This window comes from Peromyscus leucopus, chromosome 3 (assembly GCF_004664715.2).
Source record: "Peromyscus leucopus breed LL Stock chromosome 3, UCI_PerLeu_2.1, whole genome shotgun sequence".
Taxonomy (NCBI): domain Eukaryota; kingdom Metazoa; phylum Chordata; class Mammalia; order Rodentia; family Cricetidae; genus Peromyscus; species Peromyscus leucopus.
The window spans coordinates 133,520,575-134,097,290 of record NC_051065.1 but is presented as its reverse complement, the minus strand read 5'-3'; the positions used below and the strand labels follow the sequence as shown (position 1 = coordinate 134,097,290).

General features: G+C 38.6%; 3 protein-coding genes, 1 long non-coding RNA gene and 2 pseudogenes across 7 annotated transcripts in view; 2 read left to right on the top strand and 4 right to left on the bottom strand.

Moving 5' to 3' along the window:
• Positions 1-91,582: 91,582 nt before the first annotated feature.
• Rergl (RERG like) lies at positions 91,583-101,182 on the bottom strand. Its single transcript, XM_028872256.2, has 5 exons — positions 101,102-101,182; positions 100,024-100,080; positions 96,242-96,315; positions 94,051-94,199; positions 91,583-92,431 (listed from the first exon to the last, which is right to left on the bottom strand). Exons 1-5 carry the CDS (start codon positions 101,151-101,153, stop codon positions 92,149-92,151), a joined length of 615 nt encoding a protein of 204 aa, XP_028728089.1. The 5' UTR covers positions 101,154-101,182; the 3' UTR covers positions 91,583-92,148.
• A 90,765-nt stretch (positions 101,183-191,947) lies between these two features.
• Pik3c2g (phosphatidylinositol-4-phosphate 3-kinase catalytic subunit type 2 gamma) lies at positions 191,948-539,322 on the top strand. Of its 3 annotated transcripts, none has more exons than XM_037204039.1 (34): positions 191,948-192,016; positions 221,769-222,524; positions 227,808-227,890; positions 231,517-231,674; positions 235,481-235,595; positions 250,807-250,909; positions 258,457-258,527; positions 262,932-262,995; positions 276,728-276,787; positions 280,844-280,966; positions 286,230-286,263; positions 290,231-290,426; positions 297,390-297,512; positions 303,049-303,180; positions 309,676-309,790; positions 315,569-315,699; positions 321,894-322,082; positions 334,603-334,696; positions 338,587-338,681; positions 414,201-414,381; positions 418,505-418,612; positions 424,248-424,340; positions 426,069-426,198; positions 430,241-430,377; positions 431,005-431,174; positions 447,014-447,170; positions 451,544-451,653; positions 467,479-467,668; positions 468,111-468,232; positions 471,686-471,794; positions 490,017-490,092; positions 505,472-505,566; positions 526,660-526,785; positions 537,987-539,322. In XM_037204039.1, exons 2-34 carry the CDS (start codon positions 221,847-221,849, stop codon positions 538,137-538,139), a joined length of 4,521 nt encoding a protein of 1,506 aa, XP_037059934.1. In that variant the 5' UTR covers positions 191,948-192,016; positions 221,769-221,846; the 3' UTR covers positions 538,140-539,322. The 3 variants fall into 3 exon arrangements, with proteins under 3 accessions (XP_037059934.1, XP_028728038.1, XP_037059935.1); XM_028872205.2 differs by lacking the exon at positions 191,948-192,016 and adding an exon at positions 204,189-204,316; XM_037204040.1 differs by lacking the exons at positions 191,948-192,016; positions 280,844-280,966 and adding an exon at positions 204,189-204,316.
• Positions 314,054-314,924, bottom strand: LOC114695044 (annotated as a pseudogene).
• LOC114695042 lies at positions 387,134-388,467 on the bottom strand (annotated as a pseudogene).
• Positions 539,323-546,103: 6,781 nt separating the features above from the next.
• LOC119087553 lies at positions 546,104-549,069 on the top strand. The gene is made up of 2 exons (XR_005091017.1): positions 546,104-546,141; positions 548,667-549,069. It is a non-coding gene; the product is annotated as an uncharacterized LOC119087553 (long non-coding RNA).
• An 11,162-nt stretch (positions 549,070-560,231) lies between these two features.
• Plcz1 (phospholipase C zeta 1) overlaps positions 560,232-576,716 on the bottom strand; it is a 45,822-nt gene continuing 29,337 nt past the window's right edge. For both annotated transcript variants that reach the window (XM_037204038.1, XM_028872257.2), the window contains exons 10-14: positions 573,989-574,105; positions 572,054-572,226; positions 563,584-563,710; positions 561,173-561,322; positions 560,232-560,372 (exon numbers count right to left, since the gene is read on the bottom strand). In XM_037204038.1, the coding sequence (XP_037059933.1) occupies positions 560,284-560,372; positions 561,173-561,322; positions 563,584-563,710; positions 572,054-572,226; positions 573,989-574,105 (656 nt within the window). In that variant the 3' untranslated portion in view covers positions 560,232-560,283. The remainder of the gene's footprint in view (positions 560,373-561,172; positions 561,323-563,583; positions 563,711-572,053; positions 572,227-573,988; positions 574,106-576,716) is intronic.

Below are 576,716 nucleotides of genomic sequence, written 5' to 3'. Positions count from 1 at the left end.
CTGGCTTTAGAGGTGGAATTGGCTCACTCCCCCTCTAAACCCAGACATATTGCTTTAAAAAAAAAATGGTTAAGAGATTCTTGTGTCCCAAATCAGAAGAGCCCTCTGGTGTGGGACAGAGAAAAACCAATATTTTTATTTAAAACAGGTTGATTATAAATGTGATATCTTTCTAAAAAAGAAAAGGGGATATGATATAGATATATAGGAGGATATAGAGATGATAAGATAAAAGAGTAGATTAATGAACCTACCTTTAAAGAACAACTTGTTTAAAATGTTTTACATTGGTATAGATTTTAGTTTATGTTTAAAATGTTTTACATTGGTATAAATTTTAGTTTATTGATACAAACTTGAAGTTAATTTTGTTATACTGTATATATATATATATATATATATATATATATATATTCTTGTTTGAGGTATTATGTTTATGTAACTCATTTAAAATTGTAATGGATAATTAAAAAATAGATTAATAATTAGTCATCTATGATAATCATATCTGTAGCCATGTTAGTTAAGTCTTCTAGGTATACATAGATATATTTCAGATAGATAAGTAATCTTCAAACACTTCATAGACCTAGAGAATATGTCATTTAAATAACTTAAAATTCTGTTGACGTGAGACACAATTGCTCCTGGCTGCACCAATTTGATCCGGAGAGCATGTTGGGCTTCTAAGACATTTCCATTTGGAAGTTTGTCTTCTTGGCACAAAATGGCCTACTGGGCAAAGAACTGCCCTTGCCTTGATGGCTGACAGTACGAATACAATGCTGTCCTTTCTGGACAAGCGGGACACAAGGAAAGCGACCACTGTACTCTGCCAAGACAGGGTAAGATGGTCTTTCAGAATGCCTGCTTATGAAAATGGTCTGTCAGATACTCTAGGCCTGTAGCCAATTTGAATGCACCAACAATGTTGAGAAACATTAGGTGACTGTCCAGGCTGCCAGCTGTCTTGGTGTACTCTTACAAGATTCCCGAAAGTTGCTTGTATCCATCTACCATTTCTCAGGTACTATTATGTTCCTTCTCAGGTCTTTGATGTGGTTGAAGACTAGATAGCTGTAATTTTTTCAGTATGATAAAAGATAAGTTAGATATAAAACCTTAAACTCACAAATATAAGATAGATAGAACATCTTCTTTAATATTGTAACTGCAATTCTTGCTCAATAATTGTTTTGTTATATGTAATTTTTACCATGTTAAAGTTAAAACCTTCCTTTTTAAAAAAAGAAGAAAAGGGGAAGTGCTGTGGATATCATTCTATATAAATAAAACACTGATGACCAGTGACCAGGCAGGAAGTATAGGCGGGACAAAGAGAGAGGAGAATTGGGGAAACAGGAAGAGAAAGGAGAGACAAGCAGCATGTAAAGATGCCGGTAAGCCACTAGCCATGTGGCAAGGTATAGATTTATAAAAATGGGTTAATTTAAGATAAAAGAACAGTTAGCAAGAAGCCTGCCACGGCCATACGGTTTATAAGTAATATAAGCATCTGAGTGATTATTTTATATGTGGATTGTGGGACTGTGGGGCTTGGTGGAAGCTGAAGAGAAGCCCTCCAGAAACAAATATCCCTTGCTTAAATATAAGGATATAGAGAAAAGGGAGAACACTCCTCCACTGCTGGTGGGAGTGCAAACTTGTACAACCACTATGGAAATAAATATGGCAGTTCCTCAGAAAACTGGGAATAGATCTACCTCAAGATACAGCTGTAAAACTCTTCAGCATATACCCAAAGGATGCTCCATCCTACCACAAGGACTCTTGGCCAACCATGTTCATTGCAGCTTTATTCATGATAGACATAAACTGGAAACAACCTTGATGTCCCTCAACCAAAGGATGGGTAAAGAAAATGTGGTACATTTACACAATGGAGTATTACTTGGCTCTTAAAAACAATGACATTGCCCAGCGGTGGTGGTGGTGGCGCACACCTTTAATCCCAGCACTCGGGAGGCAGAGGCAGGCGGATCTCTGTGAGTTCGAGGCCAGCCTGGTCTACAAAGCGAGTTCCAGGAAAGGCGCAAAGCTACACAGAGAAACCCTGTCTCGAAAAACCAAAAAAAAAAAAAAAAAAAACAATGACATCATGAAATTTGCAGGCAAATGGATGAAACTAGAAAAGGTCATTCTGAGTTAGGTAACCCAGACTCAGAAAGAAAAACAAAGTATGTAGTCACTCATAAGTGGATACTAGATGTTAAGTAAAGGATAATCATGCTACAACCCATAGACCTGGAGAGGTGAAGTAACAAGGAGGACTCAAGGAGTGGGGGTAGGGCAATGGATTTTACTGGGAAGGGGAAATAAAATAGATTTTGTGGGTAGACTGGGGGTGGGTTGGGATGTGAACAAAAGAGACCAGGTGTGGGTAAGGGGACTGGGAGAAAAGAATGAAATTGGGGAGGCATGTGGGGGGGGGACGGTGGGCAATGTAGAATCCTAGTGCAGTGGAAACTCCTTGTAATTTACTAAAGTGACCCTAATGAGGTCTCCTAGTAACACAGGATATGGAGCCTGAACTGGCCAAGATCTACAACCAGGAAAGGCTCCTAGCAGTGGGGCATCAACCCAATCATTTACCTGTTGACCTACAATCTGCCTGCCTGCAAAATGTTCTGGGGTAACGGTGGTACAGAACTTGTGGGAGCAGTCAACCCCTGACTGGACTAACTTGAGGCCCACACACCATGAGAGAAATCCCAGGCCTGACACTACCTGGAGGGCCAGGAACCAGAAGCAGGACATCCCAGAGACCCAGGAGAGAAACAAACATGACTGGAAAAGAAAGAAGATTCCTAATGATATTTTGCTGTACTCATAGATTGATGCCCAGTTCAAGTGTCACTGGTGGGGGTGGGGGGGCAGGCATCATCCTGCGACTGATGGGAATAGAAGCAGATACCCACAGATAAATACTAGGTGGAGCTTGGGAATCCCAAAGAAGAGGGGGAGGAAGGATTGTAGTAGCTGGAGAAGTAAAGGAAACTGGGAAAACACGGCCCACAAAATCAACTAAGCAGGGCTCATAGGAGCTCACAGAGACTGAAGTGACAATCATGGACCTTGTATGGGTCTGAGCTAGGTCCTCTGCATGTATCTCATGGCTGTGTAGCTGGGTATTTTTGTGGGACTCATGAAAGTGGGAGTGAGTGGAGAGTTTTCTGACTCTTTCTTCCATGCTTGAACCCTTTTCCTCCTACTGGGTTGCCTAGTCCAGCCTTGATATGACGGTTTGTGCCTAGTCTTGTTGTAACTTAATTATGCCATGTTTGGTTGATATCCCTGAGAGGCCCACTATTTTTTTTTTCTTTGAAGGTAAATGGAAGAGAAGTAGATATAGGATACAGGGGAGGTGGGAGGAGGGACTGTGAGGAGTGGAGGGAGAAGAACCTGTGGTCTGGATGTAATGTATGAGAGAAGACTAAAAGAAAAAAAAAATCAATTCAAAAATTATAACATGAAGATCTCAAATTATAACATGCAGATCTCAAAAAAACACTTTAATTATCAGTGTTAAGTTTAATGCTGTAATAACGAAGCAGCTGTTCAAGTGAGGAATTTTGTCTTCATAGAATCAAAATATAGAAGGAAAAGCAGAGAATGGGTATGAACGCAGAGAGTCCTCTCTATGACAGCTGTTTTTCACAGCTATTTCCTCTACCCCCATCAGTCACATTCTTAGTGGTTGTTTTGTGTAAAGTTGAGTTCTTTCATTTGGCTGGTGTACAAATGCATATGGAGATATATGAAAATTGTTTCCTTATTATTTTTAAAGCATAGAAATTTTCAAAAGTTTATTAAATAAATTGTTTTATACAAAATCTGATAAATTTCTGTGAGTTATCATTTAAAGGTTACTTGGGATATCATTATCTTGTGAATCCTCCTCAGAGTTGACTCAGTTATAAATAGATTAACATGCCTAATTAGAGTTACAATTTCACATCTCTAAAAAAAAGTGAAATGATATAAAATCGACTCATCCAGATGTTTTCAAATATTTTGTTTCAGTTTTGAAAAACATCTGGATAGGTAATGTTTTTTGGTTTGTTTTTCTGTTTCTAACTATTATGGTTTATTTTCTTCCAAATGTTTTGCCATTTTATGAACATAATCTGTATACCACAGAATATGAAAATCATAATTTAACTGGACTTCTAAATCTCTAGACTTTTATTCATATAAATAAAAATCTTAAACAAAATTTTAGCATAGGTAACTTGACTGATAAAATTATTATAACCATTGATATTACTTTATATATTTCATGGCATGGAGTGTTTGTAGAAGACTAAACCATAAATTTATTAACAGAACATCAGCAGAGTTATGACTACTTCTGATGTGTATCTAATCCTTGTGAAAGTGTTGAGTATTCAAACAGCCAAGTGAATGATCTCAACCATGGTGCAGGAAGAAATAAACATGCACATGTATTCAAATGACATCAGAATAACCCCTTTGCATCACAGTGTGTCCACAGAAGCTTGGCTGCTTCTCCCTCTGAAGCAATTCCTCCTCCAGCCTTGCCTTCTTAAGCATGTTTGATCCATCACAGATTTGGTTTTGATTTGGACTTCTCCTTTATGCAACACTTTATAATACCTATTTAGTCATTTTGCTTTTCCAGTTGTTTAAAAATCATGGCCAGGCAGGTGGTGGCACACGCCTTTAATCCTAGCACTCGGGAGACAGAGGCAGGCGGATCTCTGTGAGTTTGAGGCCAGCCTGGTCTACAAAGTGAGTTCCAGGAAAGAGTAAAGCTACACAGAGAAACCCTGTCTTGAAAAACAAAACAAAAAAAAAAAAATCATGAAATAACTCTCAACTTTCCTCACATCGTTTAACTCACCCAGTGTTCATATGCTTATACAGTGTCTGATACTAAAATACTATTTTTATTCAAATAGATGTTATAATAATTAATCTTTTCATTGCCAGAACAGAGGTAGATAAATATGTGCTCCTAAAATTTTGGGGTTCATTATTTGCTCTTCAGAAATTGAAATTTATTTTTTATTATAATTCTTAATTTTAAATCTAAAATTTTTTAATTTAATTAAAAAACTTTAATTAACAAAGATAACTTTGGGTAAAATACACTAGTTAAAATTTTCATCTATAAAAATGTTCATCACTGAGTAAACCCTCTCCAGCAATCTAGCCATGGCTAGAGCAAAATTGCCAAATATTCAGAATAATAGACTAATCTTGAAACAATTAAATTTTGGCAGTGCTTAGTCACAGTACAAATCTTATTTGTATTTCCAATACTTATATATATATATATATATATATATATATATATATATATATATGTTTGTGTGTGTGTGTGTGTGTGTGTATTTAAAAATAACAAATACTACCTGGGTCTGTATCCAGTCAAGATACTGACAAATCAGCAAAGAACTCAACTTTCAAGGCACACTTATTGCAATAGACACCAGAATAAACTGAAGTAAACTTGCTGGGCTCAGTATTTATGCCTTCAGATTTAAAGGAAAATACAGATTCAGAAAGAGTTCAGTTTTGACCCTGACCTTGCTTAGGGTAGTCAGCTCTATCTATGATTTGGAGACTTTCTCACTTAATTAGCAAGGCTGTCCAAACAGTTTCTATATAAACCTCCAGAGAACAGAATGTAGACCCTTCCCTCTACTGTTAACGCCTGCTTTATAGATGATGAAGTATGTAATGATTGATCATGCGCTGTAATGATGGATAAGGACAATTTCTAGAAAGGTCAAACCTATTAAATAAATCCTAGAATATGTTTAAAAACATCTTGTCTGCCTCAATGGAGCATGGTACCTCTTTTCAATGACAGGTGGCCTTCACACCAGAGGAGTAGCCGCAACGGCAGACAATAGATATTCATACTTCACTAAAAGAATAGTAGGCAAAGGAGTGGGAACTGTGAAATTGCCAGCCCTGAAATAAGAGGTTATCCTGAATAGACTAAAGTAAATGAAGACCTTGACTGTGGCTCCCTAATCCATAAACATTCTAATCAAAAGGAAAACGAAGCAAACAAACTGAACCAAAGGAGAAGCCAAATAACAACAAATAACCCTTTTAGACATCAGGCGTTTGCTTGAATGACAACGTAAAAATGTTTGAAGCACTTATTTTCAATGCTATGCACTAATAACTCCCTTAAAGGTAATTTTAAAAACCAGCATCTCAGACAAACACATTTTCCACTGATGCATCTAAGGATGTTATTTCCGACATCTTAGGAACTCAGACTAAAGTTCAATTAAGCTTACCAGAATTTTATAAGCATATAACTTTGGGTCTCACACCCAAAACACTGTTTACTTTTTTAATGTGGTTTTCATTTTTCCACACAAAAATTATTTATATCATTTTTATTTATTGTCCAACAGATAAACTTTAATATTAAATTTGATAAGAGAGATAATAAGGTACATTGAAGGTCACTGTATGCATTTATATATTAATTTAATAACTACTTATTTTTTTTATTTTTATGCCTCCTTTAAATCTTAAAATTTTGTAGTTGAGCAAGAAACCTAATCTATGTCCTGCTGTTAAGTTTTGGATTTGTTACTTCTTGGTATAAATTTTCCCATTTATACTTACTATCCTTGGAAATTTCCCCCCAATATATTGGAATTATCCCAGTCATCAGCCCCTTCATGACACCACCACCCCCCGCAGAGTTTTTCTCAGGTTCTTTCTCCTGGTCTCACTCTGTTCTGTTAAAAAAAAATACCAATCTTTGTTGGATACAATCTGTTTCTACAATGACTTCCAGAAAAGGAATGTCTGTCCTTTATACCAGACTCCTATCCCAACTCCAGTATTATGTGATTAAAATTTGCATACTTATGAGCTGTAATTTGTAAAGTAGCAACTAATATATGCCCATTATTTGGCTTATAAATGAATGATTTAGAAAATCTTCATTGGCTTTTTCTTGAATAATGTCATCACAGGAAGCTACAAGATTGGTATGCATATTGTTACTGCAACCAGGGACAGTCCCTTGAGTTGCACACTGTAGGAGTTTTCTATAGCAAGCATTTCAAATTACCACTCACTTAATGATAATTCATCCCCTTAGAGTTCAGAAAATCATAAGTCTATAATCATTTTCCCCAGGACTGGCCTCTATCTTTTTGACAACAGAAGGGAAAATACTGGTACCTGTCCTTTCCAGCTTTTCATGTTTAGTAGTATTTATCAGTCAGTGGTGCCTACATTTGTGCTTCACATCCTTTTCTGAACTCTTCACTAACATTATCATATTATCTCCTCTGAACCAAGCCCTCCAGTATCTACCCACAAAGAAGCTACACCCATAACATCTCACCAACACAAGTGCTCCAATGTGAGCTGAACAAGAAGGACACCAATAACATGCCAAAGTGGAAGGGGAAGAACATACCAAGAGGTTGTCCAGTGCCAAGCGGTAATCCCTGAAAACAGTAACATTATACAGATTGAGCAGGTTGTATTTAGGACTAAATACGTTCATACAAAAGAGTATATGCCTATACATACATACATGCACATGTACATGTGAATATATATACATATATATGTACATATGCAATAACAGTGAAAAAAAAGAGGCCACAAACTTGAAGAAGAGCCAGGAGAGTTATATGGGAGGGTTTGAAGGGAGGAAATGGAAGGAAGAAATGTAATTATAGTATAACCTCAAAAATAAAAAAGAATCATTGTAATTGTTTGGGGCATGCCTGGATAATCCTAGTCACACCTCCATTTCAATGCCTTTAACTTAAATCACATTTTCTAGATCCAATCAAGTTCTCTGGCCATATAAGGTAATGCTCTTGGGTTCCAGGAATTAGGACATAGGCAGGTGTGTGGGTTTTTATTCACTTCACCATGAATACCCTGCTACACTCCGATAGTTACACAAACTCTGTATTTCATTGTCTTAGTAACATACCATCACCATTTCATGGTTTACTTTTCAGCATGATATCATCCAGTTCTGTCTCCATTGCAGGAGAAAGGAAGATCTTCCTCTACAACAAGGATTTTTAAACTGTGCCTTCATAGCTGTCATTTTGTAAAAACATTAGGAGAAACAGAAAAATCATGAAACCTCTGTTCAAATAAAAACCTTGGTAAATGCTTCTATGTGTTAAATAAAACAGAACCAACTATTTATATTGAAGCTGAGTACAAACAATAGAATTCTGGGTGGTTTCCTTCTCTTCCTGTGACAGCCCTGGGGTGCCTGCTCAGATGCCAGACCTGAGAAAGATACAGTGAGGAGGATAACACTGTGACATTGTTTAAAAAGCTTTCTAACAGATGGCTTGCTACCGAACTGCAGTGGTCAGTCTTTATTCAGTGTGGGCCAGAAGCCATATTAGTGTGACCAACATCTTAGAGAATTTTTTAAAAGGCTTTCACTTAATCTAGCTTTTCTATTGGTAGTTTCTTTTATGAGTTTAGTATTTTAATTTATGATATGATGTTTATATACAGTGTATTTGTATTTTAAGTTTATTTTCATTGTAAATTAAATGTATTTGGTCTCAGAAAGTTTCTGTTGAGAATGTAGGATACTTGTTGTTATCCTCATTTATAACTGTAAAGGCTTCATTCTTAAAAGTTAAGAATGTTCTCATCAAACAGTATATTTAACTCTTCATATCAGTAGTAATTACACTGAACAAACTATTACTTGAAACTAAGCAGATAAAATTACTGTAATTGTTTTAGGAATTTAAATACAGTTGCTATAGTAATTATAAATGGCTTTTACTTTAGATGGATTTTGTGTTGAGGTCAAAAGTTATTATTTAAAAAATATTGACTAATTTTGATTATAGATGTTGTGATGAATGGAAATACAGCCAATATAAGCTAACTCTGGCTTCTAAGGAAGTATTTTCATCAGTTTGGATCACTGGCTAACATACACAATATTTTTACTAGAAATACTAATTTGATTACATATATTGGAAAGAAAAACTAAACAGAAATACTCAAAATATATGGTAACTGTTAAATTTGGTAGGACTGATAATCTTAATTGTCATAGTGATAAAGGCAAATGTCAGAGAAAGTTAGAGATGAAAGCGTCTCAAAGTGTTGAATCTAACAAGAATCTCCTCATTGGCTGTGATGAATGATTAAGGATGAAAAACTCCAAGACAATTCCTGGGATTTGAGGATGAGAAATTTGGAGAATGAAGGCATAATTGAAATTATACAGGAAATCAGAGAAATGAATAGAGAGAAGCAGAATGAGACTAATGAGCTCATCATGACAGGCAGAGTCTCCCATCAGTGGGATTCTAGCTAGAAATACTTTGTATCTCTGATGTGAGTTTAGATTTTAAAGACTGTTTCCATGGAAGTGTAACCTGGGAGTTATCTGTAGTTATACAGTATAGATCACCATAGATTATAAATAAATTGATGATAATTATTATAGGAAAGAGATTGCCAAGGGTGTCTTATTTATTGTATACAAAAAATAAATACCTTCCCTTCTACAATTTTATTATTCTCTCTCTCTTTCTCTCTCTATTTCTCACCCATATATCTTCTGTATATGTGTACCAATGATTATCATTTCAACATATTGTTCCATATGTCATTTACATTCCAATAGTTACCTTCATGTCAGATTCTATCTCATAAACGTGTCTTCCCCAATTCACCCCTTGCATTTATTCTTACATCCATTCCTTATAAGTTAGTTGGAAATATCTCTCTTAAATAAATCAATGTTTAGTGTTCTGCTTAAAAACCATGAACTAAGCCCGGCGTTGGTGGCACACGCCTTTAATCCCAGCACTCGGGAGGCAGAGCCAGGCGGATCTCTGTGAGTTCGAGGCCAGCCTGGACTACCAAGTGAGCTCCAGGAAAGGCAAAAAGCTACACAGAGAAACGCTGTCTCGAAAAACCAAAAAAAAAAAAAAAAAAAAAAAGAACAACTATGAACTAGCTGGGTGGTGGTGGCACACACCTTTAATCTCAGCACTCGGGAGGCAGAGCCAGGCTGATCTCTGTGACTTTGAGGCCAGCCTGGTCTACAGAGCGAGATCCAGGACAGGCACCAAACCTAGACAGAGAAACCCTGTCTTGAAAAAAAAACAACTATTTTTATGTTGTTACTAAGGAAAAGAGTCCAAATTTCTCACCTTGATATTTATGACAACCACAAACAAAGCTGAATACAATAGAATAAGAAGTGAAATTCTCACTACTTTCTACAAAGGTATTTATTGAATTTCCAGAGGAAGGTGAAGATGGCACTGTCGATTGAATTTGACTCCCCTGTTTCTTTCTTTCTTTCTTTCTTTCTTTCTTTCTTTCTTTCTTTCTTTCTTTCTTTCTTTCTTTCTTTTTTTTTTTCAAGACAGGGTTTCTCTGTGTAGCTTTGCGCCTTTCCTGGATCTCGCTCTGTAGACCAGGCTGGCCTCGAACTCACAAAGATCTGCCTGCCTCTGCCTCCCGAGTGCTGGGATTAAAGGCATGCGCCACCACCGCCCAGCTGACTCCCCTGTTTCATAGCAAACAAAAGCACACTAAAGCTCTAGACACTAGATTGTGCTGATTCCCTGTAGATAGAAGATAGCCACATATTGGGGTGGCCTGAAACACCTGAGCAGCATTCAAACCATCATAACAGTGGAATACATGGCAGGACTTAATTGATTGTGAAATTACAGTGAATAAAGGGCGTCTAATAACTATTATTCAGCTAATAGTTACATTAATCTTTGTGAGTTTTTAACTGTAACAATTTCACCAAGTTCCAGATCTGAACTTGCATGCACATTTGATTCTTTATTTTTTTTGGGGGGTAAGGTTATTTTATTCTATTATTTTATTTAATTTAATTAGCTTGTTTTCATTATTTTACATACCAACCATAGTTTCCCCTCCCTTCTCTCCTCCTGCTTCTTCCAACTACCTCCCATCTGCCCCCTCCCCATCCATTCCAAGAGAGGTCTCCATTCAGAAAGGGGCAGGACTCCCAGGGCCTTGATACAATGAAAAGAGATCCTGATAGGTCTGATTCTTATGATGCAAATAATGTATGCTGCTTCACTTTGGTGCTTATGTTCTCGTTCTTTCTTTCTCTCTCTCTCTCTCTCTCTCTCTCTCTCTCTCTCTCTCTCTCTCTCTGTGTGTGTGTGTGTGTGTGTGTGTGTACTCACATGTGTGCATGTGTGTATGTAGTTGGATGCATATGTATGTTTGAGCACACGTAGATATAATGGATATGGAGGTCAAAGGTCAATGGATGTCTTCCTCCATCACTATCCACCTCAACTCTAGACAGGTCTCTCCTGGAGCTTACTAATTAAGATGGAGCAGCTGGCCTGGAACCCAACAAATCCTTCTACATCCACTTGACCAGTACTGGATTTATATGACATACCACTAAGATTTGACAGCATGCCAGGAACTCAACTCAGGTCCTTAGGTTTTCACAAGAAGCATTTCACTAACTGAGCTATTTCCTCAAACTCCTAATGATATAGTTTGTATCTTCTTTTAGGACATATCTAGGGAAAGTTGAGGCACAGACAAGAACATTGTTTACATAGTATGAAATGAAAATGACTAGAATCTTCTCAGTGCTACTAAATGGCACTCTGAAGTAGAATTTATTTTTGAGTAACAAGACACCATATGATCTAATATGAATATGATTGCTCATGAAGTTCAACTAACTAATTAAAAATGCTCCAAATCATTTTTATTTAGTGGATATAATGGTCATTTCCCCTGTGTGCTGAATAAAATTGTCCAACAACTCCCAAATGCTGCCTTGACTTACATATGGTGGTTATACTGGTAGGAGGAGTTAAGACACACAATAATTCCCTAAAAGAAGTTAACAGCCTTACACTATTACAATAAAAATCCCCACATACATCAAATTATCATAGCCACATTATATCATATCAAATGCATATAAATATACATTATCTATTATTCATTGCCTTAGCTATTCACTTTGCTTTTCAATTCTAAGTAGTTAAAAACAACAAAAACATGTTTGCTATGTACCTTTATTGTCTGAGGCCAGGTGTACAAGAGAAATTAACCGCATCTTCTTTTACATGGCTAATGGTAAAGTTTCTATCTCATTGAGGATTGTGTTTGAACTTTATATCAATGACATTTTATCTTATGCGCCAGTAGTAACAAGTAACCAAGTATAAATATAGTGTGACATACCTCTGCTGGCGGGTAACATGAACCAAGCAACACCATATTGGTAGGTCTTCCTTATTGGTGACATAGGAGGAATCCAGTGATCTTGGAATGTCAAACTCAGTGGTGACTACATTATGCTTCAGTTTACAAAACGAAAGAGAAACCAATTGACATATGGCATCTGATCCACCCATTCAAAAACAGCAAGTTGTTGACTGAACACAAAATGTGGCTCTGTGTGTTGTTATTTTTAAAACACCAGTGCTCTCATGATAAGGAGAAAATAATAATTTATAAAACAAGTTGTTCTTTTTTAAAAAATAGGTGACATTATACATATATACATATATGCATATATATATATATATTCACCTAAAAATAACATGCTATTCATCCATCAAAAATAATAGAAGCAAATCTAACATTTTCAGTGTTAATCAACATGAAAGACAATATTTTAAGTGCACTAAAACTGACCCATAGAGATAAACACTAAGAACCTAATAATGTGTCTATTCTAAAAGTAAGCTTATAAGAAGTAACATGCCGAACGTAAGAGACTGTAATCAGCTGGGTGAGATAGGTAGCAAGGAGACTAGGCATAGACAGGAGAGATAAATGGGTAACAGTTTTCAGCATGGAGTCTCTAGCTAATGATGCTCTGTATGTCAAACAGCAAAAGGACAGGGATACCCTCCAAAGACAAAGAAACAAGTGGTACACAGGGCATGGCTTGTGCTAATTAGCCCCATTTCATCATTTGTCAGTGTATACATATATCACATGGCTACATTTCCCCCGTCAATACACACATTAGTATTTGTCGGTTAAACGTTTAAAAACACAGATATTGACAATTTGGGAAAAGAACTAAACTAAGCAAGATCTCTGAAGTCTGTAAGATAATGAAACACAGCATTGTTCTGATGTAATTTTTATTGACCTAAATATTTTAGGCTCATAAAATTTCAGACCATTAGTTCGCAGGAAAGTGGAGTTGATTTGAGTTTTCTTCAGGGAATTTTTATGACTTTAACAAAAGGTAGTAGAGTCCACTAATAATTAAGTGATGTTTATTTATTTTTTTTATTTTTGCTCCAGATTTGTTTGGCATCTTTCACAGTTATTTGTTCTGTGTTATTCATTTGAGCGTAGACACTGGAAATTTGTCTCACACTCTTGACTCTTATCCACCTATAATAAATGGAGCATCAATAACTGTGGGAGATAAATCCACCGAAAATCAGTTATGATGAAAACTTAGTCTCATCATTTTAGAGGAGCTCAATAAACCTGGTAAGTCCTCTGTTTTATATTTGGAATTCTTGCCTAACATTCAATGGTGTTCAACACAATACTAAAATGAGTGGTCTATCAGAACTATTGGCTTCATAGTATTATAGAATGCAAGGCAAGAAGATTTCAACCAAGTCTGATGTTTTTCAACTACAGAGGACTGGGACTGAAAACTTAAGAAGTATGTAATCTAATTTTCAGCTATTTTAGTAAGTAGCTTAACTGAAAAGAAAATGAAAATTTGTTAAATTATATAACTTGTTTAAAGAAAAATTGGATCAGCATGTCAGAAGAATACAAGCTGTATGATGCCATTTATATAAAGTTGTATAAAATGCAATATAATCTTAGTTTCAAAGGTAGACTGATGGCCTTCCAAAGAACATGGAAGTGACCAGTGAGTAGAATTACTGAGAGTTAAGGATGGGTTTTTTTGGGTGACACATATGCTCCTTACTTTTATGATGGTGAAAGTTAACTTAAGTACTTACTTAGTCACACTATTGGTTAGTTATTGGATATCAATAATACTCCATAAGAACTAAACAAGTATTTCAACATAAGACGTATACACACAACAGTGTCACCCTCAGATACAGGCCCACATGCTATGTAGAGCACTGTCGTCTTACTACAAAGGAAAATCCAAGTGGTGAGCTAGAAAGAATCTGAGTTTAAAAAATCTGAACTCACAAATTCTAGGTACATCTAAAATTGAGAATAGAAAAGTGATTTTATACTCTGGAAAGATTCACAGAGACAAAAATTTATTAATACAGGAAAACAAATTTTAATTATTTTATTTCAAGTCCCACTAATAAAACAAAATAACAACTTAAAAAATCTCATGGAATAAACTGTTATCTAATAAATATTTAAAAATTAGAAAAGATTGAAGGGCTATAGAGACAGCTCAGTAGTTAAGAGCACTTGCTGCTCTTGTAGAAGATCCAAATTCTGCTTCCTGCACCCACATAGCTGCTCACAAACATCTGTAACTTGAATTCCAGAGAACCCAATATAAATGCCAGCTGATCATTTTACCAGAAACTGTAATACAACTCAACTGGAACGACAGAAGTGGACACAAGTATGGACACTGGTAACCTTAGAAGCCTTCTGAAGCAGGGAGTAAAGAGCTCTCTCACCATAAACACCCGTGAATGGAATAGCCGTGTTCTTCAGAGGCGCACCATGGAAACCATATGGAAGATTTTGTTTGCATTGGCTTATTACATGCCTCATAAAATTGTTTCACTGAGAGACCAAGAAGATGGCACCATGGACAAACCATTTGCTGTGCGAGCATAAGAACCTGAATCCAATTCCACCGAACAAATGTAAAAGCTGGCTATGGTGGTGGCTGTAACCTGAACCTTAGGAGGAAAATCTGTCCAGGTTGTCATTGAGCCATCCTGGAATTCATTAGCCTGAGGTTCTGTGAGAGACCATCTCAATAAAGAGGGAGCAATGAAGGATGAGCCCGACATCTGGCTTCTACGGGCTCACAAGTACATGCACCCGCATACACACTGCACAGTTGTACAAACACATGCACACTACACACCCAAAACAAAAAACCAAAACTATTTCACTTTCAATTGTGTGGTGTACATATCTCATATATAACAAAGTATATAAGTGAATTGAATTATAATTAATAAACTAAAGTGGAAAAGTGTGGTTTACATACTATTGTAACATTAACAAAAACCACTGCATTCTCGTGATAGTGACAAAGATAACTTGATACATTTGGGGTCATACTAGTTTTGGCTTTATTCTGAGATGAAATTACTAAATTATTTCTTCAAAGATTTCGTCAGTCTTTTCAAAAGGGGACTGATTTCTTCATAGATTTTTTTTTCTTGCCAAATCTTCCTTAACCTGTAACATGAATGTTTAACATGAACCCTCAGAAATGTCTACATACAACACCAAAAAGGGACTGCAGATCTCTTTGCTACTCTGCAATTGTGACTCTCTAGGTCTAATTACCACTGGGCACCGCTCTGAGTTAGTGTTACACTTCATCCTGCTCTGCATTCTATCTGGTGACAGGTGCACTTCCTTCCATGTTAGCCCTGGAGTTCAATGGAAGGCATTGATGACTGAGGAAGGTGCGCTGAGCTGCCCGGCAGCGCCATCTTTTGGTCTCCGTCGGAAATGAGCCAAGCTTGTGAGGAAGACTCAATCCTGTCATGTATGTTCACTTTGTGTACCTTTGCAATGCAATGAGAGTAGGGAAACGACTTTAAAATAAACGTTACTCATGAAACGGTTTACCGAAAAAGATACATCTGAAGGGAAAAATATCTGTACTTGGTTTACTCAACAAACGTTGAAATGTAACTTTAGAAACCAGTCACTTCTGTAATTGTTCATTTCTTCAGAAAGCATTATGAATCAGAATACATTTTTTCATTACTCCCTAATACCATGCTATGAAAGTGCTACACACCTCTGGATTGTGGAAAATGTTCAGTAATTTGCTTTTTTTCAACTTGTCTTTAAAGGATTAAAAGTACACTTATTTCGGAATACTCATTTAACTAAATTTGTCATTTTTCCTAATCCTAGCACATGCTACCTTCAACTGTGTCTAGAGAAACTTTTCAGGAAGTGCAAATTGTATGCAAACTAGATTTGAAGTTGGTGTAAAGAACAAGGTAAAATATAGAATGAAATAAAATAAAGAATAAGAATAAAATATAAGAATAGACAATTATTTATTTTTAGTTCCTTCATCAGTATAACAAAGATAGTAAATAAACAAGAATATTACATCAGGAAATATACATACATGGCTCCAATAATGGATAGCTAGTTATATTATAAATCTAATTTAATGTCTACTTCAAAGTTAATAGAAAATTTTATGCCAATCAAAAATAGTCTTAACAAAACCACAGAGATGTTTTCATGTAGGTTTTTATTTTAATATAGTTTATTTTTTCAGGGAAATCTGAAATCCACAGGAAGACTGAGCTGCACATGTAGAGATTTCCCAAGGGCTCCTGACCCCATGCTCACTTAGCCTTCTCCAATACCTATAGTCTATAGTCCCTGTCAGAGAATATTCATCACAGCTGATGAGCAGGCTCCTGTCTTTAATGTTCACCTTCCATGGGGTTTTTATTACAGTTCTTTCAGTGCTATGTATCCTGATTCCAAACAAACTTACTAAGACATCTATCTTCTCTGCACGTCATGATTCCACTCTCCTAGAATCCGCCTGAAACTCTGGTATAATATTTTATGATTCAAAATTTTCTTATATTTCACTTGACTGAATAAATGATGTGGTATTTTAGTTTTGTGTCATTACATTTTTTTCTTGTGGTTTTCTTTAATCGTATTGTTTTAACATATATAAAGCTTGAAGAAAATGCATTTTTCCACATTACAATGAAAGGGAGATTTCCTATTGAAATCAATTTATAGTATAAAATTGAAGTGTTTATTCTTATTGTGTCTCTAAGTATAATTTTCATATTATATATTGTATTTTGATCAAATTCTTCTCCATTTTAATTTACCCATATCCACGCTAACCCACTTTCTCCCCTCAATTTTATGTGCACTTCTTTTTATAGCCAAGGAGTCCACTTAGTGCTGCCTGTAAATACATGGGTAAAGGACTATCTACTGGAGCAATAGCCTTTTAGGGGTCACACACCTTAAAACTGACTCTTCTCCCAGCAGCCATCAACTGCTTAGGAATTCTCAAGTGTGTGATTTCATGCCTGCTTTTTCTTGTGCAGATCTTGAACATGCTTGAAAGCAGATGTGAGTTAGTTAACTTTCAGAAGCACAAATACAAGATGATTTCTTCATCATTAATGAGTTATCTAGACTTAGATCAAGATTGATGTTTAGTACAATAACAACTAATCACACTGGGCATTGGTGGAGCACGCCTTTAATCCCAGCACTCAGGAGACAGAGCCAGGCGGATCTCTGTGAGTTCGAGGCCAGCCTGGACTACCAAGTGAGTTCCAGGAAAGGCACAAAGCTACACAAAGAAACCCTGTCTCGAAAAACCATAAAAACAAAACAACAACAAAAAAAAAAAAACTAATCACACATGAATGTTCAAATTCCATAAAATATAGAATCACCTTGGAGTTGGAATCTCCAGGCTTGCCTGTCAGAGATTGCCTTGATTATTTTAACTGATGTGGAAGACATATCTTAATTAGGGGTAAAATTATTTCCTGGATCCTAGATTACAGAAAGTGAAAAAAAGAAGCTAAACATTAGATTTTATTCAATCTCTCTGTTTTCTGACATTGCATAAAATATGACAAGAACTTCAAGGCTCTGTGGCTTTGGCACACCCTTGAAGTGTGAGGGAAAATTAACCATTTCTTCCTGAAGTTGCTCCTTAAGAGTATGTCATCATAACAATGGGAAAAGAAAACAAGACACTAGACTGTCAGATCCTTGGCTTATAGGGTCTATAAGCAATGTAATTATCAGGGTTTATTAAAGTCTGCCTACTATCTGATAAAAATTTTTGAAGTAGTCCTATTGATGTCTGTGCATAGTGAGTGCAACTCTCTTCCACTGTTTTCCAGATCCTCTGTCAATAGATTTTAAAACTTTATAGCAAATATCTCAGTGTAGGTCTCTTTGAGTCCCTCTCACAGGGAGTTCTTGAGTGTCCTGGGTATTTGTACTCATAGGTTTCATTGTATTTGGGGCATTTGCAGTTCTTGTTTTCTCAACCCTTTTCTTTGTCATCTCTATCTACTCCATCTGGAGTACCCACAACATGTATACTATTCTATCTGATCATGCCCTACAGTTGTCTTCAATTAAGCTTACTTTTCTTCTGTTTTATATCTTTTAATTTCAATTTTAGGACTTGGTAATTTCCACTGAACTATCTGTAAATTCTTAAATTCTACTCAAATATATCTTTTAAAGTTTCTTTAATGAAATTTTGACTTTAGCTATTACATAATTTTCAGTGTCTAGTCTATGGTTTGACCTCCTTTAGAGATTTTTCTCTTTATTAATATTTCCATTTTGTTTCTACATTGTTTTTCTAACTATACTCAGCTTCCTGTAGTTTTTTTTCTTCAACATCTCTAAGGCATTTTTTGTTATTTATCTAAAGGATAACTTCATGGGCTCTGCTTAGGGATGGAGTTTGATGATTTACACTTCGCCTTTAAAGTGCCACAGATATTCTGTCAGTATTACTTGTGATTTTGCTGTTGTTGAAAACTGTACATTTGGATCTAATGTAGTGACAACTGTGACAGTCCAGTTAATCTCCTCTCCCTAGATTTACTGCTGTTGTTGCTATTATAGAATAGACAGGCACCAAAGAATACTCCAGCATGTAACCTTAAACTCTTAGGTGTTTTCTGTTTCCATCTTTCCCTGAGCATGTTCAGTCCCTTTCTACAATTAGCAGCATATGTACCCTTTGAATAAATGAGTGCTTAATCTCTAGCTTCCAAAGAGGAATATAAGGAGAGGCACAGTGATGCCACTCCTTAAAATGGTAAAACAAACATATCTAAGTGAGACAAACATGTAACAAAAGATGGAGCATTTAATCAGTGGCTAACTCATAAGCTGTATTAGTCAATGTAATGTAGAGCATGAAGATGAAGTTATCATTTTGCTGGGAATGATGACTTATGCCTATTATCCTAGTAATCAGATGGTAAATCAGGGACAGCCCGTAAGTTTGAAGCCAACCTGGGCCATAAAGTTCTGGAACAGCCTGGGCTATACTTTGATACTTAGTCTCAAAATATACTAACTAATTAATAATAGAAACTTACTGTTTTAAAACATGTTAAAGTTAACCTTGTAGAAGAGATTGAAGAAAACACATTTCAGACAAATAATTGTCATCATTTTAATGAGACACTTTGTATGTTTTAAAAAGTACTATAGAACATTCCAGAAGAGGAAACTGGAAATGGAAATTGAAAAAGAAGATAGTTTTGACATATATAAATAATTCTTGAGACAGTAATATATAAAGTTGTCAAGTAAACAAAAATAATATTTTCCTTTTGTCTTCAGCAGCCTGCCCTAATTAATGCTGTGCTATTCTGAAATCTATCTTATTAATATGTAGAAGCAACCGTAAAAATAGAATAATCTCACTGTTATAGATGGCAGCTGGGACTACAGTCACACCTCCTCCCACACACAAAATTGTGTCTGCAAATTTCTGAATATTAACCAAGTTCCTGGCTCAAATATTTTGGCCAGAAACATTTCCTTTCCTAAGAATCTACAGTTACAAAAATTTTCTGAGGTCAATGTACAACTTTTTGGTGACATCTGTACCACAGAGTACTGAAGGATTGGTTTTCTCACTTACATATAGGTGGTTCTCCAACATAATAGGTCTTTATTAACTTGGTTGGTGTACTTCACAGGGAGAAATTTAATTGATATTCTCCTCACAAAGTGATTTAGACACTTGATGATTTGACCAATGAAAAATCTGGCAAAATAATAATATGGATATGTAAAGATCTTATAACAATATAACACATAGTTAATAAAAAATGACAATTACCTTTTTTATTTAAATTTTCTTTTTGTAGTTAATTATTCATGTTAGAAATCCAGTTTACTTTTTTAATTCCTCACTGTTGGTCAGTTTTGTGCAGCTCTGATAAAAAAGAAATCAAGAATATAACTTAAACCAGGACACATTTGCTATGGCCCATGGGTTCATCTCATGTTTGTTTGGCCTCATATCATGGTGGTGGGAACCTGAGGTGGAGGAGATACTCCTCCTCATGGAGACAGGCAGGAAAGAAAGGAAAGAATGTGGAAGCAGACATAACCCTCAAGAAAAAAAAAAGAGAAAGAAAAGAAAAGAAAAATCACAATGGCCTATTTCTTTCAAGTGGGCACCACTTTCTAAAGTTTTCAGAAATTTCCTTTATAGCATGACAAGACGGGTATCAAGCATTGAACAAAAAATCATATTCAAACATTGTCAATTTACACATGATCTCCTTATCTCTATAATCAATTCTTCAATTGAGACACAATGTGACTATATCTCTAAACTGAGCCATTTTTTTCCCACTTTAATACTGAAACTTAATCTAAGGTTCAAACAACAAAATATTAAATTTGTTCTCAGTTGCATTTTCTCTGTTTATTCCTAACTTCTGCTATCACAAATATCTACTTCATACTTCTTCCTTCTCCCAATAATATCTCCAACTACATATACACATCTAGCTTATGACTGGTTTCCTTTTTTTCTGAAAAAGTAAATAGAAATTCCTGCAGGATACCTTACATATATATCATCTCTTAAAAAGTCCAGTCCAGATATTATATTTCTGCTCTCATGACTATGTGTATACCAGTTGCTGAAGGATACTGTAAAGCACCTGAGACTGAATATTTTCACAAACATATTGATTGTTTCAAATTTGTACAGCCTAGAATTCTAAGATACTTGAGGGTAGAGCTAGGGATGGTTGCTTCTGAGAGGTGTGGGAAAACCTTTTCCATTCTTATTATCCAGGAGAAAAAGAAAACAGAACAGCATTGAGAAATCCCCCATCCCTTGTAAGTTATCAAAGCATAGACAGAGCCCATGCAGTAAGACGTAAAATAATAATAATATAAACAAAAATAGAATGTGATTGTATTTAAATATAACACATAAATAAAACCCCAAAACCAACACAAAACGCAATAAAACTCCAGGAGAAAAAGAAATAACTTACGAAGTATACAGTCACAATGGAAGTCTTTTCAGAAATCTTTAGAGAATGGAATAAAATATCCAGTGATGAAAGCAAACAAAACCAGGCTAGGATTTATAGATGCCAATTGTGTGTAAAAGAGAAATATTTTCCTAGAAAAATATTTCACTGCATGAAAACATACAATGAGTTCTTTGGCAGAATGAAGTATTGGTAGAAATTTGGGGAAGCAGATAGGTCAGAAGATTTACAGGTATTTAAATGCTCATTCCTTGCTCATGATTCACCTAATAATATGATTAGTCAACTTAGTAATAATTTAATACATAATCTCAATAGCTTATGCATAAATTACATGAATGACAGTGGTGTTACAGGTTTCAGACGTGAAACTGTACATTTTTATTGATTGAACTATCATTTAAAAGTTGTGGGAGGGGTGTGCACGTGCGCGGAGAGGTAGGATTTCATTTTAGACAGTCTCATGCATATAACCCTGCCTTCAACTACCTATGTCCCTGAGGATGAACTCCTCCTGTCCCCAAGTGCTTTAAGTGCTAGGACTGTAGACGTTTCCCAATATATGGGGCTCTGAATAGCCTACTTTCCTTGCCCACTACAAAATTTGTACAAAAATTGCACAAGAAATATGATTGGCATGTTATATAAAAATAAGCTGGACCAACCCAATTAAAACTAGAGATTGGAAGAAAGAAGCAGAGAAAATGAGAATGAAAATATTAGCAACGACAAAAGTTACAAACATGTAGATATTAGCAACAATATCAGTAATTTCTTTGAATTTGAACAATATGAAGTTACTCATTAAAAACAGGTTATCTAAGTGAATTGATAAACAAAATCACAACTCTACGTTGTCTGTGAAAACATTAACATGCATACAAAAGTAAAGGGGTTGATACAAACAATCAATGTTAACATTAGATAAAAGAAATCTGATAAAGAAATAATAATTTCACACGAGACAAAGTCTATAATAGGAAACACAACAAGGTTGGCAGAAAATACTGCGTTTTATGAAGAACTTTCTCCAGTAGATTTCTCTGTTGCTTCCTTAATCCCTCATTCTCTTTGCAACACAGTAATAGAAGCAACCTCAAATTTATCTGCCCCCATTCTCAAGTGGTGCTCTTTGTATGACACAACTCCAGCGAAGACAAGAGCAAACATCTCCTCATCCCAGATAGGAAACCAACTACAGACCAAAGTTCAGAAACCACCAGATTCTAACTTGGTGAACCCATGAGCTTTATTTGTGTTACTCAAAGGACTGTGGATAAGGGGTAACTTGTACAAGCAGCAAAGACTCAAAGTTGCATCGCCATAAAATCCCAGCACAATAGCTGGAAACCTGGAATTCGATGTACAACTTGTAGGGGGAGTCAGCAAGTCGGAAAGTGTCTACTCAGAACAGTTAAGTTCATCTGGGCTTCTTCCGGCTGCTTGCCTGGTCTGAACATTCCTTTCAGTCTTAACTGCTCATACGCACTTGGTGATGGAGGGATGTAGTGACTATGGTAAGTTTCAGGGACTTTCTTATGCCTTTGAGTTGTTTAGTTCCTAAGCTCAATGAACTTCCCTGAAGAATAAAATGTCTGACTTCCCTCTACACCACCCTATGTCTTAAGGAGCTCCCCCCTAAGATAGAAGGTTTTAACTTACAGGAAATTCCTACCAAAGCTCTCCACACTCCCACAGAGTAAAATCAATGGACCCATTGGGCATTAGAACTTTCTGACTATCATCCATTCCCCTATATAGGAAAAACCTGAGAAATATTTGCTGAATTACAGAGAAAATTAGCAAAGGAATTGATTGCCTAATGGTCTTTAAGACTGAGTCAAATGGACCCTTCAGTTATGACCTCATTGAGGTATTATAGAAGACACTTCTTTTCAGATGAGGTCTGAGCTATGTTGTGATTTCCCCTCCATATAGCTTATCATTTTCTACTATCTCATTAATACTCTAAATCCCAGCTGTATTGAATCTTTTGGGTTCACTGAGCTCAGTACCTTAGAAATATCAATAGAGATTTTGACCGTAACTGGAATAACCCCAACTAACATTCTGCCCATTTCCCTCACCTGAGTAAATTAAATTCACATAACATTTAAATAAATTGTGCTTTACATAGACAAATGTTCAGAAGAATTGTGCTTTTGTAAGTGCTGACATTTCTAGTCACATTGTAGATCATAACTCATATGCATAGCACCACATTGATGGTTGGAATTAGTGTTTAACATAAAAAGATTTCTATAATAACTTTTTAAAAATATGAACCTTGTGAAGTTGGCTTTTAAAGGTCTCTGACTTCTCTGTTGTGGTGCATTCATAGTGCATATTCATTTATGTTATAAATATTTTAAAAATTACACAAGGCTAATTATATTTTTACCATTGTATATATCATCAGTGCTCACAAATTATGTTCAAAAATTATTTGTTGAACAAATAAAATATTGTTCCCAGATCAAGGCTGTGACTGACCCCTATTCAGTACAGATTCTTAAGCACTGAATTCCTCCCTTCTTCAATTCAACTGGCATTCAGTTTCACCTCGGTGCTGTTGTTTAGCCAATGAATGCAGGCCTGTACATTCACAGTACACTGGAGGAACGTGCCCATTCTCCCTGTTCCTTCGCTGATGACTAACTTCCTCATCTGGGGGAAAAGTATCCATTTGGTAGCTGTGTTTCCTTGACAAAGTTTGGTCTCAATGTGGCTGCACTCCATGCTGCTTTACGTGAAAGTGTTACTATCCTCCCCCTACTTCATAGTTATTCAGAACCTTTCAGGTTTGGGATGAAGAGGTCTGATTGAAAATCAGATACAGACACATATGGAGAATTCTAAGTTCCCAGTTGCCTTGAAGTTAAGTGGAGTGGGCACTTGATTATTACGAAGACTAGAATTGGATTGAAGAATCATACTTACAGGTGTAATGGAGCTCAGAAAGTGTCAGACCTTAGAAGTACCGGGCCCTTGATTGTAGCAGCTGGAAGTGATTTAACAAGCACTTGAGGTGACAGAATCAGACGCTTTATGTGATGAATGAGCTGTTTCAATATAGTAAATTATTTTGCTCTTTAAAAATCAGAATTAAATAGCTTATGTCTTGTGGGGGGAGGAGGGAGACCTAACAGAAGGACACACATTCACCGGCGAACAAAGGGGAGTTCAAGTCTAACCAGCCTTTCTTTGGTCCACTCATTACAGTTTTGTGTAGGAAGATCTTAGATATTCTTTTATTAATGAAAATAAATTATATTTCAGGAGTGATATCATTGTGCCATTTATTGAAGTCTCTGTCTTTTCAAGAAATAATATTTAATGGCATAGCTGAATTCTAATGCAAGTGAGTACTTCTTAGAACTTGCAGATAAAGTACTCAACTGTTTCACCCAATGTATAATTAACAAGTCATTTCTTCTTTTCTTCAACCTACAGATAAAGATTCATTAATTTATTATTTTCATTCATTCATATTGAGTAACAGACACTAAGTACTTACAACTTGACGTTGGGAGCATAACAGCAACTAAAGGAATCTTACTAATAATTTGGGGGGGTGAAGAGATAGTTCAATCCATAAGTGCTTGTTGCACAATTGTGAAGGTCCATTTTCAGATCCTCAGTACCCACATTAAAAGCTGGAAATGGTGGCATGAAATTCCAATACTGGGGAGGCCGAGGCAAAGGAATCCCTGGGAACTGGCAGTGAAAAACTCTGAGATGAAAAGCAATGGAAGATACTGTACAACGTCTGCCTCCTCAGGCACATGTACATGCATACAATGCGCACATAAACATGAGCACACATAGGAGAACACAATGCATACCTGAACACACACACACACACACACACACACACACACACACACAAGAACATAGACACATACAATTTAAAAATAGACAAACATAAAATAAGAAATTTCCATATATTTGCATCAATAATTTCAGATGAGATTCTTCCTGTTGCTAGGAATTCTTTCTGGACTATATTATGTAAAGTTCCTTTGTATTACCTGAAAAGTGTATTAAACCTTGAGCAACATTGCTCCTTGATCTGTTCCTAAGCCACCAGAGTACGTGTTCTGCTAACGTCATTTATATGTCCTAAACTCATGGAATAAAAGAATTAAACTTTCCAAGCAGCTACCTACCTCAGTGCACAAATTCAAGTATATGCTTAAAGATATAGCCACATAAATGATAAAGTTAAAACACTTGATTGAAATAGCTGAAGTTAGCACTTACCCTTACTAACTTGTAAGGTACCCTGACTTAAAAGTATGTGATATTACTTAGTATCAAAAATTCCAAACATAAGGGACAGAAAAATGCCTCAGGGACCCAATGCACTTGCTGCCAAGACCAACAGCATGAGTTTGATTGAACTCCAGACCTACGTTGTACAAGGAGATAAATGGATCCCAAAAGATGTCATTGACCATTTACATGCATGGTGGGATGACCCCCAACCACACACAAAAAATGTAATTTTTAATTAAAAATGGGAAAATAATCAAAATTTTAAAAAAGTAAGCTTTATTAATTATATTAATTCTGTGATGGGTTCATTTCAAATAAAAATAAGTTACTAAATACTTTTTAAATTTTTTAATTATTTTATGCACCTGGATGTTTTGCTTGCATGTATGTGTCTGGACACACAGAGACCAGAAGAGGGCATCAGTTCTCCTGGAACTAGAATTCATATGGTTGTAAGCCACCCTATGGGTTCTGGGACTGGAGCTACAGATGGCAGTGAACCACCATGTGGGTTCTGGGGATGAATTCAGGTCCTCTGCAAGAGCTGCAGAAGGCTGTGAGCCACCATGCTGGCGCCAGAGATAGAATTAGGTCCTCTAGAAGGCCAGACAGCACTCCTGAGCTCTCTCTAGCCTCCTAAATAATTGGTTTTAATTATTGAAAATTAATACATTATTAGGGAAAATGAGGTGACCCTAAACAAACACAACAATATTTTGTGAAAATCATATTTTTAAAGAAAAATAAATAGAAGGAAGCTAATGATATATATTTATGTTTATATATAATGATATGTATGAATATATATATATTTGGGGGCAGAATTATAACGTTGTACTCTATGCTTTGATAAGAGAAGTCTTCACATTTACTTGATGTTTTTGAGAAATAATAGGTGTGCTTAATAAGATTTTCTCATTGATTATCTAAAATTTGATTATAAAAATCCAAAGATTTTCTTCACAATTTAGCTTGTGTATCATAATTTATGAAAGTAAATTCAAACTTAAGAAAATTTAAAAATAAAATTTTCATTTTCAAGCTGAATATTCCTCATATTGCCTTACTTTTAACATAATTATTCACAAATAATAAAAAAAGTTTATCTAATGTTTTCCGATGCTTTAATTTTAACAGATTAAACTTTTAATGAATTAGGTCAGATTTAATGGTGACTCATGGTGGACATAAATCCAACCAACAGTGTTTTTATACTCTGTCAACAAGATATATTCTAGGCAGATACACTCATTTATCTGATTATTTGTTTCACAATTATCCTTCATGTGTGTGATGGGCACTGCTTCCTGGTTGTACACATAGGTAGTATGGGCGGCACCACAAGGTCCCACCATCATAATGGGCTCTACTCTAACAATGAGCCAATATACTCCATGTTCTTTAAGTTGTTTTTGTCAGGAATTTTGCACTATCATCAAGAAAAGTAAATTATACAATGTCCTCAACTTCCCATCTGATAAGCCAGTGAATTCTGTGATTCTTCAAATAGTGTTAATCCCCCCTTCCCTTCCCCTTTGGATCCTCCCCTATCCTTCCCAAAATATTTCCCTACTAACTTGATGTGCTTTTTGTTCTTTTAAGACCCATTGAGTCTGCTCAGTGCAGGATATACTGGACCATGGGTACTCCCTCATGTACCACATCCCTAAAGAGCACTGAATTTGACCTCCAACAGTCAACAGCTGCCAATAGCTCCTCAGCTGTGGGTGGCACTTCCAAATTTGGAATTCTATCTGGCTCAGCCTTTGCAAACATTTACAGCAGCTGGGAGTTCATGTGTGTAGCATGCTTTCATGCCTACCAAATAACTTGTATTTTTCTGCCAAGGCATTACCTCTGACTTAAATAAATTTTCTGCTCCCTATTCCATGGTGATCGCTAAACTTTGGGGTAAAAGATCAATGTGTTGAAGCTATATCCCTCAGAATAGAGCACTTCAAAGTCTCTTTCTTTGCCTACAGACCAACTGTATGTCTCTGTACTGATTATCATCTACTGCAAGAGGAAGCATCCCTGATGAAGGCTGAGAGATGTGATAATCTATGGGGAATGAAGATAAGAACTTAGGAGTTAGGTTATTACTATATCCTTTTAGCAAGATAATAGTAGTAACTTTTCCTCTATGGCCTATGTCCTAGCCAGTGAATTGTTTCTGTCCCAGTTACTAAACAAGAGTTCTATTTCGTGGAGTGGGCTTCAAATCCAACCAGAAGTGTTGGTTACTCTCATAACATTTGTCCCCCTGTTACAACAGTGGGCATATCTTTCCAAGACAGTTGTTACTGACGGAGCTGAGTAAGATGGTTAATTATTTTTCTCCCATAGCAACGTGCTAAGCTCTTTCTAACATTATGAAAGCCAGTCAGTAGAGATGAAACTTCCAATTCCATACTAACCAGATTTCTCCAAGACTTAGACTCAACTATGTGATATCTTCATCAACATAGTGTACTGTCAAGTTCTGGAGGGTAACGCCAGGAGCTTGTAATGTTTGGGAGGTGCTTTGGGACTTCTCTGACTAACCACTTGAAGAGAAGTAATCTATACATTGCATTGGGCTTTTTATTTGATACCCTATGGTGTGTAGGAAATGCATTGTCTCCCTATTACAGGATAACTCCATTTAGAATTCTTTTATATATGTATGAGTTAATATATATGTACATGTTTATATTTTAGGAAAGTTCCACATTTTTAGGTTTCCATATAACTTTTTCAAAGGAATTTAGTACTAATTACAGCTACTCATTTCTCTAACCTACTGTCCTATGCAGCACCTCAGTGCAACACTTTCTGTTATCATCCTTTCCCCCTTCATATCACCTATATTCTATCCCTCTTCCCTTGAAATATACCCTGCACATATCCCCTAATTAGTTTTTTTGCCTTCTATATGTACTCTTGTTGAACATTAGATGATGAAAGCTTTGTTTTGTTCTGTTTAAACTAAGTTTTTTATTACTTTATTATCATATCAACATATTATTGCTTATTTGATACTGACTTACATTTATTGCAAGAAATCTCTATCTATACTTCCCATTCTCTCTCTCTCTCTCTCTCTCTCTCTCTCTCTCTCTCTCTGTCTCTCTCTCTCTCTCTCTCTCCCTCCCTCCTTGTCCCCTGCTTCTCACCCTCCTCCCTCTCTCCCAAGTCACTTTTTTTTCATATAAAACATGTAAGTATCAGAAGAGCCTGGTACATTCAGTTGAAGCAGATCCAAGTCCCTCCTCCTGCTCTCCATGGGAGATCTTACCTTTTTGGAAGAGGGAATGGGAGGTGGGTTGGAGGGGAAGGCTGTGGGTAGTGGGAGGAGGGAAGGGGGTGTGTAGATGAATTTCTAAACAGTCTTATTAAATAAGAACAGAGCCAAACACAGGGGTAATAGCCAAAGAGATCAGAAAAATAGCGAATAGCCACAACTAACCTTAGCTTACCACCTCTCAGTAGCTTCCCAAGAAAGCTTCTTTCTATATAACCTGTGCTTTTATTACCTTCCTGTTCTGCCTTCTCATTGGCTCTCAGCCCAGCCACATGACTTCCTCATCACTGCCTGTCTATACAGACCTTTGGGTCTCTATGGTTGCTACTGGGATTAAAGGAGTGTGTCACCACGCTTGGCTGTGTCCTTAACCACATAGAGACTCTGCCTGCCATGTGAGCAGATTAAGGGCATGTGCCACCACCACCTGACTTCTGTTCCTGGCTTGCTATGACCTCTGATCTCCAAGCAAACTTTATTTATTAACATACAAATAAAATATCACATTTCAGCACAAATAAAATATCACCACAGGGGGAATCTGTGATTGGTATGTAAAACAAATAAAAAATTTATTAATAAAAAAAAACACATAGGTAGCACCCAGATCTTAAATAGACATTTTTCAATGAAACAAGGAAGACATTCCTGCATCAGTTAGCAGACAAAGGTATAGCTTATGCTATATCAGTTATCCTCAGCAGAGGAAGCAGGAGCAGCTGCAAACTGTCTAAAGGAAATTACTATTGTCATGAACTTGTTAAAATAAAATACGAAATCAGTACAATTTAACAAATTTTCTTGATTAAGGACAGATTGTCTTGAATGGGCAACCTTCCACACAAAGTTGTTCTCCATCACTCACATAAATATAACCAATAAGCAGGAAGCTGCACACAGAAACAATCAGACAGGCTGTATTGGCCTCACGTGGCCACATTTTGTGAGCTTTGAGCTGCTTATTGGCTAGATGTTCAGCTACCATGATTGGCTGTCAAAAATGCTTAACTACCAGGGTGTCAGATTAATTTAGCTACACTTATTTATTTTTTGATAATGTTACAGTTTTTCCTAATTTACAGTTCACTACAGAGCAAGGCCATCTTGTGACAGACCTCCATTTCATGTATTTCAATTCAATATTTGCTTAAATCATTCTGTTGGGTTCCTGACACATGAATTTAAAGTAATTTTCAACACCATTTAAATAATGTTTCTAAGAATTCACTCAACAGAGACTGTAGAGATACCTCGGCAATTAAGAGCACTTGCTGCTCTTATTGAGGATCAAGGTTCAAAATTGCCAGCATCCAAATAGCAGCTCACAACTCTCAGTGACTCCAGTTCCAGGAGAACTGATGCCATTTTCTGGACTTCACAGGAACTGTTCGCAAATTCTGTACTTTTATGCACCCAAACACTCATATACATACAAATAAAATAAATAAAATTTAAGAAAGAATTAAATAGCCAAAATGAATTGGACATCCTTTAAAACACTCTTCAAAATTTTATTTATAGTAGTATGAATTAGAGCATCAAACTATTTATCAGTGTACATATTCCAATCAAATTTTCAGTCTGAGTCATCTGGATTGCTTATGACTTAAAGAGGAAGAAGAGATGCCTAAAGAGGTTCATCAATAAAGTGTTTTCTCTGAGTGAGGATATACATGTGATGCTCAGAACCCTTTTTGAAGAATAAATTTGGACATGAAAATGAACACCTGTAATTCCAGTTCTAGAGAAACAAGTGGGTTGCTGGGGCTCACTGGTCAAAAAAAAAAAAAAAAAACTAAAAATGAGTGTGGGTGGTTACTTAAGGAACAGCAACTGTAGTAGAACTCTGGCCCACAAACACACACACACACACACACACACACACACACACACACACACACACACACACACACACCATGCCACAGAGAGAGAGAGAGAGGCAGAGAGATAGACAGACAGACAGAGATCTACTTTCTAGCCACCTGGCATCCAGAACTCTTCCACAAAGAAAGAAGAGTGCTGTGTTTTTGCTAAGAGTACAAACATCCTCATATCTGCCTTTAGTTTGTACATTTCTTTTTAAAATGCATTGGGAATAAAATAAGCATCTGTCCCTTTATCAGAGGACTAAATGAGCTTTTCTCCTGTTTTTTTTTTCTCATAAAATTTATTATTTTATAAAAGCAGTGTACTACTGCATTAACTGAGAGCAAGTTCAAGAAAGGAACCCTATATGATAAGATTCAAACACGTTTACATGGGATCTGGTGTATGAGCTAGGTTGGAGGATTCGTGCATTGGATCTGGTGTATGAGCTAGATGGTAAGATTCAAACATCCTCACACAGATCTGGTGTATGAGCTAGGTCAGAGGATTAGTGCACCCTTACACAGCATCTGGTGTATGAACTAGGTCAGAGGATTAGTGTACCCTTACACAGCATCTGGTGTATGACCTAGGTCAGAGGATTCATGTACTCTTACATGGGATCTGGTGTATGAGCACACACTATTGCTGATTTTACCAAATCACATCCCTTGGTCATTTCACTCTCAGACTGAAAAGAAAATTTCAGAAAAAAATTGACTTTTGAAAGATTTTTTCTTTTTGAAATAAGTGTTTGCAGATGTTAATAAAATCAGTAATGTTTTATGAACTATAATAAATGTATTCTTTTACACTAAAATAATGCTTGATTTTTTTCCTTTAACTAAATAAAAAATCTTAGAAAAAACTCTTTAAAATACACTTTCCAAAAGAATAAATATCGCTCAGTTTACAATAAACTAAAATTTAAGAATATTAAAAAATTTAATTGTCTATTAAAAGGTTTTAAATACTCTAATCAGAGTAATAAAAAGTAGAGTTAATTAATTTATATGGCTGAACATCTGCTCCTAGTTACAATAAAGCTGGAATGGCTGAAGACTGTGTTTTCACATTTCAATCACCTAAAATCAGATGCTTTGGAATATAACAGCATGTTGAACTTGATGTAGATGCTACATTCTTAGGAGAAATTGGCATAAAGTCTCCCTTTATCATCTAATGTATTCTTTTAAATGATGAAGCTGGAGTTCAGGAAGAAATAAAGCTTTCAGATACTAAGGCAAAAACATTTCACAGTCCCATATCTACTTGAATATATTTCCAGATTTATCAAGCCTTATTTCATACATGGCATATCAGCAGTTTGTTTTTGTGGACTATCCAGAAACCTCCAAAAAATGGGTCTCTTGGAATGTGTGTGTGTGTGTGTGTGTGTGTGTGTGTGTGTGTGTGTAATGTTAAATGTCTTAAAAATTACATGTTTAAATAACCTTAAATGACAATAAAAAGGAAGGTTTTAAAGCACACATGTATTTTATTAAAATCCAACTGTGTGCACAACCCATTCCAGGTGTTAAAATAAAATACTGAACAAAGTATTCTCCTGTTGCCAGGAATTATACTACAAAAGCAACATCATGTTGTAAATGAAATAGCCAAAGGCTGTTTGACGTGCACTTTATTGTATTCTGTTGTCCATCTCATAACTGATCATCGTATTATTCCATTTAGACTTCAAGTTAAGGGATTGAATGTGATGTGTCTCCACAGACTTACGTGTTTGAGCAAGAAGTCTCCAGGCAGTGAGTTGTCTGCAGAGTGTGTGAAACTTGAGCGTAGCTGGCAGGTGTGCATAGGACACCAGAGCTGAGCCTGAGGGTTGCAGCCCGCTGATCCTGGTGCATTCCTGCTTCTATGCAATTGAGAAGTGACTGTCCATTAATAGATTCTGATGTCAATGCCCAACCTAGCTCCAGCTGCATGCCTTCCGCATAATGACTGCCTCTACCCTCTAAACTGTAAGACAAAATAAACACATCCTTGTTTAAGATTTTGCTGTTACTGTTGTTTGTTTGTTTGTTTGTTTGTTTGTTTGAGGCTTGCAGCACTCACGCTCAGCTTCCCAAACAGTCTTTCTCTTCCTAAACACTGCTGGGAGAATATTCTGCTTTAAAGCTTGTGTGCTTAGGTTTTGTATGAAGGCAAAATGTGAAACAAGCTCCCCAAACAGTCTCTCTGCTTGGACATAGCTGTACAGTCTTTTTTTTTTTTTTGCCATTTAAGGTAGTATATTCAGAGGCTCCTTGTATGTAGACATGGTCATGTTTGGTGGTGATCAAGTAGTAATTCTTCTACTTAGCACAAACATGATTAGACCTCTATGGTTGGTACACATATTTTATGACTAAAATGTAGTAGTAAATTAAAAACAACAAGTAACATAATTTTAAAGTCAAGACATTCTCCCTAGTTAATGAAGACATGATTAAATAAAGCATCAAAGAAGTTATATAAATAAGTAAACAAGCAGGAATTTTGTCAGACTGATGTAGGGATAAAGTTATTCAACACAACAGCAAGTTTTAGTGCCTCAGAAATTGATTTTAGTATTAAAACTGCATCTATTGGGAAGTCATGAATGTGAAGGAGGTCCATGAATGTATTTCCATTGTCTGTACTTTAGTTCCCAAATTTCTTTCAAGTTTTAACTGTGGTGTGAAAAAAAAAATCGTCTCTTACAATATCCCTAAAGAGACCAAATAGCTGTAAGGGCATCTGTGCTGAGAGTCAGGTGTGGTCTCACTGGTTCTGCTTCTTCCCGTCATTTCTACTTATCTCAAAAGCCCTCCCTGCCTTGTTTCCGTAGCTTGATGAACACATCCATCAGACAGCACTACTGGACAATGACATCAATGTAGTTTGATTGGATAAAGGGTCAGAAGCTTACATCCTATAGAGTGGTACTCTTGAAATCAAATCAAAAATTATGACCATTTATCAGAAAGATGAAGAGGAAAATAATTTTAAAAAATCAACAATTGTAAATGTCAGCATGGGACAAAAAAAAATGAAGAAATGCAGCAAATGTCAGATGAAATGTTTAAATTTGATGAAATTGAGACACTTTAAAAGGAGCAAACTGGAGTTATTTAAGGTATGACACAGAAAAAAGGAAATATTTCTCATAAAAATATTTGACAGAAATATTTGTTTTAATAATAAAAACTTAAAATTAAAAACTGTACTATAAATGTGGGTAAAAATGCTTCCACAGAAAATTCACAAATTAGGGTAACCAAATGACTTGAGATTACATATGAAAATGTTTTAAATTTAACCTTAACTAGTCATAAGAAAAATACAAATTAGTATGAAAAGAACCACAAACTTGATCATCCTATTCCAAATTAGCCTTCTTTGTGAATCAGGAGAAACATTTGGGTCTTTAGCATCTTTCCCCACCCACTTTCACTGCCGTGGACTTCCTTTTTCTTCACACCCCTCACATATTTTTTAATTCTATTTAGCCATAGCATTCACACCTGTAGTTTGCTTCTATATAACATGTGTGTTCTCGTTCTTCTGACGTCAGTGTTACTGATACATCGTAGGAGACTCTGACCTGACACATGATCATGTAGCAAAAGTTTGTATGTTTATCTGTTCATACAAACATGGCTTCTATTACATAGGTGTAACTATGGGCAGAACTTTTTAAAAGATTTATATTGCTTTATTTTAGGTGTGTCACTATTACGTAATTATGTTTGTCATTCATGTGCTTAGCTAGTACCTTCAGAGGACAGAAGAAGGAGCTGGTTCCCCTGGAACTGGAGTTACAGATGGTTTTGAGGCATCACATGGGTGCTGGGAACGATATCTGGGTTCTCTGGAAGAGCAGCACATGTGTTCATTTCTGAGACACCTGAGTGTATATATGCTAGCTCCCTCTGTCATTACTTGTGGGTTCTTGTGAGTTGAATATGAACTCCCAGCACTTTTTCTCTTAAGCAAACTATCAGAATAAGGCTTAATCATAAGAGTAGTTAGCCAGTTGGAAACCAATCTAATATACACTATTCTAGTGAAGCCTTAAATGCAGTAGGCAAACAATGTTCAGCCCTTCTTGTGGCTTGTAGGAACAAGTTCTCACAAATCATTTGACAGTAACTCAAAATACACCTCAACATTGGATATAATTTCGAAGTTCCTACCTTGACTGCCTAACAGAGTAGCAAGATCTTAATTTCTCGTGACGCTGAGCATCCATTATTAGGGCCATTTCAAACACTGCTGCTGTGATCACCCATTAAAACTGGACATTGAACCAGGCATTGAATTGGGTAGTTGTGGCAAACACCTTTAATCTTAGAACTAGGGAGGTAGAAGCAGGAGGATCTCTGAGTTTCAGGCCAGCCTGGTCTGCAGAGTCAGTTCCAGGACAGCCAGGGCTACATGGAAAAACCCTGTCTTGAAAACAACAACAAAAACAAGCAAACAAAAACTACAAAAGAAAAGAAACAAACAATAAAACAAAAAAACAACCTGGGCATTGAAGGGGAGGATGATTGAAATCTGTTTCCTAGATCTACTCTTATAGCAGCAAACTTCACTCTCAATATAATGAAAAAGTATGATGGACCAAGATAGTATAACTTTCTCTGCCCTCTCTTTTCCTGTGAAACAATGTGTCACTTGACAGTTGCGTGTACAATTATGAATATATGGTCTGTCTTAGTCAGTGTTCTATTGCTGTGAAGAGACACCATGACCAGAGCAACTCATAAAAAGACAGTATCTGATTGGGGTCTGCTTACAGCTTCAGAGGTTTAGTGCATTATCTTCACGGCAAGGAGCTTGGTGGCATACAGACAAACATGGTAGCTGAGAGTCCTACATCTGGATCCAAAGGCAGCAGGAACAGGAAGCCACCATGCCTGGCTTGGACTTTGAAACCTCAAGGCCCACCCCAAGTGATATACTTTCTCCCACAAGGCCACACCACCTAATCCTTTCAAACAGTGCCACTCCTTGGTGACAAAGATCAAATATGTGAGCTGTGGAGCCATTCTTATTCAAACCACAAAAGGGTCTAAATGAGGAGCCCAGTTGAGCACCTGAGGTATAGCTAGAGGATGAATTTGTATTTAGAGCTTTAAAGGAAAGCTCATGAAAAGAATCACACTTCACTGAAACTTGTGTTAGCCTCTTTATCTATTGGAACTCCAGTGACTGTAGAGAGGCTGCAAAGTTCTAGGTATACAACCTGATTACAATTTGTCTTAGGCTGTCTTCAGTCCCTATAATATCTGTTCCTTGTATAGCTGGACTCTGTGGCTGGCCTAATAACCCTGTGACCAACTGGTAAAGCCTTGTGTAATACATTAACCCAAACAACCACTAGCTTGTAGCAATAAAAAAAAACTAAGAGTGCTTGAAGATAGCATCTGAGGGGCTGTGCCGGAGACTTCCCCTTTGCCTTATGCGACCAATCTAATACTCTTAGCAACATATTTAAAAAGTACCTTAATCTATGACCTTTCCTCTACTTGTTGCAGTAAAACTTTATCAAACTGTTCCCATAATGGAACATAGTAATTGATATTAGCTGGCTCTGTTCTTGGTCTCTCACATTTGCCTCCAAATAAAATACCTCTTATCCCTTTCTGAGATGAGAGTTATGTTATTATATGGATACCTCAAACCAGCAGTCTAGGAGTGCTATATTCTTAACTTTTCTTTGGTATTTGCCATAAATAACAATACTTTTCTCATGCTCCCATGGATGCTGTTCCCTCTGAGGCATAAATTGATGCATGACTCTCTCTGGCTCTGAACCCTGCTTTATACTAGATGTCTCCAGTACTTTTGAATGTGTTAGTGATACCTTCAATATTCTAAAGAGTCCACTAAGACCTGTGCATCTGCCATAAACATGGAGTCGGAGAGAACAATAGACTCTCTGACTGTGATGAGGTGTGCTCGATAATTGTGTTGTAATGACAGCATTCACCTCTAAGGCACTCTTCTATGGCTAGTAAGGGTGTGCTTTATACCTGAGGGTGCTCAAGTCTCTTACTTGATATATTTAAATCTATTATTGTATTTCTATATTTGATTAAATTAATTCTATGGGTCCAAAGGAAGAGATTGAGGTTGGAGAAATAAGCATAGAGGATTCCATGGATTATATTATCATAAGGAGGAAGGACATAATTATTGTGATGACACAAAATAATAAGGGTAAATGGTTGTCATTGTTCTGCTTCCAGGAATGATGGAAACACCACCAGACTAGCAGCTGTGATAAGCACTAGATGAGATGCTTCATTGACTGCTCTAGTCAGCAGGTCAGCTATCTGCTGGTGTTGTCAGCATAGGTCTGTGCCATGTGTTAACCCACAGGAAATACTTATCAATAAAGCCAAACATGCAAGGCCTGCCAAAACCACTTTCTTTAACTGCTTGGGTGTAAGGTGAAAGTGTGCACTTGGACTTGAGAAATTGTTTCTCCTGGTTTTCTGTAAGGGTCAATATGTACACCTTCACAAGCACACACTCTCCCTACACTGAAGACATAACTCTTACTCCACAGGAAGCCACTGTGCTGTTCCTGTGAAGTGTAATTCTTCTTGTGAGGATGACTTCATGATTAGAAAAAAAAATGACCACGGATTGTTGCTCATATGAATTAGATTAGAGGAGAGGCAGAGGCAGGTAGAGTCACTTCATCAGGTGACCTCGCTAATAAAGATCAATCCAGCTGTGTTATTTTTATGGCATTTCTGATGCTCCTGAATTTATCCAATAGCACTTGGAAGGTCTACTGCATATTGTTGAACCATGATTGTCCACTGAGATAACTGACATCGGCCTTCTGCCAACCCCTGTCTGCTTTATGTTATTCAATACTACATCCACCGCACACCTGACAACAGTTACATGTTCCTGCCCAGTGTCTGTAGCTCTGGAACCCTGCCTGCATTACTGGCTCTATAGTTCATCCTCCTATATCTACCTAAAAGGACCTCAGATAAACCTCTGTGTTTTGCTTCATCACAATCACCCAATGAAGTCGGTTATCCCTGAAATTCTTTCACTTCCATTCCTTTCAATTTTCCTCAGGCAGAATTACTCTTCATTTCATTTCCTCACTGTGGTGGTATTGTGTATTCTAATAAATTTATCTGGGGTCAGAGAACAGACAGCCACTAGATACAAAGGCTAGAAAATGGTGGCACTCACACCTTTAATCCTAGCATTCCAGAGATAGAAATCCCTCTGGATCTCTGTGAGTTCAAGGCCACATTGGAAATAGCCAAGCATGGTGACACACGCCTTTAATCCCAGAAAACCAGCCTTTAATCCCAGGGAGTGGTGGTAGAAAGCAGAAAGATATATAAGGCGTGAGAATCAGAAACTAGAAGCTTTTGGCTGGTTAGGCTTTTGGCTGGTTAAGCATGTGGCTGGTTAAGCTTCAGGCTTTGGAGAAGCAGTTCAGCTGAGAGCCATTGGGATGAGGGCACAGAAGCTTCCAGTCTGAGGAAACAAGACCAGCTGAGGAATTGGCAAGATGAGATAGCTGTGGCTTGTTCTGTCTCTCTGATCTACCAGCATGGGCCCCAATAACTCGCCTCAGGTTTGATTTTATTAATAAGAACTTTTAAGATTCATGCTACACCTCACTGTCAGTATCTGCATTTTGGGGGTTGTATTTTCAGCATAATACAGGATATCCAATGCAGAAGCTTTGATCAATTTATTACTATCTTCAAAGCACTTTTCTCTCACATATCCCTCCTTCTTGGGGATGACATCATACAAAAATATCAATACATGCTTCTAGAAATTATAAAATACATAATATCAGGACTATATATGTATATATAGTCTTGATATTTAGTAAGTAGTAAGATATTAGTAAGTAATGGCAGTGGAGCCATTTGTGATTGAGCACTCTACAGTAACATAAGTCTTTGTCCACAGCAATTTTACTTTCAATATAATCTCTATATTTACGGCAAGATAAATTTCCTAAGTACACTTATTCTGCATGAGAATTTTTCAAGAATTATAGGTAAAAGTAAGATCAATATTTTAATGTAATAATTAATATGTTATGACAAAATACTTCTAAGTCTATTTTATTAACTTTTCAAGTGACTAAAGTATCATTATGAAGGCTTTGTAATGAGCCACACACATATACCTTGAAATGAGTAGAACAGAGTATAACAATGATTTCTTTATATTAACAATTCTGTGGTAGTTTACTTTATCTGAAGATCTCTGAGGCTTAACAAACACTAACACCTCCCTCTTATCCAGCGAGATAAGTATCATTATCCTAGTTTTATAGCAAAGTGATGGAGGCACAAAGAGATTAAGTGATTTCCTCAAGGTTACTGTCAGTGCTGACAAGGAAAAGGATAGAAGTTAGATTTATGATTCTCAGATGTGTGCTTTAACTATCCCTGGGCCCAGTGTAGCTGCCACCTTAAACACCCAGATGAAAAACAGAGAAAACAATAAACAATGACCATACAGATTAAAACCAAATATTTGGATATTTGACATCACATTGATCAAACAGATAAAAGCATTAAACACAAAACTAGAAACCTAGTCACACTGAAAAGAACGTGGCCCATAATTTGTAATTAGACAAGAGTGGGGAGGATATTACCTTACCTGTCAATCAACTTGTATATGCCTAGGCTTTGAGAAAATTCTAAAGCTATATGTTCAAGAAAATATCATTATTTAAAATCTATTAATGTGACTGACAGCAACTTAGATACCTAAAACCACTTTTTATTAAGTAAAAACAATCAGAAAAACTTTATTGGTGACACAAATTCTTTACTCTTTGTTTTAACAATCAATCTTGTCATCTAATAGAGGCTAAATTACTTTTCTGTGTGAACTGTATGTGAAACAAAAATCAAGATTTCTATGTTGAAAAAAGGACACAAAATGATGTTTTAAATATGATAAGTCAGGCAAATGAATCATCTTTGTTCAGAATTCCTAAAAATAATCATAATCTGTACCTATAATATGCATTTATTTCAGACACGGTCTCATATAGCCCAGGCTGGATCCAGTGTTGTATAGCCAAGGTGACACTAAACTCTTGATCCCTTCCACTTCCAACTCTTGTGTACTAGGATTAAAGATGTGACACAAAATGCCCAGTTTAAACGGGCCAGAAGATAGGATCCAGGAGTTCATATGTTCTGTCTATCAACTGAGTTCCATTACCAACTTCTGTAATACCTATTCATTGAGCAAATTAGTGTCTCTCAGGAATGGTTTGGTTTGAACAGTGTGCCTCTGTCTTTTGGAGACAAACCTGTATCAGAGGAAATGAGAATCAAATCCCAGAAGCATCATCACTGTGAAAAATCTTTTATTTTTCTGAATTGAAGATGTTCATAAGTCCTATGATAACTACAGAAGATTCCTTCTATGTCCACAAATTTATTTGCTAATTAATATACAAATATTCTCATCTATTTATACTCAGTGTGAATATGAATGGACCTTAAGAATGAGAAATGACATTTGTACTGTATCTCATGAAAGCACTATCTCTGGCTGCATGTTTTAATTTAGTCTCTCAAAGCCATATCCATCCACAGATAAAATAAAATAAACTATATATATAATATAATATATATATATAATAATGGCATGTTTTTAAATAAATATTTTATTTATTAATTATTTTAGAACTTCATATAATGTATTTTAAATTCACTCCCACCTCTCCCACTAAATCCTCCCAGATCCATTCCCACCTCCTCCTTACCTCCTAATTTCACATCATCATTTTATTTTTTTAATTTAATAATTCATAGACTCCAACTTCTAATGTCCATATATTTCTGAGGGAGAGCCCAACCATTAAAGTGCAGTCAAGTTACTCGGAGCCACACCCTGAAAGGGAATTGGCTCTCCCTCCTGGATGCCAACAACTCTCCACAGCTCCACAGTTGTGGGTGGGAGTCCATAAACCCCTCCCCACTCCATACTAAATCAGTGACCTGCTGGAGCTTGTGTGGGTTTTGTACAGAGAAACAAACATAAGCTACTGAGTGTTCATGAGTACAGAGGCCCTGCCATGCCCAGAAGACAGCTTGGCTCTTATCCACCATGACCTCTGGTGCTTATGATTTTTCTGCCCACTCTTGCATGCTGGTCCCTGAACCATGCAGTGGAGCCATTTGTGATTGAGCACTCTACAGTAATGTATTATCTGTCCTTTGACTAAGAGTGTTTTTATGCACTAACCACCCACCATCCACTACACAAAGAAACTTCTCTGGTGAGGTCTGAGAACTACCTCATCTTCAAGTATACAGGAACCAATTTAGAAGTCAGTTTGACGCTGTGTACATTTAACAAAATAACGGGTAGGTTAATCCTGGGGTCAGTGAGCTCCCTGGTCATGGGTTTTTGACAGATTTGCAGTATAAAGAATTTGTTACTTTTTCTTGGATAGACATCAAATCCAATCAAAAAGAGGTTGGTTACCCCAAGAAATTTTGTCCACTATTGAACCCATAGAAATATCCATGTTCAGGCAATAGATTCCTAACTTACAGTCACTTTAGTCTAGTTTTCATTATGACAGTTTTGTAGATTTGAATTCATAAAATATGTACTTTTTTACTAGATATTCTACTCAACATAGCACATTTTAAAAATGTCATTGACCTTGTGATAAACTTTTGGTTATTTTCAGTTTCTAAATACCAAAAATAAAGCTTCTATGAATATCTCCATATTACTAATTGTGTTTCAGTAAACCTTTATTTCAAATAAATATCCTGTAGTGGGGACAAAACATCTTGTGGTCACCATGTTTGATGATCTAAGAAATTATAAATTTGTTTTCCTTTTTTGGAGGGTTGTTTTTTTGTTTTTTGGTTTTTTTTTTTTTTTTTTTTTTTTTTTTTTTTTTTTTTTTTGCGCCTTTCCTGGAACTCGCTCTGTGGACCAGGCTGGCCTCAAACTCACAAAGATATGCCTGGCTCTGCCTCCCAAGTGCTGGGATTAAAGGCATGTGCCACCACGCCGGGCTTAAATTTGTTTTCCAAAGTGGTTGTACAACTGTGGATTCTATTAACCATACAGAGGACTTCCCTTTTTTCTACTTTGTAAATTTAGAGTACGAAATCCCTTTTATTTTTAACACTGAAACAGTTCTACAGTGGTATCTTCCAGTAGCTTAAGTTTGTACTATGCTAATCACTAAAAGGGATCCAATATGTTTTGGTATTTTGGTGGCCAACCAAATATCCTTGGTTATCTCATCCAACACTTTGTACATTTTGCTTTGTTTAAGTAAACATTCATACTAAACAGATCTGAAATAAGGCACAACTGGAAAATGATTGAGAGTAGAAATCAGATTTCTAAAATATGGAATGTTTCTGTGGTACTTAAAGCATCTTTCTCAGTTAGGATTTAGATTACTGTAATGAAACATCATAAACCAAAAGAAACTTAGGGAGAAAATTCTGTATCACAGCCCTGTAATGAGAGCCTCAATGCTCTCTCTCTCCCCACCCATATATATATATAATCACTTTATTAAGGGGTTCTCTGGAGAAAACAGACTCACTGATACAGGATAAGGTAAATCCAGTTGCAGTGTCCTTGGAAAGCTGGGGATAGAACACACACTGCTTCATGCCACCTGATCAGGTCTTCACCATCCAAGAGAACATGACCCCCTCTCTCTTCCCTTTCAGGTGGTCATGTAGGCAGATAAGAAGCATGGCCTCTATCAGGCTAGATAGCCCCAGGTCATGTGGAGTGAATTCCCATTATACAGCTCATCATGGAAGAAAGTCAGAGCAAGATCTCAGGGCATAAACTGGAGGCAGCAGCTGAAGCTGAAGAAAGGACTGCTGCTCACTGGCTTCCAATTCATGGCTTACTCAGCTTGCTTTCTGACAGCACCCAGGACAAACAGCCTAGAAGGGCCCCACCCACAGTGAGCTGGCTTTTCCCACCCAGTCAACAATCAAGAAAATGCCCCACAGGTTTGTCCACCAACTCGCTGACAAGCCCATCGGCTGGCTGAGTTTTTCAGCTGAGGTTTCCTCTTCCTATGACTCTCGCTTGTGTCCAGTTGACACAAAACTAGTCAGAATGCCATCTAATCTGCCTAAAACAAGCAAAGTACCAAGTTTTTTTGGAAAAGGATGAATAAATAATGACTCTACATGCTTTTAAAAGTCTAGACATCAGTTAAGTTATTCTTATAGAGAGTATTGAAATATCTACTGTTTGCTCCTTAATACATAAATATTGAACACCTCTCTCTATATTTCCTTGTGGTAGCTAGTGGGAAAGCTATAATATAATAAACTCATTGCTTATTTTGTGTAAATAATAAGACATTTGACTAAAAACTTAAAATGCATACATGTAAATATATGCATTTCACAAAGTAATGCTTTTCATGTGATAAATTATAGAAATTAGCACATATCTTGGAGCCTACCATTCTCAGAAAAGCCACATTTCCAAAACATATTTTATCAAAAGTATTTCTACTTACTTTTTCTTAATGTTTATAAATGTCATGTTTGTGCCAATTCCTGTCAGAAATTCAGCATATTATTTTTGGTTAGACACTTTTGGTGTGTATTTTTGTGTTTCAGGAACTCTGAATGTCACAAATGTCAAGTGTTTTATAAACGTTAAGTTTTTTTTTAATCTGAACATATTTTAAATCCAGTCTAGCTTCTCTGTGGCTTGATTTTTTTTCTTCAACTTCCCATTAGGTTCATAAAAATATTGGCCTGTATTTATTTAATGTAAATCCTATAATTTGAATAGAAACATAAACACAAATACTGCAATTAAAGACTGTGTTTGAGACTGCTAGTGTTGTATGATGAATACTGACCAAAGTATTGCAAAACAGAAATTCAGAAACATATTGTATATCATAAAGCTAACCCATATATGCTATGTGTTAGTTGCAATGTAAACTTAAAATGTTTTAGATCTGAGTAATTATATGCAAGCCAACGTTTCTTCATCAAGCCCAATTCAGTTTTGCTTGTTGTTGTTAAACTTTATATATGTTTATTATTGTATGAGTATGTATTTGTAAGCAGAGGACATGTGTATCACAGCGTGCGTGCTGAAGTAAGTGGAAATCTTATAGGGCCAGCTCCTTTCACTTTTATGTATGTTCTGGAATCGAACTTGGGTCTTGGTGTTTGCATTGTTGGATGAATAGCACCTTTTCTCCACTGACTGATCTTGACAACTGTTGAATTTGGTTTTAACATTCAAAAATTTGAGTCCCTAGTGCGTCTCTGTATGCACACACTATGACTATACAAATGGATATGGGGGGATCATTCTTACCCACTCTCTGTAGCTGTGTTCTTGGCTTCTACTATGAGGAAACAATATATCTGGAACTCAGGGTGGGGCCCATGGTTGCAGAAACATGTGGAAACAAGTCACATTGCTTTGAAGACAGAAAATAGAGAGGAGAGAGATGAGTGCTGCTGTTCTGTTCTCTTTCTCCTTTTTGTTTCATCTGTGACACCAGCTCATGGTATTGGGCTGCCAATATTTAATATGGATCTTCCTATATCAATTGTAACCTAATATATATAGTATCTCACAAGCTTACTGAAGGTTGTTTCCATGGTGATTCTAAAGGTTGTGTATACACCTATACATGGAGTATAGCTTATTTTGCTTTATAAAGAGCTGAAGATTTACAGAAAGTTAGGGAGAAGAAAATAACTCTATAGCAATACAGAAAGCTCTCTGTAAGACTGTGTACAATCTGTTAGTTGAAGTAATAACAGGAGGAAGTCAAGAGATCCTCCTAGAAAAGAAAATCCAAAGCTGAGTGTTAAGGAGGAACCATACATTAATTAGAAGGACAGTTGATGGGCCCAGAGAGCACAGTTGACTTAGTATCAAAGAGTTGGAGGTGTGGATTTCTAGCAGCACTGATCATAGCTACATTCTGAGATTAGTTTCAGCAAAGTTGAGTGTGGAATAGAAAACAGATACCAGGCCACGGAAAGTGTCTTATGCAGTGGAGCTCTATATTTCCCCTTGGCAAGGCCATTGCTGTTCTCTCTTGGTATCACTTGTAAATAGCATTGTTTTACATTCATATGTATCCTAATTACACAACAAATTATAAACCCCCTGAGATTATCTCCAGAAAATTTTGGCAAATGTTACAGAGCCTTTGAAACATATTAAGGGAGATGTTGATAAGTTTGAATACTTATTTGAAAAGACTAAAATGACAACTAGATAGAAGGTGATTTTTCAAAGAACCAAGACTGCAACTAAGAAAATTAGTAATGGGAGTCCATGAAAAATCCAAATGATAAGGCCCCGAAGGGGAGAAAGAATGAAAGTGATGTAGAGAAGGATAATGACAAAATTCATGTAGGAAGTTTAAGAAACATCTGTTGATAGTGGTGGAAGAAAAAAAGGTGGAAATAGACATTCAACACAAATTTGAAGCAGAGGAATAAACATGAGTAAGTGAAGGCAGAGAAAGGGAAAATAAATCTATATCAAATGTTCCTCCCTAGATAAAGTAAATTCTAGAGTGTATGCAGCTATTGCACCTCTTAGACACAAGTAGCAAATGGCCTTAATGATGTTGCTGTAATGTGTGAATTGGGGACCTGAAAATAGATATAGAGTCATCAGAAATCTGTCTGGAAAGGATACAGGGAGGCGTGGCTGAAGCAGGCTGTCCAGCTCTTCAGATTGAGCTTGAACTGGCCAGTGAATAGGGTTCAGAGCTGGAATTTAGTGAACAAGTTGTTATAGAGGTTGAAGCCTGATAACAACATTAATAGCTAGTTCACAATAAATAAGTATGTAGTGTAAAATGTTCCTTTATGGAAAGAATGCGGAATGTCATAAAACTCATCTAAAATAAAAATAAAAACCTTACAAGAACTCACAAGAGAGTTGACACAAATGGCTCTTTACCAAGGTGTATAAGTTGCTAGGAGAGAGGAGATTCTTCAGTAGAACTGACCACAAGTTGTTCAGGAAAGTCCAGTGTTGCAGCTTCTCTGTGGAGGTGAGATTGTTTCTGGTGCATATTTGTAGCTAGAGTTTTCCTTCCTTGCCCACAGTCAGGACAAATCTGTCACCCGCCAGTCCCATAGCTGCTCAGACACAGCCAAGTAAACACAGAGATTTATATTGTTTGCAAACTGTATGGCCATGGCAGGCTTCTTGCTAACTGTTCTTATAGCTTAAATTAATCCATTTTCATAAATCTATACCTTGCCACATGGCTTGTGGCTTACTGGCATCTTCACATGCTACTTGTCATGGCAGCAGCTAGCAGTGACTCCTTCCGCCTTCCCATTCTTTCTTTTCTCCTCTCTGTTAGTCCAGCCTATACTTCCTGCCTAGCCACTGGCCAATCAGTGTTTTATTTATTGACCAATCAGAGCAATTTGACATACAGACCATCCCACAGCACATATTCCTGAGAAATTCGTGTTCCTGTAAGTAACGCCAATAAATTCATTAGTTTACAGAAACAGATATGTAGAGAATCACTTTCTTGGGTCATAATGCTCTACCTGGGATGAATTGACATTTGTTCAAATCTCCCAATGAAAATTCATGTACCAAAGACAAAGTTCAGTTTGAGAGAGAGAGAGAGAGAGAGAGAGAGAGAGAGAGAGAGAGAGAGAGCCCTTGGAACACACAGCTCTAAATTGGATGTCTCTATCAAATCCCTTCCCTCAGAACTCAGGGAACCCCACAGAAGGAAAAACAGAAAGGGTATAAGATCCAGAAGGCATGGAAGACACCAGGAGAGCAAAGCCAACTAAGTAAGGCTCATATGAGCTCACAGAGATGGAAGCAGCAAGTAGAGGAAATACATGGGTCTGCACCAGGTCCTCTGTGTATATATTATAACTTCCAGCTTAGTATTTTTATGGTACTCCTGAGTATTTGAACTAGTGGGTCTCTGACTCACATGCCTTCTCTTGAGGCTCTTTTCCTTCTGTTGGGTTGCCTTGTCCAGCTTTGATGTGATACTTTCTATTTTATCATATATATTTTTGTCATATTTGTTATCTCTTATAAGCCTGTTCTTATCTAATGAGAGACAGAAAAAGAGTGGACTCAGAGAGGAGGAGAGGGAGAGGAAACTGTAATCAGGATATATTGTACCAAAAAAATCTATTGTAGCAGGAATCTTAGAAAGTTTTATTAAAAAAACAAACCTGAGCCAGGTATTGGGGTGAACACTGGAAGGTCAGAGAGACAAAACAAGCCACAGCTAACCTCACCTGGCCAACTTCTCAGCTGATCTTGCTTCCTCAGACTGGAAGCCTCTGTGTCCTCATATCCAAATGGGTCTCAGCTGAACTGTGCTGCTAGAAGCCTAAAAGCTTAACCAGCCAAATGCTTATCCAAGCCAAATGCTTCTAGTTTCTGGTCCTCATGCCTTATATACCTTTCTGCTTTCAACCACCACTCCCTGGGATTAAAGGTGTGATGAGTCACTATCATTGGCTGTATCTTTGAACACATGGATTTCTGCCTATGGAATGCTAGGATTAAAGGCGTGTGCTACCACTGCCTATCCTTTATGTTTAATATTGTGGCTGCTCTGTCTCTAACCCCAGATAAGTTTATTAGCATGCACAATATTTGGGGGAATAAAATAACACAATCTATTTTATTTTTTGTTTATTTTTCCAACATATTTTAATTGATTAATTGGGAATTTAATACAATACAATTGAATCTATTTTCAATAAAGGAAAAAAATGAAAGATAACATTTACAGAATGGAGAAAGATATGCATCATGTAGCAAAAGTATTGGCATCCTGGATATATTATAAAATTCTCAAAACTAACTAGAAAGAGGCAGATGACCAAAGACCAAAATGGATACAGACTTGAACAGGAACTTTAAACATTAATTGATTATGAAAACATACTCAACCTCATTGTCTATCATGGAATTGTAAATGAAAAAACCTAAAACTCTTATAGCATGTGCCCAGAGACACATTCAGTGCCACAAAATAGCCAGTTTTTATTTATATGATTTTATACCTCTATAAAGGGAAATTATTACTTAATTTTTTATCAAATTAGTAATTAAAATTATTAAAATTTAAAGAAAGAAAAAACTCAAGGATTTATTCTGAGGACAAGGAGCCACATGAGAAAAATATAAATGATAAATCTGTGTAATCTCTCATTTGTGATTCCTATTTTAATGTAGGTATGTGACGTTGTAAATATATGTGTATAAAGCAAGAAAGTAGAATGCCCAAGGGTACAAGGGGGTTGACCGGTGGTGTAAAGGAATTTTCTCAAAGTGATTAAATACTTGTAGAAAATATCCTTATATAACATAAGGACATGTACACTGGATATACAGAATAAAAACCTTTAAAAACTGAGTCTACTTTCTGGAATTAAATAGCATCACTCAAAATTAGATTGCTTAGTCTTATTCATAAGAAAATTCTTAAATAACTGCATCAAAGATGAGCAAAGCTGAGGAGAGAGCAGTTCTTTTCAGACCATAGTCATTTATTTTACACATAATGAAGACAATTGAAGGTATGACAACCAAAATGAGGTGTTGATAGACTTAGTGTTGGTTGATGAATAATTGTGTCAAGTACTGTGATGCAGCACTTAGAACAGTTTAACTCATCACTTTGCTATTTTGTTTTAGAGAGTCGTGCATAGAACCTAGAAAGGTGTAGATCTTATAGTATGTGATTTATCTTCTTTTAGCAAAACAAATTTTGCCAGCAAAAATTCTCTTCTGAATGACTATTAAATTGGGCTTCAGTACCAGGATTGGCTGGCACAGGGGACTTATACACATAATGATGTATCAACATGCTTACCAATCTCTCTCATCAATGATTCTCATACTTTCCAAAGTAACTGTGGTTTAGTCCTCTCATTTTTTTTAACTTAGACATGATTATTCTGTTTAATTAGAGTGACAGCATACAACCAACAGGAGGGTGAGTTAGATGTTTAAAGATATAGAACACTAATGTCTAAGACATAATCAATATTCATTGGGAATATAAAGCCAATATATTGACTCTTATTTCCTCAAATTAGGAAGGTTTCTTATTTGTATATGTACTAACATGTGTTCCATATGTTATGTCATGTCCAAATGAGTCTTAACAAAACAATATTTACTCCCTTAGTAAAATAAGCTCCATTGAAACAAAATTAAACACAATTTCCCTCCATACCCCTTTTGTTGTGACAATATGGAATCCATCTTTTTCAAATGTAGCAATCTGCAAACAGAACTTCAGCCAGGAAAGGTTGTCTATAATAAAGTTGATATGTGATGGAAACATAAGGAAAATAAATATGAATATAATCTGTAAAGATGTTACCCAATTAGCATTCACAAAACAGCATGTAAAGTTACTATGTAATTCTGAGTTTTTATAGGTAACCTAATTAATATGTGATTAAGGTCTATTGTTCCTTTCCGTGGAAATTATCTCCACACAGCATCTGTTCAGGCTAAATCCAATTCATTTCTCTGTCCTTCATAACTTATGTATGTTTCTGAGAAAGCGTTGGGAGTTGTTTTACCTCTGGATCTTCCTTGTGTTATATATATACCACAAACTCATTTAAACAGTGATATTAATGATTTTAGAAATCACTGCCAATGGTTTGCAGCATCCCGGTTGTTAATGTCCCAGAGGAGCCATACAAGCCCGTTTTATCAGCTGGAGGCTTAGAAGGTGTTTGATGAAGTAATAACAAAGCAGCTCTGGATAGTGTTTCATTACCCTTTATCTCGCCTGCAGAGAATATAATCTTATTCAAATTATAATGCCCTCTCTTATCAATGTGCTTGCTATTTATTTACCTGCATGTGGACACACAACTATGTATGCAATCTGTGGCTTCCACCTACCTGTAATGGCATTTTTCTCTATCAGAATCATGAGTAATCACAAATTACAAACTAGTTACTAATATTATTTGCTTAGCATAAGAAAAACATCATTCATTCATTTAATATACTATCTTGATTAAAGGGGTAAAAAAAACAATCATTAGGATGAAACACAGTCTATTCTAAGTAACTTTGAAGATAACAACAGAATTTCAATTAGGAAGTAGTTATGAGTTGTATTTTGTTGTCATTTTGTCTTTCTCTTAAGCAAAGTACTAAGTGCTGAACTTAACTTACTTTAAACACATGTGTTAAACATAAGTTGTGTTTCAGAAAGACTGATACATATACATATAACTGTACTTTAATTCTTCCTAATTTATCATTATCTATAACAATAATCTTTGTAGTTATGTAGGGTGGACAGTTGGGGCTTGAAGCTCCTTTCCAATGTTATCCCTTTAACCAACCTCTGAACTACAATAAGCAAGCATAATTATGCACAGTTTCAGACAGATCTGTAATTTGGAGAAGTGTTTTGAAGTACAAAGACAATCAAGTGTAAATTTCTTGTCTCTCCTTTTTGTAAAATTTGCTTCTGACCTTGAATATCATGCTGTCTTCCTTTTCTGTTTTAAGACATGATAATTACCAAATCAAAGCAGAAAAACTGGTCTTACAGTAATGGAAGTTCATGGTGATCTCTAAGATAAACTATTTTCCATATTGGTTCATTCATGTAACAACTACTTATTGACTGCTTCTTTGATATCCATATTGTTCAAGGTACAGGGGACAAAAATGTGAAAGTATGCACCAGGAGCCAAACTTCAGTCAGTTGCACAGGAAGTCATGAATGGCTAATTTTATGTAAAGAGAAAGGTAAATTAATGTATGGTTGATACAAACTACTAAAGACAGTATTTAGTATTCTGAATCTGGTCATGGGAATATGCTAAAAGGAGGTGTTGAAGTGGCCTTCTAATAGAAAAAAAGGAAACACAATCTTAGTAATGTCTTCTGATGGTCTTCCCCTTTCTATTGGGCAAAATGTTCTCAATATGTCAACAGATGTGATCCAATCTGTAATCTGAGGAAATAGAGCATCTGTGGTCATCCATCTCTTATATAAAAGATAATGCATTTCAGGAAGATGTCATAAACAACTGGATTAATTTTCCCATCTCATGCTGGAGTTTAATTTCTTTAATTAACATACTGTGGCTCCCTACACTAATTTCATTCAAGATTCTTTCAAATAATGAACATCCCTAAAATCAAGAAATTAAAATTAGACTTCTTGCACTCATCAAGGGATAATTATGTGTAATTTAGTCACGAACCATTCAATTTTAGTTCATGAAACTCACTAATGTCCAGCCACACTGACTTTCTTCTGAATGTTCAAATACAACCTATTGTTCTGCTCTTTTTCTGTGTCTAATTGGTAAATGATTAATCTCTCTGTGTGTATCTCTGTCTCTCTCTGTCAATGTCTCTCTCTATATTACATACACACACACACACACACACACACACACACACACACACCATGCACACACTTTCTTGTAGTGATATTGTGTTCCCCAATATATTGTACCTTAGTAAACATATCTGGGGTCAGAGAACAGAACAGCCACAGATAGACACAGAAGCCAGAAAATGGTGAGACACACACCTTTAATCCCATCATTCTGAAGGCAGAGATCCATCCGATCTCTGTGAGTTCAAAGCTACATTGGAAGCAGCCATGCAAGGTGACATCTGCCTTTAATCCCAGAAAGTGATGACAGGAAACAGAAAGGTATATAAGGTGTGAAAACCAGGAACTAGAGTCTGTTAAGCTTTCAGGCTTTTGAGAAGCAGTTCAGCTGCGATCTATTTGGATAAGGACACAGAGGCTTCCCATCTGAGGAAACAAGATCAGCTGGGGAACTGGCAAGATGAGGTGGCTGTGACTTGTTCTGCTTCTCTGATCTTCCAGCATTCACCCCAATAACTGCCACCAGGTTTGATTTTATTAATAAGACCTTTTAAGATTAGTGCTACACTTTCTCTTTATATTCCCATTCTCACATCAACCATTCTTTATCATTGTTATTGTGTCAGGTTCTCATGTGGTGGACATTGTACCTTTTGAGTCTTCATTGTGTGAGCAGACTCAGATACAATTGTGTTTTATCTCTTTCTTGAAATTGAGCATTCTGAGAGTAGAGAACCCAATATCATAACAGGGATGGCATTTTCAACTTCAGGCATTTCAAACTATTTCATGTGAGAAATAGTTTGGAATGAGGGTATCAAGTCATCTCATAGTTTGGCCTTAAGAATAATAACAATGGAAGAGATTTTGCTAACAAAAATATTTGTTATATCCAATTATTTTTACCAGCAAGAAATTAGATCATTGCCACTGGCATGTTTTTATTAGAATATTGAAACACATGTGAAAGGTTCTCCAAAATGAGTAATGTCCAGTGCTATAAAGTTGTTCTCTCTCTCTCTCTCTCTCTCTCTCTCTCTCTCTCTCTCTCTCTCTCTCTCTCTCTCTCTCTTTTCTGCCCAAGACTTTGCCTATTTTCACTGAGATCTAATACATTGTAGAAACCTAAAGAGATCTGTCTGTATTACTGTTACAGGATTATCAAAAATTATGTGAATATTGTTTGAGTTGGGCAACATGAAGAACATTTAGTGAGAACATTTATAACAAATTAACTGTTTTTCTCTTTTACTTTCTTCTGTATTTTCTGATAAGTAAGTATTAAAACCTATTCTCCTTTGCAGTATTTTCTGATCACAAAAAAATAAAGTTTAGTAAAAGTGTTCCAAAACATACATTTCAATTTTCAATTTTACAATGTCCATTCATGTTGGAAAACTTGAACAAACTTTATTATGACAATGTCAGATATAAATATTTGAGAGGGGCTACAAGCCTTGGTGTGTTTCAAGCTAACTTTAGTTAAAAATCACATTTGAGGACTATAGAAATGGCTCAGCTATTAAGAACCCTTAATGCTCTTGCAGAGGATCCATGTTCAGCACTCGTTTCCTGCATAGTAGCTAACACACTTCTGTGATTGCAATTCCTGAAGGTCAAATATCCTCTTCTTGCCTCTGCAGGCAATGGGTACATACCCATGGGCAAAAAACACTTATACATACATAAAAAGAGCCTTTTCAAAGTCCATTTTCATATCTCATTTAAAATTATGTGCCTTGAAGTTTACTCAAGATTACTAATCAATTTGATTAGTAATGATTGGGAATTCAAACTATTTGTGTCATTTAACAGTTCATATAAAATGAGTAACTAATGTGGTTTTGATTTTTAAAAAAAAAAATCAGTGGAGACACTTTCCAGGCAGAATTTTGAAATGAACTGTGCTAGAAATAAGATCATTCATATTGAAGCGTAGTTCATATGAACTGGTATCAGCCAAGAGAAAAGTGAAGTTGAGCTGTAGCTGAGGTTTTCACTGCTGTTTATGGAATTGTTCTTTCTAATGGTCTTCACTGTGTTTAGTTAATGCATAGTTTTAACTTTAAGAGATATCTGAAAACAAACTTCAAATTCAAAACAACTATGTATTACTGTCAGTTTATTTTTCAGTAATTGACAAATCTTACTTTTTAGAACTGAAGCATTTTAAAGGAAATATAACCTACCAAGCTGCAGTTTTTCCTCAGATTTAGGCATTAGCACAGGAAAAGACAGCCTCTGAAATTCTAATCATTCATGGTCAGTCTACAAAGTGGTAGAAAATCGACAATATAAAATTCTAGATTTCCTTATTCATGTATCTGGGGTATGTGGCAAATATCACAAGGACAGGTATTAAAGTACTTTCTAGAATTTTTTTTCAGTCTTAGAAAGGATGAGGGTGATACCAAATAAATGAAAGATCAAATGACAAATAAATAAAAGATCAGTAACTGGAAGGTAGCTGAGAACATTGTTAGTCCCACTTCCTACCTGGCCCACAAGGAAGCCCGTGGGCTTCTATAAACTAGTGCTGAGAACAAACGTCTTAGGGGACTTCTTCCCTTAGACTAGCAGGTAGGACCTGAAAAATAAATACTTAAAGATAAATAGGACTGCCTTATGGAACAGAAGGGCAAAATAAAGAAAATAGAAAAACAAAAGGTAAGTTCCTATTCCTCTAACAAGTTAATACAACTATAGTGATTGATGAACCTTAGAGGCACATAAGAATAACTTTCTTATATAGAAATTCATGGGATGGAAATGAATCATGATAAATTGTAGCATTAAAACCTAAAAAAAGAAAAACAGGTAAAAATATAGACTATTGCCAATGTCAGAGATGCCCTCGAAGTCCATGTGAAAAACTATCAACCTTCTCCATTGCAAAGGAAATGTGATGGGTTTGTTTGTCCCACATTAGAATTTGACATAAATGAAATCAGCTGTGGTATACATGGCTTTTACCCAACATTCTGAAATTCATATGTACGATGCCATGATGACAGAGGGTACTGGTTTGAATCTATTTTAAGTGATTAAAGATCATTATCACAAATTATATAAAATAATGCATAAGTTCCAAGAATTCTAGGTATATTTTGATGTGAGTAATTCACTGGTTCTTTATTGCAAATATTCAAATAACATATAGGAACTTAACATGCATCTTTCACCATTTGTATTAAAATGGGTACAGAATAAGAAAAAATAATTGAACCTAGATAATTAACAAAAGCAAATGAAGTATTGGTAATGATTCATAACGATTTAAACTACAAGTTAAATATCTGATTTAAGAGAGGGAGTGCACCTGTTAAGAATGTTTGTTGCTAGGTTATTTGCTAGACCGCTTACCAGAGTAGACCAGTCCAGGCACCCTCTGGACCACTGCCAGCAGACCAAGGTGGGGGTCATCCTTGTGGATTCCTAAGAGACTGCCCAGCACCCTCCCTCTTCCTATTCCCATGATGTCCTCATCTATCATGGTATCTTCCTCTCTGCCCTCCCACTCTGTCCCTGTTCCAGGTTGACCATCCCATTTCTCTATGTTCCCATCCCCCACTCCTCGCCCTCTGCCACCACCCTCCACACCCAGTCTGCTCATGTAGATCTCATCCACTTCTCCTTTGCAGGGTCATCCATGTGTCCCTCCTAGGACCTTTCCCTGTTAGCTAGCCTCTCTCATAGAACCTTTGTCCAGTGACTGTTGGAGACAGATGCAGAGATCCACGGCCAGGCACCAGGCTGACCTCTGGGAATCCAACTGAAAGAGAGGAGGGATTCTGCAGGCGAGAGACGTGGAGATCATGATGGAAGGACGTGCAGAGATGACCCGCCACACTGGTGGAAGCCCATGAACTGTGGACTGGTGGCTCTGGAGCCCCCCTGGGACTGGACTAGGCCCTCTGGATATGGAAGACAGTTCTTTAGCTTGAACTGTTGGAGAGGCACCCAGGCAGGGGGATCGGGATCTATCCCTGGTCTATGAGCAGGCTTCTGGGAATCCGGTGCCTGCGCTGTGATTCCTTGCACAGCCTTTGTGCAGTGGGAAGGAGCTTGGACCTGCCTAGGCTCAGTGTGCTGGGCTCTGCTGACTCCCCATGGGAGACCTCGATTTAGGGGATGTGGGGATGCGGGGTAACTCAGGAAAGAGGGATGGGGGTGGGGTGGGGAAGGGAGGAGGGGGAATCTGTGGATGGTATGTGGAGTGAATAGAAAATGTCTTAATAAAGAAAAATTCATAAAAAAAAGAATGCTTGTTGCTTAATCATGAGAATTTGAGTTAACCACCCACACTGAGCATCCCACGTATCTGTAACTACACCACACAAGTGGTCTCTATGAGTACATATATGCATATGCTCACAGGAAAGGCACACATTAGTTTAGTTACTGCCCGTCATTGGACATGGGGATATTTGAAAGTCTAGATAGAGATCATCCACAACAGGGTATCACTAATCACAAAACTTTCCATAGGTATGTAGCATCTTTTATTTAATTTCAAATGTCAGAAAGCATCTGTTGAAACTCTCCAATCCATGATCTGGAGATGATGACTGCTTGCTTACGTACAGAATCAGTTTTGTAACAACTGTCTCTTAACAAAAAAAAAAAAAAAAAAAAAAAAAAAAAAAAAAAAAAAGACAGGAGGAGAAAGGTAAGGGGAAGGAAGGAAGGGGAAGAAAGGAAGGAAGGGAGGGAGGGAGGGAGGGAGGAAGGAAGAAAGAAAGAAAGAAAGAAAGAAAGAAAGAAAGAAAGAAAGAAAGAAAGAAAGAAAGAAAGAAAGAGGGAGAGAGAGAGAGAGAAAGAAAGAAAGGGAAAACAACTTACTGGCTTATTGGATTAATTTGAAAGCTTGTTTTCTTCCCCGTCTGTGTGCATGAGCCTGCATTAGAACACACTATGTCCAAGATACACTCCGATGGAGCAGCACCAAGTACACACCAAACAGAGCCTCCGTGTATTTGTCATGTCCAGCTCAGAGGGTGGGGGTGAGGCTAGCTAGTCTCCTGAGGAGGTCTCTTTAGGCAAGCAGTTTCTGGATCCAGTCATCCTGGACAAAGAAGCAGCCAGTACTGTTTTTTACACAGTGCCAACATCTGCACATGAACCAGAGGAAGAACTTCCTTGCCAATTCCAAACCTGGCCAAGGGAAGACTTTGTCATCCATTCCCTTGGTCCTGTCAATAAATAATACACATTCATTCAGGACTTTCATCACTCATCACTTGAGTGCAGGAGCCCATGGAGGTCAGAAAATGGCACTGGACATCTTTATAGGTGTTTGTGAGCCACTGTGTAGATAATAGGAAAAGAGTTTTAACAGCTAATTATCTCTACATCCCCTGGGCTCTTTTTATTCCCTTTGTTATTTTAGCCTTCCGATAATGATAATAAGTACATACTAATTGTTTTTCTGGGTAATGGAGCTAGACTAGACTATGGAGGCCAAAGTACTTTTGCCTTTGAGTGGATTCAGATTTACTTTTCAATCCTTCCAGTCCTTCCTAATATTTCATTCTTTGTTTCTCAGAGACAATATACAAAATTATTTATCTGCTGTCCTGCCAACTCAATATCATCTATTATTTATTAGATACTCTATTCTGACATGTAATTTTTGTAGCAGATTTAAGAAACTGTTCAAGGTTTTCATCTTAACTATTATATAAATTCCAATATCTGCTTGGGTCCATGTACAACCAGCTGACATTGCTCTGAGTATTCCAAGGCAAAAAGGTGTTTGAAAATGAATGAAATGACAGCAACACTATTAAAACATCAGGAATATTAATCTGGTGTTGTGACTATCCCTGGGTACTCCCAATGTCCCATTCCGGGATTAACCATTAACCCACTTCAAGCAAAAATCAAGAAACTGGGGGACTTGCTGCTCTCTCCCTAACTGTGATCTTCTACACAATTCTCTAGAATCTGGAGATGAGAGAGTCCCCATTGTTGCTATGGGATTAAGATCTTTTTCCAGCAACTTCGTTAGCTTCAGTCTTGCTCCTCACCAAACTAAAGACACTCTGCACTTTGGGTGTCTCTGAAATTAAATCTTTTGTGTTTTTTAACTGAAGAGAGAATCCAAATTACACCCAGAAATCTTGCTACAAGGTAAGCCTGAGAGTGAGCTCTGTAATCTTTCCTCTCTACGATACACAAAGCAGACCATAAAAAAGGGAGACACACGCTGAGCAAGATACAACGAACTTGATGGACCAGGGCTAACTAGCAGCATTCAGTTATAGCTTTGTGGTTAACATGATGTAATTTTGTCAAGAACACATGCCAATAAAACCCAAAATATTAAAAAAGAAGAAGAAGAAGAAGAAGAAGAAGAAGAAGAAGAAGAAGAAGAAGAAGAAGAAGAAGAAGAAGAAGAAAAAGGTGACCATAATACATTTAAGCATCCCATCTCTTACACAGGGATAAATGAAGAAATAGAATGACGCCTCTCCTTCAGATCCCATAAGGTGACTGTAACTAGGTGGGCTTAAAGTGTTATAGGAAGTATTGTTTGGAAAAGTGAGACTCATCCTTTCTCTGTATTTACTGTTTGTTCATATGAGTTTGGTAGGTACATAACTGTGCCTGCTTCTGGGGGAATCTCTAATTTCCAAAGCATTCTCACAATAGAGTTTGACCAGCAGACCTGCAGATGTTGAAAAAGACATTGTGAGAGTAAGAATATTCCTTTTAATTTCTTTATGTCTAATTAAGCTTTTCTCTTAAACTACTTATTTTCTAAAAAAAGAACCTGTTAAGTGCCTGGCAGTGGTTGTGCACGCCTTTAATCCCAGCACTCCCAAGGCAGAGCCAGACGGATCTCTGTGAGTTCAAGGCCAGCCTGGTCTACAGAGTGAGATCCAGGATAGGCACCAAAACTACACAGAAAAACCCTATCTTGACAAACCAAAAAAAAAAAAAAAAAAAAAAAAAGGCTTGCCACTATAATACTGTAATAGGGATGCCATTGCTTTTGAACTCTAAAAGAAGTATATTGAACTCAGTGTCTTCCTTACAGTTTTGAACAATAAAAATTAATATCACTTATATTCTTATTAAAAGGTATACCATCAAATGCAATATTATAATGACTAGCTTTATGTTAGCTCTCAGAGGGAGCACTTATATGCCAATATAACATGTCAAATACATCCTATCTCTTTACCAACAACTCTTACTGAAGAACAAAAATAAAAACCTGAATTAGAATTTAAGCTTCAATATTTTCTTGAGGTGTCTGAGCAAGTCAAATTATTTCTGAGCAACTACAAGGTTACTGATCCTTGTGTAAAACAGAGGACACTTTTTTTTATTCTTCTGTCATACAATACATCCCAACTGCAGTCTCCCATCCCTCCACTCCTCCCAATTCCTCTCACCACCTCCCTTTTCCCCAAGATCCACTCCTCCTCTGTTTCCATTTCAGAAAAGAGCAGGTCTCCCAAGGATACCATCCCAACAAGGCATAGCAAAACGAAATAAGACTAGGAACAAACCCTCATAACAAGATGCAGTAGGCAACCCAGTAGAAGAAAAAGGATACCAGGAGCAGGCAAATGAATCAGAGCTACCCCCACTCCCACTGTTAGAAGTCCCACAATAACACCAAGCTACATAACCATAATGTATATGCAGAGGATCTAGCACAGACCCATGCAGGCTCCGTGGTTGTTGCTTCGGCCTCTGTGAACCCTTATGAGCCCTGCTTAGTTGATTCTGTGGGCAGTGTTCTCATGGTGTCCTCCATCGCTCTGGCTCCTACAACACCCACCCTGCTCTTCTGAGGTGTTCTCTGAGCTCCCCCTAATGTTTGGCTGTGGGTCTTTGCATCTGTTCCCATCATTTGCTGGATGAAGCCTCTCTGATGATGATTATGTTAGGCACCAATCTGTGAGTATAGCAGAATATCATTAAGAATCACTTTATTGGCCGGGCGGTGGTGGCGCACGCCTTTAATCCCAGCACTCGGGAGGCAGAGGCAGGCGAATCTCTGTGAGTTCGAGGCCAGCCTGGGCTACCAAGTGAGTTCCAGGAAAGGTGCAAAGCTACACAGAGAAACCCTGTCTCGAAAAACCAAAAAAAAAAAAAAAAAAAGAATCACTTTATTGACTTTTTTCTTTTTTCTTTTTGTATTTGGTTCTACCCTAGGTGTCTGGGCTACCCAGCTTTTGGTACAGAGATGGCTCAGCCGTTGAAGGCTAGGCTCACAATCAAGAAGACAAAGGGACTTTTAAGTTGAAAGCTGTAGTTAAAAATTCATGGCTGCTGATAACACATTTACAAACAACACCCCTCAAGAGCTATAGAAAGCAGGCTGTCATCAGGTGTCAGCTTCTTCCCACTTCAGCTGTTACAGAACTGGATTTGTTTTTTGACCCCAAGCCCAGTGGCCTGCCTCCCACATCCATCATTATTTGCAAAGTCCCCCTATATCAAACACTGGTTCTACTTGCAACGATCCGCCCCAAAGGTCAAAAGATAAGACAATATTGTGACAAATTAACTGCTGTGGGAAACAAAAATACAAGTAATAAAAAGAACACAAGTTTTGTACAGAAATTTCCCTTTAGCCAAAATAGAACACAAAAATGAGAAAATCAACATCATAATTACAGAGAAGAAAGAGCACGCACCACTGGCCCAGCCTAGATCTAATTTGGGGCTCTGATTGTCACAACTACAAGTTAAGCAGCATTATGCTGTTCATGCTTAATTTACGTCTGAGCTGATTATGACGATAGGCTCTCAATGAGTTTGTTTTGTGCGGACACATCTGTTGATTCTGTTTCTGTCTCACAAACTGCAGACGTTGGTGATTACAGATGCGGTCCTCTGCTTGCAGCTAAGATTTTGGTATCCATGAAACATTTGTTTCTGTGTCTCCAGAATCTCTTCTGTAATTTTATTTGATTTATAGACAGATTTGTTTCTTTGGGTGTATCATTTTCACATTAGATTTCTGAGGACTGGCCACAAGGTGGACCCCTTGTTTTTATTGCAGGTGTGGCTTGCCTTCCAGTTTCATTCTGTTGTTGTGATAAAACACTTTGACTACAGGCACCTGGGGGAGAAAGTTTATTTCAACTTGCAGACCACAGTCCATCATTTCGGGAAGTCAGGGCAGAATCTCAAGTAGGAAATTAAAGCAAACACCACAGAGGGAAGCTGCTCGCTGACTCATTTGCGGGCTCAAATTAAGCGAGGGCTCGTGTTGTTTCTTAAGATTTATTTTTTTCAATGTGTATTTGCCTGCATGTGTGTATAACATGTGAATGCAGTGCCTGAAAAAAAAAGAGGGCACCAGATACCCTGGAGCTGGATTTAACAATGATTCCAGACTACCATACAGGTGCTGGAAACAGAACTTGGGTCTCTGCAAAAGCAGCAAGTGCTCTTATCCCCTGAGCCACCCCTCCAGGCTCATAAGATAGCTTTTATGTACAGTCTAGGACCACATACGAAGACAATGGTACTGTTCACAGTGGACTGGACTTTCCTACATCAATTACAATCAAAACAATTCCTTACAAGCCTACTCACAGGTCAGCCTGATCTAGACAATCCTCAATTGAGATTCCCTTCTCTGGTGAGTCTGAGCTGTGTTACATACAGTTTTTTCTTTTGTTTTTATTATTATTAAGAGATTTTCTTCCGGGCAGTGGTGACGCACGCCTTTAATCCCAGCACTCGGGAGGCAGAGCCAGGCGGATCTTTGTGAGTTCGAGGCCAGCCTGGGCTACCAAGTTAGTTCTAGGAAAGGCACAAAGCTACACAGAGAAACCCTGTCTCGAAAAACCAAGAGAGAGAGAGAGAGAGAGAGAGAGAGAGAGAGAGAGAGAGAGAGAGAGAGAGAGGTTTCTATTCATTTTATATACCAACCACAGATTCTCCTCTCCTCCCTCCTTCAGCCCCCCCCCCCCCCAGCATTCCTCCCCAACCCGCATTCCCACCTCCTCCAAGGCAAGGTCTCCCATGGGGAGTCAGCAGAGCTTGGTACATTCAGTTGAGGCAGGTCTAGGTCCCTCCTCCCTGCACCAAGGCTGCGCAAAGTGTCTCACCACAGGCAGTAGGCTCCAAAAGGCCTGCGCATGCACCAGGGATAGGTCCTGATCCCATTGCCAGGGGGACCCCTAAACAGTTCAAGCTAAACAACCATCTCGCCTATCCAGAGGGCCTAGTCTAGTACCATAGGGACTCCACAGCTATTGGTCCACAGTTCATGCATTTCCACTAGTTTGGCTGGTTGTCTCTACATTTTCCCATCATGATCTCGATGTCCATTGCTCACAGAATCCCTCCTCTCCTGGAGCTTGGCCTGGTACCCGGCGGTGGATCTCTGTATCTGCTACATACAGTTTTAAAGCTAACTAGGATACCTGAGAACCACCAATTCTCCTAATTTTTAAAGTACTTTTGCTTTACTTGGATAACAAAATCAAAAGAATAAAATTAAAATGTCTTCATGATGGAAATTGGTTATAATTTTCCTTTATGATGACAAAAATTTGGGTTAAATTAATGACACTAAATTTTTACCAAGAAACATTTTTGAGAGACAGAAGACATCTTCTTTGCAAATTTATATCTGCATTAAATTATTTTGAAGACTCTGTAAGAATAGTGTTGATGAAACTAATATTTATCAAATAAAGATTTCTTAGAAAATATTTCTAGCAGACAATTAACATTGGCGATCCAGACCAAGCACTTTGGTGGTGACATTTCCCCCATTTTCCTCCTTTTTAACTTGGCTTATCTTAGTTTGTTGTCTGTTGCAGATAAGGGACACTCAGGTCAGCAACATCAATAGGTTTTATTACAAAAAACCCAGATGTTATCATAACCTGCTCTGTCGATTTAATTAGAAATATTGAAATGTGCTATAGCCCTGTTAAGCCTAAGACTGTGGAAAATACCTTGTTATCCACATTCTTAAATTCCACAGCCACCATTTTAAAAAATTGAATCATTTTTCACATTTTAATGGAATCAGAGAATATATGAAATTGTAGCATTTTTATTACTCAGCAAATAACATAAAATATTTTCAATCAGATCCAATCACATTTGACATTGATTTTAACCCTGAGTTGTGGTGCTGCATTAAGTACACAAGTCTCCTGTTTTTGATACCACAATAAGAGAGTTACTCCTCGTGTACTACATTAAATTTGATGGCCAATTTACAAGTGATTTAAAAACTAAACTTTTCTGTTATTTCTTAAGCAACAGTTTAGTTTTTAACATTGTTATACATGCCATTTTCTTTCTATGTTCAAGACTTCCAGGGATTCCAGGATACCACGCAAAAAACAGAGAATGCAGAATCAGAAACTGTACAGCACTTCATAGAATGGACAAATATTCAATTGTCCACTATAACTGAGACCAAACTCAAAACTCATGGTCATAGCTACATATGTAAGAGAGACTGAAAATATATCCTGGGAACCATTCCCATGAAGAAAAAAAAAAAAATGATGGCAGCTACCATGGTCAACCATGGCTTGCCCACCACTAATCAAATATCTATTTGCACATCACTTAACCTTGCCAAGGAAGAAACCCAAAAGCTGATCCTACTGGCTGCAAAGTCACATAGTGATATGCAAATATCTCCAATAACTAGCAGGTGTAAAAGTCAAATCGGCTTTCCTTCCACACACATTACTGAGTCCCTTGTATTACAGAAGGTTGTTTAACTAGACCTGAATCTGATCCCAGATAAGGTTCTAAATTCTAGTATTGTTAGCACAGCACTATCTCCATTAAGGGGGAATGTATGGTCAAGCGAATAGGATCTCTGAACTGAGTGGAGATGCAACAGTCTTCTTGGTCTGAGCCAGTGAAGGATGGGCGCCTCTAGGTGGGAAAAGTGCCATGGATTGCAACCTGTGGCTTATAGGGACTATACTTTTACCTATTTGTTAAAGTTAATTTCATATATAAACAGAAAAAAAATCATTCACAAATGTCTGTCTTTCCAGTATCTTACCTGCTCTGTTCAGCCGACTGCCCTTAAAATTAAAGACAGTTTCCCAGAAAAGAAAGGTGATCTAAAAACTATTTGTGTGTGGAAGATATAAACAACACAGTGTTTGTTTATTAATTTTATGACTTTTTATGTGATATCTTTATCAAATCTTTTTTAATCAGTTGCTTTTAAAACTAGCAAAGCTGAGGGCTGGTGAGATGGTTCAGTGATTCAGAATGCTTGCTGCCAAAATTGACTATCTGAGTTTGAAGTCCAAAATAAATAAATACATATAATACAAAGATAAAGAATAAAAATAGAAAAGATGCCTAAAATGCATGGATGATTTAATGACATACAAACATAAACAGTAAACTATGGAATTTCATTTTGTTTAGATTAAAATAGAACATCTTATAAACATTTTCCATCATTAAACTTAAATCTTTAAAAAAGTGCATGTTTTTTTTCTTAATTAGATATACTGGGGTTTGGATCTAGGGCATTCTATATATATATATGCTAGACAGTAACTTTGAGCGGTATCCTTAGCCCTTAAATTCTGCTCTCTTGAGTAATGAAGGTAAGTTTGATTTTGAGAACGAGAAATGAAATTGTTGAGACAGAGGCTAAACACCTGAAACAGAATGTGAAAGGGAGTATCTATCCTTCTAGCTAGAGGTCTGAACACATCAAGGGAAAATCACATGTTTAGATTGGGGGCTCTATATCCACTATCACTGGCTCCTTCAATAGATTCTCAGAGATAGAATACTTTAATTTTATTCATTTTAATGAAAATAAACTCTACAAGTGAACTTTGTTTTAAAAATAAATTATGTTCAGTAGTGTTTTGCTTAACTGAATATCTAAGTGTACTACATACATTCCTGAAGGAGGCATACCCATGGAGGCCAAAAGAGGGTGTCAGTTCCCTTGAAACAGGAATTAGTAGTGGATGGACATAAACTTTCATGTGAGTGCTGGGAACAAAACGCAGGTCCTCTGCAAGAGCAGCAAGTGCTCTTAACTGCTGAGCCATCTCTGAAGACCTTAGAGCAGATTCCTTTCAATATATAAGAAAGTAAGTCAGGAAGCAGAATGCTTAGTTATGTCTTTACTCTCATGCCCTTCCATTAGGATTTTTCATCTTTGATGCTCAGCCTCCATCTCCAAAAATGTTATGAATATCACTGGGTCATTGTATTCTTCAGCTCCAGAATTTCCATTTTCTTCTTCTGTGTCTTTTCTTTCTGTTTTTTTTTATTTTTTTAATGTAGCCTTTCCTACTTTCACTTAGTTGTCTACTTGTATTTCATTGTCCTTATTGTACAGTATATGAATATCTATTAGTCTAGGATCACCTGGTGATATTTTACCTCTCCTTCCATGGTATCATGTTGCCCTACCCATTCAACATCTTGGGCTGATATGCTTGTCTGTTTATTTAACATATACAGATGTGTATAAGAAGGAAAAATACTCTTTAGTACATCCAGAACATCAGCATGGGTCATCAAGTAGAAAGTATGGACAGGATTTCTCTTGAAGTCTATGGACAGGCTAGTTCTCATGTATGTGTAAGCCTGGAGTCTGGGTCTGCAGAAAAAGCCTCAAAAAAAGGATCCATAGGGGCTTAACTTAATCCTGGAGTTTTGCCTAGGTTCTTCTCAGCAATCTGACCGCATGAATGAGGAAACCTAGGAACCTGAGTCAATGTAATATGGTGATATTTTATTTGTACTAAAATGTTATTTGTATGTTAATAAATAAAGTTGCCCAGGGGTCAGAGCTATTAGCAAGCCATAGGAAAGCTGGGCGGTGGTGGTGCATGCCTTTAATCCCAGAACTTGGTAGGCAGAGCTAGGTAAGTCTCTGTGTGTTGAGGGATACAGCCAGCATTGCATACACATGCCTTTAATCTCAATACCAACCATAGAAGACCTGGAGGTCTGTACAGACAGGCAGTGACCAGGCAGTCATGTGGTTGGGTTTACAACCAATGAGAAGGCAGAACAGAAAGTCTATATAAAGACTTTAACACAGGAAGTAGCTCTCTTTAGGAGAGGTCTCTTGGCTGAAGAGGCTAGCTGCAGCAGGCGGGTAAGGCTTTTAGCTTCCACCGCAGGAGGAAGGGTAAGGTTTTAGCTCTTAGCTCTGACCTCTTGGCTTTCTTCTTTGCATTGGTTCTGTGTTTTTTATTTAATAAGATGGTTGGTTACATCTACAATGTAATGGACATGAAACCTGCTAATTTTAGATATCAAGCTACCCTGAGCTTCAGAAGCTAGCTTTCCTAAGTCTTTTGACATGACCATAGAGTCTATGTCTGCCGAAATGTCTCTAAGACTGAATCCAGTCAAGACCACAATAGTGCACAGTGATGTTGTCTAGAAATGAAGGAGTAAGAACTAAATGAAAAGTAAATTCTGTAGAGCCTATCACTGTGAAGAAAGCTCACTGATTACCAATCCAAAGAGATAAATCCTTCTGCTTGAAGTGTGGCAGAGATCATCACTATGCCAACCATGAATTGGGAAGCAGGGTTTAAAAGAACATTTATACCCTCAAATAGCATTTATATGTTAAATTGAGTACATATCTAATGAGTATAATTGAAAATGAGAAAGATATAAAATAAAAATCTATGGTTTCAGCTCAGGAATTTAGAAAAGAGAGAAAAAGTAAGTCTAAAATAAGAAGGAAAAACAATAAATAATGATTGAAACAAAAATCAGTGAAGTTGAAATAGAAAAATTATCAGTTGAAAACAACAAAATCTAAAGATAGTACTTAGAAAATGTCAAATATATTGATGGACTTCCAGTCAGTATATATACATTCAGGTGGAAGAATACATAAAATACTAAGATCTGACAAAAGAATGGCATTACTCTGACCAAAGTTCTGAGAATGTGTTACTGAGTTCTCAAACCCTAAATCAAGCATTATTATCTCTGTTGTCCCGACACCAAGCTCAGGGAATGTGAAGAGGAGGCAGACATCATGTAGGCTGGAGGATAGTGAGGAGTGCTATGAAATTCTGTATTCTGGACATGATGTAGCTATCACACCCATGAACTCACACAGCTGTGGCTACTATACATTGCCTACACAAGGTCAAAACAGCCAAAATTCTGACATAAATTAAAGATGTGCTTTCCAGGCTTCACACTATCCTGGGGAGCTCTTGACAGGATAGTTGAGAAATACACTTTTGAAAAGAAGGTATGAAGTTGGAAAGGGGATGATCTGTAGGAGGAAAATGATAGGTCAGTGTGGTAATATTCATTGTGTGTATCTATGAAGTTCTCAAGGTGAATTTTTTTTTTAAGATGACATAGCTAGGGAATGTATGGACATTGAAAGGACAGAAAGGACAGAAAGGAAGCCAGGAATGGCAGCTCATGCCTTTATACTTAGCTATTGGGTGCTGAGGCAAGAGGATCATGAGTTCAATGCCAGTTTGAACTACATAGTATTTGAATATTAGGAACATCAATATTAGAAATTGCTTACAAAGTTTCTAAACTAGATGAAAAAGGATAATTTACTATCTACATACTCATATACATATATACATACATATTCATGTACAGAAATGTAGACACATGCATATTTGTATGTGTATAAACATATAACTATACTTATTCATGCACATACAATATTCATATGCATTCAAACTCACACACACACACACACACATATATATATATATATACATATATATACGAGTGTGTATAAAAAATAAAAAGAAGCATTAGATATCACCTTTTAGTGCAACAGGCAATTTACTGGTGAAATTCCTCACATGAAAATTAGGGTCACAAGAAATCTGAATCAAATACTTCTCATACTGAGACAGCAATGGAGAATGTATATAAATTTATCACACTAACTTTATATAGTCATGATTTAGTACTGTATCTTAGTGTGTTTTTATATTGCTCTTGATAGAAATGTGTACCATACACTAGTAAATCTTTATGGTAAGAAAAGATAAAATAAACTATTGCATATACACTTATTATTTATTTATACATATACTAGATGTTTTCCTAAGTTCTTAAATATTTCTTAACTATCTACTTTACTTATAAGTTTTTCAAATTGTCACAAATCTTGAAAAACAAACTCTTGTAGAAATGTCCCAAGCCAGTTCTGTGTGAACATTGACCACCATCCCCATGCTTTCCATGTGCTTAGCTTATTTTTAATGATAAACAATGTTAATTCCATGTTTAAAATCTTCTCTAATAGTTTTTACTTTTTGAGTTTTCACAGACATTTGCCTATGTTTGGGTTGACACAATTTACTTTGATTCTGTTCAGTTCAGGAATTGTTACACTATAGTAAACATTCTCATTCTGCAATTTCCGTTTGAATCTTTGGAAAATCCAATTACCCTGTGAAACTTCTTTTCCTGAGGATCCTCCATTGTTACTTAAATTCCATAATCACCTAATACCAATACACCTAATACATTGTAGAAAAATATAGTTTTATATTTTCCACGTTCCTTTTGGATTTTGTCCTCTCAATGGTTCATTTGCCTTGCTTTTAAATTTCATACTAAATTGCAGACTTTCACCTCTGAAATACTCTAGGAATTCATATGATATGCTCATGTTATTTTCTGTATCTGAGGAAACTAAATCCTTCATTTCACTTCTCAGAGAGTATGGCTGATGATTTAATTCAGAAATTATGCTAAATTGAGGGAAACTGTGTGCTTAAGTCTCTAAAGCTGAAACTCTTGAGTTATCTCCAGTCTTCTCATTAACCCTCTCCCAGGCTTCCCAGTGGATTTCTATCCAGCTTCATACGCTCAGGTTGAGGAACGCCCTCAGCTCCTGAGAGGGGCAGGAGTCATCTTTGATCTAAGAGTTTTTCTCCCTCCAGAATTTTCCCTGGTGATTTTTACCTCAGCAGATCTTCACTTCCGTCAACAGATTTTTCGTCTATATTTCATCTATATTTTATGTATTTTATTTATATTTTATGGTAGAGAGGAATGCTGACTGGCTGCTAACTGCTGTTTCCCCAATCAAAAGTGAAAGTCACTAACTTAAAAGCTACAAACAGATATATAAATGAACCGCACACAAGGAAATCATACTCTCTCCTAGTTAAAACAATATTTTATGTAGTCAATATTTGTCTAAGTTCTACCATAGTCAAGATATTTCTGAAACTTGATTATAATCTTGTATTTCCTTCTGGGATTATCTTCATTTCATATACATATATACATGCATATGTGTATGTGAAAATAATATACATAGTATGTATATGAAAACATGCATAACAAATATGAAGATATACATAACACACATGTATGATGATAATGTGAAATATTCATAATTTATTTGCTAAACTATATAACACATATAAATACATGCATGACAATCAAATGAAAACATACATTGTACATATAAGGGTATGCATGACAATCATATGAAAATATACATGGAACATATGAAATGTGCCTAGTCCACATATGAAAATGTGTATAACACATGGGAAGATATACATAATACATATGAAGATATATGTGATATGAAGATATGCACAATGACCATGTGAAATATACATAACACATGAAAATATGTATAAAACACCTATTAAAATGTGCATAATGCATGTGAAAATATACGTAACACACATGAAGATATGCAGGACATTTGAGTGAAAACACAAATAATATATAGGAAAATTAAAAACATGTGTGACATACATGTGAAAATACATATAACACACATGAAAATAAATAAAACACTTATATAAAAACATATATAACTCATGAAAATGTACCTAACAGTTATGAAGACATGTATGACTATAACATGAAAATATAAATAACATATGGAAATAAGGGCAGCACCTGTGAAGGTATACAGAACACACATGCAAACAAACAGAACACATATGAAGATGTTCATGGTGGCACATTCGAGGGTAGGCAGAGCACACTTGTTAAACTGCACATACACATGGTCATCTTAAAAGCAGTGACTTTTAAACACAGCTAAGCAAGTTATGTCTCCTGTGGGGAAGTCGAATGTGCCCCCAGGTGCTAATCATTTTCCATGTGGAAATCTACATGAAAAACAAACAGCTGTAAGAAAAGATGAGTGGATTTCAAATACCAATTGTTTCTCCTAAGCTGGGAAATCTCCAGCTCAGACCCGCGCACAGCACTGTTGGCCTGCGCCCTTCATCCCAGGCTTTGCCGTTCCTCAGCAGCACGGACGTGCAGCCTTGCAGTCATTCACTCTGTGAAGCCAGACCTAATGAGGCTGCTCCTTAAGGTGCAGCCTAATCTGCGGTAATAGAGTGCAGATTTTTATGGAAGCTGTAATAACCACACAGAAATTGATACTGATTGGAATCAGTAGCCGGCTTGTTAATTGTAAAGCTTTTTCCATAAAAAAGAAATTATTTAACAACTGAATTTTGCCCATTATGGAGTTTTATTAAAAAGCGAGTTGAGTGCTCCCACTGGTACCTACAGCAGGACGTAAGCATCGTTGTGCACAGAACTTACAGCCCAGAGAGCTGGGAGCTCCTGATGCAGCTCACTTTTTCCTCCGTGTTTTATGTGTTTAAGCGGTGTTCTGAACCATTTCGGATATGGTGAGAGCAGCTTCTTGAGGAAGCGAACCGGAAGAACTAAATATCTTCAAGATTAATGAAGAAACTAGGACTTGGTACTACTAGCTCAGATGTCTTCGTTCTCCATTCGTGTGAAGTAAATGGTACAATTTGTTACCATTATTCATTCCTTTTGAATGACCCTAGACAGAGTTCACTTACAGACTGACAAAACATCGCCCCCTAGTGTAAGGTTTTATTAGCACCATCAGAAAAATACAGTCGATTAAAGCAAAACAGTGAGTGGGGTTAAGAATGGTTTGCCAGGAACGGGTGCTGAATTTTGTCAAAGGCTTTTTCACCATCTAATGAGATGATCGATCATGTGGGTTTTTTCTTTCAGTTTGTTTATATGGTGGATTACACTGATAGAGTTTTATATGTTGAACCATCCCTGGGTATCTGGAATGAAGCCTACTTGATCATGGTAGATGACCTTTTTGATGTGTACTTGGATTCAGTTTGCCAGTATTTTATTGAGTATTTTTGCATCAATGTTCATGAGGGAAACTGGTCTGTAATTCTCATTCTTTGTTGATTCTTTGTGTGGTTTGGGTATCAGGGTGACTGATGCCTCATAAAAAAAGAATCTGGCAACGTTCCATTTCTATTGTGTGAAATAATTTGAGGAGTATTGGTATTAGCTCTTCTTTGAAAGTCTGGTAGGATTCGGTGCTGAAATCATCTGGCCCTGGGCTTTTTTTTTGGGGGGGGGGGTGTTAATGACTGTTTCCATTTCCTTAGGAGTTATAGGTCTATTTGAATTGTTTATCTGGTCTTGATTTAATTTTGATATGTAGTACATTTCTTTTAAATTTTCTAATTTTGTGGAGTACAGGTTTTTAAAGTATGACCTGATGATTCTCTGTATTTCTTTGGTGTCTGCTGTTCTGTCCCTTTTTCATTTCTGATTTTGTTAATTTGGATTCTCTCTCTCCGCCTTTTGGCTAGTCTAGATAAGGGTTTGTCTATCTTGTTGATTTTTTCAAAGACTAACTCTTTGTTTCATTGATTCTTTGTATTTTTCTCTTTGTTTCTATTTTATTAGTTTCAGCCCTCAGTTTGATTATTTCCTATTTTCTAGTTCTCTTGGGTATGTTTGCTTCTTTTTGTTCTGGAGCTTTCAGGTGCTTACTGGAGGTGCTGGAGAGATCAACCAGGTAGTGATGATGAGGTAAAGCTTGTGAGCTGACCAACCCAGCTACTACCCAGGCCCAGGGCTGAGTTAGCACATTCCAACATCCACTGAATCTATGAACTGTTGGAGCTTGTGAAGGGGACAAACTTACAGATCCACAACAGCAGGATCTCCAAGACACAGCACAACAACAGGATATCCAAGAGGAGCCCCAGTGAGACCTCATTATTGGTGGTATGGCAGAAACCAGAGACCTGGAGCCAGACCAATGGCTTCTGGTGCTGAACACTTTGCAAGCAAAGATGAATGGACTAAGGAGTAAACTGTGTGTCTCAGTGGGTCACACTACAGCATCCATAACAAGAGTCTTCTTTTTTTGCTTTTGTTTGTTTTGTTTGGCTTTTTTTTTCTTTTAAATGTGGTTTTGTCTGGAGAGGGAGGTTGCAAGGGCAGAGGGTGGATGTGAGGGGATGGGGAGATAAATGGGATCATATTGAATGATGTGAATCCACAGAACCAATAAAAGTAAAAAAAAAAGAAAAGAAAAGAAAAAACAATAACAAAAAACTCCTGTCTACTTTTTATTGCTGGTCAATACAATATTGCTTTATATTTTCTATCTTATTTATTATCTCTAATTTAAAAAAATACAGTTTTCATCACCAAATTTTAACTGTTACAACAAATAGAAGTTGCTACCAGACTCTCTAAAACTTTAATGAGAAGCAGATATACCTCCATTATTCTACTAAGTAGACATCCAAAATAAAAGTCAGGAGGGCAGCAGACAGTTGGCAAGTTTGGAGATACTTCGTTTCTAAAGAGACCTTCATTGTTTTCACAAAGTCCCGGGTGACTGTTTTATAGGTCCTAGAAATCCACTCAAAATCTGCTCATTTTTTCCATGTCAGTCTTCTCCTGTTATATGTAGGCCTGTTTTGTGCCTTGGAACATTTGTGTATTTTTTTTTTTTTTTTTTTTTTTTTTTTTTTTTTTTTTTTTTTTTTTTTTTGGTTTTTTCGAGACAGGGTTTCTCTGTGTAGCTTTGCGCCTTTCCTGGAACTCACTAGGTAGCCCAGGCTGGCCTCTGCCTCCCGAGTGCTAGGATTAAAGGCCTGTTTTATGCCTTGGAACATTTGTGTATTTTTTTAGACTTATTTATTTTATTATTTTATGTGCATGACTGCTGTGCCTGTGTGTTCGCTGTTTGTGGAAGTGAGACAATTGTGAGCTACCATGGAGGTACAGGAATTGAACCTGGGTCCTCTGGAAGAGCAACAAGTGCCAACTCTCTAGTCCCTTGGATCTGCTTTATAGGAATGAATAGTGAGACAGGAAGGAAGAAGGAAAGGGAGAAAAGAAACAGAAAGAAAAAGTATGTTTGTGTGGTGCACATGTGTGTGCACGTGCGTATGGGCTCGTGCATGCAAGCATGTGCTTCTGCTAGTGGAACTTATTCCCATCATGTGTATATTTACTATAATTAAGAGGAAAAGTTATGTTCAGCTCAAAAGGTTTGTTTGCTTTCTGTGATGAGCTGAAGTCCAGTTACTTGGCACACACCAGATAACACAGAGTGCATTATAGCAGTGTAAAAATAAAGAGACTATTAGGGGATGGCCAATAATGTTAACTTTTTGAAAGCTGTTATAATTGACATAACAGAAAAATAGAGGGAAGGGGCAGGGCTTTTCTCTTTTTTATTTTTTTTTTATTTTTATTTTTTTGTGATATATATTTTTTATTTTACAATACCATTCAGTTCTACATATCAGCCATGGGTTCCCCTATTCTCCCCCCTCCCACGCCCTCCCCTTACCCCCAGCCCACCCTCCATTCCCACCTCCTCCAGGACAAGTCCTCCCCCGAGGACTGTGATCAACTTGGTAGACTCAGTCCAGAGAGGTCCAGTCCCTTCCTCCCAGACTAAGCCAAGTGTCCCTGCATAAGTTCCAGGTTTCAAACAACCAACTCATGCAATGAGCACAGGACTTGGTCCCACTGCCTAGATGCCTCCCAAACTGATCAAGCCAATCAACTGTCTCACCTATTCAGAGGGCCTGATCCAGCTGGGAGCCCCTCAGCCTTTGGTTCATAGTTCATGTGTTTCCATTCATTTGGCTATTTTTTTTCAATAATTGAGTAAAACTGAAATTTATTATATGCCACAGTCGTCCTAGGGACCTCCATGCTATATATATAGCCTCTATGGTTCTATGGGTTGTGGTCTGATTGTTCTTTATTTTATATCTAGAATCCACCAATGAGTGAGTACATACCATAACTGTCTTTCTGGGTTTGGGTTACCTCACTCAGGATGATTTTTTCTAGTTCCATCCATTTGCCTGCAAATTTCATGCTTTCATTGTTTTTCTCTGCTGAGTAGTACTCCATTGTGTATATGTACCACATTTTTTTTATCCATTCTTCCATTGATGGGCATCTAGGTTGTTTCCAGGTTCTGGCTATTACAAATAGTGCTGCTATGAACATAGCTGAGCATGTATCTTTATGGTATGAATCAGCATTCTTTGGGTATATGCCCAAGAGTGGGATGGCTGGGTCTTGAGGTAGTTCGATTCCTAATTTTCTGAGAAACCGCCATACTGATTTCCACAGTGGTTGTACAAGTTTACATTCCCACCAACAGTGGAGGAGTGTTCCCTTTGCTCCACATCCTCTCCAACATTGGTTGTCATTGGTGTTTTTGATTGTAGCCATTCTAACAGGTGTAAGGTGGTATCTCAGAGTCATTTTGATTTGCATTTCTCTGATGATTAAGGATGTTGAGCATTTCTTTAAATGTCTTTCAGCCATTTGTAGTTCTTGTTTTGTGAATTCTCTGTTTAGCTCTTTAGCCCATTTTTTTAATTGGACTTTTCAGTGCTTTGATGTCTAGTTTCTTGAGTTCTTTATATATTGTGGAGATCAATCCTCTGTCAGATGTGGGGTTGGTGAAGATCTTTTCCCAATCTGTTGGCTGTCTTTTTGTCTTATTGACTGTGTCTTTTGCCCTGCAAAAGCTTCTCAGTTTCGAGAGGTCCCATTTATTAATGGTTGTGCTCAGGGTCTGTGCTGTCAGTGTTTTATTTAGGAAATGGTCTCCGGTGCCAATGCGTTCAAGAGTGCTTCCTATTTTCTTTTCTATTAAGTTTAGTGTAACTGGATTTATGTTTAGGTCTTTGATCCACTTGGACTTGAGTTTTGTGCATGGTGACAGATATGGATCTATTTGTAATCTTTTGCATATTGACATCCAGTTATGCCAGCACCATTTGTTGAAGATACTTTCTTTGTTCCATTGTATAGTTTTGGCTCCTTTGTCAAAAACCAGGTGTTCATATGTGCATGGATTAATGTCAGGGTCTTCAATTCGATTCCATTGGTCCGTATGTCGGTTTTTATACCAGTACCAAGCTGTTTTTATTACTATAGCTCTATAGTAGAGTTTGAGGTCCGCGATGGTGATGCCTCCAAGGGTTGCTTTATCGTATTCTCTTTTTTATTTTAAGAAAAGGGCAAAAAAGAAACAAAACTAGAGAAAAATGGGCAGGGGGAGAAACAAAACTACAGGATTTCTTTATATTCCCAAAGTCTGATAGTTTTATTGTGCTAGGCTGTGAAGAACTTTGTAAATGTGTTCCCACACACAGCTTACTGAGGCTTGCCCTGAACACTGACTCCCTTATGATAATCGGTAGAGAGACTACCTAGTCAGAGAGAAAATAAGTTGATCTGTCAGTTACAGAAAGGAGAGGAATGATGTAAATATATTAGAATTTTTTGAGAAGAGAGAAAAAATAATGTTTAATCAAATTCTGAGAAAAGATTTGCAGACTGGATAGTTATGAAATATTTGGTACTTTGAAAGTCCAGCAAAGAAAGCAGATTTCAGGCTGCTTATGTCTGTGACTTATGATGTAATCTGCTTTGCGGTTCATTTAAGAAATTTCACTCAAGCTACAATTTGTTTTTCAGTGCCCTGTTGCTGTGGGATGTTCGGTATGTCCTGTGGGAGCCCGTTTTCGGGTTTCTCGCGGCTTTACCCAGCAGGTCCGAATAGAGGATGATTAGGACCACGGGCCTGAGTGCAGGTGTCTGAGATGGTCTGCACTTGGCTGTGCTGTGGGATGGTCTGTATGTCAAGTTGCTCTGATTGGTCAATAAATAAAACACTGATTGGCCAGTGGCCAGGCAGGAAGTATAGGTGGGACTAACAGAGAGCAGAAATAAAAGAACAGGAAGGCAGAAGGAGTCACTGCCAGCCACCACCAGGACAAGCAGCAGGACAAGCTCCCAATTTCCTGAGTTATTGCCCATGCTGAGGTGAGTGTTGCAGCTGTATTTGTATTGTACATGCTTCTGTAAGTAACTGCTTACCCATGATCCTGTAAGTAACCAAAAAACAAGCTCATGGCCGGTAAGCCATGAGCTACATGGCAAGGTATAGATTTATGGAAATGGATTAATTTAAGCTATAAGAACAGTTAGTAAGAAGCCTGCCACGGCCATACAGTTTGTAAGCAATATAAGTCTCTGAGTTTACTTGGTTGGGTCTGAACTGCTGTGGGACTGGCGGGTGACAAAGATTTGTCCTGACTGTGGGCAAGGCAGGAAAACTCTAGATACACCCTGTAGACTTCAAACTGACCAGTGATGCAACTTTTGTTGTGAACAATGTTGAAACATTCGGTTCTGGAGGGAAGCTCATTGGAAAGGCTCAGGAAGCCCATGTGCTTATTATGTGCACAGGCAGCTCCCTCCTAAAGTTGATATAAGGAATACTGAGATAATCCTGTCCCACATGTCAAACTGGCAACCAGTCACCCAGAAAACTCCAAGGCTCCCAATTTCCTGAGTTATTGCCCATGCTGAGGTGGGTGTTGAGGAATGCAGCTGTATTTGTGTTGTACATGCTTCTGTAAGTAACTGCTTACCCATGATCCTGTAAGTAACCAAAAAACAAAAACACCTCATTGGTTCACCAAGTTAGACATTGCTGGGATCAGTACTTTGGTTTGTTGGTGGTTCCCTGCCTGGAGTGAGGTGACATTTGCTCATGTCCACCCAGAAATAGTATCATGGTGTGACACAGACTCTCATATTGTAGAGACCGTACAGTTCCCAATAGCATACCTACAATTCAACTGTCAACTTGCAGCTGGAGAGTTTTCTCTCCAGGTCCCGTCAAGCCCCAGCAGTCTGACAGCCCATTTATAAAATAAACACACAGACACTTATATTATTTAAACTGTTTGGCCTAATGGCTCAGGCTTCTAGCTATCTAGTTCTTACATCTTAAATTAATCCATTTCTATAAATCTATACCTTGCCACTTGGCTCGTGGTTTACTGGCATCTTCACATGCTGTTTGTCATGGCGGCGGCTGGCAGTGTCTCCTCCCACCTTCCTGTTCTCTTCATTCTCCTCTCTGTTAGTCCCACCTATACTTCCTGCCTGGCCACTGGCCAATCAGTGTTTTATTTATTGACCAATCAGAGCACACATTTGACATGCAGACCATCCCACAGCAGTCAACTCATTTCAGAGAAATTAAATAAACCAATACAATTTGCTTCCTAGGTGAGAGAGCTGTATGCAAGCACGCAATCTTATTTATATAAAATTTTCTCTTACTCGTTGCTTCTTCCTCTTTGTACAGCAAACCACCTTTCTATCAATGCACTATTCTAAGGATTTAGAAAATTGTTATAACTTAGTATGTATGAAACCATAAACTAAAACACATGCACACAATAACCACCAGAGACATGCTTTTTGCAAGTGATGTATAAGGTTTTGTAGCATGAATCTTAAAAGTTCTTATTAATAAAATCAAACCTGAGGCCAGTTATTGGGGTGAATACTGGAAGGTCAGAGAGACAAAACAAGCCACAGCTATCTCACCTCGCCGGATCCTCAGCTGGTCTTGTCTCCTCAGATTGGATTCTTCTGTGTCCTCATCCCAATGGCTCTCAGCTGAACTGCTGCTAGAAGCCTGAATGCTTAACCAGCCAAATGCTTAACCAGCCAAATGCTTAACCAGCCAAATGCTTCTAGTTTCTGGTCCTCACGCCTTATATACCTTTCTGCTTTCTACCATCACTCCCTAGGATTAAAGGCTTGCTACCTGGGATTAAAGGCGTGAGTCACCATGCCTGGCTGTTTCCAATGTGGCCTTGAACTCACAGAGATCCCAGATGGATTTCTGCCTCTGGAATGCTAGGATTAAAGGTATGTGCTATCACTGCCTAACTAGTGGCTTTTCTGTTCTCTGACCCCAGATAAGTTTATTAAGGTACACAATATTTTGGGGAACACAATACCACCACAAGATTTTAACAAAACTTCAGTGAAAGTGTACATTAAAGGAGTTTGGGGGCATCCATTCTACTCTTTAATTTCAAGTTCTCAATTGATAATACAGAATGTATATCCCATTCATAATGGATATCTATCCATTTCAAGATAGCAGTTAAGTTATTGGCTCATGGAGTTTGTTCTCTGACAACTGTGCTACTTATCTATGTTTTGTTATTATTGTTTTTCATTCTTATGGTTTATTCTATGAGTAGTTTTGTAAAAAGCACTCCATTTGACCTAAAAGTATTATAACTTTAATTTTAGTTTATGTGTCAGATCTTTCTTTCAATTTGAACTCTTAAAAAATGAAGGATTCCTAGGAAGAGAAAATAGAGTCACCAATCTGACAAAGCCACCAGTGTGCACAAAGTGGCAGCCCTCATTTGTCCCAATGGGAAGCAGCATTTTCGCCCATTTGTTTGTCTACACCTACTTTTGATTGAATTGATGCTGTCTTTAGTTTTCATTCATTCATGAGGCAACATTAAGTACTGAAAGCATTGCATATTGCCATCTAATACTTCACAGATTTTGTTTAATTCATATAACAAATAAAATACAGACATTTTAGTACTCCCCAAATCATGAACAGTATTTATTTCTGAAGATATTTTATTGTGAACAGTGTACATGTGTGTGGGTATGCATACAAGAGGGCAAATGCATGTGTAGGCCGGAAGATGGCGTCAGATGCCCTGAACTGGAGTTACAGGCAGTTATGAGCTTCCCAACTTGGTTCTCTGCAACAGCAGCATCAGCTCTTAACTGTGGTACCATCACTCCAGCCCCTTGAACAGTATTTCTTTTGCAACTCTTGAATAATGCACACAATTTTAGAAATATCACAGTGACAGTTGCTATTAATTTCATTGTCAACTTGGGTTAATAGAAACTTCTCAGGTAACATACTTCAGGTCATTTGAGTACATTTCCAGGTAGGTTTATCTGGAGAGAGAGAGAGAGAGAGAGAGAGAGAGAGAGAGAGAGAGAGAGAGAGAGAGAGAACCCAGTCTGAACATAGGTGACAGCATCTCTTTGACTAGAGATCCTGACTGAATAAAAGAGGAAAGAAGAGAGAACCAACTGAGTTAAAGCATTCTTAGCTCCCAGCTTCTGAGCTCACTGAGACCAGCAAAAAGCTCACATCTGCCTCCTTGCCACAAGCTGTTTTTGCCACTGTGACTATCCTGCCTAGATGGACTGAGCCCTAAACTATGACCCAAAATAAACCCTTCTCAGTTAATCTACTTTGTGTCAGGTCATTGTAACAAGGAAAATAACCATACTATTCAGGGTTTTCTATGTGTTACAGAGGAGGTTTTATCAGTCTGGCTTCCATGATAGGATCTGGGTAGTTCAACAATGCCTGTGTGCACTGCAGAGAGACAGAAGCAGAAGCTGGCACTGGAGGCCTAGAGGATTCCTGGAGAACCATGATCTAGAGCCATGGCAGCTGGCCCTCATGCTGTGGCAGAAACAGAATGATGTGCTCACCACAACCAAGGTGGAGGAGCAGATATTAGGTTGTTGGTTTTTTTTTTTTTTTTTTAATTTCCTTATATCTGGACCACCACCAGAAGTTGTCATGCACTCTAGGGGAGGTACTTTGCCTCAATTAATCTTTTCTAGAAGTACCATCAAAGACCCAGAGGAATATCTGTCAGCTGATTTCATATCCAATGAAATTGGCAACCAACTGTCATAGTGTTCATATAAGCATGTTACAAACATTCGTGTAGAATCCCATGTGGTGGATTCTCCCACTGTGGGCACTGACTTTGGAATACACTCAGAAGCTCAGCCTGAAAACTGGTAAAGAAAGAACCACACACCACACTGATCTTTCCTCCACATTTATGTAAGCTTTACAAGTGCAGCCTTGCAATGTTCTTGACTGGGAATTGCTGTTCTCATGTCTATGAAAAAATGCTTGACAGAAGAAGATTAGGAGAAGAATTTGCCTTCACCCAGTATTTCAGGATATTTAATGGCCAGCCTGGCATATAAGGCATAGTGATGGAAATAAAACATTCCAGCCCATCTGGAACTTGAAGTGTCTGGTCACATCATGTCATCAGGACACAGAATTTGAGCAGTGCAATTTACTGTGGCCTCTATTGGCTAACATCTGGCATCAAGGTCCCATTAAAGTTCCCTTCATCTTACAAAATGCCCACACACACACACACACACACACCAACATGTTTTGGGGACATGCCCTGTTTAAATCATAACAGACAGGGTCCTCTATTAGGCACTGCTGACAGGAACAGAGCTACTTCTAGCATAAGTTTTCAGCTGATCTTACGTGGTCTATTCTTGCTCTGGCCCTTGGAGCACCTCAGGATGTGAGACCAAAAAGAGCTTGCTGTGAGGAACCTTGAAAGTCTAGGAAACACTGATACTTGTCTCCATTTCCCTTGTCTACTACAGTGGTCATGGGCCCAAAGGAACATTTTCTGTGAGGTTCTGTCTTAAGTAGGGCACACAACAGATAACATGACCTTACCCTCTAAGAGGCTATTTGGTTATGTGATCCACAAGGATGGTGCAGTCTCTTTCTCACATTTTGTATCAACTCTTCTGCAGGAAAATAGTTTTAAAAATGGTCTGGTGGAAGGAGGAAGTATAGGCTAAGACTTCTTGTTCTGGGAACTTGCTGAAATCCCCAAGTCTTTCTTCTGTGCTGTCTGTCTCTAAATTATAATTTTAGTCAGACTTGTGCCATGGATACTGTAATTTTATCTACCATCTACCAACATGACTTCCTGTGTGGAGGTTCCCTACAGACCACTTGTATATAATATCTAATTCTGAGACTGTTCTTTTCTCTTCCTAATCAATGTTTCCTATTGTATTCATCTATAATAGTGAAAAGCCTCATTTTCCAAGTTGCAGCCAGAATTTCAGCCCTTCCCATGTCTTTGTCATATGACCACACATCATTCTTCTTAATCTAACCATTGCTTCTTTTCTACAGAGAAAAGATCCTTCGCGTTATGGATTTTATTTTCATTTGTTTTGTCTGAGCAGGTATTTTCTGTCAGGTAACAAGTAAGTTGGTGTGTGTGCGTGTGTGTGTGTGTGTGTACAGAAAGAGAAGGAGGATCAGAAGAGAGAATTTGTATGTGTGTAATTTTTTTAAACTCTTAAAAGTAAAAATCAGTAAGATTTGTTGTTGGTTCCACATTTGATAGATATAAGGATGAAGATAAAAATCATGATAGGCTGTTGAATGGTTATCTGTTTGTAGTTTGGCTTCAAATATATGACTCTAAAATCTAAAATAGATACATCACCCAGTGTAGTTCAGATAATTGATTCATAAGTCTGCTACATCAGGCAGGTTTTGATGATATCTTTATAAATAGGCCCCAGCTTTCAAATGCCTGATGCTATCTCCAATACTGACATGAAAGGAATTTAGAGGTTGGAATGTGCTACCAATATATCGTGTATTCTAGACACAGATCAGGAGGCCCATTAACTACTTACAGCATAAAGAGCAATTGTCACTGAAATGTAACAAATTGAACAATAATACAAGGAATGCATTTATAATTATGTTTTAAGTGGGAAATGTGGAATAGTGTTTCAGTTGTTCAGAAATAAAAGTATGAGCCAATTTAAGATACTTAAAACAAAATCAAAATGAAAACACATGAAAGGATTAGAAAGTCTTAGAGCCATGAGGGTAAACTGCTAATTTTGGGTTTTTGTCCAAGGTCTAATGTAGAATTCATACTTTTAAAGATGATCCAATTCAATACCCTTTAATGAAGACAAAGCTATCCCACAATATATAATATATCATAAACTAAAATAAGAATATACCTGTTGTAGGATAATCTTTTTGTACACAGTAAAGATGTGTCTTTACCAAGGCACCTTCTGATTGGTTTAACAAAAAGCTAAATGACCAATGGCTAGTTAGGAGAGGTTAGGTGGAACCTCCAGGAGATAGAAGAACTCAGGAGATGAATCTAGGCATGTGAGAGATGCCAGCGAGACACGAGCAAGTCAGACGTACAAAATGGAAGAGAGGTAAAAAGCCACATGGAAGAACATAGATTAATATAAACAGGTTAATTTAAGTTATAAGAGTTAGTTGGGAACAAGCCTCAGCTAAAGGTCAAGATTCCATCATTAATAATAAGTCCCTATGTCATTATTGGGGAGCTGACAGTCCAAATAAAGTCAATCTTTGACAACTCAATAGCAAAACAACAAAACAAACCACTTTATTAAAAACTAGCAAAGAACTTGAATAAAAACAATTCCAAAGGAAGTTATCTAAAAGGTTGGCAGGTTCATGGAAAGGCGTAGAGCATCACCAATTGTCAAGGAGATGAAAATCAAGAGGTGTCAGTTCACATCTGCTCAGACAATTCCTAAAAACACATTTTGAAAGATAATATCTGACAAAAATATTAAAAAATCAGAATGCTTTACACTAAAGATGGGAATGTGAAATGGCTAAACTCATACAGGATGTTGTATAAAAATTCCTAAATGAAGGACTACCAGAAAAGCTCCAGGAGAAGTCTGTACTCCTTACTCCTAGCAGCTCTGTTCCAGTTATCATGCCACATGGGAAACACATCCATCAACTGAGCAATGAATGAGGAAGATATGGAGCACACAAACAATGAGATATCACTCAACTTCAACAAAGAATGTGATTCTAGTATTTTAGCACCATGGATCAGTTTAGAAGACATCACACAAGGTGAAATGAATCAAACACTTAGGACAAATGTCACATGATTCTGTTTATTGTGAGGAATCTAAAGTAGCCAAGTTTATAGAAGACAGAATATTGGTTGCATTGGGCCACAGAACTGGGGAAATGGAGAGTAGCTGCGTGAACAGAAGGTGCCAGTTACATGTTGTGAATGAATCCTACAAATTTTTTTGCCCCAATTGGGGCTTTGTGCAAAATTTAAAAAAAAATAAAAAATAAAAGGGTATATTTCCTATTAACTGGCTTTTCAGTTTCACGCAAGCTTTTATTTTCTGAACCAATAACTCATTAACAGTCTCTACCACTTACCTCCATTCCTAGTCATTATCAGTTTTCCCTACTGGATATGTTTCTATTTTTTTCTTCAAAGATTTTTTTAATGAATTTTGAATCACCACAAAGAAACATATTTATTTCTATTATTTTTGCAAACATATTTATTTCTGTTATTTTTGCATGTGTTCCAAATTTAGTACCCATCATTTAAATATCATTAGATAATACAGTGTGTGTAGTAATTCTATACATACAAAGATAGTAAATTAGTTAATATTAAATATAATTTTGGGGAGATAAAATATAATCTGCTTTCAACTCTCTCAATTAACCTACACTGCAAAGACAAGACTACATCATGAAATAAATTTGTGCTTATTTACTTCTCTTAGTAAATATGTTTTAGTATGTTTGTGTGCCTATGCTAGGCAGAATAATACAAAATTCAATTAAAATTAAAGTGTTCAATGGCTAGAGGTGGCTCTGAGTTTATGAGTGTGAAGTACTCTTTAAGAGGATAAAATTTTGGTTCCCAGCACTCATGCTGGGTGAGTCACAACCACCTATTCCTCCCACTCAAGGGGATCTGGTGCTCTCTTCTAGCCTTTCTGGCCACCTGTACTCATATGTACATACCCACACACAAAGGTACATAATTAAAAATAATTAAAGTAAATTAAATATATTAAATATATTAAAATATCTCATTTATTTTATAAATTATTGGAAAGAAACAGACAAAAGATCCACAGATAATTAAATTAGATTGGGTGGTGATAAGCAAGATATATAGCAGATAATGATAGATGTTGCTCTTTGAGGAAATGGATTATCTAAGTTTTGTGATGAGATCACTCTACACACAACTTCCTAACTGCTATGCAGAAAAAAAAAAAAAAAAAAACAGGCACACTAGACAATCTCTGTGTGGCAGGTGTAACTTCTACCATTAAAGATGGTTACATACAATCTTTTCTCTTGATATAAAAATTTCCACTTATAATGCTTTCAGGCCTAATATTCTAATTCTCCAATATCTGATATGTGTTGAAAAATATAGTATCTTTGAATACAGTATCTTATATTCACTCACTATTACCTTTACATCATGTCCACCCCCTTCACTAACACTGATAATGAACACTATTCATTGTTCGCAACTCAAATAAAGGGCGTGATGTTTGTATTTATTTATTTATTTATTTATTTTGGTTTTTCGAGACAGGGTTTCTCTGTGTAGCTTTGCGCCTTTCCTGGAACTCACTTGGTAGCCCAGGCTGGCCTTGAACTCACAGAGATCCGCCTGGCTCTGCCTCCCGAGTGCTGGGATTAAAGGCGTGTGCCACCAACGCCCGGCGGTATTTATTATCATTATTTCACAACTTAATTTCTTTTTCTTTTTTCTTCTTAAATCAATCTATTCAAGAATCACCCTTTTTTTCAGTTTTATCATTTTGAAAGATATTTTTCTCAAATCTGCTTGCCCCCTTTCTTCTCTTTCTTTGTTATCCCATTAGTTGTTTGCCTTTTAAACTTTATACCTTTTATGAAAGATAGATTCATTGATGTATTGCCAGTATTTAATTTTAAATATATAAAATCATGTGTTTATGATTTTGTGATTTTATCTACACATATTTTATGCATATGTTTGCACATTTACATTAGTTTTATTCTACAAACATGTTTTTAATTTTTTTAATTTAAACATAATTTTTACTGATTCTTTGGGAATGTCACATTATGTACCCTCAAACACTCATTTCCCAGATCTCATATCCACCCTTCACTCTGATAGTGCCTCTCCCAAGGAAAACTTCTAAAAAGTTTTTAAAATAAAATAAAAAATAATATTAATTTTTAAAAAAAAAAACTGCTTCCCTCCACTCTTCCCTACCTTTCCATCACCTCTTCATTTTTCTTCATGGCCCTGGAAGCTGCTGTGCATTATGTGTTATAGCCTTTTGTCCAAATAGCTTTATTTGCAAAACAATCATTATATACTGAATTGTTGGTCTGATTCAAGGCCCCTAGCTTCTGGTATATCATTCATGCTGGACCCTCACTGAATCTCCTCTTGGATATTCTGCTGTTGCCCTGAATCATGGAGATCCTTTAGCTATGGTTCCCTAGGACCAGTCCCTTCACATGCTCCAGTAGATCATACATGGGTTTCAACATATGGTTCACATGGGACTCTGTAACACAGGCAACAGACATCAACATGGACCCCAACTGAATCATGGGTCCATGGACCCACACATGGCCATCAGCAAGAGCTTAGTCTAGTTGTCACCATGGCCCCAGGGAAGCAGCACAGGCCTCTCAGATTGGAATGAGCTGGCTACTGTAAGGCTATGTATGGTGTTTTAAATTTTAAGAAGTAATTTCTTAACAGAAACTTGTGGTTTATAACAATGAGAAGCCATAGCAACTGTTTTTAATAAGATTCATGGGTCATCTCTGGAAATGTTATCATGAGTCCCCAGGTTGAGAATGGCCAACTTTTTGTTGTTTAGAATGACTGTTTAACTGAGTTAAGGATTCTGACACCAACTCAGACCTACAAAGTTAGCCTTTGATACATTTGAGTAAATAAATATCCCTCATATTTTCTTTGTTTTGTTTTGTTTGTATTTTAATTTTTGGACATTTCTTTATTTACTTGGACTTTTGTGGGCCATGGCACATGTGGAAGACAGAAGACACTTGTGAAAGTTGGTTCTATCCTTCTTCTATGTGTGGTTCCAGGGTTAGAATTTAGGTCACCAGGCTTGGTAGCCAGCGCCTTTTCCCACTGAGCTGTCTGGCCTGTTATAATGAAGATTTGTGTTCTATGTTTCAACATATCAATAACTAAGAAAGATGGATAATTTTGATATATTGATTTGAGCATAATATTTACTTCTAATTTATTTCAATGTTTTCAAATTTCAAACTGGAGGATATATCAGGACATATTGTAGGAGAAAAGAATCTATTTCCTATTCTTTTTATTTATTCTTCTCATAATTATATCCAAACCACAGTTTCTTCTTCTCCACTCCTCCCAACCCTCCGTCTCCTCCTCCCCAGATCCACTTCTCTTTTCCATTCAGAAAAAAAACGTCGGCCTCTCAAGGTTATCAATCAAACACAGCATAACAAGTGACACTAAGGCTAGACACAACCCCTCATTTTGAGTCTGGATGCGGCAACCCAGTAGGAGGAATACAGTCCCAAAAGCAGTCAGCCGCTCCCACTGTGGCAGTCCCACAAGAACCCCAAGCTACTCGACCATACCATGTACGCAGAGGACCTAGCTCAGACCCATGCAGCTCAGTGATTGTCGCTTGAGTCTCTGTGAGTCCCTATGAGCCCTGCTTAGATGATTCTGTGGGCCGTGTTCTTGTGGTGCTCTCGACCCCTCTGGTACCTACAATCCTTCCTCCCCCTCTTCTGTGGGTTTCCTGAGCTCCAAGGGGAGGACCTGATGGAGATTTCTAATTTTGATTCTCTCAGCCCAAGGTTTGACTGTGGGTCTCTGCATCTGCTCCCACCAGCTGCAAAAGGAAGCCTTTATGATGAAGATTGGGGTAGGCACCAATCTATGAGTATAGCAGAATACCATGAGAAAGAATCTATTTTCAATGGAAGAAAAAAATGGGGGGGGGAGAAATAATAGCATTTCTAACACAAGCCAGCACCAAATATAGATTATATAGCTTAATAGAATAAGCTCGTGGAATATAAAAACAATCACTATGTGAGTTGATTCCATATTCTTGCCATTGTGAACAATGCCACAAGGAAAACAGAAGAGCAGGTATCGCTTCAAGTTACCGATTTATTTTCCTTTGGGTCTACACCCGTATTTGTACACACATAGGATCTATGATTCACATTGTGGTATTTTGATTTTTAAGGATCCTCATAGTAATTTTCATATGTCTAAACTAATTAGCATTTTCTTAAATGTGCAGATGGCCCATATTTCTAAATGTAAATAATTTATAACCTTGAGAATAAGCCTATACTCAAAGAGATTTAAAGATGATTTTATATGTTTTAAAGATATTATTTGTCTAGTTATGGAATGCTCCTGGTGAGCCTAAGAACTACACAAAAGTCATGACTGTATTGGCAGGCAATGATAGGACGCTTCACAGCTCTCTGAGTCTTCAGTTCCTTCCTTGGTAGCCTTGACATTTGCACTTCTCTGTCCTAGACTCACTGACAATTCCATGTCACCATGATGACATCTAGCTCATTCATTCTTCCATGAAGGAACGTACGTTTAATATGAACCTTGTGTTTATTAGTAAAATAAATTTTATATCCAAAATGAGGAAAACAAATCTATTTGGTGGCTTATACATTTGAAAATTATGAGGGACTTTTCCTTTTCCTATGAAATAATATCTTGTCCTGATACTGTATATTTCAAATTTATGGCATGACTTTTTCTTTGAGAATTTAAAATACTTTAAATAATTTGGGACCTGCCTGATTCCTCCAGAATTGTAGAGTATGACTGATAACTGCCTTTAGAATCTCTAATAGCTAAATTACAATTATTATGCAAAGCCCTACAATAGACAGTTATATGGATTGTTAAATGACTTTGCCTTTTTTGCAAACTATAATCATTTTCCTTTATTAGCTGAAGGATTTTATAATTTAAGGAAGATGAGAAACCTATAAGTCACGCTTTCAAATAAGGAACAAGGATATTGCAAACATTAAATTCCCCCATAAAAATGTTAAGGCATCATTAAACTAGGTTCAGATTAATACAATTCAGTCAACTCTAGATAGATATCTCCCATAATCAGCTGAAACAAAACCTAGTGATCTAAGATGTAAAATATTTTACTACAGCCAATTTATAAACCTATAAAACATACAGGTATCATTCAACCTCTTTATTAATAGTGCATGCCTTGTATTAAATCAAAACCATTTTAAGGACCCCTCCCCTTTGGTGATGCCTTCCTCAGCTGTTGGCCCTCATTATGTCTTATGTCACTGAGGCTCATCCACAGTGAATGACAGCATCCTTTTTTCACTAGAAGCAGCACAGGCTGTTCCAGGCCTAGTGACAGAGCTGAACATCCTTTGAGATTTATAGGTATATTTTCTACCTACAACTTATAACACTTCATGGGCTAATGCTGATGTATTTGTTTTTCTGTGGATAGAAGCTTTTCTTTCACATTGAAAATTTGAAACTTCTTATTTTTAAAGTTCTTCAAATTGTTTTACTGGTGAACTCTAGTCCAAAAAAAAATGGTACTGGGGCATTTTCAAGTTATGCAATTGACTCTGCTTGGAGGCTTTCTTATTTAACCCATTTTTCTCTTGTAAGAAAGCTAAGCATGCAATGTTGACTGGGTTGCTGAAGATTTTAATGAATTGTCTCTTCTTGTTAGTTTACTACCAGGGGACAAATTCCATGTAATGTCAACTTGTATCCCAAAATCAAGTCTGGAATTAGGAGCAAATCCAATGGGAGTAACTCATCTCTACTCCACCTGGAATCACAGAGATCCCAAATGTTGGCACTTGCTATCAACCAGTTTACTCATAAATCTACTGGGTGTATGGTCACAGATTCCACAGGACATCCCAGCCTGGTGCCACTGGGCAGCCCAGTGCGTGTTGACCAGAAGTTCCCAAAACAGAATCGCAAAAAGACAGAAAATGATGGAGGTCTGTCTCCTCTAACACGGATTTGAATGTTATATTTTTTAATTGCTCCCATGTACTGAGAGTCAAAACACAGACCCATAAACAAAGTCCAATGGGTGGAACAAATAGGAACATTTTAATTGGATAACAAGGAAACACAAAAAGGTAGTTGACAATGTTTTTGAGCTGTCTCATTACCCAAAATGAATCAACATAAGACTTTAAATATCATTCTAAGAAATAACGAACCATTATTTCTTTTATAAAATTATTTTTCAAAAAGTTTCTTTTTTCCTTTTACAGACCAATCCCGTTTCCCCCTGCCTCCCCTTCTCTTTCACCCCCCACCTCTCCCCATCCCACCCCCCATCTACTCCTCAGAGAGGGTAAGGCCTCCCTTGAGAAGTCAACAAAGTCTGGCATACTAAGTTGAGGCAGGACCAGGCCCCTCCCCCTGTGTCAAGGCTGAGCAAGGAATCATACCCTAGGGAATGTGCTCTTAAATTAACCCATTTCTATAAATCTATATCTTGCCACGTGGCTGGTGGCTTACTGGCATCTTTACATGCTGCTTGTCCTGGCGGTGGCTGCAGTGTCTCTCCCTCCTTCTTCCTGTTTCCCCAATTCTCCTCTCTCCTTGCCCACCTACACTTCCTGTCTAGTCACTGGCGATCAGTGTTTTATTTATATAGAACGATATCCACAGCAATTGAGACTGGAGAGATTGATCAGCAGTAAAGAATGGTTTTTGCTATTGCAGAGGAACAGAGTTCAATTCCCAGCACCCATGTTCATTAACCCCGAGCTGCCTGGAATTCACTCTCCCGGGATCCTACTCTCTCTTCCAGCCTCCATAAGTACCTGCATTCACATATACTCATAAACACACACACACACACACACACACACTCGCATGCATACACAATTATATAGTGTTAACATGTAGCTCATGTGTTACAGTCAATATCAAATATATAATATCAATAGTGATATAAAAGATCAACAAAATTCCTAAAAGTAAGTGAACACGAAGTCCATCATTAAATTTTCTAGGATAAATCACACAAAAGAAATTTATTTCCCACTCATGTAGCAGTGGCTTCTTCTAGACAGAAAGCTTTCACTTTTAGTTAGCATACCTACCTACCACAGGACCTGTATGTCATGTCCTACTATACAGATAGAACATGGCATTCACCAGAAGAAAGAAATTGTGCAATTGTCAAGTTTAATACAGCAAGCATTACTGTCTACCTTACAGAATAGGTTAGTATGGAACACATTAATTTCTAGACAGTAGATGTTTGACCAGTAGGTCAGAGATCTGTTAAGAGTTAAGACTGGAAGATAAAAAACAAACAAAAAAAATAAAACATTGTAAAAATGTCTGAGGGAAATGTATTTGGCTAGATCTCTCAGAGATTTTAGCCTCTCACGTGTATACCCATCAGAGTACAATTAACAAAGATAAGTCACTGTCCAGCAACATGAATCCATGTAGAAGAATGAAATTAGATCCATAGCTATCACCTTGCACAAAATCTAAGGCCAAATGGCTCAAAGAACTCAATATGAAACCTGAAACACTGAACTGCTAGAAGACACAGGTAGTACCCCTTCAAGATATCTGTGTAGGAAAGGACTTTATGAACAGGACTCCATTTGCCCAGAAATTAAAGACATCAACCCGGAAATGGAACTTAATAAAACTAAAAATTTTCTGCACAGCTAAAGAATTAAGCCAGCAAAGAAGAGACTCATAGAGTTGGAGAGAATCTTTTCCATAAATACATCTGATAGGGGATTAATATCCAGAATATTAAAACAAATAGTGGAGCAAATAAAAGACACAATTACAAAACAGGCTATGCATTTGAATAGAGAATTCCCAAAATAAATTAAATGCACAAAACATCTTATAAAACATTTATCACTGTAAGAAATTAGAGCAATGAAAATTAAAACTACTTTGAGATTTCATCTCACCCCAGTCAGAATGTCAAGGATCAACACACAAAGAGGAATTTCCATTCACTGTTGGCAGAATTGTAAACTGGTACAGCCAGTCTGGAAATCAATGTTGAGATTTCTCCAAAAGCTAAATTAAATATACCACATAAGCCAGCTGTACCACTCCTTAGCATATGGTTCAAGGAACTTGACTTCCAACTTAACAGATATTTGCTCAGACATGTTCATTGACTCTCTATTCATAACACTTAGGAAATTAAAAAACCTGAATTTCCTTTAACTGATGAATACATAAAGAAAATGTAGCATATATACATGATGGAATAGTATGCAACTATAAAGAAAATGAGACTGTGAAATTTATAGGTAAATATATTGAAATAGAAAAGTTCTAGTAAATGATGTAAGGTCAGATTTTTAAGAAACAGTAATATCTCAAGGTATCCTTCCTAATATGTTAAATTGTGGCTTATGCTGAGTGAGCTAATGTCTATAGATTCTCTTCTTTTGGTCACCTTGTTCCATTCTAGCTTACCATCCTCTACTCAAAAACTTCTTCTGTCATGGTCCCCAAGCTCCTGTTCTCACACAGTAACCAAGTATGAGTACATCATTGCCTATAGTTTGAGTTTTATTTCTCTGAGAACCAATCATAATGATCAACATTTTGTCAGATGCTAGACAAATAGCTTCAGAGTGGTAGAAAAGTATAATAATGAGAGTCTACTATAGTTTAGAAGGTCTACCATTGTCTTAGAAGAAAATGTTAACCCATGAGATTTGATAAAGTTTGCATCTTATACAAAAAAAATCAGCCTTCACAGTAGCAAGGCCTTCAAAGTTGTAAATTTATCAATTGTACTGGTTAGTTATTGTCAAGATGGCACAATCTGGGAAGAGAACATCTCTATCACAGAATCGCCTACCACATTGGCCTGATTGCTAATTGGTGTAGGAGGGCCCAAACCACTGTCAAAAGCACAATGAGATGAGCACAAGTGCAATCAGATGAGCCTGGATATATCATGAAGGTGGTTAAGTAAGCCACAGGGAGCGAGCCAGTGAGCAGCATTCATCTGTGGATTCTGCTTCAAGCTCCTGCTCTGGCTTCTTTCCATGAGAGAATAAAAACTATAAATAAATAAATAAATAAATAAATAAACGCATTCTTCCTGAAGTTGCTTATGGTCACAGTTTTTATTAAAACAATAAAAAACAAACTGGATAACCTTTATTCCCCCAAATAAATTAAACTAGAAAACACTTTGTTTCTAAAGTATCTTAATGCTATCCATGAATTCTTTGTGAGCAATGTCTTCTGTGACTGCAGAGGCAGATCTTCACTGTATACCTGTCAGGTTTGGGGTCACCTAGGAGACACACAATTGTTCAAGTCTGTGAGGCTGGTTCCCAGGAGGCCTCACTGAGAAGGGAAGACCTGCCCTGGATGCTTGGTTTCCCAGGACCATTAAAAAGAAAATTAAGGAGAAAGTCAGGTGAGCATGAGCATTTATCTCTCTCAGCTGCTTGATTGGTCGTGCAGTGTGACTAGGTGCTTCACACTCCTGCCATCAGGACTCCGCTGGATGATGAACTGTATCCCTTCAAACTGAAAGCCAGCAAAAAAAAAAAAAAAAAAAAAAAAAAAAAAAAAAAAAAAAAACACCTTTCCTGCATTACCTTCAATTTGCTATATTTTTTTATATTTTACATCTATAAGATAGTAATTCATACAACTTTTTCATTATTGCATCAACTGTAAAATATTTATTCGTGGACAGGTAATTTAACATATCCAACAATAAAACATGTTTTTAAGCAAAAATCTGTTAAACATCATGAAGTCACTTTATAATTGATAACTTATGCCCTACAATGCATTAGCTGTATGAATATCTGTATGTTTTACTCAAAACAATGACAGAATATAAAAGTGAACCACACATTAAAACAGTACTTTAATAGAACAACATGTGCAGAGATTACTCAGCAAGGCATGAAGGACAGCTCTCCAATGATACACCCAAGTGTGTATTCGCTTGTACAAGAAGTGAAAGTTTATGTGAAAAACAATGTGAACCAGATATAACCAAAAAGATAAGTTACATATTTTAAAATTCAACCATAACTCATTTTCATTTATTCATATATCCCCAAAAAATCTTTGAGTTGTATAAATCATAAGTTTTTCATCTAAGTGTTTGAAACTCTGATAGACCAAGTCCCCTAGATTACATGTCTACTAAACAGATTTCCTTCTCTTTCCAAATACATTATTGATCAATTTGGCCATTGATTTAGACCCACTGGGTCTCCTCTTCTCCTTGTGTTTGAAGATCATCAGAATGTCCTTGATGAGTCTGAGAAACATCACCTCCACCTCCAGGTACTGCTCTGCTGCCGACAGCTCACAGAATTGGCAGCGGAAATCTATCGCTAGCTTTTGCCCTTCATCCCAGCCTACCTCTCGCATGTGGCAGAGGTCTTGCTTGTTGCCAACTAAAACCACAGCTGGTTCCACCATCCTGAAACACAATGAGTAACTTTTTCAAGATGGTTTCAGTGACTCTAAGAAGTAATGTAAATATATACATTTACATACATATATAAATATATATATATATGTAAGAGTTGAAAGTAAATCCTAGTAGATATTATTTCCTTGGCCATGGCCATGTATGTGTTTAGAGACACATATCCCTACTTCTATAGAATCATTTTCTACAGAATGGAATAAATCACACAAACAAGGCTCTCAAAGTTTAGAGTTTGGCATAGCTTGCAAGTTTTCTTTCTTTCAGGATAGGTATAGTAACCAGGGATGGCTGTAATCTTTCCCATTTTGTCTTTTTATGTGCTAAGCAAAATAGGTAAATAGTCCCCACCACAGAACCATAAGATTCTACCTGATCCAAAGTCCAGAAACATAAAGACATATGACATAGACTGGAAAATTGAAGCCACAAGCCAGCATAAGTCCATCATACCTTAAACTTTTTCTACTGGGTACATTGTCACATCTATGTGAAAGTAACTAATTCAGTTGTCATTTGCAGATGCTATGTTAAATCCAGGTAGTGATTTACAGTGATGATTGGCAGCTTGAAGCCCTACTCAATTATACCATCATCATAGACTTAATGGGCAACACTGATACGAACTCCTGTAACTCCTCACATTGGCATTTGAATAAAAATGAACACTTTAAATGAGAAATGCTGAAATTACAAAAATAAAGGAAATTAAACTGAGAACTTCAAACACCAAAGTGTTTCACTAATAGAGCAAAAGCTCTCTAAATACAGTCACCTTCCTTCACTGTTCTGTGTGCCAAGACAGAAGTGGGTAGACTTTCCCGCTTTGACCAGAAATATCACCCCCTTTGAGGCTTCAGTAACTGTCATGCCCACAAAGCGGAGCTGAGAGAGGACCCCGGAAGACCAGAGATCTGGATGGGGGAGCTCTCTTGGTTCCTGGACACTGGACGCTGGAGGTAGACCAAGCAGAGTTCTCCAGAGAACACCACCGAACTGAACTACACCTTTTCCAGATCCTGTAACCTATCCCTTCACTTTTAAGTTGCCCCACAAAATAAACCTCCCTTTTAACTAAGTGGAGTTGCATTAATATTATAACCATGTTTTTATCTCAGGAGGTAGAGTGGAGAAAAATGTATCTCTACCCTTGCCATGTGTAGATGGTTGACTATTCAATCTGTTTTTGCTATGACATTCTGAGCAACCAGTAATGAGGAATTGGATTTCACAAGATACCAAACAAAATAAATCTGGATTTATTTAGAATCCTTAACATTTTCGTGAGAATGAAAAGGAAAGGTAGATGCGTGAAGTACCCACTGTACAGAGAACCATTATTTTGCTAGTGAGTGTCATGTTAACAATAGAAGCTGTCTTGTAAAACGGCCATTTACTCGGGGCAAGTAACTGTTTATGTCAGCCAGGATATAAAGCATTCTCATCTGATTCCTTTTACTACGTGTGTAACTCCTGTGGAATGGGAAGGTGAATTGTTCAGGGCTGTTAAATTTTGTAATTGGAAGTCTGTATTAAATTCTTCCTAATGATGCTCAGGGCACGATGATGATTTACTAAAATGGAAAGGAGATGGGAATGAAATGCCTTACCTTTTACAATGAGTCGTCGGTGGCTCCCGAATTCTGTAGATAAGGGCTTTTGCAAATGCAAAGGAAGGCCTGTCACTGATGTCATACACAATCACAAACCCATCTGCCCAGTGCAGCTCACTTGTGAGGGAGCATTTTGCTTTCTGTGGCTGAAAATGAACCAAGCACATTCAAGTGTAGTTATCTCCCAGCAGCGTACGATGCTTCAGTTAATTATTTGTTATCCATTTCACCTGGGCAGACTTTAATAAGGCCAAAGAACAATAATTTCTAAGGTCTGCTTTCACTGTTCTTCTGTTTCTTTCTTATCATTGTCTTAAACTAAAAAATAACGTATAATAGTTATTTTAATCTCACTTTACAACTTTCTTTAAAAAACATTTACTTTTTTCTAAAAACTTGATATGCCTTTTAAATTAATACTCACACATTTGTCTGGAAAAAATATGACATCTCTGTTAAGTAATGGACTATCTACTTTTACTGTGGTGTGCCCGTGTATAATTGGATGTGTGCACGCATGTTCATGTGTGAGTATTATCACATCCTTAGCATGGAAAACATGTAGAGGTCGGACAACAACCCCAGTGTTTGCTCTTCCTTCCTCCTTGTTGGAGACAGAGCTTTTGTTATGGACAACAGGCTGCTCTGCACACAAACTTCCTGTCTCCTTCCATCATAACATAGGACTGCTGGACTTATACAAGTCTGTTACAGTGCCTAGCTCTACTTAGATTCTAGAAAGCCAAATTCATGTCCTAAGGATGGCAGGGGAGTACGTTATCCACTGAAACATTCCCCCCAACCTAAAATATCTGTTCATTGGCAATAGTAGATTCAAACCCATGAAAGAGAAAAATTTATAAAGTTTATCTAAAAGTGTTCATAGGATAATTTAGGAGAAAATACCTAAAACAAAGCAATAACTTGTTTGAAATCTTAGAAAACTGACCATTTCTTCTCATTTTTATGATGAGAAGGTATTTTGAGAGATTATAATGGGAAGATTATTTTGATATTTTAGTGTATTGACTAGCTAAAGAAATTTATATTCAAAATTTGTCTTACCCATGCTCTACTGAAAACTGGTTACAAATGTAGAAAATTTAATGAAAATATAAACTGAACTGACAAGCTATTCTGCCTTAATTTCTGACAGCAACACTGTGAGCTCACAGAAATACATATGACCGCAGCTATTTTAAAGACTGAATGGGCTGGAGAGAAGGCTCAACAGATAGGAGCACTTACTGCTCATTCAGAGGGTTCAAGTTCAGTTTCTAACACCACATGGACTCTCACATCCATCTGTAATTCCAGTTCCAGGTTATGTACGTGTTGTTGTTTGGTTTTGCTCTTTTTGGGGGGCCGACACCCGGCTCTCAAATAAATCACACACAGAAGCTTATTCTTAATTATGAATGCTCAACCTTAGCTTGGTTTATTTCTAGCCAGCTTTCCTTAACTTAAAATATCTCATTTATCTTTTGCCTCTGGGCTTTTCCTATTCTCTGACTTCTGTAAATCTTACACTTACTCCATGGCTTGATGTGTAGCTGGGTGGCTGGCCCCTGATGTCCTCTTCTTTCTCTGGCTCCTTCTTTTCTCTCTTTTCTCTCTCTTATTCCTCCTTTTTCTATATATTCTCTCTGCCTGCCAGCCCCACCTATCCTTTCTCCAGCCTTGCTATTGACCAGTTCTTTATTAGAACATCAGGTGTTTTACACAGACACAGTAACACAGCTTCACAGAGTTAAACAAATGCAACATGAACAAAAGTAACACACCTTAAAATAATATTCTACAACGTATATGTCTTCTTGTTTTTCTGGGCACTTCATGCCCATGGTACACATACAGATAAATCACCCACAAGCAAAACACTCATACATAAAACAAAATCTAAGAGATTTTTGTTAAGACTATTTCAGGGTTCACTTTTACTCTTCATTAAAGATATTTTTCCATGCTAACTTTTAATCCAAATTTATAAAATATCCTGATAATACAGTTTACACTAAAAGAAACGCCAACATTTTAACAATTAAAATTGAGAAGGAATTTTATTTTAGTGTTGGCATTATTTTATATATTTGTACCCACTCATGTTTATTTATTTAAATTAATTATTAATTAAATTAAATTATGCTTGAAAATAAAATAAAACCAAGGAGTGTTCTGTTTGACTTACTTGAGAACATGGGTCATATATTTCCAGATTCAGTGGTTTCCCTTCCAAACACAACTGCTTATTATAGACAGATTCTGAAAAAAATACATGTACTCATTGTCAGTATGGGAAAACTTCAGAATAAACACTCATTTGTAACTAATCTTGGTCTGCCAAATCCAACATTCAGATTTTCAGGCTATTTTTACTGAAGACTTATTAGTGTGTGTGTGTGTGTGTGTGTGTGTGTGTGTGAGAGAGAGAGAGAGAGAGAGAGAGAGAGAGAGAGAGAAAGAAAGAGAGAGAGAGAGAGAGAGAGAGCTGTGTGGAAGTCAGAAGGGAAATTCTTTCTATAGTGTGTATTTAGGGTAGAAACTCAGGTCTTCAGGCTTGGCATAAAGCACCTTACACAGGAGCCATCTCACTTTCTAGTAGTACTATTACCAACATCTTATAAACATGTGAAAATGGTTCTAAGTTCAATATATTTATACTCACTTTTGATCTTATATGCCTCATTTGTTGCACTGCTGTATTCAATCACTGACAAAATCTCAAATATTTCCTTCATATGGTATTCATGCAACATACTCTATTTCTGTTTTAATTTTCTTTATGTATAATCATATTCTATTAGTTTTTTAACTCACACTTTATCATTTCCCCATACTCTACATTTGGATCCAGTTTATATTCACTCTCTTGCACCACTTCACAGGTATCAGAGTCATATGTTTTATGTACTGATGGTTTTTTATCAGCTGAACATGTGTTTGTAACATAGACCTCTTCCACAAACTCAGGGTAACTATTTATTTTGGGGCATATTCCCTTAAGTATCTGACAGACATGTTAACCTGATTATGTGAAAATCTGAACTTTTGTACTCCCTGCAAAAATCTACCTTGTAGATTTCAATCTGCTCAATGGTATATATTATATTCAGATGTAAAACATGAAGATCCCATATGACTTGATTTCTCTTCTGACCATATAATTCACAAAAATTATTTTATTCTACATTCAAAATACAATTTAATTAGTCTACATGCCAGTAACTCTATTACTAACACACTTTCCCAGACACTATTCTTTCTGCCTGGATGTTAATAAAACCTCATAATTCATTGACTTATACCAACCCACTTTCCATGTGTAGAATAATCAGAAGGCACAGGCAAATGTGAGCCATGTATTTATATCAGATACTTATTGAAGCAAATTAGTCAACCAATCCTTGTTCCTCTTGGATTAAGAAACCTTTAACATACCTGAGAATGCCCCTCTCTTTTAGCCCTTGTCACTTCTACAATCTCAGTAGAATTCCCGAGCTATTATTATCCCTCTCATTCTGTCCGCTGTCTACTAACTTGAGTATTATTCCACTTTCTCAGTAACTTCCCATATCCAAACTTTGAAATATATTCTTTCTTCTATCTGGAATAGAATTCCTCAGAGATCTTCTTCAGTCAATCTCTGTTGAATTGACACCTTCTGAGGAAGATTTACCCTCTCTTGCCATTTGTTTTTACTTTTGTTTCAAGACAATGTCCCTCTACATATTCTAGGCTCACCTGGGGATTGAATAAGCCCCAGTGGCTCTGAACCGCAAGTGTTGGGGGCTGCAAACTTCCACTTCCACATTTGACTCTTAAAATCAGTACATATCATATTAATGCTTTTCTCTGGTTTGTTATATTTATTTTTTATAGCATTTATCATCAAATGGCATACTTTTTGGCTTGGATTGACAAACCTATCTTTCACATTACACATTCTATGAGAAATTAGATATTTATCCTTTAATGCTCTGACATACCCTATTGATGTAGAAAAACGTATGGACTGTAGCAGCTATTCAATGAACATTCTTTGAAAGGATGAATTATTTCTGTAACTGTTCCTCCAGCTCTATTTCTCCACAAATTAACACACTAACACAAAAACATGACAAGTTCTGAAAATTAGTCTGTAACCCATAATAAGAAGTAAAAGAAGGGGCTTGAGAGATGGCCCAATGGCTTGTGCTTGCTGCTCTTGCAGAAGACCTAGGTTCAGTTCTTGGCATCCACAGATGGAAAGTTTCTGTAACTCTGTTCTTAGGAATCTGATGCCCTCTTCTGACCTCCAGGAGTACCTGCATGCTCATGCCCCACGTGTACTCGGGAACATATATATTCACATAAAATAAAATCAATAAATTTCTATTTTACAAAAGAAGCAGACATTTGAAGAACAAATGTTTCCTCAGAGGATGAAGACTGACTTTTAAAATCCTTCCTGGTATAACATTTGTCATAGTTTCATCAAACGTCAGATTTTGTTTACAGATGTGTTTTTATTTTTGTTTTGTTTTGTTTTCTAAACTTCCCACATTTACTATTCGCCCTGAATATAAACTCTCCCAGATAGTTTAAAGCGCTTTCTTTCAAATCTCACAGCATTGGCAAGGGCTGTCATCTCTAACTGTTTTAGAGTGTTTTAATTTCCCCTTCTATCCTTCCTTGACAAGATGGAGTTGCTTTGCTAGCCTGTTTCCATAGAATATGTGACCTTTGGGTCACATGCTTATATTTTCAGAATGTCTTCAGGTCTTATATTCTGCATGGAGATGTCACCGCTAGGAATGTGTAAACATCTCATTTGTTTCTATAACTGCATTGTGGAAAGGATTAAGGTGAAGGTTTCCTTGTTGTCTGCCTCCTTTAGAGACTGCATTATCTTGTTTATGTTTAGTCTCTTTTCTGTTCGGGGAAAACTTTGACAACCAGGCATCTTGGCTTGTATCTTATGTTGACCCCTGTGCCTGAGATTTTTACTCCTCGAAATGAAACACTAGAAATTTCTGGTTTTCTCTAGTTTTCTTTCTGTAGGCAGTTTTCAAACACTTGTCTTAAAATGTTCACAATGTCAAATGAGTGAAAATACTATGCTGTATACACAGAGAAACCCACATGACACAAATCTTTAAAATCATTTTCAGCAATATGCTGATAATGCCCTCTCATGAACAAATGTTTTCTTTGATTTTCATAGAAAAATTCTCTGACCCTAAATAAGCAATATTGAACAAAAATGACTCCCTTATGTTTCGTAGAGTTTTGCTATTGTTGATTTAAGAAATGAAAAAAAATCCTCCAGTCTTTGATCAGATAAGATATAAATTCCATTATTTTGATCAATCTCTTAACGAAAGTTATACTTAAAGGTATAACAAAATCCTCACTTTGATGCTGTGGTGTCTCCTATATTCTAAGATAAAAAAAATAAAGCAAAACTGCATTAGACTTAGTAAAATGACCTTAGGATTATACTAAAGTGGCTTGGCATCTTTTGCAGAATTTCTCTAACATTTATGAAAACAGCCTGGATAATAATATGGCATTTAATTAATGCACGGTTCTTCTATTTTTACAAGCTTCATTTTATAGTTGTTTGTGCTGTGCATACTAATGTGTCTTTATCTTTAACAGATGTTAATTATCAAAACCTTTTTGCACTTTGCAAGAAATGCATGCCCGTACTTTGCAGCATTTGAGAAAGATAACCAAAACTCACCATTTTCTAGTTTAGACTTTAGAAACCCTTGACTTTCTAATTCATCATCATATTGGGTAATTTTGATGACAAAAACATTCCATTCAAATACCTACTTTGGAATTTAAAACTATAATCTTCAAATTAGAACATTTTAATGAATGTAAAAACAGCAGGTTCTGCCAAAATGCCTCTCTGTCCTTAATTAGGTTTAAAGTGTGATGCTGAAATGTTAAGATGAGTAGAAGGGAGTAGCAGCAACTTACCAAAATTAGAAGCATATTCTCCAATGAACCTCTTGGTAAGAAACCTTACAGTAAGTGCTGTTAAAGGAATAGACAGGATTTAGGTTTGTTTTATTTTAGAACACTGATAATTCAGTTAGGTACATCATCTTGATTTTTTACACAATAATTAGCAAGCCTTAGAAAAGAGCTTAAGACTTTACCGAATTCTGGCCTGAAAGCTGTGAAAAACCATAATTCTGTAGATAGAAGTATGTGATCTCACATGCTACACATGTAAATTGTTATAAAATTCATTAACAAATGCAAACATGTACAATGCCTTACTTTCTAGAGTACAAATATAAACCTCATTATATCTGAAACCCAAAGATCTTACATTTATTTTCCCTGTTAATTAAATCTTGTTCTAAAGTTCTGGGTGTAGAAAGGGTAGAGGCAGTGTCCAGCATGTGAGATTGGTGAGGAATGCGGAGAGTTAGTGCCCAGGAAGCAGCAGAAGACTCCAGTAGCTCATTGTCTTACTAAACCTCCCACATCTGCTAGTTATTCAGCTCTTGCTGTTAGGCTCTTGTTCATTGGTGACCATCTTATTACCAGAACAGAACAGAATAGTAACTTCCACAATTAGGGCCTTTTTGTGCTAGGTTCTAGGATGCCCACAAGCAGTGTCTCTAGGAAGTCATGACCCTTTAGTAATAAGGCCAATCAAAAGCACACTCCATTCTCCATTGTTCAGCTCTGTGCACTGTACCCTGACAACAGAAGAATACTTTCAAAACAATTAACCACTGATGGGTTTGCAGGCAAGAGAACTGGGGTAAGAAACAAATGGGAAAGTGATGAAATGGTTCCTTGTTGGTCTTCACAATTTTAAACACCAGTAGAAAAAGATTACAAACTCATATTTCAAGCAATCACATTGCCTCACCTCCCTAAACAGCTAATAATTAAACAATGACTCGCCTGAAAGGTTGAAAACTCACACAAAAAATTAATGCCAATTATTTCAGAGTGAGTTTATTATTACATGTTGTGGCTATTATTTAACAGCCCAGTACATCTCTATAATCATGCTGGACAAGACAGCAAAACTCACCTGATTTCCCTGTACCTTTGCCACCCAAGACAGCAAGCTTCACATCATTCATCTTGAGTAACTGGTTCAGTTTTGGAACCCTGCTGACTAGAGCTAAGCATATGTTGTTGAATTTTTTTGAATTTCCCTTTTATGGATGTCCTTCTTTTCCAAGGACAACTTCACCATATATTTCTACCATCTAATAATAACTTGAAAAATGTTTGCCTTTGGTACATTTCAACTGATAGTCTCAAATATTGGACTAATATTTAGACACTGAGATTTATGAAACCAACAGTAATGTATTTTTAACAGAAGCCTCGTTCATAATCCTCTAGAGAATCAAAAAATGTCCTATTTTTATTTAGAAAAATTCTAGAAGATATGTAAATAGTCATATAAATTTATTCTGATGGGGTCATTTTTACTTTTTATTTATTTATTTAAGAGGATTTCATATATGTATCCATGATGTTTTGGTCAAAGTCTCCCCAAGTCCTTCCCCTCCAAATCTTCCCAGATTACCCCCTCCAGATCTCCTTTCTTGCTCCACATACTTTAAAAAAAAAAAATGGGTTCGACAGGCAGTGGTGGTGCATGTCTTTAATCCCAGCACTCGGGAGGCAGAGCCAGGAGGATTTCTGTGAGTTCGAGGCCAGCCTGGGCTACCAAGTGAGTTCCAGGAAAGGTGCAAAGCTACACAGAGAAACCCTGTCTCAAAAAAACAAAACAAAACAAAACAAAAAAAAAATGGGTCCAATTGGTATTGTTAGCATGTGCATGGATATAGGGCCATCAACTGGAACATGGATAACTTATCTAGAATCCTTCCCCAGCAGTCAATAGCTGCCAGTAGCTCCCTAACTAGAGGTGGGGTTTCATAACCCCCTCCCACATCCATGATATGATTTTGAATGACTTGATTTTGTGTATGTCTTGTGTATTCAGCCAAAACTGCTGTGAAGTTATGTGTGCTATGCGTCTGTCAGATCCAGAAAACACTACTTCCCACATTCTTCTCCAGCTTCCAGTTCTTATAATATTTATACCCTTTCTTCTATGATAGTACCTGAGTCATGAGAGGAGGCATGGGATGTAGATGTTCCCCATTAAGGATTGAGCCCTACATAGTCTCTTATTCTCTGAAGTATGACCAACTGTGATACTTTTAATTAAAGCATAATATATTGGAAATGAAGCCTCTACGCTGAGAATGGAGAGTTGAACTCATCCATTAGTGTAGAGAAGACTGTTTTATTAACATTTGTACAATATCTTATTTTCCTTTTGCGAATGGCAGTAATAATCTCAGCCACTAAAAACAGAGCAAGGAGAAAGTAAACCTAAGATATATGAATCTAGGTTAATGGCAATGGCAGTGCATGTCTAGATCACATATACTAATCATATGTGATCCTCGAGCTGAAAACCACTTATACCACCTCACAACTTTCTGAAGCCCCTTTCAATGAATTTTTCATTTTAAAAATATGAATTTCCAGTGGATAGCAAATCTACTTATCATTGGAAAAGTGGTAAACAGAATCGTCCTATTTCTTTCCAACCTGCTTTAGGAATAGAAAAACACTTCAAAAGAAACACAATTGGAGGTGACATTGTGTGTAATTCACTGTGGGTAAGTTGATAACTGATGACCATTCCTCCTCCTTTAACAGTTCTCCCAGTGTGAAGTTTCATCCAGACTGCATTCAGAATCACCATGGAAGTACACGGGTGTAAGAATGTCTCCATAAAGATTTAGCTGAGTAGAGAAGCCTCGCCATGAATGTGGGGGACACCATCCCATAGACTGACATCTGGGACTGAATAAAAGGAAGAAAGTGAGATAAGCATCGACATTCATCTCTCTGCTTCCTCCCTGTGGATGTGATGTGGCCAGCTACATCACACTTCTCTGACAACATAGGCTGTATCCTGAATGTGGGAGGCAGAACAAACCCTCCCTTTCTTACTTAGTCAGGTAATTTGTCACATCTGTAAGGTGCTTGCCTATGACTTTCTTCTTATCTGTCACTGTTAGAGATTTAAAAACAAGTTTCATCCCCAGGACCCATATCACAGGCACTTGTAACTCCAGTTTCAGGGAATTGATGCCCTCTTCTGGCTTCTACAGGTACCTGCACACACACACAGAGACATACAAAAAAGAAAATAAATATGTTTTGAAAAAAAAGAAAATATATTTTTGAAATAAAATTAGCTTTGGATAGTTTTATATATGATATGATATTTATTGTTGAAGACTAATCTTTTTAAGAATAAATGATCATTTAATTTTATAAAACGTAAGTTCTCCAGCAGTTCACAGATTTAGACAACTTATGGATGTTCAGGAATTTGCATGTTGTGTGGGCATTTGATAGAGTTTGAGTAGAAAATGTAGAGGTGGGCAGTTAAGAACATTTGATCTCTAAGCTTTGTCTTTCTTCTTTTCCAGGACTCTTATTGCAATGTTTTAGAACATAAATAGCATTGCAATATACAGACAAGAGGCAACTGGTACACAATCATAAATCCTACAAAATATTTGCCAAACAAATTAAAGCCAGATACTTACCTACCCAGATCATCACAACCATGGCCACTAGAATATAAGATGTAGCACGAATCTTAAAAGGTCTTATTAATAAAGACAAACCTGGAGCTAGGTATTAGAGTGAATGCTGGAAGATCAGAGAAGCAGAACAAGCCACAGCTTCCACACCTCGCCAGTTCTTCAGCTGATCCTGTTTCGTCAGACTGGAAGCCTCTGAGTTCTCATCCAAAAAAATCTCAGCTGAACTGTTGCTAAAAGCCTAGAAGCTTAACCAGCCAAAAGCTTCTAGTTTCTGGACCTCATGCCTTATATACCTTTCTGCTTTCTACCATCACTTCCTGGGATTAAAGGTGTGAGTCACCATGCCTGGCTGTTTTCAGTGTGGCCTTGAACTCACAGAGATCCAGATGGATTTCTGCCTTTGGAATGCTAAGATTAAAGGTGTGTGTGCCACAATTTTCTGGCCTCTGTATCTAGTGGCTGTTCTGTTCTCTGACCCCAGATAAGTTTATTAGGATGCACAATATATTGGGGAACACAAGATCACCACAATAAGACTTCTATTAACACACAATGCGATAATTATTTGGCAAAATATTATTGTCTTGATAATTACCACTTCACTTGCATCTTACCTAACAGTCCCCTCATTAAATGCCACATCAGTTGGATAAAGCACAGGGACAAATAGCCAAATGAATGGAAACACATCAACTATGAACCAAAGGCTGAGGGGCCCCCAACTGGATCAGGCCCTCTGAATAGGTGAGACAGTTGATTGGCTTGATCTGTTTGGGAGGCAGCTGTGCGGTGGTGCCAGGTCCTGGGTTCATTGCATGAGTTGGCTGTTTGAAACCTGGGACTTATGCAGGGACGCTTGGCTCAATCTGGGAGGAGGGGACTGGACCTGCCTGGACTGAGTCTATCAGGTCGATCTCAGTCCTCAGGGGAGGCCTTGCTCTGGAGGAGGTGGGAATGGGGGATGGGCTGGGGGGAAGGGGAGGGGTCAGGAAGGGGGAGAACATGGGAATCTGTGGCTGTTATGTAGAACTGAATAGTATTGTAAAATAAAATTAAATTAAATTAAAAAATAAATAAATAAAAATGCCACATCAGTGTCCCCATAAACACCTTTTTTGTACATGTGCCTATTTTTGTCTGAACAAGTATGTGAAAAAGCCTGTTACATAACAAAATGATTTTCCACAGTATTTGGTCTGGGAAGACTACTGTGGGAATCTGGATCTATTCATGGTATTACAGCTCTATGAAGATCTGCTTTAAATTACATAAATCACTTCTGAATACTGGAAAAGAACCCACTTTTCACAGGGTGTTTGAATTCTGGGCTCTCTCTCTCTCTTCTTTTCCTTTCTTTTGCCTCTTGACCACTTAACTCCCTCTTCTTCCTCCCTATCTCTTTCTCTCCCCCTTTCTTCCCTTTGACTTGGAGTGGCTCCTCAGCAATAATGTACAGTTCCAGATCTTCCTGGCATTTCTTCTGTCACTGTGGTAGTCTTCATTTAATCTGCTAGATAGGTTTTCTTACTATTGTAATTTTAGTTCTAGTACATTTTATTATATCATCCCTTTAAAACAAGTCAAGTGTGCTTTGTTTATGTCTAAATTTCTTATTATGGATCTCTAAGGCAGACCCCCAAGGCCTCCTTTTCATTTTTCTCTCCTACTAAATTCGCTTTTGCGAATGAGACAGATTTGCAACATATTGTTACAGGCTTGGAATAACAGGTATTTGAGATGCTGAAACATGAGGATCATAAATTCCAGGCCAACCTGCAACGAAGGGTGAGTTCAAAGCTAACCAGGACAAGTTGGTGAGATATTATTTTAGAAAACAAAAGAGTAACAAAATAGGTCTTGGGAAGTAACTGAGTGGAATAGCGCTCACTCAGCATGAATGAGACTCTAGTTCCAATCTCAAGTCCACATTGCAATAATAATAATAATTACTAATTTATATGTATTTGAGTATTCCATATGACTTTAAGACTGTTTTCTCTTTTATTGCTCTTGTAATAGAATAGAGTATATACTAGTTGCAGTTTAGAGAAACTCTTTTGTGATACCCTCTGCAGATTTACAACTGGCTGTACAGAATCCCCATCATAACTGACTTCCCCTTTACAGACTCCTATAAAAACTATATTACATTCCAATAAACCATGCTGCATGTGGTTTCACCATATACCATATATCTTCCAGTTACACAGAATCACACATCCTACAGCAAGAGTCAACAAAATGGAGGTATTAATATCATTTCAGAGTAATCTAGAAATCCAGTTGACATGGTTACTAAACTTGATCTGTAAAAGTTCTGACTTCGAAATCCTAACTACTTTGTGAATGTGTTTTGCAGCAGAGTCTTTCATTTGCATATGCTATCCCAAAGGACTGTTTTATTCAATAAATAATACTAGTAATTAACTCAATTATATGGGCCTATTTTTCAGTTTTGTGCAAAAGAAAAATGATGAATACCTCACCAATTTTCAAAAGATTTCAAAGCATGCCTGAGACTAAATAATTGAATGGCTTTGCTAATTTTTCTCAGCATGTGTTCTTATAATTGCAATTATCTTTTCAAGGTAATGATCCTGTATTTATTTTACTTTTAAATTATTCCTGAGATGTTTATTGTCATAGGTCTTAGTTTTCCACTACTCTTATAAAAACTGAAACATGATAGCTAATGGTAATTAGAACCCAGCTGGTCACCCTTTTTGCCTTCTCAAGAAAATTTATGCCAGGTTTTCTGTGAACACTTAGTGGTTTTCTTTGAAGTTAATTTAGTTTTCCTCAAAAGAAAGATAAATTTTTCATTAGCTTATTTATTCATTCATTCATTCATTCATCAATCCATTCATTCATTCATTTTATCCATGTCACCAGGGACTGAACTCAGGGTCTCATGCACGCTAGCAAGCATCTACCACTGAGCCACATCCCTACCTTAATAAGCTTCTTTTTTAATTTTTTGTCTTTATTTTGCGAATTTCATACATGTAGATAATGAAATGTAATCATATCAAGCACTACACTCCATCCAGCTTCCCTCAGACCCCTCCAATATGCCTCACTCAATATTTGATATCATTTTTTTAAGATCCACTTAATTCAGTTAGTGCTGCCCCTTTGCATGTGTGGGCAGTCCATTCGCTGGAGTATGGAAATATACCAGGGACCACATCTCAAGAAGAAAATAGTTCTCCCTCCCCCAGCAGCTGCCAATAGCTTCCCAGTAAAGAACGGGGCCTGAGGATCATCTACCTATGGATGTCATGACTTTGGCTGACTTGATTTTGTGCAGGACTTGTGCAGGTGACTACTGATATAATGAGTTCATGATTACCATAGTCAAGTTATGTTCAGAATATAGCATTTTATATTACACTTGTGTGTGTGTGTGTGTGTGTGTGTGTGTGTGTGTGTGTTTGTGTGTACATACACTGGCATGAGTGTGAATATCAGAGGAAAACTTTCTATGTGTGGATTTAACTTCCATGTAGTTTGAGGAAGGTTCTCTTGCTCTCTTCTGTACACACCAGGCAAGATGACCCACATTTCTGAGGATCCTTATGTCTCTGTTTCCCATCTAACCAGAGGATTGTAGGGATAGCAGATGCATGAGTATTTTTTGGAATCCAAGCTCAGGTCTTCATGCTTCACAGCAAGTCTTTCATCCACCGAGACACTGCCCAGCCCTGGTTTCTTAATCAATTCTAGTTAGTCTCTAGTACAATGGGAAGAAGGAGCAATGATCTTTAAAGATGGCCTATTTCTCTACCATAGCTTCACTAACAGGAGGCTAAGGAAGCAACACATGAGTGATGCCACTGAGAACAAGATCTGCAGAAATTCTACTGAAATGAAATTTTCAAAGGCTGGACAATTGCTCATGGCTTAGCAGTTAAGAGCACTGGCTGCTCTTCCAGTATACCTGGGTTTTATTCTCAGCACCCACATGGCCTCTCACAATAATCTGTAATTCCAGTTCCTTGGAATCTAATACACTATTCTGGCCTCCAAGTCCATTGTATGCATGTGGTACACAGACATACATTCAGACAAAGCAACCATACACATAAAATAAAAATAACTAAATCCTTAGGAAAAAAGGATGGCCAATGCAAATGTGAGAAGACATTCTTTTCTTTCCAGTTCATTTCAATGCCTTTCAGAAATGTATTAAAATTAAATTTTCATATATTTCCTTTTTATTTGTTTTTATTTGAGCATTTTAAAGACATGGTTTCATGTATTCCACACACTGCTCTGGAACACACAATGTATCCAAAGAGTGTTTTGAATCCCTGATCCTCCTGCCTCCACTTCCTAAGTGCTGGGAATAGACACCTAAGCCCCTACACCCAACTGAAAATTAGAAGCTTTAGAAGCTTTGATGTCAGATGTCCTCCATAAGGCCCATGTGTTAAAGGTTTGATCCACAGCCTCCCAAGAGTGCTGCAGGCTGCAGGCTGAAGACTGAGATTTTAACACAGATGCCTTTGTGAAACTCTCCCTGAAGCCTGACAGGCCAGGAACACAGGCACAGAAACACAGGTAGTATTCTTGAGCTCTGGCATGCTGCACACCCTAGGATTTTATGAACCTCTGTGTGTATGTCTGTCTCTGCTTGTGTTTCTCTTTCTTTCTCTGCTCCTCTCTGTATACATAAATAATTTTATATATGCAAAGATTTTATACAAAATGCTATGTATGTAGATGTAAGGATAGAGACCCAGATGATAGATGTATACATGGAGACTCAGACTTTCTAGAGAGCCCTGAAATGTACATTTTCAAAGGGGTACTTCTTTTACTCTGGTAGACTACTTCAAAATGCAATTTTCTCAAGGTTATACTGAGTAAATGTTGAAACCAGATTGACTAAAACCTGGAAACTGGGCCATTCCATTCTAGCAAGATGTTACTTAACACAGACCTCTCATATTATTTTTCATTGTTTCGTTTTGGAGCTTGGGGGTTAGTAGTTGTTCTTGCTATTGTTTTAATTTTTTGACTGGAGACAGGTTTCACTCTATAACCCAGGATAACCCAGGCTACACACAGTTGATCCTGTAAAGCTGACTATCCACAAATTCACAGTACTCCTCTGCCTCAATGTCTTGGTGTCTTGTGTACTGGGAATATAGACCTGAGCTACCACATATGTATCCTTGCTTTCACACACAACATGTTTTCCCATCTTCACTATTTTTTTATTATATGCAAAATTCTAATCATGTATGCTTTTGAATGGAATACATTATTCCTATAAGTTTGTGATATACATCTGTGTTTTGATTTTATCCTTATTGCATCTTTATGGTTAATTTTTCAAAACAATAATCCATTAGAAACCTCTTTATATTCTTTCACAGGAGGCCATAATTATTTTTCAGATCTACTAATTACCATACAAGGAGCAAATTGAATTGTCCGCTTAGCTTCATCTCAAGTATTTTCTTCAATAGCTTTGCTACTCATTGTACAAGGAGATTTTGTAACACTTCTGCCAGTTCAATATTATCTTGCTACGTGATACACATGATGTTTCAAGCACAGTGACTAAAGCGGCGCACAAAATACCCTTACTCTCACAGGTTTTGGTCTTGCTTTTTTTTTTAAAGGAATTCAAGCAACAAAGGCAACAGCCTGCAGCCTATGGGTTGGATACAACTGTAGTCTCATCATAGATCAAATGGTTAAAAAAAAAGCCACTGACAATCCTACTGTGGAGATAGGAATACAGAACACCTCCCCGTTCCCAATGATTGGCTGCTTACTTTTTCAGCCTGTTCTAGATATCAGTGTCTCCAGAGAGAGACAGACAGACAGACAGAGACAGAGAAAGAGAGAGAGGGAGAGAGAGATGGAGGGAAGGAAGGAAGGAAGGAAGGAAGGAAGGAAGGGAGGGAGGGAGGAGGGAGGGAGGGAGGGAGGGAGGAAGGAAGGAAGGAAGGAAGGAAGGAAGGAAGGAACAGAGGCATGGAGGAGTGAATATTTGTGGTGGGCAGAGCCTTTTATGTAAGTAAGCCAGGACACTCTCAATAAGAGAAGTCAGAATTCCATCCCCAGATCCACAGGGCTGGAAATCTGGGTTCATTTCTGAGCACTAACACTGGGTGACTCATACTCACCGGTAACTCCATATAGCTCCAATGGATCCTACTCCATTGACCTTCATGGGCATCAGCACTCTTGTGCACCCACCTAGACACTCACACACATAATTAAAAATAAATCATCATCTTTTCAATAAAAAGAATTACAACTATAGTTTCCTCCTTGTGTGTGGTGGTTTGAATGAACCCTCATGGAGCTCATATATTTGAATGCATGGTTCCCAGTTATGGGAACTGTTTGGGAAGAACTAAGGGGTGTCATTGCTGGAGGAGGTGTGTCACTGGGGTGGACTTTCAAGTTTCAGAAGCCCACACCTTTCCCATTTAGCTCTATCTGCTCCATGGCTGTTGTCACACACAAAAAACGGATTCCTTAGCTACTGTGCCAGTGCCATGCATGACTGCCTGCTGACATGCTTCCTACCATGATGGTCATAGACTAGCCCTGTGAAAGTGTAAACCCAATAAAGTCATTCTTCCATAAGTTTCCTTGGTCGTAGTATCTTAGCAATAAAAAGGGTACCTAAGACAGAGTGGTATTCCATGCTGTTTTCTACTCTGCCACATTTTTAGGTACTATGATGTCACTGCTGTCCTAACTGATTCCTGCACTAAGCATTTGCTAAAGCTGATTATTAAAAATAAGATATCTGCAATCTATGTAAACAAATTAAAAATGTTACAGAAGTCAAATTTAAAACAAATCATCACATTGATACAATGTGTAGTAGAGTGTTAAATCTATAGTTAGTAGCTCTATTGTTATTTATCAATTGTTGGCCAACTATCTTCATGCATAAAATCAACCCATTATTAATTCCTGGGCACTCATGTTCTTTATATTATCAAATCATTGTTATTATGGTTTACATTACATAGAAGTCCCATATTAATAACAAAATTCAGTTATTTATGTGTTTATTTAATTGGTTTATTTATGTTGAGTTAGCATGTCCTCTTACTGTTTTTGAACTTGCATCCCAATGTATTTGTCAGGGTTCCCTAAAGTTTATAAACCAAAAGGGATTGTGAATATAACTTCCTGAAGAACGAATGCCTACTCCCTTGATGGGTTCAAATACAATGTTAGAATGAAAATACAAACTGTAAGAGTTCAAATGCCTCAATCAAAAAGTGGTCTATGGATCCTTGATCCACTTGGAGGTAAGTTGTGTGCAGGTAAGATACAATAATTGCATTTTGCTCTTTTACATGTGGCTATCCAGTTTGCCCAAAACTATTTGTTGAAGATGTTGTCTTTTTTCCAGTGCATATTGTTGACCTCTTTGTCACATTGAGGTAGCTGTAGGAGTGTGGGCTTGTATCTGGGGCCTCAATTTTATTTGATTGACCAATGTGTCTGATTTTGTGCCAGTACCATGCTATTGTTATTGCTACATTCCTGTAGTGTCACTTGAGGTCTGGCATGATGATACCTTCAGGACTATATTCATATCAAGAAGATATAAGAAAGTTTTCTTATTGTTGAGGAAAAAAAGAAAATTCAAACTAAAGTTCTCTGGATAAGCCTGACAAGATGGCTCAGTGACTAAAGGCACCTCTCACTGTGCCTGATGAGCTGAGTTCAAACCCTGGGCCCCAGATGGTAGAAGAAAGAAACAGCTCTTACAACTTGTCCTCTGGTCACCAAACATATGCTGTGGCATGTTAACACACATACAAAAATAAAGTAAATAAATGAATATAATAATAAATTAATACACTCTGGATCTGTTCCCCAAATCAGCAATTATTGAAATCTTCTGATATGTGATTATAGTGATATTTAGTTTTGTGAATTTCAGAATTTTTACATGATTTAAGACATAAATTAGTTATAATTTTAAGTGGTGTTGAATGCACCCAGACATTTTTTAAAATCCAACATTCATGTCATGAAAATACTTGTTGGTTCAAATCCAAAACTGAAATAGCTCACAAGAAAAAAAAAAGGAACAAATTGCTAAAAATAATATTGAAAATAAATTATAAAAAGAACTAAACATCAACTGGGAAGAAAACAAATATACTTGTCTTGAAGAAAACCTGACTACAGAGCAATGGTCCTTTATTTTTCAGACCTCTGTTTCCAGATAAATACAACCAGGGGAGCAAATTTTTAAAATATGAGTGTCATTTCAAGCCAGAAACTTATCTGTGCTAGAGAAGGTGAAGGTATCAGCTCCATCAGAGGAACGTATACTGTGTAAGGAGACAGCAGAGGAGATGCTGGTAGCATGAAGGACAACCCCTCAGGACATTCCTTCTCAACATGCTGCATTGAAGGAAATCAAGACCCAGCAGTAACACGCTGGACCCTGAATTCTCAGTATGCACCAACCAGAGTTAGAAAACTTTCTTATCTCCTGTGTATGTTTCCATTTTAGTCATGTATTAAATGATTTAGTAGTGGTGACTCTTCTATTTGAAATTGGTTCATAAATGAAATAAGCCCCTACAAAATCTCTACATTGTTTCACAGTTCCTTTTAAGTTAGAGATCTCTGTCTTCCACCTAGATTCATGTTTCCTAGGACAGGATGGAATATTATTCTTGTTTTCCTTCTAGTAAAAAAAAAATAATATGCTGTTGTGTTAAAACTCATTATTAGGAAGACTGGGGAGACTAGTTGGTCAGTAAAGTGCTTGCCAAGCAAGCCTGAAGATATTATTTGAGCCCCAGGACTCACAAATAATAATAATAGTAATAGTAATAATAATAATAATAATTTAATAAACTCCTGCACCTAAGACTCAAAGAACACTGTGAAAAGGGGCATAGAATGCTTGTAAGAGCCAGAGAATTAGGGGATTGACTGTGACATTGTTCATCTTACTAAAGTCAGAAGCTATACCCATAAAATCTCACCAACATGACTTCTCAAACATGAGTGTGTATGTGTGTGTGTGTGTAACAATTACAGGAGAGACCATTAATTTGAATAAGAGCAAGAAGGGTACATGGGAGGGGTTGGAGGGAGAAAGGGGAAAGGGGAATAATGTAATTATAATATAATCCCCAAAAAATCATTTAAAAAAGAGAGAGAATATATTTGCAAATAAAGAAAAAGCCAGGTTCGGTGTTTGTGAATGTCTGTGACCTCAATGCTGAGAGATAACACCGAAGCCCACTGGCCAGCTAGCCTACCCTACTCCTTGGTAAGTTCCAGGCTTTTGAGAGACCCTGCTTGAAAATCAACCAAACAAAAAGAAGTTGAGAGCATATGAGGAAAAAAAATGGACATTGACCTTTGGTCTCTGCATACAGGTGTACATAGATTCACATGTTCCTGAACATATATGTTCATATCCCCACATATAAACAAGCATGTAGACATATAGACACACACACACTGAATTTATGTATGCATTTATAAATATAATTACAAGCAATCATATTCACTCTGTGTTGCTTAATCTAGTAGAAATTTCTACAGTGTCTACTGTTACCTATAAGGGAGTGGAAGGAGAGGAGGGAGGGGAACCTGTGGTTGGTATGTGAAATAAATGAAAAAAATGTTATTTAAACAAAATAAAATAAAAAATAGAAAAAGAAAGTGCCAGATGATGCAAAGCACAATGAAAATGTATCTTGACAACACTGTTAGAATAATAACTCACTCAACTCTCCTAAGAAGACATTGCAATCTGGAGCCAACATTATACCTGGAAGGATACAGTCTTCTTGTATGTTCTTGCAGGATCTAAAATCCTGAAGAACTTATCAAAATGCAGCTTTTAGGACCTATCCTAAAACAAATTCAGAAAAATTTATGAGGATATCTGCTTCAGGAAAATGAACTGAACAAGTCTTCAAGGTAACCTTGAAGCAGATGGTGGTTGGATACAGTGAAACTGAGAGTCCCTAGCACTGAAGTGGAGGCCCCAGTGAGACGTGTAGTAGAATCCAGTGAGACTGTCCTGATGAGTGCAACGTAGCAGAAGTTGGTCCATGTGCCACTCAGGTTTCTAACACTGTGACAAAATACCAGGGAAAATAGTGAAGAGAAGAGAAGTATGGTTCTTGTTCAAGGTTCCAGAACATTCGATCCATCATATTCTGACCCTAAAGATTCAGGCCTGAATGGAGGCAAGCCATATGGCAATGAAACACATGGTCAAATGGCTATGCATCTGATTGGGATTGGGAAACCCACAGACAGCAGGGCCCAGCCAGACCTTTCAACATCACACCAAGTGACCCGCTTCCTGCAATTAGTCTTAATATTAGCCCATTCCCTTTTAAACTTATCAGTGGGTTGATCCATGATCCAATCACTTCTCCATAGTATTACTTTCTGGAGCCAAAGCCTTCAACATGTAAGTCTTTATAGGGAATTTTATATCCAAAAAGACCATCATTCATATATGTGTGGAAGTTTCTTGATTAATCCGGCTTAAGTATATTTTATGATCATTGACCCAGAACGTAATTCAGATGATTAATGGAGTATGGTGTACCTTCGATGGGCATCATTCCAGAGATGGAATTATAAGCCATGTACTTCAGGCAGTGAGGCATTTTGCATGTTTGGCATGTTTGAGGAGCTGAAAATTTACACTATTTAATTTAAAAAAGCAAATAGGAAACATTAAATTAGGTTATGTTGCAAAATATAATGAGAAAACATATTAAATAAACTGTAGGCTCAGGTAATGATCTTGAACTGTATTCTGGAGGCTGTGGGATTCCCTTACTGAAATGGTCCCTTTGGCCATTACAGGAGTGACAGGAGAAGTGCATGTGAGACAGAAAGCTGACTTAACATGGGTCTAGGCAGAAGAAATTGTCTTGAATTAATATGAAGCAGAGAAGATGGCTGAATGATTTTGGATACCAATTGTGTGGGCACAGAATAAGCAATAATTGACAATAGACTGAAAGTAATTTTAAATATATATATATATATTAGGAAAGCAACATCGACAGCGCCACTTACTGACATTTACAAGCCAAAAATAGGGCTAGGATTAATATGGAGGAAGTAGGGAAATAACAGCTTTATAGTGAAAATGTTTCTGTTCAAAATGTTAGGTATATGATTCAACTTCAAGAGGAGATGCCTGGATAGGCACATACCTTTGAACTATTATTGGAGAAATTTAATTATTGGAGAAATAATAGGAGAAAATCAAACCAAAAGAAACTATCTACAAATTCATACTGCTTCAAAGTGTCTGATGAGGAATTACCACTTTTTACATAGTTTCTACCTTTATATTTCTGACAAAATTTTTATTCAAGTGTTTTCCTTCAAAAGAATTCTGCCATTAAAACAATAGGCTTGACAACTCTTCCTAGTCTGGTGGAAATACAGTCTGTGGCACTCACTATTAACAGAGAATCCACTCAGCACATTAAAATAATTCCCAGAGAACCTGGAGTGATACATGAGTTGGTAAAGTGCTTGTGTTGAAATTGTGAGGAACTGAGTTTGAATCCCCAGAACACATGTGAAAATGTTGGGTACGGTGGCACACACTAACAATCCCAGCTCTGAGAAGGAGGGACAAGCAGATCCCTGGAGCTCACCAGCCAGTCAGCCCAGCCTAATAGATGAACTGTGGTCTAGGAAGAGACTGTCTTGAAAGAGTAGGTAATGTTTCTGAGGATGACAATTAAAATTGTCCTCCAACCTCCACACACGTGTGCACAAATGCTCTCATGCTAGCTCACACACTGCATCTTCATGCAGATTCATGGGTACACACACACACACACACACACACACACACACACACACATTTTTGAATCCCTGGTAACCAATATATACAATAATTTACAAGATATCACCATGTTAGTTTGCAAATGGGTGAGGAGAGAAAATAGTTGATGAAAGATGAGGTTAACCTTTAGCTTAGAATTTAGCTGTGACAAGCCCTCTATTGACTGAGAGCATCATATCCCATATTTAAAAGAGTATTTCTAACCAAGTTTGGTGCACTCAAATTGTGTTCCCAATTCTAGTTTTGTGAAAACAGAATCTCATGTACAATTGCTAAAATGTAAACAGGAATTCCTGCCTTTCTTCATGTTTTGTGTTCTACCGTCTCAGCTACCCACTGTCCAAAAATACTAAATGTGAGATTAGAGAAATTAGTGACTTTGACCAAGCTGACTTTTCTCAACAATAGCAGGAAAAGTTCATGGCTTTCAGATACTTGAGAAAATGAATCACTGAAAGGATGAAAAGGTTGTTATGGGTTTTAAAATATTTAATTCATTGTTTTAATTTTCATCTTCTTTCAGTTAACTTCTTACTTATCCCTCTGACACTTAGACCGAAGTAAAATCATCACATAGCAGGAATATGTCTTAAAATTGATGAAGTTTCATAGTCATTTAAAAAATACTTTCTGAGACACGGCTTTCTCACATTGATACTTTCCTCTGTCCTATCCGACTCTTCTAGCAGAAGTTGATGTTAAAACATCAGCTCTTCCACCGTGGGGGAGAACAGAGGGTGAGTCTTATGACCTGCTTGCTGCTTGCCAGCTTCTACATTTAGAGTCACACTGACCTTTCTCACAAGCAGGTTCTAAGGGGAACATTCACACGGCTTTGGGAGACTTAAAAATAGCTCACTCTTTCACCTTTGAGTTTACATGATTAATGGCCACACATTTATTATGAGGAAAACTAATGTTGCTTTGATACACTGGTGATTAAACCACCTAAAATTGTCTTTTCTTAAAATAGTGGTAAACTCTGGGTTAGAAAGATGGTTCAGACAGTAAAGAGTGTTGTTGTCAAGCCTGAGCAGCTGAGCTCCATCTCATTGACCTGTTCGTTCGAAGAGAAGCAGTTTTTGCATACTGTCTTCTGTCTCTTACTGGATTCTCATCCCATCCTCCTCCAATACCAGGGTGGTCCATCATTAAATAGTACAAAATGGTGATACTTTCATAATTCAGAATTGATAATCTTAAATGTGAGACAAAAACAAGATAGGCATGTGGATTTAAGTAAAGCAGGTGCAAACTATTGGTAGCACTGGGACACTAGACATTACAGGTGTAGAAAGTGATAAAACTCCAGAGTTCCCAGAGAGCCTTGGGATGCCAGCTGGGGTCAGTCCTGTGGGCCAGGAATAATAGGAGGAGCCACTTCTCATCTTATCTTGTGAGCTGTGGCTCCAAGCCTCTGCAACAGCAAGTCTCCTCAGATTCAGGTCTTGAAGTCTGCAGGCACTGTGAGAGTCCTGTAGGTTGGGTCAAGAAATCTCCTTTCCCGGGGCAGAAGCCTCAGGTTCTGGGAGCTCAGGATGAGTCTGACACTGGTGAAACCTCATGGTAAGTCTTCCTTCCTTCCTCCTGGAAGGTTTTCTGGGCTCTAATGTCTTCCTTCCTTTCTTCATCAGTGGTCTTGACCAGCAGCTCTGGCTTTGAGGTCCCAGAGCACCCAAATTTATAGAATTGTCAGGTCATCAGAGCCAGCACTGATTGGCTAAATGCAGGAAGGTGAAAAATTAGGACCGAACAGCTTTCCAATTTGTAGTAGTGGTGGGTACGGTGGGTGGGGGGAATCTGGGTATTCCAAAAGCTACCAGCATTTAACTGTCCAGCCCACTGGTCTTTGTTGCAACAGAGGTAAGGAAACTAGTGAAAATATTATGCCTGTTGCAGTTGCTCTGGGTCTTTTGCAGGATGCCTGCTGCTAAGTCATGCTGATGGCTGTTGGTGACCAGATCTCCTCAGCACATCTACTCTTGGGACATGAGACTGCTGGCTGTCAGAAAATTATAGATGGGAGTGCAGACCCACTGACTTCTAAGAAAAAGAGAAAACCTGTTCCAGCAAGTTACCCTTTGCCCCCTTGAATATGTGTAGGTATATATGTGTTGGGGTGTGCATGTATGTTCCTGTAGCAGCTGGAGGTTCAGAAGCCCAATAAAAGCTGGGTGAGTATGGCATCCCTCCTGTATACCAGGAAATACAGGAGGCAAAAACAGGGAATCTCTGCTAGTCAGACTAAGACTTAGGAACCTCTGGCTTCAGCAAGAGACCTTACCTCAATATATAAGATGGAGAAGAATCCAGAAAGATACCAGGTATCAACCATAGGTCATCATTTGCATGGGCACACACTTGTAACAGCACACATCATATATGAACATATATACACATGCATGCAAAACACATACATATGTAATAGAAAAATAAACATTTTAATTTTTACAAATTGTAAAGTAAAGATAGTCAAGAAGTGATGCTTGGAAAAGGTGTGTGCCTATGTCTAGAAATTAGGGATATATTGATGAAAAAAAATTGTTCCCGAAAACCCTGACTAGACAGTTCTCTGAACAGAAGTACCGAGGGGGAAATGAGCAACCCTGTGACACCCAGTCAGGCGCCAAACATCTCTTGTACTGACAGAGATAATGACCACAGAGAGAAAGGACAGATGTAATCTCAAAACATAGAATTTGATTATTCATTTACATAAAAGGATTAATGAACAACTGCAACAACAATGGCCTAGCATCACGTCCTGACTGGAGTAGTCATGTCCTGACTGGAGCAGCCGAGACTGAATCAGGATCGATCCTCAAAGGGACCGATTCACTGACCAGTTAAAGAGGTGCTGTTCCTGCTGAAACATACCTCTTCTGCTTTGAATGTATTTGCTTCTGCCTTTGGTGGCCAGAGTCCTTTGTGAATTACACAATGGCATGTCAACTTACTTCAAAGAAACCAGGAAGCAACCCAACTACACATTTTGCTGTCTGGGTCTGAAGTGGGTAACACCCATAGTGACCCTCCTGTGGTGATATTTTATTTGTGCACCCCAATAAAGCTTATCTGAAGATCAGAGGAAAAAGCCAGCCACTAGATTAAACATAGAAGTCAGACAATGGTAGCGCACACCTTTAATCCTAGCATTCAGGAGGCAGAGATCCATCTGGATCTCTGTGAGTTTAAGGCCACATGCCTTTAATCCCAGTACTAACCATGGAGGTCTGGAGGTCTGCACAGACAGGAAGTGATGTAGCAGGGCAGAGAGAGGAAATAAGATGGCAGGGACAGAAAAGTATATAGGCATGGGTATAAAGGAAGTAGGTCTCTCTTTTTGGCTGAGGATTTCTAGTAGTAAGAACGTGGCTAGCTTCTTTCTGTTTCCCTGATCTCTCAGTTTTTACACCAATATCTGGCTCCGGGTTTTTTATTAAGAAGACCATTTAGCAATTTATCCTACATTGAATATTTCCCTCCTCTAAGGAAATTAAAGTAGTATGATGGGTAAATGATTACAGTATGTCTGATTCTTTAATCTAAAAGTGTGTGTACAAAAAGTTTAACAGGGTATCTATTGTTTTCAGTTATTCATAACTAGTAAATAGTAACTGAAATTGAACTGTACCATTAGAGATTAATATTATTGATATAAGCTATATTTAATGCAATGAGTTCATACAGAAACAATATGAAGACAAAACTGACTGCCTCATATGTGTACTGTGTGAGTTTGTGTGTGTGTGTGTGTGTGTGTGTGTGTGTGTGTGTGTGTGTGTACATGCCTGTCTTTGAAAAGACTCAACAAAGTTAAATTTTAGTCATGCTTTACAGGAAATGTATAAGTCTCTTCACCCATTTAGTCTTTGAAAAGCTTCTCGTACTGACATTAACTGCATATTACACATTTAAAGTGAGTTTCTACAAGGCTAACAGCTACATTCTGAAGCACGTGTTTTTATTTCATCTATTTCCTTTTCTTGAGGCAGAGTCTCATGAATCCCACATTTGCCTTGAGCTTATTATGTAGCCAAGAGTGACCTTGAACTTCTGGTATTTCTGTTTCGATTACCAAGTACTGGCTCTACAGACATGCACCACTATGCTTGGTTTGTGCAGTGCTGGGGACCAGACTCAGGGCTTCCTGCATAACAAGCCAGCACTCAATGAGCAGTGTCTCCAGCAAACCTTCAAGTATTCTGACTGCCTTATATATTTATGACAATGTCCTGAAAACTTTTAAGGGACTTTTTTTTCTCATTTTTCTCTTAGGCCTCTCAAAACACAATCAACTTATTTTATAAACATGTAAAACACATTTTGAAAGTTGTTTCTTTAGCTTCCTCTCCACCTCATGAAATTATAACATTGTTCAACTTTCACAAATGTGTACATTTCCTGTATTGATTGCCACGTTTCTCTATGGTAACTTCATATTTTTAATGTTCTAAAGAAAAATTTAAATCTAGCATTGCATTGGTTAATAGGACAAGGGAATTTAATTGCATAACTAACCATGACAAATGTGAATATTTTTAGCCTTTTGAAAGATTTATTTTTATTTTAGATGTATGAGTGGTGCCAGCATGTATCTAAGTGCAGCATGTGCATGCAATGTCCATGGAGGCCAGAAGTGGGAGTCGAATTTCCTGGAACTGGAGTTATGGTAGTTGTGAGCAGCTATGTGCATTCTAGGAACCAATGCCGGATTCTCTGCAAGAGCAACAAGTGCCCTTAAGAGCTGAGCTATGTCCCCAGCCCCACTTTTAACCTTTGATTCACTAACCTTTTTAAGGTTTTATAGCTTCCTGTTGTTTGCCATTCTCTGAGGATATTGTTTCCTTATTCAGGTAAAGTTCCAGGTTGACCTGAGTTTCTTCTTTTGGCATTATACCACCTGCTCCATATCTCTTACAAATGTCACCATGTTCATTCGATGGCATCCCTGACCTCCATCCCTAACAGCATGGGCTGATACTGTGTATTACATCACATTGGTCGACAGAATGGACAAATAGAATCCAGCAAGTTTTACATAGTTAGCCAAGCTAATTTCTCAACAATTCTGTGCTCTAATCCATTTTCCATAAGACTTCCTCATCATCGGAGAAGAAAAGAGAAAAATAAAACGGGAGAATTTTAAAGGAGAAAAAGAACATTATCAGTTAGCTTAGTATATTTTAAATAAAAACTCAAAATGTCTGGAAATAAGAAAAACTAAACACTAGAAAAAATGTAATTAATCCTGCCTTTCATACCTTAAGGACACTATCAGAAGGAACATATTTACATGACTCTTGCAGCCGAGCCACGTTCATGATCACCACAGAAAGTGTGAAATATTTTTTTAGATGTTTATCTCATTTTAGAATGAAACTACTCAGTTATAAAAACATATGCATGTGTGGTGATTTGAATAAGAATGGCCCCCATAGACTCATATATTTGAAAGCTTAGAGAGTGGCATTGGGAGGTGTGGCCATGTTGGAGGAAGTATATCACTGGGGGTGGGCTTTGGGTTTCAAATGCCCAAGCTGGGCCCAGTGCTACTCTGTCTTCCTGCTGCCTGCCTATCTGAACATAGACTCTCAGCTGCCTCTCCAGAAACATGCATCCTGCCATGACAACAGACTAGACCTCTGCACTATAAGCCAGTCCCATTTAAATGTTTTCCTTTACAAAAGTTGCTGTGGTCATGGTGTCTCTTCATAGCAAGAGGAACCCTAACTAATACAGAATGGTCACTAGTTAGGATTTCTATTAACTAAGACAGTATGCTCACACCGGTAGTGGTAGCCAATGACTTTAATCTCAGCACTTGGGAGGCCAAGGCAGGCAGATCTCTGGAAGTTCAAGGCCAGCTTGGTCTACAAAGTGAGTTCCAGGATAGTGAGGGCTACATATACACAAAGAAAAAAGAAAAAGAAAAAAAGGACAGCATGCTCACATTTATTTCAAACACAATTACTTTCAGATGGATAAGCGTTACTCCACTTGATTTCATATATTTCCTCACCTCTTTTCATTTTTAGATTGTTTCCTAGGCAGTTAGATGCCTCTTTGGCTCCCACCATGAAGTTCCACATGTGTACATATTATATTCTCAGGAAAATTATATTACAGCTACTGACAAAATCAGTTACTATGATGCTGATTACCAAGAAAATATTCTATCTTCCATCTGGTCTTTTATAATCATCCCTAGCTTCCTGAACATTGAGATTATTCTTCTCAATATATACATTGAATATATTGAGATATTCAATATATATATTGAATATATTGAGATATTCAATATATATATAAATATATATAACTTTTGAAATAATTATTGTGATGTACAAACAATGGGATCATATGACAACAATAATATATTAGTCTTAAATATTTCCATCAATATTCAGCTTAAATACAAAAAGGGTTGAAGTAATTAAAACTGTAATAAGGACAGTCTGGTTAGCAGAGGCTTTGGAGCATGGGAAATGCTTAACTATTAGTAGCAATTACAAATAATCTAGCTAGGAACTACTATTCTATTTTCCGTGCACGCATAAGCAGTAGTTTGTAATCAGAGTTCTCAGTTGCATGTGTGAGCCTGAGGAGTCTCCTGAGTGGCCAGGCCCCGAACTGCCGGGTTCCACCCACAGAATATTCTAACTACCCTAACTGCTAGACTCGGCCTCCACCCTACAGAGTAAAAAAATCCAATCTCTGGATATGAAAACCCACCAATCTTCACCCTGGAATGTTCCACCCTCTTCCCAAGAAACTTTAAATAAGCCCTCTATTCTGTTCAGTTTGCTGCTGTTTCTTGTCTGAGCAGAGGCAGCCATCCTCCTGTTTTGTTTTGTTTTTTTTTTCTCTCCTAATAAATCTCTTGTGTGAGGTTTGTTGTGTGGTGTGCCTTTGTGGTATTCCTTGGCTCCCAGCTGCCAAGATATCTTTCCAACCTTTTCATCCAAGCTGTAGTGTGCCGAGGGTCATGGCAGTATATAGCTCTGTGACAACTAGTGTTTGACAAGTCAACACACCAGATGTATAAACTCTAATGGGGAACCCCACCTGGCAAAGCTGTGGGGTCACTGGCTGTGGAAATCGGTTGTTTTCTGTCTGCAACTTTCCCATGTGCCACCGTGATGCCTCCCTATAAGAACAGCTGTGGAGTGCTTTCCACAGCCCTGTGGTAGTGTGTTTTACATCTCTGGGCACACATTTAGCTGTGGATTTCTGTTTGAGCTGTATAATTCTGATGAACAGAAATATTACCAGAATATTCTTCTTTACTGACACAGGAAAGTAGCAGTATTCTCAGTCTCAAAGACAGCCTTTCACACATTTTTCAAAGATCTTAGAACTAGTCCAATACAGGCTAACCTGCCCCCACAGAATATACACAAAGTCTAACTCCCAGGTGTTGTTTATTGCTAAATCAAGGCCAGGCTGTTTACATCAAGACATGGTCCTTGCAGTAGCTCCCTTTCTGCTCATACCCTGACCACTCAAATGTCAGCCAATTTTTAATGCCCGGGACCCCTCACCAACTTAGAGCTGGGTGCATGGGTCAATGTGACTTATCTGTGTTGTGAGAATGGGAAGGGCCCTGAAAATGTAACTTCTAATTGTCCAGAGTTTGGTCATGGAGCAGCAGCAGTAGTGCAGAAAGAGATGGCTGTGTAGAGCTATGTGACAGCTGCTGCAGAATGTGAGTGAAGTGTGTGTGTGTGTGTGTGTGTGTGTGTGTGTGTGTGTGTGTATGTGTGTGTGTGTGTGTGTGTGTGTGTGTGTGTGTGTGTGTGTGCTGAGTGAGAGATGAAGAAGGAGAAGGAGGAAAAGGAGAAGCATGAGAGAAATATGAGGGAGTGAGGGGTGAGAGAGGGAGTGAGTAAAGAGTGAGTGAATAATCTAGAAGTATGTGTGTGAAAGAGCTGTTGCTACACAGCAGAGCTACACCTAGGAACTGTGTAAAGTGCTGTATGGTAAGAGGTCTATGTCAATGAAATGTTTAGCTGTGGCTGTGTGCAGATGTGTAACTGTGTGGAAACAAGAAAGATAAAGCTATATAGAAAAGATATGTAGCTGGGTGGTGGTGGCGCATGCCTTTAATCCTAGCACTCGGGAGGCAGAGGCAGACGGATCTCTGTGAGTTCGAGGCCAGCCTGGTCTCCAAAGCAAGTTCCAGGAAAGGCACAAAGCTACACAGAGAAACCCTGGTTCGAAACCCCCCCCCCAAAAAAAAGATATGTAGAAGATAAATGTATGTAAAAGAAAGATGTGTAGCCGTGTGAAATATGTATGTATGTAAAGACATGATGTATGTATGTAAAGACATGTGGCTGTGTGCAATGGTGTGGAGATATGTAGCAGTGTGGAGACAGAAAGAATCAGAGACCATTTTTAAGATGGAGTAAAAGAGAAAGTTAACATCAGAAAGCATGTATATTTCTTCATTTTACCAGTCATAGATAGATTGAAACTTGTTCCTAACTATCCTCAGATAAAGTTTCTTACCCCTGGCTGCTCTGAGGCATTCCTTTTATTACCCTGAGCTTATCATGGGAGCTGGTCTCTCACTATTTGTGATAGTAGTGCTCACAGTGTGCTGTCTATTTTAACAGTTTGGGATTAAGTGTTAAATCATAGTATAATCGGTAGATGTTAAAAGTAACAAAACTTGGTAAGTAAAATATATAATATTTTAATGATATTGACAAAAATTGCAATGTTATTATTTGGTTTTAGTTTGTCTTATTCAGGTAAAATCATCCAGCCACAAAAGGGGGATTCTTACTTGTTTTTCAAGTCCCATGTACCTACCAAAATTTATTGCCAAAGAAGTTATTAAAGCTGAATTTGGCTTGGTTTCCATGGGTATGGAAATTTCACCAGTAATTCCCATGACTCTTATGTGAGCAGACTCAGTTTGAATGACACAAGCTTATCATGTGACCTTGGCTTGGTCGGCAGAGTGTGTCAAAGGAAGACTCTTAGGATTAAGAGTCAGTGCCCCCTGCACATACCTTTCTTAGCTTTCTCACCAGATCCCTTTAGTCCCAACTCAATGAGTACTAATGTCTACAACATCAGGTCTGCCTTTGTTCTCAATAAGATCTGTAACCTCTGAATTTTCCCAGAGTGGCTAAATGATAAATGGAGATTACATACTTACTAAATTAATTAAATGATGTAGAAACCATTCTCTGATTAAGAGTCACTACAGGTGAATAGTTTGTTACAAGCAACTGCAAACATTTCTCACTCTTTTTTTCCCTCTTCCCTGTGCCCTTTCTTGGTGCTCATTCTAGTCATCTTTTATGTTGTTCATTAAAATGTTACATTTTATACCCAGCATTGTTCACACTCTACAAGGATTTTATCACTTAGATAAAAGCAATCTCCCTGCTGCACAGCTGGCTTCCAGTGTGATCTAATTGCTTTTGTGATATGGCGAGGACACCTAATGCCATGCAGAGCACTGCTGAGCTTTCCCCACACATGTAAATTAAATTACTTGTACATGAACTTGTTTTATAACATGTAACTGGAAAGAGTTTCAGCTCATTTAGTGAGATGTCTAACATCAAATACAACTGAAAATGTGCATGCAGTGACTAGATATTTTCCTCTGTGTATCTCAAATCCCTGACTTACATTGGCTTTTTATCACATATCTCTAAACCATAATTTGGTTTATGAATATGGACATTTTAATGTTCATACCACACTGTATGCTTTTGTTTTAGGAGTTCTTTTTGTTTGTCAAGTATGATGTACTAATCAAAATGTATGGCCACAGAAAATAACTGAGTTGAACCATTGGTTTGGCTTCCACAGATATTTTATTGTTATTAACATATGACGCATCACTTAAAGGAATGGAGTACATACTGGGCAAATGAGCTACTTAGTATTAATCTCTCAGCCCTACATACTTCCAAGAGAAAAATGCTATCTTCTGTCGTTAGGTCATGTTTATTTTCACTTCTAAATTTAAATGTTCACGTTTAATGTAGTTTTTATTAAATGTCTGCATAGTTATACATAAGACAAATTTTCAGCTTCATATTATAACTTATTTTTTGAGTTGAAGCACTCACAAAGAATAGCAATAAAATTAAGTAATGACTCCACTAAAAGTGTAACATAATTTCCTTCATATTTCATTTTGGAAATTGAGTTTTGGGTGGAAAATGATCATGTTTATTACATTGTGTTATCACTGTCTACTGAAATATCAAGCAGAAACACGAATTGGATAAGAATTAGGAGTAGAGAGACAGTTTGTGAATAAAATGAAATGAGAGTATGAAAATGTAGTTCTGAATTATTTAAAAATTGATATCCTAACATTAACAGGGAATAAAAGCACACTTATACAAAATTTTTTTTAATCTTTCTGAATAAAACCAATGCCATGTAGGCCTGTCATTGCATTCCAGAGTCCACTCTCACAAATCAAAGGACTTCGGGGGGTCAAAAGTTCAGTAAGTTTAAGGCCAGGAGTCATGCCCAGCTAGAAGGAAAGGGGAGGCGAGGAGGAGGGACATGGAGGGGAGGGGAAGAATGGTGGAGAGGCAAGTGGAGAGGAAGAGGGGAGAGGATCGGAAAGACGGGAAAGGGAGGGGAGAAGAGAGAAAAAGAAAAGCAACGTAATTACCTTAAACTTCAAATGAGGGAATTTTACTTTTTGTTTAACCTTTATATTGAAATATATGATGTGCTTATCTATAATTTATAAAGGGGAGCTTTAATAAGTTATTCATTACTTTATTGTCACTCTGAAAGTGTAATATTAGAAGACATCGGGGAGCAGTGGGCACTGGGAACTAAAATTGATGAGTCAAGATGTCGACATTAGAAATTAGATAAGAAAAGGCAACAGTAAGAGCACAAACGTGGAACCCAGTCTAGTCATCCTGAAAGAGAATGAAGGATATATGTTACATATTCACACTCTGGATTGAATTTATCCAAGCAAAGCTGATAAACACTGCATAAATGCACAAACTACTCATGATAGAAATAGGTCCATCAACTTTTGTGCTAAAGCATGTTCTCAAGCAAAGCAAAAGCAATATAGAAAATGTGCAAGAATAACAAGTAGGAAATAATTATGTAAATATCAATTGAGGAGGAGAAGTGTCCCAAAAATAACCCTTTCCATGTAAATAACAATGTTAGATTAGCAAAATGGATTAAGTATTCCTGCATGCCATGTTTTCTATAGAATGAAAATGTGTAGAATCAGAAATGCAAGCTATCCAAGATACGCTTTCTGTCATAATAAAGCAATAACTTACATAAGTGAATCACCCTCTGTCAAAGCCCCTTTAGGACAACAAAGAATCAGTTAGCTTAACCTTCTGTATGACATTAAATGGGTAACATTATTTTAAATTTATATTCATGCTTAGTGAATATTCTGCAAAAAAAATGTATCATTCATTATATAGTTTAATTGCCCTCTGCAACACTCCAGCACTAACTTTATGAAGAATTCATGCCAACTATGTTATGCTATGTTTCTTAACTCTCTACTCAATGCAAAAATTAATTCAGTGTTTAAAATAAAACAATAAGGGGACTGGACAGATGTCTCTGTTTAAAAACACTTACTGATCTTCCAGGGGACCCAGGTTCAATTCCAGCATCCACAGGGCAGCTCAGAGTCACCTGTCACTGTAGTTCCAAGAGACCTTCTTCTGGCATCTGCAGGTGCTTGTGTGCATGTGGTACATGATAACTCATTCAGAAGCATAGTCATGCACATAAATAACAAATAAATTATTCATTAGAAAATACAATGGTAAAAATAGATCCTTTTGTTAATGAAAGAAAGAAAGGTTTGAAAATGTAAGACAAAAAATAACTGAAAAATTGGTGGTCAGTATTCCCCCAGGTCTGGTTACTAAATCCTAAAAGTAATATTTGGCCCATGTGTGTAATGCAAGTGTAAGTAGAGCAAACACATCCTGAAGATTGTCTTCCTATAATCACTGGGTCCTAACAGAATCCTCTAATCTCTAGCAGACTTTAAGTTCAAGTAACAGCCCCTCCTCAATTTAAAATACATGAAAATGCAGTGAGATACAGACTACACACATGCAAAAGGATGAAAACTCTCCATGCTCAGGATCTGTAACTGTAACTGTGAGAAATACAAGATTCTCTCTGTCTCTGTCTCTCTCTGTCTTTCGTGTATGTGTGTGTTTGTGTGAGAATGTGTGTGTGAGTGTGTGTATGGATGTTTCACAGAATTTTCAAGCAGGGCTTCCTAGAATTGGTACTTAATATAAGTAGCTTTATTCATCTGAAGAAGGCAGTGAAAATTGCAAAGTCTCCGGGTAAGTGAAGTAGCAAAAGTAAGAAGACACTTGGCGATGGAGCAGCCCGATTCACCTCAGCTGCAAGCAATTTTGTGCTATTGAGAAGGAAGAAAAGAGAAGGAGGCATTCAGAATGAGGTTGGAATACTGGCAGGAGCAGACTCTAAAGCATGGAAGTGCATGCCATTTAGAAGCTTATGATTTAGAATGTGATGGGGAGGTGCTTGTAAATTTTAAGTATGAATGTTATAGGCTTATATTGAATTTGTAAAGCCACAATTCCAGTGTGAGTGTGGAAAATGGATTTAGCACTTCTGTTTCCAGAAATCTGGTAGACTGGGAATTAATCCAAACAACTGTCTCTGCTGACACAACCATAATTAAAAATAAAATATACTAAAAATTACACTCAAAATCCACCTATTATTCAAACACATTGATAAATGAATAAAAATGTTTGTTGAAATGAGGAAAAGATGGGCTGGGAGAAGGTGCAAGTGCAAGGACTTGAGTTTGATCTCAAATGCTACATGAAAGCCAGGAGTGGTGGCTTGTTTGTAAACCCACCAATGTGGATCCTGGAGGCTTACTGGTTAGCTGGTCCAGCCATGTAGTGAGGTCCCAGACAATGCTAGATGCTGACACAAAAGAACAGGAAGCAAGACAGCAATTGATAAATGATATCTGAAGTTGAGCTCCAGGTTCAAAATGAACTTGCCCACACATGCACAAGTACACACATGAGCACACATACTTGAACATACATGTGAACACACACACACACACACACACACACACACACACACACACACACCTTGATAAAGAAGTATTTTTTTACAAAGGAAGAAATCCTGGGGATAAAATAAATAAATAAATAAATAAATAAATAAATAAATGAAAATTGAGTGTCAATTTAGGTCGTAAGTGTAGTTGTGCGACCACTAAGACCTTGGGTATGCCTAGGGAATGCCAGCACACGGGGGCCAGTGTCTGAGTACTTGGTTTCACTGTATATGAAGAGTTTGACTCTAATTGACTTTCAAAGACAAAGAGTCAAGACAAAGAATGGATGGAAATGGTTGAGGAATTTGGTAAGCAATCAGAAAACTGAGCCAGAAAGCAAGAGCCTGACACCTGTGATGCCGAGACACATTATTATTATTATTAACTCATTGTGTCCCGGGAGCCACTGTGCAGCTTGCTCCTCCATTATCGAACAATAATGAAGAAAGGAGCATTCTCTCAGTCTAAGGACACGACAGACTTGGAATTCACAAGTAGAAGCAGACTTAGACAAAATCATGAAACAGAAGAAAACAAAACAAACAAACAAACAAAGCCTTACATAAGAGATGTGGTGGTTTGAATGAGAAATGTGCCCCATTGACTCAAGTATTTGAACACTTGGTTCCAGTTTGCTCACTGCTTGGAGATGCTATGGGACCTTTAGGAGGAGGGGCCTCATCAGAGGAAGTACTCACTGGAAGTAGGTCTTGAGGGTCTCACTCTGCTTGCAGTTTGTTCTCTCTGCTTCGTGTTTGCTGTTGAAGATGTGAGCTGAGCTTCTCACTCTGGCTGTTTGCTGCTTTGGTTCTGCTGCCACCATGAGCCGTGTCCATCTGGACTCATAAACCAAAAGAAACCCTTCACAGTTAAGTAACAACGCTGGGGAAAATACTAAGTATTTCTATATAATGTGTACTTGGCAATCAGTGAGGACAGGTTGCATATATTTCAACCAGAGCATCAGGGTAGAGACTGGAGTCATCCCATCAGAGGTGTTGCTGACTCGGGCCCTGTTTGGACCTCATGTAGAGAATTTAATAAGTCAGATGGAAGTGTTTTCTTCCAGGGAAAGTGTCTCAGTCTCAAGAACTCTACTGATGCTTACGGGGTACTGAAAGGCTTTGCAAAGACTTTGCATCGACTGCAAACATGATGCTAGTCAGAGACGGCTTGAAAAGCTGGCTTCATCTACAAAAGTATCAGCCTTAAACAACCTTGAGACTAGACAGAGCTGAGGACAGCTGCACAGAACCTGTAGTCCCAGCCTTTGAGAGGCCTCAGGGGTTCAAGGCCAACCAAAGCCCCAAAAACGAAACCCTGTCTCAAACAAAACAAAAAGGAAATGATTATTTAAATCACCAATCCAAAGCATCCAAGTAGGTTTTTCCTGGCCTTCACTGTGTGGTGTGTGCATGTTAGTGTTCATGTACATATTCCTGTAGAGACCAGAAGTGGATGTCTGATGTTAGCCTCACTGGTTCTCTACCTTAGATTTTGGGCAAGGTCTCTCACAGAACTTGGAACTCACAGGTTAGGTAGGCAACCCCAGAATGCTCCTGCTTGCATTGCCAGCATTGGCATTAAAAGCACCCACCACCATACGGTTTTTTACAGGATGCTGGGAACCAACTCCTGTCTTCATGCCTGTAGACAAGCATTTTAATGACTGAGCCATATCCCCAGGCCTGTCTTTCACTTTTAAAAGTCTCCACAAAGGGACTCCTGAAGTGAGAAGTCTAGCAGTTCTATGCCCCTGGTGCTTACAGACTTCCCAGTTAACAGAACCACTAAAATTTTGGCCAATGCCTACACCAGCATCCAACTTGGCCATCTAACTGAATATTTAAGGGAACTGCAGTCTCACCTACTATTTGACTTCACCCCTGAGATACTCCCAGGCAAATATAGTGCAAGCAAGCCTTTTCCAAAGGCCTGGTCTATCAAATCATAAGCTAAATTAAATTGACTGTAAACACTGGTTTTTCAGTAATGTCTTATACACTAATAATAATTTTAAGAAGAAATCTGTAGCAATTTAAGTTACTCAGGAAATATTTGCTATCCACTAATAACGGACTTAGTCATATGAGTTGGCCATAGAAAGTCTTCAAGATGGGCTTAAAGAGTGGGCCACAAGCTCTTGAATCTTTGATGCTGTGATGAAAAGAAGTCATAAGCATCAAAATTTAACTAGGGATGAACAGCCAGGTGACCAGGCAGGTTGAGGCACTGTTATGGATCTGAGCCAGGTCACACATATTAGACACGAATCCCCATTATCATATGCCAATGAGATGCCGTGACAGTTATGCGGCATTTTGTCACTGATAACAGGGGCTCACTCTGGAAATGTATGTTTAGTATTTAGAACTGAAGGCCAGATATGGAAAAACTGTGAAGTGATGGTGTTGAAGAGCAGGAAGGAGAGAAGAGCAAAGAAAGAAGGAAGGAAGGGATAGACAGAGCGAGGGAGGAAGGAACTAAGGAAGTGAGGAACGGAAGGAGGGAGAGATGGAGAGAAGAAGACAGGCAAGCAGGCAGTCATGCAAGCAAGTCAGGGCCAACCAGAGATCCTGGAAGGTTCCTAGAACACATTCATCTACTACTAAAAAATAATTTCTATGAAACAAGGAAGATAATATAATGATTCTACAACACAAGTCAGCTATGGTATAAGGCTGTCTCTCTAAGATGTGTAGAGTCACAGAAAGGCACCCTCATCCATTTTGAGCTCATCAGGGGACAATTTTAAAGGTGTGGAAAACAAACTAGGCAGACCTGCTTCTATCTGTTGTTGGAGGGTTCTAGGCTTTTCATGCCAGCTTTTCCAAGCTATACTGTAGTTGCCATAGTGGTGGACTTTGATCACCTCAGGACGCTGCACCTCCCCTGTATCTGAAATAGGTCAACCTGACCAGACACCCCACTCCCAGCTACTCTGGTAAAGCCAGGCTTAAGACTACCTACTTTTGTGCTGCAAATAATTGGATGCATGTGATAATTATCCAGAAACTGTTTTAGAATTTACCATTTGAATAACCATCAGTCTATTAGGTAAGGCATTTACTGCTATGAACATATGATTGCTTTATCCTTTGAAAGGTTTGCATGGCCTTAAGAACAGTTGTTTTGAAAAAAATATTCTTTTTCCTTCAAAACTATCTTGAGATTTTTGTATACAGAATAAACACCAGATCTTTTCTTAAATATAAAAGATGATTGGCATCACCCATTTATAAATGTAAGCATTTAACTATAATAAAACACAAAGTAAGTGTTCTAAGAGAGAGAAGGACAACGAACTAGTAAACTTCAGTTTTACTCTCACCAAATATGTGCTTTGTTTTAATTTGATTTTATATTTAAATTCTCACAGTAACACAGACTGCGTCTAAGGGACTGGAAGGATGGTTCAGCAGTTAAGAGTGCTTGCTACTCTTGCAGAGGACAGCAGTTAATTTCCCAGTACCCACATGGGGCCATTCACAGTTGTCTGTAACTTCAGCTGCAGGGGATCAAATGCCCTGTTCTGGTCTCTCTGGGCACTTGAACACTCATGATGCACCTGCCTATACTCAGTCACACACACACACACACACACACACACACACACACACACACACACACTAAAATAAATACATCGTTTTTTAAAAGAATGTTTAAATCCTAGGGCCTTTTACATCAACAGGTATGGAATGGGATCCCTCTGGTTTTGTAAGATAATTAGAACTTATGTGTGCATGTGTGCACAGAAGACACAGACCAGCATAACCGCAGGTGAGACTTATCACATCACTGCGGGAAACTAGCTCGGATCAATATGGAAAGGAAACAGGAGAACAGAGAGAGACGGGTTTATGGTGACAGTAAAGACGTTTTCAGGTCACGTTCATATTTATTATTTTGAAAACTTCAGATCATTTAATTAAGTCACCTTATCTTTTGCCTTTAATTCTTAAAGAGACAGCCATATTAATCCAGACGAATAATCTCTTCAGAAGTTTAAAAGTCTATTGATTTTTTTTTCCTTCTTAAAAATCTCCTCAATAAGATGTATCCCTGGAGAATTCTATAAAAGGGCACCGACATCTTTGCAGCAGAGCTCGTTCACACACTTGGCACTTTAAGGACTCTTTCTTCTTATCAATGTCCCTGATTAAGCCCTTCTGTTCGTATCCTGTAATTTAATTTATGTCATTATATTTCACACAGAATTTTCTCATTTCTGCTTCCTGATTCACACACCATTAAGTGTCCACTTATGTAGATGATAGTCTTATAAACATCAAGTATTTTTTCCTTCATTGCTTCTGTTAATCTTAGTAATAGACCTCTTTTTCTCAAATGGACAGAAAGGATATCGGTTTTTGTTAATATCTATCTAATATGTCGTATAAAATCATTTCATTTTAAGCCTCAGTTGCAGGTGTACTGGTATTGATAAATACTGCAATAGAGGATGCTAAAAATTGATTCTATCCCTTGGATTTAGTTGTATCTGGACCTTGTAGGAAGCTATGACTTTGTTTACTGAGACATTAGCTGAAGTTTTTCCGAGCATGGTCCAGAGAGTTCAGATGGGAAATATGAAAATGTCACATGGGAGGCCAAGTTGCAATAGGTATAAAATTCCACCATTAGGTTTCCAGACCAAGATAAAGAGCTATGGGATAAGTGAACTTTCACAGAGTCTAAGAAAATAATAATGAAACCCCTTAGCAATGAATTATTCATGAATGAGGGGTTTCATCTAACCTTTGAAAGGTTTATGACTCCTTTTAAAAAATCTAGAAGATAAGCGTAGGTGGATCGGAGCTACTGCTGTGTGATATGTTTGGCTGAGGATTTGAACACATGAGTTGTATAAATATTTGCCATAGATGAGAGTATTACATGCTTTGGGATCCAGAGAAAACTGAAGGTAGGACTCCCAGTGCCCATCAGTCAGAAACTGTTTGAGTACTTCAAAGGAAAAGGACAATTAGCCACCCTCAACTCTCCGAGGTCTGAGAGATTTGGCTTTAACTATTAGACAACTTAGGAAGCCAGAAAGATCCATAAAGATTATCCAGTTACCTTAGCTCTTGAGCTCTCTCTTGCCTAAATATGTTGGGGATTGGAGCAAGCTGTAGAGCCCCCCTCTCTAAATTATTGAACTCAGTTCTGTATTTATTTGTTTAATTAATGAATTTCTTTATTATTGTATATATGTGCACACATGTGGCAGGTCAGAGGACAGCCAGTAAAAGTTGGCTCTCTCCTTCACTGTAAGTTTCCTGAAGATTGAAACTCAAGATGTCAGACTTAGTGGCAGGTGCTCTTGCCTACTGAAACATCTTGGGAGCCCAGACTCCTTCTGATAGGCAGGAGGGCTTGGACCTAACTTGAATCTTCAAATGAAATAATATTAATTTATTCATTATAAATATTTTGACAAACTGGGCCATGATTATTATATTTTGAGATAGAACACTTGGTTTGAGGTATTTCTGCTTCCCCTAACTGTGCCATTATCACACCCAATTAAAGTTATCACCCTGAAATGTTTCATCATTGGATCATTTGTGGAAGTGCCATATTGACTTTAAGTAAGCAAACATTCAAGCTAATAAGAAGTGTGTATTTCTGGTTTATCTCTGTGTTATGGGGGCAGAATTAATATCTAGTATCAAAGGAGACTCAAAACCTGTAACTTCCCCAACATGTTTCTGTAGTGGGTAGCTATTCCAGCTTGGATCTGGAAGCTCCAACCCCCATTGAGACTCTGGCAACTGTCACGCCTACGAGGCGGGGCGAGGGGAGGTGCTGGAGACCTGAGAGCTGGATGGGCAAGCGCTCGCTCTGGGCGCGCTCTCTGCGCCTGGACCCTGGATAGTGGAGATTGATTGTGCAGAGCTCCAGAGAACACCGCTGGATTGCGATACACTTTCCCCAGACCCCCGCGACTTTCCCCAATATGTTTCCAACTGAGTTTCCAAAAGTCCCCATCAAGTTTCCAAAAGATGGACTCCCAAGGAGTCAGTCTTTCTAATTCTTCATTCTACTCATAGAGAGCCAGGTTAATTCAGAAGCAAATCAAGCTTCTAACACGCTACCCAGTAAGATTTCCTCACAAAAGCCACGTTCAAACCTAAAACAAAACTCTAATATGTCTCAGGTCTTACAAATTGTGCTCTTCTAAACAAAGCCTTTAAGTTTTGGGTTGTTTCACTGGCAGAAAAAAAATATGGAGTTCTTAAAATTATAAAATTCTTAAGATGTTAGTAACATCGGAAAGTACTCTTCGATTCATATCCACATCTGTAAGTTCACACCCTGCCCCATGCTGTTCTTTCCTCTGGATCCACTGAGAATATGATAAGGTCTCTGTCCACATGCATCTGACATCTTTATGAAAAATCAAATGATTATCAGAAAAGACAAGCAAGCAGGGCAAGAGACATGGTCCAGAGGTCAAGAGCCCTTGCTGCTCTTTCAGAGGGCCCTGGTCAGATTCCCAACTCCTACATAATGGCTACCAAACACCTGTAACTACAGTTCCAGGGGATGGCCCCTTCTGGCCTCCACAAGCATCAGGCACATATGTGGTACACAGACATATATATTCAGACACTCAAATAGACAATTAAAAAATAAATCTTTAAAAGATTTTTAAAAAAGCAGAAAATTAGTTCAAAATAATTACTCAATAAAAGCCTTCTGTTGTAATGAGTCTTTCTTTGTCCAACCAGCCAGCTCCCAAATAATGACATGAAGACTTCTTATTAATTATGAAAGCTCAGCCTGTAACTTAGGCTTGTCCCATTAACTCTTATAACTTAAATTAATCCATATTTTTATTAATCTATGTTCTACCACGGAGCTTTTACCTCTCTCCCATTCTGTGTTACAAACTTGTTCTGCAACTGGATGGCATTTCCTACCTGCCTTAATTATCTCTTCTTCTCTCTGCCCAGAAGTCCCCCCTATCTCTTCTGCCTAGCTATTGGCCATTCAGCTTTTTATTACACCAATCACAGCAATGAATATTCACACAGTGTGCAAATATTCAGCACACAAAACAGATAATCTCTCTAAATAATTTTAAGGTAGCTGTTTGTAGAAGTGATTGAAATGAAAGTATTGATTTGGTGGTTAAATACATTTCACCTGAAAGAAAAGAACCTAAAACAGTGTCTTATTAGTCCAGAGACACATTACTCAAGATATTCTCAGTAGCAATGTTGCAACAGGCCACAAGATGGAGCAAGGACTCTATCTGAACAAAGCTTTGCTCTAAATAGTTTCAATTTTCCAAAGCAAAACTGAAGCTTTCAGTGCTGAAGGATACTATTGGAAAGGGGGTTGGCATTCTGGGGTCAAGTAAAAACCCAGCAAAAGGGAATCTCCCAGGAATCTACAAGGATGACCCCAGCTAAGACTTATAGCAGTAGCAGATGCATAGCCTAAACTGGCCATCTCCTGTGACCAGATTGGTGCCTAGCCTAATTGTCATTAGAGAGCTTTCATCCAGCAACTGATGGAAACATATGCAGACCCAAACCGAAACATTAGGTGAGCTTGGGGAATCCAGAAGGAGGAGAAGGGGGAGGAGGAGGAGGAGGAGGAGGAGGAGGAGGAGGAGGAGGAGGAGGAGGAGGAGGAGGAGGAGGAGGAAGGATTGTAGGAGCCAAAGGGGTCAAGGACACCACAAGAAAACCTACAGAATCAACTAGCCTGGTCTCATAGGGGTTCAAAGAGACTGAACCAACAACCAGGGAGCCTGAATGGGACCAACCTAGACCCTCTGCACGTATGTGACGATTACGTATCATGGTCCTCTTGTGGGACTGCTAACAGTGGGAACAGGAGCTCTCTCCAACTCTTTTACTGGCTTTGGGGACCCTGCTCCTCATACTGGGTCATCTTGCCCGGCTTTAATATATGGGTAGGTGCTTAGTCTTACTGCAACTTGATGTGCCATGTTTTATTGATGCTCAAGGGATGCCTGCTCTTTCTTGAACAAAGAAGGAAGAGGAGGGATTGGGGTGTGAGAACAGAGGAGGGGATGGAGTGGAGGAACTGGAAGGAGAGGAGGGAGGGAAAACTGTAGTAGGGATATAAAAGAAATTTATTTTTTTTAAAAAACTGAAGCTTTATTTTTTTACTAGTCTAAAAGCAAAGATGGTGTTTTAAAAATATTTAATGATTAAGATCACATTAAACTAGTGATTTTTCCCTCAAATTAACTTATTGAATCATTTTAGTTTGATTTTGTTTATTTATTTTTAGGTTTTTTTTTTTTAAAGCGGTTTTGGAGATCAGCATCTGAAAGAAAGATAGATTTTACTTTTGTTTTAGTGCCTGTGGCTTAATTCTCAGTTCTGCACCAGGTGGCTCTATACGTCAAGCCTGTTCTCTCCTGTTTGGGTCACTTCTTCACTCCCCAGACCATGTTGCCTCTCCTCTATCAGCCTGTTTTTATTTCTTTTTTACATTTGGAGATTTGAGACAGTTACTTTCTTGTGGTTAGCACCTGTGGTGGTTTGAATAAGAATGATCCCCCAAGGAGGCTCATATATTTGAATGCTTAGACATCAGGGAGTGGCACTATTAGAAGGATTAAGAGATGTGACTTTATTGGAATAGTTGTTACTTTGTTGGAAGGTAGTGTGTCCCTAAGAATGGACTTTGAAGGTTCAGAAGCCCAAGCTAGGCCCAGTGGCTTTTTCTCTCCTCCTGCTGCTTGTGGATCCCAATGTAGAACTCTCAACTCCTCTAGCATCATGTCTGCCTGCACGCTACCATGGCTGCCACCATGATGATAATGGACTAAATCTCTGAAACTGTAAGCCTTAACTAAATGCTTTCTTTTATAAGAGCTGCCTTGGGTGTGGTGTTGTGAAAGCCAAAGTTACATTTTAAGTTATAGTTACTATAACTTAGAGATCAATGAAACAAAAAATGACTCTGATCTGTATGTAAGCCCTTGCCCAAGGACAGATAGTTCCTGAAATGCTGGAGGCTATTGTTTATAAGAGATAACAAACCACATGTTTTCACTCCCCTAAATAAGTTTGTTTGACCCATAGGCACCAGATATGCTTGATCATATTTGGGTGGGACATACACAGGCAGGTACTGTGGGATGTTCTGTATGCTGTAAATGTGTTGCTCTGATTGGTTGATAAATAAAATGCTGATTGGCCAGTAGCCAGCTTGGAAGTATAGGTGAGATAAGCAGATAAGGAGAATTCTGGGAAGAAGAAGGCTGAGTCAGGAGACACCATCTGGCCATCCAAGGAACAACATGTAACAGCACACAAGTAAAGCCATACAACACGTGGCAACATATAGATTAACAGGAATGGACTGAGTATAAGTGTAAGAGCTAGTCAGTAGTAAGCCTGGGCTAATGGCTGAGCAGTTTTAATTAATATAAGTCTCTGTGTGTTTACTTAGGTCTGAGAAGCTGCAGACCAGGCAAGACACAGGAAAACATTCAACTACAGGCAGGAAATACCTCAGGATGTATGCTTGCCCCTAACTGGACCTGATGGAAAATATTTAAGCCACTGCAAACTGTGACTCCAGGCCATTTCCTGGGAACCTGGATATGGACCTGACCTGAACCCATCCACCTGGCCATTATTTAATTAAAGCTTGCTTCAAACTTGGTTTTAAATTGTGTTAGTGGTCTTCTTCTAGATCAGTGGGATTAACAGTGTCTCTTCACAGCAATAGAACACTGACTAAGAAACATCACAGCAGTTTTATAAAACAAGGGGAAAGTTAAGTGGAAGAAGGCCTGTGGCATAAGTGAAAGACTCTTTTCAGAACACCAGTTTTGGATCAGGCTCTTACGTGTTCTCCTTCATTTACTTTATTTAAGCAAATAGTGGTGTTATCACTGTCCCTATTTTACATATAATTATTTCGGATTGAAATTAAATACCTGACTCCCTCTAGAAAATTAAAAATTCAATATTGATCGTATTTTGCTGAATACCGAGGTCTGTTTGCTCTAGCAGACATTCAATTTTCAGAAAGGTTTTGTGTTCACTCCTTAACCTCTGTCAGCTATCAGAATATCATCTTGAACAGGAAGATGTTTCTGAACATATAGAGTCATTTTTAAAATAGTACCTCAAAGTAATTTAAAACTTCATAAAGGATTTGATAATGAGTTTTCTCCTTATTAGCACATCCCAAATAAAATACGACAATCACCTTCCCTCTACAACACCTCATGAAGTCCTTTAATAAAATGAGATGATTAGTATGGTCACAGTGAAAGTGTCCAACGATGAAACACTCATTCCATGAGTTACATCAATAAAGATCACTATGATTTAATATTTTGAAAATGTAATTTGATTAGGGTTTCCTAGTTTATGAAATAGTCATGTGACCCACACATATCAGTGACTGCAAATTCCTGCTTGCAGACTCTTCAGGACAGCTTTTTCTGAAGATGGGGAGCCTCCTTTATTATACACTATTCTGTGTGCTACTTGAGAAACGGTCTCCTATCCCCAACCTTTCCTATTTTGAATTCACCATTGGGTCTTTTCTTCTCCTGCTGCATATTTCTTCTTCTTCTTCTTCTTCTTCTTCTTCTTCTTCTTCTTCTTCTTCTTCTTCTTCTTCTTCTTCTTCTTCTTCTTCTTCTTCTTCTTCTTCTTCTTCTTCTCTCTTCTTCTTCTTCTTCTTCTTCTTCTTCTTCTTCTTCTTCTTCTTCTTCTTCTTCTTCTTCTTCTCTTCCTCCTCCTTTTTTTTGTTTTCCTTTAATCTCTTTGACTGTACAGTGAGCAATATTCCTGCCAGAAGATATTTAGGGAACTGGAGGACATCTCAAATCTTGACAATCCTCATTCTTTTAACTGAGGCAAATTCAACTTTGGCTGTGGGATGCTTTCAAGTGTGTTACTGATATTATGTCCACTTCATGCTAGTAAACTATGTGCTGTGAACACACCAATAGCAGCACCCACAATTATTCCAAAGACAAGACTCTGCCTGAAGTGACCCAGCTTTCTTAGGAAGGACCAAGTAGGCTTTATTATACTTTGAGGAGACCCCTTTAAAAAATGGATTTCCTGGGGTCACTTTGACCCATTAATAAGTCACATTATGAATGCAAGTTGGATTGACTTTCACTTGTAGTTTGGCTTTTAATTAGATTTTCTTACTAAAGGAAGGATTTTTTTTTATTTTTGAGATTATAAATAATTACAACATTCTCCTCTCCCTTTCCTCCCTCCAACCCCACCCCCATATACCCTTCACTGCCCTTCTTCAAATTCATACTCTCTTTTTTCACTAATTATTATTGCATGAATATATTTAAATGCATATCTATTTATAAATATAACCTGTTCTGTTCATAAATGCTACCTGTATTATGCTTTCAGGGTTGACCATTTGGCAATGGATAACCAATTGGTGTTCTCCCCTGAGGAAGAACATCTATTCCATATTCCCATCTTTTCTCAGTTGCCTATAGTTCTTTGTGTATGGTTGAGACCTCATGGACTTTTCACCATCCAGTTTAGTATGTTTATTGGTATTGTCTTTGTACAGCTCACACTTCGATAGTCATGGTGACACTTTATGGGTGTAGCTTCTGACACTACTAGGAGAAACAATGTCACAGCCAAGTCCCTTATCCTCTGGCACTTATAATATTTCCCTTACCTCTCCACAGTGTTTCCTGAGTCTTAAGTAGAGAGGAATTTTTAATGTTAATTACTTAGATTTAGAAGGAGTCACAAGTCTCAGTACTGTAAGATTTTCTCTCAAAGCTGCATTTTCTGACACTTTCCAATCTCTGTAAATCCAGATTCTCTTTTTGCTTTGAGTCCTGTATGCTGGATAATGATGAATGTGGTACATCCCTCATCAGTTGCCTGTGAAAAGATAACTCTGTATCACATTTACCAATGAAGCAGCAACAGTGATTCACATATACACTCCATGTGAGGGTCCATCTTGATTGGCAGCTTAAATAGATCAATAGATTTGATGCTGATTACCAAAGCACATGCATGTGTCTGACGGGGAGGGCATTTCCAGAGAGGACAGATATGAGAGAACAATGCAAGGAGGAACATTTCTCTACACATAGGAAACTCTATCCAATGGACTGAGAGGATACACGGATGAATGTGGCAGCTACTGTGTGCAAACCTCATTTTCCTTAAATGAAGGTATCTTGGCCTATGTCAGTAACATTAGTGTCCTCAGCCTTTCAAATAAGACCCGTGCTAGGAACTCTCCAAGGACTCTTGGAATTTTGCCTGAGATTTAGCCCATTGTGCTAAAGGTTCTTGTGGTGGTATTGTGTTTCCCAAAATATTGTGTACCCTAATAAACTTATCTGGGCTCATAGAACAGAACAGCCACTAGATACAGAGTCTAGAAAATGGTGGCACTCACACCTTTAATCCTAGCATTCCAGAGGCAGAAATCCCTCTGGATCTCTGTGAGTTCAAGGCCACATTGGAAACAGCCAGGCATGGTGACACACGCCTTTAATCCCGAGAAGTGAGCTTTAAATCCCAGGGAGTGGTGGCAAAAAGCAGAAAGGTATACAAGGCATGAAGACCAGAAACTAGAAGCATTTGGCTGGTTAAGCTTTCAGGCTGTGATTAGGAGTTCAGCTGAGAGCCATTCCGGAAAAGGACTCAGAGGCTTCCAGTCTGAGGAAACAGGATCAGCTGAGGAACTGGCAAGGTGGGGTAGCTGTGGCTTGTTCTGCTTCTCTGATCTTCCAGCTTTCACCCTAATAACTGGCCTCAGGTTTGATTTTATTAATAAGACCTTCTAAGATTCCTGCTACAGGTTCTGGCTTCTTGGACAAAGTGGCTGATGAGTACATAGCTCTGTGGCAGGTAGAGGGTCACTAACTATACTGTCCAACCTCCTGTCATATTTTACAATGTAATGATTCCCCATATATATGATTATGGTTCTGTGTCTCTAAATCATTCACAACTGTGAGTGCTCAGCTACTGTATTTTATAAAAAACACTCCCTGTTATTTAAAAAAAGCAAAACAAACAAACAAGGTTGGTGTCTGCATTAAAAGATTATTATTGATTAACTAACTGTGCCTTCCAAAGCATGGCTCACACTATGAGGAGGAAACTCCACTTGAGAAGTGAGCAGTGACCTTTTCATTCACTTGCTTTTAAAGTTTGAAAGGCACTGTTTTGTTTACTTCAAGAAAAGACTCTTGTTTTATTTGTGCAGAGGTTTCCACACCTGTAATAAATTTCAGTCTCAGCTTCATAAGGGCAGCAGCACACCAGGTAGCTAGAGCTAGCATCTGGTGGTGATAAAACTCCGTATCCCCTCCAGACACACCTTTCATAAACACTGAACTCAGAAACACTGCTTATTAAATCAGGATGCCTGAAAAATACAGAAATCATGAATTTAAATTACTACTGGTATTCAGAGAAAATGGGAGTCTTCTGGCCTTTAAATGAGAACTTCCACTTTATTTCTAGAAAAATGAAGTTATTAAGTTGTAAATCAGAGCCATGCCTAGAGTCCAAGTTATTCATGATCTTTAGACTATGCAAAGGTATTTCAGCAACATTGCTCTGTATTCTGTGTCCCCTCAAAAGAGTGTTCACATTGATTTAGAAGGATACTTGAAGCTTATAAAGTGGTTTGTTTGGAATTTCTTATTTTTGTAAAGAAATGCAATGAAGTTTGTAGCAGATGGAGAACAGGTATATGATCCAGAGTGTACTAGTAGAGATTTTTATCAACTATCATCAGCTCTAGGATTGAACATGGCTTAATTCAGGACAATATACACTGTTTTGATGGAGCTGTCTAATTTACACAAGTTTTTCTCAGCTTGAAAATTATTCTCACCGTGTATTTTTCTGTTTTGGAAGTAGAGTACTGGGCTGATGGGATGGCTCACAGGGTAAGGAGCTTTTTGCCAAAAGAGGATGCTTGAATTCTATCCCAAGAACCCAGACAATGGAGAAAAGAAGTGACTCCTTCAAGCTGTACTCTGACCTCCACATAAGCATCGAGGCACATAGACCCCTTCTGCACACACACAAAATAAATAAATCAATATAAAATGTTTAGATAGAGAGAATACTCCAGAATTCTGTGCACTGCATCTCCAGAACATCGGTGGTGCTGGAAAACACAAATGTTAGACCCATGGCTTCAATAGCCAGCTCTGCTACGTGGTGCTGCACTCATCTTGTATAGCTTAAGAGTTCAGTTCAATGTCAATATGGAAGTCTTACGGGAGATGAGGAGTTCAGGGGCTGAAGGGACAGGAGTTTAGATTGTTCCTATGTGTTTGCAATAATACCAATATGGCCTTTGGTACACTATTGTCTTTCAGAGCCTCAGTTCTCTGAATTGGAGAACTCAACCAGAACATACTCTCCAAAAATATATCTAAGGTTCATGAAACTGCAAATCAAATTTACTTAGACTCATAAACCCCCAAATGCCTGAGTTTGCCATTCTTTCCCATCCCACAATATCCTTTTTGGTGGCTACTGGAAGGGAGATAAGCCCAAAGGACATATTTATAACCTCTGCTGGTTCTGTCTGAGCACTCTTTTTGTGCGATGACCCGAGTATTCCATGGAACTGATGAAAGAATATTGATTCCTCAATTCTAGAGTAAATACCTATACACATAAAATAAATTTAACAATGATCATCACATTAAACCAACCCAGAAAGATTTACTTGCTTAATCTATTAATGTTTGCAGTCATGAATGTTTAGAGGCCATGTGCTATAGCAATAGAAACTAGAATTACACAAATGTCCTCATGTATGGCATGCATACATGAGAGCTACAGCAAGTCATGGCAAAGGCTGGGGTGAAGATCGCCAAATCACAGTTGGTTCCTGCACATCTTCCCATGTCTCTACCTGACAGCTATCTTTACCTTGTACGCTTCTCCTTCTTCCTTTTTTTGAAAAAAAAAAAGAATTTATTTTTATTTTATGTGTAAGAGTATTAGTTTGCATGTATGTCAGTGTACCTGGGGGTACAGTACCTGTGGAGACCAGAGGAGGGTGTCAGATACCTTGGAACTGGAGTTACTAGTGGTTTTGAGACTCCATGCTGGAATTGAACCAAGGTACTCTGGAAGAGCAGCCAGTGTTCCTAACCATTAATTCAATGCTGTGCAACAAAACTTTTCCTGGGGCTATGCATCACACAAATCTACCTACCTCAGATAAGGATCCCAAGGATGCCAGCAAGGTCCAACTTGGTGATTCAATGAGTTTTATTGAGGTTATAGACAGGAGTCATTGCTTACAGATGTGAAGAGTTACTTAGAAGAAATGACTCAAAGATAGCTGCATCACCAAAGCCCACCCTAGCTTGGGTGACAGCTCACAGAACTGGGAAACTGAGGCACACTGCAGACACTGCACAGCGTGCAGACAACTCACCAGGTTAGAGAACGCCCTTCCCAGAGGCCTCAGTTTGTCTAACCTCTTCCAGTCAGCTCACCGGCTTCTGCTTCCTCCGGGAAGCTGGTCTGGTCCCAGAGTCTTCTTGGTAGCTTGGCTTTGTCTGAAAGGGACTCTCAATTTTTATTACTTACTCTGACAGGGAGGAGCCTAGTGAATACAGTTAGTTTTAGGGACTTTCTGAAGTTATTTGCAGTTGTTTCGCCTTCCTGCATCCCTGCAGGATGGTTCAGTCTTGGAGGAAACTGTAACAGAACACCCATCTCTCCAGATCCCATTGAATACTTTTACTCTGACTTACTTCACATGCAGAAAACAGCCATCAACTCTCACCTACTGCTTCTGTCACACACACACACACACACACACCAGGAGTTCCACAGGCTGGGACATATGGATGTTTGGAGGACGTTTAAGATCCTAATCCTATCAATGTTTAATTGATATTTTCCTACATCCATTTTCTTTGGACTTACAAAATTTATAATGCTGTCTGAATGATTTTAAGTTTTATTTTTGTAACTCCTGGAGAAATGTACCCTACATTATAGTAAATATTGACAAAATGGGTCTGCTGTACTAAAAGTCACAATAATCTGTTGATACTGATGTCCAAGATGCCTGAAGGTGAAGGAAGAAGAGGTTACTATTGCTGCATACTTGTAAGGATCAATAATGTATATTTATGTTCCATCTGTTGAAAAGGGATTAATCCAGGGTCTTTTCTCTCTCTCCTGTGCTCCTACTAAAGTTTCTTAAGAATAATAATTCCTTCAGTTTCTCTAATGTCTAGCACTTCAAATCATTCATTAGCCTCTCATATGCTGGCATCATCGTGCCTAATTTCTTTGTACCTTACCTTAAGATTCTGACAGTCCCACCAGGATCCTGTTCAAGATCAGAAATAAAAGGCTCGGCAGCACTATTATGTTGTCAGAGCTGGCACAAAGGAACACAGGAAGACACGAGCTTTGTGAGTGATGGAAATGCCCAGGAGAGGCTTTGGCTCTGACCTAGAATTTTCAAAGTCTCAAACATTTGCCCTTCCAAATTGCTCTCTCTTTGGGGAAGAAAACCCACCAAATTAATAAAATGCTAGAGACATTGGGTTCTCATTAGTAAATGCAAAAGGGCAATTTACACTGCCAACTGTCTTGAACGACTATCATCATTTAGTAGGTAGATATCTACCAAGACAGTATTCACCTTCTGAAAGTTTCCAAAGGTGTGGTAAGTATTTTAGAATTAGTGACCTAATCTTAACAAGATACATTCAACCAAATCTTATTTATAATATGACTTACTCCATGTTGCAAAGTTTCATGGGTTTTGACAAATGCATATCTTGTATCCACTGTTGCATTATTGCACAAAATCATTTTTTCTGTCTTACAAAGCCTCTGTGTTTGATCTGTTCCTTGTCCCACAGCTATGAATTTCTGGTAACCACCAAGTATGTAACTCTGTGTGCACAGACTTAAATGTCCAACCAGGCTGCGCCTCAGGCTCAGAGTCTGATTTCTTTCTCTTGCAGAATCCACACATAGCTGGAGATTAGAGTTGTGTATAAATAAGTTCTGCCATTTAGCAATATGCACATACTGGATGTGTCTGTGTGGCTGTGTACAGCCTGCTAACATTTCTTTTCATTTCAAAGGTACCATAGTTTTTCACCTATTGGCTATTTTTGTTGCTTTAATGTGGGGGCAACTATGATTAAAGATTCAAGAAAGCAAACCACCTGAGTTTTAGGTGGATATGTTTTAATTCAAAATAAATCTCTATGATGGTAATTGATAGTTCATCTCATAAGACTTCAGTTTTCAAAGAAGTGGTAAGATTTACCTTGGCCCTTTTTTGGACTCTATTGTGGTGATATTTTAATTGTGCTGAAATATGATTTTATTTGTATGTTAATAAATAAAGTTTGCCTGGAGATCAGAGGTCATAGCAAGCCAGGAACAGAAGTCAGGCAGTGGTAGCCCATGCCCTTAATACGATCACATGGCAGGAAGAGTCTCTATGTGGTCAAGGACACAGCCAAGTGTGGTGACAAGAGCCTTTAACCCCAGTACCAACAATAGAGACCTGGAGTCTGTATAGTCAGGCAGTAATGAGGAAGTCATGTGGCTGGGCTTAGAGCCAATGAGAAGGCAGAATAGGAAAGCAATAAAAATACAAGTCACACAGGAAGAAGCTCTCTCTGGGGAAGCGACAGTAACAAGGTGGTAAGATAAAGTAGTCGTGGCTCTCTGATCTCTTTGGCTATTACCTCTGTATTTGGCTCTGCGTTTCTTATTTACTAAGACTGTTTAGAAATTCCTCTACACTATCATTTTCCTCATGAATTGTCTTATCAGGTCTTTCTATGTGAGTTTGTGTTGAATTTCTTTTAGTGTTTTATACCTCATATTTAAAACTCACTCCTTTTTATGTCTATTCATGGGTGATATTTTATATATGATAAAATACCAGTGTCTAAGTTTCCCAAAACTCAAAGTACCTTCCTAGGGTACTTTTGTACTGTCATCATTACTGAGAAGAATGCCTCTGTTATACTCACCACACTTTGGTTGACAACATATTTCTGTTTGATATAGTTAAAACCTTTCATTTCATCTTTAGGATTCTACAATTTCACTCCTATCTTGAAAATAGGATTTTTACATTTGTTTATTTGTCTCAGCAAAGAAAGTGAGTATTTCCTTTGAAACATTTTTCTTCATGTTTTGTCTCCTACTTTTCTTCAACTTATCTCACTTATAGCTTCTAAGAGCAGATGTATTATTGCCTAAAATACTTCTTGCTCCTTTCCATGGAAGAACTGCTGACCCTCTTCAAAATACATAAGACTTGGACACTTGAGTTTCTTTGGTCAATGACATTTAAATGGGTGTGGTAAGTGACACATTCTATATAGAAGTACTATATTAGTTGAATTTTTTTGTCACTGTGACAAAATACTTCATAGAACCAATATCATGAAGTTAAATTTATTTTTGTCATGGTGTTGAAGGCAAAGTAATGGTGTAAATTGTGGAGTGGGCCTGTATGAAAGAGGTGATTCTTCTTTCACTGAAGACACAAAGCAGAGCCCAGAGAACGGACTAGGAACTAGGTAAAACTTTCAAAATTATGACCCTGATAACTTATTTTCTCCAGGTATAACATGTTTCTCCAATTTCCCAAAGCTCCATGGACTCCTCAAGTAACACCACCACCTGTGGACCAAGCACACAGTACTGCAGCCTGTGTGGGACAGCTCATGCTGAAACTATAGCAAGTACTGAGGGATGCCATCATTCCAAGTTTTCCGTGGTTATATCTCAGATAAAGGTTTTGCTTTCAGCTAGGAATGCTCAAAAAGCAAGTGAATAAAATGACTCCCGGTGGTCACGGTCTGTGAGTGAAAACTAAACATCTTATTTTTATTACCAACATTTTAATCAGTATTTTTTGACTGAAAAGTGTTTCATTCAAAAATTATATGTAAAGAACTATAACCGCTAATGTTATTAGTTTTATTCTCTTTTCATACATATATATATGAAATATATATATATATATAATTTCTCTCTTCACTACTCCACATCTTTCTCTCTCCCCTAGTCTGCCCTTTGAGACCATATATATGTTCCAATATATTCTAGAACTCTCTATGTTCCCAAAACTGACCTCAAATTTTGATCTTTCTACCTCTGCCTCCTGAATGCTTAGATTACAGGCATGCACTACTGAATCCAGACAGTTTAATTCTCTTCAAAATACACATCTACTATATTTTCCTTTGGATATATTTTCCAATATCTAGTAGCTTAACATTCTAATAGACTTTATTTTTAAAAGTGTTAGCTTATTCTAAAGTACTTAGAAGAATAATATTTAATGGATAACTTATTGATCGACAGTAGAGCATATCTAACAAAACTACTGAGGGACAGTAAGACCACAGCAAGAAGAAATGGTTGGAAGAGTTCATTCCTGGCCTAGAGTACTGGGGAAGGGACCAGATTATCAGTAACAGTTACTGAAGCATTGGAATATAGCAGATTGCTGTGAGATGGTCTTTCTGTACGCTGTGAAGATGTGTTGCTACCATTGGTTAATAAAGAAGCTGCTATGGCCTATGGCAAGGCACAATAGAGCCAGGCAGAGAATCTAAGCAGAGAGACAAGAAGAAGAAAGGCAAAGTTGGGGGAGACACTAAGCACTGTTGATGGAGCAAGCTGTAATGGAACACAGATAACACTATGAAGCTGTTGTTGCAAGTTTTTCCTGTGTCCCACCTGGTCCCCGCAGTCCCGTGGCCCACTTATAAAATAATTATTCAGAAGCTTATATTAATTATAACTGCTTGGCCATGAGCTCAGGCTTATTACTGACTAGCTTTTACACTTAAATTAACCCATAATTCTTATCTATGCTTAGCCATGTGGCTTGGTACCTTTTCTCAGTTCTGTCTTGTCATCTTGCTTCCTCTGTGTCTGGCTGGTGACTCCTGACTCAGCCCTTCCCATTCCCAGAATTCTCTTTGTCTGTTTGCCCCACCTATACTTCCTGCCTGGCTACTGGCCAATCAAAATTTTATTAAACCAGTGTACAAAAGCATTATCCCACAACACAAAGCCAAGTGGCAAACATTGTCTAATAGAAATGGGTTGAATTAAGTTGTAAGAGCTAGTTAATGATAAGTCTGAGTCATAGACCAAATAGTTTGCAGTTAATATAAGCCTCTCTGTGTTTATTTTGGACCAAGCAGCTGTGGAACACAGGAAAACTTCTGGCTGAAGCAGATCTGTCTTTAGACTCTCCTCTCCTGAATGATGAACCAGAGACTTTTTATTAATTATAAAAGCTTGGCCTTATCTTAGGCTTATCCCCAACTATTTATTAAAATGTAAATTAACCCATTTATATTAATCTATGTTCTGCCATGTGACACATCACCTCTCCTCAGTACCATACATCTGACTTCCTCCATGTTTGGCTAGTGAATTCTCCCACCTCAGATCCTTTCCCAGAGTTCCTATCTCTGCCTGGAAGTCTTGCCTACCCTCTTCCTGCCTAGCTATTGACCACTGAGCTCTTTATTAAACCAATCAGAAGGTGCCTTAGGTAAGTGAGGAAGGACAGAGACACATCTTAGAAATAGATTATCTCAACATTGGAAGGAGTGGTTTCTATACAGCTTACAGGCCCAGCCACAGAGGAACACTAGGCACTGCCAGGTCTGTGGTAAGGCTCATTCAAAGGATAGAAAAAAGCATCCTGCTTTCTGCTTAATGGTTTCAAATCTGCTTTTGAACCCTCACAGTATTTGGGTCCAAATCTAAACCAAACTATGTGAGCTCATATTATGAAATCCACAGTATTTAGAATTAGAGAATATACACAGAGTGTCTCTGATCCCCCCACACACCGCTCCACACCAGGATCACAGATTATAAACTGCCATACCTAGCTTTTTGGTTGAAGGTATGCAAGGCAGGTGTTTACCTGACTGAACTATGTTGGGAGTCTTGCTACAGATGGATTTGATGTGAAGTCAGCGCCATGAAGAAATTGTGACAACCAGTTGTTCAAATAAGTGGCCATGGATAGCCTGGCCATTTTTACTCATACAGTTTCAGTGGTTTGCTTAAATAGTTTTACAATAAGTTTAGAAACTTTGTTTCTAAAAATGGTTACAATAATTATCAGTTTGTTCTTTGTTCTTTCCCCTTGCATCCCCCAGCTTTCACATCTGTAGCCATTACCTTTTGATCTATATCACTACTGTTAGAAGCATAAGCAGTCTTGCAAGTTACAGAGCATCTTTTCTAACTGGGCATACCTACAGGTAGAACAGTGTGCCCAGTTGGCAGTGTATGTGGTTACGGTGTCATGCAGGGTGAGAAACAGTTTGTCTCTTATACTTAATATTTACATCTGGTAGGGTGTGTGTTCTCACGATCAACTCACCAGACAAAACTGGATCAATCCATTCTACATTCTGTATTATTCTATCTGCTCTGGGTATATACTAAGCTTTTCTTTTTATCCTATAAGCAGCCTAGCTTAGAAACTTAATTCTTAAGAGTTGGCACTGTTTATCCCTTGTACTTGTGTCCTTCTCCCTTAACTACATGGGGTTTTTGCACAGTTATCAGAAATGAGGAAACTAGCCGGGTGGTGGTGGCCCACGCCTTTAATCCCAGCACTCAAGAGGCAGGGGCAGGTGGATCTCTGTGAGTTCGAGGCCAGCCTGGTCTACAGAGATCCAGGAAAGGCTCAAAGCTACACAGAGAAACCCTGTCTCGAAAAAACAAAAAAACAAAACAAAACAAAAAACAAACAAACAAAAAAAAAAAAAAACGGGGAAACTGTGGGTTTCTATGATTCTGCTTCATTACCTGTTTCTAGACTGTTCCCATTAACTCCTGATATCATCTATTTAAAAACATTTTTCAAGACTCCAGTGGTTAAAATCATTCTTTCCAGAACAGTTATGCAAATATGTACTATTAAATTTCATGACTTACTGTGACTCATGCAGGCTCGCAGTATGGCTAGCATAGTAAAAGTAAGTAGCACACATATCACATACGCCCCCAGGGTGGTGCCCAGAATTATGCAGTGAGCTGTCCACAGGGGTCAGAGTCTCCACGGTCTTGCCACGAGGAGAGCTGTTTGTGCTATTCACAGGCCTTGTTCCCCACAGAAGTCACATGGCTCCCACCAGCACTATCTCCCTAATCCTAGTGTGCTCACAAGATGACTCAGCAAGGGAAGGTGCAAGCTGCTAAGTCTGATGACTTGAGTTTGACCCAGGGACCTACATGGTGGAAGGACAGAACCAACTCCCACAACTGTCTTCTGACTCCCACACTCGGGATATGCCATGCATACCACACTACACATGGTAAAATATTTTTTGAAAACAAATGTTGAAACAGCATCATGGCCAACTGTATCTTCTTAAGCTATCCTGGAACCTGTCGTATAGGAGTGAGGTGACATTACAGAGTGAGGTAACACACTTGGTAGGAATGGTGGGTTAATATTAAAATAAAAGTTAAATGTTATGAAGTAGAGAACTCACAATAGGCAGAATAGCACCTCTATTCATGGTAGCTGTAAACTGTGATATTTAGGACCAAAAGTCCATCGTCTACCTAAATTCTCCAAATTGGTTCCAAACTATTATGGAGAGAATGCACATTCATCTTAAGGGGAGTTAAATAGAATACCAACAACATTTTTTTCTGAATAATGTGCATTTCAAACAATGCCTCTTTGAGCCATTGTGACTGGAAAGAACTTCGAGAACTTTCTAGAATCTCAAATATTCTGATCTACCACAGCATCAAGATGAGAGAAACTGTAAGCTTCATTCTCTATGGAAAAGGTTTTAGATTAAAATTTTGCAGCTAATTCAGAATAAAAACCATCAGTTCCAGGGGGAAGTTCTCTATTGATCTGATTTGAATCTATAAAGTCCTGATATTCCACTCAGTAAGCCAAGATGGAAATATGTTTCTTTCCTATGGCTTCCAAACAGGGCAGGTATGTGTACTATGACCCCTCTATTCATCTTCTTCATGGACATTGTCATTTAATAGAGTGAGAGGAACAACTATGAAGACCCAGTGTTCTAACCTTGCTTTAAACATGGTGGAAAACTAATGTGATAAAATCAGAGATAAATCAAATTCTGAATCCTAAATGAGGCAACAAAAATCTTTAAATGAAACATGTTGTTGCTACAATGAGGAAACATTTTGTGTTGTGTCATGACTTCTAATCAATGCTGATTACATTATGTGTGAGCATTGTGATTCGGTAGGAAAACTCCCTGGTCTTAGAAAATGCATGAATAAATGCCTGTGATATCTTGATGCATCCAGCGTCCTAGAGGAAGGGAAAAGGCAGGTGTGAAGGATGTTCCCAGATGATAATCTGGTGATAAGGAGACAGATGTTCATCCAGCCTCTCTCAGCATCTGAAAATTTTCAAAATGAAAGACTTTTTTTCAGAAGTTGAAAGTGTAACTCTAAATTGATGCATGTTTTCTTTTTATCTTTGAGAGCTGATTCCTCACATAAATGAATTTGACACAGGTCCAAACTAATTATCAAAGCATGAGCCATTTGAAGGGCATCATTAATTGAAATTCAGAGCTGTGTTAGGATCAAGAATGAAGTGGCTGCATTATAAGCTATTCGCTTTCCTTTCACGGTTTCATCCATATTGTCTTGAGTGTTTTGGTTTTCTTGATTGAAAAACATCAAGATTTTATTTAATTGTACAAATTATACTCTGGCTTTTAGAAACTAGCAAAATATATGGCAAGAAATGATTACAATATTGTCAAAAAACATTCACTGAATAGCAAGATGCCAGCATCCCAGGATCAGCATTTCTCTCTAATCATCCCTGTATCACCTGCTACTTTCAAATAGATCCTATACACAAATTTTATATTCAAAGCATCCTTATTTTCAACCCTAATTCCATATTGAGGCTTGTGATAACATATGGAATCAGTAAAAGTTCTGAGAATGATGAGCCTTACTTGTCAGAGGGAAATGAGGAGAATCATGGAACATTTATTTACAAAGGTCGATGCTTCGCAAAACAGATGTTATGTTCTTTGCTTCTTCTGACTGGGATTTTCCAAATTGCCCCAAAAGCACTCATTTTGTGAAATCTTGTTAGAAAGCAGTTCTTTCTTCTCTCCTATTCTCAAAGCATCAAATGGAATAATTTTATTATGCTATAAAATGTGTTCAGGTTTTAAGAGTATTGTTAGGGTAGTGACAGAATTTTCCTGACTGGTTTTCAGCCATTCCTTTCCTTATGACACACCACACAGAAAGAGTCCAATGTCTTTTGTATTCTTATGATCATATATTAATTATTCATAATAATAGACTTAATTATGATATTTTTATAAATATATATAATGTATTTTTATAATGTTTACTCCCCAACAGCACTCTTTTGTCACCAATAACTCACTCTGACCCCCTTCCTTTTCCCAACAAGGCCCCACCAGATTTGTGTGTGTGTGTGTGTGTGTGTGTGTGTGTGTGTGTGTGTGTGTATGTAAGAGACAGAGAAACAAAGGAAGCCAGTGTCACTTTTTGTCTTCACAACAGTTGGCATATTTTGAAGTATTAATTGATTTTGTTGGGTGACTTTTTTTCTAGGAAGATGTTGAAAAGCATCAATTCAGAGTTGACTCAGACCAAATGCATAATTCTACTCAAGTCTAGATGAGATAAACAGGAGTATTGGCAAAGGGTTACTTACAGGAGCACAGATGACTCAAAGTCAGCTACATCGATAAGCCCCAAAGTAGAGCTGATCGCTCATGAGAGATGCTTCCTGGAGCTCCCTAAGTGACTTGTAAGCAGTTAGCCTGATCAGAGCCTGTCAGGTAACTCATGGATAGGACAGCATCCTCTCCACACAGTTGTTACTGTTTACATAGCAATAAGATAGCCACTTATGAGTCTTCTGAATTTCAGGAACCATCTGGAACTTGTTAATTGTCTATTTCCTGAGTCTTAATAAGTCTTTCTACAGGACGGATGGAGTGTTTCAGTTCACAGGTAATTGCTACATAACACACATACAATAACAATGAGCCCTAGGAATTTGGAGGCAGCTCAATGATTTAAGTGCTCACATAGTAACAATGTAGATCTGAATTTGGAACCCAAGCACCCATGTAAAAGCTGAACACAGTGTCATGTGTCTGTAATCCCAGCCCTTGGTGGGTTTGGAGACAGGTTGACAAAATGACATGTGACAGACCATGTCAAGGTGGGAAACAAGAGAGGAAAACATGAAACACTGCCTTATGGCCTCCACATGAGCCAGATAAGAACAACCATATACACATGTGAACACATACACACATGGAAAACGTACATACAAGCACGTGCGTGCACACACAAAAAAATTGCAAATTTCTTCTAATAATCTTAGAAGCACAATTTCTCTGTGATTGGTTTCTGACTCCTTGAATTTCTCTTTAAACAAATATATGCATTGTGAATCTACTAAGATTCAGATCCTATGTTGGCTTCATGATTTATAAAGATTATTAAAGCATGTTCCTTGACATTTCATTTAAGGGGCAGCAGATATAAACGTAGAGACACATGACAGTAAATAATGAAAGCACAACTGTTAAAAGCACAAAAAGAAGTACCTGAAAGGAACCATGTACAACATGAAAGGATATGCTTGTCCTTACTAAGAAGGTAGGCTTGCTTTTCTTTTGTGTGAGAAATTGCTACTGAGACAAGGGTAGTTATCTTGAGATGCATAGCTCTTTTCCACACAAATCAGTATCTGTTATCAAAGACAAGGAGTAAGATTGAAGACAGTATGTGAGAAAATAAAAATCTGGAAAGTAACTATTGCCATCCATCACTTAAAATCTTTTTGTCTCCTCATCATAAAATTTTCCAGATTTTGTCAAACACAATCTATTCATGAGAATTTCTGGTAAAAATTCTGTTTGATATTTCTAATTTAATTTTTGTACTTGTTGGAAATTAGATGTTTTTGCTATTGTCTCTTCTTCTGGCCATGTTCTGACACAAATGATGTCAAGGGTAGAGAAGAGAGGAAAACACTATGACACCTGCTGCTTAGACTCATGAAATCACCCAGTGTTCTTCTCACGAGAAAGCCCTACCTATAGTGACAAAGAAACCATGAACTTAACTTTAGAATTAACTTCCAGGAAAGTTTCAATTGTTGGTTGGGAAGGAACTTCTTTGTGCTGAAATCCTGGAGTGCATAAGAGAAATCTGTTGATATCACAAATCTTTAAGAATTTATGGAAAGAATCTGTGGTTGGTATGTAAAATGAATAGAAAAAAATCCCTTAATAATTAAAGAACAAAGAAAAAAACCCTCCCTATCCATGTCTGCACAAACTGCCTTGTGTCAGCTTGCAATAAACTTCTTAGGGGTTTGTGCTTTGCCATTCTTACCACTGTGTCCTAAAGTCATTCCTTAGTGCTTTTCTTCCACTTCATGACGCAGGTGACATGCCCAAGGACAGGTGAGGTGAAAGTTCAGCTACAGCATACCTTACAATGACGAACTTAAGAGGAATATGCTGTAACCATCAAAAGTCACATAACATTAATGGGTGTCTGTGTCAAACACACTTAGACACATTATAAAATAGATGACAAATTTATACTGGGCAAACTAGCTAAGAATTTATTTCTACCCCCAAGGTCTCTGTGCAGCTTCTTGAGATAAACTTCTGTTGATGGGAAATCTTAGGGGAAAACTTTGAGGGGGCAACATCTTAGCTTGAGTATTGTCTTTCTTTTTTATTTTGTTTTCATTGTTTCTAGGATACAACCATGGGTTCTACCTTCTCTTAAAGCCCTTTTCATAACACCTCTGCTGTCCACTCTTCTGTCACAGATTTTCCCTTCTTATTTTCAGTTTAAAGTATTGGTTTTCTCACATTTCATATTCTCAGACGAATCACAAAGTGACACAGTCTTCAGGAACCAGTAAATATAAACATCCATTAAAAACAACCTTAAAATAAAATGGATTAGTCAGATATAATTACCCCAGTTTAATTAATGCATGAATATACTTTTGAAATGTAACAATTAAATGGTTCTGTAGTCCCCTATAATATAATAGGGAATAGATCACTACAAATAAAAATGTGATTAACTAATGAGCCATCTTGATATGAGTGTTTGTGCCTAGTCTTACTGCATCTTGTTATGCTGTGTTCAGTTGATAACCCTGGGAGGCCTGCTCTTTTCTGAAGGGAAACTGAGGAGCAGTGGATCTGGGGAGAAGGAATGGAGAGGGACCCGGAAGGAGTGGAGGGAGGGGAAATAGTGGTCAGGATGTGTTATATGAGAAAAGAATAAATAAGAATAAAAAAAGAAAAATTATATTAAACAGGCATTAATTTTGAGACTTAAAATTTTATTTCTTGAGCGGGGCAGAGGTGGTGCACACCTTTAATCCCAGCATTCAGGCGGCAGAGGCAGATGGATCACTGTGAGGTTGAGGCCAGTCTAGTTTACATAGAGAGTTCCAAGACAGTCAAGGCTACACAGAGAAACCTGGTCTTGAACTCCCTGCCCCCAGCAAAAAGTTCTTTTCCTTGTACCCAGACACTCCCCAGTCTCCAGGGAAGCAATATGCTACCCAGTAACGTTATAACCTCAGCTAGGTTTCAGACATGGTTGACACTGAAGTTCCTGTACTATAAATTAATAGGTCTCTGATTTCACTAGTGATTTTTATCTAATAAGATCTTTAAAATGTAAATGAATTCTCAAACCTCTTTTGTTATAATTAATTCAAAACATTGTAGAAGTTGTGTTTTATTTTTACACCTTCAGTGAAGTAACTATGTACTAAAAGAAATCTGAAAAAAAGATTCTCTCACTTCCTTAAGCCTTCTTCACACCCAATCACTACTAGTGCATTCTAGCCTTAATTTGACTTACCAGACACTTAAAAAACAAAGCATTTATTTTTAAATTATTTCTCAATTGTCAAAGAATTGTTTTATAATAAATACATTAAGCATAAATTGGAATAATTCATCAAATGTGTGTAAGCTACAGTGTGGGAAAATAATTCTGAATCAAAGCTCAGGAACTGTCCTTTGCACATTCCTTGGAACTAGTCAGTGGTTTCCCTTGCAGAACAGTCAACAGTGCCTGTGGCTGCCCTTCTTGCGTGTCTTCATTAGATGCTGTTAATAGCTACCCTGCTTTTCACTGCCTTAATTTTCCTTAAGCCTTTCCTTGAGTCACCCAGCTGTCCTATTGGATCCAGCATTCACAGATACTGTTCCTTCCCCTAAACATCCAGGCATTCATAGATACTGTTCCCTGAACATCCAGGCGTGTTAGGTAATCATTGGTTTTCCTGTCCTCCTGTTAGAGACTGGATGAATTATTCCCAGCATCTGCTGTTTGTTCACAACCCCAAAGCATCCCTTCACGACTCCCGTGGGTTGGATTGCTTGATGCTTACTTTCTTAGTTTCTCCTTCTCTCCCCCACTCCTGCCCAGTGACTTCTTTACTTAGGCAGAACTTCCACAGACAGTTACCTGTGGAGACAAAGAATAGGTATCTAAGTCCCTGACTGTCTACATCTTTATTCTAACCTCACACCATCTTTCCTCTTTCTGGATACACCATTCTTGTGTCTATTAAGAGGCTTAGTAACTGTTCTATTATCTTTCAGCATTTAAATACTATTGATAGGATTTTCCTTGCTCTTTTGTACAGAAATTTTTATTCTTCTTTAAATGTTTATCATATCCACTGTAATTCATGGTGTTCTACATATTTATAATTAGGAAAATTATTTTAATTCAATTTTTGTAGAGTAAGGTGTAGCTAGAGTTTTCCTGCCTTGTGCACAGTCAGGACAAATCTTTGTCACCCACCAGTCCCACAGCCGCTCAGACCCAACCAAGTAAACACAGAGACTTATATTGCTTACAAACTGTATGGCCATGGCAGGCTTCTTGCTAACTGTTCTTATAGCTTAAATTAATCCATTTCTATAAATCTATACCTTGCCACACGGCTGGTGGCTTACGGACATTTTCACTTGCTGCTTGTCCTGGCAGGCGGCTGGCAGTGACTCCTTCTGCCTTCCTGTTCTTTTATTTCTCCTCTCTGTTAGTCCTGCCTATACTTCCTGCCTAGCCACTGGCCAGTGTTTTATTTATTGACCAATCAGGGCAATTTGACATACAGACCATCCCACAGCACAGCCAAGTGCAGACCATCTCAGACACTTGCACTCAGGCCCATGGTCCTAATCATCCTCTATGTGGACCTGCTGGGTAAAGCCATGAGGAACCCAAGAATGGGCTCCCACAGGACATACAGAACATCCCACAGCAGTAAGGCACCCTTTAAAGTCAGAAGCTTGGAGATCAATGTTGGAGAGATGATGGAATTTTCCTACCGTGCACTGGTTTGACAAATTCAATGATTAGAATAGCTTTGTGACTAGTCAGAAGTCCGATGTGGGAAACCCCAGCACAAAGAATCTGCAAGTGACACACTGAATGGGCATGGAAAAGAATTCCGCCTTATCTATAGTATCGCCATCTCACTGTCAATGAAGAACTCATGGTCCACAGCTCTTCCCACAGGACAGAGAGACAGCATCGTGAGAAGGTGCCTGGCACCCTCACTGTTGTCCAGAAACTGCATTGTCCTCGCGCAACCAGAACAGTGAGAGAATCTGTTAAAGGATATATATATATATATATATATATATATATATATATATATATATATATGGAAATACAATAAAATACTTGGGCATAAATAAATCAGTGTGCCACTTTATACATAAATCGGCACACTAGACAGTATGACACTGACAGAAGGGGAAAGACACACATAAATAAAGATATCTCATGTTCATGGACGGAAGAATCAATATTTTTAAAATGTCCTTACTAGAAATTTCCACAGTTAGTTGATTCCTAATGCCATTCCAACTGCATTTTAAAGGAAAATTTAAAATCCTAAAATGGAATAGAAACATGAAATAGTTAGAAAGATTAATCATGAGAAGCAAAAACAGAGCTAACTTCCACAGTTCTTAATATAAAATTGTGCTACACAGCAACATAATCAAAATAGCATGCAACTGGTATAAAATAGAAACATAAACTAATCGGACCAGGTAGAGAACAGAGAGATGGACCCATACATGGTAAATTAATATTAACTAAATATCAAGAACACAATAGGACAGAGCTTCACCAGTAAACAGTGTCTGAAACAGAACGACCACATAGGAAGGTCTAAAATGGGATTCTTCTATTTTATTATGAACAAAAGTCAACTCAGAATTTTTTAAAGACTAGGAACAAAAAAGAAATACTAAAAGAAAATTTATGGGAAAATTCTTTGATGTTGGTCATTATAACTATTTTCATAAACTATCCAAAGCACAATCAGAGCAAAAATAAGAAAGTGGAACTATGTCAAGTACAAAAGATTATGTACAATGAAGAGAAATATTGATGAACTATCTAATACAGTTGAAACTGAGATCTTACCATGTCTTAGTTTCAGTGCAAAGTTATTCACAATAGTCAAGATATGGAATGGGAGAAAACTGTTATACAATGAATGCTCAGTAGGGATAGCATTCAAAACTATAGCTTTTATATACAAATGCAGAGATATAGGTCACTAAATTCATAATTAATTCAACTGCATAGCAACAATATAAATAGGCAAGGGGGACTGAATATGTTTAAATATTGCATAAGAATACCCTGTAGATATGTGAAGATATTACTAACTATTCATAAAATTGGAATTTTAAGTACCTCCATCACCGGACACCTTTTAGAACAGCAGTCATCAAAAACTAAATCGGCCGGGCGGTGGTAGCACATGCCTTTAATCCCAGCACTCGCAAGGCAGAGCCAGGTGAATTTCTGTGAGTTCGAGGCCAGCCTAGGCTACCAAGTGAGTTCCAGGAAAGGCGCAAAGCTACGCAGAGAAACCTTGTCTCGCAAAACAAAAAACAAAAAAAAACCAAAAAACTAAATTGACAGGAGCAGTGTACAAGGAGCAACATGCTGTTAGGGAAAACATACTTTGATGTGGTTGTTTTGTGGAGTTTGAAAACATGTTGACTGTTCAAAAAATAAAACCAGCTTATGACCTAGAAAACACTCTGCTTTTATATATGTAATAGAATTGAAATTGAGACCAAGCTGTCAAACCCAGAATCAGTGCAGTGGTACTCATAGATTGCCTTGTGGACATCACCTGTGTACTTAAAGATGCTGAACCAGGGGATGTAGAGTTGTATAAGAGAAGATCATAGGAAGTTTCCAGATTAATTTAGAATCAATGAATGGAATGAGGGAGAGAAGGGAGGAGATCCTTCTTTTAAAGATTGTGGATTTTTTTTTTTAAATAAAATGGAGTACTATGTGGCCATAAAGAATGAATCTATATCATTTTGGGGAAGGCAGACTGAACTGAAGGTCATTACACTAAGTGAAATAAGACACATTTAGCAAGAAAACAATTTACATGCTTTTTTTGTAATGAAAATCTAGGAAACGTTAAAAAGGAAATGAAAGTTAAAGTAATGCTGTCAGGGATATGGAGGGAGACACTATGAAGAAGAAATAAAAGAAGTTCATAGAAAGTTGAATTGCTCCAAATACATTATTTACATAAATGGAAATATCATAGTGAAGTCCATTTCCTTGTCCACATACTGACTAAATGAACTGATGAGTCCTGGTAAGTGACATGTTTTCTACATCTATTCGTGCATTCATTGGCACTGAGGCCAGAGAAACTTTTGCATGCCAGTTTGGTTTGCACTCAGGAGTGCTGTAACTATATTATTCAGTAGTTCTATTTTTAATTTCATAGGAACCTCTATATAGATTTCTATGGTGGCTGGAATAGTTCACATTCCTATTGCAGGGCTCCTTTTATGATACATCATCATTGATATTTGTTTGGTTTTGGTTTTGATGATAGTGATTCTAACTGGAGTGATTTGCAATCTCCATACCATTTCTGTTTGCATTTCCCTGCTGGCTAAGTATGTGGAATATTCTTGGATTTGTCTGCAATTTGTTCTACTCATCTGTAACGGGTCTGCTCTGGTTTTTTGCCCATTTATTAACTAGAATATTTATTCTTTCATGTTCTTCAATACTTTATGTACTCTAGATTAATTCTGCTCCCTGGGTCAGCTTGATTAAAATGGACCAAACACTTCGATGTAAGAATCAAAACTCTGAAAGGACTAGAAGAAAATGCAGAGAAATACTTTAAGATCTATACACAGTGACTTTCTGAAGAAGACTTAAGTAGCTTAATAGCAGCAATAAATGGAAAATGAGATTGCAAATCTTTAAAAAGCTTCTGCATGGCATAAGAAACAATAAAGATAGATTTTCATAAGCCATTTGACCAACTGAGGTTAATATCCAAATATATGAATAACTAATAATTTTTTTTCGTCATTAGATACCTTCTCTTGCTGACTGGAATAGTGAGAATAGGGAAAAAAAATTACATGAATTGGCTGCCTCTCCTGTGGTAGCATATATGCAGTTTAGAGTTATTTGAGTATTTGGTCTGAAGTCCATCAATTTCTCTAAACAAAGACTTTCCATATGTTGTATGACTTTTCCCAAGGAGATGTCAACAAATGCCTATTTGACCAAGATAAAATATCAGCTACAGACAAAAATATCGATTCCACCCCAGTCTAACTTGGTAAAACAACAACTTTTGAGTTTTCTTAACAGGAGCATGAGTGACTGTACTCTTAGAAGAGCATGGGTAACTCAAGGCTGCTACATCACTGCAAAGACCAACCCAGCAGGGCCAGTAACCCTGGAAAGGAGCACTTCTCTAGCACCCTCCATGCTAGGCTCCTTTCTCCAGCCACTACTGATTTTATATCCTTAGAGAGGGCATGTGAATCTAGTAACTTTCTTAGCTTTCTGAATCTTAGGAGCCTCCTCCTTCCTCCAAGAGGGAATGTCTCAACATGGAAGAAATGGCTACACCAGGTCATCTCGCTGGAAATGGAGTAAAGGAGAGATTGAAAGAAAAGGGGTGACTGACGCACAGGACTAAGGACTTACCATATGGGTAGGGTGTCCATTAGCTGTAGTCTTCTGTTTAGTTTTCATTCCCTCTATGGCTGCTGCTGTCATCCCAAAAGTAACATTTCATGGCCAGCATTATCTTTTCATTGATTTTATTCCAAGCTTCTCAAAACTTTCCACAAAATTATTAATATTCACAATTCTTTCAAACGTTTTGCAGTTACTTCCTTTATCAGTATCTGGTTTCATTCATCTTTTCCTCATTTCTAATCTGGGACAAATAGGTTATATGATAAAGGCCTCTGGCAATGGATTGCAATGAGGTGCTCCAAGGGCTTGCAAGATCAATCTGAATTCACTGGAAACACTCAGGTCTTATCTATTGATGTCAAAACCAGTGGGTTGGGTGAGAAACTGATGTTCATAGGGATTTGAATTATTCACTCTAGATCACCAAGTCTTCTCAATTTAAAAGTTTCAGTTTCATTTCTAATGTTGATCCAGAAAGCATACCAGTGTCTAAATATACAGTGATACCACATCTAAAGGACACATGTGCATTATCTATGAATAATAGGATTTACTTTTACTTATTCTGTAGGTTATATGTAAAAAATCAAATAAGATTATACATAAAGAACTGCCTTATAAAGACTACCACCAAAAGTATTTATAATAAAAACAAATGAGAAAGCCTTGTATTTGCCTTTGTTAGGACAGAGTATGAGGACAAACATTTGCATGCAGTAGGTTTATTGTAATCAGATTTTTTTTAACTGAATTGGTTTTACATCCTTACTTGATGGTAACTTTTGACCTCCTTGATGAGTCTACATGAATGTCCGTGTGTGTACTTGTGCACATATATGTATGTATTCACCTGTGTATGTAAATAAGTGTATATGTATGTGTGGATGTGTGCAGGGGTGTATGTATATATGTGTAGATATGTTTATGAGTTTGTGTTTGTTTATGTATGAATCATCTATGTACGAGTTTGTCTAGGTGTATATGTATGTGCTTGCAAGCACAGGTGCATGTACATATCCTGTGGAAGTACCTATAAATTTTCTAAGCACTAATCAAGTATCATTTTGAAACATCATAAAAACTGACAATGTTGTTTTAATTGCCTTACAAAGCGGTATTGCTAGTGGAAAGGAGTTATATTGTTTATGTCTAGAAAATTCTATAATAAATTACACTACATTGTGAACATTTGATAGCAATAATTAATGCTTATGGATTGATCTGGTGGAACATTCCCCAAGTAGAACCCTTAAGGCTATGAAATGTGACCTGTCTGGAGTCAAAGTGAAGGCTGCTGGTTCATTCATCCTGCCTCCATTTTTTATGGTGTTGAGGTAACGGGGCTTTCAGGACTATGAACCTAGCTGGCAGAGTTCTACTTTGCCTTTGGGCTGCTTTGAGATTTGAATGTGTTCTAAATCCAGGCTCGTTTTACCAAATTCCTAACATTTCTGCTGATAACGCTCATCTTAGGCACTTAAGGTACAATATTGAGAGAAATAAAAAGAGAGTTACTGGTTAGTTTTTTTCATCACAGAGACTCATGCTCATGTTTAAACCACCTGTGACTATGTTTCTTGATTCTCTCTGGGTCAGTTTTGCTACACTGCCCGACTTTCCAAATCACTGTTGATGAATTACGCCTTATGCATTCATCCATGCAAGCACACTTCTAATCACTCTTAGACCCTCTCTCCTGGTTGCAGTCAATCATGTACCACACATGCAGTTTCACCTCTCAGCGTCTCTGCTCCTCAGCCCCTCCCTGCCTGGCTTCTTTCAAGTCATCAGGAGTTTTCAGGAGACAAGGTTTCAACTTCTCAGGGCTCTTTCTTCTCTTACAGTTACGGTGAGTGATTGTGGGTATGGTAGTGTCATATCCACACCAAATTTTCTGACGAATAATCACTTATCAGGATTTTTTTTTAGAAAGCAAATACTGCACAATCTGGCCCAATCTACTTAACAACATCATTCAGGAGTCTTCTTTTTCACAAGAACCCATATTCCTGCTGAAGACAAGTTGTTAGCACCCAGGGGCTTTACATTTCACCCCTTTGTGTTCCTTCTGGACTAGACACAGCCCCTAAATGCTACTGCCTTTTCGAGATCACCAGCAGTACTTCACATGAACCTCTTCATATATGATTTTGATACACCCAGCTTAATTGTTGCACAATCCCCAGATGTTTTATTTTGCCCTGATTCGCCCAACTCTGTTCCAGGAAACCCTCTATGCTTCTTTGTTTGACAGTATAAATAAGAGAATGATAGCCCTGATTTCACTGGGTGGTGACAGAAGTTGCCTTAGAACAATGACTGACAGGAAACAAGTACTTAGACACTCTTTCTTTTAGCATTGCTAAACGCTGGTTCCATTGGTATCTTCTTTCCCCTTTTAGGTTGACCAAACTTCCTACATTGCCAAATGCTGTCTTGATTTCCACACTCAATCTCAAAATCCAGAAATGTCTACAGCCCGAGGCAGACCAGGAAAGATGTTTATGCTACAATCAACCGTCTTCGGACAGAACTCATCATGTGCTGCCGAGCTCCAGCTGCACAGTACATTGGCCTCTTGGGAGCACTCCATTTGCCCATTAGGTTCTTTGTCATTTTATGTGCCATCCTGGGCTGCACTTATCCCCAATTCTTACTAGAAAACATACAGCTAAGTGAACTCCATGGAAAAATGTAAGTGCCAAGTTACAAGCATCTGTTGATGGGTTTTTACACTTAATGGGGACTATGTCAGTGATTCACTGATAGGCTCTAGGGAGTAGAAATGATTTGAATGTGTGATGGTCTTGGTGTGTGTGAAGAAATCTAGAGGAAAATGAGCCTAGTTTGTTTCCTGAAATACGGACTCTAAGTCTAGTGTCGTAAAGCAAACAAGCAGTGTATGAAATCATCGCTCTTTCCTCTGTGTAACACCTGTATTTGTTTTCATTTCACTGTGAAAAAATCTGCCAATATGAACTCTTCCAATGACCTTTCTAAATTCTCAGGTGCTTTTTCATAACCAGTAACAGATGTTCATTACTTGTATGGTACTAAAGATAAATTAGGGAAAGATCTGCATTTATAACTTGTATGTGTTGACAGTGTATTTTGTATTATAATAGAATAATCTATAAAACTCAAATTGTAAAAATTTGAAATATCAATGAAATGCAATCATTTTGAAGCAAAGAAATAAAACAGTCATGTTTTATGGCCAAGCTTATTAGAGAAACGTTTTCATGAGAAATAGCCATATTATTTCTTGAAGTCAAGAAAGCATAGTGGCTGACACTTTGTGATCTGGAGATAGAAACTTGGTCCACGAATCTGAATTCAATCTTAATATCCATTGAGACAGGATCTCGCCATCTACTCCAAACTGAACTCTCCAGCCTCCGGCTTCCACATGCTGAGTTATTCAATGACAAGCATAGGGCACGTATGTCACCTTAGAAAATGTATCTGCCACCTCTGCTGTCTCTGTTTCCTCAGATTTGAAATATGAATAAGACCACATACCTTCCTGCATTTCCACAAATTAAATACAATATCACTAATTAATATCTAATTAAGCATCTAGCACCATAAATACCATATAGCACCCTCTTGAGAGGTTCTGACAATAATTTCTTCTATGATTTAATTTGAATTTCCTAGTTCCAAAAATGTTATAAGTAATTTTTTTAGAGAGAAACTGATTAGTATATATGCATATCAACAAGGTTACAAACTGTGTACTATAGTCATTGACCTATATATCATATCATCTAAATGCTACTTAAGTATTGCCAGATTTAAAATAAGTAGCAAATTGAAGTTATAGTTTAGTGGTTGCTCCTAATTTTAATTCATAGAATTAGGGAATGAGGGATAGTGGATTGTGGTGGTATTCTAATTGTACTGAAATGTGATTTTGATTGTATGTTAATAAATAAAGTTGCCCGGGGGTCAGAGCTATTAGAGCCATAGACAGAGTGTGGTGGTGGTGGTGGTGGTGGTGGTGGTGGTGGTGGTGGTGGTGGTGGTGGTGGCACACGCCTTTAATCCTATAGATCTTTGTATGTTCAGGGATACAGCCAGCATTGGAGACATATGCCTTTAAGACCTAGGGGGCTCTACATTCAGACAGTGACGAGGCAGTCATGTGTTTGGGTTTACAACCAATGAGAAGGCAGAACAACATACTATAAAAAGAAAACGAACAGACAGGATATAGCTCTCTTTTCAGGAAGCTGGGACACCGAAGGCGGAAGGGTGAGATTTTAGCTTTGAGCTCTGACCTCTCGGCTTTCTCTTTTACATTGTTTCTGCGTTTCTTATTTAATAAGACTGTTGATTACATCAACAGTGGATTTTAAAAGTACTGGAGTAAAGCATTCCTCTAGGCAGCTAAGCCACTCTGGTTTTGTTTCTGGATTCATTCCAGGCAAAACAAGTTAGATATTTCAAATTTTATTCATGAAAATGGATAAAAGTAATGGTGGTGACTGAGATCATTTGGATTACTTTTTAATTTCAAAAACATCTTAGTTCCTTTTCTGTTGCTGTAATAAACTGTCTCAATAAAATCTGTTTAAGAGAGGATGTATTTTGGGTCGTCACAGTTTTAGGTACAGTCTGCCATGATGGGGAAATCATGGTGGCATGAGCTTGAGGGAGCTGTCCACAACCAGGAGGAGAACCATGAATGCATGCTGCTGTTCAGCTTCCTGTCTTCATTTGTACAACCAGGAAGCTATCCCAGGATTAGAGCCACAATAGGTGAGTCTCCCCTGTACATGATTACAATGAATATAATTCTCCAGAAGCTTTCCCAGACAGTTTCCTGGAAGATTCCCGATTCTGTCAAGTTGACATTTAACACTAGCCATCACAAGAGAATGCTTGTAAATGGTTTGGGTTGGAGCTAGGAAGACAGCTCAGCCTGGAACTTGTTGTGGAATACTAACTTAAGATGTGGTGCTTTCATTTATGCCATGGAGCATTTGTTTAATGATGCAAAGATGAGTTGCATTCTTTTATGTTGCATTTGTTTAACTCTGTGAAGCTGTGTTACTTTGCCTGCCTAAAACTCTTGATTGGTCTAATAATAATTCTGCCCCAAGTGGGGCTGGCCTGCAGGGAGAATAAATAGGAGGAGAAATCTGGGAGAAGAGATTGAAGAGCGAGAAAAAGGAGAAGAAAGGACATCAGGGGCCAGCCACCCAGCTACACAGCAAGCCACAAAGTATGAAGTAAAGAAAAGTATATAGGATAGAGAAAGATAAAAGCCCAGAGCAAAAGGTAGATGGGAAAAATTTAAGTTAAGAAGAGCTGGCTAGAAACAAGCCGAGCTAAGACTGGACATTCATAAGAAAAAAATAAACCTCTGTGTACTTATTTTGGAGCTGGGTAGCAGGCCCCCAAAGGAGTAAAAGAAAAAAAAAAACAATAACAGCAATTCCTTGCTGCAAGAGGATGTGGACCTGGGTTTGATCCCTAGAACTTCCATACAAAGCCAGAAGTTATGATGTATACTGGTACTGGAAAGGCATAGACAGGCAGAGAGATCCCTTGGGCTCTTTAGCCAGCCAACCTACTCGAGGAGCTCAAGGTTAATGAGAGATCCTGTCTCAAAAACAAAGGCATGGCTCTGGAGGAATGACATCTTATGCTGACCCCTGACCTACATGTGTACTCACACATACACAAACAAAAATAAATGATGTGTGCCTTATAGGCTTCAATAAATGCTGCCTCTCCTTTCTCACCTACATCTAGGGCTGAATGAAAAACATGTGTCTGATACAGGGGAAAGTCAAGGTCTAGTGGTTTCATTGATAAAAATGGAAAGACTGTTGCATATCTTTTCTGTGTATGATTGTAATGTATTTCCAAATCTTTCATTTCAGAATTAAGTTGCTCCCTCATAAGAGTGAAGCTCATTCTAGCATGGCTTTCATGATAAGCGTAGCAGCTCACATTGTCAGCTTGGTTACTCAGGACTTCTAGAATAACTCACAGCAGTTTTCTTTGTAGGAGACAGTGAGAAAGGGTAGAGGAGATGACAGAATCCATCCAAGTATTTTCTCACTTGGAAACCCAATGGAAGCCCCTTGTCTTTATACATATGTAAGTAGTAGAAGAAAACTGTATCTGTGTCATATCGTTTGCATATCTTTTGATTCAAAATGTATGTTGGGTTTTGTCTTAGCAGCACCAATATTGTGTGATTAAAGGCAGTTATCAACCAAACATATGTTAAATATATTATACTATCTGCCACACAATCCTACTTTAACAATAAAATAGAACAAGAAAAAAGGTGCATCCCTGACTTGAGGTCCCTAGAAAACAAATACTCGGCTTCCTACAAGTTTAAAACTATAGTAATGTCTTTTAACTAATGAAGGAACAATGAAATGATGCAGTACAATCTTTGCCCTTAGAAGAAACTGCATGACCATATTCTTTGAAGGTTCTGAGCATTCTCAAATCTTTTATTATTCCATCGGAGATGGGATGGAGGGGTACCAGGGGAGGGAGGGTAGTACTTCATGATAGATAATGAACACCTGCTGTGCACCCTGGGTCTCTCCTAAGTGCTAACATCAGCAAGCACTCCAAGGAGATGAGAAACTGGTGATCTGGTAAAATACGGCCTCAGCTAAAGGTCATATGAAATTGTGCCGGAAACCTTGGGAATGCTTCAGAGTAGGAACTAAAGAGAGGGGGTGCTCATTAAAGCCTGTACTTAAGCACCAGCTTCACCTTATCAGGCAAATTGCTCACTTGTGTGAAAATTTGACCTCTGTCATTCTGCCAAGTGGGCTAAGCCCAGGAGCAACCCAGGCTCACATGAGCTGGCAGAAGTTAAGGCTACCTGGGGACCCCTTTCAAAGGACACCGCAAAGGTGAGCAGCCCAAGAGTTGACCTTCCTTCTTTCCCTTTCCATTTTTATCTGTTTGTAAAGTTCAAAGAGTTCTCCTTTTCCCTGAAAAAAAGAAATAACTTCAAATGCAATATAATGATGAAAGATCCCAAAAAACAAAACTATAAAAAAAGAAGATGGAAGGGAAATATTTCACCAAAGAAGACTGGTTATTTAGGGAAATTAATTCAGATACAGAGGCTGCACTTACTGTATTTCTCTACTTAGATGGCACTAGCCTTCATGTGTTAGTGTCACAACACTTTCATCTGAAACAAACTGTTGTGTTATCTAAGGAAAAGAGGAAAGAATCTGTGTTCAGATGTCTTCCATCTAGAGGCGCAAACCATTAGGAATCCATTTAATTATTCAAACACTTGAAATTTTCTTTCATGATTAAATAGAAAAAGAAAAGAAAGATGATCCATAACTAACTACCTGGTGTGGATATATAATGAAGAGGGGAGAATTAAATGTTTATGATTCATTGAAACTAACTATACTTTAAATGAATTGTAAAAATTATACAATTTATAGGATGGGATAACTCATTTTAATACACTTAAACATTGTGTAACAGAGTAAGTATAGCTAGTTTCTCAAGCATTTTTCAATCTCTCCTGGGATCTGACTGTGATATGTCCCCCACAGGCTCCTGTGGTTGAGCCCTTGCTCTCCAGCTGGTGGTGCTCTTCATTGGAGGCTGGGACCTCTTCAGAGGTAGAGCCTCTCTGGAGAAAGTGGGTCACTAGGAGCAATGCCTGAGGTGTGTAACCTGACCTCACTTCCGGCCCACTCTCTGCTCCCTGTCTATAGATGCAATGTGACCAGCCATCTCATATCCCTGTTGAAAGAAAAAGTAATTGACTCAGGACCCCCAAGGGCAAGTTCTCAGCACAAAGTAGATTCCCCCACCTCATGCCCAGAGGGACAGAGAGCAGGGAATAAGGGACAAGGACAGGAGGTAGAAAAAGAGGAAGGAGAAGGGAACCTGGAAAGAGGACAGGAATATCTCTCCCAGAGAGACAGAGGACTGCATCTGCATGGAGGGGAGACAGGTGTGACACGTAGGAAAATGGTTGTTTATGAAGGTAAAGGGGAAAACCCTATGTTAGATTGAGTTGCTTAATTTTATTTGGACTTTTGAGTGAAGTCTAGCACCTTGATCCAAAGGGGACTTTTGAGTGCTAGACTTCAATACCTGGTAGCTAGACCTTGGTTAGTCGGCCTCAGGAGGGGGAAGTGGCCAAATAAGGGATGAGACATTGATGGCTAGCTTTAGGAATATAGTCTAATGGTTTTTAGCAAGGCAGTGGGAATGGGGGGGTGGGGGGGGTGGGGAGAAAGGCAAGGCCTGCCAGAGTGATGCTAGACCTTGCTGGGGCTGCCCAGAGTCCCTTAATCCATCCCCAGTGCCCAGCCACAACAAAAAGGTGGCAGTGGAGGGACTCTGCCCAGCTTGAGCTGCAGCCTTGGCACTGATCCTGCAGGTCACGCCCCTCAGGCCTGAGCTGCTGAAGTGGCTGCTGCAGTCCCAGCTGCCTGCAGCTGCAGAAGCCCCTCTCCTTCTCCATGCCCATCAGCCTTAGCCTACCTACCCTGGCTCCCATGTTTGCCCTGCCCTCTCTGCACGGTTCTGTCCTGCCTGGCCTGCTGGGGAGGAGTCAATGCTCACACGGACACATGAGCTTCCCCAACATTCCTTAACAACTGAGGCTACCCTCCCTCTAGGACCCATAGTTTCCTTCGGCCCAGATGTGGGCCAGAGCCTCTAGGTCTCTTCAGAGTCCCTCCCTTCCTGGGATTTCTGCAGTGTCCTTGAGCCCCTGTAGGGCTACTGTGACACTCCCCCACCCCCCAACCCTCCTCCTCTGCCTCCCCCACCAATGATTCCAGCTGCTCCCATAGCCCCACCCTTCCTAAAGTCAACTTCTCCACCTTTAATTACTTTATGAGCCTTCTTATCTCACACCTCCCTCCACCAAGGCCCTTTCCATGGCCCCAACTTGTTAACCCTTTCCAGTCCTGATACTGCCTGCATCTTAAACCCAGTCATACAAAAAAAAATTAGTATATTCTATAATGACAAAACTTTACTACATTTATGGCTTACAGAAATAAAATTTATTTAGCCTCATATATATCAGATATACTTAATAGATACCTGCTCCTCAAACTCTTCAGAGATCTGAGAAATGTGGCATTTAAAATGTTTAATAAAAAAAGCTTTTTGTGACAGAGAGACATGACTACTCCTAGCAGCACCTCTAATCTCCTCCAAAGAGGACAATGGGGCACAAAAGAACCTCCACCTGGAGCTTGCTTTAAATGTGGCAAAGCTGGCCACTGGGTGAAAACTGCCTTTCATCTCAACTGATAACAGGACCCTGTCCAAACTGTGGACAAACAGCACACTGGGGAGTTGATTGTCCTGCTTTGCCTAGATAAGGCAGTCCCCCAACCCAGGTTCCTACTCCACAGGGAAGTCTATTGGATCTTCTGTGCCATGCAGCCAGACTGATTCTGCCCTGGGACCGATGCCCCCAACGACCATGGAAGAACCTATGGGGACCATCCAAGTAGCCAGTCACTTTAATTGATACAAAAGAGGAAAAGAACATTTAAACTGTACTTCCTACTCAAATGTATCCCTCTCGGGTATCTGATGACAGTGATGGCTAACTGTAGCTTTAACAACAGCAAACCCCCAGCTGCTGGTCAGTCCATTTCATGTGTGCAGTTTGCCTTGATGATAGTGAAGGGTTCACAACACGCCCCCACGGTCACATATACCGGGCGGACACTTCCGCCTAGCCAATTCCAGGTCAGGATAGGCATTTCCGGGTCAGGGTGTCTCTCGTAACCAGGATACCTGGCGGACCCGGACACCTCCGCCTAGCAAGTTCCGGGTCAAGGTGTCTCGCGTGACCAGGATCCGTGATGTTACATGGCCACGTAAGCACGCAATGTGACCATGTGATCTACGCACACGTGTGGAGTAGTGACGTGACCTGGCCACGCCCCCAGCCGGTTTTAAAGTGGAGAGCCATGATTCCCAGCCCCCCTTCTTCTCCACGCACGTGTCTCTCCCACAGGCCTGCGCACTCTATCCTTTTATCTCTAATAAACTCTATAAGCGGATTCTGTCGTGTTTCGTGACACTTCCTTGCAGGGTAAGAACACAACGCAGCTAAATAACTAACAAATAGGCTTCACACTAACAAAGATTCAAAGTTTCTAAAGGTTATGACAAACAGAAAAGTAAGTTATATAGGTCAAGGAAAATAAATGATGCAAGTTATAACAATTCCAAAAAATGTGTCAAAGTCTAAAGAAATGAAAGTCTAAGTAAGTCATGAAGGCTTGAGAAAGCCTTTGTTGGCTCTAAGAAAGTGATTCAGGGAATATAAAAAGTTCTTTCCTTCTGTCTCTGCTAACCCCTCTCCCTTACCCATAGCCAGAATACACAGCCAGTCTTCCAGACCCCTCCAGACTCCTTCCTTAACGTGCTCCTTTCAAGGTTTTCCTCGTTCCCTCATGTCCTACTCCCTTACTAGAAAATGATGTCCCCTCTATCATACTCAAGCATAAACTTTGCCTTTTTCTCAACAGCTCCCCTGATACCCCTGTGTCCCTCTTCTTCCTTTATCTCACTCTCCAAATTCCCAAAGCCTCTCTTATTTCTACCAACTTCTTTAGTCAACCCCATTTTATGAGATGCTACCTTTACCACTCTCAAAGACCCTTCTGCCTACATCTCCAAACCCCAGTACTCCCTACCCTTAACCAACCTCTGCCTAGGCCTCAGCCCCATTATTTATATGCCCCATCCCCTCACCCTACAATACTCTAATATTGACAATCAAAAAATAAAAAGCAAACAAACAAAAAACCAAAACAACAGCAACAAATAATCCCTAACCAAACCTTCTACCTCATCCAGGACCTTGACTCAGTTAACTGCTATCCATTTAAACCAGTAAGTCTCTAACCCTTAGACAATCCTCTCTGTCATCTCTGATAGCACCATTCACTTTTCAGTCTGAAATCTTAAAGTTGCTTTCTTCTCAAATCTCCTGGTCATTCACTCCCACGATCTTTTTGCCTTCACACAGATGGATCCTAACACTCAACAGTCCCAACAACTAACCTGGACTGTCCTTCCCTAGGATTCAGAGATAGTCCCCACTTTTTGGTAGACACTCACTTCAGACCTGGCCTCCCTTCTCCCTTTTTCTCCAGCCTACGTTAGTATGTAAATAACCTCTCCTTTACAGTCCTTCCCTCTCTGATGGCCAGGAGACTGCTCGACTCCTCAATTTCCTCAGTTCCAAAAGTTACCAGCTCCCACCTTCCTGAGTCTCCTATTTAAGCCGTTCTCTCATGCCAACCCAGAGACGCCTCACTTTAAGCCACCATGCCCATCTCTGCTCCTTACAAATGCTCTCATTTGTCTCTTTCATAAATCCCTGAATACTCACTCCTGATACATTTCCTATACCAAGCCACTTTTGGACCCCTCCCTCCTCCCATCCACAAACAATTCCTTAAACTTAAATTGTTCTCCTTTCTGCCCCAAATCCTCTACACTCCTGCTGTGTGGGATATCTTTCTGTATGTTGTGAATATGCATTACTCTGATTGGTTAATAAATAAGCTTCTTTGGCCTATGGCAAGGCAGCTTAGAGGCAGGCAGGAAATCCAAGGAGAGAGACAGGAAAGAGAAAGGCAGAGTCAGGAGAGATGCCAGACGCCACCAACGAAGGAGAAGCAAGATGCCAGCAGACCAGTAAAACCATGGAACACATGGCAAAACATAGATTAATAGAAATGGATTGAGTTATAAGAGCTAGCTAGCAAGAAGCTTGAACCATAGACCATCTAGTTTGTAAATAATATAAACCTCTGTATGTTTACTTGGGTCTGAGCAGCTACAGGACCACAGGTGTGAGAGATTTGTCTGGACTGGGTGGGACCGGAGAAATTTATGACTACACACTCTTGTCCAAAACTCTGAAAGATCACCTACCCAATCTCTCTTATACACAGAGGGTCCTCTAGCTACTTCTGCCTACATTTTTTATATGGATAGCAGCAGCTCCTTCCTGTGAGATGTCCACATCAGATTGACCCCTCCATTACCAATATTCATCCTCACCCTCCAGTCATGATTACCTGTTCCCCACAAATCTTGTATCTCTTCTCACACTCCTACTTTTCCTCTGCTCAAATGATTGCCAAACATCCACCACCGTCTGACTCCCCTAAATTCATTAATAGTCCCGACGTCCTCAGATATCAAACACTCTGAGCAAAACCCACCTGATAACAGTTGTTCTCCAATTAACTTTATACAGCCAAACTAAATTTTCTGGCTTCTCTTGAGAACTCTCAAACAGACTCTCAAAAGGACTCCTACTGACCTACAGCCGAAGTTTTTCCACCTATTGCCTATTCCTAAAGGTGGAATCTCTCCCCATTTCCCTGGTGCTCTTCCCCTTTCCCTGGTTTGGGGACTCTTTTTTCTAACTACCAAAACCAAGAATCTAACAGTTTCAAATGTACATCCAAGAGAAATTTTTTTTTTCTAAACTCAGCTTCACCTCAGTCCCTAGCCTATGTAACTACAGACTGCTCCAACAAATCCCGGAGCCAGCCCCAGCTGCTTCCTTGGAATCACCATCCTGGACCATCCTCACAGATCACACTTCGCTGGCCTCAGATGGTCTGGCAGAACATGCACACCAACTGGCACAGCCTCCTCTTCTCTGTAATGACCAACAACCCAGCTTCTTTGGGTTCCCTATGAACGGTGTCCCAATGTCAGCAGAAAGCAGCCAGAGAGAACAACAGCTACATACCCAATACCCAGCCATCCAATAATAAAGCGAGAATGTGGGAATGAAGGGTCTCTGGACAGCTCTAGCATGGCAAATATGGCTCTGGCAGGCCTTGCCCTTCTCTCCCATTCCCACTGCCTTGCTAAAAACCATTAGATTATATTCCTGAAGCTAGTCACCAAGGTCTAGTCCCTTATTTGACCACATCCTGTAGATGTAACCAACCGTCTTATTAAATAAGAAACACAGAACCAACGCAAAGAAGACAGCCAAGAGATCAGAGCTAAGAGCCTTATCCACCTGCTGCAGTTAGCCAAGAGACCGCTCCAAAAAGGGCGTACTTCCTGTGTGGTTGTCTTTATATAGTTTTTCTGTTCTACCTTCTCATTGGTTGTAAACCCAAACACATGACTGCCTCGCCACTGCCTGTCTGTAGAGACTTCTAGGTCTTCTATAGTATTGAGATTAAAGGCGTGTGTCTCCAATGCTGACTGTATCCTTGAACACACAGAGATCTACCTAGCTCTGTCTACCAAGTGCTGGGATTAAAGGCATGCACCACCACTGCCACACTCTTGCTATGGCTCTAATAGCTCTGACCCCCGGGGCAACTTTATTTATTAACATACAAATTAAAATCACATTTTAGTACAAATAAAATACCACCATATTTCCCCTTTTCTATTTTAATAAAAAGAAAAAGATTATAACTAACAAAAGAAAAACTATATACAAAAGTACAATAACTATATACAATATATACAATTAATAAATACCTAAACAATGCCTAATCCATTTGTATTTGACAAATTCAGAGAAAATAATTTCATTATCTATCCTATTTTGATAAGTCCAAAATGTGTCTAATTCACTTTCTATCCTAATTAATCTTCAACTATAACTAACTAGCCTTCAACTATAACTAACTAGCCTTCAACTATAACTAACTAATCTTCAACTATAACTAACTAGTCTTCAACTCCCTCAGAGACCCAAGAAGGAAATAATATTAGCTAACAAAAATAAAAACAGGAAGTGCATGCAAGCAACTTCCAAAAAATTTGTGAGTTGACAGAAACAGCCAGCTGCCTGGACAGTCACCTGAGGTTTCTCCGCAGTGTTGGGGCATCATCTTCAGCCTATAGGCTTAGCGTATCTGGCAGACTCATTTGTGAAGTAGGATGTACACAAGGTCAACAGTTCAACCTCACATTGGGTGAGAGCAGTCCATGTACCAGAAACACCTGAATTCCACTAGTGTCATGTCATGATTCAGGATTTTAAATTCTGGAAATTGTTGATGGTTTTTGAATTCAGCTGTCCATTCTTCTTGGCTGTGTATATATGGCTTCATCTCAGCATCCCCTTCTTCTCCACATCCCTCTATTAAATGCCAGTCTACTATGAAGAGGCGTGAGCTTAGTTATTCTTCAAGAATAACTGTTTCAGCTACTGTTCCATTGCACATCAGAAGCCATCAGCCCACTGCCTGTTCAGCTACCTTAGAAGAAAAGGGCACTGTACCTTTTCCGGATTGCAAAGGCCACTTCAGGGATGGTGCCATATTGTTCTGGCCTCAGAAGATGCCTTTTGATAAAGCCATAACCACACTTGTTTTGGCAAGAATCTGTAGTCCTTTGTTTCATGTTCTGTCTGTTCATTTTGTCCTGTTGATTTGAGGATACTTTGTTGTCCAGTGGCTAACTTTTGCCACAATGAAAGTTAACTCCATATGCAGTTTCTTCAATGCCCATATTTTCTCTGAAGTAGATTGGTACTGCCAGGAGCCGACATGTCTCAAAAAAGAAAAATTTTCTAAGTTATTAAAACATTTTAAATGCCATATTCTGTAGATCTCTGAAGGGTTTAAAGATGATCTGTCTATCTAAAAATATATCTGCTCAGTTTTTAAAACATATCTAATATGACTACAAGTTCTATTTTTCTAACTTTCATTTCTTTATATCCTAATAGTTGGTAATAATAACATTCAAGGATCAGAAAATTGCATTACATTGTTAAATGAATGGTATAAATACAATTAGAAATATACATATAGCATTTTCTAACAATATAAATTTCAAATTTGTATACAATATAAAACAATCCTATCCAATGTAAAGTATTAGTACTAGTAATTGTCTTTCTCTTCTTTTCTTTTCTTTTCTACATCCTTCTCCTGAGACTGACTGCCAAGATACAAATATCAAAGTATTGAAATCCAGCAATCAAAAACCCCCTTTGGCTCACCTAATTAACATTCCCAAATAAACACCTCATTCTAACACAGACCTTTAAAATCACCATGTTCCTATGTGCCGCATCTGTCTCCTCTTTATCCAGAGGCAGTCCTTTGTCCCTCTGGGACAAATACCCCTGTGCCCTTTCCCCAGTTCCCATCTCCTTCTCCCTCTTCCTCTATCTCCTGTCTTTGTCCCTTATCCCTGCCCTCTGTCCCCCTGGGGCAAATAAATCTCCTTGTGCTGAGAACTTGGCCTTAGGGGTCCTGAGCCATATTTTTCCTTTCACCCCATGACTTTCCCACCATAGTAGACTACATCCCTCCAACTGTGACCAAAAGTAAGTCATTTATTTTTCAGGTAACTTCTCATCCAATATTTGGTCACCAAATAGGAAAAAATGACAAATATACTTCTTCATACCAAAATACTTCAGTCTCATTCTGTTAGAAATATATGGTTCCTAGAGGCCATATCTAGTCACTCCAATGTGAAATGCCTCCTACAACTTCTTCTTCCACATCCCTTCCCCCATCCTCTGGCAGATTCCATCTACTCTCAATTCTATTAGTTCACCATTTAGATTTCACATACAGTAAGAGGAGGGAATATCCTCAATGCCCAGCACACTTCCTTGAAGACAATGATTTCTAGTTCCATTGAGGTTGTGGCCAAGGACAGGACAGGATTTCAGTATTTGTGATGAAATCGTATTCCACTGTGTGCACATCATGTTTTCTTCATCCATTCCTTATTTGATGGACACTTTTGGGTATTCTGAAAGATGGTATAAAAACACAAGTGTGTACATATCTCCACACACTGATTTCCTTTCTGTGGTAATATATTGTGTACCCTAATATATTGTGTACCCTAACAAACTTATCTGGGGATCAGAGGACAGAGCCAGCCACTAGATTAGACATAGAGGCCAGACAGTGGTGGCACAGAGGCCTTTAATCACAGGAAGTGACGTGGCTGGGTGGAGAACAGTATATAAGGCGTGAATAAGCAGGAAGTCTAGCTCTTTAGACTGAGGATTTCCTGGAGGTAAGCGAGTGGCAGCAGGAGTTCATCTGAGCCCCTCAGGGGTGAGGACTCCAGGCTTTCAGTCTGAGGATTTGTGGAAACGGGATCAGCTGAGGAGTTGGCGAGGTGAGGTTAGCTGTGGCCTGTTCTGTTTCTCTGATCTTTCAGCATTCACCCCAATAACTGGCTCCGGGTTTTTCTTTTCTTTCTTTTTTTTTTTTTTTAATTAATAAGACCTTTTACACTTTTCCTTTGAATATAAATGAGCAGTGAAATTTTAGATAGATATGGTCATTCTGTTTTTCATTTGAGAAAGCTAAACACTGTTTTCTGTAATGGCTAAGATATACTATTTTTCCACCACAGTGTAAGAGTTATCTTTCTCCACACTCTCTGCCTGCATCTATATCCATAGTCCTAGGTAATACACTCTGAGAACAGGTTCTGATGTCTCTTTGGGGTTTGCCTGCATCTCCCTGCCAGTTAGCGATAGACGGTATGTCCTCACACACCTGCTGGCCATGTGCCTCTTCTTTTGATTCACAAGTATCATAGTTTTTAAACCATTTTTAATTGTTGAGAATATTATTTTCATTTTTGTGCCTTTTTCTGCTTTTTTTTTTTTTTTTTTTTTTTTTTTTTCAGTGTGATAAGCAACTTTTTACCAGAGTGGTTTATTCTTTGGCAAAGAAAAACAAAGGAGTGTATTAATAAACCTCCATGCTATGTCATGAAAACAAATACGACCGTTGGATTGGTACTAAAATATCACTTTTTCACATTTCTGAGCATGAAAATAACATTGGTTAAAGAAAAGGCATCTAATAAATAATCACTGATTCTCAAACTGAATGACTTAGCCAAATAAAGAAAATGACAAAAGCATTCACATGTACTATTTTATAACAAGTGTAAATCATTTAACAAACCCTTTCAATGAACAGCGTTTTAAGAGAACAGTTCATTTAACCATTAGCAAAATACCACATCAAAAATATATTAAGGCACTAAAATAAATACACACATACTGCGTTGTCAATGTATGGAAACATCATGACGCACACTGACTGACAAAGTAAGACTATTTTAGTTTTGAATGCATAGTAATCTAGCTAGCAGATTCGGATGTGTAAATCAGACATGTACTTCTGAACTTCCATCTTATCCACAAGATAAAGGACTAGTGACGGATTTTTAATTGTTGAGAATATTATTTTCATTTTTGTGCCTTTTTCTGCTTTTTAATGATTGATACATGTTTGTGAATGTGTATATGGTGTATTGTGTGTGTGCATGGTCATCATGGTCATATTTCTGAACATTGTCTCGTGTATGCTGCAGGATACACATGAAGGCCAGAGAACAGCCTTAAGGGTCAGTTCACACCATCCACCATGTTTGAGACAGTGTCTTTTTTGTTTTTGTTTTGTTTGTTTGTTTTATTTTTTGTTTTGTTTTGTTTTTGTGAGACAGGGTTTCTCTGTGTAATAGTCTTGGCCATCTGGAACTCATTTTGTAGACTAAGCTCAAACTCGAACTCATAGAGATCCACCTGCCTCTGCCTCCAGAGTGCTGGAATTAAAGGCGTGTGCTACCACACCCAGAGAGGCAGTGTTTTATTGTTCTTTCCTAAATACACCATATTAGCTTGCCTGAAAGTTTCCAGGGATTCTCCTGTCTCACCATAGAGATTACAAAAACAGGAGTAGTATGGCCTGCAGCTTTACCTGCCCTCAGGGATCTGAACTCAGGTCCTCTGTTGCATGGCAAGCCCCTTACTCTTTGGGCCATGTCCCCAGCCCTTTCCATAATGCTCTGGAAAGTAACCCATTTTCATATATATCATTTACACATACTTAGCCCTGCTTTGTGATTTATCCTGAACTCTGATGTTCATTTCCTTCGCTGGAAGAAGGCTTTTACTTGGATTTGGTTAGCAACAATGTGTGTTGTCTGTCCTTGCTATTGTTTTGTGTCCTTAAGAGTAGTCTTGCCTAAATTTTTCTTGCCAGTTACAATGTCAGGGTTGTTTTATGGTTCCATAGAAAATCTAGAGTAATTTTTTTCTTTCTTTGCCATTTTCCTGAAGAATATCATGGATAGTCTGACAGGGAATGCATTGAACCCTCAAAAATTTTATTAGAAAAAATAAAACTGCCATTTTAAGTGCCCACTCTACTGGGAGCTTCAGACACATAAATCTGAATATGTACGGGGAAGGATCTCCGTACTCTGTTACATTATTCAGCTAGAACAAAATACTTGAGAAAATGAACTACAAAAAAAGTTAGTTAGGGCCACAGATTTGTAGGATTTAGCTCCCGGCTGCACAGTCTTGTAGCTTTGGGGATGTGGATCACAGAATACCAGAGAAAAGAAGTATGTGGTATTGCAAAGCCATTCCCTGGGTAGGAAAAAAAAAAAAAAGAGAAAGATGGCAGGCAAGCTCCTACCTGGTGCCCTTCACAGGCAGCCAGCCTGATCTAACTTTCCTCTATGAGGTTCCCTCCTCCTAAGCGCTCCAGAATTTCCCAACTGTGCCACCAGAAGGTAAACAAATCTACCACACACAGGTCTTTGGGGAGCATTTAATATCCAAACTGTCAGATACATTTTTTAAACTTCCCTAAGCAGTAATTTCACAAGTTCAGTCCAATGCTCACTGCATTTTACAGGAGGTGACTTAAGCCTGGAGATGCCCAATTTTCAATTATGAATGACAGCTTCCTTCATTCCCATCTCTTACATGGCTTTTGGTGGGAAAAGGTAAACATGTTGCAATATCTTGGATATTCTCTTTCTCTTAAAGCAAACTTTGATTTTATTTAGTTAAATGCTGAAAACTTTAAGTCAGCAGAGGGTTTGTAGACAACTATAGTGTGAGGTCACCTTGCGGTAAGGTTTTCCCAGCTCAGAATCTGTAAGATGTGAAATACCGCCACTCTGGGTCCCTTCCCTATGACCACCTAGGATCGATGCCCACAGTGAGGTAGCTGTTAACAGAGCTGAGTGAACTACTGGAACCACAGAAAACCATCTTCTCTCTGAGGGAAACAATCTACTTCCTATAAAGTCATCAATATGCCATAGTTTGCTTCAGTAGAAGAGTCAGAGATAAAATAAACATGATCACATCTGCTACTAGTTGAGAACTGTGTGTGGGTGGATAAAGCATGTGCTAGGTGAAAATGTGCTTTTAAAGAAATTAAGATACTTACAGTGTATATTGTTTTCTTTGTATATTCCTTTCTTCTCTTCTCTTGTCAGGTGGTCTATAAAAATCAGAAATTAGAGTCTCTGCTGTTTATATGATATTAAGAATAACTGAAAGGAAAGACAGTACATTTGGAACACTCTATGCCATCTCACAGGTAGAGTTTAATTTCTCATCATTACTAAAACATTTTATGAAATCTCCAAATACCCTTTATTTCTCATTTTAACAGTAACTAAAAAGGATTTGAAGCACAAACTATTGAAACCCAAAGGATCACACTTCTACAAATAAATAAGTGATCTAATGTGGTAATATATTGTGTACCCTAATAAACTTACCTGAGGATCAGAGGACAGAGCCAGTCACTAGATTAGACATAGAGGTCAGGCAGTGGTGGCACACACCTTTAATCCCAGTACTGGGAAGCACACACACTTGTGTACTGGGAAGTACACAGTACATTTAATCTCAGTACTGGGAAGCACACATACCACACACACACAGTGGTTGCAAACACCTTTAATCCCAGGAAGCGATGTCTGGGCAGAAAAACCTATATAAGGCATGAGGCAAAAGGAACTCATTCTCTTCAGACTGAGGATTTCGTAGAGCTAAGAACTAATGGCTGGCTGTTCTGCTTCTCTGATCTTTCAGCTTTCACCCGAATATCTGTCTCAGGTTTTTTTTTTTTTTTTTTAAATTAAAAGACCATCTAAGATTCAAACAACAATCCAGTTTTCTTTATTTATGTAATTATTTCAGTTGATTCCCTTTCTGTTTGAATTTCAACATCACATAAATCCTTTAAGGAAATGATTGCTAAGCAAGATGAACTGTTTGAGGACGATTTCTAGCACTCTCATAAGGGATCATCTTGTTTTGTTTTATTTTATTTTTCTGTTAAAGAGAGGGAAAAGTTGAAGTCCAAATGAATACTAGGATTTGAAGATTTGAAGTGAGGTGAATAACTTTTGAAAGATCTGATGCCTTTTCCAGCCACAACCTTCTAGAGCTAATTGTATTCTTATGGTAATAGTGCCCTCCAGAGGAATTTTGCAGGAATTTGAAGCTAAAATGGACCAGGGAAAATGGAAGCTGTGCTAATGATTGGAAATATAAGGTTCCAGAACTAAAATAACTTTGATCTAACGTATCTCTTACTTAAAACTTGGTGCTGAAATCCAACATTGCAACCATGATGACAAATATATACTTTTTAAAATATTTCAGACAATTTGTGAATAAAGATGTATGATGTTATATATATGATTAAAATTAAATGTTCAAGAAAAGAAAAAGAGAATGTGATTATAAAATTAAAAATCATGATTGCATTGTGTTATATCTTCCAGTATTCTACATCATTCTCAAAAATTACTATAAATAAGTATTAGTAGTACTGAAGTCAACATATGATGTCCTGGTGAGTTATTGAAAAGAAACTGAAACAAAGACAACCAAAGGCATGATTAGCAATAACAAGACAAAACTGGTACCATAAAACAACAACTTAATCTGTTAAATAACAGATTAAGAATAGAAAAAAATATATAGAAAATGTGTGCTTCTTTATCATTGAAACTTCCTTAATTCTAGAGTACATGAAATGATTATTCACAGAATAATTTGTTGTCATATCAAGGTGACTTTTGTTTCACACCATGAATTAAATACAAGAGAAGGGCCATTCATGTCCAGTGACTTGATAGCTCCTGCATCACACAGCATAGTGATCTCCTGCATTCTAAAATAATACTCTTAAAAGAGGAATCGAATTATCAGAAAATAATTTCTTTTCAATGATATGCAAAGAATAATTGTAATGAGTTGTTAAAAAATTAAAATGCAACACCAGAATTTCTTCCAGAGAGCAGCTGTATGGACAAATATCACAGCTAGCTGTTTGGTGAAGGTATCATGGTGCCCATCAAAAACAACCATCTTAGCCAGGCGGTGGTGGCGCACGCCTTTAATCCCAGCACTCGGGAGGCAGAGGCAGGCTGATCTCTGTGAGTTCAAAGCCAGCCTGGGCTACCAAGTGAGTCCCAGGAAAGGCGCAAAGCTACACAGAGAAACCCTGTCTAAAAAAAAAAAAAATTTAAAACAGCAGCAATAAGAAGTCCACCATGATGGACTGTAACTTCAAACAGGGAATCCAAATAACCCTCCACAACTCAAATTCCTTTGTTCGGTATTGTGCCCCATAAAGGAGAAAAGTAACAGATATAACCGTATATGCCTATATCCATCCATGCATAAATGCTGTGAATCTACAACTCATTGATGACTGTATTAAATCATGAAAATTATATACATATATGACATGAATATTTTATAATTTTTTCTACTGCTAGTTATGTTTCCTCACTTTTGACTTTGATAAGTAAACTTCTAACCATGGGCAGGTGGCTCAGGTTGTAAAGTGATTGCTCTGTGGAACATAAGAATCTCAGTTCAGAGCTCTAGCATCCACATCAAGTTGAGCATGGTGGCATTAAACTTTATTCCCATTCATGGGGGATATACAGAGACAGTCTTTCCAGGGGCTTGCTGGTCAACCAACCTAGACTTGTAACATGCTTTGGATTCAGTGAAGGAATGTTATCTCAAGAAAATACAGTGGAAACTTATAGAAAATGATTAATAAAATAACCTGTGGCCTCCACATCTGCACAGAGATGCAAACACACACATCTATATATATGGATGCATGGATGCATGCATACATACATGCACATAACAAATCAGTAAATCTATAAATAATGGGTAAAAATCTAGTTCCCATATCTTTCACAGATATCTAGTACATGTCTTCCAAATAAACTACAGTATTTTAGCCATTACTCACCTGGATGCTGTTTGTAATTTGTAATTAGTACAGAATATTATTAAATATCATGTAACTTATCAATGTGATTAATTGTCGTGGATCCTTCAAGATGTTCATTCAAATGTCTTAGAGAAAAGTTGCTAAAGTCAACATTTCCACATCTTGAGCAATGCTTACTGAAGTCAAGTCTATTACAACACTGACAATTTATACTCCAGCCAGGAGAAGGATGTCCACTTAAACATACAGATCAACAATGAACATCAAGGCATTAGGTAGCTATGACTTCACTATTGTGGAATGGCATGCCATTTTGATAATACTCATCAATTATGAATTTAGGCAGGTACTATTACAATGTGTAAGTGTCAGAATCCTCATTCTTCCATTTCTTGTTCATATATTCTGGAAATCCTTTATAGTTTTAATTTCAATTATTTATATTTCCACGTGTTAAAAATTTTCCTCTTGGCTTTTACTGCTCATGATGTGCTTGCTGACATAGTCAAAATATATCCTTTAAACTTTGTGTTTATAATGTATTCCTTATAGTAAATTCTTAGGGTATTTTCCTGAAAGGCATTCTAAAAACCTTAAAGAATCTTGTTTCACAATTTATGCAGATAATTCTTCCTATAGGACATAAAGAAGCAATAAGAATTCACTCATTCATGAAAATACAGGTAATTATATGTGATTAAATGTAGGGTTTTATGGTGGTATTTTATTTGTACTGAAATGTGATTTTAATTGTATGTTAATAAATAAAATTGCCCAGGGGTCAGAGCTATTAGAGCCATAAAAAGAGTGTGGCGGTGGTGGCGCACGCCCATAGATCTCTGTGTGTTCAGGGATACAGCCAGCATTGGAGACATACGCCCTTAAGACCTGGAGGGCTGTACTTACAGGCAGTGACGAGGCAGTCATGTGTTTGGGTTTACAACCAATGAGAAGGCAGAACAGAAAGACTATATTAAAGACAAACACACAGGAAGTAGCTCTCTTTCAGCGAGGTAGGAGCACTGCAGGAGCAAGGGTATAAGGTTTTAGATCTGAGCTCTGACCTCTTGGCTTTCTCTTTTACATTGGTTCTGTGTTTCTTATTTAATAAGACAGTTGGTTACATCTACAGGGGTTCACTTTTTACCTCTGATTAGTTGAATCAGTAATTCCTAAGTATATACAAGCATTCACAGATAGATATGTGTATATAATCACTATTGTTCCTTTATTAGTAGTAGTTATGGTTATTTATTTACATCTATATCTGCCCCGGCCAGCAGGGCTTCAACGGGTTCTCGAGCACCCTAAGGATGGAATGATAGGGACAGGAGACACAAAGGAAATAAACCAAGACAAGATTCTGATCAAGGTGCAACTTTATTTTTCTCCAGGAGGGTTTATGTAGTTCCTGCAGGGTGGGGGAGCAAGAAGCTGTTATCTGAATAGGGTTGGGCAAGCTAACAGGATGTTTATGTAGGATATTTACAGGGTGAAAGGGTCAAGGGCTCTGACTCAATGTCCTGTTGCTAGGCAACCTGACTGTAAGATGATCTCGTTCCCTGTCTTATCTGGGGGGTCTGTATTTTTCCACTAACTAGAGATTCTGTCCTTGTCCCTGACATATATCTAAATTATTTATATCATATTAATATTATTAATTACAAATACTGGAACATTGTTATTTTTAAATTTAGTCTTTAGATTATAGCATCATAAATGTTCTAATACTTTGCTTGGAAAATCCTTTGACTCTTCCCTATACACTAAAATTACAATGTAACTATTTTTAACTATTTTTATTTTTATCATATGCTCTTCTGTGCTTCCAATGCAATGATATGAGTAATGTTAGAACTTTTTATAATTTCTCATGAAACTATAGCTCTTAAGATGGCTTAGTGGTTAAAAGAACTGGCTGCTCTCCCAGAGGATTCAGACTTGATTCCCAGCACCCACATGTCAGCCCACACCCATCTGTCAACTCCAGTTCCATAGTTTAGGACACCCTCTTTTATCCTCCTTGGGCACCAGTCAAACACATGTTGTGCACAGACATACCCAAGACAAAATACTAATGAACATAAAATAAAAGTAACAAATCTTTAAAAATTAAGAAAAATGTATTTTAACTAGGGTTTATATAATTTATTTCACTGAATAAATTTCTTGCCCCATATCTAATGCCACTATTATTTTTTATCATCTTGACTTAGTGTTCAATTTCAATTTTAAAAGTTTCTCATAGTCTAGGGAGATACTTCATTCAGCAATATGCAAGCATGAAAAACTGAGTTCAGTCCTCCAGAACTCACATAGAAATGCTGGGTATAGTGAGGCAAGGGTGTAATCCCAGCGCTGGGTAAGTAGAGACAGGCCCTGGGCTCTTTGCTTAGCCAGCATAGTCCACATGGTGAGGTCCAGGACAAGTGACAGAGTATGGATTGCCCAGAGTCCAGGGAAGATGCTATGTCGGCATGAGATATCTGAGGTGGGGGGGAAATCTACGTACATTATGCTCTTATGTCTGTTAACTTTATTCCTCTATGACAAAATTCCATCTATACGGCTCCAGCTCCATCAGTCGTTCATGGCAGGAATAAATCTAGATACACCAAGCTCTTTGTCCATCTACTTTATTTCTCTGGGATGAAATCCTGTCTACATAGCTTCAGTTCCGTCCTGACACTCAGTTCCTCTGTGTCCCCTCATTCACTGTCTTCTCATCATCCTGCTAATGACTAAGCTCTTATGCTTCCAGCCTCATCTTTGTCCTCTGTTTCTTAGCTCTCCATCTCTACTTGTTCTCTATTCCTGGCTCTGATGAACTCTACAAAAGTTCTGCCCTACCATCTACAAAACCTCTGTGTTCTTCCTTTTTCCCTTGGGCATGCCGTTCTGTCTCCTCTACAGAAAATGCCTGTCTCTTCCCCTCAACATGTGGTTCTCTGCTTCCTTGGGAATGTTGCTCCACCCTACCTTCCACCTTGATATGTAAAAATCTCTTTTGTTCTCAGTCAATTGCTCTGGAGAGCCACTAGGCCTCAAGGCAAGGGGATGGTCTGAGCTTCATTTGCACAAGAAATGAAGCTATGCATCTACCACCTGCTTGGATTTGCCTATGTGACCTTATCTAAGTAATGGCCTGAGCAGGAAGTTCACATACACATTCTATGGGAATTGTGAGCACAAGAGATTCATAACAAGGCACAGCTGAATATTAAGCTGTATAACACCAAATAATCCATGCTAGATGGCTTCCCACTTGACTGACCCTTGGCCTGGTCAAGGTATAGCTTTAATACACAGCTGGACTCCTTATAACATATTCTTGTGGTTCACCACAAGAGAACCCGATTACAGCAGGTAGGGAGACAGTGGAAGACACCCAGTGCCAAGCTTTGTCCTCTTTATTCATGCTCATGCCCATGAATGCACACCCTTACACACTTGTGCACCCATAAGAATACACACAGTCAGATACATATACAAAGTTTCCACATGAACGGAGATAATCACAAGGTTTTCCCTATTTGGTTGATGGTATGTAAGGAAATATTAATTAATTTTAATAATAAAAACATTGTCAGTGTAAAGCAACTTGGTTAAGACTGTTGTTTGAGGTCTTATAAAAATGCTGTACACAGAAATTTGCCTGTACATGTAAACATAATCTTAAACTATAGTTTTTATTTACTTGTATGTATGGTATTTTATTATTTGTTTATTTTTCTCTAACCATATTATTAGGTTAACTTCACAAGGGTGTTAGTAAGTATACATCTTTTCCAGTCTCTAAAAAACGTTTATCCTCAGGGGCTGGTAAGATGGTTCAGTATGTTAAGTATTTGCCCAACAAGTGTGAGGACACAAGTTGGTACCCCAGGACCCACACAAAAGCCAGGCATGGCATCCTGTACCTGTACTAACTCCAGTACTGGAGGAGCAAAGACAGGGGGTCTCAGGGGCTCACTGTACAATCTAGGTGAAATAGTGAGCTCCTGATACAATGGAAGGTTATGAATTAATACGATTCTCTATCATCCTAGACTGCCATATCTCAAGATTTAAGAAAGAGGGAGATAAGCCCGGCGGTGGTGGCGCACGCCTTTAATTCCAGCACTCGGGAGGCAGAGGCAGGCGGATCTATATGAGTTCGAGGCCAGCCTGGGCTACCAAGTGAGTTCCAGGAAAAGGTGCAAAGCTACACAGAGAAACCCTGTCTCGAAAAACAAACAAACAAAAAAAAAAAAAAAAAAAAAAAAAAAAAAAAAAAAAAAGGAGGGAGAGGGAGATAGAGAAATGGAGGAAGACACTCAGTGTTGAGCTCTGCCTCCCATGCATGTGCGTACAGATGAGCAAACCTACCAATAACATGCACATCCATCACACACAAATGCATCATTTTAGATGTGCTTCTCCGCCACAGCGGCTGGTCACAGCATGTCTGATAACTCCTTCACTTTACAGACAGCCCTTTGGAGATGTAGGCTCCCTTGAAAGTTTTAGTTTTAACTCATAATCATTGAAGTAACCACAAGTTCAGCGTTTGTGTCTAACACTTAGCTTTGTCCTCTCATTGCATCACTGGAAGTTTTCTTGTCTTTCATAAGAAATATGATGACTGATCTATATGACTCACTGCACTTAATTTTTTAGTAATAAAGAATACATTTTGCATTAGCTCAAATAGCAGTTATATAGATGAACAAGCTGCAGTATACAGACACTCAGTTTTAATGAGTGAAACCCTAGTATTCATCAATTGTCCGTCACTGTAAAGAAATGCTTGAGATAAGTCCACTGAGAATGAAGACGAGTTTAGTTTTAGTTCATGGTTTCCATTCATGGACATGTCATGAGACAGAACAGCATGGAATGATTGTATTACAAACAAAGCTGCCCACATCACAGTGGTTGGAAAGTAAAGTCAGAGGGGAAGTATTTGGCATCACAACAACCCTGTCCAAGTCATGCTCCCAATGTGCTAATTTCTTCCCATTAATCCCTACCTCAATACAAACTCTTAGCACATTAACCACCTCCCTACAGCATCAAACCAACACGTGAATGTTGGGAAACATTTCAGATCCAAGATACAGTAGCACTCATGTTAGGTTGACATGTACAGAGGACAAAGACTATGTACAGAAAGGTTTTCACATGGATGTGAACAGAATATCAGCAATATTTCCAGAAATGGTATAAAGTTGCATGTTTCCATGTGGTGTATGGCTCAGTGTGGAAGTCAATGCTCCTTACAAAAATCAAACATATTTCTAAAACTGATAAAGAGTCTGGTGAGATGGCTCAGATATTATGAGTGTGTATTGCTCTTGCAGAGGACCCAAGTTCAGTTCTCAGCACCCACATTAGATGTTTCATGTCCCCCTGTAATGCTAGCTCCTGGAAGATCTGTTGTCTCTGAACCCCATAGGCAGCTGCAAGTACATGCACAAAACCTCATACAGACACACAATGCACATTAGTATAGTGCTTCCCTAGCATGCATGAAGCTTTAGATTTGATTCCCAGAACCACATAAATTGCATGTATTATCCTTTACTAATACACTCCAGCCAGTGAATGCTAATTTTAATGGTCTATGTTATTACCTGACATACACATATAAAGCCCAGTTTTCTATGAAATGACAACTGTGTCTCCAAATGCAAACACAGGATAGTTTGGTCAGAAAGGGGAATCAACCATCTTTAAAGGGCACCGTTTTAATTTTTTTCCTTTAAAAATGTATGTGTTATTTACTTCATGTGTATGCATGTATGACTGAGTATAAGTAAGTAAACTGTACACATGCAGGCAGATGCTGTGTATGGTGATATATTGTGTCCCCCAATACAATGTGAATCCTAATAAACTTACCTAGGATCAGAGGACAGAACAGCCATTAGATAGGCATAGAAGCCAGAAAATGGTGGCACACACGCCTTTAATCCTATCACTTGGGAGGCAGAGATCCATCTGGATCTCTGTGAGTTCAGGGCCATACTGGAAACAGCTAGGCATGGTAACAAGAGCCTTTAATCCCAGGAAGTGATGGCAGACAGCAGAAAGGTATATAAGGCATGAGGACCAGGAACTAGAGCTGTTTAAGCTTTTAGTCTTTTAAGCAACACAGTTCAGCTGAGAGGCTTCCAGTCTGAGGGAACAGGATCAGCTGAGGAACTGGTGAGGTGAGGTGGCTGTGGCTTGTTCTGCTTCTCTGATCTTCCAGCATTCACCCCAATAACTGGCATCAGGTTTGATTTTATTAATAAGACCCTTTAAGATTCATGCGACAGCTGTGTCCAGGAAAGAACATCAGATGCCCTGGAGGTTCAGGCTGCTGTGAGCTGCATGATGTGGGTGCTGAGCATAAATCCTGGGTCCTCTCTCAAAGCTGCAAGTGCTTTCAACTGCTGAGCCATGTCTAGGCTCAAGGACATCATGTGTCAGTCATCATTGTTGCTTATGCACTGGCTAGACAGGCTTAGTGTTGGAAGCTTAGGATACTCAGAACTGAAAAAGTCAGCTTGTTATTTCAGGGAAAAGAACTGAGTAAGCTCCCTATCAACAACAAAAATCAACCTTTGGAGTAAAAGATCACATTTTATAAATCCTACCACTCTGAACTTCCTATGTTCTGAGTGCTTGAAGAGGTAGATCACTAGTGAAGTTAGCAAATGTGACTAACTGGTTCTGCTACTGTAAAGTGAAAATGTATCAATATTTAGAATATAATGTTGTTGCTGTAGTGCTTCTCTCCAGGTTCCACCAAGCCCCGCAGTTCCACAATCGACGTATAAAATAATCATTCAGATGCTTATAATACTTATAAACTGTATGGCCATGGCAGGCTTCTTGCTAACTGTTCTTTTATCTTAAATTAACCCATTTCTATAAATCTATACCTTGCCACGTGGCTGGTGGCTTACTGGCGTCTTTACATGTTGCTTGTCCTGGCGGTGGCTGCAGTGTCTCTCCCCCCTTCTTCCTGTTTCCCCAATTGTCCTCTCTCCTTGTCCTGCCTATACTTCCTGTCTGGTCACTGGCTATCAGTGTTTTATTTATATAGAGTGATATCCACAGCATAATGTATCTCAGCAAATCTGAATTTTTCAAATAAAGTTCCATGTTCCCAAGTCATACAAATAAATAATGTTGAAAAATGAATTAGTGAATTTAACATAATTCAATATGAACCATTTGTTAATTGGATTACAGTTTCCATGTGCAACTAATATTTAAGTAATTACTACCTGATGACTTTGATATAATATTAAGTAGCAATATGCATGGGACTAAAAAAGTAAATAAAATAGTAATCCCTTTCCAAACAGATAATGGATAAAGACTGATTATAAAAGTATATTACAGTTTGCATCAAAATAAGTTCAAAAATAGCCTTTGGAATTCATCTAATAATAAGTTTCACAAAGAGTAAAAATGAATGACAATATGCTCCTTTGTTTGTTTATGGTATCTACATAGCACTTTTTTCTTTAAAATGTCTAGTTATTTCACTATGTGATACTGGATACTGATTTTTAAATCAAATTGACGAATACATGTTTTACATGTTTTTCTCTTTTAATTTGTAATATGAATATCTCAATGAGCCATACAAAATCTCTTCAATGATGTTAAACTTTAAGAATTTTTTTTAAAAAAAATACATTGAAATCAGAAAGTTTTCAAGGGAGCAGAATAGAACTCTAAACCTGAAGAAAGGAATGACGTCCATAGTCTTACAGAGAAATCATAGACCATGTAGCATCTAGAGCCACAGTGACAGCAACATGTGTGTAAGAGTCTCAAAGACTAATAGCTTTAAAGGAGGCCAAGCAAGCCTCTTACTTTACTGTCAGATCACTTCTTGGGAGTTGGTGAAGAAGGAGAGCTTAAACACCTAGGTTCCTGCTACCACCAGTGAGTTGCTAAGCTCTGGCGAAAATAGGTGTTAATGGAAAAGATAAGAGGTAATTTTGAGAGTTGTCGTACCAGTCACTTAAGGTGCTCAAACAAGTCACAGGGACATTCAGTCTTATTTGTGCAGCAGCTGATAAGCTAAAACAACAGTGAACAAACTCCACTGAGGATTAGTAAATTATTACATGCCACCTGAGCTGCTGGCTGCTCTCTCTCAGCATTGCTGACGGCCAAGCAAGAAAAGACGGAGTGAAAAAATGAAGGTACAGTGAGATATTGTAATGAAACTTTCAATACGATGTTTGCGCTCTACAGTTGTAAAAATTCTTGATTTATTTAAAAGCATTCCCTCTTTGATGCAATTAGAAATCCATAAGCAAACTTTCCATTTCTCTCTTTCTCTCTCACTGTCTGTATACAGATTAACTTCAAATGTTGTCTTCTGTAATACCAGTTGAAAAGAGCGGGATATAGCAAGAATTATTACTGTCATAATTTAATTTTTGAGATTCATGGTAAAAATCCATTTTAAAGACTCAGAAAGGTCATGTTTTATGTCATGATAGAACCTTACTTTCACCTGGTCCAAAGTACAACTAAAATTTAAAGAAAGAATAGGGTACAAAAAAAAAAAAAAAAAGAATTCAAGTTACTGCTGACAGCTGCCAACATTGGAATTAGAGGAAGCAGGCAGGACTGAAGTGCAGTCATTATGAAGGATGAACATGGAGTTCTCAAGATGCCAAGGGCAAGAAAATAAAGTCATTATCCCTAAGCTGTCAATTATTACTTTGCATCTGTTAGTTTATGAAAATGGCTTCCATTTGAGCTGCATACCCCATTGGCTATTATATCTTTCAATGCCAAACAGAATTTCAAATTTGAGAAGTCTCTATGTGATGCTGATACAAACTTTCATTTTACTAATCTAAAATATGTTTATAGGATGAAAAACAATGTTCTGCACACTTCAGAAAATATTGAAAGATACTCACCTCAGTGATATTGTTGTTCTAGGTACTACAATAGATAATTATAACCAAGTGCTGAAGGAAGTGAAAGTGCTTGGTTTGCAAGGTTCCAGGTTTCACCGACACTAGATCTTTGCACACAGAACAAACAATTTATCCAAGTTAGTACAGAATTCTATCAGGCAATTAAATGAGGTTAAAATTCATGGACAGGTGGGTGTTTCTAGTTCAAGGCAGAGGTTAACTGCCCTTGAGATGAATTAAGGATGAGACATAACTGAAAGTTGGCACAGCCATATCTGATGGGAATGGCAAAAGTCATAAGGCCAGCACAGCTGTTTGACAAATATCTAGCAAAGCTGAGCCACATGATGGCCGCCATGCCACCTTTGGTTTTGATCTCGACCTGTTGCATACTAGGTGGACTTAAATTATTCATAAGAAATTTTCCATATTAGATTGATAGAAAATTTCTTATGAATAAAAATGGTTATAAGAGATAATTGTTTATCAATGATGATTAAACTTGGAAAAATGATTGTAAAAAATAACCCTGTTCTGTCACGGTTTATCAATGATGACTAAAAGATGAGCAAAAGGAAGTGAAACATGTGTCCAAAACCAAAAATGATATGATCTATGTTTTGGAACAACATGAATTTGTCCATGCTCACTGAATTCTGTGTAAATAAAGAAGCACTCTGGCTGCTAGTCAGTCAGGCTGCAAGATTCTCCAGACTACCATGGCATGACTCACTCCTTCCCTCGATGACTCCTTCCCTCCTCTCTGGGACCTATCAACCTCCAGGGCTGGCAGAAAGTACCAGAGTAAAGAGCAAACTTTATACTGCTGCTGACCTGGAAGTCAAGAGTTCGGATCAAATGAGTCCTTCTTGCAGAACCATCCAGAATGCCTGGAATAAGCAGCATGTCAGATGGTGATCATTTTAGTCATTTATTTTAGCAGCAAGACAGCCATGCAGGCTGAGCTCCCATCTCTTCTCATAGGTAGACATACATGGAAACTCAGTGGTCTTCAAATGCTTGCATGGCACACTGTCATGCAAACTTACAAGGATCAGCAATGTCTACATAGGACATAGTCTATCCCTAAATTTCCCATGTAATAATATGATGGTCTGATGAAGGAAAATGATAGCTATGTAAAACAGAATGCTACTCAACAAATTCAGAGGGGTATTGGTTCTGAGGTGACTTCTGAATCCTTCTGATGTCCTTAATTCAAATACTTGGTACACCAGGTTCTTATATTTTGAATATTTTCCCCAAACCCCAAAACAAATAGAATACTCATTTTAAAGACTTTGTTTACTCAACCCAAGTAACTTTCCAACACAGAAATTATCAACGGTTCCTTTCCAAAAGCTTTTTGTACTGTCAGGAAGTAGTTTGTTTTCCCCCCCTTTAAATGCATAAAATGGACATACTATTGAATCAAACCCTAACTCTTAAGAAATTGCATGCTTCATTTGATCCTGGTAAAAAGAATCAGAAAAGGCCGACTGTCTCCTGTCACAGGCAAACAAAAAGAATGTCCTGTAATTAGAGAGAACATAGTAACTGGAAGAGTGCTAGAGGTCAGCTTGTCCTGAATGGTACTTATCCTGACATCCAGAGGCCAGCTTGCTCTCAGAGCTGTTTCTGCTTCCACCCACAAACAATAAGCGGCACTGGATAGTTGGAGAAGCTTTCCATGTCCGCAAGGTGGCGCTCTACAATAGTTAAAAGCAGGTTTGCTACATGTAGAGAAAAAGAGCCTGTTCAGGCTCATTCACATCCATCTTAGATGAAGTTTGGAAAACAGAACATGGACTCACATCCTGCTTCCCTTTCTTCAAATAATGTAAAGCTATTCATGTCTTCCTTTAACTGTGATCTAACTCATTGTCTGGAAAACACCAACACACAGCAGTTTAGATAGTGCATCATAAAAGCAAACTAGGCATATGAACAAAGTCGGTATTATCAGAAAAATATATCAATTTGATCCAAGAGAATGCCAACTTCTGTTTTGTTTTCTTTAGTGCCAAGCGATTACACATTTATGAATATCATTCTGTGTCATATAATTGCAGTAGATAAGCAATCTGTGTTATGTTAAGAATTAAAATGCAAAATTAGACGGCTATGGAAGATGTAATATTTAGTGCCAGTTGTCAAAAGTGAGAGACTTTTGACTTCAGCTGTAGGAGCAAAGGAAAAGCTGGGCGTGGGGTGGGGAGTAGACTGAAGGAGATCATTTATTCTGACAAGAGAGCAAAGGTTCTATGGACTCATGTGTGGCACTGAGGAAGTGAAACACTGATTTTAACAAATTGTTCTTCTATATGGAAGATCTAGAGTGTCTATGAAGCCTGGAACTTTGCAAACTTACAACACTCTCATTTCAGTCTGTATGGGGATTTTATTCCTAGATGAAATGAAAGCCACTGTATTTAGAAGAGGAACGTCCATGTTAATCATCAACTCATCAGTTTCTGGATTAACTGGGAGTTTTAGGTATGGTCAACTGCATTAACCCAGGGCGAGTTTGCCTGTTGGCAGTTACATGACAGCATGTCGCCGCGCTGCGGCACTAAGTTAACTGCGAACGCAATGATGTTAATGGAGAGCTGCAAACTCAAGAGACTAGTCCTGTGAGCGGTGAGAGGTACAACCACTTCATCATAAATGTCTCCAAGAGCATTCCTCTTCCACATAAGATGTGTTATAGCTGAAGACATACATTGAAATAAAGACAAAAATCTATCACTCAAACATCTGAAGGAACATGATGTTAGAGTTCATGGTTTTTTTGGTTTTTTTTTACAATTTTAAATTAACATTTTGAGGTAGCATACAAAGGGGGGGTCTTCACTATGACAGTTCTATATCTTCATGAGTGTGTTCTTATTCACCTCTCCAAACCTCCACACCCCACTACCCCTTTAACTGGTTCCCTCTTTCTCCTAATAACCAACCCTTCTGCTTACACATTACTGGCATAGCAAACAGGCTTTTCTTAAAATATGTAAAAACAAGGTTTGCGGTTTTTCAAATGTAACCATTGCTCTTCAGGGAATTTGAGTCTCAATACACCATAGATTATGTAAATATTCACACCACACCTGCTTTTTAGGAATGGAGAGGAATTACCTATATGAAACCAGTAATTTTTCTTGGATGAAAAAAAAATGAGGGTACTCAAATTATACATTATATTCAGATAACAGTCATTTTTATACCAGTAATATATCTCTGAATGCCATGAACTGTATGAAAACATGCAACTGTAGTTGTCCTTCAAATTATATTAAAATTACAGTTATTTCCAAGAAAAACATATTTCAGAGAAGGAACATTCAGTTGAAAACTATAAGTGAAACTTTCCAAATACTAATGTTTGGAAGTAAGTAGGACTAATATTTTTAGGTCATGGACAAAAATATCACAAATCTCTAGAGAGTACAGTTCCATATGGAGCATGACTTAGTGTGGAATGACATGATACATCCCTGGCTTCCTGTTGTCACACGCAAAGGGGACCAAGAGTCCCACTCTTACTTTGTTGATGTTGTTGTTTTCTAATGCAGTGTGTATGTGGTGAGGGTCACAAAGTTTCAGAACACCATTTATGAGCTATGAAATGCCACAGGAGTGTAATCCTGTCCAGATAGAGAATATTTCTAACACCTCACGGAGACCTTCCTCAAACATCTTCCAAGTCCCATTTCTATCTTGGGTCGGGAGGGGGGAATTACTGTCTAATTTTCTATTAATGGGGTTCAGAGCATGCCCCCAGCCCCATTATGACATCTGATGTCATAATGTATTAAGAAAGTCACCCTCTGACCTTCTCCTGCCCTATACTTCTAAAGTAGATTAACAGTGACACTGGCCCTTTCCTTCAAAGTAGCACATGCAGGAGAGGAAATAAAAGTCCTTATCTCCAAAGATACAGGGACACAGTAGAATCTGAACAAACAAGACATGCTGTTTATTACTGCTAGCTCACACCCTGCTGTTATCAGACCACATTTTTACAGGGCTATCTATTTCAACAAACTGAACCAAGCATGCCAACAATACACAAGTGTGCTTGCTTCTTGGCGTCTTCATTTATGAAAGGTCCTATGCCACGTGAAACTTTTATCAACTAAATCTGCCACCTTCTCTCTTGTTAATTTGTCTCTTATTAGGGAACTTTGACAAGAACCATGACATAAAGAAATTACATTTTCTCCCTTACATGATCATCCAATTTTATTTCCACTTTTATAGATCTCTGGGATTATCCTATCCAGACAGTCTTTAATTTACTCTGACAGGCAATAAAAATCCTGGTGTCCCAGTGTGTTCCTAGGTTTGATCACAGTACATAACACATGGGAGTAGATTGTCCCCATTCTTTGACAAAAGGGAGTCATTAATATGCACCATATTAATTCCATAGCTGCAGTTATATTCTGTTCTCTTGTCCAAAGATTTGAAATAATCTTTGTCTATTCCAAACCCTAAAATAATTAGATCCACCAAATTTCAAACATTAATAATGGACAATATGGTGTATTTTGTATGTACTAAACTGTGATTTTATTTGTATGTTAATAAATAAAGTTGCCTGGGGGTCAGAGCTAATAGCAAGCCATAGCAGAAATCTGGCAGTGGTAGCAAACGCCCTTAATCCCGATCACACGACAGGCAGATCTCTGTGTGTTCAAGGATACAGCCAGCATGGAGACACACACGTTTAATCTCAATACTAACTATAGAAGACCTGGAGGTCTGTATAGATGGGCAGTGACAAGGAGGTCATGTGTTTGGGTTTACAACCAATGAGAAGGCAGAATAGAAAGTCAATAAAAAGGACAAACACACAGGAAGTAGCTCTCTTGCTGAGGAGGACAGCAGCAGCAGTGAAGGGTAAGGTTTTTAGCTCTTAGCTATTGCACTGACCTCTTGGGCTTTCATCTCTGCATTGGCTCTGTGTTTCTTATTTAACAAAACAGTTACATCTACAGGACAATAACATTGTATAGTTTTCATCTGGATGCTCCTTTTCTGAAGTATACTTAAAAAAAAACCCTGTAATTTCCAATAGAATTTAGAGAATAAGTATTATACATTTTCATGTGCCTTTTTATTAAGTGTTGGGAACCAAACTCAGAACTTCAAACTTGCATGCTAAGCCTCTATTTTACTTATGCAAGTAAATGTTAACAAAATAGTTATTTGAGCCTATGAATGTTAACTAAGGTAGTTAATATAGCTTTCATCTGTGGGTCTGGAATAAAAATGCATAAAGTGGAACACTAAATTAGACCTAATTCCTCTTTTTTTGTTCTTGCTCTCTGGTAACAATCAGCAGCTGAGATTTGCCTTCTCAACCCCAGGCCTCCATAATACCAGCATTGAAGCAGGTGTGTAAGTTGGGACCAGGATGCAGATAGAAGGGAGAGTATGCTATTATTTTATGGTTAGACAGCTCCTTTCTTGTATTTCATAGAACTGGTAACTTGGTTGAAAGGCAGGAAGAGAAATAAGGCCTTTGATAGGTTGTTGGTGACTATGGAAGGAGAGGATGAAGGATGCTTGGGCACAAGTTGCAACCTACTCACCAGAGATCCAGGAATGCATATCCCTGCATGCATCCCTCCTTCATACACAAGCTCAGTATTTAAAAGTCCCTTGCAGGAAAAGGAAAAATAGAGAAAGTAGAAGAGCAGACAGTTTGACCACTGCCATTTTTATAAGAATTCAAATCCTACTAGAGAGGTGTTTTAATATTCCCTTCTTGGGCAGAAACATAATTTCTTTGATTGAGTGGCACATACATTGTTGGGGTGGGGGAGAAAAACATTTATGGTCCCTCTTGTCTCCTCTCTTGGAGATCCTCTGCCCCTAGGACCAGAGGAATAAGTTACCTGTGGCTAACTTGACTCATCTTCACTCACTTCCCCTGGTAATGTCAATATTCAGTGAGTGAATTCTTTATTCTAATTTATCCATTACAATCTGAAAACTGCTTGATTACCCTATAATCATCCTCTTCTGAGAAAATGACAAACCATTCCTTCCTTGGAGCTGTACATGTGTATCTATATTCTGTTGACAGCTGGAAACTCTAATGTTGCTTTAAAGGTCAGGTGCACACTAGATTTTCCAGATCAGTGCAATCCCCACAAAAACCGAGCATTGGTCCAGTCGCTGACAATCACATCTCTTGGCAAAAAACCTCAGCCAAAGATCAAATTCTCAGGCAATGCTGCTATGCTTGCAGAGTGTCTTCCTCTATGTTTTGGTTTCTTTGTTTAGAAAATTTTCTTCTCCTTCAATTTAAGGGTATTTACTTACTTTGAAGCTATCTGAAAATAGCATTCTGCTAATAAAATATCACCTTTAATCTGACCTTTGGAACCAGATTGGACTCATTCACTGATGGCTTTAATGTGGCCACATGAAGAGGCCAGAGGAGTATTTACTACTAAAGCTACTTGTCTAAAGCCATAAATAGGCAGAATACACCTTGCCACAGCACACTAAGAAATTACCAACATCCATCAGCACACAGTGTTTTCTCAGTGTTCCAAATTTTCTTGAACAACTGGTAAGGGCTGAACCTTTTTTAGGCAATGAGTCAATCTGAGAAAGGAATTCAAGGGATAGTTGTATCTATTGTTTTCTTACAACATAGTCTAGATCTGTAGGTCTTTAGAATGTAGTTCCTGTGCTTTGGATGCCCATACTTAGCTGTGGGACCCATGTCTCTTTAATTGTCTTGTGCAGGAATATATGTAGGTTTTTCATAGACAAGGTATGCTTATTTATATTTTATGTGTATTTGCTTGCATTATGTCTGTGTACCATATGCATGCAGCTCCTGCAGAGGTCAAAAGAAGGAGGCAGATCTTGACAGATCTCATGGGTCATGAGCTGCCATGTAGCTGCTGGGGATTGAACCTGAGTTCTATGGAAGAGCAACCAATACTCTTAACTACAAAACCATCTCTTCAGGACCCAGGTTATATTTCATTTAAGATTTAAGTGCTATTAAAAAACAGAAGGAATCCAAGACCTGTGGTTTTATAGGAGGTTTTTAAAAAAGATGTCTCATTAAACCATTGCTAGCCAAGTGGTAGGTGGCTCAGTCTCTTCAGGGCCATGCTGTCATCCTACATATGGATTCAGAAAAGCTCCTCAGCTGTTATCATTGTACAATGGTCAGAAGGAGGAATAAGTGCCAGGATGCAGCGTACACTGTCCTCAAAAGGACAGTGTACCCACATACACAAAACAGCCAGAGAACTAATTATAGTTTCAGTTCCATTGTCTATAACTTAGACTATCATATCTCTCATTGGAGTTTCATATGACCAATTGAAACTCTATCATAAAATGAGATTAAGAATGTATATGGGTAACACTTTACAGTCTGGCATGCTACTGTGTTATTTAGAAAAACCTAAATTTTTTTTTTTTTTTTTTTTTTTTTTTTTGGTTTTTCGAGACAGGTTTTCTCTGTGCAGCTTTTCGCCTTTCCTGGAGCTCACTTGGTAGCCCAGGCTGGCCTCGAACTCACAGAGATCCGCCTGGCTCTGCCTCCCGAGTGCTGGGATTAAAGGCGTGCGCCACCAACGCCCGGCCTAGAAAAACCTAAATATTTTAAGAGTGAAAGATGGATCTAACAAAGAGAATCAAGTGCTTTCAGAAACAATGAAAGGTAGAAGTTGTTCATTCTAGGCTGGAGCAGAGCACAATGGAGACAAAGTCTCCAGGGCCTGAGACGATCCTGCTGGAACTATGGAGTAGCAATATCCCACTTTAAAACTAAGCACCAAATCAAAAGTCTGGATGGAAATGTCACTCCTGCCTTTGTTGGGCTGTATTCCATTGTGAATATACCCAGTCTTGTCTTCAATGAACCTTTCATACTTGTTTATTCTTCAGTAACTAGATAAGATTTCAAAATAAAGTGAATGGATTAATTTCACTAACAAGCATAGGCTTGGCTTGTACAAGCTTTGGAAACATCAATAGCAATTTCTTGCTCTTTTATCCTGGGTTTGAACACATACTACATTTGATAGCTTAAAAGTTCTGGCTTTTAAAGACTTCATATTCTATTGATCCCTTTACACTTATCCCTAGCTGAAATGAAAGACAGGACAAACAACTTTCTTTAATATAAGAGCAGTGTGCCTCATACTCGATTTTCAGATAACTGTCTTCTTCTGTTTCCTATAATTCAAATAGAGATGTACAAGTCAGAGCATAGTACTCACAACCCACTCTGTGTGCTTTTCACAAAGATACAGAACAGTTCAGATGGCTTTGCTCTAGCACTAGGCAGAAACTACACATAGCACACAGCAGAAGCTGTTTGCAACACACTCCACAAGAGCAGAGAATTGCCACTTTCGTTCAACACACCCTGCATGATAATAATCAGTGGCTGAAGGTCCAGCAGATTCTGTTGAAAGTTTGTTAGTTAGTGGGTAAGTTTCTGCTTCAAAAGGTTTTGTGCAAAGACATCAAGAAGAGAGGGAGGAGTATGCTGAGCATATGTAAAATACGCATGCAGTCAGTCTCAAGGTTTGGAACACAAATCCTTGCATTTAGTTTTGGAAATGATTGTCAACTTCTTCCCTACGTACAAAGCAATGGTGAAGTCTTTGCTGACTTAGAGCAAGAGTGTAGCCTGATAAGCTGGCATTTTGAACAAACAAATCTGATTTGCCATAGAGTGTGGGAGGTGACTTCTACTGAGAAAAACAATGTGGATTTGGGCACCAATTCTTTAAGGCAGATCAGGAAAACTCTTTAGGAAAATATTTGACTTTTATTTTTGATTTTTGGTTTTTGAGACAGAGTTTCTCTGTGTAGTCTGGGCTCTCCTGGAACTTGCTTTGTAGACCAAGCTATCCTTGATCGTGGAGATCTGACCTCCTCTGCCTCCTGAGTGCTGGGATTAAAAGCATGCACCACCATGAGCAGCAACACTTGACGTTCTTATGAGCCAAGCATAATACCAGCCAGCAGCAAAATCACAGGCCTCTTTAATCCCAGAATGCTCCTGTGTGGAGATAGGAGGCAGAGACAGGAGAATGCAGAAATGCAGGGATCAGATAGCCTGGCTTACACAGTAATGAAGAGGCTCTATCCCAAAACATGGTTGAAAGGTGAGAACTCATATCTGAAGGCTGTCCTATGAAGTCCACACACGGGACATAGCATATCCCCACAGAAATAAGCATGTACACACACACACACACACACACACACACACACACACACACACAGAGAGAGAGAGAGAGAAACACAGACATAGACAGAAACATACACATATATAAATATATACATGTGCATACACACAAGCACACACACATAGACACGTTCATGCACACACATGTATATACACACACATATAAATATACATATATGCACAGATATATGTGCACCCACATATAATATATATGCACACAAGCACACATACACACACACACATATATATACATACATATACACACGTGCACACACACATATACATATACATATATATTCATACACACACAGCATGGCTCCTTGTCTTTTGTATGCCATCTCAGTGATACAGTGTGATTGTTTTGTCATAAATGTTTTATCTGAAGACAAAGTATACTAATTATAGATGCAAGGAATGAGATTATTTAACAAATGCATAAAACAAGACATGAAATATAAATTACAGAAATAGCATAACTGCCACTTGATTTTTTTGTTAATAAAAACTTCTACTAAAATAGTTAAGAACACATGTTAAGCAAGGATATTTATGACATTGAAGGGCATACTTCCAAAAGAAACACAGTACAAGGTTAACTTCCCATCCTTTCCTGTTGATGATAATTACTGTCAGACTGTTCTAACCATAATCTTCCACTTTTACCAAGGTTAGATTGTTCGATTTACTCATCCCAGCTTCCTTAGGCCCAGCCCATAACTGGATGTAGACTTTCCTTAATGCATGATAAGAGGTTTACAGGTAGAAATATTTCCACTTGGGGGGGTATTTTCTTATAATAATGCCTTGTCTTAAAAACAACTCAGATATTTTATATGTTTATCTCACTTGAAGAACAAACGCTACACATAAAATCACCACAAATCTCCTTGGTTCTGTAGAGCTCCACAGATGTAGATCAGCGTGGAACACTTTCCTGGCACATGGAAGGCTCTGGGCTCAATCCCAGCACTTAAAAAAAGCACCAAAAAGAAAAAGACAAATATAAAGAACACAAATCTAAAACATCACCAAAATGTAAGGGTGTCAGTGTTTCTCATTGTGGCACCACACTCTCTTCAAGGTTGAGCTACCTACCACTCTGAGGGAACTTCACTTCAAGAGTATATTGGACCTCAGTTTTCTGTCTTCCCCCATCTCTCTATCTCTCTCTTTCTCTCTCTGTCTTCCTCTATTTCTCCCCCTCTCTCTTCCTCTCTCCTCCTCTTCCTCTATTTCTCCCCCTCTCTCTGCTGCTTCTCCTGCTCAGCTGCCTCGAGAGGAATGAAACATCAATCATGATATGCTGTGTACTACAGGTACAACACAATGGGTGCCAGAAACTATTGACTAAATAAAACCCCTGAGACATTGAGTCAATATAAGTGTTGCCTTTTTAAAACAAGATTTACTCCCATCTTTTGTTATAACAACAGAAAGTTAACATGCTTATTTATATATAAGAGAAAGTGTGCACAAGGGAATCACAGTTTTGAAATGTAAACATAGTAAATATCTTCTCACATGCAGTTTTTAAAGTGAACACAATTCTGAAAGTTCTATTCTCTGCACTTGTACCCAAGAAATCAATCTTAGGAGAAACTGTAAAAAAGTTAAAAGGCAGACAAAAACAGAAAGAGACAACAGATGGCATCATATTCCTGCCTTTGGCTGAGCCTCCCTTACCTGGAGCCAAGTATGTGTTGACTTGAGTTGGTTCAATGTTTCCACACATGGCTCAAAGTCAAGAGCAAATATACCTGGTCTATTTCAGTTCAGTCTTTGAAAGTATTTTCATTTTTGAGGTTGTTTCTTTGTAAATTTACTATGAGTTCTGAGGTGGAAAAGTAATGTTTATCATTTCTAAACTTAATATAAAAAGGCACATAGTGATTTATAATCTCTTGGTGTGCCAGACTTGCAGGCTTACCTCAGCTCCTGACACTGGAGCCACTGAGTCCTCTCTATGTGCTATCACAAGCAAATGTGATTTGAGGAAGAAAGTGCCTACCTTATGCACGTAGTTTCAAAAACATGTCTATGTTTGTATCCTGCTGTTTGGAATTTATTGGCATAGATTCTTCACAGCACACAGAAGCTAACTCATTGTTAGGGTTGTGGCTTCAATCTTATATCTATCTTGTCAGCACAAACACTTCTTTTACATATGACCCTCCAGGGTGATGAAAACTAGATTCTCAAACAAGCCAAACCGGTCAGACAGGGATAATAGTTACCAGGACCAGGAACATGTGAGACAGACCTGTGTTCGTTTCCATGAGTCCAGAAGTGAACTGAGATCATGTATAATTTCAGGGAGAAATCTGCTCCAGGTAAGAGATTCAAACAAAATGCTTCTTGTCTTAAACATGAAGGAAGATAAAGTGATACAAGTACCTTATTGTTTCAAAGTGTTGAATTATGCTATTCAATGTTTCTGCTATATTTTGAATTAGAGATCTGGCACGTAATTCTCCCTGTTCTGGAAAGCTGATTCTTCCTTTCTTTCTTGCCTTTCCTCTGTTTCTGCCGCTGTCCTCTTCTCTCTGTCTCTGTCTCTGTCTGTCTGTCTCTCTCTCTCCCTCTCCCTCTCTTTTCCTCTGCTCCCTTCTGGCTCCTCTTCTTGCTCTTATCTCAGGCTGTTATACCCCTCAATTCCACTGATATTATTTGTGCTGTCTCCTAAATGCTCTTAATTCTACATTTCTGACAGTGGTGAGCTACATTCAGTCCTCTGGTAGATTATCCTTCACATTCATGTTTTCCAGTCTGGTGTATCCCCAGTGACATGGCAAAGAGAACCTACTGTTCAATAGAAGCAGTGTCCTCCTAGCAATGGGTTCCAAACCGGCAACAGGTCATGGGGAAAAGAGCAGTTTCTGTCTATCATTCAAGCTGAGATCTTGCTGTATCTTGTCTGCCTACTTCCTTACAAAAAAAAAACCACTGAGGACCAATATGGGCTAATGTGTTACTTCCCTAACCATCTGACTTGACAGACAATTACTTTTCTGATATATGGGGTTGAAAAGAGAAGTAAGATATGCCCCAAACCTTAAAACTCACCCTAACATGTGCCATGTGTACACTGCTCATTTGGAATGAATTTTCAGATGCAAAATTGTGTCTCAGGTAAGCACAGGGAGAGAGGATGAACACCTGCAACACGCACTGGTAATAACACCAGTCAGCTCCGATTTGAATCAAGCCTTTCTTATCCCAACTCGATGTCTCATTCCATGGCATGCTTCTTGTCCTCTACAGCACTTGGACCAGCTAGGAAGCAAGGTTGTGAAATGAGAATAATGTAACTAAACTGTGAGAAGAGGAAAGAGAGAGAGACAGAGAGATAGAGACAGAGAAAGAGAGACACACAGAGATTTTATCCAGTGAAACAGACAAGTGTTCACTGATAAGCAGGCTCTTGTGTTGCTATTGTGAGGTCCCGATCATGATTTCACAATGTGTCATCATAACTGATATCAGTTTTCATGAGGAAAATTTCCCTAGTAAGCAAAAATTAATATAATTCTCATGACACTTAGAAAAGATGACAAAAAAGTTCCTGTCTATAAAATTATTGCATTTATTTCTAACTAAATCAGTGCTATTCTTTCAAATTCATGTCCTGATGAAAAAGCATAAAGATTGTCATGACAAAATGAATCTTAATTTTTTACTTACAAATATTTTCAAATTATCAGTTCTTAGCAATGATTCTCTTGTGAAAAATATGTGCATCTTCAGTCATTTTTTCCCATTTCTTTTTCTGCTGAATATTTGGTTCTGTATTGCATATTTTGAAGATTTATTTTCATCTCCAGATTAAGAGTAGATGTGCTGTGTATCCCTGACCTTACCCAAGCAAAACTGTTTTTTTTTTTTCTTGGAAATTTTATTTCTAATTTTTTTTATCTTACTGATTTCCCCCTTTGTGAATTATGTAGGAATCTTTTTGAAGTTTAAGAACATATGGTCCTTATTTAATTTTTACTACAGCAGATTTAGGGAGAATAACCTATATACTTCCTTTTAATTATATTAATAGTAGCCAAATGTGCAGTCAGATTCTATAAGTAATACTTGTCCTTGGAAACAAAGCATATTTTCTAATTATTTGGTACAATATCTATGGCCACTACATCAAATTAACAAACTAAATTTGTCAAATTTTCTGTAAAGCTAATGATACTTTGTCTGGTTTATTTATAAATGTGAGATTAAGATTTAATAGTTCCACTGAGAAGGTGGGTTTATTATTTTCTTGTGGTGCAGCAAAGGGTTGCCATGTATGTTTTGAGAATTTTTTTTAGGCACAAACCTCAAATGCCACATGGCAAATAGTATTCCCTTCTGGATTTTACATGGTCTTGCTATAGCCCTATTTTATCTATTTTAAATATAGCCATACTAGCTTACTGTGGTGCTTTTGTTACTAATTACCTAGGATATCTTTCTGGGTTTTGAATTTTAAGAAATATTTATCCTTTTCTTTCTGGTGTATCCATAATAAAATTTCCACATACCTTTGTTAATTGCTCCTTTTTACAAACACAACTTAACAATCTGTAGATTTTATGTTATGTGCAGCTGACTTACATGTACATTTATCTAGTTATGGCATGTGTATTTTTTATTTTTCTCTATGTATTACTAATATATATAATTAATTCTATATTATATTAAAGTTAAATGGTATATAATCAATAAAAATTTTAATTATATTACATATAATTACATCAATCATTGATTTTTTAATAATATATATATTCTACTTCAATTAACTTAAGATATGACAAGGCACTTGAGAACAGTATAACCCTTTTCTGTACACACACTCACAGTAGATAATTCTTCCAGTTCGACTGACTTATTTTTTGTTGTTTTTCCATATTCTCTGAGGACTAGTAGGAAAGGACATTCCCTATCACAGGTACATCAAAACTTTAACAAGTGTTCTGCAGAAGCCTAAAACTATGACTTTACTTATTCCTGAATGATAAAAATAATTTTGAAAATTGGATATCCTAGACCTACATCACATAGATCTCACCTATGATCTAATTTACAAATCTCAGTTAACCTTGATAGTCTACCTAATGACATTCTCATCTCATAGGAGTGAAATAATGTTGTAAGCATCAGTTTAGTTATCTTGTTGTTGTGTATACATAGGAGGGCTTCCGTACGTTTCTGTTGCTGGAGGGCTTCTCTCCAGGTTCCCCAAGCCCCGCAGTCCCACAATCCACTTATAAAATAATCACTCAGACGCTTATATCACTTATAAACTGTATGGCTGTGGCAGGCTTCTTGCTAACTGCTCTTTTATCTTAAATTAACCCATTTCTATAAATCTATACCTTGCCACGTGGCTGGTGGCTTACCAGAGTCTCTACATGTTGCTTGTCCTCGCAGTGGCTGCAGTCTCTCTCCTCCTTCTTCCTGTTTCCCCAATTCTCCTCTCTCTTTGTCCCGCCTATACTTCCTGCCTGGTCATTGGCCATCAGTGTTTTATTTATATAGAGTGATATCCACAGCACTTCCCCTTTCTTCTTTTTTTAAAAAGGAAGGTTTTAACTTTAACATGGTAAAATTACATATAACAAAACAATTACCGAGCAAGAATTATAGTTACAATATTAAAGAAGATGTCCTATCTATCTTATATTTGTGAGTTTAAGGTTTTATAGCTAACATCTTTTATCATAACTGAGGAAATTACGACTATCTAGTCTTCAACTATATTTGTTATAATGTACATATATTTCTACTCTTATTTGAAACATTTTTATATTGATACAAATGTAAATTTATATCTGTCATACTTTATATATGTTCTACTTCTGTTTAGGATATTCGGTATATTGATATATATTTAATATTATTGTCATATTGCATATCGCACTATATATTCCTACCTCTGTTATAAATATCTTGTGTATTGTCACAATTTTGAAGTCATCGTTCTTCACCATACATTTGCTTATAGACTGTTTACCTTATTTACGTGAAGCCTTAGTCCTTAGGTTATTTCGATAGATAAAATTTATAGATTTATAGTCGCCTATGCTTGTCATCTCTATAGTTACGTTAGTTAGGTTATCCAGACTTACAGATACATAGGTTAGATGGGCAGGTAATCTTCAAACACTTCATAGACCTGGAGAATATGGCATTTAAATAACTTAGAATTCTGTTGACGTGAGACACAATTGCTCCTGGCTGCACCAATTGATCCCGAGAGAATGTTGGGCTTCTAAGACATTTCCATTTGGAAGTTTGTCTTTTGGCACAAAATGGCCTACTGGGCAAAGAACTGCCCTTGCCTTGATGGCTGACAGTACAAATGCAATGCTCTCCTTTCTGGACAAGCGGGATACAAGGAAAGCGACCACTGTACTCTGCCAAGACAGGGTAAGATGGTCTTTCAGAAATCCTGCTTCTGAAAATGGTCTGTCAGATACTCTAGGCCTGTAGCCAATTTGAATGCACCAACAATGCTGAGAAACATTAGGTGACTGTCCAGGCTGCCAGCTGTCTTGGTCTACTCTTGCAAGATTCCCGAAAGTTGCTTGCATCCATCTACCATTTCTCAGGTACTATTATGTTCCTTCTCAGGTCTTTGATGGGATTGAAGACTAGCAGTTATAGTTACAACTTGGTATATATAATATCTTAGATAGAACATATTAAGTATTAGATTCAGGTTCTTTAGGATAGGACACCTTTGAATGATCTTTATAACATGCTGTTTACCTATGCTCTATACTTCTCTGGATTTTAGTATGTGTTTCTTGCTTGATATTGTTTGCATTGGTTGTAGTTCCATCTTATCTAGGTCATTATCTCTCATTATTTCTGGACAATATTTGATAACCATTCCTTTGTATATAGTCTTGTATTAGTTTAGGACCTTCTTATTTAGACAAAAAGGGGGAGATGTAGTGGGTAGCCATTCCAGCTTGGATCTGGAAGTTCCAACCCCCATTGAGACTCTGGCAACTGTCACGCCTACGAGGTGGGGTGAGGGGAGGCACCGGGGGACCCGAGAGCTGGATGGGCCAGCGCTCGCTCTGGGCGCTCTCGGTGCCGGGACGCTGACCAGTGCAGATTGACTGTGTAGAGCTCCAGAGAACACCGTTGGACTGCATTACACCTTCCCCAGACCCTGCGACCTACCCATTACTTAATTTGTGAGTTACGCCATTAAATAAATATCCTTTTAACTACGTGGAGTGGCCAAAATAATTTCTCCAATACGTTTCTGTGTGTCCACATATGTGTTACTCTACAAGATTCTCTAAAGAATTTAATGGGAAAACCTTGTCTATGTTCGAAACCCCTTCTCAGTTATTCACTGGCCATTTTCTTCTTTCCTACAGGCTTTCAACTTACTTTGCGGGTACACACAGACATAGTAAATGTTTCAGGATTATTTTAGATTTCGTCTCAAATTTACATTGATTTTATATAAGAGCATGAAAAAGTCTTATGCATAATTAGCCACTCTGAATACTACTTTACAGCTCATTGTATTTATTTAATGGAAGTGTCTCAATTGATCAAAAAATGCCCTCTTTTACTAGCTCGTATTTAGTATTTTAAATCATTCACCTCACACTTTTATCATTTGGGGGAATTTTGGGCACCATACAAGAAGGAAAATCCCTGGCTGGACACTCAGAGTTGTGTGACCTTTCCTGAGGAGATAAGATATATCTATTTTCTCCAGATAATATAGTAAGGACAAATCTGCCCCAAGTAAGGTTTTTCACTCAATCAACTACTTCTGATTAATTGCTGGCATGAAAGACAGCATTGAGAAGCCTTGATTCATTCAGATTTCTGTTCTTGAACCACAACTGTAATGAGCTGGTTCCTGCTGTTACTAGAAACTTAGCAAATATAATTCTTTTTTGTCATTTGTAAACAATAAATGTTATTTTTCTCAACTTGTCTCCATAATCCTTGCCAATTATATATATATATATATATATATATATATATATATATATATATATATATATATGAACCTTTTATTTTAATACATGATAAAATAGCAGCAGTAATATTCCCCTTTCTGATTATAAAATGGAAGTTTTGCATGAATTTCAATTTTGGTTTAAATAATCTCAGGTCTTTCTCCTTGCTTCTTAATAGTGAGTGAGTGAGTGTGAGTGAGTGAGTGTGAGTGTGTGTGTGTGTGTGTGTGTGTGTGTGTGTGTGTGTGTGTGTTCTCCAGATATTGATGTCACTTGTCTTTCTCTATCACTCCCTTGTTTATTTGTTGAGGCTGGGCCTCTCCCAGACCTGGAGCTCACTGTTTTAGCTGGACAGCCTGTGAGCCCAGCTATCTACCTGTCTATGCCTCCCCAGTGCTGAGGAGGGCACATACCCTGAGTATGGCCTTTACATGAATGCTAGGGATCCAAACTCAGGTCCTCATGCATTTATCCACCCATTACCCATCTTCCCATCCCATAAAATGGTTTTTTTTTAAGTATTGTCTAAACATATTTGCAACAATATATTTTTTTTATTATTTATTTTTTTTTTATTCTTTTTAGGGAGTTGTGAGCTGTCATGTAGGTGCTGGGAATTGAACCTGGGTCCTCTGCAAGAGCAGTCTGTGCTCCTAACCACTGAGCCACCTCTCCAGCCCCATTGCAACAATATTTTAAACTAAGATAATATCAACTGATTTTGAAATAACTTCTCGTGATACACATTTCTCATTAGAAAACTACAATGACTTCTGAGTACTCATTTACATAAAATTTGAAAAATTTCCTGTTATGTATGATAGGCAAACTGAATGCTTGGCAGAAAACATGTTTACCTCCTGAATGGTGAAAAATTTCCCTAACGATAAAGTTGAACACAGTCACTTTTCTATCCCCTTTCTTTTTTCACTAAAGTGGTTCAAGTATTTTTTTCTTTTATAAGTGTGTGTGTACCATATTTGTGTGTGGATCTAAATAAGTATTTAGAACTATCTTTTTTTATCTGCATTGGTATCCATCTCAATTTTTTTCCTCTTTACTTTTGGGAGTTTTCTTGATGAAATGATTGGTCTCTTCTAAGCATTAAAATTTTAGCATTACATCTTATCCATTCACATCACCACTTCCTTTTCTGCTGTCTTAATCTTTTAAATTTTTATTTTAAAACTCATATCCATGCTTTATAAATTATTAATTTAATTAATATTTTAAGTCAAAGATTATATTTTCAGTTTTTGATTATGTTATCTCATTATGCTCAATATTTGATATCTTCTTTTATTAATTTCCTTTATAACAATTTTTCATTTCAATGCTATTTTGTATTTTATTTTGTATGTTGTTTAAAAAAATTTTTTCTTAATTTTCAAAAGATATATAGCTAATTTACTTAAGCAAGTATTATTTTTAGATCTAGTATGTCCTTTCTCTATGTGTGTGTATGCATGCATGTGTACATGTATGCATTTGTGTACCTGTGTGTATACCTACCTGTACATGTGTGTGTGAGTGTGTGTGTTTATTTTGAAACATAGTCTCACTATGAAAGTCTAACTGTCTTAGAACACACTGTGTAGACAAGGCTGGCTTCAAAATTACAATGTCTACTTTATCTGCTTCCCAAGTATTGAGATCATATGCTGAACTGTGAAGCCTGGGAGACAATAAGTTTTTAACAAACACTTTATGTCTTGAAGAATATTTATGCATTTATGATGACGTTTTATCTAATTACTCATCCACTGTGAATGAGCATTTTTTCCACCATTTACCCAAATTATTTGTAGCTTATTCTGGCTTTTCTCATTGTGTGCCTAGCTTCTGTTAGGACAAGGCTCCAACATTCTGAGCATGAAAAACAGGAAGTGAACATATCCTTCTCTTTTCTTGTTGCTAGCTGTAGCTTGATTTCCCTCTGAGTTCTGGGCTTCACCGTTTTTTGCTTTTCTTGTCCTGTTAATTAGTTCAAGCAGACAAGCTTGCTCTAGGTAACTAAAAAGAATACGGTTTTCTTTTGCCAGGACTGGCCTTTCTCTTCATTTACATCGCCAAAACTTATCTCCCTTCCCAGAAGGTGCAAACTAAATGCTGGGCAATCATTGACAATGCGTATTTTGCATTAATGCAAATTTTAGTCATGGATAGTGCACAGGAAGGGGTTGGAGGCTGCAACTGAAGAAGGCTGCAGTCAGAAGGGCAAGAGGTGGAGAGAACTGACCAGCACTTACCCACTCACTGAGGAAGCCACAGAGAGTTAACCATCTACCTACCAGGGTCTTGGGCCTACAATTCCTTCAGATGATAAAGTAAGCGCCCGTCAGTGGTGTGTAAGTGTGTGTGTGTGTGTGTGTGTGTGTGTGTGTGTGTGTGTGTGTGATGTGTGTGTGTGTTGTGCTTATGTGGGTGTGTGCATGTGTGGTGTACTTGTGTGGGTATGTATGTGTGTGTGTGTGTGTGTGTGCCTGTGTGTGTGTATGTGTGGTGTGCTTGTGTGCTTGTGTGTGTGTGTGTGTGTGTGTGTTGGGGTGTATGTGTGGTGTGTGTGTGGGGGGTGTGTGGGTGTGTGTATATGCATGCGTGTGTGCCATGTGTATGTAGTGTGATGTATGTCTCTTCCATTTCTATTTGGTCTGCTTTACTTATCATATGGTGTAAAGAGGATTGACAAAATGCTTGCCAGTCTTTGCAGCTGGTGATGCTAAACTATAAAAGGATTCTGGCTTCTTCATTAGAAGATTTTTGATGAATTGAGTCACCTTAGTAGACATATGACATCCTAAAGAAATAATGTCACATCTAAAGATAATGATTAAAAAGAACTAGACCTTGCATGTTGTTTTATAATTTTGTTAAGCTGCCCCTTGTCTTCTTTCATCCAAATTACCACTCTGTGAGGTTTAATTTATGAGATAAAGCTGTTTATCACTTTGATTCCAGACCCATATTCAAATAATAACAGCGAATTACTTTCCTTCCACTTCCATCCATAGGCAAATATTCACAACAGTGAGCAGAACCTTTATAAGAAAATTTTCTAAGATATATTAATATTTAACAGAGATGCTACAGCCAGATGGAAACAAAGATGAATACAGCACACGCATGTACATGCATGGACACATATGCACACACAGAGACATGCAAGTGCATGCATACACACTTGTACACACATGCACATATATCCTTCGTATTTTACTGGAAGTATATAAATTTGGGAACTAAGTAGAAAAGGCAAACCAGAAGCATTTATATTTAGAGGATACAGTAGATCCCCAATTATAAAACGACAGGAACTTTTAGCCACATACTGACAAGTTATGTTGTGAATAACTGGCTGTCCCTAATGAAAGGCAATAATGAATCTGAGTCACAGGAAGTTAATTTAGAGCAAGATGTGTACCTGTGAGTGGATGGGAAAGTGAGTTTCCTGACCCATCACTTTCACTTCCGTTAACTCCTCTTGCCTTAGAGTTGACCCTGAGGAAATGTTGCTTACATGTGAGAACTGTACACAGACTTGATTAGGCTCAAGGGCTATTGTTATTTTCTAATAAAATATTTAAAGACTTTATTCACGATTCATTTCAAATTATCAAATGGATAAAAGTAAGAGCTAGACAAAGTTGTGCAGCTTGTATTCTTATGGGAGTCTGAGGTAAGAGAATCAACAAGGTCATGAGTAATATGGACTACACTGTGAGTTTAAGGCCATCCTGGACCACAGAGGGAGACCTTGTCTCAGATAGCCCAGCTTATCCCAGGAATTATTCACCCTGTTGTCAGTTAGTCTCCCAAGCAATGCTGATTTATCTTTGTAAAATAATACTTTAATTACATTTATTAAATTATTTACTGTGAGTATATGTGTATGGTGTGTATGTGTAATCTTGTAAACGTCTGCATGTATGCCACAGCAAGTGTGTGGAAGTCATGGGATGACTTGTGGGAGTCTGTACTCTCTTTCCACTGTGTAATTCCCAGGGACTGGACATAGGTCCTCCATCTTGTCAGCAAGTACTGGGCCTGTCACTAGGTCCCATCCCTGCTTTCTAGTTTGTGGCTTAAGATACTTCATTACTACAGTCTAGATCAGTGTTTTCCCATAGTCTTAGACGACTCCTGTGTAAGGGTTGTTTGACCCCTAAAGGGTTTGTGACCTACAGGTTTAAAACTGCTAACCACAATATGTAAGGATCAGCAGTGGTTCTGATATGTATCCTATTTGTAGTACTACTCATAGGCTATTTTAAGGAAAACACTACAACTAATAATAGGAAGGCAGAGGGAGAGATGGTAGGTACTTCTTTAACTCTATAAACTAATCCTGATCATTTCAGAAAGTCTTCATCTCCCTCACTAAATTCTTAAAGCAGGCAGCTATATTGAGCCATATTTAAAATATTTAAGTATCTGAGTTACCTAAAAACACATGGGCGTATTTAGTGCTTGTGGCTATGACTTGGGTAATCTATTAAAAATGACTCCCTATTGTAGGGCATTTTGTGGGTTAAAATTGTGGTGTTAAAAGTAGAACCTCCAGGAGGTAATTAAGATTAATTATGGTTATTATCTAGATCCCTGGTAGCTTTATATGAAGGGACACATATACATGTGCACACATCAAATGCACACACACACACACACACACACACACACACACACAAGCACACAATCTTTTCTTATGCTATTTTACTCTAGGACTTTTTCCCAAGGGAAGGCCATCACCAGACACAGGCCTGATAGCTCATATTTCCCAAAACTTGAGATAATATAAAGCCTCTATTTTTGTAGCCTCACAATCTGTTCTCTGTTATTACCAACAGCAGATGCACTTGCAAACTCCCAGCAGTACTCACATTGATATATCTCTGTCTCTTTGATTGTCTGAAAATCAAACCTCAGGAGTTTATGAGTAGCATGTCTTCCATAGCCATGGCAATATGAGGAGCTCTAATTATCCTTTTAGGTTCCAGGCCAATTTTCTTCTCTTAATTATATCATATACCAGATCTCAATTTCCATGTGCAGTACATTGTTGTCAGCATCCAACAACACAAACTCTTCTACGGTATTTTTAAACCATGCTGGTGTTTTTTACTCCATGATTCAGCACTTCGGTCTGCTTGCGGCAGTTTCTCCTGACATGTTGCTCTTTCCTTCATTTGCTCAGCTTTCTCCTTCTGAGCCTCACACCTCCTCCGTCTCCTCCTTTTCCTACTCTTGTGTATCCTCCATAGTTTTCCTTATGGCTTTGCGAAATTAGCATCCTCTGCTTAGAAAACAACCTTCTTTTCCACATCTCAATTGTGCCTAGAAAGTTCATTTTCTTCATTACATTAAACTGAGAATTCTATATACTTGCATAACTAATCCTACTGCTTCCACAAATGGTTTTAATGTAAAAGATGTCTTGGGACATCAGTAAATTGTAGGAAATAGTCCTCTAGTTCCCTCATCTATTAGAAGGCTATTTAATAACACAAGTGTGTGTAGAGGAGGAGGTTGTTATTTTGAGACAGGGTTTCTCTGTGTAGCTTTGCATCTTTTCTGTAACTCACTCTGTAGCCCAGGCTGGCCTTGAACTCACTGAGATCTGCCTCTCTCTGCCTCCCGAGTGCTGGGATTAAAGGTGTGCCCGCCACTCAGCACTTCGCACTTCGCACTCTTTTTGTCCTGAGACTCTCTCTGGGCGCCAGATATTGGAGAAATTATTTTGGCCACTCCACGTAGTTAAAAGGATATTTATTTAATGGCGTAACTCACAAATTAAGTAATGGATAGGTCGCAGGGTCTGGGGAAGGTGTAACGCAGTCCAGCGGTGTTCTCCGGAGCTCTGCCCAGTCAAACTGCACCAGTCAGCTTCCGGGCACCGAGAGAGCGCACCCAGAGAGAGCGCTGGCCCATCCAGCTCTCGGGTCCCCCGGCGCCTCCCCTCACCCCACCTCGTAGGCGTGACAGTTGCCAGAGTCTCAATGGGGTTGGAACTTCCAGATCCAAGCTGGAATGGCTACCCACTACATGTAGCTGTGCCCTGACTCCCCGCTGGCCTAAAACAAGTGCCCCTCAAGAGTATCTCCAAAACTTATACATAGGAGCTGAAGGCTGTCTTTGTATGCCTGTTTACTGGCAAGACATACCCAAGGAACAGAATTAATTACTGTCACAACAGTATGTGTAAGTCATTGAAACCAGTTTCCCATGTCATGGACTAGATCATCTCTGAGGTGTTAAACCTGATAAACAATAACACACCTAATATGTGAGCCTCAAATGCTCTTAAATTTTACTCTTATTTTACTCTTTCAAGAAAAATTGGCTTTCCAGTATGATCTCTATCCATAACCCCCCATGGATCTGTGGTCCCTACTGTCCATCAGTGTAACTCTAGCATACTTAGCTTAACTACACATTTAAGTCTATGTGCTCCTTGAAGGCAAGAGCTTCATTTCACATATTCTATTTTTGTATTTCTAGTGCTTGACCTAAAATGTTTGAAAACTGATCCTGAATAAATAAATGTAGAGGCGGGAAGTATATGTGTGTTCTGAAATATTAACTAGGCAAAGATGTGTTACACTTGTTCATGCTGCAGAATATCACTTTATCTGTGTTAAGGTGTGTTACTTTGTTTATGCTGCATTTGTTTAATGACATAAGGTTGTGTGTTTAATTATGTAAAGATGTGCTGCATTTGTTTCATGTTTCCTACCTAAGGTACCTAATTGGTATGATAAAGAGCTGAATGGCCAATAGTTAGGCAGGAGAAAGGATAGGCGGGGCTGGTGGGCAGAGAGAATAAACAAGAGGAGAAATCGAGGCTTGAGAGAGAAGGGAAGAACGAGGGAAGAAGGAGGGGAGAGTGAGGTACATGCCCCCGGCAAGAAGCCAGCCAGACATATAGAAGCAGTACACGAAAGATATACAGAAGTAAGAAAGGCAATAAGCCCTGAGGTAAAAGGTAGATAAAGAGAAACAGGTTAATTTCAGTTAAAAGAGCTAGCCAGAAACGTGCCTAAGCTAGGCCAAGCATTCAAAACTAATAATCAGTCTCTGTGTCATGATTTGGGAGCTGGTTGGTGGCCCCAAAGAAAAAGCCTGGTGCACAAGTGTGAAGATATGAATTGTTATGTATCATGGCATTCCAGTATCTTTCCAAAATAGTGACAGCTGTAAATCATTCAGACACAAGAAGTTTTAGGGAGTTGAAAAGGAAGTGAGGTTTCTGTAGGACCAACCATGATCAAGAAAATGTATGATTTGTGAAAATGGCAACTGTAACTGTTCTCCGATTACCTTTTGCCTTCACTTAGGTGAACACACTAAGAAAGTTGCAATTTTTACTATATTACCCAATTTCTAATAGAAGCTAAAAAGTAGAGTGATATAAAGAACACACAGGTTATATAAATATTATGGACATTGTAAATATATACTAGATAACAAATGTAAATGATACAGACCAGATTGCCGTGAAGAAGATGAGGAATCTGTAAGGCTAAAGTCTGAAGGTTTATTTGCAGCTGTGATACCTACACAAGCTTAGTGTGGCAGATAAAAGGCTCCAGTGCCGCAAATCAGTCTTCCATCTCAAAGTCTTTTCAGAAATCGTGTTAGCTGTAATGGTTACACATTTCCTTGCATTGTTCTGAAACTACAGAAGGATTAGCTTAGGTACCTTTGATGTGCTCCGTGCTAGTATAACTCTCATCCATTTTATCTTCTACTTATTTATAATCTAAAAGAAAAAAAAACTGATCTTATTTCTATGTCTAAAGTTTGTGTGAACTCCAGATCATCTTTCCTTAATCCATTACTTAGACTCTGCACGTCGTCTAAGTTTTGTCCTTTTAAGCAGCAAGCACACCCAGAACTTTTAGGGTCAAGAACTGACATGTTTAGAAAGGTCCTTTTTATTCTTTGCACTCTGGGGAAAATATCATCTGTGTTCCTATTCTAAACACTGGAGCTCTTTAGCTGATATTGCCACCTTTGTGGATGTGGAGGATGGAGACCACAGTCAGGGCTGTTCTTGCCTTAATAGAACCTGTTTTGCCTTTGATTTCTCTTTGAGGCCAGATAATTAGCCCTCCATAAATCTGACCTGTGGCAATATGATATGAACAGTGTTATATGGAGTTACCATTACCACAGTTCTCATCAAAGAATAAAGAGGAGTGGGTCATCAGTTAAGAAAGAGCTGTGCATCGGGCTGATGAAGTCAAAAGTTCATATGCTTGAAAATTCTTTTATTTCAGATAAATAAAAGAGTGCACTATATTGATAAGCAACATGGCTGTCACTAAAATGAAAAAAATATTTATTAAACACCAGTTCTTAAAAGGGGTATTTGTATCTACATAAGTCAAAAATTTAGAATTTTAAATAATATTTTAATACTTGTTGACATTTTATTAATTTTTATCTTATTTGTATGGTGGTTTGCCTTATTGTATGACTATGTACAATGTGCATTCAATGCCTGTGGAGGCCAGAAAAAGGCATCAGATATACCCTGGATCTGGAATTACTGATAGTTGTGAGCTACTATGTGGGTCCTGAGAACTGAACCCTGGTCTTCTACAAGAGTTGCCAGTACCCTCAAGTGCTGAGCTGTTTATCCAGCCTCTACACATATTTTTAAATTTTTCTGTTTACTATTTTACTCAGTATGCCTTTTTAAAATCTCTTGAAAACCTTCCCAAATCTGTCAATTTAATGGCTTGTGTGTAGAGTATTATCAGTATAATTCATTAATTAAATGATTTAAAAAAATATTTAAAGCAAATATAATGAAAGTAAAATGCCACTTTAGGAACAATTGATGGAGAATTGAATGGGTTTTAGCTCACAGTTCAAAGTCCTGTCATCATGATGGGAAATCAAGGCAGCAGAAGCGTGAAGCAATTTGTCACAGAACGTCCACAAGTGGAAACAGAGAAGGGTGAATGGATGCTGCTTCTTGGCTGTCTTCCTCCATTTGCATTGTCCAGTAATCCACTTAAGGAATGGCACCACCAGTAGTAGATGGAGTGTCCTGTCAATTAGCAGAACCAAGGTAATCTCCCAGAAGCATGCCATGAGGTCCAGAACATTCTAGAGCCTCTCTATTGAGAATATCGAGATACTGACTATCATAAGCATGCCGTATTTACTTAGTGAGAAGGAATGAACCCCAAGATCAGTTCATTTTCTTTCTCTCATATCTTGATTCTGTATTTTTTTTTAATTTGCTGACTCATTTGTGTAACCAACACAAATGAGCATGTACTGTAAGTGAAGTAACGTGCTCGGTACTGAGAGATAAGTGAGAAGAGGAAAAGAGCTGATGGCAGAAGTGAAGAGGGAAGTGTTACATATAGTTAAAATGGGATATGTGCCACGACAGAAGAAAAATGTAGAAGATGCACTGTAGCCTATTCTAGCCTGGAACTTTCTCTTTGGAAGAAATAATATGGATGTGGTGGCTCATGCCTATAATCCTGGATGAGTAAAGAATACCTCTGTGAGTTGGAGAGCTGTGTAGATTAGAGTCAGATGAGACACACTCACACACAAACACACACACACACACACACACACACACACACACACACACACACACAGAGAGAGAGAGAGAGAGAGAGAGAGAGAGAGAGAGTGAGAGAGTCCAACTAAGCCCTGATTACTGAATATAGTGAGAAAGACCAGTCCAGTCCAGTTAGGAAGGTAAATATCCAGCCTAAACCCAGGAAAATACCATGAAGAAAGAAGCAATCCACCTCAGGGTTCTGAAGGCTGCCATGTGTTACCACATACAGATGGCAATTGAATGACATAACGTGAGAGGAGAGAGAGTGCAGAGCTGGGTCATTTAGGGACTTAAAATCATGTGGAAAACCATGTAACCATGGAAATATGCAGTTAGTGTCTGAAATAAAATGTTATAATGTGAAAGAAAATGAGGATCATTTTTGGTTGCAGAAAATACAGAAGCAGTTTGAGAGTTATATATTTCAGGTGGAAGCTGGTAGTTCTGAATTAGGAGTGAGGAGTGTTATACAGGAGACAGTGGACCCAAGATGTGCTTATGTGAGAAGCTAACTGGTGGGTCTTTGGATATAAGAGAATAGAGGAGAGAGAAGATTCAATGATGAGACCTTGGGGTCTGGTTTAAGAATTGGGTGGGTGATGGGGACATTTTGTGCCATGGAGAACAGTGGAATGTAAGGTGAATTTTAGGTATTTGAGATTTATGAAGCAACTAAGTTAATTCATTTTTGTAATGAAAATGTAACAAAATATCAAACTAGCACAAGTGAAGTCATTACTGTCACTGTAACTAAATATAGTTATAGCTGAAAGATTTCAGCTGGACAATTCCCAATGGATTTTAAGTTCTACAAAGTTAAGACATTGAAAAGTGATTTTATGCAGCCTATGTAGGCATAACAGGTAGACATGAATAACAACTTGCCAAAAACAGAAAAATTAATTGCCCTGGCTTTTAGTACTACCAATAGTATGAGTATTTTTAGACTTTATATAAATGATACCACAGTAAAACTACATTGAAGGAAGCACTAAGCAGGTTCAGTAGTTCTAGGTGAAGTTATATAAAGTGGATGATAATTTAAAACATAGAGTGGGGCTGGTGAGATGTCTCAGTGACTTAGAGTGTTTGCTGTTCTTGCAAAAGCCAAGTTCAGGTTCTAGCACCCACAACAGGTGGCTCAAAACTGCCTGCAATTTCAGCTCCAGGGCATATGATGCTCTCTTCTGACCTCTGCAGACACCCTAACACGTACCCACATACAGACACACATATATAAAACTAAAAGTAAAATAAATCTCCAGAACATAGATAGGATGAAATAACATACAGTGAGACAATAACTCAGGAGAAAATAAATTCGCAAAAGGATCAGGAAGAAAATAATGAATAGACAAAGGAATGCTTGAGAAATAAGATAAAGAAGAAATTTATAGTGTGGTTATCAGTAGCAAGCCAAAGTAATAGCAAGACACTATGAAGAGAAGGTGAAGGGTGCCTATCAAATGCTGCAGAGGACCAAAGCTTTTTCAAAAGTGAGCAATCTCTTAAATGTAACAGCACAAAACTCACTAATGAATTTAATGGAAGTAGTTCTAGAGAAGTGAGCATAAGAATGTGCAATTATTTATGTTTAAGGAGTTCTGGAGTGGAAAGTCTCTAGATAACTATTGTAAGATGATTGGTGACACAGTGTTGGGGTTCGGAGTGGGAATTAAGACTATCCATGCTAATGTGTACATAGAAAGTTGGGTAGCTGAGGAAACTCTGATCTCAGAAAAGCAGTCAAGTCCAAGTGGAAGTGTGTTTTGTATGGACTAAAGACGCATGTGGGTTAGAGGAAGAGCTTAGGGCTTAGAATCACTGGCTGCCCTTGTAGAAGATTATGGTTTAGTTCTCAGCTTCCACATGGTGGCTCACAAGTATCTGTAGTTCTGTTCTAGGGAACTTGTTGACCTCTTCTTACCTCCTCAGCACCAGGCACTCAAGTGGTAGACATACACACAAAATAATAATGATAAAAAAGAAGCATGCCAGAATTGAGGGATACTTGTTTTTCTGTATAAAATATTATGAGTCAACCCAAAGTCAATACTCTCCCTCAGAGTCTCTGTGCATTAGTCCTCATGAACTCTTTTCGTACTCTAGAAAGTTATTCCCAGCCAAGTGAACAATCCACATATGTGTATATTTATTCAAAATGATTTTTTTCTTGCAAGTGCCTTTGTCGCTAAAAACAGTTTTTTTTTCTAGGAAAATTTGTAACTTCTTTTATAATATCAAGGAGATATTTGGGGCCAAGAAAATCCTCTCAGTTACACCAAGTCAAAAATGGCATATAGGTGGCAAACAGACCCAAATCGCATTGATCCACAGGAAGGTGGATATGATCACCAGCAATTTCACCATGCAAACCAGTGCCTTTCTTCCAACCAAGTCAGATTGGGTTTTGATGAGTTAGTAGAAGAGATCAATAATGAAACTCCACTGTATGAGAGTGAAAAAGAAGGAAACGCCTTTTTTGTTCCAGGTGCACCAAATTTGGGTTTGAAATGGCAATCCACATATGGAAGACACCCAAGACACTTCAACAAATTCACTTCTCAGAGCCCTGACATCTCTCAGCTTCAGTTTGGGAATACATCAGCCATTGGTTTTAATCCTGCTGTATTACCTACACATCAGATTATAGATGAGGGAGACTCCTGGAGAAATCCCACTGAAAAATACCTTGGTGCCAAGGATCCCAGCTTCAATGTTCTAACTCCATCATCCACTGGCCTGGATAGATGTAATCCACAAAGACAACCAGGAAATGAACATCATAGCTGTCATACAGAATTTGAAGGCAACATTCTCCCACCTTATTCATCGGACTCAATGGACTCCATACCCAAGAGAGACAATAAAGGAAGTGGAGATGTAAACCTTGTAGAACCTTCTCTGATATTCTCTAAGGACTCCCTTCTACCCAGGACATGGGAGAGCACATCACTGGAAAACACAGAGGTATGTACAAAACATATGAACATGAAAACAATTTCTCAGTTAAGGATTGGACTAATTGGTAATAAAGTTAAATAATCTCAAGTAGAAAAATCTGTTAGTATTATTTATAACATTTTATTAATTTCAAAAATTCCATGTTTTAAAATTAACAACTATTGTAAAAAAATACATTTAACTATAATTTTTCAAGTTCCCACTTCACCAAACTTAATGGGGACTATTGGGGTCCAGCCCCTCCATAGCCCTTTCCCAGGGTCCATGGGAGAATCTACAACCAGCTGATAATCTAATCTTAGATGAAAGGACATGAATCTATGTACATGAAAATCTTTAGTCCATACACTTTATTATTCTGAGTCAGTTCTCTCTCTACACAGCTTGTATTCTGCTCTCATGCCTAGCTCCTGTCTTGCCAGATTTCTCTCTATATTTATCTGCTGTCCCCTCTAAGTTCTATCTTAATTCTTTCATCTAGTTCTGCCCCATGTAAGTTCTGATCCATCTAGTTCTTTCCCATCTTAGCTCCTCTCCAATCTCCTTCTATCTCATCCTGTTCTTCCTCATCTTGTTCTTCCCCACCTGGCTCTTCCTCACTTTCCATCTCATTCTTCTAGTCCTCTCTTCTAGTCCTCCCATCTAGTTCTCCTCCCATCTCATTCTTCCCATCTCAGTTCATTCCTCTCCAGTTCTTATCCATCTAGTTCTTCCATTTTCTTTTTTCTTTTCCATCCCATCTCTGAAAATAAAACGACTTTTTATCCCTTTGGCCCTTATCTCTCCAAAGTTTTTTCTGCTCCCACAGTTTTCTGGCAGGGCAGGGAAAGTATGCTCGGTCACTAGGCAACTTGACTAGGCAATTTCTATCACAGCAACATGTACCTGTAAGTATGAACCCTTTAGTTCTGAGTTAATTGTTAAGGGTGGATCTAAAACTAGAGATAAGACTTTGGAAAGGAGAAAGTTAAGCTTAATTAGCATATCTTCCAAGCTTTCTCAAGCAGATAGTCTGGATGCTTAAGTCTGTTCTTAGAGAATCTGTGAGGTATCTCAGATAAGACTTTTGTCCATCCAGTGATGATCCTGGCTGGATGCTGTTAATGATGATAATTACAGAAAGGCCTGAAATTAGGGATTTTGACTGCATCTGTTTTAGCACAGTTGGAGGAAGTTATACAAATACTTTAATTGTATAGGGGAAATTGTGCCCAATGAATGATGGAAAAGCTACAATAGCACACGAGAAATTCACAACAGGAAACAGCTAATAATCAAAAACCAATATCACCAAGAGAGAGAAGAGCAATCATAATATACAGGAGGAGTTTTTTCCTCCAGGTATAGCTTTGTTATTATCAGCTGAATTCCTACTTCATATATTTTTTGTGGCCTACAGCACAAACCTACTAGTATGTTTTATTAGTATAATCTATGATAGTATATTATATTAGAGTAGACTGGTACATTTTAATGAAGGGGGTGGAGAGAGAGCTCAGTGGTTAAGAACACTGGCTGCTTTTCCAGGGGTCCTAACCATCTGTAATAAGATCTGATGCCCTTTTCAGGCATGCAGTTGTGTATGCAGACAGAGCACTTATGTACATTAAATAATCTTTAAATAATGCATTTTAATGAATTAAAAAAAACTAGAAGTTTAGCTGGTGGAGTTTACTTATTTTTGCTATGTTATAAAAGTACACAAACATTTTGTTATGCTTATAATTTGAGTCACACTATGACAATTTAAAATCTTTTTATCAGCAGGGGAAAATATCCTTGTACACAGACGCTCCTAAATTACTTGATTGGCAGGCAATCAGTTGCTTGGGAGCCTTACAAAAGTAGGAAATTAAGTAATTACTGTTCCATTGATTCTAATACTTTCTTTGATTACTTTATGTTCACTGCAATAACCATGGTTTCCTGCATCATGTTTAAAGATTATTCTGCTGATAGTGTCAAGACACGAATAAGGTCAGAAGTAGATCACAATAAAGAAGAAAGAGGGGTGTAGATGTGATTCTGAATACTTTTATTAAATAAGAAACACAGAGCCAAATGCAGAGTTAAAAGCCCAAGAGGTCAGAGCAGTAGCTAAGAGTTGAGACCAAGACCGCCTTCTTACCCCTCACTGCTGCTGCCGTCCTTCCCCTCAGAAAGAGACCTACTTCCTGTGTGTCTATCTTTTTATTGACTTTCTGTTCTGCCTTCTCATTGGTTGTAAACCCAAACACATGACCTCCTCGTCACTGCCTGTCTATACAGACCTCCAGGTCTCTATGGCTGGTATTGAGATTAAAGGCGTGTGTCTCCAAGCTGGCTGTATCCTTGAACACACAGACTCTGCCTGCCATGTGATTGGATTAAGGGTGTGTACCACCACCACCTGGCTTCTGCTATGGCTTGCTATTAGCTCTGACCCCCCAGGCAACTTTATTTATTAACATACAAATAAAATCATATTTCAGCAGAAATAAAGTATCACCATAGAGGGGGACAGAAAGATGACGAATACACATGAGGACTTGAGATCCCCAGCAACAACATAAAAAAGCTAGGTGTGGTGGTGTGAGTCCACAATCCCAGTGCTGGGGAGGCAGAAACAGTAGATCTCTAGATTTCCAGTCACCATCCAGTCTAGACAAATACATGAGTTACAGGGTCTGTGAGTGAGCATCGATAAAGGAGGTGAAGTACCGACGGAGGAAAACACCTGACAGAGTCTACACACACACACACACACACACACACACACACACACACACACATGCACACACACACACACACACATGCACACACACACACATGCACACACACGAGAAAGAAAAGAAAGAGGGAAGGAGGGAGGAAATTAAGTAATTACTGTTCCATTGATTCTAATACTTTCTTTGATTACTTTATGTTCACTGCAATAACCACAGTTACTGGAGGGAGGGAGCGAGAGTAGAGAGAGGGAGAAGGAGAGGGAGACGGAGAGGGAGAGGGAGAGGGAGAGAGAGAGAGAGAGAGAGAGAGAGAGAGAGAGAGAGAGAGAGAGAGAGAGAGAGAGAGAGAGAATAGCAATCATAATATACAGGAGGAACCGAAAATTCCATTGAATACTTTGCTCTGCTGGACAGAAAGAATCTGGGGCAGTAAAGACAGATTTCCTGAATTCAGGATTGTGACTCAAACTGACCTGAGGACAAATAAATGGCAGCCTAGTAAAAACTACAGATAGGAATAATAGAATACCTAACTCTGCAAGAAGATCCTTGCCTAAGGAATGCTACCTCACATTATCTGAATGAAAATTGAATATACCTTAAGGATATCTAATTTATATCATGACAGCACAATAATCAGTAAATTTCCCTACTGTCACAAATGTTGTCAAAATTAGACAAAATACTAAAAGCTGCTGAATTCAGGCTTTAGACAACAGGTAGCACAGTACACAGATTCCCTACGAGCTGCCAGGAGCCGGGTCTGTGCCTACAGGGCAGCTCCCTGCAGCTGTGCAGTCTGGTGGAGCTTGGATGACAGCACCACTCCGAGTTGGAGAGCAAAGCTGGGCAGTTAGCTGCAGGGCAGAAGCAGCTTGGATTTGCTGGGCGTTGTGCTGTCAAGAAGGAAGCTATGCAGTGGGTAGGTTCAGAAGTGTCTGGGGATTTACTACATCTTGGCCAAAATTTGGAAGGCTCAAGGAATATTGTTGAGAAAAATTTCTCAAATTTAGTTGAGAATAACTAATTATAGAGTCAAAAAGGTAACAAATTGCAAATAAATGCAAAGTCATCCAAATACAGGCAAATGGCATTCAAATATTTAAAGTCAAAATGACAAAAAAAAAGTTTTACAATGAGTTGGAAAGAGGTTTCAGGGAGTGTGGCAGCCATCTGAAGGAGTGAAACTTCTCATCAGAGAGGTAGGACTCGGAGACAACGGAACTAGAGACAGTAGTTAACCAGAGAATAGAACCAGAGGCAGTGGGAGCCATTGAAAAGGGACCTAGAGACAGTGAGAGCTAGAGATTAGAACCAAAGGAAGTTGGCACCAGAGGCAGTGGGATTCATAAGCAGTGGGAGCCAGAGGCAGTGGAAGCCAGAGGTAGTATTAGCCAGAGTCAGTAGACAGAGGCAGTGTGAGCCTGTGGCAATGTGATCCAGAGACAGTGGGAACTAGAGATGGGGGAGTCAGAGATATTGGGAGCCAAGACAGTGAAATAATACTTTACTAATGGAATTATATTGAACCAAGAGATAAATAGAAAATTAAATAAAAATGAATGAGAGAAAGAGAAAAAGTAAAATTAAAAACACACATAAAAACAAGTAAACATAATGACCTGAAATCAAACCATTTCCATAAATATATTAAATATAAATATATTAAGAAGACTGAACAATAATAACACATTAGATTTAAAGAACATAAAGGCACAGTTACTGCCAGAAAAGAATTAACCTGACAGATAGACTGAAAATAACCAAGAATTTAACTCTCAGCCTGAAAAGGAAGTTTGCTATGGTTCTAACATCAACAAAGCATGATTTAAGACAGTGTTGCTAGAGATAAAAGAAGTCATGTTATAGTGGTGAAAGAGTCAGTCTGGAAGAGACAATAAGTTTAATGTGTACACAGTTGACAATAGAGCTTCAAAATACATGAGGCAAAGTGATTTAAAAGCAGTCACATATGTATCCTCTAACAGAAAGCTTAATTCATATATTATGAACATATTAAACATATGGCCACAAAGGCACTAAGACATGAAAGGGTGATTTCTTGATAGTTGCCAAAAGCTATCAACAATTCAAATGTCCATTAGGAGGAAGAGGACCAAAGGAGTCATGGGATAGTTGCACAATAGAATGTCAATGCTCGGTGATTTCAACACTGGACTGCTGATAGGTGACAATGGGAAGACACTTAAAAAGATACATCACTTAGTAACAGAAGGCAAAGATAAAAGAGAATATGTAAGTAATATATGATGATAGAAATCTAAACACTGCTAAGTATAAATAGGTCGGTGGGATAATCTAGCAGAGATTTGGGGAAAGTTTTAAAGGGACAGCATTGTTCAATATTTTCTAGTTATTGATAGCACAGATGTATGCATTCTGAAAACTAAAATCATATATCTAAGTTTTATACATGTTTCTATATGTAAATATTTCTTCAACAGAATTCAAAAAGGTAAAATTAAGTCCAAACTTATCCTTAGAAGAAAATAAAATTACACAAACAAGTTGGTGTTTTTTCTGTATTGAGCTGTATTAAATTAGCAATTTTTTCTTCCAGCCAGTTGGTGGTCCCATTCAAATAGTTGAAGTACCACAAGGGAGTAACAGGAGCCTGGCCTCCTTTTGTAACAAAGTAAGAAAGTGAGTATCACTCTTTCATAAATATTGAAGTTTCTGTGTCTGAATAAATGTCTCTATTTTTAAATCCACTCAGTATCTAGTTCTGCATGCAAAATGCCAAATCCCTGTAGCTTGCTAATACAAGAAAAACAATTTTTGACCAACTGTCATTAATCACCTTGATGACTGGCTTTTCTTTTCTACACTCAAACAAGTTATTTTTCCATTGAAATGTTGATTAAAAGATACTTTCTCTGTCAGAACTGCCCTTGTTCATTGGTAGTTTGACTTGTAGTGTATTCATAGCTGATTTCATTACATAAATATTTGGGGCATTTGGGCCTTGTGACTCAGGCCTAAATTGCTACAGGTTCACCCTCCTACCAAGAACATTTCGGTCATGTGAGTCCCTTCCTATCAGCTGAGTCCTCTCTCAAGGAAGTCGCCACCACATTGAACAAGTACATATTTGTTTCTCCATTGAGAACGTCATTGATTTCTAGAGAACCTTCCAGCAATGCCATTAGTCTCCTTGCTAATCTAAACATTAACATTATGATATAAAGGTGTTTGCTTTTCTCATGTTGTTATCATATATCTAGTGGAAATTTTTTCTGTTACTTTGAAAATTCAATGTATTTTCTTTAGTCCTCTTGATTTTATTCTCTTGAATATTTTGTCTTAAATATAAGAAATGTATATTTAAAGGTTTAAATGATGAAAGTAGATGAAAGATTTGAGTCGCTAATTAATTTAAAGGATGTTTCTGTTCCTAAAACTTCTTCATTCATTTATAATATAGGCTTTTTATAATATAATAATAAAATAAAATGACTTGGAGAGAGCTAAAATAAAAACAAAACAAACAAATATCTCTGACAACTACATTGGAAAAATTATATATATAAAACACATTTACATACAGAAAAACAAAGCAAATCATCTCAAGACAGTACAAATGTTCAATTTTCATTAATTTCTCGCAAATTCATACAGCAAAAATCTAAAGGATCCTTTATATTCTTAGATTAGAATCATCGAAGACAACAATATTGATGATGCCTTCATTACTAAGAAGTGGTCCAACAGTGAAGAGCACTTGCTGCTCTTGCACAGGACCCATGCATGGTTTCCAGCACCCACATCTGGTGTTTCACAGCCACCTGTCCTTCCTGCACCAGGGTATCTGATGATCTCTTCTGCACCTATTTGCACCTTCACCCACATGCACATACACACATAGAGAGATGTGCATATACATGTAATTTAAAATTAATAATAAAAATAAATCTTCAAAGCTATAATTTGATAATTCCTGCCTGCATATGTGAAGAATACCTACCTTAATATACCACTGAAGGGGATGTTTGTAAACTCCAGCAATTCTTCTGTTTTCTAACATGTAGTTTTATATTCTTAGATGATAAAATGTAGGTGCAACTGTGACAGGAAATCATACTAAATGATTTTGTCAGTGACTTGTGCTGTGTGTTCCAAACTCTTAAAAGCACTTTTCCCAATGATTTCTTTTTAAATAATCATGAGAACTAAAGCAACCAACCAAATGTAAGGTTGGTGTAGTAAAGAGAAATAAGAGATTGTACTTGTAGCTTAAGTGTCTGTATGCACAATGATTTCCTCTCTAAACACACTGTTCCCTTAATAAAATCTGTTAGGATTCACTCAGTTCTTGGAATTCTCAGTGCCAAACTATAAAAGTAAATAAGGAAATCAACTGAAATATGAAGACCAAATTTCACAAGACAGTCTCCCAATCCATAATAAACTAGATCTAAATATCTCATTACATTTATTTTTCTAAAATTTAAAAAGTTTAGTTAAGTATGTTATTAGGATTCATTTATGTTCCTATTAAAGATATTAATAATTGCTTGATTTGATTGTTTTGACCTAATTTTTTAAATCTTATTTTTTAAAGAAACACCACATGATTATAAAACATAGTAAAATTCCATCATACACAAAAGAAGTCCCAGTTCATACTGGATGCCCCGCAAGGGTTAGGGAAGAATCAATCATGAGTTTGTGTAGCTGGAAGTTTTCCTGTGTCCCATCTGGTCCTGAGGCTACTTGGTCCCAAGTAAACACACCGAGGCTTATATTAATTACAAACTGTATGACCTATGGCTCAGGCTTCTTGCTAGCTAGCTCTTACAACTTAACTCAACCCATTTCTATTAATCAATGTTTTGCCACATGGCTTTGTGGTATTACCTGTTCTCTCACATCTTGCTTCTCCTGGCAGTGGCTCAAAGTGAGCCAGGACTCCACCCTTCTTTATCTCCCTCTTCATTTTGAATGTGCCGCTTAACCTTAATCTGCCTCATCATTGGCCAAACAGCTTTATTTATCAACAAATGAAAGCAAAACATATTCACCGTGTACAGAAAGATATTCCAAAGCAAGTTTGTACTTTAAATTTAATTGCCCCAAATGGTAGAAGCTGAAATTATTCATGCACTGAACAGTATCTTGGTATATATGTACCAATATTTGAAGCAGAGAGGAGACAGGAAGCATCCCTGGGCTATACACCTCAAGGCCCACCCCACACTGACATACTTTCTCCAACTGAGCTCCACATCCTGAAAGGTCTCCCACCTCCATAAAGTGTTATATAATCTGAGGACCAAGTGTTCAAACACATGGATGTGTGAGACCCTAGACAACAGTTTACATAAACCACAACAGGAAGGATCCAAAGATTAATATAGAACCATAATTTTCGATTTAAGAAGAGTTTGGATGACAATAAAAATAACACAAATAAATACCAACAAGATTTCACTTCACCATGAGAAGCATTTTTATATTTGTTAGCTTCTTTATATTCTACATATTAAACATGGGCCTACACGGACCAGTCATGGCAATACAGAGTGATGATTGTGATGCTTCACATGGCTTCCAAGTCTCTAAATCTTTTATGCCTTTTCTGTTTTAACCCTCACATAAAACCACTGAAGCAGGTGGTAACGGCCCCTTTTGTGTGCACAAAGAGGCAAGTCCAATAGCATGCCTCTGGCTCTAATATTCCAAAGCAGAAGCATGAAGATTCAAACATAAAGTGTCTGCTTCATGGATTAACATCTTAGCAATTCTTTGACTCCAGTGTGTGCTATTTTTTCAGCATGCACTCATAAGTCAATAGTTTTTGTAAAACAATTATAAAATCACAACTTTAAGATTGTGGAGAAATAGTGACATTGTTTGTGAATTAGGCACCAACAAAAGAATCAATTTATTTACTCGCATCTCTGATCCAAAGCATACTTACAGCTTTAGGGAACTAGGCATTCAAGGGATCTGAGAGGAGGAGCCATGACATCAGGACCAAAGTCAGAAGCAAGTGATGCTGCACCGGGTAGATCTTCCTATCTGACAGGAAAGCATATTCTTTATAATTTCAGCTGGAGCATCCCCCAGAAGCCTAGAACTGCCTTGTTCTTGGTGTGATTATAATTTCTACTAAACCATGCCACAGAGGGAAGGTGGCTGCTTCCTGATTTTCAGGGTTGTTCTAATCTTGCTGGAGTTCCTTATGATTGAGTGATGTTTTGTTTTGTTTTGTTTTGTTTTTTAATTTCATATCATATCCTAAGCCTTTTTTTGCATACACTTTTCAGAATAAGAGAAACGTATCATGCAAATGACATTAATTCCAATTCTGGAAAGATTTGGGCCATCACTACAGCTTATCCATCCCAGCTCTTCTCTGACAGCAAGTTCAGAGTAAATATTTTCACTAATAATGCAGCACAGACCCTTCATCTTCTGCCACAAGGTAAGAAAACTTGCAAGCAGACACACAATCTCAGTAACAATAGATAGGCTTGAAATCATTAAAAGAATCACCATTTGGTACTATTCTGCCCTGAAGGGAAATAAAGGAAATCAACCATGAGCTAGTTATTATAGACATCTGAGTTGCGAACAGGGACTCTTTACATAGTGCTCTCCAGAAGTCTTTGTTTCCTTGCTATTAATAATAGCAGGTGGAGCAAGATTTTGGCACAATTAAAATAAATGGAATTTCTAAAGTTTTCCAGATAAAAATGATGTATATGTGAAAATGTCATTTCCTACCCAGCAGGAACAACTGCTTTGTTCAGGTGTATGAATAAACTGTGAAAAAGAAAGATGGCATCTGCGCCCACAGTAAGAAATTTACAAGCTCTGTGCAGCTCATGCTAGCTTAATTATCAGAACTGTTGACTAAGAATGAGTCTCTGAATATGGTTCCTAGAAATTTATGTTATATTATATTTACTAGACATTTTCTTCCCTATCACTTGAAGATTTCTTTAAAGTTATATAGTGTCCTGTTCTTTTGTTCTATGGCTTTCTATTTTGAAGAGCAATGTTTGTTTATTAAACATCCAGGTGTGACTACATGGATTATTACTTAACAACAGACAATTTTCAAATGCACAATGGACTAGGAAATGTTTTCACTGTTTCATATTCGTCATTATACCTTCTTCTTTCTTTCTAGAGCTTAAAAGTAGGAATGCATCAAACACTTAGTAGTGAATTTAAAACGCCAATGCTGAAGCTCACAATTCCCTTCTAGCCCCAAGATGCTCTCCCTGTGTCCCTGTTTCCCACACCTTGTCCTCTGATGATTCATTCACTGTCTCATTTCTCCAAAACAAGAAAAATAATTAAGCTCTCAAGCACACATACTGTTTGTCTAACAACCTATAGTCAGTCCATCTCTCTATTAGATCCATCGCTCAATATTTAAAAGCTGGATTGTGACTCTCTAGCCAATGGTGCTTCATTTTGAACTAATCAGCAGAGATTCTGAGTCCAGTTGCTTAAGTTGCTGGAGAATTGAGGGTTAAAGAATGAGAAGAGCTACATGAAGTGAGAGATGATATGAAATCGACAGAATGATTCTATCATGGGCTAAAATAAAAATACAGGTATAAAATCTACTTAAAGGAAGCCCTGATATGCATGTGTGTTGACAATATGTGAATGAGGAGTTTCACTTGATGATTCAAAGACTCAAGGATAAAGATAGTGGCTTCAGGTTCAGGCATACTAAATATGAGACATCCAAAAGGCAACAAGAAATGGATGACAGAAGATACTGTTTCACAGGAGCTCAGTAGACAGTTCTCCAAAGCTCCACACTCTGGTGCAATTGGTTGCTTGGAACTGAAGGAATCCAGAAGATCTTCAGAACCAATCTTCTTTGTGACTTCCTCTTCTGTATTCTTCCCCGCAGACCTGACAACAGAAACTAGATTTCCTCATCCCACAGCTAGGAATAACACAAATATTGCACTAACTGTCCTTTATCTCTCCCTGTGTAAGCTCCCCATCATGACACTTTAAGGCCCACCTTGTCTGAGAGTAAATCTCAGACTCTTCTGCTCCAACAAAACTAAAGCAGAAGAGAAAGAACTTAGATAGTGGGCTGTGGAGTCTTGCATGAACGTTAAGAGGATATTCATAACTAAGTAACAATCTATGTATGTTCTATGTAGCACAGCACCTGCAGCCCTGGCACCAGGAAAGGTCAAATCCAGGTGCCCCTGAAGATACTTTCTGGCCAAGATCAACCAGCAGCTTTCTCTGATGTTTACCAGAGCCCCTTGCTAAGGATTTTTCCAGTGGTTTCATTTTGAGCTAACTTTAATCCATACCAACCTTTCAATATTCCCAAGTTATAATATGGTTAAGTACTCTAGGCCAGGGCAATGCATGGCCATTCGCCATTCCCACACAACTTCTACTATTTGTTTTTCTAAATCCTTTTTAAATGACATCTTGATCTACCATAAAAAATCTAAATTTTAAATGTAGCATATCTCCTTTTTGTGGCAGCAATGCCATTTACAACACTCTGTTGCCTAGTTTCATTCAAAGTCATTTTTTTCAAGAAGAAAAAAAAAGGAGGAGGAGGAGGAGGAGGAGAGGAAGAAGAAGAAGAAGAAGAAGAAGAAGAAGAAGAAGAAGAAGAAGAAGAAGAAGAAGAAGAAGAAGAAGAAGAAAGGTGTAAAATAAACCAAAGTAAACAGAATTGCAGACAAAACTCCACTGGACAATGCAGCTGGACATTTGAAGTTGTCTACTAAAAATTCTTACTGTCTGAATATCTTCAAGAGTCAACACTGCGTGCTTTCAGTGATTGGTTCACACTAAAAGTTCATCAGCTCACACTGAAAATGTGGGCATGAAACATTTATCCACATTGTGTAAATGGAGATGGAACTTTCTATCCTGTACACCTGATTATACCTGGGAGTCACTTCCCAGATTAACACACAGAGAATTAGCCATTAGCTTAGGCTTGTTACTAACTAATTCTTACACTTAAATTAACCCATAATTGTTATCTATATTTAGCCAGGTGGCTCATGGCATGTTACCTCATTTTCTATGTGTCATGCTTGCTTGGTGGCTGGCTAGCATCTGCTGACTCTGCTCTTCCTCTTCCCAGCATTCTTAGTTTGGTCACCCGGCCTATACTTCGGGCCTGACTACTGGCCAATCAACATTTAATTAAACCAATTCAAGTGACAAATCTTTACAGTGTACAAGAGGATTATTCCAAGGCAACATTGACCTATTTTGTTTATATTAATCACATGTCAGATTCCCAAAGGGCAGAGACTATGCCATTACAAACTCATTAATAAGAAAACTGAGCCCCAGAGGTGGAAGAACATGTTTATATAAATCTACGAAAAATAATGAAGTCTGTATTATATCCAGGATTTAGCATGAAACAGAGAACCACATTTTGATGGTAGTAAAATTATCTTAATATAAAGTCAATAGCATATCTTTTTAAAAATGTTTTTATTTTTTATGTTTGTATGTGTGGGCCCAATTGTATATACCTCCCACATGTATGTGCAGTGCCTGCTGAGGCCAGAAGAAGAAGGGGTTACCATGTCCCCTGGAACTGAGGTTACATGTGTCTATGATGCTCCGGATGTGGGTGATGAGAACCAAATTTGAGTTTTCTGCTAGAGCAGAAAGTGTTCTTTCCCACTAAGCTACCTCTCCAGTCCCAAACATATCTTTCTTTTTCTTTTAAAAGTTTATTTTATTTTATTTTTTATTATGTGTATGGAAGTTTTTCCTGCATGCATGTGCATGCACTGTGCATGTACCTGGTTCCTTGGAAGAGAAAACACAACCTTGAATTTCCTAGAACTGGAGTTAGAGATAGTTGTGAACTTCTATGTGGATGCTGAGAATTGAACTCATGTCCTCTGGAAAAACAGCCATTACTCTTAACTGCAGAGCCATCTCTCCAGCCTCCAAAGCATATCTTTTGTGCAGAGACATAACAGATCAAATGGTTTTAATGTGAGAAACACAATACCTAGCTTTGACATTTTTCATTCAGACAGAATTGAACTGAACTGAACTGAAAATGATTGCAAGCACCCTTTATCTAAAATAACTACTAAATAGACAAATAAATGTGTTGTACTTTAATTCCCCTTGGTGGAGCTAGCTAGCTCCAATACTTCATAATGTGATTACCAGGTTTTGTGCTCAAAAGCTTCACAGTCAATGTTTCATAAGCTCTTACTCAATTTTATTATTCACTTTTGTTTTCAGCTAATTATCTTGTCAAAGACCTAATTGCTGAGATTCTGCTTTTATGTGCAAATGAGCAGCTTTTCCCCAAAGAGTATCTTCTAAGTATATGTGGTTCTGAAGAATTTTTACAGATGTAAGTACCTTATTAAAGTCAATTTTGGTTGCTATAATTTGTCAGTTTTAAGCAGCAAGGTTTTGTTTTGCTGCGTTTTAAAAAGACATCTTACAAACACTATGTTCTGTTGAGGATGTGCTAATGGATTTCATGTGAGATGCTCCCCATGGGCTTGGATATTTGAATGCTTCATCTCCAACTGATGGTGCTGTTTTGTGACATTTTTGAAACCTTCAGGATGCAGTGTCCAGTTGAAGGGTATCAGTCACCAGGGGGTTGGTGTTTGAAGGTTACACCCTCTTCTAGTTCCCATCTACCTCTGCTCCCTGGTCCACCAGGACATGAGATCCACAGCCACAAGGGCCCATCTAAACAAATGGAGCACCCTTCCCATGTTAGCATCCCAAACTTGATGAATGGCACCCTCTAAAATGCTCAGCTAAAATAAACCCTTCCCCCTTAAGCCATTTTGGTCAGCTATTGCATTGGATCAAAGTCATGGAAAAAAAAAAAAAAAAAAACCTAATATAGGAACCATGCTGGGAAAAGAACTCAGAGCCTCACACTTACAGGGAAACTCTCAATTACTGACACTATCAGCCCCATGACATTAAGTTATAACTTACAAATAAATTTTACCCTCTTTGCGGATATTTGGAAATTTTGTGAATCATATTGGTACTCTTCATTTTAGTATTATTTTATTACATAATAATAATACATAGATTTATGTATTATTATTTTATGTGTATGGGTGTTTAGCCTGCATGTATACCTGTCTGTGCACCATGTGTGTGTAGGTGCCTGTGGAGGCCAGAAGGGAGCATCAGATCCCCTGGAATTGGAGATACAGACAGTGTGAGCTGAAATAAGGATGCTGGAATTGAACCCAGATCCTCTGGAAAAGCAGCAAGTGCTTTTAACTGCTAAACCATCTCTCCATCCCAGAAAAGATATTTTACATGAACTGTGACTTAGGTTGACAAACAATTTCATCTGTCCTAAGATGGTGATCCCCAATGAATCAGAATTTCAGCTTTAAAACTCAGGATGTGTTGGCTACTCTATCTGTAATAAAACTCCCTTGGAGAGATTACAATTTAAAGTACAAATTAATTCTTTGGTGATAAATAATGTTTTAGTCTAGAATATTAAAAGTGTGTTGATGAAATAATGATTTTTAAAATATATGAATTTAAAGATTAAGAATTACAATCATTTTCATAAAACAGTAAGTTTTTAGTTTATAGTTGATATATTTTTATGAATTTATTATTAAAATTTGCAAATAAAAACACTGACATAAACCAGATCCAAAGTCTATACATCTCACCGACCTTCTAGATAGTTGAACAGCCATTCAAAAGTTGTGGGTTGGGTTTGGATTTTGCACTTTCAGTTATCAAATTTATTTTTATGCATTTATCCAACAGACACACACACACACACACACACACACACACACACACACGAGAGAGAGAGAGAGAGAGCCAATGCAGACTTAAAACTAGATAAATTATTAGCTTTATCTCCTCTTTCATAATTCATGTCCATTACTACATTCAGTTCCTCCTGTTCCCTGTTACAAACTACTCTGAGCCTCATCCCAGTCAGAATGGCTGTCATCAAGAAATCCAACAACAAATGTTGGAGAGGATATGAAAAGAAAGAAAACCTTACACACTGCTGATAAGAGTGCAAATTAATACAACTAGTTTAGAAGATGGTGTGAAGACATTTCACAAATTTAAAAAGGAAATTACTGTATGACCCAGTTGTTTCACTCCTGGGAATATAACCAGAGAACTCCATAGTCTACTATAGAGATAGTGCACCTTGATGTTTATTGCTCCTTTATTCATGATAGAAATTAATTTAAATCAACCAAATTGTACATCAACAGATGAATAATGATAATTTGGTACACACACATGTGAACGAAATTCTAAACAGTCTTAGTAAATAAGAAACACGGAGTCAAATACAGGGGTAATAGCCGAAGATATCAGAGAATTAGCAGAGAGCCACTGACTGCCCTTTAGCTTACCACTAACCGTAGTTTCCCACATGAGAGAGCTTCTTCCTGCCTAACCTGTGTTTGTATTGCTTTTCTGTTCTGCCTTCTCATTGACTCTAAGCCCAGCCACATGACATCCTCGTCACTGCCTGTCTATACAGACCTCCAGGTCTCTATGGTTGGTACTGGGATTATAGGTTCATGTCATCATGCTTGGCTGTGTCCTTGACCACACAGAGACTCTGCCTGCCATGTGATCGGATTAAGAGCATGGGCTACCACCGCCTGATTTCTGTTCCTGGCTCGCTATGACCTCTGATCTCCAGGCAAACTTTATTTATTAACATACAAATAAAATCACATTTCAGCACAAATAAAATATCACCACACACACAAACACACACACACACACACACACACACACACACACACACACACACACACGAACATTATTCAACTCTAAATGAAAAGGTAATCACAAAATTTGCAGGAAAGTGGATGGACCTAGAAGGTATACTATACTATTAAGAGAGGTCAAAAAGTCCTAGAAAGAAAAACACTGCAAGTGCCTCCTCATCTGCATATTCTAGTCAATACATATGTATATACATAAACAAATGTATTTGTAGGTACAGTATAACATGCAGAAAAAAACCAATAAATTTTAAACACCTATTTAAATAATTTAGACAATTCACTAAAACAACCTGAAGTATGTCGTGAATTCAAACTTTGAATATTTATTTAATTTTTTAAAAATAATTTTCAGTTATCACAACAAATCATTTACTTGACATTCCTTAGGGACCATCCTGTAAAATAGAAGTCATCTCTAAGAAAAAATAAATAGTTTTGTAGTGGAGCATAAAGACTAACGTGTTTTGCAGTCATGTTCTTCCTTTGTGTTTGTACATGATTATAAATTTTACCAACATTTCATGAGACCAAAGAAGCATTTTGTTTGAGCGGTCCATTTGATCATTGTTCTACCATAAATGCACTTGAACCACATGTAGATGAACCATAGACAATCCAATAACCTAGTGTACCAGATTAACTGTGAGTGACTGTTGGGACTTGTTATTTGACTTTTTGTGTTGTGAATTATAACAATAATTACCATACTGTAGTCATGATTGCTTTCCTACACAACTGAAATAAACATCCTTTTTCTGCTCGAGACACACTCAACAGCTAGGCTGGTGCTTTCCCTCAGCCTGGGACTGTAACTTATATTCAATTCAACTTCAAGAAAATGTTTTAATTTATTTAATTCTATCATGACCCATATTGAAACGTCTTTTGAATACATAAATTTCTAAGTTATACCTGGTCTTCAATGCCAAAAAATAAGATCAAAGAGCATGAAAGAGCTTCAAATATGTGCACCATATTTTGGCGGCAAGAAATATAACACAGGAAACTATAGCACCAAAGAGGTGGGACCTCGAGAACATGTGATGTAGAACAATTTTAAGGGGACCTTCCTTTAAAAACTGTTTTCAATAAGCAAAGCATCCATAAATAGCTCAGTTGTTGACTCATGAAAATGTTGCATAGAATACCTTACATGTTTTCATGATAATATGATTTTTGTTATGTACAACAAAATGGTTTTCAATATTTTTATAGTCATTTAATTGTCTTAAAATTTCAGTTAATCAGGTTGGACTAATGAGGAAGTTATAAAGTATTTGCATGACTTAATTACATTCATTAGCTCCCTAAAAAGAATTGAGGGAGTATATATACTGAAAGTATATGTGTGTGATGTTTACATACTATTATTTAAGAGTTATAGTCAGCCAATATTGATGTAGTTATGTTTAATATTCAGAAAATATTTTCATTCTTTAAAATATCCAAAGAAACATGGATATGCTGTTTAAATTTTATTTTTCAGTTAATTACTATATCATTTTTTCTAAAGGGTATCTCTTAAGAAATGTAGAGAGCTGTTCATGAAACTCCCCGGGAGCTGAAGAAACAGCCCAATAGGGGAAGTGCTTGTGGAAGCATGGGGACCAGAGCTCACACCCCAGGACCCATGCTAAAGCTCATTATGGGGATGCAGTCCTGTAGCCTGGTGCTAAGGGCACAAAACAAGTAGGTCCTGGAGGCGTTCTGGCCAGCAAGTCTACTGAAATGATGAGCTCCAGGTTCAGTGAGAGGCTCTGTCTCATAATTACTGTAGAGAGTGAGTCAGGAAGACATGCTAGCATAAGCCTCTGGCTCACACATATCTGCATGGTCAGCCAAACTTCCATACACATTGGCACATACAATTCACATAAAGAGAAATAAATTTTTCATGTAACATGCAGTAAGTTAATTATGAAATAAGAAATATTTTAAACCTTCATACTGACACTCCAATCCATCTGGAATATTCTATTAGATAAAATTGCAATGATAACAATAGCATCTGTCAGTAAATAGTAATCAATTGCTCTGTGTTGGCTAGACATTTACATCTTGTAACATATCTAGGAGATAGTTATTACAGTACCCACTACTTTATACATGGGAACCTTCAGTTTTTCTTTGAGGTCATACAGAGCTAGAATAAATGTAAATTCAAGCTGGTATTTGCTTAAACTCCTGTGACTTTTCACTGTAAAACACTTCAGTGGAATACAGGGAAGAAATAATAATAGTCCTTTGTGCTGAGGTCATAGGGAAAATACACACAATTTTGCAGGGGTTAGGGAGGGTAGAGACAGAGGGCCAGAGCTGCCCATTCCCAAAGCACTAAAAGTGACATGTACAAATGTTTGGTCAGAAAATTAAAATACACAGACGGCTCCCACACAATTCCACTATCTTCCTGGCCCCAGTGTGAGTATTCCCGTAACACTGGAAACTGACTGGCTGCAGGTCAGAGGGGAAGGCAGGTGACCAGCAAGAGCAGAAAGTGGTACACAGAAATGTCAATGGCCAACTTCTACTTAAAGAATGAACACCCAGGCAGGAGTCATGATGGACAGTCTCAATAGTCACAAAACATATAAAAGGTACCAATAATTTGTTTTTATAAATAACCATCAACAGACAAAAACAGGCTAAAGAATGTGAGTAATAATTCAAACAGACAAGGATACTGACAGAGTTTAATGTAAGAAACATGCAATTAAACAATCAAATGTTATTTTTTTTAATAAAAGTAATGTTAAAATACTGAGGAAGTTCAGTAAAATAATTGGCATCATTCAACAGTTGTTAAGATGTAAACAGAGACAGCATGAGCTGAAGGGAATTTGGTCAAAAGAGTGCATCAGAAGACTTTATAATGTCTTTAATCCGTTTAACAATTCTGCTTCTACAATTTACCTCGCGAAAGACCGTGTCTCATGTCTGTCAGGCTTGCCTCAAACTTGCTATGCTGCCCCTTTATCTTCTGATCTTCCTGCCTCTCCTTCCAAATTCTGGAAGTGTAGACATAAGCTGAGCCACTGCATTTCATTTACAAGGTGTTGATAGGACCTAGGGCTTTGTGCACACCAGGTAAGCACCTACCAACTGAGCGTTATCCTCAATCCTTTGCTTCTACACATACTTCTAAGGAAAATTCATAAATACACAAAAATCTTTGGCTATAATGATATTTGGTATAGCTTAGTATCCCACAGGTTAAAAAAGGAAAAACACACAATGCTAGGTGGTGGTGGCACACACCTTTAATCCCAGTACTCAGGAGGCTGAGCCAGGCAGATCTCTGTGAGTTCGAGGCCAGCCTTGTCTACAGAGCAAGAGCCAGGACAGGCACCAAAACCACACAGAAAAACCCTGTCTTGAAACTGCCCCCCCCCAAAAAAAATACCACACAAAACTGGAAAATAGCTAAATTTCCACATTACTCTAAATAAATACCATTTAGATCTTGAGATATAATTTAATGAAAATATGGCATTCACAAATGATTTTTAAAATAGTAATATGAAAGATTTAAATGCATGTGTTGTATTTTATAAAAGCAAAAATGATGCCTTGATTTACATTTTTCTTTAAAAAAGCATGAAATCTGTATTAGAATAGTTATAGCTGAAAAGACCTACAAAACATATGATAATTATTAATTTTTCTTTATGAACTTTCCATAGGACATTTAACATTTTTTTCTGGAATTTAAGGAAATAAATCTGTAAAAGAACTGCCTTATGTGGCAATGTAGCTAAAAAGGTACACTTTAAATCCCTGGATCCCAGCACAGTGGTGCTTGTTTATCAGCCCAGCATTCAAGAAGCAGAAACTTCATCATGTGTGGTGGTATTGTGTCCCTCAACATATTGTGCACCCTAATAAACTTATCTGGGGTCAGAGAACAGAACAGCCACTAGATACAGAGACCAGAAAATGGTGGCACACACACCTTTAATCATAGCATTCTGAAGGCAGAGACCCATCCAGATCTCTGTGAGTTCAAAGCCACACTGGAAATAGTCAGGCATGGTGACACATGCCTTTAATCCCAGGAAGTGATGGCAGAAAGCAGAAAGGTATATAAGGCATGAGGACCAGGAACTAGAGCCTTTTGAAGCTTTGTCTTTTAGCTGCAGTTCAGCTGAGATCCATTTGGATGAGAATTCATAGGCTTTCAGTCTGAGGAAACAAGATCAGCTGAGGAATTGACAAGGTGAGGTTGGATATGGCTTGTTCTGTGTTCTCTGATCTTTCGGCGTTCACCCCAATACCTGGCTCTGGATTTGTTTTTATAAATAAGACCTTTTAAGATTCATGCTATAATCATGAGTCTAGGCAAGGCTGAGACACACAGCAAGACTGTCCTAAACAAACAAAAACACTAAAAATAATTAGGAGGTTAGGAGATGCAGCTCAGTGGTTAAGAGTATACACTGGCTCTTACAGAAGACATGAGTTTGGTTCCCAGCACCCACACTGTTTGCCTCAAAGCTACTACTAGTAACTCCAGCTCTGGGATCTGATGCCCTCTTCTGGCCTCCACTGGCCTCCTCTTCTACTCTCATGTTTACATGCTCACACAGATACACACAGATACACATAATTCAGAATAAAACACTTATCAAAAGAATTAAGAGATGGGTATTGCTGACAATGATGTAAGTAGGAGTAAGATGAATATCATTGCAGCTGGAGAAGCAACATTTCACTGAATTACGAATACAAGGTAAGGAGACTGGTGCTGGGGCCCAGTGGCTAAGCGCACTGGCTGCCTTTGCAGAGGACCCACGTTCGGTTCACAGCACCAGCATGGCGACTCACATCTGTCTATAACTCTAAAACCAAGCACACTCTTCTGGCCTCCTTAGGCACCAGATGCGCGCGCGCGCGCGCGCGCGCGCGCACACACACACACACACACACACACACGGTGCACATAAATGCAAGTAGGAAAAATGTTCATATAGATTTAAAAAAATGTAAGTTGGGGGAGTGGTAACATGCATGAAAAATACTGTCTGAGAAGTAATGGTTGGGGAAAAGGCCAGACAACATGGTGGCTTGGATGCAAAGGATAGTCTGGATATTTGGAAGTGCATATGAGAAGTATCTAAGAGATTTTCATGAGCTGACAAGAAAGGACTAAGGGAATGGAAAATTAAAGGTGCAATAGACCACTGTGAACTCAAGGGCAGGAGGAAAAAGATGGGATACAGGAGACAGAACAGAATGTTGCACAGTTCTGAAGGAGAAACGTCTTCTCGGTGTGAAAGACTATTCCAGCAAATATGAACAAAAATACATGTTCATTAATAGCCATAAAGATAATTATGCCTTGGGGAAGCCAAAGCTCCTGCCAACTTGAGAAAGCTTAAGGAAAAGAGAAAGAAATATGAACATCCATAAACACACTACATTTCCTTCACGTGGCTAGAACTTTCATATTGTATTACTGTATTTTACCTGTCATTGCAAATTTCTGCTCACATCCATTTTTTTTTTAAATTTCAGGATAATGTACATAAATAAATTGTACAGGATAATGTACAAAATGTCATCAAAACAAACCTTCCCCATGATGGGAAACATGATTATTCCTTTGTGTTGACAAGGCAAGCTCTCCTCTGCTGATGTCAAATTTCTTAATCCCTTTAAAATGAGATTTTATATAATATGCTATGTTATGAATAGAAAGTAAATTCAAGAATTATAACAGAAACTTCTTCAGGTTTACCATAATCCCATACAAACTTCCTATAAAATATTCAGTACTATGAACCACGGAATAATGGAACCAGCAAATTAACAACTGAATGAAGCAGCAGTACAACTGAGAGACAGAAACCAGTGGGTTCATTCATAAAACATTAAACTCTTTCACCACCTTCTTGCCCCTCAGCCCCCAGTATAATAACCATGGAGAGAGGTCTCCTTGGTAACCCACATGGCCTCCAGCAGTCTGGCGCCTTCTGACTCACCAGTTGCAGCCTGAAGTCAGAAACATGAGTTTTACTTATCCTTGGGTGCAGGAGGAATATAGACACCTGGAGGTGGATGAGTCATTCCCTACTGACTGTGTTTGTCTTCCTTCTGGAGTAGCGACAACTATGCCTCCATTTTAACTTGACACTTCTCACACAAGTGTTTCCTCACATGATAGTCATAATATACCAAGAATGACACTACTGTGTAGTATTAGCTCTTCGTCTGGAGGCCAACAAACTACAAGTAATACAAGGGTTTCTTACCGTGAATCTGTTTTAAATTTTTCTCTCAAAGATCTGTGGTCTTACTTTTTTTTTTTTTTTTTTTTAAGACAGGGTTTCTCTGTGTAGCTTTGGACCCTGTCCTGGAACTCACTCTGTTGACCAGGCTGGCCTTGAACTCACAGAGATCCGCCTGCCTCTGCCTCCCAAGTGCTGGGATTAAAGGCATGTGCCACCACCACCCAGCTGTGGTCTTACTTTCTAATTAACTTAAAAATAATTCTCCACAGTTGTTACTGTGTGAAACAATAAAATTAGCTCTATTTATTCATTTATTTGTTCAGCTCTTGCTGAATAAATCATGACTGTTCTGTCAATAGGAAACCACCAGCAACGTCTATGAAGAAATTGAATATCCTTTTAAAAAAATTCTATGGTCAAGTTTATCTTAATTTGAATAAAACAACACAAACTTTGCTTATTGTTTAATTTACTTTACTGTTGTCAAGGAATGCTAGAACCCAGAGGATTAATTTTTTAATCTAAGAAAAGAAAATGAAATCCTATAGTAACTAGAAGCTTCATTTTGAAGAAGTCGTCTATCTTTACATTTGAATTAAGATGGCAGCATCTGTCTCTTCATTCACCATGAGCATTGATTAGATTGATAGCATTTTCCACCAGAGAGCCACTTTTCCCTCTCTTTATAGAAGATCTTGTATTCCTTTTGTTTTCATTTTTTAATTATGTGAATGTCTGTGTATCATGTGTGAATATGTGTACATGCATGAAGGTACCCTTGAAGGCCAAAAGAGAGCATCGGATCCCCTGGTGCTGGAGTTATGGAGGACTGTGAAGCCCCATGTGGGTGCTGGGCAGCGAACCTGGGTTTTCTGCAAGAGCAGCCGGTGTTATTAACTGCTGAGCCTTCTCCCAGTGCTGCAATCCTTTTCTCACAATAGGAAAATCCTATTTAAAAATTAAACCTTGATCATGCCTGTTGAGATCTTGGGAAGTTGAGGCTGAAGGATCAGGAGATATAGTTTATCTTCAGCTACATACCAAATTTAAGATCAGCTTGGGCTACATGAGACCCTGTGTCTAAATAAATAAATAAATAAATAAATAAATAATCATCTTATTTAGAATTTTAATATAATCTCGAAGACTTTCTCCTTATAAATACTTTCAGTTCCTCTTAGATAATTTGTATGAGTTAGACCATTAAACACTTAATTACAAAGTATAATTGCCTTCTATTCACAGAAAAAATTAAACTTGTAATCATCAGTGGGGAATAGACTAAGTCACACATAGTTTAGGCTAATACAGCATATTAACAGGCAGTAAGCATTGGGTTTTAGGCATCCTGGATGTGTATTTTTTTTTCTCAACAAAATTAAGGATTTTGTATAGCAAACAAATGAATTTTTTTTACATTTGAAGACTCTGTTATACATTTTGAACTTTCATTGAATACCCTTCATTTCTCAGAACCCAGGATTGTCATAGAATGTAAAGGAGCAGGTCACCACTGAGCCCTCTCAGACAGCTGAGAACATGTTTTGTTTCACACAGTAGGAAGATCTTGTGTTACTTTAGTTTTAAGTTCATTCTCAGGGTATTTACTAAAATTTTAAATCAATTGTAGTATCTATTCATAACAATTAGCTGACAACAAGAATAACATACAACAGACTTGCAATTGATTCCCAGTCAATCACTCAAACTCAACAATACAGGCTGCTTGGAGTTATTAATATGTGCTACATGTAAGGACCACAGCATACTCCAGATCAGGGATTTCAAAATATCTGAAATGGGAGTAGCGTTATTGAGGAACAGATACGATAAGGGAGCCACAAACCCATCGAAGGGCATTTGCAAAAAGACACAGGAAATGAACACTAAGTAGAGCTACACTAATTATACTTAGGCACATAACAGCCAGCATTTAGGTACCAAGTCACTTTTGTTCAAATCACTGTTTACCAAAGCTAATAATTATTAAATCTCTTACAATTAGTTGATGTTGAAATAGCCTGGTTCTCTGATTTTCTTAAAACAAATGGTTTGATAGAGAAAGTTGACATTCCATAGTAACGCAACCTTGGTAAATGTTGAATGTACTATTTTAGTCTTTGTTCTTGAAGGTTTTGAATTAGTAAGGTCTACAGAATGTTTCTCTTCTCTGGAGATTTGTTGGAGAAATAATGAAACCTTGAGATGGAATCAAATCTCTCTGCCTGATCTCCTGGGGTGGTAGCTATAATATTTTCCTGAGAAGAGCTTAGGGGAGGCCAGTATATATTTTTGCAGTGGACACAAATTGTTAGCATCACATACATGTTTATTGACTCTGTGTCATAGGTAACTCTACTTGCTTAGACTGCTTTCCTTAATTGTTAAGCTTAATTGCTTAACTTAATTGTTCTGACTGCATTAATAAAAAGCAAAGGTGTTGTGAATGAATTGTGATACAATATTTCTCCTAGATAAAAAACATTTTAATTGTATTTAGTTAATTTCATTTTAAGCTAAATACAGTTTTGTACTTTGTATTAAAAAAATAAAGCCACATTCACATGAATAATATGAAGGATAGTTGCTTTTTTATAGATGGATGTAATCAGAAAAGCAGGGCATTTGAGCGGACGAGCTGAAATCTATTTGGTCCACTCTCCCTACTGAGTAACAGCTGTTGGTATCAACTCATGCCTCCAGGGAAGTACTTCTGTTCCGATCCATGACTGCCCTTGCTGACTCGTGCTTGCCAGCCGGGGGTTTGGAAATGACAGTACCTGAGTAGCACTGGTTTGCAGAAACACCCACCATGTCACCAATTTTATCTGGTCCCTTTCAGCTGTGACAAAATTCCTGACAGGGGACCATTTAAGGAAGTTTAGGGTTTATTTAAGCTTACAGTTCAATGGGGCGTAGTCCGTCATGGAGAGGAATTCAGAGTGGCATGAGCATGAGGTCACAACTGCAGTCAGGACGCAGAAGGTGATGAATGCTGGCACTCAGTCAGCTCTCATCTTTTTATGCAGTCCAAGATACCAGCCCATGCAATGGTGACACCCACCCACATTTAGGAAGAGTTTTCCCACCTCAGCTAACCTAGGTTAGAAAGCTCCTCTGTCATGCCAGAGACTTGTCTCTTCAGTGATGATCCTAGATCCAATCAAGGTAACAATCAATATTAACAATCACATTACTATTTTAACATTTTGCTATATTCACCTTATATAAATTGCCTAATTAGAGGATATGTTAAAAGTTCAGCTAAATTGCTGAATCTTCCTGAAGAAATATTTCCCAAAGTTGTCAGTGGCCCTGGCTGTCAGTGTTCATAAAATAAAAGGGTAATAGTTTTTCCTGTATTATATTAATATTTCACAATATATTCATGGATGCTTCTTTTACATAGATGCTGGAAATTGACCTCAGATTGCTAGATGACCATTTTTCACTGAGTTGTATCCCAGTCCAGAAGTACTTTTAAATGTGAGGATAAACGTTTAGCTAGTATGGCTTAAGTAATCAGAGCACATTGGGTTGTTACTGAAGGAGGACTCCCATGAGTTTGAGAGCAGCTTGGTCTACCAATAGAGACTATGTTAATTAATTTTCTGTTGCCAAGACAAAATATGCTGACAAAGCATCTTAAGGAAGAAATGATTCATTTTGATTGATGTTTCCAGAAAAAAAGAGTCCATCATGGAAATGAAGGCATGGCAATAATCAGAGAAAGCATGGTGGTAGGAACAGAAAGATCCCATATCTGCCCCCACACAGAGCAGAGTGGGGAGGATAAGCTATAAAGCCTCAAAACCCACCCCCAGTGATATACTTCCTTCAGCAAGGATCCACTTCCTAAGGCTACCAAAACCTTCCTAGACAGGGCACTAACCAAGGACCAAGTGATCCAATAATCAAGCTTATGAGACATTTCTCATTCAAACTACCACACGGACCTTGTCTCAAAATAACCCAAATAAAATAATGCTTTGAACTTTGCTCTCCTATTATTCTGTGGTATATGTTTATTTAAAAAAAAGCACCCATGTAAATTTAGATATTTAAAGTGTACTCAGCGTAATGAGAATCAGTATCCACACTTGTACATTCACTAGAATCCTTTGCTCCCATAAGACATATATGAGCATTTGCATATAGTTTTGGTATCATGCTTATTATTCATTATTTACATAAATAAAGTGCCATAATTTTACTTTCAAATAACATGAGCTATTTGTGAGTAGGAAATAGGGGTAATTATGTACATGTATTTAACCTTTCATCTTGAACAGCATCTCTGTGCATAGCTGTTCCTAGGATGCTAAGTGGCAGGTAACTAGAGACAAGGATTCATTGGGAGAATAAATAAAAAGTTGCAGAACTCTTGATACACTAGCAGACATGAAGAATAAAAGAAGCATAAACTTTTATCTGTATCATAGAGCTTCAATTAATTAAAAACATAAAGTTTTATATATAATTATTAAGACATATGCCAAACAGTCATACTTAAAATCTAGATATCCAAGCTGACGTTGTGGTTTCTATGTCGACATTCTATGAGTTATGGCATTGTCCACTTGGCCTGTTCCTTTGGTGCTCAGACTCTTCCCTACAATGCCCACTTCTGTTGCCAACTATTCCTTTCTCTTTCTCTTGACACACTAACCTTCCTTCTTCTTTGATTTGTGGAATCCTCAAACAGAAATTGATTCTCTCTTCTTTCATTTATGCACTATGCTCTACATAGCACCTATGTGTTTATCTGCTCTTTAATGCTTCCTTCAGGCTTCTCTTTCATTTTCTCTAACACAAAAATAACATGTGGCCTAGTTTTTTAAGTCACAAAAAAATTGAAAAAGAAGTAATTGTAAAAATGCATTCATACATTTAAAAATATTTATCTTATCATTTATTTATGTGTATGTGTCCTTGTGTATGTATGTCTGACTGCATGCTGGTTGATGGTGGTGGAGGTCAGAGGGAGGGCCGAATCCCTGGATCTACAGTTATAATTTTTAATAACTAAGTCAGAGATATTGAAATTTACAGCTGTAATGAAGAATGTTAGAGCCCAGAGGATTAAAAATATATTTTTGTAAAAGAAAAGAAAAAGAAATCCTATAGTCACTAGAAGCCTCCCTTTGACAATGTCATCAATATTTACATCTAGTTAAAATTTTGCCTCTATCTCTGTTCTTCCTCAGCATTGACTGGAGATGGCGCTTTCCCCAGAGAGTACTCCTCTCTTTCCTGGCCTCTCTCAGTGCACATCACCTTTTCTCTTGTTTTTAATGTTTTCTTCACCCCTTTCTTTCATTTTTCTCCAGAATAGCAAGAACCAATAAAAGGTCACATGATTTAAAATTTACCTTACAAATCACAATAACGATTTGGAAAACACTTTAGTATTGTGTTCAATTCACATGTATTTGATATGCATGAAGTGTCATTTCAACATGTTGTCAAATTGTTAGTGATACAGCAGAAGTCCTTCATGTCACAGAAGAATCAATTCTTGTTTGATACGGCATGTTTTAAAATGAAAATTAATTTTGCCCATCATGTAATTTGTATTTGGAAAATAATTTGCAGGCAAAAATGCTGAGAAATGGAAAGAAACAAAGACAATACAAACACCTGAAATACAAAATGACTTTTTATATTTACTTTTCTTTTTTGGTGTATAATTTGTATTATATTATGTAACTATATGACTAATTTTTATCATATATTATATATTATAATTACATAATTTATAATAATAATTTAAACATATTAGACAAAATTTTCTTGTTAATCCTTTTATCTATATATTAATTTCTTAGCTCTAAGGAAGACTTTAATTCCAGGTAGTTTAAGTTTAATTGCCATACCTAATGTAATAGAACTTAATGTAATGTGTCTTGAAAGCCCATGCTGTTTCTATAACATCACTTTGGTTACTGTAAAAAATGGTCCCCACACAGACATCATGGTATCAATTAGCCCATCCCAAAGCATGGTGAAGTGGCTGGCTGAAACCAACTCTGAACACATGTAGAGTATCCTTTACTATAATTTAATATGCCCATTTCGCAAGTAATCATTTTCTTCTTCAGTACATTAAAAATTACAATACGTGCCGGGCGGTGGTGGCGCACGCCTTTAATCCCAGCACTCGGGAGGCAGAGGCAGGCAGATCTCTGTGAGTTTGAGGCCAGCCTGGTCTCCAAAGCGAGTTCCAGGAAAGGCGCAAAGCTACACAGAGAAACCCTGTCTCAAAAAACCAAAAAAAAAAAAAAAAAAATTACAATATGTTGTCATGTATAGCTAGAGGTGCATATCTTTTTTCGGTATTAATTTAACATAGTACACAAATGTATATATAATATATAAATATTCATATGAACACACGTATGGAGGAATACAATGCATGCATGTACTCACAATTTACCATTACCAAACTTTATTAGGCTAAGTTTTAAGAAAAAAAATGTCAATGAAGTCATTGAAGAAGCATGCCTTTACATAGTTTGGAGAATTTTGTGAAGATATAATTGTGTTTATCCTTTTTCTTCTTCAGGGATCACTGCTTAGGGAGTCACAAAGTATTTCAGAAAAATAAATCTGCTTTTCAACTTCATCTTCAGAAAAACAGGGGCATTCCAGGAAAGTTGTCTCGCAAGGTAAGACTTTTTGAATGTGGGTTTCAATTTGGCGCACTTGACACATTTAAGGAATATGTTCTACCTTGATGGCTTATTGCCAATTGGAATTACTTAGCTTAATGAGCAGGTGTTTATTTCTGTATAGTTATTAAAACATGATGAAATATTTTCATAAGATTCCTTGACAATCATGTGACATGACAATCTGTGACATGAAGACTGCAACAATAATGTGAACTTGTAACTGCAGCCTTCATGTGATGGACTGGAGATTTGTCACATGTACCACAAAATACATAAGTTGAAGACTTAACCTCCAAGGGTTAGGATTTAGAAGACAATGTCAAATGGTGCACACTTAGATTTAGAAGAGATCAGAAAGTAGGGTTCTTATTAAATCATTGCCCACACTGGAATACAGTGGAAGCAGATGTCTACAATTTAGGCCGTTGCCCCTCCCCCTTGAACTTAAACCTCTTGGCCTCTATAACAGTAAATGACTGCTATTTTAACACATTCAATCTATGGTATTTATTGTACTATTTGGCTATAGCACCATGGGATGACTACTCACTCAGTCTGACAACAAGGCAATTGGTTTCTTAAGAAAATAGTTTGTGAGAGATCTATTGAGGTCATCGTATGCATGCTTCCACATATCCACTTAGAAACAAAAGGAAGCACAAATATAAACAAGAGCCCACTGACAGCAGAAAAATAGCACAGTTCTTGTCCTGTTTGAAGACAAGAATTTATTTATGTCCTTGCCAATGTAGCTTAAGTCCAACCACTTTAATATTCATAACTGCATATGATAATCTGCCAAGAAAGAGATGAGTGTACTTTAATGATACAATTTCATGCTGTTAGATGTGAATTTTATTCCCTGTGTGATGTCTTGAGATACTTCAACCCCAAATTGCGCAGTGTGCATGAACTTTGCTAGTTTGTCAGATTTCATCTACAGAATCTTCCAATTACCTGCTTTAAGTAAAAATCCCAATGTCCTGTCATTTCCATTAGATAACAGATTTCTAGCATGTATTTTTTATATATATATATATATATATATATATAGTATGAGGTGTTTCATCATAAAAATAAATGTCAGATAGCACATCAGTTTGCATTATATCTATGTGGAATATAACATAATGAGGCCAAAAGAGAGTTGTTTAGGAATTTCTCCTGGATCTGGCTTTTGGCTCAGATGTTGTTGACAGTTCCAGGACTGTTCATCTGAAATCTAGGCAGAGTAATATCACAAAGTCCAACTGATATCTCAACACTAATAAGCTTATGATTCTTCAAATTGTCCTCAATGTTGCAGAAAAAGCTGAAATCGTGATATTTTATTGCCACATGGGAAGAAGAAGAAATATGTGACTCTAATTTACATGTTGATAAAGCAAATTTTGACTGGTGTAGTAGTTCACAAATCACTACTGCTTCAGTCTTGTATAAATTAAAGTACATAGGAGTTGGAGAGGTGGCTCGGTGGTTAAAAAATCTTGCTGCTTTTGCAGAGGACCTGAGTTCAATCCCCAGACCTCACATCTAGTGGCTGACAACTGCCCATAACTCCAGCCACAGGGGATCCAGTGCCCCCTTCTGGCCTCCACAAGCATTTGCACTCACATGCACATACTTAGGTGTAATCACACATGCATAAACTTAAGAACCAAAAATCATTAATCAGGCTGGGCCGTGGTAGTGCACGCCTTTAATCCCAGCACTTGGGAGGCAGAGGCAGGCAGATCTCTGTGAGTTTGAGGCCAGCCTGGACTACAGAGTGAGTTCCAGGAAAGGTGCAAAGCTACACAGAAAAACCTTGTCTCAAAAAACCAAAAAAAAAAAAAAAAATCGTTAATCAAAGATCTATCTTAAACTCATACAATTCTAATACACTGATATAATACACATAAAGCATGTTTTATATGAGACATTTATTTAAAAAGATTTAATATTCATAATTCAATTAATCAAATATTAACAGACAACATCCCATTGTAATTACCTCACATTTCAGAAATGGAACTGGTGATCTTAGGTTTGAGCCAAGCCATGAGATTTCAGAGCTTTTACACTATCCCTACCAACTTACATAGGAGAAAGTCTTTGATTTACAAACCACTCTAAGTTTAGACTTGAGATATTGAGATAAAGGATAACTGGTCAAAATTTTCATTTTATGTGTGTGCTTGTCAAAGCAGAGTCACTTGAGAACAGGGATCCTTCAATGAAGAAATGTCTCTATCAGATTGCCCTGTGAGCACATCTGTGGCTAGTTTTCGGGATGATGGTTGACAGCCGAGATCCTAGTCCACTGGTAGTGTCAGCCCTGACAGCGGGTCTGGAGTTATGTAAGAATGCAGACAGTGCACGCTGTGGGAAGAGAGCCAATAGCAGAGTTCCTCCGTGGCTTGCTCCAGCCTTGGCTTCTGTCCACGATGGACTGTAAAATGTAAGATAAGACAAACCTTTTCCCCTACAAGCTGCTTTTGGTCAGTGTTTCATCACAGTGACAGAAAAGCTAAGTAGGACACTGTGTATTTTCATTGACTTTATTTAGTTTTCCCGCAGCTACATGCACCCTGCCCAAAGCCTGTGTCACCATAGGGATTTACTGACAAACCCCGTTCTGTATCCATTAGGTTGAAGGCACTGACTGCAGCTCTCAAAGAATTAAATAGGTGAAGTGAGAGAAAAAACAGGTGATAAATGCTGTTGTCTCCTGATCATCTGTAATTAAAAGTGCCCAATAGTTAAGAGATTAATTAAATGCTTCACAAGTCTCATAATCAGTAAAAAGGGCAGTGGGGTTCGAATGAAAGCAGGATGGTTATTGGACTCATCTTGGAAGAAATGAAACCTGGGGCGACATCTTTGCCACGATGGGCATCGTTGCGTCCAGGCAGAGACACAGTGGGGGTAAGGTGCACAGTCGGCAGCTGCTGCTGTAAATTCCCATCTTCAGTATGAGAAGCAAGTCGTGGGGATAGCTGAGTCCACCACTCTTTTAAAGGTCCCATAGTAGCTTTACTTTTGGAGATTTACTTCCTGCAATAAACATCTCCAACACCTGGCTGATTCCAGCAGGATGGGAGAATGGTAAAAATGACATTTGTTTCCCTCGAAGTGGCGCTGTTGTTTAAAAACAGATAACAGATGGGCTTCTGTGTGTTCGAGGCCAGCCTGCTCTAGATGGAGAGTTCCTACTCATCCAACATATATGGTGAGCACCTGTTTTGATGAAAAGACAAAAATTAAAGGTTAAAATAATAAAAACAGATAACATGACTAAAGGCAAAGCTATGGCAAATCCTCCATTCTTCCAATGAGTATTCACTATGCCATTTCTGTGTAGAAGTCCCCATGCTCCTAAACAGAACAGTGAACAAAGCTGATGAGATGCCTACTCCATGGAAGTTAGGATACAGGCGAGTCAGCTGCCCCTGACTCCCAGTGACAACCACAGTAACCTTCACAGAGTATGAGAAAAGCACTCGGTGTCTCTGTCCCTCCAAAGCTGGTCTTAAAGGACATGTCCAGTATCACTTTGCAAAAGAAAATACATGACATTTTTATTTTAAATTAAGAGTGAACAACTAAGGAAGGGCACAATCAAGATCTAAACTGCAGAAATCACAATGCTATGGAGTAAGCAAGTCTGTGGTCTGGCAGTCCCTTTCAAGACTATGACTCCAGTGACCTAATGTCTCCTACTAAGACACACTTTTTAAAGGCTCCACCCCATGCCAAATAGCCCCTAACCTGGGGATCAAGCCTTCAGCATATGGACCTTTGAGAAACACTCAAGATCTAAACTCCACCAATCACAATATTTATCAAAATATCAACAATTTTGACATATTACAATTGTTGTTGTAAAGTTACAATACCCATTAATTATATTCTCAATGGCAAATCCTAAAAATGGCCAAAAATGAAATAGTGATTAACTGCATTAGTTATTTTTCTATTGCCCTGACAAAGCACCAGGACCACAGTAACTTACAAAACAAAACATTTAATTAGGGACTCACAGTTCCTGAGGGTTACAGTCAATGACCAACGTGGAAGGGAATGTGGCAGCAAGTGAGGCAGACATGCACAGTTCTGCTGTAGTAGTTGGGAGCTTAGCTTGCATCTGATCCACAAGCAGGAGGCAGAGAGAGTGCTAACTTGGAATGATATGGGGTTTTGAAACCTCAAAGCCCAGCCCCATCAAGTGAAACAACTCCTGCAATAAGACCACACCTCCTAATCCTACCCAAACAGATCCACCAACTGATGACCATGCATTTAAATACATGAGACTGGGGGGTGGGGAACCTCACTCAAATCACCATAGTTGCTGTCATAGTTAGTTTCAGCTCTCAACTTGACATAATCTAGAGTCAGCTGGGAAAAGGGAACCTCAGCTGAGGAACTCCTCCCATTAGATTAGACTCTGGGTATGTTTGTGGGGCTTTTTCTTGACTAGTAATTGATGTGGAAGAGTACTGCCCATTGTGGGCAGTATCATCCATGGAAAAGTGGGACTGGACTGTGGATGAAAAGTAGCAAGCCAGTAAGCAGCATTCCTCTGTGGTCTCTGCTTTAATTCCTGCCTCTTTGTTTCTGCCTTAAATTCCTGCCTGGCCCTCCTTCAGTGATGTAACCCATTAGCCAAATACGTTCTTTCCTCCCCAAGTTACTTTTGGCCATGGTTTTTAATCATATCAACTGAGAGCAAACCAGGATACAAGTTTAATACAAGTTTAACAAAGTTTTTCTTCTTGGAGACATATGGAATACTGATGAATTTAGTACAACTGGTACAGTTTATCAGCTTGAACTTCTTTATTATTTAAATTAGTATACATAAAATAATCAGCCCTTGTTTTTATAGTCTTCATAAACAGTGAATGTTCTTTCTTAATTCTGCTTTTAAAGTGATACCAAATTCTCTTTGATTTTCAGAATTTCAATTGTAAAAATTTATGAACAATATATTATTTTTCTAGGAAGACTGTAAATTTAGTTAGCTTTCTGCATTACATCAGAAATATAATCATCATTATCTCTTGACTTAATTTATTGGACTTGTTGCCTTTCAGCAATTACCTTTGTGCTTTCTAATTGTGCAAACCCTTATGAAGATCAGTTCATCACCCATGTTGTGATTGTCCAGAAAGTGACCTAATAGTCTTTAGAAATCAATGTAGACTTCAAAATTTTTAATGCTCCCACCTCAATGAAATACAATGTAAATGACTGAATACCTTTCTTTTAACATTTCAATTCTCTTTAAATTTCTTTTAAATGTGATCCAAAGTGCTGTCACAACTGTATAAGCTAATCACAGAAACAAGATTTCCCTCTAGCTCAGAGAATATTCACAGAACAATAACAGTAATAGAAAAAGAGTTTTTTTTTTTTTAAAGACAAGATCTTACCATATAGCACAAGCTGACTTCCAACTCATAATCCTCCTGCCTCATTCTCTCAAATTCTGAGATCATGGGCCTGCACAACCAAACCTAGCTCAGTAATAGATTTTGAATGAGGAAAAAAAATAATTTGTTTTTCCTTAAGACAAATATACTATGTTAGTTTTAGAAAAATAAAGTGCACACCGTGTTCCATGGCAGCTAAAGTGTCTCTCTAGCCTTTCTAGGTACTTTACAAAGTATTTCTAGGAACCAGAGAGAAGGCTCAGTGGTTAAGAGCACTGGCTGCTCTTGCAGAAGATTCAGGTTCAGTTCCAAACACCCACAAAGTGACTCACAATCTTCTTCAACTCCAGTTCCAGGAATCCAGCACATTCTAATGGCTGCAGCCATTGCAAACATATGATACACATATGTTCAAGCAGGCAAACATCATACATGTAAAATAAATAAATACTTGAAATAAGTATTCCTGATAAATGACAATAGGAAAAAGACCAATTTCCTCCTCCTCCTCAAAAAACATCTGTGGAGACGAACAAAATGCTTTCACAGTAAATATGAGTATTTAATATGAAGACATGCAAATAAAAAGATTCCATCCATAAATAAGTTATTTACAAGCTTGCTTTGATTTAACATTTGTGGAAATTGAAGTTCTTTATGTTCTAACATCTTAACTACATTTGTTATCTAATGTATATCTTAAAACATTAGTCATATGGTGTGTGTGTGTGTGCGCGTGCACGCGCGCGCGCGCGCGCGCGCGCGCGCACACACACACACACACACACACACACACTCCTAAATTCTTCTGCCTCTTTTCCCAGTAAATACTTTTGCAAAACCTGTGCAAAACAGCTTAGAATTGCGAGTACTTCATCGTAATGGCATCAGTTGACCACATGAGGGCAACAAATTCAGCTTTCTCTCTTGCTCCCCCCCCCCCTTTTTAATTTCCCATGTTTACCAAATTGTATTTAGCTAAACTTCAGCTTTCTCTGTTTTAAAAGGAAAAATAAAATCACTGCTACAATTTCTGTCATAGTTGCCCTGGTGACACTAATGTAAACTCCTACTTCTTCGCATTTCTGCACTGTTTCCAACAGCTTGCTCTCAAACTATTGCTGTATAATGCTGACCTTATTTCTTTCCATGTCACCTTGCTTCTTTTTAACCTACTCACAAAACTAGACGGCATAATAATGAATTTGCCCTTGACACACAGCAATGCCTAGGACTTTCTTTTGATTATTTTCTGTCAGGAACACAAGGCAGTTTTAAAAATAGGGTGTTTGAGCTCAGAGCCCTTACAACCCAGTCTGTAAGAAACAGGTTTCAACAGTGAACCCTGTCGCCCTCGTGTGGTCAACAATGCCATTACGATCAAGCTGGAATAGAGGGGTGTGTGTGTGTGTGTGTGTGTGTGTGTGTGTGTGTGTGTGTGAGATATGTGCTTGTGCAAGTGTGTTCAGGTGCCTGAGCCTGTGCATAGGAACCAGAAGATTAATGTTTTAAGATAGGCACTCCTGTCAATTTGATAAAAAAAATTGCCAATTAATAACTCCTAGAATCTGTAATTACCAATAGCTGTAATTTATTTGCCTACATAAAGTGGATCTCTTACACTTCAGCATCAGGACACAATAAAGCAAAAAAAAAAAATGTAATCATTTAGATGTCTTCTGTCAGATCACCTGGCAAGGTGGGAGTCACACTGTCCTGTGCAAACACAAGAGGAAAAGGAGGGGGAAGGAAGAGGAGGGGCCCCAAGAAGGAAAAATAGAAAGGGAAGGAGAGGGAGAAAGAGAAGAGGAAAGCAGGAAAATTGGTGTCAAAAGTCTTCCTCCTTATTAGGAGAAATTACTGTTTGATCTGGGTGATAGCCAGAGGTTTTCCCAGCGTCCTCTGGGTTTATCCTCATCCAAGGCTCAGCTTCCTGTTTCACTTGGAAGTAAAGCTCACACAGTTAAGGAATGTAGTGGAAGTTATTTAAGACAAAGTATAAAACTGACAAATGGAGCTTATCAAAAGCGGTGACGGAAATGACAGCAGGAAGCTACGGCCTATTTTTATCTGCTCCTCATTCTTATTCACTTCATAAATATTAATACATTCTTCTGTCTACAGAGTGAAGATGACCACAGTCTGTTTCATCTGAACCAACTTCTAGAATTTACACATATTTGGAAAATATCCAGGTAAGATGTTTTATTTCTCACTGAGTTCTCAAATGCCAGATCAAATATCCTTTCTGTCAATTGTAAACGCTGTCTCTTCACTGGTGTGGTGTCGGCTACTGCACATTACTAGATATCTCCCTTTGGCAACCTCTGTTAATAATTATCCAGTCTTCATAGCTACTCAGATGTACTTGAGAAATAATATGACTTTCATTTTGAAATATCTCTGCTGTTGGTTATTACACTCCAAAGATTTGTTTTTCTTATTCATTTTGTGAATTTGCACATTCGTATAACTCAGCTCATCATAAAGCTCAATCCCCACACCTTGAAAGTCACCATCACCTGTTTTAAATTCCTCTGGACACCCTCATATAATTGGTATGTCATAAATAGAGGAGTGTGAATTCAAATTGGAAAACTCAAATGACAGGGAACGGACACCTCATAACTGATCCTCACACCTAAGGGTATGCCTTGTTGCTTAGAATAGATGCAGCAGGATGTAAAAGCAGAAGACATCAGGGCTGTAGTTTGGTTTTCTCTGGAATTCAACTATTCTGAGCAGAACCAGGAAGAACCTGGGGTGTAGGAGGTGTAATTCTGGTGTGTGGAGGGCAGGGTTGGCATAAATCCTAAAGCAAAGCTTGCTGTAAAGTTAGTTAAATTGGTTTGTGGAATATTAATAATACTCATCACTTTATGAAGCTACTGTATATTCTGTAGGCATTTTCTCACCTAAATCTCCTCTCAATGTTGTGATGACCCATCTTATCTGCTTAAAAATGAAGGAAATGGAGGCTCTGAGAGGTTAGATGACTGACCCCAGGCTCCTAAGTCAGTGTTGGCAGGAGTGCTGAACTCAGGTGCCCTGGAATCTCCAAGGGCTGCATCTTTACATTAAACCATTGTGTCCTTATGTCCATTTCCCCCAGTACCACTCCCAAAATATCCAGGCTCATTCTGTATCATCATAAAGTGGTTAGACTGAAAAGAAGCTCCAACGTGACCCGATCCAAATTTTGTCTTCACAGATAATTGCAAGAACCACTTTTGGGTTGCTGGCAATATTAAGTAAAGCTGCAACCTCATTTTACAAAGTCATTCTATCCACGGGTTATGGAGAAACAAACACCAAAGAGAGAAGCTGGAAGTAAGGTAGAGAGTTAGTAAAACTAGCAAGTTACTGTATAAATGGAAAATTCCTAGGAGAGGAAGTGTTACTTCCAACCGGTTTGTTTGAAGATTGTGACTTGGGCCTGGTTTTGGGGACACAGATGAAGAAGCAGAGGCTGTGAGAAAATGGTCTCAAAGATGTCAACCTCCTGTTCTGGTCTCCCACTTGCCACTGCTTTCCCCTCCCCCATCTGGTGGCCTTGGCTGCCACCGTGCATAGGTGTCCATGGGGTTACATCAGAGCAGAACAAAAGTTCTACTGTAATAAATGGGAAACGTCACCTAACAGGTTCAGATTAAACTCCTCCATCTTTTAGCATTATCCTGAGAATGGTGGGTAAGGTAGAAGAGCTGCCACAGCCCAGAACCTCCTCCTTTGTTAAAAAACAAACAAAAACAAAAAACCATCACATAGATGCAGAGCTACAGACTTGAGCACAGCCAGGTCTAGCCTTCAGTGAGTGCTTCTATTTCCATTACGTTCCAACCTGTCTTTCCTCAGTGTTACCTAGTGCAGGTTCCTTCCCAGCTCCATGAGAGCCCCTGCAGGCCTCAGCTCTTGGTGAGACAGTGTTTTCTTCCATACCTTCATAGACTCAAATGCCAAGCACTACCAGCTCAGGGGGCCACACCTGTAATGTTAACACTTAGGAAGGGGGATGGGGTGGGAATCCAGAAAACTGCAACTTTTATGACATCCTGGACTACATACCAAAATTCCTTCTCATCAAAACACGGGCAGCACAGGGCCAAGCCCTTGATGACTAGATTATTGGCAGGGGCTTTCCTTTGGGTCCTCCACCTTCTATAATTCATCTATTTCTTACAAGTTGAGAAAATTACCATCAACATTTCCAATTAGTTTTTTCTCTAAGATATATGTATATATTCACAAAGTGAAGGAATGGGTGTGTCCCCAGAGTTCTTTTTAGCATTGGGAACAGATTTTATGTAAAAACACACTATTCTTTCCTTACCACTCCACTGGCTTGTATAGACTTTATGTATTTTGTCTTAGAAATGACAGCTGAAGTGATAATGGGATAACGTGAGAAGGAAGCTATTGTAAAATATATTAATGGGTTTTCCACACAGATTTTTGTCTTTATAACTCATTATTCAATTCAGCTCAGGAATTTTCAGGACAAAGAAGGAGATAAAGTTAATAATGTTTTAGAAAATGCTCTGAACAGCAAAGCTGGCAAGAATCAGTGCTCAAATCACACACATCCCACTAAACACAGATAAAGCTGGAACAGTAAGTGAACTTGGGAAAGAAAAATACAGTGATCTGTTGCCTAAGACAACCCCATCCATCATAAATGCCTGCTCAATGATTTTCAAGACTGCATATTTAATATTCCTTAATACTAACATTTACTGATATCTGATTGTGAATTGCATTTGGGTTTTGTAGGCAAACTATTTCTCCTCTGGTCTTATATTAACATAGAAGTGTCTCTGACCCTAAAAGATGTGAACAGTTTGCTCTACTAACAAGCAAGAGTTCAGTTTTGTAGTAGACACTTTCTAAATGTCCTCCAGTCCAGTGTGGACAAAATCTACCTGGAGGTTGTGCCACAAGGAAAACACATGGAGGGCTCAGAACCCACTGGAGACTCCCTGACTACCCTTCAGATGATAATTATCGCTGGTGCTTGTGATCAATCAGCTCTAAACTGAGACCTTATAATCCTCCCCTGAGGTTCATAATGGCTTCAGGGACTCATGGGTCCATGTTGATACTTAAAGACATTACAGAGGTAAGAGATGAGGTGATTCAACAGAACAAGAAAGGATGCAGAGACCCCAGCTCTCTCTAGGCACATCACTCTTCAAGAAGGCACAATGTGGTCAGCCATCTGGAAGCTTTGTAAGCACTGACCCTTTGGACTTCCAAAGAGCCTTCATTATGTATACATGATAGATCAAATTACTGCCTGCATTAGTTATTTATCTAGCTACTCAAAATACCATGGCTCAGACAACTTAAGAAAGGAAAGGTTTCTTCTGCAATGGTCACAATTTGAAGGTACAATAATTATGGCAGAGATGTTAAGGCAACAGGAGCTTGATGCAGCTGAATATATGCCTCTGTGGTCAGGAAGAAGAGAAAGGTGAATAATGCTAGTCTAGGACCAAAGCCTGAGGAATGATGCTGTCATTTCCAGAGTGGATCTTCCCACTTCACTTAACTGCCAGAGGCAGAGGGTAATGTAATACAAACAGTTCCTCAGAGGCATGTCTCAAGGTGAATTTCCTGGGTGATTCTGGATGCTGTCAAGTTGACTGTTAACACTATCATACTGGTCATTGGTGACTAACCTTCAAATGACAGAGATTGAGGAAATATGTAACACTAATCTTACCAGATGTTTTCAGCAACCAGCTCCTACATCACAGAGACTCAGGGCTGGCAACTTAACAGAGAGCGTTTATTTCAGCTCACAGTTTAAGGTTACAGTCCATCATTATGAAGTCCCAGCATTGGGAGCCTGAGCAACTGGTCGCATTGCATGCACACTAAAGAAGCAGAGAGGAAGGATGAGGGTGTGTTCATGCTCAGCCCACCCTCTACATCTTAGACAGTTCAGGATCTCTCTTCCCATGGAATGGACCCACCCACAGTCAGTGATTCTTTCTGTCTTGATTAAACATAAAGCAAAATATGCCCAGGAGCCCTTTTATCTTCCAAAGTGTTTTTTTTTTTTTTTTTTTTTTTTTTTTGGTTTTTCGAGACAGGGTTTCTCTGTGTAGCTTTGCGCCTTTCCTGGAACTCACTTGGTAGCCCAGGCTGGCCTCGAACTCACAGAGATCCGCCTGGCTCTGCCTCCCGAGTGCTGGGATTAAAGGCGTGCGCCACCACCGCCCAGCCCAAAGTGATTTTATATTCTGTCAAGCTGACAATAAACACTAACAATCACACCATGTAAAATATGGTCTATACACGTTGTGGGGATGGTAGGCTTGTGAAAATGTTCATAATTATAAATATGTTTTAAAGGATAATAGATCAAGTGTTAAAGAATGCCAGGAGTTGATGTGAGAACTCTCTGAATTAGTTCTGAAATTCTATGAAAATAAAATAATTTCAAGGTAAAAATTTTAAGTCTTATCAAGTAATGTTTATATTCTGCCTAATAGAGAATCTTGGGAAAATTAGAACTCATGATAAATGTCTGTGCTAAATATGTGATATTAATTTTCTACACAAATTTAATTAAATTTTTATTTTTACCTTTGTAGACAATGCCTCTCCACGGTAGTAAAGAAATACAACTTCCACATCAAACACCTCTTGAAAAACCAGGTATTGGCTTCCACAGCTTTAGCAATCTATTCAATGAACATTTATTAAGCATTGCCTATTTTTTAAAAACTTTGCAAGTTTGTTAAAGAACTGAGATGAATAAAGCAGAATCTACATCTCAAGAAGATTTTCATCCACCATAGGAATATAGATAAGGTGATGGTTATAAGCAGCAAAATGCTGTAGATGCTACGAAAAAGTAATATGCACACTAGAAACACAAAAAAGGGATGACAAACATCACACATTTCAACTGTTCGTTGCCACATTAGTGTGTTTCCTGATCAGAGAAGAATGATGGAAAGTAGGGAAAACATTCATCGAAGTAAAAATAGAAACAAAAACAATGAACTGAGAAACAAGTTGGTGTGATTGGGAAACTATATTAAATTTAGGGAAACTTCAATTAGGTTCAAGGTGAAAGGCTGGCAAGAGTTATGTAGATACTATTGGCTCTCATATAACCAGCCTAATGATTTTTTGATTTATCAGCTCATGGCAGAAGCCATTGTTCACAGTAGTACAATGACTGATGGGTGATTAGAGAAGCATCCCATTAGCCCAAAGTGATAATGAAGGCTTGGTCTCCCAGTCACACTGCAAGATGGAGCTGAGGTGAAATGTGAAATTTGCATGATTAGGTGAAAGACTCAGTAAACCTAAAATAACTGCAGATAGATTTCCAGGCTGCAGCTGACTGTGTGGAGAGATCAATTCCAGAGTATAGCAATGAGAGGAGAGGATGGCTCAGCAGGAGAGAATGGTGGATTCAGTCCAAGGCTACTCAAATCTGGCCACCTGCTGAGCCTCCAGGTTGTGATATCCATTAGACACATTATTTCTGAGAGCTGCTCTTATGGAAGGGCTGGTATTTCAAAAGTAAGACACCATACCACCTTTCTCAAAGCCCTGTAAATCAGAGTGTAACTTTGAGCAGATGAGGACTTCTTTTCTCATGAATCAGTGGGATCAAGAGGTCCACAGAAAGATGAAGCTCTCAGGTGACTGACTATTCCTAATCAGAATGATCATGGTCTTGATGCGGATGCATAACTTATATATAAATGTAAATTCTATACAAATAATTAACAATATGGTGATGAGCAGACAATTGTGCACCTCATTTTCCTCCCTGAAGTCTGGTACTCTCCTTATTGCAATTGTCTTTCTTGGGCCTGTCTTGAACTTGGAAATATAAATGTAAAGATATGGAGTATGAGTGAATGAAAATGGCACTGTTTTTAAAATTGTTCTACTTATTCTTCTCTCATACAATACTTCCCAGCTGCAGCCTCTCCCCCTTCCCCTCTGCCCAGTTCCCTCCCCACCTTCCCTCTCCCCAGATCCACTGCTCTTCTGTTTCCCTTTAGAAAAACAGCAGGCTTCCCGGGCTTATCAACTTAATATGGCACAATAAGATGCAATAACACAAACCCTCCTATTAAGGCTAGAGGAGGCAATCCAGAAGAAGGAAAGAGGTCCTAAGAGCTCCCAAAAGAGTCATAGACACCTCCATTCCCACAGTTATCTTATGAAAGTGTCATAAGTGAGGCCTGGGAGGTATCTCAGTAGATCAGATGCTTCCTATGCATATTAAGATCAGAGTTCAGATCCCCAGCATCCAGGTAAAAGGTTGGATATGGTGGCACACGTTTGTAACCCCAGATCTGGCATGGCAGAAACAAGAAGATCCTGAGGGCTCACTAACCAGGCAACCCAGCTAATGCAGTGAGCTCCAGATTCTATGAGAGACCCTGTTTCAAAATATACAGCACAGAAAGACTTAAAGAGACACCCAACATCAACTTCTGACTTCATAAGTGTGTGTACAAGAGCCTGCACATGCATGATCCTCTCTCTCTCTCTCTCTCTCTCTCTCTCTCTCTCTCTCTCAGACACACACACAACCATATATACAACCATATATACACACATATGTAGACATACATATATATACACATGTACAAAATTTTGTAAGTTGTTTTCTTTTAAACTTGATTTCTTCAATCCCATTATAATCTTTCTTTCGGGTAGAATTTGAAATTTCCCAAGACCTGAGGTATAGTAAGATTTCAATCATGTATGCAGCAACACTTCTGAGGGTTAATAATCTGATTAGAACTGACTCCACTTGGTTGAACCTCTCAGTGTTGTTCCTGTGTTGTATGCATCTCCTTTCCACATACATATGCTCAGACTTTTGAGAATCTGTACCATTTCTGGCTTTCCAAATTTAGAAACTTGATGGCATTCCTCAAATAGGAAGCTATCCATGTGTTCACTTTGAAAGAAACCATTGGCTACTGTTAATTTTTCCAATATGACTAAAATATTGGCAAAACATCAAAGAAACACTGTCTTCACATTGTCACCAGCAAAGCACAGCCATTGCTTGCAAATAGATTGGTTTATAAATAGGCCACAGTGCCCGCATGCTTCCAGATGAACTCAATCCAAAACAAAGAGCTTTCTCTTAGATTTAATTTTTAAAGTTATGTGCATATGTGTATGTTTTTTCTGGGTATGTGCACATGAGTGTAGATGCCCATGGAGGACAGAAGAGGGCATCTGACTTCCTAGTGCTGCATTTCCAAGTGGTTGTAAGCCACCTGACGTGGATGTTGGGAACTAAACTTGGGTCCACTGGACAAGTACATGTTCTTAACCACTGAGCCATCTCTTCAGACTCATAAAAAGCTTGTTAGATGAGCTTTTGAAGTAGAACATCCAGAACAACGTGTGGGCAGACCACAGCGTCACCAGTTCCAAGTGATGCACCTGCTTACTAACAAGTGATTAAAGTAACATCGCATCAAGGTCCCAGTGTCACACCACCTGCTTCTTTGACAGAAGAACATTTCATTAATGTCCCGAATAGCATCGATTTGAAGAATAATGGTTTCACCATCTCTTACAAGTTTGGGTTATTGTGTATGATTTGAAAACAAAGCAACAAACCCTCACCTAGATAAACGTCGTGAATACTTCTGAATAATGTGGGTAATTTAAACCAACAAGTGTTTGTTCCTTGAAGTAATTATTTCAACAAATTTAGACATTACTTATTTAAGATTGGATGCCCTGGCTTGTGGCTTAGGTGGCTAATTGTGCAGATAGGTTATATGGAACTTTTCCATTGAACACTTTCCTCCTAAATTCCATTCTATGAATATTTTGAATTGTCAGGAGTATAATTTTAAATACATTCTGTATCCTGTATTCATCATTAAATTTTGAGAGAAATTAAAAATAAAAAGTTTCGGAGACAAGCAGACGCAGGTAGGCCTGTGGCGGCGGCCTGTGGAGGTAGACGGGCCCAGCAGCGGCCTGCTGAAGTAAACGGGCCGGCGGCAGCGGCCGACAGGGACATTCAGTCCCGGCGGCAGCGGCTGACAGGCTGACAGGGACATTCAGTCCCGGCTGCAGCCTGCAGAGACATTCAGGCCCAGTGGCGGCCCCCAGAGGCAGACAGACCCAGCGGCAGCTGACAGGGACATACAGGCCCGGCGGCGGACTGCAGAGGTAAACAAGCCCAGGGACGGAGACAAGCAGACGCAGCTTGGAACAGGGACGCCCCTAACCCCAACATCTAGGGAAGAAGCTATCTCGGTGGGTCAGAACCAGAACGAATCTGAACACTCCTTCTGAGGACAACCCAGGGCCCAGCTGCTGATCCTGTGAAACCCAACAACTTGGAGGTGTTGGTGAGACTACCCTGCTCAGCTGAAACCCATCTGGGAGAGGGTTCAGATGCCTACAGTTTAAAGTCTGAAGAAACAAGATCAGCTGAGGAGTTGACAAATGAACAAAACGTGACCTGGGAACACAGAAGAAGGCACTACCCAGACACCAAACCAGATCACCAGAATCATAAGTATATAATTCACCGATCGAAATCAGCTGCCCCTGAAGAAATAGCCCAATAGCACCAATTTAACCAAGAACCACTACTAAACCAAGACTAAAAATTAGAACAAGAGAGGCACTCTCAGACACAGACACCATCTGCACCTCACAGAGGAAGAGATGAGTAGACGCCAGTGCAAAAATACAGGCAACAACATAAAGACCTATATGGCAACATCAGAACCTAGTGATTCTACACCTGCAAGACCTAAACATACCATGACAGAAGAAACAGAAGAAATCAACCCTAGAAATGACATTAAGAAGATGATAGAGGCCCTTAAAGAAGAAATAAAACATTCCCTCAATGAGGAAATAAAAACTTTCCTTAAAGAGGAATTGAAAAACTACCTTAAAGAGGAAATAAAAACTTTCCTTAAAGAGGAAATAAAAAACTCCCTTAAAGAGGAAATAAAAACTTCCCTTAAAGAGGAAATGAAAAACTCCATTAAAGAGGAAATAAAAAACTCCCTTAAAGAAATGGAAGAAAAAAACGAACAAAAAATGGGAAGAAATCAAATCAAGCCAAGAAAAAGCAATTAAACAGATGAAAGAAACATTCCAAGATCTGAAAAATGAATTTGAGACAATAAAGAAAACACATGCTGAGGGAATGCTGGATATAGAAATCCTGACAAAACGAACAGGAACCACAGAAACAAGCATAACCAACCGATTGCAAGAGATGGAACAGAGAATCTCTGACACTGAAGACACGATAGAGAAAATAGATTTGTCAGTCAAAGAAAACAATAAAGACAAAAAAGTCCTAACACAAAACGTCCAGGAAATTTGGGACACCATGAAAAGACCAAACCTAAGAATAATAGGGATAGAAGAAGGAGAAGAATACCAACTCAAAGGCACAGAAAATATATTCAACAAAATCATAGAAGAAAACTTTCCCAACCTAAAGAAAGAAATACCTATGAAGATACAAGAAGCTTACAGAACACCGAATAGGCTGGATCCAAAAAAAAAGTCCCCTCGCCACATAATAATCAAAACACTAAACACACAGAATAAAGAAAAAATATTAAGAGCTGCAAAGGAAAAAGACCAAGTAACATATAAAGGCAAACCATCAGAATAACACCAGACTACTCAATAGAGACTATGAAAGCTAGAAGATCATGGACAAACCTCATGCAGACACTAAGAGACCACGGATGCCAACCCAGACTATTATACCCAGCAAAACTCTCAATCACCATAGGCGGAGTAAACAAAATATTCCAGGATAAAACCAGATTTAATCAATACCTGTCCACAAACCCAGCCCTACAGAAAGCACTAGAAGGGAAAATTCAACCCAAAGAAGCTAAACACATCCATGAAAAATCAAGCAATAGATAATCCTACACCAACATACACCACAGAAGGACAACACAACACAACCAAAAAAATAACAGGAATTAACAATCACTGGTCATTAATATCCATCAATATCAATGGTCTCAACTCACCTATAAAAAGACACAGGCTAACAGAATGGATAAGAAAACAGGACCCATCCATATGCTGCATACAAGAAACACACCTTAACTCCAAAGACAGACACTACCTCCGAGTAAAGGGCTGGGAAAAGGTTTTCCAAGCAAATGGACCTAAGAAACAAGCTGGTGTAGCTATCCTAATATCTAATAAAATAGACTTCAAACTAAAATCAGTCAAAAGAGACCAGGATGGACATTACATATTCATCACGGGAAAAATCCACCAAGATGAAGTCTCGATTCTAAACTTTTATGCTCCAAATACAAAAGCACCCACATTCATAAAAGAAACACTACTAAAGTTTAAAACGCACATCAAACCCCACACATTAGTAGTGGGAGATTTTAACACACCACTCTCACCAAAAGATAGATCTACCAGACTGAAACTTAACAAAGAAATAAAGGACCTAACAGATGTTATGACTCAAATGGACCTAATAGATATCTACAGAATATTCCATCCTAACACAAAAGAATATACCTTCTTCTCAGCACCCCATGGAACCTTCTCAAAAATTGACCACATGCTTGGACACAAAACAAATCTCAACAGATACAAAAAAATTGGAATAACCTCCTGTATCTTATCAGACCACCATGCCTTAAAGTTAGAACTCAATAACAACAAAAATTATAGAAAACCCACAAACTCATGGAAACTGAATAATGCCCACCTGAAACATCAATGGGTCAAGGAAGAAATAAAGACAGAAATTAAAGAGTTCCTAGAATTCAATGAAAATGAAAGTACAACATACCCAAACTTATGGGACACTATGAAAGCAGTGCTAAGAGGAAAATTCATAGCTCTAAATGCACATATAAAGAAGATGGAGCAATCCCATACCAATGAATTAACAGCACAACTGAAAGCTCTAGAACAAAAAGAAACAAACTCACCCAGGAGAAATAGACGCCAGGAAATAATCAAATTGAGGGCTGAAATCAACGAAATAGAAAACAAGAGAACAATACAAAAAATCAATGAAACAAAGAGTTGGTTCTTTGAAAAAATCAACAAGATAGACAAACCACTAGCCAAATTAACCAAAAGGCAAAGAGAGAGCACCCAAATTCACAAAATCAGAAATGAAAAGGGAGACATAACAACAGACAATGAGGAAATCCAGAGAATCATCAGATCATACTTCAAAAACCTGTACTCCACAAAAATGGAAAACCAGGAAGAAATGGACAATTTTCTGGATAAATACCAAATACCAAAATTAAATCAAGACCAGATAAACCATTTAAATAGACCAATAACCCCTAAAGAAATAGAAACAGTCATCAAAAGTCTCCCATCCAAAAAAAAGCCCAGGACCAGATGGTTTCAGTGCAGAATTCTACCAGACTTTCAAAGTAGAACTAATACCAATCCTCTTCAAAGTGTTCCACACAATAGAAACAGAAGGAACACTACCAAACTCTTTTTATGAGGCTACAATTACCCTGATACCCAAACCACACAAAGATGCAACAAAGAAAGAGAACTACAGACCAATCTCCCTCATGAACATTGATGCAAAAATACTCAACAAAATATTGGCAAACTGAATCCAAGAATACATCAAAACAATCATCCATCACGACCAAGTAGGATTCATCCCAGGGATGCAAGGATGGTTCAACATACGGAAATCAGTCAATGTAATACACCATATAAACAAACTGAAAGAAAAAAACCACATGATCATCTCCCTAGATGCTGAAAAAGCCTTTGACAAAATCCAACACCCCTTCATGATAAAGGTCTTAGAAAGAATAGGAATACAAGGAACATTTCTAAACATAATAAAAGGAATCTATAGCAAGCCAACAGCAAACATCAAATTAAATGGAGAGAAACTCAAAGCGATACCACTAAATTCAGGAACAAGACAAGGCTGTCCACTCTCCCCATATTTATTCAATATAGTACTAGAAGTGCTAGCTAGAGCAATAAGACAACAAAAGGAGATCAAAGGGATACAAATTGGCAAGGAAGAAGTCAAACTTTCACTATTTGCAGATGATATGATAGTATACATAAGTGACCCCAAAAATTCTACCAGGGAACTTCTACAGCTGATAAACTCCTTCAGTAAAGTGGCAGGATATAAGATCAACTCAAAAAAATCAGTAGCCCTCCTATACACAAATGATAAAAGGGCTGAGAAAGAAGTCAGAGAAACATCACCCTTTACAATAGCCACAAATAATATAAAATACCTTGGGATAACACTAACTAAACAAGTGAAAGACCTTTTTGATAAGAACTTTAAATCTCTAAAGAAAGAAATTGAAGAAGATATCAGAAAATGGAAGGATCTCCCATGCTCATGGATAGGTAGGATTAACATAGTAAAAATGGCAATCTTACCAAAAGCAATCTACAGATTCAATGCAATCCCCATCAAAATCCCAACACAATTCTTCACAGACTTGGAAAGAAAAATACTCAACTTTATATGGAAAAACAAAAGACCCAGGATAGCTAAAAGAATCCTATACGATAAAGCAACCCTTGGAGGCATCACCATCCCTGACCTCAAACTCTACTATAGAGCTATAGTAATAAAAACAGCTTGGTACTGGTATAAAAACCGACATACGGACCAATGGAATCGAATTGAAGACCCTGACATTAATCCATGCACATATGAACACCTGGTTTTTGACAAAGGAGCCAAAACTATACAATGGAACAAAGAAAGTATCTTCAACAAATGGTGCTGGCATAACTGGATGTCAATATGTAAAAGATTACAAATAGATCCATATCTGTCACCATGCACAAAACTCAAGTCCAAGTGGATCAAAGACCTAAACATAAATCCAGTTACACTAAACTTAATAGAAAAGAAAATAGGAAGCACTCTTGAACGCATTGGCACTGGAGACCATTTCCTAAATAAAACACCGACAGCACAGACCCTGAGCACAACCATTAATAAATGGGACCTCTCAAAACTGAGAAGCTTTTGCAGGGCAAAAGACACAGTCAATAAGACAAAAAGACAGCCAACAGATTGGGAAAAGATCTTCACCAACCCCACATCTGACAGAGGATTGATCTCCACAATATATAAAGAACTCAAGAAACTAGCCATCAAAGCACTGAACAGTCCAATTAAAAAATGGGCTAAAGAGCTAAACAGAGAATTCACAAAACAAGAACTACAAATGGCTGAAAGACATTTAAAGAAATGCTCAACATCCTTAATCATCAGAGAAATGCAAATCAAAATGACTCTGAGATACCACCTTACACCTGTTAGAATGGCTAAGATCAAAAACACCAATGACAACCAATGTTGGAGAGGATGTGGAGCAAAGGGAACACTCCTCCACTGTTGGTGGGAATGTAAACTTGTACAACCACTGTGGAAATCAGTATGGCGGTTTCTCAGAAAATTAGGAATCGAACTACCTCAAGACCCAGCCATCCCACTCTTGGGCATATACCCAAAGAATGCTGATTCATACCATAAAGATACCTGCTCAGCTATGTTCATAGCAGCACTATTTGTAATAGCCAGAACCTGGAAACAACCTAGATGCCCATCAACGGAAGAATGGATGGAAAAAATGTGGTACATATACACAATGGAGTACTACTCAGCAGAGAAAAACAATGAAAGCATGAAATTTGCAGGCAAATGGATGGAACTAGAAAAAATCATCCTGAGTGAGGTAACCCAAACCCAAAAAGACAGTTATGGTATGTACTCACTCATTGGTGGATTCTAGATATAAAATGAACAATCAGACCACAACCCATAGAACCATAAAGGCTATATATATATAGCATGGAGGTCCCTAGGACGACTGTGGCATATAATAAATTTCAGTTTTACTCAAAAAAAAAAAAAAAAAAAAAAAAGCTCCTTTTCCTACAAAGAGCCCCAACAGCTGGGGACCAAGTATTCAAACATATGAATCTATGGGGACATTTCACATTCAAACCATGAAGACTCAAGTGAACACTGTAAACAATTTTAATACTGTAATTTTAATTTAAGGTCTCCAATAAAATTTAAAATCGTGAAAAAAAAATAAAAATAAAAAGTTTCCCCAAAGGTATTACTGAATGCTTACTTGATGCAAATAATTGCACATTTTGCTCACTGGATAAAGAGAGGTGGTAAGTGGCCTTCCGTAAAGTAGCTGAGGACCTGGGTTGCAATTGGACACATTTACATAAAAAATTCCTAGAGTGGAGTTTATTCATCCCAACACTATAAAAATCATATCTTACCCTAGTTGAAAGAATTGACTTCTGGTTCAAAATTACTGCTTACTGGGACACTTCAATACTTTGCTAAGTCCCTACTGAAGTAACTCTATTACTGTGGAGGGATTTTACCTAGACTTCCTAATTCATATTCCTCAATGCTAGAGTAGAGATGATAAAATGTAATATAATGATATCTTTAAAGATGAGTGAAAATGACCCATGTAATATGCTTAGCAAAGGGCAGTGATTGGAAGAACATCTTCACAGGAGGATGAGTCAGGCCTTACCGTTAATGTACTACTAGTGCAGCCACTATTTTTATTACTACCACTAGAGAGGAGGATTAGAGAGAATCCAGAGTAGAGTCATCAAACCAGTTTATAATCACAATGAGACATAATAAAAGGTTCAGGAAAGGAGTAAAAAATTCATAAGAAGAAAATAAAAAAAAAAAAACATGTCTTGAGGATGTCAGAAATAGAGAAGCTTCGGAAAGAAAATTGGGACACAGGAAATAATGCACAATTATAAAAATCAAGCCTTCCTTAGCAGAAATGCAGGCCAGGCTGAAACAACTAAAAGTCAGAGCTATTATGTAAAGAACACTTACCCCCAGACTAAAGAAACACAAAAAGAAGTCACGATCTCTGTCTTTGAAGTGGAAGAGAGTTCACAGCCAAGAAGCTGGAATTCTAGTACAGCAAAAGTACCAGAGAATTTTCTGGAAAGAAGCAAGCAACATTGCTCTCTGGGATTTAGCAATATGTTGTGTATCGCAGGAAGAACATGTAGTAATGTATATACAGAGCACAGGCTACTTATGATGGACACTGGCTAAGGACCACCTATGGCTGGCATTGTAGGCTCTGCTTGGGCCCCTTACTTTCTCCTGTTCAGAAGGCATGCCCTTCATACTCACAAGATGGCTCAACTTGTCTTCTGTAAAGTCTGACATCCTGAGGCTGACCCTGGCAACCCACATGGTGAAAGGAGAGAGAACCCATGCTGTGCTCAGACCTTCCATTCTTGCTATGGAACACACACACACACACACACACACACACACACACACACACACACACACACCATACACCAAAGTTAATAATTTTTAAAACTTTTAAAGAAATGTCCTTTGGTGAAAAGTATTTGTTTTTTTCTCTTTGTCATCACCAAAGTATGCATGCAATAGTAATGACAGATCTGTGTCCAGTGAGTTTTTTGTACATTAATGAAATCAAAGCACACACACACACACTTATATATACATATATTTATATATAAATATTCATCTTGCTCCATGTGGTGGCTATATGTTCATTTTTAAGTGCTCAATGATATTCCATTAGAAAAATGGACCTCAGTTTATCTCCTATACCATTGGCAGACATTTGAGAAAAGAACAATAATTTTTCTAGGCTATATGTACATTTCACAACATAAGAGAGCTCCTCTTTTTTATCAAAATGTGATATAGTCCAATATCAGCTATATGTTGTGATGTTTGCTGTTAATTTTTATTTCTTATTAACAAATTCATGATTATTTACTTTTTAATAAATGTAATAATCATCTTCAATATTTTATAACATACACATTGTAACCTACCTGGTGTAGGTGCTGGTGACCAAACTCAGGTATTTTGCAAAAGCAGGGTGTGTCTTAACCATGAAGCTGTCTCTCCAACCCTTCAGTTTTTGATTAAAATCCACTTTACAATTTTATATTTTGATTTTTATACTATTAATTGAAGATTGACTTCCACAGCTTTGCCAACTTTGTCTCAGTTTTTTTAGGATTATTTACAGTTTTCTGCCTTGTAATCCTATGTTCCATTTCAAATTGCTCTTTTGTGTATAAAGTGGTAATTCTTGAATTTTTTTAAATTCTTTGCCATCTTCATAATTGCATACAACAAATTTAATTTATTTCAGGCCCTGTTAACTTGTCTCATCCCTTTTTTCTCTCACACCTAACCCCATTTCACCTTCCCAAGAAACCTCTCATACTTCAATGTCTTGTCTTTTGTTCTGACTTGGTCTGTGGGTGTGTGAGACCCACTGAGATTAAAACAGGTCACCTGCATAAGCATGGACGCGAGGTTAGTTACGGAGTGCAGCAAATTATTAATGACTATACCACTGAAGGAACTGAACTCCGCTCACACCCCAGCACCTTTCACTGTCCATGGTTCCCCTGTGAGGGGCGGAGCTTCAGAACACACAGCTCCCCAGTGCTTCTTTGTCCCTTCAAGTGCACAGCAAGTTGTTCATTTATTTAAAAATCATTTGCTCTCCTCAATTGCAGGAGCTTGATATCAATTTTAAAAATTACTAGCCACGAGTTTGCAGATTGGGTTCTAGATGACCTGTCCTGCTCTGTCTTTATTGTATTTCATTTTATTTTATATACATGGGTGTTTTGCCTACATGTGTGTATATGCATCATGTTAGTACATTGTACCTGTGGAAGCCAGAAGAGGATTTCAGATCTCCTGGAACTGGAGTTACAGATGGTTGTGAGCCACATGTGGGTGCAGGGAACCAAACCCAGGTCCTCTAGAAGAACAGCCAGTGCTCTTTTCTGCTGAGACACCTCTCTAGCAGATCTTTATATCAAGTTGGTAGCTATTTAATCCCAGTGTTTTATAGAAAGTGTTGATACCTCATGATAGCAATTCTGCCGTATTGTTATTCTTATCATGTGTCTTTCTTAGGCACCTTGCTAACAATACTGTTGAACCTATTGATGTATTTTGGGAGAACTGGTGTATCATCCCTAGCATAACTAATATCCAGGTCACTTCATAGTTTGACTTCACTAATCTGTATAAACAATGAGCTGCATTAGATTGTATTTCTGTGAGGATCTTAATTCTTTTTAATTGAATGCTAGGCAGCATGTGTAGAGCAACATTAGATATTGAGGTAAATTCTATTGAGGTCTGAAAATTGTTAGCTTTCTACTGCAATGCTGTTAGTGTGTGGGGCAGATGCAATCCATCAAGATGTTGGTACTGAGGGTTGTCTCCTCACTTCCTCTTCCTTCTGCAATCCTCTCCCTTTGTTTATTACTAAGTGGTTAATTCTTTGGCTCCAAGGCCAAGAGAATTGTCTGTTGTAAGAGTCAAGTACAGCCTCAAGTAGACTTTGTACCTGAGCTTTAGATCGAAGGTCTGTCTTTCCTAGGCACCGTAGGTAAATCCCTCCTTGTGTCTAGACATAGTCTTCTGAAGCAGATCTTGTTTCAAGTGCCTGACCTAGAGTTGACATCCTATAAGATCCTGGAGTCAAGGCAGGGCTTCCCCTGTGCAAAGTGGTTTAATGTTGACTCTCCTTTCACTAACAGATGACAGTTAACTGTGCCCTACCTATTTCTAATTTTACTTACTAATTCTTAAAAGCAAAGGCTTGTAACTACACCTGGGAAACAACTGATTCCTGTCTCTATGTCCAGGAATCCAGGGCTTTTAATCTCATGGAAAGAGTCCACAGAAATGAGCAGGATTTTGTGCCTGTTCTGGACATTCCTGATCACCCATACACCTGTGCCTCAAGGGCCTTCAGTTCCAAAAGGGCATGATAGTCAAGCCCAGTCATGAAAATTTTCTCTTAAATGTCCCTGTCTTCTGATCCACTTGAATGTACCCTCTCCTACTCTATACCAAAGTATAAACATTTGATGAGCCTGTGTCTCCTGTTAGTCTTTGTGATTATTTTCACTTGGTTACCTTATGATCTTGCATCTCTGTAGAGGTCATAACAATTTACAACAATTGTATGTTACATGGCACTTTTTACAATTGGCCAAATATTCTATATTTCAAGCCAAAGTTCTTCAGAGAAAATATCCATCTCTTCAGAGAAAAAAAAAAAAAAACGGAAAGGAGAGCACCCTAAACTCTCACTGTGTCTCCGAATTCCTGAATTGATTTTGATCCTTTCAGACATCATGTTTAAACAGACACTCTTTCAGGTTTCTGTGGAATCTGGAATTGGGTAAAGGGTTGTGCAGCTGTTTAAGGGCAGCTTGCCTTGTCTCTGTCGCCACTAAAGAAGCCCAAGCTGCTTGATTTTCTTTCATTTGTGTGGTGTTCCACTCTCTTTTACAGGACGATCTGGAGGAGAAACATTGGTCAGCCTTGTTGCCCAGTGCTCCAAATCCTTTCCAGGTATGTTTATTATCCAAAGTTCCAGAATTCTGAGCCAGTAAGGCCTGTGACACATCAAATACCTTCGAAGAAAAATCCAGACTTTGTCTCACAGAACATAGCATCACATAACTGTGATTTTATTAACTCAAAGGATCAGAGTCATGAGGAATTTGACCAGTCAAAACTCTGGCGGATTGCTGGATTCCTCCATATACTCCCCTGATGGTTTTGTGTCTGCAAGTGGAGGAGTTCCTTCCTCCTGGGGCTACCTACTCAATTCTGAAGCCAATACTTTTGAGAAAGTTCTCTTGTCATATTGATCCAAAATCCATCTTCCTTTATACGTGAATACAGGACTTTCATAGCATTTGGCTACTTAAAACAAGTTTTATCCAGAACCACTGTGTTTGTGTGTCCATGATGTGTGTGTGTGTATGTGTGCATTCATGTGCATATATTTGTGTGCATGTATGTACATGCGTTTGTGTGCACACATATATGTGTATGAATGTGTGCATGAGTGTATGTGTGTGTGCTATACACACATGTTCATGTATGGTTGGAAAGTGTCTGCTTTGCATTTGCTTCTGCCTAAGTTCACAATAGTAACAACCTCTGAAATAGTTGCTATTCACAAACTGTAACTGGTAATTTGACAAAAAACAGCTGAAGGCAGATTTGCTGCGGTTCATGGTTTGAGGGGCTACTGTCCACTCTAGTAGCAGGCATGGCAGCTTCAGCTCCTGATGGTGAGGGGTAAGTGACCAGAACTCTTCACCTCTTCACATAGCCTAAAACAGAAAGAAGAGTATTGAGATGGAAGAAACGCAAACTTGTAGCCTGTAAGCCCTGCCACCAAGCGCTTCTAGCAGCTAAGCCCCACCTCCGAATAGTTCTACAACCCCCCTTAAGAGTACCACCAGTTAGAGGACCATGTCTATAAACACATGAACCTGTAGAGGCATCTCACAGCCAAACCACATTGACCTGGAATTCTTAACACAGATGCCGTATAAGCAATATAGGCTAATATCTTCAGGTTTGTATAACAAGAGATGTGGCCATCATTTTTTCAGATAAAAGCTGTGGACAGGAAGCAGAATTCTTAGAAGTTCTCTATCAGGCTTGGCTTCTCCTGCCCTTTACAGGTTATTAGCCACTCAGTGTCCTCTGTCCATCTCTGGGTCTTAGCTCCAAATCATCCCTTCCCCCATTCCATCCAACTGTCTGAGGTTTCATCTATCAGCACCTGTCAGAATGTGAGCTAGAAACATTAAGTCCTCATGTCAGAACCCAAATCCAGGCTGATCGTTCCCTCGGGCCACTGAAGGACCAGTGTTTGAACAGAACCTCAGACTGGAAGATCCCGCTAGCTGTCTGTCACCTGGAGAGCCAATCAATCTTTATTATGTGCTAAGCTGTGAATCCACTCTCTTCTGAGCATGCAGGGTTTGTGTGTGTGTGTGTGTGTGTGTGTGTGTGTGTGTGTGTGTATGTGTGTAGAGTATTTGTGTTTCTCTGTTTGTTTGTTTGTTTGTTTGTTTGAGACAGGGTTTCTCTGTGTTGTTTTGGTGCCTGTCCTGGATCTCACTCTGTAGACCAGGCTGGCCTCGAACTCACAGAGATCGACCTGGCTCTGCCTCCCGAGTGCTGGGATTAAAGGCGTGTGCCACCACCTCTGGTTGACTATTTGTGTTTCTTAACCTGACAATTGCAAGAACCCTGCTCTACTTCTCTTGGGTAGCTCCTGATATATATCCAAAAAATTCCTAAATCAAATGGCACTCATAAAAAATCTCATGGTGTTTGAATCTCTGCTAAACTTAAAGCTCTCTCTCTCTCTCTCTCTCTCTCTCTCTCTCTCTCTCTCTCTCTCTCTCTCTCTCTCCCTCTCCTGTGTGTGTAAGTGCATGTGAATGCACTTGTATGTGTGTGTTTGATATGAGTTATGTGAGGTCACTCTCATATATATGGGAACCCATGGAGGCCAAAAGTCAACACAGGGCAAAACCCTTAAAGACACAATGCACAACTGTTACAGAGTAAACTAGCTCCCACATTCCCAGAGACCCAAGACAACTCAGAATTTTCACTTTAATTGGTAATATATATGCATTTTTAGAATATACATTAACTGGCTCTTCCTAGCACACAAATGAGAAAACACCACTTTAAGTGTCCCACTCATACAATCTAATGACATTCAAATCCTCACTTTGTTAGATTTCTGTGCATATTAGGCTAGGTCTGATTTCATTTATAATCTGAAACATATGTGAATGGCTCAAAATTAAACATTAGAATTTTATCATTCACACATTTTTATGGTTTCTCTCCTTTAATCTTAATAGCAACCTTCTAGTCAGTTACTATTGTTCCTACTGTAGAGAAGACATTGTGTAGGCATATGGAAGTTAATATTTAAATGAAGATTGTGCGTAGAACATGAAACCTTTTCACATAGCTGTGCTGACATCAGTGGTTGTGTTAACATTCTATTAACAGAAGAATGATCTTCTATGTGGTGATCCAGTTCTTGAAGTTCAGTCTTAAACATGATATTACAAACTACAAACCAGTATTGATGATAGGCACAGAAAATGCAACCTTAACTTTCTAGCTATTAGGGGAGTGTGCCTTTTGGTTTATTTTATTAACCAAGTAAAATTCTGGTACCCACATCGTTATGTCCACTTGTGAAGAGTCACATACTAATGAAGCAGCTGACTTCCCCACAGGGATTACTCATAGATATTTCTTCTCCATGCTTTAATGAACAGCTGCATATTTTTAATCTATAAAAGACTTAAAACAAATCTTAACTAAACATCACCCTCTTATATTTACTCATTAGTCAGGTCTGTTGATGTCTGTGGAATGTCTATTTTTTTCCCTGTGGTATTCATTACTTATTTGCCCTAAGTTTCCTTTCAGTGTTTATAAAAATATCTTAAATCGTAATAGGAAGGCATTAAGAACTGGTTTTCTTTTCCACTGAAGAGGTGGAATGGTGTCCTATTAGTGTAAAAACTTGTGAATGTAAAATTTAATTGGTATTTTCTTAAGAAAATATTCCAGAATAAGCAGGTTTATATATTTTTTATGTTGAGTCCTTATCTTTGTCTCACTTACCATCCTATTTTATCCATCCTCCTTTATCTCATCCTTTTTTCTTCCATCTCTCATTTTATTTTATATAGTGAGATTTAAGTAAGTTTGTAAAGCAGTTATGTGAAATGGAGACTGTTATGGGATATTCCTTTACACTGTGTGAAGATATGTCACTGTGATTGGTTTTAAAAAAAGGCTGAATGTCCAATAGTTAGGCAAAAAGAGGTTAGGCAGGACTTTTGGGGACAGAGAGAACTTGGAAGAGTTGCTAGACTGATGCAGAGGAAGCAGGACATGTGGGAGAGGTAAAAGCCATGAGTCACCCACATGACAGCACATAGATTAATAAAAATTTGTTAATTTAAGTCAGAAGAGCTAGTGGGACAAGCCTAAGGTAAGACCAAGCTTTCATAATTAATAATAAGTCTCCATGTCATTACTTGAGAGCTGGCAGTAGAGAAAAACTCTACATATGGCGTCTAACACGGTGGCTCCAATATTCAAACATAGGGCCTGAAAAAGCTAAGAAAAGTTCTGGACAAGGAGCTGGATGTAGTAGCTTCCTAGTTCTGTACTCTCTCAGGTAGGCTGGTACTTGGCAGCATTCAGAAGTGTGGCCACCAGCTGCTGCCTGCGGGCTGGAGCCAGCCACCAGCACCATGGGCCAGTGCCATACGCTAAGTTGAGTCATGTGACAACTGATATGGCAGTTTTAGCTTTGTCTCACACAGTCAGAAAACACTGAAGATGTTTAGGAAAGCCATGTCCAGACACATAATACCTCTAAGAAGGTACAGTATGTTTAAAAAAATGTGCTCAGATGCTGAAGAAAGAAAAGAAAATGGGTATGGACAGTCATAACAAAAATAAAAACCACCTTCCATTCTGCTCCTTCCTCATGAGAAAGAGGTCAACTGAAGACAAATTTTAATAAATGGTGATATGTGATCTTGTCATCTACAGCCACATGTGAATAATATTATTGAAGAAGTTAAAAATATATGCAGTGTTCTGGGGTGTGTTGAAACCAAACAAGTTTCAGATGCAGTAAAAGAACTAAATCTACTTCTGAAGAGACAACTGCAGGTAAATATATTCAATTGTTACAATATGATTAAATCTGCACACAACAATCATTTAAAGAGAATAAAATGTTTTTATTACTGGAGATCACATCTGTGTGCACATGTATGTTTATATGTGCACACACAGTATAAGTCAGTTATTGATGAGTACAGGATGCTCAATTACGTTTTCCCAAAGAGATTCAATTAAATTAAAAAGAAGTTTCTAAGATTCTGACACTTGGGAAATTTGTGACTTATGTCAAAATGTCTAAGTGTGGAGTGCACTAATGTCTCAGAGGATGCGCTGCAGTGTTCTAGTAGGTGTGTGTACAGGCTGATGATAGTGGTCTCATGTGTAGGTACAGAGCTGTCTGGCTGTTCCATCAGGAGGCTCTGGAGTGTGTCTGTTTTCTCACTGAATGTGAAGGAGACACTGATACTGTGAGCTCTGGGTGAATTCTCTGAGTACTATACCCTGTATCATTTATTACTTTGAAAGGTTTGGAAAAATAGAGTATTATGCAAGATTTTTAATCTGTGGAAAAAAGGGAAATATCAAAAAAAGAGAAATATCCAGTGTGAGTGCTGATCATATACAATATTTATGAAATCCATTTACCACATGTCTGTTACTCTAGCAAATGACCAAATTTGCTAGAGTAGAAATGTAACAATCATGGCAATATAATAATAATGATAATAATAATATTAATAATAATAGTAACAAAAGCAACATGATATTCCCCTCCAGATCATACTGAGATCCCATCTGTATTAACACATCCAGTGTATCATGTTCACTCTATACAGACTCATTGGCAATAAGGTTTAATTTATAAAAGAATCATAAAAAACCAATGAAAATGATTATGTACAGCAATATAATAACATACTATAACACACAACACAATTGCCAGCATCATTATTCTGACTTTTTTGAGGCCATTAAGTCAAATATGGTAACAAGCACAAATACTCCAAAACCATGACAGCTAATTTTGCAACTCAGATGTTACCAAGTGACTGATATGTAACCAGCAAATACTATGTGGATGCAGGGGATAAAGGGGACATTCTGGCCCTGGGTAGTAAGGAGTTGGACAGGAAGGGCTTTCATTTACTACTCAGAATGATATTCAACTTAAAATTTATGAATTGTTTATTTCTTCAATGTTCTACTTAATACATTCAGAATGGGTTTGACCACAGGCTGCTTGGACCACATGACAGAGGAACTATTACAATTAACACTTGATAAATATTACTCATTTTATATAATTTTCTCCTACTTCAACTCTTTCTCATTGCAATGTCATGAATTTGGTATTAGCATGTTCATTTTATTATTCAAATTGGTTGCACATGGTATTTAGGACAGAGGACTAATACATGAATATATGAATTCTTTATCTGCATGGAGAAGAACAACAAAGATGATATTACTTTCAAATACATTAGTCTAGAAATTCTCAAAAGATTGATTTCAAATGCATCTAATAATTTTATTGGCTATGTAAGTAATTATGCTGGCTGCTTACTGTTGCTGACACCAGAGTGACTAGGAAAAGTCAGTAACTGAATGCACAGCTATGTCTTGTTTTAATCAGAAGTTGTTTTGTGATTAAACAATGGAAACAAATAACTTATTTGCATTCTGTGAACAGCAATGGTGACAATCCCAAGATGTCCCAGACACAGATCACCAAATGTGCTAAAAATAAACATCAGCTAAAAACTAAAGCATGTAAGCATTAAAAAGAGCCGTGTTTAAGATAATCAATAATCCCCAAATTTAATGTTTAAGAGTGATTTTTTTTCTGAGTTTTCCTTAGTGAAGACAACTGTTCCTTTACTTTCCCATTTATTGAGTCACTTTTCTGTGTCTGTGGCGGAGTGTGTGACAAATTATAGTAGGGAAGAGTCATCACAGGAGACCATCATCACAGACGACCATCATCGCAGGGGACCATCATCACAGGGGTCCATCACACAGGGGACCATCATCATTGCAGGGGACTTGAGGCATCGGGAGCTGGAAGTAGCTGGCACGTTGCCTTTGAAGTCAGGAATAAGAGAACAATGAACACATGTTGCTGCTCAGCTCCCTCTCTCCATTTACATAGTTCAGAATCCCAGTCAGGGAATGGTACCATCTGAAGTAGGAGTTCTCATTTCAGTTAATGCAACCTAGATAGTCACTGTGCTCAAAGGCTAAAATAACCTATATAATCCCTCAAAGAGTTACCCATGGTCTTGTCTCCTAAGTGAATCTAATCTCTTAGATTGTGTCAAGTGAATAGTCAGCACTAACCATAACACCACTAGACAGAAGCAAATGAAATAATTATGTAGTCTATAAGCCTTATTTTGTATAGATACTAAGATCTATAGTCTTCACATGTGACAATAAGGTGAGAAATATGGTGGACCTACATTTAATTTGATTATATTGTTCTCTTCTGTGTCAGGACAAAATCTAATAATACTCTTGTCTTGAAAAGCACACCATCCATATATTCTGAAAATAAATATTTCTACAAACTTGATACTTCACTTCCACTAAATGATATCAAGTCAGAAGGCCAAACCAGTGAGAATTAGCTCCCAGTGAATAATTCATGTCTTTTTGGTTATCACTCTTTGGAGACGTTGCAAGCATTTAGAACTGATAACAAAACATGATCCTGTAGTGTTGCGAATGTGATTGGGATCCAAGCTCTCCTATTTCCTATCTGAATCAGACTGTGGGAAATTCATTAACCTCTCTGGTTTTCAATGGTGGAACTTCAATCAGAACCATTGTTAACACCCAGAGGTGATGAGGATAATTTTTGCGGTAGCTTTGAGTCTTCCTCCCAAGGTCAGCATGGAGGCTTTACATCATACAAGCCCCATCCCTGACCCCATCATCTCATGGCCATTAATTAGTAGCTTTATGACAAACATGGACCTTTGTCACAGCAGACTGCATATGGAAGTATTGACATGTGTCTTCTCTGTGGAGACTATTAGGCTGGATTTAAATTTTTTTGATGAATATGCACTTCACATGATATTAAATTTCTCTAAGAAATACAGTGCCTTATCTCCCAAGGAGTCATTTCCTAAAACCACTAAAAATCAACAGTAAAATTTTCTCCAGGACACCCAACTTCTCAGTGAATCTGAAGCAAAAATAATCCTTTATGGAAAAATTGGCTATTTCCTGGGAATGCCATGAGCAATTATGCTCAAGCAAAACTTATCTTTATGTGTTACAGTCCTTGTGTGTTTATGCACTAAATGTGTGATTTTTTTCTTTGCAACTGAACTCATATATAGTCACATATTTTCATGAAGGAAATTATTTGAGTGGACAGAAACATGGAAGGTTGAGAATTGAGAGTTTTAATTTATTTAATAATAGGTAGTTCAATCAACTCTAGTACAACCCCAAGATCCTAATTATTTTTTACAGTCTTTAAAGTTCATTGTTTCCATGCTGTATGCACTGATCCTGCCTATCAATTTTCCATCCTGTCTTATTTGTGAGCTGACATATAGAATAATACTGGTACAGAATACTAAATGCATTTTGTATGACTTGTGCAGTAACCAATTACAATTAAAAAGTTAACAAGAACCAACCTGTCCACCCACTATGAACCTAAGATAACAAACACAGAGCAGTCCAAGTCTCAGCCAGCAACTCTCAAATTTGAGATGCTTTGCTTTTTTCTTGGCTTCATTTTTGGTTTTCTTTGCAAGACACTATTTCCTGCCATCTAGGGAAGTAATTAAGTATCTAATAAATGAAAGTTTTGCAAAATAAGTAATTAAATTATAAATGCACTTCTATTCTCCTGTATGCTCCCACTTAGGACTGGAAGCAATCTTTAGCCTTCAAGTTGTATTTCAGAAACTCATTTAATATATTTTTGTAAAATAATCCAGAAAACTGAAGCATAGAGTGGAAAATATGTTCCTTCCTATTGTGCTGTAGGTGGATGTCATGGTGATTTTATAATACATGTGTACATTTATGAATAAATTGAATTCTAGTCAAGCTAGGCTAACAGCTCAGTAGTCTGGCCCACCTGGGCAGGATGAAGATATCATCTGGAGTTGTGGGGACTCGTGATTGATGCTACATTCGAGTGAAATGTGTACCTAACACAAGGGCTTCTGAAGTTCATAAAATGGCATTCTGAACTAAAAGGTTGCATTTAAATTTAATTATATTTTGCTATAGTAGAAATATTCCTTTTCTAAAGGAACCTTCCAGAAGTTCTTTGATACAAGAAAACAGCCATTCCCTAGTTTATTTACTTAATAAGTGTGCTTTTTAATTAATTGACTTCCTTATAGACAAACTTTAATATTTTTAATTAAAGAAAAAAATGACTTGGATGGTAATTCACTCTTGTCTCAACTACCAAAAGAGCTGAGGCAGAACAGCAGGAGTCGAGGAGTATGGTTCAAGCATGGTCAATGTATCAAGATCTCATACGCAAAATAGTTATTTTTCAGTCTTCCAAAAGTTCCTCAATTAGAATAAATATTAGAAACTTGAACTTTCCTTTATGCTGAAATATAATTTTTAGTGGGCCTGTGAGTCACAATGTATAGTTTTCATGGTAATGAACTTAGAACCAGCAAGCCTCAAGCCAGCTAAGGATTTACACTCATGTAAATACAGTTATCATGTTGTGGATATGAATATAAATGACAAAGAAAAGAATGAAAACAATAAAATTTCAGATTGTGGTTTTTATTTCTGATATTATTTAATATATGTTCTGTGTTCAACTATGAGTTAATTAATATTCTTAAAAAGGAGAGAAATAAGACCAGGTGGAGAATCTATATGATTCTTTTCCTACTTCATCTGGACTTCTTTAGGATGATCCCCAAAGCTTGTGTCTGGATGTCTGCTAATAATAAGAGGTAGGAGGTAAACAAGGAGAATTTGAAATGTACTTTGTAACAGAAGATTAGTTCCTGTCATGGGTGAGAGTCAGAGCTTAGACAAGGTCTGGAGAATTCTCTGATAATGAAAAGCTCAGCCAATTTGAGCAATCTCTCTTTAAAAAAATCAAATAACCTACATTACTCATTGCAATATCCAGAAGGCTTTCTTATTATACAATATAGATTTCCAGTGTTTAATGTGCATCACAGATAAATAATACTGAGAAATATTTTTATCATTTTCTCATCTCAGCGAAATTGTAGTGTGTTGGTTTTGGACTGGTTGGATGATTTTCTGAATAGTAAAACATATACTCCTTTTTTTTTTTTAGAATTTTCATCAGAAATCAGAGACTTCAAAAAAAGGTAATGAAAATACACATTCAAACATTTGAAAAAATAAGGAAACAAAGGACATTAGTCTTAGAATTCCCTCACTTTTTTTATTTCAATCACCCATCTAAGTACTGTGGTAACACACATCCACATGACAAGGAAAAAAGTTGCTTACTCAGACCTTAAAATCCTTCCTACTGATGAAAGCGATAAATTCACAAGAAAGTAAAAAAAAAAAAAAAAAAAAAAAAAAAAAAAAAAAAAAAAAAAAAAAAAAAAAAAAAAAATAGGGCATTATTTAAACCTTTATTCTGTTTTTTTTTTTTTTTTTTATAAAATGAGGAAAGTACAGATCCCTACCAATGAAAGGATTTTGTTTGTTTTCTTTTTTTTTTTCTTTTTTTTAAGACTGATAGATTGGTATCTGCACTCTTTAGTCCTGCTGGAACTCACAATGGAAATCAGTCTGGCCTTGAACTCCCAGAGATCTCTTTGCTTCTGCTTCCCAAGTGGTAAAATTCAAGACTTGTCCTTCTAACCATCCAAGGATACTGAAAAACAACAACAAAAAAAAACATTTACTATGAATTAGATTTTGTTGTGAGAAAAGTTGCAAGCATTGATCTCCAAAGTCATTTGAAATGTAAGCTCAAGCTATGTTTGAAAGACCAGCTGATAGACCAGGCAGAAGGGCTGGATTCTGAACTAGCACTCACTGAGAATCTGGGATGATGACTTTGAAAATTGAAGGGGACTTTCCCACTTCTGTAAAGAGTGGATGTGTGTTTACGTGCTTCAGAGCAGGATCTACTTTCAGATAGAAGATCTGGTTTCCAACATCAGCTCTCCCACTTCTTGAGCTCTGGGACCCAAGACTAAACTCTTGAATCGTCAGCTGTCCTAATAGGCACACAATAGGATATTGTGGGTTTGAGGCTTTTATGTTTGCACAGGAAGATGATCTTTGAAAGAGGAACACCTGAGCATCTTCCAGGGGCAACATGACTAACAACCGATAACACTGAATGCACAGGCGACTGTGAGAAGTATTTAAAACAACCCACCTTCCACACAGCTAATCTTTCTAGCTGAGAGTTGCATGAGAAACACAGTCTCCATTTTGAGACCAACAGTCGGAAAGAGCTGTTCAATGATATTAGAGTTACCTCCATGTATCGTCATAGAAGGTGATGTAGAGGCAGAGGGATGGAGAAACCACTGGAGCCAGTGCCAAAGGGATGATCAGAAGACTCCAGGACATGCGGGATAGAAGAGACACTGCCTGCCTCAAATATTCCTGCACAGATTGTTATGATCGTCTGTGGAGTGTGCAGGCACAGTTATCCTGATATGACACCCCACCCCTTTTCTATTGTGAGTGGTGTAGTGAGGTCTCTTCCCCCATACCCCTCAGGGCATTAGAATATGAGATTCCACCAAAAAAAAAAATGAACAGCAACGTGCCCAAAGATTTATACTCCATAATAAATCACAACAGATTTCAATTAATATATTTGCCTTACAAATAAATTAACATTCTAATTATTTTCTCAGAGAAAAATACAGGTGTGATAATATTATTTCACCATATTTCTCCACCACACCCAAGTTCTTGATTCACAAAATAATTTGATGATGTCATTGTTGTATATGTATGTGTGTGCAGGTGTTTGTGCACATGTGCTTAGAGGCCAGAGGTCACCAACAGGAGGCTTCCTTACTCATACCCCTCATTAATTTTTGAGGTAGGTCTCTTACTACAGCTGGAGTTTACCTACATGACTAGATAGCAAATTTCAGGAAGACATCAATTTCTACCTCCAAGTGCAGAGATTACAGATACAAACCACTGTGTCAAGTCTTTTGTTAATATTTCTTTTATTTTCTTTTATATTTATGAGTATATGCTTACATGTATTGTTGATATGAATGATGCCCATGGAGGCCAAAAGAGGTAGATGGAGTTACAGACTGTAGTGAGCTACCATGTGGGTGCTAGAACTGAACCCATGTCCTCTGTAAGAACATCTAGTGTTCTTAACCACTGAGCTACCTCTCTAGCCCCCATGCCTAGCTTTTGATGTGAGCCCTGAGGAGTTCATCTTGGGTTTCCTGCCCTTATAGCAGGTATTTGCTAAATGAGCCATCTCTACAGCCTCTGATGATGCACTTGAAATGGATTCTTCATCCAGAGTTATGGAAACACAGAGTACTTTGGGACATATTAGTAAGCAACCTCACAGAGCAAATAATAACCCAGATAACACTGCACTAACAGTAAAGAGTAGAATGTGATAAGTATCAAAATAATTCAGGTTCTCCAGAATGTGAATCTGAGGACAGAACAATAATGTTAGATATGTATTCACTGGCACGCTTTCACAAGATTGGGAGTTATCGACGTGAAGTTTGTGCTTCTTGCTCCAAAGAACCAACAGAAGAATTTGAAAAGAGGAAAAAGATGTGTCTAGAAACTTCCAAATTTCTACCACCCATGATTCAGGAAAAATCTTTGTTGGGTGTCCTCCAGGGTTTGACAAGCCTTCTTTTAGGACTATTATAATGCTGCCTTTAGCTTCTGCTTCATTAATTCCCATGATGATTTCTCAGAGAAATTTAATTAGAGAGCCTTTTCTCTTTGCTCATCTTCCCCCAGGCTGTTGCAAAAATGGGCACTATTTAAGAAATGAGACAAATAAGCACAATTTGTCTATCATAAATTTTGTGTGCATTTATGAATAACTAAGTGAATAATAGCATGTGTTGAGCAACAACAAAGAATGCTTAATTGTGGGCAGAATTGCTGGGGAACAGGATGTGGGAAGAAGCGCCATGCCGAAGCTGGTTTCCATCCTGGGGAGCCTACATACTTTAACACTGGAACAGTGCAGAATACTCAAGAAAAAAAGCTAGCTCTTTGTGTCAAATTCTTTTCAAAACAACTGGAAGCCACGAAGCAACTTGTGTTTCAGAAGCGACTTTGGAGGAAGTTACATGTGTTTCTCTAAGTGACATGACTCAGAGTGTGCTTGAATCCTGTCACAGCAGACACTAAGAGGTGTCTAAGGATGTGCTGCTCTGTCCTCTCAACAATTCCTTTGCTACTTTAGGAAAATTATTAGCTGATCAATCATTTTTCTTCCTCTATCACTGCCCTTATTTCATTTAAGTGACTAGGACAAAATATCCTAACAAAACGCAACTTAGAAACAAAAGGGTTTATTTGCCTTTCAATTCGAAGTTACAGTTCATTATATAGAGAAAGTCAAAGCAGAAATTTAAAGTATCACATCCACAGTCAAGAGTAGAGAGGGAAAAACTCATGGATTCTTGCTTGCTTGCTTTCATCTAGCTTTCTTCCATCTTATATAGTTCCAGACAACCAGCCTAGGGAATGGAGCCTACCACAAAGGGCTGGTTCTCCCTGCATCAGGTAACAAGCCTCTGGCCAATCCAACATAGAAAACTCTTCCCTGGGATTCTCTCCTCAGATGACTGTATCAAGTTGACAGTTAAAACTGATGCTCGCAGTGACAATCCACTTATATCATCACAAGACAGGTGATGAGTGTTCAGCCCAATGGTAAACAAATCTTTTAGATAGAATTTGTTTGAAGTAATAAGCCATCTAGAGAATATGGTCCTTTTCTTAAAGTTAACTTAAAAAAAATATAAACCAGAAGATAATTGATTGCAAATTTCAATCGATTGGCATGTCAAGTTAATCATAAAAAGAGCCTCCAATTTGTAACTAAAAGGTTATATTTTCAAAATCTGTATTGCTAAAGATATGGAAGTATGTAGACAGATGATCTACCAGCAGCCATGCCAGGCTGCCTCCAGAGGCCCAGATGGCTAATTGGCTTCAGTTAGTAAGGGTCGTTTTAATTAAATTTTATTTAAATTTCATTATAAGATATTTCAAAGCTATAATTGATGGCTTATGAGAAATATGACCCTTCACAGACATTCCCATCTCTGTCCTTTACTCCCCTAGGCCTCATAGAGCAAGTGACAGCTGAACTATCACGGTCCATCTCTCAGCAAATCGAAGTGTACTGCCGTAGCTTTTGTACAGATTTCCAACCTGTGCTCACACCTGGAGGTGCCTCCTGCATCCACGCCGGGCTCGATTCCCACCTGAGCTTCACAGTGTGTACCCTGCACAATGTTCCAGAGCCCTGGGCACACAGGTGAGAGGCAGAGAATCTTCACAATTCCCTCTTGAGTATAATTAGCTTTGTTCTCACTTGAAGAAGCAAATATGTTATAAAATGTTGGAAAATCAATTGAGGCAGATTTATTTTTCATCCTATGATCACTTAATAAAAGTTAAATTCCAAGTGGGTATTCATCCTCCCTTCACCATATTAAAATAATGGCTGCAGTAAGTGCCTCATGAAATAGACAGTGTTCATCCTGTTTAGTGGATTCTCTAAAATTTTATTTTTCATTATTTAGTCTAAGTGATTAATAATAATTAATAGGATATGGGGGGAGAGAATGCATGCACAGACACTAAGAGTATGTAATTTATAGATAAGCATAGCCAAGTTCTCTGGTCTCTATAAGGTTGTGAGTGGTGCAGACATTTTGTCAGATTAGTATCTTAACAAAGGATTACCAATGGATTATTTGATTTTCACAGTTATGCTGGGAATACTGCTGAGTTTAAAGTTAACTATATTTATGTAATATTGTCTAGAATAGCATACTTATAGTAACAGTGTATAATTTAAATTCTTTGTCAATTGAATATAGAGGAGGACACTGATTAACTTTATTAAAATTAATTAAATCAATTGTTAATGAACATACTATACCTATAGCATTTGACACCAGGAAGAAAAGCTAAAACAACTAAAATAATTAAAATAAATAATTTTAGGATTCATATATATTTATTAATTCTTTGAAAATTCCATACATTGTAATGATCATGTTCACTCCTGCTTCTACAACTCTTCCCATACCCACTCCCTTCTGTACCCACCCAATTTCATGTTTTCATTTCTTTTTATAAATCTGGTACAGTCTGGCTTCTCACATGCTGACGGGTATTGGCCATCAGCTGGAGGATGGTTGACCTATAAGGGGCCTCATCTTTAAAGACAATCAACTCCCCTTCTCCCAGAAGCTTTCAGTTACCAATAGTGACTAGAGAAGAGCTGGGGCTTCATGCACATCTCCCCTCCATGAGCTGGAATTTTGTCTGACTTGAGCTTTTGCAAGTCTTATGAGTGCTGTCACAAGTGCTTTGAGTTCGTATGTGCATCTACCTGGTTTTATCCAGAAAAGCTCCTTGTCATTGTCTGTCACCTCTGACTCTTTCTTCCTCTTCTTCCTGGAAGATCCGTGAGCCTTGGGAGGAAGGGCATGCATGCGTGCGTGTTTGTGTGTGTGTAAAATAAAATATGTACATACTTATATAATTAATATAGAAATAAAGTGTATCTCTATATATAGAAAGCTATTTATATACACATCTCTTCAGTAAAATGTGAAAGATGTATGTGATCTGAAGGGAAAAGAGAATTCAGACATTTCTTTAATATTGATCTAATGTAACCATCATGTATTTCCTGTCTTGATTTTTATGATGAATTTTAAAAGAATGCTATGTGATTGGTTGTGACTCTAGTGGATAATTTTCTAGTTATAATTAAATATACCTTACTTTTAATTCATATGGAAATTCTCTAAAACTTGATAAATACAACTAAACCTATATACACTGCATACATACATACTATATACTTGTGCATCTATTGATACATAAATGTACATGTAGCATATGTCATCTATACATTAATACATCTGTGTATATGAGTGAAGGTATACTATAGATTTGCTCATAGTGTGTATTTGTATAAATACAATTTATTTAACTTTCCTTCAATTTTCTCTACAAATCACTTGTATGCAGTCTAAATTGTTTCAGCATATTTTAACATATATAACATTGTTACATGAAGACAGTTATGCATGCATGTACATATTATTATATGTAGCTAGAGTTTTCCTGCCTAGCCCACAGTCAGGACAAATCTTTGTCACCCGCCAGTCCCACAGCCGCTCAGACCCAACCAAGTAAACACAGAGACTTATCTTGCTTACAAACTGTATGGCCGTGGCAGACTTCTTGCTAACTGTTCTTATATCTTAAAATAACCCATTTCTATAAATCTATACCTTGCCACATGGCTTGTGGCTTACTGGCATCTTCACATGCTGCTTGTCCTGGCGGTGGCTGGCAGTGTCTCTGACTCAGCCTTCCACTTCCCAGAATTCTTCTCCTTCTTGTCCCTCCTATACTTCCTCCTGCCTGACTACTGGCCAATCAGTGTTTTATTTACTAACCAATCAGAGCAACACATTTGCCATACAGAACATCCCACAGCAATTACAGATACAAATTAATGCTTCTCTATAAAAGAACTGTTATAATAAGTGAGAACTTTAGTATATTAAACAAAACTATGCATTTTATTCACTAGAGGAACAAATTAAGACTAGAGTTTGGAGGCTGTCCCCAGAAAAAGACCCAACCCTTTTCTCTCTTAAGGAATTCAGGGCCAGCCTGCCTTCTAATAAAATGTGGACAAACTGCAGATTTGTACGTTTCCCTGAGGACCTAGGTATTGACTTTTACTTGTCAAATTTCTCCCAGATTTAGCAATGCAATACAAAAGACTAATATCTCACATTGAGGGTCAGAAATGTAGAGGGTGACTTAGCTGAATAGTTCTGGGCAGATCTAGATGAGTCCCATTCATATTTGTAACCAACCTGTCATACTATAGAATAAAAGTTTTCTTTTAGCTCATCTTTGCTACATATTGAAGATGGCTGTGTCTCAATAATGACACAACTTTATCGGCTTATAACACGCATATATTGCATAATAATTATCTTCATAATTGCAAATTACTAATTTTTTACAAATTGATTTTTACAATATCTATACAGTACTCCAAACATTTCTTAATGTATAATATATATTCAATAAAGATTTACTGGAAGTGCCTACATAAACTTCTTTGACTAGAATTGTAAGCCATGTGGTGAGAGTGGGGTGTTGAAGTCTCCCACTATTAATGTGTGGTGTTTGATGTATAATTTAAGCTTTAGTAATGTTTCTTTCACATATGTGGGTGCCCTTGTATTTGGGGCATAAATGTTCAGAATTGAAACTTCATCTTGATGGATCTTTTCTGTGAAGACTGGGGGATGGGAGGAGGGATGATGGGAGTCTGTGGTTGGTATGTAAAATGAATAGAAAATCTCTTAATAAAAAGATTAATAAAACAATTAAAAAAGGATTGTGGTCATTTGATTTATGAAATAGTTATATGGGTCAGGAGAGCCGAGGTCAGCAATAAGCTGAGCTAGAAAATGAACAAGTGTTGATTGTGAAGGAAAAGTGACACCTGAGACTATGGAAGCAAAGAAGATACTGTAGTAAGTATTAGAGCCTGAGATCCAGGGGCAGTTCCAGGGAAAAGCAGGCCAGAATAATTAGAACCAGTAGGAGATTGGTTGACCAGAAAGTATCAAGAGTCATTAGAGTAATAAGAGAAATACAGGTTGGGATTACATTAAGAAGTCGAAGAATATAATTTAAATAATATTCTGTTAATTCCTTGGGATTTAATACAATGTATTTTGATCATATTCACCTCATCTCACAATCATTCTAGAACCACCCTATTTGCCTAACCACAACTTTTGCTCTCTTTTTCTCCATCCCATCTCTTTCTTTGTGTGTGTGTGTCTCTCTGTCTCTCTCTTTGTCTGTCTCTGTCTCTCTCTGTCTCTGTCTCTCTCTCTCTCTCTCTCTCTCTCTCTCTCTCTCTGTGTGTGTGTGTGTTTACATAGTTTTTTGAAAAGGTCTCATTATGTAGACCAGGCTGTTCTTGAACTTGCAAAGATCCACCTGTCTCTGCCTCCAGAGTGCTGGGATTAAAGGTGTATGCGAATTGTATTACCCAAATACTCTTGGATATGGGCACTGCTCTGGAAATATGGCCCATGTACTAGGGGCCACACACTTAAAGAAAATTGACTCTTTCTCTTCTAAAAGCTATCAAATGTTAATAGTCCCTGAGCTAGGTAGAGGGCAAAAAATATTTTTATTCTCTTCAGTCATTCACAAGATACAATCCTTACCTTGCTATGGTAATTAGAATGCCAGTATAATTATGCACAAATACATTATGTGCATAATAATGTATATTATATCATACATTATATTCATGTGTAAATATTTTGACATTTGTAATTATGAAGACTCCAAACACATTAGCAAGGTGAATTTGCTTCTTAGTGAGAGGATTCTCTCCTTATGAGGCATATCAGAGAGATTCGTAGAAGCTCCTTGTCATGTAACCTTTGCCATCAAAAGGTATGTGAGCAGACTGTCTTTCATGAATGTCACTAAAACTTCATTTATAATCTCAAATTTTCATATCACAATGCCAAGCAACATGAATACTGTGAGCACACTAAGAAATGGATTCTAAGTTTAAAATATATATATAGTGTGTGTGCATGCTATTAAAATATTAAGTAGACCCTAAAGATAAAAATAAGTGCCAAAAGTTGACAGAATACAAGGAGAGTTTAATGGGGCAATTAAAATGTATGATATCAATGTACTCTCCCAGGAAGTAAATGATCATTGAATTAAATGGGAAAGAATATAGAATGAGCCAATACAAGTAACAAAGTATATAAATATACTATATAGCACAGGACATAATTTGGGAATACAAATTATTGTCAAGTATACATGGAGCCTTCAAGTGACCAAAATATAAATTACAAATCTAAAGAAAGTTGAGATAACCTTCACAATATAGCTCTCACCCTTTTTGCTACAGTGTGATTAAGTAAAAAAATCAACAGTGTGTGTGTGTGTGTGTGTGTGTGTGTGTGTGTGTGTGTGTAAAAATTTGAGTGTAGTTGGAAGTTTTCCTGTGTCCGACTTGGTCCCAAGTAAACCCACAGAGGCTTATATTAATTACAAACTGTATGGCCTATGGCTCAGACTTCTTGCTAGCTAGCTCTTTCATCTTAAATTAACCCATTTGTATTAATAAATATGTTGCCATGTAGCCATGCCATTACCAGTCTGCTGGCATCTTGTTGCTCCTTGGGCGGCAAGCTGGTATCTTCTGACTCTACCCTTCTTCATCTCAGTCTTCAGTTTGAACATACCCTCTAACCTCATTCTGCCTCGCCATTGGCTAAGCAGCTTTATTTATCAACCAATGACAACATATATTCACAGTGTACAAAAAGTCATCCCACAGCATTTGAGTAGTTTTTAAAGTTCATGAATTAAGGAATTTCTACCCCAGGGTTTGGAAGAAAAAGAAGTCAATTTGGGCTAATTCAAGCCCATGTCTTTCAGATTCACTGCAGAATTATGCTAGACCTTTAAATAAGAACCAACCTTAACACTGCTCAAGCTAATCCACAAAATACAAATGAAAGTAACTGCCAAATTAATTTCACAAAGTTCAACTACTAAAACTAGAGTAGACAGAAAAAGCAGTAGAGACCAGGGCAGGAAATAATGAAATAGAAACTAAAAAAAAATAATATATAGAATTAATTAAACTATGAGTTGGTTCTTGGAAAAGGGTAACAATATTGGCAAAATCCTAGTCAAACCATGAGATAATTAATTGTGGTTGATATATTGTGCACCCCAATAAACTTATCTGGGAATCAGAACAGAACAGCCACTGTATTAAACATAGAGGTTAGGCAGTGGTGGCACATGTCTTTAAGCCTAGCATTCCAGAGGCAGAGATTCATTTGGATCTCTGTGAGTTCAAGGCTACACTGGAAACAGACAGGCATGGTGACACACACCTTTAATTCCAGCACTTGTGATCTCATGTCTTGCTTGGGAAAGACACACGCCTGTAGCAGGAATCTTAAAAGTTCTTATTAATTAAATCAAACCTGAAGCCAGTTATCGGGGTGAATGCTGGTAGATGAGATGCAGAACAAGCCACAGCTATCTCACCTTGCCAATTCCTCAGCTGATCTTGTTTCCTCAGGCTGGAAGCCTCTGAGTCCTCATCCAGAATGAATCTCAGCTGAACTGTGTTGCTCCAAAGCCTGAAAGCTTAACCAGCCAAATGCTTCTAGTTTCTGGTCCTCATGCCTTATATACCTTTCTCCTTTCTACCATCACTCCCTGGGATTAAAGGCTGGCTTTCTGGGATTAAAGGTGTGAGTCACCATGCTTGGCTGTTTGCAATGTGGCCTTGAACTCATAGAGATCCAGAGGGATTTCCATCTCTGGAATGCTAGGATTAAAGGCATGAGTGCCATCATTTTCTAGCCTCTGTATCTAGTGGCTGTCTGCTCTCTGACCCCAGATAAATTTATTAGGGTACACAATATTTTGGGGAACACAATACCACCACACACGCCTTTAATCCCCAAGGAAGTGATGACATGAGATCACAAGCGCCAGCCTGGACTAAGTCGTGAAGGCCAGGCTACCCTGAATTAGAGAGGAGCGAGACAGCCTCTCCAAAACACAGCACAGGGACAACAAATGCCATGCAAAACAAGAATGTTGCCTTTATTCTGTGTTCTCGGCAACCCCCAGTTTTGTACCTTCTCTTATCAGCATTTAAATGCACACAGGAGTGACAACAATCCCTGTGTCGCTGTTCCATTAGATGTAAATTACAGCCTTTTCTATTCCTCTTGAGGGGATATGCAGGTGTTGTGAGCCCCGCTGCTCCTCCACCCCCATTGGCACCTCCAACGGACGAGGAGGCAGGTGAGGAGCGGCTGGAGCTGAATCTTGTGAATTTCCGTGGCTGCTTGGATGTAACTGCTCTTGCAATCTAGGTATAGAACCTTCACAATAGGTTTCAAGATTTTCCAGAGAAAACTGGTCAGTGTTGTTGAACTGGTGTCTCCATAGGCACGGAAAAGCCATGGGGCTGCCTATTCTGCAGTCTTTCTCACATATCCAACATAAACTTTTATAGTGATTTTTAAAGCACACTTTACACAAGTAACTGTATTTTTATCGTTTGACTTTGACAATAACAATAATTGACCCTTTTAGGAAACCATCTCCTCCCATGTGTTGTGCTTATTGGATCAATGTTTCTTTTCAGCTACAAAGCATTTTCGTTTTCCTGCTGGCTCACATATGCTGGGAAGAAGCTGTGCCAAGTGAAAAGCTGCAGATCCATGCCAGTCACAAAATCATTCTTTCTTTTGGTCAACTGGAATGAAATGTAAGTTTAATCTTTATTCTGGCTGTGCTGGCTAGCTAAGAAAAGTTGGTCCTTATTGCATTTTAAGCAGACCATGTTGTGTGTGTGAGAGACAGAGAGACAGAGAAACAGACAGACAGACACACAAAGAGCGAGACAGAGAGAGAGACAGAGACAGAGAGAGACAGAGACAGAGAGAGACAGAGACAGAGAGAGAAAGACAAAGAGAGAGAGACAGACAGAGAGACAGAGAGAGACAGAGAGAGAAAGACAGAGAGACCGAGAGAGAATCTCGGTCTGCCAGTTAACTGAGCTGATGGTATGGTAAGTACAGAAGTACAGTAGATAAACAAACTGTTCATTCAACAGACTTAAAGTCCATTGAAAACCTTAACCAACCTTCCCATCCATATGACTGAATTTAGAAGCAGGGAAAATTATAAATAGGAGAGGCACTATTGTTCATTCCCATAACGGAGATCAGGAATACCCTGAATTTTAACTAAGATGATTTCAGCTAAAAAGAAAGCAATCACCTGGTCATATGCGGTCTCTCTTCTCACATAAGTCAGTTGTGTATTTGTTAAAATAGTCAATGGGGGTGGGAAGATAAGCACATATGTACATATGTGTTATGTGAATGTATTCCCAATTAGGTGGGGCAGGGCCCTGTTCCCTCCTCTGGTGACCATTTTTAAATCCCAAGATCAAGCACCCTGATCTTTTTTTTTTTTTAAGATTAATTTACTTTTATTCTCTGTGTGGGAGTGGTTGCCTGAATGTATGTATGTGTGCCATGTGCTTGCAATGCTCATGGAGGCCAGAAGGCACTGGATCCCCTCATGGTTATGAGCCACCATGCAAGTGCTGGGAATTGAACCCCAGTCCTTTGCAAAAGCAGCCAGTGATCCCCAACTGCTGAGTCATATCTCCAGTCCCTTAGCTACTTTTTTGACACTATCCCTGCACCCTTCCCTTGCCCCACACAACGCAAGCCCTCTTGCTCAAACTCTTGGGCTTACCACCCCCTCCATGGCATTGTCAAGTTTCCAGAAGCAACCCTCTCCACTCCTGCTGCTGCTCCATTTCCTTCTCTGAGGTCAGCATTCTCAACCTGCCAAGTACAATGTGCCCCCTCTTGTCTCTCAGAGCTTTCACCAGGTCCAGCTTTGGAAGACAATTTGCCGCTTAGAATTAATCTAACTCATTGAAAAATATATGTGTGTGCTTCTAGGAGTCTGAGGGTATGGTTAGGTGACTGCATCTATCTGACCATAGTGCTGGCACAGGCAATTGAGACTGTGTGTGTCCAAGACAGGGTGCTCAGCCTTCTGTTCTCCCACATACAACAAGATCCTCCCCACTCCACACCAAACTCAAATTACTCTGTGACTTTACATTCACCAAGATCCCTTCTTTAAGATTCCTAATTCTTTTTGCCAAAGATGCAACTTCCATTGTCTGCCCCATTTTAAAATTCAGAATTAGTTCTATTTGTAAAATTCTCCATTGTCTTTTCAGTTCATTTAAACCAAAATCCAAATCATTTAGTATAGATCACTGGCTGTCTGATCCTGGCCTCTACATACCTCTGTGTCTTCACTTCTAGGAACAACCCTAGTCCCTGACTCTCTACCCTGCCAGACTCTGAATCAGATCTACCCTGCAAAGAACAGAGATCACACTTTGCTAGAGGTTCTCTTGGGTCAGAAATGCATTGCTTCTCTCCATCCACCTTGCAAACACCTACTAACTTCCTTCTCAATTAACCCTTTCTGCACTGTGGATGTCCACCTTTTCTTTCACTGCTTGGTCTGAACTTTGAACTTCTCTCAAATGGATGTGTTATTTTGAATTTTGTTTGGCATCTTCTGAATGATATAGATTACTTTGTGTTTTGTTTGTTTTTTCTTTTTTTTTTTTAAAGAAATTTTCATGATCCGTCAGCTAAAAAAGCACAATGTAGAAAAAAGTTCAGTAAGAGTTATTGGTTAATTGATGATTTTTCTGTAACCAAGGGCTCCTTTAAAATGTTATTAACCTGGTTAATTGATAAAATTATTCATTCAATTTGACTAAAACTCATTTCTGGTTATTTCCAAAAATCAAATTCACTTTCACCTCAAGAGAAAAATAAAAGTATAATTATACGGTCAGCTTCATAGAAAAATGAAGAACTCATTAGTATTTTTGAAAATTGTATTTATGTATTTATTTTCTTTAAACTGTTCAAGTGTTATTTTCTATAAGAGATCCTTGCATTCTCCCAATGGAGTTAGGTATTTCAACCTAGAATCATTTTTCATTTTGCTTCCATTAAACATATTTACATTCCATTTCCCTAGATGTCAATAACAGTTTTACGTACTTTATTAGCATGTATTTGTTTCATTGGAGTTGAAAGTACATTTCATTGCCAGACTTTAATGCTAAGCACCAAACTGTCTCTGGTTTGCAAAAAGTATCTTACATAAAAGACAAAAGAATAATGACAACTCATTTTTACTTTCTAAATGATTTATTTTTATTTTTATGCATGTACATGTGTTTGTATATGCTTTATATGTGAGGGTACCCATAGAGGCCAGAAGAAGATGTCAGATTCTGTGAAGCTGCAGTTGCAGGAAGTTGAGAGCCACCTGACATCTGTGTGCTGGGCATCTGATCCCCTAGAAGAACAGCAAGTGCTCTTAACTACTGAGTCAACCCTTTAGCCCTTATTGCAGTATTGTATAAAGTATGTTTCTTTTTTTCCTCCGCACTAAAATGTTCATTCCTTTGTTTTTAAGTAGTCATGGAGAAGTTTAAAAACAGAAACAATATTCCAGTGAATATGAGTCCATACATATTCAGAAGATGAAGGAAGCACTATTTAGCATGCATGTTCTCTTTCCTAGAATTGGTTTTTATGAAAGTGAACGAATGGAGACTGGCAGCTACCATCAACTGTAATATCTCTGTTTTTATCATTCTTAATGTGAAAAGCTCAAGTTATATAGGAAAAACCAGCTCTTCTGAGGAAAAAGAACTTTCTAGGTTATGTGAAAAATGGAATAAGATTATAGTTTCCATCACAGAACAGAAAAATGGAATTGTAATATAGAGCCAATTATAGATAAAAGAACATTCAAGAAATTACTGTACCTTCTACATTATAGTCAACATTTTGTGTCATTTCAGAGATTCTTTTAAGCTCAGAAGCATTTGAATGAATATGGAAACTGAAATCATATAAGTGAAAAATACTTAGACACCAAAATATACAATGTTTTAGTAAGTCTGAATTTTGTTCATCTTTAAAAGTAGATTCCCATCACCATTGTCTTTCCTCCAGTCATGCTCCCCTGACTTTTACTAGAATTGCATTTTCTTTCTCCAAAAAGGAACATTTTTATAAATCAAAATCTTAAGTACACAGCAGTTAATATAAATTTTTGTGTGACTGACTGGAAAAAAATAAAGAACGGAGTGAAAAATACAACCTACTATGTGTCATGCCACAGTAGTTTCATGGATAAGGAAAATAAGGTTTAAGAAGGCGGAGTCAATTGTTGAATGAAAAGCATCTTATTAACCAGCAGGGCCAGTTTTCCAACACATTCACTTTCCAATACCAAAGGGGGATTCATCCTTCCCATGTGCAGCTTATTTGTTGATAGCTCACAGTTGCTATTAACTTAGTACATAACATCATACACTAAAATTACATTAAATTGCTTCAATCCCAGAATCCTCTTCCCTGTGTCCTATCAGTTAAATTATCTGCTATATTACAGTGTAGAAACTAGAACTCACCATCTATTTCTCCATATCCTTCTTTCCTGTCAGTCAAATTTTTTTATCCATTGTACCTCTAAAATCTCTTCTGGTTCTGTGAGTGTGAGAAGCTCTATTATCCCCTAGGTACTTCTTTATACATATGTGCTGCAGCTGAATATAGCTGAGTGTTGCCAGTCAATCTTGGGCCTGTTTCCCCATAGTCTACCCTCTCCAATCTTTGTAAGGGACTTTAAAGACAAACCTCTGCTCTCCCTGAACAAGGACACGCTATTCTTCAGAACCAGCTAGTGCTGCCTGCCAGCTCAATACACCACCCTCTGCTGCCCAGCTCTCTAATAAACTCCGCCAGATGAATGGTGTTTCATCATTCTTGAACCCCATTCCTCCCCCAAACCCAGTGCCATCCAGGATCTGAGCTCAGAGCATCTCTAGTGCAATATATCCAGCAGATGTATGTGTTTCTGTTGCTCTGTTCAACTCCCAAATTCCTGGGTCCCAGCTCATTCCAAATTTAAAGTCATAAATAACTCTTTATACTTCCATCCTTTTCTTTCAAGAATTCTCTTTTGCCATTGGGAAAAAGTTCAAATTTCTATAATTGGTACTCAAAGTTCTTAAGAATTAAAGAGCACATGTTCTTCTAATTGTATCATCCTCTACTTCTTTCAACTTGACTTCATCTTTTATAATAGCCACTGTGAATGACTCACTATTTCTCAGGCACAACTAATCTTTTTATTCATATTTCCTAGTCTGTGTGTTGCTTGACTTTTCCTGGAGAGGTGTGACATACATGTATTCACCTAGATATGTAACTAATGATATACCAAAACACAACTCTACCCAAATCTAGTTGGTGAGCTAATCAGCTTATAGGGCTAATTATAGGAGCATAGGTAACTCAACAGGAGGATACTGTAAAGCCCACCCCAGCACTGACAACTGACAACAGGGTAATCAGAAAAGAACACATCTCTTGAGCTCCCAGCTCCAGAAGCAGGCAGCTCTTCCAGGCAGAGAGCATTCTTTTCCCAGCAGCTCTGCAGCTTGTAACCTTGCAGAGGAACCTTGTGAATCTCATGACTTCTCTTAAACTTCAAACTTCCTGAGTTTCCTAAGCTTGATTTCATTAGATTCTCAAGCCTTAATGAGCCTCTCTCCTGCCCTAGCAGGGAATATTTTAATTCACAAGAATCCTCCTCTCTTCCCCATGCTGTGTGTTATGTACTTTTCCCTTCTTAGAACACATTTTTTCCCTTCTTGGAATGGTTTTCTGAAACCCCATCTCATTGAAGCCCGGCCTGAAAGATTCATGTTTTCTTGGGCTGGGAAAATGGTTGATCAGTTAAGGGCATTTTCTAAAAGACTAATAACTTGAGTTTGATCCCCAGAAACCATATGGTAGAAGAAGAGGACTCCTGATCTTACATACAAACCATGCCATCACCACACACAGACACACAGACACACACAACAACAATAACAATGACAACAACCACGGTCCACCTTTAGTTATTTACTCTCTAAGATGAATTAACCAGTCTTTCCTATATGCTTACAGTATTGTATGAGAATCTGGTTATGCTATATTTAAATGACTCTATGTATCACAATTTTAAGAAGTAAAATTATTACCTATTGAGTATCATTATCTTGTATATCTCATTAAATTTTTCAAGGGACTATCTCAATTCAAATACTCAAATATTTTTCCCAAATAACTGCAAGAAAATGTTTGTAAAATCATGATTAAATTGATACTTCTTTTGCTTTTCAGAATCAATTTTCCTCTTGAGATAAAGTCACTTCCAAGAGAATCCATGCTCATTATAAAAGTGTTTGGGATTGACTCTGCCACCCACAGAGCAAATCTTCTGGCCTGGACCTGCCTTCCACTGTTCCCAAAAGAGTAAGTATATCATCTGTGATTAACAGAGTTCTGGTTCCAATTCAATCTTCCGGGAACTGAATGTTCTTCAGGTTATGGCATAATGAGAAAAATCAAGAGGACATTTTATACTAAAATGAGGTAGCTCGATATAAATCATGAGTATTGAAATTAGAAGAGAAGGGCAAAAATGGAGACCTGGCTTTAGCAGCAGCATATGCTCTGCTCATCAACTGGGTCATTTACAATGGAGAGAGGTTGGCAAGATCAGTCTCGATGACTTTTCTTCCTTAAGCAGCCAACTTCTCTGGAATTAATAATTCAAAATGACTATGCTGTCATTTAGGGGAAAAAAGCCACAAAATTCTGACTAAAGTAAAATTATAAAACATGACTGCTTTTCTGGTCTCTTATTGCCAAGGAAAAAAACTTGGCAACTTCCAAAAAAGCATGGAACTGAGTTCAGATATTCTTTCAGAATTAACAGCTTTTGCAAAGTCAACTGTTTATTTAACCTATAATTCTTGAGAATTATTCATGCTTAGAACATAAAATAAAATCAACTAGTGATTGTCTATGCTTTTAAGGGAAAATATTTCCAGAGGCATCAATGTATTTTTTTTTTTTAACACAAGAAGCCTGGCTTTAGGATTAGATGACAAAATCCAGGACCTTCAAAAAATCAGAGCTTGTGTTGTGCTAATATTAGTATAAGGCATGTTACTACAATATTATATTTATAGCAGGAATCTTAAAAGTTCTTATTAATAAAAACAAACCTAGAGCCAGGTATTTGGGTCAACACTGGAAGATCAGAGAAGCAGAACAAGCCACAGCCACCTCACCTGCCAATTCCTCAGGTGATCCTGTTTCCTCAGACTGGAAGCCTCTGAGTCCTCATCTAGAATGAATCTCAGCTGAACTGTTGCTCAAAACCTAAAAGCTTAACCAGCTAAAAGCTTCTAGTTCCTGGTTTTCACGCCTTATATACCTTTCTGCTTTCTGCCATCACTCGCTGGGATTAAAGGCATGTGTCACCATGCCTGGCTGTTTCTAATGTGGCCTTGTACTCACAGAGATCCAGAGGGATTTCTGCCTCTGGAATGCTAGGATTAAAGGTGTGAGTGCCACCAGTTTCTAGCCTCTGTATCTAGTGGCTGTTCTGTTCTTTGATCCCAGATAAGTTTATTAGGGTACACAATATTTTGGGGAACACAATACCACCACACATAATGTCTAAGAAAAACTTGGTATTATGGAAGTGTCTAAAGTATTGCTTTTCAGTTTTTAGATTCAACATTCAGCCACTATAGACAAATTTTATCAAACAAACCAGATCAAACTTTAAAAATTCATTGGATTATTTCTGATCTGGACCCTCGGTATGTGCATCTGCTTGTGTAAATTGTATGTGTATATGTGTCTCTATGTGTATAGGTGTATATGTACGTGTATCCCTCTGTATACATGTGTGTTTGTGTGTCTTATGTAAATGTTTATGTCCTGTATGTAAGTATATGTGTCTCTGTGTATGTACACATCGATGGCTTGGCTTGGGTTTTGATAGCCCATCTCCATGTGTGTGTTGAGGACAGGGAATGTATTCATCTCTGTAATGTCTGCCATCTTACATAATGCACCATATAAACAGGCAATCAATAGAGGTTTGTTTACCAAAAAAATCAACCCCTGCAGGTAGATTTTAAAAGTCTACTAGGAGAAAGGTCTGCTGCTGTTCGGAGACATTTCAAATATCTGACTTGAGCACAAAAAGCATCCATGACTTTGTCCATAAGAGCTGTCGTACAGGCATCCTTCCACCTGTGAGAAAGTTTCCTTTCAGTTTCATCTGCAGAATTAGAGATGTAGCATTTCTAGCATTTTTGTAAAGTCATATTTCCAGTTATTAACTGAAAAGAGCATTGAGTGCATTTGGTCCTCAGCTTGCCATGTGCAGAGGTGCCAGCATAAACTCTGGCATCTGTTTGCAGGGCATGGTCTTCCAGTGTGGGAGTCTGCGAGAAGCAATTATCTGAGACTGATCCAAGGTGATGATTTTGCAAGGAAATGTATGTAAAGCAGTGGTGATGAGGCACAGGGAAACACAATAGACATCCCTGATTAGTTCAACGAGTGTTTGGAAATACATTCCCGGAAGACTGTTTCTCATCAAAACCAGAAAAATCTCCATCTCTCCTGGGATAAACAATCAAAAGAAAACCATATTGTTCTAAATCCATCAGAAATCATCAGGTGTGGCTGTTGAGACACAGCCACAAACTCTTTTTTTGTGCCTTACTACAATTTACTGAGATTCTTATTCAATTTATTTGGTGTGGATATATCCAGATCACAGAAAAGTAGCATCTTGCTTTCATTTCCACTCACAGGATGACCCTTGCCCATAAATATCTGATATTGAATCTTCTATTATAGTTTGGATTGCTCCTCATCAGTTGTATGCAATTGTAATGACCACTTATATTGATATTGTTTCCATCATACACATGACCTCAGAATAGCTTCCTGGAGGCATTCTGTCTCTTTAGGACCTCCAAAAATGGGCTTTTGAAAAGCCAATGGTGATTAAGTTCATATATATCTATGAGGGATGCATTAGTTAATGTCTACACATGAAAATAAGCATTGACATTTCTAAGCATCAAAACCATTCACCTTCAGTTCTATAAAGAAAAAATCTCAAATACAAAGAAAAGATTTGGTGGACAAAAATCACAGAATGTTTTGCAGGCAAGATTGTCCCTGTATCTACAATCATAGTGGACATGAACCTTTCCCACTTCAGCAAGGACTGGTTTCTTTCAGCACAACCATGTCTGAGAGCTCCAGCCCCAATTTAAGTTCAGAAATAAATAGTGTAATTGCTGCTTAGCATTTTTATTGTGGAAGTTACTTTGCCATATAGATTCCCTACCTTGGCTAAATGATAATATTTTTTTGAATGTTATAATATAAACCCATCCCAGATACCACCCAAAGATTCTAATTCAGTTGATTTTTATTTATTTTATTTTATTTTATTTTATTTTATTTTATTTTATTTTATTTTTGAGAGCAACAGTATTTTCAAGATTCCTGGGGTGATTTAAAGTCTTAAAAATAAAAATCATTTGCAGAATTTCAAATACGACTTAAAATCAGTCTTACTCTCCAAACAATTTGATTTCTCAGGCAACTGACTAGGTTGTTAATGCTAACCTCCTCATTTCAACTCTATTTCAGAATTAAGTAGTAAACAGTAGTTGTTTTCTTCAAGTTCATTGGCTTTCTTCTGGTCCACAAGAGGCCCAGAATCCATTTACCACACTTGCAAGAGGGGATTTGTAGAAAGGTGATCTGATATAAATAATCAGGCAGCTTAAAAAATTGAACAAAAAACAGAATTCAGGTCAAGTTCTTGCCTTTGCTTTTTCTGTCTTCAACTGCATCCCTTCCTGCTTGGAGATGCCACATCTCCTCCGCTGTGACTGTATTATAAAAATTCTGCAACCTACGTGGGCTCTGACCTCAGCATCACAAGGGCTCTCCTTTTAGATATGAACCCCACTGGACCTATTAGAGTCAGGCTCTCCAAGGATTTCATCACATCAGGTCCTCTGGCTTCTGACCTCCCAATGACATAATCCTTTGTGTCCTCTAGCTCCAGACGCTGGGAACTGACGCAAAGATTCCTCATCACTAAACTCAATAATTATCATTTTGTTGTTTTAGAATTAGGGTGATGGAATTACAATTCAATTCATTTGTCCTTCTCCATGCAGCACATTTGGAGTTGAAAATTTTAATCACTGAATTGAACATTAATCAAGTTTAAACGACCTTGAGGATATGCCAGGATAAATATCCCCAAACACCATGTACAAAAGTGGAGTCTGATTTCTCAATACGTCGTATTTCCCAAAGACCTCCGAGTGTAGGAATGATGAATACTACAGTTGTGCTCTGCAGGGAGAGTTTGTAGTTTTGTGGTCCGGTCTAGTTAGTGTCTCCCCACCACCCTTCTGAAGCTATCCTCCACTGCCAGAAGAGCTACAACACTGTAAGAAATTTTAGAAAAACATTCAGTTTGTCCAATAAATTCCAGGAAGCTTAGTTAACATAGGCTGATTCAGGCAAGCTCTGGACATCCTATCATGATGCCTGTAGACTGCCTTTGTATGATGCATGTAGACTGCCTTTGTAACATTTTTGTTTGTTTTGTTTTTTGTTTGAGTGTGTGTGTGTGTGTTATAGACTAATAAATATTTTCACCATATTATCTTATTAAATTTTGTATGTGTGGATTTTGTTTCATGCATGCATGTCTGTGCACCACTTGAATGCCTAGCCCCCATAGATCCCAGAGACAGGTATTGAGTTCCCTAGAGTCAGATAGATGTGAAACACCATGTGGATGCTGGGATTCAAACCCAGTTCCTCTGGTAGAGCAACCAGTACTCTTAATCACTGAGTCATCCCTTCAACCCAGTAGTAATTTTTTTAATTACTACTGATCCCCGTCTACTTTGTTTTAAATATGTCCATTTTTATTGTCTCTGTATTTAATTATTTAAAATGAAACCACCCTTTATTTTATATATAGCAATACAATTTATATATTAAATAACATTATAATCGAATGATTTGGTACACTTTTAAACAGAAGAAAGGAGAATCATTCAGGTTATAAAGATAACCTCAATGCTAATTTTTAAAAAGCAGCTTTTTCCAAATGGATCAATATAACAACATACTCAGTGACTAGTCAGGTCTAATTCCCAGTGCTCTCCTGGTCAGTGGAATTCTAGGGAAAACCTTCTGTTTCCTGAAACCACTGACACTCTCAGATCTGTTTTTTATTCCTTACTGCTACTGATCATCTTCATGACAATTTTACTTATTCGAAAGTCTATGAATAAGTAAAGCCCTGCTTGCAGTACCTAGTACAGTCTATTATCTGAAAATAAGCTCCCCAATGCTAAGCAAAACAATCACCTCCAAAACAATGTCACACGTTTATTTTCTTGGCCCTTTTCCTAAGCTCTGCATGCCCTACTCCTACAGAAAATGCTCTGGCTTCATTATGAATCCTGTGCCACAGGGTAGAGGCTAGGGAGACACTTAAAATACAATTGATCTAGGAGCAGAAAGAACAGACACCATTGGATTCTTTCTTGATAGAAACCAGCTCAGATAAATCACATTTATTTTGCTTCAAATGTGGCCAAGACATAACAATACAGCAAAATCACAGATATAACACATTCCAAAATGCAGGTGTAAAAATGCAACCAACTTCTCATTAGCTCCACCCCGCAATTAATGAGAACAAAAACCTCTCCACTTACAGCCAAGTACTGGCTAGTTGAAATATGAAATCTCTTTTAGATAAAAATGCCAAGTCACTTAGAAAGCTTTCTTACACTCTGACTCTCTTTCTAACAAGATGAAAGGATAAATGGGGTTAGAAAGGAAAGGAAACACTACAATGATTCTGTGGCCTGCTAGCTCTGACCTCCAAACCAGTCACCTTCAAAGTTGGTAGCTATTTATTTTATCAAAAGCTGCTGGCTAATACAGCTCATTAGGAATCTCCCAGTTTAGTCAGGGTTACTGGATTGGCCTGAGTTGGGTTGTCTCAGCCATCAGAGAACCACCTGTGGTTTTCTGCCAACTCCTAATAGACCCTAACTTGGAAGTATACCTAAAAAATGATTTATCTTAATCTCACATTTACTTTTGATAATTAGCCTACTTTCAGTTTGGTATATTGAAATCGAACACTATTCTTGGTTAACCATTGGAATATGTTACCAATATTCTGATTTGTGCACAGGTACCACTTACTTTTTTCTTTTGTACAAAGATCTGTGGATTTAGATCTTCTTGCAACCGTTGAAAACATTAGTGGTCTCCCCCCTGGCTAAAGCGTTTCCTATATGCTCTCTCATTTACTATGGTAATTTACAACCGATTTTTAAGGATTCTGAACAAGAATAATCTTTCTATTTATATGTAAAGGAACATTTCCCTTGTGAAGTCCTACAACTATTTTGACTCTGCAGCTCATATGCTGTGCTGATTTAAATCTTGTCTTTCTATAAATTTAGAATCTTTAAATGCCCAAGGAATTTAGTTACTCCATGGGAAGGGAGAAAAAAAAAACCCTCTGAAGAGTTCAGGCTCATAAGTCCAGAGTGCAAATCTGAGATTCCTAATTCCACTAGTCACCACCACTGATGGCAGTCATTAGTACAAGCTCCTGTTAGAAACTCCTGTAATAATAGTCACACATGGAAAAAAAAGTGATGTCTATGAAAACAGCCTTGCATTTGACGTGTTAGCAGTGAGCTCTCAATCAGTGTCTAGACTTGTGGGATATTTTATTCTCTTCTAGCTACTGAATGAAGCCACAGAAATAGCTGCTGCTTTCCATCCCAGAATAAGTATCTGCAGACACTCATAGCTTCCCTCTTAAAGTGACTCCTGTCTATCTGTATGCATTATCTTTTGCAGAAAGTCTATGTTGGGGTCTAGGCTATTCAGCATGACATTACAGAGTGAGCCTCCCATAGAAATGATAGCTCCAGGAGTATGGGATGCGAGCCAGCCTTCCTCACTGACCCTGCAGGTAAGTGCCAAGCTGAGATTGAAGTACACATGGAAAATGCAGGTTGTTAAGCAGTGTGGTGGCCAGTTACAGAAACTTTCTCCCAGGGTCACACATTATACATGTTCCCTTCCTTGAGCCCAGATCTGGGTGTCTTTGGTATCTCTTGTTTTATGCCTAGCACTCTCTAAGCAATTTTTCTGTCATCTTATATAATAGCAATTCAATGCATTTTTCTTCATCATCCTGAAGGATAGCAGAAAAGTCTTGCTGTCAACATTCTCCTTAAATGTGTCCAGTTCTTCTTTCTATTGTCTAAAGAAAAGTCATTGTTGTGTATTATTAACCCAGCACCATACAGCTGCTTTTCCGTTGTCATTAAAATCTCTTCTATTGCACCTTTTTTAAATGACTAGCTTGGAAGAGAGCAATAGCAAACAAAATCCATTTTAGAACTTTTTCTTGTCTTAAAACATTTCTACTCTCTGTGATTGGTGATGGTGAAAGAAAAGCACTCAGTGATTCCAGCTGTGGCTCACACCGCCAGCAGCACCTCCTTTGCTCATGCCTGTGGTCCATCTAGCCATACTGGCTAGGGACCAGCCACACAGACACACTGCTATCTAGAGATTCAAGAATGTAGACTTTGCACTTCTACAGAAGCTGGGTGGCATCCTCTGGAACACAGTTTTTCTAGCTTGGCAGCATTTTGTACTCAGCATTTCTTTATGGTCCCATCTCTGTGAACTCACTGTAGGATCCTTAGCAGCATCACTGAGTTCTAGCCAGATGTATCCACTCCCCAGTCCTAGCAGTCAAAAATGTCTCCAGATGTTGTCAACGTACTCTGGGAACAAAATCGCCTTCCACTTACCATCATTTTGGAGATGACACTTTCAGAGTTCCAGTTCACAACTATGAGGTAAGGGGTGTAAGGGATAGAGTTTAGAAATATGTACAAAAAGATGTTGAAGATGGAAAAGAATGAATTTTATAAAAATGTGGCTTCACTTTAGGGCAGAGAAAGCCCTTCCAGGAACCACCTGAGTGACATTTTTAGCACCAGCTTGATGACAAGAAATCATCAGTGTAGATCTCAGTGTGTCAGGTCTAGACAAGGACGGATGGCATGTGCTGTGTTGTACCAGGACACAGACATTTCAATCCAATAAGGAAATCTACCATAGTCCTCCTACGTATGCCCATGCTTAGCAAGTAGGAATTACCGTACTTTAGTTTGAAAGTGCCCTTCATTTTGGTAAAGTGAATAACTTGTTACTGGGGAACCAATATTGAGATCTTCGAAGGTCCTAATTTAAGATCCGAAGTCCCATGTCAGGCTTTCTGCTATATTCTAGAGTAAGAAATTGACTCGAAATTGGCTGATTTCTGCTGGTAAAGTGTTTGCATGAGAACTGCCATTCCTACCCAGAACCCATGTGAAAAATGGCTGACTCAGTGGCTTGCAGTCTAGAGTGCCAGGGCAGTGAAAATTTAGATCCTTGGGACTTCTGTGGTCAATCTGTATAATTGAATTAGTGGATTCCAGGCTAGTGGCAGACCTAGTCTCAAAATAACTGGTGGGTAGTGCCTGAGAAATGACACATGAGCTTGTCTGCTAACCTTCACATACATACACACATGTACCCTCACATGCATGCACCCACACACACAAGATTAGGAGATGATCAGAAAGTTAAAAGCAGGTCCTAGAACCAGAGTTATGTCAGGGAATAGGTGTGGGTCAGAGGGAAAGACATAAGGATGTCAACAGGGGAATGCAGACCATAGTCTCAGCTCTCTAACAGAAAATGTTAAGACCTAAGGCATTAAACAAGTCCTGTTTTCACCTCTGTGCATTCAAAGAATGTCTGTTGTATTTGGTCCAGTCTTCTTTTCTGGTTGTCCTTACAGTCTGAATGGTGAATGCCATCGTACAGCTACTCAAGTATGACAGGGGTGTGATGAGTCAGAATGGTTCTCAGGGCAAATAACTGTTGTCAGATCCCAAGACTGGTGAAATGAGCAGACAGTGGACAAAGGGAAGTGGATGTGAATTCACAGAGGAAATGAACAGGCAGATTATTGCTTGCCTTTTCCCAGGTCTCCTCATTTTCTTGCTTTCACTAGCATAAAATCCATTTGAATGACTCTATTAGGGTGTGTGCATGTATGCAGGAGCAAATGTGTGCACATGCATGTAAAGGCCAGAGGTCAACCTTGGACATTATCTCTTGGCAGCCACTCACCTTGTTTTTTTGAGATGTGGTTTCTCACTGCCCTAGAACTCACTAATTGGGCTAGTCAGTATGCCCCCGAGATCTGCCTGTCGCTGTCTCCCCAGCCCTGCCAAGCACACACCTCATTCTGAGAGAAAGCATGTTTGTCTAAGACTGACTTCCTTTGCTTAGTGTGAGAATCTCTTGTTTCACCCATCTTCCTGAGAAGGATGCATTGTACTTATACCTCATTGTTTACTACAGCTCTTCCTGGTGGCTAAGCTGGGAAACCAGTACAGGACTAACATTCATGTTCTCTTCCATGGTTTTAAGGACTTTAATCTTCCTGCCATTACTTCAGACTGACATAAAATTGTACTAGTTCTCTAACTACTATTTCTTGTATTATTTTTACTTAATTTTTTAAAGAGAGTTTCATGCATAGACAATATATTGACATAATTCTTCCCCTTCCCCTCCAACTCCTACCATGCCCCCCCAATTGATGTGTAGACAAATTTCTAAACAGTCTTATTAAATAAGAAACACAGAGCCAAATACAGGGGTAATAGCTGAGGAGATCAGAGAAATAACTAATAGCCACGACTAACCTCAGCTTACCACCTTGCCATCGATTTCCCAGAGAGAGCGTCTTCCTGTCTAAACTGAGCTTTTATTGCCTTCCTGTTCTGCCTTCTCATTGGCTCTAAGCCCAGCCACGTGACTTCCTTGTCACTGCCTGTCTATACAGACCTCCATCCAGGTCTCTATGGTTGGTACTGGGATTAAAGGCTCATGTCACCACACTTGCCTGTGTCCTTGAACACAGAGAGACTCTGCCTGCCATGTGATCAGATTAAGAGCATGGGCTACCACTGCCTGACTTCTGTTTATGGCTCGCTGACCTCTGATCTCCAGGCAAACTTTATTTATTAACATACAAATAAAATACCACCACATTTCCCCTTTTTATTCTAATAAAAAGAAAAAAGTTACAAGTAATATAAGAAAAACTATATACAATAAATACAATAACTATATATAATATATATTTTGACCACTTGGGATTCAGGAGACTAATCTCTGGTGCCTAGCAAACTCTAGCCAAATAAATGTGACCTACAAAGATTGTGTATGCTTTTATCTAAATCACCACAATCAATGTTTTGAGATTTATCTTGGTAATATTAATATTACTTTGCCTTAGATTGTCTTGTTTATTTTTATCATATTGAAGCAATAATTAATAAATGATAACAAAGCATATACCAAAATAATAATGACAATAAACATGGATTAATAGAATGAACTGACCAATTTTTTTTCCATTGTGTGTAAACTTTATGCATTTTTTTCATTTTTTAAATTTATTTATTAAATTTAATTTTACATATCAGCCACAGATTCCCTTGTTCTCCCCCCCTCCCACCCCCCACCCCACCTTACCCCCAGCCCACCCCCATTCCCATCTCCTCCAGGGCAAAGACTCCCCCGAGGATTGAGTTCAACCTGGTAATTTTTTAATATAAATAATAAGAAAAAAACAATAGATTAATTTGCATTTCAAGCTTACTCACATAGTCCAGAATGTTCCTAGATTTTCTCTGTGATACCAATCTAACATAGTTCAGCAGATCATATGTTCTGTGGATTTATTAACTTTATAATGGAAAAAAATTACTAACATGAAGAAAAAAATCTGAAACCCCAAACAGTCCAGCTCACCTCCATAATGCAGAAACATCCTGTTGTTGTTGTTATTGTTACTGTTACTTTGTTTGCTATGGTCAGATTATCACTGAAGCAAAATAACTAAAAATATGTGGAACTAGGATCAAAGGGGGCTGGATTCTCATCCTGTCTATAGATGGGACATCCAAGGTCAAATCAAAAATATTGTTTGGTTATGCAATACGCATGGCAAACGGCTTAGAAGGGGGACATGGGGACATTAGGGAGTCACAATCTTCCCAAGGAGTTCATGTAAACTTGCCTGAGGATCGGAGGAAAGAGCCAGCCACAAGATTAGACATAGCGGTCAGGCAGATGGGACATGGAAAGCACCTCAGTCAGAGTCACAGGCCTCTTGTCCGGTGGTGGCATCCACTGCAGAGGCCATGCTGTCTTCTTGGCCTTGAGCGGTTCTTGGACTAGCTCTGTGATGGCCCTCTGGGTCTGCTTTTCTAGCTTCTCCAGCTTCTTGGCCACATCGCTCTTGAGATCCCAAGCAAGTTTCCGGGGTTTGGGGTTGGCCAGGTCCACTTCCTCAACCACAGGCTCTGGCTTGGCAGCCTCCAGCTGTTCCTTCACCTTCTCTTCCGTTGCAACTGGTCTGCCCTGGAGTACCTGATAGACCCACAACACACCCCACGGTTGTGCATGTCCGGCGGACCTAGACACTTCTGCCTAGCCAGTTCCAGGTCAAAATAGCCATTTCCAGGTCAAGGCATCTAGCGTGACCAGGACCCCGTGGCTTTGCATGGTTGCATAAGAGTGCACAACACAACCATGTGATCTGCGCATGCTTGGAGTAGCCACATCAACCTGTTTATGCAGGCACCACCCAGCCTTTATAAGGGGCCTCCTCCTCCACACACGTGTCTCTTCCGCAGGCCTGACCATTCCTCTGTCTCTCTAATCTTAATAAAACTCTTGTTAGTAGATTCTGTCGTGTTTTTCATGACATTTCCTCACAGGGTAAGAGCGCCGGTAAATAACTAACAGTACCCTCCTCCTCCTCTTGAGGTCCTCATCCTCTAGGACGTGGTTCCAAAGCCTGAGTCCCCTGTGCTTCCCATCTTCTTCTTCCTCTTCTCTGGGCCACTTAGTCTGTGGCTCCCCATCTTCCCTGTCCTTATGCCCGGTTTTCTCCTGAGGGCCTTCCTCCACAGTGCCTCTTCTTCAAGGCAACCCACACCCTCAGAAGCAGCCGCCATCGAATCTGAAGCCCCTTCCTTTCTCTCCCTCAGGAGCATTCTTAATGGTTAAACACCTCTATGAAATCCTTAGTCTCAAGAGGGTGAGTTCCTATCTCCTCACGCCTTATATACCTTTCTCTGCCCAACCATTCACTTCCATCACTTACTGTGTGCTTCCCAGTACTGGGAGTAAAGGCATGTGCTGCCACTGTCTGGCTCTATTTTCAGTGTAGTCTTGAACTCACAGAGATCAAGATGGATCTCTGCCTCCGGAATGACAGGATTAAGGGTGTGTGCCACCACTGCCTGACCTATATGTCTAATCTAGTGGCTGGCTCTGTTCTCTGATCCCCAGGCAAGTTTATTAGGGTACACAATGTATCACTACATTCATAGAAAGTTCATATATTGTCATTCTTATGCCACAACACCACAGATAACTAATCTAGACAATATGTGCTAAATTATTAAACACCACTTGCATTTTAATACCAACTCCAAGCTGTAATGATTCTTATAAAAATTATGTTAAAACAATAAAAAGCACAAAAATAGAAATTACTATTTTCTTTCATTTCTACTCATCTCAAGTAAATATTTACAAAACTATAAATATACTTGCATGTATGTTTAGTCCATATAAAATCACTTCTTTGTTTCAGATAGATTTTCCAGCTGCAGGTTGGGAATATATGAAACCTGATGGTGAGGAGAACAGAACCGACCTTGAAGAACCACCAAGAGAGTGTTTAAAACACATCACCAGACTTTCCCAGAAGCAGACTCCCTTGCTGTGAGTAAGCCAGGCCTGAGAATGACTCTCTCTGCTCTCCTGCTCTCATCAGTCACACTTGAAGCACTCATATCTTCTGAGAGTGCACCTGCAGTCCCACGCCATCCTCTCATCTCCTGAAGCCATGGATGCTAGCTGATCAGTTGATGTGTACAAACTAAAGAAGAAATTTTGCCTCATCTGCAAAGACTTTTGATGTGCTTTAGCAACTTTAACTTTAGATTAAGGAACAGTATGAAGTTAGAAATAATTCAATTCAGAGTAGTAAAGGCAGAGACTGGTTAGGTAGACACCATCACATCTCAGAGAAAAACATTGCGCAGCCATCATTCAGTAAATTCTAGGAAGCTGTTTTAGTAAGCAGGGAAAATTGGAATTTAAATATCACGGCAAATATTTAAAAGAACATAAATAAACACTAAGTCAGAAATTCTCTAAATAAAGCAAAAATCACTTGGTGGAACTCAAAATAATTAATGGCATTAATGCTTGCTACCTGGTAATGTGTGAGGCACAGCTCATGAGCTGTGCTCATTCATAATAAGCCATAGGCATAAACTCAGGAAGTTGTACACATGTGCATTTATGCATCAGTATATATGTATTCATTGCTTGGACCACACTATGATAATATGTATAAGAGAGGGCACTTTATTTCAACAAAAAAATCATTTAAATAGAAGAGTTATATTTTTTGTGTGATCCCTGTAAATATAAATTTAAGAATGAGTTAAAGAATCAGTAAAAAAGAATAGCCCACAAGCAATCAGGGAGTTCATGAGGTTTTCTAGGCAAGACCTTGGGATTTCTGAAAGGTGGGAGCAGTGGACTCTGGCAGCAGTGGCTAGATTTGGGAGAAATGTAGATTCACAGCTCAAAATATATGACATTGATTTGAATTTGGAAATATGACACCTGAGAAGCCAAAGAACTCAGGATAAGTCAGTGGAGAAGGCCAGAATTTAAGTTGATCACCAGGTAGACAGAGTCATTTTCTGGAGAAGGCATCAGTGTGGCTGAGCCCAAATGTGAATGTCCAGTACTGCCTTGGTCAGTGTTAAGTCCTACTCTCTAGCCCAGATCACTGCTGGTTTCATTCACTTCAAACAGGTGACATAAACCTCCTTCACAGTCTTCCCATAGGGTGGACCCTCTCTCACCCCTAAGACTCTGATTGGGTGTTTAGTTTTCTGAATTACTCTTTTCTAAATTTTTTACATGATTAAATCATATTGCCCTTTAAATTGTCACTTAAATGTCATCTGTCACCAGGGGCCTTCCTTGACCACCTCATTTAATGAAATCTCCCTCTCTGCAACCATACTTATTACTCTGCCATTGTTAGGCTCATTCATACATTTAATTCTTCTCTCCTCACTCATTTGCAAGAACCAGGAGAACAAGGAATTACCAAATCTGGTTTTGTTGTGTTTAACTTATTGCTACGTTTCCAATCCTAGCCACTGTTTTTCCTATGTAGTGTGTGTAACCCACAAAAGCTGAGGCATCCTCATAAGTATCTGCTGTGAAAAGCTACCTTTAGGACTTAAAGATGTTGAAAGAGTTTCATGGCCCTCAAAACAAAAATACTGACAATCTCTTTTCATGTCATTGCCACCTTCACCACGTGAAGATTCTTTACTAAAACAAACAAACAAACAAAAAACCAAAAAAACACAAAACCTTATGTTTAAAAGTGTGCCACATAAGATCATTGCTCAATGTGCCACTGTAACAAGAGATTTTAAATATAGAAAAGGTGATGATGTTACAAATTTTAAACATATATAAACAAAAAAGGTCAAACCTAGCAAATTATAACTAGATATTTATGCATTTAAATATCAGGAGTTTGTGTTTTTTAGTTAACCCCAAGTGCTTGGTATTTAATTTTACTTTTAATGTTTTTGAATTATAACCTTTCTTTATATTGAGAATTCAAACATGTACAATGAAATTGGATCATTTCTACCCAAGTTCCCCTCTTCCAGACCTCCCCAAGCCCCTTAACATGTTCTCCTCCCAACTTTATATCTCTATATACTTTTTATGACCCATTGAGTCTGATTAGTACTGCCATGTGTACATGAGTGTGAGACCATATACTGGAGCACTGGAAACCTACCAACAGCTGCATTCTCCAAAAGGAATGATTCAAACCCCCAGTAATTATGCACTGCTAATTGCTCCTCAATTGGGATGTGATGTGGAGAGAATCTACCCCATCGATGCTGAGATTTTGGTTAGCTTGAACTTGTATGGATCTCATGCAGTAATCATGGCTGCTTTGAGTTCAGGAAGGCAACAGGCATGTGATGTCCAGAAAACAGCATTTCACAGCTTGGCACTCCATCCTTAACTCTCACATTATTTTAGGCTCCTCTCTCTGGTGTTCCCTGAGTCCAGGTGGTGGGGCATGGTTGATAAAGATGATCCATTTAGGGCTGAACAATCGCTCTCTTTTTCTGAGTATTTCCCAGCATCTGTGTATGTGTCAGGGTGCTCACAACTGCAAATACCACTAGCTCCAAATTCCTCTTCTGGTTTCTGCGCGCGCGCGCGCGCACACACACACACACACCATAGACTCACACAGACATACACATAAAAATTCATTAAAGGCGTACATTTTAACAGTTAATGAACTACCCCAATTGAATTCTACTTGTCTTTCTGCTTCAGATCTTCTTTTTGTTAACTGTACGCATTAAAGAAGCAACATTTCCTTCTGTTTCACTTATATATAATTATTCATGTGACGTGCAGCACAAAGACTCACTCTGGACTGTGGGAACAGATGGATTACAGCCTTCAGTGTGTGGAGTTTTCAAATAGCGTTTAGTTTGGTGACTTGAATCACTTAAGGTTTTATCATTTTCTTGGTGAGTTAATTATCTCTTCTTTCAAATTAACCACATGTAATCAGTGTCAGGAAATTCAGAGTCAAGATCTATTGCAAAGGTACTTGTGATATTTGTAAAAATGGAAAGGAAAATAAAAGCTTAATGTCAACCAATAGAGTAATTCCCTACATGTGGGAAGCTGAAGGATAAAATATATAAGAAAAAAAATCATTTTGAAATTAGTGGACATGTCTGCTTTAGCATGACATATACCTGGGACCAGATGGTTTCTAGGGACTTATAGAATTTTAACACAAGCAAAATGCACAGGAAGCAACTGTGTTTTCAGACATGAATTTCTTTAAGCCTAGAGATGAATATTTTTGAAAATAATAGTGTATAGTCTAGTTATTTTAACAGAAAAGGGCAGAGATCAGAGCTTAATGATAATAAGTTAACCAGAAACTTCAGAACACAGCATTGGCAGAAGTAAGATAGGCAGGCTGGGAGCTGTACATCTGCACAGGAGCATTTAGTTACTATTTATAACCAGGTATTCTACCACAACCTGCAAGGAAATGTGAGATGAATATAGCCTTCAAAAGCTGAGCAAAACTGAAGAGCAGAAATTCTGACCATGAACACTTACCAGATGTTTGATAAATTAACCAGATGTTTGATAAGTGGCATACCGGGAATAAGTCTACTGAAGATTATCTACAGATAGATACTGTTCTAAACCTGACCGAACATATCATACAAGGAAATCTCAAAAAGTTCAGACTGGATTGCCTGTAATTAACCCTCCTACTGAACACATTGATTCATTCAATATTGAAGAGCTAAGAGGATGCTCTCAACAGTGTAGTATTCCTAATGTCTAATGGTTGTTAACTAGAAAATGGTCTTGGGTATTATCTAGCATGCAATCAATTTACAAAACTATAATTGATTATCAGAAAAATATAGCTACAGACTATATTGGAGTAATAGTTAATTTAATTTCAGATATTTAAAAAGCAGACAATGAATTCAATGCAGCAACACTAAGGAAAAAATAAGAAAACTTCACAAATCCAATTTGTAAAGTTATTCCATACATATAAGTAGTAGAAAGAATTGTGAAAATAAGCTAGGGACTTCATCCTTTGATTTCATGTACATTCAGAAGTTAATATAAAGCATAACAATGACTTTAAGATAGGCAAAGTAACAAAATCAGAATAGAATATATGACCTAGAGCACTGGTTAGAAGATCAATAGGTGCATCACAAAGATACAGAGACGATTAGTGAAGAAAGAATTTTCTGCAAATGACTACTCCTGTGGTGTAGAAAACACCTAATAATGGTAGGAAAGAAGGATAGGACAAAAACGTTGATGCGGGCCTCCACCACAGGCAGAACTAAGATGGATCTTCTAAGTGTGAAATCTAGGACTAAACGGCTTCCTTAGAATGAATGTTAGGCTAGACAGAGAGGGATAGACACAGAGAGAGATACACACAGAGAGAGACAGACAGACAGAGATAAAGAAACAGAGGTTGAGCTAAAGTTTAAAATTGTTTATCAAAACACATTAATTCAGATCTAAATATGGAAGACATTCTGGGAAAATGTGTGCAAGATATTTATATAACAAAACCACTGTTTCAGTGTCAGTAACAATACAAATGAATATAAATAATCCAGTCAAAAAGGTAGTCACCAGACAATCAGATGCCTTATGAAAGATACAGCATATGAAAAATTATCCACATGTTAAGTAAGTGAAAATTTTGAACCAATATCAGCAATTAGAAAATATAGCACCAAAAAGATGGACAAAATCGATTAAAATTGTTAAGAATGTGTTTCAACCAGAATTCTCACAATATCCATGTAAGAATGTGAAACTTTACAGGCACCTCTGGAAACAGATACTTTTCTTCCACATGTACACAAGTGGCCCAAACCACCAGATATTAGATTCATCTGTAGAGAAAGAAAATAAAACAATTAAAAAGCTTCCATGTGTAGATTCCTGGGACTTTGATTTATAATGCCTCTCAAAAAGGAAATAACTCATACAGCCACCATAGAAGAGATTACATAGGGAAATTGTAGTGTATTCATACAAGAGAATAATAGCCACTGATTATAAAGAATGGACTATTGACACATTCAACAATATAGATAATTTCAGAATCATTTTTGAGCAAAAGTAGCCATAAATAAAGGATTATACTAATCCAGAGTGAAAGAAATCAACCCTGTGCTTACCTCTGGCAACAAGGAAAAAATTGTTTTGTACATTGATAGGAGTGCATGCAGTTGCTAGTAGGCAAATTCGTTTGTCAAAATTCATTGAACTGATTCCCTGCATTTTTTATGTAAATTCTGCTTCCTGAGAGACAGCATGGGGGAGTGGCACTGCTCAGTATTAGAGGAGGAAGTTAACTAGAACAACACATCTCAGGGTCTTTTATTATTGAGGGGAAAAACAGTAACAAACAGAAGAATCTAGACATGTCATAAAAGTCATCTGGACATGTCAATATTTTCATCTTATAGATGATGGCAACTTCCGCCTCTCCAGTCATCTGATATTTCTCATACTCTCCTTGGACGTTTTGGCTGATTTAAGATGAGCTGGATTGTTGTTTGGGAGAGGCAAGGGTCAAAAGCAGATGCAGAAATGGTCATGTAACAGATATTGTCCTCTTGGTGGACTGTGCTCTGAATGGTTTCATTGGGCTGAGAGCATCATGATAAACTACCCAGAAGTCAGCCTCCATGTCCTAGACTGAGGTCCCTGTTTCAGGTGGTGCATTTAAGAAAGTGATCAGGGATGTGTTCATTCCAAATCCAAGTGAACTCTGTTACCCAGGGATAAACTGAGATCTTTGTGAAGTTAGGCAAAGGGTTAACTTTGGTGGCACTTTGGCTAACTTTGAACACTGGTGGAACCACTCTAAGAAGATGAAATCTGGTCTTTGTTGTGCCTTTCCTTCACAGACCTACTTGCTTCTTCACTGACTTGTAAAGTAAGAACTTGAAAACAAGACTGCTCCCCTCATATTGAGTTACAAGACACACATTGTCTGCCCTGGAGGAGACAGATGTTTTGCCCACAAAAATGAAATATTTTTAAAGCAGCAATGATAAGAGAGCAGAAAAATGCAAATTACCTGAAATAAACGTGGTTTTGTTTTTGTTTTCCACAAAGAATACACTGGCAGAAAATAAGCTGATAGAATATACTAGTTGTCCAGTATAAACCAAAACACAATTCCAAGAATAAAAAAAGCATGATTTTGTACTGTGCATTTATAACAATGTTAAAATTTTTTGTTCAATCTGTCTTTTCAGACTTTCTGGGGAAAAGAGAAGATACCTGTGGTTTTATCGTTTCTACTGCAATAATGAAAACTCCTCCCTTCCTCTGGTTTTGGGAAGCGCCCCTGGATGGGATGAAGGGACAGTTTCTGAAATGCATGTCATCTTGAGAAGGTGGACATTTTCTCACCCATTGGAATCTCTTGGTCTTTTGACTTCCAGGTAAGACTTATCATAAGAAAGTCTATGTTGATGTGTTAGGGACGTCTGAAAAGCAAGACTGCAATTAGTTACACAGCCATTCTGTTCCCAATTTCAGTAGCTATGGACATTAACTTCAGATAAATACAGCTGTGCATATAAATTTCAAGTTTTGATCTTAGAGATATTTTAAGTATCTTCACACTAAAGACAAAGCCTAATTAATGAAGCCTATAGTTTCTTCAGTGAGGAGTCCACTTTCTTTTAAAGAAAAACAGCTGGGGAAGCTGAGGCAGGAGAATTGCTGTCAATTCACTGCCAGCTGGCATACATAATGAGGTCTCATCTCAGAAATAAGATACCTGCACCATGGTCTCCACCTTTCCTTCTCACTAAAATATAAAATGAGTCAAAGCTCGGCATCACCACCCATGAAATTCTAGTCATTGTTGCTGAAGACTTAAAATAACAGCACGATTATTCCCCAATCATCCCCCAATTGACTAATGAAAGGGAAATTGGTCAAAGCCTGACAACAAGAACTGACAGAGAAGAAGAAATCATTGATGCAGCTTCTATTTTGTAAGGTAATTGTACGGAATATGCACAGACTAAAAGGGGAGCAACAGAAAGATAAATAACGCACTTTTAAAATGAGTAACAGATCTGACAAACACTTCTTCAAGAAAACTATACAAATATCCAATAAATCCACGAAAATATACTTAAGTTGATGTTATTGGCTACTGAGAAAACACACAATTGGAAGCCAAGAAAAACACATGAGATGCTTCTCTCACCAGAGTTGGCAATATCAAAGAGTATAAAGCTCTGATGAGGGTGCAGAGAAATCAGAACCTTGTTGTTGGAGTGGGGGAGGTATGCAAAGCAGGTGTAGGCATAAGGGGAACCCAGCTTGGCAGTTCTTTACATGTTGAACACTGAATTACAATACGACCCAGTAATTCCACCACCAATTTTATAGCAGAGATTAGCAAAAATTATGCCCAATCAAAACCCATACATAACTATTAAGAGCATCATAGATCACAAAATGCACAAAAATGTATAAGCAACCCAAATGCCCAACAATGAATAAATGAAAGGTGCTCTGTGTAATGTCATAATAAAAAGAAAAATACTGATAAATGTGACAAAGTGGGTGAACTTTGAAAACAGTATATTAAGTGAACGAAGCCACTAACCAAAGACCATATGTTGGATGCTCTCATTTGTATGAAATCTGCAGAATGGACAAATCTATAGAAGAGGGAAGACCATTAATGGTAATGGAGGTTGAGGGCAGGTTAGAGGGAATGGTTACAGGAGAGGTGTGTGTGTGTGTGTGTGTGTGTGTGTGTGTGTGTGTGTGTGTGTATTGTCTGTATGTAGTTATTATTACACAAAATAAAGTAAATTGAATGATATTTAAATTATATTTTGAGAAACACAGTTCTTCAGACTAGCAGGATGGCTCAGTGTGTAAAAATGCTTACTACCAAAGCTGATGGTCTAAATTTGATGTCTGGAACCCATGTAAATGTGGTAGAAGAGAACTGACTTCTGCAAGTTGTCCTCTGACCTTGATATGCATGAGATATCTCTTGGTACATGATCACAGAGGCATGCATGCTCACACGCACGCGCACGCACACACTTTCCAAAACCTTTAAAAGAAAAACACTGCTTTAAACTTTTAACAAAATAAAATGGGTGCACTGGCACATGCCTTTAATCCTCTCACACAGGAAACTAAAGCAGGAGGGTGCCATATGTGAAAGTCTAGCCTGAAGAGTAGCAGGCCAGCCTTAACTACATAGAAAGACTCTGTCAAAAATATACTTTAACCAGCAATACATTAAGTGAAAGACTATGCATCTATGAAAAATTTTGAAGTTTGATTTTTGGGCCAACATTCTACATCTTCCAAGCAGGCTGACTTCGTTAAGAATCACCTTAGTTTACACATTATCTGATGACTTTCAATGTCAATAATTTTCAACAAGTGCATGGGATATTATTCTAGAGATCTTTTTAGAGAAAAAAAATGCAATAATTCTGTTTACTGATGGAAAAACAGAGAATTTACTGAATTGATTTCTACATTCTCTGATCCTTAAAAATGAATCCTATGTCTTCTCTACCTAAATAGATCTTGAAAATCTATGTGACTCAAATTTTCAGTGTACAGGTCAGATTTTTAAATTAGTAACCCTTAGCATTATCTTCTTTAATGCCCACAATAACTCTAAGAAGTAAACATTATTTTTTTTCTAATCTTACATGCATGAACACTGAGGCTCACAGAGATCACTGTGACCCAGTATATCGAGGGGCTGAGAATCAAGTGTAGACATTTGTACCAACAGATGTTGCCCCCTGAACCTCAGCTGTACAGCTTCCCACATGTATTATTGACCTTTCTGCTGCTGTAACATTCAACTCCCTACCCCCCCCCCAAAAAAAAAACCACTTAGGTGATAAAGGGATTATTTTGTTTTACAGTTCCAAGGGCAATAGAATAATCCGTGGTGTGGAAGGTGTGAAGGAACTTGAGGCTGATCTGGCAGTTAAGAAGCAAGAGAGAACAGAAAGTAGGGATGGGCTTCAAAGCCTCAAAGCCTCAAAGCCTGCCCACAGTGACACAGCACTTCCTCTAGCAAGGCTCTGCAACCTTCCGAACACACACACACACACACACACACACACACACACACACACACACAACCAAGTGTTGAAGCACGTAAGCTTTAGAAGTTCAAAGCCTGTACTGCCAGATATTAGGCGGAACTCGGGGAGTCTTTCGGAGGAGGGGGGAACCAGAGGGGTCAAGGACACCACAAGAATACAGCCCACAGAATCACCTGACCAAGACCCAAGTGGACTCACAGAGATCAGAAAGCCTGTGTGGGTCTGACCTAAGTCCTCTGCATATATATTATGGTTGAGTAGCTTGGTGTTCTTATGGCACTCCTGACAGTAGGATCAGGGGCTGTCTCTGACTCTTTTGCCTGTCTTTCAGATCCTTTCCATCCTATTGGATTGCCTCATCCAGCCTTGATGTGAAAATATGTGCCTGGTCTTACTGTAGCTTGTTATACTGTATTTGGTTGATGTCCCTGGGAGGCCCCCTGTTTTCTTAGGATCTGGGGAAAGAGGATGTGGAGGGAAAAGATGGGGGGGGGAGACTATAGTCAGTATGTAATATAAGAGAGAAGAATAAAATACAAATAAATAATAAATAAATAAATAAAATCTTTTTTAAAAAGCCCGTTCTGCTCTTACAGAGGACATGGCTTTAGTTCCCAAGACATGCATATAGTGGCTCACCCCCATCTCTTACTCTAGTTCCATCGGGTCTGAGGCAATCTTTGGGGATCATGTCATATTGAAATCACAATACTACTTAAACACTCTGGGATTTTTTTTTCTAGTTGTGAACAGCAAAGGCTGTATTATCACACTCAGATGATTTCCTTTCACTCAGCAGTGTTCTCTGGAATCATCAGACAACAGTCAGAGATGAGCAGGATACTGTCAAAGCAGACCTGCTTATTAAGCTGCATTTTGGGAGCCTGGGGGAATCTTGCTCTGATTGCAGGTTTTCTAGCTCCTTATCATACACCAGATAAGGTCACTGGCAAGGTTGGCGAGTTTCCATTGTGAGCATCCTGTGACTCCCACTCTCAGTCTAACTGAACTGTTAAAAAACTTGAGGACAAGCTGTTTCCAGAAATGAGCCTTTTCCACAACTCTAAATTCAAAAGCTGACTTTTCTGAGAACAGTGTGTGCTTATTATCTGAGTTTCAAAGAACGAGTTCTTCGGAGTTCTGCTTCTTCTTCGCCCTTCTTTGAAGAGTCTGTTGTGGTGGTAGTTTAACTTCTTGAGAACTGGTTTACTCTAGTTTGAGTATGGAAGGGTTTAATACAGCTGTTTATTTCATCCTGCTGGAAGACTCTCTACTTCATTTGTGTTTATTCTAAGCAAGAGACTTGCTGACACTCCTGTACCTAGAGTGGGCCGCTGAGTGTTCTCATTTCCACCACTGAGTGACAGTCGAGTGCCTGCTGGGCACTGGTCCCTCCATTAGAGAAGGTGTAACTGCAAAGGCCTGGCCTAAGGTTAGTGGTTCTGGGTGAGTGGCTACTGATTTCCTGAACCCTGGTGCAGAAACACAAGGACTCAGTGAGAAACAGCAATTATCAGAAAAAATTAAGAGTCATTTTTAACAAAAAGGTTTAAAAAAGAAATTTAGAGCCAGGCAGTGGTGGCATATGCCTTTAATCTCAGCACTAGGAAGGCAGAGGCAGGTGGATCTCTCTGAGTTCAAAGTGAGCCTGGTGAGTGAGTTCCAGGACAGCCAAGGCTACACAGAGAAACCCTGTCTCAAAATTTTTTTAAAAAAATCAGAAAACTACAATAAAAGCTTAAATTAAATTCTGAAGAGCATCAAATCTTGCTACTCTCACATGATGTAAAATTATTGTTTTCGAGAAGAAAAGCCATATTAAATAAACCATGCCTCAGCTTTCAAAATCATTTCCCTTGGAGGGAGACTAAAATACTTGCACCAAGCCACTCTCTTGTTTATTGTACAGATAAATTTATACTAAAGTCAGTCTTGACTAGCAATGTAAGTAGGAAGAGTGGAATTCACAATAGTGAGACAATTAAAACTTCCATTATTTAGATGCCTAATTAAGTGATGATTTGTAGTGTTTACTTTTTCACTTTTCTATTTATGAAGCAAAAATATGTGCTATGCACTTAATCAAAGAGGAAAAAAATAAGCCACAGTGACTGTTGCTCAGAAAAACACACAGTTTGCAAGGAAAGGCTAGCACTAGGTGCCACCACAAGGTATGCCCTGTTAGACTTTAATTAAAGTAAGTAGTAAGTGCTCAATAAGCCCAAAGGAGAGAAAGCAAATTATGCCACAGAAAGTAAGGAACTGTCCACAGTGAAATTGAATCCTAACTCCAAGGCTTGCAAAGATTTCTTCAAGAATGGTAGCAAGTGTATGCCTATGAGGGTTCAGGGGGTAGTGGATATTTACTGCAAAAGAATTTGCATGGGACACAAAATTGAAAACATTGACCTAAGGAGGATTATGTGGAGCCTTGTGACCCAGGTAGGAAATATAGTCTCATTAAAACAGTCTCTGGAATTTTGTTGACAAATTTGTATTAAAAAGAATAATTCTAGCAACTATGTGAAAAATCTGTTTTAAAAAGGAGATGGAAGCAAGGATATTAGCTGGATGTCAGGGTTAAGAATATCCCACTAGCAAAATTCTTCTTGGCTTAGTTTTGGCAGCATTAGAGATCTACAGAGTCAACTTGCGAAATATTTCAGAAGAAGCCACAGAGTAAGGAGAGATAATGAAGAATTTAAGCTTAGACTAAGTGTTTGAAAATCCCATTGTGGACTAAGACAGGGGCCAGAGAAGAAATAGCAGATCAGAGCAGCATAAGTTGAAGGGCTTTGTTTACAACATAAAACCTTACATGGGATCTCTGGGACTGCCTGGTATGGAGTTCAGTTCAGAGAGCTGAAGCTTTGCAGAGAAAATAAACCTCAAAGAATAACAGGAGCCTTAAGATCTAAGACGGTAATGGAAGCCACAGAAGTAGAGAGATTTTTAAAAACCAAACAAACAGATGTTTAGAAAATAGGGGATAAAGCAGCTTTGTAAAAACAGCACAAAGTAAGAAAGGGCAGGGACAAAAAGGGAAGATCAGCCGAGTGATCAGAGGGAACCGAGAAAGGTGTTACAGCGTCACTACAAAGAAAAGCTCTAGAGAAACAGTAAATGGAATTAGGCCCTAAGCCGAGTAATGGAATTAGAAGAACCACCACTGTGCACAGTAAGGAAAATTCTTGCTTCTCAAGTACTTTTAGTTTTCTTTCTTAGTTAACCTATGAAAGCCCTACATGTTCATGAGGTGCCCTGTGACCTTTTTTATGACTTTATATTATAGATAGAATAAATTAAGCTAATTAATATATTTGACTTATCATTTTGTGGTGAGAATGTTTAAAATCTATATTTTTTGCATGATGAGAATATAGTTATTTGATTCTCAACTTTCTATTTAAGCCCATAGACCAGCTGTTCCTCAATCTGTGGGTTATGACCCCTTTGGGGCTAAATGACACTTTCACAGGGGTCTCCTAAAACCATCAAAAAACCACAGGTATTTATGTTATGATTCATAACAGTAGCAAAATTACAGTCATAAAGTAGCAACAAAAATTATTTTATGGTTGGGGTTCACCACAACGTGAGGAACTACATTAAAGGGTCACAGCATTGGAAGGTTGAGAACCACTGCCTATAAACTCTCAAACAGTATCTCTGTACAGTTTTCTTGTCTCTGAGTTAGGAATTCATTATCCCTGCTTATGGTTCATGGCTGGTCCAGTGCCCTAGTCTAGTTAGATAAATTATACTGCCTGCTATTTGCATTAGTCACTTTTCTGTTGCTGTGGTAAAATATTATGACCAAGCAACTTCAGGAAGAAATTGTTTGTTTTAGCTTATGGTACCAGAGGGGTAGAGAGTCCATCACAGCTAGGGAAGCATGACATGGTGACTGGAACAGGAAGCTGGCTCATCACATCGTCATCCATGCACATGAACCAGAGAGAGGGCGAGCAAGGAGTGGAGTGAGGATATACACCCTCAAGGCCTGTCCCCAGTGATGTGCGTCTTCCAGCAAGGCTCCATCCACCTCCTACAGGTTCCATAACCTCCCCAAATAATGCCACCAACTAGGGATCAATTCCATGGGGGCTACTGCTCATTCAAATTGCACCCTATTGTATGTCAACATTGATCCACTTAAAAATGTAATGAATTATAGAGCCAAGCTCGTCATTTGGTTTTATATGTGGACACAATAATTTCTAGTCCAAAGATCAAAAGGCCTTTCCAGAAGCATAGTAATGCCACTCTAGGTCTCTGAGTTTAGGGTTCTGGTTTCCATGTTAACAGATGTCCTTGGGAAAACTCCTTCAGCTCTGAGACTCAGAGTCTTCCAAGATAACATGAGGAGATTGCACTTGCTTTCCAAGTCTTCCTGGGGTCTGATATTCTGGAACCACACAAAACTCCTTGAAGGAACATGAATTATTCAGTATGTATAGGGTCTCAATCACCTTAAAGAACCCTTATTCATCATTTTTTTCCTGGAAGAGTATTTAAAAAAAAAAAAAGCTTGCCAGATCTTATCACTTTTCCTATTAGAAACAGAGCACAGATATTTATACTGGCATTTAACTTCCAAGCTGATGCCATGTGTCATCAGACTCCAAACCTATTGAAGAAGCACTGTTTCCTTATGATGATTCCTAATTCTAGCCTGACACCGGAGCTTTTAACCGTGAATAGCCTCGTGGCATTCTCCATGAGTTCATGCTGTGTATACTGAAGGCTTGACATTTCTTTTACACTTAAATTTGATCTCAGATTTCTTTGCTTTTTGGTTTACTCAAAGTTGCTTTTTCTTTTAAAGGCTGATATCTGTTGTGTTGTGTTTAGCTTTCAAATAGTGTTTTTAAAGTTTGAGCAAAATATTTTCCCTGTGTCTTCTCATGAATTAGAAAGGAGGGGGAAAGGTAAAGACAAGAGTGGGGATAAAATAATAAAAGAATAGAAATGACATAAAATAAGTCAAATGGAAAAAGTTAAAAGATATATTTTCCATTGAAGAATCATTTCATGAGTTTACCGGCTCTGTTGAAGATGGCCTGAGTCCCCATAATATTCTCACAGGCTGCTGAGGAAGAAAGGGATTGAAAGGTTTGGGAACAGAGAGAAAGAATGACTATTGGCTCTGAATATTGGATCACTCAAAGAGGTCCAGTGTAATCGGGTTTTTGTTGTTGTTGTTTTGTTTGTTTGTTTGTGTGGTTAGGTTTTAGACTTCAGACACTTCCTGTGGTGCTTTGAGTGAGCAATGCCCTCTCTGGTCCCAGGTGTTTGAACACTTGAATTCTATTTAGTGGAACTACTTGGGAAGGTATGCAACCTTTTGGAGGTGTGGCCTACCTAGAGGAAGGATGCCACTGTGGGCAGACTCTGACAGTCCATAGCCTCCCTCACCCTCTTTCGTTTCACCTCTTGCCCTCCACAGCCTGTGACAGTCAGATGTGATCTCTCAGTTTCCGGTGCCACTCTCCTGTTACCACGCCTCACCCACTGTTCTGGAATTTCTCTCTGTCAGCTAAAGTAAACTCTTCCTTTTATAATGCGCTCTTGTTTATGGGACTTTATCACCTGACAAACAGAAGCATGCCATAGATCTGGATCTTTATATTTCAAACCAGATTTCCATTTATGAGATTGTGAGGTCCTATTTTCTTGTTAATTATAAGGATGCTTCTTATAAATAAGTGAGATATGTCTGCCTGATGGATCTTCCATTAGTGCTTTTGTGAAGATCCACGCCATAAGCTTGAATGTCCATTCCTGAAAGAACTGGAAGCCTCAGGGGGGCTGTGATTATCTAAGAGTACCTCCCAGATGCCGATTGGCAAGGATTATGTATGTGTGTCAAGAAATCAAACCATTTGGAAATTCAGTATAACCTGGCTTGTGGAAAATTCCAAATAGGTTGCAGGTCTTCTGTTACATATGACATTTTGGTCTGTAAATATCAACCCAAAGCCAGACCCCACACAGGTAACCCTCTCCTCATTGAGGAACAAGCTACTGAGCAGGAAATGCCGGCAGCTAAATCCCTATAGAATGTTTAAATAATTTCAGACATCTCAGGGAAGAAAATGCCAGGATTTGCAGAACATGTTTGTTGATTGATCCACACCTGACTTCAGGGGCCATGAGAAAACAAGCATGCATTGTCCAGAGACCTATTATGACAGAACATTATTATAAATTAACTAAAAAACAGAATGCTCATTTTCCTTCACACAATGAGATTCTTTCTTAAAGGAGCATAATATTTGATGTTTATACTCATTCTGGTAATGAATCTATAGTTATTCACATATTTAAAATTAATTACCAGGATGGATACTACTTTAAAATGTATTTTTAGTAGGTTTGAAAAACTATGATTAGGTTAGAAATTTAAGGTTGTTTGTGAAACTTCCCTTAAAGTATTTGAATCAATAATCTTGATATCTTCCATCTCTTTATTAAGAATAATGGAGCAATATATACTAAATTTTTTCAAAAAGAAGGACATATGTTAAAAACAGTAATAGAAAAAAACACGTATAGTCCAAATATATTATATGTATGTGAGGAAATGTCTTAATGAAACTGATTACTCTGAATACTAAAAACCAGTATTACCCTATTGCGCTTTGAGATCATCAAATAACCCGTTGTTTTGCTTGGTGCCTGTATACAATCTACCAGGTGATCATAGTGTATTGAACTCATTTAGTTTTAGACATATATAGTATTTCCAATGCTCTGCATAACAGGTTTGCATGTACATCTCTCATTATACCCTTAGGATTAATTCTCAAACATTAAATTGCTACATTTAAAATAATCACGACTTAAAAGCATTTTTGTCTGTTTCATCTGAATACATGTCCTATATTGCCAGCACTGTGTGAAAGAGCCCTTGTTTTAGGAACATCAACAACACCACAAGCATCTCCTAAGGTGGCCCACTCTTCCTAAAATAGCCAAATGCAAACGATGTTTGGATATGCTTGAATGTCAAGTAAGTCCTTAGTCATATCCCAAGATATCATGTGGTTTGTTCCAATTTTGCTTCCAATTTCTTTGTGAACTCCAAGCAAAGGTAATGAATAAATGAGACATTCCTCTCCATCAAAATACAAAACATGCTTCCCTGAATCTGCATGTATAATTTTCTTTTCCACTTCACTATATGAGTATGAATAGATTTTTGTTTTCTTCTTACTGAGGACATTGGAAAATGTCCTTTTACATTACCCTCAGGTTTGCTTTTTTTCCTACTCCTTTGACTGAGAGACAAGAAAAAAAGTATAAAATTTATGCAGGTGGTATTTGTGGAATTAAACCTGCTGCAACCAATTTAAATTATCTCAGTGCACAGCAAGAAATAATCTGTCTCTATAGTATGATTTCCAGCACTGTTTTCATCATCATCAATGCATTTTGATAAATCACCTACAGTACAGAGAGCATGGTGGTAAATCCTAGGAATAAAAAAAAAAAAAGATGCAATAAACATTACCCTCAGTTGATTCAGTCCCTCATTGAGGAATGGGGGCACAGTTTTTAAAATTATAATTCTAAGTATTTATTAGCCAGTCCCAAATGACTAGAAGTAATAAGTCAATATCATTGGAGAACAAAGAAATTATTACTATGGATATTCCCATTCAAAGGGGTTCGATGCACATTGTGTGTGTGTGTGTGTGTGTGTGTGTGTGTGTGTGTGTGTACATCTTTGTGTGAACATGTATGAGCAGGTGCAGTAGCCTATGTGTGCATGTGTGGAGGCCATAGATCAATGCCAGGTGTCTCCCCCACCCCTTTCTGCTTTATTCTTGGAATAGAGTCTCTCATTTAACCTGGAGCCCATCAGTAGTTCATCTAGACTAGCTAACTCTGGAGGCTTTATGGCTGTAAAAAGAGGAGGAGAGGGTAGTCTGGTAATAGACAGATCTAACAGGTTTAGCTTAGATAACGTTCAAGCACATAGGTAGTCATCACGATTCCAGAGGCACTGGGGATGCATCCATGAAACTTGAGACCTAGAGTATAGAAATGATTGCACAATAAGAAGTATATAGTATCCATCAGAGCTTTGTTCTGTTGTGATGTTTTATACTTTTGTTGTCATCCATATCAACAGGATGATACAGGTATACAAGAAAGCACAAGTGACTAGACAGAGTCACAATGCAATGACTTGGGCATCAGCACTTATTACTGCTCCCTCTAAGGCTTCAAACTGTCCTCAAACTCACCTTGATATCAATAGGCTTTGGACAAGTGGTTTAGTAAATTAGAGTCTCTTGAATTTAGTTAGAAAAATCTAAAGTCTTAACATGCAGAAATGAGATAACCTACCTTTGCATTTCCATTGCAGCATTCTCTTGGTCTGTGTGTGGTGGAATCCTCTGGCCTCAGCAATGCTTTCTTAGATGTGTCTGGACCATAGTTCTCATCACATCTCACGGTTGAGGTCTTTACAGGGGAAAGAAAACAGGACTATCAGTGGATTTGTTGTTCACAAATATTTGTTTCAAGCGAATAAGCTTAAAAGTGAAATCTGAGCTGCAGTTGGTACCCAGTGTCAATTTAGAAGAAATGCATAGCTGTTTAGCTTTCCCACTCCAAATTGCTCTCAAGGACAGTTAGGGGATACTAGGTAATGCCCTGTTTTTTGTTTTTGTTCTTTTTCATTTGATGCTAGTTGCATAATGTTCATTTCATCCTTCAGTAATCTAATATCCTAAAAAGAAAAGGAAAAACAGACTTTACATTAAAGAGTGAAGTTTTCTAACTTCTGCACCATAGGAAGCCAATCTTCATCACCCTGACTGACTAAAATATCATTACTTCCCTACAAAGGAATGTAGTATTTTCTGCATTTATCAGTCATTATTTTAAATGCCATAAGGTATTTCTTCAAGTTAAGTCATACCTGTTAATATTTTTGAAGGCTTGTCCCTTTAAAACTAAGTATTCATACCAAGTCTTGCTGAATCCATTTGTGTCAAATGTTCAAGCCAGCAGCAATTAAAGCAGTGTGTGCCTATGTGAATTCCAGACACTTCCAGCAACTTTGAGATAACTGAGTACAATCTTTGCGTGGTGCAAGATGGTAGCAACACAAAAAGCTCTTTGAAGAAGAAAATTGTGTAGGGGATGTGGTTTCAGAAGCTTAGCACCTTCACAAATTCAATTCAAAAACTGGTATCTGCAAGCTGTCCAAGGGATGTTAAATCTTACTACCAGCTTCAAGAGCTTCATAGTCTACTAAGATTCACCATTGTTAAGTTATGTCTGTTTATTCATGATAAAGTACTTTTGATGTCTTGTTTTCATTAATATCTGGTCAAAAGCATTTTGAAAATATTAGATACTGTTTTAATCATATAAATGATCAGATATCCAGGGGGTAATAATTTTTTGAACAAATGCATAGTAAATAAGAAGCAAGGATTTCAGACCCTTTCAGGAAAGATTTTTAGCTCTCTTGTAGCCTGTATTTTATAGCTAATAGTGCTGACAGGGATGGGACTTAACCCACTTCAAAAGTCTAGTCAATAGGGCATTCTCCTGCAGAGCATGTGAGAGTATAGATTCGATACTGTAGAATGTGAAAGAAATGAGTGTTGATTATCTTAATTGGTTTGGAGATGATGACAGGACTTTATGTACTAAGGGTAGAATTCACCCTCTCTCCCAGATAGTGTGTGTGTGTGTGTGTGTGTGTGTGTGTGTGTGTGTGTGTGTGTGTGTTTGTGTGTGTGTGTGTGTGTGTGTGTGTGTGTGTGTGTGTAATTCATTACTTCCAGTCAACTCCAACTCTGTAGTCACATTAACTGTGTGTCAGTTTTCCAGACCAAGACATTCGTGACATGGCCGTTCAACAACTAGACAACCTCCTGACTGATGAACTGCTGGAGTATCTCCCACAGCTAGTTCAGGTAAGATCCAAGGGCTACCGAGAGGTCCCAGAGACCAAAGTGATCATTCTCTAAAGGTTCCCAGTGTAAACCCACAAAATCACTGAAATGTTATAGTGCAATTTGGCCAGGAAAGAATTTGATTGCATCCCATGTGTCCACGTTATTAATATAGACATTTTCTATCCAAAACTGATATACTAACAAGAAGTCATATAAAAGCCCAAAAGGAAAATTTTCACAAACCAATTTCACTTAGTAATTAGTATTTAGTATTGGGAAAAACATAGGAATGTTCATGAGGAGGAAAAAATTTATATACTCTGTCTCATGAGTATATAAGTTGATGAAACATTAACCAAGGAAACATTCTGTAGAAAACAGTCATTTACTAAAAAGTTCATCCCATTCCTATGGAGAGTTTTACTGCTGGTTATTACTCTTGAGAAAGTAATTTTTAACACCAAATTCTGCTGCCAATTAGCACAATTTAGCATTATCAACTATCACAACATTGGGAAATTTCTAGAAAATAATGTGAAGGTAAGTGGAGCTATGACCAACCCTGATAGTCTGAACGTGATGAAAGGCTAAGACTGAAGTTACGCAGTATACACATGAGTAAGTAAATAAACATCCACACTACTGCACACCTCCACACTGAGTACTGAAGAAGTCCAACATTTGCTTTTGCTTTTGTTTCTCTCTCTCTCTCTCTCTCTCTCTCTCTCTCTCTCTCTCTCTCTCTCTCTCTCTCTGTATTAGAAGACAACCCAGGGTGTTATTTCTCATATGTTAGCTGTAGCTGGAGATTTCTCCAGTCCCACCGGGGCCCACAGACCCCAGTAAACACACAGAGACTTATATTACTTATAAACTATATGGTCGTGACAGGCTTCTTGCTATCTAGTTCTTCTATCTTAAATTAACCCATTTCTATTACTCTATACCTTGCCATGTAGCTTGTGGCTTACTGGTACGTTACATCTTACTTCTCATGGTGACGGCAGCTGGCAGCATCTCCTGACTCAGCCTTCCACCTCCCAGAATTCTCCTCTCTGCTTATCCCACCTGTACTATACTTCCTGCCTGGCTGCTGGCCAATCAACATTTTATTTATTGATTAATCAGAGCAACACATTCACAGCATACAGAAAAATATCCCCAGCAGTTACCCACCATTTTTTTGAGACAAGGTCATTCAGTGACCTTGAGCTCATCAATTAAGCTAGGCTGGATAGCCTGTTTCCACTTCCCTGACACTGGCCTGGTCGGCTACCATGCCTGCCTTTTCTGCATGGGTTCTGGGGATCAAATTCAGATGTCTATGCCTTCAAGACAAACACTTTCCCAACGGATCTATCTCCACCAACAGAGTCTCAAAAGCCCAGGATGATATGAAACTGACTATATGGTAAAAGATGACCTAGAACTTCTCATGCTCCTCCCACCTCCAGCTCCCGAGTGTTGGATTTGCAATTATGTATCACCACACCCAGGTTGATTTTTAAACTCAAACATTTCCTTACCTGGCAGATTGGAATCTGCTTTAACTGATAGTTGGCTCAGCTATTGACCATTGATATGAGATGCCAAGATTGGTAGGGAAACTTCTATTAATAAACCCTAATGTTACTTTGTACGCCACAATATAAACTGTTCTGACATCCTCCTGAGGGAGAGATCTATCTGAGAAGTAGCTGTGCTGGCTGCTGCTTTAAGTAACGACTTCCCTTGATTTGTTAGGATATTATTGTAGAAAAAGAATACCTTCAAATGAAAACAGATGAACCCAACTCATGGGCTCATTATTCATTTCATGACTCACAGGTATGGGCAATACGCTATATCTAACTCAACTGAAAGAGAAAATTTTTACAAAGTTACATATAGAATAAACTCACTTGAAAGTGGCAATCAGAATTGGTACACATTGTGCTAAGAAACCCACTGAAACATAAGAAGTACAGTCAAAATCTAATACAGCAAATACACAAATAAAAATTGAAAGAACTTCTTTGTTGTAATTGGAAATAAAATTTATAGAACATTCAAAGATGGGGGAAAATACATACTGTGACTAAACAATAAAAACTAGAAAGAAATTCACATTTATTATGAAATTTACTTTAAGAAATGCATGCTCCACCGTGGACTTTAAACTTTCTAAGACCTGAAAGTCATCCCCTGTTGATTATTTTTGGGAATTGTGTCACTACTCCAAAAGATTGCCTGTGTACCAGATGATAAGTATGAGAGGGAAATTCTATCATTAGGTAGAATAAGTCAATGAGTTTGTAAGGAAAGAAGTCAATCTGTGAGTTCCAATTACTGGTTTCTAGAAGAAACATGAGAACAAATGAAATAAGGCAGACCCAGAAGTAAATTCTGGACCAGCTTCTGCCTCCGTGGCCATATTATACACTTACCCTTTTGACGTAAACAAAACACACAACCAAGTCAGCATAGCACCAGCATGTTAGAGAAAGGACCCTATGGCTACAGCTTGACAAGGCACTCAAGGTTTTTCTACACACACCCCACCAGCATTAGACTCTTGGAAGTTTGCTGAAATCATCTGTGTGGAGCATACTACAGAGGAGTTCCTTCAGGTGTGGATGTGGGATAAACAGTCCTACTTTTTCATCTCTACAGTGGTATAAAACCTGTCTTAAATTCTCTCTCTTTTGTAGCTAGAGTTTTCCTGCCTGGTCCACAGTCAGGACAAATCTCTCTCACCCGCCAGTCCCACAGCCGCTCAGACCTAACCAAGTAAACACAGAGACTTATATTGCTTACAAACTGTATGGCCATGGCAGGCTTCTTGCTAACTGTTCTTATATCTTAAATTTTTCCATTTCCATAAATCTATACCTTGCCACGTGGCTCGTGGCTTACCAGCATCTTCACATGCGGCTTGTCCTGGCAGCGGCTGGCAGTGACTCCTCCTGACTTCCTGTTCTTTCTTTTCTCCTCTCTGTTAGTCCTGCCTATACTTCCTGCCTAGCCACGGGCCAATCAGTGTTTTATTTACTAACCAATCAGAGCAACACATTTGCCATACAGAACATCCCACAGCTCTCTCTCCCTACCCCTCTTCTGTGTGCATGTGTGTGAGTGTGTGTGAATGTACATGTATATATGGCAAAGAGACTGAAAAAGTAGAAATGGACATCTTTAAGAAGAGAAGTTGATTTTCATTTTCATATATTCAGAGGAGTCCCAAATGCAGACCAGGAACAGTTGAGTCCCTCCCTGCAGAGGGCAGGTGGATGTCTGAATGAGGTCCCAAAGGACGTCAGGGGCTTCCGTTGCTGTCTGTATCTTTGATCAGATTGAGTATCAGCCTCCCAGAGCTGCTCATGATGGAGAGGAAGGAAAGGTTTAGGAATGGGTTATGGAAGATTCATCAGCTTTGAATTTTTAAACAAGGCTTCAGTATCTACAGATTGATAGTGACATATCAGTTGGGGATTTCTGTCTTGGTTGTGAGTGGGAAGTAATTGATCTCCAAGTTAGTAGAACTGTCTAGTGCTTAATGTTACCATTTTATGGGTCACAGACATCTAACCCTGATCTTGATTTTTTTGTGCCAGGATTGTCCCCTGGGGCATGGTTGAACTTTACCAACCACTTGCCTTTATTTATTTTCTTATACTCCAAAATCATAAATAAGGAGAAGGAAGACCATGTAAAGACAAATTGTATAATGTTTGCTGTGTTATTGTACAACAATGAATAAACTATCAAGCATATTATCAATATTCCACTGAAAAGCTCCTATTATTTTTCCATATCCCCGTCTGAAGCCTCTGTAGTCCCTGTACAGTCTGTTGTTGGTCTTTTTTTATTTGTTTGTTTTGTTTTTTGTAACTGATAAAAAGTGAAGAATTCCTTACCTCTCACTGCAGGCTGTCAAGTTTGAGTGGAATCTTGAAAGTCCTTTGGTGGAACTCCTGCTTCGTCGCTCTTTGCAAAGCATCCGAGTGGCCCAATCTCTGTACTGGTAAGACTGGTACAGGTACAGGTCTCCTTAAGTCCCCAGCTTCTCTCAGCAGTATGAGGAAGGATTCCTTTACCTAAAGATGCTATTATCATCAATTGAAAATTCTGCCAACTTTGAGTCTTTGTCAGTTACTTTTACAACTCTATTTAAAACTTTATTTGTATATGCCTATTAAAACAGGTAGCATTTATATAAGCTTATTTATTCAACATAAATAATTCATATTTACTTAGAAAAATTCTTCATTGTTCCATTTTTGTTGTTGTTTATTCTTTTTTTCGACTTAGTATACAACATGACAGGTTTTATTATGACATTTTCATACATGTGCATCATTATTCTTTCTTCTTATTAATCCCTTTCTCCTGCTACTCTTTCCCATGTCTCTTGCTCCCTTCTTGCTGGTCTTCCTTCCCTAGTAGTCTCACCTTCTGCTCTCACACTACATGTATTCCATTCTCCCCAGTTTTCCCTGTCCCTCTCACCTTTAGACCTTTACCTCTTCCTCATAAACCCCTCTCTACTTTCACAGCATACACAACACACACATCCAAACCTAGATTCCACAGGTGGGTTCTATATGCAAGAATTCTATAGAGTTTCTGTGTTCACCGGGGAGATTGTCCTTGTTTTGTTTATTGATTTGGGTTGTCAAAATCCAGTCCTGTCATTGAGATAATACTGACTTGTAGAGTAAATTCCATAATCTTCCTTCTTCTCTTTTGTAAAACAGCTTGAGTCATGTACATGTCACCTCTCTCCCATCAAGGTTTAGTCAAACTCAACAGTGAATCCATCTGGTTTGGGGTTTTTATTTGTGGGAAGACTTTTTATTACTGCTCAGTTGCATCTTGTGATGACATCTCTTACTGGCTTTGTGTGTAGTTCATTGAGGTCTTCACTTCTAACATTTCTATTTGTTTTATTGTTTTTAATCAAGATCTCAATTTCCTTGCTGAAATTTTCTTCCCTGATGCCGACTTTTCATCATATTGTAATGTTCTCTGACTTCTTTCTCCATGTTGCTGATTTTCCTGTCAAGCCCTGGATTGAATTCGTTTGCTTATTAGTAAGCCCTTTCAGTTCATTGATCATTTTTATCAGAAAACATTTGTGAATTCTTCATCTGACACTTGTCTTAATTTGCCATCTGTGAGTTCAGCACCTACTTAAGGCTTACCATCTTTGAAGAGTCATGTTTCCCTGCTTTCCTACATTTCATGTGTTTCTCTGTTGTGAATTTTGCATCTGCTGTTTTGGATTGTGTTTATGGTTTTATTTGGAGACCCTCACAGTAGCATTTCTTAAGGACTCAATCCCTAGTTCTTCTCAGTGAGGAGAAAACAAATGGCTGTATCTGCATCAACACTGAATTGTGCAAGATAAAGGATTACACTCCAAAATCAACTAAAGCCTATTATTTCATCACCAAGGACTATGAACTAGAAAAAGGGAAGAATAAATAGAATGTCTACAAATTATTATTGGTAAATTAAAGGGTAGTAAATGAATGAAATAAAGGAAGGAGATGAGTCACACAAAGATGAGAAATAGAAGATAAGCAAGTTAAAGAAAGGAGATGTGTGGAGAAGGGTGCTATGGGGAAGAGAAAGAAAATTGAGAGATTAGAGGGCATTGAAAGAGAGATAAAAGTTAAAGTATTAAAAGTACATTATAAAGGAAAATGTAGAAAGAGAAAAAGGAAAGAACAAACAAAAAAGAAAAAAGACTGGCCAATGATGAAAGGAATCTATAAACAAAATAAGAAAATTTATAAAGAAAGGGAACAAAATGCTTTAAAAATACAAAATATAATTTTAAGGATCATAAAGTGAAAATCCTGCTGATATATGAAAAAGAACAAAAAAGAGATGTGTAGAAGAAAGCAGTGGAAAACAAAAAAAGATAATGTGTTGGAACAGGTTGTTTCTGGATAATAAAAAATTAGAGACTTCAGTGGAAATTCAGGGGTGGCGGGTGTGGTTGAACTTGTGGACATTTGTCTTTCCTGTGGTTTATGACCTTGCCTAGACTGTATTGATCAAGTCTCCAAAGTCTACAAGAGCTGACTTCTCCTTGATACCTTCCCTCATTTGCATACTAGAGACCCCTGCAGCCACATGTAGCTGTGTAGTGTGTGGGCTTGACGATGTCATCACCCTCTTGAGACTCACAGCATTTCCCTCTGGAATGGATTGTGTTCCAGTTGAGAGTGTCTCTCCAAAGAATTGGGGATGTAGAAGGCAACCAAAGAACTGAGATTTGTGCAAGCAGAGTGTTCCTCTGACTTTCAAGACCTGCTAGGTATGTATGAGGGGGCTAGAGGAAGCAGCTGTGAGTTGTAAGGTACATGGGCAGAGCTTCAGAGTTGGGCCTACAGAGAGATGGCTCCAAAGGCTGATCTTGCTACATACAGTGGCTCTAGGATGTCAATCTTCAGTATTATTCTTAGCTGAGAGATCTACTCCTTGCAACCAAGGGTGGGCTTACATTTTCCTGTATACTTCACTGCCTGAGCCAAGTCTCCCAGGTCTTGTACTTTTCAGCTTGTCAACATATGACCTTTCTGATACCCACAACTACCTCTGAGAGAAATGTGGAGCCTCATTTCATAACAGGAGAACTGAGGCTCTAAATACTGAGAGCATGATAGTTTACTTCATGATTTCGCATGCCTGGCTATTAGCTGAAAATTGCAGATGTGCATATTGAATGCAGAGTTTTTATAACCCGAATTCAAATTTCTCCCTCCCTTTCATCATTGACTGAGTAACTGGGAGGGCACAACCTCACATGTCATCCAAGTCTTATCTTTCCCACTGCCTCTCATGTTCATCCATTTCTTAACCATGACCCAGTCTGAGTTCATCTCTACATTTTACACCGTTTAAAATTTATCAGTTACGTGATCCTATTGTGTCTGCTGGTCCCTAGGCAAGCTTGGCTGTTAATAATTTTCTGTTCTAAAATTTAGTTTAGCTGGAGGGGGAGCTAGACTAACAGAGCTGAGGGGGAACTAAACTAATAGATCTGGGGGGAACTAAAGTAGCACATTTTGGGGGAGCTAGACTAGCATGTCAAGGGGGGAGCAGCTAGACTAGCACATCTTGGGGGAGCAAGAGCCGCATAGCTTGGAGAGGGGAGCTAGACTAGCAGGCATTAACTGGGTTCTCCTGTTCATTGCTTATCTGTAGCTGAACTTCAAAGCACTCTGGAAAATAACATATATACACACACACACATACAATTTCTTGCACTTCCTTGAATCATCTCTTGCCCTGGGACAGTGGCCTGTTGGACTGAGGCTTCCAGACTATCACTTATGGCTTTCTCTCAGCTCCACCTGTAGCTGAAGAGTTTCTCTCCAGCTCCTGCCAAGCCCCGGTAGTCCCGCAGCCCCCTTATAAAATAAACATACAGACACTTATATTATTTAAACTGTTTGGCCTAATGGCTTAGCCTTCTTGTTATCTAGTTCCTATATCTCAAATTAACCCATATCTATTAGTCTATAAGTTGCCACATGGCTCGTGGCTTACTGGTACCTTATATCTTGCTTTTCATGACGGCCTCTGCCTCAGCCTTCCACCTCCCAGAATTCTTCTCCTCCTTGTCCCACCTGCCTGGCTACTGGCCAATCAGCATTTTATTTATCAATCAATCATAGCAACATATATTTACAGCGTATAGGACATCCCACAGCATCCACCCAACTGTCCCCTGGGTTAGGTCAGCTTTAGACAATAGCTTCTTTAAGAAGGCCCTTGCCCTCTGCTCTTCAAGGCATATTAAGTGAAAGAGGAAAGGAAAAAGTAGGAGCCCTGTCTACTGATAACTCATCCAACAAAAGAATCATTGTCTTATGGAAACCTACAGCTGCCTGGGGGCTCCTATGGGCTGTGGACTTGTCCTAAGGGTGCCAGTCCTTTTCACCAAGGCTGCCCGGAGCATCCCTTACCCCACATGGCTGGAGCTGTTTGTCTTGGACTCTTGTCCTTGGATCACCTGCCTTTTTCTCCGCAGTTGTCAGGTAGCCTAAACTGCTTTAGTGAATTTCTAAAGTTGCCCCTCCCTCTCCTTCCTTCTCCCTCCTATTTCTCTCGCTCCCCCCACCCCCCTGTAGAATAGATGTTATTCTTTTCTTACACTGACTCTTCTTGTTCACTGTCTCCCATAGGGGCAGCTTCTTGTCAGCCATCTTGTCCAGAAGAGAAAGTACTTCTGTTTATAATTTTCAAATCCTTCTTTTTCTATAATTTCTATTATTTAACAGGAAGCTAAATTCAGTCAGGATTGTAAGATGGGTGAAAGATTTTGTGGTTGTGTTCACTCAATGAAGATTTCCAGACAAAATATAACTGTGAGACTGTGGATATTTAGAAAGCACGTAGGTTTTTTTTAAATGCTTTTATGTAATATGATTTTCAAGCAATGGAACCTGGGGCCTTGATTATTTCTGTTCAAAAGTCCTAGACTGCTAAGACTTTCCGAAGCACAAATTTAAAAGAGCATCAGAGAAACAAGAATTACTTGAGAGATTATCAAGCTTTCCCTATCATCACTCACTGTTGAGTCCATGGTATTATCTCCATGCTGTTTTTCTGTTTTTCTTTTAGAGGACCTTAGAGAGTCAAATGCATAGAATAAGTTTTTAAGAATTACGAGTGTGAATGGCCTAGTTATATAATAAAAATTGTACATTCTTCAGTCCTAAAAAACTATGTGATGGCATCATCTACTTGCTTCAATAGCTGCCTAAAAATATCAATTAACTGTAAAAATGTCAAACCGCCATTTTGAAGAATCATGTTTTCTGCTTCAATTCTTCATATTGATGTCACTCCTTTCCTTGAAGGGCTCAAGATTCACAGAAACTTGTCAGGAGTCAGCACTTGACTTGCTACTCATCTCATTTTAAATATCTAATCTAAGACCCAGAGTACTTCCTCCAACACACAGCTATAAGAAGACATCAGATGCTTGGCCCTTCATTTAACAGACTCTTCCCAAAGTGCTGTGTGATTTCATTCCAGCTTCTTCATGAGTACCCTGAGCCGAAGGAAGCTGAGCGGATATACTTTGCGGCATTTCCTGAGGCACTCCAACCAGGACTCCACTAAACACACTGCTTATCTTGAAACTTTTTTTCAATATGCATTATTAACATGAGTGCATGTTAAATAATCTCAGGTTTGGTACTTGAATTGAAATATGGATGTCTGTGAAGGATAAAGTGTAATTTTTTTGGAAAGGCTATTAAAAGTTAAAATAGAGTATCAAGGACTCATTCTACTGATGAGTGATTGTGCTACCTGAGTAAGTCCCTCATCTGCTGATGCACTGTGAGAATTGGAGTCCTGTGAAAGGTCACAGTGACCGCAGACGAAGTTGTAAATCAATGTCATGTTTATAAGCTCACAAAAATACAGTTATGTCACTGTTTTCTAAGGAGTCGTTGAGAGGGTAGCCTTTCTTAGTGTTATGATTAAAAAAAAAATCATGAAACCCATTTCCCTTCCTATCAACTCAAAAAGAGATAGAAGAAATAGAGAAGAATATAAGTGACAGACAGACTGCTCATTTCCGAGGGACAAGCTTGAGAAAGTACAGGAAGGAGAAAATGAAGGCAAGGAAGGAGATTTTAAAAGAGCATCCTTTTAAAACAAGCAAAAACTAAAGAATCACAAACCATGGACAGATGAAGCAGGAAAAAATGTAATTGTGTTTAAAAAATCATGGCACTAAATATAGGTGGTACCTAGCATCATGTTTAGGGAGTGTTTTGAGTAGAATATTTGAGTTAAGTTTCAAAGAATGAAACTAGGGCTCCTTTAACAAAAGTGATGTCCTGTGATTTAAATGAATAAGCAAAGAAAGAAAGAGCAAAAACCCAACAGCCACCAAGTTAATGAGGTTTTTCACTTGGCTGAGCAGCCGCTTCTCCGAAATCCACGTGTTTATTTAACACTGAAGTCAGTGCCTCGTCCTATTCATACAGGCTGTGGAGGAGTCTTCTTTGCTCCTCACTAACATAACCCTTCATTTCCCAAGCCCTTTAGCTCTGTGTGTCTGCAGCAGCTCTCCCTTGCCCACTGTGTCTACCCACCATTGTTCTAAAGGTCATCTCTGAACCAGATACCGAACCATGAGTGCTTAATAGTCTAACAATGAAAACCACCATGACAACCAAGCATCACTGTGAATGGAAATTGACTTGCTGTCACTGTGGTGCTTTTCTGGCAGAAGAGCGAGTAGAGGGTGAGGTGATTATAGATAGAGGATGTCTCAGACCCAAGGGGAATGCAGGAGTGACTTCCCTCACTACTGTGACAGAATACCTGAGAGAAGTGAGCACATGTTCAAGCATGTGAGCCTCTTAAGGACATTTTGTTAGGAAATAACAGAATAGGACATTCCATGAGAGGGAATAAACAGGAAGCATTGGATTGGGGGAAATTTGAAGGTTTTTACTTCCCAATGTGAAAAAGAGCATATTATCTCTCTGGGCTTAGGAAGTCACTCTTGACAAAATAATTAAAATTACAGAAAATTAAAAATCAGTGTCCTGTCCTCTCCGTTTGAAATAGGAAGCAATTTGGCTCCTAATGAAGTATTGGCTGGAATGGTGTGCTGCTTGGATTTCCATTCGCTTGACACAAACCCAGACATACTTGGGAAGAGGAAATCTCAATTCAGGAATTGCCTGCATCAGATTGGCCCGTGTTCACGTCTGTGAAGCATTTTTTTTTTAATTGCTAACTGACGCAGGAAAGCTCATCCTGCTGTGGGCACTACCTAGGTTGGGTATCCTTGGCTATTTTTTAAAGGCAGATGAGCAAATTAGGAAGAGCAGCCAGTGAGCCACATTCATCCATGGCTTCCGCATCAGTTCCCACCTCTAAGTTCCTTCCTTGGGCTCCTGCCTTGTCTTCCCTCCATGGTGTACTATGATCTGTAAGTGAAATTAACCCTTTCCTCTCTGAAGCTGCTAAGCAAACTAGGACAACTGGTGACGCCCAAGCACACGTCTGCTTCCTAACCCTGAGGAACTGAATTACGACCTTGTTTGATGATGGAAATGAGAAAACTGTTTTGACATGAGATCACTCTGTATGGTCAGGATGGTCCCACATCAAAGACTTTATGAGAGTCAGAAAGATACTCCCATGGTAGAGAATGCCCTGGGAAGATGAGGGCATATTTTGTACTGATGTGACCCAACCCTAGGGGACTGGGAGCCAACAACAGCTGAAAAAGTCACCCTTAGACCCTTGGAGAGAACCTAGCCTTGTAGCTGGAGAATTTCTCTACAGCTCCCACCAAGTGCCGCCAGTCCTGGAGTCCACTTATAAAATAAACACACAGACTCTTACATTATTTAAACTGCTTAATCATTAGCTTAGGCCTATCATTGTCTAGCTCTTACTCATATTTAGCCCATTACTATTAATCTATACTTTGTCACATGGCTTATTGGTACCTTACATCTTCCTTGTCCTGGTGGCGGCTCTGGGCAGTCCCCCCCTCTGCCTTCCTGTTTCCTGTTTTCTCCTCTCTGTTAGTCCCACCTATACTTCCTGCCTGGCCACTGGCCAATCAGTGTTTATTTATACAGAGTGATATCCACAGCATAGCCTGAACACTTCAACTTCAGACTTTGGGCTTCCAAAGCTGTGAGAAGGTTCTCTTGTTGATAAGTAACCTATAAACATGTAATAATGTGTATGACCATAGCAAAGAATTAGATCGGCTGAGATATTGTCTTATCCAGAAAGCTGCCTCTGATTCCCCTTTCACTGGGAATGAGTTTTATTCTTTGATTGTATCCCACTGCACAATGAGTATGTGACTCTTGATAGGCATGGTCCCATAACCTCTGCTGAACTGTGTATCTTTATTTCTTATATATACGATGGCTAATGCACCATTTTGCCTTTCCTGTACTAATTATTCTACAGCATCTGAAAGTCGGGTTTTTTACAAAAAAAGTTCGAACTTATGAAATCACAGAACTGTGTTTCAGGTCAACGATATTTTCACTTGCTGATGACGCTGTGGTCCTCACAAGTGTGGCCCTGTAAAGACACCACTGGGGTCATGGCCAGGTCATCTTTAGTTGGTGGCTACATCAGTCCCCAACTTTGGCACTGATTCCTGACTGCTACCTGGCCACATGCCCTGGGATGGGGAAATCTCAAGGGTATAAGTTATAGTTCAGAGGCTCCTCATGGTGAGGTCAAGGATGAATGTGATCAGAGACTTGTCTTTCTGACCTCTTACCCTTTTCTGTGATCTCCCTGAGGAACATTTCCTGTGTATTTTTTGAGGAACATTTCTCCAGAAGATCCCACGATCCTTTCTCATAAGCTGTTCTAGAGAACCTGACATTTAAAAAAATCTGCAAATGGAAATAATAAATTTGAATAGCAATTCCTTGGTATCTGCTCTGGATTTGCTTGAGACGTTTCTTTCTGGGAGGTGCCAAAACCTGTGAATGCTCTAACTGATGATGTGAAATGTAGTGTGTTCATAGGACTACTTATATGTGCCTTTTATTCCCTTTTGATTATTGACTCTAAGTTTGTGTGGATATGCTTTGTAGTTCCATTTCTCAATACAAGTGTTGTTTTAGATACTTGATGTAAAAAGCTAAAAGTTTCTCCCTTTAAAATGAGATAAAACTCTGTTTTTGAAGCTCTTATCAGACCATATATTACTGTTTGGTGGTTTATTTACTGAACAAACACCTAGAGCGGTACTTGGGGCTTTGTAGTCATTCAATAAATTCATATTGTGTGAATGACTTAAATTGTCTGGGCCCAAATGTGCCAATGCAGACTTGTGACAGAAGGGGGCAGAAGAGAGCTGCTGGCACAGAGTAATAAGCGCTTAAGCAACTTCAGGAGACTGACCAGGAAGGAGGCAATGATGTGACCAGTGAAGGCAGCACTGGAGAGGAAGGAGGATAGAAGCAAGTCAGAGACAACCATCAGGAGTTAGGACTAGGGAAGAAATGGATGCAGCTTGTGTTCTAGACCAGGTAGGAAAATCAGAATGAACTAAGCAAAGTGTGGCAGCTGCTACAAAGGTCTTTCCAGGTACCACACAGCATTAAAGGACTTGTGACTTTGTATGTTATCTGTAATGTGAGATGATGCAAAATCTGTGTGTGTGTGTGTGTGTGTGTGTGTGTGTGTGTGTGTGATGCATATTGAGACCAGGGGTCCACATTGGATGTCTTTCTCAATCACTCTCCCCCTTATTTTGGCAGAACAAAACCTCTTATTAAATATGGAGCTTGCTAATTCTGCTACACGGGCTGGCCAGCAGGCCCGGGGAATTCTACTGTCTCTGGTTTCCCAGTGCTGCTGGGATTACATGCTAAGCCCAACTTTGTATGTGGATACTTGAGGTTTGCATTCAAGTCCTCATATTTCACCAACTAACTCATCTTCCTGTCCCCTCCATTCACACTTTAAACAATCACCCTATACTTTTCCTTATTTTGATTTTGGGGACAATTTCTCAAGTAGATATAAACAAAATAAAATAGCATGGAACTTTTGCATGCTGTGGTTTAAAGTAGGAGTGTCCCTTTCATCCCCTTCCCGACTAAATGTCCCCTGGCTCCTGGAGTGCTCTCACTTCTGAGTCATCCTCAAGGTTAACTATTTTTCACTCTATCAGCTCTCCTCTGATATGAAATTATATGTTAGAACACATTTACGAAGAATTAATAATTTTCTCATTTATGTACAAACTTTGAGATACTGTTGAACCAATAGAGTTTAACCAAGATGCCCTTTGCCTTAAAGGAGCTCAGAGGCCACAGTCTCAGCATCCAGGCAGCAAGAAAGCGCTATGTTAGGTACAGAGACAGCAAGGGCCCGGCCAACTCTTCCCATTCTTCAGTTTCACCTATAACTCTGTATGTCAAATGCAAGCAGCCAGACAAGGCCAGATATTAAGTAAATCACAAAATCTACCTGTGTGCTCCCATTCTGTCAGTTTCAAATACTGATAAAGGTGTCCCAATGAATCCACAGTGGAGGTAAACGCTCTCTCTGCTTTGATGCCTGAATACTGTGAAGACTAAAGAGCCATTCTTGAGGGAGCTATCACGGTGCTGTAGAGCACACATAATACAGAATCAATAGGAGCTTTTAAAACCGCAATTCTCTGCTTTCAAGAATCATTACACTGCCCGTAATTCACCTTTTTACCTTTACAATGTAATAAATAATAAAATATCACTTCAGTCTTTTGTAAGGGAGAGATATGCCTGGCTGTCAGCTAATATTGACCTGCTGGAATCACTGCTCACCCTGCTGTTCTCAAAAAAATTATATACCAGATAGACTCTGTACAAGGAGTAACTAACTCACTTGAATAATATCCCTTCCCCACCTTAGCTAACATGAAGAAAAAACAGTAGCTATTTGTAAGACCATAATCTGTAAAATCCATTAGCACAGTTTCCAGGTGAAGTCATCATTACAAAGGAACAGTTGCTTTTTTTCCAGATTTATTTCTGTTTTATAGGACAAAGGTTTTATGTGGGTCCTTTAATAAAAAAGATATTTTTAATGCCATATAATTTTCAAATTAATTTTATAATGTCATTTAAATCTAATTACTGCTATTAAATATGTCTGAAAATAAACCACAAATCAATGCAAAAACCAGACATGAAGATTCACTTGAATGTGTTCGTTGCTTCCATTATTTGCCTGAAAATTCTTGTGTTTTAGTTTTATGTCAGTGAATGGTTGTGGAAATTAGCATTTTGTAGATACATAATGAAATCAAGTGTTAAAACTTGGACCAGGGCTGGTCAAAATCTAAACTTCTCAGTCCATCTCTATCACTTTTACATTGTACAGTTCTATCAGGACGTCCTCAAGCAGCAATCCAGTATTCCCACAGTCATGAGTTTTCAATATCATAGTTTAGGCTAGAGACATGAGTGAAGGCCTTGAAAACCAGCAGCATCATGCCTAGTTGTTTAATTATCCTGGCTCAGCTTTAGCCAACAACAAAATGACCAACCAAATAGCATTATGTATAAAACCACTCCTGTCTTCTAATAGTATTTATGACTAGAGTTTATTATTTATTCATAGAGTTATGGGGTTTGGAGCCAAATGAACCCTAAGTACCATACTCTAGCCCAGAAAGGGATTTTAAATACTTAAATTGTTTATCTGATGATTATTATCTATCTGTTTAAGGAATTGAGATTAAAATCTTTCTCGTGATAATCTTCAAGTCAGGTCCCTTCCAATTCAACTTCTATTTCCAAAAATTACAACTAGATAGATAGATAGATAGATAGATAGATAGATAGATAGATAGATAGATAATTTTTTTCTTCAGTACTTAGCAAGTCAGTCATATACTGGAGAAGGTTTTTTTTTTTTTTTTATTTAGAAGCCAGACTAAAAAAAAAAAGTTGAGAACTTTGAAATTTGCACCCCAAAGCTGAGAATTGAGGTCGTCATTTGGGATGACCTAAAGTATTATCAGTTACGAATGATGATTTCATTTAGTTTGGTCTTAAATAATTGAGTATTGTTATTATGTATTTGTAAGACTCTCCAAAAAATGTTTCTTTGAAGATCTTTAAAAAAAGGTTTATTTTTCTTTTATTTGTTTGTGTATGTGTGTATGTGTCCTGTCTGTGCCTGTGAATAAACACATTTGTGCAGATGTCAGCAGAGGCCAGAGAGGGCATTGCTTGTCTGGAGCAGGAGTTACAGACAGCTGTACTGAGAATTGAGTTCTGATCCTCCATAACAGCAGGAAAATCTCTCCAGCTCTTTTGAAAAACTTTTGAAGTAGCTATTAGGTCATTTAATAAATCTTTCTTCTTAGTATGTGGTTAATACTTGCAACACCAAGATCACTCTCTGAATTTTACTATTAAGCCATGAATTGCTAGAGAATAAATACAGGAAATTTCCTTTGTTGACTTCATCTGCACTATTTGTACTTTTTAGTACCCATGTCTTAGAAACCAAGACCTCCTCAGTTTTGTCACAGATACTGTTATTTAACTAAATAACAACGTACTCAGACAGTTCAGTCAGTCCATTCCATCAACTTAAGTGATTTAGAAAATAAGTTCCTACTTTTGCTGCTCTTGGAACTCTTTTCGGCTTATTGGATTGCCTTGTCCAGCCTCCACATGAGGGCTTTTGTCTTGTCTTATTGTATCTTTTTTGTCATATTTGATTATTACCTCTTGGAGGCCTGCCTGCTATTTTCTAAAGGGAAGCAAAAGGAGTAGATCTGGTGAGAGGGCAGATCTGGTGAGAGAGCAGGTGGGAAGGAGGGGATCAGTGGAGCGAGAGGAAACTGTGGTCAAGATGAGAGAATCTATTTTCAATTAAATAAAAGAGTAGTTCCTATGGTCTAGTTCAGAGCTGGCAGTCATGAAATGTAACCAAAATCAGTCATTAGTGTGCAGTAGATAGCTGGATGCAGAGAGGCCTGAGAGAGATGGGGGAAGATCTAGTGAACTGCTGAGAGCCGGAGTACCAGGACATGTGTTGACCTTTCCCACTCTGCTACATCTTACAGCTCAATAATTCCCCATCCTTAGATGTTTGCTGCTGTAATGCAATTCTTTAGACTCAATGATATAGACAGAGCAGAAGTTCATATCTCACAGTTCTAGAGCCCAATTCCCAGATTTAGGTGTAGGTAAGTTGGTGCCTGACAAGGGCAGTGTCCACTCCTGAGATCATTGAGTGCTGCATCATGGCAGACAGAGGATTCTGTTCTTCATGGTGAACAGTGGAAAAAAGGAGAAGCCGCTGCTGCACCTCTGTTTAAACATTAGGAGGTTTCCATTAGGATGACTTCCTGACACTGCTAAATTGGGAACTAAATTTCCAACACATAGATTTTGGAAGAACAGATTCCAACCATAGGCTTCTCCAGATTTTTAAATCTCAACAGGATCTAGAATGTGGATGGATGGAGAGGAGGGTGGATAACCATATTAAAGTATTTTAGTTGTTTTGTTTCATTCCCTGGCAAGAAGTCAGTAGTGAAGTCCCTTCTAACAGCAGGAGAGGGAGGATACAGACAGGGCAGTTTGATTTGGGGAGCTCAGAGCAGCTTCTGCCACACAGGTAGAGCATGGTAAATCACTCCAGAATTTTGACAAGTTGTGAAAAGGAGAATAAAGCAAAGCCCATCTCACCTTTACATAAATCATTTAGTTTTTTTCTCACAAACTAAATTGGTCTCAAGAGAAAAAAAATCTACTACCTAGTGCTTGAGTTAAAAACTCTTCACTTAAAAGAATCATCATTTTGACAGGCTTGTTTTAAAAATGCCTTTGGCTTTTTGTTTAAAATTCTATAAATAATTCCAAGAGATCTTATTATTATTTAGATATTTATATAGCTATGAAGTATGACTAAAATTTTGGATCAAGATATCCCAAGCTGAATTCCATATCTTACCCTTGACTGAGTCAATCTTCTTAATCAGTATTTTTTTTAAAAAGGTAACATCCACTATCCCACTAAGATGCTAAATAAAGACAGCAGAGGCAGCCTTAGTCTCAAGTCCTGACTGTGGCTTGATTTGTGCTTCCTCTCCAGTTTCTTTGGCATGTAGGTTTCCTCAAGTCTCAGACACCACATTCTTGTCAAGTGCTGCAATTCATTCATTGTTTTCTGCCCTCACCTACCTTCTGCCCATCTATCCTCTTTACCATTCCTATAATAATCTTTATGCATCAAAAACTGGTCCCTAACTCACGGTTCTCAGAACAATGGCTATGTAACATAAATTAATACCTAACTCAAAGAAGGTTCAATTCTTGGATAGCTCTTATCTAATTAACATTGTTTATTAATTCTATTCCTTCTCTCCTGGTGACAAGGTTCAGAATTACTAGACTATGAGGTAAAGTGTATTCTCTGTTAAAAATGATTCCATTAAACTCTGCCTACCTCCCAATGCCATCATTTTATATTTGAACATTAATCTTCTCAAGATACTTGCTCAAATTCTCAGAACACTTTCACGCTTGTTGACATTGAACGACTCCTGAGGTGTGGTTGCTCTTCTACTGGTGTAGACCTCTGGACACTCAGTTCACTCCTCTCTTATAAGGCTCAGTCACTGTCTTATCGCTTTGGTTTTAAATCTAACCTCCGCTCCTGCACAAACATCGAATATAGTTCTCAACTAAGTGCGCACATTTGTTTACTTTGCCATCTCCCTCCACTTTGAGATGTTTTGGGTCATAAGTAATCAAACTCCCCAATGAACTGGCTTGAAATGACAATGAAAAATTAATAATCTTACAGAAAAGAATGTTCTTTACTGGATTGACTCGAGAATTTACTTTGCAGAAGCTTGTTGACTTTTGTCATTAGTGATTTAGGTATCTTTTCCCTCCGTGTTTCTGATATGTCATCCTTGGTGTGTTGGCATGGCTGTAGTCTAGTTCACCTCATTGTTGTAAAACATCCACATTTAGTATTGTGTTCCATGTTACCACATGGCAAAACAAAATGCAATGTCCCTATTAAGTAAGAGAAACATTCCCATAAACTTCATAACACTATTAGCTTCCCCTTTCTTTTGCCAGCATTGGAACAGATGCCATCCTGAATGAATCAGGTGACAGTAAGAAAGGTTACCTGTTACATTGAGAATATTCTAATTGTAACCCTGCATATGTCATCACTAATAGAGTGTTGAAATCTAAAAAATATTTTTTAAAAATATCAGATTTTTTTATTCTTCTCTCATATATTACATCCAGACCTCAGTTCCCCTTCCTACTCTCCCCCCGTCTCTCCCTCACCTCCCCTTTCTTCCAGACCCACCCCCTTCTGTCTCCCATCAGAAAAGAGCATGGCACCCAGGGACATCAATAAGGCCAGTCATATACCACGGCATCGGACTGGAGGAGGCAACCCTCTAGGAGAAAAAGGGTTCCACAAGCATGCAAAAGAGTCAGAGACAACCCCTGTTCCCACTGTTAGGAATGTCACAAGAAGACCAAGCTACTCTGTTGTAACATATATGTAGAGGATGTAGGTCAGACCTCTACCAACTTCCTGATCTCTATGAGTCCCCATGAGTCCTGGTCAGTTGATTCTGTGGGCTGTGTTCCCCTGGTGTCCATGACCCCTCTGGTTCCTCCAATCCTCCCTCATGATTCTCCAGAGGACTCCCTGAGTTTTGCATAATGTTTGGCTATGGGACTGTGCATCTACTCCACTTGGTTACTGGGTGAAATTTCTCTGGTCTCTCTGATGAGGATTATGCTAGGCTCTGTTCCCAAAACACTCTTCAGGCTTGATAAACTATAGGCCAAAGGTTTTGTGGCTGGGTTTGCGTCCCAAATCCCTCACGTGAGACATTTCCAGGTTACAGAAAATGGGGTTCAGGCTCCATGTTCCCCATTGCTGTGTCTTTGCTAGGGTTACTCTCATAGATTCCATGAAGTTTCCGTTGCACTAGGTTTCCACCTTGCTCAGAAGTAACCCCAATTCCAGTTTTTTCTCCCCATATTTTCTCCCTCATCCCCCCACCTGATTCCTCCTATTCCCAACCCATCCTCCCCCAGGCCACCCGCAGCAAAATCTACTCTATTTCCCCTTCCCAGAGAGATTCATGTGTCCCTCCCCAGGCCCCCCTTGTTACTTAGCCCCTCTGGGTCTGTGGATTGTAGCATAATTTTCTTTTTCTTTATAGCTAATATCAACTTACAAGTCAGTACGTACCATGTTTGTCTTTCTGGGTCTGGGTTACCTCACTCAGGATGACTTTTTTTTTTGGTTCCGTCAATATGCCTGCAAATTTCATGATGACATTGTTTTTAACAGCTGAGTAATACTCCACTGCGTAAATGTATCACATTTTTTTTAAATCCATTCTTTGGTTAAAGGACATTTAGGTTGTTTCCAGTTTCTGGCTGTTATGAATAAAGCTGCTATTCATTTTACATGTATGAGGAGAATAGGCTTGGTGTCAGCAAAGCCTATATCTCTCTTGTATGCTGTAAAGATGACTCATCACTGTTAAGGGTTGATCCCTGCGTACAATACACTGGACAGTAGCTAAACCCATTACCTGCTAAATGAATTAAAGAACATCACACCTCATGTACTCACTTCCTGGAGGGCAACTCACTTTCACTCCCATACTTAATAAAACAGCTCCTAATCATATCAAGTCCTGTTATTCTAGATGTTTGCCCTTCAGCGTTCTGGTAATCAATTGTGTTCTTTTGGAAAAATAAAGCTCACTAGTCCCTTGAACTGGAGGTAGTTGTTGTAAGTACTCTACAGAATTATACTCTGCAATGAAAGTCTTTCAAGAGGCCCTAAGTACTACGCTGACCTGGATGAATCCAGGAGGAGGTGTTTTACTGACTTAATTACTAGGCTTCTTAAAACCTGATTGGAAACAAAAGGCAACATTGAGCAGTTTGGCAAGAAGTCCTCAGAGCAGAGGCCTTGCTGAGAAGCTGCTTTCTGCCTTCCAAAACAGAATTTTCTGAGCTGGGACTCTGAGCTTTGGGGAATTACAGACCAGCTTCTGGCTCTTTTCCTGGTTTCTTTATCTCCCACTTCCATTTGTTTTGTGAGCTATGGAGATTCACAGTTCTTTGTATATTGTTAAGAAATGAACTCATTGTTTCCCAAGCTCTGGGTTACCTTTTCTCTTTGCTCATCAGAAGATTACTATTTGACAATACTGGAGATGTTTCTTGTTTTTTCTTCTAATTTAATTTTTATCTCATTTGAATACAATTAATGCAGTTACTGGATCAATCTGCAACTCACTTCTTTGTCTGAAGAAGTTCATTTGTGTTATTTTTACTACAACAATCTTATTTACACCAGAACAAAAGTGTTCTGACTTGAACATTTTAATCAAATACTTGCTGTGTTTAATAGTTTAGAACCTTTATTTTTGCATCGATATATATATGATTCATTCTTGACCAACAAAGAACAAACAGCTTGCATAAATACTGCCTAGTCTTGAGAGTTAACAGTCTGTTGCTATGTCAACAACTCTTGACAGGGTGTCAAAAATTGATACATGAGTTTAGTCATCTGAAACTGGGAGACACTCTAGTGTATCACTTTCCATCAAATGGCCATGGTGTATGTGCATTTCCCAGGGTGGTAGATGCCCTGAATTTATGGTAGTGGGGCTCCTATTGTTTTCTTTCTTACAGAGGCTAATGCTCAGGACACTAACAGTTCTTAGTTGATGAATTTGAAAACTCGTGGAAGACACTATAGTGCTTCAGTCACTGGATGCTGTAAAGCAAGGAAAATGGATGCCAGTCTACTCCATCAAACAGAGGCGAGAAAGAAGAGTGAGGAAACAAAGCAGTTCTGTGTTTGTTGTCCATCCTATTATCCGGTCATCCTTGAAGTCGTTATGAGCAAACACTTGCATATTATGAAGCATCTAGCATCAATATTAAGAGGCAAAAAAAAAAAAAAATGGGAAACTAAGAAAACAAGATTTGTAAAGCAACACACTTAAGTCCAAATCCTAATTCATGTCTTTACTAGCTGTGTGGTCTTGGCAAATTTATATAGCCTCTCTGATTATGAGTGTTACCATCTGCAAACTAATTTATTTGTATTGTATTTAATTATAATAATATTTAGCATGGTTACTGTTTATTTAGCATAGATAATTGTTAGAAATCAATTATCTGTACACACACTTCTCGTCTTTATCATTAGTTATCCAAATAATATGTTTAAGAGCCATTTAGAAAAAGTAAGAAGCAGTGAAAAATGTGACAATGTCTAGCACTCAAGATTACGTCATGGAAGGCTGGAGAAATGGCTCCGTGGCTCAAAGGACCCAGATTCAGCTCCTTTCACGCACATGGTGCCTCACAATTGTCTGTACCTCTAATTCCAGAGAATCTGACTCCCTGTTCTTACCTCCTCAAGCATTCCTTGCATGTGTGACATACACACATGTAGACAAAGCCCTCATACTTATAAAGTAAAATAAATTCTTAAAAAGATTATATCACAGATTAATAAATTTAGAACCTGGGTTCTTAGCAATTGATTTTGCACTCCAGTCATTAATCATGTTGGGTCTGAACATGGCAAATTCACTGCCAACAGGTTTTGCCGTGGTCGGGCCTGTGTTCACCATGCTTACACTTGCTAGAACCCCTTCAGTCTTCTTACTATGAGTTTTTAATTAAAGCGTAACAACAAAACATGAAAGGAATGAAAAATCACTGTGTAGACAAACTTTGTCACTGACCTGTTGAGAAAAGGATTTTGAAACATTCTAAGTGTCAGAACAAGTTGGGAACACATGTGACATTTAGTGTGAGAGGAATTTAACAGACAGAGAGACCTGGCAGCATCCAGAGATGGCTTGTTGATACATGTTTTTACATTTCAACAGCCAACATCTATCTCACCCGCCTGCCTCATTTCTGCCTGCTAGCGTGGCACAGAAGTAGAAAATATGAGTTGAATTTTTCATCGATTCCTTGGTTCTTTTAAAATGTTGGGACTGGGGATAACAAATGAAATATTGTACTTACTTGAGAAGTTGGGAGCTTATAAAGCAAATAATTTGAAAAATCCCTTATTACAAAAAGTAATGTGGCTGCCCCCTATACTGGGAGAGTATTGTAGCAAAGACTGGGAGGTTAAAAAAAAAATCAATGAAGCAACTTCTAGAGCAGAGAAGACAGCACAATTGGTGCTTATCTTGGTTTTTCCATTATTTATTCATATTTTACATGTTAATGGTTTACTTATTGGGTATAAAATGTTAATAGCACACCTTACCATTGAATATGTGACTGAAGCTACATAGTGTGTGTTTAAGGCAGAATGACATCCTTCACCTAAGCTTCACTTTCAAGGTCATGATTAGCAATCACTTCCAAACTAGAGATTGACAAGTGGAGACCCTCAGTCCTATCTCTTTGCTGGGATTCTTGGCAATAATTTAATAACGACCTCTTGAAGTCACTTAATTATCTCCAGGCATTAAAGTTAGACTCAACTGGTTCTTCCAATTCTGGATGACATCATACCCAAACTCTGAATGACATTATAATTTTATATTAAAACAACTCATTGTCCCAGCTAGGGCATACCATATTTTTTTGATCATAGAAAATTTACTTCAGTTTTCTGATTTTCTGGGTCTTCATCTGCAAAAAATGCAAGCTAATTCCTATGTCACTTGATAAGTACATATTGAATACATCAATAGTTGAAGGAACAGAGATTCTTTTAAGGGTGAAATGACATAGAATCATGCAATGTATCTTACACAGCTCCAAGCTTTGACAAATATCTTTTATTCTTTCTGTTTTTCTTTCTTTCTCTTTCCTGATTTTATTTTTTGGTGAAATAATAATAGTTCATTTGTTGGAGGAGGGTTTAAGACTCTTTTATCAGAAAAGTGGGCATTAGTCTCTGATTCTGTGGTCTAATTTTCCAACATTTCATGGCCTCCAAGAATAACTAAGAGACCCATGAAACTTTGAAATCTTCTGGAAGATCACCCATATCTTATCACCATGCTTTCGGTAGAGTTTAAGTTTCCTGTGGTGATTCAACTAAACTTCCGGATTTAAGAACCCTTGTCATCTTTTTAAGAACTGGTAAATGTCAGCTGTTTCCCTCATAGACAATGAGTTTTCATGGCTGTGTACTATGTCGTCATTAGGGGTGCATTCTTACCCAAGGCACAGCACAGAAGATCCATGCAGAGCCCGCACAGTGTGAAAGGCTGAGAAGAGTGGGAGGCAGACAGATGTATGTGACTGGAATTGCTTGAGAAGTGAAGCAAGCAAAATCATTTTTCAAAAGATTTGTTTCAGTTTTTATTTATGTGCATATGTGTACATCTGTGTGCGTTTATGGCATGTTTGTATGTGGTTCTACAGAGACCAGAAGAGGGCATCATATTGCTTGAGCCTGGAGTGACATGCAGTTATAAGCTAGCTGATGTAGGCATTGGGAACTGAACTTGGGTCCTCTGAAAGAAAAACTCACTCTTAATGTCTGAGCCATCTCTCCAGCCCCATGGAGTCATTTCTCTATAAATGCTTTTGTTTAGCTTTTTTTGTATGCAGAAAGCTCAAAATTACTTCCTGCATGAGGACATCCAGATTTCCAATGAGACAGCAAAGGAGAGATTAATGAAGCCGATGATTTTATTGAAAAAAAAAGGAGCTATATGTTAATGACAGGAAATGCCCCAGACCACATATACCAGGAACAGCACTGTGCATCATTCTGTTTAACCACCCTCCCCCCAGCCACACACCATTTAACTGTTCTCCAAGCTCAGTTTCTTTTTAATCTCCCACTTCTATCTATGCATTTTATTATTCAAATGAAGTTATAATAATGTAAGACTTTAAATAAACATAATTCTAATTAAGTGGGACTGAATACAAGTTTTCATTAAGCAGGTAAACTGACCAAGTGTCGGCAACATGTAAGATTTGTGCTACAGTTCCTTAAAGACATCAGATTAGAATTTAATGTACAAAACTTACACAGCATTACAAATGAAAAGTATCTTAAAATGAATGGTCACTTCTATTTTATTTCAAGCAAGAGCATTAACTCTCAAAGTCTGAGAAATGTGTATATTCATCCTTCTTAAAAATAATCCTTGACACTGAGTCTAGAGCCTATGAAATATTCAGTTGGCCAAGTTTATAGTGTAACTACTAGTGTTGGGTTTGGTTTGTGTCTTAAGTGTTCTTCAAAGATCACAAGCCTTGAAGCTTGGTTCTCAGTGTGGCCCAGCTAGGAGATGATAGAAACTTCAAGGGGTTGGAAGTCTTTTGACCACTGGGGGTACACCCATGAAGGGAACTGTGAGATCAACCTCTCTATTTCTCTCTATCTCTGTCTCTTCCCTAACTTGCTATAAAATGAATGAGTTTGCCCTGGAGAACTGGTTCAGTGGTCATGAGAATGTACTGTTCTTGCAAAGGATCTGAGTTTGAATCCTAGCACCCAGCTCACAAACATCTGTGCACACAGGCACAGACACACAATTAAAAATAAAATTAATCTTTAATAATAAAGAACACATTTTCTCCTTCAAACACTCAGTCAGTTATGTACCCGCTACTACAGGCCCAAACTCAAAGAGACCAACCAATCTTGTACTGGAACCTCTAAAGCAATGAGCCAACAACAAACTTTTTTTTTTTATATTAATACATAATACTTTGCATCTGTTTCAGTCAAGGAAAGCTGGCTAACTTATTTCCTGTCCTCAAAAGGATGATAATCTTTCAGAAAAGAATAAGAAAAATATACTGATTAAATTTAGAGCAAGACAAACATCTGTAATGCAGCATCATAAGACTGAAAGCTAAATATAATAACTCTCAAGGAAAGGAAAGCAAAAGAGTTTTAAGAGAAAAATGAAAATTTGAAATTGTAGAAAATTTGGTGGAACTAGAAATTATTGTGTTAAAAATAAAGCAGAATGAGAAGCATGAACACTGTATATTTCCTCTCCTATACAGATTTTAAACTTCAATTTTTATATAGATGTGTATTATGTAGATGTCACAAAACTACAATGTAGACTATGGGGGTGGGGAGATCTTGGCAGGAAGGGCAAAAGGAAGGTGATAAGACACATGACAGGAAAAGCGTGTGCTATTAGAAGGAGGTAGCCAGCAGGAAGAGGGCAATAAGAGCAAAATGTGTATGAGGACGCCAGGGTGAAGCCCATTACTCAGCATGCTAATCTGAAAAACCAATTGAAAGTGAAAGTATTATAGGGTTGAGTCATATTGGTTGAGATAATTCCATGAAAGAGAAATTTGAGACCATTTAAGAGGTTATTGTTTAAATAAACTGAGTAGATTGCAGAATCAAGCTCAGGCTTAGAGAAAGGGGCAGAGATGAGCAGGATGGCCAGCCAAAGTCTCTGAGTAGGAATAGGTCAAAGAGAACCAATGTCCTCACTAGAATTCCTCAGCCAGCAGCAACATTTATAATTGATCAAGCAGCTCAGGGGGCATTGAAATATAATATTATATGAATTACTCTATTTTAAAATGATAGGAGTCTGGTGGCTCACATCTTTAATCCCAGCACTTTGGAGGCAGAGACAGGTGGATCTCTGTGAATTCGAGGCCAGCATGGTCTACAAAGTGAGTTCCAGGACAGCCAGGGTTGTTACACAGAAAAACACTGTTTTGAATAATAAATAAACAAACAGAATGATAGGAAAAACTACCATCTTTTGTGCCCACATCTTCCGTCAGACTTCTTTGGACCTGAATCATTTCTGTTTCTGGTTCCAGTGTTTAGTAAACATTCACTTTTTATTCCAGAATGAACACCTGGAAACAGAATGGGAATTAAGAGTTAGAACACGGAATTCATACACAGAACAGGCAGGCTCTCCACCCTGTGTGTAGAATTCATACACAGAACTGCTAGTCTGTCCATCCTGCATGCAGTTCTCTGGGTAGGTGTATGTGTTTATAGTTTCTCTTTAGAAATGAGAAGAAGAAATATATTTTCCTCATATGAGAGTAAAGCTTAGGTGAAGGCCTCTGTTCATATCACAGCACATAGACACACATACCCTTCCTTTGTTCTTTGTATGCATGGGTCTACGGTCAGTCCTGCATCTGGAGTCCTGGATAAAACTCCTTCTATCAACAGAAATACTGTTGTCAAAAGCTAACATTTGGTTAGATTAAAAAAAAAAAAAAAAAAAAAAAAAATCGGAGCCCAGAAGATGGCTCAGGGTTTGAGCTTGCCTCACAAGAGTGAGGACAGGACTTGGGATCCCCAGAACCCACATAAAATGGTGGGTGAGTGTAGGGGAGGACCTACAATTCTACCCTCGGGAGTTAGAGATGGGGCCCCCACAACAGACTGCTTAACAAAACTAGCTGTATCAGCCAGGTCTGGGTTTGATTGAGAGACCCTGCCTCATTGTGGAAGAGCCAGTGGAGGGTGATTCCTTACAGCAACTTAGGGCCTCCTCAGTCATAAGCTTGCCAGTGCCACATACCCACAAATATGAGTCCATACACAATGAGCACAAACACACATGTGTGCACGCACACACACACACATGAAAAGTGGAGAAAGGATAAAATTGCTAACAGGAAAACAGGAACTGACAACCACTTCATGACAACAGTAACAGTTTATGAGGAGGAGATAGAGAAGGCTAAACCAAACTGTGTAGCCAGCGTAGACAGTCCTACGCCCTCACCATTAATCATTCTGTTAATTACTGTACATGGCATCACTAGTATTTTCAGCATCCTGAAAATGTGAGGATACCCTGAAAACTAGGTGGCAGTTTTTATGGAAGGCAATTTGAATGTAATGACCTGCTGCTTGCCACCCAAGAGCTGTTTACGTGGTCGCCTCTTCAGTCTACTTTATGAAGAGTAATATAACCATGGAAATACTCCAAGGCTGACTTCTATCCCAAACTCTCATCTGTATCCAAAGTGTCTCATTTCATAGCAGCAAATACTGGCTTTCTTCTTGTCCATCACTCCCTGTCAGGACACTATTATCCTACAAAATGAATACATAAAGAAACCAATGAATATAAAAATGCCCATTCCAGGAAAATCTATACATCTATTCCCCTCAAAGCACATGGTAAACCATTTTTTTCCACTGTGGCATTATATCCAACACAGAGCCCCCTTTCCTATTTTACTCTCTGAGACACTCTGCAGCAATCCCATCAGAGATGTGAAGTTTCACTTACCTATGTCAATTTGGAGAGTTTCTAGGCTACTGAAGTCCTGAAATACATTCTGTCCTTGCCAGTCTTTGGTGTTTGTGTTTTAGTCTTTTATGCAGGATTACTAAGTCTCACATTTACACAAATACACTGAGGAAATGCCTATCCAATTTAGATTGACTTGAGACTATAAAAATGGAATACAAGTTCATTCTTGGTTCTGAGATTTGCTTGTTGAATAGTCTTACATTATCCACACTTCTGTTTCCAGTGTAGACAGGGAAATGACTACGTCCTGCATGTAATGTATGGTTGTGGGCCCTCTAACTACCCATGATGGCTGTGATGTCTGGAGAAACAGCTCAGTTGGTAAGATACCCACCATGCAAACATCAAGTTGATCCCAGCACACACAAAGAAGATCAAGGTGTGGTAGTAGGCTTGTAACCCCAACACTGGGAGGTGGAGACACAATGGTTCCTGTGGCTCACTGGTCAGCCATACACTCGAACTGGAGACACAAGTCCCAGTGAGAGACTGTCTCCAAAGGAAATACAGATAGCTCCTGAAGAAAAATGATATCTGAGGTGGACTTTTGTCCTCCACACATACACATGCATACACATACTCATATACACACATGACCACCACCACACACACCTCACACCTTCACATACACAGGCACATAGAGGCCCAAAATAACTCATTTTCTTAATAACATGGAGCTAAAAATAAAAAAAAATAACACATGTAAACCATACAAATGCATAGTCCTTAAATGTATAAGTTGGTACTGAATTTGAGATGCAAAATATAATTGCAGATTTCTTTTTTTCTGTATTTTACTTGTTTCTTTTCACTGGCTTGTGTTTTATTTTGACAGTGTCTCATGAATGGCCTGGAATTCATGATTCTCCTGCCTCGGCCTCCTGAGTGCAGGGATTACAGGGGTATGCAAGTCATAACTGGCCTGTTTTTCCTTTTGAAAGCACTTATTTTCACAAAACAAATTCGGAGTTCTTATTACTATCACATCAAAACAAAATGATGTTAAGTGATATGTATGATCATATTTATGGTGGCTTGACTCCAAAGACAAAACTTTCTTAGAAACAAATTCTTATCAATGAAGGAGGGGTAGGAAAAATTGTTTATTTGTTTTCATTTTAGCTAGCATTCTAATTCATACTGACTTTGAACTAGCCCAAGATGTACCATTACATTTCAAAAGCAGCATGAGGTCTTCATGTTTAAAGTGCTGCAGTTCATGTAGAAAATAAATCAAAGATATTTGTTTACTTATTCTTGTAGTTGCATGGGAAATATCTGTAAGGATGCAAAAGATACTAAAAGCAGTTCTTTTGTGGAGAGAAACAGGGCATGGGAAAGAGGATATGGATTTAATTCTCACTGTAGTATCATTTTCATCTTTTCTATTTTAAAACCAAAACACATTATCTATTCAAAAGAATAAGAAATGTAGATAATTTCTGAAAACCTTATCATTAGCCCGGTTTGGAGAGCACCAAACTGCATAATAATCTCCCTGTCCTGTTTTTATAATAAACACAGAATTCAGACAGTGCCAATTTATCAATTATTTTAATCATATGGAAGGAAATCAACTCAAAGATAACCATGGGAGATTTCTTCTGCTGCCTCTTGAGAACTCTTTCGCCCTCCGTTCTGCTCCCATCCTGGAGGCGGCACTGTAGAGACAATGTCCAGACTCTGTTGCCTCTGGCTCCTGCCTGCATCCACCACCCAGCAGGAGACTCCGTGGAAAGCAGAGGGTGGGGGCCTAGTGAGCCTTCTCTCTTCTTCAGCTGTGTATTATTTCACTGTTCCTTCACCACCACTGACTCCGTCCAGAAACTGCTGACACACCTCAGGTCTCACCGTGGTGACGTCTCTGCTTTCACTAGCCTAAATTTTCTACCTATACATGGTGCCTTCCCTGCTCTCCACCAACACTTTCCTTGTGTAGGTTTGTGTGTAGGCCTGCACATGCACACGCATGTTTTCCTGTGAGTATGTACATTGTTTAGGGTACATACACAAATATGTGCAAGTAGAAGTCAGGGGTCCACCTCATGTCATTCCTCAAGAAGGCTGGTCTCTTTCATTTTGAGGCAGGGTTCCTCATTAGCCTAGGGCTCTCCAATTAGGTTTCCCAGAAAGTTCCAAGGATCCACTTGCTCCCACCTCCCCAGAACTGGAATTACAACCTCATATGGCATTTACTGGGCCTTTATATACATGTGTTGAGAATCCAGACCTCATGTTCACATACATTGTGGAGCCAACTCCCCAACTCCTTACCTTTCTGAGCACTCTTTCACTTCAAATTATTTGAATTATCATGAATTTCTATTTGAATCCTTATTATTATAATGAAAGAAGATACATGATTTTCTTTTATGCAATTACCATAAAAATGAATATTTAATCATTAATATAAGTTGTATGTCAGTTTCCTTGGAATTGAAACATTCCCTCCAGGAAGAGGGTGAGGCTCATGAGACTTTGAAGGTAAACAAAACATCATACATCTGGAAGAAGAGAAATTTGAAAGATTCTCCAGGGCCCCTTCCCAGCAGTATAAAAAGAAGAAAAAAAAAAAAAAACCGCTGGGAGAAGAGACTCTCATCCACCAAACAACAATAAGAAGAGATCCTTGAACAATGGAGCTGCCTGCAAGCTGTTCAGAGAGTTTCAGGGTTACAGCATTTGTGTTGGGGTGGGCTGCTCCGTGATGCTTGTACTGGGGTAGGCTGCTCCGTGATGCTTGTGTTGGGGTGGGCTGCTCCGTGATGCTTGTGTTGGGGTGGGCTGCTCCATGATGCTTGTGCTGGGGTGGGCTGCTCAGTGATGCTTGTGTTGGGGTTGGGTGCTCAGTGATGCTTGTGTTGGGGTGGGCTGCTCTGTGATGCTTGTGTTGGGGTGGGCTGCTCTGTGATGCTTGTGTTGGGGTGGGCTGCTCAGTGGTGCCAGGGCTTTTGAGTCATCTTATCTCTGTAAGTGACCCTCCACCCACACTGTTAGTGACCATCATAAAACTCATTGGTTCACCAAGTTGAACATTGGTGCAGTTGTTACTTTGGCATGTAGTAGACTCCCTTCAAGGAGTGAATAAGTGTGTGTGTGTGTGTGTGTGTGTGTGTGTGTGTGTGTGTGTGTGAGAGAGAGAGAGAGAGAGAGAGAGAGAGAGAGAGAGAAAGTATTTTCCATGAAAACTTTGTCAGACAATAGTATGAACCATGTAAACCATCATATCATAGATGAAACTTTATGTTAATGTCAAGTAAATATGTAAAACTAAAGTCTTCATTGCAAATGGCTGGCATCCACTTTACTGTGGTAGTTTTCAAAAGTCTGTTTCCTTTTTATGTAATCTCAAAGCAATTCACAATTTAATAGCACAACTACGATAGACTAAAGAGTCAGTTCCTTTGTTCAAAAGAAAGGAAAAATATCTTAGTGTCTCCTTCCCTTGCAACAGATCTCACACGTCAGCTCCTTGTCTCTTGTCCAGGTTGTTTAATTTTTCTTCACAAGTTGGAATCCAGATGCTGAGAGGTACACTGTAGTCCTGCCTCCCATGTCCATATAAGCGTATCCAAAGATTTCCACTTCATGTGCCACATAACCATTTATTTACTTAGAGCCACATGACATCTATAGAGAAGAGTGTCAGCTCACAGCACATGATGCTTGACAGTGACACTTTTTGATTGTGCCTGCTGTGCTTTGCTTTGAGTAGATTTATGTTATTTTGATGGCAGAATTATTACACTACCTTGTGATAATGTGGGAAGTAACTATAAAAATTTTTGTTCAGACAGATGTTCAGTGGCTATTTTATGACATAATACTTTAAAATACTGTCAAACTTTTAAAAATGATTTGTGCCTTTTCTTTTACAAAATATGAACTCTGAATTTGCAATCTTGCCAGTAACAACAAGGACTCCAGCACCTGATATACATTCTGTAAGTATGTGTGTGCTTATAGCACATGAACATACAGCTTATTTAATGTGCATCTCAAGACAATGGTTATTTCCAAAGCAAGAGATCAACATGCCCTCATGACCTCTTCTTATGTGAGTACTCCCCTCTTTTTGTGGAAAGATCATCTAAAGGCTGCTGCTTAGTAAATTCTCAGTGCACTTTACATAACTGCCCTACCCCCCACCCCCACCCCCGACTTACTCATCCTACTTGGCTGTGGATTTTGTTCTTTGATCTAGATCTCCCAATTCTTTCCTTCAACTCCTGTCTTTCATCCACTGCTGTGTTCTTTCTATACACCCTACATTTTTGTTTTACATTCCACATGTGTGTGACATCAGGCAGTATTTTTTTCCTGTATCTGGCTTATTTAATTACCACAGATCAACTCCAGGCTTACACATGTTGTGTAAGATGGAAAGATCTCTTTTTCAAAAACTCAGTAATAGTTTATCCATACAAATTCTAACCATCTCTCTATCAAGGGACACTTTAGTTGGTCCAGTTTCTTGCCTGCTGTGAATAATGGTCAGTAAATATGTTAATGTGGAGTCCTCTACAAGTGGATGTTCCACTTACTTTCTTGATCTGAAGATAATTTATGGGCCCCATGACAGCACTATTTTTTTAATTCTTCTTGTTTCCCATAATAGCTGTACTAATTGATATCCTCACCAACACTCTCAGGGCTTCATTTCATTCACACCCTTGCCATTGTGTCCTTTCCTTTTGCACAGGACCATCCCAGTGGGTAGGAGATAATGTACTATTATGGTTTTGACTTTCATTTTCTTGATAATTACTGATTTTGAGCACTTTTATACATAATTGTCTATCACTTTTATGTCTCCCTTGGAGAAATATCATCCAGATCCCTTTGGGGTTTTAATTATCTGTTACTTGTTATTGAGTGCTTAAGTCTCTTGTGTATTTTTGGGTGGTAACTCTTATTAAAGATATATTCGAAAGTATTTTCTACTTGTGATTGCCTTTCATTTGCTGGTTACCTTTGCTGTGTTCGAGCTATTTGGTTTTAACACATCACCCTTCATTTATTTTTGCTTTTTTGATTTTTGAGCAGTCAGTGTGATACCATAAAACTTATTACCAAGGCCAGAAGCATGGGGTATTTCCTTTGTATTTTCTTCTAGGACCTTTGCAATATCTGGTCTTCAATTCATTTTGAATTTTGGTATAAGTATTTAATTTTATTCTTTTGCATGTTAATAGATGGATCTTCTAATGCCACTTACTAAACAAACATCCCTTTCCCTCCTTGTATATTGTTGCTGCTTGTGTCAAGAAATTAGCTGACCATACTTTCTTGGATAAGATTCTAAGCTCACAATTCTCTTCCATTGGTCTGTGTGTCTTGCTTTGCCTCAGGCCCTTCTCTGAGATCACTGTAATTTTATAGACGTGTGACTTTTGAAAGAGTATATACCTCTGAGAGCTGCTCAACAATGTTATCCTCTTAGGAGTTCATGATAAAAACTTCCTGTGACCTGTGCTGAGTTGGCCCTCAGGTTCAACTAAGAGTTAAGTGGAACACATCTTAGCCATTGCTGATGCTAAACACACTCAAGGGTGCCCTTAGGGGTTCTCCTACAGGGCTGAGTCTCAATAGTAATTTTAAAGTAACAAAAAGAGACCCTCTGTCAGCATTGTTTTATTCTTTTTAATTAAAAAAGAAAGAAGCTAATTTCCTATTGAAATAATTTGTGCAAGTGAACACAACCCAATTAGCTTTTAAATGTAAATTTTAATTAGTGTTCTGATTCGGTGCCTAATTTGAATGTTTTCAGTTATCTGTGGCTTAGAACATCCCATGCCAAGGTTTACTCTTGTTTGTTAAAAGAACCCAAGAGTTGGCACAGTTCCACCCACTGCTTAGCATATTATTAATTTCAAGCTACTTGTGTTGTTGAGTGCCAAATAAACACCATTGCCTACCTACCTACAGGAGGCATGGCTCCTTTTCCAGTCTTTTCTAATAATTCCTTCTAGCAAGTAGATATCAGGAATGTGAACTGATTTATTTCTCTCTGCATAATTCAGCAACTATTTAATGAATACCTACCATATGCTAGTTACTGTTCCGTGTGCTGGCAGACAGCAAAAAACAAACCCTCTCAGAGTTTATGTCCTAGGAAAGAAAAAACAACAAGCTAGACAGATGATACATAGATCATGCTTTATTGTGAAGTTCAAATGCCAGGAATTGTGCTAGAAGAGAGCTGGGTATTTTTAGACAGAGTGTACATGGAGACCTCTCTGAAAAGACATTTGAATGAAGCTACTTGAAGATTTGGGGGAAGAGTCTTCCAGGCTTTAACAACTGAATGAATGCCACTGAATAAATGGCATCAGCATGAGTGTCACATGCTGTGGAAAATGTGAGAACCCTGTGTGTTTCTCATGTATGGCAGGAGAGAGGAAACAGATCTACAGGGCCTCGGGATGCTTCTGTTAGGAGTCTGAATATCTGAGTGAGAATGGACTTTACTAGTAGGATTGTTTTCCCTTATATTTTGAGAATGGAACTAAACAAGGAAGGACAAAAACAGAGAAGTCTTATTTACGTAGGAGGCTATTCCAATAGTCAGGTGAGAAATTATATCATGTTGGATGAAGTTAGAAGCAATGGTGTGGCAAGCAAGATACTACCATCTTGGAATTTAAAAACACATTTTAACAGATTTTATTTTGTTTTTGATTGGGTGAGGAGGTATCTGAGTCTGGATAGGTACACTTGGGTGCAGGTATCTTTGGAAGCCAGAAGTGGGCATAAGATATCCTATCCTGGAGTTACAGGGAGTAGTGAGCTTCCTGATCTGAGTGCTGAGAGCAGAACTCTGGTCCTCTTTAAAAGCAGCAAGAGCTCTTAACCTCTGACCCATCTCTCTAGGCCCCTAAACTGGACTTTGAAATTCAGAATTCTTTAGAATTTTCTTTCCTAAATTTGAAGGTACAGTTCACAGAATTTACCAATAAATTGGATATGAAAGCATTTGTTATCTTATGTCTCTTAACAAAGTTCCCTAAAATCTTTGTGACTTAAAAATGTACTTGTAATTTGACTGTTCCTGAGAGTCAAGAACTGAGACAGAGCATGACCAAGTGTCTCTCTCAAGAGGTCATGATCAAAGTATCCAGCAGGCCACCATCCCTGAAAGGTCCACTGGAGACAGGACTTGTCTCCATAGCTCATTCAATTGATTGTTGACAGAATTTAATTCCTTGCAAGGCAGCCCTCTTCATCAAATCAACCATGTGTAGCCAAAGGTAATAACATCAAGGCCAAAATCTTTACAACTTAATAACACACGCAACAGCCCATCACCTTTTCATTATCTGTTGTCAACATGCAGGGAAGGGTTTTTCACAGGAACATGAATATTACAAGACAGAATTCACTAGGAACCATGAAGAAGCTGGTTCCCATCATAGGCATGAGAAAATAAAGAAGGCCAACAAGAAGTTTCATGTGACCAGCAACGCAGAAGGTTGTCTTATATTAGAAAAAAAACTCACTGGGAATTTAATTTTTTAAACTTTCCCCACTTGAATTGTAGAATTTAAATTTCAACAGATCTTAAGCTTTCTATTTTCACTCATTGTTAATTTTGGCTGCTTAAACAAAAATACCATAGACTGAGTGGCTTACGATCAATGGAAATGTATTTCACATGATTCTGAAGGCTGCAAAAACCAAGATTAAGGTGCAGCCAATTTAATATCTGTTTGGTGAGGACTCACTTCCTATTTCACAGACAGATTTCTTGTCATATGTCTTCATATTTGACAAAAGAACCTTTGGGCCTCTTTTGTTGAGACACGAATCTCATTCCTGGGGACCCCTCTCATGACCAGATCACTGCCCCACATCCCCACCACCTGAAACCATCACACAAGATGCCAAGGTTTCAAAATCCAAATTTTCAGCCACAACCATTTAGTCTGTGGCATTCATTCTATACTTTATTTACTTTTTTCATGTTTTAAAATATTCACATTTAGTGCTAATATATACCTATAGGCTTCAGGTGAGAAAGCATTCTATTTTTAAATTTTAGAGATGCAGTCCATTGGAGGTGAATCTGGAGCTCTTGGCTCACTGGTTTCTTTGTTTTGTTTTGCTTCTTTCTTTTTATCTATTCTATGTGTCTTTTACATTATGTATCTTGATCTCATTCCTTTCCCACTTCACTTCTTGCAATGAGCGAGGCGTCGGGCCAGTTCTATTCTTAATTTACTTTTTAAAAGCCTTTCTCCCTCCATCCGTACTCTGTTGATGGCAATTCTCTTATGCCAACACTTAGTGGTTTCTTCTCTGTGGATGAGTTCCTAGAAGTGACTCATAAATATTTGCTGATGTTTCAGATGTGCCCATTGTTCAACTTCCACAACAGTAGCACACACAGTCCTTCTCCCATGAAGACCTCAGCAGAGGCAACTGGGCACCGATTATTTGATTTCATCAGAGACATTTTTAGGAATAAATTAAACATCTATAGCATTAAATCATTTGATTAAACCATAATGCTACTGAGTGGTGAACTTGGATTGTACTTGATGTATTGAACTTGTACTCTACAATGTGTGAAGAGCCTCTGAATGTGGTGACATAGCCCACCTGTGACAATACAGGTGAAGGAGGCAGGGATATCTTGAGGAACCTGACTAATCATCTGGCTATTTATCAGCAGTGTCACCTCCAGCTGGCAGAAGTGGGGGACAGAGATTCGTCTATTAAGAGTTCAGTGCAAAGAAAATCATTGAGGCCATAACTTTGAAAAGGGAGAATGCTTTGTATCAGAAAGGATACCACTCTGTAGTTGATGGAAGTTGCCCTTGGCTATTGGCCTGTAAGGAACTGGGGCCTCAGTAACAAGAGTACTCACCCACACCATGTCTGAATTTCTGACCTTTTAAATATAAGATAATAAGTACCTTTTTTAAAAGTTGTAGTCTGTAACTAAATAACTCAGACAAAGTATCTAAGAGTACACAGGATGCAATTGATTGGAAGACTCAACAGAAACATGGTTCTGAGGACAGATGGAAAAAGTGGATCCCTCCCCCCCAGTTGGATCACAAGGGAGAGGCGTGTATGTATTACTTATGACAAAAGCAATTCATCCACCTTGTTTTGAACTTGGTTCATCTCAAAGTAATGTCACAATCAAGCACAGTTCTGGGTAACATTATAAAGTCTCAAGTAGCACACTAATGTTTGTTTACTTATGATTTGCTTAGAAACCATGTAGAAAAAACCCACTGGAGGTAACTCTGGGGTAATCACCATAGTTAGTACTCAGAATGGCTAGTCCTGTCAACATGAATTCACATGTTAACCTAATGTAATAAAAAGAATCTTTGAGGGAATGAGTATTAAGAAGTTATCATATGGAAATCATAAACAAAATTTTTTCAGGCATGCTAGGCATGTGCTCTGCCTTTAAACTCTATTTCCAGCTCCACTTATCTAAGTCTAAATATGAAAGAGACTAGCTGTGTGCAAAACCAATTAAGGAAGTAGTTAATTACTGTGATGGAAAAGCCCCCTTTCACTATAACTGAGCTGTTTCCAAAGCAGGGGAAGATTCATTTCTGCTACTTAAGCACTGACTCCTGTGACTGTGTAGACAGCTCACCTCACTAAAGTAAGTGGTTAACATCTTTCCTATTAGCAACAATTAGAGTGAAATCTTGCTACTTGGATTGTATATTTGAAATGCATTACTTATGGTGAAATTAATATCTAGCCTGTTTAGTGCTTAACCTGTACCTGAATTAAAACACTCTAATGGAATGGGTGCAACATTGCCCAGGTCTCAGAAGTGTGGAGAATCATTGCTGCTATACTATGTCCAGTGCAATGCTGGAGCCATTGTATCCTAGGGACAGAAATAGGGTTCTCTGTTCATTTAATGAATGTGTGTACAATAACACATTTGCTTGCCGAAATGGAATGAAAGGCCTATTCTATAAAGTGTCTGCTTTGTGAGCATGAGGATCTGAATTCGGATGCCCAGCACCCATGTAAAAGCCAAGTGTTTCAGCATGCATCTCCCAACACTGGGAGGCAGAAACAAGAGAATCCTGGAACGTCACAAGTCAGCTCATCCAGCTGAATGGTAGACTCTCAGTCCATTGAGCAACTTTCTCAAAAGCATGCTGGAGAACAATACAAGAAGACACCTGATGTCTGGCTACCACATAAATATGAACACACATGCACGCAACACATATATATGCACAAAAATTAAAAATTAAATAAATATGGCAGTATGACATTGTGGTCAGAACAGTGGCCCTGAATTTAGTGAGTAGAATCTGTCCTCACACGACTGTGAAAGCCCTTCCTATCCTGAGACTCAGTGACACTTCCCAAGTAAAACAGGATGTTTAAAATATTGCCTCTGAAGGGTTTTAATTAGGATTATTTGAGATCATGTAAATATAGCACTTAGCACACTACCTAAAATAACTAAGCCACTATGTGTGTGTTTATATGTTAGCTTTTGAAAAAATTACTATTTTATTTTTGAGGTTATAATATAATCATTTTCCCAGTCACTTTCCACCTTCCAAAACCTCCTATATACTTGCCCTTGCTCTTCTTCAAATTCACAACCTTTTTTTTCATTAATTATTTTACATATATATAGTAATCTGCTCAAACTTTGTGATGTTACCTACCTTGTAGGTAAGTCAGTCCTCATCCCTCATCAAGGAAACTTCTATTTGTAACAAGAGATCATTACAGAAAACTACAACCAATCAAAATGCAGAGTTGTGGTGCCAACTCACAATGAATATATCTAAAAAACAACTTCCTCATCTAAGACTCAAGAAACATTGTGGAAGAGAGGGTGGAAAGGCTATAAGAACCAGAAGATCAGGGAGGACGCTGTGAGACTCAAAGAGAAGTTTCTTTGATGAGGGTGAGAGGTAATCTTACATGTGAATATAAGGATACGTTTTAGAATGCGGTTAGGAATTGTTCTCATCTACTAATGTGGTGGTAGTAGGTTCTCTTTTCAAAACCATGACCTCACTAGCTTGAGGCAGTTGGTGAGGCTTCTGACATCAGACGTGATTTACCTCCTCTTGAGTAAGCCTGAAGTAAAAATTAGACAGTTATTGGTTACCACCAGCCACTATTGCACCTTTGTGGATATCTTGCCATGCTGGTCGAAGTTGTTCATAGGTATCACAGTTGGGTAAGACTTGATTGCTTTCCTTTTTTGGCAGCTTGCACTCTGGTACTGTGAAAGCTAGACAGGAGGAACGTTTTCAGGTTAGATCCAGCTAAAATCTTCTGAATCCTATGTCTGAAAGGTGCAGTGTCTTCAGCAATAGGGACTTACCTTAAACCTCTGAGAGGCGACTGAGGGCAAAAAGCAATAACTTACATTGTTTGGGAGTCACTTGAACTATCCTAACCAGCAACTCATGCCTGCTACTAGGATTTCTGTTAGTCTATGATTCTTGTAAGGAGTGTTGTCAACCCAGGTAGAATAATTTCATTTAATATGTATGTGGAGATTTAAATTACACACATAATAAATATTATTTGTATACATATACACACATACATAATATGTATTATGTATATAATTTAGGTAAATATAAAATAATATACTTCCCTGATATTCTATTAAATATCCTTGGTATGATTTGTATCACCTCTGATTGGCTTCCATTTCCCCTCCCCAATCAGAGTACACCTCCATATTTTTTTTTTCATTTTTTCCCTTCATATTGCTGCGGGCCGCAGGAATATATCATAAGAACTCAGCTGGTTATGGCAAAGTCACTACCTGGAGGGATCAGGGAATTCCTCCAGAGGAAGCCAAATCCCAAGGAGTTTTTGGTGTTACTTGGCTTGTTATATATAAGCTGTCTTCTGTTATGAAAATCATGTGTGCCTTCATAGTTTTCCCAATTGACTTTTCCCTAAGAAGGGCTAACAGTGTAGACTGATCACTCTCTGGACATACACATTCCAGGTATTTGGAGAACAGCCTCAGGAAAGGCTTTCTCTGGAATCAGATTATCTCCCTTGGCCACTTTCAAGGACTACAGGAAACACCACCCAGGTGGGTGCCCATTGTTAGTCTCAGGCGGACTAACAATGATAACAGCCCACATGCAAGTCTCCTGACTTACGGTAAATTCCACAAGGAGACACCGCCTAGGAGAGGTGGACGTTAAGTAATAGCTTTACACAATTTAGCTCGGACCCTCCCTTTTATATACCGAGACTTCCAGGAGGCAGGAGAGAAGAGAGAAGATGGGGAAGAAGTAGATTGAAGGGCTACAGAAGAAGAGAAAAGAGAATGGAAGAACTAGATGGGTAAGAACTTGAGAGGAACGAACTGAGATGAGGAAGAACTAGATTGAAGGGCTAAAAGAGAGGACTAGAGGAACGAGATGGAAGATGAGGAAGAGCCAGATGGGGAAGAACAAGATGAGGAAGAGCCAGATGAGAGAGAAGGAGATGAGAGAGGAGCTGATAAGGGAAAGAACTAGATAGAGGAGAACCTAGAAGGGACAGAACTAGATGAAGGAATTAAGATAGAACATAGAGGGGATCGCAGACAAGTGTAGAGAGAAATCAGGCTAAAGATGACCTAAATATGAGAGCAGAATATAAGCTTATAACTGTCACAGAATAATAAAGTATATGGACTAAGGAGTTTCGTGTACATAGATTCATTTCATTTCATCAAAGATTAATTATCAACTGGTTGATAGAGCCTTCCGCGGACCCTGGAAAGGAGACTATTAGGGGCTGGACCCCAATAGTCCCCAACATCATATCACCTGTATCTGCTATTCCTCTCTCAAGCTGCTGCCCCCATGGTCCCATGGTACTCTCTGGTTTCTGTGGCTACTCCAGGTTATGTTCTTACATCTGAAGATTTGTGACTAGGAACTGAAGATGAGAGAGAACATGGGTCATTTGTCTAACTTAGTCTGGGTTACTTACCTCATTGTATCATTTATAGTTCTATCCATTTACCCACAAATTTGAAATTTCTTAATTTTTACTGATATGTTCCTTTGTAGAAGATTATTGGACAAATTTCATTATAAATTTCTCCTCACAATAATGTTTGACAGTAAATATATTGATTTACTCTTGCTGCTACAAAAGATTCACACCAGCATAGCCATTGAGAGCAAAAGTCCAGAAATAGGTTTTATGGAATGTGAATCAAGATTTCCTGAGGACTGTATTCTTTTTAGAGGCTTTATGTGGGAACATTTCTCCTTGCTGCTGTGGTCTGGACCTGTGTATTCCCCCAAGAAGCTGAGTGTTGAAATCTAATATCCAATGTGATGGTGTTGAGATGTGGCTTCTGAGAGACCTCTGCCATCGTTGATGGAGTGATTATCCTTATAAAAGGGACCACAGAGAACCACTGAGCCCTTTCTACTGTATGAAGACCCATCTATCCAGAACACTGGATCTCAATAGACATGAAATCTTAGTCATCTCGATACTCAGAACTACACATAATAGTGATAGCATATGCCTACTGCCTGAAATCCCAGCACTTGGGAGGTAGAAACAGGGGGACCAGGAATTCAAGGTCAACCTTGGCTACATGAGATCTTGTCTCAAAAACAAACAAGCAAAAACATAAAATGAACATAAGCTACATAGAAGCTACCCAGTCCATGTTGCTTTGTTGTAGATGCCTGGATGTGCTTATATATTTCCATTCTAGCTTTTGAAACTACTCCATATCCTCCCAATGCTGTCACCTCGCCTGCCTCTGTTTCTTACTACATCTTCCTTTCACCTGTCCCACCTGTTTCTCTCTTTTAAAAGCCCTTGAAATCACAGCAGGCCAACCTAGATAATCTAAGATGTTTCCTCATGTTAAAAATACATAGCCAATGTTGTCAACAACTCCCTTTTGCTATGAGCATTTCAAAGTGTAGAGGTTCTCAGGAACAGGACGCAGACCATCTGCAAGGGTGTTATTTACTCAGCACTGGAAGTCACCTTCATTTCTTCCCAGCATTGCCTATAGTGTAATCTGTGGTACAGTAGCTCTTTTTTAGTAAAGGCCGAAGAAATGGAAAGCCACTTAAACTAGTAAGTGGTCTACATAATGCATTATATTGCTAGCTCAGAGATCTACTCAAAATACATAACCCTTTTACATAAGAGTCAGATGGTGCATTTACAAGCACCTTATGAAGGGAAACAAAAGAAAACATGTTTTTTTTTCTTAAGAATATTACACAGATATCATAGCTGTTAGAATAAACTAGAATGGAATAAAATAAAGCAGCCCCTGCCTCATTCCCTTCTCTTTACATCATCTCTACTATTTTTATTCAGGACCATTTCTGTAGGCTTCTGACACATAAACCAAGACACATTGGCAAATGCATCAGATCTGGAGCTGTGCCATTGGAAGTATGAATGAGACAACTGTGTGCTTTGACCTTCAAGAGACTCTCCAGGTTTAGGGCCAGCATAGTAAGAGGGGGCAGTTTAAATATGGATCCTCTGGTTATAATCCAAGGAATGTCCTCTTTCTTATAGTTGGATCTTGGCTTAGATATTTCTTTCTACTGATTAAATTGGCCCTGTTTCAGTGTATAGTACCAGTTGTTTCCCAAAGACCAACTTGCTTACCAACAATATAATATATTCCCTTTGTTCCTAGCAAAAGTAAAGCAAGGATTATTTCACGTGTTTCAGTGGTTTAGAAACAAACTTTAAAAAGAAATTTCAATATTTATAATATGTAGCATATTTTGGCATAATATCTTGGGACAAGGGCAAGGCAGCCTTTATCAACTGTGCTCAAAAATAGTGTCTGTATAAAGCAGGGGGAAATCAAGTAATCACTAATGAGGATGTATCTGATTTAATTCCATTTAATGATCATTAATAGTCCCTGTCATCAGTGCTGATTGCTGGGTTATGATTTCCGTCACTCTTCCAACATTATCAGATCTATTACTAGCTATTCATTGTCACAGTATGCCTTCTATACCAAAATTATATAACATAGAAAATAGATCCTTCAGTGTGATTTTTAGGCATTTTTTAAACAGGGCACAATGGGTTTTAATGGCACAGCTAAGAGAAATTAAAAATAAGACAGTAGATAAGCAAGATATGATCTTCCTTTGACAAAGAACATAGCTCAACTGTTGAGTGAAATTCTGCCCTTCCCTACAAAGAGAGTTTCCTTGTTGATGTCTCTGTCTGTTCTCCTCTTTTACTTGTCAAAAGGGACTTGGAAGAGTCCTGTTAAGTGTTTACATGCCAGAGAGAAAACACCCTATTTAATCTCCCGTGCACTGCATGCATCATTATGGTATTCATAATTTGAATGAATTAGTGACCACAGGTAGTTCTGCTGCCCAGATAAAGTCAGTAAAGTCTGGTTTTGTGCTTTATGTAACCCCATGATTGCAGAATGTACAAATCAGGAGAGACTTCATATATCTGTAGGACCTTTCTCTGGTGGTTTGAAGTCCCTTGACTCAATCCTCTGTAGTAACTCAAATGTGCTCTTCTCTGGGGGTGGGGAAGACTACAGTCAGAAAGGCTCCTGCTCCTCTGGCCTCCTGTGTCTCTTACAGACATCCATTCTGGTTCTTCCCCTCATCCTCATTCAAGACCTGTGAAAACTGTGAGTTCAGATGCTGCAAAGCACTTACTGCCACAATTGCCTTTTCTGGAGTTTCTACACTGACAAAGCATCTGCTGTGAAGTGTGGAGAATTGTCAGACATTAGAGATGATTCAGCTTGGAAATGGACTGCTTCTTAAGTATAGAGCTGGTCCCAGGCTATCCTTAATTTAAAAAAAGGAAAAGGAAAAGAAATGGCCTCAGAAAAGCATGTCTGCGTTGCTTAAAGGTTAGAGGACCCACAGTTGCTTTGTACAGATTTCATTTTGAATTGTTTTTATACATAAACACAGGCAGAATTTATACATCAAGAATCTTAGACCATTAAAGTTGTTCAAAGTGTTGTAAGTGGATAAATGATAAACAACAGAAATGTATCACTAAGTTCTGAAGGCTGGGAAGGCCAGGGCCAAGACCCTGAGATTAGCATCTGGGAAGGCCCTAAACACACCCATCCACCAAAGGGTGGAAGTGTTATTTGCACCTCCATATGGCCACAGGGCAATAGGCACTCACCTCATTGGTGAGGTAGGAATCTTTAGCCACTGATCTAAGGCTCCACCTCTACATACATACATACATACATACATACATACATACATACATACATACATACCACTGCACTGAAGATCCATTGTCAACACAGGGATAGGGAGGGATAATGCAATCAGCCCAAAGACATAAGTCTATACTGAAAATGCCAGTGGAACAAGCATCCACCCACTTAAGACACACTGAAGGATGAAACGCATGTGTGTGTGTCCATCTGTGTGTACATGCATGGGTGCCAACCTGTGCAAGTATGGAGGTCAAATGTCAATACAAGATACCTTCTATTATAGTACACTATATTTTTGAGACAGAATCAGAGTCTATTGTAAGTGGATTTTTCTGCATTTCCTGCCAGCTCCCAAATCATAGCATGGAGACTTATTATTAATTATAAACACTTGGCTGATAACTGAGGCTTGTTTCTAACTAACTCTTATGACTTAACCCATTTCTATTCATTTACATGTTGCCACATGATTCATGGTTTTTACCTCTTTTCTTGCATGTCTGTTCCCTCTCATCCACTGGCAACTCCACCCTTCTTCTTCCCAGAGTTCTCTCTTTCTGGCTCTCCTGACTACATCTCCTGCCTAGCTAATGACAGGTTAGTCTTTTATTAAACCAATCAGAAGGCACCTTGGCAAAGACACATCTTCACAGTGTACAAAAACTTTATTCCACAACAGTCTATTACTCACCAATTCAGCCAGACTGACACAGGGCACAAAGCCACTGGAGAAATGGTTCAGAGGTTAAGTGCAGTACTGGCTGCTCTTGCATAGGTCATAGGTTCAATTTCCAGCAGCCACACGTGGCCCTCTTCTGGCCTTTATAGTCATTGTAAGTATGAGGGGCACAGCCATATAGGCAAGCAAAATGCTTGTACACATACGATTTTTTAAATGAAAAAAAAAATATATTATCTTTCCTTGATGAGTTGGGTATTTATAGCTTCTATCTAATGTACAGATACCTGTATTCAAATTTTTATGCGTGTATGTGTCCTAATATTTATATCAAATATTATCAAAAATAATCAAATATTTGTAAGTATTTACCCATTCAAAGCACTGTTTCAACTTATGGATAGTTTTTTAAAAAATTGCAGGAATCTTTGCTGTGGAAACTAGATTCTGTGACCAATCCCTTTTTCATTTCCCATCACATTTCAAATGTGCTTCCTTCTCAGAGACCTTTAGCACATCTCAATCAACCTGTTTCCCAATTTATATGCTGTTGCTGATAGAAGTATTATGGCGCCATTTTATTTGATACTAAGTTTTATATTATTGTTTTTTTTTGTGTGTGGTGAATATTTGTATCTATTTTACATTTTTTTTGTTCATCAATTCTTGTATCTTAGACTTTTTACCCAGAATCTGTTTTTTTCTATCTGATGTCTATGCTTTGTGGAGGTGCATTGCAAATTCTGGCCCCTTTTGTCATTCCAAGGAAATTTCAGTTCACTCTCATTTTACAAAGATGTTCTGGCTAAATTATAGCAATAGGTTGTTAGTTGTCTTTGTCCTATAACTTGGCAATGTTCTGCTGTCATTTGACTTCAGCTGTGGAGAAATATCCACCCTCCTGCTGGTTCTTCTGGGCATGGGACTTGTTTGTATTTGTCCTGTTCTGAGTTTAGGCTTTCTGACTCTGGGGGCAGAAACTTTACGTCAGCTTTGGAAATTCATCCATTTTTGTGCACTCTAATATTGTCTTTCATTCTTTCTGCTCTCCCCTTGAAATGAAGTTCTGGCTGGTAATTCTGACTGCTGAGGTTTCTGTGGGTCATGTTCTCTTGCTCTTTGTTGCCGCTGCCTCAGATGCATATTGTCTAGTTTCCTTGTGAGTTCTTTGGCACACAAGAGCTCGTATTTTTCTGGACACTTACCTGTGGTCACTCTGATCATCTGGTACAAGTCTTCCCAGATAGCAGTCAGGTTCTGTCTTAGTCTGTAGATATAGTTCTATTGCTGCGAAGAGACATCACAACCAAAGAAACTATTACAAGGGAACGAATGTAATTGGAGACTTGCTTGTAGTTTCAGAGGTTCAGTTCATTATTGCCATGCCAGGAAGCAAGGCAGCCTGCAGTAAGACATTGGGGCAATAACTAAGAGATTCATCTTGATCCATAGGCAGAGAGACGTGGACTTGGCAGGGACTTTTGAAACCTCAAAGCTCACACTCCCTCCAACAAGATCACAAGTTCTAATCCTTTCAAACAGTTCTACTCCCTGGTGATCAAGCATTCAAATATATGAGTCTATAGGGACCATTCTTATTCAAACCACCACAGGCTCCTAGACTCCTTACATTTCTCTCTGCCAGGCAGCAGAAAGCTCTATCAACTGATAAGTATGGTAACTAACTTGCTATGAGAAGATGTTTGAACACAGGAATGCTGTGAGTACAGGGCTGCACACACAGAATCCAGAATAATTCTGGAGCCAGAACTGATTTTCTAAAATGAAGCTTCGTGTCTGTCATGCAAGCCACCTAGTTGATAAGAGTTTTGCACTTCATACTTACTCTAAAGGCTTTGAGGTTCCTAAATTTTTATGTAACTCTTTTATTAAATACCCAATGTTGGAATAACATCTTTGTTTTATATATTCCACATAAAATATGCTCTATGATTCCCAAGTTTAACAAATACTAGAAAGAATTTGACTACAGAATTTCTATTTTAATCTGCAAGCTTCAACCTTCTCTTCATTTTTGACTTCAGAAAGCATCTTTTTAAACTGTCATGCTGAGTCACCAAAGCTTTTGAATGTACTCAAACACAAACTCAAATTATAATCTGCCACTTCTGGTTTTCTTCTGCAAGAAAAAGTTGGTCATACAATTAGTGATAGAGAATTTGATCAACTCAAAAAACATACTCAAAACCTTTATAAGAAGGTATATAAAGTTGCCAGTTCACTATTTGTCTTTCCAATGTTTGTTCAACACGTTGTCTAGAACTCAGCAGTCTTTCAAAAAATGTATTAAACACATGGGTTTGTGAAAGGCAGCAATAATTGTGTTTCAATATTCTATTGCTTTTAAGACTTTCTCTAGTTTTCATGTATGCTACTGATTTCCATATAGATTAAGTCATGTCATCTGCACCAATCATTACTTTGTAAATAAAATTCACATCCTATATGATCAGGTACTGATTTTTTAAATGGTAACTTCCTTATGAATAAAAAAGAAATTACAATTACATTAGTAAGATTTTTTTTTTTTTAGCTTAGGTAAAATGTACTGAAGGAAGCAAGTTTAGGAATCTTTCATAGAACTGGTGACCACTTTGAGCTAAGATGTTGAATTTACTGGAAACTACCACAACACTTAAATTGTTTCTCTATGATTCATTATGGTCAAGATTTATTGTATAGTATATTCAATTGTTGCTTGAGAAGTATGACTTCATGCATTCCTATTATATGTCTGTCTAATTTAATAAGCTCAAAGAAATAAAGAGTCATTTGATAAGGGATGAACTAGGATGAACACTTCCTACTTGGATAATTGTCAATAACTTTTAAAAATTTATATGATTTTAAATGTGTATATTATAGATCTATAACATATCAACCATTTTGAATTCTGATTTCTAGTTGCTTTAATGTTGAATTTTTTTAAAAAATCACTGCCTCAGAATTGTAAAGGTATCCACAAATGAAGTAATGTGGTCTTTCAAGCACTGTTTCTATGGCTTCTTTTGATGTCCATCAGTGTCAGAAGGATAGAAGAAAGAGCATGACATTCTTTCAGTTGCTTCTCAGCCCATCTAATCTTTATTGAGTGCTTCCTAGTCACTGAGATGCATCAGTGAACAGACATCCTGTCCTCTTAGGAGAAAAAGAAAGAATGTGCAAATCAATATGTAATGTCAAGTTGTGACAAATAGACACATTCAGAGTTTCAGGTTTTGATGGCAGAGAAGTAAGCAACATTTCACTATAATTAAATGAAGTGAAGGAGGAGTCCATTTGGATTTCCTGGGGAAGACTCTCCAGCTGAAGCCTAGGCATCATGTAGTATGCTAGAGGCCGGATGGTGGCATGAGCTGAGGATTGGATGTGAGGCCACTAAAGGTCAGTTGGAGTCAAACCCTCACAAGCCATAGGAAGAATTTTCAATTTTGCTATGTATGAGATAAATAAAAAGAAAAAGGCCACCATTGAATGGGGGTTTCAACAGGTGAAAAATCATGAACTGATTTATAGTTTAAAATCTCCATGCTTGTTTTGTAGTAAACAGGCACTGTACTTGTATATTTGTTCATACGTGTGTGTGTGTGTGTGTGTGTGTGTGTGTGTGTGTGTGTGTGTGTGTAGTTATAGGAGGCAGGGGGAGGAACATGGATGAAAATAGGCAGAACAGTTTGAAAGACCCAAATCTGGATTTAGATGATCATACTGGAAGAGGTAAGACAATCAGACCTACTCAGACAGGCATCAAAGATGGAAGTAAAACAACTTGTTAATGTGGATTCTCCATATGAACACCGACAACCGCAGAGCTCCAGAAACACAGTAGGAGAAGAAATAGAAAACTTGAGGAGAATTTTCCTTTAAAGTAAAAATGTCAGTGAAAATTTAGATATTATCTATTAGCATCACCAGATTTTATCTTGTAAAGTTCAAATTTCTTCTTTTAGCTCAGTCTCTGTCTTTCTGTCTCTCTGTCTCTGTGTCTCTCTGTGTCTCTCTGTCTCTGTCTCTGTCTCTGTCTCTGTCTCTGTCTCTCTCTCTCTCTCTCTCTCTGTGTGTGTGTGTGTGTGTGTGTGTGTGTGTGTGTGTGTGTGTTGCCCAATATTGATGCCAGCAATCATCCTTGATCACTCTTCCACCTTGTTGAGGCACGGTGTCTTACTTTCATGTTTATCACTGTGATAAGTCACCATGACCAAGGAAACTTATAGAAGAAAGAGTTTAATTGTGGGTGCATGGTTCCAGAGAGTATATGACTATCATAAAAGAGAGCACAGCAGCAGGCTAGCAGGTATGACATTAGAGCAGTAACTAAAGGCTCATATCTTGATCCACAGCCATGAGACAAAGAGAGCTAATTGGGAATGGTATAGACTTTTGAAAACTCACAGCCTGCCCCCAGTGACACACCTCCTCTACCAAGGCTGTACCTCCCTATCCTACCCAAACAGTTCTGCTAACTGGGGATCAAACATTCAAATATAAGTCTATAGGAGTCATTCTCATTCAAGCCACTACATGGGGTCCCTCCAATTAAGCCCAGAACTCATCCATAGTGTGAGCCTCACTAGCTCACTCGCCCTGGGGAATCCCCTGTCTCCATCTTCTAAGGCTGGAATTACAACCAGGCTTTCATGCTCACCTTGAACTTAAGGAGTTTCTAGGGGTCTGATCTCTAGTCTTTTTTGCCCAGTAAGCATTTAACAACTGAGCCATTTTCCTACTCTAGAATATTTTTAGAGTTTATATCACAGCATTTATTCTCAAATTTCCCTATTTGTGGAGCCCATCTTAAAAAGCAAACTCTAGGTGGAGTTTTCCTGTCCTGACTTCCTTTTCCCAAATACTCAGCAATCACTTTCCAAATTACCACATAGAGGCTTTTATTAATTGTAAATGCTCAGCTGATAGTTGAGGCTTATTACTAAGTAGCTCTTACATTTAAATTAACCCATTTCTATTAATCTATGTTTTACTACATGGCTTGTGACTTTACCTGTCCTCTAGCACATCTTGTTCCCTGGGTGGCTGCCTGGTATCTCCTAGGACTGCCCTGACTCCGCCCTTCTCTCCCAGCATTCTCCCTGTGTCAGGCTGTCTTGCCCAATCTCTTTCTGCTCTGCCATTGGCCAATCATCTTTATTATCAACAATGAGCACAATCCACAGCATTTCTCCCTTTTGTATAACTACAAAGGAAGGTTTTAACATAGTAAAATTATATTCAACAAACAATTATCAAGTAAGAATTATAGTTACAATATCCAGTCTATTTGTATTTGGCAAAATTAGAGAAAATATTTTATATCTATTATCTTATCTTGGTAAGTAAAAAGTATTATACCTAATTTGTTTTTAGTTATAACTAAGGAAAACTATAATTACAACTATTTAATCTTCAACTCCATCAAAGACCCCAGAAGAATAAAATGTTATCTAATGACAAGGACATCAGGCTACCTGGATAGTTACCCAAAGTACCTCTGCAATGTTGGGGCACCCATCTCTGGTAGACAGGCTGAGCATGTCTGACAGACTTTCCTGTGAAGCAGGAATTTTGAAAGACTGTCCTATCTTGTCTTGGCAAAGTTCAGCAGTCACCTTCCTTGTATCCTGCTGGTCTAATTTGGACAGTAACTGTCAACAATTAAGACAATGGCAGTTTCTTGCCCAGTGGCTAACTTTTGTCACAAAGCAAGTAAACTCCATATGGAGTTTCTTTGATGCCCATCATCTTCTCTGAAGTAGATTGATGCTTCCAGGAGTAGACATGTCTCATTGTCATAAAAAGCCTCAGGTCATTAAAACCTTTGAAATGCCATATTCTGTAGGTCTTTGAAATGTGTGAAGACCACCTGTCTATCTAAAATATATCTGTTTGACCTTGAAAATGTACTTAACATGACTATAAGTTTGATTGTAATAAGTGACTAACTACTAACCTATATTTTTTAATTATACATTATATTTTTAAATGAGCTACATAAGTAAAGTATTCCAAACCAGAGTAGAAACATACATACAGCATAGCAGAAATAACTTTAAATTTTTATCAATAAACTAAAATCTATACCAATGTAAAATATTTTGAGATTAACAATTGTTTTTCGGATTAAAATAGATTCAATAATCTACCCTTTTGTTATTTCTATACCCTATGCCCCCTTTTTCCTTTAGAAACAGATCTTTGGATTTAACTCTTTTTTATATCTAGCATTAATGATTTATGAAATGAATTATGTTTTCTGGTTACTGTTGCCAGAGTCTTCCTGCCTTGCCCACAGTCAGGACAAATCCTTGTCACCCGCCAGTCCCACAGCCGCTCAGACCCAACCAAGCAAACACAGAGACTTATACTGCATACAAACTGTATGGCCGTGGCAGGCTTCTTGCTAACTTTTCTTATATCTTAAAGTAACCCATTTCTAGAAATCTATACCTTGCCACGTGGCTCGTGGCTTACCAGCATCTTCACATGCTTCTTGTGCTGGCGGCATCTGGCAGGCAGTCCTTCTGCCTTCCTGTCCTTTTATTTCTCCTCTCTGTTAGTCCCGCCTATCTTTCCTGCCTAACCACAGCCGATCAGGTTTTATTTATTGATCAATCAGAACAACTTGACATACAGACCATCCCCCAGCACAGCCAAGTGCAGACCATCTCAGACACCTGCACTCAGGCCCATGGTCCTAATCATCCTCTATGCGGACCTGCTGGGTAACGCCACAAAGAACCCAAGAAGGGCTCCCACAGGACATACAGAACATCCCACAGCAGGGTACAAAATATTTTATGTCAGAATGTTGGCTAGTTTTGGAAAACTTAACATTTCTCAACTTTGCCAATAACTAGCTGTTTGAGCTAGTTGAGTCTGAGCTTCTGCTTCATTTTTAAAGTAAGAACTGGACTAGATCCCAAGTCCCTAACCCAGAGCCTAATACTTCACATCCTGTCAGAGGTTTCCCAGTCTTGATTTGCAAATATTTAGCTTCAAATTTTTCTAACACATGTTTTTCCTTTTTAAAACCTTGCATAAAAGTTTCAGAACTGCTAACATCTCTATGAAATCCATAATTGTATGTTTGTAAATACCAAACAAAGTTCATTTTGTTGGTGAAGGCCACCCTTTCTTACAGAGAAAGCTCATGATCTAAGAGTATTCACTTTAAAACCCACTACCAGAGACTTTCTGTGAAGGATCTTGCATGTTCTTTAGCCTCCCTCCACATCCTCTACTGTTTTCCACTTAACATGACCATTCTGTACCCAGTAGAGAAAATCCTGACAAACCTGCAGTGACTTGCATTTTTCAGACGACTAGCTTGTGACATATTTACATAATTTAAGACAGCTATTTGCTTTGCAGTCCTCGGCAAAGCAGCACACCAAGTATTTCAAAAGGCAGCAATACAGTTATGTTTCTAAAATATCACAAGGGCTAACACAATTTTGAAACAAACTGTCAAGAATTCTTGTTTTCACTTTTAATTTCATATGTACAAAGCACATGATATGCCTATCAGTGCCCATCTTTCCTAATTTGCCACCTTGTTCAAAATTCTTCCTTTGCAATCCATATCATCAATACAGTTAGCAAGAACATGGATAAAATGGAAGAGTAAATCTAATTGATGCAAGAGAAAACAGTAAGTTATACAGCAACACATATAACTTTAGAAAAGTTGGAAATACTGTTAATGTCAAAGAAACAATGACCAAGGTGAGACCTTCATGCCAGAGGCTCCATTCAGTCAAAATCACGATTTGTAAGAACAAGTGGTGCCACCAGTGTCTAAACATACAGCACGATGTCAATCCAGCTGGAAGAGATTTTCACCCAGACTGCTGTCCACTGACTCTTCATCTCATGAGAAGGCTCATACCTGTACCAATTGGTAAGGGCCATCATGATATAAAGCAAAAGCCAAGAAAAGCATGAAGTGAAAGAAGGAGTAACTCTAAACGACACCATCCCTTTCATTGTCTACAGCTTGGTGAACATCATCACTGTCTTCTAGAGATCTATCACTTCTTACATTCCCATCTCCTATTAGTGTTGCCTCATCACTTGTTAGAGTCAGCTTATTAACCTAACTATTGTTGGAGGTACAGGTGCTTGAATAAAACACACACAGTAGGAAGAGAACTGGTCCCATAATCACTTGGGGATGCCACCACTGAGCAGACTGCCCATCCTTTGGGTTAGGGCTTGTGATATTGAAGCCAAAGATGCCTAGTAGACTTGGATTGCAATTTGTTTCTGGTTCATTGATCATAGCAGACCATATCAAATTCATTGTGTAGACTGTAATTACTGAAGACTCTAATAAGCCAGATCTTTAGTGTGATTCTTGGATCTTGGGTAGTATAGACATTACAGAAGCACCAATGCAGAGAAGCATGTTGACACTGACAAATGCCTTATTTTCTGAAGAGCTGGCTGGGTGAGTATAGAAGACAAACAATAAGATGATGGCAACTAAAGACAGAAAATAATTCAGAGCTATAGCTGATAATAGGGCTGCATACCAACACCTTGAGTTCCCTTCTTCCAAGAATGGGAAAAATCAATAAGCAAGACTAGTTGTATGAGGATGAAACAAAAAACACCTGTCATACCCACATAAAACCACATGGTTGTAAAAGTGCCTTCTGGAATGAAGAAAGCTCCAACAATAATGGTGGCTGCTGTGGCAAATTTAAAGAGCCAGAATCCATTGTGGACCACGGCTCTAGGATCACTGCTGCTTTTCACTTTGATCATTAGTAAAGAGAGGAGAAGGTAGAACACGGCTAAGCCAAAACACAAGCGATACACAGCTTTGTAGCCAACCAGAATATTACAAGGAACACCTTTCTCATTCTCACAAACCCAGGAATCTTACTCAGTTGTTCTTCCATTCCTGGTATTAATATTACACAAACTACAGATACTCCAACAAGCAAGAAAAGTGCATAGCTCAATCTAGTCATAGTGGAGTTGTTTCCACTAGCACAGCATTGGCAGAACAAGCATGGGGCACTGCCACACAAACATGGTATCCAGCTCGCCTCAGAGCACAGCCCCAGCATGCTCCCCATCCTCTGTGTTGCTGGCCCAGTGTGTGCTGACAAGATGAAGACAGCTTCCCTCCTGCTTTTTAGTGCTTATGTGATTTCTAGGGATCTGATCTCTAGTCTTTGTTTTTGCCCAGCAAGTATTTAACAACTGAGCCATTTCTCAGTCCTACTCTGGAATATCTTTAGGGTTTATATCACAGTATTTATTCTCAAATTTCTCTATTTGTGGAATGCATCTTAAAAGGTAAACTTCATACCACTTCAAAAATATGTGCAGTATAAATTTACTAATTTAAATGCCTCTGTAAGTCTGGATCCATAAAATTTATAATCAATTTACTCTTAAATAATACATTCATTCTAAAAGGATATTTTTAAAGGGAACACTTTCAAGAAATTCAGACAGTTGTTGGATGGCATGATGGCTGGATGGATAAGTGAATTTATTTAGAGATTTCAGAAAGTTCCAAGAAAGAACACTTTGGAAAAGTCAATAACAAACCACTTTGCTTCAGCATAGAGAGGAGAAAGTTCTGGTTACAACAACTCTGGGTCAGATAATCACCATTACCCTTCCCTAACCTTCCTCCATGGCCAACTTCTAATTCAATCACCCGTGAACACAGAGCACACATCTGGCACAAACAGAATAACAACCTCTTTTTTTTTTCACTTTGGCTGTTTCTAATTTAATAGAACTAAGATAATCTCAGGACACAGTCCTTAAAAACAAAGTGCAATCAATAGGACTCTTAATTTTCACCTTCCTTGTTATTTTTCTTGAGCTCTTGCTGGAGAATAAATGTATATTTTTGTAAAACAAGTACTAAAAGTACTACACTGTCCCTTATAATGTGTGATTTCCTTAATCCTCAGAGATAGGAGGTAAGGCCATATGCAGAGTGTTTGATACTATCAATTGAACTGACCCATCATCCATTGATTACAAATTCATCTATTTAAACAAAGGAGTTATAACAGTTTACCCAGAGCTATCATATAGATTTGCCTATGTAGGCAGCGCTTCTTAAGATCCTCAATATTTAAAAAAAAAAAAAATCCTCAGTATTGTATCATGCTGGAAAGAAAAGAAGCCCAACACACAAAATTGTTTTGAAACTCAAAGAGCAAAGTTCCTTCAAAGTTCTGTCCGTGATTACATGAAGGTGCATTTTTAAACATTTTTGTCATTGTGTGTGTGTGTGTGTGTGTGTGTGTGTGTGTGTTGACACACCTGTGTGTGTGCTGATGCACACAAAGACTAGAGAACATCAGATCCAGCTGAACTAGAGTTACAGGTGCTGCAAGCTGCCTGACATCAATGCTGGAATCCAAACCACAGTCTCCATGATGGAGCAGCAGGGCCTCTTAACCTTAGTGTCTCTCCAGCCCCTTCTTGTGTTGATAGTCGCCCAGCCAGAGCCTTTAAAACACTGTTTATCTTATATATTTTCCTTCATTGAAATGTTTTCAGAAACATATCATTAATATAAAGCAAAGCAGACCTTAACTACAAACTACAGCAGTGTAAAGTTTGCCTAACAAAGATCAGGCAAACGTAGCCCTACTGGTAAGGAGTTTCTTTCCAGGAAATTTCCAAAAGCACTCTCTCATCATATGGTCAAATGCCTGGGCTTACTGTGGAATAATCCTTCTGTACACTGTGTGAATATATGTCATTATGATTGGTTTAATAAACAAGCTGACTGGCCAATAGCTGAACAAGATAAAGTTTGGAGGAAAGCCAAACAGAATGATGGGATGAGGAAGGGCGGAGTCAGATGCGTCACCAGCCAGATGGAGAATGAGTTGGAAACACAAAATGGAATAAAGGTAAAAGCCAGGGGCCTCAGGGCAACACATAGATTAATATAAATGTGTTAAATTATAAGAGCTAGTTAGTAATAAGCCTGAACTATTGACCAAGCATTTACAGTTAATATAAGCCTCTGTGCGGTAATTTGGAAGCAGCTCCTGGGATGGGAAAACTCTGCCTACATGGGCTGCTTCACCCCTCAGTAATCACAGCCACTTTTCTTTGTTTTTAAAAATATATTTATTTTGTTTTTGAGATTGTAATATAATTATGTCATTCCCCTTTCTCTTTTTTTCCCTGAAAAACTTCTAATTACCTCTCCTTGCTCCTTTTCAAAATTCACTGCTTCTTTTTTTCATTAATTGTTATAAAATCTGATTATATACATGTATATCCACTTATATTCCTAAGTATAACCTGTCCAGTTTGTGTAATGTTACTTGTATGTGTGTTTTTAGGGCTGACCATTTGGTATTAGATAACTAACTGCTGTATTCTTCCCTGGGGAAGACTATTTCTCTGACTCTCAATATTCTTTAGTTCTTTGTGTAGGGTTGAGGCCTCATGGTCTTTCCCCATCTACTTTAGCATGTCTACTGTTGCTCTTGTTCAGCTCATGTTGGGCCAGTCATGTTGGGAGACTTTATGGTATAGCTTCTGACACAACTAAGAGACACAGTCTCATAGCAAATTCCCTTTTGCAATCACTCTGCCCCCTTTTCTATAATGTGCCTTGAGCCTTAGGTGTAGAAGTTGTTTTGTAGATGTATCCATTGAAACTAGGCTCTACAACTTTTCATTTTGATTGGTTATGATTTTTTGTAATGATTTCTTTCTGTTACAAAGAGAAGTTTCCTTGACAAGGGCTGAAAACTACACTTACATGTGATTATATAGACAAATATTTGAGTTATGGATTATGCTGGCTTAGAAAAGTGGTGGTTGTAGTTTCTCCTCCAAGATCCATGACATCATTAGCCCCAAGTAATTGTCTAGGTTTCTAGTACCAGGCATGATTTCCGTCTTGTTGAACAGGCCTTAAGTCCAACTAGAGAACAGTTGGTTACTGCCAAGACACGCATGCCACTACTGCATCCTTAGGCCCATAGGACCATGCTTGTCATTGTTATGGTTCTTAGACACCATAGATGTATAGGACTGTTAGTTGCTTTACTCCTTTGGAAACTTGCTTGGTGCCTTCTGGTACCATGAAAGCTAGTCCTCAGGGGGAAGGCATTCATGTCAGTTCCAGCTCAGCGGCTTCTGAACCATGTATCTGAAGTGCATGGTGTCTTCAGCAATAGGGACTTACTTTCTACTTCTATGAAGCAAACAAGGGTCCCTTCCTTTCTCACTGTTCCAACTGATTCACTCACTGGCCTGCAACTATAGCCCTCTCATCTAATCCATGAACCTATACTTTAAATGTGTAAATTAAAAAAAAAAAACTATACTTAAAATGGAGGTTTTAAGACATCCATCATTCATTCCATGAGTCTTACTGACCCTGTTCCCTGGAGTTCAGTTTAAGATCATTATCTGTGATACTATAAGGAGTAGCTAAAGTGATTTATTTTTCCTTTATTGGCTCTAAATAATATACAGTGATAAATTATTGTATGTTATGATCTCTGAGTAGAAGTATTCTGTGGCTGAAAAAGAAATCTAGCCCTTTATAATTAAAATTGGTTTATCAAGAAATGGATTTTCTAAATGCTAATAACTGCAAGTGCTGTTGTGAGTAAAAATATTTGAATACTATTCTTAATTGATATGAACTAAAGACTATGGAAAAAGACATGTATTTAACATTAAGAAAATGAGTCAATCTATTGATGTGAAATTTAGCAACTTAATTCTCTTGGTTGAAGGTGAATAACTCACAAGCTAAACCAAAGAATGAATGTATGTTACACAGAAGAAAAAAATAGTTATATTTCTCTGAAATTTTAAGTGTTGCAATCTATCTTTTCGGCAAAAGATAGATATTCTGTGAACCTACATCCAGATTATTTCAGTCAGCGGATAAAGCATTTGCATGGCATTTTCAAACTCTGTTTCCAAGTGAGAACTAATTTGCTTCCTATGGAAGAAAGATCCACAGCTCCTCTTGCCTCTGCCCCTAAACTGCATCTAATTGGAACTTCCTGAAAGGCAAGGTTGTGATAAGGAAGCTCTAAACTATAAAGTAGCTCCAGGCCTCTGTTATGTCAGTGCAGCCACACTTCCCACTCTGCATTAAGTGGAAGTGCCATTTCTTATGGGAAATAAACAAATGAAGTCCCATTAAGGAAGAAATGTTTTCCTGGAAGCACTTTTGGAAGGTTGGTAATTAATGCCAGCAAATTGCTTATTTATAACTATGACCTTTTCAAAGACATGCTGAGTGTGCTCAAGTGATAGTCTGCTTTTAATTGCATCACAGGTTGTACTTGAATTTTATTTAAACTACCCGTTAAATGAACCTCTCTGATTTTTGTCCTGTGGCTGCTGACCTTAGCACCTTCGAACATTTTCTTCTTCTCTTCCCATGCATTTTCCTGAAGACTTGCCACAGTCCAGGCTTTTGTCTTTCCCTTCCCTGTCAGTAACAGGCCTGCCTCAAGATTTTCTTTCCTTATTCCCTGATACTTCATTTTGTTTTTGTCAAGACTGGTAGATGCTAATTTCAACTAAAGGGTCTCTTTTTTATAAACGGGGGTGGGGGTGGGGGGTGGGGAGGGCTGTTAATAAACTAACTTGCTGTAATCATATCAGAAGCCAGAATTTCTTACATTCTAGGTATTTTCCATGCTCTCTTGGAAAGTTATAAGTATAGAAAGATGAAAAGCAGTGATCTGCTCTTCTTTCCACTTTCATTTAGATTTTTCAGCTTTTAATACCCAGCACTGCTGGCTTTCATGTGAGTTTGAGAGTTTTATATAGACTTGACCTGAGGGCCATTATCTACCAATTTTCCATCTTTATCATGTTCTACTATTATAACTTATTATTGATTCCACCCATCTTCCCATTTCTGCTCATACCAGGAAGTGAACTACCAATGGCCTAAAAGATTAGAAAATAGGCAAGACTGCTGTTCATAATAATGTGCGATAGGCAGCTGGCCCAGGAGTGGTTAACATAAGGGAAGACAGATTCAGGTGTTGAGTTGGTTAAGGGTGATGATATATTTGTCAGAATTGCTAGATGGTGAAAGAGGCTTCAAGCTAGGACATGTTGTCAAAGTAAGAGGCCACACGGGAAAGTGCAGGCTCTTTGTTACCTTAGATTCTTTATAATAACAGGGAGGTCCACATCCCCAAAATATTTTCTGTGAATGTGGCAACCTAACATGGTTGGAGTTGGTGCTTAATTCATCAGAGGGCCACATGCTCTCTTCCAGTTATGGAGATCCACAGTACAATTCAAGATGTTCCAGACTGAAGCCCCTCTGTGCTTTGGAATAATTTTATTTGTAGCTTTGATCAGTGGTGTTCTGTTGATATTCTTTGAACCAATACCTGTGAGGTAAAACCTTGGATGCATCCTTGTCAACTCATCTCTGAGCTTCATCTCCTATGACCAAGTCCTTGAAGCCTCAAAGTTCTTTCCTCAAACTCTTGCAGCTGTTCCTCTGTTCTAACACCTCTGCACATGCCAGTAATCCTCAGTGCCAATGGTACAGAGGACAGACAGGTCTGCCTCTCCCATGTGTAATTTCAACTTCAAAACTCATTCTGATTTTTATTTGTGATTTCCTTTACACTGAAGTGTCAGGCAAGGAGACTGCAGAAAGGCATCAGTTTGGCATTATGTGACAAAAGAAATCTCAAGCATTAAAAAGTTAAGAAACACTGATTTAGATCTTTATGGGGCCTGAGGCATTGTATCAGGCACAGTTCTACCCTCCAATGGACCATAGCCAAACACAGCAATGCAATTATCTGAAAAGAAACAAACAAGAGTTGTCCTCATTTTTGAGAGGCCTTCGGGTATGCCATCAAAATGTGCTACAGGACAGCAAAAGTGCTCCAGCGGGTCCAGTTGCCTCATCTCAGACAACACAATTACTCTTGATGGACCTCTGTCTCCTCAACCACAAAAGGAACAGGGAGGCTCGGGTGAATCTTAACCTACACAGATTCCACGTATTTTTTGCTCAAAATTCTTTTATGCAGAGCCTGCTTTCTCTGGAGTTACAGAATGAAATCATTTCTTAGCTATTCACTTAAGAGCTTCTATGAACTAGATCTCTGCAGTCATTTTGTTTTCCTTGCCGGAGTCTATCAGAAACTCTGGTTGAACTTTGCATCAATCATTTAAACACCCTTTTCTGTTACGGGCACCAAGCTCTTGATCAGGGGTCTGGGAGAGTCATCTCTGGAAAATTCTTGTCTCTTCCCGCACATGGCAGTCATTCGTGTCATTGGTTTTCAAAGTTTGATTTGCAAAGCACATCCCTCTAACCCCCCTCCCCCGTTCTTATTCTCAACAATTTCTTCCCAATCAGTTTTTGTTTCCAAAAGTGTTTATGTTGTTATTTAGTTCTTATGTATTTTGATATATATTTCCCAACAATGTTGTGGGAAGTTATTTATGTTTCTGAGGTTTAAAATTCTTATCCTTTCAAGGATTTTTCACAGTGCCTCAGAATGTATTACCCACAGTCAATAATCAAGAACTATGAATCTCTGGATGTCACACAAATGCTGGCTGGGGCTCTATTGCTCTATTCAGAGGGAAGATGGGAGTGGGCAAGCAGCAGCTTCCCTGCTGTTTGCAGCCCTGAGTTCCAGGCACTATGGAGATGGGCTTACTATTCACAGACCCAGAGAACAGGAGAGTAATGGCTCCAGGCTTCAAAGACCAGAGGCTTATTGCTCTAAATGCTCAGTTAAGGCTATTCCTCTGGGCTTTGAGTGCTGGCTCCCCATCATTGAGAGTAACTAGACCCTTGGTTCTTAAGCCTGGTGGCTCTCAGGAACTTTACTAGTGGCCATGGCTTCCAGCTCTGCCTTTCAGTTCTTCATATCCCCTTGTCTTCTCTGGGCTTTTGCTTTCTTGGTTTCTGTTCATGTCTCTGGAACTCTTAGGCTATCTTCTTGTTGCTGCTGGGTGAGGCTGGAGTTGAAGAGTCCAGGAGCCTTTCTGCTCTTTGTGTAACCAGTTCAGCATACTCTACCAATGAGACAAGCAGGCAAGAAACGATCACTTAAGAAAAGCCTTTATTGGGACATAATATTGCCACACTAAGGGATGGTGTACAGGAAATAAATCCCCCCACTAATCCAAAAAGTGTGGGAAACAGTCTGCCTATATTAGCAGAAGAGGATTGTGCCACAAATGTGTATGGCTGTAATTCTATCCCAGAGCCCCTCATGTACACAACTTCTGATTCCATTGATCACCAGCTTCACATGTGAACCCAATCACAAGCTCTTCATAAGGATGAATCTTATGATTTCCATTTCACAGTGGCAGATTTTTGCTGAGTCTCCAGAAAGGTTCTCTTTCCCCCAGCCTCATGAGAACATCTGCAGGGCATTGACATGTCATTTCAACTTCAACGAAATTTGTTTTACTTGGAACGAAGACTTTCAAATCTGGAGCAAGGCCTTCTGAAGCAGCATTCATAGCCACACTGGCCACTACAGTTGGAGTGGGGTGTACTTAGACTGATATTGATGTGTTCAAAATAGAATGGCTTTGAAGGAAAGACCAACCAGTTGCCAAAACAGGGTCCTACTTGGCTCCCTCCTCCCACTTCAAGTAGCTGATTCCCAGAGAAAGGGTCTAAGAGATGATAATCACAAAGCCAGCTACCTCAGAGCTGACCCTTCTATACATTTTCAACATCAAAGAATCTTCATAATAGAGATCTAGGAAATTGACTTTCTCACTGTATTGAGCAGTGCTTAATTCCTAGCCAAAATACCCTTTGGGAGAATTGGGTCATATCTATCAGAAAACCATAATAGCCTATTTACATAAAATTAGAAGCCACATCCCAGAAATCAAAATGGCATACCCTAAGCAAACTGTAGGAAATGTAACTCCCTTCTTAAGGACCAAACCTTCTCAGTCACCTAACTTGTTCAAAGTAGAAATGAATTCAAATTATTCAGCTGCAGGTTTGAAAGGATACTCTGCATTTCTTGATTGAAAGAAAAAAGATTCATTTGAGTATCTAAAGCCATTTTTAAAAAGGAAGTCAATTAAGCTGTCCTTGATTTAGTCTAAGAAGTGGTCATAATTACCCATTTTCCTTTCTCCCACCTTAAGGTACAGTGCTTTTGCAATGTATTCCATCTTTGAAATTAAGCAGCTGTAGATAATTTAATTGCGTTTGGGGGGAACTCTGGGTTGGTGCCCAAGGACATTCTTTAGCTGATCAGCTAAGGCCCTATTCTGAGTTGTTTCATGTCAAAATGTTTAATCATCTGTTTATTCATCCTGTAATTGTCTCTCTTCTGCCTGCCTCCTCTGTAGTGTCAGTTTCATGACAGCAGGCATGTTAGCCATGATGATTGTTCCCTTGTCTTGGTTTCTCCTCATGGCCATGTTTAAGTCTATACTGTACCATCAGGGTCTGGGTAGATTGTGGAGTGTGTGTGTGTGTGTGTATGTGTGTGTGTGTGTGTGTGTGTACTTTATTTGAAGAATCTAGCAAGTTGTTTTCCTCTCACTTGGCCTAAGCCATTATACTTTTAAGAACAGAAAAGGTTTCCTATTGTGGTGTTTTTAAAAATATGTTGCTTTGAGCCACAAGGCTCCCAGGCTCTCGGGAGCTGACCTGAAGTGAAAGGAAAAGACAGAGCAGGGATCCAGAGAGCAAGCCCACTCTCAATAAGAAAATTGACCAGGGGACAATAACTGGGACACTGAGTTTCATAATCAAAAGCCGTTCAAAGCTTCTGCATTTCTCACCATTGAAAAACTCAAAACTACTTCTCTACTTTAAAACAACTTGTGAAATAGGTTATTTCAACCAATCTTTCTACAGTTCAGGTATACTTTATAACTTATGTTTCTGTGGTTCTTAAATTTTCTCTTCTGTGGGAAAACACTGAAATAAATAGCTCTTCTTTTTAGTGCTATGCAAGTTTTAACCCAGAAGCAGTGGTGTGGCTTCTCAGAAGCAAAAACACCCTTGTTTATTTGGACCAAAGAATGGTACTGACACTGTACTGACCCATCTGTGCCATACCAATTTCCATCCATGTCCATGGGCACTGCGTTAAACTCAACAATCCAGATAGATTGTTGAAAGCAATGATCCCAAACATGCGAATCAAGGAGAAACATGTCCACTGCCACTGTACAGTGTGCTGATAAACTAAGAGCTTGCCCTATACTCCATCTTGTGGGTAAAACAGTGGTCCCCATGGAGAGCTTCTCAGTGGGTTCTCTCCATGTTCTTATGGCTTCTTGACTTCAACACTGCTGTTGCTAGGCTTATTACAAATTGCCTTGACTGTTATTGAAGTAGGGTTTTCTTTTTCTTTTCCTGGTGCTTTTCACAATGACATAAAACCAATTGAAGATATTGAACTCGAATATCCTTGAAGCCGGACTTGTCCTGAACATTTGAGAAAGCTCTCCATCATTCTTGCTTTTATCAGACTGAGCATTAGAGCTAAGCAACCCTCAGACAAGGAACATTTTTAACTTAGCAGTTATTTTGATTGAGGGAAGCTGAAGTTTTCTAAGAGGACATGTTTGGGAAAACTTTTAGGCTTGGGCTGGGGTTAAAATAAGGCCACACTGTAGCCAAGTATGCCCCTGAGGTCTGCAGAAGCTATGCTGACACTGTCTACTAATAGTACTAGCAGAAACAGCTCCAGCCATCAATGAGCTCATACCAATATCAGGCTTCCACAAGGACTTCCTGAGTGAGTTATGTCACCTAATCTTCACAGAAATCTTGCCAGTTAATTATCACTGGATCCCATTGCAGTTAGAACCATTAAACCGTGGGTCAAGTGTCATATGATTATTAAATGGCTCCATCACATTTCAAACTCAGATACATCTAACTCCTTAACTTGTGTTTTGAATACTTCAGGACAGATATTACTGATCAGAGAGAGAGAGAGATTGGGGGGGGGGATAAATGAGGTGAACCAAATGCAATTTCTTATAGAAGAAGCTGGACATAGTGGTGCATGTCTATTAGTCTAGCTCTCAGAGAAGCAAAGGGATTGGGAGTTCAAATCCAACCTTAGCTACATAGTGAGTTTCAGGCTATCCAGGGCCACATGAGATCTTGTCTCAAGATAAAATGAAACAAAATGATTTTTTAATGCAAAGATAAAAATCTTATATTTCCAAAATTCTAAGTGTGGAGGTGTGGTCCAAATCAACAATTTACCTTCTCTCCATCCTGTTTTCCCCATCCCTCCTTACACTCTAAATAGAAGATAATACAATATATATTATTGTTCTGCCACTTATTAGAATGAAGGAGAAAGGAAAGGAATTCAAGCAATGCATAAAATAAAAAAAAAGTGACTTTGGAATTATTAGAGTTGTTTAACATAATATATGACATGGCAGAAAATAATGTTTTAGGAAGAATTCCAATGATAGAGCATAAAAGTGTTCTATTCATAATTCAAATTAACAATTTTCCAATTATAACAGAGCAAATGCCATATTCTAAGAAAGTTAAACTGTAAACCATACTACTTTCTTTGTAAGAAAATTGCTAACCAATTAATTCCAAAGCATTTCAATTACCTGCCCTTTGAGCACCGTCCAGCCTCCACCAATGATTTCGGAGACAAAGAGCCTCATTAAAGTCCTGAGCCTTTTCTTGATGGGTAATTACAAAGGGAGAGACTTAGAAATCACTAAGTAATGTGATGTCCAGAGTAGACAAAAAGCCTCCAACAAGGAGACAAATAAAAAATGATATTATCCTACAAATGAAAGCCACCTGTAGATTGTTAGAGTGACTTTAATTTTCGTAGCCACCTCACAACTTTTTAAAAATTTTTCATTGAAACTGTTAACGTCTTAAATAAGACCAGATTCTGATTGGTGTGTAAAATGAATGAAAAAAAAATTCTCAATAAAATAAAAACAGAAAACATAATATCAAGAGCAAAAAAAAAGACCAGATTCTGAAGCTTGATATTTTCTTGTACTAATATTTTAGACATCAATACTAAGAGTTGTTTTTTTTTTTTTTTTTTTTTTTTTTTGGTTTTTTGAGACAGGGTTTCTCTGTGTAGCTTTGCGCCTTTTCCTGGAACTCACTTGGTAGCCCAGGCTGGCCTCGAACTCACAGAGATCCGCCTGCCTCTGCCTTCCGAGTGCTGGGATTAAAGGCGTGTACCACCACTGCCTGGCTATACTAAGTTTTAAAAACAAAATTTCAAGTAGTACTTGGAAATAAATGTTCTAGTTATTTATTAAATGCATAGGCTCACCTGACCCCATTATATGCATAGTACAAAGGCTTGATTTGATACTTTCTTTTCAAACTTTCAAATTATCTAGTCTTAACTAATTTATCTACCAATGATAGAATTGTAATATCTAAGCTAATTTAGTTAAGAAATTATTTCTGCTTAGTAACAATATTCCTAATTTCTTCCCCTGATCTGTGCCCTGAAATTACAATGTAACAGAGGATCTCTGCTATTCTCTTAAGAATTTTTGTTTCTTTTTAATGATTTATTTTTGTTATTTTTAAAGATTTTTTGGTGTGTGTATATGTGAGTGTGTGTGTCTGTTATGTGTATGCAAGTGAAGTGCACATTAGTACAGGCACTCACAAAGACCAGAGGCATCAGACCCCTTGGAACTGGACTTAACAGGGGGTGGTAGGCTGTTGACATGTATGCTAGAAACTGAACTTAGGTTCTCTGCAAAAGCAGTGTATTCTGAGCCATCTCTTCAGCCCCTTTTAAAAATATTACAAAAGCTTCATGTACATATGTTTCAATTAATTTTTAATTAATATGTTAATAAATTATACTTTACGTTTATGTTTTCATATAAATATTATTGCACATAAGCTTTGGGAAAAATTTTGATTATTCAAAGAAAACACATATTGAAACACAGTTTGTGCCAGGCAGTGGTGGTGTACACCTTTAATCCCAGCACTCGGGAGGCAGAGCCAGAAGAAAGACAGTTTGTTAGGAGTCTATAATTCTAGACTTAGAAAGTTAGCTGGGTACATGTCCTGAAATTTTAATTCATAAATACAAGAAATCAGTTTCGGGAAGATGGGTGTTCTAGTCTCATTCTGTTGCTGTGATAAAACACTCTAATTAAAAGTAACCTAGGGGACAATGGGATTTATTTCAGCTTCCAGGCCATGGTCTATTACTGAGGGCATCTGGGTGGAACTCAAACAGAAACTTGAAGTAGAAACCATAGAGAGTTCTGCTTGCTAGCTGACTTACAGGCTCATGCTTACCTAGCTTTCTTATATAGTCCAGGACCACCTACCCAGGGAATGGTGCCACCCATGGTAGGCTGTGGGCAGGACCCTTCTACATGATTTAACAATCAAGAACACACACACACACACACACACACACACACACACACACAGAAGCCAACCCAATCTCTGCTATCCCTCAACTGGGACTTACTTCTCAGACATTCCAAGCAAGTTGACAGTTAAATCTGACTATAATAAAGAGGTATATTTATTTAATAGTCATTGATTCCTATGTTTAACAAACATTGATTGCCTATTGTGATATTATGTTTTACATCTATGCTTTCTGGTTCAACTTCCTTCCCAAAGCAAGCTATAGAATTGAGAATCCTCTCTGCCAAAACAGGTCATAGGAATTCTAATCTTTACTCACCTTTCTGTCTTGGATAGAACTGGCCATAAAGAGTTCAATAAACTACCCATATCTGATAATAGATGATATATTAAGACTCTCTTCATTACAGAAGGGTCTAGCCTCATAGCCCGGAAGAGAGAATACTTCACAGAGAGGCCTAGAAGTATGTGAGTATACAAGTCTTGGTGAGTTGTCTGCCTAGTGTACTGGATGTGCTAGGACTGATCATACCTGTGTGATAAGTCTGTATCAGAAATAAACATAGGCTTTGGAGAGCTCTTTGACACGTGCAGGAACCCAGAGAAACATGGATGCTTCCTTCCCTCTCCATGCACCTTCACTACCCATCCCTAAGCAAGTGGCCCTACATTGTACAAGAGAACGGGTGTTCAAGCAGTGTTCCTGCCTCCAGATTCTGGCCCTGAGTTCCTACTTTAACTTCTCTCTATTGTGTACTATAACCTGGAAGTGTAAAAAAATAAACCCTTTCCTCCCCTAAATTGCTTTTGGTTACAGTATTTTGTCCCAGCAAAAGAAAGAAAACTGAAACAGGCTTCCACAGCAGAATAATAGTCAGGTGGTTTAAACAACAGAGATCCATTGCTCCATAGTTCTAGAAGCCAAAGTCCAAGAGCAGGGCTGTGTCTGACTTGCAGATACGTTCTTGTTGTGGCCTTATCTCTGGGTGCACATACCTCAGAGACCTTCCTTCCTCTTCTTACAAGGGCATCAGCCCTATTGGATAGTGACCCACCATTATGACCTCACTTTACCTTCATTAACTCCTTAAAGAAAATGTCTTATCTTCAAATATCTCAAGTGTCAGGGCTTCCAACATGGGTGTTAAATAGAAATCATTCCATCCATAAGAAAAAGAGATTTGATAACAGACATTGCCAATGTTTTATAAAAGCTCAGGTTGAAAGCAGCTCTTGGTATTTCTGGTGAAAATGCTGGAAATGGGGAGTGTCTGGTACTGTGTCTGCACTGATGTCATATGGAGGTTCCTGCCTACAAAGTACATTCTGGACTGTACCTCTAAAACATTACATAAGTCAACAGGCAATTAGCAGGTGGGGCATGGAGGTCTCAGAGGGTGCCAGGAAGCCTTCACTGAGTTGCTGAAAGGACCAGGATTGAAAGAAACCAATCTACTTCAAGGGATGTCTTCTTTCATGAGGATGAACAAGAACATCCCAGATATTTTCTCAGAACATCAAACACAGCTCCAAATCTTATGGAAAGCCTCCCAGGGAACCTTCAACATTTTTACAGGACAAACCACGCTGCTGGGGACTCTGAAAAATGCAGGTTGAAGCAGCTGCCCCAGCTGTGACATGAAGCTGAGGTGCCAAGAACACTGGATATTTCAAAGCCAGCCTTGCCTTACACCTGTAAAACTGCCCATCCAGCTGCGTTCAAACACCTGAGCTGCTCCCCTCACAACATGAGGATTATAAGGCTTTCCACAGGAGCTGCGTGAGAACAAAAGGCTGGGGGTAAAGGGGATTATTTTATTATTAATATTAGGTTGCTATTCTTATGAAATATTCGTTCCATTCAGCAAAGGAATTGCTTTATCGTTAAGAGAAATCTTGTTAGGGGAACTTTATGAAAAAAGATGCTTACATTGCCCTTAAAAGAACTGAACATATATTCTGAAAAAAATTAAAAGAACTGTGTTAGGAACTCAGAGCCATATTTTCCAAGAGTAAGGGAAAAATAGTCATCTCTCTGACTAATCTAAAATTCCAGCAGCAGGCTTTGAGCATTAGTTATATGTCAGGCAGAATTTATTGTGTTATGTACATGCGTGGATGTTAGAGAGTCCCCATTTCTCTTTTGCTGTAACTTGTATTTATTTGGAACCATGGGTCCAATTAAGGTGTGTTGTGCAAAGAACACGTTAGCTATGCACTGCCCATCTGGAGCCTTACATTCCCAGATGCTATCTGTGTATTACTTTCCACTTAGTCTCTTTTTTTCCCTCCCCTTCACTAAGGCCACCTACTCCTGTGGTTCTTTATGAACCACAGCAGGCCAGGTTTTTCCACACTCTACTCTCTCAAGTGAGAAAGGGATGAAGGAAGAGGGAGTGTAATGAATGGTTTACATTATTAGATTCCATGCATCTTTGGGTGAGGTGAGGAGGAGAAAGGCTTCCAACCTTAAAACATTTCACACAAAATTATATTTAGTCTAACAAGCTTTTTTTAAATTAAAAATTGTATGTTAAAAGAAGGAAGAAAAATAATGATTTTTGAGGGACTTTTGGCAAGGAGTTTTTAAATAGCAAAACCAAATGAAACAAGGAACTTGGAAAGAAAGAAGACAATCCTTGGTGGACTAAGAAGAGAGAAGGAAAAAAAAAACAGATCAACTAAAAGTAGGACAGGAAACTGGCAAAAAAAAAAATGTTTACTAGATTCCATGCTAATGTCAGTTTGGTGGCAAGCTTGTTAGGCTATCAGGAAGTACAGCCCAGGTGTAGTAAGTAAGGCCACTGGGGTCAGATAGTATGAGTCTGCATCCTCAGCCCACTGGCTCTGACTCTGGGCAAGTTGTTCGATGCCCACGAACCACAGCACATAGTATCGAAAGGATTCCCAATCCTCAGAGCTCATATGTTAGTTGCCCAATGCAAGGCAAAGGTTTGGAAAACAGCTAGTGTAAAGTGAATGCTTGATGGCCGCAATAAGAATTACACATACAGAATGCTAGAGCTAGAATTTGGATTACCGACCCTTTCTACCATTTCATGAACCCCCTGAACCCCTTGCCAGGCTTGATACATATAGAAAGTCCAGATCACCTTGTAGTGAATTTTAACAGCGTCACATGGTGCGCAAAGAACTCTGTACACCAGTCAAGAACTCTTGTGTTCCCATCATGGAACCCTGAGCCAGTCCTTAATTTTGGTTCCCTTAACTCATCAAGTGAGGGGTGGGACAGACGTCTCAACATGTCATTCAACTCCATGCTTATGTAATATCAATTGCTGGAGAATGTGGGTTGTGATGAGGGTATGTTTTTGACTAGTGTGAGAAGGACAAAGAATTACCAGGACACATGACAGCAGAACTGGGTAAAGGTTTTTCCTGAGGAGGAGCTGCAGGGGCAGAAGGATGCTGGAGTTCAGAGAAAGGAGCAAACAGAATGTGAGGAAAGCGGGATTGAAGGCAGAAGGCTTCATAGACAGCGTTGTTTGTGCAGCCAGAGCCAGAAGTCCTCCAACGGTGTCTCTTCTCAGAATTGTCAAGAATGGATGGTAACATGGGAATGGGTTCTGGGAGAGCTCACTAGCCATGGCTTTATGCTTAGTTTAAGAAAACGGTTTGCAAGCCTGGCGGTGGTGGCGTGTAGTGGGTAGCCATTCCAGCTTTGATCTGGAAGTTCCAACCCCCATTGAGGCTTCGGTAACTGTCACGCCTACAAGGCGGGACCAAGAGAGGACCCTGAAGACCCAAGATCCAACATGCCGCATCTCTTGGTTCCTGGACCCTGGACACTAGAGGTAGACCGAGCAGAGTTCTCCAGAGAACACCGCTGGACTGTGCCACACATTTCCCAGACCCTGTTACCTATCCCTTCACTTGTAAGTTACCCCACAAAATAAACCTCCCTTTTAACTATGTGGAGTGGCCTTAATAATTTCACCGATAGTGGCACACACCTTTAATCCCAGCACTCAGGAGACAGAGGCAGGCGAATCTTTGTGAGTCACAGACCAGTCTGGACTACAAAGTGAGTTCCAGGATAGGCTCCAAAGATACACACACAGAGAAACCCTGTCTCAAAAAAACCAAAAAATAGACAAATAGATAGATAGATAGATAGATAGATAGATAGATAGATAGACAGATAGATAGATAGATAATAAAAAATGGTTTGCAACAACAAAACTAACCCACATAGAAGCTTTAGAACTGGGAGGTTAGCACAGGTTTTCTGTTCTAAATTATGTTATTCATGATTTGAATACTTAGGAGAGTTGAATGCATGTGAGTAGACGGATGTGGAGAACACTACCCTTCAGCAGAGTGAGTGGAAAGGATTCTCATTTTCTCTTATAGGTTCGGAAGTCTCAGGGGGAACTTACTTGCTGAGCATAGCTTTTTCCACTGTAGCTCGTCTTTGATCTAAGAATGCATCATTGCGAGACAATAATCCCAGTCATTGATCATACAAGCTCGATACTATCCATGATTAACTTTGGCCTGGAGAAGTCACTCAAAGTTTTAATGAAATGTGTGACTATGAAGTCCATAAAACATTTTATCAAACTATGATGATTAATTACAAGGCGGCTATATACCTATACAGCATATACTCCGATGACCAGCATGAAGTAGAAAGGGATACCCAAAGACAAGAGGACAATTTTATCCTAATTCTTTTATGAGTCTGGAGTTAAGACACGTGTGTGGAAGTTAAAGAGAAGGTGCAGAGCTTAAGAGTACTTACTGCTCTTGCAGGGGACTGTTCTCACCATCCAAATCAAGAGACTCACAATCACCTGTAACTCCAGCTCCAGGGAACTGATGTGAACAGGCCGGTGTTATGAAAAAAAAAAATACTAAAGACAAAGTCCCTTAACCAAGAGGCGCTCCAATAAAGTGTGATCTGAGAAGAATCCTCGCGTGGTGGTAGAGAGGATTCAGAACTCAACACACGGAGCGGTGACATCGGTAAGTTCTCCAGGAACGGTGACATCGGTAAACGCCCCACAGTTCCTAATTCTCTCTCAAATGAGCGGCAGCCGCCGGTTTGAGTTACTGGCGGGTTCCTAGTGTGTGTGCTCAACCTGCAGTATGGCGGGAATGAGGCCTCTGCAAGTGGCACATTCGCTGCAGCCGCCGCCATGACCAGAGACACTGCAGCCCCGCCATGACCAGCAGCATGTGAAGATGCCGGTATGCCACCAGCCATGTGGCGAGGTATAGATTTATGGAAATGAATTAATTTAAGCTATAAGCACAGTTAGCAAGAAGCCTGCCACAGCCATACAGTTTGTAAGCTATATAAGTCTCTGTGTTTACTTGGTTGGGTCTGAGCGGCTGTGGGACTGGCGGGTGGCAGAGATTTGTCCTGACTGTGGGCAAGGCGGAAAAACTCAAGCAACACTGATGCTCTTTTCTGGACTCTGCGACCACTACATATATGTGGCATTTACTCACAGACAGACACACAGATACACATATACAATAATAGTCATTCTTTTTCAAAATAACCCATCATTAATTTTATCATCGCTGTGACAAAGTTCACATGACAGAGACAAAGGAAGGAGGATATATTTTGTTTCTGAGGTGTCAGTTCATTGGGGTGGAGGTTTGGTAGAGTGGCTCACATTATAGAAGACAGGAAGCAGACCAAATCATAACAAGAAGGGGCCAGAGCAAGATATAACCTCCAAACCATAATCTCAGGGATTCATTTCTTATAATCAGGCCATCTTCTACCTCCCAATAGTCTCTGCAGATTTTGAAATTTGTATCAAGGGATCAAGCCATTCATTAGGTCTAAGCTCTCTGGAAATAGATGTTGTGTAAATTACTTTAACTATGTAAAGATGTTTTACATTTCTTCATGCTGCCGATTATTACCTTAACTGTATAAAGGTGTGTTACATTTGTTTATGCTGCATTTGTTTAATTATGAAAAGATGTGTTGCATTTGTTTCACCTTGCCTGCTTAAGGCACCTGGTTGGTTTAATAAAAAGCTAAATGGCCAATAGCTTAGGCAGAAGATATAGGCAGGACTTCCAGACAGAGAGTGCTCTGGGAAGAAGAAAGGCAGAGTTGCCAGCAGGACACAGAGGAAGCAGGACATGCAAGAGAAGAGGTGAAAGCCATGATTCATGCAACAGCATACAGATTAATAGAAATGGGTTAATTTAAGTTACAAAAGCTAGTTAGAAATGAGCCTAAGCTAAGGCCAAACTTTCATAATTAATAAGAAGTCTCTCTGTGTAATTATTTGGGAGCTGGCTGTGGGACAAAAAAAGACTCATTACAAATAGCCTCATAGATTCACCCAGAAGTATGTTTTCCCAATCTCCTAGGTGTTTCTTAATTCAATCAAGTTGACAATCAAGACGAGGCTCCACAAACCCACATCTTCTGGAATGTCATGGTACTTCTCCTAAAACAGTCTTCCTCTTGTCCTGACTCAGGTTTTTAACTGTCTCCTTCAGTTTTCTTCAAATGGATTGAATTTGGTAGTTTTGAATAAAGCTTTCATTATTTTCTATGTACTATCTTGGACCATCCACCCACCTCTAATGAAAACTAGAGTGATTTTGGTAGTTTTTAGCTATCAGATGACTCCCACCAGTCCTTTCCAATTGAACATTTCCTTTCACTATAATTGGATGCCTTCTCATCCCCATCCATTGCCCAGCACTAGGTGGGCTTTAGATGGGGACTCTGCAATGGGTCAGAGGTGAGTTAGTGGCTTCCTAATTGACTTCTGGTGTTCCTTGACTTTGGGTATGGAGAGAAAAAAGAAAAAGAAAAGTGATTTCCACATACAGAAGAACAAAGAGGTATTTGCAAATTCCCAGTCTGAGCTGGGGTTTTCCCCAAGAATTGTCACTAATGTTGTGGTCTTCGGGTATGAGCTCTGGGGGTGTGGGAATGAGTGAGTGGAGGGGTACCTTCATAGTGGGAGATCTGCCTTTGGCTCCTTCTTTACCTACACATATGTGTGGTCACACACAGTTGCATTTCGTGGGTTTGTTTGAAATGTGAGAAAACGATAGCCCTGATTTGTAAAACAGTTGGGATACCGACTGCAGCTCACTCTGTTACTGTTCTTTCTCACCATGATAGCAATGACTTCACTTCCTATTCACACAATCCCAGAGGACATGGCAAGCCCTTTTACTGAGTGACAGGCTCCCATGCTTGCATGCACCTGAATCTCTGTAAAGGACTCTCTGTATGCCTTCCTCCTCACTACGCTCTGCAAGAATGAGAGTCATAATGGAACCACTGCAGTCCTCAGGATGCTGATGACTCTTGGCTTATAAGCAGCCCATCTGAGAACATGTGCAGAGTGCCCAGTGGGAGTAACGCTTTGTGTTCAGTAGCCACCAGTCTATTTCCTAAAGAGCCTTGGAGAGTCAATCTGCAATAGATTCCAAAGGCTGTGACAACAGATTCACCTCCCCACAACCAGTCCAAGCTTAGGTGTTTGTAGGCACCACCAAGGCAACAAGGACACATATCATTCAACCTGACAATTCAGATGGCTCTTCACCAAAGCCATCCTTCTAACTCAGCATACCAGACTCTAGATGCTGCCGCTGCAGCAGACTCCTCAGGAGTGTGTAAACACCCCTCCCTCACTGCCCTTCGCCTATGTTTTACCATGTCATGTAGACCCTGAACAATCTCACCATTGTTCCGTTACTTGTATCAGCCTAAGATATTCCCTCTGACCATCTCCTTCCAGATGCACAACATTTGGCTGGACAAAGCAACAGATGGCACATAGGCCTATTCAGAGTTCTAAATGAATCAAAAAGTATGCTAGTCATAATAAAATAACAGTAAAATTTTCAGCATTATGAGAGAACATACATGTTCATATGAGCTGAGCCAAATCATTTTTGAAACACCCTTTGGGGCTTTTTATGATCTGTGACAAATGCTATTTTTATTGCTTAAAGTTTTTTTTTTTCATTCTGAAGTAGTATTGTGAAATTGATCACTCATCTAATTCACTAGATTTGGCTCCTGATAAATTTTTATTTATTTTCAGTAATTAGGTTTGCCCCCAATTATTCTGAGTGCTGCCGCTGGAGATTTTTTTTTAAAAAAAAAAAAATGTGTCCCACATTCTAAAGGTGATTCAAACAAATGTGTGAAAATTTAAAAAAAAAATGAAAAAAGGGGAAAGTATGGGATTTGGCATTTTAATCATTTTTTAAAATTGTTTTTGATTCTTACTGTATAGTCCTGGATATCCTCAAACTCACCATGTAGACCAAACTGGACTGGAACCCAAAGAGATCTGACTGCCTCTGCTTCCTATGTGCTGGGACTAAAGGTGTGGCCACCAGTTCTTACCATAGCAACTCAGAGTCCCAAGACTGCAGAAGCTTGTAGCAACCAAGCCTTACTTGGCTGCAAATTTCTTCACCAGGCTCTGGGCATCCAAAGTGAATTCTGCTCCACAGGGTCTCCTTAACTCAGCCCTCCAGAAACCAATTCTGGATCTTCCACAGCTAAAAACGAAATTGTGAGAGGCTCCACTAAACCCCACAGAATGTGTAATGTATCTGAACATGAGTACACAGTCCATTCAGTTCCTGGGTTAGCACCAGGGAAAACCACATAGCTGAGCTAACGTGGTCCAAATAAGGATATTATGCTCATAGGAAGACACTGGAGGTCTTCTGGCAAAATGGGGGATGAGCAACCTTATTCAGAAGAGAAAGCATAGTATTAGAAATATTAATCATGTCTACTACCCAGTGTTGGGTACAGTGGATTGCCCACCTGTGAGCAAATAATAATCATTGTCTATAACCATAGTATGTACATAAATGCGGTCAGTTGCATCTCGTATAGAACTCTATATATTTAAAACTTCTAAAAATGTGAATAATCTCTAAAGAAAAAATATTTAACTATTCTATGTATTGTCCTTGTGAGCAGTTTTATATTTAAGTAGTTACAAGCTATTGGTATTGGTAAATACATACTACCCAATAACAATTGATTGGAAAGCACATATTTGTCTTGGCTCATACTGACAGGCAACATTAATGGGATAAATATTTGTGAAAGCAAATCTGTATGTTAACAATAGACCAATCAAAGAGCCCTGTCATCTGTGTGAGGAATGTATATCACATTTCTCAGCATGGAGTGCTAAATAAATATCTCAGCCACTTAGAAGTAAAATATAATTAGCCATGTTATTAAAATACAAGCAATTCTGTATTAAGTTTTGGGTTTCAGCCTTTATCTCTCCCAAGGTTCTAACTGTCCTTGAAGAATTCACAAACTAGACTCTCCTAGCGTTTTCTAACATTAGTTTTCTGATCCACACACCTCAGATCATATGAAAAAGCAACAAATTCCGGAGGAGACAGAGCAAGCAGGAGTCCTAGAGTGGCCTGAAGTCACTCATCGCGATGGGATTCCATCCTTTTCTGTTAACAACTGTTGATGCCTCTCTTCTTTCACAGGGAATTCACAGAGGCAAAGATCTCAGCTAGCCCCTATGATGTGGGGTATTAAGCTGTGGAGAACAAAAATTAAGAGCAGGTGGACTGAAGAGAATTTGGGGGCAAAGGAGACTGGCTGTTGTGATTGCTCTGCTCTGTCCCACTGGTAGAGTGATGAAATGTGGACTCTACTTTCCCTGTGGCTCCAGTAGGTTGTTTATCATGTGCCCAGATGCTTGTCATCTGCCGAAAGAACTCAGAACCATCCTAATATCCAAGGAAAACCTCCATTTCATGCTAGTTAAGGTTTATAGCTATTCTGAGTGTCTCTGAGTCCAGGAAAGCCAATTAATTTAGAGACATACCATTCTGGCAGAAGTGCTGTCACCCAGGTTCTGTTTCCTTCACTCTTGCTTCCTGTCTGTAATATTGAACACAGTCAAAGTCTTCCCTAGCTGTCTGGGTATTAAGTGAGTATGCTCCCTTCAATGTTGCCAGGGCGTACAGTCGGGATAAGCTCATCAAGGCAGCTGGACAAGAGATGATAGCGAGTAACATCACAGCTGGATCTTGCAGGCTACAGGATGAACAGTCTCTGGAACTTTGGGATTCAGCTCTGAGTCTGTGCATGATCACATTCCCAAAATCTTAAAAGCCTGCTCTTTGGATGCGTCTGATGTTGCTCAGTCCCTTGACCTTCACTTTCTATTTTTAAACATTTTACTTGGCAATCTCTTTCAAAAAGGATTACTTTAATACTCAAGGGACAGTAGCCAACTAATTTCTAGTTTCTTATAAACAGAAGCAACAAGTAAAAACCACAGCATGAAAGATTTGCCCAGTCTTAGAGGGAAGGTCACAGACACACAACTGAGAGACACCCACTCAAAACTGTGCAGTCCAACTACCCCTGAAGTTGTTGAAAATTAAAGGCCCTGCTAATTTCTATTACCAGTAAAAATGTCTGTGCCTAAGGGTGCAGGAACAGAATAATTGGCCCCTCATGGTCAGCTCTAGCACAGTATGGTTTTATTTCTGCCATGTGTAAAAACAAACTCCCTACACACCAAGCTTGAGCCCTGCCTCATCAGAAGAGCATGTGTTCTTGGCGGGATTCAGGATTTAAGCCAGCAACATTCTCCAAGAATAATAACATCAGGAGCCTCTGAGCATTCTTAGCTCTGATGTGTTTTACATCACAGTCACATAGTCTCTATGCAAATCTCCTCTGCTTTACCCTGTTGCAGACAAGGAATCAAACTGACATTTTCCTTCTTGAACTGGGAAGCAGCAAATATATGGCTTAGAAGAGAAGTAAATTTATTTCTGGTAGAATAAAAAACAAAGGCATTAAGACACCAATCAGCTATCCGGTTCTTGCAGTCCTTATGACATCAACCCTAAAACAGACCTTCGCTTTGGTTATTTTAGTAAAAAGCTGTGGGTTTCATTTGTGAGGAATAACATCTTTTTATCATGTATACACAGCAGCTCCATTATCATGTATACACAGCACAATTGACTCAATATTCAAGGTGTAAGAAAATGCTGACAAATATTCATGTGGGAAGTGGAAACTCCCTACATGGCTGAACACAAATAAACTACAAAAGGGCACACCACCACAGTCCTCGATGCACTGCAAGAATCTGAAAGGCATGGTTCCACATAAAATATTTTGAAGTTGTGCATGGTTTTGCCTGCTCTTGAAGCTCTGTGTTCATGTACATGACCACATGTGTTCTCGGAATCTTCAGATGGTGTCCTGGTTCACTGATGGCCTGACAGGCATTTTGAAACTCTCATCATGGGAATAAGCAGAAAGGCTTTTCATTGTCTGCTTTTCCCTTGATAGTAACCCTATTATCAGTACAGCATGTTTTTCCTGCCATGCATCCTCAGTTCCTTTGAGTTCCTTTATGTACACATGTTTCTTCTGCTTTCCAGAAGTAATTAAGAACTGATATTTCACACAAAGTTGTATTTCCTTTGGGATAACGAAGGAGGCAGTTAAGATGGGCTGGCTCCATGGGGTTTGTGAAAGAAGAGGCATTCACTTTTAAAACCTCATCCTCAATTAGCTTATCTTTAAATGTAACAGAACAGAACACTGAACAGATGAAAGCAAGCATAGCTAGACCTCTGCAGTGCACTATATGTTGGGCAAGGACGCAAAACCGGGAATGAAGAATGACAATTGATGTCATGGTTTATGGTAACTGTCAAGGTACTGACAGGGTCTAGACTCACCTTGGAGACAAGTCTATGGCCTGGCTGTATCTGTGAGGGAGTTTGTAGATTGAGTTTATTAGAGTGGGTCTTTTGACCCACTAAATGTGGACAACATCATTGCATGGGCTGGGAGTCTTGAACTGAATAAAAAGAAAAAAAATAAGCTAAGTGCTGGCATTCATGACTTGTGCTTCCTAACCATAGGTGTGATCAGCTGCCTATGCTCCTGCTGTGGTGGAGCATACCCTCAGGCTGTGAGCCTGAGCAAACCCTTTCTTCCTTCATGATCTGTAGATATTTGGTCACAGCAATGAGAAAGACAACTAATGCATGTTTCTAGCTTTGTTTAGTTGGTTGGTTGGTTGGTCTTGCTTTTTGCTTTTCCTTTTCTTTTTTTTTTTTTTTGTTGTTGTTATAATGCCAAACATTGTTTTTCCAGTATTCTTGTCCCATAATTTTCTTCAAGCTCTTCTAGCTTGAATACTATTTTCAGAAGAGGAGAAAATTAAAGACTAATTAAAATTACAAGAATCAATCTGAGAGTAGTTAAGTTTCAAAGGAATTGTTCCTTTTTAATTCCACTCTTGTGTTTTAGGGCATAATAGAAAGTGAGGTTTTAGCATATTGTAATTGCTTTTATGGCAACATAAATTACCAAGTGGCAGACAGAGTAATCAAATTCCTGTCACCACTGCCTTTCCTCGCAAGCACCCTCACTCATGTTCTGCACCTTCCATGAGCAGACTGCCAGGCATACAGAAGCTGACATGGGGAAGCTACAAAATGCAGATAGACTCCATGCTCCAAGGTGCTAGACACATGATTATGTCAGCACTCTACATTCTATTCCACTCTGCACAGCGAGGATCACGATTTTACACACAAAGAAAGAATGTTCAGGGGCTGGAGAGATGGCTCAGCAGTTACAAGAACTTGCTTCTCTTGCAAAGAACTAGAATTTGGTTCCCAGCATCTACCACAGATCACCTATCATCTACCACTATCACCTATAACTCCAGTTCCAGGGATCCAATACCCTCTTCTGGCCTTCAAGGGCACCTGCACACATATGAATACACACACACACACACACACACACACACACACACACACACACACCCCTTAGGAAGTGAAGTATCTTTTTTAAAATGTGGAAAGAATGTTCCAGCTTAAGTGGCTTATATGATATAGACCTAAGAATTGAACCCAGGAATGTCTAGAAACAAACAAAACAGTCTCTTGCCTTTACAGTTTCTTCCTAGAGATTGTCAGATGTTCTGAGGGTGGGACAGGATCAATAGATATGTATGTGATGAATTGGGGTAGATAACTTGGCAAAAAGTTGACCTTCATAGTTATGCTACAATATAGCATCATCCCTTGTTTAAAAAAATGTTTATAAATCCTTGCCCATATTTTAATAATTCTGAAATTTCCTGACTTAAGTGTTTGTTGTAGATTTAGGAAGAGTGAAAGAAGAAAAAGTACATGGGGAATTGAAATAAGAAGGGGTAGTGTTTTTATTGATTCTCTTCTCTTGGAGACTCGTTAGCTATCAGATGAAATTCAATGACTGCCAACAACAAACAACATTCTCCCCATTTTAAGCTGCTAAACTGCCCCCAGCCACCACATACAGATTAGTCTGAAATGTACTTATTGTTTCTGCCAGAGGTAGTTTAAAAAAAATCTCCTTCAGACACAGGACTTCTTTTTGTTTTCCCCCAGGCTGCTGAGGGATGCACAAGGTGAAGCATGCTTTAAAAGTTGGTATCAGAAGCTGTCAGCTGCTCTCCAGTTCTGCGCAGGAGGAGCCCTGAACGATGAGCTTGCCAAAGAGCAGAAACTTGTCAAACTTTTGGGTGACATTGGAGAGAAAGTCAAGTCTGCCAGTGACCCTCAGAGACAGGTTGGTAGAGAAATCAATCTTTAGCATAATGTAAAATATCTACCTTTGAGTCAACTGTTTCAGTTTTATATCTTGGAAAACAAACTCCTCAAACACACTTAATCACAAGACTTTTAAATTAAGTATTTTTTTCATTTATTTTTCTTAGAGTTAATAATATTCTCAGTCAACAGGACACAAATGACTTGGTATATAAGGAGCCATGTGTGACACAGACAAGTCCTAACAAGAAGATACATACTTGAAAGCCGTTTGAGCAAAAAAAGTCCTGATGAAATAATATTTCTTTAAATATTTTTATTCTTAATTATGTGTATGTGAATATGTCCATGAGGGAGTATGTTCACATGATCGTGGGTGTTCCTACAGGCCAGAAGAAGGTGATGCAGTTACAAGCAGTTGTGAGCTTCCTGACTTAGGCTCTGGGAACGGAACTCAAATCATCTAGAACATTGGCAAACACTCTTAGCTTTTAAGTACCAGTGTGTGATCTCTACAGACCCCTGAGGTTACAACCTTAACACTGTGACACAATCAGGCTCCTGGGAGAAGATTACAATCTAGCTCCATATTGTTCAAAAAAGCATTTTTGAAAACAAATAAAATTAATTAAATAAACATCAACAATACTAAGGGTAGTCATATTCTTATATTAAGATCTACATACAACAGTGGTCCCCAACCTTCCTAATGCTATGCAACCCTTTAGTACAGTTCCTCATGTTGTGGTGACTGTCAACCATAAAATTATTTTTGTTTCTACTTCATAACTGTAATTTTGCTACTGTTGTGAATCACAGTGTAAGTATCTATGTTTTCTGATGGTTGTAGGCGACCCCTGTGAAAGGGCTGTTCAAACCCCAAAGGGGCTGCAACCCACAGGTTGAGAACTACTGATACATAATAACTAAAATATTCTGCCTACTTCTCACTTGCATAACTGCATTTATTTTTTTTCTTGACTTAAATGAAGCACATTTGATCTTTCTTTTTAATTATCTATATCATTAGCTCCCTTCATTGATGGGAACCATTAAGAAAGTTGTTTTAAGTTTGACGTTGCCTAAACAGGAGGGCAGTGGACACTCACCCTCTGCATAAAGAACATTATTCAATAGCAGTTGAATACTTACCACGAACAAGAAGTTAAGGATAGAAATTACAACTAAAACATAATCTTATCTTTAAGGAAACTCATAATTCCTTCACACTGTCTACAATCAGTAAGAATACTCAATGAGACTGTATGAAAAAAGCAATGTACAAAATGTGCTAAGTTTGTTTCCCAAACTAGAATTTTTCTACTGGAAGTTGTTGCCTTTAATAAAAATGCCAGAAGCTATACTGCTGTGGTATGTTCTGTATGTTAAACATGTTGCTCTGATTGGTTAATAAATAAAACACTGATTGGCCAATAGCCAGGCAGGAAGTATAGGCGGGGCAAGGAGAGAGGAGAATTCTGGGAACAGGAAGACTGAGGCAGAGAGATGCTGCCAGCCCCTGCCATGAGTACCAACATGTAAGGTACCGGTAAGCCACGAGCAGCATGGCAACTGATAGAGTAATAGAAATGGGTTAATTTAAGATAGAAGAACTAGACATCAAGAAGCCTGCCATGGCCAGACTTCTTTGTAAGCAATATAATAAAAAATGTGTGTTGGGTCTGAACGGCTGTGGGACTGGCAGGTGAGAGAGATTTGTCCTGACTGTGGTCCAGGCAGGAAAACTCTAGCTACAAAGAGAAAACTATACTGCTTTACCTATGCATGAGGGAATGGAACTAAACTGGATAAACATGGAATGTATTCTTTAAGTGGGAAATAAATAAATACCCCAAGGATACTTCAGACATATGAAAGGTAACACCTTTTAAATCCTTGGATTTCTCCATTAAAAAAAAAAAAAAGAATAGCAAATTAAATAAATTGGTAGAACTTTCCAGAAATTTGGATTTAGATTTGTTTCTTGTCTCCTGCTTTAGAATTCCTCAGGGTTCAGGTGCATTCCATAGCTAAATAATCCTGGTACCTTTTTGATAGCTTATGTCAAGTTCTAGAGTGATACTGGTATCACTAGCTGTTTCACCTTAACTGTCAGTGTTGGTTAAAAAAAATTTTTAAAAATACCTTTTCATATGAAAATAAGAGGAGGATAAACAAGAAGTAGAGGGGGTGCTGGTTATCTCTTTTTTATAACTTTTACATTTTATTGTATTTCAGTATTTTTTTTATTGTTTGAGAATCCCATACATATATATATATATATAATGTGTTTTTACCATTCTGTCCCCTCAAAACCTCCTGTATATTCCCTAACATTTTTCCCTACCAACTTTATCCATTTTTTTTTTTCAAATCAGTCAGTCCACTTAGTTCTTCCAGCATGTGAATGGGCATAAGGCCATCCACCAGAGCACAGGCAACCTATCATCAGGGGTCCATCTCAGAGGAAATTGACTCTCCCTCTCCCAGCAGCCACCCATCACCAATAGCTCTTCACTTAGGGGCAGGACTATGTGAACCTCCCCAGCCCATGTTAGGATTCTGACTGGCTCAATCTTATGTTGGTCTCATTCACCCGGTCACAGCCACTATTAGTTCATGATTGCCACAGCCCCGTCACGTTGAAAACACACATTTTGACATCAATCAACAGCTACCTTTGGCTCATAAATTTTTTACCCTCTCTTCTACAATGATCTCTGAATAGTTATCTTGTGAATTTTATTTTGTTGGTGTTGTGTATGTGTGTAATGTGTCAGGGAGTGCACACATGCCGTGGTGTGGAGTGGAAGTCAGAATGCATCTTTCAGGAGTTAATTCTCTTTTACTAAGGGAGCTGGGAATCAAACTCGGATTGTCAGGCTGCCTTGGGGAGCACTTTTACCTGCTGAGCCATTTCCCATCCTGATAGCTATTTTTAAAAGAATCTTATTTTCTGTTTAAATGAAAAGCATTGAATTAGAAATGGTGACGAGGCTGTGCTCGCTGGGAGGGTTCGCATACATTCAGTCCATCAGAACTCCACCTTCACTTTTCTGACACTCCAGAGGAATTAGGAAATGGAAACTCAACTCCTAAAGGAAAATGGTTTGATTTACGGTTTGGCCAAACCAGGGAGAGGGTGACTGCTAACTGCTCTCAATTTCCCGTAACAATATTGTAACTTTACAGAAAACATGCAGCAAAGGTCAAAAAATATGTCCCAGCTAATTTGCCTGTGAGGTAAGTGGTTGCAACTGTTGGCGACATCTTTCTGTGTGTGAGCACTGTGCAGTTCCTGGGGGAATTTGAATTCTGTGGGGTCTGTTGATTTAGAGTCCCTCTTTAAGGAGCATAGATTCTCTCCATGATATCATCAGGCAAACCCACATTTATAGACAGTGCATGAAGGAAAGATGCAGAGAAGTGTCAAAGTGGAATTTTCCCTCCTTCTACATCCTGGGAGAAATAGACTTTGTCATTTGACACAGACTGAGAATAAGAGCTAAGAAACTCTCCAGAGTAACCAGATTAAATTTCATCTTTATCATTCACACAAAGAACTTTCAGACCTGGGATGAAAAGAATTTAGAAATGTACTCACTGGTATTGAATGAACAATTCGTTCACATAAATTATTGTTCCTGAAAGCGGGATGCCATTGATGATTTTGTCTTTGTTTTACTAATGTATATAAGTATTGTTAGTAAAATGCATTGACTATTACCTATAAAACTTGATAGCTATAAATGAAGATTTCAGGAAATTATTTGAAAAAGATCAAATAATCAAGTGAATTATTGCTTAACACAAAGGTTTGAGATCAATGGACCACAATCAAGTCCAACCTTCCCTGATCTTTGACTTCCACACAATGCCTTGTGTGACATTTGCTTCTAGTTGAACCTGAAGTCATTGAGAAAGGACATGAACTCTGTGGCTGGGGGTTTTCACCATCACTCCTATTGTCTCTCGCCTTCTGCTCCACCATGTGTCATTTACCACCCACCTACTCCCACAGTCAATCACAGTATCACCCCTGAGTTACAGAGCTTATTACAATATAAGAAAGTTGTAACTCAGAGTCGAGGTCTTTACAATTTCTTAAACTTTGCTTTTTTCTGATTTTTTTTTTTTTGCAGGATGTACTCAAGAAAGAGATTGGCAGTCTAGAAAAATTCTTTAAAGATATAAAGACTTGTCGTCTTCCTCTGAACCCGGCTCTGTGCATAAAAGGAATTGATCGTGATGTAAGCCAACTTATTTAGTAGATAAATGAGCTGTTTACTATTTTATTCTTTAGGTCATCAAATATTTGTACATAGCATAAATAATTCACAAATGAGTATTGCAGCTACATTAAGGAAAATAATTTAATCCCATCCACACCATATATTTTATTGGACTCATTGTACTGAGTGGGAAAAACATTGATCCTGTAGTATCATTTTTTGGTTTAGAAACAAACTATTTACCAGTTTATTGAGAAATGAAAAAGAACAAAGGTATTTCTTACACTGAATGGGTTTGCTTTACTTCCTGGGGTGGTTGAATTGGGAATTTCATGGATGAAACTTTTCTATATCCCTCTGAGTTATTAAGGGATAGACCAGATGGCAGAGCTGGTTACAATTTCATGCCTATTCATACTACATGGATGATGTGTCTATTACATTAATATCTTTAGCTATCCATCTCCATTTTGATTCAATTTAATATGCATCGGTGTCCATATATCAGTGCATTAAAATATTTTGTGATTTTTACCCATGCCTGTAAAGTCTTTCCTAGGATTTTCAGACTCATAACTTCCTTAGCCTTCAATTCCTAGTCTTCTGTCATGTGGTACCTCTTCAATAATTTATCTCTGACTTAGAATCTTTCTTTCTCCTTTGTTCCCACTAAGCTTTATTATCCTCCTTCTCAAAAATGCTAGAATAGAAAGGCACTAATAGGGAAAATGATTGATAAATAGGATTTAAAAGTGAAGAGGTTAAGCTATCATGCATGAGCAGTAAATGATACTGAAGTCAAGTCATAAGACAACAAACCCAACAGTCAGGAGAAAATCAGTCTACTAGTGTGAATGTAAAAGGGTGCGAAAGATCTCATTTTACAGTCATCTCTTTGACTTTTCTTCTGTCAAGACTCCTCACAAACTTTTCATATTTGGGGAAAAAATAACAAGACAGCAAATCCTGTAAATTGACACATATCCATGTGGGCTAAAATTTGAAACATTACTAATGTTTTTTAAATGTTTGAGTTTTCAAGTGTTGACTAATAAATAGTTAAAGGCTAAGCATGTGAGAGATGCTTAACATAGAAAGAAAAACAGGATCACCAATTCTGGTTTGGGGTTTTGGCTGAGAGAGAGAGAGAGAGAGAGAGAGAGAGAGAGAGAGAGAGAGAGAGACTGAGAGAGAGAGACAGAGACAGAGACAGAGAGAGAGAGACTGAGAGAGAGACACAGAGACAGAGAGACAGAGACAGAGAGACAGAAACAGAGAGACAGAGAGAGGAGAGGTATTAAGGAAGAGAATGCTTTAACTCCAGCAACTAAAATTGTAAGTACATTTTGGTTTAGACATCCTTGGGGTACGAGGTTGCTGAGGTGGTGTTTGTGGTAAGGACTGGTCCTTGGGAAGCCAAGGTGAGCTGGCTGGGTCAGTAGTCAGCAGTATGGGAGTTGCTATAGCTCACCCTGTTGCTAAAGCTACACTCTTTCGTAACACTGGAAGTACTGTCCTGCTGCTCAGGAGCTGCCCCAAGCAGAGCCATCTCCTGGCCATGTTTGTTGTGACCCTCTCTGTCTGGAACAGAGCTGAGCTTCTGTGGTACAACCATGGACAGTATTGATATAACCATATGACATTCTCATGGCATGGTTTAATCACTCCTCCAATTCTACTGAGCAGTGAGGTGAGAAACCTTACAGCTGAAATGAATGTGAGAAGGTCTCTTTCTAATAGGGATGCTTACAGAGCATTCTAGGGTCTACACTGGAGAAGCCAGGTGCAAGCAAGAGTGTGGTAAAGCCTTCAGTTAAAGAAAATGTCTCATTCATCATTACAATCTCCATAACAGGGGACAAACACATACATGTAGGCAATTTGGGAGAGCTGACATTTAGAATTCCTAATTGTTGTCATACCACAAGTGAATCATACCACAGAAAATCCTTTGAATGCAATGCGACAAGGCATTCAGTCTCTATATAATAGACATCACATGAACAAAACCATTCTCTGTCTACTCATGTAGACACATGCAGTTAAAATTCACACCTCATTATACAACAAAAATTTACACTAGTGAGGGACTTTATAAATGTAGTGAATATGAGTTCTTCTGTTACAGAACCAGTCTCACCTTACACATGACCTAAGGAAGCTATTTGGTGTGTGCAGACCACTATTTCCATAGCTTATAGTATACCAGAGAGTTCACACTGGAGTGAATCGATCAGTTCAGTGCATATGGATCAGTCTTCAGTCTGGGTTCTAGCGGTTCTGGGTTCAGTGGGAGAAAAACTCAGGCCTAGCTAAACTTATTTTGCAAAGCATAGCTCTCAAAGGCCAACAGCAGGAGTCTTAGGTTTGAATTGTGTTCTCTTTGCCAGAAAAGTTTTCAACTTTGCCCCCTCGGGGAACCACTAATTGTACAATTCTTCTATTTCTATTTGAGTTGCTGAGCTGTGACCAGGTGAGAAAGTTGAAAACCTCTTAATGTAGCCTGTCTTTGTGGGTGGAAAAGCAAAGGTCAAGCATTTTATTTACTTACAGGGTTCTCTTTTTTTTCAACTATTTTTATATCTATGTCAATCATCTCTGCTTCTCAAGGACAGAGGTCATAACTTTTTCTCTCTCTTTCACCTTTTATCTTCCTTTCTTCCTTCTAGTTTCAGCCAACATAAAATAATCTACAAGACTTTTATTCAGTTCTCCTGGCCCCTTGATCATGACCCTCTTAATCTACCTTTTAAACCCCTATTCTTAAAAGTTGTCTTCTTTGGTTTGCCTTTCCCCACCCAAACAACCTTTCCTCTGCCTATTTACTAATATGTATGTCTCTCATAATCTTCAAGATCTAGTTCATCTCTAAATGACTTTACTCTTCAGACACATCTTCATTCAACTGTGATAAATTGCTTTGTGAATTCTCAAGTTAATTCATATATACATATATTCATACCTATATATATATTCATACATACATATATATATATATTCATGCCAGTTTTCATTGACATTTTAACTAAATGCAGCACTTCTTTCTGTTAACATCCAGATAATGGTTTGCACATTGCAATTGTTGATAATAGAATATTTTGACATGACTTTCAATAAATATACTGTATGTGAAAACAAGAAAGGAAACAATGGAAGCAGAATGGATTCAAGTAAAATGAGTGTCTAAGGTATTTTTCAGTCACCTTTTGACTTTTTCTGTTCTCTTGACCTGGCATCCTTCAAAACAAGCCCCATAAATTGGAATTCAGAATTTATCTAGACTCATTCCTGTCTAATATAGGACTTTTTAATTCTATAACATGATAAGATCATAAGATTCACTAATTCTAGAGCATAACAAGCTCATAAAATTCATTAAAGGATCATATGACTCTCACAGCAGAAACTCATGCTTCTCATGCAGCCCCACCTTTAAAACTATAAAACTCAAATTGATTTAGCAAGCAAGGGTTTGTGTTTGGTTAGAAATTAGATTAGATTTGTGTTGACAACTAAGTTAAAAAATAGATTCCTTTCTTCTCAGTTTATACTGATTTCAGATGTCAGATACACATATTGGAACTTGTCCTTCAATACATATTGATGTCATATTTTACTGACTTGATAGATTGAACATACCAAATCCCTTTCTTTTCTTTAGTATTGATTTAACTCTTTACCTTCAATATGGATTCTCTACTACTCTATGCACAGGAACTCTTTCAACCTTCAAATAAATTGGGAAAATAAACAAGAGGGAAAGTTGAGTGGAAATAGTCAACAATGCAAAAATTAAGATATAAATTGAAAATGTGATGAAAGAAGAAAACTGTTGTGTTATTATCTACAAAGAAAACATTCACTAACAAAGAAACATGTTGAATCTTTAAGTACCCTTCTGCTCTCAAGCTCAACAGAATGTATCTCATATTCATTAGCTCATGTCTCCTTTACCAAAATGCATGAGGGAAAGTTTCTTATTCTCTACTTTACAGTGTAGTAAAGACACATTAGATAATAATTTTAAAATCTTATTGCTAATGGGGGCCAAGATTAGAATTCAGATTTCTCTGACCCATGTTTCCTTAAAATGTGTTCCAGGGCAAAAAATAAACTGAAAGAAAATATCGTTTTAAATAGCAAATTTAACTTTCATCTCTTAGCCAACTATTGTAAACACAAGATCTATATACCTCTTAGTTTACTTTAAGAATAAGTATATCTATTTCCATTCCTTGATGTATTAGTTTCTTTTCTGTTGCTGGGTAAAGCCACTGAAGGAGAAAAGGATTTAATCTGGCTCACAGTTCCAAGGGGATAGAGTCCATCATGACGGGAAAGGTATAACAGACTGTTGTTGGTTGGTTTTACTGGTTTTTACTCTTTTGGGGGGCCTGCCACCCAGCTCCCAAATAAATCACACACAGAGGCTTATTCTTACTTATGAATGCCTGGACTTAGTTTGGCTTAGTTTCTTGCCAGCTTTCATTAACTTAACTTATCCAGTCTACCTTTTGCCTCTGGACTTTTTCTGTTCTCCTACTTCTGTAAATCTTACTTTGTTGATTATTGTGTAGCTGGGTACCTGGTCCCTGATGTTCTCCTCCTTCTCTGGCTCCTTCTCAATCTCCCTTTCTGGATTTCTCCCTCTATATTCTTTCTGCATGCAGGCCTCACCTATACCTTCTCCTCCTATAGGCCAGTTGTTTATTAGACCATCAGGTGTTTTACACAGGCACAGTAACACAGCTTCACAGAGTTAAACAAATGCAACATAAACAAAAGTAATACACTTTAAAATATTCTACTACAACAGGTAGCTAACACAGAAAGCTAGTAATCACATTTCTATCCATACATCCCTAACTTCCCCCAAACAGCACCACCAACTGAGGATAAGTGTTCAAACATATGAGTTTATGGAGGACATTTCTTATTCAAAACACCACACTTACACTACACAAAGGTTGTTAACATACTGTTAAGATAGTGAGATGGTACATGTCTTTATCATGCTTCTCAGAAGGATTAGCAACTTAAAACTTGAGAATTAGTTCTGGAATTTTCCATTTAATAGTTTGGGATATGGTTGAAATTTTTATTGGAAGGTTTTTAATCTACTAAAAAGTTGGATTCTCAACTTAAAAGTACAGTATTTAACCCCTCCCACTTATTTGAGAATGGTATGTTCTACAATTCTCTGAAGAATATTTGTACTGAAGTCTATAAGTACTGTGGTTTTTCCCTATGTACAGTCTATTCCATGTGTATAAACTACACAAAAGTTGTTAGCATACTGATAAGATAGGGAGATGGTACACTACTTCATAGAGCTCAGGAGGATCTGCAATTTAAAGCCTGAGAAATAGCTCTGGAATTTTCCATTCAATAATATGGAATATGGTTGACTGTAGGTACCTGAAACTGCAGAAAGCAAGATACGAAGAAAGGTACGCTGTGACAAACACTTGCGATTGGGAAACTAATGTTAGTTTATTTATTTTTGACAAACTCAATTCTTTGTTTCAAAGTATAAAAATTGTATTTCTTCATTTTGTTTACTCATCTAGCAAATTCTTCCAGGGGCTGTGGTTTTCAGAAAGGTGTGTCTTTGCCTTGTTTTGCTCATCATGTTTCCCTTCTCCTACTACAGGCCTGCTCATACTTCACATCTAATGCTTTGCCGTTGAAGATCACTTTCATCAATGCTAATCCAATGGGCAAAAACATCAGTGTCATTTTTAAGGTACAGTAACTCTCCTGAATCCCAAAATTGATTCCATAAGCAGAACTATTGATTTATTGCTCACAAAAAGAAATGATTGCAGTTATTTCCCTTTGGCAAAAACACAGAGGTTTCCCAATTATTTTAGAGTCTTTCTTATTACAGAGTCATGGTGCAAGCCAAGCTGATTGGCAATAAATCAAATGTTGCTGGCTAAATGCCAAGTACCCTTCAGTTCAAATCTTAAACTAAGTTTGAATAAATGAAATCATAGGACCACTTGTGAAAGACAAAGTGAAATGTGTGGGAGATTCCAGAAGCAGAATTTCTTTTGGTCTAGATTAGAAAAGAAAAAAAAATGGTGGACATTACCTGGAACCTGTATAACACACACACACACACACACACACACACACACACACACACACACACTCATTATGGAGCACGAATAGAGGTCTTGTGGGAGTTGGTTTTCTTATTCTACCACATTGTTCCTGGGAATTGAACTCATTAAACTTGGCCTTTACTCACTGAACCATTTAACTATCTCACCTTCTCACCAGCCATGTTTATTCTTGGTTTTGCTGCTGTTGTTTTCTTTTTTCTTTTTTCTTTTTTCTTTTTCTTTTTATTTTGGAGAGAAGTTTTCATGTAGGCTATCTTTGAACTCCTGATTCTCTAGCCTCCACCTCCCAAGTGCTAAAATTAAAGGCATGAATTAGCACTTGCCTATTTCAGTACATTGGATTATTTTTCTTTTTTCTATAAATAGAAAACAAATGAGGAGCATTTCAGTCTTCATATGAACCCACGGGGAAAGAACAAACAGCAGTCAGAGGGTTGTAGATGGGGCAGAGCACAAAGAGACACTGACAAGGAGGGGCAAGTAGAAGTGAGAGTCTGTCTGCGAGTCATTCAGTTAATACAGCCAACTAGTCAACAATGTCCTGGGATGAATCTTTGCTGGATTCTGGCTAATTTTGGAAATGAGAATGATGATGTTCACACTTGGCCTTTGACCCTCAGAACCTTAAGCATTAGTGATCCCAAAATGCTCTATTTTTCATGAAGAAAAAAAGAAAGAAACCTTATCAGGAGTCATCTTTGTATAAATTAGAGGACAATTGAATGATTAAATTCTTACTTATGTGACAGCACAGAGTTTTCCCCTTTGGGACCCATCATGCTTCCTCACCTCTGATGAAAACCACCCCTTTATTGTTTATCTTCAGAAATGTTTTCCTCTGAAAGCCACCTTGCATCCTCCACATTAGAGATCAGTGATTAACAGGTACCATATCACATGCATGCTCTTCATGGTGTAGTGAAGAAGCTGCCAGGATTCTAATTCCATCTCTATGCATAAGCTTATGATAGAGCTAGTCGTCTTCACTTCCAGATCTTTGGTTGAGTTTGAAACTTGAGTAAACATCCATTCTGCCTCTCTGCATTAGAGTTTGAGTCTAAGAAACTGTGCCTGGGTAACGAATAAGGAGATTATTATCAAGGGCAGCATTTCAAGCAGTTCCTCTCATTCAACAGCCGGAGCTCCTGTGACCCTTTTAAAGGCCAGATCTCCCTCTCCTTGCCTGCTGTCAGAAGCACAGGGTGCTTTCAGTAATAATGAAACAAGAAAACCTCCCTAAGTTGAGCTGGAAAGATATTCAGGGGGAAAATGGTGTAGACCACATCAGGATACTTTGAATGGCACTTTCGGAGAGGTGTGAGACTGTGATCTTGTTTTGACAGGCTGGGGATGATCTTCGGCAGGATATGCTTGTTCTGCAGATTATTCAAGTGATGGACAACATTTGGCTGCAGGAGGGCCTAGATATGCAAATGATCATTTATAGATGTCTATCCACAGGAAAAGCTCAAGGTCAGTACAGATTTGAAAATAAGGTGATTTACATTATGTACCTCACTCATTCTCTGGTAATACGCCTCAAACCAACAACAGCTTTTAGGCTCCACATTCAAAGATTCAAAGACCTTTGTATTTTTCCCTTCCTAAAAAAGAACAATTTTAAAAATTAAAAATAAAGAAATTGATGTAAAGCATAACATGTTTTTAGATATTAATTATGACTTTGCAATTCAGATGTTAACTGTGACATTCTTTGCTTCCCTCTAGGAATTAGTTGCTTTAATGACTACTCATTTCTTTCTTCATTTCCTAAGATAATGTAGATGTTAACATCTGTAGTGATAATATCATGGTGCCCAGCATCACAGACTAGTGCTGTAACAGATATTGACAGCCCAGGGGGAATTTCCAAACTTCAAAGTGCAATTTTCTCATGAATGTGTGTCACTTTTGCAAGTATAAAGCCAACCTTTCATAAGTCTAGCACCATCCATAATAGAATAACCTGTCCACTCAAAATCATTGTCATCATTAACACACAATTTGCATACAATTAAAGAAACCTAAGCATTATAAACATACAGTATAACAACACTTATTTATTAATCATTTGTTACTTATTATTATTTGTATGTGTGCATGTGTGTTTACATGCAAAATGTGGGTGGGTGGAAGCATGCATGCAATGGGACATGGGTGGAAGTCAAGTGACAGTTTTGGGGATCAGTTCTCTCCTTGTACCATGATGACCCTGGGAATCAAACTCGGGTCATCAGGCTTGAGTGGCAAGAAGATTTACCTACTGAGCCATCTCACTGGCCTAGAACTGACATTTAATTTTTAAAAGAATTTTGAATAGCTATAAAAATCAGTCAAAATGAACAAACATGCACACTTGAACATGACTCAATATTTCTTTTCCTTTTTAAAATCCAGATATAAATATGAAATGAAAGACTAAATGGTTAGGTTCATTGATCAGTTTTATTTGGGGCGAGTATTGATGTTTTTATTTTGCTAAAGTTCATGTTAATGCTTGCAATTGCACAAAGCCATGGTGTTTCCTATGTAGTTACACTACCTCTAAGTATTTTCTCTTTTTAAAATAGTCTTAATGGTGACTATTCATCCTATATACTGTAGAGTTCAATAAAGAGCATTTCCTTAAAGTACATCCTGTGTTTCGATCATATCCACCCTCATACCTTTTTCTTTCTCCTTCTACCTCTCTCCCTCTTCATGTTGGTCTCCTTCCCTCCTGAAGCCTCCATTCTGCTTGCATGTCATATATGCATAGATGTGTGTGTGTGTGTGTGTGTGTGTGTGTGTGTGTGTGTGTGTGTGTGTTTTCACATATCTCTAAAAAAACTTAGGGTCCATAAATGGAAGAAAATATAGTATTTGTCTTTCTGACCCTAGTTTTTTCACTTAGTATAATCTAGTGGTCTCTCTTTGCATCCATTTACCAGCAGACAAGATCATTCCATTCTTCTTTGTGACTCCATTGTGTATACAACACATTTTTCTTTATCTGTTATACAGTTTCATTCACTTACTCTGGGAAAAAATCCTAAATAATGTGGTCATTTTTTTTTTAATTCCAAGAGATCTACTATTTAGACCCATTGTTGCAAAATGCACCATGAAGGTCCTCTCTTCCTGGGGACTCGGCAGCAGCCTCAGGGCTGTGTATTTTGAGACGTTATCTGCTAAAAGCAGAATCCCTCTCAGCTGAGTCTGGAACCACTGTAGATCACAGACAAATTTATTTTGTCCCAATAGTAGGGCCCTGCTTCAAGCCAAGTGGTCCCCAACCCTTTCCTAACTTCTTAAACAGCTCTGATTACTGCTGCATTGGAATTCTCATCTCTTGCTTTTTACCCTTCCTGATCTCACAGAAGGGACCTAATTCTTCCATATCCTAATCTTCTGGGGAAGTAAGAATGAAACCAGATTAGCCAGACTGTGCTTCTAATCTCCCATGGATCACCTGTGCTTAGAAATCAAATAAATGCTGGGTTCTGGTGGAAAGCTACAGTTCCATCTACTCATGTCTGTTTGTTATCGCAGCATGTGTCCCAATGCAAAAATCTTTCATAGTTAATCAGTAATTTCTAAATAAACAACTGTAGACTTTCCCAAGTGGCAAATGGCAGAAGACATTATTTCCCCCTCTGTGTACCAAGAGCCCTCTTGACAGCAAGATTTACAGCAGGAATTATGCTGACAGAACATTTCTTCAACAAAAACAGAGAGTAAAATGAATGCCATTTTCAGGAGACAAGGTTACACTTTCATTAGATTCTGGGATTATTGGATACCTATTGTTCAAAAAGCATTCAGTTTTATGGCCCTCTCTGTGGTCATAGAATTTTTCTGGTGTTCCTTGTCCTTTAGTATTTGTTCATCTCTTAACTATGGTGAGGATTGCAAACATAAGAAAGTCTAGATTTAAATTTATTTCAGTAATTTTATTTATAAAGCAGTGTCTAGAGAATTACTGGGGGATACTCATCTAGGGAGAAGCTGAAATACTATTTGTACTGTTTTTACTATGTTCCTAAGGTTGTTGACATATAAATATTTTCAAGACCTCTGGTTTTTAGTCTATACAGGATAACAATCTTAGGAGCACAGTCAAAAGCCTTGATGGATGAGAGGTCATAGAGGCAAAGGTCCTACTTAAGTTCAATCAATACACTCTCCCTTTTAAATGAAATCATTATTACAGTTTCTCCTTAATGTTATCTGGCAGGAAAGAGGCATGTGGCTCCCTCCATGCCTTCTCTGTTCACTCTCAGAAATTTACCATTTAACAGAGGTGCTTCCATTAATCTAAACAGAATTTTGTTTTCAAAGTTTAGTGTCTGTGTGTGTGTGTGTGTGTGTGTGTGTATGTGTATGTGTGTGTGTGTAGTAATGTGTGCATCCATGTTTTTACATATGGGTACAAATTCATGTGTATGCACATACATGTGAAAGCTAAAGGTTGAAGTGGAATATCTTCCCCTTCACTCTCTATATATTGGGGAATAGTCTTTTATAAAAATTATTGAGGATTTTTACATGAAATATGATTATATGCACTCCTTTTTTCCTCCTCCAACTCCCCCCACATCTTCCTATCTTCTGGACCTGACATGGCTATTGCACTCTGAACTTGAGTAGCTGGGGGTTACTTTCACAAGACCTGCACAACATCAAGCCAGCTAAAACTCAAGCACAAATGGGGCATACAATATGCAAACCCTCCCCTGTACTGAGGAACCATTGACAGTTGATAGTTTCTAAGGTGGGATGATGAATCCTTGTTTTTGAGGATGTGGCCACTGGTGGGATTCCCATGCTCCAGTGGATGGCTCTACGTCCATGCATATATAGGCAGCACTATCTGGAAGTGGGAGAAGAGAAGAAAGAGGAGAGTCTCTTGCTGAATCCCGGACTTTCAGACCTGGGAATCTGGCTACCCACCTTGCCTTTGTCCACCTCTGGAATTTATAGGCATACCACCATGACCTCCTGACATTTATAGAAATACTGGAATCTGAACTCCAGTTTTCAGGCTCTTTTAGCAAACTCTTTACCAAGGCACCACTTCTTCAGCACTCTGAACAGAGATTTTTATCATGTGTTTGACATGTTTGTTGAGGGAATTATATTTAGTTCATGGAAGGCAGAAACAGATTCACTGTTTAAATGTAAATGTCCTTCTATAAAGTTTCACCACTTTCCAGACATGTGACAGTCAATCTGCTCTTCTGGTGACCATGGGCTTCCATGAGACCATCTATGTTGGCTCTCTACCATGGTTTTAGAAAGAAAACTTTAACTACTTCTGATAGATCTGATGAAACCCTAACAAACTCATGTTGATGAGACTTAGGAGAATGATCAGGAGCCCTCTATACAAGAAGATGGTTTGAGAGGAAGGAGGAAGTCCAAACAGTGCTGATAAACACTGTTGCCACCCACTTTGAGGTCCATGGTCCAAGTGTTCCTCATCCTGGGGAACGAGGCTAACCTCGTTCTTTAATCTCTCTCCGTTATCATCCAGGATTGATAGAGATGGTGCCAGATGCTGTGACGCTTGCCAAGATCCATCTCCACTCTGGGCTGATAGGACCACTGAAAGAAAACACCATCAAGAAGTGGTTCAGTCAGCACAACCACTTAAAGGAAGATTATGAAAAGGTTTGTTCTTCTGGAACTAATTTTAAGTAATGCACTTAAATAAGAATATGCCTTGGTCCATTAGATATTGTGATTTATGGAAAAGTAAATTAAATCCACCTTGAGTTCTAATTCATTCACTCATCAGCCATGTGAGAATGACCCAGTTTAACTGGCATATTAACTAGATGAAAGTCTCTGCATTTTGTTTTCCTTCTGGGTGAAGTTCCTGGCTATACATAAAGAATCTCTTCACTCAGATGTCTCTCACAGAAATCACATTCTAGAGATGATGCTTTCTGAAATTGAATCCTTCCAGCAGCTTCCACCTATTTGCATACAATCTCCAATTTTTATAAATAAACTTCTATATTAAATATCTTTTGTTATGCCCTGACTTTTCATGTACCATTGTTAAATAGCTTGGAGAATGTAAGATAGATAGATTATAGGAATAGATTATAGATAGATGATTGATAGAAACATAGATGATTATATAAATATAATACATAATAGGTAATAAAAATAAAGATATGTAATAGACAGATGGACCTATAGATGATATATACCAGAAATAGATGGCAGATAATTATAGATGCTTTTTCTCTTTACTATTGTTATGTTGTGTCATTGTTTCTCAACTGACAGGCCTTGAAGAACTTCTTTTACTCTTGTGCTGGCTGGTGTGTGGTAACATTCATCTTGGGAGTCTGTGACCGACACAATGACAATATCATGCTGACAAAGTCAGGCCACATGTTTCATATTGACTTTGGGAAATTCTTGGGTCATGCACAAACATTTGGTGGTATAAAAAGGTCAGTTCACAAACATTTATTACAATAATTAAGCAATGTTCTAAATAATATATAGTGTGTAATGGCAGAAGAGCCCATCAAATAACTTGTATAAATCCCCCAGGGTAATATAAGTATGATTATAAGTCTAATAAGATGGAAGGAAAGAGGTTTTTTTAGTAAATTATTAACAGAAGAGAGTTTCTTTAAGATGTTAAGAAATTATATTGGTCTTCTTCCATAGGTTACTAAATCTATTCCAGCTAATTGATTCAATTGATGTTTTTGTTTTCTCATAAACTTTGAATGGGAAATTATACACTAGTTGATGGTCCTAATCCATCTGGTATATTGCCTGTAGGGGATAACCACCAGTATTTTAGCATAGTGCAATTAGCCAACTCTCCAATTTGACTTAGCCTTGCATCATCCCTCAGATATTTAGTGAGCACCCACCAAGGCACTGTAGGTAGATTAGTAAACAACTGTACAATCCCATCCTTCACTATTGTGGTTAGAGTGCAAAGTGTCTCATGAACCTGGATCTACGGAGCTACAGATGATGGCTCTGATTTAAAGGTTCTGGGACCTTCAGGAGGTAGAGCCTGACTAAAAGAAATGAGTCACTGGGAGGTGGGCAGGTAAGGGCTTAAGGTTTTCTGGTCCCTCGCCACTGTGTCCTGTCTGCTGTGTTTCCTGACTGTAGAAGGACACAATACAACTTTACACTCTGACCATCATATTTGAGCCTCTGTGATGAACCAACCATATTCCTTCCTACTACATGTTAAAACAAACCCTTCTAGGTATTTTGTCAAGGTAATGAGAAAAGTAACTAAACGCAGTCTTAAATTAATAAGCAAAGACGTGGTGTGAAGGAAATAAGAATTCCTCAAAGGAAACACAGAGCAAATAATTGGAGTGAAAGTGGCTGGGACAGGCATGCTGCTTTAAAGAAACGTCTCAGAGGAGAAGCCAGAGGTTTAGTGTCTATGAGCAGCCCATGGAGATGCATCATGGGGAAAAAAGTCTAGGGAGACAAAAAATAAAATAAAATAGAACATTCCCAAGACCTGAGATTTCTGGAAATGTAGAATTCTCAGCCTTGTGCCAAAGCTGGTCCTGCAACTGCTATAAGTTCTCTGACTTCTAAGGAAACAAACACACCTCAGCCACCACTGTGAAGGATTTCACACGCCGTACATAAACAAGTGCTCCCCCCTTATTGCTGTAATTGTGAGATTAAGAAGGATTGACACTAGCAGACCAAATCAAAGGGCATCACAGCCCCAGTGTTGCTTAAGGATTTGGGGACTATTTGCCTAATCTCTGCGATGGAAATAACAAGGAATTTCCCAGCTTTCTAAAGCCAAGTGGATTTTCCTTTGAAGTATTGCTTAATTATAATCTTTGTTTCTCCATTTTCTCTAACAAAGTCATAAATAAAAGTAATTATGAAATTGTGCACCCACAATCAAATTTTCAGTAAGTTCTTTGGTAATAATGTCTATATAGAAACTTCTTCATTCTATAAGACAGACTGTAGCAATAAACAAACTTGAATGTGATAAACTCTTATTGGTTGCTCTTATAAAGCAGAATAAACTAAGAAGAGCTTCATTTGGAACCACAATTCCTCTCCTAACCCATACTTTTTCAAATTCTTATTTATTGTTACATTGCCAGTGTATATGGACTTGCACTTTGGCAATGCCAACCTGACACTAAGTCATTCTGTCTGTATTTCCTACATATTTTTAATTGATTAACTTTGTTCTTTGACAATTTCAAACATGGATACAATGCATTCTGTTTAGTCTCACTCCCCTGCTCTCTCTTATATTCCTTCCACGCCTGCCATTCCTGCCCAGGCCTCTCTACAGGTCCCTTTCCCACATTCACACCTTTTGTTGTGTTTTGTTTCCCACTAATTTTAACTGGATGCTCGGTGGGGCCACAGATTTGGACCTTTTCATTGGAACTTTATGGGCTCAGCATCTGGCACAGCACCAAAGGCAATGACTGTCCCTTCCCTCGAGTCCATCAATTGCCAACAGTTCATTATGGAAGGTACACTGGTTAGTTTTTGTTATCAACATGACACAAACTGAAGTCACCTGAGAAACAGGAACCTAAGTTGAGGAAATGCCTCCATCAAAATGGCCTATGACTTTTCTGTGGGACATTTTCTTGATTGCTAATTGGTAAAAGAGAGCCCAATGAATTATGAATGGTGCCACCCAGAGCAGGTGGTCCTGGGTTTTTTGGAGTTTTTTTTTTTTTTTTTTTTTTTTTTTTTTGGTGTGTGTGTGTGTGTGTGTGTGTGTGTGAGAGAGAGAGAGAGAGAGAGAGAGAGAGAGAGAGAGAGAGAGAGAGAGAGAGAGAAAGAGAGAGAGAGAGAGATCTGAACATGGGTTAGCTAGAGCTAGCCAACAGACAGTGCTCCTTTGTGGTTTATTAATGATATGTGACCTAGAAGTATAAACTAAAATAAACTTTCCTCCCCAAGTAACTTTTGGGCACGGTGTTTATCACAACAACAGAAAAGCTAATTAGAATAGAGCAGTAGGGTCCCATGAACCCATCCCCAGTCCATGATGACTTTGACAGGCACAAAGTCTTATGCAGGTCTAGTACTACTGTGAGATCATATTTGCAATGACTGTGTCCTACCCTGAAGATGACTTTCCACATATCTCCCCAGCTCTTACATCCTTTCCACTTACTTTTCAACAACCTTCTCTGAGGCTTCCAGGGGGTCTCATTTAGGGCTAAGCACTCAGCCAGCATTTATTCTAAGAATATTGAGTAGCCATGAGGTTCTATTTTTAATTCACTGTGGTTCACTGACTGAATAGGATGTTGAAAGGCCAGCAGAAGTGAGCTTGGGGCAGCAGATTCCAGGTCTCCTTACCTGTCCACACAGAGTGCTAAAGGGGCAGCAAAAAATTAATTCTTTCTTGTAGCTTTTTTTTTTTTTTTTTGTTGCAAGAAGCATATTATCCCGTGTTTTATTCAGTAAAAACAATAAGTACCCAACACTTTACATTTTTCTCATGTCTGTCATTTCTGGATGTTTAACAATCCACTTTTCATACTCCAGGAAAGCCTTGTGTCATTGACCATGCATGCATCCCTGAGGCAAGAACTTCACAGAAAGCTGGTGTCTCAATGGGCTGATGCTCACTGTTAGAAGTAAATATCTACATTAAAAGCCCTGCAATAAAAATAATTTTAGAGGTTATATGAATACTGGTTAAGGTCAGCTACTCTGAGGATAAGCTCTGTGTGTGTGTGTTAGAGAGAGAGAGAGAGAGAGAGAGAGAGAGAGAGAGAGAGAGAGAGATTGTATGTTGAGTCCTAGAGTTATCAAGTACTTTACATACACTCTTCAGTAAATTCCATTTCTGTGCCTCAGTTTTCTCACCTACAATGTGGAGTTTTGTTGAAGATTAAATGATTCAATGTGTATAGAAAGTTCAGAGGGTGGTCATGTATTTAGCAAGCCATCCCTAACCTGTGTTGTAATTTTGGTTACAGGCAGAGGTGGACTGGACCAGGTCCATGTCCTGTGGGCTTGCAACAGCTCATTCCCTGTAGTGTACTTCTCAACAACATCCCTGATGATAGCACGTTACAAGTTAGACATCAGCCATAATGGGGATATTTATCCCATGGAAGTTGGCAAAGTTCATAAACTCATAAATTAATTTTCTTCAATGAGAAAATTCTGTAGGTTTCAGTTGGAAAAAAATGGGATGGCTGAAAAAATTTTGAGAACAAATAGAAAAGAGATGGAAGAGAGAGCATTGTAAACACTGATTATCCTGCCCTCCATGAGCCTCGTCTGCCACCTATGCTGTCTTCTTAGCCTGTCTAGAGTACAATGTACTTCTCTCTGTCAGTCCTGCTTAGCCCTGATTCTAAGTCTACTCTCAAGGAAAGTCTACAAACACGCCTCCAAAGTGACTGTAGCAGAGGAACTTCCGCTGAGCTGTGGATATGGCCCTGTGGGAGAATATCTGTATAGCATGCACCCATTTACCTGCATAGGAAAGTGAGGAGGAAGGGAGAGGGGAGTGACAAATGTAGGGTGCAAGGAAAAGAGGGAGGGACGGACAGACAGACGGAGGGATGTAGGGACAGAGGAAAGGAGGAAAAAATGCTGTGCATCTCATGCTGGGTGAATGACTCAGTTCTGAGCTTAGTAAGAAATACTAAGTCTATTTCTTGTAGACTACAACTACATGAGGCAAAAATGCTTTCAGGAGTAACTTGGGTTCATCTTTGACCTGCTTTTAGATGCTTACTTCAAATGTGGTGCCACAAGCATGACTTTCACCCACGCATTAGAGCATTGAGGAACTTGTTCTCATATCTAGATTAATTCTGTTCCAAGCAAATACCAGAATTCTATGGAAAGCATAGCTGTGCACTTCCCCTTATCTATGATGCAAAGAAAAAACACACGGTGATTTTGAGGATCCCGTCAGTTTTCTAGCCCTCATTAAATCCTGGCTCTCTACAAATGCAGGTCATAGACATGTCGAGGAGGTTTAACTGTTCTGAAGAGGTTGCTGTTTTCTGTCTATACTTTTCAAACAAGAGCCAGGATATACCTGAGCCTCAAAGGAGCTCCTGACTCAGTATTGGAAGTTATTAAGGAGTTAAAAATGAGGGACTTCCCAAAGACTTCGGACACATGGTGCTTGTACAAGGGTCTGAACAAGAGGGGAAATGTTTTGCATTTAAGAAATCATTGGCGAAGCTCTCCTCAGCTGATAATTGCTGAGAGCATGGAGATCTCATGGGGGTTTGGTGTTCATTCTGTAATAGCATGCTCACATTGACACTGTGGTTATATTGCTCATGTGTGGTTTCCCCGAGCTACCTAATTACACAAGGTTCTATCTTACTCAATGGAGACTCCAGATTTGCCTTCCCAATTAACTCATGGATATTAGATAAGAGACTTGTGTTCTTTCTGTTGGGCAGCAAAATGTGCTTTCTGGAATGTAGGTCATTTGTGATATCAAAGAAAAGGTAAGCTTAAGTATCCCCAGTGCACTTCAGCCATTTGTGCCTGCGCTAGTGATGCCATTTGCAATGAGGGAAGTTCGTAGCATTCAGACGTATTTAAAACAACACATCTTAATGTTGCTATGTATTTCTTCATGACCCAAACATTTCCATTTCACAAAAGTAATACAAAAATCTTGATAATAGTGACAAAGTGTGTCTCATTACTGAGTCCTGAATTTCAGTTCAAGTACGAAGTACATCATTCAGACACTCAAATCTTTCAATCCTGAGACTAAAGTCTCTGTGCTTCCATTTACTGACTCTTATCAGTGTCCCCACTAAAGGAAGGAATACTGCGGTGCTCATAGATTTCAGCAGGCACATTTTACGGTCCTAAGTCCATGTCAGCCTGGTGTTTCCATTTCATTCTGTATCCCCTACCACTATCACTGGTACTGAAGCTGTAGCTCTCTCCGGATTGCTGTGGTTTGATACAGGCACAAAGCATGTGTTCCGTATTAGGGGCTGCATCATGGAGTGTGGGCTCATATTCTGTGAAAACTGTCAAAAATAACTTTGAAAGCCTTATACATGCTTGACACATGATAGTTTCAGGAATTGGGACAGAAATGCCTCAACGCAGGTACTGTTATTTTCTGTGTTTTTCAAGTGAAGGCAGAGAATAGTCCTAGTTATAGTGCATGCAAAGGTGCTAGTCAACATCATCATAACTACTAGATGTTGCGATGAAGCTCCCATTTCTCCAGATTTCCAACACAGCTGGTTCTCCACTGCCTTGGGACAGGTGGCAGTTCCTTTATTTAGTGCCCTGTGATACATTTATCACATATTTACAGTCATGATATGTATTAAATTCATATATTTAAAACATACAGTCAAATGCCTAACAAGATGTTTGAACTGTGAAGGATGCAAAAATTAAGGCTAAGTGAGGAAGTAACCAGGGTTGCTCTCTTTGATATGGGCATATTCTTTTTTAATGTAAAGCAGGCAGAACTCTGCACTGCTTTTATTTTTACCATCAAAATATTAAACAGGTATAAATAATAATACTTAGGATGCATGACTTAAATTTTGGAGCCTACTCATGACCATTCTATAGACTTTAATATGACCAGAGATCACCCCAAGTTATTGAGGTAAAGCCTGCAATATTGCCTAGACTACATGACTCACATTTGAGAAAGGTGTTTCTGGAATTATTGTGCTTTAAATAATTCATGTTTGCATTCTTTAAAGGGGAAGCTTTCTAAAGGGCTGGATAGATGACTCGGTGGGTAAGGTGCATGCTGTCAAGTCTGACAGCCTGAGTTTGACCTCAAGGATACCATGGGGTAGAAGGAGAGTACTGACTTCTGCAAGTTCTTCTCTGACATCCACACACATGCCATGATGTACATACCAGTGTGTGTGTGTGTGTGTGTGTGTGTGTGTGTGTGTGTGTGTGTGTGTGTGTTCACTAAATGGGAGCTATGTATTTTCTAAGTGTGTGTATACCTTTGTTTAGAGGGAATTTCAAGAGCAGAAGCCTTCTTAGTTTAAGGACACAGCACCTTGTGTAGTCAGACTTCATTGTTGCAATCAGCAAGCTTCGTCCATTCCCTTAACTCCCAATTTTACAATAGGAGCAATTCCACTGTGAGTGCTAATGTTACTGTTACCATGGAATTTCTTGAGGACAAAGACATTTGAATTCATGAAACATAATTTTAATAATAACAACCAGGTATGCCTTATGGCTCACTTGTTACTTCAGTTCTAGGCACAAATGCATCACTGAAACATGACATCTTAGTAGCATCTGGTAAGACACTTGGAGACAAGACAGCAATCCGCAAATTCATTACCAGTTGTTCTCAATTGGTATTAGCTTATAAAGTTACAGAACTGCTGAATAATTTTGTTTTAAAGATTGGTAGGCTGCAGTTACAGCTCAGTTAGGTGAAGACAGTTTTACCACCAAGGTAGACAACTTGAGCTTGTTTCCTGGGGTAGACACACACTCCTGCATGTGCATGCACACACACACACACACACACATACACACACAAATAGATAGATTATAGATAGATAGATAGATAGATAGATAGATAGATAGATAGAAAGATAAAAAACATTTAAAAAACATAACAGGGTTACTGACTTTGGAAATGGCCATTTGGGTAAGAAAGAACAATCAATGTACAAGCATGACAACCTGAGATTAAATCCCTAGGACCCACATAAAAAGCCAAGCATGGTCATATGTGTGGGTATAACCCCAGCACTGTGAGGGGCACTGGTAGGAATATGTCTGTAGTTTGCTGGCTGCCTGCTACCTTTAGGTTCAATAAGGGACCCTCTGTCAAAAGAATAAGCTGGAGAATGATAAAGTAGGGTACGCAACATCCTCTTCTAGTCTATACACATGCACACATGCACACACACACACACACACACACACACACACACACACACGCACACGCACATGCGCGCACACGCAGGGTAGTGGACATTTACATATATAACATATGCACACAAGAGATTGGATGTAGATGGGGTAAGGCCTCTTCGTGTTGTGCGTAGCCTGGATAGGCGGAGATGAAGCACCTCAGAGCTCAGGAGCCCTGTGCTGCTGGAATGGAGAACACAACACAGCCATCACACTGCTATCTCTTGTCCTTCAGTGCACTGCAGAACTGCTTTTTCACTCTCCAACACATGTGTGCCCACACCCCCAGTGTTCCAATCAGAAGACCAGTTATTCCCCGTACTTCACTGAGAAAACAAAGCCATCCCAGCAGAGCCTGCTTTAACATGGAATGTAGACTTCCCACGCCTACTTACATCAGCACCGAAACGTTTGTCTTCCCAAACAGATGTTTCAGAGCTCTTTCCCTCTCCTCTTTTGAGGGTCATTATAGTCTCAGCAATCAGGTAAACATAATCCACAAATTTCAAATAACTTTGCTCCACTCCATGAGTCTTCATGCTGCTCTGCTCAACTTCACTCCTGGAAAGGTTTTCTGTAAATTCTTCACCTTCATACTCATTCTCTAGGCTCATCCATTGGGGTTTTTTCTTTTATTTAATAAATCTGTACTGACCTGAGCACAGCTCATTGTCCTTTTTCATGGTTTATCAGAAGGTCTCCACTGTGTCAACTCTTCCACTGCCTTCGTCAAGGCATCCCCCTGTCTCAGAAAACCCTCTGCTACTACCTTCTGCAGAACATTTTCAGTGTCTTTCCAGAATGGCTTCTTTCTCCTAAGCCATCAAATGTTTGCTTCTCCAAGACTCCCTCTTCTCTTGTTTCTCTACACTTTTCAGGAAACTGTTATCATCTCCATCCAGGTAATACAATAGAAATGTTAATAACATCTTTTGAGATAGTTGTAGGTTCACATGTGATTATAATAAGCAACACAAAGAGGTCTTATATATACATTACCTGTGTTTTTTAACCAATGATAAGATCTTGTAGAATTATAATTTATCACAAAAAGATGTCAAAAGTGACATAGTCAAGATACAAAAAGGATTCTCCGCATCACATCCCTTATGAAGCTCCTGTCCAGGTGCACCTGGCTACCTCTCATCCTCAATCCCACTCAATCCTTATTCATGACAGTCTTCCATCTATTCTCCCTTTCTACAGTTTTGTGATGTCAAGAATGTTATATAAATAGAATCATCTTGAATGTACGATTTGAGGATTTGATTTTATTTTTTTACTGTAATATAATTATCTGGGGAGTCAATCCAAGCTGTTGTGTTTTCAAAGCTCTGCCTTTTGACTGACAAATAACATTCCACAATCTGAGTTTAGTACAGCCTGTGGAGCCATTCATCTGTTGAAGGACATCTGGATCCCTTAGGGTCTCCAACGACTAGACTAAAGCTGCTGTGAACAACTCATGTGTGGAGTTCATGAATATAAGTCTGCATTTCTCTGCGACAAATGCCCAGGGTCATAACTGGTGGGTTACAGGGTAGCTATATATTGTTGCTGATTTCAACAAGCTGATGACAAACAGTTTTTCAGAAATGAAAATAATGTGCCAAAACGAGACATTTGATGCACACTTCTACCAACAAGGTATGAGCAGTTCAGTTTTTCCACATTCTTGTCATTTTTCACTCATACTGCTGGGTGTCTTCTATCATCCATTGCAGGTTTCATCTGCATAAAGGCAAATCATGTTGAATATCTTTTCATGTGTTTGTTGATCATCTTCATACCCTTGGACATGAAATGTCTCTTCATATCTTTGTCTGTTTGCTAATTATATCATTTAATTTTTTAACTATTGAAATTTGAGAATATTTTTATATTCTTCATGCTAATTATTTGTTGTCTATATCATTTTCAAGGATCATTTTCCAGATTTTAGATTGCCTTTGCACCCTTTTAACATTGGGTTTTACCAATGTCACAAACAAGCTTAATTCCAGAAATGATGTGTCTGACCCTCAGTCCCCAAAACTTTCTCTTATATTTGTGACAGTTTTAGAGCATTGTGCTTTATGTTAATCTTTAGTTTGTTTTTGTTTTTAGCTAAGAGGGTTAGATCAAGATATATGTATGTATCTGGATACCCAATTGTCCAAAGGCTACCTATTTTCCTTTGAATTGTGTTCATAATATCATCAGGAAACAGTTTGCCATGTTTGGGTAGTCTGTTTCAGAGTTATATATTCTATTCTGCTGACCAACATGTGTATGCTTTCACTGGTACCCAGTGATCACACCCTGCTGAAAGGTAAGGGTGCCACCTTGCAGCCTGGTAAGATGTGATGTCTAGGTGTGCAGGTAGAATTGAAATCACTATTTCTTCTAAAAATATTTGGCTGAGGAAATTGATTTGCTTTTAAAACATTATATTTTATTAGGCTTTCCTTTTTGGTTCTTAGAGAAAACGGGTTTTCCTGATTTTTGTTTTTGTTTGTTTTCTGTTATCCGAATCTGTTGATATTTTCATATCACCAACTTCTTTGAGTTCATATCTGAAATTTGTGAGGCAAGAGACACTTAAGAAACTTAAAATCCCATTTTTTCTTGAGTGCTGACATCACTGAATGGTATGTCTGTCTTTTTCAGGGACTTTAATGAGAGCATTGGGTAGCATAAGGAAAGACAGTAGTATGACTCTTAGAAATTTACCTCCAGCTTAGATCTTTTGTCTAAGGTCCTGGAACTTATGTTCTGACCTTGGTCATCTGCGTTGATATAAGTTTCCAAGGCACTCCAGTGTAACATGGATACAAATGTCATTCACTCTGATGCTCTTCAGTCTTGCTGCTACACATGGAGGAAAACCTACTTGACATCACTGTTTCCTCTTCTCATTCATTATTTTGGAACATGTTTTAAGTCTTTCCACTTCTCTGGATCTGTATGCCACAAACCTAATCCTAACATAAGCTATTATCATGTGAGATTAAAACTTTTTACAAAAACAAAGCTCATCTGATCTTTCCAAATTATACCCTTCTTATCTCTTCATATTGCAGATAGAACAATCTTTCCATAACATTATTATTGTTACTTGATATGTTTAAATTGCCTATGTACCAGTTTTATTTTTATAGGGAGGGAATAAGGCAGGGTCTCATGTTTACCAGGCTGGCTGCAAACTTACTATGTAGCCAAGATAACCTTAGATTCCTGATCCTCCCAACTCCACCTCTCTAGTTCTGGGATCACAAGCATGCTCCCCCATACCCATGTTTATGCAGTACTGGGAGTGAAATTCAAGAATTTGTGTATGACAGGCAAAATAGTATGACAGGCAACTATCAACTGAGCTATATCTCCAGACTCTAACACAGTGATTTTAAATGCACTTTACTCTCACCTAGAGGCCTTGCACATTCTATTACAGAGGCTAAGTAATGCCTACTGGTGGTTAACTGTAGTGCTATGACATTTGAGAGCCACCCCTCTAGGTTCAAGTCACCTATTGAGCAGCAACAGATCCTGAATGTCTGAGTCCTTAGTGGAGACATCACTGGTAAACCCTTAGGACAATGATCTCAGTGTACTAATGACCTTGCACAGAATTATGTCCACTGTATGGCTACATGGGGAGCTGACACACAAGTAACAGCAAATGTCAAATATGAATGGCATATTGTTCCATGTATTGAACAAATTTATCTCCTTAGTAGTTACTATGTGCTTATAATATATCCTTACATTTCCAAGGATATCAGCATTTTCAAATCACCAAGCCACTCCTTACATCTGCTGGAAATCTAGAAAATACTCTCAGCATTTTTACAAAATGGTAGTTTTGGAGAAAGGCTAGTCATACGTTTATGCAAAAGTTAATTTTGGAAACAGAATGACAGAATCGTAACAAGCTTACTGTGTGGTCTTCCCACATAAAATGTTAAATTATCACCAGCTATTCACTATGTGAGCTTCTTTTATTTTCTGTATGCACCAGAAGACTATAAGCATATTGTTTCAGATGTGGAGGCCATATAAAGGAAGGAGGAATACTTCCCTCTGTGCTGAAAAGCATACATTTCACTTGGGGCCTTGAAAAAAAATTGAGACTTTAAGCAAGGAACAGATTATATTGAGGAAGATTTCTTTTAAAAACTTTGACATATTGTGTTTATGTTGTATGAATGTGAGTAAGTATGTGTGTGCCTGGGTACACAAGTAGAAGTCAGAGGACAAGTTGGGGAATTGGGGTCTCTCCTTCCATCCTGTGGTTGTCGGGGATCTAAGGCAGCTCTCCAGGCTTGCTGAGAAGTGTCTCTACCCACTGAGCCATCTTGCCAGCCATGGAAGATTTATCACAAGGAAAACATCTTAATCTTTATCACTGAGTCAGCATCAGAAAAAGGAGAGTAAGAGGGAAGGAGAGAGGGAAGGTGAGAACACAGAGAGACGACAGACAGAAAGACAGACGGAGGGAAGAGAAAGAGGTATAGGAAACGAATACAGTCGAAAGGGTCAGAGGAAAGAAACAAAAGCAGATTCAGCTCTGACAAGCACCAGTGAAGTAACAAATCTGGAAAACAATTTACGTCCTGGATTTCTAATAACACAAAACTTCAGAGAGAGGCCTCAAGCCCCTAAGTCTACGATCTAGAATTAGGTTCACTTTTGAGTCAGTTCACAAAGCACAGTGGAGTTGAAGCTTGTGTAATGTACAGGCACCAGATGGATCCCTTGCTGTATCTAATACTTCCTTTCATTTAGAGTAGAGTTCTAGTATAATTCTTATTTTTATAAAGTTTATTGAAAGTGAGCAAAAAATATATATAAAGGGAAGCTTTTATTTTGTTGGGCTCCCTAAACATTTTGACTGTGATATTTACACAGTGAAATCTGTCTCTTCAATATTACTGTTAGTTTACATTTTTCTCCAATTTGGATGTTTCTCTCAGGTACTTGAGCTTCTGTGTGGGTTTTCTGCACCTGATTTACCATGGCAGGACCAGGGAAGAAGCAGTTGTCATTTCTTGGAGACAGAACCACAACAAGTTTCTAAGAGAAATCAGTTTGGCCAGTTGTAGTCTTATCAGCTGAAAAGAGAAAAGTGTATCTTCCACATTAGAAATGTTCAGGAATTTGTAGGATTTTAGACTTTTCAAAAACTACTTCCAAAGCTTAATTTACAGTAAACATAGTATAAGATAGAAAAGAAAAAAATGTAGATTTATTTCTGATTTTAGAAGTCTAGGATAGTTATGATAGTTTGAATGTAACTGGCACCCATAATCCCATAATCTCATAAGGAGCTACATTATTAGGAGGTGTGGATTTGTTGGAGTGGGTCTGGGCTTGTTGGAGGAAGTGTGTCACTGTGGAGGCAGGCTTTGAGGTTTAATATACTCAGGATACTGCCCAGTGTCTCAGACAACTTCCTGTTGCCTACAAGATACAGGACACTCATCTATTTCTCCATCACCATAACTGCCTGCATGCTGCCATGCTCTCCACCATGGTGGACTGAACCTCTGAACTGTAAGTGAGCTCCCTCAATTAAATGTTTTCTTTAGAAGAGTTGCCGTGGGTCAGGTAGTGATGGCACACACCTTTAATCCCAGCACTCGTGAGGCAGAGGCAGGTGGATCTCTGTGAGTTCAAGACCAGCCTAGTCTACAAAGCGAGTTCCAGGATGGGCTCCAAAGCTACACAGAGAAACCCTGACTCAAAAAAAAAAAAAAAAAAAAAAAAAACACCAAAGAATAAAAAAATAAAATTGCCGTGGTCATGGTGTCTCCTCACAGCAATAGTAAAGCCTAACTAAGACAATATTCCTAAAACTCTGCTGAAACACTGGTGCATAAGGCACTTTTCTGTTGCTGTGATAAAATGCCAGGGCCAAAAGCAGCTTAAAGAATAGAAAGGTTTGCATTGGCTTATCGTTCCAGTGGGACAGAATCCCTTATAGTGGGGCAGGTGTGGCATGCTGGCAGAGTAGGAAGCTGGCTGGTCATATTTTCATATATCAATACACAGCAGAGAGAGAATAAAAAGTGGGGTGGGGATCGCAAAGTCCACCCTCAGAGTTGTATTCCCTCCAGCAGGGCTCCACTTTCTAAAGATTCCATAACATCCCCAAAAAACACCACCAACTGGGGAACACACATTTAAAGCATGAGCCTATGAAGCACATTTAGTCTTCAAACCACTACACTTACTCAGAGTGGAAACTACAAGGGTACCAATCCATCAAATGTACAACAAAAGGAAAAGTCAGCCTAAGGACCCATGTAGCCAAGCAGTTTATAGTGATAAACCAGGATTAAATTCAATCTTAAAGTAAAAAGTGGGAGCTGATGGCATGTTTTTAGTGAAAAGATAGAGGGAGGCTTAGCTGTGGCATAGTTCAGCTCTGCAAACACTCTTGGCTGTTTGAAGACTTACAATAACATACAAGACTGATATCTAAAGTGTACTGAGAGCTTTCCATGTGGCAGTAAGTGCTTTCTGCCATTTAAGCTGTGTGATCCTCTCAGCAATACCAATAATCAAGTGTCCCCACCCATTTGGTGAAGAATGAGATCCAAGAACAAGAACTAGTGATGCACAAAACCCAAACTTGAGAACTGGATCATGGGGCCTGCAGCCTGGGCTCTGTGCATGGATCCTCTTCCAGCTGTGGCATTCCCTGAGTGCACGGTACTCTCCATGAGCCAGGCACATAAATGTTTCCCATGTTGGGCCCCTCAGGTCGTCTAACAGCTGAGATTTGGTACCCAATTTAAACTCAAAAAAATGAAGTCACAGCAAGTTCAAGATTAGAACCTGTGCTTTTATCTTGTGTTTCCAACATCTCTTCTCCCAGCTTTGCTGAAATGTGGACCCAAAAAGTACCTCATAGAATGAGTGGGAAAGCCCAGGAGCAAAATTTAGTGATCACAGTTCGAGATGTTACAGTTGGCACTTGAGAGGTTCTGCTCAGTGCCGGGGCTCAATACACTTTATTGAATACAGTTTGGGACAAAGAAAGGCAAAGCAAGCCGAAGCAAGCCAAGTGAAAGTTTTCGGTACTCTGACTTCTCTTGATAGCATGTATTACAAAAAATATCAACTTTATTATTTTATACTGAGACAAGATCTCACTTCTGAGACCAGGCTAGCCTGGAACTAAACATGTAGTCTAGGCTGGCCTCAAGCTCACAGTCTGCCTTAGCCTCTGGAGCACTGTGTGAACCACAGTGCCCAGATTTAAAGTCACACATCAGAACAACCACAACCTAATGCTATTTCAGAAAACACTTTGTCTCTAACCAGAGTCCCCTGTCTGAGACGTGCTCACATAACTTCTTCATTTGAGTTCTCATACTTCGGAAAGGTCTAGTTGAGTCATATTGGTGGGATTTCCAGCTCGACTGCCTTTTTATTAAAACAGCAAAGCCTGTATCAGCATAGGACACTATTTTATTCTAAAGTGACTGTGAACTACCTCTCAATTCCCTCAGTTGTAACTTGGTGCAATCCTATTTGAACCCAGACTGTCACATTTAAAACATATTTTGTTCTAGTTTACCTACATTTGTGTCCCTATCTAGATGCTATTGAAGACTGTAAGACACATTGGTGTAAAATCCCCCTCATTGATTTAACTGCTGAGACCTCATCAGCTAAAGACACCTCTGGTCCTCCCCCACCTGCTTCTCTTAGAGACACTAATAACATTTTGGGGAATTTGACCTGTTTTTCCATCCCTTGGACTACGGGGGGCAGTATGACTTGTGTGAAAACACGGTCTGCAATGTCTTTGTGTGCTGTGTTTTTACTGAGTCATGTGTGACATGAATTATGGCTATCTTTTAGAAAACACCCTGTTCGCTAAGCATATGACAGTGAATTGATTACATCTGTTGTTGTTGTTGTTTCATAAATTATCTTCTGGAAGAATTTGTTATTATAATATCTTAAACTTTATCCAAACTCTCATCCTAAGGAGTCTGCCTTCCAAGGGAAGAAAATGGTTTTTTAAGACACTGTAATGTTGAACTCAAGTTCTATCATCTCAAAATGCATCAGTAAATATACTTTCAGTAACGACTTTGGGCAGCTCTAACTTGTGCTGTTTATAGAGCCTATCGTCTCTCAGTAGATACATTCTGTCCAAGTGTAATTGGGAATTAATTTGAGACAATATAGATGGATGTCGTAGCAATCTTTATGCTTTCTTCTCTACTGCAGCCAAGTTATTCAAAGCCCTCAATTACTAAGTTTTTTTCACTGATCCACAATGACCCACACTGGACTAAAATCAACAGGAAATACATTGTGGTAACTACCTACGATAGCCCTAAAAACCACATCTTCTCCTCATGACTGCTATTGTTTTTATTTATAGGGACCGAGCCCCTTTCATTTTTACTTCAGAGATGGAGTACTTTATTACCGAAGGTGGAAAAAATACACAGCATTTTCAAGACTTTGTGGAGCTTTGCTGCAGAGCTTATAACATTATCAGGAAACACAGCCAGCTGATCCTGAGCCTTCTAGAAATGGTAAGTCCCTTGGAGAAATAATAACAGTCCTGAGCTTCATTTGTGTCTCCTCCAGTGATCTATTTGTCCTAATGGGTTGGAGTTTCCCCAAAGAGCTTTTAAAACAGAATGGAGTGAGCAGCAGAACATGTTTCTTGACAATTCAATGTTAATTTATACTTGTCCCATCTGACGTTACCATCGTGGCACTGGTGGTGCATTCAGGGGGGATTCCTATGTAGGGCTGACTAAGGTTCAAGGAAAGTCATTTTTAAAATAACATCTTTGGTTGCATTGTCCCTTTTTGAAAACTGCCTCAAAATTATTTAATTTGCATACGATGTCAACCTCATGATGTAGATGAGGTAGATTCATCCTGGCTTCCTTGTCTCAATATCTATCTGCCTCTGAGCACATGACCACTATTCAGATTAAGGAATGTAGGGTCAAGACTACAAACTCTAGGGTTGGAAAGATGTCCCAGTGATTTAAAAACACAAACTTCTCTTGCATAGGACCTGAGTCCAGTTCCCAGCACACTCATCAGGTGGCTCACAACTGCCTGTAACTCCAGCTCCAGGGACCTGATGCACTCTCCTGCATGCAACTAGGCCCATAACCACATACAGACACATACATGCAAATTTAATTCAAAGCAAAAGGAGTCTAAAAGTGTGACTGATTAATTAGTGATGGGACTGCAGACTGATGCATTTAGCGGCATATATTGGGTCTACTGAGCTGTGGTCCTATTTCTCTGGATCATAGAGGACTCCGTGTTTCATTCCAGTGTCCACTGCAAAGAGATGAAGAATAGTCACATAGTATAAGGAAAGAAGAACCCAATAGAAATGTCTTTTGGAGAATGATGTGGTGATTTCTTTGAGTGCATACCTCCATGGTAATCCACCTGTAGAAGAGTAACATACCACTCATCCATCAATGTGTGATTTGGAATCTATCAAACACAACTGGCTTAGAATTTTCAATTCTGCTAATAGTTAGTAAGAAGACAGACTTGGTGATTGGGTCTCTCTGATTTCAAATGCCAGCTTGGTACTTTAATGATTACATTCTTTGGGTGTACTTATACTTAAACCTAAATACTGTTTCCTTATTAAATGAGGATAATAGCTGTTATCTTATGGAATCGATGGATAAATGACCTAGTAATGAATGTATCATATGGACCAGGCATTATGCTAAGGTATTAATAGATTAATTTTCATAACTCTATCTGATAATTAACATAAAGTACTTATGATAGTGTCTGCCATATAGTAGAGTACAGTTAATTAATATGATAATATGAGATCATTGTTAATTTAATTTAAGTACTGTCAGGCTAGGGATATGTTTCAATTGGTAAAGTGCCTACCTAGTACTGCAGACAATTGGGTGTACCGGTACACACATGTAATCCCAGAACCCAGAACCTGAGAGGAAGAGACAGGAGGACCAGAAGTTCAAGGTCATCTTTGGTCACAAAACAAGTTTGAGGATAGCTTGAACTACATGAAACCCTGACTCAAAATTCATTCAATCAATCAATTGAAAGGGTACTGACCAATACAGGATCATATATGCCTGTGTTGAATTTAAATTTGTATTAGTATTGCTTAAAGCTGAAGATTCAGTTTCTCAATCTCACTAGTTTCTTCTCCACAATTCAGATATTTTAATGTGTCCTTTGTTTTGTTTTGTTTGTTTTTCCTGCATTGGGAATTGAACCTAGAGTTCTCCCACTTAGTTACATCCCCAGGCCTCAGGATCTCCAAGTTAAGTTTCCAACTATAGCCAGCAATTCTTATTTGTCAGTCTGTGTCCTAGCTCCCAATTGTGTTAGACTCTATTGCTTTAATAGGATGTCTTACAGTTTATAATAAGCTGATTCCATAATACAGAGAGAACTCTATGAGCACTAAATTCACAAATTTGACTTTATTTACATAATAGCTATCCAGGCACTATCAACTCTAATGTCCTCTTAAACTCAGGAAGGTCTAGTTGGACTCTGTCAAGATCTTAATCATGAATCCATGAGCTCTCAAGGGCCTATTGTGTGCCAGGAACTGTAAATGATAGGTTAACATATAAGACCCAGATTCTTAAATTTTTCAGTTGAATAGTGATGATTTGTATATATAAGTAACTGAGGTTTCCAGCTTTTGTAAGTGATAATCACATTATAAAAACTATAGAAAAAGAATAGTCCCAGCTCTAATGAATGCCTTAACCAGATGCAGGTGTCCAGAACAAAAACCCACAAGTCAAGTTTCATGGAGCTATTTCTCCAGTGGCATTAAATTATGCTGGATGACAATTAAGCATGATAGGTTAATATGATAGCAGATCATCTCAATGAATAGGAACATCTTGTTCAGAATTTTTTTGTTTATTAAGCTTTCTGCATTTCTTTAAAAATATTAATTAATATTAATTAATCATTTAAAAAAATGTAAATGTTAGGCCAGGCATGGTGGCTTGTGCCTGTAATTCTTACAGTCAGGAGGCTGAGGCAGGAAAATTACAGTTTCAAGGCTGTCTTGTCTCCAACAACAACATCAAAAATGTTGTACTCTATTGAATTTAAGGAAAGGAAAGGGGCTGGGGAGAGTGCTTAGTGGTTAAGAGTGCTTGCAAAGGACCCGAGTTCAGTTGCCACTACCAACTTACATCCAGCAGCAACTTACAATGACCTGAAATCCAGTTCTAGGGAATCTAATGCCCTTTTCTGGCCTCCATGGGCACCCACCCACAAATGTGTCACACAAACACACACAGACTACATTTTTAAATTTGACATATAGTGATTTAATCCTGTTTTGAAATAATTTCTTACACAATTAGTAAAAACAGCGGTTTGACTTTTAGGATAAGGGTGAAAATTAGCAATGGAGATCATTCATACACACTAAGTGATAATCTCAGATTTAGACTCTTCCAGAAACAGTAATAAGAATCGGAAGCAATGCAGACCACTTAATCCCACAGACACATGCTCGCAAAATTGTGATGTGTGGTTGCCTCACATGTGTGCTTTCTGGTCATCTACCTCCGTTCCTCTGCTTTACTCCAGTGTGGATACTGTGGGACTCTTGATAAAGTCTTCAGTGGCTATTTCAGGACCACATACTCTCTAGCTAAAGCTTCTCTTAAAATTAAAACCAAGTTTAAATTTGTGAAAACTTGCTTTCTACATACACATTTAATATGGCTTTTTTTCCATTCTGACTCTCAAGTTGACATCTTTAAACACAGTTCAGTGCACTACACCATGACCCAGTTACAAGTTGAGAAATACTTGGCACAGGTCATCAAGGCTGGGTTCTGCAAACGATCAATACACAAGATCACAAGGCACAGGCGTTCAGTGGGTTCAATGTGGAGTTAATGACCCATCCTCAGCAGAAAGCATCTTGTTGCCAGATATCTGCAGTGCTTTTGTTTCCTCATGGGGAAAGCAAGCAAAAAGTAATCTATGTAATTCCCATCTTGCTTAAAAGGAACATCTGTAGGAGACCCGAGTGTGTTGCTGGCTGAGTTCACTACATAAAAGCCTGTATTTCGTCAGCTTTTCTCCCATTAAAAAAAATCAATATAAACTATTATGGAAGACTCTCAAAGAACACAGGGACCATTCACCCAGTTTCAGATGTTTATCACTCCCATTATTATAGCAGATATTTCTCAGTGGAAATCTTTCTAGATTCCCTATATGGTAAGGAAAGAGCACAGATTCCCTACGTGAAGCTATCAAAATAGAGCTGGGCTTAATATCAGAATAGAAACAAAAGTCCTGTCCTTAGAACAAATGACTCATACACCCAGTGTTTGTATCTGTTCATTCCTACCTGTTATAGTTGTCCTCTTCCTTCCCCACCACCCCAGCTACATGTATCACCCATGAACTCCAGAAAAAAACCTATGATATACACTGCAGTGGGTCAGAGAACAGACAAGTAGGGCTAAGTAGGACCCACTATGGAGCCATCCATATTCTCTGGTATTATCACACTCAATGATTCCTCTCCAAGGGATGGGACATATAAAGGGTGGACTTGGGTCTTGTTATCTTTAGTCAGTCATATGGTGGAGAGAGAGTTGGATTCATCTGGTTTGTTATAGTCTGAACATGTCAGCTTGTATAAATAGATGATAGATTAGACAGAGATGGATGGATAGATAGACAGACAGACAGACAGACAGATATCCCTCCACTAAGTAGGAGAGGTTCAAAAGCATGAAATGATGTCCATTCATGCAGATGAAATGAAAGGCACATTAAAACAAACATAAATGTTTGTGTGTCTATCACTAGAGTGATCCAAGTAAGCTTGATTTTGTCTGTATTTATTCTTTCCTTTTCGGTTTTGGGTTTTGTTGATATCAAGATGCTGCATGCAGGACTGCCTGAGCTAAGTGGAGCTGAAGACCTAAAATACGTATATAACAATCTCCGTCCACAAGACACAGATCTGGAAGCCACAAGTCATTTTACCAAGTAAGATGAGCTGCAAATGTGTATGTGTGTTCATACGTGTTGACATATGTTCCACATTTGAGGTGATCTCAGGTTAAACTAGTCATTGGTATGAAGCTGACATCTCTAGAACCATCTGTGCCCCCATTTTCAAAGAACAGAAACAGAGAAGTGTGCGTGTCTACAAGCAGAAGGCCTTGGCTGGTATCTCCACAGATGCTATTGTTTGCTAACTAGCTTCTTTGTCTAGCAGATTGCTCAATAAGAGGTCGTTGCAAAGAGCAAGGGCTGACATAAATAAATTGGTTATTCTACTTGAACTCTGTCCAGAAAAACAATTTAGAGAAAGAGATTTATGAAGAGAAACGGGCCCTTAACTTTCATCTGCAAGACAATACAAATATTGGGATATTTAGTCAAAAACCTGTGACTGTCATCTAGCTTTAATCTATTTTTTATCAAGCAAATCTGGGAAACACTGATGTACTTTAAGGTAAGAGTCTCACCAGAATGCAGAGAACATCAGTTAGACGCCAAGGCTGTGGGCAAAGGACAGTGGTTTTTATAATGGAACGCCCTACATTGATTTTCTTTTTGAACATAGAGTATAATTCTCAGACTATTTCAAGTATTCAGTAAATGTCAACTGCAGTTATTCCTGTGCATAGCTCACGGAAAGCAAACGGAACTCTTTTGTTCCCTTTCTTCAGAGTGACTCTTACTTCAATCTCTTAATCACTGATATTTTCAACACAGATTGCATTATTTTCACTGGAGCATATGCTTTGGAAAGAAACATCAGTTAAATTAAAACCCCTCCAGGGTTTGAATCCCCCCTCCATTTCCCTATTGTACAATAAAGAGTGTGTCCTCATGGCCAGGGTGCAGTGAGGCTTCAAGAGGGCAGAACTTCACTCCCATCAGGAACTCTTTCTCATGAACTTGAGTAGACAGGCGGCACGACCAGCAGTGGAATTTAAGACAAATGACAGAATCAAAGATGATAGACCATGAGGGCCCTTATACTGATGATAGTGACAATGAAAATTCAAAGGAGAAAACCAAGATGCAGAGGGTTAAGGATCTTCCCCACCATGCACAGAAGCAAGAGGGGCTCAGATTAGGTCTCATCTTTCTGTTCTGGAGTCTTCCCAGGGGTCAATTCTGGAAACTAGATGATATTACTAAGTAACACTTGGTAGAGGGGGGACCTTTTCTGATACCTATTTATTATTTTTTTAATCTACCATTAGAGATGCATTAGGAAAGACTGGTAGAAGTTTTTGTTTGTTTGCTTTTTCATTCTTTAAAAAATATCCTCAGCTCAGGAGGCTGAGGCAGGAGGACTGCCATGAATTCAAAGTTAGCTTGGATTTCATAGTTAGTTCCAGATGCACCTGGACTACAGTGGAAGACCCTGTCTCAAAACAGCAACAACTAAACTAAACAATCTCTTAATTAAGTACACATACATATAGATTAGATAGATAGATAGATAGATAGATAGATAGATAGATAGATAGATAGATAGATAATATTGACTAATAGTCCTTCCTACCACATAGGTATATAGATACTAAAGTAAAGAAAGAACTATCAGACCCTGGCCAGAAAAAACTGTGGACAGACTTCATTAGCCAGAGTCCCATTTTGCCCATCTCTTTTGATCTTGTGTATGAATGATCTTCCCAAAACCAATTCACTGCCTCCATCCATTTCAAAGGGACCGGCCCAAGTACAGGAAGCAGATCCAAGCCAGCAACCTCCTGGCAGTGGGTTTATCCTCCTGAACCACTGCTGTACCTCTGCCAGGGCAATTGCACAGCTGCAAATGCTCTTCTTCCTAATGGAATTTTCTTCTACCACTTTGTAGAGAAGCAGGTTTAGACTCGTTCTCCATTTTAGGATTAAGCAGCATGGAGTTGCGTAAAATAGAATACATCATCCCCGTATTTAACAACACTTCATCTTACCATTCCTTATCTCTTCCTTCCTACCCTTCCCATCGGAGTGTCTCCTTCAAAACTTATTGATCTCTTTCTATTACCCCCCAATGTAAATTTTTCCAGGATAGATAATTTTCATGATGTAACATTCATCCTGCATTTGTCTATTTGACTCATATATAAATCATAAATTTTTAGAGGGGGTGTGTAACCATACCTTCAATCCTACTTAAACATGAAACTCCAGACAAATAATATATCACCCCTGAAACCTTGTTATTCAGCACTCACTAATCTTTCTTCTCATGATTCTACAGGATAAGCTCTTTTTATGTACTATATATTGCAATTATATGTTGTCTTGCATAATTTCATCTCAACCAAAATTTTGGTTGGTTACATCAGTTTCTCCCAAGTAAAGCAGAGGAAGGGGTATATTCCTACTTTCCCATTCCTGTGAATATCTGAATGTGAAACAAGCCCTACTTGAGGGAAAGTACAATTGAAATGCCCGGCTGCAATTAAGTATATGGAAGACATTTAACAATAAGCTAACACCTAAGATAGTGCTTCTTATGTGTCAGGTCCTATTGTAAGTGCTTTTCATTGTCATAAAAACCCTGTGAGTAGCGAAATTCCTAATTACATATTTAGATTAGTAAAGCAAAACCCAAGAGACATGAAACAAATTGCAAGACATAGGCAGCAAGAGGTGCAGCCGTGTGATGAGGTTCTAGAATGCGGAGTATCAACCAGGAGTCTGTAGGCTCAAGGTCATCTCTTCTACAGCTTCTCAGATACCTGTCACTCCATAATCCAGGTCATAGTTTAATCAAGATGTCCTCACCCTTCCACGGGCACTTATCCTCACATCTGAGCTCCTCTAACCTCTGCAAAGATAGAAACCCCTCCCTCAAAACAGTATCTCTATTCACCATTAAGAGTTCCTTGGATGTTTTTGTGTAAAATCTGCTCTACTTGCTGCCTTTGGAGACTCATGCAGGTTCCCAGAAGTCACTTTCCTTCTTGTCTTACTTTTGCCACGTTCCCAAATGGGTTAAAATGATGTCTCTATTTTCTTCTCAGCAAAATTTACCATGAAATTTACTCTTTCTTAATCCTCAAGAGTCTCATTAGTGTATTTTATCCTAAGGTTTTAGTAGAACATCTTTATAATTTTAGGTCTGATGTAGGCAGAAATTTCCTGTCCCAACTGTCTGCTCCCAAATAACCAACGCAACATGGAGACTTAAGATTACTTATAAATGCTTGGCCAACATCTCAGGCTTGTTACTAACTAGCTCTTACAACTTAATCCATTTCTATTCATCTATGTGCTGCCCCAAGGCTCATGGCTTTTAACTCTATTCCATTTTGTATGTCCCACTCATTCTCTGGCTGGCTGGTGACTCCAGACTCCACCTTCCTTCTTCCCATCATTCTCAGTTTGGCTGTCCTGCCTAACTTCCTACTTGGCTACCAGACTGTCAGCTTTTTATTAACCAATGAGAGTAATACATATTCACATTGTGCTGAAGGATTATTCCACAGCAGTCTGATGTGTCTATTCAGGTCTTCTTCAGGTTCTTTGGGCAGGATGAACAACTCAGGGACATTTCCATCTAGCACAAAAAAAGAACTCAATATAGAAGGTCCAGAAATATCTATCATTTGTGCCTATTTCCTTGCAATACAAAAACTGTTTCCTATGATCTATTGTTTGAATATTTGAATTTCTAAAGTATACATTATTTCTTCTTTAAATACTTAAACAATGAATAGAGTAGGTTTAAACAAATCTAGGTCAATTGTAAATGACAAGCAACTTAGGTAGAGCATTTGGGACTTTAATGAATGCTAGAAATTATATGTACCTCTTTACAACCATCTCTGAGTACCCAAAACATACTTGGTCCAGAATTTCCCAAAGATAGCAAGATCTTAAGATGGTAAAGTCTCTTACATAACATGACATAATGTGTATACATGACCTACAGCATCCTCTTATTTTCCCATGGTCTTCTCTAGATTACTTTTATAATAATACAATGGAAATGGTATATAACCTTACATTATAATATGTAATACATTAATTAATATATAAATACTTTTACACTAATATGATGGAAATGGTACCTAATATACTGTGTTACTCAGAGACTGATGGCAAGAAAGAAAAATCTGTCTGTGTTCTGTAAAGAAAAAAATATTTTCAAAGTATTTTTAGCCCATGGTTAGTTGAACTTGTAGCTGTGGAGGTCACAGGAATATTCAAGTGTACTTTTGTATAAATCATACTGTTCTCTTTAGTTGTGTTCTCGAACATTACATGGATTTTAGAACTTAAAAAAAGAAATGCTTATTCACGGAAAAAGAAGCAAGTCCTGTAATGAACCCATCATGGGTATTTGCTGTTTCTGTGGAGATAATTAAATACACACACACACACACACACACACACACACACACACACACACACACACACCTTATTAATTATATACTGTATTTGGGAGAGATACATATAGTCTCTATGTTTACATTCTTTTATTCTTTCCTTTGTTCTGAGATTCTTCAAGCCTTTTGTGCTGCTGCTTATTCTGTAGTAATTACCAAGTAACAGATAAAAATAAGACAAGAGAATCTACCTACTCACTGTCACCAGGATCACAGCTGGGGAGGGGGGGTGAGTAAGGACTGAGACGTGTGAGATGTACCGTTATGGTCACCCTAAGTTCCCACATCCTTCCTACACTGTTAGCATCAGGAGGCTCCCCTTTCAACTGTGCTGGAGACTTGAAAGCCAGAACTGACTCTTTCTATCTGGGTGTGAGCAGCACAGATTGCTTCCCTACTCCTGGGTGTGTGCATTCAGGTCAAGAGCTGATTGTAAGTATTTCAGAGGATGTTACATGCTGTGAGGCACTGAAAATTATATTGTAATTAATGGTATAGAGAAGAAAAGAAAAATAAAACTGGCTTGCTGGCCACAAAGGTTTTTTTTCACATCACTGCCAATGCCTCTCTCTTCCCCAACTTCCTTCTACCCCTTCTTGAGGAGAAGCATCGCTGAATGGAATCAAGAAAGAATCATGACTCAGGCCCCTGCAAATTGATGCTTTCATGGAGTATCTCTGAGACACCCACTGCTAGGCAACAAAGGAAACCATCCATTAAAATCCTGTCCAAACGGGTTATTTCAGAATTTTCAATCACTCTCAACCCTCTGGTTAGCTGTCCTTAGAAACAGATAACCTTCCTCACAGATGGACTGGAATGATAAGTATAGACTCACCACCCACCTCCCCTCCCACATCTAGACAGAGCTTTTCACATCATCCATTTCCCTCTCCAAAACTGAGAGAAGATATTGTCCATGGATACCCAGAGACCCCTTTGGACTACCATGCAGATACTGTGATTCAGACAACATACCATCTACTATTCTTCAGCTAGAAGCTAATGTGAAACAATGCAAAACTTCAAACAAAAAAGAAAAAAAAATCTGGCATTTGAAGGATAAATGACATGCACAGATTCAAACAATAAGCCAACAGTGTCAGAAACCAACAGGACCTATCTGGTCTCAACTGGAAAGAGGCCTGCTTTGTTTGTCTTGCCCATCATGAGCTATGCCCCACTACCAATTTTCTGACATTCTCTGGTGTAAGTTTCAGAGACACCTGATTCATTTATGTACTTGTCTTTGTTCTTACTGGACTGGTCTTTCATATGAGTGTCTGTGGAGCTTGTTGCTTGAGTCCTGTAGGGGTACTCTTGCCAAAGAACAGTTCAGAGTCATTTCTCTCAACTTGGCACTTTGGAGAACAGCTTTAGGAGTAACCATTGTGTAGAAGAAATGTTGTGGCACCAGATGAGATGATTCTGAAGAAGATGGAGATGTTGACAGCCTCTAAAAGTGTGTACCTGGACTCACATCTGAGTCACAGTTTCCTGAGCCACCACAACTACAGACACAATGCAGGGAATCCTGTGTGCCCCCTCCTTCTCCCTTTGATCTCATGGCTAAATAACAAGACAGGCTTCATGCCCAAAGGCAACCAAACACAGTCTCATGCCTTTGTAACTGTTTTCTCTCTGGACCTGAGCAAAAGAACATGGTGGGGGTGTAGATCCCTGAGTTCCTTTATCATTACACTAGAATTTGTACTTAGTGTCTTACAAATTTACATAATGTAACTGTTTTATTTCACAAATAAGGGTAAAAATCTCCTTTAATTTAGCTTAACTGCTGATACCTACAGAGATGAATGCTCACAAGGAGCAAACAGAACTTGGACGGAGTAACAACCAAGGCATTCAACATTTCTGAAAACTGAGAAAACAAATTCAAAGAGTGTTCTCAGAATTCCTTCTGCCGTTGTGAAAGCCCTTCGTGGTTCTTTAATCTCACTATAACTCAAACCACACTAATTTTCTGAGCCCTTGTTTATTTATTATTTTAATTTTTTACTTGCCAGTATAACAGCTTTTACAATATTTGTACTTCCCATTCTGTTAGCCAGCCACATTCAGTATGATGTGTGACAGCTTAGTTGCTAGTCTAAATTTCTACAATAGGAACATCTCTGACAATATGCCCAATTTGCCTAAATACCAAGTCAGGATAAAATTAGCTACTGAGTAATAAAAATGGTATTTGGAATTTTCTGGAATACTCTGAGTCTAAAGGTTAAATGCATTTGAAAAGTTTAATGTACCAACTAAAGGTACCAAAAATCACGAGTAAAGAAAGGAGTATCCCAGACAACAGTGGTTAACAATGGCTGTTGCCTACACACTTGCTCTGTGCTTCAGTTCACAGGCAACAGAAGTCCTGAGCCTGTGCATACATAGCTGTCTATTCTAGTGACTTAACAACCAATTTCATGAAAGTAACTTACCACCAATTCTAAGTACATCTCTTCATATTTTAAAGAATTGTATAACTTCTATTATAACACCATCTACTGCTTTGAATCTTCTCTATTGTTGCATGTTAAGATTTATTTTCCTATTCTGCATAACAATTAATTTCAGCATCCTCAGCACCCCTGGCACTGAGGATATGGTTCAATGCTGTCCTTTGACTGGCACACTACTCTGTAACTGGAGTAGACCATCACCCATCTATCTCCTGGGCTCTCCATTCTATTTGCTCAGATCTAATCAGTTTTTACAACGGGCCTCCATGAGAAGGTCTAATAATAAGCTTTTTACAGTTGAGGCTAAGGAGTCTGAGATTCTTGTTTATATTCAGTAAGGAGCCTCTTGTGACATTTACTTAGGACTCACCAACTCTATGGCATTCATTCTGAAGACCTGAAACTTCAAGTTGGAAAACAGCAAAGATATTTAAGAAGATTTTCTGTCTGCTGTGAGAGAGTGTCTTCTATCTGTGACACGGCAAGCAGCCAGGAAATCTCAGCACTGTGCTTGCCTAAACACAACATCAGTATGAGAACACCAGCTGACGTGCTAGTTGGGGGAGGGGGGAATTCTCACAGCTTTATTCCCAGAGAAGACAGAGGCAATTCATGGTTAGTGAGAGATGAAGAATCAGTCTTCTTCAGGGATAGGTCCTGATAGGTCATCCAATTCCAAAAGGTCAGCCCTGAACACATAGAAGCAACACTGAATGAACTCGGTATGCTGTATTGATAAATTTGTGTGTGTGTGTGTGTGTGTGTGTGTGTGTGTGTGTGTGTGTGTGACAACAATACATAAAGAATAAAAGGGCATGAATTTGGAAAGGAGTGGGGCTTTGTGGGGGAAGAATTAGAGGAAAGAGAGAGAGGGATAATATTAACATAGTACTCATATATGAAATTCTCAAAAAAATAAAATTGAGTGATTTTAAAATCGAGTTCTAAAGGACAGAGGAGGGTAAGAAGAAGATGAAGAGGAGGAGAAAGATGAAAAGGAAGATGCAGAGGCAGCAGCAACATCCCTAGCTACTCTAATAGTCACGTGATAGCATTCTTACAGGACCTGAAGAGTTTACCAAGACTACACCAATGGTTTACACAGTTGATTCCCCTCGTTTCTTCCCACGTGCAGTTAGCTACCTTTTGGACTCATGCAGTCATTTCTTTATTTATTTGGTAGTAGTTGAAGTGTTGCACACTAATATACTACTTCTAATGATTTGTGTTACCTCTTTTGATCCTTGAGAAATAGCATGCTTTAATCACCAAGTATACTCCATAGAAGCTCCTGACCATCAGGAATGATGTTAAACTTGTAAGCAGGGCTAGTGAGCTCAGTGCAAACAGAGTTGACTTTTCTTTAACAAGTGATTTTTGCAGCATACAACTGTGCCAAATAATATGAAAATGAAATCCTGTGTATAGCTCCTACTGGCCTGCCTATGTTGCTGGAGGGCTTCTCTCCAGGTTCCACCAAGCCCCACAGTCCCACAATCCACGTATAAAATAATCACTCAGATGCTTATATTACTTATAAACTGTATGGCCATGGCAGGCTTCTTGCTAACTGTTCTTATATCTTAAATTAACCCATTTCTATAAATCTATACTTTGCCACATCGCTTGTGGCTTACCGGTGTCTACATGCTGCTTGTCCTGGCAGTGGCTTTCAGTGTCTCCCTCCCTTCTTCCTGTTTCCCCAATTCTCCTCTCTCCTTGTCCCGCCTATACTTCCTGTCTGGTCACTGGCCATCAGTGTTTTATTTATATAGAGTGATATCCACAGCAGCCTATGCTGGACAAATATAAATGCTCATTAGCATCAGTGTCTTCAGATTACTGTAAAGACCATCAGAAGGAAAATATCCACATGCTTATGGCCATGCATCCCAAGCTATGTGGGCAACCTATCAAGTCCATAAGAATTTACATGATATATGTTATTTTATTCAAAGGATAAAACAAAAAAATTGTTTTGCATTTACACAAATACATTTCATACATGTGCAACCAGTTATTAGGAGTTCTCTTTGACACATCTAAATACTAAGTTTTCAAAAATAAAAGTGTTCCCAGCAATCAGAAGGCTGAAGCAGGAGGAGGAGCAGATCAACACCAGCCTGAGCCATAGCAAGACACTTTGTGAATAAAATGCTTAGGGAGGTATCTTTTCTTATGCACACAGAATGTATTGCAGTGATTATTTGTTGAATACATGCTTTAAATTCTGTGTGTGTGTGTGTGTGTTTGCTTGTGTGTATGTATGTGTATCATGTGTATGCAGATGTCAAAAGACTGTGTCAGATCCCCTGAACTGTAGTTATAGGCTGTTGGGAGTCACCTGGTGTGGGTTCTGAGAAACAAACCCAGGTCCTACAAGAGTAGCTGTCTCTCTTAACCACTGCTCCTATAGAAAAGGTTTTAAAAACACTGTTTTGCTTAGAATATGTGCTTGAATATCTTTGACATATATATAATAAAAATACATATAGTATATTTGACATATATATATATATATATATATATATATATATATATATATGCTGTGGATATCACTCTGTATAAATAAAATGTTGATTGGCCAGTAGCCAGGCAGGAAGTATAGGTGGGACAAACAGAGAAGAGAAATGTGGGAAGAGGAAGGCTGAGTCGGGAGCCAGCCCACTGTACAGGGAGCAGCATGTAACAGGCACACAGGTAAAGCCACGTAATATGTGGCAACATCTAGATTAACAGAAATTGGCTGAGTTTAAGTGTAAGAGCTAGTTAGTGGTAGGCTTGAGCTAATGGCCAGTTTTAAATAATATTAGTGTGTGGGTGTTTATTTGGGTCTGAGTGGCTGCAGACACACAAGGACACAGGAGCTGGGTGGACACAGGAAAACTTCAACTGCATATATATAATAAAAAAGGAGTTGTGTGATGGCATACTTTATAAACATAAGTTTAAAAAAGTGCTAGACAGACATTTCAGAAGTTACAAATTGAATGCTGGATTATTGCTTTTCCTCATGGAATGAAGAAATTATGACAAAAGCTGCATCAATTTATCATTCCCCTGAACTGCTGAGCAAGCTGGACAATCAACACCCCAATGCAAAAACAATGTACAGTACTGCGTTTATTACACACACCAGAATCCCTGCAATGAAGTGAAGCCTACAATTTAGATGAAGGACAAATTTGTTCTTGGTGAGTTTGAGTCACGTGAAACCCTTCTGTTTATAAATGATAAAATTACAATGTAAGGAGAAACATAAAAAGTGACTGTTACAAAGTCTTCACAGAAAATATTTGGAGAAATATTTCCCTCAGATTATTAAAGAAACTGGTCAGGAGATCCTATATTCTGTCAAACCACCAAAGCATATAAATAATTTAAACTGTGGTAAGAATCATGCTCAGGTAGAAATCCCCCTGGGTTGCTTGAGGGTCTTACACATCACTCTGGTCCACACCCTGAAGGTAACACTCCCCAGTGGCCACTCTGGTTTATATGCAGTGAAAAGATTTTCCTCATATGTGTAAATGTGAATGCAAAATTATATCATTTGCACTGGAGTAGAGACTCAGTTAGTGAAGTGCTTCCATCCAAGCATGAGGACCTGAGTTTCAATCCACAGCATCCATGAGGGTGTGGTAGTATGCAATTGTAATCCAAGCACCAGGGAGGAAAAGCCAGGAAGACATTTCTTGGGCCTGATGGCAAGCTAGACTAGCCAAATTGGTAAACCCCATGTTCAGTGATACTCGGTCACAAAAGGCTGAGAACAATTGAAGAAGACATCCAATGCTGGTCTCTGACCTTCACACACATGCAGATAGATACGCACAACACTTATGCATGTATACCACACACATATACAGATATGCATAAGCCACATATGCATGTTTAGCACACACACACACACACACACACACACACACACACACACATATATATATATATATATATATATATATATATATATATATCACGTAAAAATATAATTAATTTTAAAAGAAATTTCCATTGTTCCAGAAGTTACTATGAAGATCAGAGCTAGAGATTCAGCACCTAACCATGCATACATTTCTAGGGCACCTTTTGGAGGCAGTTGTTTCTGAGGAGAAGCAATTTATTTAAACTATTAATATATAATATTATGTGAAATTACACATTAACTGTGAAGTAGAATACAGAGTATAGACACTTTAAGATAGAACATATTGGGTATCCTGGCACATGCTCGCAATCCAAGCACTCTGGAAGTTGAGGTAGGAGGATCTCAAGTTGGAGGCCAGTTTAGGTCCCCCAAAACAGAAGCAGCAATCAATCAAACAAACAAAAATACAGAGTCTAAAGTTTAAGAAATGTGATTATTGATCTCTTCAGGTAGCTGGAAATATTTGTTAGGGTTTTGTTGTTGTTGTTGTTTCTGCCTATACGTTATTCCTGAGTAAAAAATCAAACACTGAACATTTCACAGCCTTTACCACACCAGGGAATTCCACACTAAACCTAGTGGATTATTTTCCTTGTTAAGACAAAATTGAAAGTTTTTTTTTCCATTATCAAAAATTCATAAACAGAATTAGGACTTTGGAATTAGAGAAATATGAATGGGACTCTCTGGTTACGACTTCCTAGATTACATTTTTATTTTTTTGGTGGCACTGAATCTCCCTTGGATTTTGTTTATAACCACAGAGAAAATAATTTCACTGTCTTTCTGGAGGATAAGAAGATTATCATGAAGCGTTTAGTGTGGTGCTTGCCAAAGGGCATAGACTTCCTGAGGGCAGTACTCTGATTGGCTCCATCAGCCGTTTGCCGCAGTGCACAGAGCCGGGCCCAGCAGGGGAATTAGACATTCTTGATCAAGAGTGCCTGGGGGTGTTCTCAGAGCTGGGGTTCTTCTGGCTGTAACTTTGGGTCTTTATTATTAAAAAATACCCTGCATAAAGGTTAGAGACATAGTTCAGTAATAGAATACTTGCCTCACATTCAGGAGGTCCCCGCACTATTACCCAAGCCAAAAAGTTATTCTGCATACTCCTGCTAATAGTGTCATTAAACAAATTAAGTCCTAGAGTGTTCCCTGGGTGTGTGTGTGTGTATGTGTGTGTGTGTGTGTGTGAATATACATATATATCCAGTGTTATCTGGATATATCAGGTCTAAGAGGTTGGAATCCTATTGCTGTCAAGGCAAACTCTTGAATGGGTGATATTTAATGACAATATGTGGTATGGTGCCTGTAAAAAGAGGTGAATATGAGTGAAAATTGCCTCAAAACCAAAGGCAAGCGGCTGAAGGGATAGCTCTGTACTTAAGAGCCCTTACTGCTCTTCCAGAGGACACAAGTTCAGTGTCCAGGACCCAGATCTGGTGGTTCACTACTACCTGTAAGTCCTGCTCCAGGTGATCAGACGCCCTCTTCTGGCCTCCAAGGGCACCTACATACAAGACGCACACACATACATATTAAAGAAAGCAGAAACCACTCACAGAGCCCCACTCTTCCTAAGATTTCTAACCCCTGGACAATGTGAGAGCAGAGCACCTACACCCCACGCAGGTGGGAAATGAGTGCAACAGAACTGAAGATGGACGGTTTGTGGCCACTGCTGTGTGAGGGCTGAGTGCCCAGCATCACTCTTGAGAGCCTCCCACTCAAGCACATCAAAGTGCTTAGTAAGCATTTACTGGATCGATGAACCAATGAAGGAATGGACAAATACTCATAAATAATGACTGGTAATACACTCATACTGTTACTATTATTTTCCTGTCTTTAAAGTCGATACTTTGCACTACAGCATAGATTCATGAATTTATAAGTTCCAAGAATACCATCAAAAATAATGAAGAGGATGGAAATGAGTAATGGGGATCAGAGCTGTATTTCAACGATTTTTAGATAATTTTGACACCGATTTATGTATAATAATGGGAAAATTTGAAACTTATCCAAACAGAGCTAGAGACTAGAAAAGATAAATGAGTCTGAATATTTCTAAAGTTAAGGGACATTATTAAACATGGTTGAAGTACATTGTTACCATCTAGTTCCTGGTGGACTGGTTCTAAAGGGGTATTGAATGATAATGTTGATGCACGCCAACCCAGAAATTTCATGCTTGATTATATCTATTCATCTCCCAAAACATTAACAAGCTCACAATGAAAGGAAATGTGGATAAATTTCATACTTATGAAAGTGAAAAATTATAAGCATTCCCATTGTCAGGGAAACTATGAAGCCTCCTCACTGATAGTGAAACTATGTGACAATGTTCTTTCCCCTGTTGAATTTGATAACAATTAAAACAGTCCCAAGGGATTATTAAGAACAAGATTTCAGATAAGAGTTCAGATAAACGATTACAAGATAAATATTCGAACAGCCACTAAGCAATTAAACTGAAAGCCTTATTTGTCACCTCAATGGAAGGAAGAAATTTAATAAAATCTAGAAGCATTTAGAAATTTTTATGGGATAGAAAAGGATGTCATTCATGTCCAGTATAAAATCCTACAGTGTACACACAAATAAAAATAAAAGCAAATATTTTAAAGCAATGGCAATGGAGACTGGGGAATGTAACAGAGAGAATGGGCATGCCACTTGCTTTTTGATACTGATGGGTTAATATTACCAGTCATTCGGGGAAAGAGAGCAGAGCTATTTTTGGTTGTGAGCCTAGCCTTTAACGGCTGAGCCATCTCTCCAGTCCACATAAACTACCTGGACATGAGTGGGAGCAATGAAGGACAAGGGTCGTCGAGGGAAAGAGAGCGGGAGATCCCAGCTGGATCAAGAACAGAGAGGGAGAACAAGGAATAGGAGACCATGGTAAATGAAGACCACACAAGAAAAGGAAGAAACGAAGTGCTAAAGAGGCCCACAAAAATCCACAAAGGTGCCCCCACAATAGACTGCTGGCAATGGTCGAGAGACAGCCGGAACTGACCTACTCTGGTGATGGGATGGCCAAACACCCTAATAGTTGTGCCAGAAACCCCATCCAAGGACTGAGGAATCTGGATGCAGAAACCCACGGCTAGACCCTGGGTGGAGCACCGGGAGTCTAATTAGCAAGAAAGAGGAGGGTTTATATGAGCGAGAATTGTTGAAACCAAGGTTGGATAAAGCACAGGGACAAATAGCCAAACGAATGGAAACACATGAACTATGAACCAAAGGCTGAGGGGCCCCCAACTGGATCAGGCCCTCTGAACAGGTGAGACAGTTGATTGGCTTGATCTGTTTGGGAGGCATCTAGGCAGTGGTACCAGGTCCTGGGCTCATTGCATGAGCTAGCTGTTTGAAACCTGGGACTTATGCAGGGACGCTTGGCTCAATCTGGGAGGAGGGGACTGGACATGCCTGGACTGAGTCTATCAGGTTGATCTCAGTCCTCGGGGAGGCCTTGCTCTGGAGGAGGTGGGAATGGGGGGTGGGCTGGGGGAAGGGGAGGGGGGCAGGAAGGGGGAGAACAAGGGAATCTATGGCTGTTATGTAGAACTGAATAGTATTGTAAAATAAAATTTAAAAAAAAGAGCAGAGCTAAAGGAAACTAGCAAATTTCAATGTCGCTCTTAGAAGGGGATAAACGGAACAATATCATAAAAGAACGGTGAAAACTTCCTGTTAAGATATCATCATATCATTAGAGTACTAAAAACTATGCTTTCAAGATCAAACTCCAAAATCAAAAAAGAGAAAAAAAAAAAACACTATAGAGTAAGTAATAGTCCATATGAAGTACTTAAGTATTAAATACATTATTATAGTGTACTGAATTTTTCTACTACAACTTGTAGAGGAATGAAAGTATACAGAAATAAAGTAAAAATGAACAATGAAATTGAGCCATAGTTTTCAAAATCATAGTTTTACATAGAGGAGGGGGGAAGGAGTGAGTGTAGCATGTTCAACCTTTTGACATTGCGACATGATGTCATTTACGGAATTTATGCTTCAGAACCAAACAAAGGCATTACCAAAAGTAATCTCCTAACGTTGTATGTCTGTGAATTTGTGTTGGATTGCATGTGGGCCACAGGTTGCCCATGCCTGGTGTTAGGCAGCTTTGGACCTACCTCACTTTCTAGGTTTTAAATGAATATGAACTACAATTAATTTGTTTTAACATCATAATCTCTAAAAATATAAAACAAAATAACTTATTAATTTCATTTTATTTATTTAATTTGTATGTGTCTGAATCTCTCACTGTGTGAATTTATCTCTGTGTGTGTCTGTGCATGTGTCTCTGTGTGTGTGTGTATTCTCTGTGTTCTCTGTGTATGTCTCTGTCTGTCTCTTTGTGTGTGTGTATCTGTCTTTCTGTCTCTGAGTGTGTGTGTATTCTCTGTGTGTGTCTCTCTTTGTGTGTGTGTGTCTCCCTCCTCCACATCCACTTTTCCCCAATGCTAGGATTACAGATGTGTGACACTATGCCAAGTCTGTTCTCTCTCTCTCTCTCTCTCTCTCTCTCTCTCTCTCTCTCTCTCTCTCTCTCTCTCTCTCTCTCTCTTGCTCTCGCTCTTGCTCTCTCTTGTGTGGCCTGTGTGTGTGTGTGTGTGTGTGTGTGTGTGTGTGTGTGTGTGTGTTCGCACCTGTGCTCACAGCACCCATGCAGAAGTCAGAGGACACCCACAGGATCAAACTCAGGTACTCAGGCTCAACTGCAAGCACTGTTATCTGCTCAGCTCTCACTGGCCCAAAACAAACTTCTAAAAATTGTCAGAATATGATGATGTCTTCTTTCTCACCAAGAGAGTGTGTTCTATACTTCCTAATAACTTCCAGATGTGAACTCAATATATAGGAACACAATATTTAATAGCTGGGTTTCGTATATATAAATTTTCATCTCACCCTTCCAAACACACATGCATCTGACAAACGTAAGGGGCCCAGTTATAAACAAAGCCAGCTGACAGAGGGAGTGCTTCTTACTGTCTTGTCTTTCCCACTTCTCCAGGAAAATAAAGGAAAGTCTGGAGTGTTTCCCAGTTAAATTGAATAACCTGATCCACACACTGGCACAGATGCCAGCCACAAGCCTCGCCAAACCTGCCCCTCAGACTCCTCACCACGAATCCTGCATCCTGCATAAAACCAGGACAATTCAGAGAGCCACAATATTAGGGTTCAGCAAGACGCACAACAACGTAAGTCAAAATCTGCGCCACGGACTCTGCTACACATCCCTGTAAGGCATGGTGGTTTTACTATGCAAATTGAAAATCAGTTCCAAGTGGAGAACTGCCATTAAGGAGATGTTTTAAGAAAAATCATAACAACCAGAGCTATTAGTGGAGAACTTTCAGAGGGAACTGTTCCTACCCTGTGGTAGAATATAAATCAAGAGCTAATTAAAGTGTCTGCAAGAAAGGACAGCAGAAATTAGGCAATGCTGCCAGAACATAAAATTATGGTATCCTCATATATTTTATTTATAGGTAATCGTGGCATTACAAATTGCGTCCCTCAGTTCTGATTATAATTTTTTAACAGAAAGTTTCCTTCTTTGTTTAATTTACCTAAAAGCAGGTTTTAGGATCTATGACAAGTTTTATCTCCATCTTTTGACTTTTGCCTGTTGATCTGCAGCTGTACCTGATCGAGGTGACACTCAGCGACAATAGGAAAAGCCTGATCAAAAAGTCATTTGAGCAGTTTTCCAGACTTCACAGCCAACTTCAGAAGCAATTCTCATCGCTGACTCTCCCAGAGTAAGGCACAGTCCCCTCACCTTATTTGGCCTTCAGAGCTTACTCTTGAGCGAAGTGGGAAAATGATGGCGAAGAGATTTCCTGCTTGGGAGCAACACGCAGTGTCGGATGCAGGACGCTCTCCCAGCAGAGCCTGAGCAAAGAGCCCTTGCAGCAGAAGGCAGAACATAGTTGGCAATTTTCTTGTTTTGCTTCCAGCCATTGATTTTTGTAGATGGGAAAAAATCAGAACCTCTTTCATTTTTCATCACTTATTGGGAAAAATTGTTTTATTTCCCTGTTTTAAAATTTAATCTTCTCAGTTGTTTTCTATAAAAATAGAATTGAATTGAAAGTCAGAACTAAATCAACATGCCGACTCTTTTGACAATAACTGAAATTTAGAAACTCATATATAAGCACACATATATACACATAAAGAAGGATAGGGAATTTCTGTGCTGGGGGTATAATAATATCAATTGGTTTATTTATAATTCACATTTGCTGTTCTCAAGCCAAGGTTTTCTTAACCATTAATTACTAAACTTGCATGATCTAAATATTATTTATTTCATGTACATTTTGAAGAAGTTGCTGAGATCATCTTATAACAATGGGAAAGATTAAACATAAGCTAACTATAGTTACAATGAGAACAACTACTGTTCATCTAATTTGGAATATTTGTTAGTTAAAAAGGGGCAAATTTAGGTCTTTGATTTTTGTGTATAGAAAAATTGTATTTTAACTTTAAAATTGTGAGTTCCCCAGAAATTATGCTATTGGCAGTCAAACAAACCAAATTTTGACTTTTCTTTCATCTGCACTAGGGTTTTTGTTAAGCGAGCCAACCTTTATTGTTGTTAGTGGCCACTTAAGACATGACATGCTTTACACATGTAGATTTGTATTTGTTCTTTGGTTTAGTCACTTTCTAAAACATAAATACAAGTTGTCAATGGGTGAAGAGATATTTTGGAATACTGAAAAGGTATGTTTGCTGTTGCCATAGACATTTTGAAACATGAACATCTTTAATACCTAGAAGACAAGACCTTGGACAGCAGTTCGGGCACATGAGAGGAAAGTACATTCATTCTGGAAACTTCTATGCACAGGTTTAGGATTTTTTTTTTTTAAATATAATCAGAAAAAAAGAAACACAAGCAAAAATCTTCAAATTTCAGCTGCAAAGTTCAACATCGAGCATTGTCATCATATCCACTAACAGTCATGAAACACTATAAATTAAGCTCTGTTAAAGGCTGCCCTTTCAAGCCTCTTGTGTACTGTGGAGAACTTCAAAAGTGTGAGCACCTCTTTCCACATGCCTCTTCTCAATTTCCAGCCTTAGTTAAGATTCTACTCTGCACATGACTGCTGCCTGGCAATGAAGCTAAGTTGATATTCAAACCATTTAAGGCACCCACTGAGGGAGGGACATTTAGCCTTGTGTGCCCTGAGCGGCTCCTGTGGGCTGGCACTCCCACAGGGGCCAAGATTGGAGATCATACATAGAGATGAAAAAGAGGACAAGACTTCCTCTGACTCTTACATTTACCGAGGGAAGCCCTAAGTGACTTCTGTAAATCCCATCCAAGAAAAAAAAAATCAGGAAGTCACAGTCAGGAAGAATGAAATTCTAATTAGTCATAGCCTGCAATAGGCAGCCTCCAACGAGCCATTTGTACTTCCGGTGCCCTCCAAGTGTACGCAGGCTGGGAGATTTTCTTAGAACAAATGGCTTTCATTAAACTGGTCTGCTGGAGGAGGAGAGATTCTTTTTCCTCTTCCTGATTTTCTTCATGCTTTCCTCTCAGCCTCAGAATTTTGTTGTGTGTTCTCCCAGAATCTAAAAAAACATGCAGGACCAAACCAAAAGGAAAAGGAAACCCTGGTGTTAGTACTGGGAAAATGAATTGCCCTAATTATTAGAACAACTCTATTTTCAAATTAGAGAATAAAAAATAAATAAATAAATAAGTTGTTTGCGTTTGCCTGCTTTTTCCCTCAACAAAATTAGAGAGAATATGACAATAGTGTCAGGTAAAACAGCATAAAGATACTTTTCAATAAGCGATATCCACATGGCATGTAGTAGATGAGCTTTAGATGGACTGAATGACACTAGTACAGCCCAATTCAATTCTGTGCACATATTTATACTTAGAATTTTCAGTATCTATAAAACATCACAAAGATTGAATTGTTTCATTATATAAATATGGAAGTTTTGCACATAGAAGTATGAGTTATATTTAAAACTAACTTAAGCAATCTAATTGCCAAGATCATTTCCAAAACTGCCACAATATGTGTGCATGTGTTTAATTACTTTATATTATAGACTAATTACATATTGGTACTGACTTTCATAAGTAAGCACAGACCAAAAAAATCTTACTAATTTAATCCTTAGATTAATAAAGTATTTTAAAATATTAAATGTTACTTATTTACTAGGTAATAATTTAAGTATATAGATTTATCCATTCTGCACCTTCATGACCTTTTTAACAAGTAGCAGGGATACCAGGCAGGGGTGGTGCACACCTTCAATTCTAGCACTCAGGAGGCAGAGGCAAGTGGATCTCTGAGTTCGAGGCCAGCTTGGTCTACAGAGTGAGTTCCAGGACAGCCAAAGTTACACAGAGAAACCCTGTCTCCAAACAAACAAACAAACAAAAACAAGTAGCAAGGACTGCCCTGACTTGAAGTCACCACCTGCTTCTGTATACTTGCTGAAAAAGCTTCACACCCCCTCTCATTTCTCCTTCCAGGAAGCACTATAGGCAGGCCTTCATCTGCACTAAAAAGCAGAAGTATCAGTAAAGGCATCAGTAAGTTTCTAGAAAGATACAATTAAGCATAAAAATATATTACCAGATGGGACCACTAACAGGTCATCCCACCGAACAACTGATATTAAATCCAACTCACCAAGTAGTCTTCAGGTAGATCACAGAGAAGCCTTCTGGTCAGACTCACAAGAGTGAGGCCACAAGAGTGAGACTCACAAGAGTGAGGCCAGATGGAAGCAGATGCTACTAGATGACATGTCTAATTTATATCATGCAATAATATCTGTCAAGAGCCCTAAGAAACAATACAATCAGAACTCTTTGAAAATTTTTAAGTCATTAATTTCAGAAATTATGTATTAGCCCCTACATGTACTGGGAGGAAACATTTGTAGTCTGCTATAAATACAGTAATAAAGATCATATTAAATTAATTTAACATTAAATTAAATTAGTGCTGATATCAGTGATGATTAAAGTAGCACAAATGGCCACAATTGTGTCTCTGAAATGGCTAGGATTAATCCTGTACATCTTGGCTTTTTCTAATTTTTTTTTTTTTTTTTTTTTTTTTTGGCCCTCCACTGGTGCAGCTGTTAACTTTGTGACCACCCCAAAAAAAGGTTGATTTTCCTACTGACTGAAGTACCACTTCTTTCTTTTAAAACAGATTTCCTCATTGGTGGCACTTACCATTTACAGATTCGGATCATAAGAGAATCAGAGATCTAAGACATTACCTGGAACAGATGCTGAGTGGGTCTTATGAAGTCGCCAATGTACGTGACAGTTTATTTTTTTTCCACTTTCATGCAAATGTCAACTATTGACTTATCTTTACCAAAAGTAGTTTTAAATGTGTCAGCATTCTGTAGTTTCTTCACTCAATAAGCATGTATGTCTAGCATGTCTGAAGTCCATGAAACGAAGTCCATAACTCAACTTCACCTTGCCTAGATGATGCAATCTGAGTTAAATGGACCACAAAATGCATAGATGCTCTGGAATCTCAGAAGCATGGATTTCTTCCAGATTTGATATAAAAAGTACGGATTAGGAGACAGACAGTATCTTTCAAGCATTTAACTTGGGGTTGGATTCAACAGTTTTTCTAGGGTAATGTCCTGAGAAGGAACAAGCAACAGCTGGATCATGGGTAAGGAAAACCATGTTACTTTACTAGGTTTGCATTGGGACTGTGACCGAGTACAACAGTCAAGTGGCTTGAAGCAACACAAATCTATTTTCTTTCAGTTCTGGAACTCAGAAATCTGAATATGGGACTTTAGGGACTGAAGTCAAGTTATTGGTAGACCTGCTCCTTCTGAAATAGTCCATGTTCTAGAACAGAGATTCTCAACCTGTGGGTCATGACCCTATTGGAGGTTGCATATCAGACCCTACATATCAGATATTTACATGATGATTGATAACAGTTGCAAAAATACAGTTATAAAGTAGCAACAAAATAATTTTATGGTTGGGGGGTCACCACAACCTGAGGAGCTATATTAAAGAGTTACAATATTAAGAAGGTTAAGAGCCACTGCCCTAAATGGTCTTTTCCAGCAATACAGTGGCACATTCAGAACTCAGTTCCTGCCATCAAATTTTTTATCTGGCTCTAACTGTCCTTTTGCCTCCACTAGAAGGATGCTAGTCATTAGACTAGGCAAACCTGGACTACAGAGGACAAACTTACCATCTCAAGGCCTTCAGTTTAATTTTATCTGCAAAAGCTCTTTTGTTGTGTAAACTAACATTATATAAATTAGATCATGAATATCTACTGGGTGGGGTGATAATTATCCTACTGATTCTAGGGATGTATGAAAGAGTGTAAAGATCAAACAAATTCCTTTGGATCTTCATATGGAGAAGAGAGAGAAAGAGAGGGGAAATGTTCCATGTGTGTTGATATTTTTAAGTACAAATACTACCAAAGTCCAACTTGATAAACCATGAGTTTCATTGGGGTTACTTATGGGAATATGGGTGAGAGTCACTTACAGAAGCAGAAATGACTCAAAGACAGTCACATCACCAAAGCCCACCCAAGCATGGGTGACAGCTCCCAAAGCTGGGAACTTGGAGCACACTGCATAGTCTGCAGATGCCTCAGCAGGTTGGAGAATGTCCTTTCCAAATGGCCTCATTAGTCTAAACCTTTTCCAGGCAGCTCAGCTGGTTTCCGCTTCTTCCCATCAGTTGGTCTAGTCTCAGAGTCTTTCTTGCAGGTTGGCTTGTCTGAGAATCTTCTTTGCAGCTTAGCTTCCTTCAGCCTAAGAAGACTCTCAGCTTTTATTGCTTACTGTGGTATGGAGGGTCCTAGTGAATCTAGTCAGTTTCAGGAACTTCCTAAAGCTATTTAGAGTTGTTTACCTTCCTGCTTAAGGAGATTCCTGAGGGATGGATTGTTTTAATCTTGGGGGTAAGAGGGGTTGCTGTTACTCAACAGTATCTTCTATCTGTAATAAGAACTTACTCAATGTAGCGAGTCTTTCTATGTCCTGCCAACAAACTCCAAAATAACCATATGGAGACTTATTATTAATTATGAAAACTTAGCCAATAGCTTAGGCTTGTTTCTAACTAGCTCTTAGAACTTAACCCATTTCTATTAATTTATATGCTGCCACATGGCTCATGGCTTGTTACCTCATCTACATGTCAGGCCTCATTGCATCTGCCTGGCAACTTTGTCTTCTTCTTCCCAGAGTTCTCTCGGCCCTGAGAATCCTGCCTAGCTATTGGCACTTTAGCTTTTTATTAAACCAATCACAGTGACATATCTTCACATAGTGTAAAGGAATATTCCACAGCATTTCCCCCTTTTTGTCTAAATAAAAAGGAAATGTTTTAACTCTAACATAATAAAACAATAAACAATGAGAACAATCATCAAGTAAGAATTACATTTGCAATATCCAGTCCATTTGTATTTGGCGTATTTGGAGAAAATAGTCCATTATTTATTTTATCTTGATGAGCCCAAAGGTCAACACCTAATTTACCTTCTATCATAACTAAGGAAAACTGCATCTATAATTGCCTAGTCTTCAATTCCACCAAAGACTCTAGAAGGACATAATACTACTTGAGTAAACAGGAAATGCAGTGCAAGCAATTTCCAAAACTGTGAGAAATGACAGAAATAGCTGGGTGCCTGGACAGTCACCCAAGATTCTTCTGTAATGTTGGGGTGTCCATCTTTGACAGACTTTTCTATGAAGCAGGAAATTTTTGAAGAACTGTCATACCTTGTCTTGCCAAAGTTTGGCAGTCACTCTCCTGTGTCCTGCTTGTCCAGTTTGGACAGCATACTGTCAGCAGTCAAGGCAAGAGCAGTTTCTTGCCCCAATGGCTAACTTTTCCACAAAGAAAGTAAATTCCACATGGAGGTTTTTAGATGCCTATCATCCTTTTATGAAGTAATAGATGCTGCCAGGAGCCGACATGTCTCATTGTCATGAAAAACCTTATGTTATTATAACATTTTAAATGCCATATTCTGTAGGTCTTTGAAGAGTTTGAAGATCATCTACCTACTTAAATTATGTCTTTATATGACCCTGAAAACATATCTAACATGACTGTAAGTTTGATTGTTATAAATGATTGTATTTTCCTAAATAGCTTTCAAGGACTAAAACTTTAATTTTTAAATGAGATGCATAGGTATAATACCTTAAACAAGAAATAGAAACATGTCATACAGTGTAACAACAATAACCTTAAATTTGTTGTTTGAAAATATACAAAATTCCATACCAATGTAAAATATTTGAGACAAATAACTGTTCAAAAGTAGACCCACAATCTACACTTTTATCCTATCATTTCTATATTATATCCCCCTTTTTTCTTTTAGAAAGAGATCCTTGAATCTAATTTCTTTTGTTTCCTTTTTTTTCTGACCATGACCAGTAACAACTTGAAACCAACCCCATTAAATGATGACAAACATCCATAACCCACCAAACAACTAAAAGTCATCCACCCCACCTCTTGGGAATGTGGGCATCATATTCTCTAGACTACTTCCTGTTGTCGGGGGATGCTGCCATCTTTAGGGGATCCTGGGAAAATCAGGATAATGGTCAAATCCTGGGAGAGCTAGCTGTTGTCTAGTCTTGGTTCCACAATACCTTAAAGCTCCTGTACAATAAACATACAGCCAAGAGACTCATTTTAGTTGGAATTTCTATGATCCAACATTTTCTATCATTTTACTTGCATCATTTTGTATTTCCTATTTTAATCATAACTCTTACAATTAACACACAAATGAATTTTGTATTTTATATATAAGATATAATCTTTGCCTTTAAATTATAATGCTTAATTATTTACATCTGCTGTTGTGGGGGGGTCATGTGTGCTCCTATATGTGTGAGTGTGTGTGTATGTGTATGTGTGTGTGTGTGTGTACATCTAGGTCTATTATCTTACAAGTGCTTTCTTTAAGATGCACTTGATGTATTTTTTCTTTCTTCCATTATTAAAATTCATTGTTGATAATTTAGCTCTGTGCTAAATAGTTTCAGAGTGATATACTGATTAACTGGGGCAATTTCCACACAGATTGGAGCATGTGTTTCTAGTATTTTAAGCCCAATATGATTTGCATTTTTCTTAAATTTCCCAGTGATGTGAGACCCTAAAACAGTCTGTTTAACCCATTTGTACTTCATACACCCTGATAATAATACATATTAATTTCTTTGTTCTCTGTTTTTAACATCTTTGCTTTTCCAAACTTCTTTAGACTCTCTTCAGATACATTGTTGCTTCTCTTTCTCATAAGCAAGTCTCAGAGTTTCCCATGTTTGTACTGAGGGTAAATCAACACTATTGGTCCTCCAATCCTTTGAAGCCAAGTTTAAAAATCAAGTGCCTAGCTCTTGCAATTGCTTTCTGCAGAATATGGATGAAATGACCTAACCTACTGACACTGTGAGAATCTGGCACTGCAATCACCTCCCAGGGTCACAGTTTCCAAATGTCTGCCGTGCCTGCCCCATCCTCACTTCACCTCACCCCTCAGAAAGGCTATGCTGCAGATTCCTGTCTGTGGTCATTATCACCCCCGAAAGCTTGTAAATGTTTCTTTATTTGCTATGATAGCATTCTCAATCTTTCTTGAAGCAATTTGCAAAATTCTATAGAGATTATGGGCTAAAATTCTGTCCTTCTTGTATATGAATCAGATCTGGGCTTGCAAAACACGCAAGCATACATACAAACATACAAATTCACATACAAACACCCATCTGAGTGTTCATAAATGCACACACATACACACAGATACCCATCTAAACATACATAAACACGTATACATATGTACACATACACACAAACACACAAGCATACACGCAAATACACACACCACACACCACACACATAAGCACACTGTGCATGTATGAAGCTGATATGTTTCCTGATGCTGAGTAATCTCTCATTCTTTACTGTTGGGTGAGTTGTCCATATGACATGGGCCATCCCTGTGAGACAGCTCATGGTTTCCTAAGCAGGCACCAGGCAGACAGAACTCTTCAGTTCTTAGACATAATCATGTAGTAATTTATCTAGGACAGCATCCTTAGGGTGAATAATACAAGCTCTCTTGGGTGCTTTGCTTTTTGAAGCAAGAATGGAGAACATTTATAGAATATTTTAATCTAAATCACATACCTAGAGGAGTTCAAGTATCACCAGTGTGAGCCCATCTGAAATAATAATTAGACTAATCAGTAGTCACAAGGCTTTTCTCAAGACAGGATCTCATTATGTAGCCGAGGCTGGCTGTCCTCCTGCCTCTGCCTCCAAGTGCTGGGGTTGCAGGCCTGCGCCACCATGCTTGCCTAACAAGGCACTATTTTCTATGAGAAAACTTCATCTCTGACATTTAACATTCTAATGAATAAATATAGCCTCTACTGATTGATTTGAGTAAATAACGGAAGCAAGCACAGGCGTACTGGTTAGAGGAAGGAGAACACCCTTCCTCCTCCCTGTCCCTAACCATTGTCACAGACAGTAGCCTCTCTTTCTCATATAGACATTACTGGTCATATGGCCTCTATGTAGCAGGTCCTCCTGTGTCCTAGTTTTTGACTGATTCTCAGATGGGGTTAGATTATTGTGTTGCCCCGTTATGTTAAAGCTGAAAAACACTGTTCTGTATCAAAGGCTAAGTGCCTGGATACTAAAGAGTTAAACTTAAGTGCAAGCAAGTTAAACAGCATGGCATACAAGTTGCTAATGAAGGTCAGAGGGTAGTTAATAAATAGAGATCATAAAATGTCACTCCAGACAAAGAGAATGGCAAGAAGCAAGCATAATGGCCATGTTCTTTCCTTCTGTTAGGAAATGTAAGGACTAATGGCTATACCCTCTTTAGCTTTACCTCACATATAGATAGTTTCTAACTCATAAATGCTTGCTAAGTATTTTGAATGAATAAATGAATGACAATACCATCATTATCATATAGTGGCCTATAGGATGGCTGTTGTCCTTCAAAACCTAAGGGATTGACACATTACATCTGAGATTATTTGACATTGATCTTTAACTCCTTCTTTTAATTATTGACAAGTTGTTTCCCAATCAACTCATGCTTCCAAAATAGGTAATTTGTTTACATTCATTTTATATGCAAGCTTTCATATGAATAAGGGATGTCATTCTAAAACTTGCAGAAAAAAAAAACTCAAAAGTTTAGAAAACCTTAGAAGTACTATAAAACAAATAGGGGTTAGGGGTTTAGCTCAGTGGTAGAGCGCTTGCCTAGCAAGCACAAGGCCCTGGGTTCGGTCCTCAGATCTGAAAAAAAATACTTAAAATATGAATATTTCCCTAGGTCTGGGGATATAATTCAGTTGTTAGAGTGCCTGGCTAGCACACAGAAAGCCAGCATTCAATTCCCAGCATTACATAAGCCAGATAGGGCAATGATGCCTATAACCCTAGCATTCAGGAGATAAAGGCAGGAGGATCATAAATTAAGGTAATTATTGGCTATATAGCTGGTTTGAGCCTTGCCTGGGCAACACGAGGCCCTGTGTAAAAAATAATTTTCCTCACTCTAGTGTGTGATACAAAATGAGCTTCACATTAGAGACCTCCACCTTAGTACAGATAATCATAGGACTCTCTCAGCTGCCAAATGAAAGTCTGGCTCCATTGGCTGCCTAGCATCAATCCAGGGCCACCCCTGGCCATGATCAGTACGGATGAGTGCTAAGTGTCATGACTGTACTTCCAGAAAGACCACTCTGGCTCTGTAGATCACATTGGCAATCTATCTGTTTTGAGCAAAGAGAAAAAATGAACAGTGTTTATTCCCCATGAGAACTAACTGCTGGAAAAACAGAAGGAGAATAATAACATCAGCAGGCAGAAGAAGCAAAGATAGAAAATTATCAAAAATAATATAAGACAATATGAAAACTAGACTATAGGAAAGTAAGCATTTTCATCATAAAGAGAATATTCAGGGTTTGGAGGGATTGCTCAACAGTTATGAGTGTGCAATGCTCTCTCAGAGGACTCGAGTTCAGTTCCCAACACCTACATCAGAAGCTCACAACCTTCTGTAAGTTCAGCTTCAAGGGACTCAAAGCCTTCTTCTGGATTCCATAAGTACCTGCACTCACATACACATACATATAAATTTAAAAAATTTTTTAAAGAAAATATTCACATATTGAGTTTTTTGTCCTTATTCTTTTCTAACTGTATTTTAATTTCTATTCCAATCAATGCAGGAAATAAATGACAGACCCTTCTACCCTCTAAGAACAAGGTTGTATATTTCATTACATTGGGATCCAAGTGATTTTTACATATCAAAGGATGGAGTAGAATGTTGACATACTTATGTCCCTTACTGATTGATATTCTCAGAAGTTCATGTCCATGTACTTATGCTTCAAGCCAGGGTGACAAGTATGGCAGATGTCTGGGAAGGAGAGTGCTGAGGGAATGCTGAAAGGATTCTCACTTTTATGTGTGGCCACACTACTCATACTAAAGCTGCTTGGATACAAAGTCTTGCATGATGAATTCAGAATATTCAGTAGCTACTGAAATTATCAGGATTTGGTCTTTGTAGACAAAGGCAAATGTAAAGTAAAGACACTACTGATTTCTGCCTATGGTGTTATGAGGGTGAGTATTGAGATCTGTCCATATTCAGTAACAAGCTGTTAATAGGAAGCCCAGCACATGTACAGTAAAAACGCCTGCAATGGGTTAATGCACAGAAGCATGAGCAGAGGGCTATCATAGAGTAGAAAGCAAGGGAGCTGGGCATGTATGGGATGGTGAGACTGCAAAGTGCAGTACAGCACAACAAGGCTTAATGAACATCGTCATGCATCACTCTCATGGATGCAGGGGACATATAAACACAGCCACCAAGCATAGACCTGCAGTTTCCATTACAGTCATATTTACAGATGTGGCTACATTAAACCACTTTGCAGAGACCCTGAGGACACTCACTTTCATTTTCCTGTATGTTGCTGTCAATTTTTATTGGTTAGCATTGAGGCACAGGAAAGCTGAGTAAATGTTAGGTACCACATTATGTTTTAAAACAGTTTTAATTAAAGAATGACATTATAGTAGGTTAAAAATAAAGGAGAAGGAAAAGGAGGAGGGACTGGCATTCTCAAGCATGGGATTTGAAACCAAATATTCTAATGTCACACCAACTGGAACATGTGTGCCACAGTCTAGCATTGAAGTTCTAAGAAAAATTCTATCTTGTTCCACAATAGGCTCTCACTAAAGGAAGGTCAATTGTAGCTGTTCCTCCAAAGTAATGGGGTCCCAAGTATGATTCCAGCAACCTAGCTGATTTTTAGGAAGTGCTGGGGATGAGCATGGCTTTACCCATGCTCCACACGAGCTCTACAACTGGCAGATAAGTCCAGCCTCGAGTGTTTAGAGGATACTACTTTTGTAAGATCTGTATACTACACCTCTTTTATTAATTGTCCTGTATGTACTACAAAACTCAATCAAGTATTGTTAGATAAATATGTTCAAAAGCAACAAAAATAATATATGTGCTTTGTAAGCAGAGTGTTATAGTTGCTGCTTTCCAGAACTGCTGACTTAACCAAAAAGAAATGTATGAATGTATGTATGTATGCATGCATGCTTGCAAATCAGGATTGAACCCAAGAACTTGTACCTGTTAGGCAAATACTCTACCACTGAACTGCATTCCCAACCCAACAAGTATTTTGTTGTTGTTATTATTGCTGTTGTTGTTACTGTGCACATTATGTACTTTCTGGCCAGAGGTACCAAAAATAGTATTAAGTGGTCCAAATATTATTTCAGAATAAGAGAGATTTTAAAAAATATCTTTAGGTGTCTTATTCTCAGAAATGCTTACCTTGTTGGTAAAAGTGACATGGAGTGTGTGTGTGTGTGTGTGTGTGTTTAACCCAAGTGATTCATGTGTTCAGACATGTTTGAGAAGATCTACCACAGAAAGTAAAAGAACTGAATCTGACACAGATAGCACTGTAAAAATCTGACTGCCTTTGTCTACATCCTATAGTGTTGGATGCTGATAGTCTTGCAAAGACTTTTGTAAGTTCATATTTCTATCAATCCAAAGAAATTTCTTGGAACTTGAGTGTCATTCCAGAGGCTATACTGTGATGGAGCTTCAATGATGTCATCAAATGCTGGACAGTGAGGGTTGGAGAAATGGCTCAGTCTCTAAAGTGCTTGCTGGCCAACCAAGGAATCTGAGTTCAGATCCCCAGCACCCACATAAAAGTCAGGATTGACAGCCATGAGTAACCTCAGTTATGAGGGTGGAGACAAGCTGAATCCTGGAGCACACCTAGTGGAATCTGTGAGCTCCATGTTCAGTGAGTGACCTGTCTTAAGAAACAGGGTGGAAAAAAAAAAAAAAAAAAAAAAAAAAAAGGCCGGGCGGTGGTGGCGCACGCCTTTAGTCCCAGCACTCGGGAGGCAGAGGCAGGCGGATCTCTGTGAGTTCGAGGCCAGCCTGGGCTACCAAGTGAGCTCCAGGAAAGGCGCAAAACTACGCAGAGAAACCCTGTCTCGAAAAACCAAAAAAAAAAAAAAAAAAAGAAAAAAAGAAACAGGGTGGAACTGGATTGAAGAAGATACTTGACATCAATCTTTGGCCTCCAACCCCATCTGCATATGTACAAACACACACACACACACACACACACACACACACACACACACTACCTGAATAGTATTACTAGCCACTCTGGCCTCAGTGTCCAGGTTCTCTGGACTGGGCAGCATGACCTATTGTTAATGATCACCACAAAGGGATTTGTCTTAGGAAAGCTTCATGCATTTCCACATGTTTGTAGAAACTCCTTGTATTCTCTTCTTCTCTTTGTTATGACAGAACAATTGACAGAAGCGACTTAAGGAAAGAGGGAATTATTTGGCTCCCAGTTTGAGGGTAAGGTCCACCATGGAAAGGGTCCTGAAGCAGCTGGTTGCATTAAATCCACAGTCAAGAAGGGAGACATGAATGCTCACACTCAGCTCTCTTTATCCCTTTTGTTCAGTCTGGGGCCTCAGCCTATGGGAGAGAGCCATGCATGTTCAAAGTGGGTCTTCCCACCCATGTTAAATCTTTCTGAAAACACCCTCAAAGACAAGTGCAGAGGTGTGTCTCCTAGGTGACTCTGAGTCCCACCAAGATGGCAATCAAGATTAATTATCACACTTCTTAATCTTTTTATGTTTAGGAAATGAAATTTAATTTCAAGATTAAATGAAACACAATTGACCTAAAAGTTATACTACTAATTCCAACACAAATCATGTTACTTCGACATTTTTAAGTTTGTATTCCTGATTGGCTCCTTTTCCTCATATGTATAAAGGAATCTATTTTGGGGCATGAGCATTAAACTTTACAAAGCATGGGATGTACCATCATTATTTTTTATTGTTTTAAGTGACATAAACTGCTTAGAGGAATTTTTGTGCTCACAATTCTTTCTCCTCTGTAATAAATACGGACTTAAAGGCTTGTGCATTGTTTGTTCTGAGTACTCTTGGGCAAGATAGTCTTTATCTTTGATCCTAGAAAAACCCTTCTAAAAACAATTTTTTGCATAGTTGCTTGTCATGTGGCAGCCCAGGAAAATTAAAGATAATCCTATTATGCATGCATACTAAAATATGTATTCAGTTTTAGTTATATGCTAAATTCATAACTCTTTCAAACTATATTATATCATTATGCAAAATAACATAAGAATTTTTAATTATTTGACAATTGAATACATATATATATAATGGTTTTGATCTTTTTCATGTCCCATTACCCTCTAATCCTCCTCTCTCCTACTAAAACCTTCTTATTACCAGTAAAAACTGCTACTTTCATGTCTTTTCTTTTTCTTTCTTTCTTTTTTAATCCACTGAGTTTAACTGGTGATTTTTATATGAACATGGGTGATAGGTTATTTATCAGAAAGTGGACAATTAACTCATCTGTGGCTACACTTATGAAAATACTGCCAGCCATGGAACTTTAAATTTGTGTTGCGCACCTATTGTTTATAACACTCTAAAGTCAGAAACTTTAGTTTTGTTTCTTGAGGGAAATGGATAGGTTAAAATAATGTGAGATATGCTTGACTCTTGATAAGTTAATAATATAGTGATGATATAAGTGTGAACATAAATAATACAAGACCTAAAATGAAAAGGCCATGAGCAGAAAATGCAGCCTGAATATAAAATTGGACCTTCTCTTCCTAAAGTCACATATTATTATGTCCTTGCCTGTGAGCTGTGCTACTTTTTTTGGAGGATTAGATAAAGATGCTTTGAGGTCACGAATTGGTTGTGTTAGAAGAGCACCTCGTCTTGGATAGGGGGGGAGGTTTGATCTAAAGATACAAAAACAGCCTAGATGATGGGACAGATGCCTAAAGATGTCTCCCCTGCCCCCTCTCTTTCATGGACACATACACACATTCTCTCTCTCTCTCTCTCTCTCTCTCTCTCTCTCTCTCTCTCTCTCTCTCTCTCTCTCTCTCTCACACACACACACACACACACACACACACACACACACACTCACACCCTCTGAGAGTGTTTGTTGATAAATGAAGCAGACATTAAATAGAAAACACTATCACACTAGCCATCTTTCCTAAGGAGATTAAGGGAGCATTTGAACATCCTTGTAACATTTTTTCCTGGCTTCCATTGGCTCCACTCACATCCTCATCCTGAGAGGAGTGTCTGTGTTCCTTTCAGTGTTTATAGATAAATTCAAGCATGATGTTGATAACTAAGAATCCCTTTTGCTTCTTTAAATTTCATTCTGTTTTGATGGAAATGTGTTGTGAATGAAGCAAAAATCTTTACAAAAAGTAATGTGGACAAAATTGCAGCAAATGACTGCAAAACCTAAACAAATGCATGTCCGCATCAAAGTTCAGGTGAGACAGGCAAACAGACCCTGGATGCAGCATTTCAAAGGCGCTTGCATTGGGACCTTTCCCTCCTCTGAGGACTGCTGTTCATTTCTGGAAGTGCCTGCAAACAGGGAGTGATATCACTTGAAGTTTAGACAGTGTTGTTTTTAAAGCAGAAACCCAATGTCAAAATAAAGCCAAGTGGATAAATCCCGTCTTAATGGCAAACATATGTTTCCTGCTCCCCATTGCTAAACCCAGATGTTAATTGCATGTTTGTCACCACACTGCTCCTTTCTTGCTCGGCACTAGCTGAGCTTACATAGCAGGCAGGATAAATGTCATGTGTGCACCATCAGGAAAGCCAAGATTAGTCTTCACCGTCTGGTAAAACACTGATGACATTTGAGAGCCCAAATCACAGAAAACTCTCCAGACTCTCCCTTTTCTTCACAGTATCATTCTTCCATGTGACTCCAACGTGTGTACAGTGGGCTGCACCGTGTGAGAGACTGGACATGCTGACATGCTGCTTTATGAAGAAGGCAATAAAACACAATTACTGCTCAACTTTGATTTAGACCTCTTATGGGAATTCATTTTTTAAACTTGCATCTTTACGGCACTCCATGGCATTTGAGAGAAATAGATTTAGCTTATTGTTTTAAGTCACTAAATCTTGCAGCCAATGCTAGATGTTGGCCGGTTAGTTAATAAATGGGAACACTTAATGTGCTTTTGTAAGGAAAGAGAAAAATGAATCTCGGTTTTATATTCCATCCATTCTGGCCTGTGCATGTATTTTAACTCTATTCAGTCTTTGATAATATAATATAGGAAAAACACTTAGGTTCCAAATTGATCGGCTCTCTAAAAAAGTCAGTCATTTTAAATTACATACTGGTTAATGTAATTGGCAAACATATTATGAATGAGAATTCTGAGCTTAACAAAACATACCCTGATGGAGATTTTAATTTAATATTGACCCATTGGATTTCATGTTTGTTTTTTATTGTCCTCATTTTTCATTTAAAAGCATATTAAGCATTAAAATTTCTTATTAGTTATATTATAATCTACTCTATAAAAGGGATAATATAAAAAACACACACACACATATATATAATGGCCATGATTTATCTTGGGCTATCTAAAGTTACTAGTTGTTGAGCTGAATGTCACCAGGTGAGAAATGTTCAACAACTAGTAACTTTAGATAGTCCAAGACAAATCATGGCCATTATTTATATGTTTGTCAGATGCAGTGGTTATCATCCTTCCTAATGCTATAGCCCTTAAATGCAGTTCCTTATGTTGTGGTGACCTCCAACCATAAAATTATTTTATTGCTACCTCATAACTATAATTTTACTTCTGTTATGAATCATAATATAAATATGTGATATGAAGAATACCTGATATGTGACCCCTGTGAAAGGGTCATTCAACCCTCTAAAGGGGTCTTTACCCACATATTGAGAAATGCTGGTCGGATGCATAATGTGCTACATGGAAAAAAACGTCCTACACATTTGAAAGCTATTTCTGCTCAAGAGCTGACAAATCAAGATGAGAGCCAAACACTAAGATATCTTTCTTGTCACACAAGTTCAGATTGGCTAAATATGTCGGGAAGGTGAGAACATCAGAAGTGCCATTGGGAGTGAGTGGGAAGCAAAAGTCTGAAACTAAACACACTATATTTGACTTTCTGTGAGACTCCCAAAGATATTAACAAGGGGTTTAGATACATTCAGGAAGACTGTTTGGCTGAAAATACACATATTGTAATTGTCTCCAAATAACTGTTTATCAAAATTGTACACTGGAAGAGATTAAGTAATCCTGAGCACACTGAGAAATGAATTTAAAAGAGGCATAGTTAGAAATCCAGACTAGGCAGCCCATCAATTTTGAAATTTGAGGAGATAAGGTCAACTCAGCAAAGAGAGCTGAGGAAGATCAATCAATTGGACACCAGAGAATAGAGTGCTTGGAATCCAACAAGAGGAAATGATTCAAAATAAAGTGGTTTTCTTGTCAAATTAGATGGTTAAAAAATCAGGAAACAGCATGGGTTTGGTGGCTCACATCACTGATGCCAACAGTCAGAAAGGTGAGGCAGGAGAAGCACAATCATTAGAGTATGTTGGAACTTTTCCAAACAAAAGCCCAGCAGGAAGAGGTTAAAGTGAAAATGAAAAGAGAGAGATTTGAGATATAAAGTAGAAAACAACTTTTCAACAGACTTTCTCTAAGCATAGAGAAAACAGAATACAGGGAAATATAAATCAAGAATTTTCTTTATTGAAATAAATTGTAATGTATGTGAATGCTGCTTTAATAAAATATGTGTTTAAGATGAGAAAGAAAGAGGAAAAATGATACAAGAGAGAAAAAGAAATGACTACTCAATCAGAAATCAGAGCAATGCACTTGAGTAGGACAGCATGGGTCATAGTCCATCTATGTAACAGAAGAAAGGGCAGAGATGAAAACCCTGACAGCTTGTGTTGGGAGGTGGGTTCTGTTCCAAACTACCTGTTGGATGCAGAGTCATAAATAAAATCTAAAGAAATTTAATGGCTATTTTGAGATTTAGCAATATCGTTATTTTGAGACAGTGTCTCACTGTGTATCCCAGGTTGGCCTTGAACTCATGATCTTCCTAGCTCAGCCGTTCTGGGTGTTGCGATTGCCATGCCTGCTCATTTTTTTCTTTTAGATTTTTCATTTCACTGACAGTGGACCTTGTTTCTCTTGCAGAAGGGAAAAAAAAGAAAAAAATCCTTGCTGCAATAATGAATTAGTGTTTAAATATCTCACCCAGACCCAGAATTATAAGAATTCAAGGACATGGCAGTATAAACACGGGGGAATAATTAGCTAGTGCTGACATTTCAGGAACTAACTGGAAAGACATCTTACTTAATAAAGAAGTTTATTACCCATTGGCTAATAAGGTCAAACTTTCCCCAAATAATAATAACAATTATTATTATTATTATTAATTATTATTATTATTACTGACTAATCATCAAAGGATCTGGAAGATCATATTTCCTTCAACCAGTTCTATTCACTGCAAGATTTGATTTTAAGCATTCAAATAAAAACAAAAACAAAAAACATGCAATCAGATTCTTAGATATGGACTGATTCTTTTAAGTATTGGGTTTCTGTTCTACAGCCTCCTCACAACAAATCAATATGTAGAGATAGAAACTGACAGTTGACTAATTTGTAATGTTTATAAACTGTTGATAGGACTATTTACACTAGAAACCAAGGCAACCTGAATTGGAAGACAGATCTCAGCTTGTTCTGTGACACATGGTTGAACAGAAATACATTGTACATGAGTGATTGGTTCTCAATCTGCTGTTTGTTGCTCAGTGGATCACAAGACAAGAATCAGCATCATTTTGGGGCCAATGGTGGACAAGGTAGAGAGGAAGAAGAAAGAAACGTGTAGAAAAAAGAAAGAAGATCAAGAAAGCAGGACGTGTTTGATGGAATAAATATTATCCACAGAGTTACACTTAAAGACCTGGAAGAGAAATGGCCAAGAGGACAGAGAACGGGCAAGGTCCCTGTTAGAGAGGGGTCCTTTCTTTTAGATAGTAATGCCAAGCCACTATCAGGATTTAAGAAGTTGTTAGATTTTTATTTTGGAAGATCAGTTGGCAACTTTACAGAAATAGATTGGGAAAGGGTTAGCAGGAAGAGACAGCCATCTGCTAGAACTCAGCTGGAAATGGAAGGTGCTGGAACTGGGAACGTGGCAGTGATGTGGAAGGAAGGAAGATATCTACTGGGAGACTGATGGGATAGCAGCTGTCAACACCTGTGGCAGCCTCCTGGGGTCAGTCTTCTCTTTCATTCTGTGACAGGGCATTTCTAAATCTCCCCAACTTCCAGCTCTGACTCCTCATCTGCTAGTAACTCTGAGCCTACTTCAGAGAAAGTAACTGATGTGGGAACCCCTAAACTGTGGAGCTGTGACCACAGAACTTGGCATTTGATTGTGTTCATAGAGCAAGGGAAACAGAGAGACAATAGCATTTGTTTGAGCTTGGACACAGGAGAAACTGAACAGTGGAGTGACTCAACATTTCTTGATGCACATCTTTGAATAGTCAAGAAAGCCAGTCAAAAAGAATTCAGATATAGTGTTGAGATTTGAGAGACAAAAGAAAACCTTAGATTCCTGACTAGATACAAATGTCACCAAAGTCATCTTAAGACAATATATTTGAATTAAGTGACAGGCTTAGAATGAAAAACTTAAATTAAAAGCAAAATGGGAAGGGATAAGAAAACACGCAGCAGCAAGACATACAGGAGAAAAATGGACAGAGTCCGATATCAGAAAAGCAAACGACAAATCCTCTCACTGAAGACAGATATCTGCTAGATTTGAAAAAGAGTACTTTTTAATACAGAGGTTATTAGAAGTAAAGATGAGAGTATGTTTTAAAGGTCATTTAGGCAAAATCTGTATGTGGCTGACCATAAAGTATGTAGAAATGGAAAAAGACCCCATGTGACCCTAGGTTCACTTGTGTCAGGGAAGAGAAGATGTGGAACAAGAGTCACAAGGCGTTCTTTATACCTGAGTATGTGTTGCATGCCTTGGTTGACCATATTTAACACAGATGAAAAATAAAATAAGGTGAGAAGATAATGAATGGAATAGGGTTTCCTGGCATGTAAATATAAAGTCAGAGCATTGATGAAGGGGTCAGCTCTGGATGGTTCTCTGGGGCTGATGTAACAAATTATCACAACACACTGGGGCATAAACAGCAGAAACTTGTCTGAGCATTCTAGCAGTTGGGGGTCTAAAACCAAAGCGTCAGCAGCAGCGGTGGTTTCCTTTTCATAGCCCCATGGGTGAATCACTGCCTGTTCCTACTCCTTGGTGTGTAGCTAGCCAACTTAACCCAGAGTGCCTGTATGTTTTCCTTTTGTAATATTCAAACCTATTCTTTTTATAAGGATACCAACCATATTGGATTAGAAGATCCCATCCTAGATGTCGTAGTTACTTTTACATTGTTATGAAGAGACACTATGACCAAGGCAACTTATAAAGAAAATGCTAACTGGGACTCACAATTCCAAAGGGTTAGAGACCATGATCACCACGGCAGAGATCATGGCAGCAGGCAGGCAGGCATGATACTGGAGCAGTAGCTGAGAGTTCATATCTGATCCACAAGCAAGAGGCAGAGAGAAAGAGAGCTAAATAAGCATGGAGTGGGCTTTTGAAACCTCAAAGGCCACCCCCAGTGCCACATCTCCTCCAACAAGGGCCACACCTCCTAATCCTTCTCAAATAGTTCCATCAACTGGGGATCAAGCAATCAAATATATGAGGCTATGGGAGCTATTCTCATCAATACATCACACTAGCTTAACTAACTATATCCCACATGACACCATTTCCAATCAGATAACATTCTGTGGTTCTGAAGCTTAGCAGATCAGTGTGGATTTGTGGGAGTGACACAATTTTGTCTGTTAGATGAAGAGCAGGCATCTCTTTCATTGCAACAAGAAGGAAGGAATGTAATTGTGTGTGTCTATAGAATTTATAGCAATTTTATTTTCTCTGAAATGGAGACAGAGTCATCAGCAGAGAAGTCAGACTTGAAAGTAAAAGTTTCTTGATGGGGATTTGAAAGACCATTTCACAGAATGAGAAAAGGCTGACGTGGCAGGATTGACAGGCACTACCACATTGGTATATATATAGATGGTGTAATCAATAATTCAGTGTGCCCTTTACACAATCATGGAATGTCTTCTTGGGAGAAGCTACTTTGATTATTAATAGCTTACAACAAAATAAATGCCACTTTCACTAAGGAAAAGCTATTCTCAGATTAACCAGGAATGCATACATTTGGAGTTGAAGTTAAATGGAAGTTTAGTTGTGATGATCCCTATTTTTATACCTAAAATACACATGACTAGAATTTGTTCCCTTTAATGCTGTATCTCCGTAGACTATCCTAAAGATAGACACTGCCTTGTGCATGTACCTGTCTCTTACAATGTCCTCACATTCCTGGATGCTGAAGAGGAATTCAATCCTCAGAGAACATTCTCTGAATTGAAACTTTAGTAATGGTTTCTCACAAAGCAAGCACCTATATCATTTGGAAAGAAATTTTTCTCAGAGCTTTATATTTTCCAAGACAGGGAGATGTGGGATTTGTGGATAATTATACAATTACAAAACATAAACATTTATGATGACCTCCAGCAACATAACAACCTTGAATCTCTTGAAGAAATATAATTGTTCTCAAACCACATAAAAAAAAAAGACTAGCTTAATTCACAGCAGAATTATACTGACAGTATGGCTGCAAATAAATTTTTCTCTATTTATGGAATTCATAACAGATACTCATTAGAAATCATATAATAATAGCAATGTTTTCATGCAAGACTGAACAAGATTAATAGGTAAATATAAGAAATGAAGAAATATTTTACTATTGCATTTCATCTTTTTTTTTTCAGAGTGATTGTGTGCTTAGTTTTTTCCTCTCTGAACAAATACAACCAACACTTGAAGACTCTCCACTTGTGGACCCAGGCAAGTGAATTCATCACAATTACCATATACAGTATGTGTGTATATAATTGTGGGAAAGATCCACAGGTAATATCTTCAATTTCAAGTGATAATGTCTTTTCAAGGCTAATACCTTCTTAATGCTTCCTCCCTAACCATTTCTAAAGAGGAGCATTTGAACCCCTGAGAATATGTTCTTCAAGTTAAGATAAGCCCAGATGTGTTTGTCCATTTAAAATAGTGACAGGATACCGCACATTTCCCCATTTCAATTAGTTGTGCTTTGAATTAAAATTGTATATCAGAGACAGAATATTTTTCTATAGCATAGAAGTCTCACAGTTTTACCTCTACCTCCCAAAGCAACAACAAAAAAAGTATTAAGCAATAAAAATAAGCAAGGGTCAACAAGAAGTTTCATTCTTATTTTTCAAAACCCAATGACACTCCACTGCCTGAACAAAGCCTTACGTTGTTGGTTCCACCATCTGGTTCTCTTCCAAGTGTGTCCTGTGTGGGTTCTAATGAACATTCAGTCATTTCCCCCAGAATTACAGAATCTCCTTTGAAAGTTCTATTAGTTTCAAGCATTTGTAACATATTCCACGAGAAGTGGCAACCTAATAACACAGTAGCTTTTTTATAAAGATCAATTTATTAGTTTTATTTATGTATGTTTGTTTGCCTGCATGTGTGCATGTGTACCACATGTGTGCAAGTGCCAGCAGAAGCCAGAGGGCATCCGATACCCTGGAGCTAAAGTTACCGATGGCTGTAAGTCACTTGGTGTGGGTACTGGGAACTGAATCTGGATCCTCTACAAGAATAAGAAGCACTCTTAATCACTGAGTCATCTTCAGCCCTAACCTGCTAGTTTCAACCTCCATATTTATAAATCCATAATTTTCCAGCCATCACCTATCCTCCATTCAACTCTCAGTCTTCATTTTATCCACATTTACTTCCTGATTCTCTCATTTAAGATTATTTGCATGTGCTTGTCACCCCTGCTTATATCTGGCATCTTAGGTACTTGTTGCTTAGGTAGACAACTTTCTGAACAATTTGTTATGTGGCATAATTATTTATTAAATTATGCAACTGTGTTTGCATCTGACCAGCTTCTCTTGCTACACTAAAAAATAACTTTAAATCAAGGACTCCTTTCCCTGCCCTACATTGCTCTATATTTATAATTCCTGAAATAATGTATGAGGGCTTTCAGAGAAAGAGGGGGAAAGAAAGGGACAAAGTAGAAAATAATCAATTTTAATTACCGGGGGAGATGTTACTACCATCAATAGTACAAACCTTAATAACCACACTCTGAAAATTAAAATATAAAGTTATTGAATTCTAGAAATGTTTTCCAAAGGGGGCTGTGTGGAATTCTCTATCACTAAAGTCCTTCAAGAAAAAATTGCTTCTTTGTGTTTCAAGAGATTAAACCTCTTGTCAGCTTTTTGGTTTGTTCATGGTATTATTTCTGAAAGGTATTTTTGAATACATATGCACCCAAAATTAGGATGGTTATTATAAAAATTAAAATAACACTTTGAGAAAGTTCCCAATTTTAAATTTTCTTATGTCATCAATAATCAAGAATTGTTTCAATAGCTATGAATGACAAAAGATTTGATTTTTGCCAAGTTATAAAGCTGAGATACAGGCTTCCTACAAAAAACGAAGACAGCCTATTGTCTTAAAACAATAGGACACATCTTCCAAGCAGGATATGCAAATCACTATAATCAGCAAGAATTCGCAGGAAGCTGTGTCTTAGTTTGCTCTTCAAATCACTTCCTCCTTCATCATTCTGGATTCTTAATCTTTTGTCACAGAATAGCTGCTGACTGCTAGTAAAAGCCTGTTTACTTAAGCATTGCACTCGTACGTGGGTTGAAATTTAAGCTTATGCTGTCAAATGATTAGAGGGCAAAGTTATTCAAATGTGTTCACACAGTAATTTACCTAGAACAACCTTAAATGAAAATTCCAGATTCTGGCCACCTCTACTGAAGTGTTGATTTTGAATACCTATGTCTCTAGATATGTGCCTCAAAATCACAGAAGGACTGTTTTGTGTGCTGGATAATCTTGGTTGTCAACTTGACACACAGGGGAGAGGGAGCAATAAAAGAAGGCCCAGTCCATTGTGTGCATTGCCATCCCTTAGCCAATGGGCCTGAACTATGTAAGAAAGGTAGCTGGGCAAGCCACAAGGATCAGGCCAGTAATCAGCATTCCTCTATGGCCTCTGCTTCATTTCTTGCCTCCAGGAATGTCTGCCTTGATTTCCTTTTATGATAGACCTTAACCTCTTAATCAACTAAACCCTTTCCTCCCCATTTTGCTTTTCCTTGTCATATTTATCATGGAAACCGAAAACAAACAAAAGCATGTCACCCTCAATCTGAGAGATACTAATAAATAGTCCTTGAACTTCACTGCCTGATGAAACCAAATTTTTTGCAACAACGCTAGACTTTACCTTTTTTTTCAAATGCTGGGCTACTTATATCTACTAAAAAAAAATCCTTGGCTCTTCATTGCCCTTCAAGTCATTTACTCCAATGATGACCCCAGAGTATGTATTTATTTACAGACTAGAAATATTTGATGAGATAAACTGTGTCTATATCACACACCGTTGCATTCTAAGGTGTACCACAGAGTCTGTCTGATAACAAATGCTTGCCAAATAATTACTGAATAAACATTGACAGTGACATCCACAAAAACAAGGTGGTAATCTCTATCAAAGTAGAGGATTATTTTTATTAAAAAAAAAAAAAAAAAAGGAGAGGAGAAGTTCAGAGTCATGTTGCTCTTCATATAGTCCTGACATGGAAAAAGTCCTGGCACATGAGAGCTCCCAACCACTAGAATGTTTTAAAACACAATTTGGGAAAATGTCTTCTACAAATTATTATATTAAATGCAATTGACTTCATGATACAATTTAAAACTCCTTATGGATTTTTATATTAACTGTCTATATATTAATTCTCTGATTCCATAATTTTTATATGCTACAAAGATTAATATATATAGCTTGCATGTTTTTATTTTCAGTCCTATAATAAAATGTCTGGCATAGTCAACTTAAGAAGAGAAATAGTTGTCGGGCAGTGGAGGCACATACCTTTAATCCCAGCTCTCAGGAGGCAGAGGCAGGCAGATCTCTGAATTCAAGGCCAACCTAGTCTATAGAATGAGTTCCAGGACAGCCAGAACTACACAGAGAAATCTAGTCTCAGAAAAAAAAAGGAGGAGGAGAAGGAAGGGGAAGGAGGAGAAAGAAAAGAACAGAAATAGTTTATTTTGGCTCATGATTCCAAAGATTTTAGTTCACAGACATTTGGTCATGTTGTTTTCAAGGTCTCTGGTAAGGAACTCATGGTTGGAGAACATACATACCAAAGCAAAGCTACTCACCTAATATGGCAGAATAGGAAAGAGATAAAAAGGAAGGGAGTGGGGTCCTCATGGCCGCCTCTCTCAGAAGTCTCGCCTTCTACAGCAGTGGCTCTCAGCCTTCCTCCCACTGTGTCCCTTTAATACAGTTGCTCAAGTTGTGTTGACCCCCATCATAAAATTATTTCCATTGCTACTTTATAACTGTAATTTTGCTACTGTTATGAATCACAGTGTAAATATCTGTGTTTTCTGATGGTCCTACGTGACACCTGTGAAAAGGTCATCTACCCCAATGGGCACAACCCACAGGTTGAGAAGCACTGCTCTACAGACTCTCCCACCTTCCCACACTGCCATGGGCTAAGAACCAAGCCTTCAAAACATAGACCTCTGAAGAGCAAATCCAATACATAGCACCCTTCCACATCAGAAATTAAACAATCCATTCATGCCCACCACATAGTTCTCACATGTGAGAGACAGATATGTGACCAAGTGTAGGAATATTAAAATAGGTACTTATCTTAGTAGGGTTTCTATTGTTGTGAAGAGGCACCATGATTAAAGCAACTCTTATAAAGGAAAACATTTAATTGAGGCTAAATTACACAGTTCAGAGGTTTAGTCCTGTAGCTAGAGTTTTCCTGCTTTGCCCACAGTCAGGACAAATCTTTGTCACCCGCCAGTCCCACAGCCTCTCAGACCCAACCAGGTAAACACAGAGACTTATATTGCTTACAAACTATATGGTCGTGGCAGGCTTCTTGCTAACTGTTCTTATAGCTTAAATTAATCCATTTTCATAAATCTATACCTTGCCACGTGGCTCGTGGCTTACCGGCATCTTCACATGCTGCTTGTCCTGGCAGCAGCTGGCAGTGACTCCTTCTGCCTTCCTGTTCTTTCTTTTCTCCTCTCTGTTAGTCCCGCCTATACTTCCTGCCTAGCCACGGGCCAATCAGGTTTTATTTATTGACCAATCAGAGCAACACATTTGCCATACAGAACATCCCACAGCATTTAATTGAGGCTAAATTAAAGGAAATTATTAAATTTGAATTAAAGGAAAACATTTAATTGAGGCTAAATTACATAGTTCAGAGGTTTAGTCCATTATCATCATGGAGGGACATGGCAGTGTGCAGACAAACCTGGTACTGGAGAAGGAGCTAAGAGTTCTACATGTTGATCCTCAAGGAGAAGAAGGAGACTGTGTGCCATACTGGGCATAGCTTGAGCATATCAGACCTCAAAGCCCACCCCACAATGACACACTTCTTCCAAAAAGGTTATGGCCCATACCTCCTACTAGTGCCGTTCCCTATGGGCCAAACATTCAAACAAAGAGTCTGTTCCATACCTATTCAAATCACCACAGTAATGAATTACAACCTCAGACAATGATTATCAGTTCTAAGAGGATGTATTAATAATTGCCTTTAGAGGATATTGGTAACTACACATTATTGTAAACACAAGATTTCAGTCATTACCTCAAGTCACTGCTTCTACTTTATGATGTATATTTGAAAAAGAACTTGAATCCATGTGCTCTACAAGCTAGGCACTCATTAGTTCATGGTCTAGCTATAAACTTGGGGGAAAAAACAGATCTAAAATCATTAAGTTGAGTTGTGGAATATAGGTTTACAATTTAAGTTGGAATGATACATCATTTGATAAGAAAAATTTGAACTGCCATGTTCTGAAATATGGCAAAGTAGACATACTAAGGATACATTATATACCTCAAAATAAAAAAGAATTTGAACGTAATACACCTAAGTGTATGTGAATGAGTACTAGTGAAACATTGGGGAAAGTCCTAACAGCGAATGCCATTGGGTAGCCAATGACAATGTGGCAAGAACTATGCCTTTCCCTTTGATTCTATTAAGAAACAATATTGTCAAAAGAAATTTAAAATTCTAATGCTGTTAAGCAAGGGTAAATCCTGTAACAAAGATAACAACATTCTTAAGTACCACAAATTTACAAAGTGAAAACAGCTTGCTTAATGAAAGCTTTCTTTAAAAATCACAAAACCAACAAGGTAGAGTTAAAACAAAACATAAGTAGCTATCTATGAGTTTAACTCATCTACTGAGGAAAACAGTTAAAAAATAGGAGTGAAAATGCAAACCATAACTATATTCACTATAAAAAAAAAAGCTTAAACAACTTGATTTGATTTTAAAGGTTGAGGTTTTCAGGTTTTAAATATTTCCATAGGTGTACTAGGCAATACAAAGAAAATGGAATCAGAGGACAAAATATTTATGAGGAAAAAGAGAGTTTAGGTCCCAAAGCTTCTATTAGAATTGAACAAATAATAGAACCTTCCCCTAGACTGTGAAATTTTCAAAAAAGATATGAGATGTTATGACTCTTCATTAAATAATGTAACAGCAACATACATAAAGTGTAGTTGGAAGTTTTTCTGTGCCCCAGCTGGCTGGCGGCTGGGACTAATCTCTCCCACTTGTATCCCCCAAGTAAGCACACAGAGGTTTATATTAATTATAACTGCTTGGCCATTAGCTCAGGCTTATTACTGACTAGCTCTTACACTTAAATTAACCCATAATTCTTATTTATGTCTAGCTGTGTGGCTTGGTACCTTTTCTCAGTTCTGCCTTGTTATCTTGCTTTCTCTGTGTCTAGCTGGCAACTCCTGACTCTGTCCTTCCTCTTCACATAATTCTCCTCCTCTGCTTGCCTGCCTATACTTCCTGCCTGGCTACTGGCAAATTGTTTTATTTATCAACCAATCAGAGCAACACATATGCACAGCATACAGAACAACATCCACAGTACTTCCCCTTTTCTGTCTAATCAAAAAGGAAGGTTTTAACTTTAACATAGTAAAATTATACATAACAAAAGTTATCAAGCAAGAATTACAGTTATAATATCTAGTCTATTTGTATTTGACAAAATTAATGAAAATATTCTATCTATCCTATATTTGTGAGTCTAAAGTTTCATACCTAGTTTATCTTTTATTATAACCAAGGAAAATTATAACTATTAAGTCTTCAACTACATCAAAGACCTCAGAAGGATATAATATTACCTAAGTAAACAGGAAGTACATTGTGAGCAACTTCCAAAAATTCTGGAAATGACAGAGCTGCCTACCTGGACAGTTATCCAAAGTTCCTCTACAATGTTGGGGCATCCATCTTCAGCCTATAGGCATAGAGGTTTTTTGTGACTTTTTCCCGTGTTCTGTAGACTATTTGGCAGTCTCCTCTGCAAAACAGGAACCTGAAGGACCATCTCGCCTTGCAAAGTTCAGTGGTCACCTTCCTATGGGTCCTACATGTCCAGTTGATACAACATTTTGTCAAGCAGTCCAGGCCAAAAGAGTTTCTTGCCCAAATGGCTATTTTGCCAAGAAGAAGATAAACTCCATATGGAGTGTCTTCAATGCCTATCTTCCTCTTTGAAGTAAATTGGTACTGCCAGGATCAGACATGTCTCATTGTGCAGGAAAGTCTAAGTTTTTAAAATATTTTAAATGCCATATTCTGTAAGTCTTTGAACTGTTTGATGATTACATACTTAATTGAAATATATCTATGTATACCTAGAAAACTTAACTAACATGACTATAAGTTTGATTATCATCGATGACTAATTATTAATCTGTATTTCTCAACTATACGTTACAATTTCAAATGAGTTACATAGACATAATACTTTAAATAAGAGTAGAAATATACATACAGTATAATAAAATTAACTTTAAATTTGTATCAATAAACTAAAATACATAGCAATGTAAAACATTTTAAGCATGTTGTTGCTCTTCAAAGGTAGATTCAATAATCTACCCTTTTATCCTATCGTATCTATATCCTATATTTCTATATCATATCCCTTTCCTTTTTTTAGAAAGAGATTGACTATGACCAAAAACAATTTGTAACCAACAACCTAAACAAAGACAAACATCCATAATCCATTCTTTGGGAATATGGGAGCAGTGTTCTAGGCTACTTCCTGCTGGTAAGGGGCACTGATAGTCTTATGGGGATCCTGAGAAAATTTGAGATAATGGTCAAGTCCTGGGAAGACCAGCTATAACCTTTGTTGATAGGTATGATCTGTTAAGGTTCAGGAAGTCTGGTTTGATCAAATTTGATCCATCTTAACCTGGAACAAATCCATAGCCTCTTGCTTCCTGTGGAAGCAAAAACAGACCTCCTTTCCAAAGCAACATATTTTTATATTCAAATTTTGAAGTCAAGATATCTTTAAAATATACATATTGGTTTAACTGAGCAGCCTTTATAATTAAATGTCTTTCTGCAGTTAAAAATCCCAACGACAATATAATCCAGACTTTCTGTGTGATTTCCATCTTTACATGGTTTATTTTTTATATTATTTTTACTGTCTCTTTAAAGACCTTATTTTTTTTTAATTATCTATTTCTTAAACTACACACACTCCTTTTCCTCTCTCTTCCAAGCCTACGTATATTTTTACATATAATGTAAACCATTTAAAGTCTTGTTCCAGTTGAATCTGTCTTATTATGAATCTATTGCTTTAAATTGAAGTAGCTAGTACTGAAATGGTAGCTTTGGCTGCTGGCTCTGCCCACCTCAGCTTCCTAAACATGGCAGAACTACATTTGCTGCCAGCTCTGGGGGAACCATGCTCACTGCTGACTCTGAAGCAGTGTGTCTATGTTTCCATCCAGCAACATGGTAGCCCAAAAACCTCTCTCTCTTTTTTTTTTTTTTTTTTTTTTTTTTTTTGTATTAGCAAAAGCTATATCAACCATGCACCATGCTGGGCGGCTTGCAGACACCACTGTGTACAACAGCAGGAATCAAGCCCATATGCCTTGAACCTGCCATACTGTAGCTCAAGTCTGCATGCCCCAGCATCTCTGTACCTTGGCATCTCTATATCTCGGCCCGCATGAGACATGAAGTAGAAAGCTGGTTTTGGCTCTGTTATTGTGTGTTTAGAAGCCTTTTTAAACTTTTTTAAGGAAATCCAATAGCCCTGCATTGGTACACCAAATTGTAGATGAATTTCTAAATGATCTTATTAAATAAAAAACAGAGAGATCAGGGAAATAGGGAAAGCCACCAGCCAACCTTACCTCACTAACTCTGCAGTTTCCAAAGAGAGTGATTTCCTGCCTACCCAGGCTTATATGCCTTGCTGTTCTGCTATCTGATTTGCTCTCTGTCTAGCTACATCACTTCCTCTTCCTGGCCAGTTCTGTCACTTCCTGTCTGTACAGGCCTCTAGAACTCTATGGTTGGTACTGGGCTTAAAGGTGTGTATCACCATGCTTGGCTCTCTTCCCTCGTGTGGCCTTGAACACACAGAGATCCTGCCTGCTAAGTGATAGGATTATGGGCATGTGCTACTGCTGCCTGATTTCTTTGTTTACTTAAAATGGCTTGCTAGTTCCTCTGATCTCCAGGCAAACTTTATTTATTAAAGCACAAATAAAATATCACCACATTTCAGCACAACTAAAATATCACCACAGTAAAGCAGGAGCTGTGAGACACTAGAGAAATCCACAAAAACATACTAATTAAAGAATATTCTAACACACAACTTTCAATTTGTGAAAACTTGAGTGAGGAAAAAAAAGTGGGTTCACACAAAAGCTAAAGTAAAATAAATAATGCAGATGGCTGATTTCTATCACTCTCTTCACACTGAAAGCAGAGAATAGGACTTCTTCCTATGAGAAAGTAGACATACTGCAGACACTATCATTTAATCGTGATTTAGTGAAAAATGATGGATGATTTCAGAAAACTAGAAAACAATTACGTTTAGTAGTTTAAAAACAAAATCTCTTTTAACAACTTTTGGGAAAAAAGAAAGTGCAGCCCCAAATTTCCGAAGCCTCAGCAGAGTAGCATCCATTTCCTAGCAACAGATGTCACCTCAGTGATGCTGGTCTCTTGACAGTCACTGCTGATTTTCAGCCCCAGCTGACCAGCAACCACAGAATCTTAATTCAAACATCACAGAAACAGCCCTAGTAGAGTCTTGATGACCTCTCAAACATTTAAGAATAGACATTTAACACCACTGCTTAAACAGTTAATGATGAGGAACGAAAGGGAAATTATTCCTATTTGCTTTCCGAAACAAAGTATTCATACCCAGAGTTTCGAGAATTAGAAGAGCTACCTATAAGAAATCAGAGAGGAATATCACTCATGAATATCAATAGAAAACTCTAAATAAAATATTAGACAAAATAGTCTATCAGCACACTAAAGGAATATAATCCATCATGGCCAGAAACCATTTAATTTTAATATTAATATTATACATAAAGAGATAAAAATTAAAAAATTCACATGGTCATCTTTGTGGACCTAAAAGGGCATTTGATAAAAATTAAATTTCCTTTTAAAATAGTCAAAAAGTAAAAAGAAATAGTGAGTGCCTTTGCATGGGAAAATATAACAAGACTTCCCAGAGCCCACAGTAGATATGAGAGAAAAACACTGAAAATCACACCCACCAAAATGAAGGACAAACCCCCCACACCCAAGATCATGACAATCACTTTACAATGTGTAGAAAATGGGTGGCAAGACAGAGCTCACTCCTTCACCTTCCAACCTTTTCCTCAAAATGTATCTTTTCCATAAAGATTTCCATGGTCACCCATTGAAATCGAACCCTGCCTGTGTTTTAGAAGCACCCAATGCATTTATCCTCCTGTGTTACTTATGTTCACCATAATACAAACTTTACTTATTTATTGTGCTTTTTTTTTTAACTTCTCACATGCTGGACATGTGTCAATGGGGGAATTACCTCTCTTCTCCTCCTAACATTTAGTACAGTGGCTTGTTCACGATAGGTTAAAAAATACTCATTAAATAACAAATGAAATAGAATAGGACATTAGAAGCATAAACTTTTATGTAAGACAAAACCAAAATTGTTTGTAAACAATGTCCTTGTGCATATAGGAAAAGAAGTATCAACTACAAATACCTCACAAAAAGAATTTAGTGAAAACACCAGCTACGAATTGTTGTATACCTGTATCTGTCATATTATAGATATTCTTGATATATATTTATAAAATAGTTCAGATATAATGACTATTTAGAATATTTAAAAGACAAAGTAGTTCCATCAACAATATTCACACACACACACAAAAAAAAAATGCCTAGAATGGATTTAACAGGTAAGCCCAAACAAAAACTGCAGAGCAGAACTGAGAAATCTGAGGAACAAATGGAAATGCACATTCTGGAGAGCCAAATTCAACATCTTAAAGATGACACGTATCTAAATGCAATTCACTCTTTAAAAATATTAACAGGTCTTTTTTTTAGCAGAATAATAATCTTATTTCACAGTTCATAAGTAAAGAAAAATCAAGAAAAAAATCTGTGAAACGAGAGCAAATAAATGAGATGGAGATAAAAAAATAAAATAAAATCCATAAACATTCGAGCAGTGTTGTGTCTTTACCTAAGTGGATGGAAACATGAATAGATCAGTATAGAAGTTACCATAGGTTGTCCATGAATAGAGCCAAATATACATAGAAATGTAGTATGTGACCAGAGCAAAGAGGGGAAGCTCAGTAAATGGCTTGTGATGACACATCCCTCACTCTACAGGATAAACAACAAATGAGGAAGGAAATGTTAAGTGCAAATAATGAAATCATAGATGACCAAGAAAACCTGAGGGCAGACCTTTATAGTCCTGAAGTGTACTGCAGTGGGAGAGGGTAAAATTCAGAGCCCCTAACAACATTGCACGACAATAAACACTTCAGCAAGGTAAAAATAAAGTGCAATGATAAGTGATAAAGGAGTTGAAATATTGCTGATTCATCCCAAAGACTTGTTCACTTGGTGTGTATAATCATCCTCTAGAAAATGATAAGAAAATTAAGACTGTGAAAGATGAGTACACAAAAAATACAAGTGCCTCTCAGCCAATGAGAAGATGCTCAGCCTCATTCATAAGAGGAATACAAATTAAATTACATAAATGGCATGGACTCACACACACACACACACACACACACACACACACACACACACACACACGCCTCTCTCTCTCTCTCTCTCTCTCTCTCTCTCTCTCTCATCAGATTGGCAAAAAACCAAGAATTTAATTAGCATCTTAGTTGCACATCAGCAGGCCTCTCGTGCTGCTGGTGATCATACAAATTGGTACAAGCACCATGGAAGTTAATTTGGCAATATTTATCAAAATGACACAGGCAAATAGACTCTGACCAGCAAATTCTGCTGTTGAGTTTTTGTTCTGATATTCACAACTGGAACAGGTGACATGTCTTTGAGGCTGTCCCTTGAAACATGGTTCACAAAGCCTACACATCATTGGGAAAGACCCACCTGGAACTGGATAAATAAATCCCAATACCCCCACATAGTAGAAGCTATACTTTAAAAACTAAAAATTATTTTTGTAATATCAATGTAAAAAAATCTATAAATACTTTGTGCAGAATACTATGTTGTGGCCTTTGTCAATGATGGAGAAGAGGAATGGCATGTTCATCTTTGCTTTTATGGAGCAGTTTGAAGAGGATGTGAATCTTTATGGAAAGATACAGAAACAACTAGAATAATAGTTAAATACATAGTAGGCATGGGAAGACCTTTTACTTCAAACTTTAAAAATCACTTGTCGCCGGGCAGTGGTGGCGCACGCCTTTAATCCCAGCACTCGGGAGGCAGAGGCAGGCGGATCTTTGTGAGTTCGAGGCCAGCCTGGGCTACCAAGTGAGTTCCAGGAAAGGCGCAAAGCTACACAGAGAAACCCTGTCTCGAAAAACCAAAAAAAAAAAAAAAAAAGAAAAAAAAATCACTTGTCACCTTTAATCTCCAGAATAAATTGTTTTCTGAAAAAAAACTTCAAAATGATATTTTTGAAGTAGTATATTTGCTAGTTCAGGGATTCAGAACAGACACATTTAGGCTCAATAATACCTTACCAATCCTGAGGCTGTCAGATGAATCCAGCACACCCTGTAAATCTCTACAGTGGCCAGAACATTCTAGCATCCCTTTCTCCATATCAAGCTGTTCTCAAGTTTTCCTCCTCAAGCTCATCATTTAAACTTTTTTCTTCAATATAGTGACTCTCATTTTTCTAGTTACAGCATAATGTTTATAAATATGGCTCTGGAGATCAATTAATCCTACACTATGTTTTTTTTTTCTGTCCATTTATTTTTTAAATAGTATTTTAATTTATTCTTTGAAAAATTTAAACATGCATATAGTGTGTCTTAATCATATCTACCATCCATTCCCCCTTTGCCTCTCCTGAGGCTTCCCTGACACAACCAACCTCTTTCCATGTCCTTTTCTCTTACAATCTATTGATACTAATTAGTGGTACCCATTTATGTACGAGTGCAGAGCAAAACACTGAGGGCATAGGCAAACTACCAGTGGCCACACCCCTGAAGGGCAAGTGACTCTCCCTCCTCCCCTCATTGGCAATAGTCCCTCAGCTAGGGATTAGAGTCTTGGGAGGCTCTCTCCCAACCATACTGGAATTTTAGCTGGCTCCATATAGTACAGATCTTGTTAAGGTAAACACAGTTGCTGTGAGCACCTGTGATCCAGTATTTTGGATCTACATGACTTTGGAGGAAATGCCTTAGTTTCCACATGTGTATAACAGAAGAAACCAACCTTGTAAGTTTGCTGTGAGAATTCAGTGAAATGTCTCCCATAGGCTGGCACATTCTCAATCTCTTTAAGTCTCTCTACTACTAACCTATTAGCTGTTAAAAATTCCTAGGGTTCTGAAGTCCCAAATGCTATGATGCAATCTTGGGTTAACAAGCTCTCCGTAGAGTTTTGGGAGGCCCTCCTGGTCAGAGGTTGCAGTCTATCCTGACCTGGCAGCTCTCTCTGAGCTAGCAACATGGAGGACTCCCTCTCCCCGCCAGAGAATTTCCTGCTCTCTACCTGGCCTTCTTTGGAGAATATCTCTAGGCTCAGATGACTGACTTATCTTTAGTATGACCCTTTACACAGTTTCCTGCAAATACTCTTCCCCTGCTGCCCATATGGTTATTATGCTCTAGGTATTTTGATAAGATTGTGCTGATACTAACCCAGCTATATGATAGAAGAGTTCGACTCAATGCAAATTAGGTAATTCCCCATCTACCACCCCCAATCTTATATATCTCCTATACTCTGGAATAAAGCTGAGCTTCCTCACTGAAGCTATCTCTTGGAAGAGTATTTCCATAAGGTTCACAGGTCAGACAAAGCCCCACCTGCTGCTTCTGCCCCCTTTGCCCTAGTGGCCCAGTGGCCAAGAGTACCATGAGCAAGGAGGGGAAACACAGTTCTAGCCAGAGGAGAGCACAACATACAGCAATTGTACATTTACTGTTCAGATGCTACATCATAAATTTATGATAATTTCCTACCCTTAAATTAAAACTTCTCTCATTAAATACATTGGGTTTCTATTTAATAACTCTTCACTCCTTAATTCAAATATAATATTCATTGTGCATTAAAAAGTCATCAGTATTTTTAGCACCTTTATACCTAGGACTCACTAATATTTTTTTATTATGAAATGTAATTTGCTTCATTGCGAATCAACTTAACAGTGTCTCTCAATCACTATAATGGGGATATTTAAATGACTTTTAATGTATTTATGTAACAGATGTCCCCTTGATTCAAAGAAGCCCTCTTTTAAATATCAGTAATCCACTTTATTAACTACAAACTCAATTAATTGATAATAAAACTACTATCACCTACATGTGATGAATAACCTACTCTAGTAACCATGAAAGAGGCACACAGAAAGAACACAGCCTGCTGGTACAATCTTAACGTACTGGAAAAAATTAGAGAGTTTACAATAACCATCAGAAAACCAAGAGGACCACAATGAATCCAAAATTGAATACTGACATTTTTGTTTTTAATAACTATTTTTTCTCTAAATTTCTTCAGCATCTGTACCACCAGAGACTATCAAAGGAAACGTTAAACCCATAATAATGTATGCTTGATTCTTGGGGGAAAAAAGCAGGAAATTTCAGGTTAAAAACTAAAGCCTTTATTTTATTGACATAATAATGTGGCTCAAAGTAAAACTTATGTTACCTTGTTATTGAATAAATATCTAGTATGAAACAAAAAGCAGATTATGTCCTTTGGGGGCAGAGAAGAAGCAGAGCCTGGGATAGATCTAAATTGACTAGACAATATGTAAAATAATTGTAATGTGAGTATGAACTGATGCAGGTTGTGTTAGGAACAGTCAAGGAAAGGTAGACCCAGAAATATTTCCCTTTTGGTTAGGCTTAGTCATGGTGAAAGTCTGAGGTAGCAGAGGTCTCTAATTTCTGATTTCTAAAGGCCGCTGCTGAGCTGAAGAGATGCCACAGAAGCTATGAGTACTTACTGCTCTTCCAGAGGACCTGAGTTTGGATCCCAACATCCATGTCTGTGGCTCACAACAGCCTGTAACTTCAGGTCCGGGGTATTTGATGTACTTTTCTGGCTTCCATGGGCACCTGCATTCATGTGTGAGTGTGTGTGTGTGTGTGCGTGCGCGCGCGCACAGACACACACACAATTTAAAATAAAATATATCTCCGACCTCCAGTATTTTAAGCTGATCATAAATGTTAATGAGAAAAAAAAAGACAACTGAAAGTTACATGGAGGTTTTAACTTTAAATAGCAGTTTAAATAATGGTGCCAATCAAAACTGAACATAGATTATCAGGGAGAGAGTTAGGTCCAGAGGTGGAGACACAAACCTCACCTCTTACTAAGTACCCAGTGTCCTGAATTCTCTGAATATTTCAACATCATCTGAAGAATGTTCCCTTTGTCTTCTGCTGGTCCTGTTTAGCCTTTAAATGCTTCATCGATTCTGTGCTGCGATAATTATGAATTAACTAACACTCACTGTTTTTCAGGTGAGAAATGTCCAGACAATAACCCTAAGGTACAGTTACTGATGACATACGAGGACTCAAAGCTCACCATCCTAGTGAAACACATGAAAAACATCGTAAGTTCTTCCATGTCCAAAGAGACTGGAGCCCTCCATGGAACAGCCACCCACCTCCTTTGGGTCATTAACGTCAACATTAGTAAAAGAAATGAGTAATGAGTCATTTTCTGTCCAGCCAATCAGTTCCCAAATAATGACACGGAGACTCCTTATTAATTATGAAAGCTCAGCCTCAGTTTAGGCTTGCTTCTAAGTAGCTCTTATTACTTAAATGAAACCATATTTTTTAATTTGTGATCTTCCACATATTTATTGCCTTATCTCCCATTCTACCCATCCTGCTTCTTCCACCTCTGGCTGGTGACTCTACCTTTCTTCTTCCCAGAGCTTTCTCTGTCCAGAAGTCCCACTATATCTCCGCCTGTAAGATAAATTGCTAAACAGTTCTATTAATAATAATAAAAAAAAAAAAACAGAGCCAGATATTGGAGAGAAAGCTGAGAGATCAGAGGAACAGAACAAACCACAGCCACAAATTCTTACCCTGGGAAATCCTCAGCTCAAGAGAGCTACTTCCTGTATACTCATGCCTGTATCTTTCTGTGCCCTGCCATCTCACTTCCTCTCTCCGCTCAGCTACATCACTTTCTCTTTCTGCCCAGCTCTGTCACTTCCTGTCTGTCTGTACAGACCTCCAGACCTCTATGGTTAACTAGTGCTGGGAAATAAAGGAATGTGCCACCACTCTGTTCCCAGTGTGGCCTTGAACTCACAGAGATCCGGATGAATCTTGGCCTCCAGAATGCTAGGATTAAAGGTGTCTGCTACCATTGTCTGACTTCTATGTTTAATATAGTGGCTGGCTTTTCCTCTGATCCTCCGATAAGCTTTATTGGGGTGCACAAATAAAATATCACCATACCTGCCTAGGTTCTGGGCTTTTAGCTTTTTATTAAACCAATCACAGTGGCACATCTTCACACAGTATAACGGAATGTTTCACAACAGAAATGGGTCTAACAACCAAGTTTAAATGAGGACCCAGCAGCCAATTACATTGTTTTTGTCTCAGTATGAACATGATCTTTAAGGTAAAGGCTATAGAATCTCGCAGGGAAAGTCATCAAATAAACACAGGGCAATATTCAAAATGAAGGTTCAGGAAAACCCTGTGAATAGACTCTGAGAAAGCAGAAATGCCCTGGGGGGAGAAACAGACTGGTTTCCAAGAATTCCTGTGGCTCATGCAACTGAGCACAGTGGAAGACCCACTCTCTCTTGCTGCGCAGTGACATGGCTCCTGGCTCCTGGCTCTGTGAAGCTAATGGTTGCTTGGGGTTTCCACCCACAAGTCTCACTGTACCTTTATTTTTACTTTTACATTATGATCTTAGTCACCACTTTCTGATGTCATTGTTTAAATGTATTTCTTTCTCTTCCAAAAAAAGTGGGGCGGGGGGGACTTTGTTATTTTTGGAGTTTGTTGGATGTCCTTGAAACAGCTTTTTGTATTTTCCTTTTGTTGTCAAACATTTCATCTTTGTGTCTTTCATTGATCACTGGCATCTTATTTTTTCTATCCAATGACTTTATGTTATCCCGGTATTTCCTGTGTGTGTGTGTGTGTGTGTGTGTGTGTGTGTGTGTGTGTGTTCACATATATGTGTACAATCACATTTGGAGGCCGGAAGTCAGGCATTTTCCTCTTTCATTCCCTACCTTATGTTTTTGAGACAGGGTCTCTCGTTGAATCTGTAACTCACTGCTTGGCTGGGCTGGCAGGCCAGTAAGCTGCAGATAGCTTGCTCTGCCCTTACGGACTCCCCTGTAGAACCAGGATTACAGAATCACGCTGCCATATCCAGCTTTTACCCGGGTGCTTGGGACGTGAACTCGGGTTCTCTCGCTTGAGCATCAGGCCCTTTACCCACTGAGCCATCTTCCCAGCCCTTCCCTGCTCACTCTTGATGCAGTGGTCCTGTTTCAATGCCTGCACATTGAGGAAGTAGGTGGTGATCCCAGTCTTTACAGTCTCCCTTTGTCAGGGGACATTCTTCAACACAGCAACCTTGTCAAGGAATTCTAAGCAAGTTTCCCGTTGTGTTAAAGGTTTATTTGAATGACAGAGCCTCAAGGCCATGATCCAGCTTCAAGGTGAGAAGGAGCGATTTAGACAGAAATGATACAATACATTGAGATTTAAATGTGATGGGACCACAAAGGGAAGGAGAAGCTTTCCTTTGGGGCCTAGAGAAGAGCTTCATTAAGAATTAAAATCAGAGAGATAGAGAGAGAGATTACCTTCATGACAAAGGATGGTACTTGTCTGGGAGGCCAGAGAGCTTTCTGGGTCACAGGACAAGTGAAAAATGATCTGGGTGTAGGCAGAGTAAACAGAAAGGGAAACTAAACATCACCAGCCCCTCCAGCCTTCCCTGAGTCTGGCCAACAGGCTCCACACGTGACACAGCTGTCGGAAACTACTCAGAATGTGCACAAAGCCAGCTCAGTTTTGACTCTATTCCTTGTGCACATAAGTCTTTCAGGGTGGGTTTGCAAGGATCTAAAGAAGCAACCTCCTCACCACATGACATGTGTCTGGTACAGACTACATTTAATAAATATTTATTGGCATAATTTGCAGGAGATGCAACCATCAGAAGATGTAGTATTAGCCAGAGAACCAAGGATGTTTCTTGCTAAATCTGTAGGGGTCACAGCTGGCAATTTTTGAAATATCTGGATACATTTTTTACATTTTAATATATGTTTTACTTTTTAAAATAATTTTCTGAAAATGTACCACCATCAATAGAGTCCTTGCCTAGAATACACAAAGCCCTGGATTCAATCTCCAATACTACTTGAAGCAGTCATGGGGCCACACATCTGAAATCCTAGCAGAGGGGGTCAGAAGTTTAAGGTCATCCCCAGTTATGTAGCACATTTGGGGCCAGCCTGATAGATGGGAAAACTCTGTCTCAAAATGAAATAATTATCCTCCATTGCTTTGAATAAGAAAACTGTTGTAAATCAGAGTAGCAGTTGCTTAAGAAGTGTTTACATTGGGAAATGAGGATTCAGTCAAATATTATTTATGGCTACATGTGTGTCCATGGATCTTGATCATCTCTATCACCATATGACAAAAAGAATAGTAAGAAATATTGTTAAGTCAAAAGAGTTTATATAAATTTGTTACATACTTTTTAGCCTTGAAAATAGTCCCCTTATGAACAACATATTTGTTTCAGTAATGTTGTCATTACTCAAAACAATTTAGACAAAGCCTGTTGAAATTGCTTTCAGATCTGGCATGTAAATCTCACAGTAAGCTGGGTGATATTTTTCAATGGTCATGCCTAATTTTTGATGAAAAACAGTACTAAGTTGGTCACCCATTCCATCCAACTGAGGAATTCCAAAATTACTTTTGACAGTTTCCAAAAATGCATTTTACACTCACGAAGTTGAGCCTACCAGTGAGGCCATTCCAAGCCAGCACAACGGAGGAAGAATGCAAGTGGTTAGAGCAAGGGCTAGAGATGGAGATAAAGCAAGTCATGAAGGGCCAACGGTCATGGAATCCACCAAAGGTTAAAAGGGGCGTGGCTGTGTGTCAGTGCCCTCAGAACATTACTAATATTGTTCCAGTGCTCTCTTTCCATCTACTTCCTGTCTCTTATTCTTTCTTTCTTGTTTGTTTTGCTGTTTTGTTTTGTTTGCTCCGATTTGAGACAGGTTCTCACCATGCATCCTAGGCTGGCCTGGAACTCACTATGTGTCCTCAAGCTAGCAGCAATCCTCCTGCCTTATCCTCTAGGCATCCATCACTGTGATTTTTGGTTTTCTTCTCCCCAGTCTACTGACACTGAGAAAGGTCAGAACTCCAAATTTCAGTTTTATATCTCTACTCTTTTTCTACCTCTACCTTCATAACTTCAAATTCTTCTTGTCTTTTTCTTGCCTCTTTACAACTCCAACTCTTTACTCTCCCTATATCAGAGCTGTGTATACAGTCGGTTAGAATGCTTCTCAAAATTCCATAGGCATTTCAAACTCAATATGCTCCAAATCCAACTTTTGACAGCTACACCCTAAACACGTGTCCCATCTTTCCTAGCACAATTTCACTCTCTGCCTTCAAGTCACACCAGTTGAAGCTTTTAGTCATCCAATTCCACTTCTCTTACAAGCCGCATCTGTCTTATCTGGAAGTTCTGTTTGAAACATAAACCCAGAAGCCCAGAATTTCCCATCCACATTGTTTCAAATCACCATCATTTCCCCACTGAATCACCGCTGTAGCCTCTTATAGTTCTGTTTGCTTCTGCCCCTGTTTCTTTTCATCTCTACTGAATTTAGTAGCCAAAATACTGCTCTGAGGAGAAAACCCAGTTCCTATAATTTCTTTCTTCACAGTCATTTGAAATCTCATCTCACAATGAAATCAAGACACCTAATGACATCTGAAGTTGTGCAAGTCTGGCTCCCCTGACATGCTCAGTCTCAGCTCTACTTCAAGCTCCCTTCATCTATCCCAGCCACAGTGTCTCCTTGCTCTTCCTGGAATATGAAGGAAGAGCTGTCCCAGGACCTTTGTATCCACTGATGGCTCAGTCATACATGTCCGACATATGAATATCATCTCTTCAGTGAGTCCTCTCTCACATGAGAGACTGCACTCAATCCTCTTTTCTTGTCACTTCAACTCTTTCAAATACTTCCTTAAAAGAAAAAATAGCAGATCATTTCTCCTATGGAAAATTGAGGACTGGGATTCTTTTCAAATTCTGAAAGTAGCCACAAAAGTTCTCTGCATTTTGCGACATTGTGTGGTGTGTGTGTGTGTGTGTGTGTGTGTGTGTGTGTTGAGGTGCACATGGGTGTAGGTGTCTATGGAATCCAGAAGCATCTGATGTCCTGGAGCTAATGTTAGAGGAGGCAGTGGATTCACAACATGGGTGCTGAGAACAGAGCTTAGGTCTTATACAGGAGCAGCATACACTCCTACCTGCTGCACCCTCTCTGCTGCCCTCAGAATGCTGTTAAATGATCTCGTCTCCTGCTTATCTGAACATAGGCTGCATTTTAATATGGAGGGCACGAACAACATGTACAAATTCTTAAATTATTTCCTTTGCCTATTTCCAGTTCTAGCTAATTGTTATTTAATTTTAAATCCTTTAATGTGTTCACATACCAAAGTAGTAAGACTCCAGAAGTAGAGATTACTTTTATATTAATATTAAAATGAATTATTATGCCCAAAGTCCTGTTGTATTATATTAAGTTTGATGAAAAGAATTGTTTATCTTATATTAAATCTTTCCTTCCCTCTGATGAGAACACAGGCTCAAACAAAATTGTTGAAACATCCTTCCCCTTTCAGAGAAGCACAACATGAGTTACTGTAGTCATCACAGCTGACAAATGGCTGCAGTTATGTAGAAGCCTGGCTAAGACACCTAACCGTATTTCAGTTTGTGTGACAAAGAAACTTTTAACATCATTTAGATTTGAAATATTTTGTAATAGTCTGGGGCTTTTTGTAATTAGAAGGTTTCTCCAGTCTTACCCTTCGAGTCCTCTTGTCCTCCCTGTCCTCCCCATCCCCCACGCCCTGCTGCCCCGCCCCCACCCCAGGTCCCTCAACCGCTTATAAAATAATCATTCAGAGGCTTCATATTAATTACCAATTGCATGGCCTATGTCAGGCTTCTTGCTAGCTACCTCTTATAACTTAACCCATTTCTCTTATTCTGTAAGTTGCCATGTGGCTGTGGTATTACCTATTTGCTGGCATCTTGCTGCTCCTTCTGCAGTGGTTGGCATCTGTTTCCAGACTCTGCCTTTCTCTTTCCTGTCTCCCTCCTTGGATTTCCCACTTGCCTCTAAGCTGCCTTGCCATAGGCCAATGCAGCTTTATTTATCAACCAATCCTAGCAACATATATTCACAGCATCGAGAAAGACATTCCGCAGCAGCTTTTCCAGGTTCCTCCTTTTCAATCTTCTTTTCAGCTGTTTCTGCAGTGTTCTGGTGTGCACATCCTCCTGAGCACACAGAATCCCCTCATCTGCATCCCTTCTCCTCTTTCTCCATCTCCCTGTGACACAATTTGAATATCCCCAGGCCCTCAGAGTTACCACTAGAATGAAGTCAGTGGTTCTGAATCTCGCCATTAGGTCTCTCTGTCACATCAAGGCAGGAGTTGTTTAAAATGAGGTGCAGGTAATGTCCTGACACTTGGGAGTTGCCTTGTTGGGAAATGATCTCAGAGGACACAAGACAGGAGGGAACACTTGCTTGTGAAACAAAGATAAGACAGAACCAGCAATCTCAAACAAGCCCAAGTGTATCCCAGTTCACCAAAGACATTCTGATTGGCCGTTTGTGAACCACCACATAGGTGCTGGGAATCAAACTCAGGACCCCTGGAGCAGCAACTAGTTTAGTTAACCACTGAGCCCTCTCTCTAGCCCTTAGCTTCACTCTTCTTTATATGTGAATACTATTTCCCCAGTACCACTTGCTAAAAGAATCTGTCTTTTTGCCTGTATTTTTCAAAGTTTATTATTATTATTTTAAGTTCTGTAGGGTGTGTGTGTGTGTGTGTGTGTGTGTGCGCGCACTTGAGTTCTGGTACCTGCAGGAGCCAAAGAGGGTGTCAGACTACCTGGAGCTGGAGTTCCAGGCAGTTGTGAACCTCCTAACATGGGTCCTGGAAACTAAACAAAGGTCCTCTGGGAGAGCAGCAAGAACTTTTAATTGCCGAGTCATCTCTTCAATATCCAGATTTTCCCTGTATGTTTTAATAGTTTTATCAAGAATCAAACAACATCAATGCTTGTTTTTGTTTTTTATGTTTGTTCCCAGGTATCTATGAAACTTGGTTCTCCATATGTCCTTAAAATTTCCTTTGCATTGCTCTTTCTAAATATTTCTCTTTTCTTACAGATTTAAGTTTGATGAGGCTTATAATGACTCAATAAAGTATGGCTACAGCCTCTGCCTTTAAATGTGATTGTTTCTGATATTCAGGGCCCTGACTGAAGCTAATCTCAATACTAATCTCCTACTTTAATATCTTGTGACTTCAGAGATAATAGAAATTTCCCCTAAATTTAAATCCCTATTTTAATCTTTCTCTGAATTCCATTTACACATTTCTAACTGTCTGATGGACATTTATACTTTGATATCTTTTCATCTGAAAAATTCCAAATTGCTCCTCCACTTTCCACAAAGATAGTTTCTAACTCTGGAGTTATTTATTCCTTAGAGTTTCTGCACCACCCTCACATAAAGACTGATTAAAACTTCACTATAACTTATATTCTATATTTCAAGTCTTTTATTCTTGTATATAATTATCAACAAATCCACTCAATTTCCTTCCATAGCTGTTATTCTCAAAGTTCTATTCGGTATTTTCTATTCATCTGTGGATGATTTGATTGATTGCTATGATATTCCTTCCCTTTTTTTCAGTCTCTCAGACATGTTCAACCTTTTGACACTGTCACATGACATTGTCATCTACAGAGTTCACACTCAAGAATGGTATAATCCAGTTACAAAAGAAAAATCACCAAAATTTTTCTTATAATGTTTAGGTTCACATTCCTGGGGTTCTGCAACCACAGGACACAAACTCTAGATTCTGACCAAATAACACAAGCTATAGAGAAGATAGAATAGAAAAATGTTACCAGATTTATACACAAGGGAAGACTTAAAGGCAATAACTTGCTCCAATTTTAAATTCATTAAACATTCTTAAAGGCATTTAATTTATCACTGTATTTTCAGTGTCCAAACATGTATTTAATAACTCAGTTCCAAGTATTTTAAGAATATCCCCTTTTGTTCAGTACGTTAAAGAACTATTCACTAATAACAAATACTAAAATGTTACATGGGAGCTTGTGTAGACTCTGAGTTAAAACTCGAATCGAAGACTGATGGGTCCTCATTATGACCTAACACCTCAGCTCCTTGCATCCAAGCTCCTCAACCTATTGAGTGCTGAAGTCCTCCTCAGACCTTCTGCACTGTTTCCCTCCAGAAAGACTGTCCTCCTCACATGAGCAGTCTAGAGGTCCTGCTACCTGTCTTGGTCCATCAGAATTCCATCTATTTACATACAGTTTCTGGAAATGAGCATTCCTCAGCAGGCAGCTAACTGGAATGAGTACAAATGAGTAATCAGTGCCTCTCTGCCTCCCGAAGCATGATTGACATGTAGGAGAATGAAATTTCCATGTGGAACTCTAGAAGGTTTCTTCCTGCTCTCTGTAACTATGTTTACTTTGTCTGACTACAAAGAAAAGCTTTTAATCAATGTAATGTGCCAAGAATTCTTAGGTATTTCTAGATATATTTCACCCAAAGACAGTTTTGTGCTGTAGTCACAAAAGTGTAAGTTTAAATTCAGCAAATTTAAGTTTTTGTTCAAGATTTCACAACTAAGATGGAAATTTAAAGCCTTCAAAACTCTGAGCTCTTATTATTTAATCTAGATTTTATGAGTAGTGTTTGGTTATCCAACTAATGCCACTTAGCTTGAAAATAAATCAATAGACGTTATCTGAGTTAAATAACATGGAGAAACTATAAGACTGGAACAGAATATCAATAGTCTATGGGGAAAATATAAATCTAAACACAGGCATCTTTTAATTTCCAGAAGAACAAAAGAAAAATTTGGGTAAAACAGTATTTGAAAATATAATCATGTCTCTGACTCTTGCCTGCTGGTGGAACCCCTTCCCTCTAACTGGGTAGCCTCAGTCAGCCTTGATATGAGGTCTTGTGCCTAGTCTTACTGCATCTTGTTATGCCGTGGTCAGTTGATATCACTGGGAGGCCTGCTCTTTTCTGAGAGGAAATGGAGGAACAGTGGGGAATGGGGAGGGAGCTGGGAGGAGTGGAGTGAGGAGAGGCTGCAGTCAGGATGTACTGTGTGAAAGAAAAATAAATAAAAAGGAAAAGGGAAAATAAAGAAAATATAGTTGCCCAAAATTTTCAAACTTTAGTGAAAGACATAAAATCATAAATGCAAAAACCTCAGTGAATAACAGAAAGGAAAAATTCAAAGAGAATCATATTTTTAAATACTGAAATCTGAATGCAAAAGGACAGAGGGGCTTTTTTAAACAGTGAAAGAAAAGGAACACACTGGGAAAGATGAAGTCGTGTTGGAAAGAACCACTGAAAATCACAGAAGCTGGAACATAACACAGGATCTCCCAAGTGTCCAAGAAAGGAATCTTCAACTTGGGATTTTGTGAGCAAAGATAATGTGTTCAAAGAAGTGGAGAAAGGAATAGTAGTCTGAGGAAGATGAGAGAGGGGGAGGGGAGGGAGAGAAGGAGGGAGGGAGGGAGGGAGGGAGAGAGAGAGAGAGAGAGAGAGAGAGAGAGAGAGAGAGAGAGACCCAAGTAGGCAAACTCCACAAACTAGAAAGCTACAGTTTTATGTCTTTCAAGTTTTCTAAGGCTTGAAATAGTTTATCTTTTCTAACACAGGTACTAGAACTGTCATTTTTCCTTGAGTACCCCTTTAGTTATAGCCTCCAATATAGCATCCATGTTGGATGTTGTTTTTCATTCTTTCAGTTTTAAATTACTCTAATTACTTTTCTGATTCCATCTTTGTGGATTATTTGGACATCTGCTGTTTTTTCCAACTATTTGGGAAACTGTCAGAGACAGGGCTGTCTTTAATATCTACTTTAATTCCATTTGGTCCCAAGTCAGAGAAAACTGAGGAACATGGGGAGGAAAGAGGACCACCCCTCTTCCAGAGATTGGTTGGAAATCAAAACTCAATACAACTTAAAAAGTCAAATTTGCTTGCAGAGATGGTGGTTGTTTCTAAGGACATCTTAAATAAGAATGTTATAAACAACAAACTAGGGCCTAGCCATATAGGTCAGCATGTGCTGAGGTTAGTAGAGTGTTTACTTAGAACAATACATAGTGACACACTCTTATGTAGTGGTACACTCTTACAGGGTAGTACACTCTTACAGGAGAGTACACTCTTACAGGGTAGAACACTCTTACAGGGTGGTACACACTCTTACAGGGTGGTATACACTTACAGAGTAGAACACTCTTACAGAGTAGTACACTCTTACAGGGTAGTACACTCTTACAGGGTGGTACTCTTACAGGGTGGTACACTCTTACAGGGTAGTACACTCTTACAGGGTGGTACTCTTACAGGGTAGTACACACTTGCAGGGTGGTACACACTCTTACTGGGTAGTACACTCTTACAGGGTAGTACACTCTTACAGGGTAGTACACTCTTACAGGGTGGTACACTCTTACAGGGTGGTACACTCTTACAGGGTGGTACACTCTTACAGGGTAGTACACTCTTACAGGGTGGTACACACTCTTACAGGGTAGTACACTCTTACAGGGTGGTACACTCTTATAGGGTAGTACACTCTTACAGGGTGGTACACACTTACAGAGTAGTACACTCTTACAGGGTAGTACACTCTTACAGGGTGGTACACACTTACAAAGTAGTACACTCTTACAGGGTGGTACACTCTTACAGGGTGGTACACTCTTACAGGGTGGTACACTCTTACAGGGTGGTACACTCTTACATGGTGGTACACACTATTACAAGGTGGTACACTCTTACAGGGTGGTACACTCTTACAGGGTGGTACACTCTTACAGGGTGGTATACTCTCTCTTACACAGGGGTACACTCTTATAATCCTGGCACAAGGGAGAGAGAAGGGAGATCAGAAGTTAACTCAAGGACATATTGCACATGATCCAAATCTTTTTAGATTGAGAGAACCCAGCACAGCATGTCAAATGTTCAAGTGACTGTAAAGAACGTGTACAGCCACTGCTTGGTGAGGAGTCTGGTCAATGTCAGTTAGGTCATGTTGGTTAATTACTACATTTCTCAAGTCTTAGACCATCTTAGTGATTTTGTGTATATTAGTTCTATGAATTATTAAGAGGTGGGTGTTAAAATTTACAAATATAATTATGGACACACATAATCCTTCATGCACATTTGAATTACATCCTCTAGGTTCCTGCCATTTCTCATCGTTCCCCACAGTACTTTCCACTCTCATCTGTGGAACTGCAATATAGAAAGGCCAGTTTTCTCCTGATTGATACTAATATCTTCTCTATCCTTTCATTTTTCTCTGTATCAAATTCATCTTGGCTTTTCTTGTTTTGCTTCGTTGTTTTGTAGGGAGAATCTCACTATGTAGACTGGGCTGGTGGTCACATGGGCACACAGGTGTGGGCACATGTAGAGGCCAAGAGTTGGTGTTTGGTGTTTTCCTCTGGTGCTCTCCACCTTTTTTGAGACAGAGCCTCACTGAACTTGGGGCTTGCCCCTTCAGCTAAACTGGCTGGCCGATGATCCCCTTGATTCATTGGTCTCCACCCTCCACAGTGATGGGCTTGCAGGGGTGAACCACCACACCCTGATTTTTATGTAAAAGGTAAGATCTGAACTCAGGTCCTCATGCTTGGGCAGTACACACTTGACCCCCTGAGCCACCACCCCAGCACGCAGTCTTTAGCTTTATTAGATATGGTTTATGGTTTCATACCTCATAACTCAGTCCTGATTATTAATTCTAACATGTTTGTCACACAGTTGGGCTATTGACACATACGCATTACATACTGATGTATTTATTTCAATCGTGGAAACAAGACACTAAGAATAGGATGTGTGAGCTTCTGAGGTACATAGGCAGACAACTCTGTGGATGCCCGAAAGTACTCACTTTGCCCTTTCCAGTCTGGTTTCTCCCTACACTGACAACTATAGAGCAGAACACATCTAACCTTTCAATACTTGCTCTTTTGAATAACTTCTCAATTTAGCATCGCATGTCATCTCCGACTTGTGCCCTGTCCTTAGGACCTGGTAATAGAAGTCAAGAGCCCAAAGATTCGGAATCACTTGGGCAGTTCAATAATTTGAAAACAAGAGTTTAATTACAAGCTAACCCATAAACAGCTCATCAACCTTTGCTATTGAATAGATTCTAAAAAGTAATGAAGTTTAAAATTTCACTTCTTCCATATTATTAAAACTAAGGAGCAGCAAACCTTGATGAGTTCCACACAACGCTTCAGTGATGTAGTCTGTGGCTGTGATTAGAACTCTGGGTCTTCAGAAGCAATTTGATTGATAAGTATTGGTTTAAAAAAGGTGCTTAATCTATCAGAATGAGACTTCTGTGAGCTGTTAAAGATGTTAAGTTAAAGGTACAATATTTTTTAAAATGCAATCATTCCTTGGTTGTAGGAACCCCCTGAAAATCCTAATTCCCTTATATTAAATGACATAATTTTGCAGGTAACCCACACAGAAATGGCATATTCATAAACCATTCTCTATTTAAAATGCTGACTATAGTAAGTCTATAGAAATAGCTTACTATACATTATTAGGCAATAATCATGAGTAAAAACGTAGCATAGACACAATTTAAAAGTTATTTTTTATCTGTAGTCAGTTTCATCCAAACTGCAACCACAGGACCCACACACAGATGTAGAAGACTGACTGACGACTGACTCTGTGTGTATGTGTGAGTGTTGCATGCATGTGTGCACGCACGCGAGCTGCTGAAGTGATCATATCAGTGATTGCTTGTGTCTTTGAAGACACTGGAGAGATGACTGTGCAGTTAAGAGCATGGCACTTACCGCTCTTGCAAAAGACCAGACTTTGTTTCCCATAAGCCACTTTGGGTGACTCACAACTGCCTGTAACTCCAGCTGCAGGAATCCTCTGGCCACCACACGCACATATCCACATACAGGCACACACATACTTGTTATTTTAAAATGATAATAAATAATTATTTTTTAAAAGAAAAATAACAAAGTATGCTGGTGTTTTGACTCTGTTTTACCATAAACCACACAAAATGTTAAGTATATGATAGTTAGATTTTTTTAAAACTATTTTTAAAAATAAGTCTTGAAAAGCATCTACTAATAATATGAGTCTGTGAAAGGCTTAAATTAGTGTGAAATGAAACAGAGATCATCCTGATTTAATTCATGAAAACCTGAAATCATTCCATTCATGTTGACCAACACTCGCAGGTTAGAAAGATGGTTATATATTTAAGTAAAGAGGAAAGGAGTCCCAAGCACGTCTGTCTTACACTTCTGCTGTTGTGTGTTGCACACCAGCTAGTCTGATGACTGGCTTGGACACAGACATTATGATTTGTCAGGCATGTAGACAGGTGAGAAGATGTTTTTATCACATTCTTTTGTTTCTGGCATCTATCTCAGGCTTTAAAAAATCCTATCGTATTTTAATCACGGTCAGTTGATTTCCACTGAAGCTTGTTTTATCCGATGATTGGAGGCATTTAAGTTAAAAATGATGAAAAATTCTCATAAATTATTCATTGGAAAGATAATAATGGATTAAATACAATTAAGTTTTGGATTAACGTAATGAAGGCTCCAAAGTGTCTGATGACTTTAAGGCATCTGCAACCTCGTCACTCTTCCTCTATAACTCAATCTAGAAGCACTCTGAATGATTTTACTTCCTCCATGAAGGCTCATTTATATGAGGCTGTGGTTAGACACAGGTTCCATAGAAAAACCTCCAATGAAGTAAACAATACCAACTTTTGCGTTAATTTAAGAAAGTGGTCCAGGACCAGCAAGGTGGCTCAGTGAGTAAAGGCACTTTCTGCTAAGACCCCCCACCCGAGTTTGATCCCCAGGACCTGTATGATAGAAGGAGAGAACTGACTCCTTTAGGTTATCGTCTGACCTCCACACGTGTGCCATGGCATGCAGGGACACATACATGCACACACATAGATGTGATAAAATTATAAAGTGAATGTTTCAATCATAGTAAATGTTATAGAAAAGCTAAGGAACTATTTTCAGAATGTGTGGAAAATAAAGATCTTACTCGCATTCATGACCCTGATAAAAATACTTAGGGGCCAATGGCATATTCTGCCATGTTAGGTAATGTTATTTATTTTATAAACAACTTAAATTGTGGAGATTTGTCCTTGTTGTTTTGTCTTCTTTTTGCCAACATGTCTCTTTATTCTCCCACTTTAGATAATTAACTGTTTTTCTAGACACTTTTACTTCTTGTGATCAAGAACAACAGTATTAGTAACATGGAAAGCCATTTGAAATACTCCCTGCAATCCAGAGCAAGAAGTAAAGGCAGAAAATAAGTATATTCAATTATTCATGCAAGTAAAATGAGATCAGTTAGACATCAGCATTGTGAACAAAGACTAATACGCATGCACATCTTTTAAATTCAGCTGCATCGCCTATACTTCATTCTTGAGTTAAGGAAGAAATCATCCCACTAGTAAATTCTAAGGTCATCTGAAACCCTTCATTCTATTCTTGTAGACTAATGGGAAACTTTTAAAAAATTACTTATGAAGGGTGTAAAGGGGTGTGCACATGTGTGTGATGGTGTGTACACCCATGCATGCATGTGTGGAGGTCAGAGGTCAACATCAAATATCTTCTTCTCCAATCTTAGTTTTTGAGACAGAGTCTCTCCTTGAACTTGGAGCTCATTAATTAGCTTCCTGGCTAGCCGATCCCACCACCCTCCAGAGTCCATCTCCTAGCATTGAGGTCACAGGCATGTGTCACAATGCCAAGTTTATTATGTAGGGTCTAGGCATCTATACTCAGGTCCATATACTTGCCAATAAGCACTTTACCCATATTGCCAGCCTCCTAAGATTATTTTTTAAATGATTCATCAGGTATCACTAAAATGCTTTCAACACCTGCTTATATTAAATTTATGGAATATATAATATTTTCCAAATACTATAAGTGAAGTATTTCTTTTTATTATTTTTTTTACTTTATTATTGCAAGGCAGTCTCATGTAGCTTAAGCTAATCTCAATCTCAAGATCCTCCTGCCTCTAACTCCCCAGTGCAGAAGTTACAGATATGTACCATCACACCTAATTCATAGAAGCAGTGATTTTTAAAACATTGAAGCTTTACCAACAGGACTACAGATGCATATTGAACAAAACAGTAGCAGACATGTTTGGGACATTGATCTCATTTGTGGAGAATAGTTAGTGTTTATGTGAGTTCTCCCTCTGCCTTCAAATAGGGGTCTCTGTAAGGTGTCTGCCCAGTTAAATGTGAGTACTACAGTCAACATCATGAGAATAAAGGAGCATGTTTGTTTCTTTCTGATTCATCCTTCTACTCCACACAAGAGACACAAAGTGGAATTTGTAGAAGACTAAAAGAAGGTACAAGAATATCCCACAGCATACCTTTCATTCAATTCCCCATCTAGATGACCATGCGTTTGCTTTTAAGGCTATGAGAAACACTGTGGCCAAAATCAACCTGGGATTTATCTCGATTTGAAATTTATAGCCCATCACAGTGGGAAGCCAGGACAGAAACTCAAGGAAGGAACTCAAATCAGAAATTGAAACAGAGCACTTTTCAAGGCTAGCCTGGTCTACAGAGTGAGTTCCAGGACAGCCAGGGCTACATAGTGAAACCCTGTTTTGAAACAGAGAGAGACAAAGACAGAGACAGAGAGACAGACAGAGAGACAGCGAGACAGAGAGAGAGGAACAGAGCACATGAAGCAACATAGCTTATTAACTCTCTGTGGTATGCTCAGTTTGCATTTTTATGTGACCCAGGACCACCTACCTGCCTAGGAGTAGAGCTGCCCCCAGTGCCTGGGCCCACCCACATCAACCATTAATGGTGAAAATGTTCCCAAAGACTTATTACAGGCTTGATAAGCAAACCTAGCAAACTGCCATGGACATATCTCTGAAAAGACAATGACCCTCAAGACCTCCAAGCAGATCCTCAGGAGGGATCTGAGAAGAAGGTATTTTTAGCATGAAAATGATAGCTCCATTCACATCGTTCCCCTGAAGATCCTACAGTGCTTCAAGACACAGGTTTCAGCTAATGCTGAAGTAACTCTATGAGTTACTTTCCTGAAAAAGAATGTGACTCACTTACTATCGGTGAAGTCACTTGTAGCCATGGGGTACAAGTTTATAGTCCTGAAGTAGTGAGCTACACTGTACAGCCTAAGTGTAGAGTAGGCAATACCATCTGGTTGTGTGTAAGTTCTCACTGTGAAGACTTCACACAGTGCTAGGATCACCTGGAAGGTTCATGTCTCAGAATGCATCCTCACACGTGTCTGCCTTTGATGCTGCTGCCTCCCAAGCAGTGTTAGGAGAATGTTGGAGTCAAAAAGACATGTCTATATAGAAATAAAGGTAAAGAGAAGCCAAATTTTAAGTAAAAATTTTAAGCTTTTCATTTGAGATTAGACGAATACACAGATGGAGTTAGGTTAAATGTCTCCATCAGTTTTCCATTGCTATGGCAAAATGCCTGGTATGGCATGGGTTTATTTGGGCCCAGGGTCTGAGGGGAGTTCAATTTGTGGTCAGCTGGCTTCTCTGTGCCTGGGCTATGAGGAGGCAGAGCTTCCTGGTCAGGAAAGGATAGAGGGTCAAAATCTCAATAAGTAACAGAGGGAGAGCAAATGTAACACTCACAGGCATACCCCCAAGTGACCCACTTTTTCCTGCTAGGCTCCGAGACATGGAAGTTTCCAGCATGTCTCGGAAATAGCACTGTCATGTGGTGAGCAAGCTTTTCATACATGAGCCGTGAGAAGAACACAATAGGATTTGTGAAGAAGTAATTGAACAAAAGCGCAAAGGGAAGGAGAGGTAGTAGAGTGAGAGGGGTCTTCCGGTGGAGAACCTCTGAGCCCCTAAGAAGACGATACACATGGGAAATGCTCTGTTGTTGCTTGTTTGTTTTATGAACGATTTCAAATGAAAGCCTGACTATGTAGAATTTAGAGCTGGGATGAACAACCAAGACTAAGTTGATAAGGCTTCACATTACCTTTTAAGCACTTTCTAAAAATATCAGCCAAAATGCTCAAAGAAAGGAGTCATGCTGCTTCACCACAGTCCACCATGAATAGCAACAGTCTCCCATTGCTCAGGTGGAGTCTGACCTTTCTCCAGGTCTCTGTTCAGTCTTTGCCAAGGTCAAAAGACAATCAGTCAAAAACAACAAAAATAAGAGCCTAAGGTGAGAGGTAGACAAGTCAGAGTTGTATAATGATTTCAAAGAAAGAGTTAATTTGCATAAACATGAGGGCAAAGAGCAAATTGAGAATTGCTGGATGAAGAGACAGCTGGTGATGCCTGTAATAAATTATTTGAGATCCTGAAGGAAGAGGATGCAATGTCAGAAAAAAAAAAGAAAAAAAAAAAAAAAAAAAAGAATGGATGCTGAGAAGACAGCTACACGAGAGGGAAGTTTCTCTACAAGACCAAGAAATCAATGTCTGCACTTAAAGCTGTTAAAGGACAAGGGAAGCCTGCTGCTCACATTTACCACACTCCTGGCTCACACTGAAACCTGCGCTGTTCTATCATTCTGAAAACTCCAGAATTTCCAAGGATCTTCTCAAGGACATTGACTTGGAAATAGAAACCAGAAGCTGGAATAGAAACAAGAAGCACTTGATAGAGGCTACTCCACAAAAGTCTTTTACAGTTTGGTCACTGGAGTTTATTCTTCAGGCAAAGGGGAAGAAACCCTGAACATCTTGAGAAGGAAAGTGATGTCATCAAATCAGTTTGGGAGTGTCAGTAAATAAGCCAGTGAGTGATACATAAAGTGAAGGAAGGAAGCAGGTAAAAGAAGATTTAAAAGAGCTGGGCAGATGGCTCCATCAATGAAGTCCTCACTTTACATGTAAGCATGAGGAGAGGACCTGAGTTTGATCCCCAGTCCCAGGCACGGTGACATACACCTGTGTTCCCAGCTTCCTAGCCAGCTAGCCTAACCATGATGAGTCACAGGATCAGTGCAGATTCTGTCCCCCAAAATCAAGTGTTTAGAGAGCAATAGAGGGGGAAACCAAATGCCCTCCCCTGGCCTTCACCCCATCTCCACCACACACACAAGTGTACATTGCATCAAAAAAGGAAAATACCTCATTGATGTTTAATCTCTTTGATATATTGAAGCTTAAATACTATGACATAAGGTTAATAGCATAGTCCAGGGCAGTTTTAACTTCCAGCTCAGTGGAGTCACCACTGTGTCTTCCAGTAGAAGCATTTCTCCCTTGGAAAACAATCACTAGGCCAACAGAACATAATGTGTGGGAACAATAAATAAAAACGTTACAAGTGGGTCGTTGGTATCATGGTGAGAAGTCCCACTCCTTTTTCACCCCTTGAGCATGAGAACTATGAACCTGGTATGGGAGACCCACAGTTCTATACCCCCTGCTGGAGATACTTTCCCAACTCTGCAAGGCATTATCTCCTAACTGGAGCAGTATCTGAGTCTTCAGAAGGCCATTCAGCCATTCTATAAATGACAAGCATCTCAGGCTATTTAGAAACATGAGAAAAATGAGTGGATTCCATTGTTTCACTTCTTTTGCTGTTGAAGTGAGTCCCTTGATCAGGAATAATGTTGCATGGAAACCATGGTGTTGTATATGAATCCTTACCATTCTATCTGTACCAATATGAAGGGAACATTGCCCTCCCATTAGTGGAAGTGGTCCAATGCAATATCTCTGCTACCAGGTAGCTGCTTGCCTTAGGGAATGGTGCTTTTTTCAGGGTTCAATATCCTTCTCTCTTCTTGGCACATTGGTCACACTGCCATGAGCATAACCTGGTATTAATGTGAGGCTTTTCCTAGGAAGACACAAAACACATGTCTACTCATCCCAGACACTCCAAAGTAAAGGTTGCACCAAAGTCCAACTTGGTACACTGGTGAGTTTTTACTGGGGTTACTTGCAGAAGCATGGATGGCTCAGATGCAACGGCATCACTAAAAATCTTCCCCACAACATGGGTAAAGACTCATGAAAGTCATGTCACTGGAGTTCTCTGTGTCACTTGTAGGTGGCTCTGCAGGTCCAAGAACCTCTTGTCAACTACCTTGGTTAAAGTCTCCTTCCCCCACAGTTGTTTATTGCTTTTATAACAGTAGGGAGGAGCCTCATGAATCTTGAAGCTTTCCCACACATGTGAAGTTTACTTCCTGGGCCTCAGGAACCTGGTGGCCTCCTTCCTTGATGGAATGTTACAGTTCTGAGTAAATTACTATGCTTGGTGAATGGAATCTTTGTTGCTGAGCCCTTAAAAATGGTCATCACATCCACCATGCTTACCTTCATCATGGGCCCATGGTGGTCGGTATAAATGGATTGGGCCATCATTATGCACTTGATTGTTAATCTCCTACTCTGATGACATCATTCTCAGATGATAATTTCCACAGACCACAAATACATCCATGGCCTTTTCCCGTCTTCACAAACCTCTTCCCCAAATTCCCTTTCGCCAAGTTTGCAATCGCGTTCTTTCCAAGTTCCTGACCATGCAGCCGAGCCGCTGGCTTCAGCCCATGAGCTGGTACAGAAACACATCTGGCCATTTCTCCTTCCAAACAAAGTAAACAAGCAGGTGCTCCTGCTGGAAGTTCTGCCCACTGGGAGGATTTGCTTTCACAGCTGTTCTTCAGAATCATTCCAGAACTGCCTTCAAGGCTAGAGCTGTGAGCATCCAGGTGGCACCTACCATTATAGAGAGCTTTATCCGTAGACCAGGTCTTGGTCTTCTCTTCCTTTGCTAATCGGTCATATGAAATTTGGGGGTAGAGATGGGACTCAGTGGCAGATCACATACTGCACATACAGGTCTTAAGGGCAATCCCCAACAGCAATAAAAACTCAGCAGGAACTCTCCTGCTGCCTGCTGCAGTTGATGAAGTCTGGGTCTAGGCAAAGGTCAGGGTAGCAGAGTTCAGTACTTTGAACATTTGGACCAATTCATATAACTACCTGGGCCACCAAGAATGTGTAAACAACATTGTATTTTAGAGCATTAAATAATATTTGTTGAACATTATGTTTCAGTAAATAATCATAATAAATAATAATAATAAACCCTCAAACCCTCATATTTAATTTTTAAACCATCTTTCAATTTAAATCATAAGAATACTTCTCACTGAGTTCTTTACTAAAAGTCCATCTCACCATAATCACAATGATAGGATCCATTTACTTCCAGTCATTTTGTTTTTGAAGATGGTGGATTCACTCTACAAATGATAAATAAATAAATAATAATATATAAAAAATAAAAATAATAATTAATAGACTTGAAGAAAAGACAAATGTTGCCAAACAATCTGTAGGTGCTGGTCACACTTTTCTGAAAAGGACTGACAGTCCGGCGAACAGTTTCCATGCACTGATCGCCGTTCTCGATGGTATGGGAACTTAAAAAGTCAACACTGGAGACTGCAGGCGAGAAGGTGACAGGGGGGTCAGAGGGTCACAGTGAAGCATTGCTGTCCAGGCAGCCCTTCAGCAGGTGCTGCTTCACTGAAGACACTGTAATCTAACAAACTTGACAGTCACCTAAGTCATAATTTAATTGTAGCCATTTCAAATCTTGTGGGTGTGCTCCCTTATAGGTCTAATTGCTATGCTGATCAAACTTCATGAGAATGGGATGTCATCATAGATGCATCCAGATCATTAAAGGCTCCCTCTCACTGTATGGGCTAATATGTGTTAAATTTGCTTTTTAAAAGATTTCTAGGTACTGTACATCCTCCCAAGATACTTAATTCCTATCTTCATTTGTGACTAACATTCATCTCTCTGTCAAAAAATGCAAATTTAGATTTCACTCTAAAAAAATAAACTGTAATTGATGGACTTTTGAACTCTGTTCTCTCAATTAACAATTTCAGATAGAAAATACCTTTGACACTGTGGTTGCAATTATTTTTGAACAGTCAAGTATTTTAGTTTTTCTTTCTTTCTTTCTTCCTTCCTTCCTTCCTTTCTTTCTTTCTTTCATTCATTCTTCCCTTCTTTCTTTCTCCTTTTCTTTCTTGTTATTCCTCCTGATGAACCAGAGTAGGGTTCATAACTCCAGATCCCTCCTCTTGTCTGGCCACTTAGTATTCAGGTATTTGTTTTCTTTGATAGCGACACCATTAATATTTATAACCACTTTCCTTTGCAGCATCTCCCAGATGGCTCTGCGCCCAGTGCACATGTTGAAATTTATCTTTTACCACATCCCAGTGAAGTTCGCAGGAGGAAAACAAAGTCCGTTCCAAGATGTACTGACCCCACTTATAATGAAATTGTAAGTATGAGTTATCACCTGGCCAAGTAGTTTGTGTTTTTCTTACCAGGTTTTTGTTTGGTTTTTTTTTTTTTTTTTTTTTTTTTTTTCAGCTTCACAACCAAATATGGAGAATTTTCGGTAATTGGAAGCATTGTTCCATACAGGAATGATTTTGCCCAAAATAGTCCCAGCATTCTGAACAGTGCTCTAGATGCTATGGGAACCGGAAAGTACAGACTCAGCCATCAAAGTTCTGACAGGCCAACCTCCAGAAGGCATGGGAGGCTTGTTTTGCATACTAACACTTTCCCTGACTCCATTGTATTTTCTCTACCAAGTTCATCTTATTCTTTTAAGTCTTATTATGGCGCACTTGATTTTCCTTACCTAATCATTTCATCACAAGCCATTGTGTGAAGAACAGTGAGTCTCATAAAATCTCTTTTGACAGAATGAAAAAGAAAGTAAACATACAGAACACACATCAGAGCTGCAGCGTGCTGCCGACGGCAGATCCACTCTGGGTTCCTCTCTAAAGCCACTCCCGGCATTTGTGCTCTTGGACCTCATCTCTCCTGACCAAGTTGTTTGCCTCTTTGTTCTTGCTTCGTCGTCATCATCGTCGACCACACAGTCTCCTCATAAATCTCTAAAAACAAAAGCATCTTCCCTTGATGTTTCAGCTGTTTGTTTGTTGGGATGGGTCTTACTGTGCAGCCAGGGCTTCACACTAGCAGGCATCCTCCTGCCTCAGCCTATCCGAGTGCTAGGATGACAAAGAGTGTTGGCTCCTATCTCAACCTTTCTGAGCAAAAATGTTCCTTCCCTTGCTACCAGCTGCAAATTCTCCTGCCATTACCTCATACACGCTGTTCCAGGTCCTCGGCTTCCTCTTCACCCTTCAATACTCTGTTGTGTGGCTTCTCACCTTTACTGATAGGGCTCCACTCAAGCTATCAGCAAGCTCCGAAAGGTTAAATCCAATGGGTGCTCAGGCTCTTCTCCCACTGCAGGCGCAAATTGACAGTGAGGTACCTTGCAAACTACTCTTGTGCCTCCACGTTCCACCTTTTCCTAATTCTCTTGTTTTTCTCTGCCCATCGTCTTGTTTTCATTTGTTGCCATTTTTCCTCTTAAAAGTCTGTTTGCTGAAGTTCCACAGTCCACCCTGGCCTGCCTCCCCTTAAAAACAGCCCTTGCTAACCAAAGGTTTTGCATCTGGAAATTCAACTAACCTTTGATGAAAAAGAAAGTCTTAAAACTGTGGGTAGCATCTCCAAGTTCCTTTTCTCTCAGTATGCTCTAAGAATCACAGTAACATGCATGTGTTTCTTGAGGAGTTATGAATGAGTTGTGGATGATTAGAGTACCCAGGGTGAGGTGCACAGGTGTACCTAAACACTGAATATTTTATTCCCTTGACACCTGTAACATGAATTGCTATATGGTCTTAACAACAGACACCCTTTGGTTTGAGCATCCTCGGGAGTTCTGGAGTCAGTCTCCACTGGACACTGAAGGATGGTGACAGAGACTCATAAAGTCTGGATATAGTCATGAGTTTTCTATCACGATCTCAGTATAAGCTATGTATGTATTGATTCCTCCACACCCCAACTTCTCATATGACCCAAGCTGGCCTGGAACTCATTTTGTGGCCAAGGATGACCACGTACCTCTCATCCTCCTGCCTCCACCTCAAGTGCTAGGATTACAGATGTGCAAACCACACCTGATATCTCTCATGGTTTGGTGGTATTGTGGTCCCCAAAATATTGTGCATGCTAATAAACTTATTTGGGGTCAAAGAACAGGACAGCCACAATATTAAACATAGAGGATAGGCAGTGGTAGCACATGCCTTTAATCCTAGCCTTCCAGAGGCAGAAATCCCTCTGGATCTCTGTGAGTTCAAGGTCACATTGGAAACAGCCAGGCATGGTGACACACACCTTTAATCCCAAGAAGTGAGCCTTTAATCCCAGGGAGTGATGGCAGAAGGCAGAAAGATATATAAGGCGTGAAGACCAGAAACTAGCAGCATTTGTCTGGTTAAGCTTTTAGGCTTTGGAGCAGCACAGTTCAGCTGAGAGGCATCCAATCTGAGGAAACAGGATCAGCTGAGGAATTGGCAAGGTGAGGAAGCTGTGGCTTGTTCTGCTTCTCTGATCTTCCAGCGTTCACCCTAGTACCTGGCTCCAGGTTTGCTGTTATTAACAAGACCCTTTAAGATTCCTGCTACATGTCCCCTCGTCCTCATTGCTGGAGCATGACATGTGAAGTTCTCCTGGGCTCTTGGAAGGCAGGCTTGCTTCTTTGCCATCTCAAAAGATGGCTCCTTTGGGGGAGGGTAGGGGGTTAGTTTTTATTCTTTGACAGCCTCAAATATGTATATATTTTATAACTCAGTGTGTCTAATTAGTACACTCTGCATGCACACATGTGTGGGGCTATCCACAGAGTGATCACACCCCTAAAGGGAAATGACTCCCCTATCCCAGCAGCCCCGCAGATGGAGGTGGGGCCACCTGAGCCCCTTCCTTATCAGTGTGAGAGTGTTGACTGGCTTAATTATGTGAAAATTCAAAGAACACCTTCTAATGGCACCTTCTTCTCCCTCACACACATATTCAGCTAAGCACAAAGCTGTGCCTCTTCTGCTAACACTGTCAGACTTGAATCTGGTCTTCTTTTCTTGGTGCAATTCTCTCTGAGGTCCCTGCCTCTCTAGCCATTACAAAGCTGTTCTCCTACTCCTCTGGAGTGTTGATTCTTTGTCTTGAGACAGGATCTCACCATATAACCTCAGCTTGCCTAGAACTGGCTATGTAGACCAGGCTGGCTTTGAACTCACAGAGCTCTACCTGCCTCTGCCTCTAAGTGCTGGGGTTAAACGCATGTACCACCAGGACTGGCTCTGTTAAATAGTTTTATTTAGTCTTTTACATTTCTACCTAGAGTGTTATCTAGACATAGTTATTACTCATCCATTTAAATTATTTGAAGGTTCCTTACTGCCAACTGATGACCAAAATTTTAAATGTGGCATTTGCATCCCTTAAATTTTAACTCAGTAATTTTCTTTGGTTCTCCTGTGGAAGAATAGCACCAAGTGTTCCTTTCTTTTTTAGATTTGTGTGCAGTTAACAGAAATAATTCAGATCTCAATGCCCCTCAAGGTCTTTCCCCTGGTGTAAAAGCTAGCATAACTGTAGTTTGTATGGACACCAGGAAATTGAGGTTGGTATGGTTCAAATAGCTCACTTTAACTTTAGCATCCCCAAAAACCCCTTCTGTGGATGTAGATGTCTAGCTCTGAGCTTTGGTTGAGTCACATACTTGATCCCACAGTCAAGGCACACAAGCAGAGCCATCCAAGGTTTACAAAGACCACCCTACTATAGCCACAATTGTCTGCCTCTGACTGCTACTGGATTTCTATTCCTATGAATTTGTCATTTTAAATGTTACATGAATGGAATTGTACACTTTATAACATTTAAAGTTGGCTTTTGTGTCAGTTACTTTTTCTCATGGCTGTGACAAAATACGTAGAAAAAAAACAGCTCAGGAGAGGCTTTTGTTTGTTGGAGCTCACGATTGTAGGATGCAGTCCATCATTGTTGGAAGACATGACAGCAGGCACTCCAGGCAGACGGTCATGGTGTTGCCCACATTCAGGGTGCATCTTTTTGAAATGCCTTCACTGGCATGTTCAGAGGCTTGTTTCCATGGTGATTCTGAATCCCATCAAGCTGGCAACCAAGATTCACTGTCAAGCCTTTTTTAGTCACTGTAACTCCATACTAATTCACTTAAATAGCTGCATATGGTGCTAATGACCAACTCCAGCCAGTCATCCCACTCTGCCCTTCTCTGCTGCTGTGACCTGTGAATACTGGCACCTCCAGCTCTTACACTACTCTGTACCCTTTAGACCTAGAATGTAAATTTCCTGAGAATAACGGAAATGTCTCCTTTTCCCTCATATATTTAACACTTGGTGACTTGGAAAAGATATGTCTTTAAATAGTTCAGGTAGGTTTATAAGTGATTGTGTGTGTGTGTGTGTGTGTGTGTGTGTGTGTGTGTGTGTGTAAAATGTATATAAAGCATTAGTGTGTATACATGCATGCCTACAAGGGATTCTCTAAATTAGTAGCAATATTTTGATGTCTTATTATTCACAATAATGTCCACTCCACTCATAGCTAAAGATACACATCCAGCAATATGGAATCTATTTTCTTGAATATAAGACACTGGACCTCACTGTTAAGAAACTTTTCAGAGACCCTGTATCAAAGGATAAGAAGGGGACTAGAGAGATTACTGGGTAGTTAAGAGCACCAGCTGTTCTTGCAGAGGACCCATGTGTAGCTGGAGAGTTTCTCTCCAGCTCCCACCAAGCCTCGGCAGTCCTGCAGCCCACTTATAAAATAAAAACACAGATGCTTACATTATTTAAACTGTTTGCCCTAATGGCTCAGGCTTCTTGTTATCTAGTCCCTATATCTTAAATTACCCATTTCTATAAATCTATACCTTGCCACGTGGCTCATTGCTTAGTGGTACTTTACATCCTGCTCTACATCGTGGTGGCTGGCAGCGTCTCTCTCTGCCTCAGCCTTCCACTTCCCAGAATTCTCCTCTCTCCTTGTTCTGACTATACTTCCTGCCTGGCTAATGGCCAATCAGCACTTTATTTATCAATCAATCAGTCATCCACAGCACCCATGTTTGTGTCCCAGCACCAACATGATAGCTCACAACTGTCTGTAACTCCAGCTCCAAGTGATATGACATCCTCTTTTGTCCTCCATGGGCACTGCACACATGTGATACACATATATATTCAGGCAAACACTCATACACATAAAATATTTTTAATCTAAAAAGAAATGGATTAGGTGGATGGTGCCCTAGGGAACAATATCTGAGGTGGTCTTCTGGCTGCCACATAAACAACACACAAACACACACACACACACACACACACACACATACACACACACATACACACACACAAATGTATAGCTGTTGCAATAGAAAGAAAAGAAGGAAGGAAGGAAGGAAGGAAGGAAGGAAGGAAGGAAGGAAGGAAGGAAGGAAGGAAGGGAGGAAGGGAGGGAGGGAGGGAGGAAGGAAAGAAGGAAAGAGTCTCCACCCTGCAATTTAGTGTTTGCAATGTAAGGAAACACTTAATAAAAAGTCACTAGACAGTCAGTATTATTTTAATAAGGTGGAAGTTAATTCATCAAAAGCTCAATGAATTATAAAATCAGCAGTAAGTACACATGCATGAAGCTTATTTTATAATTCTTGCTGTGGACATAAATTTTCTGATGGCTTTGAAATAATCCTAGGTCTTCCTAAATCCATGGCCTGGTGATTCAAAATCACTACAATTCCTTTAGGTAGCTGAAGCCTGCCTAAAGCACAAACAAGCAGTATTTGTATTTTGTACACATTTTAAAGGACAAACAAATAACGTGCATGGAATCCAAACCAGCAGAAATCTGAAGAAATGTGAGCATCAGAGAGTAGATAAAGACTGATCCAGGGACAGTGAGAGGCCAGTTGAATTTAGAGAGCCACAAGACAGAAATAGGTCACAAGATTCTAAGTTTTCTCATGTCATGTTCTTCATCTGTATCAATACAGCAATGCTTATTATAAAAGATACACAAAACGTACATTTAACTTGACATCTGACTTTATCTTCTCTTGCCCTCAACTGCAATATACGATCCAATTTCTATGATAAGGCTCTGCTTTATTTCTGTGCATCTTCAAGGGCACCCTAATAGATGTCCTTAGTAAGAGACCCGGTGCTTATTAAAGAGCTCAGAGGCCGATCGCATGGCACCCATGGGTTTTAAATAGCTCTGCTCTTCCACCTCATCTAAAGCACGGTCATTGCATCAGCCACTCACTACAGCTGGGATTCCTCAAACTGCCAAGGCCTTGCAGCATAATGTGAGGTGAGAGAAAAAGACATTGTTCCCATCTTTGATCTTTGTGTACATCTCTCAGACACATAGAAAGGAGAGAAGATATTGCATATCGACGTCTTACCACAATTTCACTAAAGTAATTCTTCCCTTTTTTTTATTCATATGTCCCTCAGAGGAAGGGCTAGTTCAAGGACTTGGTCCAGTGGCAGAGGCTCCACCCTTCAATGACCAGAGCTGTGCTCCAGGGCCCAGCTTGTCTATTTGACACTTCCCAGTGTGCATCTCAGCAGGCTTTGCCAGCAGTCTCTCTGAATTCCTGTCTTACAGAAATTCCTTGGTGCATCTAGGTCAGAGCAGGCTGCTTAGGGCACCATCCTGACAGCTTTGAGAAACAGAGCTGTGTGTGATTCTAGACCTCACACCATTATTCTGTGTGCTCAGCTACCTCTAACATCTGGTTTAAAACTATCATTGTTAAGGGATTCACGTAATCAGTACTGAAGGTAGACTCTCTACCCTGTAACAGAATTACATGATTATAGTCGATGTGTTCCTACACTGTCCTTTTGGGGGGTATTATACAGAAATTCTAAAGGAAACACTAGAAAGGACAGGACAGGCATGTTACATGCTTTACCTGCCTAAAGCTCTCTTGCAGAGTACCTAACCTAATGAGTGGTGAAGGTACACAGACAATGCTTTAGGTCTAGTCAGCAAGCTGGAGCCATTGTTACCTGTTCGACATCATCATTCTCTGTCTCTACTCTGTCTCCTTTCTATGTGTGTGTGTGTGTCTGTCTGTCTGTCTGTCTGTGTGTATACATGTGTGCTTATGTGCATGCACGTCTCTATGTATGTATATGGAGACCAGAGGTCAGCATTAGGTGTGTCCTTCCTCAGATGCTCTATTTTCATTAGGTTTGTTTGTTTGCTTGCTTGCTTGCTTGTTTGTTTGTTTGTTTGTTTGTTTCTGAGACAAGGTCTCCCAGATGTAAGCTAGGCTGGCTTCAAATTTACAGAGATTCTGCCCTCCTCTGCCTCTGCCTCACATCCAAGTCCTGGGATTGAAAGACATGCACTACTACACCCTGCTACACCTAGTTTTTCTTCCTGTGGGTTCTGAGGCTTAAACTCTGGTCTTTGTTCTTTGCTGATGAGCTATCTCCCCAGCCTCAACTCTTCTGATTTTCACAAGATGATAAAACTTGTTCAGTTATATACTACAAGTTTCAGAGGATTGATCCACTATAAGACAGTACTCCCCTAACTTTGTCACCTACAACACTGTGATCATCTTCACAAGAGGACAAAGGTCACCAAATGACAATGTTTCAGGATACATCTTTTCATTAAATGTCAGGTACCTGTATATGTAAAAGATATTGAAGCCCAGAGGGCACAAAGTTTATTCAGTCTCAGATGTGACTGAACCCAAAACCCAAATCCACTCCACCACAGGATACTGTCTCTCTCACACTTCTCTGTTCTCAGGTGTGCTGAGCTGCCTTTCATGCCTGCCTCCCTGATATTCTTCCCACTAGCACCGGCACACTGATCTCCTTTTTATTACTCTCCCACCACACTCATGAAAATGCTCTTTAGCAATATTTATTAGGCCCTTGTGTCAAATAATGTCCAGTGAATGCCTGTGTATGAGTTAATAGATACTCATTACACTCAAAGCTTTCTATTTGAGGTGCCAATTTCAAGCCCACAAATTCTGTATTTGTCAGAGGAACTGAAGACTTGCCTCATGCTCATAGGTAAAAATGTATGTATATACTATAAAACTTAATTAAAAGAAATATTTATTCTTTATTCCATTTATATCAAGACATACTAAGTCATTTGATGAAAACACCACAAAGAATATATTTATCTGTGTTCTTCTCTAGCATGACCCATCAACTATTCATTGTATGGTAAAAGAGTATTAAAAAACAAAACAAAACACAGCACTATGGGTGCACAGAACAATTAGGAGCTGCTATATACCATCAATGCTATAACTTTGGTCACTTTAAGGAAATGATTTGCATGACTGAGGAAATGTTAAAGCTACCAAGTAACATGAGATTTATAAGTCCCAATGTTTACATTTGGTGCGGGGGAGGGGGGATAAATTTCACTTCCCAATTTGAAGTCACTTCCCAAGACTTCCTACTTTTCTGGGTGCATTTGGGAATCACTTGTGTCTGGAAGAATATTCCTCAGCCAAGTGATGAAAAAAATCCCTCTGCTAGTGTATTTGATGGATATTTTAAGTTGATTTATGAGTGCTGAATATTTGGCATAAAACTTGCATTATTCTTTCATTAATTCTTTTCCACAGTGCTGCAGGTTAGTGTTATTATTAACACATGCAAAAGTTCACAGCTGATGACAGATTGGTGTGGATATGTTATTGCTGTATTTTGTTGAAAATTTCTCCTTTTAGAATTGACTTGTCCAATTCACAGAGTCCTTGAGCCAGACCTTTCCCACTGCTTGGGATTGTGCTCCCTCCCTTCCCCCTCCCCCTCCCCCTCCCCCTCCCCTTCCCCCTCCCCCTCCCCACTGTCATTCCAAAGGGCCCTTCATCTGTTTTGTCTGTAGGACTCACAGATGAGGAATTCATTGTTGACACGTTACAGGAAGGAAAGTAGGAAAGTGGAGAACAAGTCAGAAAGTTGAAGGTGGCCACTGTGGAAGGAATGGGGGGAGGGGCGCTTTCCCTGATGTTCTGGATGGATTTCTGGGCACTGAGCATCCAGCTACAGTGAAAGAACATGAGTTACAGGGAGTGAATTTGGGAATGTTTGAAGCATTCTCTAAAATCTTTCATTATCCCAGGCCTGGCTTGGGATACTTCGAACAGAAATACTAGAAATTTGAAGATTATTTTCCATGTGGAACTGAAGTAAGATTCAACAGGATGAAGTAGCTGGACAGGGAGACTGGATAACGTTGCATGCCATGTTCTGAGACTGAGTCAGCTTTTACTTGCTAAGTAAATTTTTGTCTAAGGCAGAGAACAGGTTGGTCTTGAACTAAATGTCATTGATAACTTCTGTTTATTCAATATCAGGAAAGAAATCACGGGCAAACACATGCTCGGCAATGGATTACCTTTGGGGTCTCAACCAATGATGACACCAGGCATGATAAAGGGATGCCAACACCTTGCAATTGCTCAGAAACCCAATCCCCAAGCACAGAGGAGGCCACCCAGCTGTCTGGGGACTTTCCTCTCAAGCTGCCCCCTAATTTACATATACAGAGAACCCTTCCTTCTGCCTTAAAATGTGGCTGTAAATAGCAAACCTGTAGCACTGTGTGAAACTCCTTCTTTTCAATGTGTTCTAACATGTTTCCCTGACAACCGTGTTGGCTTTCCACTCAAGGCCTCCATTCCTTTCACGTCTCATAACTAACATCTTCATCTATACCCCACTTCCAATGTCTCTTGACCTCAACAAGTCTATAATTGTCATGACTGTAATGTCCTGAATATTAGAAAGCAAAGTTGAATAGACCTCATTGGGAAAAAATTAAATCACATGAACAACCATTTATTTATACATATAATACAAGTCATATCTTTAAAAAGAAAAACAAGTAATTGCATATATAAAACCAGAAGAACATCAAAATGTTAACTGTGATTATCTCTCTATGGTAGAAAGGCAGATTTTTTCCTTTCTTTTTTGTTTTTGTTTGTATCATAAGTATTGATTGAATAAACATATTTTTCATAATCAAAAGTCATGCAGTTTTAAGTAAAAGAAGTAATCAGAAAATGATTCCATCACATGTGCAAGGAAATATTACCTTCTCTGTTCAAGCAGCACAAGAAAAACATATGAGCTGGCCTGTCTTTCCCCACAGACCTGTAGCACTGTGTGGTACCCAAGCTCCTGTGGCAGTCAATAGATTCAAGGGTAGTTAAAGACAGAGAGTATTTGACTGTATTCCTAGTGAATAATTGACAGAATCACTGAATTTGGAGGGGGAAATTTTAATGGAATCAGTAACTGTTAAGATTCTTGGAGAAGTAGTCCATTATAGTATTAGACCTAGGCTCTTCAGGGTTAACATTGGAAACAAAATATTTTCACATAAACCTATTGTCTCCAGGGTATCGGATATTAGCATCATTTTTAAAATTCAAATCAGCATGGTGATATATTGTGTACCCCAATAAAACTTATCTGGGAATCAGAGGACAGAGCCAGCCACTAGATTAGACATAGAGGCCAGACAGTGATGACACACACTCTTAATCCCATCAAGCGAGAGGCAGAGATCCATCTGGATCTCTGTGAGTTCAAGGCCACACTGGGAACAGTTCCAAACAGCTTTAATCCCAACACTTGAGATCTCATGTCCTTGCTTGGGAAGCACACACACCTTTAATCCCAGGGAGTGACATGGCTGGGTGGAGTTCAACTGAGACTCAGAGGCTTTCAGTCTGAGGATTCGTGGAAACAGGATCGACTGAGGAGTTGGTGAGGTGAGGTTGGTTGTGGCTTGTTCTGCTTCTCTGATCTTTCAGCTTTCACTCCAATATCTGGCTCCAGGTTTTTGTCTTTTGTTTTTTTAATTATAAGATGTAGTTGGAGTTTTCCTGTGTCCCAGCCAGGCAGTGGTTGAAATAAATCTCTCACATTCACGTCCCCCAAGTAAATACATAGAGGCTTATATTAATTATAACTTCTTGGCCATTAGCACAGGCTTATTACTGACTAGTTCTTACACTTAAATTAACCCATAATTCTCATTTATGTTTAGCCATGTGACTTGGTACCTTTTCACAGTTCTGCCTTGCCATCTTGCTTCCTCTGTGTCTGGCTGGCAACTCCTGACTCAGCCTTCTTCTTTCCATAATTCTCTTGGTCTGCTTGCCCCACCTATACTTCCTATCTGGCTACTGGCCAATCAACATTTTATTTATCAACTAATCAGAGCAATACATATTCACGGTGTACAGAAAGACATCCCACGGGCCAGGCGGTGGTGGTGCACGCCTTTAATCCCAGCACTCGGGAGGCAGAGGCAGGTGGATCTCTGTGAGTTCGAGGCCAGCCTGGGCTACCAAGTGAGTTCCAGGAAAGGCGCAAAGCTACACAGAGAAACCCTGTCTCGAAAAACCAAAAAAAAAAAAAAAAAAAAGACATCCCACAGCAATAAGACCTTTTAAGATTCATGTTACAAATCAGTATTGAAAAGAAAGATGCATTCAATCATATCTGATTTATATGTTCCTTCTCTTTCCATTTTCAGGTGGTGTATGATGAAGTCTTGGAGCTCCAAGGCCATGTCTTAATGCTTATTGTGAAGAGCAAAACTGTATTTGTGGGAGCAATTAACATTCAACTCTCCAGTGTTCCCCTCAATGAAGAAAAGTGGTACCCTCTAGGAAACAGTATTATCTGACCAATGCCATGAGCATATGCATTATTGATTAACTACTTGTAAGTTTTTAATTTCTAATTCTATCACATAAACAAGATATCTTTCTTATGGAAGATAGCAGAGTATGAAGGACATAGGGGAACCAGATCAAAATCAGTCTTTTTTAGTTATTTTGTCTCTATTCTTTCATTGTTTCCCTATCATATTTTCACCTTGGAATATTCACCATGTAAAATTCCATATACAAAATAATGAAAGAATGATTAATTTTAATATATGGTTTGAATCAAACATAGGTGCACATCTTGTCTTAATTGCTTGTTGTAGTCAAAATTATACTTTCAAGATGTTTTCTAAAGAATGACAGCTAGGAAATGCTCATGAATGAATTTGAAAGCTAAGAACATCTGCAATTGATTTAAAACTTAAATATGTGTACAACCCACATGTCTAGTCATGATCATATTTATTGAGAGAATTGGTGAACACCTGCCATGTATTATAATTTTTCTATCAAGAAAGCTAAGATTTTCTATTATTACTTAGATTTTTTTTCTTTATCAATTTATGTGTGTATGTAATGCCTTTCATTACTCTCACCTCTCACCGTATCTCAGTTCCCTCCCGCTCCTATCAACAACCACTCTTCCCTACAAATTTCTTTCCCATATTCATGTAGGGATTTTTCTTTTTCAGATGGGCATCTTACTGCATATCCGTAACTGGCCTAGAACTAGCTATGTAGACCAAGCTGGCCCCAAACTCACAGTGGTCCACTTGCCTCTGTCTCCCTACTGCTGGGGTCCCAAGTCTTTGGATGTGGCCTGGAATTCTTAAGTTCAGCTCTTAGAAGGATTTCCTCTTGATATCAGTTAATTCATTATCATTGTTTATCCCAGCCATGATCATGTTCACACCTTAAACCTTGCTAATGCCCAAACCCAAAACGTCAGACCTTTGAGTTTACTGTCAAAACTCCTTTTCATTTGTTAAATATCATCATTGTTCTTGAACCTTCTCCTGTGCTCGACATGCCTGACTAGATAATCTTACAGAGTGTTGCCTGCAGAGCAGGCAGACCCAGGCTTGTACGCCTTCAAAATCATCAAACTGGACATTTAAAAATTAAAACATCTGCCGTGTAAATGGTCATTGGTTTTGTTTCTTTAATCTTTATTTGCTTCATTAAAACAAGGAATTCAGATTGTTTTGTTTGGTCATTTATATAAACATATGAAAGCCTCTATATTTAGTCACTGAAAACTACATCAGTTACTTACATGAGCCAACAGGGTCTCACTAAAATGCATGATGGCTCCATCCCAGAAAGTCATTAACACTGGGAGCAACTGCTCTGTTGCTTCTTACACTGTCCCCTGTTCTGTCTTATAGACAATGGTGGCACACCCTCTCTTCTGCTGAAACCTCCTCAGCATCTTCTCTTTTGTCCACATTCCCCCGGGTGACTTTTTTTCCCCCCCGCTTGGACTCCATCAAAGGAAACTTCCACAGTCTCCCACGGCTGCCCTGCCTGCAGCACTAGCAGCTTCTGTGGTTCACCTCCCCACTGGGAAAGAGTGATGGGCGCTTCTCCCAAATCAGTCCCCAGCTGTGTGTTTGACACAGCTCCTTAGCCACATCATCCCCACACTCTGCTCCTCTTCACAGTTTTCAAATGGCTGTCTCTGCCTTCTGCGGTTTCTGTCCTCCAGTGTCCTTCCATGCCCATCAGAGGCAGATGTTTGCCCCACCACTTCAGTAAAAACCTCCATGCAGCTAAACCCAGCTCCATCTCCAGTCTGATCTCTCTCATCAACAGTATCAGGGCACTCAGTGACTGCCATCCACATACTCTTTTCCAGTGACTTCTCACACATCCTCCATGCTTTCTATTTGAAACCTTCGTCTCGTGCCTCCAGGAGACCCCTGGGCTGCAGTAACCCAGGCTCCCTACTTAGTGCTCCCTTCATCCCTGGTAATGGTCTCATCCGTTCTCGAAGCTTTAAATGTTATCTGAATGCTAATGGTTCCCAGGTTTATAACTCCATCCGACAATCCTTCCCAAACTCCAGCTGCAAGTGTCCAATTGCCTGCTAAACATCGCTCTGAGTAGCTAATAAAGATCTCAAATTTGCTATCTCAAAAACAGAGTTCCTAATCTTCCCCTACATGTCTTATACTCTGTATTTCTCTTTCTCTTGGTTAATAATAAGCCTACCTTTCAGGTGTTAATTGAATCATACTTAACACCTCCTTATTCTCCTCTCTCTCTCTCTCTCTCTCTCTCTCTCTCTCTCTCTCTCTCTCTCTCTCTCTCTCGTGTGTATGTCAATTAAGTCAATTAAGAAGGCCTATTAGACCTATCTTCAAACTACATCCCAAGTCCAGTCACTTACATTCTTTTCCTACTTCCTCTCCAGTCCAAGTTCCTGCTGTCATCTTTATCGTGGATTACCACACATGCCTTCTACGCAGCTCCTGGTTTCTAGGAACCCTCACCCCTTACATTCTCTTCCCAACACCCTGGCCTCTGGGATGCTGATGTCATTCTGCTCTAAACTCTGTGGGGGCTTCTAATCTCAGAGCAGAAGCCCTAGCCTTTAAAATAACCTGAAAGGCCCTATTGCTGACTTCTCCACAGCTGTCTGTCTCTCTGATGTTAACTTTCGTTGTGTCCCTCTATCCTCACAGATCAAGCCCATGGCCTCCTTTCTGTCCCCTGGGCACCCGGGCATGCTTCATCCTTGGAATCTTTGATCAGCCAACCCCTTCTTCCAAAAATGGTTCTTTTGGCCCCCATGTCCACTTTTCTGACTCCCACACATCCTTCAGATCTTGAGCAAATGTCTCCATCTCTGTCAAGCCCATCCCATGACACTGCAGTGACATAGCACACTGTGCTGTCCCCAGATACACACCAGGTCCATCCTACTCTACTCTGCTTCTCTGGACACTGAATATTCACTTTTCATTTTACATCTTATTGAGATCTGCTTCCCTAAGCCTACACCAGTTTTTCTCATTGACAGTGCATCCTCAGGCAAAGCAAAGGGGAGCTCTTATCCTGGTGTCCTCACTGTGAAGAACCCTGCCTCCTCCAGAAGTGACTATGAACCACACCCAGAGCCTCATTCCAGACCAGCCTTGGTACAAAGATCTTCTAATTCTCTCTCCAGGCCTTTGACTTCCTCTCTGGATCTGCTCACCTCCAGTCTGACTGTAGGAGAGAATGAAAGGGGTTGGGGGGAGGGGGAACCACGACAAAGTTAGGGAATGTCACAGCTTAAAGAGTGAGGGCCTTGGGGCTGGAGAGGTACGCCATGGTTCAGAGCACTGGTTGCTCTTGCAGAGGATCTGGGTTTGGTTTCCAGCACCCACATGGTGGCTCACAGCCGCTCATTACTCTAGCTACAGTGAATCAACTCTTCTGGCCTCCAGTTCCCATACTTGTGTAGCCACGCCCCTCACACAGACTCACGTGCATAAACATTGACTAAAGAAAGAATCTGTAAATTAAAGAATAAGCACCTGGAAATTTTTCCATTAATTCTTAGGGATCTAGAAAAACACACAAATGCCCAATTTAAATTCACAGTGAGAGAAGCCGAGAGTTTATTGGAAGTACCCATCTCCGACTGCCTTTCAGACTCTACAAGGTTGGCATAAAGGTGAAGGTGGGATGGAGATCCAGATGAAGGCATGTTTTGCCATGCACAGAGACTCAATAAAGACTGAGAAGGATTTATTTATTTACTTAGGTTCTAGGAGTTTAAAGAAATTGGTCAAATTATAGTTGACCTCTACGCTAACTACAAAGATGTCAGACACAACAGAGAACACACACTTTAAAACAGGTTCCAAAAGGCACAAAACAAACTATGATAATACTTCAACAACAAAACCAAGCACAACCTGGAGGCAAGAAAATGTGATGGTTAAAGTTGCTACTTTATAAAATTCAAAATATAGGCTGGGTGGTGGTGGTGGTGGCGGCGGCGGCGGCGGCGGCGGCGGCGGCGGCGGCGGCGGCGGCGGCGGCGGCGGCACACGCCTTTAATCCCAGCACTCGGGAGGCAGAGGCAGGCGGATCTCTGTGAGTTCGAGGCCAGCCTGGACTACCAAGTGAGTCCCAGGAGAGGCGCAAAGCTACACAGAGAAACCTTGTCTCGAAAAACCAAATATATATATATAGAGAGTCTTCTGCAAGGAAGGAAAAAAGAAAGGGAGGGAGGGGAAGAGTGAGGAAGGAAGGAAAGAAGGAGGGAGGGAGAGAGGAAGCTGGGCATGGTGGGTGCCATGTGTAACCCCAGCCTCACGATGCAGAAAGATTGTGTTGAGGCCAAACTAGGCTGAAAGTAGGACTATGTGTCAAAAATGAAATGAGATAAAACTGAGAGTTATAAAAAAAAAAAAAAAGGGAAGGAAGGCCTTTAATTATACATCAGGCTTTACCTACAATAGTTAGGGAGATAGCTCACTGATGGAGTATTTGCCTGGAAGGTGAAAAGCCTTTCTTTTCGTCGCAGGCAATAAAAAACAAAGCAAAGCAAAAAAAAAAAAAAAAAAAAAATCTGCCATAGTTGAAGAGAGGCCACTGTTACTCCAGAATGTTATTATTTAAATACCTGGCTTTTTTAAATGATGTATGATAACAAACCACAGAGACTCTCCCACTCAAAGGAAACTAATCAACAGCAAGTGCTCTTGGAGAAGGGCCTCAGGGCAAATCCACGTAATAAAGCCCTTAAAAGCCTGTGTCAAAGATGCCCAAGGCCTTGAGGAAAATAGAAGAACATTGAGCAACATGGAAGGATGGATTCAAAGAAGATCTGAATTTTAAATTCTACAGCTAAAAAAGTAAAACAATCAATGTCCAAAGTTCAGTAGAAGAATTTAAAGAGAGATTTCGGCAGGCAGGACATGGAAACAGAAAATACTAAGATGAAATAGTGGGGAGTGAGAGGCAGAGAAGGAAGTGGCTATAGGCCTGGAGGAAAGGGCAAAACAGACTTACACGGACAAGAATAGGAGCTAGGAGCAGAATATTACAACCTTGTCTTGTAACATTTTGATTTTTATATGATTTAAGAAACTAATGAGGGCCTAGAGAGGTGGCTCAGTGGTTAAAAGCACTGTCTGTTCTTCCAGAGGACCCGGGTTCAATTCCTAACAGTCACATGGTGGCTCACAACTGTCTGTAACTCCAGTTGCAGAAGACCCAACACCCTCACACAGACATACATGCAGGCAAAACACCAATGCATATAAAATAAATAGTAACTTTTAAAAAAACATTACTGGTTAAAAATCAATTATTAGTCGGTGTATTTGGATCACTATGTATGAAGATGAGATCTTGCCGTATCAGCAAATGAAAGGGGTGGTGATGAAGAGTAAAAGGTGAAAATGTATGTGTGTGTGTGTGTGTGTGAGAGAGAGAAAGAGAGAGTGTTAAGCTGTTATAAAATCATAATTCCAAGATATTAAGCATAAATCTCCTTGTAAATACAATGAAAATAGGTATAAAATGTACACCAAAAGAAACTAGAAGAGATTTTTAATGCATCACAGCAAAAATAGTTGACTAAGCATAAGAGAAGACAGCAACACAGAAAACCAAGAATGTAAAATCAATAAAGTAAACAGAAAATAACCACAAAATGACCAGAGTTCTTTCTTATCAGTAAATACTCTGATATAAATGTATTAAACTCTCTCCAATCAAAAGATGCAGATTAGAAACTTCCTTAGTGGGCTAAAATCCATAGCTATGAAATCCACTAAACATCACTCTCCATGGAAAAAGACTTAAAACTTTCTGTCAAAATCCAGAACAAGGGACCAGCAAGAGGGCTCAGCTAGGAAAGGAGCTTGCTGCCAAGCCTGACAGCCAGAGTTCAATCTCTGGAACCCAAACGATGGAAAAAGAAAATCGACTTGCATAAGCTGTCCTCTCTTTCCCTCTCTCTCTCTCTCTCTCTCTCTCTCTCACACACACAGACACAGACACACACACACACACACACACACACACACACAAATGTGAAAAATAAAATAAAATTTCAAAGACCAGGAAAAGGGCAAGAATGTACTATTCAACTCTGTACTGAGTGTTGTAATTGGAGCAATTAAGCAAGAAAAGGAGATACATTCAATAGAAAAAGAGAGACATCTGTGATCAAAGATAAGGTATCTCGCATTAGAAAACCCTGAAAGCTCCACCAGAAAAAGAAGAGCAAACAAATCTAACCAAGCAGTATGAAATACAACACAATAGTCAACTGCGTGTCTGTTCTTGAAAAGAACAAAAATGTAAACTTGCACTTTTTAATTTCCAAGCTTACTACAAAGCTACAAAAATCAAAACTGTGGCACTGACATAAAGACAGTCATATAACTGGTGGATATAATTAATATCCATGAAATAAATCCTCCTATATATGGCCAGTCCATTTTTTGATGAACTTGTCAATTCCATTCAGTGGTAAAGGCAGTCTTCTCAAACAACAATGCTGAAATTACTGGATATTTACATGCAAAGAATCAGAAGGATCTAGTACCATACGCAAAAATAACTTTAAATATATGCAAGATCCAAACATAAAATTGTAAACTATAAACTCTCAGAAGAACACACTAGGCAAAAACTTCATGAAATTGGATCTGCCAGTAATTTTTGTTGCTGTGGAAACAATATGTAGTTTTGCAAAAATGAGAAAAAAAGAAAAACACAGACTTAACTAGGTTGAGTACACAGCTCAGTCATCTTGCTTTGCAAACATGAATATCTAAGTTCATATCTCCAGAACCCACATGAAAAGCTGAGTGTGGTGTTGTGTGTCCATACCCCCAGCAGCAATGAGTGGGAGAGAAAGGCAGACAGATGCCTGGAACCTCCTCCATGATGAAGTTTGAGGACAGCGAGACCTTATCTCAGCAAAATATTGAAATACTCTTAAGATACAACACCCCAGTTTTACTCTGCCCTCCACACACAGATGTGCACCTGCACCCATACACATGAACATGCACACACATACATGTGGCCCATGCTTATATGCAATAAATAAATAAATAATTTCAAAAGCTAAATTGCTATGTGATCCTGCAATTCTCCTTCTGGATTTAACCCCCAAACACTGAAAGCAGAAACTCAAAGAGATCTATGTGTGTCTGTGTGCATCTTTGTTCACAGCAGCATTGTTCATAGCTAAAATGTGGAAGCTATACAAATGTCAATTATCAAATGAATGTATTGTCAAACTACAGTGCATACATACAGTAAGATATGACTCTACATGGAAAATAAAGGGAATTTTGACATAGGCTACCACATAGATAAACTTGTGTGTGTGTGTGTGTGTGTGTGTGTGTGTGTGTGTGTGTGTGTGTGTGCATGTACATGCATGCCATGGTGCACATGTAGAGGACAAAGGACAAACTGTAGGAGTCAGTTCTCTCCTCTCACCATGATGGTCCCAGTGATTGAATTCATATCACCAGGTTTGGTGGCAAGCACCTTTACTTACTAAGCCATCTTGCCAGGAATACCACACTGTGGTGGTATTGTGTTCCCCAAAATATTGTGCATGCTAATAAACTTATCTGGGGTCAGAGAAGAGAACAGGCACAATATTAAACATAGAGAATAGGCAGTGGTAGCAAATGCCTTTAATCCTAGCATTCCACAGTCAGAAATCCCTCTGGATCTCTGTGAGTTCAAGGTCACACTGAAAACAGCCAGGCATGGTGACTCACATCTTTAATCCCAGGGAGTAAGGCAGAAGGCAGAAAGATATATGAGGCATGAGGACCAGAAACTAGAAGCTTTTGGCTGGTTAAGCTCTTAGGCTTTTGAGCAGCACAGTTCAGCTGAGATTCATTCTGAATGAGGACACAGGCTTCCAGTCTGAAGAAACAGAATCAGCTGAGGAACTGGTGAGATGAGGTGGCTGTGGCTTGTTCTGCTTCTCTGATCTTCCAGCGTTCACCCCAATACCTGGCTCCAGGTTTGTTTTTATTAGTAAGTACCTTTAAAATTCATGCTACACCACACAGATAAACCTTTGGAAACATTGTGCTAAGTGAAATAAACCAATCACAAAAAGCTAAATACAGTCTGGCTACATTTATTGGGGGAAGAAAAACAGAAAACAGAATAGCGGTTACTTGGAAGTACTGAACGGGGAGCAAGATACTGTTTAATGGGTATTTAATATCAGTTTTCAGGATCAAAGAAGTTACAGGATGAATAGTAGGGGGAAATGCACCAAATGAATGTGTTTAATACCACTGAACTATTCACCTAAATAGTTATAAGGATCTGTCATGTGCACTTTACAGCAACAATAAGACAGAAAAATAGATCAGTATTGAAGTGTTTTAGGCTTAAAATACTTTTGCCTGCATTTAAAAGATTATTTGATAAAATAATAATTCTGGGACTATGTCAATGAACACATGAAATGAAGTTGTATTTTGTGACAATAAAAACAAAGAGAGAGATGAAGTTACATAGGGCCACAGCTTTCATAATACTTGATACTGCATTGATAACAATGTGAACTGGATTATTATACTCTAAGATGTTAATTTGGGTGTTCAGGCATAGCATTAAGAAAATAACTATGCTAGGAGAAACAGGAATAAAAATGTTACTTAATATGTCTAACACAAAAGAATGAAATCATAGAGGCCCCAGAAGGATGTCATCATCAGAAAATAAAGGGAAATTGGTAGGGTTAAGCACTTGTGTCTCTGTAATTACATTAAATGTAAATGGATTAAACTCTCCAATTAAAGGCAGGGCTTGAATAATGCATTTAGTAAAGCAAGATTTAATTATAAACCATCTACAAGAGACTGTATCCAATGATGTAAATAGGCTAAAAGGAGAAAAATAAATTTATGCAAATAGTAACCCAAAGAGCTTAGTAACTATGCTAATATTTGAAATAGAGAAAATAATACTGAAATTGAGAAAGTTACAAGAGACAATGAAGAAATAATTATATATAACTTATTATATATGGTTTATATGCAACTAAAATGTTATACAGTCATGTCTAGGTTAGCTATATCCAATAATACATGTAATACTAAAACATTAATAATATATATAAGGATAAATCCACTAAAAAGTTATAATGAACACACAAAACAAAAATGGACAAAATTGAAGGAAGAAATAAACATCTTATCAACATTTAAATATTATTTTGGTGTCTCATTATAAATAACAATTTGGATCATATAGACAATCTATGGGTATATAGGACACTTCAGACAACAATAAGAGTACAATATAATCTCAAGACCTCAAGGACCATTTCCAAGTATAGATAATTAGGTCACAAGTAACATTCTAAACTTCAATGTATTGAAGTCTATGTATCTTATTTCAATTTTTTCTATAAATATAAAACTATTATAAAAAATGAAAGTTATTTAAAGAAACACTCCCCAAAAGACAGATGTCTTGTGAAGTTCCTAAACAATAGAAAGAAAAATTGTAGTTTCAGTACACAATTGAAGTGCCTGCTTTTCCTAATGCTGTAGCTTCCATCATCAGATAAAGTCCATCCTTTATGCATGACAGGGCCAGAAGTCCCCTCCTCCCCCCAAAATGGCCTCAGATTGAGAATGAAAAACACTGTGTTTATTTTAATTTTTAAACTCATTTTTACTTCTGTGTCTATATACATGTTTTTCTATATGTGCATCAGATGCATGCAGGTGCCCACAGAAGCCTGAAAAGTGTGTTAGATCACCTGGAGCTGGAGTTACTGGTGATCATGAGCTTCCAGGTATGGATGCTGGAAACCAAAGTCAGGTCCTTTGCAAGAGCAGTAAGTTTTCCAGCCGTTTTTCCAGCTCCTGAGAGACATTTTAACACACTGGGGTCCTAAATAAGTACTCATGAAAAAGGCTGCCTCCATTACAAAGTTGGAAAGAGTAAAGAGTGCAGGAATCATTCACATTATTACCACCTAGTTATTACTTAGTTTGTGACTAACACTTAGCAACATGACTGCACAGTACCTTAGAGAAACCTCCGTCCAAGGCAGTGATCATGAACCATGAATCTTCACCTCATGTAGCCTGATGGGCACTTGTCAGAGCTGAAACCCAGGTGAGTGTGTTCATCCACACTCAGTCTCACATCCTGACTTCTTGTGATACTCTGTGGAAACTTTCTGAACTATGTCTTAAAAACATAATTTTACTAAAATAATCTAGTTTGGGGGTGTAGGTTAATTTTCAAGTTTTTAAGATAACTTTTTCTTTTATCTTACCCTTTCTTAGTGAGCCTTGTTGTTTACCAATTTCTATAAAATATATTTAGTATAGCTAATTTAATATGGTATATGATATAGAACTCTGTAAACTAAGCAATGCAATAATTTCTTCCTAACTTTGAGTTTTAATTCCCTCCCATTAAAATCCATGCTGATAATTTTCTTATTATTGAGAATGTAAACTTTGAGGTTTTCTTGCTGTCCTCCACCTCAATGCATTAAACCTGACTTCTATTTTTCTCAACTACAGATGAGAAAATGAACAGATGAGATACCATGCTCCATTAAATGGCTGTTTACTTTCATCAGCATACTACAGTGGATGTGGTATAATGATACTCCTTTCTTACACTCTTGGAATACTTCTACCAGCCTTTGAAGAAGTCCAGGAGGAAAGATAATGTGAGCCCAGCTGTATTAGCCATCACAAATGAGGAACTCATAGCGTTAGTGAAGCCATCTTGGAACCCTCAGCCCAAAGTCAACTCTACAGCAGAAATTCCCAATGTCATTTCCTGCAATGACAGAAATGCTCCCCCCATCCAATATGACAGCCACTGACATAAGCTGTTGACCACTGGAAATTGTGGCTATGATTTTTGAATTTCAAATTTATTCAATTGTAATGGATTTAAATAAAACAATGAATTGAACAGATCCAATCTTGGTGACTATAGTAAAGAATAACCTAGGTAAATCTGACCAAATTACAAGCTCACAAACAGATGAATAATTGTTTCAAATACTATTTGGGGTGGGGGTATTTTTGTGATCATTATAGACTTCTAGATATATTAAAGTGACAAAATCAGTATAAATGTGTCTACCTCTGCTTTCATCATTCTTCCAATTTTACATAGATATCTGCAGGAGCTTCTGACAGTCATCTTGTTTACATAGATATTTCCAGGAGCTTCTGACAGTCATCCTGGATGACTGCTGGGAAATGGAGACAAAACTGCATATAGAACAGAAAATAAGAGGGAAGCAAGGTCCTACTCAGATATTTGGCCATTTAAGTCTCTTTTGAAGCAAAATTCACCCATTCTATTTAATGGTAAGGGTCAATAAGCCTTGTTGTTCGCTTAAGCCAATTTGACACATTCTTTGTATTTTATAGCAGAAAGAATAATGTGTAACCCATGTCTCATTTTTAATATTTTTCTAAATGTCCTCTTAGCAATCTGGAGTTCAGTGAAATTGTGTGGAATTGCCTTTGAGGTATCACACTGAGGGTCTTCCAACTGAAGAATGCTGTTTTGACTTATTCATGTGGTAGCTATATTATTTTTATAGTTAGGTATTTAAGAAAAAAATGTATTCTTGATGCTATAGTGACTCTGATGTAGACTGCAAAGAGATCCTGCCAATGTGTGAGGACAAAAGCCTTGGCTTTCAGAATGTCAGCTCAGCCACTCAAACCAATAGTGACAGAGGAGAGACAATGTTAAAAGAAAGGGAGGAGACCTAATCAGCATGCTCCTTCTGAGAACAACTAACACAGAGATCCTGAAATATCAAAGCCATCTTCATAAGGCCAACAAGAACTTTGTGGTTTTATTTATTTTAGAAAAAAAGAGAAAAGAAAAGGGAGGCCTGGGCTGTGAAGAGTTAACAGACCAGCTGGCCTTGACTGGCTAGTGATCTGGTGGATCATTATCTCCAGTCTGGCTCTACAAAGGATTCTGGGGATGTCAAAATCACTGTCATCACTTGAAGGGAACCACTGAATTTCATGAGATGACGACTCTGGCTTCAGAATGCAGCCCCACAATTCTGGGTTGTTGTCCTCAAGTGGAAGGTGGCCTGCCTTTGAGGTTCATTTTTGTTTGGTGGCAATTTTACATCTTTGTCATAAAGACATTTGCAAATCCTGAAGTTGACAGGATCCAGTGTAACTGAAGAAAGGGATGATGCGGGATTAAAAAAGACCTTTAAATGACAGAAATAGAGAAAAACAAAGTGGACTTAAGTTAGTAACCATTGTTCTCCTTCCAAACAGCCCTGCTAGCCAGGCTGAAATAGCCTAGCAAAGTGGTTATGTACATGCAGGACAGTGGGTTCTCCTTAGATGCACCTGCTCACAAACCAGCTCCACTCTCTTGCCTTCCTCTTCTCAGCAAGGTGCTGAAAGAAGAGTCAATATTAGAGAAACCAGGTTAATAGCTTTCTGGGAAGATGCTTTGAGGAATAAAGAAAGACGTTTTGCTTTTGTAACCTTTGGGAGTCTGAACTCTTGTGTAAATGATGAGAGCTTACATCTTCCTTCTGTCTCCTTGAATAAGTACAACCATCCCCAAGGCTGTATTTCTGTTCTCACACGCATATATTGTTTTTTCTTACTATGGGTGAGCACTCGGGCTCAGCGTCAAGCTTTATCAACAGGCGTTCTGGTAACACTGTATAGATACTAGAGAGGCAAGACTGATCATGATCAAAATTTAGTTTCTAGAAAACTAAAGCCGGCACGTAACCCACAGTGAATCTGCAGTGTATCAGGGTGGCAATGAGTAGAGGTCCAGCCCACAGTCCTCCATTCTACCACCAATAACAATAGCCTCAAACTTGAGCACGAATCTGCATCACCAGGAAGGCATTTTAGATCACAGGCTGATGGGCCACAGCTTCTGAGTTTCTAGTTCAAGAGTCCTGGGGTGGCCAGGCTGAGTAGCCTGAGCCTATAATCCCTTCACTTAAGAAACAGAGGGAGGAGAACTGGGAGTGCAAGGTCATCCTGTTCTATATAGCTAGTTCGTAATGAGCCCAGACTGTGCGGGACCCTGTCTATGAATAAACAAGAATTTTGAGGTGGAGTCTAGGGGTTTATATTTCTGAAATATGTTCTGAACTAATGTTACTTTTCCCTGTCCTGAGGGTCATATTTGAGGTCACTTTATTGGAGTGGCCTGAAGTACTCAATGAAATCACTGTACCCAGGGCAGGCAGCATATTTCATAACAATCTCTAAAAATAGAATGAGGGCATCTGGCTGTTTTAAGATGCTCTCTGTGATTCCAGTGTGCACATTAAACACATTAAACTGAAACCACTGGTCTAGTCTAAGAACAACACTAAATGTTCCTAGGAATCTTCATAAACCTTTCTACACTGAACAGCCTCTTCCATTTGACTTTCTGCAAGGCTGATTAACTAGTTAGAACTTCAATGATTCGAGAGTCTGGAATGTTCCAAGTCCAGAGACAAATGTCATCTTCATTTAATGCCCTCCTCTGTTCCTGACCTGACATCTTTGTGACCATTAGGTCAGTCCTTTGAAATGTACAGAGTATGAGGTCCTAACCAAAAATAGGGCTTAGATGCTACCCAAGAGCGTCTCAGGTCTATGACAGACTCTCCCGCTCCACTTTGCTGTAACCCACCCAGTTAATGTTCAACCACCATGCTTGGAAGAGGGTCTTGATTTATGACCTTGTTCTTTTTTGTTAAAAGTTTCATCATACTTCTACCACATGGAAACATGGAATCTGGGGTAAGCTAAATCTCCACTTCCAGGCCATAGTTCCTCACTTTCAGCTCCAGAATAAGCTATCTCTTATTGCCCATGAGTGAGCAACTGTGTTATATAGATAGATGCTAAAGGTTGAAGTATAAATCGACCCTTTATTTTGGCTTAAATGTTATTTACCAGCATCAATATAAAGTATATAGTATTTATTTATAAACATACATAAGCCTGTTTACCCGTGAGTTGTGTCTAAAAGTTATTTTCAATCAAACATCCAAAGAAGTCAGTTGGAATTTTAAACTTTGTAAAGAAGTGATCCATGTTCCAGACATGGGTACTCTTAAAGAACTTTTGGTATGGTGCTTCAAGTATCCCTTTTAATGCGTGCTAAAGTTAACAAAATAGATATGAGAAATACACTTTTTGGTGGATAAATAGTATTTTAAAAGCCTGTGGGTTTATGAGCTTGTCTTTACCAGCTTCTGTCAAAACCTGTGTGCACCAGTCTACAAGAGCGCTGTATGCCTATCATTCATTCAGTCTTGTTTCTCACGCAGGGAAGTTCCCATCACCTGACTCAATTAAGTGTCGGCTAATCTTGCTGTCAAAGCATGTGTTGCCGGTCCTGAGGCAACTGTACCATTTGTGTACCATTGACACCATTTATTTGTCAAAATGTCCAAGAGAACACCATGACATTACTGTTTGTTATTGTATAATCAAGATTTATATTTCTTCTATGCTTTCAAATATGATTGAAGGTCATTTTAATTCATGTGTCTAAATGGCACAGCATGCTTAGTTTTGAGATCAAACCTCTGTTATCATCAAGATAATCATTTCCATTAATACCAAAAGTTTCATGGTGGCTCCCTTCAACACATTGCTTTTCCAACCCCAATCCCAGTGTTGTGTAATACTATTCCTGGGATGGCATGAACAAAGGTCTAGTCTCCTCACCTCAGATAGGAAACTGACAACATATCAAAGTAATAATGCCACCAAAGTCCAGTTTGGTCAACCAATGAGTTTTATCAGGGTTATTTACAGGAATACAGGTGAGGGGTTACTTACAGGAGCAGAAATGACTCAAAGATGAGTCTGTCATGAAAAGTACACCCCAACATGAGTGACAGCTAACTGGAAGCCTGGAGGATACTGCATAACCTACAGGCAGCTCAACAAATTGCAGAGTATCCTTTGCAAGCAGCTCAGTTGGTGTGAGTTTCTTTGAGGAAGATCAGCTGGTCTCTGCTGTTTCCAAGTAGCTAGGCTTATCTAAAAGTGTCTTGACTGCTTGTGTAAGTTTGGAGAAGGGATCTAGAGAATCTTGTCAAATTCAGGGACTTCCTGGAGCTTTTGAGTTGTTTACTCTCTGAACTTAAGTTTCCCTGCAGACTGGAATATTTCACCTCCTCACAGAACATTCTACTATTTCACTTCCTCTTAGAACATCCCTGGCTTAAGGAGTTTCCCTCTAAGATTGACAGTTTTATTTCAGAGGAAATGGTGACATTACATCCAGTTACTGATTTCTTCTGCTACAATTTTTATTCATTTGGGTGATTTTTTTAGCTTCATTGATATTGATGCATGTATCAATAGTAATCTTTTATTTAATTTAATAATGTACTATTATATGGAAATAACACAATTTATTGTCCATCCCCTGACAAGACATTTGAATTGTTTCTAGTTTGTGATTATTTTAAATCAAGCTGTTGAGAAGATAAGGAAGTTTTAAATGTATTGTGTTCTTTCTGAAGCTTTGTGATTTTATTCTATCATCAAACTGGTAGCAGTCAGACTTAAGGAAACGATAAATTTATTAATATATCTAAACATAGTAGCCACAACCATACACAAGGGGGCCGGACAGTTGAAGCTCATAACTTATGTAAAGTTAAACAAAGTGGTTATGGACTTGGAAAAAGAAGAGCCAACATGGTATGAAAGGTTGGCTAAGGAGAGATACCGGGGAGAAAAACTGACTCACTGTGCAGTAACAGTGTCTCCCAGGTAACAGAGAGCTGGGGCCAACTCTATGAGAAACAAAAGATACCCCCCCACACACACACACCAACCTCTCCCTGTGAAAAGATCTTTTCTGGTCAGACAGAAGAGTGTAAGTGGAAAAGCTTACTTTTATCACTGGTGTAGTTTTCCTTTCTAGATGTATAGACAGCTGTGTTTTACAGAAGGTCAGTCTGTGTCTGCAGAGGCCTGCAGTTTCTCTGTGTAACAGGGAAGAAATCAAGGAAACATATCTGTGGTGGAGTATTTTCCTCTCCACTCCATTGTGTAAAATCCTTGTTAGGGTTGGTTTGCTCCTCTTGAGGTAATATCTGGGGGTGAATAGCTGAATAGCTGAATAGGCAGATGGTTAATATATTCATTACATTCTGTTGCTGTGATAAAACACCACAACCAAAAGCCACTTATGGAAGAGTTTATTTTGGCTTACGGTACCAGAGGGAGAGTCTATAACAGTGGGGAGGCATGGCAGCAGGCAACTGGAGCCGGAAGCTGGGAGATCACAACCCCAACAGCGGTAAGACAGCACAGAGAGCAGAAGGTAAGTGGGCCAAAGCTGTAGACTCTCAAAGCCCCCCACCCCCGCACCATGATGCAGTTCCGTCTGCATGGTACTACATCCTAAACATCCCATAACCTTCCCAAATAGTGCCACCAACTGGACACCAAGCGCCTATAGGGGACTTTCTCACTGTACCTACCACACTTAGCTTTACTGCCCAGCTGATTAGAAACTGCCCAGCTGATTAGAAACTGCCCAGCTGATTCCAAAGTAAGTGCCCCATAGGATGGGTGTGTGAGAGCTCCAGGTTTCTACTCCTCCTCAGAATTTTCTGTGGGAATCTTATTCTAGGGAGAGCTAATTAGATTTAATTTGCATTCCTCTGATGACAAATGATATTCAGTTGATATTTTCAAGTGCTTATTGGTCATGCACATAATTTCCCTTGGGAAATAACTATCCAAATATTTGTCTCATTTTTCTTATTGTTATATATGGAACTAGTTCATATCATAAACATGTGTGGCACATACCATGTATACATTTTACACATATACTAACACATTACATATATAACATATTGTTTATACTATTTATGTCTGTGCTGGGGATGCTGTGAATGTGTTGCTCTGATTGATTGATTGATTGATTGATAAATAAAATGCTGATTGGCCAGTAGCCAGGCAGAAAGTATAGTTTAGACAGAATAAGGAGAGAGGAGAATTCTAGGAGGTGGAAGGCTGAGTCAGGAGACTGCCACATCCAGGAGAAACAAGATGTAAGATACCAGTAAGCCACAAGCCACGTGGCAAGGTATAGATTTATAGAAATGGGCTAATTTAAGATATAAGAACTAGATAGCAAGAAGCCTGAGCCATTAGGGCACACAGTTTAAATAATATAAGTGTCTGTGTGTTTATTGAGTCTGAGTGCCCGCCGGCCCAGGTGGGACTGGAAATAGCTCTAGCTACATGCCTAAGTCCCTTTTCTGTTGATGTGAAAAAACAGTATGAACAAGGAAACTTATAGAAGAAAGTGTTTGATGAGGAGTTGCAGTTTCAGAGGGTTAATCACCGCCATTACGTCAGGGAGCATGGCAGCAGGCAAGCAGACATGGCACTGGAGCAAAAGCTGAGTGCTCACATCTTGAGGCACAACCACAAGGCAGAGTGAAAAGGCGAACTGGGAATGGCATGGGCCTTTTAAACATTAAAGCCACACCTCCTAATCCTTCCCCAACAGTTCCACGAACTGGGGACCAAGTATTGAAATATATGAGACTATGGGGTTCATTCTTATTCAAACTACCACATATAACTATAGATATGGTTATATGATATATAATATATAAATATGGAACTATTTTTTCAGAGGGTTGTTCCATTGAAAATAAAGCAATTCAACTTTTTTTTTTTCTGTAGTATTCATAAGGATTTTAACCAATAGTAAACATTATTATTTTGGAAACTCACAGGGTCTTAACTATAAACCAAGAAGAAAGGCAATGAACTCATGATCTTCCTGTCATAGTCTCAGGAGTGCTAGGATTATAGATGTTGTGGGAATTCTGCTATTCGGCCCAGTGACCAATTGGATGGAGTCCTTTGGATTTATGGGTGTGGCCTTCTCTAGGATACATGACACCTTAAAAGTCATGGGGCAGGTTTGTGTGCTCTCTTGGGTGGTCTGAGCAGGAGCAAGTGGCAGAGAAGTATGGCTTGCAGTTTGTTCCCATTGCCCTTGGGCAGAACAGCAGGACACTGACAGCTGGATCAGCTGCGGCATCTACTTTGTTTTGTGTTGTGAGTGTACCTTATTGATTTCATTCCCTAAAAAACTTTACCTGGCCCATTGAATCAGTGTCCCACTTCATATAGGCATGCATCAGAGCCCAGCAACAGTAAGAATTTTACTCACTACTTACTTCTAACATGATCCTCTCCCTGGGGAGACTCCCAAGTTTCTCCCGCGATGGGCACAAGGGTTCTGGTTGAGGCTCCATTCTACAGTGTATGCTCTGTATCAGAACATTCACAGATCCTTCCTTATGCGAAATTCAAAATGAAGAATCTTCTTTTTGATAGCTGAATGGAAGCTGCTTTCAGAGACAGAGCAGCTTCTCTGTTTAGCAGCCAGCTTGCCATTTAACCTATAGTGCTCACCATTTCCCACTCTGAAGTCAGGCTCATTGAGGCTGAGAGATTTTGTTTTGACTTTTTTGTAACTGAAGGCTCTGAACCAGCAGAAACAAACTGTGGTCAGAGTACAGTATATGAGAGAATTGATTTTCAATTAAAAAAATAAATTTAAAAAAAAAAAAGCTCAGAGTTGACAGCATTTAACTTCCATGTCATGCTGATCCACATAAGATAATGGGAGATGTCTAAGCTTGTGCCATTTTCTCCAGCCACAGACCCCCAGAGCCAAATACAGTTGGATTCATTGCTCTTTGCAACGAGGGGGGTGCACACGGGGGATCACTGGATGTCTTTGTAGAGCAGCGGTTCTCAACCTGTGAATGGCAACCCCTTTGGTGTCAAACGACCTTTTCACAAGGGTCACATATCAGATGTTTACCTTACAGTTCATAATAATAGCAAAATTATAGTAATGAAGTAGGAACAAAATAATTTTATGGTGGGGGTCACCACAACATAAGGAACTGTGTTCAAGGGTCACAGCATTGAAAGCAGTTATGAAGGGTCTCTACTGGATATGGGCTTGGGTTAAATGAGTTAAGTCGAAGAAGTAAAAGTCTCCTCTGCATTGGACGTGTCAGGATTAGGTACTGAAAGCACTGGAGAGGTGGTCCTGTCAGTAAAGGCCTGCTGAACAAGAACGAGTACTCACCCACATAAAATGTCCAAGTGTGGCAGCATGCACCTAATCCCAGCACCAGAGAGGAAGAGATGGGAGGATGGCTCTCTGGCCAGCCAGTCTAGGTTCAGTGAGAGAGCCTGTCTCAAAAAATAAGATGAGAAAGAGAGATAGAAGACAACACCTGACATCAACCTCTGGCTTCCACACACATGTGCAAACATGCATACAGAGAGAGAGAGGGAGAGAGAGAGAGAGAGAGAGAGAGAGAGAGAGAGAGAGAGAGAGAGAGAATTAACAACAAAAGAATGAGAAGTGAGTCCATGATTGGAAAAACCATCTTATCTATACACAGATATAAATGGAAGCTAAAACTGTAACTGGTGATGAGTCAACCCTTTCACATTAGCCGGAAGAGGGGAGCACTGGACACTTCAGTGTTCCAACAATGCCGTGTCTCTGACACACACTGAGCATTGATCACACACTTGCTCCATCACAGTAGAATGGGTGGATCTGGAGCTGTTTATGTTCTGCAAGGAAACCCCAACCCCAATGAAAATTCCACACTAGCTTCTAGCCACTCCAGTGCCCAACTCCAGGTGCAAAGCCTGTGCCTAGCTGTCAGTTTTACCAGTTGTAAGCAAGCAAAACCAGGAAATATAACCTAGCCTGAGCGAGCATGCACAGCTTCCCTGAGGAACTGACATTTTTACTAAGTCTGAAATGCAAAGGCCTTCTTCATCACAGTCCCAGGAGTTCATTTAGCCTTTTCTTCCCCTCATGACACTATTATTTCTTACAAATGAATTATGCTTAAGAAGCAAGAGTTGAAGCTGACTTCCCACACTATTCCCAGTCTTTCTAAGATGTGAGAACATCCCACGGCTGTGGAGCTTCTGTGGGTAATGTCAAATAAAAATTCTTGGGAAAAATATAATCAATAACATCAGTTCAAATAGTAAATCCTAAACAACACACATTTTTGAAATGTAATCAAAAATGTTTAGAGACAGCACAAAATGCTTGGATGGGAAGTAAAACAATATTTCTTCAAAAATCATAGAGTAGAATATTTAAAAAATTAATAGGCAGGGGCAGGATGATAGTTTAGTCAGTAAAGGGATTGCTTTGCAAGCAGGAGGAGCTGAGTTCATCCCCCAATACCCACATAAACAGAGAGAGAGAGAGAGAGAGAGAGAGAGAGAGAGAGAGAGAGAGAGAGAGAGAGGGAGGGAGGGAGGGAGGGAGGGAGGGAGAGAGAGAGAGAGAGGGAGGGAGGGAGGGAGGGAGAGAGAGAGAGAGAGAGAGAGAGAGAGAGAGAGAGAGAGAGAGAGAGAGAGAGAACAGTCAATCTCTGAGGACTGCTGCATAGCCAGCCTAGTGATCTATGAGTTCAAGCAAGAGACCCTCTTTCAAGAAACTAGACTGACAGTTCCTTGAGAATGACCCAGGACACCTATGGCCTCCACGTGCACATACACACATGTGCATCACACAAGCACATACAAGTGTCGCTTCACAAACACGCACGAATAAAAAAAAAAAATAGCTTTCAAAGTCAGTGAGTTTAATTGGTACCTTTGGGAAAGGTAAGAAGAGAAGGCATAATCGTTTTCTCGTCTAGTTCAAAGCCTAATGGTGCAAACAAGACATAGTCTATTCCAGTGCAGAATTAACACATTGTTTGGAAAACTTACTTGAAGAAAGCCTTTAAAAGCCAGTGGAATTCCAGATCTTCTAAAGACCTTGGAGATTAGAGGTTAGAGCCTTGAGTCAGTGGCTGAATGCCCCCCACCCCTGCTGCTGGGTTTACAATAGAGAACTCAGCAAGATCCACCCACTGTCTGCTGAACGGAAGCTGAGCATTACTCCTGAGAAACCTAAGCACTGTGGAGGGCAGACTTTCCACAATAACCCATACAGCCCCTAAAAGAGTGTAAGATCATGCCTTGAATGCCATAGGACAGCACTTGCTCTTTAAGCTTGGGAATATCAATTCATAAGGTATTTACATTTTTACTATTTGGTGTTGAAGGTGACATCTGCTAAAAGATTGCTAGATGAGCCATCAAAGGATAATGAGATTGGAATACATCTTAAATAAACAATTATATATGGGTTTTTAGTTACAAATGAAGTTGGATTTGATATCAACAAATTTCTACTGGGGTTGCAAAATTGCCAGATGTACTGAATGTGTCTGCATGACGGGCCCATCATTAATGGTTTTTGTTGTTTGTTGGTTTTTGTCTGTTCATTTGGGGTTTTTTGTTTTTTTGTTTTTTTGTTTTTTTTAAGAATAGTTAATAAGGAACCGTATTGTCCACCACTTTTAGCCAAGTAAAATCTCACTGTTGGTGAAAAATTGAGGACTGACCAAGAGACAATCTAAAAGTACATTAAGGACAGATTCAAAAATACTGCAAATTAATTCAAGACCCAAGCACGTAAGTACGCATAATAGATTTCTTTTATAGATACGGAGCCTGACTATAGTGGGAATGCAAATCAATTTCATACACACTTATAAAAATGTCTGTATAATTACAGGGTACCAAATCAAGCACACGGCATCTAAGAACTAGATTGAGAATTCAGGGGCTAATTACTCTCTAGGATATAAGAGGGCACAAAGGGCCTGGCAATCTAATTCCTTCCCACTGCAATAGGTGGTGGTGGGTGTCGGGAAGTTAAAATGTTCTTCAATTTCACATCTTCTGTACTGCTAAATATTGGCCAACATGTCTTATATGAACAGGCATACTTTTAAAAGCTGTAAATTCTACTCATTAAAAGTGACACAAGCAATTGAAAATGCAACCCTGGAAGCAGACACACAGGAGAAATCAGCAGCTGGAGAATGGCACGTGTGCACCCTCTGATGCCTTTAATTTCCCCCTTTCTGTTTTACCCATTTAAAGGGGAATGCATTGGGTATTTCTGACTTAATGAGTTTTTTTATTTTATGATTAAAAAAAGAAAAAGTACCAACATTCCTTTGGACTGTTTATTGTGATGTGTAGCTAACATGTCAGGCACATTTAGTCACTCTCTGATGTACCAAACGTAAATGAACAGTGAAGAAGGCTCAAGGTTTGCACCTGCTTTAGAAAACAGAGGAACACGACGATAACCTATGGAAGAGGAATTATATCAAATTAGAAATAACAAATTAAGAGTGATGGCCTCTGTTGAAGAAGAAGGTGTCATCTGCTAAGTGTCTTCACATAGTTAATACTGTGGCTGCAGTCATAGTTTTTTCAACCTAGTATGATACTTTTCCATAAAAATGAAACATTTCTAGCTTCTGTTCTAACTTCCATAATTCTGTGTGTCCCCGTGATGAGTCCACACCTCATGTGTCTCCTCTCACAAGGGCATCATGATCCAAAATTACCCATCACCCTCTGGTTCCAAAAGAGCCTGCCTGCTTCCTAGCATGCTTCAGCTGGGGATAGAAAAGTGAGCATCCTGAGAGGAAGCCATTTGTAGCACTAAGTAAACCATTCTGGAAAGGTGACTCTGCACCATGCTGGCAGCCCAGAAAATGATCCAAAAAGGTCTGGCTCCCAGGCTCTTAGGGCTGTGCTCAGGCAGAAGAATGAGTCAGTGTTTCCTTCTGTCTTATCCCTCTCCTTCACATCTTCTTGTCACCATAACTACCTTTTACTGAAAGAGAAGATTTACGGTACTGGCAAAGAAGCACACACCAAGTTTCCCTAGCATCCTAGCATGCAACATCCCTACATCACTGTCCACACAAAGAACATATCTCTGCAGTTCCACATAAGAAAGTACATGGATCCACTTCAAACTCCCTTTATATCCCATTGATATAGGTAAAGAGACAGAGAAACTTGGTATGACCAAAGTGTGGCTTTGATAGAGGTAGACATAAATGATAATAACATCATCTTACATTTGATAACATTACCTTTGTTCATGCAAAGAACTGGTAAAGTGTACTGCCCAAGAAATTCATTTCCTGTTATAAAGCCTTGATTTTCAACAACAAAACGTATCAGTGCTAGTTCTGGCACTTGAATAACAAATGTAAACGTTTCATTCCACCTCGGACTAAAAGCTGGAATATAAAGAAGGGGATACAAGAATATCACAGATACTTTCTCTAAGGAAAAAAGCAAATAATAATAAATCTCCACAATTTTTTTTCCTGATACTTGGCCAGTAAATAACAACAGTAATAATGTGTATTTTAGAGCACTTAAGTGTTTAATGTAGTCAGTGGGTAGAAAAATCGCCTACCAACAATGGTACTGGGTTTTGAAGACTTTATATAGATCGAAACCCCATCAGGGTTAACTAGCGAGAAAACTCCAAAGATGTCACCCCACCCCTTAGTGATTCATAGGACAAACTGTATCGCAGAGATGCAAGCAGGGACTGAATCCTTACGAAACATGACTGAAGAGAAGACCCTCCCTTCACAAGGAAATGGAGACATGAGGAAGTCAGACGTGAAGTTTGTCTGTACCGGATTGTTACATGAAGAACTCCACACACAGCTGGACAAGAAAGGCTGTGAGGCGAGCGCTCTGCCTTACTTTTCACTAACGATGATTTCAAAGTCCCAAGTTGATGAATAATTTGGGACTCTAGTAAAATAAATCTTCCCAAGCAATTAGTCCCTTGCCACAGCAAGAAACCCAAGTTGCTTTTTGACTTGACCCAAATCATCCGAAACTTAGACCCTGAGTTAATGGTATCAGGATAATCACACCCAGATAAAATCTGGGCTTATACGTCCAAAGGTTGAAAGAAAAATTATGCCTGTTCAGGTACAAAGACAAACATTCCAAGTCATGTCAGTATTCTTTGTTATTTTTAGGACCACTGACACATTTGTGAATGATCACAGTGATACCTATGGTATCTACAGACCACCTGCAGTCACTGGGTCACCTTTACCTAGCCTTCCTTATCCAGCTGTACACAACATTCATGTAACAACCTGGTACACAGAAACCTCACCTCTAACTTCCTCATGTCTCCATTTCCTTGTGAAGGGAGGGTCTTCTCTTCAGTCATGTTGCATAAGGATTCAGTCCCTGCTTGCATCTCTGCACTACAGTTTGTCATATGAATCACCAGGGGTGACGTCTTTGAGCAGTTTTCTCACCTTTTAACCCTGATGGGGTTTCAATCTGTATAAAGTTTTCAAAACCCAGCATCATTGTTGTTCTAAGTGGCAGTCCTGACTGTGCTCTTTGCCTATGGAAACAGTAAATTAATTATCTTATGCTGGAATAATGACCTAAGAATGGAAATAATTCTGTAGGGCGAAGGGGTCGATTTAGAGTTGATTCTTTACAAACATTTGGAAACCTCCATAGAAAATCTGTATGCAAAGTCATTGGACCTTCTCTAATACCATTTCATCCTGTGTCCTACCTGCCTCCCTCCCTCCCCCTATATCTGAACTCTGTGTCTCGCTCATATACACACCTATGCAAAAGTAACTTGCAACTTTTAGAGAGAGCATGCAAAACGTGAAATTTGATTAGTGAGTGTATTTTCCATCTATGACTAAACTGATGAATTAACTATGCCTTATCCAAATATGATCTTTCTTCCAGGACATCCATATCACTAACTACGGTACCATTGTCCTAATAGTCTTACAGTTCTTCCTGTCCACCACCCTAGATCTTTATCCTGCGGGTGGCTCGAATACACACCCTCCATTCCTTTCTGGATGTCACCGTCTTCCTTGTAACTTGACTTCTATATCTTTTAATCACTGGATTCATATCCCCCGACACTTTGTATTTCTCATTTCTCTCTTGTATTTTCCCCCTTACCTACAGAAACAACCTCCTTAAAGCTCAGTGTCTTATTCCTCTCAAGACGTCTTAATTTTATCTATGCCTGTAGAGAACTCCCTAAGAGCAAGCATGGCTTTTGAAATTGTCCAACGGCAATCCCAATATAACTCACTCACTCTGTCGCTCACTAGTCTTTCTTGAGCATTCTATAGTCCACCCACCTTGAGCTTCTAGGCTTCTTCCTAGCATCTCGTAATTGTGTCTTCTTCATGTTTGAGAGTCATGTTGTTCTTTCTCCCTTAAGTTTTCCTATCCCCAATTGTGGAAAAATCTGTGCTTTTTTCCTATGGTCATCTTCTGGTGCTTCTAAAAATCACGAGGCTTTAGTAAAGCAGGAGCTCAAGTCTGATGAACCAAACCGAATTTCCTCAGAGACATTCCCACAAAACCCAGAGGTATGACCAACATTCTCTCTGACAAAATTATTTTTAAATTAAATTTTTTCTAAGAATTTGTTTCTAAAAAAAATAATTTTTTTCTAAGTAGTGAAAGAGCTCACCGTTTTTCTTAACAACACGAGTCTGGTGTTTTATGTGGTCATTTGGAACACCGTACACCTCCACAATCACTAATGTGTCGTCTTTGCCAGGGAACAAGCTGACAGGCAACTGGATCCCACTGATGAGCTGTGAAAACACAGATGAGCAGGAGAACTTAGCTAAGCAGAAAACTGCATCACTATTTGACCCTAATCAGGTGGCATATCCTTCCAAAACAAACGCTCTATATCAGTTATAAAAAAAAAAAAAAAAAAAAAAGCTGGCAGAATCATGGTAATCTTACATTTTAAACCTTTTACTATCAAATATCACTAGATATTGACCAAATAACTGACTTCCCTCAAGTGCATTTATGGTGGAATTCACAATGTCCAAAGTTGTGATTTATTTGTATATATTTTCATTTTAAAAACATAATCATTTTTTATTATTTCAATATTACTGCTTTACTCTGATAATTTGCACTGTCTTTAAATGTATGTTACATATACTGAAATACTTCAAAAAATACGAGGATTACTTTTCAAATATAAAACATTGCACTATTTTATTTTCATAATAACATTTTCTAAAAGAATTTACATTTGAATCATTTGAATTCATAAAATTTATTATCCACTGTTACATTACCATAACAAGGAACTGGAGCTTGATAAGACCAACTATCTCATATGTAATTTAGGGGCAGGGACCAAAAACATACTTTAAAAAGTTACTAGTTATATTTTTATTTAGATTTTTTATTGTTCCAGCTAATTAACGAAGCAAAATGTTGTTTTTATTTTAAGAATAAACATAGACCCGGGCGTGGTGGTGCCCATAGCTCAGAAGGCAGAGTCAGGTGGATCTCTCTAAGTTTGAGGACAGCCTGGTCTACAGAGCGAGATCCAGGACAGGCACCAAAACTACAGAGAAACCCTGTCTTGAAAAAAAAAAAGAATAAACATGGAGTATTTGTAATGTGTTGATTTAAGGTGAGAAATAAAAGTTACAAACCTACAACACAGCCCTTGCTATAACTACTGCTACGAGCCATACACCTCCTACATGCCTCCTGACTACACACCCAAGCTTCCTAAGATCTCCTCTCCAAGATACAGCAGCTAGACTTGGAGAGCCACACCAGAAGGCAGTAGAGGAGAGGGCCAGCTAGAGGTGTGCTGACTCTTGGGTAATATCTTTTTACACAGACACTAGCAAAAAGACTAGAGATAGAGCCCATAACCCTCAATACAAGTTCCATAAAAGAAAACAGTGAATCAACCCTCTTTCAACTTAATCTTCTCTTGAACATTGTACATGTCTACACTGCAAGAGGAAACTTGACAAGCAAAAACAAAAACAAAGACATGAAAAGCCATAAGTTTTGAATTGTGGGCATAAAAGAAGAAAACCAAAAAAAGGCACCCAGAATATTTTCAATAAGTCAGAGAAGATTGCCCAAACCTAGAGAAAAAGATTCCTACCCTTGTACAAGAGACTTACACAATACCAACTAAACAAGACCAAAAAACAATCCCTCTATTACATATTATAATTAAAAAATTAAAAACAGAGAATAAAAAAAGGTATTGAAAACTGCAAGAGAAAAAGGCCAAGTCACCTGTCAAGCCAGTTCAGTTCCTCCAGAATAAAAATTGATTTTTCAACAGAACCTTTTAAAATCAATAGGGTCAGGAAAGACATATTCCAATTTCTGAAAGACCACAACTGTCAACTCAGACTATTACACCCAGAAGAATTATCCACTAAACTAAAGGAGAAATAAAAACTTTCCATGATTAAAACAGATTAAACAGACTTATTAACAGTAAGCCAAAGTTCTACAGAGGATACAAGAAGGACTAATTCAGTATGAAGAGGATGATAAACACATCAAGAGTTCATAGGGAATAAGTAAACAGAGCAAGAACAGTTAATCAGAAGTCCAAGAAAACACTACAAAATGACAGGAATTGTTATACATCTTTCAATAATATAGCTCCCAATACTAATGTATGGAATTCCTCAAATAAAATGATGCATTGTAGCAGAATTAATGAGAAATAGAACTCATCTTTTTCCTGTCTCCAAGAAATGCACCTTATCATCAATAATAGACACCACCTCATAATAAAAAGATGGAAAAGGGTTATACCGAGCAAACAGAACTAGGAAATAAGTAGGTGTAGTTATAGTTATTCTAGTATATGACAATAAATTCAAATCAAAACCAATTAATCAGAGAGTACAAGGAAGGTCACTTCATATTCATTAAAGTAACAACCCACCAAGAGGACAATGCAAATGCATGCACCAAATAGGTGCACCCAACTTCAGTGAAGACATGCTACTATATTTAAAACCATAGATAAACCCAACACACTGGTTATGACTGGATTTAATTTCAACTGTCACCAGTAGACAGGTTATCTTAGCAAAAGCTAAACAGAGAAACTCTGGATACCATAAATCAAATGGACTTAACACATCTACAGCCTATTGTACTCAAACACTAAAGAATACACATTCTTCTCAGCAGCCCATGGAACTTTCTCCAAAAATGATGATATATTAAGACTTAATTAAATCTCAATAAATAGGAGATAATTGAAATAATATTTTGCATGCTTTCTGACCTTGATGTAAGACCCGATCTGCTGAGTCTGTTAGAGAAGAAAGTTGAGGATATATTTCAACCTACAGGCAGAAAAAAAGGACTTCCCAAACAGGATCCTGACAAGACAGACATAAAGACAGACAGCTCATGAATGAGACTTCATGAAACCAAAAGGCTCCCATACAGCAAAAGGCATCATCATTAAACTGGAGAGACAGCTTACAGAATGGGAAAACATTCTTTATCAGCTATAGATCTGACAAAGAGCTAGTGTCTACAATGAACTAGAAAACAATCAGCAAACAAAGAAAACAACTAAGTATCATAAAAACGAACAACCAATTAAAAGATGCGGCATGGAACTAAACAGAGAAAATTACACTGTATATGTATATTAAATTCTCAAACAAAAAAATCTATAAGCCTAAAGATGCAGTTATAAAAACTGAAGCACAGTCTCAGTCACTGAAGATGAGTATATGTTTGTATATAAATAATTACTCATATAAAAAATAAGAGAAAAGTAGAGAGGCAGAACAGAGAATGGGAGGGAAAGGGAAAAGAAGAATTGCTGGTGTGTAACCTGTCCAAAACCTACATGTTATGACATCAACTATATACTGAGGTGACTAAAAATAGTGGCCTTATTCAGGAGGCAGAAGTCATTCAGCATAGTTAGACATCTGCATGTTTAAGAAGAACATTGCTTAGAGATATTTACTACACTACTCCCAAATATGAGTGCTTGCCAGCTAATTATCAGCTATTCAGGGAAAGGGACTTACCAAAATGGGCCATTTTAGTGTTAGTACACTTTATGTCAAAGAACAGAACAGAATGAGCTAAACTAAAACTCTCAGTTCACAGGTGACAGAATAAACTGGAAGTGCTGACTGTCTTCATCAAGGACTCCAGGAAGCTTACAGTAAATCCAAGCCTTCCAGTTTCCAAGTTATGCTCCCATAACCTGTAAGATTAAAGTAACCAACTACAAAGCTCCTGAGAATAAGCATGAGGAGAGGACTCACTCATGTGGCTGAGGTGTGTGGCTGCGGCTGCTGCTTCCTGGGAGACTCACTAACCTATCTGAGTCCAAGCCACTTAACACCTCAACATGAGATTCTCGGAATACATGCCCAGAACATTCATAAGCATCTCTGAACACAAACTACCTTGAAACTTCCTTTCCAACAAGATAGCACAGATGCTTTGTCCTATTTTCAGCATGCAACAGATGTTGTCACTCATTCAATTAACTCCTATCTATGAAGCATGTGGTTTATGTCAGACCTGTCAATGAGGCTTGAACAGAGCACAGTTCTTATCCTTAAAGAATCCTTAGATAACTCTGAGTAAGGACAAGAAAATGACTATAATGCAGTATTCTAAGTGCTATAATATGTACTTGTTGGGACAGAAAAACAGAAGGAAACTAGAAAGAAAAGAAAGAGAGGGGGGAAGAAAAAAGAGGAGGACAACCAAGAAAAAAAAAGTTTTCCAGAAAGTAATGATTTTTTAAGTCGTGAGTCAGTCAGGTCATGTTATCTAAATTTAATGCCAGCACTCAAGAGGAAGAAACAGACAAATCTCTATGAGTTCAAGGCCAGCTTGTTAGCCTAGATAGCAAATTCCAAGGTAGCTATGGTTTACAGAGTAAGATCTTGTCTAAAGACACACAGAGAGAGACAGAGAGACAGAGAGAGGAGAGAGAGACAGAGACACAGAGAGGCAGAAAAGTGAATTATAGAGGAAAAAAAAAAGATTGCAATTCAAGGAAGTAAATCCTGGGCATGGCTATAGACTAAGTTAAGGCTGGACATGGAGAAACATGGGTAGGGAGAAGTAAGTCAAGCCTTGACCAGGAAAGTAACTGGTAGACAGAAACGAATGTTAAGTCCTAATGAGATCATCATTGCAGAAAAACCTAGTTTTCTTTTTAACATAAAGAAGAGTGGCTAGGAGGATGGGAACAGGCTGTTTTAGTTTAGTTTCTGTATTGTGATAGAATACCCTGACAAAAGTAACCTTAAAGAAGAAATACTCCTAGCTCTTGGGAAGGAGGGGGGCAGAAGCAGGCAGATCCCAGTGAATTCAAGGCTAGCCTGGTCTACAAATCAAGTTCCAGTTCTGGCTGTCACACAGAAAAACCCTGTCTCAAAAAGGAGGAGGAAGATGAAGAAGAGGAGGAGGAGGAGGAAGAAGAAGAGAAGAAGAAATGCTTGTTCAGCTTACACTTCATCATCATTGTGAGGAAGTCAAGGCAGGAACGTGAAGGAACTGGTCACATCCACAGTTAAGAGCAAAGAGAATCAATGCATGCAAGCTTGCTGCTCAGTTTACCTTCTTTTATACATCCCAGGACCCAAATTTAGGGAACGGTGCCACACACTTTCAGGCTGGGTCTCCCCAGACCATTTAACCCAATAAGACAAGTCTCTTACTTGGAACTAGAGAGATGGGTCTGTGGCTGCACTCCCACTGAGCTACACCTGGCCTGGGCTCCAGAGAGCAGCACCTAGCCCTAATCCATCTTTTGTTTAGCAGACATCTTTTGTTTCTCTTGTTGCCCTATGTGAATCTTGTCTCAGAGTCTCCTAAGGATACAAAGGCCTGTGCAAAATTTGGTTCAGGAAACCTGGAAAATGGTGGTGCCTAATGAATCCAGGAATTTGCACTTGGCATTGTATTTTTGGGAGCTTCTTTCAGGTTGTTTTGAACATATGGAAATCAAGTGGCTAAAATGTAAATATTGAGAAAAATAAAATTGCCCTGGGCAAAGGGAAAGTGCATCAGTCCTTAGAGACTGGATCCCCTTGCAATTGCAAAAGACTAAATTCATTCTTAAGGTTCCTCCAAGTTTTCTTTCTATGGATCAGCATGAACCCACACACATGCCGCCACATTTCAAGACTTGGGTCAGTGGTTAAGAGCACTTGCTGCTTTTCCAGAGAAACAGAGTTAGATTCCCAATACTCGCTTGGCAGCTTACAACCTTCTGTAACTCCAGCTCCCAAGGATCCAACACCCTCTTTTAGCCTCCATGGGCACCAGGCATGCACAAGGTACATAAACATATACACAGGCAAAATACCCATAAACATAAAGTAATAAAATATTTTTAAAAGAAAATCTCTTGTAGACATGCCCACAGACCAACCTAATCCAGTCTCCCACTGAGACTGTCTTCCCTGGTGGTTCCAGACTAGGGCAAGTTGACAGTTAAAACTAACCATCATGTAGGCTGATTGGACATATTTAAAAAGCCAAAAGAGACCTAGTGATGGATAATGAATTCCTGAAACAGGACAGCAGCAATTGTAGACCACGGGAATGGATAATGAAGACATGTAGTGGGCTGGATAGATTTTTTTTTTTTTTTTTTTTTTTTTTGATTTTTCGAGACAGGGTTTCTCTGTGTAGTTTTGCGCCTTTCCTAGGACTCACTTGGTAGCCCAGGCTGGCCTCGAACTCACAGAGATCCGCCTGCCTCTGCCTCCCGAGTGCTGGGATTAAAGGCGTGCGCCACCACCGCCCGGCTTGGATAGATTTTAAAAATGGATGATATAGGAAGTGAGGGAGATGTATAATACCATCCTGTTTTCTGGTCAGGTGAATGGTGCCATTCATTGACATGTCAATAAAATATTTAAAGGTAGATTGACTAGGAAAGGATGTTCGGGTTTAAAGTTTTTAAGTTTGACAGGATACTTACTGATTTAAGAGTGTGGATGCTTAGTAGACTGTTTAAAACATGCTTTTTTAAAAAAAAAATTAGATCAGGTTAAAGATTTGAGCCTTATTGGTGCTTAAAATTATGAACCACTGCATAAGAGAATTTGAAAAGAGTCATTAGTTTGGAACAGGGGTTAGATAAAAGCTTTATTCAATATAAATATTTTAGGAGTACGAATAGAAAAAGGAATCCATCAATGAAAGTGAAACAGATTCCCGTGGCAGATAGACAAAGAATTCAGTGCTAGACAAGCACTTGAGTGTGCTATGAAGAGCTCTTAGGAGTGGCTAATCCACCTTTCCCACTGAATCAACTACTTAAAAGATTCAGAAAGGAGGCTAATGTGATGATCCCCTTGTAAAAAAAAAAAAAGCCCAGTGGTTAATAATACTTCTCCAGATGCCAGAAAAAGTGTCAGCTAGCCAATACTTGGGGTACCTGCTGTAGGTGATTTCTAGGTTTCCACTTTGACTAGGTTCTAGTGTCACAACATCCTAACAGCAGCCCCAAAGCATTTCCTCCCTGGCCATCTTTGCTCTAGTCTCCTGTCAAAACTGGTTTTGGAAAGTAGCATAAAATTCCCCCTGATGCCTGTTCTTCACTGGGATTAAATGGCTAGGACCTGAAAGCAGGGAGAGTGGGCCCCCCCCCCCCCCCCCCGAGCCCGGTAGTGTTATGACAATGTAGAAAGAGATAAAACAAAAACTGTAGGGAAGCATATTCTGGGGACTCTGGGGTTTCAGGCACCGCAGCCGAGAGTGGAGATCGAGAAGCCACTCAGCAGCTGGCATAGTCTCAGCATAGACCATATGGCTGGAAACAGCAAGACCGCTGACCCCAATTCCAGAAGAGCATCTGAGATGGGTCCCATGGTTGTAGGAGCAACTGGTCAAACAGAAGGAGCCACTCTGCAGAGGCCACACGGACCCAGTTCCTTAGTCTCCAGTTGCAGACTTTCTAGGTAGAGGTACAACCCAAAGGAGTGGCTTGAAACTAAGTGGAGAGAAAAATGCAACCAGGCTCTGTAAAGGTTCCGTGACATTTTACAAAGTAAATAAACACTGCATTTAGGTCATAGAGAATGAAGAAAAGTCTGTGCTAATGGAGACAGCTGCTTTTGCTCTCAAGGAAATTGTATAGGAAGCAATAAAGCAAGAGACGAAATAATGAGGCAGGGGAACAGGAAGGGGCAGGATGCAGCTAGAGACAAAAAAGGAAGCAACCTGAGGTAACTGGCAACTGGAGACCAAAAGTGCAGGAGAAAATGCACATCTGTATTAAAAACGAAAATAAATTCAGATACAGGATTCTGAGAGGATGGCTCCGAAGTTAAGAACATGCACTGCTGAGGACAAGAGTCCAGTTTCTAGCACCCACAATGGGCAGTTCACAACCAGCTGTACCTCCAGCTCCAGGAGGATCTGATGCCCTCTTCTGAACTCCCCAGGTACACACTCATACACACACACACACACACACACACACACACACAAAACTAAATAAATAAATCTAAATATTAAATCTAGATTTTTGAATCATCTATTTAGGGAATAAATGTTAAAGCTCTCCCAAACTACAGGGAAAAAATCGAGAACATTCTAAACTTGTAACACATTAATAGACATCCTTGTATGGATGGGTACAGAAGAAAGTGTATACATACCTTCCTTTATTTGCAATCAAACAGAGTTCAGAGACTAGTGGGGAAAGAATACTGCACCACAGAAGTAAGAGATTAATGAGAAGGAAATAGCTCCTAGAATGTGCTGGTGAAATTCTTTAAACTTAAGGGACAAAAAGTCGCATGTCCACAAGGTCATCAGTGAGCAGAAATCAAACCACTCCATCACAGTGCTAAATGGCGAAATACAATGGAATAATATAAATAGATCTCTCGGAGGAAAAGGTTTTAGCCTCAATATTTCTATTCCCTGGCAGAAAATCATTCATGTGAAAATGCACAGAACATTTTTCAGACAACAGGAAAAGATGCTAAAATGGCATCCATTAATTGTGTCTAAAAAGATTAACAGGAATTTAAGAGGCATTAGAGCAGATCAGTGGGATTGAAATATTAATGTACACTATCTAGTTTACGTAACAACCAGCAAATAACAGAACAAGGCATTCATCTTACTCGAATTGTGAGGGTAATTGGGCGGCCATTTCCTGTTGTTTCATTTGGGTTAAAGCTCAGGGTTGCATCTCTTAGAAAGTCTGGCTTCAAAATGTATCCAGAGCCTCCATTATCCAAAAATTTCCCATTCTGCAAATCCATAGGCAGTCCAGGGGTTTGGAAATTCAAGGCCACTGTGATAAAAAAGTATGTTGTCAGGAAACAGGGAGTGCAGTTAAAGAGACTCAGTTCAGTGGTGTGTCAAAATCATCACACACTGCTTATCTTCATGTATTCCAAGAATATGGATCATTCTTCTAATAATTCATGGTTTTTAAATATTTTATTGCTGTCTTACTCTGGTAATTTGAATGAAAATGGTCTCCATAGGCCCGTAGGGAGTGACACTATTAGGAGGTGTGGCCTTGTTGGAAGAAGTGTGTCACTGAGGGTAGGCTTTGCCGGGCGGTGGTGACGCACGCCTTTAATCCCAGCACTCGGGAGGCAGAGCCAGGCGGATCTCTGTGAGTTCGAGGCCAGCCCGGGCTACCAAGTGAGTTCCAGGAAAGGCACAAAGCTACACAAGAGAAACCCTGTCTCGAAAAACCAAAAAAAAAAAAAAAAAAAAAAAATTACTCAAGACAGACCCAGTGTCTCTCTCTCTTCCTGCTGTATGAGGATCCAGATGTAGAACTCTCAGCTACCTCTCCGAGATCATGTCTGCCTGCATGCTGCCATGCTTCCTGCCATGATGATAAAGGACTAAATCTCTGAACTGTAGGCCAGCCTCAATTAAACTCTTTCGTTTATAAGAGTTGCAGTGGTCATGGTCTCTTCACATGTCTCTTCACAGCAATAGAAACCCTAACTAAGACACTTGCCTATGTTAATGTGCATCTGTGAATTGTAACATTTAATTTGTAAATTAAATTATTATATAGTTGTTGGTTGGAGGGCTAGTTTTTGAGACAGAGTATCATATAGCCCAGGCTGGCCTCAAACTCTCCATGTAAGAGAGGAAGACCTTGAACTCCCAAAGCCCTTGCCTCCCTTTTCCCCAGTACTGAGATTACATGCATGCCTCATGATATCCATCTACTAGACAGCTTGGAATAAGGAAATAAAAGTGGCATTCAGTATGGATTACAAAAAAGCAATGTGTGTGTCAGATAACATTCATTAAATAAATAAAGAAAATAGGGCTGGGGCTCTAACTCAGGGGTAGAGTGTTTTCTTAACCTGTGTGGGGCCTTAAATTCACTCATCAGTACTGGTATATACTATTAAAGAAGAGAAGGCACCAACTGTATCACAAATATCCAGGTCCAAGAGGTGGATATGTTTTCTAAGAAGGTGAGTATATATAGTGCCTAATAAGTGGTCCTGGTACACAGTCCTTCCTCAAGCCCTCCACATTGCATCTGACCCCACTCCCCATCTCCTTAGGCCTACATGTGCACCTCTCCACAGTCCAGGAAATGAAGAGTGGTCAGTGACAATGACACTGAGTGGTTAGTGCTGGTGCCATGCCTGTTCTTTGGTTAGGAACAAGGCAAATCTGGAATGGAGAAATAACCAGCCCAGTGACCCTACTCACCTTTTGAGGCTATGAATATCAAAGCTCCCAAAAAAGTGAAATGATGGAAGATACTTGGCTTGAAGAGGGCTTGAGCTTAACTCAAGCAAGGCACCTGGTCTTCAATTCCCCTCCTGTCCCTCTGGTCTTCCTGTCCCTCAAGCATACATGTTCCAATATCAAGTCCTTGAGAATTAGTCTAAAACTTCCAACCCTCTCTAGTCATTTCAGGAAAACTTAAGCTCTAGAAACCAGTGACTTACCATGAGTACCTGATCCCACTTCCAGTACCAAAACTTTTCCAGAAATTTCCATTAACTCACACAATGAATTAATTTCTACTTACATTTGCAGATAGCTCATTATCCTATGTAACATACCCATCTGACAGCCTACATTCCAAAACTCTTGAGGGTTAAAATTAGAAGAGTCTGCTCTCATAAGTTTTGGGTAAACTCTGGTAATGAATGTCCTGGTGTGGAAAATGAATTCATGTGCTAAAAGAAGAAAAAAGTAATACAACTTTGTGAAGCATTTGTAATCAGTGAAACAAACTATTTTTGTATATTACTCATATGTGTGAAACAATTCTTTGCATGTCCTTGACAAAAAAAAATTATCACAAAATAAAAGAGAATCCCATACATTTATGTTTGTAGAATAATTCATAATATTTTATAATAACTTTATGGAATAATTTATGTACATTGACTATATACTTGAACTATTTCACTTTTACACATCCAAATTAATTCCACATTAATACAAGAATAAACACAATTCCAAAATAAATTTTTTTAAGTAGCACATTTACCAATTTGGTTTTTTTACCCTCAATTTTCATATTAAGATGGACTCACATGTAAGTCATACAAGGCTGTGTGTTTCTAGTTAAATTAATTTATCAATCTTTTCACATAATTATAGACTTTGGAGGGACCATTGAGTTATTGGCTTAGTCCCCAGACCTCTGGTCCAGCATCTTTTTTTTCAAGTGTATCCAATCTCTGCTTTCAACCTTCCATTTTATATCTCATATCTCTGTTGCTGGGCTATCTACTTGCTTGTAATATGTACATATGTATGCATGCATATGTAATCAATATGTACTCTGTGTATTTCTGCTTGTCTATACCATTAGTGGCTTGGGATTAAAAACTAATTTGCATCCTTCACCATTTGACTGATGTCCCTTTAGTTCTTTTTTTTTAACACAGATGCCATGTTTTCTTCAAGATTTTGCTTCTTTCACTGAACAGATCTCACTGCCACAACCATTTCTGACAGTATGACAATCAACATTGAGAGAAATGGTTGCTATGTATAGCCCATGGTATTTGCTAATGGGACAGAACTCTTTCCTCCTTGTCCTAAATATTATTCTTTAAGAAGTATTGCTAATTTAAAAGCCAAATGTTGTTTTGAAATCATCTCCCTTCTGTTCTCTGAAGAAAGTCTATCTGTAAACACAATATGCACACTTGGGACCTAGAGTTTACCATCTACATAGTGACATATGAATGATAACTAAGGCTTCAGTAATGATAAACTCAGAGTGTCAACATGATTGGATTAAGAAACACCCAGGCATCAGTAAGGCACAACTACATGTGTGCTCATGAGGGTATTTCTACAGAGGATTAACTGAGAAAGACCCTCTTAATATGGGTGGCATCAATCCATGGACTAGGTTCTTGCATTGTTAATAAAAAGGAGAAATGAGGAAAGTCAATTGATCACAAACATCCATCTCTCTTGCTTCGTTATCTAAAGAGATGTGAGCAAGCAGCTGCTTCATGCACCCACCACCATGGAGTTATAGCCATCATACTTTCAAGGCCAGGATGGACTATGTTTCCTCAAACTGTGAGTCACCTCAGCTTCCTTCCTGAAGTTGCTGCTTGTCAGGCACTTGGTTATGACAATGAGAAAAATAGTTAACACAGTCTTGTAATGTGGTACCACTGTGTTGTTTCTGAAATTTGCCACCAGAAATTACACATAATTTATTACAAACGCACTTCATGGTCTTCCTAGAAACATATGGAAATCAAATAAAAAAAAGAGGAAACAAAACTACATATAATCTCATCACTCAATTAAGAATTACCAATAACTGAATGGTGTGTTTCTTTCCATTCTTTTCTATCTATATGCTAATTTTTCAAATGGATTTATATTATGTATTCCCTTTTACTGGTTGCCTTTTAAAAAAAAAAAAAACTTAACTGGAATAATGTGAAAATCATTCCATTTTTGATAACATTCCCAGATTTTATTTTTGTGATGTGTATAATGATAAATATACAGTATCTATGCAGTCAAACCTTTGCCACTGTTATTAATTATTTAATTACTGACTTTTGGTACAAGAAAAATGTTCTACTCTCTTTATGATGCTATGCACTATATCTGGGCTTACCCTTACCCAATCACTTTCTAAAATTGTTTGTGTGTGTTTGTGTGTGTGAGAGAATTGTGACCACTCCCACTATGCCCAGAGCTCCTGTTCTTATAAATCTAAAAAGCTGCCCAACAGTTTGAGGTGTCAGATGCCAGTTAGTAAAGTAGGTCATCTTGACCATACTGTGCAGTAAGAAATATACACAACTCAAGTTGGGGTGATCAGTCAGCAGATAAGAGTTCCTGCTGAACAAACATGCAGCCCCAAGTTTACATCCCCACTGCCCATATAAAAACCCAGCATGGCTACATGAGCACCCGTAGCCTCGGCGCTGCGGCAGGATGGGGATGCACTGGGTGGATCAGTGAAGCTTGCTGACTACCAGCTTAGCTCCAGGTTCAGTGAGAGATCCTGTCTTGAGGGAATCAGGCAGAGTGACAGAGTAGGAACCTTATATCTTCAACTGGATTCTGCATGATCACAAGTTCATACATCCACATATACATATCAGTGTCCTCTCTCTCTCTCTCTCTCTCTCTCTCTCTCTCTAATGGTTTCATAAAGTATTCCTTCTTGTTCCATCCTACTCTGTTTTTTTCATTCCACACCATTGAATAGCACTCTATCTTTTTCTTTTATTTATCAGACCCTCCGCTGCTGTGCAATGCACCTTTCCAAAGCATGCAATAATTCAGGCCACTCTT

What these genes read in the sequence shown, in the direction of transcription:
- Rergl (XM_028872256.2), bottom strand. Translation starts at nt 101,153, where the DNA reads ATGAATGATGTGAAGCTTGCTGTCTTGGGTGGCAAAGGTACAGGGAAA. An exon ending in CAAAGGTACAGGGAAATCAG is followed by an intron (nt 100,081 to 101,101) that starts GTGAGTTTTGCT and finishes TTCCTTTAACAG; the next exon opens with CACTTACTGTAAGGTTTCTT. An exon ending in AGAATATGCTTCTAATTTTG is followed by an intron (nt 96,316 to 100,023) that starts GTAAGTTGCTGC and finishes TATTTTTTTCAG; the next exon opens with AATCTGTCTATAATAAGCAG.
- Pik3c2g (XM_037204039.1), top strand. Translation starts at nt 221,847, where the DNA reads ATGGCATATAGGTGGCAAACAGACCCAAATCGCATTGATCCACAGGAA. An exon ending in TCTGAAGAATTTTTACAGAT is followed by an intron (nt 235,596 to 250,806) that starts GTAAGTACCTTA and finishes TTTCTTCTTCAG; the next exon opens with GGATCACTGCTTAGGGAGTC. An exon ending in CTTCCACTGTTCCCAAAAGA is followed by an intron (nt 303,181 to 309,675) that starts GTAAGTATATCA and finishes TATCTTTTGCAG; the next exon opens with AAAGTCTATGTTGGGGTCTA.